Source organism: Cololabis saira, chromosome 6 (assembly GCF_033807715.1).
Source record: "Cololabis saira isolate AMF1-May2022 chromosome 6, fColSai1.1, whole genome shotgun sequence".
Lineage (NCBI taxonomy): Eukaryota > Metazoa > Chordata > Actinopteri > Beloniformes > Belonidae > Cololabis > Cololabis saira.
The window spans coordinates 26836723-27397418 of NC_084592.1; the positions used below are offsets into that span (position 1 = coordinate 26836723).

Below are 560696 nucleotides of genomic sequence, written 5' to 3' on the forward strand. Positions count from 1 at the left end.
TCTTTTGACAGCCCTAATATATATATATATATATATATATATATATATATATATATATACATACATACATACATACATACATACATACATACATACATACATACATACATACATACATACACACATACATACACACACATATTCATATAGATAGATGCATATACACAAAAAAGCCATAAGAGTAATATTAGTGAGGTTAATGGTAATGCTAGCAAAACAGTGGCGGTTATTATCATTATTGGTTACTGCCACCAACATCTCGGATCCACAGAAGCCCCAGAAAGTCCACACCACAGAGCCAGTCCTGAATAGCAGAGACCAGACAGCCCAGGCACCTGGGGCCCCCCCTGGGTCCCACCCAGCAGTGGACGGGCCAAAATGTCCCTGGACCGACATGAACATAACCGACCGACATAAACAGGTTGGGTAGTTCAGCCAGCTTGCACCACCGTAGAAGCCATAGTCGTTTACATTTAAGCAGAAATTCTCATGTTCTTTTCTTCTTTTTTTAAGGCTGGAAAATGTGCACCGGAATGATCTGGTCCATACAACAAAGTTAAGAGTCTAATTTGCAAAAATACCAAAATAATTGCCTAACTGATATTAGAATTAACCTGCGTAGCTGGTAAAACTTGTCTTGTTCACAACACTTGTGACTGTTTCCTTGCACACCTCACATTTTCTTGGATTAACAGCACCCTTTAAACTGCAGAGTGACATCTGACTCCTTAACTTGATTTCTGCACCATTTGAAATGATATTGGCAAGCTCCAAAGTCTAGGGTGCACACTGTGCCAGCCAATGCCCATAATTCTTTTCCCTCAATTAGTGCCAGCTGCTTGGCCATGAGTATTGACAGATAGTTGTATATTATCCCTGGCTGCATTAAATGCTTCACAGATTTGTACTGTAATTTCAACCGCAAAGTTTAGCGAATCACTGACAGTGTGCTAATTTGTAGCAGTGCTGCTTCCTAGAGACATTAGTCTATTATGCCAACCCTTATGATCACTAAGTAGACTTACTTGAGGCTTCCTATGTAAAAATAACTTCGGGCAGATTTAAAATCAGATCATATTTAATGTTTTTTTTGTGATTGATATAACTTATTTTTAACTTTCTTGACCTAATACACCAGTAGGTTGCTGTATCTTAACAAGGTCTTGCTGACACGTCTTGAGAATGATTTGACCACGTTTGCCCAACTGAGACACATGCACCTACAAGCATTTACCCTCATCACCGTTACATAGAGATACTGAATCCCCACCTCGGGGAAATGTGAAATTTCATAGCTCAACTTATGATAATATTATAGTTAGTACTGCGAAAGGTCAAACCACGACACATGTCTTGTTTTACGGGGCCAATGCTGAGAGAGCCCACAGATGGCTGGTGCATTGCTACAGGACCAAGAACTCCCCAAAGTGCTTCTGGTAAGGGGATAGATGCCAGTGAAGACCCATATCCTTTCCTTTGACCCCCACCTGCTCAGGTCTTTGCCTCTCTCTCCTTTACGCACTCTTGTTTAAAACTTCTCACTGTTGCTCCTCAGAAATGTGTGAAGCAGCAGAATCTACACTGCGCGCACTGCCTTCAACACCCGAGTGGCATATTATGGTAATTGGGGAGGATTAACCGATGATCGTCTTTTAACCATGTGACTACACTCTTTAGAAGGTCAGCGGCAGTTCATTTTACCAGACGGTCTTTAAACCATGTTTTTTAGTCTTGTTTTTCATTTCTCTATTTCCTGCTGTCAAATTTAACCATTTGTCGATGATTCATTTGACCCGGGGAATGGAAAAAGGACAGTTTTGGAATGTGTGCAGAATGTTTCACTTATTAATTTCATATACAGCGTCATCAAAATAGTTTTCTGTTCTCCTATTACCTCCTTAATGAGCAGAGCTACTGCTGCTCAGGTCTTATTCAGCAGCCAGGGCAACTATACACCACTCCCATAATCCAGAAGTAACCATATACTTTAACGGAGTCATCAAATTTGAAATAAATTGACGTGAACTATATTTAACACCTTTCCCACTCTATTTTTGGATCTGTTATGAGCTGTGGTCACATAGGACACTTATGGCACTCTAATAAGCTTCAGGAATTATTACCATTTCTGCCCTGCTTTGTTACACGACTGAGTGTTCAAGTGAGGATAAGCAACACAGGTCTTCAACTGTCTGAACTAAATCTGAACTGAGTGATCTTTTTAACTGGCTGAAACAGTATAGAAAAAGTGTTTTACTCTCCATTCCCATTGGCATGCAGTTGGTAGAGGAACTGGTTGAGCAGACTTCTTATCTTACGTACTTGGCTGCAGTGCGCCTGTAGATATTACAACGTGGGTTACATCGTCAACTTTAACCTGTTCCGGAGTCACTGTCCTCGTTTTTACAGGGATGGCATCCACTGAACCAGATCAGGTTCTGAAATAATGACTGCTAATATTGAGCTTGCAGTGCTTTCACTAATCCCCCCCCACACACACACACACACACACACACACACACGTGTGCTGCCAGGAAACGCCTTCTCCTTCTTTGATTTCTTTTCAGTGGACTACATAAAAAGCTAACAAGCTCTACTGTTCTCTCACCTCTGTTACACATGCACCAACTCATCACCCTATTAAAGCTTTTATTAGCTCCATCATTTTCGTGTATAAACATCTCAGAGGTCAACACGTTAGAGCAATCGCAAAATATCTATCTGAGGTTTTCGTGATCTCAAATCGGTCAAAACAATTCTACTTACTTTCAGGCATTAAAATGTCAAATCACACCTTTTTCAATGACAAACTGCTGATAAACTAATTCTCCTTGGTTGACAACATAATTGACAGTAATTTACTCAGTACAGTATAGAAAATCCCCTCCCCAGAAAGAAAAACAAATCAGAGATTGCCATGTTTTATTTAATTTTTTTGTTTGTTTATTACAGATAGTATGGAACAAAATATATATTCATGTTGGGTCAAATTTTTCCCTCCTCATCTTTTTTTCCACTAGTTTTGCATTTGTATAAAGTCAGTGTCACTGCTGGTAGCATAAGGCGATTCCTGAATCCTACAGCAGTCACAAAGGCAGTGCAGCTCTGTGTGCCATTTCCAGAGGGTTTGTTGAGTCTCAAGAGCAGGGAGGAGATTCCAGGAGACATGCAGCAGGACTGGTGTCTCCTTCGTGTAACAAGGAACAAGCACTTTCATAGCCCTACAAAATGACCTCCAACATGCCACTAGTGTTATTGTCTGTGACGAAACAATCAGAAATAGACTTTATGAGGGTGACCTGAGAGTCTGACGTTCTCTAGTGGGCCCTGTCCTCGCTGCTTGGCACCGTGGAGCTTGAATGACATTTGCCATACAAGACCAGAATTGGCAGGCCCACCACTCGTGCCCTGTGCTTTTCAAAGATAAGAAGAGGTTCACGCTGAGCACATGTGACAGATTTGAAAAGGTCTGGAGAAGCTGAGTAGAACATTATGATGCCTGTGACATCATTCCGTATGACCAGCTTGGTGGTGGGGCAATGGTGGTCTGGATGGGTATATCCATGGATGGACACAGATCTCGACAGGCTTGATAACAGTACCCTGATTGCCATTAGGTATCAGGGTGAAATCCATGGAGCAAGTATCAGACTTTGCCTGGCCTTGTGGTTAGAGTTTGCAGGCAGTTCCTGGAAGTTGAAGGAATTGATACCTTGTCTTCCCTCCATGCTTGCGAGACCTAAATTAAATCGAAGGCCTCAGAGATATGTTTCAGTCCATCCAGCGCCACAAGGCTACACCTCAGGCTGTCCTCAGTGATGCCCTGGTCCAGATCTGGGAGGAGATACCCCAGCACATCATCCGTCATCTCATTAGTAGCATGCCCTGACATCGTCAGTTATGCATACAAGCACACAAGGGCCACAAACACTACTGAATACCATTTTGAGTTGCTGCAATGAAACTTCAGCAAATGGACAAGCCTTCCACATAATTAGGGCCCGAGCACTGACAGTGCAAAGGCCCTATTGTATCTGTAGGAAATGTTTTTGTTTTTCTCATTTTTCTTCCGACGAAAGGAGGGCCTTTTTGCCCCCCTAAACGTTCCCCAAAAGTCACAAAATTTTGCACGCAAGCCAGGCCTGGCGAAAAATTTGATATTTAATGGTTTGCACGAATAGGTGTGGCCTAATGGCTCAACAGCGCCCCCTAGAAAACTTTGTGCCTCAAGCCGCACAATACAGTTTGACCTACATGCACGAAAACACACCTGTATCATGTCGCAACTTAAAGAAAAGTTTCTTGGGGCCATGGCCGAAACCGAACAGGAAGTCGGCCATTTTGAATTAATGGTTTAATTTTGGCGCAATTTATGCCATTTCTTCTGCCACTTCTTCGCCCGAACCGTAACGTGCACCCAGGTGTGTTATACATCAAAATGTGTGTCTGGATCCTGCGACGATGGGTACTTTTCTCAGTCAAAAGCGTTACCGTGGCGACGCTAGATGCCAAAAAGCGTGCCCCCCCTTCATCTGATTAGATAGTTCCTACTTTCTGCCATAATTATAGCTTTAATTAGGGCCCGAGCACTTGCAGTGCGAAGGCCCTATTGTATTTGCAGGAATTCTTCTTCTTCTTCTTCTTCTTCTTCTTCTTCTTCTTCTTCTTCTTCTTCTTCTTCTTCTTCTTCTTCTTCTTCTTCTTCTTCTTCTTCTTCTTCTTCTTCTTCTTCTTCTTCTTCTTCTTCTTCTTCTTCTTCTTCTTCTTCTTCTTCTTCTTCTTCTTCTTCGGATATTGGATATTTAATGGTTTGCATTCATGGGCGTGGCAAAATGGCTCAACAGCGCCCCCTTGAAAGCCCCACAATACGGTTTGACGTACATGCACGAAAATCGGTACACACCTGTATCATGGCGCAACTTAAAGAAAAGTCTCTTGGCGTCATGCCCGAATCCGAACAGGAAGTCGGCCATTTTGAATTAATTGTGTAATTTTGGCGCAATTTATGCCATTCCTTCGGCAGTTAATTCAGCCCCAACCGTAACGTGCCCCCAAGTGTGTTATACATCAAAATGTGCGTCTCCATCCTCCGACACCACGCATTACTTTTCTCTTTCAAAAGCGTTACCGTGGCGACGCTAGACGCCAAAAAGCGTGCCCACCCTTCATCTGATTCGTTCAGACAGAAAAAACTTTGCGCCTCAAGCCCCATAATACGCTTTGACGTACATGAACGAAAATCGGTACACACCTGTATCATGTCGCAACTTAAAGAAAAGTTTCTTGGCGCCATGGCCGAAACTGAACAGGAAGTCGGCCATTTTGAACATTCTGAATTAATCGTGAAATTTTGGAGCAATATATGCCATTCCTTCGAGAATTAATTCAGCCCGAACCGTAACATGCCCCCAAGTGTGTTATACATCAAAATGTGCGTCTCCATCCTGCGACTACGCGCATTACTTTTCTCTTTCAAAGGTGTTACCGTGGCGACGCTAGACGCCAAAAAGCGCGCCCCCCTTCATCTGATTGGTCCATATTTGATGGTTCCCCAAAAGGCACCAAATTTGGCATGCAAGCCAAGCCTAGCGATAAATTTGATATTTCATGGTTTGCATTAATGGGTGTGGCAAAATGGCTCAACAGCGCCCCCCAGAAAACTTTGTGCCTCAAGCCCCACAATACGGTTTGACGTACATGCACGAAAATCGGTACACACCTGTATCATGGCACAACTCCAAGTCTCTTGGAGCCATGGCCGAAACCGAACAGGAAGTCAGCCATTTTGAATTAATTGTGTAATTTTGGCGCAATTTATGCCATTCCTTCGGCAATTAATACGGCCCGAACCGTAACGTGCACCCAGGTGTGTTATACCTCCAAATGTGCGTCTCCATCTTGCGACTACGCGCATTACTTTTCTCTTTCAAAAGTGTTACCGTGGCGACGCTAGACGTGAAAAAGCGTGCGTCCCCTTCATCTGATTGGTCCATATTTGATAGTTCTCCAAAAGTCACCAAATTTTGCATGCAAGCCAGGCTTGGCGATAAATTTGATATTTCATGGTTTGCATTAATGGGCGTGGCCTAACGGCTCAACAGCGCCCCCTAGAATACTTTTCTCTGCCATAACTTTTGAATGGTTTGACATAAAGAGTCGTGGGTGGTGTCATGGGACTCGGTATTGAGTCCTTGACCATAATTGGTGAACATTAGCCCCGCCCCTTCTTCTGATTGGTTGTCCCTATTTCCTGCTATAACATTTGAATGTTTTGACATAGCGAGTCGTGGGTGGTGTCATAGGACTCTGTAATGAGTCCTTGAGCTTCTTTGGCCTTAATTAGCCCCGCCCCTTCTTCTGATTGGTTGTCCCGATTTCCTGCTGTAACTTTTGAATGGTTTGACATAGAGAGTCGTGGGTGGTGTCATCAGATTCTGTATGGAGTCCTTCTCCTTCATTGGCCTGAATTAGCCCCGCCCCTTCTTCTGATTGGTTGTCCCTTCTTTCTGCTATAACTTTTGAATGGTTTGACATAGGAAGTCGTGGGTGGTGTCGTTTCTGATATGCTTATGGGGGGCGGTGGCCGTGAGTGCGAGGGCCCGTTCATCGCTGCTTGCAGCTTTAATTTCATTTTGTTTTTACTTTAGTATTACAGGGTGTCTGAAAAAAATTCCACCATCTGTAGATTGATCATTTTCACTCCCATCAAACAAGGTGGCTTCCTTTAATTCCTGACACATTATTCAGTCAGTATAGATATCAAAGACAATTTTTTTCACATTGAGGTTTGATATGTTTGAACAATATCAATTTTTGTGGGTAACTTTTCAGCACCTTTGGGTAGGGGAATGGGCTCTCACTGTTGTTTGTGCTTATGCACAGGAGTTCAGAGTAACTAGCTTTCTTGGAGTCCTCAGCAAGGGTGCTAGAAGGTGCTTCTATAGGGGTGATCAACACTCACATGGGTAAAAAGAGGAAAGCAAGTGAGGGGTACGGTATCATCAGTCTGAATCAAGAGTTGTGTGCCGGTATTGAACTTCTATGCTCATCATGATTTGTCCATGACCAAGTCCATTTTGAACATAAGAGTGTCCACTTGGCCAACCAAGGCCAGAGTTCAATAATTGACTTCCTAATAGTGTTGTTGCGTTTGCAGCTGTATGTTTTGGAATGTTTTGGACACTTGGGTGATGAGAGCAACTGAATTTTCAGCCTATTACCACCTGGTGGTAAGTTAGATCAGATAATAGTGAAGGCTGTGGCTGGACCCAGTTGGGCCAAACATAGGAGTATTTGGTGGACACGTCTGGGAGAGGAGCCAATCAGAAATATCTCCAACTCCCACCTCTAACAAAGCTAATTTTCATCTCAGCAGAGACCATGAAGTCAGAATGAGTCATGTCATGCACACCTCCATTATCAAGGTGGCCGCCCAGAACTGTGCCCACAGAATCACAAACCTTGGACACTCCAGGTAAGTAAGACCATCAAGCTGAAGAATAGAGTCCTATTGATCTTGGTTGACTCAGCAGGTACCAGCAGGACAGTGGACTGTAGGCTGTGGAAGGAATTTAGTGAGGTTATATAAAGAGACTTTCAATCAACTCCAAGACGATTCTGACAAACCTGGAAGGGGTTCAGTTTGGTAATGCAGTTCTTTACCAACCAAGGGATAGCTTCAGAAGAAAAGGGTGGATGTATTGAACTGACCTGCTTGCAGTAGTAAGCTGATTCAACGAAGGTATAGAGAATTTTGAAATACGAGTGACAATCTCAAACCCACACCTCACAACAACATACCAGAAACATGTCATCACGATATTGTCGCTTCCAGAAGTTCCCTACAGTGTGAGAGGTAATGACAACATCCCAAATGAGTAAAAGTTTAACTTTTCCATAACTGAATCTATCCCAGGCTTAAAATGCTTAAATGAATGCACTTTAAAAATAAAGTTTAGAACACAAAATGTTCAGTATTCTGTCCAGTAAAGTAAACGACACATCTCTAAACCACTGTGATTAGTTTTATTGGGGGGTCTTTTGTATTTTCCATAACAGCAGGCTCACTGCGAGATTAAATCTTTGAGCTGGCTTGAGAATGCCTAATTGCCCTGCCCTCTGCCCCCCCAAACCCAGTAGAGCTACAGAAGGTAGCTTGGTAGAGGGAGGTTTGGAAATCTCCATTCAAACTGTTGGCCCGGTCCTAGACCAGAGTTGGAAATCGATGGAAATCCCATATTGTCCATTTCAACAAAGGAAGCTGTACAAGACACAAGATGACTAATTTAATCCCTGGTTGGGCTGTTTCAAAGATCACTACCTGCTTCTAATGGTAGCCTGATGATGTCTGTGGCTTAGTTTATATTCAGAGACTGGACTTTCATCATGTCATGAAGTATGAAAAAAGACCATTTTCAAGAAAAGCAATAACAAAGAAATGGCTTAAGCCAGACATCCCATCTATAGATGAATGGTATACGGTAATATAATTTATGATATATTTGTTATGGAAAGAATTACTTTCTCAATGAGGCTGCAGCAATCTAAATTCAAAGACATCTGGGAGCAATGGAAAATGTATATTTCCCTGAAACGCCCTGCTTTTGTTTAATTTTCTTTTCTTTTACCTCTTTTAAACAAGATTTGTTTAAGTATCTATTTTCTTCTGTTACTATAATAGAAAACACCCCATGTTCATGTGTTCTGTTATAACATGTTTTGTGAATGGAAAAAAAAACAAATTGGAGCACTGTAAAGATGTATTGTTGACATGTGATTCCACACAGAAATAAAATTAAAAAACAAAAAGAAAAAAGACAATTTTTTTTTACATTTTAACTTGTACAACACATCTTCCAGTAAAGCTTAGGATCCTTATTTTGTTTTGTCTTGCATACATTACATTTTTATTCACTGTGGTCATCTTCACCCCCAGTAGTTTTCTGCTGTGATTCAAGTAAATTAAAGTGAGAAGCTTTCCTCTGTTTGTGGGTCATATCATGGCCATAAGAATGCTAACAAGCTTATAAAAACATGCTTGTTTCCACATCACCCCATACCTGAGGCTGAAAGGGCCCTTCTTTATGAGAGTGTTATACTTCTTGTTGTTCAAACAAATTTTCATCTGATGACCCAGTTGTAACTTCAGAAAAAACTTTTCAACATAAAATTTGTTATAATTAGTTTGAGATAATGGGGCAGCACGATGGCTTAAGGCTGAATTATGGTTCTGCGTCAAATCGACGCCGTTCCTACGCCGTCACCGTGATGCCGTCGTGAACCCTTCGGACTTCTCCGTCACTCCATTTCACTGCGGTGCAGTACCCCCCGCGACCGCTAGGCCGTGATCTTTTCCTGAATGGTTTATCCGACTTTTCCGGTCACAGTGAATGAAAGAGATAACTATTGTGCAAAAAAACAAAACAGAAAAAAAATCACACACGAAGAAAAGAGCGCTGAAAGTTCATGACTGCTTCAAACCGGAAACCGGAAATGCGTTGCTACCAAGCGAACCAATCACTGCCCTCTCGGTCTGCGTTTGGTCTGCCTCGCCTCGACGCGTAGTTACAATTTTTGGGAGGTACGCGTCAGTGACGGTGTGGGCTACGGCGTAGGGTACGCGTTGACGCGTACCTTGCGCCGTAGGCACGCCGTCGTTTTGACACAAAACCTTAACTCAGCCTTTAGTCGTTAGCATTGTTGCCTCACAGCAACAAGGTTCCTGGTTTGACTCCGGGGGCAGGTTGGAGTCTTTCTGTGAGGAGTTTGCATGTTCTCCCTGTGCTTGCGTGGGTTCCCTCCGGGTACTCCGGCTTCCGCCCACAGTCCAAAAACATCGTATTAGGTTAATTGATGATTCTCAATTTTCCTGTAGGTGCAAATGTGCATGGTTGTGCATGGTATAGTCTCTATATGTGGCCCTGTGATGTTCAGGATGTCCCCCTGCCTCCCATCTAGCAAATTGTTAAACATGTCATAATTAAAAACAGTTGCAATTAAAGGCAAAAAGGCTGCAACAATACCATAGATGTAAGTAATTGGGTTCATTGCTGCCATTGTATTAGGTGCGGACATTTAAATTCAAATAAAACATTGACAAGATATTTTTGTTTCCCTGAAATTAAACAGAAATTGAAGAACAAACAGGAGTCTACAAAATGCTGCACTGATCACCAAGTCACAGAGCGACTTAATGAAAACCTTTAACCGTACCATGGTTTATACGTGAGTAACTATAAAAGCTTTGCTGCATCTTTGCTACAGTTGATAATTGATGCTGGTGCCTGGCTGTGACTGTGCACTTTTCTGCTAAACACCAAATGGTCGCTTGGTTCTTTTTATGAGTTTGAGGCACATACTAATGTGATGTGTTTAAAAAAAAAAAACAGCAGGTTCTCAACTATCAAAGAATTGACAGTCACACCACATTTCATGGTTCAAAGGCATCTAAGATGGGGCCATGAAATATACTGTTTCTAATTTTTGATTGCCATCACAAGTCTTGTATTATAACACATGAAGAGGAACTTTCAGGAGGGACAAGCAAAAACATTTAAACTTTAAAACTGAAATTCACAAATAATTCAAGATGCTCAGTGTAAGGATTATTTGCTTTCGAAGGAATATCTGTTTTTACTACATCCCTAAATTTTATGTAGTGTTTTCTACCTTTTTCTTCCAAGTGAAGCATGCATAAATATATTGAGACATTTGTGAGAGCTACATTTTCTTCCATATCAATAAATATCCAGCCAGCATTCTGACAGCCTCCTTGAATTATCCACCAAGGCCTAATTCTGGAAAGTACGCCTTGTTGCTTGAATGTCGCTCAACTGAGCTTCTTGTAAAATTAATTGTGTGTAGTAATCTGTAAAAATGTACCATAAATGCTATTTCTGAAATGTCAAAACGTTTCCAGGTCTCTTTGACACATACCTGATACTCCTCTACATCCGTCTGTGTTAAGAGCACAGGTCTGTCATTGGGAGACAGGAGGTTTCCATAATCTGCCCTCTCTTGGTCTCCTTAGAGGAAGATCTATTCTTCATCACTGTCAACTTTCTGTCCCCAGAGAAACAATGCTTAGCTGCTTTGGAACTTAAGATCACTTTTTTTTTTGCTCGTCGCTTAACCATTCATAGCAAACAAACATTGACGCGGAAGAATTTTGTAAACATACCTGGAGTGAACACCAAATTTGTCCTCTCTCCAAATGTCCAGTAGCTGTACAATCATTAATCATAAAATGGCTTCCCAAAGGTGGCTGTCAGTTTTAGGATAGGAATAGTGATTCCTCATCCGTAAGTGAAAAAGCAAGTGGAGAGCAGACACAGAGGATAAATCACTTGAGAAGTGAAGACAGGTAGCATTTAGCAGCTGGCCATCTGGCCCTTATCATGTCCCGGAATGGTAAATTTTATTGCTTTTCATTGCTTTCCGAATGCCCAAGAGTGATTTTTGCAAACAATCTGTCAATCTAGCCTAAAATTATCCTCCTCTACTGGTTGTTCAAGGGATAACAACATGCTTTTAAAATATCATTTTCTAATCAAATAAAATTGTTTCAGCGGAATTAGATGGTCATTGGACACTATAGATACCTTGGCGGTCCTTCCTGTAATCCTGATACGTCTCCTATTGACAATGTATCAGTCATGATTAGGAGAATCAGACACGCTGGAACATGGACTGTTCAGAAACTGAAATTTCATATTCACCAATAAGTGACACAAGACTCTTATGGCAACATTGCATTGATTGGGATCCTCAGTTGGAAAACTATAAAAAGTGTGGCTTAAAGAAAGACTAACATGACGCAATGGCATGTCTCTTTTTTTTTTTACACTGGTTTTTATGAATGATTATAAAGCCATTTATGGATATAATTATGAAGCTAACTAACATAAGTGATCATCAACGTCCTTTTGGATGCCTTTTACCATTTTCAATGATGCTCATGTTCTTCACATAAGTATCCAAAGTTGTTTTTTCTAACCAGGAACGTTTTTTAAGGGATACATGATGATCGTTTGTGCAGATGTCTGGTGTGTTCATTTGCCTCTTAATTGTAGAGAATAAAAATCCTTCGTGTATAGTGGAATATAAAATTATCACATCTTTTTCTCACTGTAATGTGTCACTGGGGGATTTCAAACCAAACTACATGATTGAAATGTTGGATTTTTGCGGATATCGAATATGACTGCCTTTCCTGTTAAAATCAGTCTGAAAGCACTGCGGTTATGTTTGCCTATTTTCACACCATTTCATACATAATTAAACAGTGCAACAACGTTGATTCTCTATTGTTTACTTTGTATAGTTCTGAGCAACTTACAGATATGTCCACCCATGTTCATGTGTTTTTCTCATTGTGTATTTACGCTTTCCTTGACAGATTAAAAATAAAGAACATTTTAAAATTATTTTACATTTTCATCATATGTTTACAATCCCAATTCCAAAAAGTTGTGAGACACATAGAACAAAGAAAACACCAAATTAAAGCTGCAAGCAGCAATGAACGGGCCCTCGTCGACTTCCTGTTCGGTTTCGGCCATGGCGCCAAGATACTTTTCTTTAAGTTGTGACATGATACAGGTGTGTACCGATTTTCTTGCATGTACGTCAAACCGTATTGTGGGGCTTGAGGCACTAGCCACTAGCCACTAGCCATTAGGCCACGCCCATTAATGCAAATCATTAAATATCACATTTTTCGCATCAAAATGAGTATAGTTGAATATCTCAAAAACCGTAATAGCTAGTATGATGAGACTAAAATATGTTGTAGTACAATGCGTCCCGGGGTTTTCAATGTTGTAATGATGTCTGTACGATAAACCGTTGCCTAGCAACAAGCGTCCAAAATAAAATGGAATTTTTTTTAAATTGAAAGTTAAATATCGCAAAAACCGTAATAAGTAGCATGATGAGGTTTTACTGTCCTTTAGTGCCAATCAGGCCGAGTGTTTGTAAATTTGAACGATGTCTCTATGATAAAGTTCAGCCGAGCGTCCGAATTTTCACCTTTTTTTTTGCTTTTTGGCACCTAGCGTTGCCACGGTAACACTTTTGACTGAGAAAAGTAATGCCCATCGAGGCACGATGGAGACGCATCCAAAGATGCCATGCATGGATGCACATTGCGGTTCGGGCCGCATTAACGGACGAAAAAAGCAGACGGAATAATAATAATAATTCAAAATGGCCGACTTCCAAAACGGCGCCAAGAGACTTTTCTTTAAGTTACAACATAATACAGGTGTGTATCGATTTTCGTGCATGTACGTCAAACCGTATTGTGGGGCTTGAGGCACGAAGTTTTCTAGGGGGCGCTGTTGAGCCATTAGGCCACGCCCATTAATGCAAACCATTAAATATCACATTTTTCATCAGGCCTGGCTTGCGTGCAAAATTTGGTGACTTTTGGGTCACGTTTAGGGGGGCAAAAAGGCCCTCATTTCGTCGGAAAAATTAAAATGAGAAAAAAAAACGAGAAAAATTCCTACAGATGCAATAGGGCCTTCGCACTGTCAGTGGTCGGGCCCTAATAATAAAAAAAGAGACAAAAAAAAAGTTAGGAAAGATTAGTTGTTTAGCGCTATGTAGCATCTCCTTTTCTTTTAACAGCCCATTTATGTCTGGGAGCTGCGGAGACAGTTGTTGGAGTTTTAAGAGAGGGATGTCAAACAGTTCTAAGTCTTCTATGTTGTATTTTACATTTTATGATGCCCTAATTGTTATCGGTTCATAAAAGGTCTGGACTGAAGACAGGTCAGTCCAGCAGCAGGCTACCTGTTCAAAAGCCTTACTTTTGGAAAGGATGCATTATTATGTGATTAATCGTTGTCTTGCGGAAACATGCAAGGCCTCCCCTGAAAAAGACATTGTCTGGATATGAGCGTATGCTGCTCTGAAAGCTATATATGGTTCTCAGCAATAATGTTTCCTATCCAGATGTCCAAGCTGCCCATTCCCTCCACAGCCATATCATCAGATATGCAGTCTTTTGAACTGAGCACTGATGAGAAGCTGGATGGCCCTTCTCCTCTTTACTCTGGAGGACACGGTATCCATGCATTCCCCAAAGAAATTTCAAATTTAGTACAATCGTCCACTGGACAGTTCTTGGCATTGTCTAAGTCCATTTTAAATCACCTTGGTTCCCCTTTATATGGTATAACTTCCGTTTGCAGTTGTGGATTCCTAAGCAAATTTAGCTTTTTAGACAGTGATTTCTAGAAATGTCCTTAACCTTCTAGGGAATTCGATTACAGGTACCACCTGACTAAAGGACTAGGAATAAAGATCACAGGCATCCAATATTGATGTTTCAGACAAGGTGGAGGCAGTTCGATGAGAGAGAGGCCAACCACGTGGAAGCAGGTGAAATCCTTTCTAGTTCTTGTGGGCTGGTATCTCCCGTTTATCCCAAACTTCTCTCAGGGCTACTCACTTGTCTGACCCACTGCTTCCCTCCAGGATCTTAAGGAGGCCATATGTTGTGAATCACTGCAACAGAGCCCCAACTTGAACCTACCCTTTACCGTCCAAATTCATCCAGTGATAGGAGCAGTTCTTCTGCAAGGGCATGGAGATGACAAGAAACCAGTTGTATACATCAGCAGGAAACTGTTTACCAGGGAGACCAGGTACTCAGCAGTGGAGTTGGAGTGTCTGGCAGTGAAGTTGACACTTTCAAATATTATCTGCTCGGGAGGGAGTTCAACTTACTTAACTTGGAAATGGACCATAAGGCATTGCAATGGTTGGAGCAGATGAAGGATACTAACAGCCGAATCCCCCGCTAGTTCCTGTTCCTACAGCCATACTGGTTCTCCATACATTATCGGCCAGGCAAGCACAACACTAGCTGACTTTCTGTCTCGCAGCGCTGTTGGCGAGCCTGCTTGAGGGGGAGGTGTGAGGGGGCAATGCGACAGCCCCCTCACTAAGGTGAAAAACATATATTGTCACATTGTTTATCATTTTTCATGGTCAGTTTTGGTTTTGTTAAATTGTTTTGGAAAAAAGTACTGAAATCTCTCTGAGGTTTTACTGGGCGTGACTTCATGGAGTGCGTACATGAGGGCAACCCACGCTGCGGTGCCTAATAATCACCTAATAATCACCTGGTTAGGACAGACCATGGCGTTAGAGTAGAGAAGGGGAGGAGTGAACGAGGATTTTGACTACCGTAGTTTGTTTTGTTTAGGTGTCTGTTTGCTTTTCTGATATTTACTTCAAGTTCAAGTTCAAGTTAACTTTATTAATACCTGTAGGTAGATTTGTTTTGCAGTAGAAGGCATCTCACACACAGTCTTTACTGTCATTAATTTGACACAGGACAAAAACAGTGAAAATAATGAACAGGTTCGCAACAGCACAAGACAGACATGGCAGGTACTCACAATGCTCACTGACATGATAAAAGTATTTGTTGCACAGGGCAAAGAACAATGAATGAATAAAGAAAGTTAATACCAAGGTCAGGGTTTCTAATAAATCGAAATAAATAAGTTAAAAGCAGGATAGACCTCAGTAATAGATAAAAATTGTTAAGATTTGTTTAAAAAAGAAACAGCAGCAGGGACGAAGCTGTTCCTGTAGCGTGTGGTCCTAGTTCTGGGGACTTTAAATCTGCGTCCTGATGGCAGTAGCTGGAACTCACTTGCTAAGGGATGGGAGGCATCATTGGGAATGGAGCTGGAACCGCTGCAACTGTTTAGCGTACAGCAACTCCAGGCCCAGCTGTGTTTCCCCAATCAGCCGACCTGACCGTTTAGTAATTTGGTTGAGTGAGCTCCTTTCTTTTAGGGGCAGGTTTCCAAACCATGATGCAAGTGAAAAAGCTAAAACAGATTCAATAAAAGCATGGTAAAAAAGTGTCATCATGGTCCTATCTATGTGGAAACGGGACAACTTCCTCAAAAAGAACAGCCACTGGTGTCCCTTCCTGCTCACAGCTTTGCAGTTTTCTTTAAATTTTAAGGTAGAGTCAATGATTGTCCCCAGATATGTATAGGACTGTACCTGTTCAATGACTTGTCCCTAAATCTTAATCCTATACTTAATTCATTTAGTCACACTGTTTGTAGTATTAAATAATTTACCTGGCGTTAGTTTGTAAATATTGTTTTATTTGTATATTTTGGAGGGAATTTGGGCCCTTCACTAAGTAATCTTGGTTTCACCTGTCATTATATAAGAGCTGTGTAATTGTGGACAGGTTTGACTAAGAAAATCCTCTACTACTAGCATGGCAGCACCTGTGTCCAACTGGACTCACAGCAGTCTGGGCACTTATCCATGCTGGACCCTCCTATGTTATTTCTTGCTTGTGGCATTCTCTGAGATGTAAGTCGCTATGGATAAAAGCATCTGCTAAATGACAGTAGTAGTAGTAGTAGCAGTACTCGAGTTGAGGGGGGATGAGGGGGGATGGCATCCCCCCTGAAATAAAAACAGTCAAAATCATCCCCCCTGTAAAACTGCCATCCCCCCTTTCCATCCCTTATGTCATTTCATCAATGAATGTGGTTTTACTGATATTTCAACATTTAGAGTCATCACCAGAAAAATTACACCAGAAAAATAACTTATTTGACTATTTTTACCTGTTTCAAGTAAATTTTCACTTGAAATAAGTAGAAAAATCTGCCAGTGGGACAAGATTTATCTTCTCATTACAAGCAAAAAAATCTTGTTCCACATGCAGATTTTTGTACTTATTTTAAGTGAAAATCTACTTGAAACAGGTGAAAATTGTTGTTTTTTCCAGTGATAAGTCTTGTTTAAAGTGTAATGAGATTTTTTTTACTAAAATGAGACATTTTAACTAGAAATAAGACAAATATTCTTGTTAAGATTGTGAGTTTTTACAGTGATCCATTTTACTTATCCTGTGAAGGACAGAGTCATATTGATAAGTTCAGAAAACTGTTTTTTATTGTTGTGTTTTGATGTATTTGATGTAAGCCCAGTGGATATTTAAAGCTTACAGAAAGCTGCATTTAACTGCTGCTATGTCATTCCTGCAGTATTTCTGTAGGTGTTTTGGTCAGTGCTATTATTTGTAATATATTATATTATTTGTAATCAACACAAATTATCTGTCCCCATATGATAAAATCCACCATCCCCCCTGATTTTTTTTTACAACTCGAGTACTGAGTAGTAGTAGTTTTAGTAGTGTAACTAGAAGGTTGATAAGATAATGCTTTGATGTACAAGGCACAATCAAGTTTTTTTTGTCAAGATTTCTTCAAGTCTTGCGGACATGTTCACTTCACTTTATTTGTGGTTTAATAACTTGGTCTGCCATTACTTTACCAGAGCACAGCAATCTGTCAGCAGAAACACTTCTCCAGATGGTAGACGTTGCAGATGTTTTGCGATGCGCCTGGCAAGTCCTATTACTCTCTTCACCTCCAGTCCACACTGATAGATGACATCGAGGTTTGTAGGAAGTTTTGGAGGATTTAAAGTGGTGGTGATTAGTATACATGCGTACACGCGCCACTTTGTTATTGTCCAAACACACCTGGCATACCTAATAGAGTTGTTATGATCTTGCTTTTATACAGCACCCCAATTGATTGAAATAAAACAGTCCAGATGTTAAGATAAAGGATTATATTTATTTCCATTGTCCATCTGCACTGTGACAGGCTGAATATGACCAGAAAGTATAGCATTACATCTTTAAATGTATCTTGTCTGAATGCTGCTGCCCGAGTTCTCACCAGAAATAAGAAAGTGGATCACATCACTCCAGTTCTGAGATCTTTACACTGACTCCCTGAACCTCAGAGAATAGACTTTAAAATTCTTCTATTAGTTTATAAATAACTGAATGGTTTAGGACCAAAATACATCAAAGACGTGTTGCCATGTCAACCAACCAGACCTGTCAGGTCTTCTGGTTGATGTGTGCTCTGTGTCCCCAGAATCAGAACCAAACAGAGAAGCAGCATTCATCTTTTAAAATTGTTGATTTGGTCAAGTGTAGGGTTTTGCTTTCTGTCATAGATAAATGTTCTTTTTTTTAGGATACGTTCACATGCATTTAGATCTCCTTGGACTTCATTTTGTTTTTATGTTAGACAGTTAGACACTTAATACCAACTCAGTACCTGATATCAACTCTGGACCTTCTGCTGCTTCATTTTTCTTGAAATAGCGAAGGAATAGACCCAACCTGGCCTCGTCATTTATTTTCAGTAAATTGGCCAAATACTTTTGACCCCCTTGAAAATGGAGATACTTAACTTAGAATGTATACAATTCCTAAATAGTAAATACCACATTTTCTTAAATTATACTGTAGCTGAAAGAAGGATTCATATATTTTCTTTGTTAGTCCTAACCACTAATCCATTGTGACGCACAACCTGACCACATGATGAAGAAATGAATTTCAAGGTTAAACACTCAGAGCAAGGCATTTGTTCCTATGGAACAGGCAGCTTGTATACATCTGGAAAGGAAACATCAGTTTTGAAAAGCACATACAAGTTTTAGAATAACACACGCTCCCGTCTTTTTTAGGAATGAGCTATTATCTTTCAGCAAGACATTGCCAAAAATGTCATGATGCAACCATTGCCAAGCATGGATACATAGTAGAAGTGGTCAGTTGCTGAACTGGGATGCTGAGCTCTAAATCCGGATAAGCAGGGAAGGAAATTCTGCCGGGTCTAAATCCAGGATTTCCGGCATCACAAAGGAGCCTCTCCTTTATTCGGTGTAATTTACACTGTAGTAAATTACACAGAACTGTGCTTTTTAACTTAAATATATTTCCTCAGTTCAAACATTTGATGTCTTTTGGTGATCTGTTATGAATAAAATGTGAGTGCAAGTCATTGTATTCTGTTTTTAATTTACATCTCCCACACCATCCCAACTTTTTGATATTGGATTTGTAATTCTGCTACTTTATTGTTTACGGTACCATGCCAATCAATACCTGTAGAGTTTTTCAAAGCATCACACAGTTGCTTGCTGGAAAGTCACTCTTGTTTTAAGTGTTTTCAACTCATGAATAGTTTTTTTCACCATAAAAAAGCCTGAAAGCAAATTGCTTGGACATGACATTATAACTCCAGATTGATGGGCGGCAACAATTGCTTCTCTAACATAACTGATGATTTCTTTCTTTCTTATCGTTGTGTTAACACACACCTCGCTGTTCCAAAACCTGCTTTTATATACAGTAGGTGTTCACACTCGCTGATTATTAGTCAGATGCATTTGATCAGCAGCACCTGGCTGCTACTTCATCTCTCAAAGTCATGCATGCTTTATAGGTGTACTTTTTATTTTTTGAGGTTGTATTTATCTTGTTGTTAGCCCGGGCTGGGAATTATTGTTAAACCATCAATGTTTTGGAACCAGTTTTATAACTCTTAAGAGATTCATTCACTGGATAAAGCAGTGTACACAGTGCCGCAGTAACCACCAGTGGGATCACGTAACGAAGTTTCACACTTCACTGGGGAACCAGATAAGAATTCTCCCTGTCTCCTTCACCATTTGCTATTTTGTTTGAATCACTTTCAGCAGCAATATGACAAAACCCCAAAATTGAAGGAATTCAAACAACACAACATAAAATTAGTCTTTGTGTAAATTACGTATTACTATATCTAGAGGCTCAGTACAAATCTATGCAAGAGACTTCCAATATTATTCATATTTTTTTCAAGATCTTTATAGTATTAATTGCCTTACTCGTCATTCCTGTACTAAAAAGACGGATCAAGGTTTAGATTACTGGACAAACCTTCCATTTTCACATATGGGCGTTATAGCTATGGTTAAAATGAAAACACTTCCACAAATGAATTACCTATTTTAGCAGCACTACCAACTGCTCCTACAGACAACTGTTTCAGCTCAGTTAAATATTTAGTAACACATTGCTACTGGAAAAACAAAAAACTCAAGTTTTTCTCAACACTGCAAAAGCAAAAATCATTTGGAGGCTTGGAAACTCCCCACTTTCAAATTTGCTGCAATATTTAGTAAAATGGATTGAAAAAGAAAACAACAACTTGTGGAGAATTAGAAAATACCTCTGTTTCTGACTTACCCTTTCAATAAAGATGAACTACCTACAATTAACTTAACTCTAACAGCATGGTGAAAAGCAATCAAAATCCTATTTAAAACCATGTAAATTTTCCCCAATCTTTAATTTATTTATTTATTTTATCAATAACCAGTTTATCACTTTAATACATTATTCCAGAGGTATGGTATTGAGGGAGAATTGTTTCGACATTACAAACTGTTTAAAAAAACATCAACAATTAAATCTGAAATCAAATCAAAGATAAACACAACTAATAATATATTGCAGCACCCTAGATTTATTGAGGAAATTATGAGATCACAAACTCCCAAAAACTTGAGAATCTACAAACTTACATCCAATACTGATACAGGATCAAGCCCTCTGATACCCAAATGAGAAAATGATTTGACAGTCTCTTCAGTCCCAATTTCTGGACAAATATCTGTAATAACATCTTCTCTATGACAAAGAATGCAAATGTACAATGTATTCAGTACAAAATCATTCACAGGTCTCACATTGCAGAATGAAAAATATTTAAAATGGGCCTAGGGGACACCTGGGTAACACTGATTATTACTGTCTCGTCAAATGTCCTCGCCCACCTGTTCATGGCTTTTGTTCAAGAGTAAGAGAGAAACTCTCAACAATTTTGAGCTACAGAATCTATTTGTTCTGACTAGATAACTGTAGTAAACTTGACAATCTTACAATTAAATAAAGAAACCCGGTCCCTATCCCTATCCCCACTCTCACATATGCAGAAGAAAATATACATATTTTAAAAAAAAGTTATTTTTGCCAATTTTGACACTAACCCACCTCATATATGTAGACAGTTGTGCAAATAAATAAATAAAAAACAGTTTAAATATTGATATGCAGCAACAGCTGCTTCTCTAAGATCATTCATTAGATCTTTCCCTTTTTGCATGGTGTTAACACGCACCTAAATAGACTAGACAATTAAATTGCAACAAAGCATGCTTTTATAGATGTTCACCATAGTAAATTTATCAAGGACTGACTGAAACCGTAGAACAGAAAATAGCTTCTTGCTTCTTGCTTCTTCATGAGTGATGGAATATATAAATAATTACCAACTATATCCTTTATTTTATTTAAACAAAGCCAACATAATGCTTTTTTCTTTGTGACAATAGTTTGCACAGCAACACATTTGCAGAAAACCAGGCTGTGAAGATAGTAGACCTGTAAAATATTAAGTTGGATACGATAACGATAAAAATGTTGAGCTATTTTATTATTATTTTTATGCCTTTATAACCACAATTCAGAAATATATTTAAAAAAAAACAGAGCTATTGCCAGATCTCATTAAGATCAAGTGGTAAAAATTATTACAATTATCATAGTAATAATATATCCTTTCAGTACTCAAAAGTTTAAGCCTTCTTTTACATTATTATGAATTGTAATAAACCAGGTATGTAATTCATTGTTAACAATCATCTCTCATTGAGGACTTGAAGAGGAATACATGCCCTGTCCTTCAAATTTCTATTAGCTTTACACAACAGGAATCTAGTCCAATAACGGGGTCTCCAGCTGCCTTGGACTACTCCCTTGCCCCCTAACATCCTTCTTCCCGTTCTCTCACTCTCACTTCCTCACCTGTCAGAGGTGGAATGTCGCTGGCGGTTACAGTACTCCAGGGTCCAACTCCACACAGATGTAACTATGCTCAGTCAAAACGTTTCCCAGTTTATGTCACTAGCAACACACGGCAGCACTTACTGCAGGACAGCAGCTGCTGTCTGCTCGAAACAAGTAGCTACTGCAGGTCAGAGCGGAGGGAAGAAAGATGCACTGCTGCAGGCTGAACATTAACTCAGTCAGGACAGCTCATGTAGCTGCAGAGTTTATTGCAGCATTTGTTAATTGGAGAAACAGAACAATCCAAAATTACTATTATTAGTTTTTTACTTCCTTTTATTTTTTGCATTCTGATTACTATGTATATGTACAAGTATACCATAAACCTACATAAAATCTTCAGTTGAGCATTTACTAAGAGAAAACATGCCTCCATCCACAACCCAGAGAAGTTGGGACAATACAGAAAATACAAATTGAAAAGAAAATAGTGATTCTTACATATACTTTCATTCATTATTTGCATGTTCATTTATTTTAACTCTATAATGCATATCTTTAAATGACTTAAGGAATATATAGGATTGTAGAGGAAACGGACAAGGATACTAATCTAAGCTGTCTGAGTATTTGTTTTATTTTGCAGGAATGGTATGATAACCTCTGAATATGTCTGTAATAAGTTATAGGAACATTAAAATTTAGTAAAAATGTACTTCCCAACTATTTCTGGAATGTGTTGCAAGCTGGAAGAGACACAAAACTAGGTAGATTAACAAATCACATTATAAGTTGACAAGAAAAAACATTACTTATCTCAGATTTATAGTGTCTGCAAAGAAAGTAAATAGAAGCATCACTCCATTCAATTTTTTTTTAATAAAATGAAATTTTAATATCATCCCAAACTTTTTCTGATCTGGAGTTTAGTGCTACAAAATTGAAATATTGCAGCTAGATCATTTTGAAAGTTTAAGCATCATATTTACGTGCGATCCAGAAGTAATGCTGTTATTGTATTCTTAAGTGGTTACATTTTAAAACATCTGAACATATTCTGACAGACTGCTGAAGTACTCATAGTTTGTTTTGCCACTTTAAACTGCATATAGAAACAGTTGTAGTATCATTATGCAGATAGTACATGGGTGAAAAGCAAAGGTTGTAAGATGCTTCAGTTCTGGTCGGTTAAATCTGCTGTAATCAATGAGGCAGATATTGAATGCATCATTTAATTTTAAACTTTAGTCTTAGTCCAGATTTATTTATTTTTTTTTTTTTTTAATTTTCAGACCTTTCATTAACTTTTCTTTCCTCTGCCACCAACAAACTGAGAAGTGCAAAATCTGCAACCCCCCTCCTCCGAGGAAAAGAGGCTCTGCAGATCCACTCTACCCATGGTCTGCTCTGCGCTGTGACTGATCTCTGTGGCGCTTTTCCAGCTCTCAGCAGGAAAGGAAGTGGCTCTCATGGGCAGCGCTCAATTCGCCCTCTACTGGGCGGAAGTCAGGCCTCAATGAGGCCGTCAGTCCAATAGGTCATGCTGTCAGAGCGCACCACAGTTCACATCCTCTCATTAGACTGCAATACTTTCAACGTTCCCGTCCATGGAAAAAAGCAAAGTCAGGGAAATTGGGCTGAATTACACTCGTGATGCAACAAGCCTATGGTGATGGAACCGCGCAGGTGTAGTCAGGTAGACGGAGAGTGCTTCCATGATTTTCTGCACACATGCCACTGCACACAGGGCACACACCCACACGTTGCCTCTGCTACTTATCAGTTTACGCCATGTGTTGAAGACGTAAAGATTCTCAGCTGCTGAAGTGTGAAATGAGACTGCAGTGTTGAGGTTCATACTGCAGCATCAAGACTGGGTATGATCTGTGAGCCAGGGGAATGATAGTAAATCTCTCTGAATTAAGTTAAGGGATAATGGCAGATCCAGTTTTATTCTTTCTGTAAACTTTAGTGAAATCCAGTATTTTGGTTGGGATTTTCTTGTTGCAGTTCACAGCAAAAGTCAATTTTGTACAATGTTCAACTGAAAAATGACGATTGCGAATTATAACTGGTGTAAATTCAAGTGCTAAGACCTTAAAGCTTAGAATAGTAGAAAATTAACCACATTGCCAGCTGAATATGTGCTACTCAAAGAAACAGAACTCAACAAACAAGCTAGAGACTTTATTTGTTAAACAAGTATATAGAATTGCTGTATTACATCTTTTATCCTGCTACATTGTGGTTTTATATATTTAACCATCAGTGGCTTAGAAAGACAACTCCTTATGGAAACAATTGCATACAGTATGTATATAATACAAATTAGCAAACATATCAAAATCAGTTTTTACAACTTTTGTAGCAACCAATTCTTTCTATTGGTGTGCCATAGTGCAAACTGCGTTGTTTGTTAGACAGAGTTTTAAGCAAGATCTCAAAATTCACACGATTTCATTTTCTCCATCTTAAACACATTTTCCTTTGTAGGCTGCATTCATCGTGCCTTCAGTTCAAGTCCTTCTGTCCAGTAAGCTGAATTTACAATCAGAATAATTCAAGTGTGTCGGGCAGGTCAGGCTCTGTTATATCTTTTTTTTTTTGTTTTTGTTTTTTTTGTTTTGTTTTTTTGTAAGATTGTGAAGATTACAAAGTGACCTTGAATGTTTCTCGGTCAGTTTCTGTATGGCAGAGTACATGATGACCTGTCAAAATATTAAGCGGGACTTCACCCTGGGAGAAAAGAGTTAAAGATTTCTGTTCCCACTGCAAAAAATTAATATCTAAGAAAGTAAAAGCGCCTTGTTTCAAGAAGATTAGAAGACTATTTTGCTATTTCTAACAATTCTAGTCAAGAAAAATGTTCTTACCCAATTGGCAGGGATCATTTTGCTTAAAATATTACCATTTTGACTAGATTTTGGAATATTAGGCTTATTTCTAGATTTCTAGAGGGACTGTTTTGCAGTGTATCCTACAACATTCATTCTGCCAGGGTGAAATGTCACTCTAAACAGTCTAAAACTTTATCTTTCAAGCCCTTTCAAAATGTCCTTGAGGATTCCTGGTTTCTCTCTGAAAACATAACTCAAAATATGATTATCAAAAAACGTAGCAAAGCATAGTAAAAAGTGTAATAGCTTGTATCTTGGGTATGACTGGAGTGTAGTGGTATAAATGGTGTACCAGTATAAACGGGCAGCATGTTTGTCTACAAAGGCAGTGAAAAAGAGAAGAAAAATACTTTTTTTGGATAACTTTGATCATTTCAGTCTACATTCACTCCAAAGTGTGCATGTCTGTATGTGTGTCTTTGTGTGTCCTTGTGTGTTTTTGTTTTCCTGCATCTGGCTTCAAGCCCTCATGGCTAAGATTTCACTGGAGAAAAAAGAAAAGTAAGAACTATGCCAGTTGTGAAAGCACTGCCCTGCAGGAAGATCGAGCTGTTTGTGGCCTCTACTCTGGTTGTATTGCACCATGGTCTGCAGAAAAGCGCTGGAAGTGGTGGATTGGTTGGATCAGAGAGTCTAAAGTGGGCAGGGGAGGGGGCCCGTCACACCAGCCCCTCCGACCTCCCTGCTCTCGCAGTAGAGTCTCAACTCAAGAGCATCCACAACGGTCCACCACCATGGAGGGGATCTTGCCGTAGATGATTTGCTCTTTGCGGTTAAAGTAGAGCATGTTGATGGACGACATCTTTGTGGGGGTACAGCAGGGGCCCACGCTCCCCCTGGGGTTGGCCTTGTTCACCAGGTGGGTGTGTGGGTACTTCTGCAGGTGCATGTACTCACACTCTCCAGAACAGTAATTGGCCTTGTAGCGCTTTGGGGCAATAATCCAGTCCCAGCCAATGTTCTCAAAGTCCACAGTGAATGGATAGCGGCAGCACCGGGACTCTGGAGAGTTCTCGTCACAGTCCAGACCCGAGTCTCTCCTGGCGCGCCTGGGGCCCTCGGAGATCTTCACCTCGATGAACGGTTGCTGAAATGACAGAGTGGGTGTGAGCACTTTGAAAACAGTCAATTTACAAAAGGTTGCGCTTGTTAACATTCATCTTTTAATTTCTTTAATCCAGTGCCCTTTAGCAGGTGGTTTTCAAACACGGCGTGATAATATTATGAAACTTGGAGTTATAGTAAAATGAAATCATCTGATGCTTGGTTAACTTCAGCTTTCCAAGTTTTCTAATTGCCCCGGAGCCTGGTGCCAGCATTCGAGCTGTGAGCTGTGTGTTTGTCATTGATAGCAGCAGTGTGTGTGTGTGTGTGTGTGTGTGTGTGTGTGTGTGTGTGTGTGTGTGTGTGTGTGTGTGTGTGTGTGTGTGTGTGTGTGTGTGTGTGTGTGTGTGTGTGTGTGTGTGTGTGTGTGCAGGCAATTACTCTGATTTGCACAGTCACACAGAATACTTAAAGGAATTTGGAATGGGTGAACTTTTATGTAATCAAGCAATAAGATTTAAGGTTAATGTGGGCTGGGCATTTGTCCAAATGCAGGTGTGCGCCTAGATGGAGTCTGTGTTGATTAAGAGCTTTCTTTTTTTCTTTTATATCTTGATTCCTTCTTTCTGGAATGTTTAACTCCTGCTGATTCTGCAAAGCCTCTCTACACATTAAAACCTCTGCAAGTCTAAAAACTTAACTCTGGTGCTGTGCAATAGGTAGTTTTTATTCAGTTGTAATACTGGTTATGGAAATTATTTATTATAAATTTATTATACCATAATTCAAGCTTAAAAAACCCCAAACAAGTTAAATAAATGTTCCAACTCACCAGGCCCTCTTCTCCCGGCTCTGTGGAGGTCACGGCTAAGTCGTTCCTACTCGAGTCGGGGGCCTTGATCACGATGCCCCAGTTGGTCTCCGGCTGCCGCAGCCACACCGTCACCACTTGTTTAACGTCTATACTTTGCCACGAGCTGACTCCGGCGTTCACGTCGATCTTCAGGGAGCGGATCCGCACGGACGTGCTCCCGTCCGTGGCCGGCATCAGGCGGGAGATCTGCAGGAACACGGTGGTGGCCTCGTCCGCGGGGCGCAGATGCACCCACAGCTGCGCCCGCACTATGCGGGTGGCCTGGAGCTTCTGGGTGAAGGAGAAGAAGCAGCACTTTGGCTCTCCGTCCACCTGCACGGCCGAGTCGGCTGCATAAGGAAAACAAAGAGAAAATAGTCTTTATGTGCACTGTAGAAGATTTGTCATTTAAAAATGAAAAACACCAACAGCAATAATAATAATAATAATAATAATAATAATAATAATACACTGGCTGCATCATTTGGGTAATTAAGATAAGATAAGATATAAAATAATCCTTTATTACTCCCTCAATGGGGAAACTCACATGTTAGCAGCAGTACACTTAACACGCACATGCATGGAAGAGGGTAAAAGAGTAAAAAATAAATATAATCACAAGATATAGACAGTATATTGCGATGGTAATAAAAGTAGTGCGAAGGAAAAAAACTGTGCAAAAAAAGCAGGTAGAATGAGTGTGAGGTAGACGGACAGATATTGCATAGATATTGCACATATGGTTATTGCATGAATTAGACCTATGAAAACACGCGTTGTCTATCCGTTTTTAATCTGAATAATTATATTCACATACTTACGTTCAAACCCAGAAAACTCGACAACAAACGTCAAGATTCTCATGTGCGTTTTTATCCACCTTGTGCGTTTTTACGCACAGTGCGTAAAGGCATTTTGAAAACGTTGATTTATGGTACCGCGTTACAGCAACGCAGAACCTTAGCGTAGAATACGGCGTAGGGCTCTGCGTCGATTTAACGCGGAACCATAATTTAGGCTTGAAAATCCAAAACCAAAAGTATAAACTTACGTTCAGTGGCCATAATCATGATCGTCTCCGTGGTTGCGTGCTCGTCGTCCTCTTCCAAGACCACGTCCCTATTGTCGTCCCCCAGCACGTCGTACTGGTCGAGCAGCTGCTGCAGCGGCGGCGCTTTGGGCAGGAGCTGCTGCACCACGTCCCGGCTGATGTTGGGAGCTTCCTTCATCCTCAGCTTGCTGAGGATCTGTGATTTGATCGCGTTCAGCCGCATGGTTTTGATCTGCTGCCGCACGTCGCAGGTAGCGCAGTGCTCTGTGTCTGCGGGGCTGCTGGCGGCGGAGGGCTGTGTATCCTGCTCACTCACAACTACTGCTCCCAACGCTGTCAGCAAGCCCAGATACAGTACGATCTGAGACAGATGCATTGTCTCCCAAGCAGGTGGAACGGTTCGTTTGTGTTGTGTGTTTTGTTTTCAGAAGAAAAACGATAATAATAATCCCTTGGTAAAGTGCAGGACCTGATGCGCGCCTGGACTGCGTGTTGGACAAATGAGGCACTCTGACAGGCATCATACTTCATTAGCGCGCACCTTTTTATACTCCAACTTTAGCCTCTTTTGTGTCGTCTACGACTATGATTGGCTGGACAGGCAACGATGAATTTTAATCGACTGACATTAAAACTTTTTTTTCGCTGTCAAACCTTGAAGGCATGCAGACTTGAGAATATGTGCTGAGCGTGTACACGGATGGATAAATTCGCGTTTTATCATGATTGCATAATAACCACCATCGCAGTCTTCCCGACATCAACCACAAAGACCTTATGCGCCTTGCAAATGAACCTGATGATTCTTGGTGTATAGTATCTTCATTGATATGTAAATAAATACCAGGGAGTGGAAGTTAGTTTATGTAACAAGTTTGCCCCACACACACACAAAAAAACAACAGAATATCGACACACAAACAAAACAAATATAGGAAACACAGTTTCCTTGCGTATAAAATTACTTCCACAAACTAAAAATTGCTTTCTCGGTCAAACATCTATGACTTTATCCTTCTAAAGTAGATGATAAAACAGCGCTATCTTGTGGAAATCATACATCAGTAACCCAACATTAATATGTCCTCATATATCACACAAACCCACATATGAATTCATGCACTGCTGCAGGCTGAACATTAACTGAGTCAGGACAGCTCATGTAGCTGCAGAGTTTATTGCAGCATTTGTTAATTGGAGAAACAGAACAATCCAAAATTAGATCATGTTTTTTAGTTCCTTTTTTAATTTTTGCATTCTGATTACTATGTATAAGTACAGGTATACCATAAACCTACATAAAATCTTCAGTTGAGCATTTACTAAGGGAAAACATGCCTCCATCCACAACCCAGAGAAGTTGGGACAATACAGAAAATACAAATTGAAAAGAAAATAGTAATTCTTACATATACTTTCATTCATTATTTGCATGTTCATTTATTTTAACTCTATAATGCATATCTTTAAATGACTTAAGGAATATATAGGATTGTAGAGGAAAAGGACAAGGATAATAATCTAAGCTGAGTATTTGTTTTATTTTGCAGGAATGGTATGATAACCTCAGAATATGTCTGTAATAAGTAATAGGAACATTAAAATTTAGTAAAAATGTACTTCCCAACTATTTCTGGAATATGTTGCAAGCTGGAACAGAAACAAAACTAGGTAGATTAACAAATCACATAAATTGACAAGAAAAAAACGAGAAAAATTGACATTAAAACGTTTTTCACTGTCAAACCTTGAAGGCATGCAGACTGAGAATATGTGCTGAGCGTGTACACGGATGGATAAATTCATGTTTTATCATGATTGCATAATAACCACCATCGCAGTCTTCCCGACATCAACCACAAAGACCTTATGCACCTTGCAAATAAACCTGATGATTCTTGGTGTATAGTAACTTCATTGATATGTAAATAAATACCAGGGAGTGGAAGTTAGTTTATGTAACAAGTCTGCCCCATGGGGCAAACACACAAAAAAACAACACAATATTGACACACAAACAAAACAAATATAGGAAATACAGTTTCCTTGTGTGTAAAATTACTTCCACAGACTAAAAATTGCTTTCTCGGTCAAACATCTATGACTTTATCCTCCTATAGTAAATGATAAAACACCGCCATCTTGTGGAAATCATACATCAGTAACCCAACATTAATATGTCCTCATATATCACACAAACCCACACAAATATATGTATATGATGAAGCTGAACTGGACAAATTAGTTGGTACCCACAACGTCATATTTTATCGCACAACCTTTCGAGGCAGTCTTTACAAATAAGTGATTGATGTGACTCTGTGACTCTTTGCTGCATGTAAACGTACTGACTGAGACTTCTGGACCTGCTAGACAGGTATTTTAGGCCCACTGCTCATGACCAAACTGCTCCAGCTTTCTCCTTTTTAACGGGTTTCTTCTCCCAATGTTTGACACTACTTAGTCTTATTTTCTTTGAATGCTTCATTTCTTTGTATATGTTAACAGAGTGATGTAAATTAGCAAAATGTTCCAGTTCTGTCCCATCTGCTGATGTTCTTTTACCTTGGAGTTCATCGTGAATCTCTTTGGAAGTTGTTCTTGGTTCTTTGGTTTCCACACATATCATTTTTTCTGTTTGTCAACAGACTCTTGTCCACAACCCTGAACTTCTGTAATTTGCAACTTTAGCCACAGGAATATCAAGCTTTCTTTCTTGATGCTTTCTTAAGATAGTACATTGCATATATTGGGGCAAAATAGTATTTAGTCAGGCACCAGTTGTGAAAGTTCTCACACTTAAAAAGATAAGAGAGGCCTGTCATTTTTATTACAGGAATGTCTTAACTATGAGACAGAATGAGAAAAAAAAAAATCCAGAAAATCACAGTCTCATTTTTAAAGAATGTATTTGCAAAATATAGAGGAAAACAAGTATTTGGTCAATAACAAAAGTTAATCTCAATACTTTGTTATATACCCTTTGTTGTCAATGACAGAGATCAAACGTTTTCTGCAAGTCTTCACAAGATTTTCACACTGTTGCTGGTTTTTTGACCCATTCCTCCATGCAGATCTCCTCTAGAGCAGTGATGTTTTGGGGCTGTTGCTAGACAACACAGACTTTCAACTCCCTCCAAATGTTTCTTACGAAGCCAGTCCTTCGTTGCCCGGGCGGTGTGTTTGGGATCATTGTCCTGCTGGAAGACCCAGCCACGTTTCATCTTCAATGCTCTTGCTGATGGAAGGAGGTTTTGGCTTAAAATCTCACGATACAGGGCCCCATTCATTCTTTCCCTTACACGGATCAGTCGTCCTGGTCCCTTTGCAAAAAAACATCCCCAACGCATGATGTTTCCACCCCCATGCTTCACAGTAGGTTTGGTGTTCTTTGGATGCAACTCAGCTTTCTTTCTCCTCCAAACACCACAAGTTGTGTTTCTACCAAAAATTCTATTTTGGTTTCATCCGACCATATAACATTCTCCCAATCCTCTTCTGCATCATCCAAATGCTCTCTAGCAAACTTCAGACGGGCCTGGACATGTACTGGCGTAAGCCGGGAGAACGTCTGGCTCTGCAGGATCTGAGTCCCTGGCGGCGTAGTGTGTTACTGATGGTTCCTTTGTTACTCTGGTCCCAGCTCTCTGCAGGTCATTCACTAGGTCCCCCGTGTGGTTCTGGGACTTTTACTCACCGTTCTTGTGATCATTTTTACCCCACGGGAAGAGATCTTGCGTGGAGCCCCAGATCCAGGGAGATTATCAGTGTCTGGTATGTCTTCCATTTTCTAATAATTGACCCACAGTTGATTTCTTCACACCGAGCTGCTTACCTATTGCAGATTCAGTCTTCCCAGCCTGGTGCAGGTCTACAATTTAGTTTCTCACGTCCTTTCACAGCTCTTTGGTCTGGGCCATAGTGGAGTTTGGAGTGTGACTGTTTGAGGTTGTGGACAGGTGTCTTTAATACTGATAACGAGTTAAAACAGGTGCTGTTAATACAGGTAACGAGTGGAGGACAGAGGAGCCTCTTAAAGAAGAAGTTACAGGTCTGTGAAAGCTAGAAATCTTACTTGTTTGTGAGCAAATACTTATTTTACAGAGGAATGTACTAATTAATTCTGTAAAAATCCTACAATGTGATTTCCTGGATTCTTTCCCCTCCATTGTGTCTCTCATAGTTGAAGTGTACCTATGATGAAAAATACAGACCTCATCTTTTTAACTGGGATAACTTTTGGTGGCACAATTGGTGGCTGACTAAATTCCTTTTTGCTCCAACTGTATATAGATATATAGCTATAGACAGGGGTGAAAATCCCGGGGGGGACAGGGGGGACAAGTCCCCCCCATTAGTAAAGCTGTCCCCCCCTAGAATAATTTGAGACAGAATTAATAATTTTGGAACAATGCAGTAGTATTTAGTAGTGATGCACCAAAATGAAAATTTGTGGCCGAAACCGAAATCGAAAATAATAATAAACAGTAAAATCCCATTACACTTAAAACAAGAGTCATCACCAGAAAAATAACTTGTTATTTGACAATTTTCACCTGTTTCAAGTAAATTTTCACTTGAAATAAGTAGAAAAATCTGCCAGTGGAACAAGATTGATCTTATCAGCAAAACAATCTTGTTCCACTGGCAGATTTTTTCCGCGTTTCCAGAAATGGCCGGAAGATGGCAGTGCCGTCGAGTCTTAAGGCTGATTTATGGTTCCGCGTTACACTAACGCAGACCCTACGCCGTAGGGTCTACGCGGCGACGCGCACCGTCTCTGCGTCGATTTAACGCAGTACCATAAATCAGGCTTTAGCCGGTCGGTGCGCTGCGCCCTGAAGCCGCTCTCTCCTCCTCCAGACTGCAGCTCTGCGCGCCTGGAGTCGTCGTGGGGAGTCACTGCTCTGAAGTCAGTCCAGACCAGACCTATGATTTCCTACAGCGAGGCTCCACTAGGCGTTATCCGACTTAAAAATCAACCGAGACCCCCGTCTGCCGCAGGGTTCCCCTCAGATACATCCCCAAATCCTACTGAGCACCTCATCCTGAATAACAAAACCAACAAACCGCAGCAGCAACTTGGAGGATGATTTTGTTGTGCTACGTGCAGCATGTTTATTAAGTTGAGATTGCTCGGATTCCGTATGAAGAGCTGAGGGCAGCGCTGGGCCGGAGCTACATACACATTATTGTTTGCTGAAACGACCTTGGGTGATATATTTCTTTCTTTCCTTTTTTACGGCCGGATCTTTCTTATTTTTTCTGGAATGAAGAGAAAATGGACAACAATTCCTTACTCTCTCAAAAGTATGTACACCTCTACTGTTTCACATTTTCTTCTGGTGCTTTCCTCTATTTTCTTTTTTTGTGTGTCATATTTGCTCATATCCTCCCAGCACTGTTGTTTACAGAAGTCAGCCTGCAGGTTTAAATCCAAAAAGCAATGTGTCTGACCTCATCTTGCTGCTGCTGCTTCCACTATTTGACACAATCTAACATTTACACACGTTTGCAGCCATTTAAGCTTATTATCACAGTGCCAGCTGTGGCAGAGGATTTTGTGTCAGGGTCCAGACTCTTGTGTTTTCAGTCTGTCTCTCCAAATGTTGTTTTACTATCAGGGAGACTCCCCTCTCTGCATAAATCATTAATGGCCTGCATGTTGTGTGCACCACAGCACTATGCTTTCTGAATGAACCACATGTTTGCTGTGCACCAAACGCCCTCCGTCTGAGGAAAGGAGCCGTCACAGTGAATCAGGCTGCTCGGTTAGTGGAACAGATGGGAGACGCAGACAGGCTTACAAGGCAGCGACATCAGTCCGCTCAAGCTCAAGGCACACGCCCCTGTGTCATGTCAGACAAAATAAGGCGAGGGACTGAGTCATAAAACACTTTGGGGCAGAAGTGGAAGGGAGGAGGAGCTGAGTATATTTTAAAATGACCTTCCGAGTGTGAGGTGAGCCTCGGGGGCCTTGACCTCGGGCCACAGTCAATGCAGCCACAGTGTAAAAAAATTGTTAAAATTCTCTCCGTGTTCTCTGAAGAAGAAAAATAAATATGACTGAAATCGTTCCTGTTCCTTATTTCACTTTCTCTCCGTCTCTCTGCAGTTGAGGAAGGGATGAGTTCTTCTCGCCAAAGGAGCCGGACTGGGATGGACTTCTTAACCCGTGGCCCCTCAGCATCCTCTAAATCATTGCGCTCCAGTGTGTAATACTCAAGGATTATCACACATGTTGGCCTGCAGACATGGATGAGAGTGGAAGTGGAAGACAGTTGCTCAAGTCGTGATAACTAGAGTTCAAATGAAAATGTTGATGCGTACTCTGAAAATCTGACCAGACTCATCGCGTCAACATACAAATCACACCTTCAAGTGAATCAATGCTACACCCTTCAGAGTATGGGGTGTGTCAAATCCAAAAAAAGCGAGCTTGCTTCCCAAAATGCCAACTCAGCCGAGAAGACAGATGGCAAAGGCAAGGGGCCGAGGGGTGAGAACGCCTACTTGGTCCACTCGGAGATGGACTCGGTGGAGAACTCCCCTCAGGTCAACCCGGTGCTCCTGGATTACGCCCAGAGGCTCTCAGAGGAGATCGTGGCCCGGGCCGTGCAGCAGTGGGTGGAGGTGGACAGTCGCTATAGCGACATCCCCTACATTGAATGTGACGTGCCATGACATACGAACCAGAATGTCATGGGGCAAAGCTGGAGACTGTTGGACATCAACACCTGAGGGTCTACATGTGTGAGACAAAAGCCAGCAGTGTCATTCAGAATGAATCACTCAAGTGTCTGTCTGCCCTGCGCAGGAATGACAATGAGCTGTCACTAATTCAGTTTTGACCTACTTTTGGATTGGATTATACTTGGATTGAGCCTAAAACCCTCCTCCAAACTGTCCTAAGCGCTCTGATTCCATCTACGTCTCTGTGATTATCAGTATCAGCCAAGCAGAGCGTCTTCAGTCGGATATCATCATCATCCTGGTCCATGTTTGTGCCCTCTCAGAAGGTGCTAGATCTCAGTGACTCGATCCATAATGCAAATAAAAACAAAAAAAGGAAATCCTTTCTGATATTGGCCAGAATCATGATGTCCCTCGTCAGCGAAAGTCTATCCTTCCTCTGTTGTTTGACCCCAGGCCAGGTTTTTCTCCTCTTACAGGGAAAGTTATTAATACCGGTAAATCTTCTCATATGCTAAAAAATTTGTAGCTTTAAAATCGTACTTGGTATCACCACTTCAGAAACAAACCCATCTGTTGGATTCCTCGTCTGACAAAAAACTCTTAACGGCTTCTCTGGAGATCTTGTTGCAGAGCCTCCATGGACATCAACTCAGCTCTGTGTTTCACTGCCATCATCTCGCCCCGTCATCGAAATTTTGTGCATAAATGATGTGAATCCTGTCTTTGGGTGAAAATGTGTCTATACACAAGGAACAGTGCGGGAACTTTGACAAGACTTGGCTCACTGTTCCCTTAACCCCAAATAAAGCAGGATATTAGGAAAAACGTACACACTTTTCAAAGGAATTCATCTCATCAGTGGAGTTGGAAAATGTTGTTGACTCTTGTTTGGTCTTTGCATCATTATAACTTTTAACTAGGGAATATCAGTCCTATTGAGGCAAATGGGACCTTGATAAACCTTGAAACCCCTTAAGTTTGAAGTCATTTGATCACCAATTAAATGAATGCAGTATTCCTGGAGGATGGAGGCAATTCTGGACCTGGACTTTGGATGGTGTCGATACAGACGGGGCCTCAGAAGAAATACGTGCCAAATTATTTGTGCACAGGCTGTATAATGGGATAAGCCAAAATGAAAGTCTCACTGCCAACTTAACCTTTAAGAACATTTTTGAGGATGCCTAAACTGCCATACAATTATTTATAGTGATAACAATGTTAAAGAATAATAAAAAAAAGAAAATTACTGAATAGCAGTGACGATCAGCTGATAAGCCATACAAACGATGTACTTGGGTATTGAAACCACTTGCCTTCTCCCCACGACTCTGGTAAGAGTTTGTGTTGACGTAAACTTGGCCATTTTCAATAAAATAAATATGCGAGTTAGAATTTTTTGGAAAAGCTAACACAGATGCTACTGCTGTGCTCTCTGAAAGAGATATCGCGAATAAGGCGACTATTAAAGAGGGTTGTCAGAAGAAACAACCATAAACAGAAAGGCGTGCTGGAAAGTGCACCCAAACCCATGTAACACGTAAAGCCTGATGTGCACTGACCTGTGTGGACAGATGAATCTCTCGGGGCGTTTCCAAACACATGGTGAAAGAACGACTGAGCTGATACAGATACACCAAGTGAAGCCAGCCTCACTGCTTAAAACCACTATTGCATGATTTTATTATACTTGTTTTGTTTATCTTATGGTTATTAAAAAAGGAAAAAAAAACTCAAACTGGGTGATTGCAATCTGTTCTTTTGGGTTCAAATGAAAATATATTGTCATAATGGTCTGAGGCAGCAGCATCTCAAGTCTGTCCCCAATGAGCAAATTTTAATTTTTGACAAACTGTGTTCTGCCCCTTTCTCTGCATCAACACATCTGATTCACCTGAATGGATCTTCAGTAGCTTGTCACCAAGGTCTCCACAGGTCTGTTGATGACAGTCATTTGAATCTGAGTGTTTTGAATCTGGGAAACATCTTAAACAACTTAAAACATCAAGAACCAGATTTGTGCACCCTGCTTTAGAAAGTCAGAAAATATACACAGTTTAGAAAAGATTTGATCATGTGAACACTCGTCTTCAGTGAAATGTCTCCTCATGTGATGCTTCCTTTTTGAAATGTGATTCATAGTTTAAAAGCTTATACAGTTTAAGGTACATCTGAAGATGTGTGGACAGAGATGGAGATAAGGATTGTGTTAATCCCAATTATCCCAGATAATGTTATTATCTGGGATTTATTCATCTCATCAGATCACCTGTTATGCAGATGGTTGTAGAGTTTGTTGTAAAGTTTATTCCATTTGTTTCATTCCTAGTGACCTGTCAAACACCTTAATTACTTTTTGGAAAAATATACCTCAAAATGATCTGATTAGTGTGTTTGCGTTACTTAAACAGCACGTGCTCCTTTTGCAGCAGAGAAGCATCACATCGTGACATCTGGGACTGCAACAGCCACCATCCCATCCTTTTCTCCACATTTGCTCAAGGAAGTCGTTTTAAAATGGGGTGGTGGCCCATTTCAAGCGGTACCACTGGCCTCCAACCAACCCCAAAAGGATCACCAAGAGGATCAGCTGAGTTTAGAAAGAGAAGCACGTACAGGTTTTTAAAAGCTGATGGCACCTGCTTCTACCAGGATGTATTTGTTGCCAAGTAAAAGAGGAAACATCTCCAGGAAGCAGCTGTGATCGTCTGTCCTGAAATGACTTAAACTGATAAACCTTTAAAACTTTCCCGTGATATGATGCTCATTCAACTTGCAAGACTGTAAACTTAAACTGATGCCAATAAATCGGAGTTATGCCTTCCATGAGTGCAGCGTTTCATTACCAAAGTAACTTGCTGAGCGGGCACACGTACGCGCACGGCGGTGGGGCCGCCAAACAAAGCGGGCGGATCTCCGGCAGGTCAAGAGTTCAGCGACACGAAGAGCAAACAAAAGGATTTAGAAAAACGAGTGCTGGATTAGTGTTTGTTTGGAGATCCAAGTCGTAAACCTCTACAGCGCAACTGCAATGCTAAATGACAGAGTTGGACTGTGTTCCCAAGTGTTTCTGGCAGCAGAGCCTCAGACTGAACCTGCTGCTCAAATGAACCTGTAAAGCGTCTACAAAGAAACCAGGGCTTCAGTTTTGCATGAAAAAAAAAAGGTTAAAACAATCAAAAAAGGGAAAAAAAAAACAAAACTATTTCATAATAATTGTAGAAATTTCTATAAGTAACACTTGGAAATAAATATATTTAGTTAGTAGGCTTTAATGTCTGAGCAGCTGCTTGGTGCCTTCAACAAAAGCACTCAGAAAAACACTGAAGTCAACATTTAGTCTTGTTAAACAGAGTCCATTAAAGAATATATATACATATATATATATATATATATATATATATATATATATATACACACATACATTTACAGTACAGACCAAACGTTTGGACACACTTCCCCACTTGAATGAGAACAAGGTATGAACAAAAAACTAAACTGTGATTTTATTCTCAGTGCTGCTCGAATAAACAGAACACCTTATCTAAAGAGAAAAAAACTAAAACAAAACTCCACAAACCACATGGAAAAGGGAAAAAAAGATCACACTAAGGAAGGCCAAACACTATTTGTGTTGAAGGCAGTAACCACATTGTAAAACCATGAATGATACTGATCTGTGTCACATCAATAACACCCACAGAAAATGTGAAAAAGCACTCAATGGTGAGATCATCTCCCCTCCCAAGTCTTCCTGTTAATGCGGGACTGCTGCTGATGGCTCCTTGAATTTACATCAGTGATTACAGTACAACGCATGTAGAAAACAATTGTAGTATCATTTTTGATTTGTAGCTGTGAAATCATCAATTAGACCCATATTTTCCACCAATGTAGAGGAAGAGTCCATCATGTTTTTTTTCTCTAGAGCATCCTATGATATTCTACCATATTCCATGGTAACAGCACTGACCAAAAACCATTTGGGTTTATGTGTTAGTCAAAAACGAACGGGCTTGCTCCTCACCACAGCAATACAGTCCTCAGAAATGGCTGCCCATGAGAGGACAGGAAGCGGCTGTTTACAGAAGGCTCGTGGAATCTACTTGGAGGTGGGAAACAGCTGCTGGCTGACAAACATCACAAAGTCAGGTCCTTCTCTCCCAGAGGGGAAAAACACTCGTCTATACTCTTGTCAGACACCTCCTCCAGTTTTGATGGGTTCCACTTGGGGTTCTGGTCTTTGTCAACCAGCACTGGAAGCGGACAAAGAAAAAAGAAAAATTGCAACCTTCAGCGGGAGTTGAGAGAAAGGCTAAGTGATAATCCTTTAAATCCAGGCAGGATTTATCTTTATTTATTTATCTTTTTTTTTGATCCATTGATAACAATAACAGTTCATATGTATCGGTAGTGTATCTTAGCTGCATTTTCCTCCCCCCACCCCCCCCTGTTTTCTAGCTCACTGTCAAATCCATTTAAAGCACTTGTATCACAACTTACCAGCTCGTACGCCCTCGTAGAAATCACAGCCTCTCTGAAACAACAAAAAGAACTAGATGATGCCCCTTTCCATTATACTCCAACATACAGCATCAATTAAACAAGCTACCCTACAAGTGTTCACAACTACTAATTACATGTTGAAATGAGAACTACATTTCAAATTTGAGTCGGTAAAAAATATGGAACAAGATTTTAACAAGTAACCCTCGGTAATTTCATGAAAAATGTGATCCAAATGTAGCTGATGAACACCAATTGTTGGTGGTTACCATGCAGGCCTGGCTGAGTCGGTACTCCATCACCAACACGTCCTGCAGGCTCAGGGACGCACCTGCCTGCAGCTGCTTGTAGGTGATCTTCAGGGACGTGGGAGACATTTTAGACAAGATCTAGAGGAAGAGAAACAAAAGATTTCTTTTTTCTTAAATTTAATTTCACTCTACTTTTTTCAAATCAGCTCATCTTTCAAGCTAGAGGATGGCAGCGAATTGCTTAGTTTGCTTGATGATAGATTTAATTTCATAACTAATGGGAGAAAAGCAGAGCATTGTGCAAATGAAGACATTGATTTTGAGGAAGAGCGGTGTAGAGTAACTGAGGAAGTGGGTTCTTATTAATATTTAATGACTTGGCAAAGGAAAGAAAGACAATAACGGCTCAATTTCATGTTGTTATGGTTTGAAAAGATGCTGAAAAACAAAGCCTATCAATACATTGGAGGTGCCAGTAACAGCAGAGTAGTTACTCCACATCACTGATTTATAAAAAGAAAGAAAAAAAAGTGTGGGTGAAGAAAAATCTTACAATCATGGGTATGAGTGCTGTTTCATAATTATCCAACTTGTTTTGCAGGTTATTGTCTCACTACTCTACATGGGCAACCGGATACTTCAGAGGGTTTGCTGTTAAGCCGGAGAAACTGTTTGGGAAAGAGCTGGCAGCTTCAAATCAACACAATCAAACAATTAGTTAAACGAAGCACTAAAAGCACGATGAGTCGGTGAAGACGAGGAAGAAGAGCACGCGGACTGTCAGTGAGATGGTAACTGAGCTCAACATTTGTATTTTGTCCAGAAAACATCTTAGATACGGATTCTCTTGTGAAGGGGATTTTGCAAATCCTGAGAAAGCATCTTGATGTGAAATGGGATGGAAACATTGAGACAGAGTTTGTAATAACTGAGATAGAGCTGACAAATGTCATCACTGTGGTTTGTTAAAAGCTTTGAAACCCCTCAGCAGGGAGTCTGAGACTAACCCTGTTAAGTCCCTCCGCCAAGGTTACTAATAATTACTAACATGTACTCCCAAAGCCAGACACCATTCCAGTGAACTATATCCCTATTCATACATCAAACACATAAGATTAATGGCTCCATCACTCAGTGTCTGTCAGATATAGTGGTTTCATGTACTTTTTGCCTGTTAAAAATGATGAAGATAGCCCCGGTGAAAGTACTATCGACCGTCTACGATACGCTGGACGCTACATCAAGTGAGTCGCCGTTCACTCACAACAACTTGTGATATTGCGATAACAATTCCTATGAAAAGTCAAGAGAGAAAAGGTTTCAGATGAAAGTATTACAGTTCAATATACTGCAGGCTGTCAAACAGTACGTTTTATACGCATGAGCATTTATTTGCACCACTGTTCCTGTGTAGTTATTAACTTGAAAGAAAGTATAATATTTACTTTAGCTGATGACGTTTTTACTGCGACTGCTGTTTGACAGATGAGAGGCCACAACGCTACATAAGACGAGTCCTTGGAGTTCAGAGTTAATTTTCTCATAGCAACATAGTCATTTATGGTGAAAAAAGACATTTAATAATAATAATAATAATAATAATAAGATATCAAGCTAACAAGCACAGTCGAAAATATTCATACGTAGGCTATATGACCTTGAAGTCTTCATCACAATTCCTCTAAGTCATTTGGCTTAAAGGCTCTACAAAAACAACAGGGTGCTGCAGCTAATCCATGACGGTAAAACCCAGGAGTTGTAAACTTAAACAACGCTGTTATGCATTTGTTTAGTAATATAATCTCCTGGAATCTATCTGGACAAGAAGCCAAACTAACCCACAGTCACACCGTGTGTCTGTCCATTAACTGCTAACGCTACAGCCTAAATATGTTATTACGTCGAACTTTGTCAGATTCCCATACAGAAATAATAAGGAAAACTGTTTATTCAAAGATGAAATCAACATGCCATTGCTGTGTTATGAATATGAAACATTTTGTCTACACATAGGGCCCGATTTACTAAAGGTTTGCGTGTGTTAAAACGTGTGCAAACTTGACAGCACCCGCAAACCAAAGTGCCAGCTGATCTACTAACGACGGGCAAAGACGACTGCGTCTCTGAAATGCGCAAAATTGCACACGCAATTCAGTTAGTACTTTTGCCCTGATGAATAATCAATATGGGGCGTACCCGGCAGAAATCCTAAATACAGGGAGGGGAAGATGCAAATTGCTCCATTTACCACGCGCAATGAGATTTACCAAGCCTGAAAGTAATTGCGCGTATTGTGATTGCGTCTGTATTTAATACGTTTGAAAGGAAGGTGCTAATCTGCTGCTGCCGTTATTGTGGCAAGGAGGCGACATCCAAAATCAAAGAATACGCAGAGAGAGAGTCTTTATTCTGCTGCATGCTATTTTAAAAATGGTTGCACAAGTTTTATTAAAGGCCACTTTTTCTTTAGTTCTTCGCCTTATATCTTGCCACCTTCTCTTATTGTGCCCCCCTCCACTCGCCCACAAGCAGGCCAAGCCTTTGTGCCAAAACTTTGTATTTTATTGATTATTTATCTTATTGAACGTGAAATCATCCTTCGTAAATTACATTTAATTAAAACCTGTGCTTATTAATCACAAAACACAGGTTAAACATCATGACCAAATCCGCTCCGACCCGGTGTGTCTGGATCAGCGCAGACAGACTGCAGCTTCGCCTGAATTATGCTTCTGCGTTAAATCGATGGCGTAGCCGACGGCGTAAGGTCGCGGTGCGGTGTGCGTCGCCGCATAGCCTACGCCGTCGGTTCTGCGTTGGTGTGACGCGGAACCATAAATCAGCCTTTAGTGTGCGCTCTGTGCGCTGTTCTGAACACTTCTCTTCTCTTCTTTCGGCCATATGATGGTCCCGTCTGTCACACATTTACTGTCAGTGTTTGCTATATAATATATAATATTTGCAATATACTGTGGACATCTGAATAAAAACTTAACTCATAAATAGATGAATCAAAGCGCTCTCCAGCTCTGCGTCTGATTGTCTTTTTCTCCTCAGATCATGCCGAGCACCGCCGGGTCACGTAAACCCGACCAATTCAATATTAAAATCAAATTCGGTCCTGTGGCCCGTTTTTCTATTTCGTATTTTTGATCTGTGCCTAAAATTGAAATATGAAAAACCAGACGTTTTTCCGTTTTTTGTGTTACCAACTGCATTTATTCTATCGCAGGTTTTCTCCGATATTGCGTTTCTTTTGGTAATGTTTAAATTTCTTTGCTGTAGTTCATTAATGTGTTTATTTGCCTCTTCCACTAATATCTCTAACTCCAACTCGTCAAATTTCATTTTGCGCTTGTGACTTGTGACTGTGCATTCCATCCAGACTCTCCATGGCGCAGAGTTTGCGCTCGCAAACCGTAAGACGCGCAACACCTCATTTAAATACTGCTGTTTGCACCTGTTATCAATTGCGCACGCAATCTTAGTTGATCACCCGCAAACCACGCTGCAACAGCACGCGCAAACTTTTTCAGTGCACACGCAATTTAGTACTCTTTATTTAGGATCTTAGTAAATCGTGCCCTTAGTCTACTTATATAATTGAATAAAGACAGTAAGACTGATTCAGATGTAGATGAAGGACGTACTTCAGCTTGTTTCTTAGCAAACTCTGAACCATCTGCCTTCAGATTCTGCATGATTCCCTCCACGCTGCTGGAGCTGAAGAGCCTGATGGGAAAGTAAAATGTGGCTTCAGAACTCTTTCATGTACTTTGTATGTATATCTCAATGCTGGTGTACAGAAATCCTCAAGAAGCTCCACTGGTGTCAAAAGCTAATACAAACATTAAATCCCGAACACGTACACCGATCACTTTTAGGAACATTCTAGTTTGTCTTTGAAGGCAGACGTTTCCAGCTAGAATAAAACATGTTGAAGCAGAGGGCCACAAGCAGACAGATACAACTCCAAAACTAAAACTGCTCATCTTTTAATTAATTTTTGTTAAGTTTGGTAAAATCCTACCTGTCAATATCAGAAATGTGTTTGTCCAAGACAAAAGGCTTGTCTGACTCCAGACTACTCTGTAGGAGAAAAAAAAAGAAGAGAAACCACAACTCTGAAGGGTACATCATTGTTTTAACCACGTTGAGATTTCACTTTATCGTTATAGGTGTGATATTTGCACGTATAAAGGCAACCCTGGTTTCTGACCTGGTTTTGGTAGGAGACCAGAACTCTGGAGACATCTGCATCAGAGGGAGACTTCAAGTCCACTAGCTCTTTCTCCAAGTCTGGGATCTAGAGATGGAGACACTGTTATGTTTAAACAAGTCTGACTGCATTTCCATTATTTGTGCAAGCAGATAAGGGCTTTCTCAGTGGTTCTCATAGTGGAAAGACTTGACAGAGGAAGCTGCTGCTGTAAATGGAGAATTTCATCAGCTTGTGAAAGAATACCAAGGACAGTGCTGTGTGGGAATCCAACGGTTTGCCCAATAAGCACATTAACTGCAACCCCTACTCCTCTACTAGTTTTATCTTCAGCAAGCAAACAGAACACCGAACACCGGACAACCTGTATTTCACATGTTGTTCCAAGAGACCTGGAAGTAAGATTCGGTTTCCTCATTTCTAATGGGGTGAAGGGTGTTTGTTTCTGATGTAGCTCTACTGTTAAATTTGTTTGACTCCTCATTTGTCCTGAAGATGAAAAAACAAGGTTACAATCTTGAGCAAACCCTGCCACCCACTGCTTTGAGATTAAGGCAACACCAAGGTAAACATTCCTGGCCTTTGGAACGCTCAACGTATGTTGGCACATGTAAACAAGACCGAGGCCACCAGTGACTCAACACCTGGCCACGCTCTGGTCCTGTAGCCAGCGGTTCACACAACCTTGAAATACACACAGGTCTTTAACTGGTTTAGATTCTGAGAGGTTGGTGTCATTTTATCTACTAAGTTCAAGCTCTATCACCTTCTTAGATTCTACAAAGTGAGTGGCAACTCCAGCTCTCTGCACATCACGTCCTTTGAGTCGGAAGCCCGTCAAGGCGAGAAACATTCCCAACTTCCCCCGGAGTCTTGGCAGAAAATGGCCACCTCCCACATCCGGGAAGAGCCCTGGCAACACAAAACGCAAAGCACTGGGTCAGTGACGCACAGAGACTGACTTTGACCAATTTAGAGCTGCGACATGTGGAAAAAGTCACAATTTTCTGAAATAATTTAAAATGTTGTCTAGGAAACAAAGTGGAACCTCCCTATGATATCAGTCCACATTGTCCAGAAGTGACTTACGTGTTCTGATTTGGTACAGTCATTGTAGTGTGGCTAGAAATGGCTGCTGGTACATTATAAAGAGGTGAACATGCGTCTTCTGAGCATTTGAGATGAATTTCATTACAATTAGATGCTTTAATTCTTACAGTATTCATATTATATTTTCACTAATGTTTCCAGTGTGGCCCTGCAGTCGACTTGCAACGTCACAGGCCTGAACCCCTGGTGAAGACAGCTGGGACAGACTCCAGCAGACCCCCGTGACCCTAAATAGGAATAAGCAGGTAAATGGATGGATGGGTTGGTTTCCACTTGATGCCCGACAGGAAATGAGCTTTCACCGGTCCAACTTGGTTCTCTGACAGCTCTTTTGTTGTGGCATGAGGCACCAGAGGGGGAGGTGGGGAGGGATTAGATGAGTTGACCTGATTATCATCTGAAAATGTAATACTATAAAATGTGGCAGATTATGGCCCTTGTTCAGAAAGCTAGTGGGACTGAATTTAATCTGTTAATCCTGCCTCAGGAGGGGCTAATGCTTATGCATTAAATATGGTTATTGAGTGTTTGGACAGAGATAAATGAAAGTGTAGATAAACAATTACTTGTATAGTTAAAAAAAAAACACTGTTCATTTGTCCTGCTTCACACGAATCCTTAAAGTGGACCGACAGAAGTTTTTATGAACAACCATCGGCATCATTTTCAAAAAGGGGAAAACGTCTGGACACTCTATTTTTTTAGAAATGCTACTCAGAAGGAAATTGTTGAGGACCAATTTACTTAAATAGATCAATTGTGTGTATTTTATGCAGCAGGTCAATCTATGTGGGATTAAACCAAACACAAGATTGCAGATTTCTTATTCGTGAACACGAAAGAACATGCAGTTCAATGATGTGGATTACTGATATGTTTTCTTAAAATCTTCCAAGAGACCGATGCCCAGAGGAATAAGGTACACCAATTGCTTTTTCTTTTCTTTTTTTAAATGGTAATTGTTGTTCCTTAAAAATTTGCACAAAGCAAAAATGGAATAATGAACAAGCAATAATTCATGATAAGCAACTCTTTAAAAGGCAATGAAAGCAATGACGCAATTCAGGTTTTAAAACGTTTACTTTGTGGGTTAGATACCTCTGGGTGCTCATGTGTGACTGTCACACCCTGGGTTTGACGTATCATCATCTCCAACGGTTACCCCTACCGTGTTTACTCTACTGGATATATAAATACAAAAATTCTTACGTATACATTTTAAACTCAAGAAGCCCGAAGGTCTCTGAAGTACATTTCTGTGCTCCACGGAAAGATCCGGCCTTCAGCTGCTGTTCCTATGGCTGGAGCAGAGTAATAACTCTTTACCTCTGTCCAGAATTCTCTCTATTCCCACAAAAATGCAGGATGAGTCTTCTTTTTGGACTAAATAACAAATTGCAAATGGGGAAAAAACACAATATAGTGCAACAGAAAGGTTGTAACCATGTCTTTAAAGAAATGCATCACTGTGTGCTGCATTTTTGTTGTTTAAAAATAGAACGGGTCTGTGGCCTGAAAAATGTTGAAAATCCTTGTTTCTGCCTGAGAATACACTTGGTGGGAAACATCTATATTTGGTAGCACTCTTATAAAGTTGTGACAGCTTTTAGAATAATAGTTATTCAGTATTTAGAGCACACCTGCACCCATCAAACGTGTACAGATCACATCCTCTGCAATCAGGCTCACGGCATCATACCATAATTAACCTCATCAACAATGAACTTCAAACTTGTATGAATGACTTATGTTGATGAGCAAATACAAATCCACTCCCATCTTGTACATCATTTAAATGTAGGTCAAACAGAACAATTAAGTAAAGCAGCATGCATAATTAAATCAAACTGCTTTTACAGGATTCAAGGGCATGATTTCAGTTTGTGGCGGTAGTAAACTAGACACATATCGTAAGAGAGACTGAGGATTTGACCTCAGGACCAGGGCTAAAATAAGTATGCACAGTCTGCGAGGCAGCTGTGCCCCACTGAAAAGAAGGAGAATGCTTATGGAAATGGTGCAGTGATCTGACTGCAGAGTGGACATCCAGATAATGAAAATGTTCTGTTTTCTTTATTCATGGTGATGGAGGCATAACTGGAAGTGGATTACTTCATCAGTCATACCATAATCAATAATAATGTTAATGTTACCCAAATCCTCAATAATCTTATATAATTTTATCCAACTATCCAATTCAAGGGATAGCACAGTAGTCCCCCCCCCCACCGGGACTGGAGTTTGTTTTCTTTTCTGTAAATAAGTGGCATTAATATTTAGGCTCACCCTAATGTTACTGAACGTGATCATTCAGCAGAAATACACAATGGGAAAAACAACATAATTATGTAAATGGAGTAAATGAAAACGAGGCTATGGTTGCAAAAATCAAAACTTGCAGACACATCCTAAAAAGATTTACATTTTTGCTCATCATTTCTACCCCAAACAATCAGTTCTTAGCCAGTACAATTCAATTACTGACCATTTTCCTCCCGCTCCTCATTCTGGCCTGACATTTGAAAAAAATCCCTCACAACTACCAGCCCGCATCAAGAGGATGCTCTGCCTCTGCCTCTCCCCCAACCCCACCCCCCCGCTTCACTCATTTCCTGTCGCCTGAGAACATAATCTTCCTCGTCACCCTGCTCCTAACATCCAAATCTAAATCCACTGCACACCCTGGCACATCAGATGAAAACTGCTTTTAAAGTCACGGCCCAGAATGCATCAGTTTCATCTGCATGTGTGTATTCATGAGTCTGTGTAACATGAAAGATCTTGAACATGAAAGTAAACTACTTGTAACCTAATTTCAACGCAGCAGCAATTATCGGGGTCCACACAGAGCCACGCACGGCTGAAAGGTTTTAACAACACCCTTCTGTGAAATTCAGCATACACTGCAAGAATATCACAATGATCAATGGAGTTGGGATTGTTTTTTTTTTTTACTTGTATATATCAGAAAATACTGACCACTGAGCAATTTGCTGCTTGAAATCCTACTGACATCAAGGTACATTAATGTCCTAAAAGAAGACAAACCCTTTCAAATGAACATCAGAGACATCTGAATCCATCGTCTATCCCTAAGAAGTAATTACAGTCACTAAGAACGCAGGGTGTACATTTTTCTGTCAGGTCACACTTTCAAACGATGAGAAATAAGTACAGTATGATCGTACTCTGCATATAACTCCCTCTAACATTCAAATGCAGCAGCACAACTGTAATAAGCTGTTTGGATTTACATAAAAACAGGCTTGTTTATGCAATAATGTTGGCTGTAGTTTGTTGGAGATTTGTTACTAATCTCCTCAGCTCCTCAGGAGAAGGCCATCTGTCCATGAGTGTCAATTAGCTACAGAGCTAACCATAGATGAGTGCCGTAGCAATGGTCAAATGCACTCAAGGAAATGGCTCAGGTACAAAAAACAGAAATGAATTGTTCATGGTGAAACAAGAAGTTGAGTCATTCATGCTCTTATACTGTAAGACATCTGTTTGAGATTGTTTAGATGAAGTAGATTTTAGAATTCATATACGTCTCTAATTTCTTTTCATCTTTAAAGGCTGCTTATGTCTTTACAATTTACACTTTTATCAAATGTAAACACTGCCATTCAGTAATCACGACACCAGCTTCTGTACCTTTTCTGAAGGGTTAACCTGTGTATTTTTACAAGTATTTTAATTATCAGACTAACTCCACATAATATTATGTGCACCTTTAGGTTCATAGGTACTGTCAACAATCTAGTGACAGCAGTTTGCATAGATTAGGAGATTACAGTTTTTCATCAATTTTTGAAATTCACAAGAACCAATTGACTGTTTCCAAACCCTACAAACTGATTGGTAAACATTTAAACATTTTGAGGCCTACTGGTCTCCAAATGACCTGCAGTATTCGTTATTTACAGCTGCAGATAAAGTCCGCACAGATGTGCAGACTTTATCTGGGAAATTGGAAGCATGAATACATTTGGTAGTAACTCTTCAAAAACAACATAAGGAAAGCAGAATGCACAACTATCTCTGAAACAACTTGAAACTGATATAAGTAAGTCACAACCACCTATGGTGAACACAAAACAGATTACTTTTGATTTCTGATTCAACTGAATCTTTATTACAAAAACAAAAAAAAAAAAGCCCCCCTTGACTCACTAATCACTACTGAATAGCAGTCTCTCTCACTTATAATGAGACTTCTGCATCTGCCAAGACATATTCTGGCTTACTCTTCACAAGTAAACTGCTCAGGAAGTTGTCTCAGATTTGAAAGGTGACTTCCCAAAACTGCATTTTTCATATTTTTCCACTCATGGATTTTTCTCATGTTCAATGGGAGTGAGATCGTGGTTGCTGGAGGGCCATTTAACAATCATCCAATGTTTGAAACAACCATTCTGGGGTGTTTTTGTGCTCTATGTCATTGACTTGTTCAGGACATATGACTGAGGCTGAGCTACGTGACACTGGGCTGTGTGTTTCACTGCAGTCCTGAGAATTAACTGAGCCCTGCACAGACTCAAGTCCCTTGTGTCAGTTATAGCTAAGCAACCACGAATTATAACCGAGCCCTTTCCATTTTTCATATTAGGTATTGTGTTCCTTCCTTCTGTGGACATAAGGCTTACAGTGGGTACGGAAAGTATTCAGACCCCTTTAAATTTTCCCCTCTTTGTTTCATTGCAGCCATTTGCTAAAATCAAAAAAGTTCATTTTATTTCTCATTAATGTACACTCAGCACCCCATCTTGACTACAATGAAACAAAGAGGGAAAAGAGGGACAAATTTAAATGGGACTGAATACTTTCTGTACCCACTGTATATGACACCTGAAAAGGCTCCAGTTAGTGTCTACAGGACATTCTGCCACAAACTTCAGTTTAAAACTTTAAAATCTCTAAAAAAAAAAAACACCTCGGTCCCTGAGCTCGTCAGTCAAGTCCAGCATCAGAAACCTGGGGGTGTTGTTCACTCATCACTCTCCCTGGAGAAACATTCAAGAAAATTGTCCAAAAATTGCTTGAATCATTTGAGGAACATTTCAAAGCGAAAGAAAATTGTTTCACGCACTGATTTGGAGTTGACTTTACATTCTTTTATTTTATTTATTTTTTGATTATTCTAACTCTCTTTTTACTTGTTTTAACAAGCACTCCTTAAACCGTCTGCGGATTGTGCAAAATCTAGCAGCGAGGCTTTTAACTAGCGCTAGTAGATGGCAACATATCACATCATCCTCTCTGCACTGGCTTCCAGTCAAACAACGCATAGATTTTAACATTTTAGCTCTCACTTTTAGAGCTTTTCACAAACAAGCCTAAAAATACATTTGTGATCTTTTAACCCCTTAATCCTCAGCTCGTTCATTTCGGTCCTCAGATTGCAAGAACACATGTTAAAACTAGAGGAGATCACGCTTTCCAATCCATTGCCCCTCGACTATGAAACGCTCTACCTCCTGTTCTGCTTTTGGCCAATAGTGTTGACTTATTTAAAAAACAGCTGAGGACATTTCTACTCAAACAAGCTTTTAGTTGACTGGGCAACTCATCTTTCATTTTAATTGTTTTTTGTATTCATTTCTTTTGTTGTTGTCATTTTTTAACATTAAGCTAAGCCTCTGTGCTTTAACTGATTTCATTTTAGTTCACTCCACATTTTATTGTAAAGCACTTTGTGAATTTATCTGCGAAAAGCGCAACAGAAATAAAGATTGATTGACTGATTGATTAATGCTTGTCAACATGCACTACACAAATTTAAGGTCTGGTTTTCCTACAATAGTTCAGTGGTGCCCATTCCAGTCTTTGAGGTCTGCTGCCCTGCATGTTTTAGATATTTCCTCCTTCAACACACCTGATTCAAATGAATGCATCACCATCATGCACCATCATCAAGGTCTTCAAAAGTCTTTTAATGACACATTCATTTAAATCAAGCATTTTTCTAGTGCGGAAACATAAAACATGCAGGGCAGGGCCCCTTAACATCTCCAATTGGAGAACACTGCAATCCTGGAATGAGTTGTGGTCTTCTACTGTCGAACCTGCACTCCCTGCACAAGGTAATACCCTCTGTAAACAGCGCCCACTCAACCCACTGAGCTGCTCAGATCATTGAGCTAAACCCAGCTAAACCCAGCTAACCAGTGGTAGCTCGGTGGCACCTATGACCACCTTGACTTTGAAGTTCAGTTTGAATGTTTCCCCCAGTACTTTGTCTTCCATCTGCACTCCCCCACCAACTAACCTGGGGTTGCATTTCGTCTTACAGCCACATCCCTGGCCTTAAAAACAGGCATATTGGTTCAATGCTTTATTTGTGATATTAAAAAAAAAAACATTTCAACAACATCCCATGACATCTGAACGCTTCATGTCCCTCTCAACTAGACTTATCTTTACTTTTAAAAGATAAAATATTCTCATGAGCATAGATGAAGTTGGTTTGTTGTCTGTCCCTAATTGGACCTAATTCTATTCTTTATCTCAGCCAGTTCCAATAGAAAAAAAATGTAAATAAAAAATGTCAGGAAAAGGTGCACAAGCGTTGTAAATATAGAATCACACGGAAAAATGGAAGTGTCATCTCCAGTGACATCTACCAATTAGCAGCAGATTCTATGATAGACCAGATGTTTTATATCAGTCTTTTAAGTCACATAAACAGATGTACTATTCTATGAGGCAAAAATTACTGCAACTGTTTTTTTAAGTGTTTTCACAATTATAACATTTCATTCACTACTGGGAAAAAAACAAACAAAAGAACAACACCTGTGAACTGCTCCCGGGACCATTGCATGGAAAAAAGAATCTCTTTTTCAACTCCATCACACAGATCAGTTTAACAGTTTACTTTAATGACAACAAGGTCATTGATTATTAATAACCCAGAGTAGCAGGAGAATCTTACCGATGGCAGTCTCAGGCATGGCAAACAGCGTCTTCTCAGTGGCCACTCGAAAACGCCCGTGAACTGATAGACCTACACCCTGTAGGAGGAGAAAAGACAAAAAAAAAAACAATAAAAATAAATCCAAAGCTCAATATAAGATAAAAAAAAACACAAGGTGGTTAAAGAGAAAATCCAGAGGTGGAAATAATGTCATGGAGAAGGCAGAAAGTTCGACAGAGAGCTGAAGTTTGAGAAGGAAAAATTAAGTGACTGAGGTAAAAGTAAACCAGGCTGACCCATATTTTCAGGGTGCAGTTTGTTACGAAAGGGTTTCACATTGTTGCTATTACAGCTTCCACATTTTCAGGAAATCAGTTTACTGAACTCAGGCATATTACGTCTCCAAGGCTTTGGTGAACCATCGAAAGCATCAAATCATTGTAGTTTTCAATTTTAAACATCGCTCTTTATCTATGGAAATAACAGAACCACTAAAAAACGATCAGGCTTTATGTGGTACGAAAACTCTGATGCAGAATGAGGCGCTGTTTAACCTCACAACCCTGAGTTTGCCCATAAAAGTAGTAGGATATTGTTAAGTGCTGTGTTATAAGACTAAACACCAAATAAGAACATGTTTCCAGATCATGCTGTTAAAGAGTTGCTGCAGTGGAGATGAATTTCTCAACAGTTCTCCCTGGCATTATCTGATGTAGCTTTGCATCATCAGAAATCCATGTGAGGTATATGAAAAAGAGTGGGAAGCATTCATGGTTCATGCAGAACATTTTACAACTGGTGTAAAGAGGCCAAGTGACAAATAATATTCTTATACATACTTCCAGAGAATGTGACATCTGTTTGAAAATGCACAATGGCTCTGTGACTTTCCACATCATTCTCACAAAAAGTATTTCCTTTTCAAACAAATGCTGCACAGGCTCTGGAAGAGGAAAGCCACATAGCACAGATCAAAACCTGGTCTCACGCCCAATTTGGCACCCACTGTTCTAATCTCCTCAGGCGACAAGGGCATTATTAAATAAGGACTGTTCACCAGGGGACAGAGATTGGAATCGCACAACTCTGCACAAATATCCATCAAAGGCACAGCGGCAGCTCTGCTGCCCCTCTGTTACAAACACTCTTGATTACAGCGTGTTCTGACTGCAAGGAGCCTGCTGTCTGACTAAATGTTTGACATTTTAAGCACAAACTGACATAGACACTGTGTCTACTTTGATATAAAGCAGAGCAGACACACATTTACACAAAAACATTCACAGACCGTCATTCCAGGTATTAAAACTTGAGGAGCAATAAATGATGCGCACGAGATGGCATCTTTGTGACGGTGCTTGTGTGAGCTGCCGATGACAGGCGTTTACTCCCTGGCGATTTGTTATAACCAAACACAAGAATAGCCACTCTACGTGGGAGATCTGTCCTGAGCTCAGACCACATCTGGGAACACGTACTCTAATGCTTCTTCAACTTTTCCATATATAGAACTGGCTTGTTTCTATCGAGCATGCACATTAAACAAAACTCCCCTTGTGGATAGGTTCTATCAACTTTAACTTTCTTGCAGTAGAAAGCATGGACTTCAAGTAATTGTTATTTACAAGATCAAGGGTCTATAGGAAAAAAAAAAAAAAACAGAAAAAGCAGCGCAACTTAAGAAATATTACAGCTTTGAATGTTTTTCTGATGGACAGATGAAGGAATACATTTTTACAATCATGTGACATGAACCAGATTCATGCACTTAGGTGTTTTTGGCATCTAGGATGTTACATTATTCTGCCTTTTGTTATTCTGACAAATAAATTACAGCTTATGTCACTTTTGGAAAGGATAAAGTACATATTATCATCACGATAACTCTGTAAACACTGGAAATTGAGCAAACATGATTATTTTTTGGCTTAGTCTTTTCCTAAAAGCCTATAGAATTAGCTGATCTTTCTTTTCTTTTTTAAAAGACAATCAGCAAATGAGTCAGACAAGCAATTGATCCATGAAAACTTTGATAATTACACAATATTCATTTCACTCAATAGTAACCCTTTAAAAGACATTTTATCTGTTCATCTTTGCTCCATCGTGCTGGTTGAGAGGCAGCAACCATATGCACTTTCAGATGCAATCAGCAGAGGGACAACATTAGACACAAGTACGCACGCACGCACGCACGCACGCACGCACGCACGCACGCACGCACGCACGCACGCACGCACGCACGCAAGATTATTCACACACAGAAAGCATTCAAGACAGTTGTCTTCCCAGGTGTAGACATCCTAGGAAATGTAGCGTCAGCTAAGACCATGAAATGCTCAAGAGAAACATAAAACCCAAGACCTGCTTTTCATACCCAATAGGCTCCACTGAGCATGTTAAATTATAAAGTTCATGATTGTAGTGACAGAAAAAGTCTTAACGAGGATGTTTCTTTTGGAAGACTTGCCGGGAGAAAGCTTATTCTGTCATAAAAGATCCTGGAAGCATGACTAAGGTTTTCCAAACTGAATTCAGGCAAATCACATGAGCTCTTAACTATATCCTATGGACAGATGAGACCAAAGTGGAGTTGTTTGGCTTTAACAAGTACGGTTTGTTGGCAAGGGTCACAAATAAATCTAGCAGCACGTATGTGCAGTCAAACAAAACATTCCAGCAGAAACACCTCATCCTGTGAGGACAGCTGTCTGACATCTAAAGATTGTATCAAACTATGCAACATGACAATGATCTGAAGTACACCAGCAGATATATAATCACACTGGCTGAAAAAATTAAATAATCAAGGTATTGGACAAGCTTAAACAAAGTGGAGTCTTTAAACTGCCTGAAATGATGTTGCGGGACAGTCAACCGTGAATAAGTAAACGTCCCAAAACCTCAGTGAACTCAAGAAACGCTATGAAGAAGAAACAGCCGAGATTCCTCCACGACAATGTCAAAGGCCAATCAAGTCAGACAGGAAACAACTACTTCCAGTTGTTGCTCCTGGAGATGGGTCAACAATTTATTCAAACAAGGGAGCACTTAGTATTTTTTGTTGCACTATCCCTGTTAAAAACGCTCCATTTCTGCATCCACCACTTTACCTCATCCTCTCCTACAGTCCAGTATACAGTTCTTTGTCTGTCTTCTTGTCTTTATATTTATTTTTTACCTTTTATATATATTCAAGTTCTTGATTTTTAAGAGGAACATTTCAGCACACCATATACTTGTTGTGATTGTGCTGAGAAACAAACACTGAATTCACCTCTATTTTTTTCCCCACTAAATCCACTCTTGGTTGCCTGTGATTTGAGTGTGGAGAAAATGTTGTGGGTTAAAGATTGAAGTTGATTAAATAAAACAATCCAAAAGAAGCGTATTTGCTGTCCTATTATGATGGATACGTGGAAGTCATGGAAGTCAGCGGCTTTTTAATCTAATCTCGAAAGGAAAAACAACTATAAATAGATTTATGATAAATTTGTACATTTGCTATGATAAATATCAACAGACCAGATTTCTTTTAAATCTTTTCTTCTATTTAGAACTGTGCCAAACATACTTGGTGGCAGATCAAGAGCAAACAAACAGTATTTTCTAATGTATTTTCTGCATCACTTGCTGACTGCATGTAGGTTAAAGTTTACGCTGCTATAACTGCACAGCATTGCTCACTGACATGGTTAATGTACGCTAAACAGCTGCAAATTAATAACATATTCCCCTGATGATCATAGTGATCATAGCTTCTACCAGAGCAAGTTATGAATGAAACATACATTACCATGGCAACAAAGGTAGGACCAAAAAAAAAAGATTTGTGACACTGAAGCCTCTGGTTTTAGACACCACATACCATGCTAACCCATTAGTCCCTCTTCGTAGTGTGGGTCACTGCATTGCAGTAAAGGAATATCGAAGGCTGCATGTCACAACCAAAGCAGCAGCACATAGACAAAACATCTGAAGAGCAGCAGTCAGACACATGCGAGAAAAAAACCACAAACATTTGAGCACCGAAAAAGATGATGCCAATTTGAAGAGCAAAAAAAGACCTATCAGGTGTACCTTGGCGCACTGAGCTCCTGCCAGCAACACACTCACTGGGTGCGGGTTAATTTTGGCAGCGCACAGTGCATCTTTGTGCTGCAATAACATAGTCACACACCTGACCTGGTTTTGCTACTCTGTTAGGATTTACTCATTGATATGATGGATTTTCTAGCCCCACACCTTAATCATGACAAACAAATACCTCACCAAAACCCTTACCCAGGCTTTGAAATAATCCTAAAATCCTTAATCCCAAGAGTAAATCCTAACAATGAACAGCCAACCTCTACCTGCGAGACCCCATGGCTTCATGGTCAGGCAGATTAACATTCCCACCACGAGTCATAAACATGCGTGCGGACAAAGAGAAATATGATGAGTAATGAGCCTGAAGATACTTGGAACACTTCCAGAGTAAAATAACAGTAAAAGGTCACATCATAGAACATGGTGATTTGAATGTGACCTGGCCCTGTTGGTCAGTGCCAGCTAAGTTTTTCATCTTTTCATATGTCCCAAATTCTTTTTTTAAACTGTGCATGCAGCATTTGTGCTGGATATGAGATTAAACAGCAACTGCAAACTAAATTTCGAATAAAAAAACAATAAAAACTTAATAGACAATTAGCCAAGAATAATAGTGCTTCTTACTCCAGTCTTGAATTTGACCTATGACACCATCCTTCATTCAAAAATGGACTCTTCTGCTTCAATCTCATGTTTACACATTCCGACAAAAAGTGCTGTTGGTTACACAAAACACGTTACATAACTTTGGTACTGCAGAACAATCCAGATAAATAAGCACTGATGGTTGAACTACATTTTTCTCATAGTGGAGCAAATGTATCAATTTTATTTCTAACAATATCAGCGATTTGAAGGTTAAAACCCATTGCAGAAACAATGCTATATGTACTTTATGTTCCATCCAATCAAAAGCTACTTTGCCGCTGGTGGCAGGTAACAAGGGACCATGGCCCTTCCCTGACACCTACTGGTATAGTTTATTATCATACTCCAAACATAGAAATGTGTTTTTCGTATTTAAAAATGAAAAATATCAAACTAAAACCTCATTATACAAGACACAACATGACACTTACCCCTCCCATAGTTATCCCGTCAATGATGGCAATATAAGGCTTCCTGCATTTTCCTTGAAATGTGAAACAGGATGTGTAAAAATACAAGAATATAAAAATACAAGAGACATTTTAAATATGCAAACTGGCAAAGTAAAAATGTTGTTTAAAAGTTTATAAAACAATCAAATAACAAAATAACAAATCAGGCAGCAGAATCGTAAAGCATACCTATAGCGTTGTTCAGAATATATTCGTCATGAAAAAAGTCCTGCGCAAGAGAGTCGCCAGCCTTCCCTGCTTCTGTTACCGCTGGGGGAAAAAAACAACAAAAAACACCAGAACAGTGATGAAGTGACATTTGTGCCACAATCAAGCGGGTGGATGCTCCACAGACTCCACCGCTGCTCACCTCTGATGTCCCCACCAGCACAAAAAGCCTTTCCACCTGTTCCTTTAATAATCACAAGGTCAGTCTCATTGTCTGTTTCCCATTTCTGAAACACACACATAAAAACAGAAAAAGATGCTCCAAAAATTACTCCAAAAATAAATAAATTGATGCTAATACTGAATGTTTGTAATTTAAACTGAATGAGTTTTATTTTTCACTCAGAAATTCAAAACTAAATATTCCAACAGTAAATCGAAACACATTTTGGTATTAATCTATCTGGCTCCCGAGAACATCAAAGCTTTGAATCTGTTCCATATGAAGAACAAATTAACGTGGCTTTCAACGTATATCACCTTGAGTTGAGGGTAGATTTGACGGATCATGTTCATGTTGAGGGCGTTGAGGACTTTGGGTCTGTTCATGGTGATCACACCGGCCCGGCCCACCTTCTCCAGAAGAACGTCTGGTTCAGCACGACTTGACATCTGATACATTACAGAAACAACAAACACCCAAAAGGTAGCTGAAATGACTTAGAAAATACAGAAAGTGATATAATCTTTAACAAAACAAAACAAAAAAACACCACAGTATTTACTGAAAGCATGTTACAGTTACAGTAAAGCATGTTGGTGCATTTTCTCACCATGTGACCTTGGATTCGTTGCAATCTGCAAAGGGACTTTAGTCTGGAGGTAGCAATGAAATAGTAGCAACAAGTGTTAAAAACACAATCTGGATACAATGCATCTAAAAAAGTCAGTTAAATTAGGGATTAGTTTGTTGGATTCTTCAGTTCAATATTTCAGTTTAAAAAAATTGTTTTAAGTACTTTTAAACAAATAATAGAGAATTACTCTTTCAGACATTAAATCAGACACTATTTAGTTAATCAGATGGGAAATTACTAAGGCTACATTTAGATATACTTGGCATTTCCTTTTTGGGGGTTTTGTTTTGGTTTTTAGGGGGGCGGGGTTTGTTTTATTTTTTAAATCTGTGTACCAGAATTATGTTAGCCCCTGTTTCTACAGGACTACATGTTTGGAGGTTGATGATCCCATATTTGTTTTGGCCTTTTTGTAAAAATAAAAGTTATTTGAGAGAAAAAAGAAAAAAAGTTACTGTTACGACCACAATGTTTTCTACAAATACATTAAAGCGTCTGCAATTTATTTACGTCAATTTAAAGGTCATGTTATATAACTGTCATATGATAACTCACCCAAGTTAATCATAAACTTTTTTTATTATAAAAATGTATCCGAAAAAAGGGTCATAAGTCCTGCCTGTCATATCATTGTAAGAGAAAATCAACATAACGGCACACAAGTTACATTACAATCCTCGTCGACTACCACATACCTGTAAGCAGACGTAAAAACCATTGAGGACATTGTTATTTTCAGTTTAATTTCGTTGCAGTTCTGCTTTTTTCTCGTTTGTACGCCTGCCTCAGTAGAAAGTGTAGAAGTGTAAAGCAGCACTGCTTCCTGGAGGAGGAGCGGGCCGGCCTGATTGGTGGATGTGGGAGGCCCGGGGGGCGTTTACACATGCGTTTACACCGCCGAGGAAGACCGTTTATAGACTGGAAACGCCACATGGAGACCACATTGCCATCTACTGACTCATGAGGAATACTGCCCATCTCCATCAGCACTTTCAACAAGAAGCATTAGTCCAGGAAAATACTAATTGAGAAGGTGCAAGGTGTTTCTTCATATGGCTAAGCCAATGATAGGTTAAAAGAAAAACAAAAATATGTTCTTGACAGTACAAGTGACTAGCATCTCCAAAAAAAAAAAAAAAAAAAAAAAAAAAAAAAAATATATATATATATATATATATATATATATATATATATATATATATATATATATATATATATATATATATATATATATCCATCCATCCATTATCTATACCCGCTTTATCCTTTGCAGGGGTCATGGTCATTTGCAGGGTCATGGGGGTCTGCTGGATCCTATCCCAGCTATTTTCAGGCGAGAGGCAGGGATTACACCCTGGACAGGTCGCCAGTCCACATATACAGACAAACAACCAGACACACTTGCACTCACACCCACTGGCAATTTTGAATCACCAAAAAGGTGGAGGAAACCGTAAATCTGGAGTACCCAGAAGAAACCCACGCAAGCACGGGGAGAACATGCAAACTCCACACAGAAAGACCCTGCTGGGAGTCGAACCGGGGACCTTCTTGCTGTGAGGCAACAGTGCTGACCACAAACACACACATATATATATATATATATATATATATATATATATATATATATATATATATATATATATATATATATATATATATATATATATATGTGTGTGTGTGTTTGTGTGTTTATTTTTTGTACTTCTACAAGTGACAAGTGTAGTGAAGTTTTTGAAGTTTTTTTTATTACACCAAGTGGATATAATACAAATACAAGATACAGACAGGGGACATACAGTACAAACAACAACAAAAGACAACATCAAGTTACAATGATATGTATCTAGGTGTGTGTGTGTGTGTGTGTGTGTGTGTGTGTGTGTGTGTGTGTGTGTGTGTGTGTGTGTGTGTGTGTGTGTGTGTGTGTGTGTGTGTGAATAATATAATGAACGTAAATAAATAAATTATGAATATTAATTTGAAAAAATAAACAAATAGATAATTGTCATATAGAGTGATATAATATAGTACAATATAATATAAAGTAAGATTATAATATTATAACATATAACAAAACGATATCACCATACTATAATATATACCAATATAATAATACTATAATATAACATCCCATGAGATCTCATAACATAATATAATAATACACTATAAAACAATATATCATGATAATGTTATTATTAGAATTAGACTTGGTAATATATATATATATATATATATATATATATATATATATATATATATATATATATATATATATATATATATATATATATATATTGCAAGTGTAGTGAAGTTAATCAATGCTTCCGTAAAGAACGTGGTAAAAAAAAAAAAAAAGAAATAGATAAAATAAGAAAATCTTGCCCTCAAAGTGGATCTAGTGTACATTAATAAATTATTGCTTACTTAAGCAATTAACTGGAGATAAGAGACGCAGCAGTGGTGAGGTGTGTTGTACTACAAGGTGGGGTGGGTAAACAGTGCAGAGAAATAAGATACACTATATACATTTTTTAAAGATGTATAGAAATCCATTTTTATTATTTTTCACAAAACAAGATAATGAAGGCAGTAATACCTTTTGTACATGAAAATACATAAGAACTAAATCAGTGTAAAAAAGAAAGAAGCTAGATTGCATTTATTGAGCAAGTTTCATTTTTTTTCTAAATGTATTTTTAAGCTGTGATGCAAAAAAAAGTAGCTCTTAGCACAACTGCTGTGAAGTGGTAATCCGATGCAGTAGGAGGTTGCAGAGTTTTAGCTACCAGTTGTCATTCTTGATTCACATCCAAGAATTTTTTATTCAGTCAGAGTCGCTGCTGCTGGAGGAGCTGCTGGAGGAGCTGCTGGAGGACTAAAACAAAGCAGAAGAAAACACACCAAAAAGTTACTTTAAATGATGTGAAAACACAGGTGATTTACATATATTTAGTGTATTAATTAGGCTATTATTCACTTGTATGTTGGTAAAATTTGAGGAACAAATGCAGTCGTTCTTCAGTTTTGGTTATATATTTACCATGTTACATGCAAGAGTTTTTTTGTTAATGTAAGAGCAGATCTTATTTGCATTCAAGGCACTTTGAATACAAGAATAAATGAAAGTGAATCCAAAAAAAAGTCTTACCCCATGGCAGTCTTTTCCTTTCTTGTCACAGTGGCCGTGTTTGTGGCCGTGCTTGTGCTTGTTCTTATGCTTCTTCTTGTCTTTGTGGCCATGTCCATGTCCGTGATCCTGTCCATGTCCGTGATCATGTCCATGTCCATGACCATGTCCATGTCCGTGATCATGTCCATGTCCATGTCCATGTCCGTGATCATGTCCATGACCATGTCCATGTCCGTGATCATGTCCATGTCCATGGTCATGGCATGGTCCATGACCCTGACCACAACCAGGCCCAGGTGCATGTCCAGGAGGTCCAGGCATAGTAGGACAGTTTGACATTGGAGGAGGATATTGTGGGTAGCCCGCTGGCATTTGTTGAGGGTTATTGGGGTAACCTGGGTATTGATTTCCTAAATAACAAGACAGAAATTAAGCATTGCATACAACAAAATACATATAGGCTATATAATGAACGGAAGGATTTGTGTGTACATTACAGAGGCTGTTTACCTTGGTTTTGTCCGTACATTTTGAAATGTCAGATAAAAGTAGAGTCTCTGAAAGAAAAAAAATTGCACTTTAAAGATAATCTGCAACGTTGCACATATTCGTACAAGTATTTCAGGGGTATAAAATCCCCAAAACAAACAGATTTCTTTTAGGGACACAGGTAAACTTACTGTGTTCTGAAGAGCAGATCTCCTAACGTAGCTGTAATCTGCTGCTCCTTTTTGTTCACAGCTGCACCTCATCCCATCAGGGCAGTGCCTTTATTACCATCTGAGCAGTTTTGCTTTTTGACCAACATGTGTGTGCACTGTAATAATTAACATTTCAACATGGATCATGAACAGTGGTGTGTCTGGCTACCCAGATACCAGCTTTTCTAATGTCATGTTGCAAAGACTCATACATTTTGTTTTGCCTTTCCTTTAAAAAAATTAAATTACAGACATTATTTTGGCTTAAAAGTTTTGATAATATGAAGCCTTAGGTTCATTGCTACGTTAACAGTCAGCTTGCACAGTGGACAACGCCCTAGTCGACTTTGTCCAACAGAGTTTTATATCCCCCTGCCCCAAGTCAAACAACACTCCCTGTGAAAAAAAAGCACACAATGTAAAAAAGGAAAAAACATAAAAAACAACACTGACATTTGGCCCAAAAATGCATTTTCTATTGCAGGTCGTCCAAATACTAAGTAGTATTATCACAAAGCTAAATGTATCATACATGAAAAATGTGCAGGAGTGTTGAAAGAAAAATGTTGTCAAGTGATTCATTATACATTACAAGGAACGTGTGGGTGTGCACCTAAAAACAATATCGCTGCACAAAGGTTTCAATTCAACCTTCCCCAGTACGTAAAGATAGACCAACAACACACCTTAAGACAAGCAGAGTAGGAAAAATCATACGATGTCAAATAAAATAAAGCTTTCATTGTATTGGTTGGTTTTCCATTCAAAGACATGGGTTCTACAGGAAGAATTATGATTATAATCTAATGCAGTCATAATCATCAACGATTTGATTGCTTAATTGAAATATTTATGCATATTAGTCCCTAAACACACTGATTCCTGGATAAATAAATGTTATATTTCCAAAGCTTGGGTTAGAGAAAAGCCATTCTCTGGAGATTTTATGCTGGTATGCAATACAGTATGTAAAGCTTTTTCTGCTTGAGGAGTTTTAAATCATTTGTAATATGCCACAAAGCATATGTACGGAGCCCCTCTGGTGACATTTGAAAAAAATAAAATAATGCGTGGCCACGCATTAATAACTCGTGGCCACGCATTAATAACTCGTTGCCACGAGATAATCAATGCGTGGCCACGCATTATGTATCTCGTGCCCACGCATTAATAACTCGTTGCCACGAGATAATCAATGCGTGGCCCCGCATTATGTATCTCGTGCCCACGCATTATTTTACTCGTGGATGGCATTATAACCTACTTCGTGGATGCAACTTCCTTGGTGGGATGGTTAATCATCATTAATAACGGTAAATATAGTCTATTTATATTAAAGAGCAAGAGTATTGTCATGGCGAGTGTAGTAATAACATTATTTGATAATATAATCCGTGGCCACGCATTAATAACTCGTGGCCACGCATTAATTATCTCGTGGCCACGCATTAATTAACTCGTGGCCTCGCATTAATTATTTCGTGGCCACGCATTAATTAACTCGTGGCCACGCATTATTTTATTTTCTTCAAATGTCACCAGAGGGGCTCCGTACATATGTATGATTTCTGACCAAAAAATTCCAGATTTTTTGAAGAACTTGTCGCTTCTGACATTTAGAAATGAAAAAAAAAAAAAAAAAAAACATGCTTTGAAAATGTAGGTGATAAATCACACTTTTACAACAGAAGATGTGTGGATGAGAGTTTCCCGGAAGCAGTTGGTTTAATTTCTCTTCACATCCAAACATCTTCATTTATTCAGTCCCTGTGACAACTGGAAGATTGCTGAAAAGACAGATATAATCTTTTTATGTCCTCATGATATTTTAGTTAAGCAGTTTAGAAAAGGTTGCATGACAACTGGATTATATTAATTATAATGTAAATTTGAAGCAAATATTCTGTATCATTTTTTCGTTTTCATGCTGTAAGAAATATACTATATGAGTCTTTTGGTGCTTTCTGACTGGGTCACAAAAAGCTTGATATTATTTTCTTTTCTTTTTTTGGGTCACGGGAGGATTTCACCCTCAGGCCCAGAGCTTTTATATTTATGTTTTTAAAGGCTAATCTTGGTTTGTATCTAGGATTGCTTTTGTTGGCTTGCTGCTCAGGTATGAAAACCAGGAGCAGACCGACCGCCAACATGTCATCACTGGTATCTGACCCAGGCAAACGTGTCAGGTGTGGCTGAAGTTGGAGTTCTATAGCAGCTAACCTTGTTCCTTTGAACTAGGCTGGTGCAAAACTGGATTTTTAGGCCTATTTCTTATTCTATGTATTCATTCATTTATCTTAACCAAAGGGGCAGAGCAGCCAAAGGCAACACAAATACACCTACAATAAACTTAAAGAAAAAAATTATAAACAGAAATATTGAAAAAGATATAGTGCTATAAAGAAGCAGAGTAAGTGACCCCGTAGGAAATGACTTGTAAAGGGCATAAGTATTACACTGGCCTGGTAACATGGCCGTATAAACACATTCAAGTACATGTACACGTGCATACATATACAGGGCATGATACCGAGATAAGACCGACGCAGGGTGGCGGGTCGTGGGAGGGGTTTGTTGATCACGTTACTTGAGTACAACCCACCAGGGACGTTTTATTTTTATTTTATTGATTTACTTATTATTATTCTATAAAATAAGGAAACAGTTGAGAGTAGCAGCAGCAGCAGGATGTCACAGGTAACACCTTTATCCGCAAGCACCTCAGTCTCGGACGCCATAAACCATCGTATATCCAGGACCATAAAAGGATGTCCATTGATATGATAAAGATTCCCAGGTGTCTATGTTTTCTGTCGTCAGTGTGAATGGAAGGATGTTGTGCCATTTCCCCCTCCGCCTGGTGGCTCCGGCGGCGTCCGGGGGGCGCTCCTGGAGGTGCGGTGGGGCCCTGGCCCGGCTCGGTGGGCCGCCCCCCGTCAACCTGAATGGCCGGCAGGGGAGCGTGGGCGCCTCCTGGCTTCGGCCTCCGCTCCCCCTTATGCCGCCCCCCACGTGAGTCGTGTAGGTCCGAGGGGTCGGGGGGGACACGTGCCCCGGTGCTAACATCTTAGACACCGCACACTCAACAATTAATAGAGATACACTTAACAAGGATACTTAGCGTATTTGGAAGGGGAGGTCATTATCAAATATGATACCCTGACCTCCCCCTCCCTGTTTTTATTGCATTAGCCACATGCACTCAACACAAGGGGCGGGAGTGGGGCCTACATCGCCCGCATTCCCTCGTCGGCCTGGGTGGTCGCGGTGCCTGGGTCATGGCGGGGCTCTCCGTGCTGCCCGGGGGGGCTACCTGGCGGTGCTGGACCCCCCCGGGGAGGGGGAAATGGTGAGTGAATGAGTGTCCATGTCTTTGTTGGTGAGTGTGGGCAGTACTCGGGTTGCAAAAAAAAATCAGGGGGGATGGTGGATTTTATTATATGGGCCCTGATCATTTGTGCTGATTACAAATAATATAATATATTACAAATAATAGCACTGGCAAATCTTCCAGTGGAACAAGATTTTTTTGCTTGTAATGAGAAGTTAAATCTTGTCCCACTGGCAGATTTTTGTACTTATTTCAAGTGAAAATTTACTTGAAACAGGTGAAAAATGTCAAATAAGTTATTTTTCTGGTGTTATTTTTCTGGTGATGACTCTAAATGTTGAAATAGCCGTAAAACCACATTCATTGATGAAATGACATAAGGGATGGAAAGGGTGGCCGGCAGTTTTACAGGGGGGATGATTTTGACCATATTTATTATAGGAGGGATGCCATCCCCCCTCATCCCCCCTCAACTCGAGTACCGAGTGTGGGTATGTAAGGGTCCTGCGATGGAAGACGCACATAATTTTGGGCCTCCATCAGCAGGACAAAAAAAATTACTAATTTATTATTATTATTATTAGGGCCCGAGCACTTACAGTGCGAAGGCCCTAATGTATCTGTAGGAGTTCTCGTCGTTTTTATTTTGATTTTCCTCGTTTTTCTTCCGACGAAATGAGGGCCTTTTTTGCCCCCCTAAACGTGCCCCAAAAGTCACCAAATTTTGCACGCAAGCCAGGCCTGGCAAAAAATGTGATATTTAAAGGTTTGCATTAATGGGCGTGGCCTAATGGCTAAACAGCGCCCCCTAGAAAACTTCGTGCCTCAAGCCCCACAATACGGTTTGACGTACATGCACGAAAATCGGTACACACACACCTGTATCATGTCGCAACTTAAAGAAAAGTCTCTTGGTGCCATGGCCGAAACCGAACAGGAAGTCGGCCATTTTGAATTAATCGTGTTATTTTGGCGCAATTTATGCCATTTCTTAGGCCACTTCTTCGCCCAAACCGTAACGGGGACCCAGGTGTGTTGTACATCAAAATGTGCGTTTCGATCCTGCGACGATGCGCATTACTTTTCTCAGTCAAAAGCATTACTGTGGCGATGATAGACGCCAAAAAGCGCGCCCCCCCTTCATCTGATTGGTCGATATCTGATAGTTCCTACTTTCTGCCATAACTTTTGAATGGTTTGATATAGAGAAATGTCCAGGCCTGAAGACATCTACATGCAAGTCATACAAGCGCTTCCACATCAGCACGCCTGAACGTGCACAAGGGTGCAAGGGCCCGTTCATTGCTGCTTGCAGCTTTAATTATTAGGGCCTTCGCACTGTGCCCTAAACGTGCCCCAAAAGTCACCAAATTTTGCACGCAAGCCAGGCCTGGCGAAAAAATTTGATATTTAATGGTTTGCATTAACGGGCGTGGCAAAATGGCTCTGTAGTGCCCCCTTGAAAATGTATACAATTATACAATCGAGCTCGTCTCCCCAGATTGACATAGAAAAACGAAATTCACTACACATGTATAGTACAACATGCTGAATGGTCGATATTTGATAGATCCTATTTTCTGGCATAACTTTTGAATGTTTTGACATACAGACTCGGTTTTGAGTCCTTTACCATAATTGGTGCAAATTACCCCCGCCCCTTCTTTTGATTGGTCAATATTTGATAGTCCCTATTCTTTGCCATACCTTTTGAACGGGTTGTGATAAAGACATGTGGGTGGTGTCATCCGACTCGGTTTTGAGTACTTGGCCATAATTGGTGCAAATTAGCCGCGCCTCTTCTTCTGATTGGTCGATATTTTATAGTTCCTATTTTCTGCCATAACTTTTGAATGGTTTGATTTAGAGAGTTGTGGGTGGTGTCATCGGACTTGGTTTTGAGTTCTTGACCATAATTGGTGCAAATTAGCCCCGCCCCTTCTTCTGATTGGTCGATATTTGATAGTTCCTATGTTCTGCCATAACTTTTGAATGGTTTGACATAAAGAGTCATGGGTCGTGTCATCGGACTCGGCTTTGAGTCCTTGACTTTTATTGGTGAAAATTGCACGCGCGAGGGCCCGTTTATCGCTGCTTGCAGCTTTAATTATTATAATTATTATATGGATGGATGGCTACATAATATTATACATATATATGTGTATATATATATATATATATATATATATATATATATATATATATATATATATATATATATATATATATATATATATATACCAGCATGGTATATATATATACAGACAAGGGGGGGGGGGGAGAAAAAAAAATGACTAACCGGGGGTTTGCAAGAACCAGAACACCCGAAAAAACGCCCATCTTCCATTTGAAAACTACACCTGTCTAAGGGCGTATTCATCTTGCTGATGTAGAAACATACGTCAATCTACACGCCCACACAGGTGACGTTATGTTACGAGAATAATGCCTCGCGACTCGCCTTCCATCTAGGGATGTGAATTGTTAAGAATTTATTTGGTTCCTTATCGATTCTTGATTCTCATCCAGTTACATATAGTAAAAATATAGTACAAATGACTTTGGTTACATTAACACTTTAATTTCAAGTATGCACCAATATTTTGCACTCAACTTCAATTAAATCAAAGATGGCTTAAGCTGAAATACAGGAACCTTTTCAAATGAACATTGTGACATAAATACAATCACAATGATCAGCTGAGTGATATGGTAACAATAGGATTGTTGTTCCTAGTTTAAGGTGGCCAGGAAACACATTTGAGTGGGACACTGTATACAAAGTGATGCTGGTCAGTAAGATATGTTTGTGAAATGTTCATACAATAAAGTTATAAGTAAGCATGGATATTGCTTTAACCGTCCATTCTGTATAGTTTAGTGTGAATACAAACGGAACAGAATGAAACAATATGGCTGTGCTCTGTATGAAGGAAAACAGGCTTCAAAACTGGTTTCCAGAAAACCAATGGGTCACGTGACCGAACGTGTTGTCCATTGTTATATATAGTCTATGGTTGCACCGGGGCCTGGGATTATCATTTTTCGTGAAATATAATCAAACTTTAGTGCGTTTCTGTCTTCACGCCATGTTGGAAACATTTTGAGACAAAATACGAAGTGTGTGCACGGCATCATCACGCAAGTGTGTTGGCAGATGTTGGCAGAACCTATAAACAGAATCATGGGTTCACAATTCCACGGAATCGAACTACTGGGAACTGGTTCTCTTTGAAAACCGGCTTTCGATTACCATCCCTACACTCCCTCCCTTCAACTCCCCTTCAGGCCCAAGGTCACAAATAACAATAAATTGCCAAAAACAAAAATGACCCAACAAAAAACATTACCAACACACGTTCAACTCGCGTTCATCATCCAGCAATATATGCGGGATCCAATGTAAAAACGCTTAACGCACTAGATAAGCAAGGAAGTGCTCCATCAAACTCAAATCATCATATCATAAGGTTTAAACTCTAAAATGAATTATAGTGAATGGAGTCATCAACGTCTAGTGCCCAAAAATCTGTCGATAACAGTAGGTCTATATACAATATGAACAAGTCATAATACATCAAGTATTACTATGTTGTCATTTGGGGGTAGTAAAAATGCATTTGGGCCTCCTGAAACTATATCAGTGGCCGACTTAAGAAGAAGACAGACAAGAATTATAATGAAGTTGTAAATTATCTATCTTTATTTTATACTTTGAAATTAATTACATCAGAACTTAAAACAAACATGGAGAAAACATTTAATCCACACAATCAGTGCAAGCTCATTATATGTTGTATGTATGTCCAGTTAAAAGCTTGTTTAACTTTCAAAAATGTAAATTGCTTTCAGTTAAATTGTAATCATGAATTATGAGTATAGCCAAACTTAATGCTGCAAAACTAAAGAGCGATTGAAAGTTGGAAAGTTTCCAGAAATCGTCCATTTAGTCAGAGTCGCTGCTGCTGCTGCTGCTGCTGCTGCAGGAGCTGCTGGAAGACTGCAAGTAAAACAGAAATCAGAGACAGTTGTTTTAGATATCACGTGGATACATATATCAAACTGATTTTTTTTTTTTTTTTTACTTACAGATATTTGTGTGTGCAAAAATATACATTCACTGTTAAAATTAGTAGCATTAGCTCCCAATGTCATGATATGCATACATTGGTTTATGAATTTGAAATAGCTGAAAAAGCATAATAATTTAGCTGCCTTACAAACCAAAATTTGAGACTGCACTAACACACAATGTGTAGTGCATTCTATTCTCCTCCTGCATCTAAGAAAGAATCTGCTTTGTTCTGGCTGCTGAAACTGAAACTTACCCCGTGAGATTCCTTCCCCTTTTTGTGACATTTGCGATGCTTATGACCACGCTTGCGCCTGCGTCTGCGACAACATTTAGGTCCTTTTCCATGTCCAGCGCAGCCACCTTGCCCATGGCCATGTCCATGTCCATGTCCATGTCCATGTCCATGGCCATGTCCATGGCCATGTCCTTGGCAACCACCTTGCCCATGTCCTTGGCAACCACCATGCCCATGTCCTTGGCAACCACCATGTTCATGTCCATGTCCATGCCCATGTTCATGGCCATGGCCATGGCCATGCCCATGCCCATGTCCATGTCCATGACCATGTCCATGTCCATGTCCATGGCCTCCTTGATGACAGTGTCCCCCTGGAATGAATTATACAAAAAAGTAAATATAAATGACAAGTGTTTCATAGTGTCTGAGCACTTGGATAAGAAGATGGTATTTACCGCGCCCGTGTCTTTCCATTTCAAAACTTCAAACCTTCAAACTGAAGAATCCATGCGTAGATATCCTTGAAGTACCAAAGTACCTGTTCACACACAAAGGAGAAGAAAAAAACTTAATTGGATGCAAATATTTACAATATATTTAAACTACAGACCTTAAAATTACAGTAAACTGTGACAGCTATCAACATCACAGCACGTATAGACCATTATGCTCTCTGGTTTTTCTAAGTTGCAGGAGAGCAGATCGTCTTCAGAGGTCTGCGGATATGAACTTACTGTTAAGGTGAGCGGATCAACAAATCTGACACTCAGCTCTGCTCTTTTTATGTGAAGCCACACCTCAACCTTCGTCAGTCCTCTTTACGTGCTCAGTCCCCCTGCTACCATGGAGAGCGTTAAGTGGGAGTGTGTGTGATACTTACACTGTACAAAAAGTTTTAACAGATCTAGTAAACTTGTGTTTCATATTACTTTTGAAATGAATCACTCAATTAATATACATTTTAAACTAATACATCAAATAAGCTTAACGTTTAATGCGTAAATGTTCATTTTTTTTGTCTTTTCCACGGCATGTCTGACAAGACTCTTTGTTGACACAATTTCCTCACCTTCAGTCCACCCGTGTGATGCTATCATATCACAAACCTGTTTTAAAGTTTTTTTGGGCTGCAACGTGCTTGCAGTCATGCTTTGTATAACAAAGTTCAGGTTTATTTACTTTCCAGAACACTACTTAGCATTGAATTATTAGATTTACCTGCCACTGAAGGTTCATAAATCCAGCCTCAAGTCAAGACTTGGAGGAGCAAAATCAAATTCAAATGTTTAGTCATCTTTAAAGAGCCGAGTACTTTGCAAAATAAGGTTTAATAATAAATCATAATAAAGGTTTGTATGAAGAGTTTTGGTCTTGTTTGATTACTCTGCAGCACTCGGCTCCCTATTTTGATGGCATCACATTCATCATCCTCCTGTCCTGAAGTCACACTGAAAAACAAGTCAGTGCCACTGTTACACATACAGTGGGGAGAACAAGTATTTGATACACTGCTGATTTTGCAGGTTTTCCCACTTGCAAAGCATGTAGAAGTCTGTAATTTTTATCATAGGTACTCTTCAACTGTGAGTGATGGAATCTAAAAAAAAAATCCAGAAAATCACATTGTATGATTTTTAAGTAATTAATTTGCATTTTATTGCATGACATAAGTATTTGATACATCAGAAAAACAGAACTTAATATTTGGTACAGAAACCTTTGTTTGCAATTACAGAGATCAGACATTTCCTGTAGTTCTTGACCAGTTTTGCACACACTGCAGCAGGGATTTTGGCCCACTCCTCCATACAGATCTTCTCCAAATCCTTCAGGTTTTGGGGCTGTCGCTGGGCAATACGGACTTTCAGCTCCCTCCAAAGATTTTCTATTGGGTTCAGGTTTGGAGACTGGCTAGGCCACTTCAGGACCATGAAATGCTTCTTACGGAGCCACTCCTTAGTTGCCCTGGCTGTGTGTTTCGGGTCGTTGTCATGCTGGAAGACCCAGCCACGACCCATCTTCAATGCTCTTACTGAGGGAAGGAGGTTGTTGGCCAAGATCTCGCGATACATGGCCCCATCCATCCTCCCCTCAATACGGTGCAGTCGTCCTGTCCCCTTTGCAGAAAAGCATCCCCAAAGAATGATGTTTCCACCTCCATGCTTCACGGTTGGGATGGTGTTCTTGGGGTTGTACTCATCCTTCTTCTTCCTCCAAACACAGCGAATGGAGTTTAGACCAAAAAGCTCTATTTCAGTCTCATCAGACCACATGACCTTCTCCCATTCCTCCTCTGGATCATCCAGATGGTCATTGGCAAACTTCAGACGGGCCTTGACATGCACTGGCTTGAGCAGGGGGACCTTGCGTGCGCTGCAGGATTTTAATCCATGACGGCGTAGTGTGTTACTAATGGTTTTCTTTGAGACTGTGGTCCCAGCTCTCTTCAGGTCATTGACCAGGTCCAGCCGTGTAGTTCTGGGCTGATCCCTCACCTTCATCATGATCATTGATGCCCCACCAGGTGAGATTTTGCATGGAGCCCCAGACCAAGGGAGATTGACCGTCATCTTGAACTTCTTCCATTTTCTAATAATTGCGCCAACAGTTGTTGCCTTCTCACCAAGCTGCTTGCCTATTGTCCTGTAGCCCATCCCAGCCGTGTGCAGGTCCACAATTGTATCCCTGATGTCCTTACACAGCTCTCTGGTCTTGGCCATTGTGGAGAGGTTGGAGTTTGTTTGATTGAGTGTGTGGACAGGTGTCTTTTATACAGGTAACGAGTTCAAACAGGTGCAGTTAATACAGGTAATGAGTGGAGAACAGGAGGGCTTGTTAAAGAAGAACTAACAGGTCTGTGAGAGCCGGAAGTCTTACTGGTTGACATGTGATCAAATACTTATGTCATGCAATAAAATGCAAATTAATTACTTAAAAATCATACAATGTGATTTTCTGGATTTTTTTTTTTTTAGATTCTGTCACTCACAGTTGAAGAGTACCTATGATAAAAATTACAGACTTCTACATGCTTTGCAAGTGGGAAAACCTGCAAAATCGGCAGTGTATCAAATACTTGTTCTCCCCACTGTAGGAAGGACTAATGCAGTGGCATCTTAGCTGGGCAGCCAAATTGTATTAAATTAAATTACATTTTTTTTAATTTTTTATAGTTTTATTTGATCCAAAAAGCTGACAGGCACCTCCAAGAATGCCATGTTAGCCCCCTGTCAGGATTGTCTTGATTACTGATTTTCCAGGTCTAGAACGGAAGCAGAGGTTTAAGTTTCCAGACTTCTTTCTTGATGAACCAGATGCCATGAATTGTTGACAACCTCTCTACCTATAAAACACACCTATTTTGAAATAGCTTTGTAAAAGCATTATTTTTGTTCAACATTTGTTTTAATATGCTTCCTTTTCTTTTTTATAGGTTTTTTAACTGTTGATATTCATACTAATTGCTTTTATTACAATCTGTTACTGCAAATTTCCTTAACGCTTTATGTTATTAATCTTTCACATCACACTTTTTTTCCCTTTTGTTCTGTAAATCCATGGGCTGCACTTGTGTTTGAAAAGTGCCACATAAATTAAGCTAAGTGAAAGCAGTTATTTAATCTCACGTCATGACTCTCAGGAAATCTAGTTTGTTAAAAGCTGAATTTTCTGCAAAAGACTAAGGATTGGCATGTCAAGGGTTAGGGTTAGCTAAGTCTCAGATTTAGAGTCGGATGTAACACTCCAGTCCTCATATATTTGATGAGAATAAATGTTTGCAAGTGTTTAACGTTTACAGACGTTGACACTGGAAAGTCTGATTCATTATGGTCCAAAATGAGTTGTGCAACATGGCAGCACATCCAGCCATACAGAAAGAGCCAAAGACATGGCGAGAGGCTTGAAGCAAATCAATACATTTGATTTTTACTTAATTAATGCTTAAACATGAACAACATCTCATTGTGCCTAAACGTCACCGTGCATCTGAATACAAGCCAAGAAATGTTTTTTTTAAAGCACAGGATAATCAATCAGCCATCACGCTGAGGTTAACCACAACCAGGTTTCTTATCAGCATTTTAATCAGCCTCTGAACAAAGAGTAGATGTCAGAAGACAGGCCTAACCAGTTCTCTCAGATACCCTATTCATCACTAACAGCAAGATCTCGTCACGGTTGTGACTGAAAAGATTCTGGGTGCGTTTCTGCGGTTCAATGCAAAAATTGCAGCTACACAAATATGCCACACGTACAGTATGATCATCTTTTCTTTTGAATGAATGATTTCATTATTGACTCATAAGTATGTTGCCGGGAAGGACATTCAAGATGTGTCAAGATATTGGCCAAGGATAGCCTCTTCTACTGACGCATTTAGGATTTCATCACCACCATCTCAACTTATCCACACCCTGAATTCATCTTGGAAATGTGGGTGTGTCACCAGCAACGCTAGTGGTCAAAGGGTAAACAAACTTGATGCTTGGTTCATTTTACATAGGGGAAAAAACACAAAAACAAACAATGTCGGTTCAATCAAGAAAGCATTTTTATATATATTGTACACAATTCAACATGCAGTAAGTTTTTGCAATGTTGAGTATCTCATTCCAAGTCTTTGTAATAAACCTTTTTTGCATCAAATCAGAGATGATATACAGTAGGCTTCAACTTCTGTAACTTCTGTAACTTCTGTTACTCTGCTTCAAATTACAGAAGCTGACTTGCAGTTTAAAGGTTGCAGGTTTGAATTCTTTCTACTTCCACTACTTCGGAGATTGCTGCATGAAGGACAGCTGAAGCAAACAGGAGAGTCAACACAAATGGGGGCTGCAGTGTGCAAGTGTAAGAACTTCCTCAGAAACGTGCAAGCTAAAACATGACATCAGTGGACCAGAGGGTTTCGAAATATTTGTCCTGTTCCAGCAGCATCGTTCTGTGTCGTATTTACAATTAGAAACTGGCCTGATCAATACAGTTAACAATGCTTGTTGACTAGAATCACGTCAGATAGCCACAGTGACATCCAAGGCATTTGATGTTTATAGAACAAAACCACATGAGGCGAGCCAGGAGTACATTTACTGAAGAGTCATTAAGATCAGCACAACAGAACAAATACTTACATGATATGGATACTAAGTGCAAATATAAGATATGTGGTTGTATGGGCATCATTGTGGCTTCACACTTGATAAAACAGAATATTCAAAAGCAGAATCAAGTCATACTGGAATGTTAAAAAGGCTGTTTAAGACATTTGGAAATCTCTTAAATTGTTTGATGGATTCAACTTTGGAAACATCTGAAGTGTTCAAGATTCACATTGTTTCTTTTTATTTTTTAAACCCAAACAATTCTGTCCCTTTACTGTCTGAGTGGCTGCCTGTGTGTCTCATTTTCCCATCCTGGAGTATAAACTGATACTGTTCCGTCATAGCTTCACTTTCCCAGCCAGCAGACTAGTGGGGTAAAGCCGTGAGAACCGGCCGAGGGTCCAGATTGGGAAGACATTTCTGTAGGAGGTGTAACTGATGGCACAGCTCTTGTTGAACACACCAGCAATGTTCTCCTGGGGGGAAAAAAGAAAAAACACAGTTCATGCTCATATAGTATACTTCTTATAGCATTAATCCATTATGTAATTATCTGCATTCATGGCAGAGTGAGAGATATTGTATATTATCCGAGTATATTTGCAGGGTCACCTGTGGCCAGTCTCCACTGGGCAGCTGCTTGTCAATCAACAACTGAACTCCTCTCTCAATGGCTTGTTTGTCAGGATGTCTGTTTTTACACAGGAGAGTAAAAGTGAAATGCACTTCAGGATAGATGGGAAGACTAAATCACAGACCTGCAAAGTGGGTCATTTAGTCGGCACGGTTAAAAGAAGTTAATTCAACTCATTTAGTTTGGACTCTGTTGAATGACTGAACATTTTAGTGAAAGACAAACTTTTAAAATGCAATACAATTGTTGTAATGGACAGTTTTTCAACAGGATTCAACTTGCTTGTGTAGCAGCTGGCATATCAGGTGACGTATAAGGTTTGTGGTCACGGACTCGTCACGGACTGTTTTCACAATTTCCACCATAAAATTGAGTCAGATTGAGATTCTGACTGTTTTGCAGGTCATGCCATTTAGTTATCTTTTTTAAACACTCCTGCTCCGCTCTTTATCATCCTGATAAAGGAAATTAAACTGAATTTTGACTGAATAAGAAAAGAGTTTGAAATATGAATGTGGATGTGTGCATTTGCAGTATAGTTAATGTTTAATGACTCACTTGCTCATGACACTTTCCACTAAACAGCTGTCTTGCACATTTCCTGTTGGTCAGCCAGTTATAACAGCGGATTAAACTCTGCAAAAACTCTCTTATTCCTGCAGGCTAATTTGCATACTGAGACTTGTGCATGTTTGTTTTATGAAAACTACAAGATGTCAGCATGCTTTTCACCCAGAACTTGGTCCTTCTAAATAGCTCAGTTTTATTTAACTGTTTTTTTCTTTCTACTAAAGTTGCATGGTGTTTGTATTATTTTCAAGGCAAAACAAAACAGCTAAATAAAAATATTCCAAGAATGCCGGTTCAACATTATTTGCCAGCAGCTATATTGGCTTATATATTTAAATGTATTTCAACAAAAACCAGGATGAGTGGGGAGCTGTTTAGCCACCTTTCCTGTCTCCACACGGTCAAATAAAGGCCACTAGAGCCACAAAACAAACAAACAAAAAAAAAAAAAAATTCAAAACAAAGATGAGCGACACTTTACCTGGCGGCCATGAGCCCTAACAAAGCCCAGCAGGTGTTGTGGATCTGAGCGGTGCAGCTCTGGACGTAGCGCCGCTGCTCGCAGGACTCAAAGTCCTCCCCCCACCCTCCATCCGACATTTGCCGGTCCAGCAGGAACTGACAAGCTTTCTGCACCTCTTCACACACACCCCTGGTAAGAAAGAATGCAGCCTTTTCATTCCAGCGCGGAGGTCACACAAGGTCTGATATAAACATTAAGCTTGGGAGCACAGACTGTTCTCGTTGCATTTTTGAACGTGACTTTTGTTTGACTTACTCGTTCTCATACATACGACCCATGCAAGCAAACGCTTCAAGGCCGAACCATGTTCCATATGTGAAACACACTCCCCAGGACCTGAGCACAAGGATGAAAAGGTCTGAGAATGATCCGTCAGTTAGGCATTAAGAACTGAACACAAGCCTTGACTCACCCCTCCCAGGATCCATCAGCCCTCTGCACCCTCCTGCAGTACTCCAGACCTTCTCTCAGAGTTGAACTAAAGAAGAAACAATTTCCTAAATGTAAATGGTGAAATGGCTTGTTCAACAAGGCTGGAAGCAGACCTGTGCCGTTTACCCTATCTCCTCCTCACGGTGATCGGGGAAGGCCTTCTGGAAGTGTTTCAGAGCCTGCATTACTGCTGAGGTACACTCCACATACGTATAATCTATCATGATGTCACCTTTTACGAACAAAGAGAAAGCACATTGACAATCATAAACATTACATACTGCGTCCTCTCTTTCACAGCCAGCTGATGGTGGACAGGTCATCATATTGCCATGAATACTGGGGCTATGTGGAAAACAAAATCCACAAGTGAAAGCCTGAGTGGAGCAAGTGTCATGAGCATTTAGTGGGAGTATCATTGGAGGCTCACTAAGAGCATGATAATCTTTAAATAAATACATTGAGCTACAGAAGAGGAGTCTGAAATGAATGAAAAGAAAAAAAGAATACATAAAATAAGTAAGGTGACTTCTTATGTCACTCCCGTTGTAGCAATTTGAAAAAAACAAATCAAATAACACAGTGGGTATTGTCTATAATTATGGGTGTTATGACTTACCGAACACCTCGGATGGGTTCAGCAGCTCCAAGAGTTTCCCTCCTCTCTTTGTTTCATAGGTAGCAAATCCACCGTCTGCATTTCTCATGCTCAGCAGCTAAACAGACACCATATGAGGACATTAAAACAGCACAATTCCACCATTGAGCAAGATTATAACCTAAGATTAAATTGTTAGATATTATTTACACAGTAGTATCCAAAAAAAAATACGGGAATTTTTTTACAATACAAGGTTTAATATTTTGTACTGGTTAAACAGAAATACTAAAACTAGCAGTGCAATCAAGCAACGCACAAACTAAACAAACACTACAGTTTATGGGGGTGAGAAACATCATAAAGTGAGGAGTCTTCAGCGTTGGTCCTTGCAGACTCACCACGTTGACGGCATCATGCAGTCGCTCCGAGCTGACGGGCTCCTTGATGGAGGGACAGAGCTCCTCCAGCAGCATCACTGACTTCAGGCCCTCGGCTGTGCAGTCAGCCACGATCCATCCACAGTCGCGGGTACTGAAGGGGAAGCCTCCCTAACAAAGGTTACATGTTGATGGAAGGCATCAGCATTTTAGTTAACAAGTATGATAAATAAAACGGTGACGCTATGTGATAGGGGCCGTACCTTGTTCATCTGCCTGTAGTATTTCTGATATTCAGGAGGATTCTCGGGTATCTGGATAAGCAGCAAGACTGGTCAGATGGCAGAAAATCCCTTGTTTCAAAAACTGACAGGGTTTTGATCTTTGGCACAACTCAACCTTCAGAGGTGCAGTTAATCGAATATTAGGATTATGAAAGTTGTTTCAGCAGAGTGGAAGAGAGGTTTTGGAAGCAGCGTGGGTGAGACGCTTGTTTGCAGTACCTGTGTGATGGTCAGAAAGTGATAGGCATTACGAAGACACTCGGCCAGTCTGGAGTCATTCTGGGCCCCTGCCTGAAAGACGCCCACAACACAAGAGCATTGTAATAAGAAGCAACAACAGTGACATTTCTGCTTCATTTTCATCAGACTTAAGAGCTACTTTTCATAAATCTGATCTTGAAAGGTTTCAGGTGTGGTTAGGAGTTTGTGGCTCGGTGCATCTAAAAACAACAAAATTTTTTATTTTTTTTTTATTCTTGTGATAATTCTACATCCAGTGACAAATATATTATATGTGGGATTCCTGGGGGCCCCGTATTAGGTTTCATGGTGTTCAGGTTATTCAGGCCTAAATATAGATTTATTTATCATAATTCGTAAAAATGTACCTAATCTCTGAAATCAAAACAAACATGAGCCTGTTAGGACATTTTTATATATATATATATATATATATATATATATATATATATATATATATATATATATATATATATATATATATATATATATATATATATATATATTTTTATATTACCTCAAGTAAAGCCTGAACAGCAAAGCTCGTGTCCCACAGCTGGGATCCATTTGTTCCCTGGGAGATAGGAAAAATTCAGAGAAATCTTGTATCAGAGGCAAAGAAAAAAAAAAGATTGAAAGATTAATTTAAGGCATAGTCACATTTCTGGCATCTAATTGGCTTTTAATGGTTTGCTTTATTGTTTACAAAAAAAAAAAAACAATGTTTCTAATCACAGATTCTTCTCAATTAGTTCTCAGAGTTCCTCCACCTTTTCCTAAGGAGGATATTTTAGGTCGAGATCAAATTCTCACCTGCATTTTCATGCCATCCAACCCTAACCTGGAACACAGAAGGGTTTACAGTTACTTTTTCAATTTAAGATATTTTTCAAATCTCCTTGTTCTTGCTTTATGCGCAACAATCATCAATCAATTTAGACTTTCTGATGTATCTTTAGACAATGATTAATGTCCTGAGTTGTTACCAGGAGGCGGGCTGACTGACCAGAGGTAGTCTGGGATTCTGGACACATGCTCCTGAAAAGCTGGAGAGGCGGGGCCATCCACATACCAACGAACCAACATGTTGATAGTCTTGGAAATCTGAGGCGAACGGCCAAAACGCTACATTTACAATCGTGTTATCTTCAAAGACGGTTAAAAACAATGATATGGATATATATATATATATATATATATATATATATATATATATATATATATATATATATATTGAAATAAGCAAAGTTGGGTTGCATTTCATGAGACACCATCTTTATTGTTTGTTTCTTATCTAAAACTCCATGTTTTATTCGTTTTTTTCTGTTTCAGTGTGTAATCGCATAATGGTTCATATCAATTTTGGAAGTATGAGCATTTATTACCGGTCCAATGCTGATACATTTGGTGAATCGGTCATCAGCCTGGATGTGCTCGTACAGCTCTTTCACAGCTTTTCCCCTCAGTGTGGCGCTGTGGTGAGCTTCATAGACGTTCAACACCACTGCAGGGGCGACAGATACAGACTCTGCGTTAAAAGGAGTGATTTGCGGGATGACAAAAACATCTTATTAAGTAAAACAACCAATTACAGCTAACGACAAGCACCCTGCAAATCTGAATGGTGCCAGATAAACCTAATCAAAGTATTACGATTGTTTTATCTCAGAGTTTTGGAGTTTGTAGTGACTTCAAACACCTAAAGAAATTAACTCAATCACAAAAAAGGTGTGTCCCCCACCCATATAGGTCCACTTTACTGGAAAACCTGTCATGTTTTGCTGAAAATACCACAGAAACCCTGTGCACAAACAGCTCCCTTTCCAACCATGCCTTTACAGCTCTGTGCACTGCAGCTGGTTTTAGAAGTGGAGTCAGACACTAAACTCCTCTACACCCCACTTTTCTCTGGGGTGTGCCTATTTTGAAATCAGTGTTACAATTAGTGACACCACCCAAGTCTGAGGTAAAGCACATGCAGCATGATGTTCCCTTTAAAATAGAAGAGTCATAACAGAAAGAAAAAAAAAGGTTTTATTATTGTACTCATCATGTTGCATGTTTTCCAGTTAAAGGACTCAGAGATATATTTTATTCCCATAATATGCAGTGTGCATTTAAAACTTACTGTAAGCGATTGTGAGCAGTGTGCTGTGGGGTGTGTACATGTCACATGCTGCCACATTGTTCCTCTGAGCAGGCCAGTTAATGGTTGCATAGTCCTGGACATACAGCTCCTTTGGAAGACAAGCAAGGAGTCAGTCAACTTCAAATAGCTGTGTGTGTGTGTGTGTGTGTGTGTGTGTGTGTGTGTGTGTGTGTGTGTGTGTGTGTGTGTGTACTAAACACGCATCAAAACAGCCAAAGAGTAGCACGAAGTAAATATGTTATTAACAAAATGTTCTGCTTTGAGTGTATAAGGTCTGAACTTCGCCCTTTTCATTATATGAACGATATAAGTCGTGCGACGCTTATGTGTCTGTTTGTGTGTCTCTGTTTTGGATATACAAAAAAAATAAAACTTTGATTTGACTTCACTACCAGCATAGTTTCTGCGATCCAAAGGAAGATAACAGTAAAGGAAATTTCCATCCCTTTTCAAAGATGCAGTTACGCTGCAACCCAGAAGTGAGAGAATAATCTTAAGTGTCAGAAAGTATCAATATTTAAGTATTAAGTATTAAGTTAGACAAAACATGGAGAAACTGAACAAACCCTTCCATACAGTGTTTGATACGAATAATGAATGTCACCAATAGTAAGTAAAGATATAAAGGTGATACAGGAATAAGTAGAAAGTGAATTATCATACTGAATGCTCTTAATTTATCACATTCATGGTAATACATTCCAGTTGGTCTCCTGCGAAAAGGCCCCATCATTCAACAGGACACCAAAAACAGGCAGATAAGTTTCACCTTCTTCAGTATCTCGTAATATAAATTACTAACTGAGTCATTATATGATATCATATCTTCATTACGTCTCCGGAAATAAAAATAAAGTTCAAATGGGAAGTAGAAAAAATAGATATCAAATGTTGCATGCTCTGGCTGTATGGCAAGGAACATGGTGCCCTCTTATGGTCCATGATGGTTTGTGCACCTGTCTGAGGCTGAGAACCAGCGAGTCCTCCTCTGCAGTCAGTCTGACAGCGTAACAGTAGCTCATGGGAAGGTAGACCTGGCGACAGTGACACCATAAGGTAGATGGGTGGGCCGGCATCCAGGAGGGAAACAGCCTGAAACAAATGACAAAAAAAAACCAGTCACCCTGAATTTGTGTAGAGCAGATTCCATGTAGCTCTGTGACATAAGACTGCCCCCCCCTCTCTCCCCAGGGTGCTGTCATACTTACCACATCTCTGGTAGTAAAGTGTTCATTCCCTCCCAGCTGTAGACATTTAAAATAGCCAACCAGAATTTTCCCCATGATGGAATTCCAACGGCGCCACCTACAACAAACCAACCATGCAGAGAATTTGAGGATATACAAAATCCTGACAGCATTATGAGCATGGAACAGTGCTCATGTTTGGTAAGCAGGAAATGTATCCTCAGTCAAAACAAAAAAAAAACTGAAAATGATTTAATTTGAAATATATATATATATATATATATATATATATATATATATATATATATATATATATATATATATATATATATATTTCTACTAAGGCTGTACAATTGTGGAAAATAATCCAATTGAGATTTTCCCCCTATGTGGCAATTAGCAGAGATCGGTCCTGCTTCATATCAAAGCAGGACCGTTAAACTCACCACAAGACTCAAAGAAATGTACTACAGATGTGATGTTACTTGTTTACACTCCTGAACGTCACTTAAATTACCATTCTCTTACTCCTGATTGGAGAAATGAGAATGAGGAGTGACGACGTCTCTGAATAACATGAAAAAAAAAAAGAAGGTAAATCAGCATCCCGCTCTGGAACCTGAGGGTCTGATAATCTGATAGGTCTTAATATCAAACATCCCATGGCAAAAAATAACCATCAGGGAGGTTCATTGGCTTAATTGTTGAAAATAATGTTTTAATCATTCAAAACCGAGAGTCATGAGAAAAGTTTGTTTCATACGATGCGCGTCTCTTGATGCAGCAGCAGCTTATGTGCCAAGGCTCAGTCCAGGAATAATTTAACTCATGCTTATGTGCCAAGGCTCAGTCCAGGAATAATTTAACTCATGCTGCACGGTTTATCAATGAACCCAGGCTTGGTCACCTCTGGCACCATATCTTTAGCAAAGGACTCGGTTATTGCTCGAATAATTTCCCCGTGATTTTGGGCATAATATGATCCCTGTTTTTGGTTTTGAGACTTCTTTGGTGTGCTAGCGCTCAACATTTCTAGCCATAAAACTGAAATACATCACTCTGTGGTGTTTTTTCTAAAGTTGCTGGAACAAGTCTGTCATTTTACTCTGTGAAGTAGCACAGTTTGCACAGCAACCTAGGCACTGTACACCTGACGCTGCGCAGCATCTTTTTTCTTCTTTCTGACAGTGTGGATGTGCTGTTGCTCTTCTAGACTCTTCTGACTGCTCCCTCGAGCCAGATGCCATCGTGCAACAGATTAAAAATTAAAGTTGATGCAGTTGAGCACTTTGCTCACTCTTGCGTCACTGGACAACCTTCGCTGTGATTTACAAAATACATAATGATATCGCAACATTATCGCAAATGCGATTTATCGTCCAGCCCTAATTTCTACATTCAGTTGTTTCAGATTAGCAGTGCGTTTTGTGTGGGAGAATAAAGATGGATGGGGAAAGAGATGCAGAGATTTATTCAGAAGCACATAATGCAGACAGGTCAAACCATGATCAGACTTCCAGCAAATCCCAGTGTGTAATGTTGCTCACATATTTTATACCATGCTTGAAAAGCCCAAGAGCAGAACTCTATATCTTGTTTTGTCTCCTTTTGAAGCTGACCTTCAGTTCTTGGTGCATAGTTGTCCCGTGTTTGTCATACATGCCCAAATCACATATCTGCATGGAACAAGTCAGATAAGTGTGTGGGTCAAACATTTTCTTCCATATACGATACATGTGAAGGACTTCCTGTCCTGGAAAAGCCTTTGGACTTGAAATGGGATTCCAAAATGAGACAGCAGGAGGGCTTACTCAACATCACATAGACAGGGTTAGTGTGGGAGTGTTTGAAGGCATCTGTGAAAACACATTTTATTCATAAAGTATGAGCAAAAGACCAAAAGATTCTCTCTCACAAACTGTGTTAAGTGTTTTGTTAATTTCACCAGTCTCATGCGCAAATTCAACAGTCAAGGGCAAAAAAAACAACAACAACAAAGAAGAAGCCGTTTCCTGATCTTAACAAAAGATGCTCTTGAAGCTTAGGTGTGCTTTCTTGGATCAGGACTTCTGCCACTTTTGAAGCAGAAACAAGAGAAGTGAAAGCACACCTATCACAGATCATATTTTAAGGAGACCACACCCACTCTGACCTTTCCTGACCCACCTGTCCAGGGTGGAAGGATCTGGAGCTGCTGCTGTGCCAGGTCTCTGCTGAATTTTCATTATCCAGGTCTGATATTCTGGGTCTTGATAGTGGACTGCTAGAGCAAGGCAGATCTTTGGTAAAACAACTACTGATATCAATTTGTGTACATTAAAAAAAATTAAAAAACACCACCCACCGAACATTACAATTCTGATTTTTTTGTCACTTGTCATTTGAACAACTTAATGGTGGCTAGTGTCAGCAGCATGGTAGGATTAGCTTTTATTGTTCATAATGTAAACCAACTCTGTCCACGTATCTGTGTTTTAAAGTGAGTTTTACATGTAAGAATATAGCATATTCACGGGACAACTATGAATAAAAAGTGTTTTTGCATTCAACATTATAGGTTTAAACACCAAGGGCCCGATTTACTAAGATCCTAAATAAAGAGTACTAAATTGCGTGTGCACTGAAAAAGTTTGCGCGTGCTGTTGTTGTGTGTTTTGCGGGTGATCAACTAAGATTGCGTGCGCAATTGATAACAGGTGCAAACTGCAGTATTTAAATGAGGTGTTGCGCATCTTACGGTTTGCGAGCGCAAACTTTGCGCCATGGAGTCTGGATGGAAAGCAGGATATAGTCGCAAGCGCAAAATGAAATTTGACGCGGTGGAGTTACAAATATTAGTGGAAGAGGCAAATAAACACATTCATGAACTACAGCAAAGACATTTAAACATTACCAAAAGAAACGCAATATCGGAGAAAATCTGCGATAGAATAAATGCAGTTATAAGACAAAAAGAACGGCAGATGAGGTTAAAACAGAGTCGGCGGCAGAACAGATCTAATTGGGGGGCACATAATAACCAGCGATGTAAATGCTTAATATGAGTTTGCCATCAACGATCACAGCAAACCAGTTTCAATTACACAACATACTGCAAAATCTCTTTTTAATACACACACGCACACAAGTGTATTGTGCACCCAAACTGCAAAAAAACAAAAAACAACGACGTACAGGCCACGTCTCTCCCTCCCTCGCCCTCTCCATCTCTCTCTCATACAACGCATACACATAAAAATGTGAACGGTGAATCTCCAAATTTAATTTGACGAAATTAGACAGACCCGCCGTCGATTTAACGCAGAAGCATAATTCAGGCGAAGCTGCAGTCTCTGCGCTGATCACTGACACACCGGGTCGGAGCGGATTTGGTCATGATGTTTAACCTGTGTTTTGTGATTAATAAGCACGGGTTTTAATTAAATGTAATTTACGAAGGATGATTTCACGTTCAATAAGATAAGTAATCAATAAAATACAAAGTTTGGCACAAAGGCTTGGCCTGCTTGTGGGCGAGTGGAGGGGGGCACATTAAAAGAAGGTGGCAAGATATAAGGCGAAGAACTAAAGAAAAAGTGGCCTTTAATAAAACTTGTGCAACCATTTTTAAAATAGCATGCAGCAGAATAAAGACTCTGTCTGCGTATTCTTTGATTCTGGATGTCGCCTCCTTGCCACAATAACGGCAGCAGCAGATTAGCACCTTCCTTTCGAACGTATTAAATACAGACGCAATCACAATACGCGCAATTACTTTCAGGCTTGGTAAATCTCATTGCGCGTGGTAAATGGACCAATTTGCATCTTCCCCTCCCAGTATTTAGCGATTTCTGCCGGGTACGCCCCATATTGATTATTCATCAGGGCAAAAGTACTAAATGAATTGCGTGTGCTGTTTTGCGCATTTGAGAGACGCAGTCCTCTTTGCACGCTGTTAGTAGATCAGCTGGCAGATTGGTTTGCGGGTGCTGTCAAGTTTGCACACGTTTTTACACACGCAAACCTTTATTAAATCAGGCCCCAAGTGTCCAAAACCCACATTTTAGACTATTCTCCTAATTTATATTGTTTTGATACTGGTTTTCCTTTTATTTAAACAAAAGTAAATTAATATTATATGAATAAGATATTGGAGTATTAATCGTAATACTACTTTTACTGACATAAATTACATTTGTGTCAATGTGCACAACAATAAATGTATAAGATTTAAGGATTTAATAGCTTTAAAAAAATAAATTTTATTTTGTCCACTCGTTTACTTTTACTGGCTAACCTGACACGGGAGCTTCTCGTAGAAGTGCAGCATTCAGAAGGAAAAAAAAAAGAAGAAAAAACAAGGCAAGGGAGTCGAGGTGGTCTGGTCTCATCAGAATATCATCATAAAAAAGGCCTAATTTCAGCTTTCAAAGTGTCAAAAACCGCCCCTTTTCTGCTTCCAATGGGTCAAAACTCCTGACTTGGGAGGGAGCAGAAAGAACTCAGAGCCAGCAGAAAGTACTCCAAGTGAGCCGACCTGAGCTTCGAGAACGCTTCGTCTCCGCCCAGTAGCACTTTTGTTCTCTCGCAACTGCTTTTTCTCGCTCTTGACTGTCAAGTTTGTGACTGCTGAAACCCAAGAGGCTGAACACAGTTTGAGCGCGTGCCATCAGAATTTGTGCGTGTGAATCTGTCTATTGGAGCTCACGCTTTATGAATAAAATTAGCTTTTATGGTTTCTAACCAGTTTTTCTAACTGCGACTGCTGTCCTCTTTTCCGATCAAGACAGGAAATCCTTTATAGTTTATGGAAGAATATGTTTGACCTGCACGGTTCTGTTGCTTGCTGTGTGTTGAGATGTGATTTGGCGACGCATGACGCAAAGAGGACAGCTTGGCACAAAGAACTGAAGGTCAGCTTCAAACGGAGACATAACAGGTCTTGCGTTATTCAAGCATGGTTTAAACTATGTGGACAACATCAAACACTGGGATTTGCTGGAACTCTGATCACAGCTGTTGAGATGTCTGCAATCTGTGCTTCTTAATAAATCCCCCCCCCCCCCCTCACTGCTCCCCTCTATATAACATCAATAACATGTCTCTGCACCTGCGTATTTTCTATAATAATTTCTGAGGATGCGGGACAAGATTTCAGCTTATTCCAACCTTTGCTGTGGAGGTTGTTCCTGGCACGAACCATATCAGGGTCATCAGGATCCACTCCCAGGATCCTCAGCGAGGTGTAGCTCAATGAGGTGCCAAACACAGTTGACTTGTCTTCAGTATGTCTGTAAATAAAGCAATATCCAACATCGCAGCTGTGACCAATAGTACCAACAAGGAAGACCGTTTACATGCATGTTGTGTGCTGAAGGAGAATCTTCCAGCAGAGAGAACTAATGGATTTATCATATCAGTCCTGTTTGTATTGTGAGATTACATTTTCTTCCACATCTGCTTTGAAACCTTATCACAGCCTGTGGCCAAATCAAGTATAAATAAGCATCAGTTTATTGATTCTTTAGCGTTTTAATTTCCACAAGAATGTTGACTTACAGACCCCAGCCTCCATCTGGCAGCTGAACCGAGCGCAGGTATCTCACCATCTCCTTCTTCCAGGGATCAGGCAGAGGGATCTTAGCCACATGGCAAGTGATAAGGAGACCTGGCCAGTTTTACATGCAAAAAAGAAGATGGAGTCATGGAATGCTTAGTTGCTGAAGCAACAAATGGGGTCTGAAAACTTTACTTAAATTCAGTATGCCAGTGTTTTAATGAAAGATCATTATTATTTACTTTCAGGATGATTAACCAATACCAGGTCTTGTTTGTAATTCATAATTTGTTCTCAAACTTTTACCTAGTAAGATAAAGGTACAATAAATAAATAACAACTGTGTGATTTTCAGTTAAATGCATTTACATTTATTATTGAAAACACTGTTTTAACTTATTGATGGTTTAGAATCAAGGCATTTGAATATTTTATTTTGTGACAATGTTTGGTCAATATTGTCAACATTCTTTATTTTTAAGGTTAGCTTGTTTAAATAAGTATATTTTCATTTGAATGATGTTTCATGAAATGTGAATCGACATTCCTTGACATAGATGTGAACATTTTCACTCTATGTTAAGTAAATATATAGTAAATATTGAAAACTCAACAGAGGGGGGAGTCCACCCCAATAGAGAAGAATGTTATGGTGTCAAATTCTGATTAGCTATTGTCCAGAGTTTCCTGAAGATAAAAAGCTGAGGCCTGGTACTGAACACTTCTGACTGTCAGAACTGCCTCCAACCAGCGAGACGGTTTCTGAGGACACACCAGGGCTTTCATCTCCATCAGCAGGATTATCAGCAGTTCCTCGGCTCAACCGAAGCACATCTCTGCCTTAATTATGAGATTAATTATTAGCTGAAAGAAGATGTTAGTTCAATTTAGTCAATTTTTCATCAATTGATCAACTCCCAAATTTCTGTTTGAGTATTTCTCGAGTATTTCTGCCATGTTTTGCAGGAAATATTTTTGAGGTTAGTTTAGCCCATTAATTCGTCTTTCATTTTTACACATTTCACTATGATTGCATGCCGTTAATAAAAGTTCACAACTCAGTCGGTTTTTCATGTGCTTTTTCCATTATGGTAAGATTCCTTCAGTGTGAATTTACAACTTTAGACGATAGACCAATTCATTATCATTATTACCTAATATCTCCTCTTTAACGGAGTAGTTGCCCCTAATGAGACAATTATTAATTATTAATCATTTAATGTGGTGACACTACAAATGTATGGCACTATACAACACAGCTGCAATAGGGTACTCCACAGTGTCTTTTAAAATGCTGCATGAGTGAATTAATCCAAAACTGAACATACCTGTCATTTCAGGTGTTAAGTGTGAAACAGGAGAATAACTTGATTTACCTGGGAGCAGGAAGAGAGGTCCACCATAGTCCCCTGCCCAGTGGCCGTCCTCGGCCTGCAGACGACTGTAGAAGTGCATCCCCTTCATAGCAGCATCCACAGAGGTGTGGGCAGCTGGACAGTCAGGCACAAACTTGCTCTATTGAGAGAGCAGAAAACCATTTAAAATGTGAAGGAAATACAAATATCAGGAACCAGCATTCCATTTGAGTGACTGAAATGTTTATACATTTCAGCATTATTCTCTGTCAATAGACGCTTTCAAAATCCAAAAACGAGCCATACGTATCATCAATAAGGCTGATTACTATACTCACACAGAGCCACTTTTTCTAAATTCTCATGTTATTCAATTTTATGATTTGTTTTATTATAAAATCATGAAAATTTTGTTCAGCGCAAAATCAAAAATGCTCCATGACTCAATACAGAGGTTTTTTCAATTCAGGAGACTCCGTATAATCTTAGAGGTGTCTGCAATTTTACTGTACAAAAAGCTAAAAAAGGTATATAAAGGAGATGTGTCTCCATTACTGGAGTTAAATTCTGGAATGATGCCAACATACATTTAAAAACGTGTCATTCTCTTTTGGTTTTTAAGAAAATGGTTTGTAAAGCTATTTTTGAAGCTTATAAGTGCGATTGACCATCTGTCAATGTTTCTTTGCCTTTTGTTGTTTCTTTGCTTTTCTATTGTCTCTTTGGTTTTCTGGAGGTTGGTAGCCAAAAAAAGAAAGTTGGTAATATAGGATAGGCTTTTATAAGCAGTTTGCTTTTGCCTATGCCTTTTCAGTCATTTTTCAATACATGATTATTGGTTTTGTGTGAAATGTCAATGCTGTGCACAATGTTTTTTGGTGTTGTGTTGTTTTTGTGTTGTCATGATTGAATAAACTTCATTCATTCATTCATTCATTCAATAGACGCTCAGTTATGTTTTGTTCATAGGGAATAACATTATCATCACCCACTCAGAACAAAACAGAAAAATAAATAAGGAATGTGTATTACTCAGCAATTACGAGTGGTTACTGCAAAACCGATGAGAAGAAAGGCTAATTTCACAGGTAAAATGTATGAAAGCGTACGGTGTCCAGGCCAAGTGAGTGTGCTTCCAGCATGCTCTGCTCTCTGTCCAGGGCGTCCTGGTCCTCCACATACTGCCAGCTCTGCCTGCCCTCCACATTGGTCAGCCTCCAGCGGCTGAGGTCAGTGACGGGCTCCGTCCTGTAAGGCCCCCCTCGCCTCCGCAGGTGCCTGAAACACAAGAATGTACGGCAACGAACCACAAGATTCAACATCCACAATGTGCGCTTTAACATGCATGTTATTTACATCATTTTATACAGCATTTTCCATTTATGTTTTGGTAAGTTTTTATTTTAAAATGTTGAACTTTCTTCTGGACACTTATTGGTTAATGTGAGTTTCCTCACGTTTGATTTTCTTTTTGTACATGTAAAAAACAACACTTCAAGAGAAGTTAAGAAAACAAAAATGTCATCCTTTAACACTTGATATCTTAATTTACATGTGCAAAAAAGGAGTAGGAAGAAGTGTCAATTTACTTAATCCTACCCCCATTCACTAATCATTTAACCCGTATTTATAAATACTCACACACTGTACTAACACTGCTAAATAACATTATTATATACTGTAATTATACTCACACACATAGTTGAATATTTCTATATATTAGTACACAATGCCCATATATTTATATAAATATACTTATTTACACTATGCTGTCTCTATTAACTGCATCTGCTCTATATCTATGTATATATCTACACACACACACACACACACACACACACACACACACACACACACACACACACACACACACACACACACACACACACACACACACACACACACACACACACACACACACACACACACACACACACACACACACACACACACACACACACACACACACACACACACACACGTTGTCTGTTTGGTTTACTCTGTTTTTAGTTTTTACTATTTTATTATGTCTTGCTTTACTCTTTGTGAGGCACTTTGGTAACCTTGTTTTTTTAAAATGTGCTATATAAATAAAGTGGATATATATACTCACACACACACACATGCACATATAATTAGCTGTCCATTTCTGTACATAAATATAAACAAATCTACCCATTCACCCAATAGTGTTATCTGCAGGCCACTAAAAGCCGCTAAACCCCTTCCTCTTTGTACCTCGTGAAAATCATGTTTCAATGAATAAATTAAAACAAAAATAACAATTAGCACCATATACACTGATTAGTGCATGAGGAGATAGAAAGCAACTTGCAAAATAATAATAAAAGTATTATTACTTTTAACATTGTATTTGCCCCAAGTTGCTTAAATTACAAGGCATTGACTTTACAACAAAATAAAACACTCACGTTCCCTCAGTCATAGCTGCGTCTGTCGGCACTTGAGCTGGATTTACTCTTGAACTTCGTGAAATTTTCTTCACAGGTGTCTCTAAAACTCTGTTACGTCTGGACTCTCTATGGGTAATGTAGTGCATAAAGAGCGCTTCGGCACGCAGCCGAACACAAGTAAAACAACATTTCCCAATAGCCTCTGCGGTGCCTTCCGAGGAGTTCAATACATGGAGAGATATGAGCAGAGACTCGCCCGTCCAATCACAGACCACTTGGGCGGAGAAACGGGCGGCTCCATACGGACGTCGACCAATCAGATTGCCCCTACGACAAACTTTACACATGTGCTCATCATTGCCCCAATAACAGATGACATGACATGAGTTTTACAAGAAAATAACATTTTTATTCAGTCATTTTACAGAACAGTGGCAAAACAATGTCATAATTTGGCGGAACAAAGACAAGATATGATAAAAATTAAGCCATAATTCAAACTATCTAATTTAACAAATATATTTCAAACCAATTAAAATCAAAAACAAGATAATTTGGTTATCATTCAACACACTGAGAAACAGGCTATATTCAAGTTAAAAAATAAAATAAAAACTAAACTATATATAAGTTATTACACTTAATCTAAAGTCTTGCGTCCAAAGTCAGTGTAAAACTAAACCAAACACAAAAATTTGATTATAACGCAGTTGAAGATGTCTCAGATGAGAGAGGTTTGTACGTTTATTTCAAAGGATCAAAAATTAAAAAAATATGCCCAGTAAGCAGATTGTCAGTCATCCACAATACTCAGCAGACCACTCAGCTTCATTCTGTAGGCTAGCTCTTCCTCTTGGTCTGCCAGTATCCGTCGCTGCAGATCCTTGAGCCGCAGTGCCATTGACACAGGAGCAACCTTGGGCCAAACTGCTCTGTCCGACAGCTCTTCAGGCCCTGCCTTCTGCAAAGTTAAGGAAATGACAGTGGAGTAATGCTGTATTTTTCTAAATAAAATACAATCAAAGTACAATCTGTTGAACACCAAGTGTAGCTTGTGTATGAAGCTCAACAGAACTGGCCACTTGCTGACAACATAATTTGTTCTTGGATCCTTGTGGGACATCAGGGATCATGTCATACCTCTGTGGAAGCAGCTTCTTGAGTCTTGTCTGTGGCTAAGCACTTGATGGTTGTGGGCATGGAGAGCAGTGTGGAGGATGGAATGAAGAGTGGTATGGACAAGTGCTCCAACGGTTCACCATCCAGCCAATGTTGAAGCTTTTCCATGCTCCTGCATGGAGGTAAAAGATTATCATACATGTCCACTTCTGTGATGGATAATTTCCAGTAACTCTGAGTTCATCACGAGTCCACTCAGGTCAGAACAGTACTGTGTCTGTGCAGTCTGGGTTTAGCTGTCTAACACAGCTGCAAAGAGGTTTTTTTGGGAACTGCATGTAATTTTGTCTTAAGAACCCCCAGCTGTGTTCTATAAAACGGCTGCAATGTGTGTCACTCCTGAATTGAAACTTGAGATGTACGTTTTGAACCTTTTGCATGCAAAGGATAATTCAATAAGTCGAGTCTTACTGCCTATTCTTTATTTTAGAGTGCTGCTATATTAGGGCCAGTCCCAATACACCCCCTAGCCCTACTTTTCAGCCCTACCCCTAAATTTTGCACGTTCCCGTGAGGGTAGTGGTGTCCCAATTCCTCTTTGCATGTAGGGGTAGTGGGCATAACGAGGGGTAGGGGGTATGAATCTAGCCCTAAAGAGCGAGGGATTTCAGATGCTGACTTGCTGACCGAGGGCTAGAGAAAATTTCCCAGAATGCTTTACGTCGTCATTTTCAGACTGAATCAAACAAAAAAACATGGCGGACATTTCTCATTTTTAGTGAATAAAATCAGAATTTTGAGTTAGTTTCTGCATAAAAATGCGTTTTGATTACATTTCTAGCGAGAAATATATATTTTACTTTCATAATATTCACTCAGTGAATGGACATAATCACTCGCTTGCTCGTTGTTGCGTTGTCTTCTCAGATGTCGCCAGAATAAAGGCTGATTTATGGTTCCGCGTTACACCAACGCAGAGCCTACGGCGTAGGTTACGCGGCGTCGCACGCCGTACGGTGCGCGTCGCCGTGTAACCTACGTCGTAGGATACGCCGTAGGCTCTGCGTCGATTTAACGCGGAACCATAAATCAGCCGTTATTCTGGCGAGATCTGAAAAAACTTCGCAACTTCTGGAGGGCCAGAGAAAATTTCACTTTATATTATTATCACTTTATAATATATTGTATTTTTTATTGCTTCACTTTATATTCAGAAAAACTAATGTGGCAGCTACAACTGTTAGATTTCATCTATTAAACCAACATTTATCTTCCTAAACGATTTATTTCAGCCACAGAGCTGCAGGTCAGTTCGTTGGATCACTTTCTCCCCGGGACGACGGCGTAGGTCGACCCGGCGATCACGTCTGTACTCCGGCCGTGAGCTGCTGCTGTTCTCCCGAGCCGGCGGCTCTTCTCATCCCCGAAAACATCGGAGCAAATTTCTTAACAGGCGTTATTTGGATAAATTGAGCCCAGGTTGGGGATCTTAATGGTTACTTTTACGCCTGAAAAAATATTAAACTTAAGTGGCATATTAACAGCGCTACAGCGGAAATTAAAACAGCTTTTAGCTCTCGGCTTCCTGATATGGTGTGACGTATGTGCAAACGTAACTACGCAGTCGCTTACGTACCCGAACGTAAACCACGCAGTGACGTAGCAAGTGGTGTCCCAATCCCTAGGGAAGATTACAAAGCCCTACCCCTTGTGGCTTCATTTTGAGGGTGAAGTGGTAGTGGGTGAGGGCTAGTGGTAGTGAGTAGGGTGAACATTGGGATTGGCCCTTAATTCACTTACTCAGATATTGAAGTCACCGGGTAATGAAAATGTGTTTATACACAAGTATTAGATCCTTTTTTCCCCCACAAAAACATCTTTGCTAATGTCCATCACAGCATCTTCTACAAGTATGAAAGCTAAATCCTATCATCAGTGATGTAAACATACCTCTGACTTTCAGCTTTCTCCTCCTCTATGCTCTGGAGGACTTTGTGGGCCAGCAGCTCTTGTGCTGTGGGAGTGTGTGTGATGTCTAGTGGGGCTTTTGGTGCCGTAACAGGCTCCACTCGACTGGGGAACAACTTTTGTCTGACAGAGAAATTGTCAGAAGGAGCACAGGCAGTTGTGCTTAACCTAAGGGAAGGCAAAAGCAGGAGAAGCTGGATAACTAAAAAGACACGACATGACACAGTTGTCTGCTCATGATAGAGATTATTATTGCACCTGTGGGTAATAAAATGTACATTTAAAATTTAGATTCACTCAAATGTTTTCAAAAGGTCAGAACAAACCCTATGAAACGTATAGTTCAGTTACAAACTGTATACCTGTATGATTCACCTTCCCACTCCACAGCTGCAAGATATAGGAAGAATGCTTTCTGAAGCTTGATAAACCATCTTACCCATCGTTCTGTTGCTGCTTCTCTTTGTGCGTCTGTCTAACAGCCTCAGTCCACTCTTCAGGTGGTTGGAAACCCTTCAGTGAGTCAGTGGGGAAGTAAACCAAGATCTCTCCATCCTCCGTCACAGCATCTAAAACGACACGATAAACAAGTACAAGTACAGGTCATTGTGAGGCAACTTTAAATCATAACTAAATATCAGTTTCTATAAACAAACCCTGGTAGGAATATCCTCACCTTCACATACAGGTTGTCTTGGTATCTGCCAGTCTTTCAGCTTGTGGTCTATGCAGATCACAAGCACATCATCCCAGGGAATCTGACTGTAGGCCGCATGTTCATTTTGCACTCCAATTCCACTTTTTCTAGTGGTCCTTTTGGATCCCGGAGTTCGGTTAAACCGGACCTTAAGTTTGACCTTTTCCAAAAGGTTGTCTAGCCGTGACAATAGGAGAGGCTGACTGTAATGCGTTGCAGGGATTCGAGCAGCGTAACAAAAGATAGAGGAGCAGAGATCTGCCCACGAGTCTGGATAAAGGAGGTGAGAAGTTGTTATTAACATAACATAACTAGGCAGTAAACACAAACCTGTGTCAGTCACTAACCTGTTGTAGATAGCTGCTCCCACTCTGGCAGCTGCAGGCTGAGGATGGCTTCACGAAGCCAGGCCAGATGCTGAGCAGAGTTCCAGGCCAGATGAGGGACAAAATCATGACTATGAGGGTGGGAGAATTCACCCGGGGGCCAGGAAAGTCCGCAGAGATCCTGGGAGGCAACGTTGTTAGCAATATGATCCAGGACTGCATTGTACAGCTGGATGACAGGTGCTGGGTCCTGGGATGGCAGGTGTGCACCGGCTCGTTCCTGGCGATTGGCATAGACTCGAGGATTGAACTCGCGACTCAATCCTGCTTCGATAAGCTGCACCAGGGTTTGGCACGTGAGTGGGAAGGGTGGTGGAGCCTGGGCCAAAAGCCAACACAAAGCCTGGCTCAGCTGGAGATGCAAGAGAGCACAGATGGAAAAGAAGAGGGTTGAAGGTCTGTCAGCAAATGTTTTAAGAATAACATCAGAGGCTAGAAAACAAAAGTGAACATGGATGACACGAAGACAGACAAAAAGGCTTAAAAGTAAAGAGAAAACACTCACCACATCGTTCATTCAAGAATTTAATTCACTTAACATGTTGACAAGGCAAATCAGTTTCATTCATTTAAAGTTCTTACAGCGCATAAGTCTGAGGATTTATTTTTATCAAGTCAAGATCATGAACCATTTCCATTTGGTGATCTGTCTCAACTCACTACACTGCAGGTTTTAGGAGATATTTCACTAAAAACAGCCCACTATGCAGACAAAATGATGACAAAACAACAGGGACGCGAAAATAATTCTAAACAATGAAGTTGCACAAATGTGAGATGCTGAAGAAGACAACCAGATGTTTCTTTCAATCTGTGAGTCATACCTGTTTGGACCCCTGCATGTCACTTGTGATTTCTGGTATGAAGACGAATGCGTACGCTGATATGAGGCCTTCCTTCATCAGTGTGTGCAGCATCAAGGCTAAAAGACAAAAGACAATCACAAGGAAAGATGACATTTAACACATTTTGGCATAATTGCACTGCACAAACCTGCAACCTTTATAAGAACCTATCTGAACGCCTCATCTTGCATTTCTACCAGTGAGCATTACCGTACTTAAATCTTAAACTCCACCAACTACAGCCCTATTTCTACCTAACCTAGAACCTAACTGTTACCTTCTTCAAGTTTCTGCGTGTCAGCGGTGCCGCTGCCAGGCCCCGGCACCAAGATGACCAGAGGCAGAGGACAGTGCCAGGTGTTGGCCTGCTGCAGCTGTCTGAGTTGAAGCAGGGCTGACAGCAGAGGAACATCCTGCTCCTCAGGCCCCGGCTCCACGAAGGACAGAGCGGGGAGCAACAGGACGAGGGCTCCTGTCCCCTGAAGCTCGCTACACTCCTCCACTTTGAGCAGACCGTCTTCAGTCAGGGGGCCTCGGGACGCCTGGAGCACATCAAGGAAGAGGCCACACTTTTACACGATAATAGATTTAAAAGACAGACCTTCAACTAAAGCTTTGTTTTAATCACTGGTAAATAAAAGAACGGCTATAGACATGGAGTTAAACTGAAGATAGATAACATTAAAACTTCAGAAAAAAGGGTCAACCTGAGAAGATTAAAGACCAAATGACAATTTAGTCAGTTTGAAACAAATACGGTGTGATAACACTTCCTTCCTCATGAAGTTTATCAAACATTTAAAATATCTTTGCCAAGGCCTTTGCTGAATTTGCTCAATGACCTGAAGGTATTTATTGTGAAAATCCATTAATAAAATGTTAGTGGTCATCTGATCTGACCTTGACAGTAATGTGAACTTTATGAACATGGTGTCCTCTCTCCACCAGTGTACTGGTGATGCAGAGTGTCTGCAGGGTGGAGTCCTGCCGCTCCTCTGGCTCCTTGTTACCACCAAATTTCACTTCAAGCCAGTCTGACAGTATCCTGGAAGTATTCAACAAAATGCACTGAGTAACCAGAACCAGTAAAACCTTGATATTGATATGAAAGGAACATAAAAAAAAAAAAATATACATATATATATATATATATATATATATATATATTTTTTTTTTATATATATATATATATTACGGAAGAGTATTAGGGCCATTTAAAAAAAATAAAAAGAATTCTGAGAAAAAAGTCAGAATTCTGACTTTTTTCTCAGAATTTTGACTTTTTTCTCAGAATTCTGAGATTAAAGTCAGAATTCTGACTTTTTTCTCAGAATTCTTTTTTTTTTTTTTAAGTAGCCCTAATACTCTTCCGTAATATATATATATTAGGGGTGCAACGGTTCAGGTAGCCCACGGTTCGGTTTCGGTTTCGGTTTTTAGGCCACGGTTTCGGTTCGGTTTCGGTTTAAGTTAAACCTAAATTATGGTTCTGGGTTAAATCGACGCAGAGCCTACGGCGTAGGGGTGTGCGTCGCCGCGTACCCTACGCCGTAGGCTCTGCGTTGGTGTAACGCAGAACCATAAATCAGCCTTTATGTGCATGAAGAGAGCTTTTTTTCCCAAAATTATCTGTTTATTTCTCTCATCACTTTTCAAAATGTAAATTACTATAATTCTTTATAGTCAACAGCCTCTTAATCTTGACAACTCAGTACAGTAAGTACATTTTACACTACTAAATACGTAAGGGATAATGCCCGACGAGGTACATTATCAGAAATATATGGGCGTGAACCGTCCGACGCGAGCGGAGGACGGTTTCCCTCCGCGAAAATATTGTAAATTATTATAATTATAATTATTACAATATTACAAAATATTGTAGCTTGATCCTGATATGGGAGAGTTAAAGTTGGGGAGATCAGCCTGAATTCTCTCGTCTCTCTGCCGGTCACAGTAATGCACGTGATGTCATGAAGGAGCCGGTGGTGGCAGAGGGAGGGAGGGCTGAACCTCGGGTTTTTTTCCAGGTGTTTTAATTTAATTATTGGGGGAGTTTTGCCCGAGACGTTAGAGTTGGAGTCTGCCTTTGTTTATGACTGTAAAGCTGTTCGTTTCCTTCCTGTAAATAAACCGGCCCGATCAGAGCCGTCTCCGCCTGCTCAGTGTAACATTTCACTGACCAGGCGGAGACTCTGATCTTCCACTAGCCGCTCTCAAGCAATGATTACAGACAGTAAAAGCTTTGTTAACTGTTTTCACTCCACCGTCGTTGTAACCAACAGCGAAACCGAAATGATGCCACCGGAGATTTGAATGAAGCCGGCGCTTCTTCAAACTTTTTTTTCTCAACTCCCCCGCTCCGTGTCTGTTCTGTGTGAGGTTGTGAGTGGGCGGAGCTACAGCAGTGACTCGCAGAGCGCTGTTCTGCAGCAACTGACAGGCACAAAAACACGCGGATTGTAAAGCATTAATGCAAAATGAATGGCAAAACCGAAAATCCGCGGCACACATGGGCGTATTGAACCGTGGAGGGCGAACCGAACGGTTCGGTTTTATACCGAGAACCGTTGCATCCCTAATATATATATATATATATATATATATATATATATTTTTTTTTTAATTGGAAAAAAACAAAAAACAAACACCTGTCTGCCATGCTGGTTACACTTTCATCATCACCAGGTAGGAGGAGGAGAGCTTTCCAAAAGATTCGTTCCTGTGGATCGGGGATATTTTCTGTCACCAGCGCCGGCAGGTTGAGTGGCTTCCACGCAGTCTCCCTGAACGTCACATCAAAGACAAGTCAAAAATCCTACTTCGCAGCAGGGATTTTATCTAAGCACAAACATACTTCTCAGCACTTACTCAAGCAGCTGCTGATAGTAGTGGTGGACTTTCATCTGGTGAATTGCTCTTTGTCTCATTTTCAACAACCTTAACAAAGCAAGAAACATGTTTCACAGTTGAACATAGTGAGGCTAAATAAGAAAATAGAACTGAGGTAAATGATTGAGCTTCAACAAACCTGGTGCTGGACACGGCTAACGTGCCGGCGTTTCCCAGGTTGACCAGGCCACGGGCCAAATCTGCTAAGCAGGGTTGCGTAGGGGCGCTGGGGGTCAGAGCATTCAGTTTGAAGCGAGGGTCAACGCAGCAAGGAGCAGCTGGAAACCCTCTCATCTGTCTCTTCAGCTGACGACGAACTGCTACCACGTCACGCCACCTGGTAAAGAGGAAAAAAGTAAGTTAAGAAATCAATTAATAGACTAATCCGGCAACCGGTTTGTGTGCGCCGCCATCTTGCGGCGGCGCCATTGCTGCGGTGGCCACCGCAGCGCTCTTATTGCAACCCGACGCTCTACACAGCATCATGAATAGCTGGATTGACGATGTTAGACAGTGGCCTCCCATAAGTAATGAAGGTATCTCAAATTAATGCTGATGTTAATTTATAAATAATGATTTGTTTGAGCGATAAGCGGGAAAGAATAGAGGAATAGGGAGATAAGGGAGTGTATGATTAAACACTGTGCTGACGTTAGAAGCGCGACATTTAATCATTATGGAAAGGCTACGTGATTTAAAAAAAACAACTGTTTATGTAACGTAACAGTGAGAAGGGAGGATGGCCAAGTTGTGGAAGTTAGTTGTGACTGCACGTCCACATCATGGTGAGAGTGGATGGACTGCGAGTGTCTCACTGATCCCCTCAAAATGACACGATTGTCATCTAAATGGCGGTGCAGAATTTGCCCGACCCATCCGGAGCTGAGATAGTTCTGCCCTTCAATTAGAGACCTGTAATTGCGTTTTTTTTGGTCATCGGACGCCAGGCGATCAATGAAATATTCTTGGATACCTAAAATAAAACAAAACATAAACAGGTGTTTTTTTTAAATCACGTAGCCTTTCCATAATGATTAAATGTCGCGCTTCTAACGTCAGCACAGTGTTTAATCATACACTCCCTTATCTCCCTATTCCTCTATTCTTTCCCGCTTATCGCTCAAACAAATCATTATTTATAAATTAACATCAGCATTAATTTGAGATACCTTCATTACTTATGGGAGGCCACTGTCTAACATCATCAATCCAGCTATTCATGATGCTGTGTAGAGCGTCGGGTTGCAATAAGAGCGCTGCGGTGGCCACCGCAGCAATGGCGCCGCCGCAAGATGGCGGCGCACACAAACCGGTCGCCGGATTAGTCTATACTTTTAAAAATAGAAGTTAAAATGATACACTATGCTTGTTCCATTAAGGCTGCGATGCAACAGAAATTTCTACCATAGTTTTTGTCATTTACCTCTTGATGTACTTATGGATCCGTTGCAACTCAGTTTGAAGGATGTCGCTGACCAGCAGAGTGATGCCAGCATTCAAAGTCTCCTCAATTAGACTGTTGCAGACCAGCTCTGAGCATTTAGCTACACATTCTGCTTTCTCATTCACTGCTTCCCTGTAAAATTGATGAGAAAAAAAGTCTATTTAAATTCAGTGGCCAACAAGAGTTTCGCTCCACGACAGAAGACGTCAAGATAATCTCAACATAATGTGAGTTTTTCAGGTCTTACTGGATCTCAGAGGTGGCAGTGTCCTTTATGGTCTCATCTAACACTTCATGGATGATCTCTGTGCAGAGAGAGAAGCTGAACTGAACCAAGAAAGCCTTGTGCTCTTCTCTCCTTCTGCAACAAATACGCAGGGAAACAAGAAAAAAAAGACCTTTGGTATTAAGAGACAGTAATGCATGATGTCTAAATGTACAAATTTAGTTTTAATTATGTACTCAGTTTTAAAATGAAGGTTGTGATACAACTGTGTTACAAACAGGCTGCAAGCAGAACCAACCTCGCCTCTTCAAGCTTGCGCTTCTCTTCTGCAATGCGCTCCTGTTCCAGCTTGACCTCTGCAGTGGTTATCTCATGCAACATCTGTCTCAACACTTGAGTCACCAGTGACTCCGCTTGCACGCTGCTCTCCCTGCACAAGCAAAAAGGCAGCAAGTGAGATCAACATAATGAATAATGTCTCAGTTTCTTCAACTGCTGTATTCCAAATGCACAATTTGAGCTTACGCAAGGGCAGCTGTAGCATAGCTGGAGCCAGCATCAGCTATCTCCCTCACTCCTTCTTCAACCACCTCTTCTATCACACCATTTAGCTCAGCCATGAGGTCCTGAATAAATGAAAGAAAAAAAAAAACATGAACGCAATGGAAATGAGACAAAAATAATGTTAGTGCATGATAAGCGGTGACATCTTCCTCACCTCATCACTGTACACGGGCTGAGGTTTAGGCGGAGGTGATGGTGGTTTCACAGACTCGGGTTTGAAAACTGGCTGGAACAGCTGGTGGGAGTCAGCTATTTGGGCCTGAGGGTGATACGACTCACTGGGCTGTCCTGGCTCATCTGCAACAGCTTGAGGCAACCCAAAAGAAACAGGAACATCCAAAGCCTTGGCCTGGGCGTATGGAGGCGGCTGATCGATGCTTGGTGGTGTAGTAAAATCCACAATTTCAGGCATTGCTGAGGAAAAAAAAAAAAAAAGGAAGAAGGACATTTACAAGGACAATAATAGTCTGATTATGGACTTTAATCTAATTAAGACAATATTCTAATTAAGGTGCCTTAATAAAGTGACTACGATTGGCATACTCCATACGCCTTAACATAATTATTACTTACTCAGATTATGACCTTAATTAAACTAAGGCATCTCTGTACATGGAAGTCTCTTTAATCAGACTATAGCCTTAATCTGATTATGATTGGAGTATTATGGTCAATCCAATCAAAGTCATTGCTTCTAAATCTACATTTCTTTTTTTTTTTTTACTAGCCAATGCATGTTTTACGTTGGTGTAAGTCAGGATCATTTACATGGAGCCACTACCTTTCATGACGTTTGAGGAAGGCTCAGCCAGTGGGCCTTCTCCACGGTACTTGTTCTGGGAGTCAAAGCTGCAGACGGGGATGTGCTGGGGGGGGTTGGGGAGAGGGCCTCCGTTCACCAGCTGCCCAATCAGCATTGTTTTCTTTGCAAGGATCACCTCTGACTTCTTGTTAGACAGAGAGAGATCTGGCTCCTGAAAAGCTGTCCGACTCAACTCCACTATACTGTGAACAAAAGTGAGTTAAATTATCCTTTCCTGTGTAGAAGTGATTAGTTATGAAGCATTGACGTTGCTACGAGTCTACCCAAACAAAATCATAGGCGAAGCCAAAAGCAGAAGTGACACTCACCCGTCACTGATGTTGAGACCATGTTGCTGGATGAAGTCAGTTGCTTCTTCAGTATTGGGAAACATTAACATCCGAACCACGTCCTCAATGGGGAACGGAGTTGAACGTGGACCCACAGTGTGAGCCAAGTTCAGGGTCTTGAGTGCTTTAGCTCGGACCTGTATGTGTACAAACATTTGTTAAATAAAACATATTTCTGTGGTTAAACCTGAAAAAGCTTGCCTGGATTACACAACAGCAACAATGAGTTGTTCAAACCATCAGTGAATGGTATGAAGATGAATGGGCAATTTTTCTCACTAACGACACTTTTTAGTCATTTCAGAATTTAAAGGGGACCTATTATGAAAAACAAGTTTTTTTCTTGCCTTAACATATAAAGTGGTCTCCCCTCACCCTGCCAACTCAGAGGAGGAGGAAAGCAACCAAATTCTGCAGGGTCTGTACAGCCCGCCCAGATGAGCCTTCCAGTGTCATGTGACTTTTACGAGCTGTTCAGATTTGCGCATTTTCGTTAAGTAAGCAAAATGCAAACCACGCCTCGGTCTCCTCCGCTGCTGAAACCTCGCTCACAACTAACTCCGCCGGCCAGAGCTTCCGTCATTGTTTCGAAGCGGCGTATCGTGTGGCTGTTTGAACAACGAGGGACAGTAAAAATTAGGTTTTGCATCGACACTTACCCTCATAAAAGGATCAGTGCCCACAGTACGGACCCGGTAACTGCACACGAGTCAGTGGTAAGTGACGTTCATTTTTTATGTTATTTATATTTGTCTACAAGTATGATCTTTGCATGGGCTAAGTATTTAGCTTAGCTCCGGTGTTACTCCGTTAGGTAACACCGGAGCTCTATTAGTAATTTTTTTCTGTTTATGGTTTCAGATCTTCCAAGCACCTGAAGCTGTTCAACGACACCTTCAGAAGACGCACGGTCCTTCCTTGAGCCAGCAATAGTGCATACATGTTATTTTATTTTTTTTAACAATTAAGTTGCCATTTGTGAACATTCAGTGTTGTGATTTCTTTACAGTTAACATGATTCATTTGTCTTGTAACATAAGAAATGAAATGATGAGGAATCGGAGTAAAGAACTGTTAGTGTGAAGACGAGGTGAACCGTTCCCCTCTTCAGGCTAAAGGCTGATTTATGGTTCTGCGTTACACCAACGCAGAGCCTACGGCTTAGGGTACGCATCGATTTAACGCAGAACCGTAATTCAGGTTTAAGATCCCAGGGAGTCGTTTACACCGTGTAACTGCATGCGAGCGTCCGACTATCGCGTCGAGCTGCGTGACATCGGACGCTCTCTGTCCACACTGAAACCGCTAAACTCGCAGCTAGTTAGGACAGTCCAATAGAAAATAAAGCAATGGAATTGATTTTGTCGCCAAGGCTCGCTTGCATCGCATGGGACACGCTTTAATAGTGTACGCAACCAGCTTTTCTTCTGGCCAGAGCGAGGCTTTGTGCCTCCACTGCTACACGTCATTCAGGCAGCCAATCAGCACAGAGCCTCATTATCATAGCCTCCCCCGCCCCTCAGAATCCCTCATTGAGAAGGAGGTTAGAAGTGGTAAAAATAAAGACATGGCCCAGAGGCTGAATTTCTAATTTATGTAGAAAAAACAAGCTTTTGATTGTTTTTAAGACATTCAAGGCCTGTTTAAAATATACATTAAATGCCATAATAGGTCTTTAAAGAAATGGCCTAATTGCAAGGGACTAATATTACCTGTGGTAATCTGTATTACATGAATAGCACATCTGTAATATTAATCCAGTGCAAACGTGCTATAACTATAATTAGTAAAAGAGAGGAGCCGACAGCATGGTGTAAAAACATATCCCTGAATGTCTACAAAAATCAAGATGTGGTCATCAACCAGAGAGAAGCAGGGGACGCATTAATCAAAACTCACAATATATGGTGAAATACACTGTTGGAAAGGGTAATCAGCTTCAAATCCCATGGAAAGAAAAAGAAAATATGTGCTGGGTCACTCAAGTCCAACTTCTGAGTGTAAGATCAGACACTTTCAGTTCAATATACTGAAACATCCCAAACCTTAATGTCAATACATTCTAGTAAACTCTGTTTAAAGAATACTTCGTTTTAGGGCTGTAATCTCCCAGTCGCCTGGTTGATTTATTAGTTGATGCGGCATGGCTCCACCAAAATTCTGATTGGTCGATTCTCTAATTCAATTTAATCAGGAGGAAAGCACCAAGTTCTAAAGGGGGTGTTCACAGAGCACATCTCTTTCACAGGTAACAGTCTATCTTTGGACACCCTCTTGATTTTGCTATTTTGGATCAGCCCAACCCACTGACTAGAGATGGATAGATTGTAAAGTAGAAGGACATGGTTCAGTGATTTGTTGAAGGCTATTATGTCAGAGACATCTGCAGTGTGACAGAATTTTATAGTTTGGCAATGGAAAAAAAGTTGAAGCAACAGTTTGGCTCCACATCAAACATGGCTTATCACCTGAAAACAGTAAGCCAACACGCCCCGTCCGTTTTGACAATATGAACATATCAGAATTTACATATTTCAGTGTTTTAGTGTAATCATTTTTTCGTAACTGAAGGCACACCCGCCCGCAACAACAGATCAGATACACCAGGACACCCTGGATGTTAAGCCTCTCACTCCGATCCACCTCTGTGCTGTTTATGTAACTAGCAGTCTCTTTCTTTCTCTCTCCCTCTCTGTGCGTGCCTACCTATTTCTAGTGTTGGTGGGAGGATGTTGTTTTATTAAATATATGTTCACATAGAAATTATGGGATTTATTTGAGCCCCACCAAAATATGGATTAGCCCCACTGTTGTTGAACCAGAAAAAAAAAATACTCGCCGCCACTGTGTACAGTGCAAAAGGATTATTGAACATGACAAAACAATTGTTTTATATAAATAATATTCCTCCTATTAATTTTGACAGCCTGTAGTGTGTTATTCATTTCAGTGCAAAACATTAGATGGCTTCAGTCGACCAAGAATTATTTTGGTCGATTACAGCCTACAGCCCTACTTCGTTTATCTTGCACAACTGTGATGCGTGCAGGGTGTAATCTTTTATTTACAGGTCCCCAGGTAATACTTCTCCTATACAAACTGGGTAAAATAAAATCCTAATTAAATCATTATTTTTTTAATTTTTTTTTTTACAGTTAAACAGCAAAAACAAAAATACACCAGAAAACATTTTATACAAGCTGACTATTTCTGAGTGAGTTTCTGACCTGATTGAAGTACCGGTGCAGGAGGCAGCTGGCCAGATAAGAAGCTCTTTTCACCAGCTTGAAGAAACGCACAAAGTTGTTGCTGCTGACTGCAGCAAACGCTTGAACAGCAAACTTCACCTGAGGGGAGTTGCGCACGTCATCGCGGAACTGCTGCACCTCACTGTGTGGACATTAAAAGCGAGTCTGTTTTATGTACTTAATGAGACACTTCATGTACCAAAAGAGGCAACTATTTGAAGCCATCGAATTTATATTAATGCATAAAACAGGTATTTCTGTATGTGCGTCTCTCTGGCTGACCGTAGGATGTCGCCGTCGTTGAGCTTCAGCAGCACGCTGTACTGCCGGAACTCGGCCTCACAGGGGCAAAAGGTCTGCTGCAAATCCAGGTCCTCATACATTTCTTTGAGACTCTGCAGGCACTTCGTCATGTTCTCATTGTTGATTTTTGCATCGAAAGATGACAAACGCTCTTCACAGAGGTGGTGAGCACAGTGCACGTGGAAGCGTGTGCACTTCTCAATCAGTGAAACCGTCTGGGGGCAGCACAGGCGCTGCTGCGTGATGTCCTGAGGTGAAAAAAAAAACAAACAAAACACAATGTGTGACGTACCTGTACGAAATATTGCTTTGAACACAAAAACAGAAGGACTGTGTCTTCGCTGTTACCTTTCGGATGCCGCGGGTCCTGTTCCACACAAAATCATACCAGTCCCGGTAATTGTCTTGAACCTGGTCCATGATCTGAATCACCAAGTAGTCCATGGTCATGCTGAGCACAGGCAGCGGGCGCAGATCGTGGGGCAGAGGCTCCTCTTGGTCAGCTGACGAGCGGCTGTACTCTTTGATGGTTGAAGCATGATCCACCTAGATCAGAACAGGAGGAGGAGACCTTTTGTCTACAGCGTCACATCGTACAGCACCAGCTCTTAAAACCAGCATACGCCGCACAGCGTCAACAAAAAACTGTGTGAATCTCTTGGTTTCAACTGCTTTTCTGCATTAATTTGCCACAGAATGTGTTTGAGGTAAAAACACACAAAAAAGTAATTTCTTGTCCCTTTACCGAGTATATCCATTAAACTTTCACGATGCTGGTTGCTGGTTACACATCAAAGGGGCTCTTAACAACACTCCAATCTCATTTCCTGAATTAGTTCGTTTGTTGACATCTATGGCTTCTGTTGTGAATGTTTAATGGGTGTGTTTAGTCAAGAGACAGGAAAATATAACTAGAACATATTTAAAGGGAGACTAATGCAGAAAATCAGTTAATTCCAAGGAGCCAAGATCTTTTTCTCACTAGTGTAATCACCAGATTGAAAACATTACCATCTCCGTGTCCGGGATGACCTCGAATATGCTCAGCTGATTCCGCGTTTCCCTCATGTATCTTTCCTTCTCTGGACACATGTCAGGACATGTCCCCACAAAAACCTTAGACATGTCCAGGTCTGTCCGCTTGAGTCGACCTGCGAGGACATCAACACGACTTTCAGGTTTCTACCCTTTTTCAGCAAATTAATAGCTGCATCAGACTGTTTAGAGAGCAACTTTCACCTTGACGGAGGATCTTGTCTCTCTGCTCCAAGAGGCGGTACTTGTCCTCTGTTGTCTCAGCCATCTGGCCGATGAGAACGAGGAGAGAGGAGGGTACAGGGCGCTCAGAGCTCTGGCTCTCTGTGCTGCTCTCCTTCTGCGGCTCAGTGTCAAATTGCAGTTGCTTGACTGGAGATGGTTTTCTCACTGGAGAGCTGACGCATGAAAAGAAACACATCAGAGACACATTGCTACAATATAATCACATTTATTACAAGATTGAACTGCACCTAGAGTTGGATGTTAAAGGCTTTACCCGTGGGTGAAGGTGAGCGAGCTGCCAAGAGTAGCAGGCCTGAGAGCAGGTCTTCTGTGTGGGGAGGAAGCAGGCTTAGATTCCGTGACTTCCTTACTTTGTCCCTCTGCCTCCTCCATTTGTGCTGCAGGTCTCCTCTCTTTGTCCCCTGGACCTAATCCAAAACATTAAATAAAAATGACTAGGACTCCATAATGAGAATCCATTTCAAGGGCTTTCTTTACATAAACATGTTTTATAAGTGCTCTCTCTCACGTGGACAGTCTGAAACTGACAGGAAGATCTCACTAGGGAAGAGACAACGCTGACCTGTTTTATATGTCTGCAAGACCACTGAGTGGGTGGTGGTCTGATTATTAGGAACTGTGGTTCATCAAAGCCTGTCATGTACATGCTGTTGTGGTTGACAGACTTGTTTCCTTAGAGAAAGGTCCTTATATGTTCACATATAAGTGTGTGTGTTCATACAACAAAAGTAGGTTAATATAAAATCTTGCACTTACTCTGCTTCTTTTTTTGCCAAAAGAGTAACAGCTCTTTTTGATACAGCATTTTCCCTTTCTTCTTCGCTTTTGCTGCTGCGGCCTGGACAAGGTTAAGCAAAGAAAAAAAAAAAGCTGAATTTATGTTAAAGGGATTGTGACATGAAAAACACATTTTTCTTGATTTTTTGTGTTTTGTTGGGTGTCTTGACATCAATTACACCCAAAAAACAACGAACTTTTAACATTCAGTGTATTGTGTGCTTTCTGGGATTTTCCGCATAACTATGCAAAAACGGCGCATGTGGTTTGGTGGCGGGCCGTGACGTAACGGCCCGCTAAATCACCGCCCCCTCCACCCAGCTCCCTGCCTCCGCTCCTCTCCGCGCACCATAAAGGCTGATTTATGGTTCCGCGTTACACCGACACAGAGCCTACGGCGTAGGGTTACGCGGCGACGCGCACCGTACGCTGAACCCACGGCGTAGGCTCTGTGTCGATTTAACGCGGAACCATAAATGAGGCTTAACAAGGAGCTGTTTAGAGCCTATTTTGTTCTAATCACCGGAGGAAAACTGCTAAGAAGACCCGCGGCCACTGACTGGACTTAAGATAAGGGGACAGTGCTGCTTGCATGCCTTTATTTTTATGATTGTTTGCTGTGGTTCGCCCTCCTGCTTTTCCGTGCATGCTTCGCCTGTCGCTCCCTCTCCGACGCCGCTGTGAGCGTATGGCTGGAGGAGGAGGAGGTTTGGAGGAGGAGCGGAGCAATGATTGACAGGAAAGGGGGGAAAGGAAGCATTTTTCACGGCGCAAAAAAACACTGTAATAAAAAGCCAGGAATAGAGTTCTAGAATGAAGTTTTTCTTGTTACACTCTTTTAGACACATTTGAGGGATGTTGGCCAAGACTTTTAATAGTGTTAAAAGTATGTTAAAAATGATGTCACAATACCTTTAAAGGGATTGTGACATGAAAAACACATTTTTCTTGATTTTTTGTGTTTTGTTGGGTGTCTTGACATCAATTACACCCAAAAAACAACGAACTTTTAACATTCAGTGTATTGTGTGCTTTCTGGGATTTTCCGCATAACTATGCAAAAACGGCGCATGTGGTTTGGTGGCGGGCCGTGACGTAACGGCCCGCTAAATCACCGCCCCCTCCACCCAGCTCCCTGCCTCCGCTCCTCTCCGCGCACCATAAAGGCTGATTTATGGTTCCGCGTTACACCGACGCAGAGCCTACGGCGTAGGGTTACGCGGCGACGCGCACCGTACGCTGAACCCACGGCGTATGCTCTGCGTCGATTTAACGCGGAACCATAAATCAGGCTTAACACGGAGCTGTTTAGAGCCTATTTTGTTCTAATCACCGGAGGATAACTGCTAAGAAGACCCGCGGCCACTGACTGGACTTAAGATAAGGGGACAGTGCTGCTTGCATGCCTTTATTTTTATGATTGTTTGCTGTGGTTCGCCCTCCTGCTTTTCCGTGCATGCTTCGCCTGTCGCTCCGACGCCGCTGTGAGCGTATGGCTGGAGGAGGAGGAGGTTTGGAGGAGGAGCGGCGCAATGATTGACAGGAAAGGGGGGAAAGGAAGCATTTTTCACGGCGCAAAAAAACACTGTAATAAAAAGCCAGGAATAGAGTTCTAGAATGAAGTTTTTCTTGTTACACTCTTTTAGACACATTTGAGGGATGTTGGCCAAGACTTTTAATAGTGTTAAAAGTATGTTAAAAATGATGTCACAATACCTTTAAGCTTGTCAAACTAAGTAAAATCGACTGTTTGGTAAATACAATCCCAATTCCCAGAATGTCGGAACAATGTGCAAAATGCAAATTAAAAAAAAACGCAGTGGTGTATAGATATTATAATATTTTAATCCCAATAGAAGTTAAACAACATAGCAGATGTTGAAACTGAGACATTTCAACATTTCAGGAAAAATATCAGCTCATTTTGAACTTGATGGCAGCAACAGATTTCAGAAAAGTTGGAACAGGACAATGTTTATCTTTGTGTAGCATCCCCTCTACTTTTAACAACTATCTGTAAACGTCTGGGGAGTGAGAAAACCAGTTGCTGGAGTTGTAGGAGAGGAATGTTGTCCCATTCTACTCTGATGCAGGGTTCTAGCTGCTCAACAGACTTGGGCGTCTGTTGCCAGACGTTTTAGTTTGATGCTCCAAATGTTTCCTGTTGGTGATAGGTCTGGACGGCAAGCAGGCCACTTAAGCACCTGGAATCATCTTTGATTGGGATGGATGTAGTTTAGTATTGTCTTCCTGAAATATGCAAGGCCTTCCCTGAAAGAGATGTCTAGATTAAAGCATATGTTCCTCTAAAACGTTTTGAGATGTGTTACTTGCTGCCATCAAATTCAAAATGAGATTAGATTTTCCATGAAAAAGCAGAATGTCTCAGTTTCAGCATCGTATGTTATGTCCTATTGGCAATAAAATGTGGGTTTGTGAGATTTGCACATCATTGAATTCTGTTTTTATTTACATTTTACACAGCAGCCCCACATTTTGGGAGTTGGGATTGTACATTAAATTATATCAAAATGGTACAAGATGTCATAAATGACTAGAAAAACTAAGCAAGAAAATGAATAGGTTACGCTATAAAGTACCGTAAGTGAAAGGAGAAGGTGCCTGTCAGTTTGGAGGCTAATTAGAAATACTCAGTGTAAGAAGAGCCTGCAGGAGATTAAAAGAGTTAACTCACGTGATCACCAAAGTGTACTATGGCCGTTTCCTTCGCAGGCCGGCAGAAGACTTTATGGACTTTGCCAAAACGTGAAAAATGCTTCTCGATCACATCTTTTTTGTTGAGGACATGAGGCACATTCCTGCACAGGATGGTGGTGGAGTCATTAGGAGACAGGCCACTCAGGCTATCCAAACTGTCGCTGCGTCGGCCATGGGTTTTGGGGGTCAACACCTGAGTCTTTGGGTCTGGAGTGGTAGCTGGGTCTAGACATGGGTGACAGGATGAGGACATTTCATTAGTTTTATGTTTATGTAAAAAATTTAGTATTATATCAGATATTTTTTTTTCCTCACAGCAAAATTAAAGTTAAGCAAAGTGAATGTCTACACATTCACTGTTCCGCACAAAAAATGTTTAAAATGTGTAGTTTAATTTGCAAATATCCCATGAAGAGCCTATTCTTACAAAACATTATCATGAACACTGAGAACAGTCTAGAGTTGTTTAACGAAAAACATTCCCAATTAAGCTGATTCCCAATCATATGCTGTTTAGGCTTTGTGACTTATATAGCATTTTCTTTTCATATTCACAGTACATCTTAAAGCTTGTCATAAACAATGTATATATTTCTATATCTCACCAGACATCTCGTTTTTCTCCTGCACATCTCTGGTCAGCGTCTGCACAGTTGGTGGTGTGGCAGGCACGTCATCACTCTGAGCTTCTTTCTTGTCCTCCCACTTTGCTACCTGTTTCTGAGTCTCGTTCGTGGCCTCTCGCTTCACTGGGTTAACATGATCTTTACGAATATGGCTTATAGCCCTGCCAAACAAGCCTCCTGGGCCACGGGACCTGATTAGCGGCCTCTTTGAAGGATGTCTTAGTGAATCTGCGTCAGGTATAGATTCCTCCCCAGCAGCTGGCTGCTCCAATCCTGAGCCAGAGATTGGCGGGTCATCCTTGCGCTTTGTTCCTTTGCTAAATTGACCAAATATATTTGAATCTGCTTGGACTGCAGGGCTGCTCTCTTTGTTATCTGTGTTAGATTCTGTTTTCGCTTTGGTGTCGACAAACCCCGAGTGCTGACCGAAATTGGCTCCACCCAAAAGCTGTGTTGGCTGACCCTGGACGGTTTTGGTTGAAAAGCTAAAGGAGGAAGGAGTTGTGGGTTCTGTTGCAGAAGCTGTGGTGGTGGAACTGGAAGGGGCAGCTGGCTGGGAAAAAGTGAATAGAGGAGTGCTGGTTCCACCACTACTGTTACCAGTTCTTGGTGGATTGTTTTGACCAGAAATAGAAGGAGCTACAGCTGGCTGTGAGAAGCTGAAGCCTAGTGACCCAGACTTAGCTGCAGTCAACACAGAGAAGGCAGTGGTGGTGCTGGAGCTCGTATCGGACGCACTGCCACCAAAAGATGAGCTAGACATTGAGGTGGTTTGGGGGTTTGCCGGCTCTGGGCTGGCACTAAAGATGGGTTTGAAAAGAGCCTCATTAGCTGGCTTGAAACTGAACTCAGTCGATCCAAATCCTCTGCTCTGAGTCACGTTCTGAGCTGCAGCAAATAAAGTACTAGAGCTGCTGGTGGAGGATGGCTGCCCAAACGCTGACGGCCCAAAACCAAGTGTCTGAGGCTGCACTAAGCTAGATGTAGAACCAGCCGACACATGGGAGCTCCCAAACCCAGAAGACTGTTGACCAAACGCAGGTGGCTGTTTACCAAATCCTGAAACCGTCCCAAATGCAGAGGACTGCCCAAAAGCAGGGGTCTTCCCAAAGACTGAACTCTGACTTTGTCCACTAGTTTGTCCAAAAGCTGACGTTGTGCTGCTACCAAAACTTGAGCTACCCATTCCCAATGAGGATTGTCCAAATGCTGGAGTCTGGCTCATGGCAGGCTGCGATGGAGGCTGAGCAGAGGTTTGTCCGAAGGCTGGGGTTTGTCCGAACATGGTGTTTCCTTGGACTTGGGGCTGATTCATGACAGACGGCTGTCCAAATGCAGAAGGCTGAAAAAAAGCCATGTTTTGTGGCTGTGTGTTGGAGCCCTGCTGTGCAAACGACTGGAACAAACCCGTCTTCATGGAGCTGACCGGGGCTTGGAAAGCTCCTCCCTGCGGGCTGCCGAACGGATTAGACGGATTCATGGTGTATATGTTGGTAAACTGTTAAATCTTCTGTTTTCTCTGCTGAAATGTCACCCAGGCGTTCAAAGACTGGAGGTCTGTAACATCATCCCACAGTAGTTTCTACTAATAGCGTCTAAATGTCGAAGCTCAGTCGCTAACAGACGATAACAGGAAAAGCAGAGTTTCTTACAGAAATGCTTCGTCTCTCGTCAAGTTATTCCACAGAAAAAGCAAAATGATCACGTACGATAAAAAGCAATGATAAAAAGGTGAAAGATGAAAGTAAAATAATGTCTTTTCGCTTTTAGTTTTTTTTTCCTCGCAGCTCAGTTCAAAATATACCATTAAAAAACACACGGCACATCCGGTTCCGGTCCAACGAAATTCTAGCTCCGTGCATCAATTAATTATTCGTTCCGCTATACTGTTAACGTCATTTGAAGATCATTCGAAATAACTGGCAAGCAATTATTTATCTTAAATATCTGAATCGTATTATACGAGTTATTTATTTATTTATTTTCAAAATAACATATAACATAACTCAGAAAATAGCAAACTGTCTTCCTCGGATGTCGATGGTGTCACCTTGAAAAAAACACCGGCCATGAATGACTGAGCGTCGTTCGTGTCTAAAAGCAACGCGGACGGGCTTTTCTCGTAAAACTCCAAACCTACCGTTACAAAATCATTCTAACTGCCAATCGGAAGTAGCAACGTTGACTTATGTGTCAATATATTTATTTTTCACCAGCCGAGTTGGGTGTTTTGGGGTTTTGAGATGGGAGTAGTACTGCGGAACCTCCAGAAGGTGGTTCCTCTCCGCCGCTCCAGGCTGCGCAGGGACGTGGACACTCTCAGGCACATCCTCGGCATTCACAAGTTTGACCTGGGCGTCATCTGCGTCGACAACCACAGAATTCAGAAAATTAACAATATTTACAGGAAGAAAAACGAGCCGACGGACGTTCTCTCGTTTCCATTTTACGAGGTAAAGTATTGATTCCTGCTATGCATGTGTAACAATGATCAAATTACCCGCTGTACAGGTAGTCCATGGGCCAGAGCCCAAAATGTCACTTATCAGTACCACTCAAGGTGACCAAACTTACTTATAATTTCTGAAAAGATACATGTCTGTAGGTGATATTTTGGTATGATGATAACCCTTCCTGAGTGGCAGCTGTATCATAGTTATCAGCTCATGAAGTGTTTTTCTATTATTTAGTGTTTTTCTATTATTATTATTATTGTGTGATATTGATGCCTCTTGTGTTTTGCACTATCCACTTTGCTGCTGTAATCTGGAAATTTCCCCTCTGGGGGACTATTAAAGGATTTCTTATCTTATCTTATCTTATCTTATCTTATCTTATCTTATCTTATCTTGTCACCCACCCCCTTCAGAAAATTACACTTTAGATGCTGGTGCATATCCTGGTTTAGACTCGTGTACAGGATATCTGTCAATGTTTCACAATATTGTCTTTGGTATCATTTTAAAGGGGACCTTTTAAGCATTCATTCAAGCTAAGATGTGAATCTTTCTGACCAACATAGAGGTCACTGCAGCTCTTTAAACTATAAACAACACACATTTTTACACAATTTTCGCCTAAATGATATACTATCTTTTAGCCCTGTGTCATCTAGGAACAACAGAGATACAAAAACTGGAATACTCACAGGACCATAAGGATTCAGGGAATGTATAATACACCGAATTTAGAATAATCAATGAACCTGAAGGGGGTGGGTGACTTCATGAGCTGATAACTATGATACAGCTGCCACTCAGGAAGGGTTATCATCATACCAAAATATCATCTATAGACATGGATCTTTTCAAAAATCACAAGTAAGTTTTTGTCACCTTGAGTGGTACTGATATCTGGTCTGGCCCATGGACTAAGGGGTGCAGATCCGATGTCAGGATTGGGGGGGACACCAACGTGATTTTAATTTTTAATTTTTTGCCAATATGCAACTCATACCATGCCATACATTTGTAAAGGCTTGCCAAAAAAAACTGCACAGGGAATAATTTATTGTGCTTACCTTTCTTGTTTATTTGTCCTAAACAGCCAACAGTGTGTGTCACTGCTTACTTAACTGTTATATTCGTAAATCATAATTTTAAGGGTTTTGGGCTTGTAGTGTCTACTCATCTCAAATTCTTCTCACCATCTTCCTTTTATCCTATGGGACTACTTTATGCACGATCAATTGATATATGGATGAAATATGCAGCCCTAAACAAGTCGTTTAAACTAACCGATCATGTTTTAACACAGTTATGGTGGTAAACAGTTCTAAAAAAAAGAAAAAGGACCCATTGCTTTCATTCTGTACACCTCAAAACGCACCGTGGATGTATTATTTTTTTAGAAATAAATTTTTAATAAATATTCTACATATTCAAACTTTAAGTCTGAAAAAATACATTTGTTCAATTTCGAATAATTTAGGGTATTTATATTGGGGGGGACAATTCATGTTTTTCAGAAATTGGGGGGGACATGTCCCCCCCGGTGCCCACCGGGATCTGCACCCATGCCGCTGTATGTGCGTTGATATTATTATTTTCATGTATTCAAACAAACGTTTGTCGTTTTTTTTTAGGATCTGAGACCTGGGAAAATGCCTTGCCCCATTCATAGAGATGAACTGAACCTTGGGGACATTTTCCTTGGGGTCGAATTTGTGATGAAGCAGTGCCAGGAGGACTCTCTCGATCTGCATGGTGCTCTTACTGTGAGTCACTGATGGCCCTACATTATATTAACTCTTGCAAGGAAACTTTATTTATAAAGCACATTTCATATGATGAGCATGGACTCAATGTGCTCAAATACATAAACAAACAAACAACAAAATTACAGGTTTACAATAACAGAAACAGACAAAAGTATGTCAAGAGAAAAACAATAATAATTCAATTTTAACAAAAGTGCGATCACCCAGCCAACCATGTTGACTTTACTGAAACGCCTGTGCAAAAAGGTAAGTTTTTAGTCTGCTTTTGAAAGAGGGCACTGTTGGAGCAGACCTTAGTTCCTGCGGCAAGGAGAGTGTAGTAGTGACTGAAAGCACCATGAGCAGATCTAGTGTAAATTCTAGGTATGATGAGAAGACTCTTATTTGATGATCTAAGGCAGTGGTCCTCAACCTTTTTTCAGTGATGTACCCCCTGTGAAATGTTTTTTCAGCCAAGTACCCCCTAAACAGCGCAAAGCACTTTTGGTTGTAAAAAAAAAGACCTAAAACAGAGCACTGTGCCATCAGTAACTGATTTATTAAACATAAAAATATTGCTGCTACGCTTCAACCACGACTCCATCGTTGGTCCAAGTGATTGACAGGTGAAGCCAGGTGGCATTTGACAGGTTAGGTGGAACCATCCTGATGTTTGGGATACTCTGCGGTTTTAGGATAATAAGTTGAATAGCCTACTCCTGAAGATAGAATTCATTTCATGAATTTAGACTTATATTTTCCTCAATTATTTATGAAATATTTTTTTTTAAAGGATTTTTGCATGGATGCTACTTTTTAAATATATGTATATTTTAAAATCTCACGTACCCCCTGGAGTGCCTTCACGTACCCCCATTTGAGAACCACTGCTCTAAGGGATCTGTCCGGTATGTATTCAGTGAGCATGTCAACCATGTAGGAGGGAGCTAAGCCATTCATAGTGGTTCATGATAGCGTAAGAATTGAAAACGAATAAGAAACATGTCTTTCTATCACCTACCTACACCTGTAAAACCTCTACAGTATGTTGGACACCACTACATTTACTGGTGTCTACAATAATGTAGTCAATTGGCACTGACAAGTTGTTCCCCATTTGTCTTCGGGTCTTAGGTTGTCACAGCCCATGGTATCTGTCACCTGTTGGGGTACAGACATGAGACAGAGGAAGAATGGGCCGAGGTTGGTATGGTGATCACTAAGTGAAGATTTCTTGATCCTCAACTAACAGAATTTGGTCCAAATGTGTTACATTTTTTTTCCCAAACATCCCCAAAAATACACATCTTGGTGTATCTTTAGTTTGTAACTTATATTCTGATTTTGATATCCCAATCATTAGTATTGACAACACTTACAAAATGAACTGTTTCTTCAATTGAAACTTTTTAAAGTAAACTTTATAATGAGCAGTTTGTTCAAATTCCCACTCCAAGCATAACAATCATGAAATGAGTTTAAATAGAAAACTTTACTCCATCATTTTTTTTAATTGTCATTTATTCCCTTATTTCTATTCAAAACTCAATATATAAATCTTAAAGTCATTGACATCCAAGTTAATATGTGTAAATATTAAAAGATTGTGTTATTTTCTTATAGATGCTGCAGAGGGAAAGCTACATTCTCAGTGAGTACAACAGACTCACAGGTCGACATCTAGAACCGTTGATGAACAGATGCAGTCAAGACAGGTGACAATGACTGCTGCAAACTTCACAGTTCAAAGATGCACTTACTGTTCTGCAAAGTCCAGACAGAATAATTTTATTCACTACTGTGGTTCGTAATCAATTATTTAAAAAAAACAGTGCCGTCTTATTCACAATGAATATTTGCTGCAAATGTTAAATGACTTAAATCCTCTGTAATAGACATTTTTAAGTTAGATTGTGAATATTTCCTTTTCAAGCTGTAGGTGTGTGTAGAAGAAATTTATAAAAGCAACTTTTAAAAAGTTTGTTCTTTCATTGTATTTTTTTTTTCATTAAAATCTGCTTTTGGAAGAATCAGTTGTGTATGAAGAGTAGAAAAAAAGCTTAATTCCCACTTCACAAATATATTTTACCCTCTTTGCACAACATTTGAAGCAGGATGTTCAGGAAAGCAAAGGGTTTCTAAAACCTAAGTTGTGAGATGAGAACAAATTTGTAAATTGTGTCCTCATCTCACAACTGCCCTAATCAAGTTGTCATGCGACAGTATTCTGTACTTCTGAAAATGCCCAAATACAAAGGCCCTGCCCACGTGTCATATTTGCTCTAATTTCTTTTAAAAATGTAATTGTTATATTTTGCAAATTTGAGAAAATTAGGATGAATTGTGACTAATTAAATCAAACGTGGCACATAAAAGGCATATTTTAGAGTGACTTCATTTTTACAGTGATTAAAAGAAAGAACTCCTCTTGCACTGGAACCAACAAAAATACTTCCACGGTCCATTCTATCAGCCAACATGCCTGATGAGAACTAACTGAAGAGGGTTAGCTGGGATCTATGCTGTTAACTCAACTTTCACAGGCCTCAGATGGAGACATAAAAATCATACTGTAAATGCCTTTCTAGGTGATTGGAAATGCCATCTATTCTCTTATGACTTATTTTGGGCTAATTAAGACAAATTAACCCTATGTTGCAATTAATAGAAAAATCTGTTGGCTTTATATATATATACACATAAACACACAGGAACATCTGACTTGCACATTAAGGTCTGACACACATTCAAAAACAAGCTTGTGCACCTTTCAAAATAAAGCTTGTATACATATTTATAAAAGTTTTCTTGGGAGGCACAAGGTCAAAACTCACAAAAAGAATAATGTGAGTTTAACTGAGAAAAAGCTCAGTAACTAACAGGCGTCTCTGTTCATATATATATATATATATATATATATATATATATATATATATATATATGAAAACTGGAAATAACCATACACACATCTGTTTGAAAGTCAAGCACAAAAAGAAACTGGGAAATCATTCAAACGTACAGAAAGCTGATCTGAACTGGTTTGTGCCCTAACATAAATATTGCACCAAAAGTACCCGCTAAATTACAGCCACCCTCTAGAACTATAATAGCTTATACTCCAACATAAAATATATTTTTATTTAGGTTATACTGGAAATAAAGGGTTTGCAAATATACAGTCCACGCAGCACCAGTAGCATCTGGGTGTTTGATCATTTTAACGTAAAAAGTCTATTCAAAGAAGCTCATTTAGAAAAAAAAAAAAAAAAAAAAAAATAGAAAAACAATTAATGAAACCCTAACAAAGAAAAACTGGGCCCCAAACAGAGAGGCAAAAATTGTTCCTCCTAACATTTGTAACTGCATTTCTGGTATCTTAAGGAGTCTTAACAGTTTGCCACCTGTATTGGCAAAAGCAGGTGTTTGTTTAACATGGCAATTAGAAATATTTAGAGGAGAAAGACGTGTCTGGAGACAACCAAGAAAGGACGGCAATCAGTAGCACAGAAGGTTGTTAGCAGGACAGCTTCCTTGAGCAGGGATCAGCTGTGGATGAGAGTATGCACATGGGCTTGTCCAGAAATGTAGCGCTCGTCCAGAAATTTTGAGCTCAGAGGGGCTGCAGGACGTTCCTCGCTGCTTCTGAAGAACTGCTGGCTCCAGACCTCTCCATCTCAGACAACTGCTCAAACACATCTCTGAGGACACACAAAGTAACACGAGGAAGGGTTGGTTTACAAACTCTTCTGGACAGATATGCCAATAAACACAAAATAAATGTTGTCCAATGTTTGCCATTTTATACCTGTGACTCCAAGGTAACATTTATCATTTTGAAGTCCAAAAAATAGAATTACTATTTTCTCCAGCGTTTCGCAACTCAGTCACCATTTTTTCCCTCACCTACCGGAACTAGTTTTCCCTTTCTGGGTGCATACTGTGCAGATAATAAAACTGGACTTAAACCAATGTCTGGAACAAGGAACACGTGGTGCTCATTTTAGGAAAAAGTAGATGGAGATTCAGTGGAGTAACAGCTGTGATTGATACAGAGGCCAGAACTACATGAAAACAATGTGTCAAGAGCAAATAGTCATTAGCACTCTGGAGAGGCTTCAGCATCTTCATTGGCATCGCGCTGCTCTGACACTAGTGTAAAAGAGTATGAAATTGACAGCTACGGAGCCAAGACGACACGCTCATCAGGAAGAACAACTATGCACTGAATTTTTCCATTTCTAAATGAATAGTTTGTGTCTATCTGCATCTTTCTCTAGCACAGTGTTGTGAGTCTTATGACATAACAGCCTACCAGCTAATCCTTTGACATTTGGTCTTTCCAATACTCTAGTATTAGAACGTCACATCTATTTTTTTTAAATACATTAATTTATTCATATATATTTTTTTAACAGTCTTAACCACAGTGAAATCAATGTTAGCATTTTTCAGCTAATCGCAGAAATGCAGTTCTCCATTTCTTCTTCCTCCAGTGACATTTGTTCTAATGCTTCCCTTACACTTTCCAGGTCCCTGCAATACCAACATGTGTGGTTTAAGGTGCGGGTATACTTCTGCGTCACACACACGCAGAGCACACGGCGCACCCGTGACGCCGTCACGAATCGTTCAGAGTTCTCTGTCTCTCCATTTGGTCGCGGTGCAGTACCCCCCGCGGCCACTAGTTAGCGATCTTTTTCTGAATGGTTTATCCGACTTTTTCCGGTCACAGTAAATCAAAGAAATAAGGACAACTATTGTGCAAAAAACAAAAACAAAAAAAATCACATATAAACGAAGAAAAAAGCCCTGGAAGTTCACTACTGATTCAAACCGGAAATGCTTCGCTTTCAAACGAACCAATCACAGCCCTCTCGGTCTGCGTGTGGTCGGCGTCTCCTCGACGCGTAGTTACAATTTTCGGGAGGTGCACGTCACTGACACTGACATGTGACGGCGTGTCCTCTGCGTGTACAAAAACCACACGCCGTAGACACGGCGTCGTTTTGACGCAGAACCATAATTCAGCCTTTATAATGTGCATTTATATTCTTAATCTATGTGTTTGTTTAAGGACATCTATCTAGTTGCTTTCCCAACTCACTTGTGCATGTAGAAGAAGATGTATCCACTACGGTCACGGTCGCGTTGCACGGCTGCTTCTTGTGTGCGCGACACATCCAGGTCATTGTAGGTCAGCCAAGACTGCTTCTTCATGTCATAGACGTCACTGATATAATGGCCTGAGGGGGGATAATCGAAGTTGAGTGTGAAAACAAGGAAATTTGATTTTCTTAAAAGGGTTCTGAGACGCATAATAAAACTAAAGGTATCCATTCTCTATTTAATATGCCCAATAGCTTTGGTGCCCCAATCTTGTCAGTTTTCAGTATGTTCTGAGGCCGTTGCAGCTGAAGTGTGATCATCTGGGCTCTCTTTCCCATCATTGTTTTCTTTTTCATTTCAATTTTTAATCTATTTTCATAAAAATATGAGTCACGTGTATTTGTTTTCTTAATTAGAGAGGCTTCTGATCAGACTTTCATAAAATCAACAAAACATGTTACTTATAAATTGACAACAGTGTATTCCAAACTTTCTTCAGGTGAAGTTAAAGATTTCTGTGAGCTGATACTATTTTGGCTTCTTGATTAGTGTCATTTGTAATTAATTTTCATTTCATCTACTACTACTTGAACCGCCACCTTACTGTGGTGGAGGGGTTTGTGTTGCCCGAGTGATCCTAGGAGCTATGTTGTCGGGGCCATTACGCCTCTGGTAGGGTCTCCCATGGCAAACAGGTCCTAGGTGACGGGCCAGACTAAGAGCGGTTCAAAGCCAATCATGGATAAAACGAAATCAAGGACCGTTACGTCGCCCGGATTGGCGTCACCGGGGCCCCGCCCTGGAGCCAGGCCTGGGGTTGGGGCTCGTAGGCGAGCGGCTGGTGGCCGGGTCTCTGCCCGTGGGACCCGGCCGGGCTCAGCCCGAAACGGCGACGTGGGCCCGCCTTCCTGTAGGCCCACCACCCGCAGGAAGGGCCGTGAGAGGCCGGTGCCATGTGGGCTGGGTAGCAGTCGTGGCGGGGTGCCTCGACGACCCAATCCCCTGACCAAAACCCTCTCAGTGGGGACATGGAATGTCACCTCGCTGGGGTGGGAAGGAGCCGGAGCTTGTGCGTGAGGTTGAGAGATACCGGCTAGAGATAGTCGGGCTCACCTCCACACATAGCTTGGGCTCTGGAACCCAGCTCCTTGAAAGGGACTGGACCCTCCACTACTCTGCAGTTGCCCAGGGTGAGAGGTGGCGGGCTGGTGTGGGCTTGGTTATAGCCCCCCAGCTCAGCCGCCATGTGTTGGAGTTCACCCCGGTGAACGAGAGGGTGGCTTCCCTGCGCCTTCGGGTCGGGGAAAGGTCTCTCACTGTTTGTGCCTACGGGCCGAACAGCAGTGCGGAGTACCCGGCCTTCTTGGAGTCCCTGGGAGGAGTACTTGATAGTGCTCCAACAGGGGACTCCATTGTTCTACTGGGGGACTTCAACGCTCTCGTGGGCAATGACAGTGATACCTGGAGAGGCGTGATTGGGAGGAACGGCCTCCCCGATCTGAACCCGAGTGGTGTTTTGTTGTTGGACTTCTGTGCTAGTCACAGTTTGTCCATAACGAACACCATGTTCAAGCATAAGGGTGTCCATCAGTGCACGTGGCACCAGGACACCCTAGGCCGGAGGTCAATGATCGACTTTGTTGTCGTTTCATCTGACCTTCGGCCCCATGTCTTGGACACTCGGGAGAAGAGAGGGGCTGAGCTGTCAACTGATCACCACCCGGTGGTGAGTTGGGTGCGCTGGCAGAGGAGGAGGCTGGACAGACCGGGCAGACCCAAACGGATTGTGAGGGTCTGCCCCTCGAATACTTCGAGGATCTCCTCAACCCGACTGACATGCCTTCCAGTGAGGAAGCAGAGGGTGAGGACTCGGGGAGGTGCTCATCCATCACCCAAGCCGAGGTCACTGAGGTGGTTCATAAGCTCCTCAGTGGCACCGGGGGTGGATGAGATTCACCCTGAGTACCTCAAGTCTCTGGATGTCGTAGGGCTGTCTTGGTTGACACGCCTCTGCGACATTGCATGGAGGAAGGGGACAGTACCGCTGGCAAGTGGCAAACCGGGGTGGTGGTCCCTCTGTTTAAGAAGGGGGACCGGAGAGTGTGTTCCAACTATAGGGGGAATCACACTTCTCAGCGTCCCCGGGAAAGTCTACGCCAGGGTACTGGAGAGGAGAATACGGCCGATAGTTGAACCTCGGATTCAGGAGGAACAATGCGGTTTTCGTCCCGGTCGCGGAACACTGGACCAGCTCTACACCCTCCGCAGGGTGCTCGTCAGGGCCGGATTTACTGAGGGGCAGACTGAAATGTAGGGTGGGCGATGCCCGTGCCGCAATGCGGCGCGGGCGAAAACATTTTGGGGGGTCAAACCCCCGAAATGCATAGAAAACTATGCTGTCATCATATCAGTTCATCTATCTTCTCCACAGTATGCTAACCCAATTGCCCTTCCTGACACTACCCTCTGCATTTACCCGGTCTTGGGACCGGTGTTCTGCCAATCTTTGCTACCTGCCGAGAAATGCTACTTTGTGGTTCTGCGCATGCGCACAGTCGATTTTCAAAGTTTGATTGCCCCGCCAATCATTTCTTGCACGATGTAAAATGGATAATATGGGATGTTGAGTATTTGATCCATCAAAATACACTACCCATGACATGAATTGCATTACACATTGTGAACATTATACGATAAAGAGAAAAAAAAACAATTCTATCGCTTTATTTGATATTCATTCAGTCATTGGCCTTTATTTAACCGGGCGGGTCATTAAGAACACATTCTTATTCACAATAACGGCCTGGCAAGAGACAAGGAAGTGGGCTAAGGAGTAAAATACAGAAAAAAACAAAACACAAAAATTGTAGCTCTGCAAAGATAGAAAACCGTTAGGTTTTGGCAAAGCAGCAAAAAATGGCAGAACACCGGCACAAATAGGACACTGGCTTGTGCCCTGTTGAGGCTGCATTTATTTAGTTTTTTGCTTTTTTTTTTGCTTTTTTTTTAATCGTTTGCTTTTTTTTTTTTTAATCAATCAATCGTAGCCTACGGCGTAGGTTCTGCGTTGATTTAAAAGGTCCCGCGGCAGGCTGGCGGCTCCAGAGCCTGCACGGCATGGACCGGGATAGAGAGAGTATTCTCCATCCCGGCGAGGGCGGAGAGCGCCGGTGCGGGTGGCGGTGCGCTGCGGTGCCGTGCAGGCTCCGCGTGCAGGAGCCGCGGCTACGGCGTAGCCTACGGTGTAGGGTAAGCGGCGACGTGCACCATTCTGCGTTTGTGTAACGCAGAACCATAAATCAGCCTTCAGTGTGTGCTGTTCTGAACACTTCTCCGCCGAGACACAACTTTTGCGGTATGCGTTCATTGTTGTGTCTAAAAATGATGTGCAGTGCCCACCCAATCAGAAACGGTACACAGTGATATTTTTTTATATTTATAAAAATATAAAAAAATAAATGATCCCCATAACTTTGATTGGGTGGGCACAGGACGCACGTTTGGGTGGGCACAGGACGCACGTTTGGGTGGGCACAGGACACCCCTGCCCCCCCTAAAACCTGCCTCGGTGCTCGAGGGTTCATGGGAATTTGCCCAACCAGTCTACATGTGTTTTGTGGATCTGGAGAAGGCATTTGACCGTGTCCCTCGTGCCATTCTGTGGGGGGTGCTGAGTGAGTATGGAGTCCGGGGCCCTCTATTAAGGGCTGTCCGGTCTCTGTATGATCGGAGCAGGAGTCTGATTCGCATTGCTGGCAGTAGATCAGACTTGTTCCCGGTGCATCTTGGCAGGGCTGCCCTTTGTCACCGGTCCTGTTCATAATTTTTATGGACAGGATTTCTAGGCGCAGCCAGGGGCCGGAGGGGATCCGGTTTGGAAACCACAGGATTTCATCTCTGCTTTTTGCGGATGACGTTGTCCTGTTGGCTTCATCGGACCGGGACCTTCAGCATGTGCTGGGGCGGTTTGAGGCCGAGTGCGACGCGGCAGGGATGAGAATCAGCACCTCCAAAACCGAGGCCATGGTTCTCCACCGGGAAAGGGTGGCATGCCTTCTCCGGGTGGGTGGAGAAGTCCTGTCTCAGGTGGAGGAGTTCAAGTATCTCGGTGTCTTGTTCACGAGTGGGGGAACGATGGAGCGGGAGATTGACAGACGGATTGGTGCAGCGTCCGCAGTTATGCGGTCGATGTACCGGACCGTCGTGGTGAAGAGGGAGCTGAGTCGAAAGGTGAAGCTCTCGATTTACCGGTCAATCTACGCCCCTACCCTCACCTATGGTCATGAACTTTGGGTAGTGACCGAAAGGACGAGATTGCGGATACAAGCGGCCGAGATGAGTTTCCTCCGCAGGGTGGCTGGACGCTCCCTTAGAGATAGGGTGAGGAGTTCGGTCACCCGGGAGGAGCTCGGAGTCAAGCTGCTGCTCCTTCACATTGAGAGGAGTCAGCTGAGGTGGCTTGGGCATCTGTACCGGATCCTCCTGGACGCCTCCCTAGGGAGGTGTTCCAGGCATGTCCCACCGGGAGGAGAACCCGGGGAAGACCCAGGACACGCTGGAGAGACTATGTCTCTCGGCTGGCCTGGGAACGCCTCGGACTCTCCTCGGAAGAGCTGGAGGAAGTGTCTGGGGTGAGGGAAGTCTGGGCATCTCTGTTGAGACTGCTGCCCCCGAGACCCGGGAACAGATGAGCGGCGGACAATGGATGGATGGATGGATGCTGCTACTACTACTACTACTGTCATTTAGCAGACGCTTTTATCCAAAGTGACTTACATCTGAGACACACACACACCATGGAGCAATTAGGGTTAAGAGCCTTGCTCAGGGGCCCAAGGTGGTTCATCTCGATTGCCATTCCAGGGCTTGAACCACCTCTGTAGCCACGGGACTACCACCCCCTCATTGATATTTCAGTAAGCTTTAACACAAATAAAAGTGATATCTTCAGCAACTTCCATCAAACACAAATACGAATAGTTAGGGCAAGCACGTTTGGAGAAAACCAGACTAAGTAGTATCTATCAGTTTAGTGTATAATTTTGTGCTCACTCTGTATCTCAGTCAGTCTTGGGCATGTCTGAGTGAAGTCACAAGAACATACACTTAAGTGACCGACTGATTGTCAGTGTTTTAAGACACTGATGAAGCCTATAATGTGGTGCAGCTAATCCCTAAAAAGGGCGTAACTATAGAGTACAGTAGCACTGAGAGGGTTAATCTCATGTCCTTGAAGATAAATACAAAAGCAAGTGCTCACCAGACGAGGAGCTGCTTCCAATGTGACTCACAACACTGATAAGCCTATAAGAATTGGCCAGGTCTCCAGTCTGTGAATGTAAACAAGTTATTGGGAATGAGGATGAGTCTATCAGTCAAGTACAGTCAGGCTGCAAATACATGCATGAATCGCTACAAAAAAAATAATTTTAACAAATTAAAAATCAATGTGATCAATCAAAAGCAGTTATTAGGGTTATCCAAATGGCTAATTTTAGTACTGCAGATCTTTGTAATTAATGTCCAAATCCCTAAATTGAACACCCAATACCACCTTGCAGACAAATACATGAATATTTGCCCAATGATAATGAGCAGTTTTCTACTTTTGTTCATTTTATATTCAAATAATTTTTCTATGGATACATTTTTGACCATAATACCTCAGAGATTCTACTGTAAATAAGTCACCTAAAGCTCAAACACAATCAATTATAAAGATGTGTGTAATTCACAGCACGTTATTAGTACAGTTTGAAAAGACAAATCAAATATTAGGTTTTTAAAATCATTCAAATTTGCATTTTTCCAAATTCAAAATACTTTTTTATTTCCCGAGGAGAAATTGATTAATGACTAGGATGAGGAGTACCTCAGCGTTTCTCTTCAGGTTCTCTGCCTCTGCCTCGGTGTATTCCATGTCCAGCACATCCTCATTTCCAGAATCATCATCTGAACACAGCAGCTCAGGCAGGGAGTTGTTAAACTCTGTTGGTTAAAAAGAGGATGCTGGTACTATTGTCACATTTTAACAGAAACCGGAAAGATTAAAGACATCATTATATGTTATTTGTTGAGGAAGTTTTTTTTTTCCCAAACCTTGCAAACTGAGCTCAGTGGCCCTCTTCAGATCATCATCCTCTCTCATCTCCTGCGCTTCCTAAACAGGGTGATGTGAGATCAAAGGATAATATTATTTAGTTTTTATTTATAACAGAATTATTTATTACATTTCCACTGAGGTCTATTCTGTGTTTTAAATCTGCTTGGACATAAAAGTACACGTTTCAGTGTGGCCAATTATACTTAAAGGCTTTTCGTCATCGACTCAGTGAGGGAACTTTCTTTTCCTTCTTTGGACTATTGAACACACTGTTGATGTTAATAATGTATAGTTTCTCTCAGAAGCAGTTTTAAAAAGTTTTAATGAACATTTACAATTCTGTCATGTTTTCCAGAAAAACGTAGGCCATTTTGTTATATATTCATATCTTGGAACACTTTTCCTCCCTTTGTTCTGCTTTACAAATGTGTCATAAGAATGAATGAGTTAAAGCAAATGTCGTGAGTTTTTTTTTTAAAGTCTTACATGCTCCTGGAGACTCTGGGCCAAAGCCTGCTGCAACTCCTGCTCTTCCCTCTCCTGATCCAGACTGTACTGCTGAACCCAATCCAACTCCCCTTGTTGCTGCACGCCCTCTGGAGTCTGGTTCTCCTTGTTTTCATCCATGGTCAAGTCCAATGAATCCAGCGCATCTAAACAATATAATGTGTGTTATATCCAACCCATGCTGCATTCATGAACTCTTATGTCTAATCTCAGCAGAAAACTCATCCACTATGCAATATGACTTCTTGATTTTAGAATACCTGAGGGTTGTTTATTGCCCGTTTCAAGCAGATCTGCATGATAAGCCAGGTCAGCATCTGTGTCTCCAAACCCTGTGTCAGGGCTGCTCGTTGGCTCATCCTCTAGGGCAGGTGGCGCAGACAGCCCAGCCTCCTGACGACTCATCTCCAGCACAGCGGCCAGCATTTCGTCATCATTTATGCCACTGAAATCTGCTGAATCCCCTGTTGCTGCCTTCTGAAAACATGTTAAACTGCATCACATCAGAAACACAAACCAAACGGGAAGCAGACTGAAAAGATTTAGGTCATAAGCAAGCACTCACCTGTTCTGGACGATCATCGTCTTCAGGCAGACAGGTGCTGAGCCGCCGCCTGCGGCTTGCATGCACCTTCCTGATCGGCTCCTCTTCACAGTCAGAGTCCAAAAGGATATAGGTGGAGCTAGAGTTGGAAACTTTTCCTCCAGTCCTCCTGCAGAAAGTCACATGTTATGCCATATGTACCAGAGTTACTATCAAGACACTTTTAATCTAATTTATCAGTTTTGAACGTCCTTATTCAAAAATGATAGAGAACAAATGGTGATAACAAAAACCCTTCAGAACAATACTTTAGTTTTAACAAGTGTCAAATACTCAATCTGTTTGACAACATTGCTTGAAAACCAAACAGAACTCACCGAAGAGGGTTGGAAGAGTTGACTGACTGTGATATCTTAAGTGTTCTCGATCTTTAAGGGAAATACAAAAATAAAGAGAAAAAACATTTTATGACATACAGAGTAAAGTGGATGGATGCCCGAAAGAAAACCTTTATATCTATCAGACAAATTAAATATCTGTCGGCATAGAAGGAAAATTAACCAAAAAATTAATGTAAATACATAACTGAATAAATTAAAGGGTATTTATAAAATTGCTTGCTGGTGAGCACAATCTTTTACAACGGTGCGTGTCATGAGCTGCACCTTACGGACAGGACCAGCACGCCCCCATGTCTGCTCAACTGTAAATAAGTACTAATGGGTAAACACCGGAGCTAAAACACTACTAGTTATTTTTCTCAGTGACAATGCAATCGATTTTTGCAAACCATGCTCAGCAAGGGTTCGGAGATGAGGTTTTAACACTTATATCTCACATGAAAGGCTGTCATTGCTGTGAAGCTGTAGTAAAATAATATGAAGCAGCAGCTGGGAGTGCTGACACTAAAAGCAATTACATTGTGTTTTTATTCCCATTCAGCAGCATTTGAAATCTGTAAAAATAATTTCCTGAAACAGCAAAAATAGTGGAATTCGTTGTGCTTAGGGATATTTCTGTAAACATCTTTTGTTGAGACTGCACTTTTATGACATAAGAAAATGTCTTAATTACATGTTCAAAAAAACATTGAACTTAAAAAATACCTCACATCCTCACAATTAAAAGTTTTATATACACACATAGTCTTTGTTATTCATAAAATCCTTACATACGGTTATTTTAAGATAAACCAGTGACAGTTCTGTCAAACCATTTTTCTCCAGATGTGTGCTTTTTATTTTAATTGTAATTGTAGTTCCAAGTTTTATATTTTTGCCTTACACAGAAGCTTGGGAACTCCAGCCAAGACTGATGGGAGGTCTTGTTGATTCAGTGCAGTGGGACAGCAAGGTTAAGTATCGGGGGATCACCACTTGCTGACCTAGCTTACTGTTCAGAGACAGCTGAGCGTTAAAGCTGTAGCGTTTCAGGTGCAGGATGAGCACTCTGAGGAAAAGAGATACACAACACGTTATCACAACTTATTAGCATCCCGGTTCATTTTTACATACATTAAGAAAGTCTGTGTTTCATGTCTTATGTGTGTAGATACCTGGGTAGTTTGCTGAATTTATGTGTAACAGTTGCCACTTTGCCATTGCACTTTTCACATGAGTATTCAATTTCCTCCATCTGCAAAAACCAGGAAAAATTACTCCTGTAATTACTTGCAAATATCTATTTAGTTGATACTAATTTAGATTCATGCAGAGATTCAATTTGAACAAAAAACTAAAAGGTCACTGTTGATGCCAACACTCACCCTGAAAAAGAGATCCAGCGAGTCTTGAATAGAGCGAAGTGGCAGGGTCTTCTTTCTTCGTGGCAGGTCAATGGACAAGTCATTGAACTGCTCGCGTTTGGTTACCACTTCACCGCAGCTGCAACATGACAGAAGTTTCAAATCTTCTATAGAACGTCCAACAACTGTTTTCAGTAACATTAAAGGAATGACAATCTAAATGGTCAGAGGACACGATCCTCACCCTTTGCAGCAGATTGTGTGTTGCACCTCAAATTCCATGTTGACCGCCACCGGACATGTGTAGATGCGGGAGGTGTCCACTTCGTCACCAGGTTCCAACTTGTCTGCAGATGACGCCGTTGTTGCCTCCTGGCCGTTCTCGCATACTACAGATGAAGATGGCGCTGTATCGTTTGTCCAACTCTTGTTCATTTTCTCCACATCATCCTTGAGCTGGTCCAAACACTGACTCAAGAACTCATGAGCATCCTGAAAAATACATAACATGTAGGAACTTGAAATTAGGATAAAAAAACTAAAACAAACAAACAACATTTTAGACAATAGGTGTAAAGAGTTATCCTAAATCTATGCATCACAATGATCCCTATCATTTAGAAAACAAGTATTAAAATGACATCTTAAGCCACAAAATGACCCTGCACACATGCATTTTGCATTACAAATTGGTAATTTTTCCTGAATACAGTTTGGTGGCTATTATTTTTAATCTATTGTCCACTTTTACTTTTTAGCTTAAAAGCAGCATATATCTAACAGTGCTAAACTCAAGTTCATACACATTTTTAGACTCTCTCAGTAATTTTAGGACACACTCAACATGCAGTGCTGGATCATGGGGGGAGAATATTACATTCTGCATGTTTCCAGAGAAACGCTCAGCTGTTGACGAGATGGCACTCTTCACTTTCCTCAACAGGTCCTTTTTTGTCTCTGGACAGCCCACATCTTTCTTAACCATAAGGTGAGCGAAACGCCTGCAGAGTGAAAACTTCAAATGAGTGAAGAAATTATTTTGTAATGTGCTGGTATGTCAATATTTCTCATAAGCTGCTATTGGCACACTCTGAACAGATGAACTAGTGTATCTGTAATATGCTGCTTGATGTCAATGTAGTACCTGAGCAAAGCATTAATGGGGACCTTCTTCCAAGGGATGCTCTGCTTCAGCATGTCGTTGGAGAAGGAAGGCAGGCTGAAGAGCGACTGCAATATGGCATTCATGTAGCAAGTGTTTCCAAGGTTGGAAAATCTGCAACGGTAGGCAAAAATAAGGAACATGATAATTAATGGTGACCCCAACTGCCTTTGTTTCATTTTTACATAGATACAGTATTTTTTGCAAAGTACATGGAATTTATAATCATAGTGCTTGGAGGAAGCAAAGTTTAATTCTAACCCTTGCAGAGGAGGCTGCGTCTGGGCTAAGGTAGATGGCCTCTGCTTGTTCCAGCCACCATAGTCAAGCGAGGGCCGCACCTTCTTGTAGGGAGTGGAGTGGTTGGGGAGCAAGAGGCTTCTCTTGGCTGGTGTCGTTTGTGTGGTACTGGCAGACCTAACAGGATACAATCATTACAGATGTAACACAGCAGAACATTTACTGCTTTCACAGGCTCGGCCGCAATTTAATCATGTGTTTATTTGGAATTTTTAAACACTGCAAACTCCTTTGTTTACATTTAGACAGGCCACAGGAACTCACCTGTCCAGAAAAGTGTGGCTCTGGGCGTAGTCTTTAGTTACAGATCGGCTGCCATAAAATGACGTTGGCTGAAGTGGACTTGTGCCCAGTGGAGCTACAGGTAAGCAGGGGAAAAAAAGACATGTCTGGTGATGCATACAAAAATGTATTCACGGCATCAGTGACTGCATGAATCATTTAATGTCAAATTAGATATACTAATCTACACAAAAAACATTGACCAGTCATAACCCACTTTGTGTTACACATATGATGCATCTCTTGAGATGTTTAGGAGTAGTTTACCTGCGCTCCTGTTCTCTTCCGTCTGCTTCAACTTTTCTTTGCAGCTCAGAAGAAACTTCCTGGACGGGTCTGAAGTGGCCTTGTTGTTGCTAAAATATATAAACATGACTATTTTAGAAAGATATCCAAATGTGGAAACTAAAAACTTAAAATAAACCTACAAGACGCCAAAAACGCTGCTTGTTGCTCTACAATCTAAATTAACCATTTGGTAAGAAACAACATACGGCCAGTTAAACATGATGGTCCTGAGGATGGAGATGTCAGATCACTAACTGCACCCAACTATAAGCAGTGCTGCATTTACCTTGAGGAGTCATTTTCTTTGGGGTAATCCTCACTGAGGTCACTTTCAGAGGTAAGTAGTCGCTTTCTTTTCTCGCCCCTGTAATACAGCAAAGCAAATTCATGATCTTAGACAATATTGGCCAGATAGTCCTCAAGTGTGGGAGAAACTGTGTTTGGGCTGTGTGTGTGTTTATTAGAGCGTCAAAAGTGACCATACAAATCCACACCTGTTTTCAGACAGTCCAGTGCGGGTGGGAGTGGAGGCTGCTCTGCTTGGGCTACTCAAAGGCTTCCGTGGGGTTGTGTCCTCTCGGCCTTCTGCACTCTGCCGCCTCGGTGTTGTCTGAAACATGTTAGGAGTCTGCAGGTTTGAGACAAGCCTTCAGTCTAAACTCAAAATACTTTGTTGAAGTTGGTGTTTTAAAATTGTTACTAACCTGTTTTTCCCCTGATGGGCTGGTCTCATTTTTCATAGAGCGGTTACCAAGGACACTTAAGTTTGCACTTCCATGGGATGACTTTAAAACTGTGGAATGAGCAAAGAATAAGAGTTGGTAAAAGCATTTATTAAACTATGCAATAAAAGAGTTTTAAATTACAAGTCAGCAGATTTATCAGTATAGACAGATGGTTATTACAGCTTTAAACCAGCTTTCAAAAAATAAATGTGTCCACCTCCATCATTTGCAAATCACCACACTTTGTGCAGAGCCAATTAACTTATCATTACATATGAAGCAGTTAGCCAATTACCTGGCTTTCCTTGTTTCAGCTTTTCCAGGTATTCTTTTGTTCTCTGCACCAAAGATGGGGGCATCTTATCGAAGGAGATGACACTGGTGTCCTTCAAGGTCAGCATGATCCGGTTGAAATTCTGTGAAATGCTTCTCACATTCTGGGTCAGCTAAAGTTGAGAGAAGAATTCAAGATACTTTAGTTTGTATTGAAATGCAGTTTTATTCAAGTTATTTGTTCCATACTTGAACACCCCCCGCTAGTCTGTCAATCTGTGCGTCTTTAATCACATCAGCTCGCCAGCTGACAGACACTCTCAAATTTTACATTTGGTGTGAAATTAAACTGTAGTTGGGTGACTAACTTAATAAAGCATCACACTCTAGACAGATTTATTTAATTTATGTTTCTTGCATTTCTACAGATGATAAGTTGTGGCCCCAAACATTGTGACCAAAAAAAGACGTGACCATCCACTGTTGAACAATGTTCTGCAGGCGAAAGCAAAACCTAGACTCTCCAACTGTATCCAGGTTAAAAAACAGACTTTGTGGAGAATAAGAAAAGGGAAACCAAAAGTCTGCAGTTTCATTAACTTCTCAAATTACACAATATTCCATAAAAAAGTAGTTCCTTGTGACTCTAAATACAACTTACATTCATATACTTTATAATTTAGTAACAGCAGACAGCACACAAGTACTAAAGACTGACTTATATAGTGACGCCATTGGTAGTAGTAGCCTTATTTCTTAATGGCTCAAAAATACATCTACATGCAACGGGTGTTACATTCTCAAATGACCAGAAAAAAACTTTTTCACAATGCAAATTTAACACCTGCTGCTTCTTTGAAGCACCACAATGCACTTTACAATTGATCGTTTTTTTTTTTTTTTTTTACAATTCCACACCTCCACAGGCTAAACTTTTGACACATGGACCATGTCGTTTCTCTGCACAAATGCACCATCTAGTGGCAGTGAGCAAGAATGTTACGATTATAAGATTTTTTATTAAATTTTTTTGCCAAATGCTTCGTCTAAGGGGGCCCTTATATGTGGATTTAGCGACCAATCCATAAATATCTAGTCAGCTTGCTTTATCAGTTGACCCAACTGGAAATGACAACACAAGATTACACTCTCACTTAAGTGCCACAAATAAAGAGGAAAAAATATTTACATACCTGGAAAGTTTTTGGAGCCCCGCCACAGCTGAATCTCAGGCAGAGGTTAACTTTGTTTTCCTTCTCCAAAATCTCGAAGGTCCCCTCTCTCCATCTGGTGGTGCCGAATTCAAGGCTGGAAAAACGGATCCGTACAGCGACACCACTGGAGAGTTTGGGCACTAAGGTTGCCATGGCTTGCTATCCTGGCGGTGCACTTACGGGCAAACAAATCCTGAAAGGAAGAAATTAAAGTGTGTGTAAGTGCAAGAACCGCCTTGTTTAGTCTCCAGAGAACGGATTATAACTAGTACAGGTAATTACGTCCCTACATGGCCTGGCACCACCTTGCCTCCAGGAATATTTTAAATACAGACAGTCGCGGGTCACTCGAGCAGTGTCCAACAGAGTGGTAGAGGTTCCATTCAGAAAAACTGCTTTTAGCCATAACGCACTATCCATAAAGGGTAGTGCGTTATGGAATTCTATACCTGTACACATAAGGGAATGCCCCTCTTTAACAACTTTTAAAAACCAGATAAAAATATGGCTCAGAGGTCAACAAATGTGTACACACACCTAATGTGTGCTTGGGCCTCCTCCTACCTACTAACTTTTTTTTTTTATCATTCTCATTTTACTAATTGTACTTGTCTTTGTTTCTGTTTTCTTTTTCTTATTGCATTTTTATCTTCTCTGCTTTTAACACCATACCTGCCTATATTGGACTGCAGATGGAAACTAGCCTTGTGCTACAATCTGGTACATTTACATATTTTTTTTTTTATTTATTTATTATTATTTATTTATACAATGACAACAGTAAAGTTTTTTTTAAATCATACAAGGACAAATATATTGTGCAGGAGAGGAAAAGAAGCCAGAGGGGCTTATAAAAAATCCTCCCCCTCAATACAAAATCACCAAAACAAATCAATCAATAGAAAAGAATAGAAAGGAAAAGAAAAGGTAAAAGAAACAAAGAAAAATACAATAAACACCCAAACAAAAATATCTATGAAATGGCAATTTCATTTTAGTACGAATAGCCTGTTAATTTTGTCTATATAAAAAGATACCCCATTAAGTTGGTCCTAAACATTTTTAAGGATGACACTAACTTAGTGTTAGTGTTAATCTATCTAAACAGTTCCAGAGTTGAGGGCCATGGAATTTGATAAAGGATTGGTGACTGCAGGTACGACAAAGAGGTAAATGAAAGTTCTTCCCACCTCTAACTGAATAAGAATGAATATCTGATGATAACAGAAAAAAATTATGAAAAGTGCCTGGAATGTCTTGTTAGAAATGAATGAACTTAAACATAAACAGGCATGGTTGAAACTTGTTAATAGAAAAAATTGATAATAATTTAAATTTGCTAAATAAGGGTGCAGAAGGTGCTTGATGAGAAGAAAATGAAATCATTCTCAAGAATCTTTTCTGAATTAGAAATAATTGGTTAAGGTACGAAGAATAAGAAGCGGCCCCAAACAATGTTGCAATACGTCAAGTATGGATAAATTAGACTATAATATAATATCATGAGACAGGACTGATTAACTAAGAAAGAAACTCTTCTAATAATACCACAGGATTTCATAATTTTTTTGCATACATACTCAATATGTTTTCCCCAGGATAATCTTTCATCCACTAGTACACCAATAAATTTTACACATGAAACCTGTTGGATTTCAATATTATTAATTTGGAGCTTTAAATCCTGCTCAGGAAAAAATTTGTTTTTGTTTCTAAAAAGAATATAATTTGATTTATTTATATTCAAGGAAAGCTTGTTCGTGAGAAACCATCTTGAGGCGTATTCCAACATGATATTGGCATTTCTTACAATCTTACTTCTTTACATACCTATGTAAATATGTTCATCAATGTGCATTGTCCTGAGAAATAAATAAATAAATAAGTCATAGCGCAGCGTGCACATGTTGCAATACACAGTTGTAATATCTTTAAAATGTCAGGCGCGAACTGTAATTAGTGTCACCAATCTGCAGTTAACAAATAATAGAAAACATGTATTAATCTCTTTGTGTATTTTATTAGCCACCAGAGAGAACTGGAAATAAATCACATATAACCTCAAACCTCAGGATACTCGGTTGATAAAAGCATGTTAGCTCAGGTCGCAAGTCACAACAAACTCCGAAGTCTCCTGAACAAAAACACCAAACACCAGTGACGGCTGTTTTACAACACTACCTACATATGAGACGTCCCCGGAGAGATTCTGGCAAACCAGACCAGAGTTTATGAGAAGTGTTTAACCTCTTAACGGGTCCGTTAACAGTGTGTTCTTATCAGCCATCACTCTGTCCATCAGCAGCACAGATGAGCAACACGTCGTGATCTGTCTTTTCCTGCTTCTAACTAATAACTCAGCATGATCCCAGCAAACTAGTCCTAAAAGTGTCGGCGTCCAGACCCGCCACGGGAATCCGCGGATGCTGCAGCTCGGCCATCCGTCCAGGGATGCAGTACCGTCTGAATGGATGGAGGAGGCCGACATTAGCACGACCGCTAGCGGACTAGCCAGCGCTAGCCGACCGGCTAATCCACCTGACTGTAATGTGGTGATGGAAACGGGATAACGCCGTCATTACGCTGCGGGCGCCTTTACCTGTCAATGAGGGTTCGAGCTGGTATTCAAACTTGGAGGACGTAACTCTGTGTTGAAGTGTGTCCCGCCTGCAGAGAGCTGGTTTTGGCCGGCATTCAGCTGCTCCAGCGTTGTTGACAGTGGAGCCGCACACGGTGATGGCGGGAACGGGAACATTTACAGCGGAAGTGACGCCCGAGATCCCGCGGGTCTCGCTCTCGCGATGTTTCCCTGTGTTTGTGTCAGGCTGCCATCGCCGAGAAAGAGACTAGCGTGAGATCATATTGACTGCTTTCGGCTTTGTAGTGTCGAAGTTGGTGCAGTTATACAAAATCCATCCCGTTAAATATTTTACTGAATTGCTTTGATTTTGTTCAATGAAGTAACGTTGCCTGAAGACTTTTGGTAAATTACGCGCCTAATGGGTTCATTTCTCACAATCCTTAGCCGCTAGCTGAAGCTACCAGTCCGTGCGGGCTGACAACTTAATTGCACTGCAGCGGTATTAGTTTGCTTTTTAACCACTGTTTGTTGACGAAGTGGTTTTATTTTAACAAAATTCCCTGGCCAGTGAGAACTTCAGAAAATGCTGGCAACGGGAGCGGTAAGTAGCATTAAACTACTCAGATCCTGTTTCCACTTTCTTCCCTTTTCTCTCTCACACTTGCTCAATGTGTAAAGAACACAACATCATATTTATAACTGCACCATGGCATCAAGTAGAAATAGTATATCTAGATCTAATGGTAAATCAACTTAGCAATAAAGGCCTCCATCAGATAATTCAGTTTTAAAGCCTTGATTTTTATTTTGCTTGAATTTGCATAATTGTACTGGCATAATCTATCTACAGTATACATATATTTACACTGTATATTTCTTTAAATACAAAAGGAAACGGAATTCCCTTAAAATGGCCAGTGATAACGCTTTGAAATCAAAAGACACTGCACTTGTTTTTAAATACTTTTGTCTGAATGAAAACTGCTGTTGGAGGTGACACTGCAGCACAAAAGATGTTCATATATGTCAACATATATGAACTTTCCAAGCCCAGAAATGCACCACAAACACAGACAAGTGGAAAAGGAAGCACTGTTAAAAAAAAAAAAAAAAAAAAAAATAGGACAGGAGTTATGTATTTTTTGTACAACTTGTTTTGTAAAATTGTAAATAGGTTATTTTATTTTATTTTATTCAGAGCTGTCCTTTTTTTGTTTTCTCTACCTCAATCTGCTGCACCTTAGATGTTTATTCTGTACATATGTCAAGAAATACCACATTTGTGTATTTGTTTATTTACTGCGAAAGAGCGAAATTACCGGAGTCAAATTCCTTGTTGGACAATGTTCGAACCTGGCCAATAAAGCTGATTCTGATATGTTAAGCAAGGAGAGAAGAGTTTAAATCTTTAGTTTTATCAATTGCCACTGATCATATGAGCACGTAAAATGGAAAAGTTTGGAGTTCTGATGAAGACAAAGACAGCAGTACTGTCATGAATTAATTGTAAATGTTTCACCATGTCATGGCTGCAGGGACATATTGTGAACTCAAAATACCTCTTTAATGCCTAGCTTTTGGACAAAACTAATTCTAGCAGAGAGAAACTACAAAACGAGTAGCAGGAGGAGGAGGGATTGTAATTCTTGTTTAAAAAAACAATTGCATATAATCCTGGTCATGTTACAATAAGGGAAAGGTCTGTGCACTCTAGATATTAAAAATCTCATCTTTTTATTTTGACAGGCTGTAACTAACGTCACAGCCCTGGCCCAGGTGGACCGTGAGAAGATTTACCAATGGATCAATGAGTTGTCCAGCCCAGAAACCAGAGAAAATGCTCTGTTGGAGCTAAGCAAGAAGCGAGAGTCGGTGCCAGACCTAGCACCGATGCTCTGGCACTCCTGTGGCACGATTGCTGCCCTGTTGCAGGTATGTCCATCACTAGCCCATTGAAAAAATATTGTCCAACTTGTAGCAGCGCAAAGCTTTTCTTTTTCGTGCTGTTTTTCTTTTTTAATCTGCTGTGTAGTCTTGCTTATTTATCAGTTGAAGTTTAAGAGTAAAGAGTTTTTTTCATTGATTTTTTTGTTTTGTTTGTTTGTTTTTTCATAGGAAATAGTGAACATCTATCCATCTATAAACCCACCTACACTCACAGCTCACCAGTCTAACAGAGTGTGTAATGCCCTGGCACTTCTGCAGTGTGTTGCCTCTCATCCAGAAACACGGTAATGGGATATTTAGTTGTTTTCCTTCTTAGCGTTCACAGTATTTTAGAAGAATCTTTTTCCCATCTGATACTCCAGAAAACAGACATGGATGCATGCATGTTAAGGTAGACCAGTGGTTCCCAAACCTTTTCCGGTAGGCCCCCCTTCGATTTATAAGAAATGTTTTGCTGACTCCCCCTTCTTTTTTTATTTTTCAATTTTTTTTACTGTGTAACAATATTAAACATTGCTATCAATACATTTTTCAAGAAATACCTCCGTGCAAAATGCGATTTAAAAACATGAAAAACTCCACATCAAAAGAGCCCTGTCAAAAACCTGTCCATTATGCTCAGAGGTGATTCTAGAGTCTCTTGGGGCCTTGGGCAAACATTCACAGCGGGGCCTCTCCAACTAATTAATGAAACTTATACAGTAAATAATCAGACACTAACAAAAAATATGAAAGAAAAACATTATTTTTAAATAGCACACATTTGTATTGTTTAAAAAAATGTATATAAACACCAGTGGCACACAACGCACAATTTCCCTCTGTGCACCTTATCACATTTTGTAAATATCAAGTTTTGCAGCTTATGTATTATCTGCACTACTTACCACTTTCTCAATGCTTTTTTCTTTTTCCCTTCATTTCTTATGGCAGATGGGTAGCTTTTTCTTCATTTTGATAGACCCGTTCTCATTAGGTTTGTTTATATAAGATGCAGAGAAAGTGACGGGGCCCCTGGTTTTGGGAGTTCCCCGCTTGCCGGCCATCTGCATCTGCATTTGCCTGGAATGCCATTTGGCAAACGGTGCCTCTGACTATGCTAGCAGTGTCCAATCATTCATTTTTTTTAAAAATGTATTCATATTGCGCCTCCCTCAATGGCACTACGCACCCCTCCACTTTGGGAACCACTTAGATAGACAGTCATTTTTTAATTTGTCAAAAAAGAAACATGCATGGAGATCATTTTGATCTGATGTGTCTCCATTTGAACTTGTTAAGTAAGATCACATTGAGTAAAGTACTTTGAATTTTTCTTTCTTCACCAGGTCGGCTTTTCTTGCAGCTCACATTCCTCTTTTCCTTTATCCTTTTCTGCACACTGTGAGCAAAACACGGCCATTTGAGTACCTGCGACTCACCAGCCTAGGAGTCATAGGTAATTTCTCCTTTTTAAAGAGACATTTTACTTCCTTTTTTTAGTGCAGCTGTCCAGTTGTTTGGAGTCTATATGGAGGTATTAAGTTGTCCTTCTATTCACTATAGGCGCGTTGGTCAAAACAGATGAACAAGAAGTGATAAACTTCCTTCTTACCACTGAAATCATCCCGCTTTGTCTTCGAATCATGGAATCAGGGAGTGAACTCTCAAAGACGGTACTTGACCATTACGTCTGCTTTTTAAAACAGTGTAACTGATCTCTAATGTAAAATAATACTGGATTATACACAATTTCACCCTGAAGTTACACCTTCTGTCATCGGTGCCATGCTTGAGATATTAAAAGTCACAAGTTTTGTCAGAGTTTATCTTAACTTTGTACATAGATCTTACCATTCTCCCTCTTTTTTTCTTTCTTTTTTTTTGTCAGGTTGCTACTTTCATTCTGCAGAAGATACTGCTGGACGACACTGGACTGGCTTATATATGTCAGACCTATGAACGTTTCTCCCATGTGGCCATGATTCTCGTAAGAGTTGTGTGTTCTTGCAAGTGTAGGAACTTTCAGAATATATTGTCTAGCATCTGTACCATGTACCACACCATCCTTTACAGTGTATTCAATAGATATAATATTTTCTTTTTTCTGCTTCCAGGGCAAAATGGTGCTGCAGCTCTCCAAAGAGCCTTCGGCTCGTCTGCTGAAACATGTCGTTCGTTGCTATCTTCGCCTCTCAGATAACCTCAGGTAGAGCAGTGATCTCCAGCTAAAGCACATGAGCTTTCGCCACTAGGAGGAGCCATCAAGAAAACAATATGCATTCCCACTCTTCGTGCAACAATAAGAAAATTGGTTTAGACATTAGACACGCTTGTTCTGAAGCTCAAGATATTCAGTGGTTAAAGCCATTATTTTCTTATGTATATTGTATTAATGCAAAAATTGTTCCTCTCTAAGGGTAAGATGTAAAGAGCCATTGTTAAATATTGGTGTACACTTGATGGTCAAAGTCAGTGCATTAATTAATAGAAAAAAAGTCAACCATTCACTTTTAATGTAACTAAGATACCATTTGGTGTCCAAATTTATATAAAATAAGAAGACAAACTTTGTCTGATGCATCTTAACAGATTATACTTACCAATTGTATGCATTCACTTTTAGTCATCAGAGCAGCTTGTTGTAATGTCGACATTTCCTGCTACAGATCAGCCCATCATGTGTGACAAATGGGACCTGGGATCTGCAAATCAGTTTTTTATGCAAGAAACAGTGAATGCATTAATGCTGCTTACTGGGGTGGTTTATGTGTCTACAGTCTGAACAGTTTCAGTTTATATCCAGTTCAGGTCTGTTTAGGTTACAAAATGTGTGTGTGTGTGTATATATATATATATATATATATATATATATATATTTATTTATTTATTTATACATACGAAGAACAAAACAAAACAAGAGGATGAATCAACCTCATAGCTTTACAGAGTCAAATAAGCAGCTCTAATGACTAAGTAACTTCAGTAGTTACATGAGCTGGAAATCTGAGAGAGTTTTAGAAATTAACTATACTTGTGAAACTATTATTTAAATGGTAGAGGGCTTGGTCTTCTTTCAGTGCTGCTGAGTACTTACCTGAAAGAATTATTTATAATGAAGATGTGCCACTGCTTTTATTACCATTACCAGGTAGTTTATTTATAGATTCGCAAAGCTCATAAAAGCCTGCATTTGCTTTTATTTCATTTATGCAGACCTTTTCATTCAGGCAGTGCAATATGGCACATCTTAATCAAGATGTACTTCTTTCAAACTACAATTAAATGATCACTGTACCAGTTGAAAAGAAGGCAAAATCCCAAAGATTGAACAGGGGAATCCCAGTTCTCACGTTTTTACCTTCTAATAATTTTGCTGCCAACGCCTCGCTTTGATAAATCATGTGGTTCTCTGTGATTTGGATACTTTTTATGTTTTGGCCACTGAACATCACTCACACAGACACACCTTCTTTGTTCATCAGCCTAATTTCTAGGATGTTTTCCATCACATACAGTTTGACTTTAAACATGATCAATAATGCATGTCAGGACTATACTGTATATCAGGATGACCTGTGTTTATAATGTGCATTATAAACACGGCGTAAAGAGAGCGCCAATGTCTTAGGGAGTTTTTTTAATGGTTACTTTGTCCCAGAAGCATGAGAAGTTGTCTTTAAGTGTAAAATGTTATACGCTGGTTTATTACATTCAGCCTTCTTTCCTCAGAGCCAGAGAGGCCCTGCGTCAGTGTCTACCAGACCAGCTGAAGGACAGTACCTTTAGCCAGGTGCTGAAAGACGACACCACCACCAAGCGCTGGCTTGCACAGCTGGTCAAAAACCTGCAGGAAGGCCAAGTCACAGATGCCAGAGGAATCCCACTTGCTCCACAGTGATGGGGTTTGAATTAACAGTGGACACAAACGGACTCACTGTTTTAAATTTTTTTTAAAAGAATGTGGTGCTAAGTCTGTCTGCGAGGAAAAAGACAAAGCGGAGGAAGATATTTTTCCTTTTGGATAAGTTAATTTTCTCTTCCGGGGATGTGGACACAATCAAAACTCCACATTTACATTAATGCAAAGAAACTGTAGCTTGTTAAACTTCATGCAAATATGGACATCAGATGATACTTAAAATCCATAAATAAGACATTGGCTTGTTTTTTGCCAAACTGACTGAAGAAGAAATGGGACATTTAGATGGGGCATTTCACATTTAAGATAATTCACTATCAAATAACTGTATTTTTTTTCTGCAGTAAATCTCATTGAAAATAAACCATTGGAAGAAAATAGAAAAATGTTGGAAGGTGGACGAGGAAACCATGGTCAAATGAGCTTGATAAATCACCATAGAAACCCATTTTTTGCTGCAGTACACATTTAAAAAAAAAAAAAAAACAACAAAAAACTTTTTTTTGTGAGTCATTGGGCACAACTGCTCAATAAATAACCAAAAACTGTTGACATCAAATGTTGGCGCTCATCTTTTTCCCACTGATGTTTTAACTTCCTGCAACATTCCACTTCCAAAACCAACTTCAAACAAGAATTTTTTAATCTTCAGTTACAGGACTTGTTGCATCTGTATTTTTTTCCTTTTTATAAACATCATTGCACTGGTATTATATGCTGCAGTTGAGCAATACAATATATTCTTCCGGATTTTTGATTTTACTGGCTTTGTGTTTATTTTTTTTTTATAAACCATGTTTTCAACCCCGAGTTACATGTCAGGGTCTTGGTTGGGTTTGTTCAACGTATTTTGGAATAAACTGATTTCCACCCAACTCTGGATATTTAAAGTGCCTTTGGAGTTAAAATACCAACTCCACCTACTTAAAGGGGACCTATTATGAAAAACACATTTCCTGCTTTAACATATATAAAATGTTCTCCCCTCAGCCTGCCAACTCAGAGAAGGAGGAATGCAACCAAATTCTGCAGTGTCTGTCCAGCCGCCCAGTGTGATGTGACTTTTACGAGCCGTTCAGATTCTGCTCCTGTCATTACGTAACGACAGGAGCGATGCGTGAAACCACACCCACAACTAACTCTGCCGGCCGGAGGTTCCACCATTTTTTCGTAGCGGTGTATCGCATCAGGCAGCCAATCAGCACAGTGCCTCATTATCATAGCCTCCCCGCCCACTCAGAATCCCGCATAGAGAATGAGGTTAGAGACTGGGAAGATAAAGACATGGCTTAGAGGCTGAATTTCTAATTTATTTAGCAAAAACAATCAAAAGCTTGTTTTTAAGACACTCAAGGCCTGTCTAAAATAGGTATTAGATGCCATAATAGGTCCCTTTTAAGATGCGTGCGAGAAGGCACATCTGAAAACAGGGCAGGATAACTTTTAATAAGGGCAATCAATACAGCACGTTTCTTGTTATTCGAATACGCCAACATGCCATCCAAACTTTGAAGCGACTCCGAATTTTTCAAACGCCCCTGGAAAACCTCAGGAGTTGGACTCCCCTCCAGGCTGACTGCTGGAGATGAGCTCAATGTAACTGCAGAGGTACAGGCAGAAGTACTAACCACACACGTCCCACTTTCCCCTTTTTCCTCTGTCTGACGTACAGAAAAGGGTTTCAGCAAATTCACATGACACAATCTAGTGGTTTTCCTAGTATTTGGAGTGGCAATAATGTAATTCAGGTCTGACACCTGCCGTACCACAGTGTAAGGACCTGAGAATTTTGCCTCAAAAGGAGAAGTCACCATAGGCTGTAAAACCAAAACCTGATCACCAGCCTGAAACTGGTTAGGCTCTGCACGCCGGTCATAGAGAGTTTTCATTTTGTGCTGTGATTTTACCAACTTGCACTTTCAACTGCCACGAACAACCTATGCCTGAACCCATTGACATAGTCAAGCAGGTTTTGGGGAGATTCTGCTATTTCCCAAGTATCTCTCAAAACAGCCATGGGACCCCCAAATCATTGGGGCTAAAACCTGTGCTCTCCTGAACCACTTCTCTGGACCTGATGTACCAAAACTGCCTCTGTGAATTAACACATACTCATCGGCCAACACCGCTGCCTGCCCTGGATTCTTGGCTTTATGCTCTGTGATGTAAGTGGCTACATTATTAGGCACCAAGTTTTTAAACTGTTCTAATACCACCAGGTCATACAGTTTATCAAATGTATCGACCTCTGACGCTGAACACCAGCGACCAAAATGGGAAGTCAGATCTCGCGCAAACTCAACATGAGACTGCTTATCTCCTCTCTTCCAACTGCGGAACCGCTGCCGGTACGCCTCAGGCACCAACTCAGACGCTTTAAGCACTGCAGACTTAACTCGGTTGTAAACTTTACAGTCATCCGCGCTCAAAGCAGAGTACGCCTCCTGGGCTCTACCGGTCAGGAGGCATTGTAACATTAATGCCTGATCACCCTCAAGCCACTGCCTGGAATCTGCTATTCGCTCAAACAATGCAAAGAATGAATCAGGATCTTTTATACTAAACTTCGGAAGCAGGCGCATATTGCTGATTATATCAAAAGATGCACCAGACTGATTCCGAGGGCCTTCACCATCAGCCGAACCTGACAATTTACCCTCTTGAATTAAGTTTAACTTTCTATGCTGCAATTCCAACTTATCCATCTCAGTCTTTTGCCTCATCTCTTCCAAAGCCCGTTCTTTTTGCTGTTTCATTTTTTCAAGTTCTACCTGCCATTCATGTTTTTGCCACTCGTGTTTTTGCTTTAACAACAGAAGTTCCTTTTGTTGCTCAAAACTCAAAACAGTATCTGCAGAAACCGAAGACTGAGTCCCCACACCAGGTTTAAGAATTTCTTTCTCCAACAAACCTGACTTCACACTGACTTTAACAGACTCCTTTAATTTTCTGTCTGCTACCTCAAGCTCATACTTCTCATCAATTAGCAGTAACTGGTCCTTAGTACACTGATCTAATAGTGCTGCTGACGGCGAATCAACAAATTCATCCACTACAGAAGACAAAAATAATAAATCAATACTTTAAGTGTTGGAACCACTAACAAAGTCTGTGGAGAAAACAAACAAGGAAAAAGGTTAAACTAAAAGTAATGAACACAAAGGAGATGGATAATATAATAGTAGATAGTATAATTGTATAATAATAGTAGTATAATAGTAGTTTCCTGTTTATTGATACTCGAATGATCTATTATATTGAGTAATCTACGAGTGTTAGTAGAAGAATGTCTACCCTTAATGAAACCTGTTTGATCTGGATGTATAATAGAAGGGTTAATTCTTTTCAGACGTTTGGAAAGAGCTTTGCAGATTATTCTAAGATCTACATTTATTAGTTATATTGGGCGGTAGCTCGATGGGAGCAAAGGGTCCTTATCCGGTTTTAATAGGAGGCTAACATTAGCAGAATTCATATTTAAGGGTAAGCTTTTATTTTCCTTAACATTTAAGATCATTTATAAAATGTTGGTGCTAATATGCTCCAGAATTCCTTATAGAATTCATCTGGAAAGCCATCTGGGCCCGGAGCTTTATTATTAGGCATATGCTGAAGAGCTTCATGGAGTTCTCCTATTGAGAGCGGAAAATCTAAATTCGTAACCTGCTCCTGATGCAACTTTGGCAGGTTTATTTTTCCATGAAATTGATCGATGGATTGGTCGGATGGTTTGATTTGTGATGAATATAGTTTACAGTTAAAGTCTCTAAAAACTGAATTTATTAAGCAGGGATGGATCACGCGTAATCTTCCCTGATTGGTCCCTGATAGATGTTATGGTTGTTTTTTCCTTGTTTATTTTTAATTGATTGGCTAAATATTTCCCTGATCTGTTAGCGTATGCAAAGTTTTCCAGGCAAAGCCTTTGTACTAGAAACTGCGTTTTTGTGTCAATTATTTTATTTTATTCTATCTTAGTTTTCCTTATTCTATTAAGGATATGTTCGTCTGCAGAGGTCTGGAAGGCCTCCTCTAAGGTTTTAATTTCGCATTCTAATTCCTTTGTTTTTAAGTTATCTTTCTTTTTATTATTTGAAGAAAAGGAAATTATTTTACCTCGCATTACTGGTTTTCCTGCTTCCCATAAAACACTCGCTGATGTTTCCGGCTGATCATTATCTTTCAGAAATATGTCCCATTCTTTTTTGAAAAAATTAATAAAGTCGGGATCTCCAATTTCTAGAGGGTGGTACGCTCCCCCTCTTCCCCAGAGTGAAAGAAACTGGTGCGTGATCGCTAATAATGATTGGGTGGATTGGGGATTCTGAGATATCTCTCATCAGAGAGCTAAGAACTAAAAAGTAATCTAACCTTGAATATGAGTGATGAACAGCTGAGAAAAAAGTATAATCCCTGAGAGTTGGGTGGAGAGAACGCCATGTATCGCAAAGACCCAGGGGCCTCATTTATAAAAGAGTGTGTAGGATCCATACTAAAAGTGCACGTAAACCCAAAAGCCGAAAATGGCGGGCGAAAAAAAAATCTGGATTTATAAAACCGTGTGCACGCACACTTGCACGCAATGTTCGCTTTATAAATCACATTCCAGCTGGAAGGTTGCGCAGGTGAAATCGCCTCATATCCCGCCCTCTACACGCCCACTTCATACCATAAATGGGCAATGCAAACTACATGATGACTGTATTTGCATATAAATGAGCTTGCTGAGCATGCGCAGCAGCTGCCTGCAGCCTGTTTCTGCTGTGCGTCAGGATGAATGAGACGTGTTGAGCCAGGCAACCGTGCCGGTGCCACTAAATTTCACGGAGACTGAGATTGAGATGTTGTGGATGAGGTGGAGGCCAGGAAACCGACATTATTTGGTGGTCACAGTAATGGCATCACAAACAAAAATAAAGCGAGTGAGTTGCCTGCCAGAATCTGATTTCTGGCCGCGGGAGTGCGCACAGCAGCCCGTTGAGCGATAGCGCTGAAACGTCAGATTTTCAGATTATGAAGCTCAAGAATGAGATCAAATCATATTTAGGTAGAAACAACCTTTCATTAACTGTATTTGGCCTTCAATCAATTTTTGGCAGGTAAAAAGACCCATTTTCAGGGGAGAAATCAGATTCTGGCAGGCAATCTCTTTTTGGCACGACACCGGCACGGCGTGTCCTGCACCGCGGACACGCTGTGCCGGTAGGATGATTTGACAGATGAAAATACCCCATCAGATCACGCTTCCACATAGACATCAACATTTATCTATGTGGAAGCGTGATCTGACAGGATATTTTCATCTGTCAAATCATCCTACCTGCCAATATCTATGTGGAAGCGTGATTTGACGTTTTTTTTTCTTCCGCCAAAGCATCGTACACATAGATCTATGTGAAGCACTTTCTGACTACCTGCTGTTAAATCGTCTATTTGCATGAAAAAGCCTTTGAAAAAAAAGAAACTGAGATAAAAGAAACGGGTATCGTACAGTAGTATTTTCTGCCGAGGTACGACACCTCGGCAGAAGACCGGCTTGGGTGTACATGGATCTATGCTTCCTGCTGACCGAGCAGATCCAGATCTCAGAGAACCGGACCGCATACAAACGGCACATCCTCAAAGTCATCATGAGGGTCCCCGTCATGTGCTTCTTTGCCAGCATCTTCTCCTTCATCTTCTTCCAGCTGGTCGGTGGCTTTGACATCAACTCTGATCAGAAGGGTCAAATAAAATATCTTTCAGGGAACGAAAGAAGAACTTTTTTTATCTTCTCTTTCAGTCTTACGTCCTCCTGGCAGTCGTCATTTTCCTGCCCTACATGTCCCAGTGTCTGAAGGGGTGTCGCAGCAAAGCGATCGGTGAGTGCAGGGGCCCGTTGGTTCCCGCAGGGCTAGGTTTATTGGTTTGTTTGTTTATTTCGGTCATTTCCAAATTAAGAATTCAGATACAAAAGAACATGAAGTTAATCCTAATATGGCATTAGACCAAAATATATAAACAAAACAAGACCGAAAAGGTGTAGGCTGAAGCTTAGCTTATTACCCTTTTATAATCAATTTCTGTCAGCTCCTACATATATACTGATACATAGCAGTAAATCAGTTAAAAGAAAAACATTTCATATACTTTTTGTATATTGAAAACATTCAATATACTGCATAGACCTATTATCTATTTTAGTTCTGACACTTACATTAACACTACAATATGATCATACTTAATGAGCATCTTGTTCTTCAATATTTTTTTAAATATTTGTTATGTGCTGCACTTTTTAATTTCCATTTCCAAAACATTCCACAGATTAACCAGATAAACTGAAACACATCTGTGTTTGACATCCGTTCTGTTCCTTGTTTTTGTGAACATACAGCTTCCTCTCAGTTCATATCCATTTTGTCTTTGCTTTCTTCTGGATACAGTGTGGTAGCAGATTATTATAAGACTTGTACATCAACTGTGATATTTTGAAATCAACAAGTTCATTAAATTAGAGCATCTGACAATTAATAAATAATGTATTTGTTGGTTCCCAATAATCAGCTCTATTGATAACTCTGATAGCTCTTTCTTGGAGCAAAATGAGGTTATATAAGGTTCCCGCAGGGGCCCGTCGTTCCCCGCAGCCAGAAGGACCCCCACTCTGACCTTCTCCTCTCACCTGCTGCAGGTCAGGTGGAGGAGACGCCGGACTCCATGATGTTCTACACCTGCCTGCCCAACGAGCGAGTAGAGGCTTTCAGTGACGGGGTTTACGCCATCGTGGCGACGCTGCTCACCCTGGACATATGGTTGGTTTCACTTCACATTCTATGTTTCCTTAAATGTTTTACTGCTTTGAAATTAAATCATTCTCGGAATACAACAGTCGATATATCGGCGACTGGAAACGTACGATTTTCAGCCCATCTTTGTCTTTGTGACTCGGTTATTAAGACGGCAGAATCGAGAGGACTGGCTCACTAGGGTGTTGTATCAAGAAAAAAAACGTTTATAATTATGAATTTAAAAGGGAGCAATGTTGCTTTATATCATTTCTGTTTGAGGATGTGAAACCTGGAACTAAAAGTCACCTGTTAAAGACCAAAGTAGCTAATGAACCTTGTTTAAAACGAAATTGAAATTGGGGAAAGATCAGTTCCTTCACATGCCTTGAAAACGCCCTGTTAGTTGATTTCTCTGGATTAGATTTAGACACGGAGGTTCTGGTTCTTTCTCAGTGAGACAAAAAATCAAACGTAGGCAGAGGAACAAACCACGCTTCAGTTTTAAAGTAGAAACCTGTTGCTCCCAGGGTGGGACCCCAAAAAGTGGGGGTAAAGGAGATGGATCTACGGGCCCATGATTGAGGGGGGCCCACAGAGGCCCCTAATGATGATGAAATAAGAAGAAATAAAATAATGACACTAAGTTATTAACTAACATTTGATCACAAATGTTTTATTTTCAATGTCCTGTTTATTTTGGAAGCATCAACGTCTGCAGATAGTCAAAAATACCATTAAAATGTATAAATGTATGTAAAATGGCATCAAATAATTTTGCCTCTGTGTTGGGGTCCCTGTAAAGATTCTTTTCATGGGGCCCAAAATCCCTAGTGGCGCCCCTGAAGGATTGGTTGTCAGTTTTATGGTAAAAACCTGTCGATGCCAGGTGTTAACGATTCTACAGCCACCTTGGTTGACTAACATGAACGGGAGGTGGTGAATGCAAGCAGCGAGGGATTCGGACTAGTCACTGCTCCTCCACGCTGAGAGGAGCAGGTGAGGTGGTTCAAGCGCCTGGTTAGGATGCTACCTAGTCGCCTCCCCGAGGAGAAACCCAAGAGGCAGCTCTGGGTACCGCTGGGGCGACTACATTGCTCAGCAGATCTCCTCCTGGAGGAGCTGGATGGGCTGGAGGAGGTGGACTGGGGAGAGGGAGGTCCCCTGCGATCCACATCCGGATGAGTGGAAGTTAATGGATGGATGGATTTGCACTGAATGAAAGGAAGATTCCCGATAACCGCTGCACCGGAAGCCCAGGAATATGAGCGTGCACACAAACACAAACAAGCTTCGGTCGTTAGAGGATTAAAGACGCGGCTTCGCTTACCTTGATAAGTGGAGTCCTCCCAAAAAAGAATCCAAACAGATACGCCCCAAAGTCGTTGCAGATCACAATGGAGATGGGAACAATGAACCTAGGAAACGAGAAATTCAGTGCACGGCGGCGTGGAGCTCAGACCCAGCCAAAGTCCGATATATGTAATTCAGAAGCGGTACAAAGTTATAAGAAGTGTGTGGCAGGGTGGAGGAGCAGCCACTCAGCCAATTGGGCACACCTGTGCCCAATCAACCTCTCCACCCTGCCTGGCTACATAAGAAGTGGCTGCACACCAGCAAGAGGTCTGCTGGGAGAAGGTTCTGCTGGTGCACGTGTGGCGGGGTGATTGAATAAAGGAGTTCCTGCACTAAACCCTGTGTCCTCTGTCCTGTCGGTCGGCCCGCCCCAGTGGCAACGAGCTTGCTACACAGTGCTAAAAGCAAACATGCAGTCGATTTCAAACATTACTATCCCCCCTCACGCTAACATTAGAGACAGCACAACAGCGATCAACCGTGGGTGATGAACGCATCGAGACGATGCCCGCGTCTGCTTACCAGATCATTCCTTGAAACAGGTTCTGAATGACAAGGTGGGACTGAGTTACCACTATCAACAGAGTCACATGGGTCCAAGCAAACTGAAATGGCAAACACAGACACACAAAACAGAAAACAAACAAACAAAAAGAAAAAAACACAGCGTCACTGCACTGGAAAGCAGCTGAGCTGCTCAGAAGTCATATTACATGTAAAATGAAACAAGAAACAGAGGACCAGTTCTAGAAAGAAGCAGCTGGTGGAAAGAGATCTGTATAATGGAGCACAAAATACAAGGAAAGAGTCTTAAATGTTTAAACTGTTTGCGTATTCCAATAGGGAGTGATGCTTTGAGCATGATTTGAACTGAAGATATGCTCATCAAGACTGAAATTAATGAATATGCCATCAAATAACATCTCTCGCAGCATATGAATCAAATAGATTCAAATATATATCTAAGAAAAATGTATACTGTATTTTTATTGGAATGATTTATCATAACTGTTCCCACAAGATGGGGCTCTAAGTTGATAAGCTTATTGACGAAGTGTTTATTTCCTTTATTACAATTTAGTTGTAAACATGGTCTATAGAGGCTCACCTGTATTTACTAAGTGCACCCTTCATTAATGAACCTTCATTTCCTTTTAGCGGTACTGTAACAGATTGTTACCCGTAAGGCTCCATTATCCATAACGACTGAGATAAACATCATACATCATGAGAATACCTTCCATTTGTGAGAAAATCTGATCCCACTGGGAGGTGTTCCTGAGTCTGGCCGGTGTGTTTTTTCTGTCTGTTTTTCTGTCTATATGAGGAAAAGAGATACAGTACTTAAACTCACTATACATCAGGACCAGAGAGCCTTACAATTGGATCAGTACATTAGCTAAACTGGGTTCAGAATGGGTGAAGTGTTTCTAATTTGAGATGACCTGTACATTAGAGTGAGCAATTTAACAAAAAATGTATCTGAACTGTTGGGCAGTCAATGATCTGCAGAGTGGAGAAATTAGTGCAGTTCTGCATCGTCATCACATTTAACTGTTGCTTCATCAGGAGAACTACATTCTCACGAATCATAGGTATTTTGTTGAACCTGCGGTTTGCCACAATTTTTGTTCCACATTTCAATATCAGATCTTTTCCCACGATTGTATTACCAGTCCTCAGCGTTGATACAGAAGCCTGAGTGTCACAGTCTCTCAGAAGATCTGAAATCATCAGGAGGATGATAGACGGTCAGACACAAGGAGTAGAAGTAAAGGGGAGTGACTTTATCTTAATGCAGTGAAGGAATTTGCAGATGTTGGAGGGAAGGAGTGGCAGGACTGCAAGCAAGGCTGGTGGATAGGGCAGTGGGGAGGATGAGGAGTGGAGCACAGCAGCGCCTGCAGAATCATGTTTCCCAGCGCTACGACTGCAGGGAGGGAAAGGGAAGGGAGGAGAAGGGAAAGGAAGGGAGGGGCAAGGCTAGGCCAGATTTTCCTCCAAACACTCCCATTCTTTTAAAGGTTCAGAGCTCAGCTGCCTGTCCCTGGACTCTCCCTCAGTTTGGGTCTTGAAACTGGGTTATTTTGATGTACACGGCTCCCTAGACACTCCCTGTATTACACTTCCATCTTCAGAGAGCTTTGTCTTGAAGACCACTCGCCTCTGGGGACCTAACTTTTAATATCTCTTGTGAGATCTGGTCTTCTGGTGAGTATCATTCTTCCTCTTGTCAAACTGAAATCCAAATTGCTCCTCGTCCGGGTCGTTCTTACTTTCTTTAGCTGCAGTTAGATGGAGAGTTTGCTGAAGTGATGCTTTGATGTCTCGTATTTCAGCCTCTGGTTTGAATTTACTGTGAAAAAAACCCTCTCTGCGGCTGGATGTCAGAATTATATATGGATTTTATTGGACTGGGTACTGCCTGTTCACTTTTTTTATTGCATTCTTCACATAGTCACATGCAGGAAAAAAAGGCAATCTGAGGTAAATCTGACGCAAATCCCGCCCCAGTCCTTTGATGCAGGAACAGCTTTAAACTCAGACTACAAACGAAAAGCATGCACACCAGATTTAAGTCAGAGACTGCTGGTTGCCGTGACAGATTTATTCTCCATTCCCATCCTGTCAGACGTCCCCCTGAGTCATGCCTTTGTGTGTGTTTGTGTGTCTGCGTGCAGTCAGAGGGCTCCTTGATGAAGTGACCATGTGTGACTCACAGCTCCCAAAATAAAACAACATAACGTGACCTTAGAGCAGCTCAGAAGTTAGCATTTTAACAGAAGAAGCTGAAAAACTAAGATGGAAAATTAACAAATGTCTTTACTGTGGGAATATGTAGTGAAAGTAAACACATGGGAATAAGTAAGTTTAATCTGCCACTTTGGTTTATGGAGCTAATAGCAGTGGAAAGCAGGGATACACTTTCACCACCGTTCTGTTTTTTCAGAGGGAGTGTAATACTGAACTGTTAAGCAACTGTGAAAGGATTCCTTACAGCGCTCGGCCGTGCCATGGTGAGAACTCTCGTAGACTTGCCAAGAGAAGCCGCTGTCCCAGATGTAAAATAAACAGACGACAATGAGAGGAAAGATTGGTTATTACACACAAATACAGCTGTATCAGCCACAGCGAGCCTTCCCGTTCGCTGACCTGTTTGATCTGAGATTATCAGTGAATAACAGAGATACAGAGAAGGCTGTTACACAGACGGCTTGCACAGCACTTTCCTGCCACTGCCTCAATTTCTCAGTTTGTTTGTTTTTTTTTCCACATGGCTCTGAATCCTGTTAAGAATCAAGGAAGGCTAAAGTTTAGATGAATGTTGAAAATGTCGTGAATGTTCTTTGAGATAAATAAAACACTTTATTCATGATAAATAAACACAGAGATTTTATGCAACAGTTGAGCCACATAAAATAATATAAGAACCCTTATTTATAAATAAGCACATTTTAATCACTTCAAGACTGAAGTATATGTAATATGAAATATGAAAAAAAAAAACTGGCATGCTTCTAGTTGAGTACCTGTTTTTGTTTAATCAGTGCTACAGGTATTAAAATAGAATTGCATGATACTTTCTTAATATATATAATAAAATTAGCACAAAAGTAATTTTTTTATCTTGGAGGAAAGAGTTCGGTCCCAGACTGTGGAGATACTGTAGTCTCATTTTTTCACACTGCCTCCACCAAAAGATGTTACTCTATCGGTGCAGCAATCAGCATAACATTCTCCGCATCTTCTCCACACTTTGACCCTATGATCCAACGGCCGTAGGCAGAATCTGGGCTCATCTGTGAACATAATGTTCCCCGACATGCTTAGGTTCCAGTGCACATGTTGCTTACACCAGCGCCAGCAGGCCTGACGGGGAAGAGCGGTCATGGCAGGCCTCCTGGCAGCCCTATGCATGCAGTGTGTTCCAGATTGTCTGGGCAGAGAGCTGTCAGCCGTATCGTCCTGCAAACCTTGACTGCACATCTGTAGAAGAAAGCCTACTGTACTTAAGTGCCTGATGGGCACCTGATTGGCAGCAACTGGGGGAACCAGAAGCTCAACTAGCGACTGCAAAATAAGCCATTTGGCAGAGAAGGTTTGACAAATTTTTCCTCGGCCCAACCCACATACTCAGCTCTGCTGCTCATCACATGAATGCATGTTCTTAAATGCATGTTCCTTACAAATGTGGAACCATTAAAAAAACTCTGCTTTGCTTTGGATTTAAATCCACGTGGTACAACATCCCTGTGTTGCTATAACAAAAAAATAAGCTTATAGCGTGAAAAAAAAATCATTTGAAAGGGTCACTTTTTTGATTGTGTTTTAAGTAGATATTTCATAAATTACTGTCAAAATGTTTGGCAATGATCACATTGGAGGGATTGCATAACAGCCAAATATCAGCATGAAGTCAGTCCGTAAGTGTAGTTCTGGTTTCAATCCAGCCTGGTTGTGGGTTGCACAGACTGCTGAGTCTTTCTCTTAGTCAGCACACAAGCTGCTCTGGCTTCCCTCCTTTCAGCTAATGAAAGACTCAAAGTTAATGCATTCATGCTGCATCAAGATTTATATGCGGTCCTGTGTTTCTTGAAAACTCCCATTATTTTAACTGAACAATGCTGCCAATATAGCATCAGTACAGACTGTCCTCCTTGGAGCTGATGCTCAGGAACCGCGGCACACAATCAGCACGTGAGGTTGAACCCATATTTAGCAAGGATAACCCCTCACTATTGCCCAGTTGTTTTTACTATAACACAATCAGACATCCTGGGATCAGCAGGGATATTCTTGATGCATAAACAGATATCGTTTATTGTCCCTGCTCTTGAGATTCCTTCCAGTGATGTACACCAATTGGAGAGAAAAAAGCTCAAGTATGTTTGTATTAGCAGAGAAATCAACCGTCTGAAAGCAGGGGAAGATGAATATTATGTTATGAATATCTATATCTACTTTTCCAGTTCATAAAGTCTTTGTGTGACCGTGGAGATTCAGCAAAATGTATTTAGTTTGGATTCAGCTGGAAGTATCTGGAGCACATTGCTGACATCTGTTTCTTTTGTAGCAGCAACTTTCCACTGGCATGTGTCAAGTACAGAGATGAATCCTGAAGGTTCACGTACGTAAATGTCACTCACACTGAAAAACTTTGATGATTTGGTGACGCCTTTTGAGGTCTGGTGAATGTCGATTTGGAGTTTAATTTGTATATTCTGATGGAATTCAAGCACAGATGAGCCTGACAGTCTATTTTTCTCAGGTATCCAAGATGATCCAGATGTCAAGCGGATGATGGCGGGATCAACTCTGAGGAAAGTTAAGTCCCGCTCTTGGAAAAAGCAGCGGCATTTCCGCCTTCTGGAGGACGGCCTGACAATCTGGTACAAGTCCAGATGGGCAGGGAAAGGTCACTCCACCTGTGAGTACAGGGCGATGTGCATTACATGTTTGCACTATCATGTTAGTTCTTTGTTTATTCATATAAACTGTTGAGTGGGGAGGGGTTCTGAGAAAAACTGAATCAAGCCTTCAAATCAAAACTTCACTTTGCAAACGAAAAATGTCAGCAATAAGACCAGAACTACGTTCTTGCAGCACCAATCAGGGTCCTTTGTTTAGTCTCATACCCCTCTGACTTCCTGGCATTTACTTATTCCCCATAGTGCAACTTGGTCACCTATATCTGGGCGGCTTGAGTCTGAAGTTATGTGATGAGGTTCTGATTTCAATGTTACTCTGACATCACTGGGCTGGATGAGAGTACAATTATCCATCTTATTCATCTTTAATTACATGATATTAGATTAGATATAACTTAATTAATTCTTTGCGGAGGTTCACTCAGGGAAATGAGAGTTCCAGCAGTAAAGCACCAAAAGAGAATACAGTAATGTAGAACATAATAGAAAAAAGTTGAAATAAAATAAATGTCTAAACACAAAGTTTTTGACACCAGGTGTCATCGTATTGTACATCAGCAATCAGATATTTCACATCCATTTGGACATTTGATGGCAGATCTTAATTTTCTTGCACGTCATAACCCCCCCATTTCTTCTCCTCCTCCTGCTCCACCTCCCCCTCTCCCGAGTGCAGAGTTGTAAATTGTAATGGGTCATGGTACGAAGGAGTTTGTAGCCTTGCTGTAGTTCTGCTCCTGGGGAGGAGGAGCCTGTCACTGATAAAGTTTCTCTGCGTGCTAGTGACAGTATGCACAGGGTGGTTCACATCGTCCACGATGGTCAGCAGTTTGTCCAAAGTTCTCTTCTCTGCAACAATCGCTAGAGAGTCCAGCTTTGTTCCAATCTACAGGGCCATCTGATAAGTTTATCCAGCCTGGAGGAGTCCGTCTTGGATATATTACACCCCCAGCACACAAAACCATGTACAAAATGAGGAGTTTCCTGCAGATGTTAGATTCGTGCAGCCTTCTTAAGAAATACAGCCTGCTCTGGCTGTAAACCAGTCCGGTTTGTTGTCCTTTTAGTTGTACTCCTTCCAGCCAGTTTCACAGCTGTCCACATTTGCTGTACTTTACTTTTTTAGTAGCACAACATTTTAACATCAGTTTCAAGAGAGGCACATCCTGAAAAATGCAGGAGTGTAGTGGAGTTCGGCTGCTAACTCCACCCCACTTAAACCAGCTGCTATGTACAGAGCTGGAAAAATGTGGTTTGAGATGGGAGTTTTTGTACCTTTAACTGTGATATTTTGACCAAAACTTTTATTCTCTGCCTAAAACTAAAAATGAAAAACTAAAACTTTTATGATTCCTGCATGGATCCAAACAATGTTACGAAATGCTTTAAGATGTGATGACGCGAGTTATGTCAGATGTAGACTCACAAGACTACAATAATAAGGTCGTCTGATAAATATATCAGATATTGCCAAAGGCTTTAACAAAGAGGAATGTTTGAGGGAGAGATCTGAAGGCATCTGGAGTCGTCATCCGCCCATTTCTGTGAGCAAAGAGCTCCATACAATTGGGGCTCTGTTAGAAAAGGGCCTGCTTCTTTACAAATGAGCTTAATCTTCAGATCTAAATGGTCAGGAGCCCATATGCCCTGTATTTTGGGAGAACATCATCTAAAGTGAGAAGTTACGTATTCAGACCCAGTGAAATTTCAAGCCAATGACACAAAAGTATCCAAGTATAATGTGTTGTTGTTTTTATTCCCTGTAATGACTGTAACTGTAGTGTTTTGAAGCAACTGGAGCTAGCAGAGGGAGCTTTAGCTGAGACCTTACAATGGTTCATTACAATAGTCAAAGGGAGAGTAGATAAATGTGTGTTTTAGTTTCACTTCATTTTCCGGAGGTTAATTCAGTAAGGCAAGCTGTAAGGTTTCTAGGGTCTTTGTTTCATAAAATGGTCTTAATTTGACCGAAAAATGATTAAAACATCGATAAATGATATCAGTTGCGCTGATATTTCCTGTAAAGACTTAAGTCATTCAATAAAAAGGGCTCAACCTCTTTTTCTCTTTATTTTTTTAGTGGCAGATAAACAATAGTAAGCTTTCAAATCTGTATTAAAGCAAACCAGAAGACCGAAAAAAGATATTTATAAAATTTTCAGGGCCAGACATGAAAAATTCTTCCTTAAGCAGCCAAGTGGGAGCCTTGGCTGGTTAGAATGGCACGAGACTTCTCATCCAACTCTTCTCTTTTTCCAAAAAAAAAAGCCTGGATCACTGTGGCAAAATAGGTTATATACGTAGGTTATGTATTTTTGCTTAACCAACTTTGCTCAGAAGTATCATAACACATTACTGCCAAAGAGCCCCTCCGGACAACTTCAGATATGTTTTTTAATGAACATTAACAAGCCTTGTTGATCCACACCAACAGTGTTTCCTTACCAAGAATGATCCATCTCACACAACGGCAATAAAGTTTAGATGGCAACCTTGTCATGAATTAACAGAGATGTAGCCTAAACTCAGGAATTACACTTTAGCGGAGGCATATTCAGAGGGTTGAGAGACATGTTGAGGATGACGATAACTGATGATGGCAGGTGAAGCTCATAGACTGAGGTAGGAAAGTTGGACGATGCCAAACTACAGACAGAAGTTGTGCAGCTGTTGGAGTGGATAGCTGGGATGCAGCCTGGCACACACAAAGAATCACACTCAGCTTGAATTACTAGCTGGCCATCTGTATTATATACTGAGGCTGATGAAACTATTTGCTGGAAACTGGAAGAAAGACTTGAGCAGGTCAGGAGAGGAGAACTCATTCCCAATGAAAAGACAAGAAGAGGAAGAAAAAAAGCTAACAAAACCACAGGAATTACGGCAATTGGCCATAAAAACGAAAAAAAGAAAAAAAAAACCCAACTAACTCAGTGAAACTAAAGACCTCCTTAATTCTGATTTGTATACTTTTTTAAAAATGTTTTTGTGAATATTTTGGCTGAACTTGCTTATAAAAAGCATGTAAAAGCTTATGAATTACATAAAAAAGATCATTATTTACTTCTTACTTGTGGTACAATGGTGATGTCCCAGTCTCAGTGATGGAGATAGAAGCAGTGCGTGAAGGCCATCAGTCTGAGGTCCTGCTGAGCATCGCCGAGGAGTTTCCTGCCGACCTGTGCTTCACCTTGGTGTTTCACGGTCGCCAAGGCAACCTGGATCTTGTTGCCGACTCTCCGGAGGAGGCCCAGTCCTGGATCCAGGGAGTGCGCAAGCTGATCCATAAAGCCCAAACAATGGATGAGCAGGAGAGGCTGGACCAGTATCCTTTTGAAGGCTGTGGCTTGGTGAGTTAGGAATTTCTTTTGGGGGGGGGGGGGGGGGGGGGCATGTTTATTCTGTGGGTGGCTATTATCACATTCCGACTTGGAAAAAAAAGTTCCAGTTGGTCTGCATGCAAGTTCAAACCATTCTTTTCCCTGAAAGTTTATGAGTTTTTGTTTCACAGCTCGTCTGAGTTGAAGTTTTTCTCAACATGATCTCAGATGGGTTTGGGACTGGTTTCAGAAAGCTGACAAAAACAAAGATGGGAAGATGAATTTTAAAGAAGTGAAGACCCTGCTGAAGATGATGAACGTAGACATGAATGAAGAACATGCTTTTCACCTCTTCACGGTAATAAGCAAACTGATAAGCAGATGCAGTGATTCATCTAAAAACCAGGAGAGGTTTAAATCTTACAATCCAGTATTTTTCTCCAGTTTTCTTGAACCTGACATGTTGTTGGTGGAGTGGACAGTCTGTAGTGTTCATCTGTAGAGTCTCTGGAACACACAAGAGAAAAAAAGACTTACACATTTTTCTCAAATTGCTCAAATCTGTTCATTAGAAAATGCAACATGTAAAAGTGGAATGCCTTTATATCCCCAGATGGCTGACAAGTCAGACAGCGGCTCTTTGGAAATCGAGCAGTTTGTTCACTTCTATAAGATGCTGACTCAGCGGGATGAAGTGTGGAAGGTGTTTCAGGAATATTCTGGAGATGGAGAGCGGTTAATGTTGGAGGAGCTGGAACTTTTCCTGAGGGAAGAGCAGCACGAGGGCGAGCCGAGCGCACAGCACGCCAAGGAGCTCATTGCACACTATGAACCATCCGAGACAGGTGCTGGTGGTGATGCCATCTTGATGTTCATTCTCAAATGTGCAGGTTTTGTGATCAAAGACTGGACTCCATTCTCAAGGTGCAGCGACACATTATTTATGTAGTAACAGGAACATGCGTAAGCTTGTTTTAACTTTACACTGCATATTTATTGTAAATAAAAGGACTAGAAAAGGTTAGGTTGGTAGTAGCTTTGCCTGAGGGGTTGAAACATTACTTTTGCTTCTGTAAAGTTTCTTATTTTCTTCTAAACCTTAAGGGTCTGTATTTCAGCTATATATATTTGCAAGCCACATTTGCCACGTAATGATAATGAACACGACTTTCTTCAATCCTGAACTCTTCCAACACTCTCAAGTGCTCTTTTTCACTGACATTGATAAATGTTCATTAAAAATGTACGACTAAATAGCCGAATGATACACATGGATGTGTTTATTTATAAATATTCATACCCCCAAAAGGAGCCTCTAAAACAAAAACAAAACTTCACGAAAGGTCCATTAATGACAGCAGTTGTGGTCAGGATCATGGTGCTGCTTCTAGGAGTCCTCATGTTTTCATATGAGTGTGATTGATTTTTTTGCTTTTTTGCTGCCAGAATTTGCTAGTATTTAAATCATCCAATTTTCCTTGGCATGGATATGTTTCCCATTCCACTGACAGCAAAACCCCAAAGCATGATGGACCCCCTGTGCTCTACAGCTGAGGCTTTCTTTCTTGACATTTTTCACTGTTTCCCTCCAAAGAAAACCCTAGAAAAGTGATAAGGCTTATTTCATTAGTCATTGACAAATAGAAGTTTTATTCTGACGAGTCTTCTACAGGGGATGTATTTGTAAAATAGTTGCGGTGTATCAGAACACTAAAGAGTGTAAGGTAAAGAGTTTTTAGTTGGACAGAATAACCTGCATGTGTTATTGAATTAGTTCCAACCGAGGGTTAGGGTTCAGCCTCAGCATGAGGGTTCAGCATGTCCCTCATGCTGAACTAAGGTTCATTGCAAACATCTGGATAGACCTATGACCTAGAATGAGCATTTTGTGATAAGAATGTGCAAAAATCTCCGAAATCAAATGTAAGGAATCATAGCTGTTACAGGAAGTGTTCAAAAACAGAAGTGTGCCCAAACATTTGCACACCACTGAGTATCTTCACGGAAAATGCTTCCGTAGCAGAAACTTGATCTTCCAAAATACTAAATATCACAATATGTTATTAGATGCAACTTAGTACGTTGGTAAAGGCCAAAGATTGGACTCTTTGGCTCACTTATATCTTAATCTCATTGCAGCCGTGAAGCAAGGCGCCATGTCCTTAGATGGCTTCCAGATGTACCTTTGCTCCCCAGAGGGCTCCATATTCAAACCTGAGCTCCAGGAACTCCACCAGGACATGAGCCAGCCGCTCACTCACTACTTCATCTCCTCTTCACATAACACCTACCTCCTAGAGGACCAGCTGCGTGGACAGAGTAGCCTGGAGGCCTACATCCAGTGAGGGCTTCCTGCACTCACCACACACAAGACTTACTGCAGACAAAAAATATATACCAGCTAGCAAGATTAGATTGTCAGATAAAGAAAATTCACTTTTGTGTATTTCCGAGCAAAGACATTAGTTTTTATGGTGAAGTGATTGGTTTGGAAAGAACTATGATCTGATGAAGAGCAAAAAGAGGGCTTGTCTTAGTCCTAAACCTTGAAATGCAGGTTTAAATGATGCTAGTGTAACCGTAAAGTGTGAAGTTGAGAAAAACATCTGTATCTGTGTGGCTGGATCTGCAGGGCCTTGAAGAGGGGCTGCCGCTGTGTAGAGGTGGACTGCTGGGACGGCGGCGACGGGGAGCCCGTTGTGTATCACGGCCACACTCTGACCTCAAAAATTCTCTTCAAAGATGTCATTTTAACACTCAAAGAATATGCTTTCAGGGTGAGCACCATTTACAACCATGGCTTTACAAAATAAAAAAAGCATATATGCATATTTTAATCAGCCGCCTCTCCTGTTGTCCAGCTATGCAGCTGACTTGCAAGAGTCAAATCCCCAGTTATTTTACATAATCAATACAGAGCACTCTTTCAAAGCTTGCACTGAAACAGAAAAACAATCCCCACAAAAACAGTTCAGAGTGCAGCTGATTATCCGTTGCATTGTTATAGTGGGAAAGCCACAGAACACTAATGAAATACTACAAACCTCTAATTTATTGGAGTGACTGTGCAGATCTGTGGCACAGCTTCTCTTTAAAATGTAGGCAAATAAAACCAAAACATTCTGCAAACCATATATAATTCCAATCCACAGGACTACATCAGTGCATCCAGAAAAAGAGGAAAGGCAAGATGCAGTTGTTGGTAATCTTCCCTGCGTCTGGAACAGAACGTGCCCCTGCTGAAGTTGGAAAACAACCAGAAACGTCTCATGTTTCTCCACCTCTCCGCTTAAAATGTTCCTATGCAATATTAGGAAGATGTGATGCAGAAACAGTTGGGAAAACTTATGCACAATGAAAACTCAGAACAATATTGTTGCAATACTTCTACTGATAAGAGTTTTCTAAAATTGAGAATTCCACACGAAGATTAGACAAAAATTCACATTTTTTAAATCCAAATGATTGTGTTGCATCTTTCTGATAGGCGTCAGACTTCCCCGTGATCGTGTCCCTTGAGAATCACTGTGGCGTGGAGCAGCAGACGATCATGGCCCAGCACCTGAGCCAAATCTTGGGTGACACACTCCTGACCACTACTTTGGATGGACAGATCCCTCAACAGCTCCCTTCACCACAGGTCAGAACCTCTTTAGTTCAGTTAAATTTATGTCTACTCTTTGCCAAATTGCCAAACACTTCATATTGCTATAATTAAAGGGGAGGAACTGTAACCAGAATAGCTGCTCATGGTTTGTAGGGCTGGCCTGCTCTGTATTGTAGGTTCTCCAGAACATCCAGTGGTTGTTTACTTGGTAATTGGTAATTTTTCTGTTTTTCACAACATTTTAATCTAATATATCAAATGTTATTATATATAACATATTATATATGACATTTATGATAGCAGCCAGGCAACTATTGAAATAAAAATATTTGCACTACTTTTTGTCCTTTCAGACTTGGACAAGGTGCGTCAGTGGGAGCTATTATCTTGCACGTTTTTTAATCTTGTTCCCAAGTGTTTGTTTTGATTATTTGCTACTTCTGAAGTATTGTATTGCACTGATGATTAGCATTTAAGTAGTATTTACAGCATCCAGGGGATTCTCAGTGGCTGTCGGCCATCGCAGCTGCATATATAGTATGTGCAGATTATATTAGCCTCCGTCTTGTCGGCGCTCAATTTAATGCACTGTTGATGGGTTTGCTGGAACTGGATACAAATGCAGGGGACTGGGAGGAAGGAATAATCACTCACAAAGTCATTTGTTGTAAACCAGCAGCGCTGCACAAACTGTTATAATCCAAAAACCAAACTAACACAAGGAGTGACCGAACAAAGAGCTATTGATATGCAGAACCGCAGGGAAGGAAGTAGAAACAGGATAATATATGTATGAACATGGGACAATGGTGCAGTAAAACAAAATATATTTTGTGTGTAAAGAAAATAAAACGTATTTGGATGCCCTAGGTGACGCCAACGGCACAATAGCAAAATAAGCACCAGATTGCTACAGATCTGAATTTTATTAGCTAAATACTTTACTTGTTGAAGGCTCATACAAATTAATGACCACATTAATGTGTTGATGTTCATGAGGTTATGTAGTCACGTCGACCATATTCTGATATCAGCCTTCAGAACGATGTCAGCAAACCATTACCTGCTTTGTTTGATCTCATTCATCACTGGCGTGGTTCCATTGTTTGCAGTTATTTTTGTTTATGTTGCAGTTATGTTCAGTCAATGAACTGACTAATAAGAGGAAAACATTTTAAAGGTTCATTTCAGTGCACACCTTGTTGTCCATTTTGCACTGATCCTAAAAGCGGTAGTAGGGCCATAGCTTGCAAACTGTTCTCCATTAGAGCACTCAGGATAATCAATGCTAACTTAAATAATGGCAAATGAATGCCATGAGAATTTTCATGGAGCATTTAGCCGATTAAATAGTGGTGCACTGCTGCTTTTAGTTTGGAGACAGTGTAGTACAGGAAGATGGAGCACCTTTCCCAGAGGTCTGGGTGTTACAGATGGCAACACATTGCTCACATGATTCTCCATTACAGGAACTGAGGGGGAAAATTTTGCTAAAAGCCAAGAAAATTGGTGGTCTAGAGGAGTGTCTTGATGACACCCTGACAGATGAAGGTAGTGATGAGGACGAGATGGCTAATGGTGATGCAGAGAGCCCTGAAAATCCAGCAACTGACAAGAAAAACAAGGTAAATGTACATATGGATAAGATTTGGTTTTGCTAATGATTGTTCTTTAAGTAAAGTCTGGTTGCAGTTATTTACAACTTAAATGCAGATTTCAGCTTTTAAATGATGAAACGGAAACCTTTTAAATGAGATGCATTTTGTCTTTAAGAGCCCAAAAGAAGTTAGGACCGCTTGTTGTTTCTTTTTCCACACATGATGATTTTCTTCCTTCAGAGTTATAGCACATCTTATGAAAAGAAAACCATATTTCTTTTGCTTTTTGTCTCTCTAAACTCTGTTCATCTAGAATTTAGGATTTCATCCGACTCTTATTTGCAAAAAAGTTCCTTCAACTTTTGAAGGGATCTCCTGTGTGCGGATCTCTAGGTCATTCCATAGGTTTTTCGTTGGGATTCAGGTCTGGGCTCTGAATGGACCATGTCAGCATTGGATTATGTGAACGCCCTTTTATCTCAAGGAATTAGTAGTAGAGCTTTTTTCATCGTTTTAATTGCCTAATGTTTGATCAGAATTGCACCAAAGGGAAGATTCTGTGCATTCTGTTGAATTCCCAAACTAGGCTGTGTCTTGGAATTAATTGCATTATCAATTGATATGAATTAGACTGACAATGTCCCTTATTAAATGACCCTTATTAAATATTCTTATTATAACAGAGTTATAACAGAAAATTCTCAATTCTCACAAAATTCTTATTATAACAGAGTTACAATTTAAGTGATGGGAACAGTCTTTGTTTGCTGACCAGTTCTGCATTTTCTTCTTCAACTTTGCAGAAGTCTAAACTGTCAAGGGAGCTGTCAGACTTGGTGGTTTACTGCAAGAGCGTGCACTTCCATGACTTTGAGCATGCTCGCTCTCACGCCAAGTGCTATGAGATGTCTTCATTCTCTGAATCCAAGGCAAAGAGACTTTCCAAAGAAGCAGGTATCAAAGAGGAATGTTCCTCCCCAGAAGTAACAACATATCTATGTAATCGTTGTAACTTATTAGACGTGCAGAATAGAATGGCAGTATAATGAATGACTGCAGTTGAGTCAAAGAGGGACCTGCATGTGGTCTGCATTTTAAATGACCTGCATCTGCTCTCCCACAGGCACAGAATTTGTGCAGTACAACACACGGCAGCTGAGCAGGACCTACCCCGGTGGCCTGAGGACAGACTCTTCCAACTACAACCCCCAGGACATGTGGGACGTGGGTTGCCAGATAGGTACGAAAATCGCCATCTGCTGGTCAAATGATACACTCAGCACTTCACGCAACCAATGAGCCTCTGTGCTGGCAGATGAGTCGACTGCTGTTACTGGACAAAAAATAATTAGTCCTCCCCAAGTCAAGTTTGCATTGCAAAAAAAAAAAAGAAAGTAGTTTCTAAACCTCACCTTGTTACAGGATGCTCTATGTGGATACAGTATTATGCAAAGGCGTTCCTCAGAAACTGAACCAGGAACCTGGCAGTTATTTGGTGTGTGGTTAGAGGTAAATCCACCATTCATTCAACACAGAATGCAAAAGTTGATACCTGGAATTAAAAGCTTATACCTCAAACACAATGACTTGTGCACACTCAACATTTAGTATTGGCTGATTTGTGCCAATATATTAAGGGATTCCCCTTCCTCCACCCTTTTGTGTAGATTAAATGTAAGGACTAGATGCATAGCATCACCCTGGCATATAAAGGTGTTTCAGAGGATGCAGAAAAGTCTTCTGACAGTGATATAAACTGCCATGTCTGGGAAATGCTCAGATACAGTCAGACATAGAAAAAAAAGCCCAACATGAAATTAAATTAAAGGTAATTAGATCATGTTTCCTCTGTCTCTTTTTTTTTAAAGTGGCCCTGAACTTCCAGACGGCTGGTATGGAAATGGATCTGAATGATGGCCTCTTCAGGCAGAACGGCTGCTGTGGTTACATCTTAAAGCCAGACTTCATGAGAGACGGCAACACTCAGTTCAGTCCTGAGAGACCCAAGGAGCGGCACGGCCACCAACCACTCCGCTTATCAATACAGGTGAGATGGTGGTCTGCAAGGTTATTAGAAAAAAAGTACATGACAGTGACCTTCTCCCAAATATATATAAATGTATGTGTGTGTGTCTATCAGGTGATAAGCGGGCAACAACTCCCAAAGGTGAATCAGAAAGAGGGTTCTATTGTAGACCCGCTGGTCAGAGTGGAGCTCTACGGCGTGCCACAGGATCAGGCCAAAGAGGAGACCAGTTACATTAACAACAATGGTAAAAGCTTGACTGAAACTTCTTTTACATAGATGTTTTTGATGAATCAACAGTCAGTATTTGGAAATGCATTAGTGTGAGTGTCACCGGGCCTGAAATGCTGCAAAAACACATCCCTATTTGTTATTTACTCCTCTGCTGCCCCCTACCTGCAGGTTTTAATCCCGTGTGGAATGAAACTCTACATTTTGTGATTCACACCCCTGAGCTGGCTCTGGTTCGTTTTGTGGTGGAGGACTATGACAAGGCATCCAGGAACGACTTCATCGGACAGTTCACGCTTCCCTTCATGTGCATCCAGACAGGTGAGCAGAACACATGAAAAAAACTAAACAAAACAAAATTGTTGGTCTTCATATGTCAGAAGAAGGCAAAGTCGAGAGCTAGAGCTCATTGAAAGTTCTCTTCTCTTTCCAGGGTACCGTCACATACATTTGCTGTCTAAAGATGGAACGGCCATACCTCCTTCTTCACTCTTTGTGAACGTCAGTATTACAGAGCTCACATGAAAACAAAAACAAAAGAAAATGTAATATCTGAAGCCAGAGAAGGTTGAGTCAAGTGCTTCCCACGAAGCAAACAATGATTTGGAAAAACATGCGTCACAGTTTGATTTTAGGCATGTCTGACGTCTAAGTACAGAAAACCAAAAGGTTAACGTCAGAGAGCGTATAGCTCCATAACATATGGTAGTCTGCCTCTATGTATTACCATTACCAGTATTTATTGAAGGTCTTCAATATTTCTTGTCTATGAATGTAAAAGATGATGAAGGATGGCTGCATGTCGTACTGAAAGTGACCAAGCTTTCCAACAAATATGAAATCTTTCCTCTAAGGATGTCCCTTCATCTGTTTTATTTCATGGAAGAAAGAAAGAAGGAAATATGACCCAAATTATTATATATATCTTAGATAAGGAGATTCTGGCTTTGCAAAACATGCCTCAAGAAAATTGAATACAATCACTTAAATTGCCATTTTATCAGTGAGAGGAAGGAAAGTATCAAATCACTGTGTAATTTGCATTAATATTTGCACACTTAAAAGGCCTTTATGGACAAGATTTCTGGGCACAACAGAGGGGACAGAGTGGGTCTGATTTCTGTTGGTGTCTGGATTACATGTTGGCTTTTTACAGATGATGAGGTCCTGTTCGGGGATGGGACCGAACACCTCCAAATCTAAATCCGTTTTTCTCTGTCAGAAAGGGCGTGAATGCCTTCTCTGGGTGGCAAGTTTTATGCACGAGTGAAGGAAGAACAGAGAAGGAGATTGACATGCGGGTCGGTGCTAATATGTTGTGGTGAAGAGAGAGCTGAGACAAAATGCAAGGGTCTAGTGTCACCCTCACCTCACAAACTGTGGGTAGTAATTGGGAGAATAAGATTGCAGATACATCTGGATGAAATTATTTAGTGGCTGGACTCTTCCTGAGTGTGACAAAATCCACCATTTGAGAGGGACTTGGAGTAGAGTTGCTTCTCCTCCACATCTTAAGGAGCAAGTTGAAATGGTTTGGGTATTTGGTTAGGATTCCTTCTAGACACCTCCCTGGGGAGATGCTCTAGGTATGTCCAACTGGACACAGCCCCCAGGGCAGACCCAGCACATGCTGGAGAGACAAAATCCCTTCCCTCGGTTGGGAACCCCTTGATATTCTCTCAGAAGAGCTAAAGGTGATAGATGTGGAGTGGGAGGGCTGGGCATCTTTGCTTAATCTGCTGCCATGACGACCCGAACTCAGATAAGTGAACATGGATGGTTAGATGGATGGATGAAAATGTCAAAACCTAAAAAAAAAAAACTGCTGCACATGGCTGAGTGATTTAAACATGGCTCCAATGAGAAACAGTTGAGAGGATTTTGTAAAACTCTTTCAACAGAAGGTTTTATATGAGAAACCTTTAGGTCAACCAAGGAAAATGGCCAAGTAATATGCTTTTAAAAGAAAAAAAAAAGGTAAATTAAAAACAAAAGGGCAGAATTGGGAAGTCAAGTTTGTGATTGAAGAGTAAAATGTTTGGCTGAAGGAAACTGGACTTGCATACTGCATGCTTATTGCATACATATGCTAGTCAAGCGTAGGAGCATCATTAGCGCTTAAATAGAATAAAACAAGATGTCAGCAGGTTTAATAGAACCCGACATGGACTGCGGATGATAACTTGATAGTTATATTCAGTGATGAACTACAAATCTGCAATGGACAAGGAGATGCAGGAAGTTTTATCTGGTGCAGAACCAATAAAACGTATAAAGATGTCTACCTGAGGACAAAACGCTTATGTCCACAGTCACTGATGACACAGCAGGGGAAGACCACAAAAGATGTCAATCATCAAGCGTCGGTGTATACTGATGTTTTGTACACTTTTCTCATTCCATCAATGGAAAGTACGTTTGTTGATGACATTATTTCACCAGTTATATTTAATTACTGCCACATGTTTTACAAAGCCTGAATGTTTGTCTCATGCATAAAACAGTTTTGTGATTTCTTTTCCGCAAGATAAAACAGCTGAATGAACATCCTCTAAGAGTGTTGATGCAATATCTTTCAACAGGGTTGATAGTTTAAAAAATATATTGTTAAAAGATGGCCAAATGCCAGTATTATGAATCAATAATTACTCAAAACTTTGCATCAAGTTGGTTAATCTGCAGCAAATTTTTAAGATAAGACATTTCTGTTAGGCTAATGTTAAAATTGTCCAATTGTCGTGTATTGTATAATGTGTGAGTGTACGCAAGCATTTTCACATTTTCTGAATGGTGCAATATCAATGAGTAAAAATCAATATTCAACAATCTCTGGCTCATTCATTTATTCTCTGCACATACTTCTGAGTTCTGATAAACGGGCAATACAAACCATACTTTATTGATTAAAAAAAAGACAAAAATGGTCAGATTTGTAGATCTCTACTGTGTCTCCTTAGCATTTTGTCTCAGTGCCACGACTTTTTCAATTCCTTCCTCCTACTCACTGGCTGGAAGAAGCTGTTTACTGGCTGTTCCATGTGTTGCCCGCTCACCCAGAGTTCCTTGCAAGGCCTCCTTCAGGGTGAGGCCACCAGCTTCAGAGTCTCTCAGCACTCCCTGCTCCACTGGCACCTGTGGATGGTGCCGCTGCAGGTGCTTGACCACCTGGAACTTCTGCTTGGCCCTGTAGGAGCAGTGGCAGCAGCAGAAAGGTTGCTGCTTGGTATGAGACAAGTAGTGATGTCTGAGCCCCGCCGGCCAACGGAAGGCCTTCTGGCACAGTCCACAAGTATACGGCCGGCCGTCGCTGTGCTGCTTCTGGTGGGTCTTCAATACGAAAGTGGTCTTGAAGGCTTTGCCACACTTCTCGCAGACATACGGGCGCGTGTTGCGGTGCTGCGTGTCCTGGTGTGTACGGAGGGCATCGGCTCTGTTGGTGCGGTAGTCACACTCGTCACAGGCATATGGCTTCTCTCCTGAGGAAAACCAAAAATGTTGTCATCAACATTCTGAACACAATATGTTCAAGTGTGAACCTATAAAGCAATTTTTTTTCTAACCAAAAGTACATCTTGCTCATACCTGTGTGTTTGGTCATGTGATACTTCAGCTGAGTCGCCCACTTGCATTTGTAGCCACATTCCGGACAGAGGTACTTCTTCTCTTCTTGATGAACTCTCATGTGAAGCTAGAGTAGAAATGATTAAACATTTATTTCCCCATTTTGTCAAGCATAGGAATTTTACTTATTTCAATTTTGGAAAAAGTGCTTTTTCTCATTCCAGAATTTAAATAGTCTCATTTTAGCTGGTTTTCACTTTTTTTTTCTTTTTTAATTTTCATACACATTGTTTTTATGTTAGTCAGAAAGCCAGGATGCACTGCAGAACCAACATACTCAATTTAACTGTCACCAGTTGCTCGGTTAATGCTTTACATCCACCCTTCTTCTAGCCTGGCCAGGATCCTACTTCTTTTTCTTTTCAACACAAAGAATTAGACCATTTCACGTAAGAATGTTTGTAAAGTGACTGGGTATGGCCCGCCAGGTGGATCCAAGCCAAACAATTTAATCTAACAATGTTTAATCTACAATTTAATATAAAACTTGTGCTTTTTATTATTTTACTTCTTTTCTTATCATTTTATTCATAATTTTATTTCATTTTATTTGTTATTTACTGTCTAATTATGTCTTGCCGCTTTTAATGTCGATGTAAAGCACTTTGAATTACCTTGTGTTGAATTGTGCTATATAAATAAACTTGCCTTGCCTAATCCAAAGAAATATTTGATTATTTTCTATGTGAGCGCATCCATCTATGTTAAAACTTCCTCTGTATGATAGGAGGGATCTTTTCCAAGACTGCAACGTCCACATCCATAAAGCACTAATGGACTCATAATGGAAGTTTGGAGGCTGCAAGAATCAAAACCACAATGGAGGGAAGCTGGTCCGGCAACCTGTTGTGGCCAAAAGCTTACTAAGGGTGTGTTCCCCCTTTTTGTTCCGGCACAAAATATACTTGGCATTCACATTGGCTTGTCAACATGGGACAGCGAAGAGACACAACAGAGGAAATTAAGATCACTACCTGCTTGGACAAATGGGTTGGGAGGAGACAAAGACGAGCCTTTTTCCAAGGGATCTCGGCCTCCTCGTTTGGTGCACATCAAGGTTTGGTTTGCAGCATTAGCACCTGTTCAAGTGGACTGAACTAGTTTGTTTCAATCCAACCAAATGCGCCAGGTGTGAATGCATCTTAAGATCTTTTATTCGTCTGTCCTTCACTTTCTTAACTGGCTGTAATAATATGATACAGTAATCTATAGTACTGTATGATTACAGTATATCCACAGTATTTACCATGATAAGTTCTTGTCTGATTGTTAGATTTTTTATTAGATGTGACCCTTTAATATTTAAAATCATATCACATTTAGTCAAAAAGCATTCTATTAGTTTGAAGTTACCTTTAGCCTAGATGGATCCGTGCAGGTGTAAGTGCACTGCTCACAGCTGTAAGGCTTCTCCCCAGTGTGTATGCGAATGTGCCACGTGATCTTCTGCTTGTTTCGGGTCGAATACTCGCAGTCGGTGCATTTGTACATGCGCTTGGTTCCATGTGAACGGAGGTGCTGCTCCAACACCAATTGATGCCGACAAGAAAACTCACAGGTGCTGCACTTGAGAGGATTGCTCTCTGCAGACCCATCCTCATGTTCACTCAGCAGATGCTGGGCCAACAGCGGCCTTGTTTTCGTAGCAAAGGGACACAGCTGACACTTATGCGCCAGGTGAGTTCTTTGGTGAAGCTCAAGGTGTTCCTTTGTCTCAAAAGATTCCTGGCAGACTGTGCACTTTACGTCCAGGTGCCTGCTCTGTTGGTGGGCTTTCAGTGCAACATCGCTGCTACACGTGTAGTCGCATTTCTTACATGAAAAACACACTTGAAGTTGATGCACGCGTTTGCAGTGGTTCCTTAAAGCAATCACCGAGCTAAACTGAGCGTCACAATGAGTGCAATCATGCTGCAACTCCCCCGTGTGACATCTGTGGTTGTGCCGTCTGATATCGTCGAGTGTGTAGCCACAGAAGTCACACTGTGAGCAGAAGTGTGTAGGTTGCTTGTCATGGATGCGCATTTTGTGCTGGCGCAGTTTTGTCACGGCCCCAAAGGTCTTGTTGCACACGTCGCAGCTGTGGCGGCCAATCCCTGTGTGCAGAGACTCGTGCTCGTCCAAGCGATAGCGCCTCGTGGTGCTGAAGGGGCAGTAGCGGCAACAGTGGGGTGGAGCACCTTTATGTCTCAAAGCAATGTGTTGTTCCATGCGCTGTTCTTGTCTACAGCTGAAGGTGCAGTGTTGGCAGTGCAGTCGTTTGGATCTTGTGGCGCAAAACTTTTTTTTCTTGTGAACACACACAATGTGACGATTCAAAGAAATATCAGATTTAGCTACGAATGAACACGAGATGCATTGGACTTCACCTGGCTTCATGCACCCTTTCTTTTCATGGCTGTTTAACGCTCTTTTCTGATTGCATTTGAACTCACAGTTTGGACAACTAAAGATTTTTCCAGAAACTTTCAGAGGGCCTTCATCGATCTCCTCTGCAAGGTCTTCACTGTCCATGACGGAGCCATTCCCACCTTTATTGTTCCTTTCTAAAATTATTTGATTCTCTTTTTTACTAAGGGCTTCCCTGCATCTTGAGACGTGCTGTTTAATGGTTGGGAGTCTGACAGATGTAAAACTACACAGGCTGCATTTGAATTTTCCACCTTTCTTAACGTACAGAGTCCTTCTCTGAAGTGAAATCTTTCTGAGTTTGGTGGTTGATGGTTTTCTCACAAGCTTGACATTCAGAAACGCATCCGTCTGAATTTGGCTCTTTTTTTGCTGCGATACCGTGGATGCCGTAGTGTGAGAAGATGTGCATGCTTCCTCGTCTTGCTGATTAACTTCAAGACTTTTAGATTTTGTGAAACTCTCATTTTGTGATGATAGAAGTTCCATCTGATCCAAACTTGTTCCCTCCTCCACTTGTTTGGACTCTTTCTGACCTTCTGTAGAAATCTCCTCCGTAGCTTGACATCCATCTGGGAGACCTACGAATGTCCTCGTTTTGTGTGGAAGTGCCGGGCACTTTTTTTTCAGGTGGCTGTCGAGGGCCCGCCTCTGTTTGAACTGCGCACCGCAGGCTTGGCACTCGTATCCCTTTGTCCTGCTGTGGCACAAAGCTTGGCAGTGTTTTTTTAAAGCCGCCTCTTTACATGTGACATAGGAGCATTTGTCACAGCGGTGAATATCTTGAGTGGGCACCACGAGCATCTGTACCCTTCCCTCTAAAACCATGGCTTCTGCTTGGTCCTTCTCATGTTTCTTCATAGCTTTCAGGTGGATCTCAGATTGTTTTGGATCATTTGGTTGAGGTACAAAAGTACAATTGTTCATTTTGCCATAATTCTCCACCTCAGATGTCTGAAATTGTCCTACAATCTCAACTGGTTGACTGATAATGTTCAAGTGTTCACTGGTGTCACCTGATTGCATTTGTTTGGACTCTGCTGTGGTGTCTTCCTCTGAGCTTGAAAGTGTAGAGAGGTCTGCATTTTCTTGTGATGACTCTGGCCCATTAAAAGCCAAAGTTGGTGTGTTCTCACAGTTTTTTTCCACATTTTGTAGCGGTGAGGTCGGGTCATCAGCAGTTCCTAGTGCAGTTAAGACGAGTGTACAATACTGCTCAGGACTGTTAACATATGGAGGACTATTGGAAACGTCTTCGCTCACAACTTCTTGAGAAACAACATCGAAAACAGAATCAACAGGTTGTGAGACAGCAGCGGTTTCTCTGCTGGGGTCGTGATCTGTCGATTGCTGTCTTTGAGAGTCAGGAGTTGCTGATGACGGGGCTGCTTCACAAGCAGATTGTTCAGTCAGCTTAAAATCCACTAATGGCTTAATGTAAAAATCCTGTATCAACTCTGCAGAGTTTCTCTCCTTCTCTTTTGCTGCATAATTCTCCAGCCACGCTTTATCCCCAGGTACATACCCATGGCTTTTCCTCTTATGAAGGAATAGGCTGATGCTACTGAAGGACGAGTAGATGCACAGGGCACATCTAAACTCTTTCACCTTGGTGTGCTTGCAGTTCTCGTGATTTTGAAGAGCCTGTCTGTAGCAGGTGGCATATGTGCAGTATTTGCACTTTAACACAGCAGGCCGTTTTTCCTCGCCTGAATGTTTGGCCAACATGTGATTGCGGAGTTCATATTTGCGTTTGCAGGCATAAGCGCAGATCTCGCACATGAGGGATTTAGCCTGATGTCGTAATTTGTGGCTCTTCAGCTGGTCCATGCGGTGACAGCGGTATGGACACTGGTCACATGAATACCTAAGAGAGGAGAAAGGATGCTGTAAAGAGAGCCCTGCATCCCAAAAGACAATTCTTTGGTGGAGAAACTCAAGCACATCATAAACATGACAGAATGACACATCATACTGGCTAGTCAGCCTTTTACCGTTTATTCATAATAAGATGTAGAAATGGGCTGTTTGCAATTTTCCTTGCAAATTCAGATTTTTTTTTAAGGTCTGATCTGTCCAATACCATTTCTCGCTGATTGTAGAACTAAAATAACCTACAAACATTATTTTAATCCACAATCAAATATTGAAGAGGCTGCAGGATGTGTGCTTTATTTATCTATCTTCATGTCCGATCTACACGATCACTTGAGTTTTTTAAATCAGCTTTAAAAACGAATTTTTTTTGTCCCTGGTATTGGTTAGTTTTAGTGGATTTTGGCAACATTTTATATCAAACATATTCAAATTTTTAATTATTTTACTCTTATTTTTTATTTCATTGTATTCTTGTATTTTCTTATCTTATTCTATTTCTTTTATCTTTGTAATATATGCATTTTATTCAGCTGTTTTTAACTGTACAGCACTTTGGTCAACCTCAGTTTGTTTTAAACTGGCCTCTATAAATAAAGATTGAGTTGAGTTGAGCCTCCTAGTCTTTGTTTGCTTCATAACGCGAGTATTCTTACCAGGGTGATGTGATATGTAGTGCTAGATCTGATTAAGTTGGTTGGCCCAAATGTCTTGGTTGATGTTGCTTCACAAGTATGCTCCTCCTTCCAAATGGTGAAATGTAGAGGTGGGTGCAATTCATCGATGTGTCGATGCATCGCGATGCGTCACGTGACGATTTGGAATCGATTAATTTAATAAAAAATAAATAAATAAAAAATATTAGAAAAAAAAAAATGTATATATATATATATATATATATATATATTTATTTTTTTTTAATTTGAGGATCGAATCGTGAGGTACCCTTGTTTGCACACCCCTAGGGTGTGCAAACCCATCAGAGGTCCTCAAAAAAAAAAGTATATATATTTTTTTTTTTTTTTTTTTTTTTTTTAAGTTATCCTATCCAGATTCCAGACTGAATAAGCTGCTGAATTTCTTATTGTTCACTTGAATATGGCAGATATGTTTACACTAAATAAATTTGATGGAAGTACATATCTTGTTTACTTGAATTAATGAACTCATTAAATCCAGGGCTTGACCGTTTTCAGTGTTTTCCGCCAATAGAGGGCGCTCTCATGCAAGTGCAGCTTTCCCTGGTCAAAGTTAAGTAAGTCAAAGAGCAAATGTTTACATAGTCATAAAATGAATTATTTTGTGTCTTTGAAAAATACATGTCAAATGTTAAAAAAAAAACCTTGTTATTTACTTAATGAGTGTTGTTAGAGGAACTGAGTTAATTGATTGGCTATTTATTTACAAATGTAGCCACAGATGAAGACAAAATCAATCTTGTATGGAAAAAAGCCTTAAAAATCACAATAATCGAAGAATCGTGGCACCAATAATCGAATCGAAAATCGTTATAATCGAAGAATCGAAATCGAATCGAATCGTGAGGTACCCTTGTTTGCACACCCCTAGTGAAATGGCATTTAAATGCCGATTACAATTTTTACATTTTTTTTTTTTTAATCAGATTATTTTTCAACTTAATTTGGCAACTTCTAAGGTTAAAAAGAGTAGGTTACAATCCCAGCTAATACACGTTAGTTTCAGCTTACTCGTGAATATCTATGAACTACTTTACATGCTCCTTGTTATAATCCAGTTTTGGTTTTGGCTTAACTTCTTTTGGAGTTAAAGGGTTTTCAGACTTGGTGTTTTCAAGCATCGTAGGCTAATTGATTGCAAATAGGCAGTTTTAAGTACATATGCTCATATGTTAAAAGTCACTTGTAGAAATGCCACTCATGACCATATGGAGACAAATACATCTGCTGTGCTAAAAAAAAAAGAAAAAAAAAAAGCCACTGACAATATTGACTATCCAGGTTGAGGCTCATGCAGAATTAAGATTTGTTGCAGTACCTCAACTGGCCGCTAGAGGCTGGCTGCAAAAGTGAGCCAAACCTGTCTGTACTTTTTATCTGGAGATTCAGCCATATATTAAAAAGTAATTACTTTTTCCTGCAGTATTGTGAATGTTTAATGATTGTGTTAAATAAAGACACAAGAAATGATAATTGTATTTTATCACATTGTGTTTGTCTATTATTTTGACTTCCAAGTGGCTCATATTATTTTTCTGCCACCAAACTGAAAAATACTGAACTTGACTAAAGTTTTGCTGCAATGTAACGCAACATGAACTAGAAAAACAATAAAACTCATACATGCACATTATCTTTGGAAATTACTGAAAAGTCAATGAAAATAGCCCCATATTGCTAATTTGTATTCCTCATTTTAAAATATGACTGTATCTAATGTAGTTAAACCATGTATTACGCAGCTGTTAACATAAAGGTCTTAAAATCTGACCTGGAATTGTATGAGAAATAAACCAAGTTTCTACCTGAGGTCTCCAGCGTGTTTCCTCACGTGGACGTTGAGATAGTGCTTCCATTTAGTGATGTATCCACATTCAGCACACATAAAGTTCTTGTCATCCGAATGAGTGAGCATGTGTTTGGAGAGATAGGACTCGTCACGACACCTGAAGTCACACAGGTTACACTTGTGGGGCTTCTCACCTAGGAAAGAGGAAAAAAAGACTTATGTCAAAAGTAGCAACTATAAAATCATCTTCTTGATTGGTAAACAATGGTAATGAATGATGCATAATTGAATCCATCCTCACCACTGTGCATCAGCATGTGCCGCTTCAAGCCACGTTTATGCGAGGTGACATAGCTGCACTGAGAGCAGCAGTGGATCTTCTCGTTGGCATGCAAGTGCCCGATGTGCTGCTCAAACTCCACAGGGTTGAATGTGACAAAGGAGCAAAAGTCACAGGAAAGCTTTTCGTTCCCTGGGTGACCGTGCCGCTGGTGCTGGAGGAAGATGGTTTTATTGGAGCAGGAGAAGTCACATTCCGAGCAGTGGTAGGCGAGGTGTTTCCGATAATGGACCTCCATGTCTGTCTCGCTCTGAAAGATGGCACCACATGCGTGGTGACGACACTCCACCGCTTTGATCCCATGCACTTCGGCAGAATGTTTGACGAGGTCTTTACGCAGAGAGCTCTTGAAAGAACAACCATCTTGGAAACAGGTCAGTGGCTCACTGTCTGGTTGGATGTTGTGCATCTTCATGTGAGCCTTTAGTGCCCTACTCTGGCCAAAGCATCGGCCACAGGTGGGACAAATATAGCTATGACCATTCATGGCTTCCTCTGCCTCATCGCCGTGCACGCTGATGAGATGGCGGCGGATGGCGTTCCTCTCCACGGCAGAGTACTCACACAGGTGGCAATGATGGATCTTTTCACCGGCCTCTCGGAGCCGGTGTATCCGTAACTTGCTCTTGCTGGTGAAGAAGCGCTTGCAGGTGGGACACTGGAGACTGGGGTCAGGGAAATGCAAACGAAGGTGCTCCTGCAGGTGAGAGCGCATCTTGAAGCAGCGCCGGCATTTGGGGCAGGCGTGGGTGCGATAAATATGCTCTGTTCCCTCTGCAAGGTACTCTAATGGACAAGAACAAAGTCATTAAAGAATAAAAATTACTTTACATTTGTTTCTTCAAAAAACTGAAAACAATACTCCATCAAATAGACAACAGGTCTGTGTACCTTTGGATGGCAGTGATGAAGAGTTGTCTTTTCCAGTTGCCTCTTTACATGGATTTGTACCAATCACTTGCCTCTCGAGCTCCTCCCCATGCTCCTCTTGTATTGATGATGACAAACAAGTTGGCACAGATTTATATGTTCTTTTAGGCCTGGAGGAAACCTGAGGCTGGTGACTTCCATGAGCACCTGCTGATTGGGTCTCTGACTCATTCCCTGAAAACAGAACAAACAGATGAAGTCAAACTTTCTACATGATTGTAAATAGAAAGGGCAGTTGTGCATTTATATCTCACAACTCCTCATAGTGTCTGTTCACCTTGAGACTTATTCGGAAGATGACTGTGCTCCAATAGGTGGTCCCTCATGCCTTTTGCATTTTGAGTGACAAACTGACAGTGAAAACAGCCAAATGGCATATGGCTCTTCCAATGGCTTTCCATCTCACCCTTTGTAGTAAATGACATTTTGCAGGAGTGGTGGGTGCAGGGAATGAGATTCAGATCGTGCATGGACGTCAAGTGGGCTTGATACTCTTGACGGTCTGTGCTGCTGAACTGGCAGTCGTTCCTGAAGCAGGTGAACTGACCTTTAGGGTCATGATCCCTGTGGTTGGTTTTAAAGTGGTGTTTCAGAGCAACTGGTTTCAAAAAAACATTGTTACACTGAGAACATTTGAAGCTGCCTAGTTGTCCTTTACTGGATGGAGTCGTTTGGCTTTTTGAACAGGCGTGAGAAACAAATGTGGGACCATCAGGGAAACTCCGGCCACATTTATCACATGGATTTTCCACCGTCTCCATTCTGTCTGAAAAACCGGGACAAAACATGGAAATTAAAAAGGTATTTTCTTAAGCTACATTTTATATAATTCAATTGCAAATAATATACTAAATATGTAACAGGTTTTACTTGTTAAAGAGTTACTGAATTCAGATCACTTTTCAACACAAAATTATGACTGAAAACAATATAATAATAGCAATGTCAAAAAAAAAGTGAAATGTGCACAATGCCAACACAATTAGATGTTCATGACAAATATATTAATTTACTTGCATTAGAAATACAGTGGTAAAAAAATTATAGGAACAGATTTCAATGGGGGAAAAAATATGCTTGATATCTATACTGATTTGGACTGGGTAAAGTCTTAGGAATGAAAAGATGCACATAGGCACGTATGTGCGTGAATATGTATATATGCATATTGTGATGTGTATGCATTCCTATGTAATGTATATGTATATATTTATATATACGTGCAGTGATCTATGGGCATAGGTATGCATAGTCATATTATATGAATGTTTATTTGTATTTATATATATTTAAGCACATATATACATGATTATATGCAGTACTGTATATTTGTATGTAAAAATATTTAAGCACATGTATTCATTCGTGCATGAAGTTATTTATATTAGTGTGCTAAACATAAAGGCATACATATATATATATATATATATATATATATATATATATATATTTATGTGTATATATGGTCCATATTCCAGAAGTTTAAGTGATTTGATGCTAGACACTGTAAAAAGTGTTCCATTAGTTATTAATTTATTGTTTAACCATGCATATTTCTGACCTACTGCCTGAGATTTCATGGTCCATCTTAGCTGACAAACCAAATATCCAACACCGTATGACAGCTCTGCCTAGTTAAAAAATCCCACATTTCTGCCGTTTTCTCGGCAAAGTGCCTTTTTAAAATGTATTTAAATCAAGTGACAATCTTTCAAGGCTTCAGTTCTTTTTAATAATATAAACTAGCAATATCGCTGCATGTGCTATCTGAGCTAGCGTCAGCTGGCCTCTTGTGATCCGCGCCGCACTGTTTTGGTCTGTTACTGTTAAGCACGTTCATTGTTGCTCTTGCGGTGCAAACAATCAACGCCAAAATACACACGGTAAACTGTCTACACAACGTGTTCGTTTAGGGTAGTTTCTATCTCGGATACCAACGGGAGGGAAAAGTCAAAACAACATACCATCCATGAGGGGAACGAATTATTATTGTGAGCATTGGCGAACACGGAATGAAATTCGTGAAACACAGGAAATGTAGTGGAGGTCGCATCAAACATCGGCATGCTGCAGCTGGCTGCGGACCCCGTGTGGATATTATACTCGTTTTTTCCCCTCTTGGGAATGTTATGTAGTAGTTGTATGAAATGAAAACGGATACAAATCTCCAATGGGATTTATCTTGTTTTTAAAAAAAGAACGTCTGTTTCTTTGACAGATAACATCAGATTTGTAACTCTGCTGGATTGCAGGAGTGTTCCTCCTCATCATGCCGCTGTCAGATTTCCTGGACAGCCTGAAGGACAACCCCTACTTCGGGGCTGGTTTCGGCTTGGTCGGGGTCGGGACGGCCCTGGCAGTGGCCAGGAAAAGCGCCCAGGTGGGGATGATCTTCTTCCGGAGGCACTACATGATCACCCTGGAGGTGCCCAGCAGGGACAAGAGCTACCACTGGCTGCTGAGCTGGATCACCAAGCACGCCCGGCACACGCAGCACCTCAGCGTGGAGACCTCCTACCTGGCGCACGAGAGCGGACGAGTTCACACGCAGTTTGACTTCCACCCCAGTCCTGGGAACCACATCATCTGGTCAGAGGAGGCGTTTAAACAAACTTCACATTTCAAAAGAATCTGTTTAGGTGCTAAAACGATGGAAATCCTAATTCCCAAAAAGTTGGGACACTAAAATAGGAGCAACATAATAATAATAATAATAATAATTAATAATAATAATACATTTTTTTTCTATAGCACCTTTCATACAAGAATTGCAGCTCAAAGTGCCTCACAGTAGGAACATACAGGACCGTCTCAGAAAATTAGAATATTGTGATAAAGTTCTTTATTTTCTGTAATGCAATTTATAAAAAAAAAAAAAAAAAAAAATGGCATACATTATGGATTCATTACAAATCAACTGAAATATTGCAAGCCTTTTATATAGTATTATAATTTGAATATTGCTGATTATGGCTTACAGTTTAAGATTAAGATTCCCAGAATATTCAAATTTTTTGAGATAGGATATTTGAGTTTTCTTAAGCTGTAAGCCACGATCAGCAATATTAAAATAATAAAAGGCTTGCAATATTTCAGTTGATTTGTAATGAATCCAGAATGTATGACATTTTTGTTTTTGTAATTGCATTACAGAAAATCACAATATTCTAATTTTCTGAGACAGTCCTGTAGACATGTTAAGAACAATGAGAAATAGAGAAGTAAAAACAATACTAGCAAATAAAAATGAAAGATAGAAATGATCATATAGAAACATTTAGGTGCAATGATATAATACAAAATTTTGACAAAATTCAGTTCAGTTCTAAATTCCTTTATAGAACAATTACTAGGATAGGATAAAAGCAATGTTGAATATAAAAAGGTAAAAATACTGCACCGAGTTGTAGGTCATACCACACACACTGTTGAGCACTGGGAGTCATAATGGAATGCTTTGCAGATCTTAAACCCATATTTGTTAGCAAACATATCATATCTTTAAATTAAGGAAGGGACCATCTGAAAAGAGTTGGGGCAGGGCAATGTTTACAATGGTTTTTTAGGTGTAGTTTCTGCACCTCTTAACAGCAGTCCATAAATCCTGAAAACTGAGACCAGTTTCTGGAGCTGTGCAATAATTCTGCATCTAAATTGCATTTTTTTTGTTTCATGATGTTTCAAATGTTTTCAGTTGGTGACAGGACAGGGCTGCAGGCAGACCAGTTCTGCAGCTAACTCTTCTACCATGAAACTCACGCTGCTGTAATGGATGTAGTTTGTGATTTGGTAACGTGTTTCTGAACAATGCAAGACCTTCGTTGAAAAAGATGTCAAAATAGGAACATTATGCTCTAATACCTGTATATAGTATTGCACTCCCATGCCGCTGGAGATGCAGGATTTTGCATTGCATTTGCACTGATAACGAGCCAGATAGTCTCTCATGCAGAGGATGTAGTATGTACAGTTTCTAAACAGAATTAGATTTTTGGATTCTGTGATGTCCTCTGTGGGACATCATCTTCTGGTCCATTGAACCAGCATTTGTGGAAGCCATGGCTAACTGTTTTTCCCAACTTTACACTGAGGAACTGAGGATATTGTTAAACAATTTGTATACAGTTTTAAGGATAACCTCTGCTTGTTTTTATTTCTGAGAGACTTTTAATATCTAATCATGTCATCATGGTTTGTTGCCACTGAGTATAGGATGTTCCTCCAGGTGTATCCTTTTAACACAACTTACTTTTTGGAGAGATGTTGCAGCTATTATTTTCAAAATAAGCTACGGTAATATTTTTCTTGGAATGGTAAAATGTCTCCCGTTAAATAATTAATATTTCTGTGGTATATTATGAATAAAATATTATTTAGGTTTTAAAAAGAAGATTAGCAAATAATTGAATTCTTTTTTTTTATTTGTAAGTTACATAGCTTCTTCACTTTGTCAGTTTAGAGGTGTTATTATTCTCATCGATTGTTCCTTCTGTGACATTATCCAGGTATGGGAGGACATGGATCAGGGTGGAGAGGACCAGAGAGAAGCAGATGGTGGATCTCCACACTGGAACTCCATGGGAATCTGTCACTTTTACTGCTTTAGGCAGAAACAAAGAAATCTTCTTTAATATTTTACAAGAAGGTACATACAAGTAAAGTTTCTCAGGTCTTTCTCTTGTTGGCTACAATCGGCCATTCAGTGAAGGTGTCAATCATGCTTTGCAGCAAGGGAACTGGCTCTGAAGCAGGAAGAAGGAAGGACAGTCATGTACACAGCCATGGGCGCAGAGTGGAGGCCCTTTGGGTTTCCACGGCGACGCAGGCCCCTTACCTCTGTGGTACTGGAGGCCGGTGTAGCTGAAAGGATCGTAGATGACGTGAAAGAGTTCATCGGAAACCCCAAGTGGTACACAGATAGAGGTAAAATATCCATTGGCTCTACCTTATTTGGTCAGTGCACATGGATGTTAGTGTTTTAATATTGTCTGCCTTTTAGTTGTCAAGATCAAAATGCTGAAGTTATGTGCTAATTAACAATAAAAAACGAGAAAGATGGATACTTCATTAAAAAATGTATCTTTTAATGATGTTTGCTGCCAGTCGCTGTGGTGTTACGTTGCCCGCTGCTATATTGTTTATCTGGTGCTGTTCTCTATTGTGATGTATGTTTTTTTTGTTTTTTTTCCTAATATACTGTATTTAAAGCATGTAATTTCCAATATATAACAAACATACAATCATGGAATGCAAACATACAATGCCAGGGGTTATTGTAAACAAAACACAAAAGAACTGAGAATGGGGCAAACAAGTAAAAAATGAAATAAATATATAAATTATAGAAAGATTTCGGGGCATACATTAAACGTCTTATCTATTGCGCTGTAATTTATTGCTCACTGTTGAAACACGTGCGGTGACTATAGCGGCTATTGCGCATGTGCGATTCTCAGCAGAGATAAGAAGGAAGGAGATGCTTCATTCTGATTTTAAAAAAAGAAAAAAGAAAAATTCTTGACAATTAAATTCACTGACGACTATTTTTTTTTACTATCAATCGTTGCACCCCTAGTTTAACATAAGAAAAACTAAAAGGGCGAGTAAAGGTTTAAGTCCATAAGCTGATGTTCACATTGTAGAGAAAATTAGATTTATTTGGAAAATGCTTGGACTGATTCATGATTTCTAGATAACGAGTCAAAATATGGTAAACAAGGGATAACTCTTGATGATATTGTGTCTTAGTTAAATATCCAGTTCAACGGTGATGGCCATATGGTTGAAAATGATTGTTTTTGTATGCAGGCATTCCTTACAGAAGAGGATATCTACTGTACGGTCCCCCGGGATGTGGAAAGAGCAGCTTTATGTGAGTGAGTTTGTGTTGTTGTTCCTGTTTTGTGTTACTGAAACTCATCAGCAACTCGCGTGCAACTTCACCTATTTGGGGCTTGTTTGCTTTCAGCACGGCATTGGCAGGTCAGCTCGGCTACAGCATCTGTCTGATGAGTCTGAGCGACCGGACCCTTTCGGATGACCGTCTGAATCACCTCCTGACTGTGGCGCCGCAGCAAAGCATCATTCTGTTGGAGGATGTGGATGCTGCCTTCGTGAGCCGAGAGTTGCTTCCTACTGAGAGTAAGTAGCAGAAAGGGTTAGCAGTTTTTAGTTTGATCCAAATACCAGCTTGAATATAATAGTAGTGTTTAGTTTTGTCTGTTTTAAAACATCACATCTTTTCATTTATACAACGGCTCCAATTTGGGGTTCAGAAGAGGTTAAAATTCAGATAATGTGAAATTATCGTCATGCTGAGAAGCTCTGTCTTTGTGTTTGTCTCTGCGGTGAGATTGGACTTCCAGTCATCGATGTTTGTTTTCTGCCCTCTCAGACCCTCTGGCCTACCAGGGGATGGGAAGACTGACCTTCAGTGGTCTGCTCAATGCACTTGATGGAGTGGCTTCATCTGAGGCCAGAATAGTTTTTATGACCACCAACTATATCGACAGGTATTGTTGGAAGAAAAAGGCGTGAATTTTCTTGGGTATTAATGACATTTTTGTGACATGTTTTCATCAAAATAACACAAGGATAATTCTGCCCTGATTTCAGTCTGTGATATCATTATACTATGGAAATTTTAATGGTTGAGATTACTAGACAATATATTTTCAGACTTAGGTGGTTTCACTCTTGAAATGGCATAACAAAAAAATTGGGGAGAAAAGTGTGTAAGTGTGATAGATGTCAATATTTTTAAGCTTTTTTTAATTTCAACCACCAAAAAGCAGGTAATATATTTAAAAAAATTATACATTCAGGCAATTTGTTGAGGAACCCTGATAGTAGTTAACTGAATGATGTAATCTAGACAAAAAAAGTCTGTATGTTGCCAAAAGTATGTTGTCTAGGTAGTTATAAGTTAACAAAAAAATCAGGGGGTCCAACCCTGGAAAATGTTTAGTTCAAAAAAACCATCACCAAAATGAATATTTACACCATGCCATTGCATTTTCCACATATACAATGAATGAATAGCAGTGTTGTGTCAGCTGACATTGACGTCGGTTTAAATAATAGTTTCAATAATAGTTTTGATATCACTGGTGAGTTTGACACCCATCATGGAACATTTTTTGTGATGTTGACATCCACTTTTACCTTTAATCTCCACACACAGGTTAGACGCAGCGCTCATTCGACCCGGCCGTGTTGATCTGAAGCAGTATATCGGACACTGCACCCACTGGCAGCTCAGCCAGATGTTCCGGCGGTTCTACCCGGACGAGCCCACCTCGGAAGCAGAGCGGTTTGCGGACCTCGCCTTAGCCGTCGACTGTGAGATCAGTGCCGCTCAGGTGCAGGGACACTTGTTGCTGCACAAAAAGGATCCTGCAGGGTCCATAGACAATGTAGCCCAACTAAAAGGATGACGGGACCGGAGGAGGTTCAGAGACTGATTATTAAATAAAGAGAAATATGAAAAACACAAGCTTGCTGGGTCTTTTTTTTTTTACATTTTAAGTTTCTTTTTTGTGCAACAGATGCTCTTTTCTGTGCTTGGAGAGATCGAGCACTAGATGTACTAAATGGGGGTGGAAGTTCTGGATGTGATCTAATAACGTGCTGGTTTGTGAATAAAAATGTATACTTTTATTTCAATAATGAGTAAAGCAGTCTACTGAGGGCATTGGGCACAAAAAGGCAGAACTTTTGTAAAGTGCTGCTGCATAAATAAATCTACCAGGCCATCATGCTTACTAAAGTTTCTGCTGATTTTAAAGCCGTTTGGCCCCATTTTAAAAGTCTTTATAGGTAAGATTACTACTAATGTTTAAATAAATGAATCCAAAGTAAGATTAAAAGAAAAGAATGATGGCTAATTTATTCAATGAGCTAAGTAGAGAAACAACAAACATTTTATGTTGGAAACAAAATAGGAGGAAGGAAGAAATTATTTAATCTTGCCTCTACTTCCCCATTTACTCATTTATATTCATCTTTAATCTTAAACTGGTTTGGTCCCATTTGTTAGAAAACTAATTTCCAGCTTATTGTTGTAAGACTGAAAGCTTAAACTCACTGATTTTCAAATATTTGTTCCTCATGGCTCAGGACCATGGATGACACAAAAGTGGTGTAATTATTATGTCATTAAACCCTAATGCTTTGTTTTAATAAGGAAAACACAACTAACTGAATAAATGACTATCATAGTTTTCTCTCCTCAAATTCTCTAAAAGGCAGCTGTTTTTCCAAAAGCAGGCAAGTAAACATGAATTTTGAACGACCTGAAAAACTGTACTTCTTGGAAAGCTTCCAGGACATCTGGAAAATACTTTATTCTGCTAAACTTGAACCGGTCGGCGGTGTCAGGATGAGGCCAAATGCAGATGAAAAATGCTCTGAGTGAGAAGAACAAACAGTTATGAATTATTACCAGAAGTTTTCATGTATGTAGCGTTGTGCACTGTTCCTTCAAGGCAAGCCATGGTTGTCATGGATTTGTGGGCAAGATTGAAAAAATGTAGCAAGTTGTACTTTTCATACTTGTACTTCATGAAAGTTTTTGTTGTCAAACAACAAATGATAATATAAAGACCTGTAGAGACTTGTAACGATTTTCCGGTGTGTAATTTGCGTTCCCTCTGATTTTTGGAGTCAAATGTTAACACAACAGTGCTCACGCCTTTCCGTCACCAAATCTTCAGTCCAAAACATAAAGTCTTTTACTGCCCCTTCTTTCAAATTTGTTATATTGGTATTCATAGCATGACTTAAGCCATTGAAATTTAAAGAAACAGGAAAAACGCGTTATATTGTCAACATTTGCTGATCGTGCTGAGCAACTGACTTCAGTTCTTTAATCTTTCACTGCACATGATTTCTGTGGCGGTAACGAGGTAGAAATTTGTGCAGGTGGCATGTTTGTGTGCGTAGCGGCAGAGAGCATCAAAAGTAATGGACATATTTCCATTAATTTCTTTGACGGGACACAGGATCTATGTTTTTTCGAAAAAAGCATAATTCTTGTAACTCGCCATATCTCGTCCTGCGAGACTTTTCTTCAAAACAACGAAAAAGAAAATCTCAACCTTGAAGAAAATGGACACAACATCTTTAGCAATTGACAAATTATTGTGATTTCTGCTACCGCTGTTGAGAAAATAGCCAGATGACGAAGGCAGTGGAGGATCATTCAAATGATTCTCTGAGAGAAATGGAGGAACAAGGTAGCTCTCTGTGTTTTGTTACTGTTTTGTTTTAAAGAGAAACAGACATGATGTCATCCAGAAATCCCTTACCCTACCTTTAAAGAAATGGTTTCTTGGGTTGTTTTACTTTGAAGTGGATTTTATCTTGTAAATCTAATATTCTATTTGCCCTTTCAATTAAGCAGACACATTTTGATAACATTTTTAACCAATTTAGTGACCAGGAAGGTGAATATTGTTATAACATCTGGGTTTTCATGCCCAGTCCCAAAGATTATATAATCAAGAGAAATGCAAAGAAAGCATGCTTTCACATGATTGCAATTGGAAGGTTTCAGATTCCACAAGCAACAACAAGCTCCATTGTTGGAGATTTATCAGCCTATTATGGGGACATATTGCACAGGGTCAAGCCAGGGTGTTCACCTGATTTCTGTTGTTTTGTAGCTTTTTCCTGCTGAAAGACATGTACAGGATATATTTATATGGGAGCTGTGGGATTTTGGGAATAAATTGCAGGCATTCATGAAGATTAACTGAATAAATGAAACAAGTCAAATAAAACTTAGTTTATAACAACCATTAAGCAACAATGCCTCACTTTTTGTGTTTATGTGGCCTGATCCTTAAACGCTGGGCTGGAAGAGTTAAATAATCCGTAACAAGTGGCCCCTCCCCACTCAGCAAAATCTCTTGGAAGTAATATGAACCTCATCTATTTTCTATTCTACCCTCGCAATGGCTGTGTGGCTGTCCTGGAGAGTAATGCCTAGGAATGCCAGCTGGCTGTCGCCATGCTATCTTTCTAAGACCCAGGTTTGTATCAGGGGTGTGGGAAGTACTTCCTCCAGCCCAGAGCCCCTCTCTGCCTTACAGGACAAGCTTCGGACAGTGGAAGACCTTCCACAGGTCAGCTTCTCGGAGCTGCTCTACAGAGTCACATTTCAGGGTTTCTACAACCGTCTGCATGAACTACAGGTAGGCTGATAATTCTAATCTATTGGGGTCTCAGATCCTACACATTCAATGGGTCTGTGACGTAGTGACGCATGTTTGTTTCAGCTTTCATCCAAAATTGTCAAAACCTTCTAAAAGCATAAAACTCTGTGAGCTCCTGGTTGCTAAGTCGATCAACTGATCTTTTATTTAGGTAGGCTACTTGGATGTCTGTTATGTCTCCATTTCCTCCCCCAATGACCATGTGCAATAACAAAAATGTTGGTCAAGTACCTGTGCCCTCCTCAGTAGCGGATCTATTTTACATGGGGGGGCAAACGGGTGGCAGGAGGTCTACAGGGTGATGTGGGACAACATCAGCGCAGTATGAGGAAATTCCAATGTCTAGTCAAGGGGCAACTTTAGAAAAGAGCCTCCGTAAAGACTTTTGCTCACATGTCTGGGTAAAGTTCGACAACCTATTTTTTTTGTTAGAACAAATCTATAGAAGGAATTTTAGGGGTGTTGTCATCTTGAATTTTTTAGCTGGTTACCACTAGAGGCCCTAGAATATACACATTCTCAATTCAGGCATATGGTCAGTTTTGGTCAACCTGTACAATTTGTATGCATAATAGTCAAGATTAAAACATTGTATATCTAAGGAAATAGATAAAACAATACTAAAAAAGCCTTTATGAATCATATTGTAATATTTTAGCCAATATTGGATACAAAATATCACTTTTTTATAGACATTTTTGACACAGAATTTCATAGAAAATGTGTTTATTCACACTTAACAGAAAACATCTTAATATATGTGGGTCCAGTAGCTGGTCTCCTTGTTTGAGAGAGGGGAGAGCATGTCAACTCGCTAGTTAATGAAAGACATGATATCTCTCGAACTGGTCAACAAGTTTATTGACATCATCATGATCCCGTTTGACTCTTGATGGAAGACAGTCTTTATGGGTATCTTCACCATCCTCATCCTCATGTGTCAGTCCAAAGAGTGATCTTGTATCCTCTGCCAGGGAAGCACGTTCATTGTAGGTGATGGACCAGCGATTTCTCGCACTCTCATTTCTTGTGATGCCCACCAGTCTTCCAGCAACTTTTCCTGTTTTGTTGATGTGTTCAAGGCGAAGGTCAAAAGGCACCCCATTGAAGCTATGCTTGGTTTCTTTGGCAACAAAATCACCATCTAGAAATCCCTGATAAGCCTCTGGTGCTGTGTGGTCCAGATGTTCCATGTCTGCAATGAATACAGTACCCCATCTTGTGTAATGAGTGTGATCATAAGCAGCGAACCAGGGCATCATGCTCTTGAATGCTGACATGTATAGCTTCCAATCTCCACACCTGAGTGCCCGTGTGAATGCCAGGAGAATAGACACAAGCTCCATGTATTGTCTCCAGAAGGTGAAGGTTGGCTTGTCTTCATTGGCCTTGTCAAACTCTGCAATGAGATTCTGAACCTTACCGACTTCCAGCAAAAGCTCCTCATAACATGCTCCAGCTGTTTCAACATCTCAATTTCTTATGTGCTCTGATAGTGCACCTGCCAGCTCCAAGCACCCCTTGGTGATTGTGTATTCATTGTCTTCCACCCATTGGAGAAAGCTTGGCCACAAGATCTTCCAAAGTGGTTCAAAGACAAGTTTGTGTGCACGGGCTATGCGGTTCCATCCCTTTCCCATCATGATATTATCTGCTGTGTTCTTCCCAAACACACCGCTTTCCTCAAGGATGTCTCTCAGCCCTGAATCGGCAACATGATGGCCAATGACCTTTGCAAAGTTCATTTGCACATGAAAGCCACCCAAGAGGATCACCATGTTCTCACACTCCTTTTGATGGTGCCACTGAAGCATCTTTGCTTTACAATAAAGCTGCTCATCAAATGTTATGACTGTGTACTTTTGACCTAGGTTGTTGGTCATGTTATGGCAGTTTTTTAATACTGTCCAAAGTGTATGATAGTCATGCGCTGGAGAATTAATCATTGGCATCATTCCGTTCAGTCAAGCCAGAAAGTGAAGCCCTAAAAAGCATGGTGCAGAGCTCTAGCTAGCTTGCCTTGCTAGCTTGCCTAGCTACCTAGCTGCTTCAATTAGCATAACATCCCATTACTAGTTAGAATGCAAAAAAAAAGATGCTTATTATGTGTGTGTTCAAAACGCCTATAAAAAAGTCATATTTTTTAACCAATATTGGACAAAATATAGCAATACAGTTAAAAAAAATGTTTCAATTAATGTGTTATCCATTTCCCTAAATATAAAATCTTGAACATTGAAGATTTTGCATATAAACTGTACATTTTTACCATTATTGTGACCATATGCATGAATTGAGTATTTGAATGTTACAGCGCCTCCAGTGGTCACCAGCAAAAAAATCCAAGATGACAAAACCCCTATTATTCTTCCTAGGGGTTCCTTCTAACAAAGAAATAAGGTTGTCAAACTTTACCCAGAAGCGTGAGCATAGTTATCAATCTTAGGGTTTGCCCCCTGACTAGTCTATATAAACTTCTTTTTGCAGCTCCTTGGGGTTTGGAGTTTGCACTGGTGCACCCCTAGGGAAGAGTATTAGGGCCACTGAAGAAAAAAAATACAATTCTGAGAAAAAAAGTCTGACTTTTTTTTCCACAGATTTTTCTTCAGCGGTCGTGATACTTTTCCTTACATCCCCTTTGCATTTTGATGTCTGAAAAAAATCCTTAAAAAAAACTGAGTGACAAAAGAATTTACCAAATGCATTTATCTACCACAGGATGTGGTTAATTGCAATTAGATAAAATAAGATGAATTGTAATGCTTCACACATCTAACCTTAAAACATTTTTTTTAAAGCATGTTATTTATTGAGTACAGTTATTTATGTTGCTACACTGGAATTTTGAATGGATAAGAAAAACATATCAATTGGTTCAGTTGAAATTGAGGGTAGTTCCTCTGACTCCCTACCACCTTTTTCCTTCTAATCTTCATCGCTTAGCTCTTCAGTTTCTGTCCCTTTTTTGAACCCAATACCCTATTGTCTTCATCCCGTCTTCTTCATCACTTTGTTGCTGCTCTGTTCCTCCCTCAGTGGCCAGGATATCAGCAAGCATATAGCAGACATCCACACAGACAGGTGGAAGCAAGCAGTGGGATGATCAGAGGGGGTGACTGCAGGTCAGCATGCAGCTCCCAAAGCTCAGGCCTGCAAACATACACGAAAGAGAAAAAGGGGAAATTCTATTTTCTGATTGGCTGATAGGTCGATAACTCCAGACTGCTGCTCTGCGCTGTATGAGCGCTCAGCGTAGTCGGCCTTTGACTCGTAAAATGGGATGTTGGACATTTCTGTGCGGTGAAGTTCTCAGCATTTGAAAACGTGTGATTTTTAAGAGCCCTGCGATAAATTAACAATTCAGCCGTTCCCGGCTAGCTATTAACAGATGTAGGCTACTGAACAGTTGGTTCCCGTTTGGTTTGAACATTTAACTTGTCCCCCATTGCCCGTGTACTGTACATCCGCCCCTGGCCCTCCTTTTTTATAGTAACCCAAGATAACAACAGTCATGCTTCAGCTGATTTTTAGACTTTTCTCTTCTTGCAGAACGGGTTTTTTTCAGAGGTTTGGAGCATTTAGTCAGACTCTCTGCTTCTTCTCTGCTTATTGAATGTCAAGCAGGTGTTCAAAATGACACAGTGCAGTCAATTTGATTTAATGAGAACACTCTGATCGTATTAGTTACAGGTGCAGCAGTTCAAGTTTCTCTCTTTCCAACCTCATGCATTGTGATACTGCTTGCACGCACGTTTCTCTGTGCACTCATTTGTCACAAATTCACTGTGTCTGCCATCAGATCTATGAAAAGAAGCTATACGGACCCATATACAAGAGCGGACTTCAGTCGGTGGCCTTGAACACTCCTCAGTTACTGGAGGAACTCCTGAGAAGGGATGAGAAGTTTCCTTCCAGAGGAGACATGTCCCTATGGACGGAGTACCGCGATATGAAAGGACTTGGCTATGGACCTTTCACAGAGTAAGACATATTGAGTATTGCACGTTTGTGAGGCACCAGAGCGGCCTCCCCACGTACAAGGGGATCAGGCAAACTGGACCTGGGTGATGAGGTGTAAAGGAGAGACCCCGCAGAGCGTGGAATGCCAAAAAATAAGGCTTTTTATTGTGTGCAAAAAAGCACAAAGACATACAGGCGAAGGCAAAATCAGTATTCTAAAAAAAAAAATGGCACATTGAGTATAGCCTCTCAACAAGCTACCTCCACTCAGCAGCCCCCTTTCTGGATAGCAGCCACTGGTTATGAAGCCAGGCAGGGTGGGGAGGTTGATTGGGCACAGGTGGGCCCAATCAGCAGAACCAGGTACACCTGTGTGCTGCTCCCCCGCAGACCACGCCCAATCCTCCACCCTGCCACACACATTTAAAAAAAGTCCGGTGACGGTGAGAAGGGGAGGGGTTGCTCACTTTCTCACAGCGTTGTACACTGAAAGGGTTCATTTTAATTTCCCTGCAACCTGGCATTACAACGTAGAGTTTTAAACAAAAGGGCATTGCAGAAAAACATCTGTCATGTGACTTAGATGACTGCTGCTGACCTTCTGCTGAGAAAGACACCATTCTCAGGTGGAATGCTGATGCTCCGTTTACTTAGATTGGATTAAATGAGTATCTAAAATGAATAGTTAACCTCATTTTTAACTGCATTATTCAGCTGAAGCCACCTTAATAAGAGCCAGTATATGTAGGTTAGTGTTTAAAACATACCATGAGTTAATCAAACTTTCAAGGAAACCTGCAATAGGACAACTGATGTATGTTATAAGTCACTCCTGAAAAGAAAGAGTGACTTATTTCCTGGTTAAGGATCTACTGTATCAAGGGCACGGTGGCGCAGCTGGTAGTGCAGCCGTCTCACAGCAAGAAGGTCTTGGGTTCGATTCCCACCGGGCAGAGGCGGTCCTGGCTACCTTTGCACCCTGGGTGAACTGTCCGCCCCCCCCCACGCAGCGAAAAAGAAAAAAAAACACATCACGTCAATGCACAGCCCTTGTGTAAATTACACTAATCCTTCACACATTCAAATGTATAACTAATGAATACATAAAAAAAATATACAATTAGGCTTAATCTGAATTAAGTGCTCAGACTGTAGCAGATTTTTTAACCTGGCTCTTTCACCACAGGTGTAAAGGGGTAAAGTGGAATCTAGAACTTTACTTTTTCTAGCCTTCTTTGCAGCAAAATCATCAATTACATAATCATACGAAATCTGTTGTGCAACTGTATGACTGATGCTGATGAAGGCGACTCCTGTGACATAGTGGGCCTCAAGTATGTTTTAATAAGCTTCAGCTTGGAAAAACGTTCTGCTTCCGCTACTGTCACTGGAAGGGTCGGACCAATTCTGAGTGCAGTCCACAGATTTGGGTAGATTTCTGCGAGCTCTTTCTCATGGATGAAAGTAAGCAGCTCAAGCAGAGTCATGGACTTTTACTACTTTATTACTACTTGGGTAGCAATGTGAGCTACCCTCACAAAAACATGCAGCAGTCCTGGGCTATACACTGCCCCCTCTGGCCAACCGGAGCACCAGATGGGGTGGGGAGGATCCGGCCGGAATAACATGATCCTTCCACGCGCTACGTCCAGCCGGAGAAGCCCCACCCTGTCTGGTGAAAAGATGCGGCCTGCTCACTCCTCAGGTTAAGGAGGAGACCTGAGCTCAGTGCAGGGCCCTCCCGGGGTTGGTAGAGGATGGCAATGCCCAGGACTGTCACTTAGGTAGGAGCACTGGGTGATAAAAAATGGGGAAAAATATTGGGGATACAAATATATATTAAAAAAAAAATGGATCTACTGTATCTGAGGCAGATTAGTGTCACGCTGACATTTTCATCAAAATTGTATCAAAGGTCGGATTTAATTGATTCATTTATTTCTATCGTGTTTCTTTTTTAATATTTACGGAGCCCCTAAAGGGACACAGATTTTTTTTTGTTTACAATGAGTTTTAAGCGTGCGCGTGAAACATTTACGCGCGCGCGTAAAACCTTTAAGTGAGCATGTAAAGTTGTTTACTTGCAAGCAAAGTGGTAATGTCCTTATAATGGAGTCTCAGGTTAAAATATAGCTCAGCTAAATCCTGTAATGTCTTTTCCATTCATAAACAGAGCAGGGCGCAACTGGATGGCTCCTGTTCCAGCAAAACTCCCATGTACTTGTTTTTACGCGCTCACGTAGAACAACTTTTAGGCGCTCACTTATAAGTTTTGCGAGAGCGCGTGAAACTTTTTAGTGAGTGCATAAACGTTTTACGTGCTCACGTAAACAACTTTACGTGCTCACTTAAAGGTTTTACGCGCACGCGTAAAGGTTTCACGCGCACGCTTAAAACTCATTATAAAAAAAAAAAAAATCCGTGTCCCTTTAGGGGCTCCGTAAATATTAACCCAAAAATATAAGATTTATTTACCGTAATATCAAATAAATACACATTTATTAAGAATAAAAGACAGATTTATTTACCAAATTATGAACACAAAAACACAAAAAAATAGAAGATCTTGGCTGTAAAAGAAACCTTAGATTTTTCAGTTGATGTTGGAGCCAACCACAATCTCACCACACTGGTGACAGTTTAGCTGCTAAACTTTAGCAGGTCAGACGTGGACATGGCAGTCGTGGTTAATAAACTACCCATACAATTAACAAATGTTCACAAACAGGGATTACACAAATATATAATATGTAATCAAAATATAAAGTATAAGAACAAATCAATTTTCAACGAGAACTGGATAAAAAAACAAAAAAGAGGTATTAACTGGGATTTAGTATGGACCATTCCAACAAATATTTGGTCAAAGTGGTTCACATCAAAATTGTTCATTAGATATGTCCTACTAACAAATTCTCATTTTATGAAGTGAAGCTGGCCCCCCACCCCACACAAAACTCAGTGAAAATATTCTCTATCGTTTGTAGTGCGTTAGTGCTGGTTTGTGCAGGAAGACATTTCATTTGTGCTGCTTTAGTTTTTAAGATTTCACGTTATATTTCAAAGGTCATTCTAAGTTCAACCAGCCCCCCAACTTTGTCAAAAATGAACCAAAATGGTCTAGTTTGTTTGTGCTGCGTTAGTGCTGGTTTGTGCAGAGAAACAAATCGTTTGTGCTGCTTTAGTTTTGAAGATATAACCGGTTTATTATGACACGATGACGTCACGCAGCCCCCCGACTTTGTTGATGTACAAGCGGCGTGATTGAAGTAATGAATGAATGGGCATACATTCACCTGTTCACCGCGGCGGCTGCGTGGAGAGGGGGTGAGTAGGGAGAGTGTCATTTTTTGTTGACTGCTTGAAATATCTACAAACTGAGAGTGAATATCTTGCCTTGCCTTGCTTTTGACTGTTTGTTCGGCGTTGACCAAAGAGTGAAACAACCATTTAATTAAAACCTTAGAAAAAAGTGTCAACTTATGAGAAAAGGATATGATGTGTGTCTTTAATGCTTCACTGGACAACACCATCTGAAGTCTTTGTTTCAATTGTCAGTAGTAATGGCAAACATTTCCTCACATATAACTTTGTAACTTTGTGTATTTCTGCTCTTAGAGAGGGGGAGAAGTGGTACAACCTGAGGGTGGTGCTGAACAAGCGTATGCTGCATCCAAAGGACTCTGCCCATTATGCTGCCGTTATCAATGAGGTGGTTACAGACTTCACCAAAAAGATTCAGTGTATACGCCAGCGCAGTGCAACGGGAGATCTTGTGACCAACATTGCCAATGAGTTTTATCTCTTTTCACTGGAGGGTATGAAGCAAATCATTTTTCAGTAGCACAAACTTCTTGATCATTTATATTTTTTCTTCATCTGAACCTGGGGATTTATAACTCAGGTATCGCCTCCATATTGTTTGAGACAAGGCTTGGGAGTCTGGAAGAGGAAATCCCTGCCGGTACGCAGGAATTCATCAATGCTATCGCGCAGATGTTCTCCAACAGTATGGCTGTGGTGATCATTCCCAAGTGGGCACGCAACCTACTGCCCTACTGGGACCGCTACATCGCTGGCTGGGAGGGCATCTTCAGCTTTGGTGAGCTTGTGTGATCCAATTGTGATGTTTCTTTCTGAATCTTTTTTTTTCTTCTTTTCTTTTCTTTTTTAAACTTTAAGGGCCTGATTTACTAAGATCCTAAATAAAGAGTACTAAATTGTGTGTGCACTGAAAAAGTTTGCGTGTGCTGTTGTGTGTTTTGCGGGTGATCAACTAAGAATGCTTGCGCAATTGATAACAGGTGCAAACCGCAGTATTTAAATGAGGTGTTGCGTGTCTTACGGTTTGCGCCATGGAGAGTTTGGATGGAAAGCAGGATAGTCGCGCAAAATGAAATTTGACGAGTTGGAGTTAGAGATATTAGTGGAAGAGGCAAATAAACACATTCATGAACTGAAGCAAAGAAATTTAAACATTACCAAAAGAAACGCAATATGGGAGAAAATCTGCGATAGAATAAATGCAGTTGGTAAGACAAAAAGAACGGCAGATGAGGTTAAAAGAAGGTGGCAAGATATGAGGCGAAGAACTAAAGAAAAAGTGGCCTTTAATAAAACTTCGGCAAAGACTCTCTCTCTGCGTATTCTTTGATTTTGGCGATGTCGCCTCCTTGCCCCTGTTGTGCCGTATTCAGCACCCCTGCCGTGAAAAGCACCCCCTCGTCGACATATATTACCCACAGACAGATCTCTTATTCACGAGTAAATGTCAAAAAGGACTAAATGCTCATGTTTAATTTACTACAAATGACAACGTACACACAATGACAAAAATTATATTCTCATTCCGTGTCACGTTCTGTTTAGCGTCCCGTTTTGTGTTAATGATTCATGTTTAAATGCGCTCATGGATTCCACAATAGTCATACTTTCCCACAATCACAGTCACAGATAACAAAAATCGGGTAAATGGTTATTGATGTCATTAATTAATAGCCTGCTTACTGTGTTGTCTTCCATAATATTTGTAAATATATATATAATATAAACTCATAAGTATGTGTTTGTGTGAGTGTGTATGAGGGGGTGCTTTTCACGGCAGGGGTGCTGAATACGGCAAAACACCACAATAACAGCAGCCATCGGTGCGTAATGCTGGGCAGATTAGCACCTTCCTTTCGAGCGTATTAAATACAGACGCGATCATAATCCCCGCAATTACTTTCGGGCTTGGTAAATCTCATTGCGTGTGGTAAATGAACCTATTTGCATTTTCCCCTCCCAGTATTTAGCGCTTTCTGGCGGGTACGCCCCATATTGATTATTCATCAGGGCAAAAGTACTAAATGAACAGCGTGTGCTATTTTGCTCATTTGAGAGGCGCAGTCCTCTTTGCACGCTGTCAGTAGATCAGCTTGCACATTGGTTTGCGGGTGATGTCAAGTTTGCACACGTTTTTACGCACGCAAACCTTCAGTAAATCAGGCCCTAAGTGTGTTATTAACCGAGGATGCAGTCAACTTTATTTTAATCCAGACTAAACCATTACATGAAAAAGGCAAAATAAGACCTGAAGAAATATATAATTAGTATTTTATTGTGTGTCTAAAGGACTTTTTGAGTATTTTGCAGCGTAGGGTGGAAACTGTCAACCTGTAAGCCATAAATAGGAGATTTTTATGTGATTCTGCCATGTGCAAAGGTAAATGCCTCTTTTAAGGTTGTTTTTTTTTGCATGTAAAAAAATTCCAAAATTAATTTGGTTACAGTAAATCTTAATAAGAGGCAAATACAACCTTAGACAGGAAACGCAATTTCTTTTTCCACTCGCCATTATATAAAAAAAAGAAGAATGGAAGCCAAAAATAAAAATAAAAATCATGTGGGTAAAATAAGTACCTAAATGTTTCCAGCGCTTGTTGATCCATGTTTATCAAGAAAAACAAATTTCCTTTATGACTTCCAGTTTCTCCCATCGAGAAATTCTGACCCATTCTTTTTTATGTCATCACTAGAGTTCATTGAGGTATTTGGGCATTTGCTTATACACGGGTCTCTTAAGGTCTCACTAAAGCATTTAATCGTCAATGCCTGATGAGTTGCTCGTGTGCTTTAGATTATTGTCCTGTTGCGTTACCCAGTTTTTCAGAGAGCAAGGTAACTTAAACCCAAGTAAGAGATGACTAACTCAAGCTTGTTTCAGAAACTTAGGCAGCCTAAATTCAATCTGCTGACACGGTAACTTACTCTGGAAAGATAACAGATTTTGTTCCTTAAACCAGTTTGTCTCTGTTTCCTCCTCTTCCTAAAGCTGAAACGGGTTTCATTTCATGAGGCAATCAGTCTTATAATGCACATTTCGGAAACTTCAGTGAATGAAGGCACCTTTTTATTGATGAAGAGGCTTCATTAGTCAGAATGGAGCTGCATTTGCAACAGGAACCAATTCTTAACTTCCCAAATAGATTGTTTGGTCTGCCAAATAAAATGCTGTTTGTGTGCACATATAATATATTATCCACCAGTGCATCACAAAAATCACCCACCATTGGCATCTCTTTACTTCACACCAAATACTTTACCTTACTTTACTTGGTTTGCTTTTTTTTGCAAAAAGCTATGCAAAAAAATAATATAGAAAATACATAATCATACAATTATTAATTCATACAGTCTATAATATTTAAAATGCTGATAATTTGTGAGCGTAAACTTTGTCAGACATGGGGTGCACTTATGTTAAACAACTACTTAAATGAAACTCTTTCATTTCCATTTGTTTTACAGCTAAAATGGTGATTGACAAGAAGATGGAGGTCATTCAAAGCCGTGTTGAAAGCAACCAGGATATTGGAGGGGGATATCTAACATATCTCCTCTCAAATACTCAGATGAGCTCTAAAGATGTGTATGGCAGCATCGCTGAGCTTCTCTTAGCTGGAGTGGACACGGTAAATCCACTGACCCACCCATTCCTGCCATGATATAAAAAAAAAGAAAAAAGAAAAAAGAATGTGATTAAGAATATATGTCATACATTCATCACCCATAACATTAAAAAGTCCAGCATGTGAAATGAGGTAAATATGCGCCTCACACTTCTGTGTTGACATTTTCATGTGTCTTTATTGCAAAGACCTCCAACACCCTCACATGGGCTTTACACGAGCTGTCCAAACACCCTCAAGTCCAGGACAAGCTCTACGAAGAACTGTCCACACTAGTAGCCCCTGAGCAGATCCCCACTGCAGCAGAGGTCACGTCTCTGCCATATTTACGGGCTGTTATCAAGGAAACACTCAGGTAAGATCTTTTTATTTTTTTTTACAGCTTAAAACTTTTTTAGCCATATGATTAAAAACTCAAATATTGTCTGTCTACATAACCCATGACTTGTGTTAGGATGTACCCTGTGGTTCCTTTGAATGCAAGGTTCATAACAGAAAAGTCCGTCTCCGTTGGTGGATACCAATTTCCAAAGAAAGTGAGTCTGATTTTCTTTTTAAATGTTAATTAAAACTTTGTACTTATTTTATGTACACTATTTGTTTATTTGTTTATTTAACTGGATCCCCATTAGCTGCCACCAGAGTGGCAGCTACTCTTCCTGGGGTCCACACACAACAAAACATCACATAAGACACAATAAATCAACAAAACGTAAACACAATAAGACATCAACAAAACATCACATGAGACACAATAAATATCATGTCTGACAAAACATAAAAACAATAAAAACAAGTAAAGCAAACATACAAAAACAATGCAAGACGTAAAACAAAACATAAAAACAAACAGTATAGGCTTCAAATTAAAACGAACTAAAGTGCACTAAAACTAACCATCACAATAAATTAAATATATCCCATCTAATTCCCTAAGATTTAGATAACATTTGGATATAAATTAATGTGTTTTTTAAAAAGTTTTTTAAAACTTGTCTTAGTCGGTGCTTCAATAATTGAAATTGGCAACTTGTTCCACACAGAAAGAGCCCGATATATGATAGACCTCCGGACTGCATCTGTTCTGGGTTTGGGTTTCACTAGAGAACCTCTAGTAGCCTGCCTGGTACTATAACTGTGGTGATCTCTTACATAATGTAATCGTGAGTACAGATGGTTTGGTTGTTTACTGTGGAAGATGTTTCTGAAAAAAACCATTAAGTTACAAGCCAACCTCTCCTGGACTCTGAGCCATGAGAGACTGGCATGCAAACTTTCAGTACTCTGTCTCACCCCTGATGGACAGCACAATGCGAGCCTTGCAGCTTTATTCTGAGCAATTTGAAGCTTAGAGAGGTCTTTTTTGGCTGCACCCGACCAAATTGGTGAGCAGTAATCAAGGTGAGATAACACCAATGCTTGGATCACCAGTACTCTAGTGGCAGGAGTAAGAAAACCAGAACATCTTCTGATACATGCTACACCTTTACCCATTCTCTTGACCACATTCTCAATATGTTTTTCCCAAGACAGCCGCTCATCAAGTGTGACACCGAGCAATTTAGCCTCTTGAACCTGGTCAATACCTGAACCTTTGAATGATAAGACCAACTTGTTGTTATTATTAGCAGCATGTTTGGCCCCAAACATGATGCTTTTAGTCTTTGCCACATTCAACACCAATTTATTCTCACATATCCATTGCAGTATTAGTTGTAGTTCTGATTGAAGTGTGTTCCTTAACTCTGTCATATTATTTGATGCATAGTATATAGTTGTATCATCTGCAAAAAGTGTAGCACTGCACTTGTCCAAAGCATAGGGCATGTCATTAGTGAAAGTTGCGAAGAGTAACGGCCCAAGGCAACTCCCCTGGGGGACGCCGCACTGCACATACTTTGGGGAGGAAAAACTCCCATTGAAAAATACAGACTGCGTCCTATTGGACAAGTAGCTATTCATCCATTTGATTGCTGTTGGACAAAACCCATATGCAGCTAGTTTTGCTAATAATAGCTCATGGTCAACAATATCAAATGCTGCGCTAAAGTCAATCAAAACAGCTCCAATCATCATTTTCCTGTCAATATACGCTGAAAACTATGCCACTATGCTAATAACTTGTATCTTGAAATTTTCAAATGTCCAGTAGAATGTAGTTTGTACACAACTTGCCTTGTGTATTGAATTTTTGGTTTGTTAAGAGAGAATAGTAGATTGTTTTAATTGTCAGGCGGGAAAAACACAAAACTAACTATAATAACTCTACAACAAAAATATTGAGATTTATATTAAACTCATATTTCCGATATTTTTTCTTATGATTTGTTTTTCCAGAGTGCTTTCACATTTTCACACTATGCCATCAGTCATGATGAGGACACTTTCCCAGATTCGTTTTCATTCAGACCTGAGAGATGGCTCCGTGATGGCCGCGAGAGGCCAAACCCGTTTGGCTCCATCCCCTTTGGCTACGGAGTGAGAGGTTGTGTCGGTCGACGGATTGCTGAGCTTGAGATGTACTTGCTTCTGTTTCAGGTAAATTAAAAAGAAAAAAAAAAACAGCCTGGAAATGTAATAAGTTCAAACAATTTGATGTAACAGAATAATTCAGGGTTAACATTTCGTTACAATTGCTGCTAATGTATTTAAAAGTGCCACAGTCAATATTCAGCCTTCACACAAAACTGGACAATCAAGAGAGGTGTAATACATCAGCCTTTACAGGGTCACAGTTTATAGACATGTTCTGTCACCACTTAGAACATAATTTTCAAGAAAAGACTTGGGACTGTAGTTAATGATAAGTTAAAACCATGGAGTCGTGAAGTTTGGTTGGAGTATTGATTACCTTGTAATAATGTAAACCATATAAATGCATATAAATGCTGTTCACATCTGCCTGTTAATATGACTGCAGCAGTTCAGACTTGTACTGTTTTGACTTTGATACATAAATGAGTGAAGTTGGAATTGACAAAGAAAGGCATCAGTGGAAGTCTTTTGGACATGACACCTGTACATTCAGCTGAAACCATAATGGAAGGCAGGGCACGTCTGAAAAGGCTGTCTTAGTATTAGTGCTAGAAAACAAAAAAAAACTAAAACATATGTCTGTTGAATTAAAATAAAAGGACATCATTAACTCAGAATTTCTGTCTTTTCCCTAAGCTTATCAGACGATTTGAAATCAAACCAGATCCTGCAGTCGGAGAGGTGAAAAGCATCAACCGCACTGTTCTTATTCCAGACAAGGAAGTCAACCTGCACTTTGTGGACAGAGAATGTGGAAGTGCTTGTAGTGTCTGAACTTGTGCTATACAAATGAACAATTAAGAGGGAATTCTTTCCTTTAAGGAATTAGGGAATTTGGGTTATCCTGACATTTGTTCATAAAGTAAAGATATAGCTTTAGCTATAGCTGGTAGACCTGCCGGGGTGTTTTATGATTAACTGCTGCTATAGGCAGGGTTTCAGCCTCATCCTCTATAAAAGCATGTCATTGCCTTTTGTTTGTTGATTTTTTTCACAATTGGTTCAGAAAGATCCTAGATTCTGTTTTATGCCTTCTTTTTATTGTAATAAATATTTTTATGCATTGTTAGAGCAGTGCTTTTTTTTAACCCTTTTTTTCGTACTCATCGACAGAGAAAGAACAAACAAGTTAACCACAGCTTAATTTACTTTTACAGATCAGGTTGACTGAAAATGTCAAGTGTATATGCGAATATGCTGTTGTTTTGTATTGATCCAAGTAAATGTCACAGTAGAAGCACTTCTGAAATACATGCAAATGTAACTATAAAATTCATGCTTATGCTTAAAAAAATGCTCTATATGTTACCAAATGAACACGGTTTGTTTATATTCAGTGGTCTTATGCAGCAAAAGCCCTTCTTGAATGCTTTAAATATATCTATCTTACTGTTTCTGAAATTGTCAAAGGTCATTGTAGGCACCATATTATATTTTATTGATTGTGTCTTTTATTTTGAAACATTTAAGTGGTTTCCATAATGGATCTTTTATTTTGAAGTCAAACCCGGAAATTATAATGACAATAGAATAAAATAAAATAAAATGAATTAAAGCTGCAAGCAGCGATGAACGGGCCCTCGCACCCTTGTGCACGTTCAGGCGTGCTGCAGTGGAAGCGCTTGTATGACTTGCATGTAGATGTATTCAGGCCTGGACATTTAGCGGATGACACCACCCACGACTCTCTATGTCAAACCATTCAAAAGTTATAGCAGAAAATAGGGACTATCAAATATTGACCAATCAGAAGAAGGGGCAGGGCTTCTTCATGCCAATGAAGATCAAGTACTCAAAACCGAGTCCGATGACACCACCCACGACTCTCTATGTCAAACCATTCAAAAGTCATGGCAGAAAATAGGGACTATTAAATATTGACCAATCAGGAGAAGGGGCGGAGCTAATTTGCACCAAGTATGTTCAAGGACTCAAAACCGAGTCTGATGACACCACCCACAACTCTTTATGTCTTTATGTTGAATGGTTATTCAAATGTTATGGCAGAAAGTAGGAACTATCAAATATGGATGATATGCCAGATGCTGAAATCAAATAATATAATTCGTATTAGACTTACCGTAGTGTTTAATCACTGCTTTAATGTTCTCCCAGGAGAGGCAAAATGGCAGTAAAGGACCGCAAAACTTTCCTTGTGCAAAACGCCTTCATTGGAACTGTTACAAACTCCTCAGTCTGGAGAAGTACAAGTCTACTTCTTCAGCTATTTTTGCCCTTTTTAATATGCAGTCTCTGCCCAACTATTTTTGTTGCCCCCTATGATCTGGATTTGCTGGGCCTTACTGAAACTTGGCTTCAAACTGGGATTGTTACAATTTAATGGAGCGTAGTGAGACTAACAATAACTTCCAGACCTGGGGTAAATGGGCTGTAGTGTTGTTATTACAGTGGTTTTCTTCCGCAGCTGATGCTTTAAACAATTTTGAAACAATTTAAATTCAGTAAAAAAATTCCTTCTCGTTTGTGAACCGTATTCGGTGTGATCTGAATCATAACCTTAATTCCTACATGAGTTTGACAAATTTAAACTATATATTTTAATCTGTTGTTCTTAAATATAAGAAGTTAATTATGGCTGGCGAATTTAGCTAGACCCTTGGAACTCTTTCTATACGTTGATTTTATGTGTATAGTGTCACAGCCCAGCACATGACATCACACTTGCTCCTATAAACACTTGATCACATAATACGTTTTAGATTATTCTGCAGACAATTACTCTGTAGAAACAAATGTTACAGTCTTTCATCTCTGCTGAACAATCAGAGGCACATTTTCAGGTTTCGTCTGTGATATAGTCATGATGGTTGCATTATTTTACATTAATAATGACCCTGTTACCTGATTTAATGATGCATCCGTTACTGTTTCCTCAGTTACGTGCAGGCTAGTTTGTGTTGTTAACCTCTGTGTTAGTAAATGTCACAAAGTTGTCAAGCTTTTTTTTCCTTCCCCCTAATCTCCAGTATACAAGGACCCTAGAAATGCTGTCAGTATTTTTAAGATCTTATCCATCTGCACTGCTAAGTTCCAGCCATTCAGTTTTGTCACATTTGACTGATTGTGAGCAGAGAATATATAGCCCAACATCTCCGAACTCATCTTTGTACTTCTGTCAGCAGCCACATCAATAAACACCAGTGAAAACATAAATCTGTAAACATTTGTAAGATTGGGGAATATGCAATGGAATAGTGAGCTGCTGTTGCTAATGAGCCCCCCCCCCTTCATCATATTTTTATCATACTTTTTAAGTTCATCTTGGGTTCATCCATCCAAATAATGTGGTTACAGGACATGGGAGGCTGTGACGTGTCCTAGCAAGGTCTAATTTGACATTCTTTTTACTGAATGGCATCCTTTTACCGGAGACGTTGACAATGATACACCCACCTCCTTCAGAGTTTTCTGGACTTCTGTTGATGTTGTGAAGGGGTTTGTCTTCTCCAAGGAAGGTTATGCAAACGCCCACTTAAATTAATTTCTGTGGATTTCCATGCCTTTTGATGCCGTTAAGCTCACCAGTGGTTTCTTTCTTTTCAAAAATGTCAAACGAGCTGCCACATGCCAACTCATGCCAAATCAGGATTTCAGGCTTTTATAAGCTAAATCTGTTTTTAAGCAATAACATAATGCACCTACTGGCAATTTATCTTCTTTTTAGTCAACTGTCTGAATACTTTGGAGTTTTTGAAAATGGAGATAGGTCGGCTTTGCATAAGATGTCTGAAATTCTCGCGGACATCCTAGATTTTGGGGCCGCCATCTTGGAATTTTGAGGCAAGCGCCTTTTTCCTAAAGAGTAGACCTTGGAGAGTATCTGTGCCAAATTTCATGCTTCTTTACCAAAGTGAAGTATCGTTTCACTAATCTGCTGTACTATTGACCTCCTGCAGCGTTGAGAGACTTCTCTCCGCTACAAACAGGATCCAGGTCCGCCTGAGATCATCCATGCTGACTGGTCCCCTCAATAACATGACACTTATGTCATTTGAAAGAGAAATTATTGACAGTTCGGATTATGATGACATAATCAACGCTTTTAACTCCAAGCCCAGAAGACTCTGTCTTGTTTAGCAACTGCAGGTAAAACAGTGTTGTTTACTTTTTATATTTCTGGCCCTCCGTGGCATGTTATGATTGCGTTTATGTGGGGAAGCACAAAACTTTAACATGTTCAATTTGTCTGACATGTCAATATCTGTTCAATACTACCCAACCCCACTTGCAAATCACCAACTTTATGAATGAACCTCATACACTGAAAAACATAAATCTAAGCGCATATAAATATAACATATTTGAATATGTGATATTAACAATTAAAAATGAAGTTTGTTGCTTTACATGAATACATCTAGTTTTGAACTGAATCTGCATTCGTTCAAAAAACAAGACATTGCACATTTTTTCCTTAACAAGCAGTATTCATGTAATCCCAGGCAATCTTTTAATTTACACACAAACAACAAGCAATGATCTTCAATTCAATTCAATTCAATTTTATTTGTATAGTGTCTAATACAACAGATGTTGTCTCTAGACGCTTTCCAGAGACCCAGAACATGACCCCCGAGCAATTATTACATAAACAATGGCAGGTAAAAACTCCCCTATGGAAGAAAAGCCTTAAGCCAAACAGTGGCAAGGAAAAACTCCCCTTTAGGAGGGAAGAAACCTTGAGCAGGACCTGGATCATAAGGTGGGACCCTCCTGCCGAAGGCCAGACTGGGGGTCGGGGACATCAGACGGCATCTTGTTGTATTTACCTTTCCTTTAACAATTTTAATCTATTGGGCAGACAACGTTTAGATGAAACATGCTTTATTTGTTTAAGTAGAACACCACAGTAAAAAATATCTTGCTTGATCTACTTTAAAAAAATTAGGGCAACTTTTTCGCATGAGATTTTTATGTAGATCAAGAAAAACTAGTCTTTGTATAAACTACTTAATTTTTAGTATGTACAAAATTCATTTGCAAGTAAAGTCAACAAATTTTGGTAAATAAAGTGAATTTAATTTTGGAAAATAAAGTAAACTTAACACAATTAAGTTGACTGTAGCCTACTTGCAAAATGTATTATTTACATACAAAAAATTAAGTAGTTTATACAAAGAATAGTCTTTCTTGATCTACATAATAATCTCATGCAAAAAGTTGACATATTTTTTTTAAGTAGATCAAGCACAATATTTGTATCAGTGTAAGTAATGGTTAGTGTAATGGTTGCGACAGTCAGGTGCGCTGCATTGTCCAATGTGCTGAATTTGTGCCCGGAGCGAGGTGTGAAGATTTATTCATGCTATTAAAAAACATGTCTCTCATTGTTTATTATCAGCAAAACCAGGGGCGAAAATCCCGGGGGGGACAGGGGGGACAAGTCCCCCCCATTAGTAAAGCTGTCCCCCCCTAGAATTATTTGAGACAGAATTAATAATTTTGGAACAATGCAGTAGTATTTAGTAGTGATGCACCAAAATGAAAATTTGTGACCGAAACCGAAAATAATAATAAATAGTAAAATCTCATTACACTTAAAGCGACACTACGTAACTTTTCCACCTTAATATCATATTTCCAGAGTCATTGTGATGGTACATCAACTTCCTACAGGTTTAATGACACCTCTGTCATGATCTGAGGGGGTCTGTATCGCTTTCACTGGCACTATGTAACTTTGAGGAGCATGGTAGGAACCCTGCCACACTAAAAAACTACAAATTTTACGACTTTGACTGCTTTACGGCACATACGTCACTTCCCCCTCCTTCCCGATTCGTAGTCGAGACAAAAATGGGCGGGGCTTGGAGCGCAGAGGCTGAGCTCAGCAGAAGCTGGTGTTGAGCTAAACGAGGAGTTGGTATCATGGCCGAAGCAGCGAAAAAAACGAAGAAAATAAAAGTTTTAACGGAGCGGAGGAGGCGAAAAAAAGAAAGCGGGAGAGTAACAAGCTAAATGCCCGGGGGAGAATAAACATTGGCCCGGCGTTCACTCGCTTCAAGCCCTTGCAGCCGCCGTCTTGGACGAGATGGTTGAAGGATGTAAAGACGTTCATCACCTCCAGGTATGCACTTTTGTCAACACCTATGTCAGTGTGTTTTACAAAAACAATTATCCTGAAACTACTACAGCTGCTGTAAGTGTTGCTACTGTATCAAATGTCAATATCTATGTAAACCTTTTGACTCTTCAGGTCTGTATATACAGATACTTATACACTGATGGTAAAAGCAACACATTTGTAGATATAGTAAAATATAGCCAGAAAAATGAAATATATAGGCAAAGTATACACTTCCAGATGAAAAAAAATACAATATAAACACCATATAAGCATATAAAATAAATCGACTTTGTTGGAATTATATTAAAATAATAACAAGAGTAGTAAAAGAAACCTTATATGGTGTTTATAATGTGTCGTTTTATCTTGTGAGTGTATAAATATATACATTTCTCTAATTTTTCCATAGCTATACATTACTTGCTTTTACTTTCTGCATAATTACAGTGACTTCAACAAAGAAAAAAATTCAAACTTGTGATCAACAAAATATGTTGAATGATTTATAGGTCAGTAATTATCAGAAATACATAATGTTTTTGTATCTTTATTCTCACACTCTGCAGGACTACATCAGATCTGGAAAACTTCCAGAATCACATCCTCATGCAGGGAAGCGGTTCTCCTACACTCCAGCAGTGAATCGCACGCGGACTCTCCCAGCACGAAACATGGATGGACACAAGATGCTACTGCTACTATAGTCATTGTATTTATTTACAGTAACTTCTTACACTGTTTCATAGTTCAGTTTTTATTATCAGTTCATTATTTTTAGTTTATTTTTCTACTACTCTATTTACACTTGTTTACTTTATTCACAGTAATTTATCCTGTCATATAGTTGTTCATTACTGCTACTGTGATACAGATTACTTATTGTTTATAATAAGTATGTATGGGATAACTGCTGTCACTATTCAAATAACAAAGTTCAAGAATTTTTCTATTTTCTGAAAGGTGTGTAAATAAAAGTCTGTCTTGTTTTGCACAAATGTCTTTATTTTAAACACACAAAAACAACTGTACAGGAAAAAATGGAACAAAAAAAAAACAATATCAAAATATTTGCAGTAATCCTCATAAAGGTTCCATTCTACAGAAGACGGGGAGCCCTGAAACAACTGTACTGTCCCATTGGGTCTGGAAAGGTGTCTCTTATTTTCCAAACATCATGCTGCCAGAGCACAAACTGGCGATATGTATATATATATGCATATATATATGATATATATGCTGCGTGTCGGTTCTGTCTTTGTGGGGGTTCAAACTCTGATGATGCAGAGGTAGAGGTGTTCTCACGAACAGCAGATTCCTGATAAAACAAGAGACAGAATTGTTATGATACAAATGTAAATGTAGAATTCTATGATCAATAAGAATCAAAATTAGAATGTTTTCACATACTGGGGATTCGTCTTGGGTTTTGGTAATTCTAAAATTACTGACAATATCAACAACAGACAGAGAAATAATAGTGATCATAAAAATGTGTAATTCGCAATGAGGAAGCTTTATAAAATAATAATACAATTGAATAGAATTACAGCACTAGAGGAAATAATCCAATGCGAAGAAAATGTATAGAACATTTCTAGTATTTTTCCTGAGAGCTGTAAAATTGTGCAGGGCTGATCTGCAAAATATAAGGAATGGGCATTCAGTTATTCACAGGTTATAAAGTATTTTTTTATTTTGTCAGTAAGTATGTTGGACTACTAATTTATGACGAAGTCCCTCTAAAAAACGTGACAGGAAAAAGGTGCAGAGCGTATGAGTTTGTAGGGCGCATTATCTCGCTGAAACAACTTAATAAACAAATTTGAACTTAGTGTTTTTCAACATCGTCATATTATATTGTTTAGCCAAAAATAGATACATTACCTCTTCATTATCCATCCTGCAAACGACCGCTGAAAACAGAAAAGTCGTTTTGAAAGTCCGTCTTCTCTCATCAAAACAAATGCAGCGGCGGGGACAGGGGTTTTCCGGCAGTACGCGCTGGTGCTCATGGGAAATGGAGTGTTCTTTCTGGTAAAGCACTACCGATTTTTGTCCAAAGGAGGCGCCAAACTCAACAAAGCTGAAAGTTCCGTTGTGCTGCTTTAAAACAAGAGTCATCACCAGAAAAATAACTTATTTGACAATTTTCACCTGTTTCAAGTAAATTTTCACTTGAAATAAGTAGAAAAATCTGCCAGTGGTACAAGATTTATCTTATAAGCAAAACAATCTTGTTCCACTGGCAGATTTTTCTACTTATTTTAAGTGAAAATCGACTTGAAACAGGTGAAAATTGTTGTTTTTTTCCAGTGATGAGTCTTGTTTTAAGTGTAATGAGATTTTTTTTTAACTAAAAATGAGACATTTTAACTAGAAATAAGACAAATATTCTTGTTAAGATTTGGGGTTTTTTGCAGTGTATTATGTCAGATGTGCTGTATTATTGCCACCTTCCACCTAATACCATTGTTTTGTATTGCTCTAAGAAAGGTCTTCTGCCTGTTTGCGAGATAGAGATGAAAATGTCAAAATGCTGTATTAAAGGAAGGCTAAAACTTTTATTCCTTGTCCCCTCCTGGATTTATTCTCTAAAATTTTACTGTTTATTGTCCCCCCCCAACTATGAAACGGGATTTTCGCCCCTGAGCAAAACAATAAAGCTTCAGCAAAGACATAAACTCGATCTCTTTCGTGTAAAGTTTACACACATCCCAGTAGGGGGAAGCACCATTGCACGAAAATCTCCCTTGAACGTGTTGTCCATCCTTCACTGTGGACTTTTCAGTCAAGTATTTGAACACATCCTTGCAGATGTAAGGTTTGCTGTCTTATAAAGATACACAGAGAGAGAGAGAGAGGGGAAACAAACTTAACAATTCGTGGGCTTCACATGAGCGGAGTGAGTGCAGCTGCGCGTCACGGCGGGGCTCTACCTGCTCTGCACCACAGCCTGGCGTCACCGGGGCAGGGAAACCGCGGAGAACCTCCTCCAAACTTCTCCAACACCGTTCCTTTTAACAGCCCGGTGATGCCAGACAGACAGCTCCGACGTGTGTCGTGTGTAGCCGGACCAGAGTCCTCGTAGCTGATCCTGCGTGAGAGAGAGAGAGTCTTTGAATGAGGTGCGGACGCGTGTGCGCTCTGGCTCCGCTCGGATGGGATGCACGGTGAGCTTCATCTGCTGTGAAGAGGACTTTCTGCAAATGCCCCTTGACCAGCACGAGGATGAGAAGAAGAAAGTTAGACTGAAAAAGGTAAGCAGAGCAAAAAAGCTGAAGTTGGTTGACATAAAGGCATGGGTGCAGATCCCGGGGGGGACGGGGGGGACATGTCCCCCCCAATTTCTGAAAAACATGAATTGTCCCCCTCAATAAAAATACCTTAAATTATTCAAAATTGAACAAATGTATTTTCAGACTTAAAGGTTGAATATGTATAATATTTATTAAAAAAATATTTCTAAAAAAATAATACATCCACGGTGCGGTTTGAGGTATACAGATTGAAAGTATTGCTACGCCATACTTTTTTTTTTTTTTAGTCTGAATTAATATTTAAAAAATTTTTGACGGGCTCGAGTCGAGCTGTTTAGGACAAATAAACAAGAAATAAACAAGAAAGGTAAGCACAATAAATGATTCCCTGTGCAGTATTTTTTGGCAAGCCTTTACCAATTTGGTAAAGGCTTGCCAAATTGCCTTGCATGGTATGATTTGCATATTGGCAAAAAATTAAAAATTAAAATCACGTTGGTGTCCCCCCCAATCCTGACATCGGATCTGCACCCCTGCATAAAGGTCACCTGTTAAGCCCTAAATTATGGTTCCGCGTTAAATCGACACAGAGCCTACGCCGTAGGGTACGCCGATGCCTACGCGTACCCTAACCCTAACCTCTGCGTTGGTGTAACGCGGAACCATAAATCAGCCTTTAGTCTACATGTGGGGCATCAGATCAGAGTTTTTGACCTTTGGTTTCACTTGGCAAAACTCAAGTGAGGGGAAACTCCCCATCCAGACCCAACAGCAGTAAAAAGTCAGTCATGTCAGAGTACGGTCACTGGTCATTAAACAAGCAAGAAACAACCTGCTCCCTACCATCAATCCAGGTAGATTGTCTGTCTCTACCCGCTTTGACAAAAGCGCATTCAAAAACTGCTTCCTTGAGCAAATGAGCTAAATCATTCACTATTAGGAATGACAAAGGCAACTCTGAAAACACAAGTTCTGTCAAGTAGTCCATAAAAACACCATCCAAAGATCTACCTGTGGTGATGTAATTGAAATACTTTACTTCCCTTCCTTTTAATCCATATTATGATTAATCTCTGCTAAGTAGGAAGTATAATGAGAAATCTTTTTGAATCCTAATGATTGTCTGCCGTAAAAAATGTGAAATCTTTATTATTATTATAATAATATAATATTATATAATAATAATAATAATACCTTTTGTAAATTGTACAACATTTTCAAGGCTTTCTGTTTAACTGAACAAAACCTTCCATGCTTACATCAAATATACCATACAATGTTCATTTTCATCCCACTTCAGTCAGATTGTGCCTAAAATAAATCTCTGGTTGATTAGCTTATATAGTTACAGTTTCTGACAGGCAATGATGAATTACTGTATTTGCAATTTATTTTTCCTGCTCAGGCACGCTTGTTGAGGTTTCTTCACACAATTAGCAGGATAAGCATAAAATAAACCAACTTTTAACAGAGCTGCTGACTAAAACCACAGCCCCTGCCATCCTCATGGTGCCTTTTAAGTCCTCAGTGTTGTTATCTTGGTTTGTTTTTTCTGTGTTGTGTATTACGCACTTGATACCAATTATTTTACATTTTTCATCCTGGAAGTTTTGTTTTTTCTTTTGTCTTCAAACACCATTACGATAAAGTGGAAAACTTCTCTTGCTTAGGCGTCATCTGCTCTTGAGTGTCTTCATGAGGATGGGCTGAGCATGCATTTGTTAACCAGAAGGGTTAAAAGCCATCTACAGGTAGTCAGATATTTTTACATAGTACAGCGCTTATAGCAGGTGTGTCCAGCGCTGTTGGACAATGGAGACTAATTCCGTGTCGGCCAAATGAGGTGGTTATTTCTGATTTTGCCACTGAAATGACAATTGAAATGGTATTTTCTGCCGGAAAAGTTAACTGACAACTCTGTAACTACTCAAGCATGGATCAGCTGAAGGAGCTGAGGGCCATGGCTAACTTTGATTGACATAGGGTTATCTATTTTACACACATTTGTGCTTAGCAGAAGGAAAAAGAGACTTGAATATGTGGCGAAGGGTTTGTCCAGTAATTTTACAGTGCCTGGACGTGAGCCAGCTATCCACCATTAGCATTGAGCTGCCAATATGAGGCTGTTAGTCTGGAAAATCCCAAAAGGAAAACTGGGACAGGTTTGATATGCAGGACTGTGGTTTCCAGAATTGGCTCTAATGTTACCCAAAATAATTCAAGCAACCTTTTTAAGCACTTAAGGAGCCATCGTGTGAAAAGCACCGGTTTGTCCGGTCCACGGGAAACGGGGATGCACTGCAGGATCAAAATGAAGTTTGCTTTGAGAGAAATGAGAGAATTTCTTCAGAGAGCCAAGAACCAGAGCAATGACAGACAAAACGGTAGAATTCATCGTTGTAAATGACCAGGCCCTGACGGTCATCAAAAATGCTTGATTTTGCTGTATAATTGATCGTCTGGTGGTCCAGTACAGTATCCAATGTTGGAAATAACAGTGCATCTCAGAAACAGCTGTCTCTAATGAGACTGCGACTAAATACATTTAAAGAAGTGCAGGCAAATGGCTTTACAACAGACATCTGAAGCGCCACTATGTTTAAATGTCAAACTATAAATGCCCTCTTTATTTTACATATTTTAGTTTGAATCCAGGATTTGTTTATTCATTCTTTAGCTGATGTTTATTTGAAAATGAATTGTTTATTTAAGAAAAATCAATTCATCAATCAATCAATCAATCAATCAATCAAAAATAACAATTGTATCAGTACTCAGTATTGGTGGATTCCCAGAGAACAGGTATCGGAAAGAGAAAAACGGGTATCGATATATGTCACTTATTTTAATCTTAATTTTGATTGGTCAGATGTTTTCACTTAGATCTTCAACTTTAAAGTGTGACTATTGTGAAGAAAGGGATTTATTATGATTGTTATTATTATTATTATTTGCAAACACATTTGTTTGCCTCAAATGACAACCAAACCAAAAACTCGAACTAAGCATAATCTTAAAATTGTTTAGGCTTGCCAATGTGGGAAACAATGTTTTTCAATGAGCCATTTAGTTTAGAAGGGTACTGTGACATCACAGGCCCAGATCAGAGTAACATTTCTAAGCTTCCCAGGGCTCCAGACTGCGACCAAATGCTCGCATTTTGCGACCAAAATTTGAGTATGTGCGACTGAATTTCCAGTCCACTCGCACACGTGCGACCAGTAAATTTGCCAGTGTTTTTTTTTTTTTTTTTTTTTTTTTTTTTTTACACGTTAAACTTGGAAGGAGTGCCTCAATGAACCCCCATATTTGCAGGCCAATGAGTGTGAAAGGGAATGAGTTGGGGGATCTATTTATTTATTTATTTATTTATTTTTTTCCTTTAATTTCACCAGCTCAAAGCAGGTATTACGCCCGGACGACATTTAATGCGTCACAACTCGCTGCCGCCGCGGCGCGCACATAAAGTTAGAAGAAAGAGGCGGCGGATACGTTTGGTTTTAGTAACATCATGCTCAGGCCATGAGTCTGCAATGGCCCAGACGGGAGACACATGTAGCTCAGTGCTTAACTTTTATTTTTAATCCACTCTATATTCTTCTGGTTGTTCTCCGATATGTCCCCCCTCTAAAGCCTGATTTATGGTTCCGCCTTAAATCGACGCAGAGCTCTGCGTTGTTGTAACGCGGAACCATAAATCAGCCTTCACCCGGTACATACATAGGTTCTCTAAACATCTGTCCCCGCTACAGTTTTAACTAAAAGAAAATGTGCTCCAATACAGCAGGTCTCATAATTTTATTTTGAACACTGCTTAAAATTGGCTTGACACAAATGAAAGTTAAATTTTAACACGTGGGAAAAACACCTAACGATGTGATGTGTGTTGTCAGGTGTAATGGCATTTTTAGGTTAGACATAAGAATATTTCTTGGTAGGATCCTTAGTTATTTGAGTGAAGGCAGTGAATTTGGTCGACTGGTGTAAGTTCAGGGTTTTAGTAAAGACACAAGTAGGGAAATGTTATTGGCCAGTACCCCCAATATTTGTACATTTGTTAAGTACTGTGTTTAACAGTTAAATTCATGGCTGAAAGGTTACTAAGCACTTTGTTACCAAGCACTTTTTTATCATGTGAATGTATGTTTTTTTTATATATAATGACAGCAATGGTGCTGTCAGTTTACTTTATGTTGCGGCATCTTTAAAAATGCACAATAAAATGTAACACTGCATTTGAAACAGCACATTGTGGTAATTCATTAATCTATTATGAAATATGTATTACTAATACACTGAAATGTAGTAGAAATGTAAACATTTGGTTAGCGTGTCGATAAACGATGTGCGCTCCTAAAATTTCTGATTGTGCCCCTAAAAATTTTCAGTTAGGGGCTACTGTGCTCCTAGTGAAAAAAGTTAGTCTGGAGCCCTGCTTCCCCATCTTTATCTTTTCTGAGCTGTTGCACCATGCTACATTTTCTAAACCTCAGAAATGGTTGATGTAAAGCTGTAACGCTGATTTTAAAGGAGGGATGCCTTGCAGAGGAGGAGGAGGCTGATGGGTGGACTGTCTGACTCCAGCCTCTCAAACCAGCTGTTTTGAGAATGTAGTTGAAAAGGAAGGTGTTGTACTGTATCTCTTTGGTATTTTGAACAAAATGCATTTTGAATGGGCTACCAAAGGAAAAAAAAAAAGTAAGTATATGTGTCTTTAAAATCTTTGGTGGTGTCCAGTTGCACTTCTGACAGTAATATTGTACCATGTGTCATGCTGTGGGTGGAAAATACTCCTGTCTGTGGAATGATACACAAGTATTAATCCCTATCACTGTCCGCACACATGTTGCATGCTCATCATCGTTATTGTGCTGCTTGGAAGTAGCTCTCCAGAGAGGCTCCAGTGTCTCGAGTGACTTTCCCTGGATAGGCTGAGCTGTCGGGTGGCACAGATAAATAGCTGGCACTGAAGCGTGCAGGGCTGTGGGCACATGGAGAGCTGTGGGAAATGAATGCCCTCGCTGTGCCAACAGAGCTGTGGTTGGAGTAATGAAGTGGTGCTAAAGTGTTGGAAATAGTCCCTTAAGTGAAGCAGCAAGTCTCAGTTAAGCTGAATGTGAACAATCAGAAGTCAAAGCTTTGAGGGAACTTTTTAAAGGAAGCTATAGGAAGTTGTGTAAGAGCGAATCTTGAGGTGATTTTGTCAGAATTTAAATACAAAGTTGGTGAGTAACAAACACGATTAAAGTTTATACCTCTAAGATGAGCATTCTTGTTCTTTGGCATTACAATGGTGTTGTTTTTCATGCTCACATTGGTGTGAGTGACGTGCTCAGGGGCAGACGGGCTTCATGTGTGATGGCTCGTGTTCAGAACACAGTGGGAGGCCCCAGTACAGAACTTTGAAGAGCGATAGCAAGTAAGATAGTAAGGCCCTCATCTAAACACACACTACCTGTACTTTGAACTGGATGAGGAATCTCCAAAGAGAATTTATCAAGAATTCCTACTGTCAAGTTGTTTTATTGGGGTAGAAGTTTTATGGGAACACAGACTGTCTTACAGAGGTACAGAACAAAATTTGATGGCAAAAGCATTTTAAGAAATGTAACATCAATAACTATAGGAAACTGCTCCAGAGGTGCCCTGGACAACTGTATACTTTTAGAGAAACAAACTGGATCCTTTTTTTTCTGTTTTTTATTTCTGATAACATCTTCAGTTCCATTTGTTGTTATTTCGATGCGGCATTTGGCAATTTCAGTTTTCTGTTTTAGGCCTTGTTCATGTTTTATTTTAATTTTTTGGGTGGTGGGGGTTCTTGATTCCCTCTGGAAGTTTGATTGAATCTCTTCCCCGACTAGACGGCGTCCCTAAATAAAACTTTGCAAGACTGCTTCGAGCTTAGAATAGGAGATTGAAATCCTGGTGTCAAATGGTGTGAGCAGCTGATGAGTTGGAAAATAAAAGAAGCTGATCCGTCACTTTCCAGCTTCTTGTTGCTGTTTGCTGTTTTTTTTTTTTTTTTTGTAGTGCAAAATCTGGGGATCAAACTGGACCCCAGATTGAGAAGCCTCTTCACCTTAATTCACGTCACCTGATTTTAGGGAAATCGGAAGCCTATATTAAAAAGTGACTAACATTTAAAAAGATTTGATGAAAGGAAAACAAGCAACTTTGTTCAGGCCTTCCTAAGTCATAAAATATCTCCTTTAGTTGGCCGTTCAGTTTTGCAGGAATTGTGACATCACAGACCCAGATCAGAATGGACTCATCCAGCCTCCTCACCTGTATCTCCACCAAACTTATCATGCTGCTTTTTCGGGGCATTGGATGTTGGTAGCACAAAGCTGTAACATTGATTTCTAAAGGGGCATACACCCCAAAGATGGGTAGGGGTGTGGTGGAGTTGCTAACGCCACCAATAAAGACACCGTTGTAAAGACACCCTGAAAAAGGTTTTTATTTTTATTTATTTTTTGTTTCCATTAATACCTCCACAACATTGTGTCTGATTTGGGGGAAAAATGCCAATATACAGTGTGTGCCCCTTAAGAAGTTCCTGGATGCTAAAATAACGTTATTTTCATTTTAATAAAGTGTACCTTTTGTTTACATGAAAATTGATAAATGCGGCCAAATGTCACAAGTATAGAGACTCTAAAAATCGTTCCTTTCAGCCGGTGGCAGCTGGGATGTGCTCTCTCTCTACAACACGGTGAAGCAGGTAAAGAAAAGAGATGGATGCTCCCTGCAAAAGAGAGAAAAAGCCACTAGACTGAAAAGTGAGATGAGAGCGGAAGGCTAAAAAATACAATACCACAGAAGGGGACAACATATTTCAGCGCTTCATTACAGTGCCACTCGAGTAACTGAGATGTTTCTCTCTCTCGTTGTTGGCACCAGAAGACGGCCGGAGAAACGTCCAAGCTCATACAGGAGCATACGCAACATGAAGCTTTTTGTTGCTAGCGACATAAAATACAGTAAAAACAGTATAAAAGCCCAAAACCCAAACTTTCATCAAAGATTCCAACACCAGGAGTTGCAGCAAATGTTTTAACGTGGAGACGGCTATTTATACCACTGCTGATGATGGCAGAAATGTGTCTACGATTACGTCCCGTATTGTCTGCCCCCGTGTGCCTTCGTCTCCTCAGCTTGCATGCTCCGAGTACAAACATGCTAACAATTCTGCAAAAGAATCATCGAAGATGAAAATCTGATATGCAGAAAAAAAAAATATTTTAATTTAAATTATCATTATTCTGGTTAGAATTTGGTGGTATTATTTTACTGTTGTAAAAATCTTGGATCTTTTTATTCATTATTATTTATATGTTTTGGTTGAAAATTATTTGTATGAACTTGAAATCGATACAGTCTATTTCAAGCACACACTTACCGTAGCCACTGTCCCCTGACATTATTTTGAATATCTCTTTGAACTTTTGGGAACCCATGCAAAACTATTGCTTTGCAATCCAAGTAAACAGAGATGCGCCACTTGCACTTTTTTTGGCAGAAGTGCCGAAGACCTTCAAATTCCAGTCTGTAAATATCCTGAAGCAGGTGCGGTGTATTTCCTGCTTCAGAGAAAGCCTGCTCTGTTTTGCTGGCTCTCTATATGGTGTACACTTATTTCAGAAGATGTGTAGCAGTTAGAGGTACGTAATTGCAGATTTTCTGTGCAAGCGCAACTGTCCAACTTCATTGTATTTAGACAAGTTAAGCAAATCAGTAATTTCATGCCGCCCACACACACAAAAAATGTTGACAGTGTCAAAGATAGACAGAAAAGCACCATTCTGGAAATTTCTACAATCAGCAGATTCACTGACAGGTGATGGGGCCGTTAAAAGGAATAAAAGGGACATACATGAAGAGTTTAGTGTTTTCAGGTGAGGAGGAGTTGTGGTACTTTTTGGTAAAGGCTGTTATAGAATTGAATTAAAATCAATTAAATATTTTTAATGCAAAATTGGAAAACTGATCTTTCAACATTTGCAGCTTATTGTTGCCCCTGACTTAGATTCTGAATGATTAAAAAGGTGCGATTAAGGTGCGATTAAAAGTAGGGGTGTCAAATTAGCACGTTAATTGCAATTAATTGATTACAGGCATATTTAGTGCGTCGTTTTTTTAATTGCTTAATCTATTCTTTAATCTCTTACTTTACCTTTTTCTGTTTGGGACTTGCCTTTATTATGAAATCGGTGTTTGTGCTTGAGTTGTTAGGGGTGGAAAACAATGGCCAGTCACACCTTGAAGTGGACACTGATTGGCTGTCCCTGTGTTTGGGCGTGTTTGCCTACGCTGGTAGACTCCCGTTGTAGCTGGACAGGGGGGGGGGGGGGGGTTGCGGAGAAGAGAAGTGAGAATGGAGGAGCATGTGAAAGTTGGAAAAGGACTTCTTTTTGGAAAGGACTTTGCTCACCACCGAGCAGCTCAAGTTTAGCCACATAAACGCAAAGCACCCGGTCGGGAGCGCAGGCGCAGCCACAGCTAACATTAGTAGCAAAGATGTTGCCACAGCAACGCTCTTCCCCAAACTTATATCGAGGAGAGCAACCCGCGCATGCGCACGTCTGCGACCGAGAGGCTGGCGAATGGTCTTGCCAAGTGGATGTAAATGGCTAGGACTGCATCTGTTCAAGTCTGTTAAATAAATACATTACTTTATAAAGCCACTTTTTTGTTGTTGTATATCAATATGTTTATTATTTTGATCTGCCACAATAATGTAATGAATTTAAAGGAAAACACCTCAAGTTGAGGGCTTTTTTCAGCAATTTTTGATGAGGGTAAAAAAAGCGATTAATTAGATTAATTAATTACAGATCCTTTTTTTAATCGCTTGACAGCACTAATTAAAAGAGAGGGTGGTGTAACTATGAAGAATATCCTTCTTTTTTCTTGCAGTTTTTTGGGATGTTGCTGGCGTCAGATCGTACTGTAGCTGGTTAGTGAGGGCATGGCACTTTTCATTGTATTTGCACTTTTGTCTGTTAAATACTTCATCAAAATAATTTAGACCATTTGGAGTTTGTACAAGCAGTATAATGAATTGTGTTCACTGTCCCACTGTTATTCAGTAGTGTGCAGCTAATAAGCCTGAAAGAGAATTTTGTCATATTGGGTTTCAAGTATCTCTCACCATGTCGCTCAACATTTCAGAACCGTACCCCACAGGAGCTATGTCTATTACTGCTACGATCTGAGATTATACCGGTTTTAATGTTTACTTTTTAGCAACTGTTTTCTAAATGTACACTAACTAATAAAGCACAGCCTTGGCGTTTCTATCTGTGGATGAATATGAACTCTCCCGAGCATAACTTTGCTATTTTTGGTCTACTACGGCTGTCTGCCACTTGTTTTGGCTGATCTGTTGGGAGCAGCTCTGCTCGCCACTTCTGAATAAAGAAAAACTGGATCAGTTTTAATATCTGGAACTGTTAATGATCATTTTAGATGTGATGGAGGATGCTTTTTTTAGGGTAGTCCATGTTCAAAGTTGGGTCAATAGCACTAGTGATTCATATGAGATTTTAGTGACATCAGTTATAGAGTTAAATATCTTTTTTATTTTAAAAGTGGGTTCATTTAAAGGTTGCTTTATGTTCATCAACCCTTTTTTGTGTAAATTGATTTCATAACAGATTGTACTGGTAGGTTTACAGATTAAGTGATTTTGTAAATCCGCAGCTCATGACATGATCTGCTGTCAACTTCTAACTCGAACTGATGTGAGTGCTGCAGCTGGAGACCCTCCATCACCTCCGCTTTATCCCAGCATGCACCTCTCCAGAAGTATATCTATTCCCCTGTTCAAAGTGGACCACAAAAAAATGTGACTAGTCTGCTTTGTAGTATTATATTTCCTTGTACACATTTTGCAACAACTTTTTTTTTGTCATTTTAACCTGGATGAAAAGATATGCCTCTGTGATTTTAGAAAAAGTGTCTTTTGTTCAACGCTTATCACTTGCACCACACATGATTATATACATAATTTGCCTTGTTGCTATGTCTGAAGTACACAGAAAAACAACCTGAGCACTGCAGAAAAGAGCCACCGATTGTTTTTTGATGTAATTACACAGCGACACAAACGCAACAAGTACAAACTACAACATAGGACTTGTATTCAGGCCATGTGCTTGCTTGTTTGGTACAGGCATAAATCACGCTAGAGGGCATGACCTTTCATTTTTGGCTCTCAAGTTTTCAAATGTGAAAAGTTTTTGTGTTTTTTTCAGGTTTGTGTCCTTCAGTTGTTCTGGGCTGGCTTCAGCTTTCTAAAGAGTTAAAGTTTTCATGAAATAATGAGTTTTCTTATAATATCAAAGAATGGCCACTGAACAGATGTATGTTCAGGACAGAGCATGTGTATGGTCTTGTTGAAAAGGCTTTAAGAAGCTGAAGTTTTCTTCAGTTCCTCGTACACGACTGATATTTATTTGAAACTTTATGAATTGTAAAAGCCACGGTATTGTCAGCATGAGACTATGTGAGAAGTGCACTACAACATATTTGAGGATGGGACCTCACACATTGGAAATGATTAGCGCACAGCATATCAAATTTCCTGGGAGTTGGGAACCTCGTGTCCAGAAGCTGAAGGTCGTCGTTGCAGCTGGCTCATGTCTGAGACCTGGACGTTGGTCTTTTAGTACAGGTCATCCAGCTTTCTCCAAGCCCTGTTTCTTGTCTTTCTCCAAAGGCCACTAGTGCCCACAAAGTTGGTTCATTTTAGATAAAAGTTTACACTATACTTACGGTTACTTAAAAGGGACCTATTATGGCATTTAATGTCTATTTTAAACAGGCCTTGAATGTCTTAAAAACAAGCTTTTGATTGTTTTTTCTATATAAATTAGAAATTCAGCCTCTGGGCCGTGTCTTTATCTTTACCGTTTCTAACCTCATTCTCTATGAGGGATTCTGAGTGGGCGGGGAGGCTATGATAATGAGGCACTGTGCTGATTGGCTGTCTTAATGACGCAATACACCGCTATGAAAAAATGGCGGAAGCTCCGGCCGGCGGAGTTAAGGCTGAATTATGGTTCTGCGTTAAATCGACGTCTGGTGTAACGCAGAACCATAAATCAGCCTTTACACCGTGTCATGCATGCGATGCGAGCGTCAGCGACTAAATCAATTCCATTGCTTTATTTTCTATTGGACTGTCCTAACTGGTCCTAACTGGCCGCAGCGACGTGGCGCGCCGTTTTGAGCTGAACATTTGTCGGATACAGGCTTCTATTTTCTTCCTGTCGCTCGCGTTGAAAGCCGGTTGAAAGCGCTGTAGGAAACGGTCACGGATGAGGAACGGCTGATCCAGTTAGTTGAAATGGGAAGTTATCTCTATGATTCCTCCTCATTTCACTACAAAAACCTCAATAAAGTGGCAGCTGGCTGGAGGGAGATGGACAGAGAGCGTCTGATGTCACGCAGTGCTACACGATAGGGGGACGCTCGCATGCAGTTACACGGTTTTATAGTTGTGGGCGTGGTTTGCATTTTGGTTACGTAACGAAAATCCGCCGAATCTGAGCGGCTCGTAGAAGTCAAATGACACTGGATGGCTCATCCGTAAAGACATTGCAGAATTTGGTTGCTTTCCTCCTCTCTGAGTTGGCAGGCTGAGGGGAGACCACTTTATATATGTTAAAGTAAGAAAAAACGTGTTTTTCATAATAGGTCCCCTTTGAAAAAAAAACAACAACCTTTTAGGTATTTCAACCAAAGTAAAAAAAGTTGACATCAGTATTATTCCTCTTATTTTTCACATTATTCTTCATTTCATTTTCATGGCTGTCGAGCGAGTCTTTCCATCTCCCGCGTTTCTGAATTCCCACCGGAGTGTCAGACGGCAGGCGGGGGCTTTCCTGGGATTTGAAGATTTTGTGATAAAGGTATGCAGTCAACTGAAATTTACCTGCCACCCCTTATTGCATTCCAGTGGATGCTTTAGCTGTGGGAAACAGTGCGTCCTCTGTGCCGTGTCTCTGGGGAGGCCTATCATTTCACTCCAACCTGCCGACACTGACCCCCACACGGACTCAAAACAAGACCCTCTCTGTGTGTTCGTCTGCACAGAGGTGCGCAATGTGTGCTTGACCCGGGAGAGGGCCGTGTTGCTTCAGCATATTTAACCTCCATCATTTTACCTTTTTAATGCCCCGTGCACGCTGGAATTTAACCTTTTGTGGAAATTTCAGAGTTGAAAGTGATGAACGGTGGAGCCTTTTCTTGCATCACAACCTGGATAGAACGTTTCGTTGTTTTTTTTTTTTTTGTGATTATATGTTGAAGGGTGATTGCAATCTTGCTTGCAGTCATCTATCTTGATGTGGTAAATCCAACAAGACTACATGTGTTAAATACCTTTCTGCTACTTTGAATCCTTTGCAGTAAACCATGTAGTAACTGTATAACATGATGATTAATGCATGTAATAATTGTCATAACATATAGTAAAACTTGGTCTCAGAGAAATGTAGTGCATTACTCATTGGAAGGATGGTCTGTATTAAACTTGCATGTCTGAAACGCAATGTGACTTTTTTTTTATCCGTATCAGTGTATCAGGAGTGTAGAACTCAGCGTAACACCGTACGCAAAAATCCACCAGCAATTTTCATGCCCTGATTGCACCAGTGGTACTGACCATCAATAACACCTGCACCAGTAATGGCTGTTTTCTGCTTCCATTAAAACTCCAGGTTCATTATGCTCTCACCAATACAATGTTTGATTAAAAAAGAAAACACATGCCGAATGTTATCTGCTGCACATGTGTCATATCACTTTCACATGAAAATATGATGCAACACACTTGAACTTATAAATGTAAACCATAAGCCATTAGATATACCTAATTTTGGACAAAAGCCCCAATGAAAAAATCGTACCCACAGTACTTGGCGTTAAATGATCAAATGTGATGTTTATATTTGCTCTGTGATGGAATGGGTGATTAGTACATATTCCACCTCTCACCTATTTATAGCTGGCATAAGCTGTAGAAAATTCTGCTGGATGTTAATTTATTAGGCTCCCATGTTTATTTGTTATAAGTACAGGTTCCCCGGCAGTTTAAATGGATAGAACTTGTTTATATTTATTGTTTCAAAAGCCAAACTTTGCTTTCAGTGTGTCACAGTCAGAGGATATGTGAATCCGTTGAGCGGATATTTCTTTTACAAATAGGCTTTCAAGACATTACTGAGTCAGTGATGTGTGACATTGTCCACAAAGCCTGTGGAACAAGAAGATAAAGGGACACAAAAGGCATTCACTGAGCTTTTTAGACAGTCTTTAATTCACTTGGCAAAGCACAGTGGATAGAATGACAGTCAGAATAAGGCATAGAGCATCTGTATTTTCCTTTAAGTCACAGTTGTGTGTCCATGTTCTTGGAATGTAAAGCGGAGAACTTACTTCCACCCTCAGTCTGAGTCCCTGTGACATCAGCGCTACACAATAGACTCTGTTTAGCCTTGTTCCACCCGATGCCTTTATGCACCTATGAATGTGGTCTTTATGCTGCAGTTTTGTTGATATTTCTCTACATGTGGGAGGGATTTTCTTGTCTTCTCTTTCCAATACTTGGCAAGGCCATACGGCACTTGCTCTTGGCAACGTTGAAATCCCGCAAAGTCTCTCTCTACGGGCTTTTGTAGCCATTCACAGCGCTTCTGGGTGATGGACAGGGGAACTTGGCTCGCCCACATTTCTGCCCTTTCGCCCCAAATTGTATCTTTTGTTGATAACTGCTGCTCTTCTTTTTCTTGGGTCTTTTTCATCAGAGTCCGACGCCACAGGGCTCCAAGTGTAATTGCTGTGACAGTGGTGAAGGTCAGAGTTCGGCCACCAGGTTCCCCGATCATATTTCCATCATCGGGGGAATTATTTTTCTTTTAATTTTGTTTATTTGGAGGGGCTAATACATGTACTCTAGACATGTTGCATTTACCTACAGGAAGAAAGACCCCAGATTCTTTTTTTTTTTGTGTGTGTGTTTTGTTTCTTTCTACTTTGCACAGAGGCTTGCAACAAGCTGAGGCAGATCACTGTTGCTAGTTCACCCTCACTGGTTTTTCAAAGGATAGGTTTGCACACCGAGACATTCCATTGTAGAGGAATTTCATAGGTATTTACACTGGAATGTGGCTTTTCATTGGACTGTGAGGGAGACGTAAATGGCATTATGAAATGGATCACCAAAGCGTCCAATAAACCTTTACTGGGTCCAAAATAAAGGTCTAGTTAAGAATAATTATCTTTAAGAATAACACATTTCCAGGCATTTGCAAGTTTAATACTTTCCCTATTTGTTTTTTAAGCCAATATGCTTACGTCCAATGTTTTCCATAAAGCTCGTTCTCATTTCTTGTGAGATGGCTTTCAGTGCAACACAAGGGTTGATGATTGTTCTGTAACAGAGAAAGTGCATCTTTATTAGTAGTAGATTCGGAGAAGAAACAAATAGTATTTCATGTACTAAAAAAGAAAAAGGAAGCCGGCACATGTTCCACATTCCGGATCCCTGTTAATGAGCGAGAGTGTGTCCCACCCAGTGCACCAGGCAAAGGAATCTTTAATGAAATCACACTCTTGCACACAATGCAACATGTGTTGCATGGAGGCTAATCCCTGCACAAGCAATGCTGTCATGCCTCACATGTATGTCATATACGCAGTTTATGTAAACCCACAGCTCATAAAGGCTGAAGATGTAGTGATTTCTCTTTTTTTCTTTCTGTACTGTGTCAATTTGTTTTTCTTTGTTTGTTTTCTTTGTGCATTGAATGCAGCTCTGCACATCAGTAAAAATAAACTATGATGGAGGATTTTGAAGAGCTTTGTTGAGTATTGACTTCTGTTTCGAAGCTCAGGTGAAGGTTTGCATTGTCTATTACAGCAGGCTTTGCATATTCTGCGTTTTTAAGGGATGGGTCAATGTTTTAAAGGGGACCTATTATGGCATTTAATGTATATCTTAAACAGGCCTTGAATGTCTTAAAAACGATCAAAAGTTCGTTTTTTCTACATAAATCAAAAATTCAGCCTGTGGGCCCTGTCTCTAGTTTTACCGCTTCTAACCACCTTCTCTATGAGTGATTCTGAGGGGAGGGGGAGGCTATGATTATGAGGCTCTGTGCTGATTCGCTGCCTGAATGACGTGTAGCTGGGGAGGGAACAAAGCCTCTGGGCTGGAGAGCAGCGGCTCCGTACAATATTAAACCGTGTCCCATGCGATGCGAGCAAGCTTCGGCGACAAAATCAATTCCATAAAGCCTGAATTACGGTCCTGCGTTAAATCGACGCGTACCCTACGCCGTAGGCTCTGCGTTGATGTAACGCGGAACCATAAATCAGCCTTTAGTTACCTGAATGGGGGAACGGGTCACCTCGTCTTCATACTAATTCACACAGGAAGCTTTAATTGAGTTCTAAACAGGTACACCAAAGTTATTTACTCCGATTCCTCATCATTTCATTTCTTATGTGACAAGACAAATGAATCATGTTAACTGTAAAGAAATCACAACACTGAATTTTCACAAATGGGAACTTTATTGTTAAAAAAAATAAAATAACATAAGTTGTATATAACGAACATTTATGCACTATTGCTGGCTCAAGGAAGGACCGTGCATTTCTTCTGAAGGTGTCTGAACAGCTTCAGGTGCATTGCTTGGAAGATCTGAAACCATAAACAGAAAAAAATATATTACGGTACTAATAGAGCTCCGTAACACGGGAGCTAAGCTAAATACTTAGCCCATGCAAAGATCATACTTGTAAACAAAAATAAATAACATAAAAAAATAACGAGGGGGGCACGGTGGCGCAGCTGGTAGTGCAGCGGTCTCACAGCAAGAAGGTCCTGGGTTCGATTCCCGCCGGGGGACGCTGTGGGCGCTGAAGTGCGTGTTAGTTCCCCCATGACTTCAGTGCCCACACCATGGGTGGGGTTGGCGAAAGGATCTTTCTGTGTGGAGTTTGTATGTTCTCCCCGTGTTCCCCTGGGTAGCAATGTGAGCTACCCTCACAAAAACATGCACACAGTCCTGGGCTATACATGCCCCCTCTGGCCAACCGGGGCGCCAGATGGGGTGGGGAGGATCCGGCCGGAATAACGTGATCCTTCCACGCGCTACGTTCGGCCGGAGAAACCCCACCCTGTCTGGTGAAAAGATGCGGCCTGCTCACTCCTCAGGTTAAGGAGGAGACCTGAGCTCAGTGCAGGGCCCTCCCGGGGTTGGTAGAGGATGGCAATGCCCAGGACTGTCAGTAGGTAGGAGCACGGGGTGGTAAAAATGGGAAAAAAACCGGGATAAAAAAAAAATAAAAAAATAACGTCACTTACTGCTGACTCGTGTGCAGTTGCCGGGTCCGTGCTGTTGGTACTTATCCTTTTATGAGGGTAAGTGTTGATGCAAAAACCTAATTTTTACTGTCCCTCGTTGTTCAAACAGTCACCGCTTCGGAACAATGACGGACGCTCCGGCCGGCGGAGTTAGTTGTGGGCGTGGTTTCAGGCAGCAGGGCCGACCGAGGCGTGGTTTGTTTACGTAACGAAAATGCGCAAATCTGAACGGCTCGTAGAAGTCACATGACACTGGAAGGATCCTCCGGGCGTGGTGTACAGACCCTGCAGAATTTGGCTGCTTTACTCCTTCTCTGTGTTGGCAGGGTGAGGGGAGACCACTTTATATATGTTAAAGCAAGAGAAAACCTGTTTTTCATAATAGGTCCCCTCTAAGCTTCTAATTGTGAGTTCCTCTCTCAAATGAAACATATGTCAATTTCCTCAGATCTAAGGCTACATCGACAGTAGTGTGTTATCATTGTGACCTGTTGCCCTTTGCCCTGACCCCCTCCACCTACCCACCCACTGCCCTGCTTTCCTTTCTAAATACTGTCAACAAAGGCTACTACAGCACAAAAAAACCTTTAAAAAAAGGCATAGTGCATTGATGTGTTTCATGGTTTACTCTTCAAATCTGTCACTAATTCCTTGAGTCTGTATTATCCGACCACTACAGACAACACTCAAATACACCTTAATGACAGCGTGAACAACAACATGGAAATGGAGCGGCAAATCACTACTTCAGTGTGTTCAGCGTCCTGGGTGTTAACTTTTGTGCTGCCAAAGGTGAAGGTAATTACCTGCTGCGTTTTCTTTCGCGTGTAATAGGTGTCTATAGTGCTATTTTTGATTAGAGACCTCTGAGACGGAAGCTGAAACACTTGTCTGGATGTGGCTTGGTATTTTTTCAAAAATGAAAACAGGGTGTGTGGATGTGGCCTAAATAAATGTCTATATCGTGCTCTGCTCAAAATACCACTGAAATGCCGTACGAAAAAACCCCTTTGAATCATGTCTTCAGATCTCTGTTAACAGCAACTGGTTTTAGTTGTTGAAGTCAAACTACAGTCACTACATCTCTCACTCACATCCCGTGAGTGTCTCGTCTTTCTGTCAGTATGTTTAAATGCACTAACAAAAAGTCAAATTGCTGCCTTAATCCGACCGATATAGAATTTTTAAAAGCCACTTGTACACCTGAGCCGGGCTGTAGTCGAACCAAACTTATGCTCTTGAGATCGAGCTATTAGTGCCAGATAATGCGATCCTAATTCAAGTTATTCCGGCATGTATACGCAACCTAAACTGCGGGAGCGGGAATATTAACAGTCACGGTATCACAACAACACGGTAACAGAAGAAGAAGGAGAGGGAGAATTTGCGTGCATCTTACCTGCAACATGATCAGGCTTAGTATGTACAAAATTCACAGAGCTGCTGCATCTTTAGCTTCCATTTTTTTGCATGTTGTTGTCCTCCTTCGTGCTTGTTTACTAATTGTACCGGAAGAATGCGAATGTGCGTGTGACACCACCTAGTGTCATGGAGTCAAACGCACCTCACACAATAAGTCTTCTCGCGCATGTATACTTGGGTTTCTCTGAAACTCCAGTTTACTTGGATTTCTGGCAAGTTTTTAAATTTGAATACACCTCAGAACCAAGAACAGATTCTTTTGAAAAAAAACAAAACATTAACCTCCAGAAAGTGTTAGAGATTAATCTCATCAACCTTGTTTTACGTAGACTTACACTGCAATATGAGGCTTTAGTTACGTAGCTGAAGATTGTTATTCTGTAAAGGTTCCCTCTAAATTTGTCTAAAAAGTCTTATTTATGCGTCTTTTTCAACAGAAAGAAGACTTTTATTTAACATTAAACTGTATTAAAAACACCTGTCTTCCTGTTAAAATTTTAAGAGAATGATTGGAGGGAGTAATCGCTGATTTTGGAATGGGAATGCTAATTCACGCATAACTGCACGCACCTATACTAATCTAATGACAGCTAGATAATACGGGCTAAATTAGATTTGTCTCGGTGGAGCAAAGTTGGTCTCTTTTATGTCGAAGTGGAACAGAGACCAGGATACATGTAATTATTGTGAAGAAAACAATCATCAAAATCAAGCAACAATTTGGTACGAAAGCCTAAAAGCCTTTAGCGTTACTGCAGACCAAATTTCTTTGGTGCTACATTTACTTTCCCAGACAGCACGAATGAGATATTGGATTACCTAAATTGCGGGGTTTAACTCTTTTAATCCCACTTCATTTGACATTACAGCAGTCACAGCAGTTCTGAGAACACAATCTTGCTGCCTCTTTGCCTCGTGGACGCCTCTGCCTTGGCAGCTTTGTGGCATAACTGCAAATAGCCTGAATGCCTCCACATCAGTCTATTGTGTTCATAGGGTCCAAGTATCAGCTTTTACCAGAAGCTAATATTTCTTTGGGTATGCAAGTAATATAGTACTTGTTGACGTGGGATAAGTAGATCAGCTCGTGGTTGCATAATGAGATAAAGTATTGTTGAAGTGGACAGTCACATCTTTGTAAGATGTGGAAAGTGACACCGAAGTGTAAAGTATAACTGTAAACCTTAACTGCTCTTTATTTGTTCACGAGGATACTTCTTTATTTTGGATTGTAAATTAGGTTAAAGTCTTGGGGGCAGAACCACATTACATAAGGTGTAATAGGTAAATAGAGTTTTCTTAAACTCTTTCACTGCCAGTTTTCATCTTTTCCAGAAAGATTACCGCCCCCCCCCCCCCTTCCAGAGATAACAAAATAAATTAAATAGTGTTTAGTTTGATAAAGTACATTTTAAACTGTTTAGATGAGACAGAACCGGTTAATGACTGCTTTTTCTCCACAACTCCTTTCACTGAATTACATTCCTCGCACAGTGATTTTACTTTTGTGGCACATTCCTGAGATTTCTTTGTCATTTGGCACAATTGTCTTACATTACTGTTGAGCTTTAATGCGGCCAAGCCTTTCACACTTGTGCATTCTTAAATTTAGACCCAGAGATTAGTGCTAGGCACATCAGTGTTTAATGGGAAGAAGGAGGCTCAGAGTCCTCATTTACACTGAAGAGAACTGAAGACCCCGTGTTCCCTGGGGTAGCTAGTGTGAGCTACCCTCACAAAAACATGCAACAGTCCTGGGCTATACATGCCCCCTCTGGCCAGCCGGGGCGCCAGATGGGGTGGGGAGGATCTGGCCGGAATAACGTGATCTTTCCACGCTACGTCCGGCCAGAGAAACCCCATCCTGTCTGGTGAAAAGAAGCGGCCGGTTCACTCCTCAGGTTAAGAAGGAGACTTGAGCTCAGTGCAGGACCTCCCGGGGTTGGTAGAGGGGAGGAATGCCCAGGACTGTCACTTAGGTAGGAGCACTGGGTGATAAAAATGGGAAAAAATCGGGGGTAAAAAAAAAACAAAAAAACATTTGCCCTCTAAAATGACTTGAAATTGTTTTAATTGGTTAATTTGCAAGGAAAAAAAGTCTGAATAGAAACACATTTTTCCTCTTAACTAGGCATCCTGATGTGATTTTCTGGTAACTACTAAATCCTCTATATAATGGGATTCACCTGATGGGAGTTTAGGACGTTTTTTTGTGAAGTACTGAGATTGTATTATTTTGTTATTTTTACTTGCATGAAACATTTTTCACTTTCTAAATGTTACAGCAAGGTTGTTAAATGAGATATAGACTCAGTAGTCCTTAGTAACGTCTTCGGGTCTCCTTGTGACGCGTCGGGATGAGTTGTAAACGCATCACTGATGATCCCCAAGCTGAAGCATGCCAGGTGAGACGCAAATCCATCTCTCGGACTGAAAAAGAGAGAAACAAATGGTACTGCAGAGGTTATGGTTATGTCTCCACCTCGGTTCAATGCGGGGGCTCTTTTGTGCTTTTAAAAGAGCATTTTGTTATAATATTATTCAGACTTTTGATCTGTTGTTCCTTGCTTTTCGTGTTTTTACTTCTTTTTGGAAAACGGAAAGCAAAAATGTTTTGCATTTCCTTCTTTTAAACTTTATCCGAAAAATAATCGGATTGATTGCTGATGAACCATGATATGATCCGAACTGTGAGGTAAGTGATCTGTTACAACCCTAGTGTCAGAAGTGATGAATTGATATACAAAGCTGAAGAGACATCAGAGATTATTGAGGGGTTTAAAGTAATTCATCAGAAAAATTAGGGGTCCAACAGAGTCCTATTGAGAGAGCTTAACGGCCTCAAGGATAAACGGATCAGAGTTAGAGAGAGAACACAGGCAGCATCCGCGAGCAAGCAGGCAGCCATCACTGACAATTGGGAAATACATTTTTTCTCAATCAAAATAATCTGTTTTGTAGATCGTCAGGTTTTGATATGCCTCTATTGCAACATGTACAACAAAAACAAGCTGCTCTCCAGCCATGACTGAGGGTTTGCTTTGTTACAAGTCCATTCAAGCCCACAACTCCACATATAAAGGTGGTCCAAGCTTGTTTGTGCTATTTTTATGTCAGCCTGGCCAAACATTTGAACTGCCACAGAAGTTTTATTTTCTGGAGAAAACCACGTAACCCTGTTTTCTTGGAGTCTGGATGGGTTTCTGCCATTTTGCCTCCAGCTGAAATAAAAAGGGAAGGAAAGACGACCAGTAAACATGGATTACATTCCTCCTTTCAGACGCTGCCCCGTAGCCAAAATAACCACCATGATTTTTGTTTATCAACTTTTCATGGTTTCAAACATGTGGCAAGGGCCCAGGATTGAAACTGTGCTTTTTTTCTAACCAGCAGATGGGGACGTTGCCATTTGCTTTTTCCTTTACAGTGAACTATGATTTACTGTAACTCCACAAGCGTTCCCATTAGTTTAAAAGGTTAATTAATATGTCACACTGTTAAAGTACATTTACTGCATCAAGACTGGGGATTTAAGAGATTTGATTTGCTTAATAATGCTCATTTATGATTGATGCACAGAAATACATCTCCATTTGAGACACATCTACTTTACTAAAACAATTAGGTACCGAATAATAACCACTGATTATTTAAACTTGTGCAGAAAATATCTAATGTGGCATTAAGTCAAACAAGCTGACTGGCAAAGTTTTTAAGGGTGTTTAAGTTCTTATTTTCAATGTACAGGTGTTAAAAGTAACTGATGTAATAGAGAGAGTAAGATGTCAATGTTTATGGTTGGGAATTTTCCCACAGGGCCCAACCGTGACAATGAAAGGCAGAATGGACACGGTGAATGAGTCAGAGCGTGGTGGTCTTGTATTTGCTCATCTGTTATATAACATATTAATGTGTCATGTCCCTCCTAAAAAAAAAAAACAAACCAAAAAAAAAACATGCTCCTAAGTTATAAAATGTATCCGAAGAGATTCCCTTTTTACCTGAAGCATTGAAGGATTCCAATGTAAACACTGTTAACAGCTTCCATGCCGCTGTGACGGCTGTGTAATGTAACCCAGCTCCCCTGCAAAAAGGACCTTTTCTGAGAAGTTAATTCAATTAAAGAAGACAAAAGGCCACTGGCACCAATAAAGTTTTGGGTGAAACGTGAAGCCATAGGACGGATGCGCACAGTCTTGTGGCCAGTCGAGCGTAATTCACATTTGCATAATTCCTGGCTGCCACGCAGGCTCGCGATCGCTATGGGTTACAGTGGGTCCTGCAAAGAAATGCGGCTCTGTGTTTGGAGGGTGCATATGGCTGAAGCTGACAGGCGGGGTGTCCTGGCTGCCACACACAGACAAATACATGTGCACATTTATGCATCGCTGTACTTTCAACTATTTTAATCTTCATTTAAAGGTGCAAACTTAAATCTAAGTTCAGTCACAACAACAAAAACTTGCCTCTGAACACTGAATAGATTAAACCAATACTAGGATTGTAAAGTTCTAAAATCGAAAAGCTTTCTGGGAATTAAAAGGATTACATCAAAAAGAAAGGGAATGTATAGATGTGGCTGGCCAGGTCATACATGGGTCCGGTACATTCTGTACCCATTTCCATCAGTACAAAATGTACTGAACCAGTCACTACAGTGTGGGGATGTGCTTTATGAGCATCCAAGCCGCTATTTAAGACGACCGAGATGGCGGCCGTCATATCCTTTGGTACTGGTTGGTTATATTGCTAACTGATGGGGTTCAGAGGAAGTTTCTCCATTTCCCATCGGCACTGCCTCCTGGAAATCAAAGCCAAAGAAAGCAGACTAATTCTTTGTATTGAAGAGGTAAAATAATTGGTATGGCCAGCCAGGGTAATAAATCGAAATTAATGGGTGAAAACTTGGAATTTTTCAAAATTACAGGTTACGCTCTAGGGTTCTGAAAGGGCCGTCTCTCAGCAGTGCTGCAGAACCAGTGCTGTCGGCATACGCGATGAGGTCCACACGCATGTTACCAAATGGGTGTGGTTTGCCCTTAGACCGAAAGGAGCATGGGAGAGTGGGCAAGTTATTAATATATTTGAGACCTGCTGAGGAGGGCACATCAGAACCTTGCTACATAGACAATGTATGCCAGTGGAACACATAAATAAATTGAACCCAAATTGAAATATTTGATTAGCAGAATATTTGGGTCCAGCCCTGATACAACCAATCGGCACTGCTTTAGCTTGTGACGATCTGTTGCGTTTTATTTGTGCTATATCAGTGACGGCGTGAATAGCGAAACCGAAAATACCGAAGTAGCGTTTAGTAGTCCATTTTGTTAATAAACTCATTGTCCCTTTTAAAGAAAGAAAAACAGAAGGGCCAATCATGAAGCCCAATGTTTGAAGTGTACATGTGAAGATGAAGTGATGTCATTTGACAATTCTATGAAAAGCCAGATGACAATCATGTTACGCCAGACTTCCCCTCGGTGGTACCTTGTTGCATTGTGCCGGACCGGTTCTATGAACGACTCATAGCAAAACTGTCAAACTCCTGAGATTGTCAGCTGAACTACTAGCAAGGGATATTATCTCACAGTTGAATTGGCATCAAGGCTTTTTGGTTTGTGTCAAGTGTCAGTAAGTGTTGCATGCTGTCACGTGCTTTAATATGCTTTGAAGGTTATTGATTGTAATATTTAACCATATTTCTGCTTGTGTGGAGGTGGTACGCTATGGAACCTTAAAAGAGGAGCACCCTGCTGAAGAGGAGGTTGGAGTCGAGTCGAGTGGCTCACTCCACTCTACCAGCTGTTGAGTTGTAAAAACATGGTTAAAAACAGAGCAGTGATGCTTTTTCCATATGATACTCTGGCCAAAATATCACAGATACTTCATTAAGACCTCAGGAAATTGTGTCACCTTGTCTTGTTAATCCCAGAAAAGAAAACGTAACATGCTTATTTAGATATGCTCTCCAAAGATTCCTTCCACATGAGCCACAAATGTTAAGGATTATAATTTTGTTTTAGTATAACAAAAACCTGCGAGTGCAATACCGCAGGCAACATTACGTCATTCCTCTCACATATGGGATGTTTAGGCTTCATGCACTCACAAGTAAGTAGTTGGATCTTCCTATAATGTTGTAATGTTTCAGTGGTAACACATGTGAAAACAGTTCTATTAGGGATCATCTGTTTTTGTTTACAATGTGGCCAACGGCTTTAACCTCTAACCATGGGGCTCCCTAACTTTTCCACAAACACTTAAACGTGTGGACTTTCCACAATAAGGTTTAACACATAAAGCTTAACACTTGTTTTACTTTATGTATTTTTTTATTTTGTCCAGTACCCTTAAAAAAGTCATGTGTCATAAACCATGGACTAACTTCATTATTTGGACTATTTCCCTAGTTTAATTAGAAATGTCAAGTGTGAGGCTGCAGCGCAGCACTTGCTTGGGCCTTATCCCTGTCACACATGGCAGGCAGGACTACTCACACATGTCAGACACTCCCTTCGCAGCAGTGTTCACGCAGGCCTCACTAATGGCTTAGCACTTTGAGGAGCAATAACAATCGGCCGGAGAGTAACCCCCCCATGTTAAAACCTAAGCACACAATGCAGACTTTGATCTGTCTGAGGGGGCTTTGGAGAGGCTTTAGGAAGAATGGATCCTATATGGTTTCAGTTTGAGGCTTCACATTGTTTACAATACAGACACGGCTAGAATCCCTCTCCATCTACTTAAACGTGCATGGACAGAAACACATTCTTAGCTTGGTTTTAGTAGCCAGCATCTGTGGGAGTTATTTTTCCTTATTTGTTGCATTCACTAGGTTTTTACAAAGCAATGTATCTTTTTTGACAACTGGTTTTATTAATGGGTTTGTCCATGCATGTTAAAGTATGTTAACACATAAATGAGAGCACTTCAAGGGAATGGTCTAATGGTTTTATTCTGAATGCAATATGTGGTTTTTAATAATTGGGTAGCGTATGATGTGTGGTATTATGTGTCCAAGATCTTGGTGTGTGCCGAAATCCTCTGAGACCACTTAGGGGAGACCACTACAGCAAAGTAAATATTCTTTTGTTCTTCAAAACCATGTAATAGTCATGTTTGGGTTTGAAAAGCAAACCAAAAGGTTGTTAATGTCCCATGCAATTCCTGTTTCTTTTCTGTCTGCATGCTCTGGTTTTTAACCCCCCCACCGCCTCTGATTCACAGATAAATGGTGATGAGTCTGTGAGGTCTGATGTGCTTTCCATAAAGAGTTTGACAACAAAGACAAAGGTCTGTTTAGTGGGGAGCTACTCTCTGAAGAAGGGAGTGGGTTGCAGAGGGGAGCCCTCATCACCTTGACAGCTACTGTGCACTTTGTTGCTTCAGATACCTGGAAAGGTTTTCTGCTCCAAAGTCAATAAGCAATACAAACTATACACACATTCTCAGCCAGTTTTATCTTATCAAGATAAAGTACCTCTACGTTATTATCGGATGCCAAACTGTTTGTAATTACATTAGAGCGATAAAGACAAATATGAGTAATTGAGCGTACTAGAAAACAAGGGATGATTGCCTTGAGTGTTTTCTGATTGGTCAAATTTCTGGAGGCTTTTAAGTGACTGGTTGAATTTCTGTGAATTGTAGGGTGCACTCCGTCTTCTTCCGAAGTTACAATAAACAAAACTTTGTGAACCATTTTAACATTTTCAATTACAACTTTGGAAATCAAGCCGTAAATGGTTGGATCCAGTGTATGAAAGTCATCTAGAGGAACTGCAAAAACACCCAACCTGGCAGGAGCGTCTCTGTCCGGGACAGCTGTGGAAGCAATCTACATGAAGCTGGAAACTGGTTGAGAGTCCTCACAAACAAATACATGTTTCTACCAAGATATTATGGAAACAAAAATAAAATCGTTCGTACAAAGCAGAAGCTGATCAGTCCTTCCTAAAAACTGTTGCTTTTAGAATGAATAAAGTGTCCTGTTTAAGTTTTGCTTTAATAATAATAAATAAGTAGTAATTTACCAAAGTTGTATTACATAAAAATATTGCAACTCCTTGTACATCCCCTTTTTTTAACTTGATGTCTAAAATAAGAATTCATTAAAACAGTTTTGAAAAATCTGAAATCATGGAAATATTCCACTTTAATCGATTCAGCAAGTAAATCTCTTAATAGTCATCTATTTTTGAAAAGCGCTGACCATTATTATTTGTTATTTAACCGTTTCTTTGAATACGGTTTGAAACTTTTGGGATAGTTTATTGAAATGCTGCCAGACCATTGTCCTACAAGCAGTTACTTTTGCATCTTTATACACAAAAAATACAAAAGATTCACTGATTTACTTTAACAGCCTTTAATGTCTCCATCAGATTTAAAGTGGACAGAGAACCATCACATCCAGTCATTAACAGTTGTGTTTTGACCATTTTAGGGATAGCTTATCCGTATTTCAGTTTACCGGACAGCCCAAGGTTTTCTAACGTCTGTGCAAGCGCCTCGCTGCTTTTACAAGTCAGTGAGGTTGGTGTCAGTGAAGTGGAGCTGTGAATCTGCAGCTCACTATGTCATTGACAGACACGGAGGGTAAGGTGGAGACTGCACTGAGAGTTGGCATACTTTTAAAAATGACATGTATTCATGGTTTGCTTCCATCTACCTGGTTTAGTTTTAGTTTAGTTTATTTGCACATATTAAAAAGAATACAAAAAAATAGTGGCAATACAATAATTAGTGCAGTGCAGGTGAGAAAAAAGAAACCCAAGGTGGGCTTATGAAAGATTCTCACCAGAGATAAATACAAATAATAAGTAAACAAGGTAATCCAACTTTACAAAAGCAGTAGAGAAAAAAAAGAAAAAAAAAGAAATGTAAATAAATAGCTAAATACATACAAATACACCATCAAATTTACAAATAAATGATGGCAATGTGCGTGTGTGGGTGCGTGCGCATACGCATACTCCCAAAGCATGCACACAAAGCTACATCTTAGAGATCGTGTGAAAAGGGTTTATTTAAGAGGCTGGCCCTCAATCTACGTTTGAAATTGCAGAGAGAAGATGAGGAGTTAGCAATAGTTATGTGTGAGTTCCATAATAAAGAACCTCTGACTTTAATGGAGAACTGGCTAAGCGTGGTACGGCTGAAGGGAGGATGAATATTGTCAGATTGTCTAGTATTATAATCATGAACTTGAGAGTTAGTCTGGAAGTAATCTTTGAAAGTTGTAGGGAGGATATTTTGACAGTGAGTACATTTATAAATAAAAGCTATCCTATCAACTTACAACTGCTCCTAAAATGTATTCCATCCCAGAATTGGAACCCTGACCCCACTTTTTAAAAGACATGCCCGCTTGTTGATGAGTTCTGCTTGAAGTGTCCAAAAAACATGAACACACCCTCGATGAAAAATTGAAGTTCAAATTACACCTCAGACACTGTTTTCACTCTTGGGATTTTTTATTTATTTAATTCTTTTCCTGTGGTAAAAATGTGAAGTTTTTGTAAATATAAACTCATTTGTGATTTGAAAGGATTTTCTCACAAAATGTTTCTCTTTTTAGAGTCAGAATTTCTTAATCTATTAACCTAGAAATCTTGACTTTTAAAGTAAGAACTTCTAGGTTTTGAATCAGTATTATTAATTCCCACAAAGGCCCCTAATTTGCCGTTGTATAAATGGTCATCACTTACATTTACTTATTTTTTAACCTCATCTGGGTTCTTCTATACCTTTCTCATTGACCCATTCACACAAACACTCATACATCATATACAGTATATGACTATGCAATATGCAGGGAAGAAGATGGGCGAAAACATTTAGTTTTTGACAAATAATTTTAACTGCTTCTACCGCAGTTCCGAAAATAGTCAACAAAGGAAGAAGGCAGCGGATGATCATTCAAATGATTATCCAAAGACAACGCCCTGATGTAATGCAGCAATTTTAGAATGACGGGGGTTTCCTTCACAGGTTTTTCTTTGCAATATCTGGGTTTTGCACAAACCTAGGGGTAATGGAAACGTGTTGACTTGAGCGTTGGCTGTTGTATCGTGGAAGAATGTAGCAAAGCTCCTTCTGCAGAAAGACAGAAGCAGTTGAGAGGCTGCAGTTTGTTGTCTGTTTTCAGTCTAAACGCTGGCCATGTCAGGTACATCAAGTAAAACTTTTGCAGAGGACAAACAACTGCCCCTGGTATTCTCACTTTCCATGTTATGATCTCCTGACATTGGCTTTCCATGGTGTGCATGTGTTTCCTCTCTCCTCACTAACAATGCAGCTCAGGAAGTATGTCAGGATAAGGGCCAGACTGCAAGGCTCTCTTTTGGGAGTGCATCCAAATTTTAGGGACAGTTTTCCCAGTCTTGTTAATCCCAGAAAAGAGAGTTCAGTATTCAGCAAAGCTGTGGATATGTGAAAGGGAATTACTGCTCCAGGTGTACTCGGAAGAAAACTGTGCAATGTCCCTCTGGCTGGTAAGTTCTGCTTCAACATGTCATTTTCAACTGTGGGTGGTCAAGGATTCACTCCTGGTCATGGTCAGTCAGCTCCAAGATGTTAAAACTTTCTTCAAACTTTTCCCAAGGACAACATATTTGAGATTAATTCTTGGATGTATTTCCTGTTAATGAGTGAAAATGAGTGATGGTAAGAATTGATCGATAACTTCATTTTCAAGTCTTAATTCTGCTTTAAATCAATTTGCTGAATCAAAATCTCGTATAAACCTGAAGAGCTGAAGCTAAAACGAGGCCTTAGATTTGGATAAGGCAGAACTTGAGGAGACAAATATCTAAACTCTGGATTGTTACTGTTATTAAATTGCATCAATACAGATGTTACATTTCACACATGATTTGCCTATTTAAATAATCAGAAGGTCCAATACAGAGCTGTAATGTTCAGGAAAAAGTAAATGACTTTGCTGCAGTGTTGGTGCTGAACGGTTCCTGAGAACTACTCGATCAGTCAACAAGCACGTAGGTGTGTCGGGGTAAATCAGACGGGGACACCGTTAGCCGATAGAGACGGAGCATTAAATGAGCTGCAGATCAAGGACTGTAAGAGTGGTCAATGACATCATTGTGACTGAAGGTGACCGCCAACGAATGTTTAACTCACTGCTAATGAACTTGCTTTAATGTTGCACTCTTCAGTCAGAGCAGGTATTTTATGTGAAAACATGAGGCTTTCTACCCGTCAGCGGCGACATTTACATTTATGAACTTGGTTTGAATGGACATTTGGAATATGTTATGGTGAAAATGGCAACCTTTAACTGAATTGGTTTTATTGAATGTATATTTAACAAAAGTGGGAGATGTTTATGTTGATTATACCAGTAAATCTGTAAGACCTGGGGCTTTAATTAGGCTCATTTGTGTTCTGTTCCTTGGTTTGCCTGCAGTTTGGTGCCCATTTAATATTTAAAAAAAAAAAATTAAATACACTTTATTAAGCATGCTGTTTTGTCATAACCTTACTTGTAACTTTCTGATTACTTATTTCATTTTGCTGACATTTTTACTTTTTTATGACTGCTGACTGGTTGACATATGTCATAATTAGCACCGTATTGGACCTTGATGGCCCTTTCATTAGTCTCTGATGCATCCTGCCCTCTTGTGCGATGTCTGGGCTTTGGTAAGGCGGCTGGCAGCTTGTAGGCAGTTCACGTTTGAGCCAAATTAAAAATGTAACTGTTAAAAGTTGAAATGGTCACTGTGTTGCTTTGTGCATGACATGTGATTGCATAGCTGGTAAAACTAGCCTTAGTGTTTCTGCACAATATAATTTCTTTTTTTCAAGCTCAGTGGCGTCGGTGAATCTTGATTGAAAGTATTTTTTTCATTGCCTTTGATTTGTTAGCCCTTAAAACAAATCTGAAATAATCTGCAGATTTTGAATAAGATTCCCAACGGTTTCATATACTTTACAAGGTTTAAGAAGGGGGATCCTTTTTCTATTTGGTATATAACTGTAATGTTTTGTATCACACTCACCATACAATAACAAGTTATGCATTTTAGGGGGACACTAAGCACATAAACCTTTTTCTTTAATAAAATAAATACTGTAAGAGCGGATTGAGCTGTATCAGGCTTAAGATTTAAATCGGTATTGTTCTCTGCGCCTTCGTCTGCATAAAGATCATAGCTCTTCATGAAACGGAAAGTCTCACCATTATTTCACCGATCCACGGATGAATTCGCCAACTGTTTCCATTTGCTGCCTTAAGATAGAGCAAGAGTATCATTGTCATGTCAGAAGATGAAATGAGCTTTCATTTAATTCCTCGTGGCTTTCTGCCACGTGCCTACATTTGCCAGGCTCTGAATCCAAAAATGTCTGAGATCAATGGTGGGAGGGACAGCTGGCAATGGCGGCATTAATACCAGCCACTTTGTCGGGGTCGGAAACCTGAAGTCTAAACTCAGACAAATGGGTGTCCCATCCAGATTGTAATTACATCCATTAATTATCTTCAATTTAATGTTATTGTATCTTGTCTTACTGCAGTAATGAGCTAAAGATTCTTGAAATACACTCGCAGCATCATAGCATACATGGTGTTAATATCTGCATGATGTCATTCAGACAGGATCTAATGGACATATAGCTTAGTTAGACTCTGCAGTAAGCTGCAGTGCAGCATGGATTTGCACTTTGAGCTTGACGAGGAGGCTGTCACTCCCACTGCCTCAATTTCCAATTCCAGGATGGACACTAATTTAGAGTCCCAGCAGAATTCTTACTTTTGTTTTATATTGATTGTAAAAGAAATCAGATGCATCTTGGTGGAAAAAAAGACAAATGAAACTGGTGAGTGGATGCCACCAGCTGAGGCCAAACATTTCTGTCAACCCCCCATTAAAACCATGACTGGCCATTTCCCCTCTTATTCTCTGAAGAACAATGACCCTTAACTCCCAAACATCTTGACTGATTTTCTCGACCGGGCAGCAGACCTGACGTTGCCAAAGCAGTCTATTGTCTGCGCTGCTGAGAAGCAGGAAGTAAACATTTCATTGTCAGTGAACCTTCTATGCTAGTCGGTTCTTTCGCCAAAATTGTGTAATCATCTGTAGTAGTGCTACACGGAGAACTGCTGACACAAAACCTTCACTACCAACCCGTTCTTATAGCAACAAGCTTTATCTTTTGTAGTTTTTGTGAACAGTACAATGTTTTCAAAACTTCCCTCAGGCTATCATGTATTTACAAGTGAAACGGTTAAAAGCAGTTTTCCTTGAGTAATTCTGACTTGTTGTAGGTAAAACTGCACGTGTCTGGTCAGTTTGGGGTTTGAGAGCCTGCAAGGATGTAAATGTTATTTCCCAAGTTCTTAGAAGTTTCACAAAGAAACTGCAGAGTGCCAGAAAAGGTAACTGAATGCTCCTTCAGGGATGTGAGGCCTGCCGTATCGCACGCTCAGTCTTGTTCCTCTGTTGTCTGCCTTTTTTATCAGTTGCCCTTCTCTTTACAAAACAACTCTTTTATTTTGCGCTCTATTAAAGGTCATTTTTTTTTAGCGTGTTGAAATCCAATTTCTAACAGAAGTACAAAGGAACTGATTTTAAGTGGTGTCTTCACTGACCACGTTCATTGTTTGCTGTAAATTTAAGCAAATTTAAACTTTTAGAAGGAAGGTCTATGGAAGATGGAGATGTTGGAGTAAACAATTCTCTTTATTCTGGAAGATTCTACATCATCAGAGCAGTTGGTGTCACCGATCAGGTAAAAAATTATAAGTTATGTTTTTTCAACATCTAAAGTGTATAGTTATCTCAGTGCCTAAATGCTGTACATGCATCATGTTACTATGATGAATACAGTCACATGAGCTCAGGAAGTCCTTGGAAAACACAAGACATGTTGCTGCTTCGTTCACTTTTCAAAACTGTATTAATAAGTGGGAAGCTAATTATCAACTCTGGACACGAGCTCCTCCTAGGTGGAGAGGAGGATGGTGTGCAGGTGGGTTCTAGTCAGATGAGTCCATGTTTCATCTGGCTTTTGGAGGAAAATGATAGTGAATTCTTCATGTTAAAGATGAGATACTTTCTAGGCTGCAATCAGCAGAAAATTCAAAAGCAAGCCTATGCTGCTTGATACCAAAATGTCATGATATTAACATTTTTGGGTTCTAAGCCTAATTACATCACTGCAAGTGCCCACAACTTCACTTTCCATCAAGCACTTAATATTGCTACCCCTATAGCAAAGATTATTTAGACCAAACATGAAACCACATCTGCAACTTTGTTTGGCCAACAACGGGCCTTGTTTGATGAGAAAAGAATAACAGTGAATGTGTCTGCCCTAGTTCAGCCACATACCTATTAGATATCTCGCACATCTGCATTTTCTTAGGGACTTTGGGTCACGACTGGCCCTCACAAACTTTTCCATTACCCATGTGAAATTTGTTAGGGTCACATGTAGACCATACAACCCAATTTAAGCCCAGCTCATGACCTTTGGACCACAAAACTGCAATTTGAATCACATCTGGCCCAAGGTACACTTTTCAGTGCCAAGTTGAAGTTGCCAAATGTATCTGTATCTGCTATCTGGGTGTTTTCATACAACAGTAAAAGAGTCAATGTATATATAAGATGTAAAGATTGAGAAAAGGCTGACCACAAGTGAACTTAAAAAAGAAACCAACAAAAAACCACAACAAAAAAACACAGGAGACGGCTAAGAATACACACAAATAAGGCACAAGACCTATTTTTCAGTGTTTTCACTCAAAAGTCACAAGCTTCCTCGCATTTCTTTGGAAATACATAAAGATGGGAACTGCCCCAGGCTGATCTTATTGTTCAATAATATATTTACCTCATGTGACTCCTGCCAGAAAGGAGAGGCAAATTCTGAGTCCCTTTTAATCAGGAATCCTGTAAAAAGCACAGTTAAATAACTCGACTGCGAAAAATACCATTTGAGGCATTTATATAATTTGGTATCCACTTCGTTCAAATGTGCGGCATAAATTGTGTTTCTGACGTAGACCTCAGCTCCAACACTAACAAGCAGCTCAGACGGAGCACAGGCTCTGAGACTGCAGAGACTATTACTGATTGGTATGAGACTGCCAGTCTTGATTAACGCCCCTCTGACACAAACAGATGCAACAGCACACTTCACTCAGTACATGTACGCACCCAGGACACACTTGTTTGCTTTTACTCTATTCATCCAACTTCAGTCTGCACGTCTCGTCTTCTCAGCTTTTGATTACAAATAGGAAGCTGAGTATCTGCATCATACTATGCTTCATTTCAAACGCTGAGAATTAATATTTACTCCACCCAACACATCAGAGATTCATTGTTCTGTCGTTGCTCTACAACATTACACCGCCCCCCTTTTCTGCATTAAATTGCTGACCCCTGCCCCCTCTTTTTCCATCACTTTAAGTGCCTCGTTCTATAGTAGACGGCTCTGTTTGACCCATCCCACCACCGCCCACTTCTGTCTTCCCCCTTTCCTAATCTTTTCCCTCCCTGTGCTTTGAATGGGAGATCCTGCAGCATCTAGAGAAAAGAGGAGACAGGATGCAGGGATGCTGTGGGGATGCCATTCAAATAAGGACACCTATAAGAATGACCTCAGCCCCACTTTAGAGGAGTCTCCAGTGTGAGAAGCCCATGGAAAGCATACCATTCCTTCAATCAGATAAAGAGCTATCCCATCACTCTTTTTAAGGGTAAGGGCTTGATTGCTTGCATCTCCGGGGACGGATTGTGAAGGACAAGCTATAGACGGAGGGGAGACTGGGAGTGAGGAGCAAACAAGGGCTACAGTAGAGGACGAAAAGAGGCTGTCAGGAGAGAATGGGCGGACTTGGCTGGTGTCTCGCCACAGTCTTTCGTTGGGCAAAATTTTTCTCCTCCTGTTTTTTTCCATTTTGGAAATCAAGGAGAAGCAAGAACAAGGTATAACTGGTCATTTAAATGCATTTTACTTGAATTAAACTAGTTTCTGTGTTTTTATTATTTTTTAGGTTAGCCTGTTTATTCCTCATTTACTCAGTTCACGATCTTGACTATGGAGCAGCAGGTGGAGTAGGTAATCCAGCATCCACAAGGTCGGCTGTTTGATGCCCGGCATGATGAAGTGTTCTTGGGGATATAAGTGTGTGACTGTAGAAACTAAGTGGTTTACATACTGTAAGTAGACGGCATACAAATGTGTAATAAGTGCTATATGGGTCCTTTCTAAAATGTGGACAAGGTTAAAATAGTTGCTGCGTAAGTGTGTCCCATGTAGTATAATTAGCTGTTTGTTGAACTCTGACTGGGTCGTGCAACTTCATGCCCAGTGGCGTGCAAATATTTAGGTGAATATCCAGATGTTTTAAACTGTCTTTTATCTGCATGTTAAGATATCTGGGAGGAAAACATACCTTTTGGGATATTTGTAAAAATGAAAAACGATATTAAATATGGTTTATTACTTAATTTAACTGTTTAACTATTAACTATTTAACTGAGTCACAGAAATCATGTGACTGATTTTGAAGGCACACAGAGCCAAAAATATCCATCCATCCATCCATCCATCCATCCATCCATCCATCCATCCATCCATCCATCCATCCATCCATCCATCCATCCATCCATCCATCCATCCATCCGGGGGTTTGATGGAGCTGTCCCATCCATCACACTCGACTCACTTCAGCAACTAACTAACTAAGTAATATCAGATATTATATACGGCTTAACAATAGTTGTAAGAATTGCACACACATTTTAAATTGCAAGTTATTTTTAGCTCATTTGAGTATAAACCCTGGCAGACTCCAATGTCTTTATTCTTTAAATAGGAAAGGTAATTTAATGTTAGCGGCGACTCCTGACTTTTCATTAAGTGGATATATAAAAGCAAGTGCACAGATGAAATAAAGAGGTTATGACTTTGTCTGTGTGTTCTGCATAATCATGAGTCCAAGTCCAATATTGCTCTGTTATTGCACAGAATATTATCTGGAGGTGCAAGCTTTGATAGAGTTAGTGCTATTTAGCAAATATAAGCACATAATAGTGCTGAGCTAAAACAAGGAGCATAATGCTTCATAAATATTGGTTTGTCATATTATGTGTCAGACAAATATGTCCATGCTTAAAGCTTAACTATTGCTGGCCTCTTCTTCACAGAGCTCTTAGCATGTCTTACACTGTTATATTTCAGCTTTCAGTGACATTTCACTCAGGACAGAGAATGAAGAGAAACCAGAATCGCACAGACTGTCCTTAGATCACAGACGTTGGAAATATGGAGGAAATGTGAAATGCTGCCATTACTGTGATTTGTGAATCCATCCCTGAATGTCACAACATTTCCATTTGTGGTTTCTGAATCAGTGGAAATTTAATATTTGTATGAGGCTCATCTAGTGATTGGCCTGCTGCTGGAGAGATAAGCACTTTAGGATGCGCGCATGAGCCGAGATACACACAAACAACAGGATATTGCTGGGTTGACTTGACTTGGCGCTTTTCCTGATAGTGGGTCTGTGCTGATGAACAGAGCCATTAATCCTGCAGATCGAGCTGCTGCTCAGCGTCTTGGAAAAAACATGCTCATATATTCACCCTGAAGGATAAAATGTTTTTATGGTCTGACTTAAGAAGCAGTGAGGCATTTTCAGTCATTCAACTTGTGCTTCAATACCCCTCAGTTTTTTTGTTATATTTGACTGAAATCTAATTTAAAGTTGTCTTAAAGGAGGTGTATTATTATTTATTTATATATATATATATATATATATATATATATATATATATATATATATATATATATATATATATATATATATATATATATATATATATATATGTATATATATATATTATGTATATATGTATGTATATATATATACATATACTGTATATCAAAAAAGTATACATTTTTGGATCTTTTCGGGTGTCTGAAGGGACTAATAAATCAAAAACTTCCACATTACATATCCTTTTGATGTTTTTTGAGGCTGCAGTGACTGGTTCAGATTTGCAGAAGCCTGTGACATCTCAGGGCATCATGAGGGGAAAATGATTCAGCTTCTCCATCTTTATCTCCTCCCACTTTCTGCTGATGGATGGATTATCAAATGAAAGTAAAATTTTAAGGCTTCACCCACATGCCCAGTGTCCCTGCAGAAAATGCCAAGCAGTTTGACTTTGTTGTTGTTGTCTGGTGTAAGTGGAAATCAAAATGCAGACAAACAATTCTCAGTGGCTCTGTGGATCACACACTCACAAGGTTACAGACTTTTAGGGAAGCATGTAGGTAGTTTTGTCCACTATCATTCCAGTAGCAATTGTGCTCCTGGACACCTATTTTAAACACTTGACACTATTTCCTGAAAACTTAATGAAATCTCTGACTTCCTTGTTTAGAATACTACAGATATACAGTACAACGGCTCCCATTTTAATTGTGCAGTTTTTTTTAGGTTATTTTAGGTTGGAGGAGTCAAATACTTGCCTTTGCTCCAACTCTTTCTATTGAGGAGTGTGTTTCTATTAAGTTCTGCTGTGCAGCTTTATCCCACCCCCTGTTAAGATACAGCAAGTGCAGCGTGGTGTGAATTTAGGTGGAGATGAAGATGGGGAAGTTGGATAATACTTCACTCCTCTGGGTGTGTGATGTTACAAAAACTTGCAGATCTTATTAGCTTCTTAAGACATATTTTCAAACCAAGGCAGCCCTGAAGAAAGGGGCAGGGTTTTTGTTTCAGAGGTTTTGTCATTTTATTAACTACAGACACCCAAATATCTGCTCTTGTGCAGAGAAAAGTTCATTCAACCATTCATTTTCCATATTAGTGTAAATCCTATTCAGGGTTATAATCATATTTCCGGAGCCAATCCCATCTGCCCTCAGTGCAACAAATGTGGCACGCCCTGGACAGGACGCCAGTCCGTCACAGATTCATTTTTAGTTTTAGATCGCTGCTTGTCTTTACAGACTTTCACCTCTCTAGTCTAACTGTGACTTACCCGCAACTGGATAGTCTGTTTTTTTTTTTCACATGTGCACATGTGAGCTTTTATATATGTGATTGGAGCTTTCTCATGTTGTCCTTTGACATTACCCAACAACAGGTTTTCAAAGAGTAGCCCTGGCCACCCTGAAATGTGTCACACCATGCACGAGTGTTATTGTTGCTTCGACGGGGCAGCATGTTCTGGTGTTGGGTGGACGGTCCTTCCTCTCAGTGTTACGCTGTACAAAGAACAGAGGAAAAACGTGCATGTACATGTGAGGGCTCTCCAAAGAGAGGGCGTGGGTACTGTATTGTTTTCAACAGATGGGAGTCAGGGGTGAAAATGGGTGTGTGTGTGTGTGTGTGTGTGTGTGTGTGTGTGTGTGTGTGTGTGTGTGTGTGTGTGTGTGTGTGTGTGCGTGCATGTGTGTTTCGCATAGGGGGCCAGCTGGAGTGTGTTTTTTTTCTCTGTCAACAAGTGAAGTCCTCCTCCATCTAACAGGTTCTCGGACATCAGCCAAGATGACAGGACACACCACTCTGTTGTTTACGCCTAGCTCTCTCCTTATCTGTCATCTTCTCTGTTACTTAGTCACATGGGAATCTGTTTGCTTAAAAGATGCTACTTTATCTGCTTTTTTATAATTTCTCCCAAACTCTTGTAAGTCTTTGAAAATGTCCCCACTTCCTTTTTGTCTTTTATCTGATCCATCTTTATTTGTTTATTTCTCCTGAACTCATTGTGGCAGGCTCCACAGCTGCGATGCCTCTCTGCTGTTTTAACATTGCTTTTCTCTTCAAGGACAATGATTTGGCACAAGTTAAGTCTCGTGATTGTTAAAATGTCTGTGTCCTTTCTCGGCTCTACTTTACAGCGAGAGCAGACACAGCCAGTGTCAGAGGTGCATGTGACGTGTCTGAATGGCCTCTGAAATTTTGCCACCCATTACTTTTCTACATTATAAACTTACGTTTTTTACACTTTCACACATTTCATTTTCGGTAACATATATTTAGAGAAGATACTGATTATGAATTTAGATGCAGTTCAGTTCACTCAGTTGCCACCAGTGGGTGCTGCAGTTGCACCTGAATGCATAACAGATTTAAAAAGTGATACAAAGATGGTAACAGCAGGGTATACAGTCTGTGTTTATTATTGTTAATATTTCAATGAATATAAAGATCTTTTTAAATGATTCATCATACTCTTGTTTGCTGAGATGATGGCTTTATGTGAGAGCAGAGCACAGCATCCAGTGGGCTGATGCTTTCATTAAAAATAGCCAAAACTGGTCCACGTTACCATCTGGAGGAGATGTTGAGAAACAAACCAAGTAAAACCAAGATGGATCAGTGAAAATGAGTAAATGAAGTCCATAGTGTTGCTGAAGCCTCTTCATGATATGCGGCACTCTGCAGTACTAATGAACGACTAGTTTCGCTGATTGAACTGCATTCAGAAAGACAAAAGAAAATGATTTGTAGCTGCAGGATTGAATATGCATCTGTGTGACTTTGTGACTCTGTTTGTAAGTTTGTATGAGTCTGGTATTGTTAATCTTAACAGAGTGAATATTGAATCTGCATTCACAGAAATCTTCTACATTTTAGCAAACTTTAGCAAAATGAAGCTGAATTAAACAATTATCATTCTTTGTTAGAGACTAAGGCCCCGTTTACACGTAGCCGGGTATTTACAAAAACGGAGGCGTTTTCATGCGTTTTGGCCGTTCGTTTACACGGAAACGGCGGTCAAAGTCACCAAAAACGATCATTTCTGAAAACTCCGGCCAAAGTGGAGATTTTCAAAAACTCCGTTTTCCCGTTTGCGTCTAAACGGAGGAAAACGGAGGAAACGGAGATTTAAGCTTCAGAACGTCACATTATGCACCAGAAACTCACCAGCGTCATGTGTGCGACCTGTGTTTACAATTAGTTTGGCCACCGTCAATATTTTCTTGTATTTTACCTGTTTAATATTCTAAAGTCACACTCAAAAGTAACTCCCCCCCCCCGTCCAGCCTCCTGCTCATTCAAGCCTGTGAGCGCGTCAGCCAGCAGCATGAAGCCTGAATTATGGTCCCGCGTTAAATCGACGGCGTAGGGTACGCGGCGACGCGCAAGGTACGTGCGCGTCGCCGCGTACCCTACGCCGTAGGCTCTGCGTTAATGTAACGCGGAACCATAAATCAGCCTTAACTGGAAGTTACACACGTGTCATTTGTTGATGTTTTTCCAGGATTCTGATTGGCTTGCATGACGTTAAGAGCGTTTTCATGCGGGTCCGTGTAAACGAGGATTTTTTTGAAAACGTAGAGGGGAAAATATCCGTTTTTGTAAATACCCGGCTACGTGTAAACGGGGCCTAAGTTATTTGCTTTTAGTTTTAATGGATTGGCCCAGGACCTCAGGCTAGCTTTGGCATTGTTGTTGTTGTTGTTATTATTATTTTTTTTTAAATATTTTATCATAGCAACCTTTAAATGTAAAGGGGAATATTAAATGGTAGCAAAGAGAAAAGTGTCTTTGAACTCTTGCCATCTTACACCCCAACTGTTGTCAAAAACCAGCCAAAGTAGCTCATAGCGTCGGGTCTGGTTCTCCCCAACAACATCTGCGTATAGTTTACAGCAGTACGTCACACACGAACAACGATGAAACACAGTCAGAGAGCTTCAGTGGGCATCATGGCAATGGCAATCAAAAGACACAAAAAGGTAATGGTAAAGAAAAAGAAATGATTGTCACTGAGTAAGAGAGTAATCCTGCAACTGCGTCATGAAAGTGGTTTCCCTCCCACACCTACAACGGAGTCAGTTGAGCTAAAAATGACAAAAGTTCCTTTGTGCTGCTTTAAATTCACTAGTTATTGGTGCTAATCTATTGTCTTATAAAGCTGCTCAGGATTAAAACAGTGTGTTTCGCATTCCTTGGTGAGGGGGAAACTGCTTCAAGACTGCATACAGCAGGTTTGAGTTTGCTGATGTTATGAATGATTTTGAAAAACACAAAATCTGGTCCCATGAAACAAGCACTTCAGAACAAAACTGCATTCTGGGTAAAGTGGATGAGAAGGGCATTTGCCCTTTTCAATCCGGATGAAATGGATGTAATGCCAGTTAAAATGCAGTATATAGAAAACTAAACATGCACGACTTGGTGTGTGTGTAGACCTTTCTGTTAGCGGTGGGGATTAGGTTTAAATGTTTTCTCAATAACATTGTCTCCTTTAGTGAGCGTGTCTATGTGGGGGCGTCTTGCAGGAAATGCCAGGGGATTTATCCTTTACACCACTGTTTGTATGTATCTGCACGTAGGTGGGTTTGTGTATTTGCAGTGTGTGACGAAGATGTGAAGATGTTTGCGAGAGAGCAGCGAAGACATAGATGCTTAGTGGTTTGTGTGTGTGTGTGTGTGTGTGTGTGTGTGTGTGTGTGTGTGTGTGTGTGTGTGTGTGTGTGTGTGTGTGTATAAGTATGTGAATTCGATAGCTTAAATAACATGTGTTTATGTTTTCTGGAAGTAGTGGGATGGTAGATGGTGGGTCCTTGTGTGTGTTTACATGTTTTTGTAATGTCTTGGGTAGCTCCTTCTGACCTAAACACAGGGTTTGTTGGGACCAGTTCTCCTCACGAAGGCCAGAACTGGGTCTTTATAAGGAAAAATGTCCTGATCTGGGCTAGGAAAAAGGTGTAAGTAGAGGTTAGGTCGGGGTTAATAAGGATAAGTGTGCAAGCTTGTGTGTGTGTGTGGGCGTGTGTGTGAGAAAATCCAGCACAAAGGGATGAAGAGTTGTGCATGGGGTACACATGGTCATTGATGAGCAGTGAGAACTTAATGGAGCAGCTTCTACTTCCTGGCCTCCATGTGTTCTTTTTCTCTTTTGGTAGAAGGTGACAATAGAGGTCATTACTCTTTGTGAGGCCACAGCAGATACCACACAGCTGCTTTTGTTTATCTATTCGTACTACTTTTTTTTTTAACTATAGTATAATACGCCTATAAGATGGACGGGGGAAATCACTAATGCTGCCAAGACTGTCTGAATGTGTCCAAGGTGTTAAAACCGCCAGGGCTCATGACCTCCTGGTAATTATTTAAAGTGTGTTGAGTCTGAAAGGAAGCAGATAGTTTAGGCTACATTCACACTCGTCTGTGTTTGTTCCAAAATGGTGTTTAAAACAGATCTGACCTGTAGTCACACTAGCATTTGGGCTCAGTGTCAGAAAAAGTTCTCGTAAACGCGTATCGCACAACCATCCATCCTCACCGAGCGTAGATGTGGATAAGATTCAAGAGTTTGTCCTTTTTTCTTTCTCAGTAATAATGCTTATAATATGGAGTGAAGGAAAAATATAATAACGCAGTTTGAGAGGTGAAAATACAGTGGATCAAATTTTTCCCACTTTCGGGGGGTCAACTTTTCCAGAGCAGTGTGGATGATAAAACTGTAATTAAGGTTTTAAATGGTATTAATGTGGATGCAGCCTTAGTGTGTGGTGACCTGATGAAATGTTGATGGTCATGTAAATGATGGCACAGGTTAGTTTTTAAACTGCATTACTGTGTACCATGCATAGCAGGATACAGTATATACTTGTATGCTGGTCTTTGTACATAGTAACTATAGCAGCTGGACCTTTATGCATACTACTTACTTGCATACTTACACCCACTATTAGTTTAGAGGTTTAGAAAAATGACCATAATCATTGTGAAATCAAGGAAAAGAGAACTGGCTAGTCCTGCCAAGGATGACATTTCGTGGCAAATCTAGTGCAGGGTAAACTTCTGTTTTTGCACTGTTTGGAGTTGGATGAATATCCCTGTCACCTCATTGATACCACATCATATTGAGTCTTGTGTAGTTTAGAAATATCAGGTTGGTTGAGGCTCTGAAGTACCCCGTTAAGTGGAAATGAGTCTGACTGGCTGGTGTTGTTTCAATGGAATAAAAAAAAGAAAAAGACAAAAGATTCCTTCGCATCGTGTTGGAAACTGGAAAATAAACTTGATCTGAGATTGAAAGCATTATCAGAAAGAAGTGGTGTGTCAAAATAAAGTTTATCGTGTTGGTAATCCTCTGAACAATGATGAGAAAATTATAAATACATACATTAATCTCTAGTATGGAAAACCTCATTTTAATTGCGGTGTTCTGATTAGTAAGTGCAATCCACCCCAGGGATGGTACTCAGACCTTATGATAATTGAGCATCAATTCTTGGATGGGGTGTGTGTCGAGGGATTTGTGTCTATGCAAATGATTGCCTGAGGATTATAAATAGCTCTTTTCACATCTGAAGTGATTGAGTATTGCATTTTGCGGTGTCAGGAGAAATGCCAGTGGATATTCATCTTCTTGGTGAACACAGGCAGAGATGGTGTTTATGAAATATTAAATTGGGCTCAATGAAGAAATACACGTGGAGGAGGGGGCAATGGATGCTGCGGGGGGGACGAACAGGGAGAGGGTGGGCTCAGGCAATGAATGAAATTAAAAGTGGTGCAACTCTGAAGGGCTAAGGAGGGAGGGAGAGAGACATGGGATGAGAGAAAGAGAGAGAGGAGGCGCAAAAGAGATGGATAATAAGTGGACTACCCCCTCCCCCCTTACTCCCGTGGAGAGGTAGAGGCAGTCTGCTCCCCCTCACCCCCCATTTAGTAAGAAAAAAAAAAAACCTTTGTGAAACTTTCCCCGACAGAGGGAAGGAGAGGCAAAGCGAGCAGAGAAAAGAGGCAGTCAGGATCCGATTCAGAGAGACAAGAGAGGACGAGAAGGCAAACCAGACAGTGAGGAGCAGGGGTAAAGCAGGAGGGACTGTTCTTGTGCAGGATAGTCATGGCTTTGCAGTGCCGGACAACTTTTCCCTTGCTTGGGTTCCACATGAAGAAGCAGACTGGTCTGTAGCAGCAGCATCATTACTCCTATCCGTCACCATGCCGTCCGTGTCCCTCAGCCTGCCGACTGCTCTGGCTGGACCTGCACGCACCTGGGTCTGCCTGTCCTGCATGTTCTGGGTAAGACCACTTTTAAATCGGATTTCTTTGAATATAATAAATACATTGGACAAATGTAACTTTATATAAGTTAACAAAAGCTTGGCAATGATGATGGGGTGTCTTTCAAACTTTGGTGAACGGTGTTGGTCACTGGGGAAACATCAGTGTGCAAGGCAGTGTGTCGGGTGACAAGGAAACAATTAGCTTTCTGCAGGAGATTTCGTTTGATAAAAATAGGTGGCGTTTTTTTTTCTTCTCACTGTGGGTCATTGAGAAAGCCTGATCAAGTTAAGCCGGTCAGGGAAACGGTTGGGTGGTCTCTGTGTCGGGGGTTGGGTGGAGGGTGAGGACCCCGGCTGTGGGGGGCCTTGGCATGGTGACACATTTAAATGAAGCCGATATTATGAAGCTGAATGAGAGGGTGTGCAAATGTGAGACAAAAAAGTGCATTGTTTTCTCTCTTCAGAACTTTGCTTTACATTTTTTTGCAACTCTGTGCATGGCACAGAAACAAATCTGATCTGACACTGGCTTCAGTCAAATATCTGTCAGTCCCTCTTCCTGTCTGTCTTCTCTTGTCACCCCTTCCCACTGCCTCGCCCCCTTGGTGTCCTGCCCTGTCTCGCTCTAGGTGGTTGGGACACAGCTATTTTTGCTTTCTCCTGTATAATTCAATCTGCTGTGCATTCCCGCTCCCAGTGAGTGGTTGTTTGTGTGCACTTCTGTGCCCTGAAGATAGTGAAGTGGTCAGTTAGGGACTGTATTTCTACGTGCATGTCCACACCAAATGTGTGTTTTAGTTTTTCGTGGTCTTGATATTCTAAAAAAACTTGACCATCTTTTCTAATTTGTGCCACATTTAGCCACATTTGTTTATTTACTGTTTGCAACTATTTAAATCCGGGTACAGTGAGCGAAATAACCAGAGACAAATTCCCTGTCTGGCATGTTCAAACTTGGCCAATAAAGCTGATTCTGATTCTGAAGTGTGCTGAAACAGTGTTCCCATCTCAAATTTACAGTGTCCCCATTTCAAATTTAGTGCTGTTTCGGCTTTTTGAGCTGAACAGAAGATGAAAGAGGAGAGTTGAATCAACCATTGAGATCCATCCTTCCCCCTTTTGGCAGTGGTCCTCTGGGACATGACTGCACACCGCTGGCAGAGCTGCCGCTCTCGGCGAGGAGACTGGATAATCTTACTGAGCTCTTCATCAGTTAATTACCATTCTTTCTTTTGAGGAGCGGGAGGCGAGGTGAAAGGGGAGGGCCGTAAAAGAATCTCAAAGCCCCCCAGCTAAGCTCTGGGTCACTGATTGACTGCATCAGAGCACTGTATGACAAAGCGAGCCCACTTAAGAGGGCGGAGTTCAATCTCAACTCCTGTGTTAATAGCGGATCTTTGTTTGGTGCTGAAACCTCTTTAATTTGGGCTCACCTCTTTCCTTTTTAGATAAGGGTTTGATTGAAGACAACTTTATACGCTTTCTGAACTGCTGCATGGACTGTTTTAGCTGTAGATACTCCATCCTTCCACATCTTTCCAATATTAAAAAGTCTCTTATTATATGTTCGGGGTCAGTCCTGTAATAGAGGATGATCCCTTCTTATTTTTTTGTTGGTACTTTTCAGGTTAAAAACACTGGAGCTCCTCATAATGGACAGTAACATTAGGGTTAGTTGTCAGTGAGCAAAAGATACCATCCATATTCATTCCCAGGTCTGATTACTGTCCAGGAGACATGGAGAACACTGGTTCCAGGTTCAGTACGCAGCGATAGAAACAGGGCACCTTGGTCATCATGGAAACTTTTTGCCCTGTCGCTATTATAGAGGGGATGACTGCTTTCCACCTTTGTTGGTAGCTTTTGTCATGCTTTGTCAGCTTTTGAGTGAGTGTTGGGTCGCTTTTAAACGGCGTAGCTTTCAGTTCGTAGATTGTTGGGCTGTTCGGATTACACACATTGTTTTGTAATCTGGAGTCTTGAGGTCATTTAGCTGTTCACATGACATGACTGCTGCCAAAGGATGGTCTTACAGTCCTACCTGACAGTGACTTTGTCATCCAACTGGTACACCAAACTTATACTGTTTTTGTCAGCAAAATTAGGCGTAACCATGTGCAAAACAGGAGCTGATTATTTGCAAATGAACCAATGGAGGAAATCAATGGTGCGAAAAGACAAAGAAAGACAAGTAACATGAGTGAAGGAAAGGATTTGCACAGTCCGGTGGTGGGTATTTTCTGTGCTGCAGAGAGTTGACGCAGAGTTAAAAAAAAAAATTACCTACCTACAGTAGTTACCCTCTCAGCATTCCCTTCTTCACTGTGACCGCACTCGATGCCTAACTCTTTCATTGGCTGTAGGTGGAATGGAGATTACCCCCCAACAGTTCCAGATATTTGGTTGTTAAATATCCATCAGCTGTCAACCCATAGCTTGAGGATGCAGCAGCGAACATCTTTGATGAGTCTTTGAGTTGTTCACACATAGTGATCAAGTGCTGACCGCTTGCTGATTTTCCACTGACCCATTGGAGCAGAAAAACGAGCTTTAATCATGTGCTCTAAAATGCCTTAGTTTACATGGTTGTGTGGCTTTGATAGATCACAAACGTGTCCAGAGTATGTCACACATCTCACCTATTCACAGCTATGACAGGTAGCAGCCCGCCATGACCCTGATCGCACTCAATCAGGTCCAGACAATGGATGGATGGTACCAAACGGTTCTTGGAAAGTACACAGGAGGTTAAACCAATATACCATTGAGGTGATATATGAATATAGAAAATATCCTGCTTAATATGAGTTTTTTCAGGTCCTAAATAAAGTCTTTCAGAACTTGAATCAAATGCTGAGATATTTTGTCTGCCAGATCTGCATTGTAAGGACATATTGTAGACGTTGTCCGTGGGCAGCTAGGTATATGAGTACAGCTGCAAATTCCATTATGAAGAGTCTGGGCTGCAGAAATGAAAGATCGAAAGCATATGAACATGAAAGAATGAGTAACAGATTCAGGAAACAGGCCATCTTAAAAAACTAGATGGGATCTGGTGCTTAACATTGGACTTAAAAGAGGAGGGCCTTCTCTTGCCCGGATACTCCTGGCTAAAATTATATATTTCCAGCACAGAAGTTGAAGAAAACTTCTCAGGGAAACATAAGGAATGGTAGAACTGCATTCAAAGATGGAGGAAATGAACAGAATGTCCTTTGCACAAAAGATGAGGTACAAAATAAACATGGATTGCACAAGAGGCCTTGAAAGGAAACCTTCAGAAAAGTGCCTCCTCTCAGAAGCACTTTGAATAATTGATGAATGCCAAAAACGGTTTTACTGATATTTTATCAGGTTTCTCAGAGAAGATGAGAAAACAAATCAAACAACCTCCACCAGCCTACTGCTCAGGGAAGGACCAGAAAGGGCATCCTAATCTTTTTGACATTCAAGAACAGCAGGTTGTTTGTGCACCTTTTTTATTGTGGCTTTTGTCGTTTTTAAATTGTTTTGTTTTAATGTGGATTTTAATGGAAAGCACTTTGGTCACCCTGTGTGTTGTAAGGGCTTTATAAATTAACATTGATTGATTGATTGATTTTGATGAGATGTCTGCCAAAGTTTAAGGTGTTGAAAAAGGGGTGTAAGGGTGCAGGGTTCAAAATAACCTTATCACTATCATTGCGTATTGATGTACATTCAGTTCATCAACAATCAGAGTTGGATTGAAAACGTGGTCTCCCAGGGTAATATTGCCATCTTGGGAACAATAGGTCAGTTTACCTTAGTTGTTTTAACTTAAATATATGAAAAAACTTCACATCTAGTCGTTTTTTCTACCTGATGTGGATTGTTTTCATGTGCCTTTTAAAACAAGCACGTGTGCTATAATCATAACGGAAGAACTTATCTTCATCCAGCCCTAAGATGAAAAGATCCTTCTGCCTGCCATCACATCATGTTTTGTGTGTTTACTCGCACGCTCGCTGCACTCATTTCTTTGCCCCTGGAGCTACTTTGAATCCCCTTCAATCTCCTTCAATCCAAGTTACTGAGAATAACTTTTATTTGAGAATAGTCTTGCGCCTGTGGAGCCCCCCCACACACACATACACGATAATGGATTTGCCTGGGACTCGCCTGTGTCATTCATTTTGGGCCATTTCCATCTTTATGTGCCTCGTTTTGCATGTGTTCTCCTGCTGGTGTCTTTTGGAATATTGTTAGTAACAAAAGGGGGAAGTTTAGCTCTTGGTCAATTGATTTATGAGAGTTGTTTAGCTTTTTGCGGTACCCCCACCCACCCTTTTTATTCCTGAGCAGACCCCCAGCTTTGTGCATGCTTCATTGGGCACATTGCCCTTTTTCCCTCTTCCATGGTCTTGTAGTTTTTACTTAAAGGAGATTTGGAATTCATAATTTAACTGAGTTTCAGTTTCCCTGACTTTAGTTTCGTGGGTATTAACTTGTAGACCACAGTCAGTAAGTTTACAAAAATGTTTTATTGACTTTTGTGCATGTTTGCTAACAACAATCTGGTAGTTTTTGTTTTTTGGGCCAGTCTGACTCACAATACACATTTCCAGGAGATGATGGTCCACCCTAGATCCCTCTGAACCCAAAGAACTCAATGTTGCTACAGATTTTAACTTACTAAAATGTAATCTCTTTATTGCTGCATAACTTCCCTCACCCATTCATGATGGGGTATTACATCAAATTGAAGTTTCACTAGCAAGGACCACGCCATCAACAGGATACGTTTAAATGATTTATTGATACGAAGATGATGACGATGACGATGGTGATGATGATGGCGATGACGATGACAATGACGATGATGATGATCTATGGATCGGTCGATGCGTTGTGGGGAAGCTGGTAGGGAATCCGCCGCAGCGCCCGGGCAACGACGAACCCCCTAGGAATCTATGAGGTAGAGAAAGAGAGGGAAGAAGGAGAAGAGAAAAGGGGTGGGGGGGAGGGGTGCAGAGACGAGAGCGAAGATGATCTGAGGGTTAGGCTGGTATTTGAAGGTTTGCCGGAAGAGGCGTGGTGCCGGAGGAGGCGTGGTTGAGGCGTGGTCCTGCTCCCGAAATTCGCTTGTTAAGCTCCAATTAAATTTGATATTCTGGTTTCCTTAAATTGGCTAAATTATAAGATTTGACATTATGTAAATGCAACAGTAATGAACAAGAAAGAATTAGGCTCAATTAGCATTGAATTGGCATTACACAAATAAACTGAGTTGAACTGAACTGACACCAGACATTTTTAACGCAAGGCTTCTCTTTCATACAAAAAAGTTCCAAATAGCATATGTAAATGAGATTTGTATCATAGTGCCTCTCATGACAAAGACCTCTCAAGCTCATTTACTTTTGCTTTTGATGAATACAGTTCTTGATGCAGTTCCATATTGATGATTGGAGACCCCTGCTATCCATTTGAGGCTAACACGCTTGCCTGGACCAAACCGAACCTTTCCTTGAATCATGTACTGTGTTTATGCCATGTGAATGGAGAAACATGGAAAAATTATTTACCTAAAAATTTGTTGACAAATGGAGATCTTCTGGAGCTGTTGACACAATCTGTTTGAAATAACATCAATATTAATTGTACCGGTACTAGTTGGAAATTGAAAAGGTTACTTGTAAGGGACTGGCCTGCCGTTGTTGACATTTCCTCAAAAGAGCATTGATAGAGAATTTGGAAAAAATACAAATTGATGCTATTTTGAACGTGTGCTTTTGCACACATACACATTTATAAAGAAATTGTGGGACAAAATAACACCTGAAAGGGTTCATCTCTCGGTGTCGTTAATATTGGAGTGTATTTTAATTTTTATGAAAGGAAATGTGGCAGTACAAAGTGGTAAAAGCTTAACTTTTCCAACTTTTTGAGTGTTTTTTTGGAATGTTTTACAAAAGAAATAATGTATATTTGCAGTTGACGTTAACAACAAATAACTTTGGTTATCATGTCTATAAAGAAATTTAAACTGGCAGCACCAACTTCTTCCGATCTGCTGTTGTAGTCTTTGTAAGTTAAACTAAACATGTGTGATGAAAACTTGTTAGGACTTTCTTCTGCGTAGGCCAGCCTCCCTGCAGTGCTGCATCAATCACATTGCAGATGGGAAGCAAAAAGGGCAGTTACTGGGAAATAAATCAGTACAGTGACCCTATACACAGAAACATACTTTCAGGGATCAAAGGTAAGCCCTTTAGAAGTTGAGAAGAGCGGGGACTGGTTGCAGACTTTGCTTTGGAGTCTGAGAGAGGTGCTTGAACCTGGTAATAATTAAGATTCATCAGTTCGCAGCAGGAAACTGAGCGCTGTGAGCCCTCCACACTGGGATCTCAAACAAGTATTTTGTGATGTGATGTTGTGACGTCGTTGATGCAGCTATTTTGGATTATGTCAAATGCTCAGTCGGGTTTATATAAGTATTTTACCATAGAAACCTCCATAGATCTGAAATAAAGCAAGTGTGGTGTAATTCATTTTTGGACTTATGGCTTTAATGCAAATGTTTAACAATCTATGCCATTAACTTCTAATGAGTTACAGGTTTTTCCTTTCTTAAAATTAATTGCATATAGCAGCAATATTATTTTCAGTTCTTGCATCTCTGTCTTCTGTGGACGGTGCTTCCGTTGTTATGAGTGCTTTGGAAGGCAAATGGACCTGGCTTCTTTTTTACTTTCTGATTGTTTGTTAGGGGTTTCAGCAGTGATATAAACAGGAGAGCTTCCAGTGCTGTGGTCAGGACTATGTTCCTAGCCATCACCACCAAACTTTCAAGAATCTTTGAAGCCATTATCCGGTTGTATTTAGAGGGACTGATGCTCCATGGGAAGGTTTTGTTACACTTACAGTAAAATGGCAACTTGTTTTCAACTATTGTTAACAATTGATTACGTATTTGCTTTAGCCTATTCCTGTTTTGGTTCTATAGTTTGCATGTATGTATATCTGTGTTTTTAAGAGATTATATATTACATTGACCAAAATAAACTATTGTTTTGTAACCTCTAGCCTCACTCCTGGACCTAACAAAAAGAAATAAGTGCACATTTAAGCAAATAATCGAAATGAGATACAGTATTTGCTGTATTTATCTTGGTTTTTCTATTTTTCTTTTGATTTCATGGACAGTTCTGGGGTCCCATTGTCTGTTCCTGCCTAATTTATTTTGATAAAGTGAAATCATTTCTCTCTTTGGTGGAGATCATGACACTTTTCCTTTGGTTTGCTTTTACTTTACTTTAACTTTTACTTTACTTTTACTTTTTCACCACTATGTCTGTGAGATGATGTCATAACTGGAATCATGAACATTCTTGATATTAATTTCGTCCAATCATTCTTTTAATCAAACCCACAGCCACAGTTATTATCATAATTGTTGACTTCAGACACACACACAAATTGTACAACAACTTTGTGTTCAATCCATAATTGAGTACTGCATACAGTCATGTTAATTGGTCTCAGTAAGAATCTTGGTTTAGTTGTTTGTCTTAAACCAAAGTTTTGAGTGAAGGCATTCATCTTTCAAACAGATTCAAATGGACTTTGTGACTTTGGGTGTAGAGGTGGGGCACATTGGTGCAAGGACAGAATGATTAAAAGCTGACTTATTGTGCTGCTCTTAGACAAGTTTCTTACAATTTAAAACCACCTTATATGGATGTGTTTGACATCTATTGTGTGCAAAAATGTTATTAAAGCCAGAACATCCCTCACATGGACATGTATAGTCATATCTTTAAGCGCATTCACTGCCAGAGCAGAACTTTGTAGCCAAGTCAAACTCCTGTTAAATATAAACTTACAAGACACCCTTTCTTCACAGCAACAAAGTACAAACACTGATAAAAGCCAAGTAACCACTCACTTTGTTGTGTGTGATGCCATAGCTTCAGCATGTGTTCATTTGTGTGAGAGCACAAGAGGTGTTACATCATGATAAAGAGCTCTACAACAATGAAGATCAAGAGCTCTCTTCTTAACACCACTATTTGTTTCTTTAGCGGTAAAGTTTGTATTATTTGAGAAAGTCTAACCCTCCTCGGCAGGATTTGCCCTGTCTGTCAGTCCAGCGCCATGGCAACCCCCAACTCTGGATCTCATCGTAGACAGACAGACAGACAGAAAGATGGATAGATAAATAGATAGATATACTTTATTTATCCCAGGCTGGGAAATTGTAGACTTCATAGACGTGCATTCAGATGTGATACCAAACACTGCTCATTGGAACTGGTGCCCGCAGCATCATGCTGTGCTGGCATTAATCTCTTCATAAAGGTGGATTTTCAGTTTTGCAATTATTTTAATTTATACTCTCTAAGTTCATTTTTGTCCAGTTATGAGGAGGAGAAAAGGCACGCTACAGGAAATGATGATATCTAGTAATACAGAAAAAATCTCATATTTAAAAAGAATTAAATTCCCGTCCTGCCCAGAGAGCATTCTGGGATTACGGTTTTATTTTCAATTGTCTGGTCCAAGTGCCTTTCTCTCTGCCAACCCATCAAGATTCCAAGCTTTTTTCCCCTGGCACTTAGCTCTGGAGATGAACTTTGGCTTTCTTCGATTAAATCCTTTTATTCCTCTGAATCAAACGTCTTGCCAAGACTTGCCCGGTTTATCTGGAGCTTGTGGCCGTTTCTGTTCTACACGTAATGTTTATTTTTAATAGTCTACTATATCGTAGTGCTGTGAGCTGTGTTTTCATAAAACAGACAGCTTATCTCCAGCGATTTTGGGGGATTTTCTCTGAAAACAAAGCTTAACGTTCAGCTTAATATGGATTCATAATTACGTAATTGTAAAAATTTGAAATATGACGGGACAGATAACAATAATACTAAAGTTATATGAATAACTAACATGGAATGTTTACTGTTGTTTTCTTCTGCATTTTTAAGATTAAAAACGTATTATCCAAGAGTCCTGGAGAGTGCCAACCGTGTGAGATTTCCATTGCATTGTGCAGCTATGGTGTCGTGACCTGGAGTAATTTGCACCGAATGAGATGTTACATTATTTTTCTATTGTTGCACTATCAATGCTGATAGTGCAATGTTAAATCTATAGTCAAGGCTACTGTGCAGCCTTAACCAGAGAAATTCAGGACTTGACCAGATAATTGCATTAGATGAAGAATGTCTATACTATACAAACGATGTGATTACTTTTCCATGACATACATCATCAGCCTCTCTTCATGATTGACTGTGGCAACCTTAACGACATGTGTTCTCATGCAAGTTAACCAATATCCATTTCATTCCAATGGGATTTACCATAATCCCTGCTAGGTGTACAAAGCTCTATATTCTGTTTTCTTTTCCACCCTGGAATTTGCCCTTGTATATATGTGTGTGTGTGTGTGTATATATATATATATATATATATATATATATATATATATATATATATATATATATATATACACAAACCAGATTCGGTTGAAGTTGGGAAATTGTGTAAAATGTAAATACAGTAAAAACAAAATACAACAATTTGAAAATCCTTCTCAACCTATATTCAATTGAATACACTACAAAGACAACATATTTAATGTTCAAACTGATAAACTTAATTGTTTTTTGCCAAATAATAATTAACTTAGAATTTCATGGCTGCACCACGTCCAGTAGAAGTTGGGAAAGGTGGCAAAAAATACTGAGAAAGCTGAGAAAAGCTCATCAAACACCTATTTGGAACATCCCACATGTGATCAGGCTAATTGGGAAGAGGTGGGTACCATGATTGGGTATAAAAGGAGCCTCCCCAAACATGCTCAGTCATTCACAAGCAAGGATGGGGCGAGGGTCACCACTTAGTCCACAACTGCGTGAGAAAATAGTTGAACAGTTTAAGAACAACATTTCTCAGAGCAAAATTGCAAGGAATTTAGGGATTTCAACACTTACGGTCCATAATATCATCAAAAGGTTCAGAGAATCTGGTGAAATCACTGCACAATACAGTTCGTCACTACATCAGTAAGTGCGGGTTAAAACTCTACCATGCACACCAAAAGCCGTTTATGAATAGGGGTGTAACGATACACTAATTTCACGATACGGTACGATACACGATATTGAGGTCACAATAACGATACGATATTATAGCAGTATTTTTTTAACAACCTTGAATGAGGAAAATATGACTGGAAAACATTGTCTTTTATTTGAAAGACAGAAAATACAAAACAATGCTGTGCATTTGCCCTATTGTTACAGTTTGTAATGCTTTATACCTGTTTAAGTTTTAAAGAGAACACCAGGCCAATAATTTTCCACAAACTGAACTAAAAGTAAATGTCAGGTTTGCATTATGCATCTTCAGTTTCATACAAGTAAAAATATTTTGCCACAAACTGAATAGTTTCTCTCATGTATGATTTGACTTTTTTTATATTCTTTATATTCTGATGTAAATCAGGGACTATAATTACACTAGTCAGTTTATCTGTAGTGCTTAAAAGCTTAAAAGTTCAGAGCTCAAAACCCCCCAAGAGTCCCGTGACCGGGACCGCAAAACGGTACTAGTTTCTTCTGAGCAGAGTAAGAATTTGGTCCGCCGGTCGAGGCGCAGTCTGCACGCGTGGTCGGATGCGCGTTACTAGTCAACACAATATATTGATATTAATAATCCAATATTGCGATACAGTTTGTCACCTCCACGACACGTATTGTGACGTTTTTGTATCGCGAAATTTCGTGGCACGATATATTGTTACACCCCTATTTATGAACAACATCCAGAAACGCTACCGGGTTATCTGGGCCCGAGCTCATGTAAAATGGACTGATGCACAATGGAAAAGTGTTTTGTGGTCTGATGAGTCCACTTTTCAAATTGTTTTTGGAAACACTGGACGTCGTGTTCTCCGGACCAAAGAGGAAGCGGAACCATCCGGACTGTTATCAACGCAAAGTTCAAAAGCTGCATCTGTGATGGTTTGGGGGTGCATTAGTTCCCATGGCATGGGGGACTTACATTTCTGTGAAGGAACATAAATGCTGAAAAGTACATACAGATTTTGGAGCAACATATGCTGCCATCCAAGTGACGTCTTTTTCGCTGCTTATTTCAGCAAGACAATGCCAAGCCACATTCTGCACGTGTTACAACAGCGTGGCTTGGAAGTAAAAGAGTCCAGGTTCTCCCCTGGCCCGCTTGCAGTTCAGACCTGTCTCCCATTGAAAATGTGTGGTGCATTATGAAGAGTAAAATACGACAGAGAAGACCCCTGCAAGCAAGAATGGGAAAGAATTCCACATGAGAAGCTAAGAGAATTAGTCTCCTCTCTTCCAAAACGTTTATTGAGTGTTATTAAAAGGAAGGTGATGTAGCGAAGTGGTAAACATGCCCTTTCCCAACTTCTACTGCACTTGTTGCAGCCATGAAATTCTAAGTTAATTATTATTTGAGAAATAAAATAAAGTTTATGAGTTTGGGCATTAAATATGTTGTCTTTGTAGTGTATTCAATTGAATATGGGTTGAAAAGGATTGTCAAATCATTGTATTTTGTTTTTGTTTACATTTTACACAATTTTCCAACTTCAACCGAATCCGGTTTGTATATATACAACCCCGACGGTCAAGCTCATCACTGTTTGAGAGAGCTACAAATGAAATGTTTCTTAGTCGCATTTAAATTAGATTAATTTAGACATTAGATGGAATGCTGTGAAATGTAGAGTGCACACATAGTGGCTCATATTTAACATCTTTCTGAAAACTGACAACACACAAAGCTAATCTTAATTCAGGTGTATGAGGTCGTTACAAGTCACACTGTACATCTGAAGTGATTGGGCTCGATCTTGGATACAGTCAAGCCTAGTTGTATCCATCTTTGGATTTGGAAGTTGCATTAATACGTTACTTCATGTTACATTTTAATTGAGTAGTCACTGGACAAAGACGTAGGATTTCTGAAATGGTCAGAAAAAGAGTTCCCTTCAGATTTTGAGCTTGAGTTAAAGATGTTGCCATGATTTTTTCACGATGGTCATCTTTCATCGGTGGCAGCCCAAAATCAGGCTATGAAGTATTCTCTCTTAGACTTATCTCTTACTTTTATTGCAATGATTTAATGGGAATTTTCAATAAAACTGCATCGGGGAAAATGCTAAAATGACCCTTTACCCTTGCCATAGGGCAGTGTTTCTCAATTCCAGTCTTGCATGTTTTAGGGGTTGCCTTGCATCAACACACCTGATTCTAATCAATGGTCCTGATTAGCATGTCATCAAGGTCTTACAGCTCTGTTGATGACACAGCTACTTCAATCACGGTGTGCTGAAGCAGGGTAGCATCTAAAACAGGCAGGGCAGGGGGGCCCGGGGACTGGAATTGACAACCACTTCTATAAGGAAAGTTTTAGTTCAAGATGAAATACAGCTCCGTTTTGTAAAGCACGAGGGGGCATTGTGTGTATGGCGTACTAAATGATGGATTGAACACAAAGATGTTGTAATGAGGTAACTATGCAACAGGTTCCATACCACATTGGTTTTACAGAGTCCTCCTTTTGATCCACCAAACCATCTCAGCAAGTGAATGTCATCTAAATACTCCAAAACGAGACCAACATTTTTCTCAAACAATGACATCGTCGATTCCACTATTTTCATGTATCCTGTATTTGGCTGAAATGTTCAAGTCGTGACTTTCTAAAATTTATATTTGGAAAAATTAACATCTTCTAAAAAAGTTACAAATAAGCCCATACTCTTTATCCCTGTCATTGTGTGCTACTCAAAAAGTTCAATGTACTCCGAATTTAACCAATTCAGACGAAATGACCACGTGTGCTACCCTAGCACTGATGGTCTGGGAAAGAGGATTTTTTTCTTTTTCTTGACTTCTGGATGACTGAGTAATTTCCTCCCTGTGATCCACTCCACTGGGATGTAATGCATGTAGAGGGGCAGAGTTGGGGGGGTGGGGGTTGCTGGGAGGTGGGTGGTGTAGTGGAAGAGGAAGGACAGACTCAAATGCCTCGGGTGCATTTCTTTTTTAACCCCCAAATGAAAAGCAGGTGACTTTTCATTGTAAGTGCATTTGGTTGGTAGGAACTGAGGAAAAGAACAAAAGGGAGGAAGGAAAGGTAAAAAAAGAAGTTTCTCCTTGAGTTGATACGGGGGCTACTGCCTGGATGAGCTACTCAGAAAATGTATTACTCCAAGAATTTTTATAGACATTAACTCACCAGTGAGCTGCTGAATAACAAACAGTTCCTGTTCTTTGCTCCTCCAATGAAACGTCCTGGTGGTCTGAGATTAAATAAATATGATCCAGTGCTCTCTTGAGATGAATAATAATATTAAAACTATCTAATGGATTACTACATTTTATCTGTGTGTGCATTTCCCTCTCAGATTACAATGGTGAGATGCCTGTTAAACTTCAATATCTGTGCATTGTTTTTGGTTCTTGTGTTTTTGGATTTTACATAGTTGTAGTCAGCTATTAGAGCATCAACTTCCAAAAGCAGTTTTGTACACGTTTTGGTCCAAAAGCCATTTGAATGGTAAAATCCTCTTATTAAACTATCCTTCCAACCCCTCATCCATTTTTCTACCCCCTCTTCACCTTATTCAGGGACAGGGAGACCTGCTGGTCTCTATTCCAGCTGTCACTGAGTAAAAGACGGGGTACACCCTGGACTTTTTCCCAGTTCATAGCAGGGTGCGCAATTGCTGATTTTTACTATGCGTGCATAGAGGAAACCAAGCTCGGAGCAACAACTTGGTACCATTAAATAAAGGTGGGGGATTTATGAGATTCACAGCAGGTGTTGGGGAGAGTCCGAAGTGGACAAGGACATAGAGGCTAGATGGTAGGGAGGGAGAGATGGCTCACAGGTCAGTTATCCTTTGATAGTGTCTGTGTATCTGAGGGAGAGCTGTGTGAAAGGGGAACCCATCCCGTGGGTGAGAAAAATCAGGACCACAAGGTTTTTGAGATGTCCTTAAAAATTGTCCTGTCCTTCATCTGAAATCATCCATTGAGTTACTGAGTGTCACTTTTTAACACAAACCAACACATTCACAGATGGAAACATGTATTGATCAGCCTATAGCATCTTGTTCAAATGTCTGTCCATGCATATGGCGTTCCATATGACAGACGGTGGCGTGCTCACTGATTAACCCAGTTGACTGGAGGGGTCTCATTTAGTCTTCTGGCTCCACCAGGAAGAACAATAGTGTCTGATTGGTGGGGGGCAATCATAAATGTGTGTGTGTGTGTGTGTGTGTGTGTGTGTGTGTGTGTGTGTATGCTTTTCTATGACTTAATTAAGACTGCAGGAAATCACCACGACACAGACGGTGAGGCCCCTCCGTCACTCGTGCATGTCTGTTAGTGATGTCTTGCTTCTCTATCACTGTCTCATCGTCCAGCTTGAAGTTTCCCAGTTCATACTTCCCAAAATTTGGGATAAAAAAAAACATTTGGGGAGAAATAAACTACTTTTCGTTTCGGGCAGTTAACCCGTAACATAATAGTGGAAATCAAAGATGGCGAAAGCCAGCCACAATCCTTTTTCCTTGTCTCACCGTCGACAGCCATGAAAAATAAAAGCCATTAGCAAGGAAATTATTGAATTCCTGGCACTACACGAGCACTCGTTTTCTGTAGGCAAGGACAGAAATTTCAGGAATTTTAATCATCATCTGAGCTCAAAATGCACATTACAAAAAGAAGATACTTCTCAGACACATTACAAAAAGAAGATACTTCTCAGACATATTACTTAATCTGGTTTCTGTCCATGCTCTCGGGCTACAGACCAGGTTTCAATTTTGAGGCAGATGTCCGTTTTATTCGTAGACAAATCCTAAACCGCACTGAATATGCAATTAAAATGGAGAAATTGACCAGAGCTGGCTGATCAGACCTTTAAAAACAGTTTGTTATTTGAATCGGCCAGGTGCATTTGTATTTCTTGTCAAGCAAAATATGTTATGATTTACGGTGTGGAGTGAATCACACTTATAGCTCAAGGGCTTAGTAATAAATCATGCGCATATATATATATATATATATATATATATATATATATATATATATATATATATATATATATATATATATATATATGATTGTGTACTGTTATGGATTTTCGAGACAGAATTTCCTCTTGATGGAATCTGATGATTTCCAACAATAATTAATTTGTAGTCAATTGGTAACATATTTAATCAAATATACTTGTAAGATATGCAAAAAAGTCAAACAATTCTTAACATTCTGCTCATTTTGTACAAGGAAAACATACACTTATAGGTTTTTTTGTTTCTGTTTTTATTTGATTGTGGTTGCATAATTAAACATGTATTCACACATACAAACAGAGCTCCATGTATTCATTACGTAATATTCAAAGTGCCAGAAGTGAATTCCAATGTAATCAGTGGTGAAATCAGTGTGTGTGTGTGTGTGTGTGTGTGTGTGTGTGTGTGTGTGTGTGTGTGTGTGTGTGTGTGTGTGTGTGAATACACAGATTTCTGTATGAGTCACACATTCAAAGTAGTCGTGGGAATAGTTTTGAGTTTTAAACTTGAGTAGGAAAACAGTCTTTTGGTTACGTGATTCACCCGGAATGTCTGTTGCCAACCAGAGTCTGGAAAGGTTTATCTCCATACTATAACATGACCCAACACAGTCAGCATCTGCTCAGTGTGAACGACTGTGACTCTGAAACAATACAACAGTTATAAGACAATCAAGTCCACCTGAAATTTAAAGCTCAGAAGACAACAGATTTCATGCCTTTTAGAAAGTGTATTCTTTAATTTTTATTTAATTGTTTTCCTGTCTGCCTTTCCTTTGGCAGACTAAACCGACATCCAGGCCAATGTTCCAGTAAAGTTGAAGTTGGCATATGCTGTCTCTGAATTGTGAATCTGCGTAATGTTTAATGTAAACGACAGCAATTATATCTTAAATTGTTAATTTGACAGTTGGTAGATACTGCATTTTAGCTATGTTTCCACGTCTGCATAAAAACGGATAATTCAATTTTATTTATACGGCGTACATTACAATAACAAGTTGTCTCTAGGGGCTTTCCAGAGACCCAGAACATGACCCCCGAGCAATTATTACATTAACAATGGCAGGTAAAAACTCCCTTAGAGGGAGAAAAACCTTAAGCCAAACAGTGGCAAGGAAAACTCTCCTTTAAGAGGCAAGAAACCATGAACAGGATCTGGCTCATAAGGGGGGACCCTCCTGCCAAAGGCCAGCCTGGCCGGGCAGAAAAAGGGAAACCAGAAAGGGAGAATGAAGAACAGAGAAAGGAGAGGAACAGATATATTGTCAAGCTACAAAAGACAAGATATATTAGTAATCATTATCTGTTAGCTAAATAACTAAGAGTTCTTTGTACACATAACTATATAAACTATATAAAAGAGACAACTATATAAACAGATGTAGACAGCAGACACTGAGGTGGTCAGTGGGTGGGACTGCAGCTCAGCATGCAGCTCTGGAAGCTCTCGCCTGCAAACATGTACAGAAGAGAAAAAGAGGGGGCAAACCAGCACAACAATGGAGCACAATTATGGTTATGAGATACTTCCAATTAATAACTGTGGATTGAAGAAAGGAAAGAGAAGGAGAGGAGACCAAAATGGGTGAGGGGCACCGCTTAGTGGATCATGTTGGAGTCCCCCTGCAACGTAGGCCTATAGCAGCATGTCTACGACAAAGCTATCTTTAAGACGAACTGCTCCTGTAGCTGCAGCTAGGACTACTGGCCTTAACACACTAGAGTTTACACTAACTGTAGGCTAAACAGAAATGTTTTAAGTTTAGTTTTAAAGGTGGAGGTGGTGTCAGCCTCCTTAACCCAAGCTGGTTCCATAGTAACGGTGCCTGATAGCAGAAGGCCCATCCTCCAAATCTACATTTGGATACTCTAGGAACTACGAGTAAACCTGCACTCTGAGAACGGAGATCTCTGTTAGGAACATAAGATACTATCAGGTCTTTCAAATATCGCAGAGGTTGGATCAGCTGCCTGCTAATAGTACATTATAGTAATTCAGTCTAGAAGTTACAAATGTGTGAATTTTCAGCATCACTCTGGGAGAGGATGCTCCTAATCGTTGCAATATTATGGAGATGAAAAAAATGCTGTCTTATAAACCTGATAATGCTGCTATTATGATATGCTGTTAAAATGAAAATTCCTGATAAAATAACTTCAACATTTCGTATAGTAGCACTGAGGCCATTGCAACACCATCCTGAAGTGTTTGAAATAAAAAAAAACAAAAACCTCAGGAAAAAGTTAGTGGACATCCAGGCCCTAATGTCCTGTTCTGTTACACCTGGCTTCATAGACAAATACAACTATATCATCAGCATAGCAATGGAGATTGGTGCGGCGATTGATCGAAACAAAATCACATTATCCTTTAATCAGCTCACATAAAGTTGGTTAGAGAAGCGAGAAAGGGTTTGTAGCTGCCAGGAATGTTAACATATAAAACCAGGTATGAAGTCTGAGAATGGTAGTTCCAATCACCATGCACAGTGTAATAAGATACAGTTGGAGAAACACTGTGCTGTAGGTGCTGATTATGAGGGAGCTACCTTCTTCAGAGAGGATGCTCATCATGTACTTTTTTTCTACAATTAACAGGCCAACCAAAACCCTCTCACAAACCTTTAGTCTTTATTATTACAGATGCATACATCAAAAGAATATATTAGTGGTAGAGAGTTAAAAGATGCTCATTAGAGAACTTTCTCTTCTTTCAGCCTTTCATTACCAGTGGGAAAAAAGTTTAAAATTGGGGTAGGGTGAGGGAGGGATTGTGGGGCACGAGTGCATGCATGAGTACGTGCATGTGTGTGCGTGTACTGCATTAGAGTGTGTATGCATTTGCACGTTTTCTTGTGCAAGAGTGCCTGTTTTGCCCATGTGTGCTAATGAGTGCTAGACAGGAGATTATGCGTGCGTCTCTAGGGGAACGGGAGTCTGTTCCCAGGAGCTGCAGAGCCTGAGCTGAGGGGGGTACGTGTACACCCTGACCCTGTCTTTCGAGGTCCTCATTGCCTGTCTGAAACCATTTCCTTCCTTTGTGGCCCATATTAGAGCCTGAAGTGTGACGTGAATGTGAAGGACGAAGACTATTTGCATAGTCTCGCATCACTTTCAAGCAGAAAATAATCAGTGTGGGCTGCGTTTCTGGAGCTGCTCTTAATTTTGCAATTGCAGGCTCCCAACCCCCATAGCCCCTTCTCATCACCCCGGATCCCCAATCGACTCCTCATCTACTCTCGCCACTCACCCAAACAATAAACAAACTGTGAGAGCGACGGTTGCACTGCTAATGATCGGACACGATTAAGAGCTCACAAAAGGGAGTGTCCTACTATATTGCTCTGTATTGACATAGTTGTTTTAAGGTTAAATGCCTGCAGCACAGGATTCTGCCTCGGGCAATAGGACTTAAACAGATGGGCCTATTGAGGAAATCTTTCTTCTGTTGGTTTTGTGGAAGCCTGAAAGTAAAAGGATTTTCAGCTTCTTTATCCTCGTGCACATCATTTCTCTCATACCTCATTTCATTAAATTCTCTCTGAGAGGGTAGTGAATGAAGCATGCAAACAAGGCAAGTGGCATACCAGTGGACTTCTGAACCCTCCCAGGAACTGGTTAAGTCTTGGTGTTCTATAGTGGGTGGAGGCTGGGAGAATGAAGAACGCACAGGAATGGTCAGGAAGGCTATTGAATAACCTCTTTTAGATTGAGACATTGTGCCTGTTTAACTGTGTGTGTGTGTGTGTGTGTGTGTGTGTGTGTGTGTGTGTGTGTGTGTGTGTGTGTGTGTGTGTGTGTGTGTGTGTGTGTGTGTGTGTGTGTGTGTGTGTGTGTGTGTGTGTCTAAAATAAATGGGATTATGTAAAGGTCCCATATTCAAGGGTTTTCAAAGGTTCAAAATTTACTTCAACTGTAATATAATATACCCAGTTTCCAGGCTATCTAACTGTCATTTTAAGAGGTGCACAACTTACAAAGTAGAGCGCAGGCATATCAGGAGCTCTCTTGATTTTCTTTGGGTTTTTTTTTGTATTTTTAAAAATCAAAATAACTTTCTGATTTTACAAATGCAGATTGGGCCGTTAAAAATGTAAGCATAAGCCAACCCTGCCCATGCATCTATCAATTTTTATGGGATCCAAAGCTTTAGAGTGCTACAAACATTCAAAGCTGTAGATGTGGGTGTGGTGGGATGGGACTTTTTGCGGTATTACAAATTTATGATCTAAACACTTGATCAAATAATCTGTTATCAAAACAAAATATACAAAGTCAACCAGGCAACTGTTTCAGTAAAAATAAACTTATACTAAATACAACAAGCTAAGCTATGCAGCAGATGCCTCATGTCCCTTTTCGATGCACAATTCTGCAAGTATTAGCTGTTACTTTGTACATTTTAAATCTTATACCAGCAAGAGTCCAGTGTGTGTAAGGTGAATGTCATCATTTACTGCATCTGTTTACATGGTGTCTGCAGCAACATTAGCCAAGTGTGTTTGCAGCTAGGCGCTCATTCATACCGTCACAAATACTAATTAGTTGATTGTACTGAGACCGCATCCTAGATTGCAACTCCATATTTGAGAGACTACCATTGTCTTGTGATCACTCAGTTGAATGCATTGCCATACAGAGAAGGTCTTCAGCAAGTTGCCTTAGTTTGATAGCCAAAGTGCTCAGCATTGCTGCAATTCACGTTCACAGTGTGGCCAGGCAAATAAGGAACGTATGATAATGTCCATAGTGACTGTAATAACCAGGTAAACCTTCACGCACTGCAGTAGACTGCTGATCCCACCGTCCACCGAGAAAGGGCAGAGAATAAACTTCCTAACCAAAATTTTAAAGGGGATATTTACCTCAAATACAAAGGCCAGCCGTGTGATACTGATGACAGATTTTCTTATGCAGACAGAATAACACACAAATGTTTCTTCTTTCTTAATATTTACTGAATGTGTAGAACACATAATTTAATTTGAGTTTTAAGATGTTGCAGAAATGTTGCCGTCTTTCAGTCTTGACTTTACCTCACACGCAGCAGGATAATGTCGTAGGGCGGCACCTTTTCATTCATTTTATATTTTTTAACATGCATAAAGAAACTTATGATTTACTTGTTTTTCATATCTGAAACCATGGGGAGTTTCCTGGCATGGCAAAATGAATGAAGAGGCCTAAATGCATCGTGGAAAAATTGCTTATTGCTATGACAACATGGACTGATGAAAATGTTGCGCCCCGTGTTGCAGAAGCAATTTAATTTGGAATCTGGAAAATGTGTTCCCTATACAGAAGGACGGTGTGTGCAGTGATGTCTATATTCATACGAACATAGAAAGTATATACATTTCCCTGGAAGATCATTTTTATATTCACTTTTTTTTGTGTTCTTTTACTGGTCACACTTTTTCTTTTCTTTGTTTCTTTACAAAATAATCTTTGCAGCTACACTAAATACTGTTTCTGGGAGCATCCGTACCCAGATTTCTGCATGTGTATCTAACATTGAACAGACCCATTTGCAGGACAAAACTTCTATTCCTGTTGCCCTGATGAATGTTTTAGTTTGCCTGAAGCTGGGTCTGGTTGTTTCTGCTCAGTTCTTTTTATGATACCAGCTGATTCCTGAACAGTGTGATTCTGTGTTTTAAGTCATTCCAGATATAGTCATTTTAACCAAGTTTTATCATTTTTACTAAATAGAGTAGGGTACCATTAAGCCCTCTTATCAACCTTTTGCAGTCCCTCCAAAATGTATAATATCCATTTTCTCAACCCAGCAGATGCCAATCATAGCTTTGGCATTGCAGCATTTTGGATCATTTTAATGCCAAGATGCCAGGCAGGGACCTCCACCCCTGCTAAGAAAAGCTTTCTTGCCATAATGGTGCATCCTGCAGAGCCATGGTCATTATTTTAACCTAAATAGATTAAGCTAATCCTATTATGTAGTAGTATGGCGTATCTTGGATATAGTGAGGAGTTGGCTGTGTTGCTGTTGCTATGTTACTCTGAGATACAAATTCTGAGCTGAAGCTTGTTAAACAGATGTTACATTAATTTGGGTTTCTACACGGAATTACAATTTTAGAATGCATAATGTAAAATAAGTACGTACACATTTTTTACGTCAAACTCCTTGTATGTATATATTCTTATTGTTAAAGGAAGAATATTGTAGACAAAACAAACAAAATTAAACATACAAACAACGACAACAAAAGCCAGTGTTTGAGGAGCATACATTTGGGAATTCAAAATCTTTGCCATAGTAAAGCCACATTATCTGGAGTCTAAAAATGCTTAATTTGTTGAGCCATTCATATTTGCAGGGCATTGTGACATCACAAACCCTGATCAGAGGGAAGTTGTTCGTCTTTATCCCCAGCCAACTTTACATCTTGCCGCAAGCGCTGAACTTCAGAAGTGGGTAACACAATGCTATAAACACCACCCAGATGAGAGGGTGGAGTGAAGTGGCTGGCTCCACCCCCATATGAAGATAGGGCTGAAAAGGGGGCTTTTGAAATAAATACTTGTGATATTTTGATCAAAACATGTCACCGACATTTTATTAATTTCTCAAGAGCTGTTAACCTCTAGAAAAACAGAAGATACCACCTTTAAGGCTAGTAGAAAGATATGCATCTGATATCTGTTTGATATCTTGCTGTTGGTCACTCCTATCCCTTTGCCACGCTGAGGCTGACAGATTATATTAGACAGATTCTCATGAAACCTGTACAAATATTAATGTTTTATCCTTGGATAATTATTTAAATTTGGATTTCATTCTAAGATTGCTATCAAATACCTAGAAAATGATATAAATCAAATCTTTCTGCAGTGATGCACTATTGAGTAATGGTTCATGTTCTAATATGGGTGTGAATCAGTGACATGCGGTCAGGAGAGGCCGTGCCTAACCCATCATCGGGGAAAGAAAAAATGTCTAATGAAATAATCAATTAAATTGTTTTATTTATCCAGTGATTTGCACTATAACGTTATTTTCCATCTAACTTGACCAGTTTTTGATTATTTTTTAAATTCAAAATTCCTGAATTTTCCCGTTTACTGTTCAAATATTGAGAAGTGACTTGTGCTGAGGATGCAGCCAGATGAGCCTCAGCATGGATTGTGCAATGACTCCGCTAACTGTGCTGGCATGCTATACAGTAAGAGCGCATTCTCTCTTTGTATGTTGCTATTAAAATGTTCAAACACTTTTGTTATTTGAACTAAATATCCATCATTTAGCCGATGTATATAACATACAGTTTTTTGTAAACTGTATGTGTATTGTGTACTGAGCAATCATAAAACGGCTGCAGAGAAGCACTCAGTGAGGTATGCCGTTCTCCTGTGGGGCAGTCGCGATCCCAGTGACTCTCCTTGCGATTACTCGGCTGCAGAATAAGTGACAGCAAGCTACAATCTACACTTAATAAGTCAAGTTCAGCCGTCCGTTTATTTTTTCCACTTCTCTGACTTTACTTTCAAAATTGAGGACTTTCATTTATAAGTAAAAGTAAGACCATAATATTTATTTTAATTCAATGTGCGTTTTTGTGTGCTGCAGTTTGTATACGTTAAGAAAGCTGATATGAAATTTTAAACACAAAATGCTAACTGAATAAGGTACTTTGTAGTTATTGGGTTATTGTTTTGTAAATCTGATTGTGATGAAGTCAGTGTCTCACCAGCCACGAACCTCAATGCACGTCACTGGTGTGAATGTTGTAATTACATAATGCCATTAAATCTCCGCTTTGCCTCACAAAGCTGCTGTATTAAAACGTTATGCTCTTTTGTTAAAGCAGGACAAAGGAACTTTCTGGATTTTTAGCTCAGTGGATCCCCCTATAGAGGTGTAGGTCAAGGTGCTTTTACAATACTGTCTAAGATTTACTCTTGTTTAGTCTCTTGCTGTATTTCCTTCGTTTTTTCTTCTCTCATTACTTTCTCGAGTCTCTTGTCACCTCTGCCAACTCTGAACTGCTTTCAACATTGTTGATTTGTGACAGTATCATACGTTTTTTCGAGAAAGTAAAAGTAATCAAATATTCCTTCAAATGAAATTGAAAGTATATTTCAATTAGGAGAAAAATGTTATTATGTGTTGCTTTTAAATTATATTAGTTCTCAACAAAGATAGTGCTTCTGTGATTGCTGTGGTCTTAAGTTGGTGGTCTGACTGAGCTGGACTCCCTTCAACAATAAAATGTCCTTCATTCATATTACAAACATGTGATGGCTAAGTGTTATCTGGATTGTGCAAAACAAGACATTGTGACAAAAGGCTTTTCTCCTGCTAAGTCAGGCCTCTCTGATCAAAACAGGAGAGGAGAGAAAGTGAGAGAAAGAAAGCATGATGTTAAAAGATTGCAACAGATACTCCATCTGGTTTATAATTTAACTGTTAGTTCTTCACTCAGATTGAGTGTTTTAAGCTGCTTTTCCAACACGTTGCCTTTTAGGATTGTGGAGGAGAGAGAGTGGCGTTCATTAGCGGTTGTAAGGTTGCTGTGGTCAGTAGTTTGGAAGTTTCTTTCACAGAGGAAACTGCTCAATCTTCCATACCACGCCTGATAGTTCCATGGGTCTTCCCATATGAAAATTCCTGTGCAAAGTCCCTCAATATGCCAACCACATGGCCGCTTTTAGCCCTGTCCAGTATGCACATGCAGCTAATGGAAGCCTTATGCATGCACATGATGTCGGCGAGTGCTCCCTGCCTTAAAAACATATGCTTCTCCCCTTTAATCTCTGTACAAAACAAATGTAGGTTTAGGTCCCTCAGAGACTTAACAGACTCATATAAAAAGGGAAGGAGACACACATATGCATGCTAGTGTTTACAGAAGAATATGGACATTTTGATTTAGCTTTAAAGTCAGTTGTTCTAAACATAAAAATATTTAGTAAGTCAGTAGAAAGGCAAAAACAGAGAGGTGTATTAAAAGCCTTCATTCTGCCTCGTGCAGTTCATGAGGATGTGAATGGTGAAGCTGTATAAAAATGAACCATTATAACCTGGAACCCAGTTTAAACATTAAAGACCCCAAGCATCATCTAAAATGCAACATTAACTGACTGATTCCTACAGAGTCGATGCCAAATCACCGCCTTTATGACACAAGCGCAATAATCATAGTGTGATCACACTCCATGCACCATCTGACCAGCTGCTCACCTGACAAGCTCAGGTCGAGCAACAAAAACGGTCATTGCCACTTAGGAGGTAAAAATAAATGAATTATGTCCAGTGATCAAGGCTGACATTCATCACTTAACTTCAGTGGTAGCAGGGCACATCTGTATAAACATTTGTTGTCCCAAAAATGATCAGTTCACCCTCAAAGGAAGCGCTAAAAGCTTAGTTATCCCCATATAAATGATCGTGTTAAACTAGTGTGTCATTGGATGTATGTTAGGTTAGGGTTAGACGGGAGCCTCAGATTGTCTGGCTACACAGCCTTTCCAACACCAATTAAATTGTTTTAGTCCATGTCTCATAGTTCTTTATTTTTATTTCATATCCACACGTCTTCCTCTCTTAGATGAAATCGGATGTGGCTACCCCTCATCAGGTTTAACCCAGCTGTCAGCATGTCAGCATTTGGACTACACAGCAACGCTGCTCACGGCAACCCACTGTTTTCTGGGTACCTAATATGAGCCATTGATATGTACCCATAATCCTTCACTCTGTGTAGGGTAAGGATAGGTTGGTAACTTAGATTAAGACAAATATGATACAATAATTCTTTCATAAATGACACATATGTATTTGAGTTGTTTTTTTTTTTGTTTGGACAAACATTTGTGTGATCTTTTTGAAAGTAGTATTTGCTAAATGTTGTGTGTGTGACATTATGGTTGATGTCACCGTTCTGGCTCTTACTTGTGAACTCATGTATGATGTCATCAGCTCAGCCTTTGGTTAATTAGTTGTGTGTCTCACCAAATGCCATTTCACTGATACTATTGAGATGTAGAACTTTTACAGGAAAGTGGTTAATAATTGCCACAATATAAACATTTAAGGTTTGAAGCATTAAGGAAGATTCACAGGATATTTTCTGTTAGTAAAATCTCAAAGAAAGACAAAAAAACTGGGACCAGCTGAGCAAATACAAGGCAAAAATGACGTCAAACACCCCCATTGTTGGAATTTTGGGGTGGTGTTATGAAAACATGCCGCCTTTCTCATAAAAGAGCCGTAGGAAAAAGCCACTCTTCCAAAAACAGATTTTAGTGTTTGATTTTCAGCGTTGCTTAAAGCCATGTTCACAAACTGGGCAGGAAATGGACTGAATGGTCGTGGGGTGGTGGATGGTGGTGCACATTGGAGGAAAAACAGCAGGCTGCAGACAAATACACAGCCATGTTTAACAAGCCCGGGGGGGCTCTGGCTGAGTCATGCCAAACAGTTGCGTAACACACCTGCAAGGAAGGAAATGACGAGACATTTAAGGCCTGTGAACACCAAGTACCTATTTTTCTAATGTGTTTTTACAGAAATAAAAAAAACTGCATTTTTTTGCAGCGAAAGCTTTCATAACAAATCTGATGTATTTATTTATTTTACCAAGACAAATGATTAGTTGTAAATGTTAATACATGTAAATGTTAGCCATAGTAATGCAGATAACTTTTGTCTAAACCCTTTTTCATAGAAGGATAATGTAAAAGTCAGTGCTGTGGCTGAAGCTAAAAGTAATTTTGGTTATCACCTGAAGGAAGGACCTCAGTGTAATCACCAGCATCACAGGAGCTGCTGCACAACAGCCTCCTGATGGCACTTCTCCTTCACCTCCTCCCTCCCCACCTGTTTCCCTGAATGCTGTTCATTTGTTCATCATATGAAGTCTTGTCTGTTGTTCTTCACTTCTGATCGGTAAAAACCCGCTTACTCGCAACATTAATGTGGTTTTATACGCTGGGTCGCTGCAAAAAAAAATTCCAGGTAAAATAATTTTCATAATCGATTGTTTTTTTTATGTCCACCAACCGTTGCATCTGTGGTACGGTCTATACCGGGATCATCTGAGATGGCTTACGTGGTTTTTTTTCTTCTCAATGGCCACGGTTACATGATGTTTTTTAATTCGGAATTAATTATTCCGAATTAAATAATTCCAAATTAAACTATTTTCTTTCGAGTTTACATGGAAATAGTAATTCTGAATTGAGGTTTACATGGAAAACATCGGCTTTATCCAATTCCGCTTAAGGTCCGAGGGTTGGGAAGGTTCTGATTGGATAGGGGGGGCGGACCGGAAGTTGCGTCTACCGGGAAAAAAACAAACTTAGCCGCTTAGCCACTTAGCCGCTACAACTTTGAAAAGCTCACAATTTTTAAGTTTCCTGGCATCTGTGCTTTTAATTATTTCCAGGTCCTCCAAGCTATTTATCAAATAAATCATCTCGGCTCTTGACCACCGTTTACTGCGTGCTCCCATCTTGAAACTTTGTTTGAAAACAAGCCCAGCGTGGAATATAAGCGTCATTGCGACAGACGGGCGAGGGAACGAGCATGCGCAGAAAGACCGGAATTAATTTAAAGCGGAATAAGTGTATACATGATCGCGGAATTATTCTATTCGGATTTCAAATCGGAATAAACCGGCCACTTACTTCGGAATTAAGTTTAATTCGGAATGGCCATTTTCATTCGGAATTAGGTGTTTACATGGTCATTTTTACACATTTTAAATCAGATTTAATTTTAATTCTGAATTAAAGAGGAATTAAACTTCCCATGTAAACGCACTCATTGGTTGGTACATTTCTTGATGTCTTAATGAAATGTCTGTGACTATTCTTTGGTCAAAATACAACGGCCTTACAGTCCACAGCTTTATATTTTTTAAAGATTGTGTGGCACTAGCTTCAAAGTTTGGACAGGAAGGGGGTAGAGAGAGAGAATGGGGACGACATGCAGCAAAGGGTTTGCAGGCTGGGATTCAAACCTGCGACTACAGCAGGAGGACTATAGCCCCAGTACATGGGCCGCTTGCATTAACCACTGTGCCACCCAGCAGCCAGCACAGCTACATCTCCTCGTAGCAGCTAGTCTTGAGGGGAGGAGTCACACAATTGACTCTGCCCCTTATCCTCTCCTGGTGTGCGTCTTTTTAAAATTGATGGTACATAATTGTGCTACCCTTTTCAGGGAAGCAAAGGCAGCATGATGTGAAGTTGGGCGGTCAAAGAGCATTTGGAGGCTTGATCATTCAACTCTGATGTAGGTCTGTGATGTCACAGAATCCTGCAAATCTGAACCACTCAGTGAATAACACATTTTAAGATCCACACTGACTCAAAATAAGTTGCAAAAAGAGTTATGTCAGAATTTTAGATTTGGTTGTCACTTAAGACGGTTAAATATATGGATTGAAGTTCAAAAATGAAGACATGAACTTGTGACATCAAGTTCATGTGATACAATATTGAACAACAAATCCAAACTTGTTGTGAAATATGTATGTATGTATGTATGTATGTATGTATGTATGTATGTATGTATATATATATATATATATATATATATATATATATGTGTATGTATATATGTGTGTGTGTGTGTGTGTGTGTGTGTGTGTGTGTGTGTGTGTGTGTGTGTGTGTGTGTGTGTGTGTATGTATGTATGTATGTATATATATATATATATATATATATATATATATTTATATATATATATATATATATATATATATATATATATATATATATATATATATGTATGTATGTATGTATGTATGTATGTATGTATGTATGTATGTATGTATGTATGTATGTATGTATGTATGTATGTATGTATGTATGTATATATATATATATATATATATATATATATATATATATATATATATATATATATATATTTATATATATATATATATATATATATATATGTATGTATATATGTGTGTGTGTGTGTGTGTGTGTGTATGTCTTCTTTCTTTTTTTTTAAAGCAAAATGAAACTTAAAATTCTCTGAAATGCTTTGGTATTTTCATGCAGATTTGTGATTTACAGCATTTCCAGATGTCATTCATGGCCAATACAACTAAATGAACCAGTGTGGAAGTACACATTTCTTTTCAGCACCTATACTCATTAGAAGCATTTTAACACTAACGTTCCACCTCCTTTGTCTCTTGTTTTTGGTTTCGTACTTGCAGCCAGAGGAGTTGGAGGCTGTCCATTCCCATACGTTCCGAGTAAAGGCCTTCAAGAAGACCAAGCACTGTGGCGCTTGCAAACAGACCATCATCGAGGACGGACTCATCTGCCGAGGTAAGTGGATCAGTACGCACTGAAGTGACTGGGTCCCCACAGTGGTCCTGGACTGGTAGTGATTATATTACTTTTGGATGTCTTGCTGTGGTTTGACCTCTCACCTCGATATTCAGTCAATGAACCAAAAATGTTTTAATGACAGTGGTCAAAGTGCGCCGACTTTCCTAAAACCAGCATTAACTTGGGCTCGGATAGTAGTTTTTAAGAAGTGGAACTTCCCACGCTGGTGACTGAGAGCATCACTGAGGGCTTAGTGATGCATGTATATGTCACCTTCTCATTAAAGGTACAAGATTGTTTTTCAAAAGAAACATCAATATATCAAAAATACATTTTCAAGCTTCACCTTAACCTAACTTTATTTTCTACTGAACTGATCAGAATCAGTGCACAACATGGGTTAAGAAGTGGTGACTTCACTTTGTGATGTCATAAATTATTTTCCAATTCACCATGAAGGGTTGTTAAAGCCAACAATCAGAGCACCTGTAGATCAATCCTTTAATTAATCCCAGCATGCCCCAGACTCTCTCCGCCATTGATGTGGCTGGTCACAGCTGGTCTGCCTTGAAGAAATGAATTCCCAAGAGTGTCGCTGGAAGAACGAGAGTGGATCAAAAGGTCTCCATTGTGAACAAATGGTACGATGTTGCCTTTGAGCCAGTTAATAGAATTGATTTCCACAATCAGCTTCTCATAGATTACTAGTCAGAATATATCTATTGTAGCTATAAGAGCTTATTAAATCAATTCAATCTCATTCAAAATGTCATTCAAAATGATCCTCACCGATAAACTTATTCCAAATCCATCCAATGTTAGTAGGGGTTACCTAACACATTTCATCTGCCATTGGTTATTTTCATAGTGATGAATAATCCAAGCAGTGTGGCTGCTTATGTTTCCTCTGTTCACAGCAAAAAGGGTATGAGGGGTTTCAGGGAAGGCGATATACGTTCCAACATTCATCAGCGCTCTAGCTGGGAGGTCATCTAAGTCTACCTGGGGTCACCTTGGTGTCAGGGTTTATTCAGTTAAGTGACAGAAGAGGGCAAAAGAAGCTCTGTGGAAGCTAAAGGTTAAGAGCTTCTCAATTTCCTTAATGGTGTTTACTGAAAAAGCTGCGTGTTTAAGTGCTCATGACTCAAATACTTTGATAAATGCAAATGTGTCAATGAAAGATTAAAAAAAAATAGATGTTTCAGTGTTCGCTTTAACAAAATGCGCTATGTGAGAACACAAACTTGGTCTCAGTAGGATCCTGTGGTGTCAAGAAGTTGTTTGTGCTTTTATTGTTCTTGAAAGTATATACAGATGGCATTGTGTACAACAGATGTAAAATATAAAACAAATAAATAAAAACAGACTTTAATATGGTCAATATTTTAACAGTTTCAAAGCAACGGAGCATCTAAAGTGTGTGCAAGCAGATTACATCACAATTTAAGAAAGAATGATCTTGATCATCTGAGCTCATTACTGTGAATGTCTGTCTTCAGGCAGATAACTGCCAATGAAAGCTTGTGGTGGCGTGTAGTTTAATGTGTAGTTTGGCACACCAGAAGGAGAAACCCAGCTTGAAGATTTCCAAACCTGATCCACGTTGCAGATATAGTTCAGAAAAGTACAAGAATTCTCTGGATGATGGCGCCTTTTCAGCCTCTGCAAAAGCGTTTTCGATGAATACTTCAAGTTGTTCGTGCACACACACATCCTAATATTAGAAAAGAAAAACTTTGACTCATGGATGAATGTGATTTATTCTGCTCTTAGATAAAACGTAAATCATGCAAATCTCCTTTTTTGTTCCAAGTTCAGCAGTTGTAAGACTTTTTCAGTGGGTGCAACTCCTGCAGCGTAAAACAAGATTTTGCAGGAAAATATTTTGCTGGCTCAGCATAGCACTCGTTTCCTGGACAAAGAATTACTTTTTAAACTCTTAATTTATTCTCATGTGGTAAAGAAGGAAAAGTCCTATCCTCCTCCAACAATCATCCGTCTGATCTGCTTCAACTTTAGTATTAAAGTGTGAAGTTTGCAGATGACTGGATGAGGTGTGCAGGCGGTTCATAGCCATACTTGGAAGATGTGGATAATGAGGTGTTAGATATCTTTTTTGGGGGGGGCGCTGGGGGGCTATGCTGCTGCTGTCATTTTCTCTTGCACAGATGAGCTTCAGTTGTTTTGCAGACAGTCACTTAAGTGTCCTCTTTCGCTGCCGCAGGAGAGCACCTGGGACCATCGTCTGCAAGAGTTGATTTATGGGGGAAGTAAACCTCGGTGACAAGACTGCACTGTACTGCGAGTGATTTAATTTACCAATTCTGTCTTCCCAGTAATAATCTGAGGTCTCCTCCCCATTGCGTGTCAGTGTGGCTCAAATTCACGTGGGCGCCACAAACCGGTCAGAGCCCCGCAGCATAGACGGGCCACACCGACCACTCTACTGGTTTTGGTCTCTTTTTCTGTCTTGTGATCCATTTTTACAAAAGTGGAGATGAAGTGGGGCTGTGGGTGATTTTAAAAGTTTGGAGATTTGCATGGAATCCGTAATGTGTTCCATACCTGCTTCAAACTTTGAAATGGTGAGGATTACATTTTAGCCGGTTGGACTGTTGAGTCGATCCAATGAACATCTTCACGTTGGTATTCTTGTTCTGGATTTTTAGGATAGGTATCAAATCATAGCTTTATGAAGCAACAGGTAGGTATACAGTACAAGACAAGCCAAAGGTACAGTAAATCTGCTCCGAGTACTGTGATGTTATAGATGAGTCAACTAACGTGAAGAAGAACAGCATTTATTTTGAGAAGGGAAAAGTTTAAAAGCAGCACCGCAGATGTTAAAATGACTGTGAATCATCTCTGAGAGCCAGATTTATGCTCTCGTATTTGAATGCACTCGTACTATATGGACCGCGCTCGTCAACAACTCACTGCAGAGGTTGGAGATGAGAAGAGCCGTACTCGCAGCAACAATCCCCCACATCCCCCTGAGCAGTAAACAACTATTCAAAATGCTTCATAATGACACATTTGTTTAATTTAAACAATATAAGTTGCCTAGACGGCAATGCCAGACTTTATCTGTCACTACCTACATAGCCTTTTTGATAAATACAAGCACAATAAAACTCAGCAGCAGCATTTCATCTCAATGCAACAACAGATTTCCATCACACAGCTATCTATAGTCACTGGGAAACAAGTCAAGAGAGAGTGAAAACTTTAAGGAAAACAACTTGTGTTGGGGATGCTCTCATTACAGCGTTCCTCTCGTGCAGATGTAGCTTAATTAAAATGAGATTTTATCTGCAGCTGATACCGAGGACCACAGTCAGAAGCTTACTGTTTGTCTCCACACTGTTGCGTCCGTCTGTTATCTACCATTGATGGTCACATGGCATTGAACTCGGGGACAGATATTGACCCAGAAGAGTAAATGGTGAAGCGGACCTGTGTAACTATATCATCATTTCGAAAAAGGTTTCCGGTTACGTCTATCCACTTCTCAATGGCTTGAATCAAAAGTGGCTGGACTTCCTTGTCTTGATTCTAGTAAACGTTTCCCCCTTTCATCCAAAAAGCTTCGTCATTAAAGGTGAATAGTCTTCAAGAACCAAGAGGAAAAAAAAGCAACAGGTTTTTGTTAAAGCCTGTGAGAACTGCCATGACCTGGATGACTGGTCTCCTGCAGCATACCGCCTGCATGCATCTTCACAAAATCAATCCTGCAAAGATCCACCCCCTCCTATCACTTTGCTGCATTTCAGTGCCAAGCTTGTTTCCTGATCTTTGCGTAAAGCTCGACTATAAATTAGTTTAGATTTTCTCATCTGACTCCACCATAAATGGAATAAGCTGATTACGCAACATGTTTTGGGTGATGGGTCAGAATGGAGCCTCGTGAGAGCCACTCCCTCAGTGCGACAGAACCGCCTTTCTGCCACTTGTTTACCAACATTCTGCAGTCACATGGTCTCGTAATGACAGGAGCACTTGGACTTCCTCTCTCTTCAGCCGTTGCCAGGATACGGGATATTTAACAAAAGCATGTTGACGCAGGTTGGAACCACAGTTTTCCATTAAAAAAAAAAGTCTCTATGTGGTAGAGAGGGCAGGAACTAGCTTTTATACTCTTGTTCTGTAGTGCAGTTTGCGTACGGAGGCAGGACAATAGAGCACGCAGAGCATGTAAAGCAAAAGGTCAAGCAGATGTAATCATGTGATGTCATACAAGTGATTTATTAAGTATTGTTTCGATTTAAACGGAAGGTCAAAGCAGTCTTCCTGCTGGCCAGAACATCCATAACCATTTTAGCAACTAAAGCAATCTTTTAAGCAAAACTGTTTTTTCTTTTTCCAATTTTCTGCAAAGGGGTTTGTATGAGCACGGATCTGCAAAGACTGATGAGAGACACACTACAAAAGCAGGTGTGTGTGTCTGAGGGAGAGTGAAGGTTATCTCAGCTCGGTTCTAGACTGCTTAGCTCATCCAGCTGGTATGCAGCAAACCCCAAAGAGAGAAAAAACACATACAGACAGAACTGGCTCCATAAAGAGCTTTAATATTATGCACTGACGTTAAGACTTTCTTAGATAATGAAAACGTAACATAGCACCTAGTAAAAATAGTGTGATCACCCTGCAAGCAAGTTTATATCACACTTGAAGACACAGATTTGCGTGTAAACAAAGCCATAAGAATGATTTGTTTCTTTGGTGCAAGTCAATATGGAGAGTAGATGGATGATGATTACTGGATTTCTGTGGATGATTAGTAGTTACAGGCGCCCAGTCCAACACTATTATCTTAATCTGCTAAACTGAGTAGACCAGGACTTTCCATGAGCAATAATGAAGGAAAACTGACTCCCTGTGCAGTGGATGTGAGTGGAAAAGATTTGGGATGAAAATCTTTCCTTTTCTGAGCTTCATCACACCACTAAGCAGATATACTGTACATACATCAATCTGAAGTTTATGCTCTTATAACTCCGATAAGATTCCTTAATATTCACTCAAGTATCAGTTACCATAAGGAGAAATAGGTCAGTTTTTGATAAAGAGGAATACCTGTAAAAGAAGTGCCGTTAAGGAGCAGTTAATGCAGCAAGGGCGCCATCTGCTGGCCAGATAGAAATATTAAAGTTGAAATTGACGCAGTTCAGTCATCAATTAACAGCAGTGCTTTACAGTTTTTTACGATTGAATAAACACTAAAATCTAAAGTTTTGCCCAATTATCAAAACCTTACACTCAAGGAGCAAAACTCGGCCCCAGATTTGCACCACTGTAAGCACAATGAGTCCATTCACACTTTGTGCAAAACAATACACACAGTGATTTGAAACACTAACACACACGTCTATGCATTAGACACAGAAGTATATCAAGATGTCACTTCCTTGCACTTCTAAAGCACTGACTGTCAAATGACCACACCTATGAGCCAGTTGATTGAACACTGCCATCAGGTGTGCAAACACAAGATTGCTTAATTGTAGACACACCAATCAGGTTTAAGCACTATAAAAATGCAGCAGGTGATTTCACCAAACTTAACCAAAATGGAAGGAAGAGGAAGAGTGAGGATGAGAGGGGGAATCGGAGAAGGAGGAGAAGGAGGAGAAGGAGGCAGAGGCCGTGCCAGAGGTAGAGGCCGAGGTAGAGGAAGAGGAAGAGGAAGAGGAAGACTTCAAGCAGGAAGAGGTGAAGCTGAAAGGAGAAGAGGTCCAACTTTAAGCAATGAAATTTGCGCAACTCTTGTGGACCATGTTGTGAACCATGGATTGACGCTGAGGGAGGCTGGACTGAGAGTCCAGCCAAATCTCAGCAGATTCACCGTGGCATCTGTCATAAGGGCATTCAGACTGGAAAACAGGTACAAAAATTACCTGTTTACAGCTTCTTACTGTATGCACCCCATATCAGCACTTTTGATACCCCTTCCTGTGACATTTTACAGTAGGTTACATGTATTTTGTTCTACATAGGATTGAGGGTCGAGTACAACGAGGAGGAAGGGCTCCCATTTTCACACCACTGCAGGAGAGGGAGATTTTGAATATGGTTTTGGTAAATAATGCCATCAGGCTTCGTGAAATCCAGGCCAAAATTATTGAAGACCAAATCATCTTTCAGAATGTGAATCTGGTCTCTCTGTCCACCATAGCTCATATCCTGAAGGCACATCAGGTACAAATGAAACAGATCTACCGAGTGCCTTTTGAGAGGAACTCAGAGAGGGTGGGGTCCTCCACCGCCATGCCAACATGGGTCCGTATAAAACACCTCACGTCCTTACATTTTTGGACAGAGTATACAACCTCACAATCATAAATAACATGCAGATCCAATACATTGTCACCTGGGACAATGTTTACAGTAATTCCACCGCTCTGCACTGGTTCAGAACTGGTTTACGCAGCACCCACATTACACAGTCCTTTTCCTGCCACCATATTCTCCATTTCTTAACCCAATTGAAGAATTTTTCTCTGCATGGCGGTGGAAGGTTTACGATCTGCACCCCCTGGCTCGGGTAGCCCTCATTCAGGCCATGGAGGCCTGTGACCAGATTGAGGTTTGTACAGGATAAAATGTTATGTTCATGAAAACTGGGAAATGCTTTTTTTTTTTTCGCCATGTTGGCTTGAGTATAGCCTATGGAAAAAAATAAATAACATTGTCAACAGCATTAGTCTTGTCTCCTGTGTGGTGTCTACAGTAATGCATACAAGTGTGTTTAGTGTTCACTGTGTATTGTTTTGCAAAAAGTGTGAGCAGACATTGTGTTTACAGATGTGCAAATCCGAGCAATGTTTTGCAAATTCACTGTGTGCTTCACCCATACTACTCTATGCACTTAGAAGCAGAATTAGCCGGAAGTGTTTAAGGTTTTCAACAGCAGAGTGTAACTGGTGCAAACAGAGTTAAGTCATATGCAACGTGTGTGTTTCATATGGTAAAAAAATATGGTTTTGATAAGTTAGTGTATAGTTTTTACAAGAGTGGTTCATTTTGCAAAGGAGCTAAGGTGTTTTGCTAATTGGGTATGTGGTTGTGCTATTCGTGTGTTGGGTTTTGCTAAACAAAACAAAACAATCAAAATTGTGTTTATTCAATCGTAAAAAACTGTAATTAAAAATAAGTGCACATACTCGTCCTATTGGCCTGCTGCATTTATCGTCTTATTGTCCAGAATTGACAAAGAACAAAGCCAGCTCTAAATCAAATCCACATGAGTCAAATTAAAAGTGCCATGGAGCCACGTTTTTTTACTTCAACCTTCATGGTGTTAACATGGCATGGAAAATATTGAAAAATAAAGGTATAGAATAAAAGCACCTCAAAAAACATGAAGAAGTGGAAAAATATTACTGTTTCCTTCTGTAAAATAGATGTCTTTTCAGTATTAGGGCCTGGCCTCTGCAAACTCCACGTCATTTATATAATTTTACCTTTTACCTAAACATATAAACAACACCTACGTCCACTTGAACGCATACACAACATGAAGTGTGCCATGACGTGGACGGCAAGCGTTTTGCATCAAAACAAAATGTGTATTTTGAGGCTATATATATATGTATGCATGTATGTGTGTGTGTGTGTGTGTGTGTGTGTGTGTGTGTGTGTGTGTGTGTGTGTGTGTGTGTGTGTGTGTGTGTGTGTGTGTGTGTGTGTGTGGGAAAGCCGGGAAAAGCCCGGTACTCACTCTTTGGGGGGGTTGAAAGCGTCAGTACTGCATACTGGTGCATACCGGCCCATTTAAAGCCCAGATTAACAGTCACCTCATCACGTGCTTGTTCAAGGCAGGTCTCGTATAGCAATATAATTATAATTTAAATATAAATAAATATAATTTGGTGTAGATATGAACTCCAACATTGCCAGAAGGGGAACTTTTGACATTTTGGTGCAACGATCCTTGTCTGTAAAAAGGCGACAGTGAATAAGTCTTGATGGAGGAGTCCACTTTCTATATACCAGTATGCGTATTTCACATACTGACACATTACTTCCCTTCACACCATGTTGAAGAACTCAAACATATTTCACATGTTTTGTACATCTAAGACATATATTGTATAATCTGTCTGTTGTCTATAACTGATGCTAGGTGAGGTTGAAGGCTCTTATATTTGTCTGTTCTGTTACAGCCTCTTGTGACAGTCTGCTGAGAGAATTCAAATTATGATATTTTAGCTGACGTGAAGAGAGTGACGTCTCTCAACTATATATAATAGATGGCAAATTTGCAGGATTTAGTTTATCTATCTATTTTATCTATTAAAGGTTTATCTTATCTTATCTTATCTTATCTGTCCCACCATGGCATTTCCCCAACTGGCTTAGCCAGCTCTTAATATACAGTAACTAAGAAAATAGAACTTGAAAAAAAGAAAATTCTGCCAATAATAAAAAAGACAATATAAGTGATTATGATGACAATGTGTCATCTGTAAATACATCACTCCTTTCTAAAGTAAACCTGTAAAATGGAAAGAAAATACAAACAATCTTAAAAAAAGAGGCACTTAAAAGAAACAACTTGAGGAATATCTTGCAACTAATTCATAGAATTATAACAGATGTGTAACGTAATTGTAAAACTGCAAATTGTAAAACTGTGTAAGAATGATGTTCATTAGTTCCTGTGAAGACTTTGAATGTCTCGTCGTCTACAGGACATAATACTATCAGAGGATTTCAAGAATCAGAAGAAATTTCTGTACGCAGGAGACGAGCCTGATAAACAATATTTGTAGTCGGAAATCAAAATAGATGCAAGACTAGTAATGGAAGTGATGGCACTGGCTCCGAAACACAACTGGAAATCACCATAAGAACACAGTTTGTTGTGCCAACCACAAATGAAGGTTCAAGCTTTATTGTGCAAAGAAAAATACATACAGTATATGCATGTCATTTCCTCAATTTAAACATTTTATTAAACATTTTATTGATTTGTGTTTATGTATGACATTGCATTCTGTTTTTATTTACTTCATAAAGTGTTTTATTGTATTTTTTAAGTAGTGGTTGTGTTTAGAGTTATGACTGTATTTGTGTTCTGTTTGGAAAGATAATAAATCAGTTATGTTAAAAAATATATACCGGTATATTCAATGGTATTATCGCCACCAGGTGTCAGCAAAGTCATCGTTTTCTGAGGAAATACCCTTATCTATCTGTACAAACATTTTGCTGCTGTCTTTCACTGTAAATTTCCACAAAACTCAACCCAAAAGTTGTGCAGATTGTTTAATGCATGTTGTCATCATATTTTGTTTCCTTATTTATTTCCTGATCTCATGTGTGTGTACGTGCATTTGTGGCTACACATTGTATCAGGGGAAACAGCTGTTTCAACAAAACAAAGTCAGACTAACACCCAAAGCGACACACAAACACACGCATAAAATCAGACAGAAAGGTAAACAAACAGAAGTCGTATTTTGTCAGGAAGACGAAAACACATGACTCAGGAATGAGTGCGCCGAGTGTTTCCATGAGAAATCTCACTCTGGGTTTATTCTACACCCCTGCAATGCTTTTGGGGATCTCCTATGTTAGGAAAGCTCCAGCAGCTGGATGAGGGTGGGGCTTTACCCACAGAAACCCAACCCCGGCAGGGATTTAAGCTGGGGAAAACGTGTGGGCCGATTGATGACACCCTTCTGTGACTCAAATGATGGATAGGAATGACTGAGTGTTGGTAATTGTTAACGTTAGCACAACTGCACACAGAAACGGCAGCATGTGCACAGAGAGAACGTAATGAAGCTGTGGGCAAACCACCGTGTTTTATTTCCGTTTTGTTGTATCTCCATCCTCAAACTCTTGCAGAACATTATGTCGACACAGCAGGGATCATCAGGACTTAGAGGTGTGGTGGTGAAATGAAGCACTTATTCCCAAGTATTTAGAGCTGTGGAGAAGTTGTATAACCAGTGTTTATCCTATAATTGTTTTGTTCCGTACTCACATTTGTTCATATATGAGTGTTTGGCTTGAGGATGATTCTTCTTTTTCTTTTTTTTTTAAAAAAAAAAGCAATATTTACATCTTTCATCATGGAGTTCAAAACACAATCAGTGATTGGCTAACAAAACATAATGCTTGTTCACAGAAAATGCATCGGCTATATGTAATAACACTTGGGGAGTCACTTCTGGGGAGGTATGCGCCTGTACACAGGCGTATGCACTGTGCATGTTTGTACACTGTATGTGCACATGCTGGAGCTCACGTGTTCGGCCTTGTGCATGAGGGGAAAAAGAAAAAAGTAGGAAATGGGGATGGAGGGAGTGAGAGTGTGGATGGAGAGGAAGAGGAAATTGTCCGGCCCCTGCCCTCTGATTGTGTTCGGTGTTCTAAGGTGGTCCAGCCCAGCCCTCTGGGACCGTATACTCATTCCAAGGGTGCAGCGGAAGGAAATAACTCAGCCTTGTTCGTACGACCCCACCTCTTTCTAACCCCCTCTCAAAGCTGCATGGCATATCAGAGAAACAGTCAGACAGCAACAAGGGGTCCAAATTTTTCGGTTTATTCATGACTGCTGAGACCAGTTGCCCCATACGCCCCCAAAACCCCAACTCCCACATCTCAATCTCTTGCTATTATTCATCCCTTCCACAGATGTCCTTTCTCCAGTATCTTCCCATTTCCTGTCTGGCCTCTTTTCTTCTCTCCTCATCTTCCATCCCTGCCTCATCACTGCGTAGCTTTCGACCCCTCTTTCTCCCCTCCCTCCACAGGGAACGTTGCAGCTCTGTTTATTCTCCAAAGCTCCAACTTCCTAACAAGGTAAAGCCTAACCCGAGCCCGGGACTCTGCGCCTTCACACCCAATATGGAAGTCCTACCTCTTCCCATGTGGCCCACGAGAGTTGTTTACCAAAGACTAAGAGCGGTGCTGGACGTGGTCCTCATGGAGTGACACATGGCTTTAAGGCTTATCAAGCAAACTGACAAGTATGCTTGGATTTCGCACACAGGGGAGCATACTGCGGAGCTTATGTCACAGTTAATGTGTCTGTAATACTTGGTGAAGGCGTCAGGGTCTGCTCTGTCCTGCGTCTGAAACGCACCGATAACTAATCGTAGATGGTGAAGAAAACATGCCTCACATGCACAACCATTTGGCCGTGAACTTTTATTCTAGACAGTAAATAATCATTCAATCATTTATAATTAGAAAAAAAGAAATCACATTTCTTGTAAAGAAGCATACATGTTCTCAATTTAGGATATTTTTAGGATATTTGATATGTACAGCCCTCTTGAGGTCATTCCACAGCATCTCAGTGTGATTAAAGGCTTTGATTGGACCACAGCTAGGACTACTTTCTCTGAAGCCTCTATGGTGGATTTAGATCAATACTTAGGCTCATTATCTGGATGCATCACTCAACTTCCACTAAACTTCATGCTTGTGTGCCTTGTTGGCATTATCGTGTAAGACACATGCATTCTGCAATGCATGTGAATGTATCCATTTTTCACAGGGTGCTCACTAGCTGGGAAGATGGTGGATGCTGAGGAGATATTCAGTCAGGGCGGTTCCATACACATCTAAATGAAGCTGTTGGCAATAATCTAGCTAAGGATTAAACTGCAGTTTCAGAGAAATCTAAGTATACATGCGCGAGAAGAGAATCCATTATTGAGTGAGGTGCGTTCGACTCTGCAATGCTAGGTGGCTCCACACGGACTTTTGAGTCGCGTTCTTCCGGTTCCTTCTTTGTCTTATTCTTTTTCTCCTACTGTGTTGATATTCTGCCTTTCGCGGTGTCGTCACTTCCAGAAGGGGGAGTCCTGGGGCAGTCACCAGCTCGGCTAAGCATGGATTGAGTATACATGCCGGAATAACTCAAACTAGGATCGCATTATCTGGCACTAATAGCTCGATCTCAAGAGCTTCAGTTCGGTTCGACTACATCTGGCTAAGGTGTACACATGGCTTTTAAAAATTCTATATCGGTTGGATTAAGGCAACAATTTGACTTTCTGTTAGTGCATTTAAACGTACTGACTGAGATAGAAAAAAAAGTGTTCAGGGTTAGAAATTGTCTCGACTCACTTACCTTACCTTTAACTAGATTAATTTAACTAGTCTAAACCATGTTCTCCCACTCATGATAACGTTGACTGACTTTTCCTTTCATTGCTATGCGTTTATTGATGGATGTTCAATCAAGATAAATGAAATGACTGTATAACTGTTTTATCAGCTGAAGTACATTGTGTTTGGTTATTATTTTGACTTAAATGAAGATCACATTTTGTGTCAAATTTACCGTTTTATTTCAAAGGCTTCAAATATTCTTCATTGCCACTGTATCACATGTTCTTCCTCAGTTAGCCTTTTTCTCATGGATTACACGTCCTGCCTTAAAACTTTGGAAGTAATTCCTGAAAAATGAAGTGCAAGGACACACAGGTGCATCGTTTATAGAAGGCAGTTTTAGTCCTTTGACTATTAAATGTGTGAAACATGTGCACTGTATTGATAATTAGTTTAACTGACTGATTTGCATATTTTATGACATATGCTGTTATGCTCAGCATGTTTTATGAGAGAAGTGATAAAAACAGACCAAAAAAAACTGTAATTGGCGGGTGATCCAGCTGTGCTGTTGTTCAAACTTTCAAAATCACCATGTGAGACATCATGGTCTAAAAAATCGTGCAAAATACTCTTCAATCTTTTATTTATTACCTTTTTTGCACTATGATGGAAACTCACGAGTATTTGAAGCAAGTGAAAGAGTTTATCTCTGTTTTATATATTTTTCTGTTTATCAGCAGAAAAAAGTATACAGTACTGTAAAACTAATAACAGTAAATTTGGCCATAAAAACAATATCTATAGCTGAAAATCTCCTTTCTCTGTTTCATTATTTTCATCCCAGTGGAGTTGATCCGCATCCCATGACGAACTGTGTGTCATGTTGTATAAAAGTTTCCTTCAGTCTGACCCTGGGAACTTACTCGCTGTGTGTATCTTGGTCGTATTTCACGGTGCCACCCACATTTAAAGGCCTCTAATTAAGAAGTTAAAAAGGCCTTTAAATGTTACCCCCCCATGTGCAAATATAGTCCAGCGAAAGCTCAAATAGAAGCTAAACACCACACGATGTGATTACATATTTGACTCTAAAAAGGAAGCTTCCCGCTGTCTCTAGTTTCAGTTTGTATACAATCTTTGTCCGCTGCTGAAATGTAGGTCAGGTTGTCACATTATGAACAGATAATTAACCCCCGTCTCCACAATCCGTATTTATCTACATAAACTTTGTAGTTTCACTGTCAATGTTCAAACTTGTGTGTTAAGTTGCCAGTTGTTTTCTTCTATTATAGGGTAGCGTGCCTGTGGGGACAGCAACCTCAACTGTGTGTATATTAGTCCTAAACCTAGCCATCTAGATTTTATAGCTAATTCTATTCATATTGGTTTTTAATATGTAACCATAAACATGTATTTTTAATATCTAAACATAACCAACTGTGAATCACAGTGAGGCTGAGGAGCTAAGGAAAACTTCAGGGTAGTGTATGACAGTCCAGCCACTCACAGCAAAGGTCCCAAGCCTGGATAAAAGGGAAGTGTAGTGTCAGGAAGGGTATCGAACATAAAAGCTTAGGCCAACTCAATATGCAAAAGCTCAAAAAAGGAAATTAAAACAGTCAAAACAGAAATATTAAAAGGTATTAAAATGGAAAAATTCGGAATCTTCTTATATCAAAGAAAGTATACTGCTGCTAAGGAAAAGCAGTGTGTTAAATGTGAACGATTTCAGGAAGTATAGAGTTGTAGAGAAACTCTCACACAATGTCAGAACTGGACACTTTCCAGATTCACATCAAATGCTTATCATGAAAAAGACAAAAAAAAAAAAAAAAAATCAAGATAGATATTAGAAATGCTTTGAAAAGTGTGGCTTGAGACAGGAAGAATAACTCATTACATAAGGTTTCGAGCCTTCCAGGAAAAACATAAAGCCTTCTCCTTTATTTGGAAAGCCTATACCTCTGCACACTGAGCTGTGTTTTGGTTTTCAGTCCTTTGAGGGGATCTGAGAATTTATGAGCTGCCGGTCCAGGTGCTCTCCCCCATTGACCTTATTTGTAGACCCAGTGGGAGTCCACGGAGAAGGCTTGAAGGAAGAGGGATGCTGCAAAAAGCACTGGAAGCTAGTTAAATGTCATTTTCTTTATTTGATTGTAATGAAGTCATCTCTGTTGTAAAACAATGTTGTCTCCCACGTGGAAGATGTCAAACCTTCATACAAAAAGACAGGCACAGTCAAAGAATTAAAATAACTCACGCTTGTCCGGATGAGTGTAGCCCATACACACAAAGGGGGAATTGCGGTATATGGAACGTAACTTGTGTGGAAAAAAAAGAAGTCCTTTCTGGGTATTAATCTTATTTTTATGATTAACATCACCAATCAGTTTTTAAAGTATCACAGGGGAACTTACAGTTTTTAGCTCTTTGGGTCCACCTATGTTTGTTAAATGGGCTGAAATAAAGAGTTTTTGGTGACAACAGAAGTTGATGTAGCTCTTTGTTAAAGTTGATTAAACCATGTGAAAGCAGCGTTTCTTCCTTCAGAGTGATGAATCAAGTCTTTTTCGAGGGAGCCAGAGTCCGAGGAGCACATCGCTGACACTGGGCAGCATTAGCAAGCTGACAGCAGATATTTGACTTCGACCACAGAACAAACACTGTGGGATTTGAGTGGACCTTTACATACCTCTTTACAGATACTCAATGTCATGATTCATAGCGCCCCACGCAGTCTGGATTTCTGCGCAATGTTGAACAGATTCTTATGAACTATGAAGCTTACAATATTTTCTCTTCTGCCCCCCCCCACCCCCTCCCCCCTGTTTTCTCCAGTGTGCCGGATAGTTTGCCACAAGAAATGTGAAGCCAAGGTAAGAGTCATAAAAGTTCACACTCAAAAACACCAGCAGGAATGGTTTAAATGCCACATTTAAAAGGTTAGCTTTTCTTTTTCTTATTTGAGAGAGCATGCTTTTTAACTTTGCTGTTAAAATACAAGGGAGTCCTTGGATAAAATGTGTTTTTTAGGTGGGGTCAGATACCCTTTTTAGGGCATGCGCCTGCATATACATTTACAGTTGACACTGGGATGGGTGGAGTTTGGGGAGGTTATGTTCTGCAAAAAAAATCTTAAGAATGTCTAAACAAACGCTCAATGTACCAGAATATGTTTACATTGGATGAACTTGTGTCTCTTGGAAATTGCCCCCGTGTCTAAAAATAGGAGACCTCGAGATAGATCTTGATTCGTCCCCTGATTCATGTTGTTGTGGAAAGGCTGGGTCACATACAAGAAAATGGGAGGGAAAACGGAGAGGAGCTACTGTCCGTGCCGGCCGACGGAGAAAGCTTTGTCTATATGGAGACACATTTTCCATCTGGGGTTTACAGCTGGAATCGCACACATAAACATAGAGCACTTACACGCACCTATGCACACACCCTTCATCTGGTTTCAATTATTGAAATGGGTGCTGGTTGGCAGCTTTGCCCAATTTCTGTTTTACTCGCAGGAAATGCCAAGGGGAGCAGATAAATACTAGCAGGGGGCCGGCTGTGTGGGATGGCAAACCTTGCTGTTTGGGACTAAAATGGTTTTCTTCTAATGTTATTAACCTGCTGTTGTATATGTGCTACAATTTAGTCTCTTTGACTGGAGAATTATGATATGATGAAAAGTCACATGAAAAGCACGTATTGGTCAGATGTATAACCAGCACGTTATACCAGCACCAGGACTCCCTGGAAGAATCTTGTATCTCACTGGGACATTTGGGACATGGGACAATGGGGACATTTCCTGGATAAATAAATGCCAAATAGAAATAAAAAAAATAAAAAACGTGAGCTGACAAACTGTAGTTTATCGCAAAACAACGATTCAATTTAATTTATTTATTTAGGTATTTATTTATTTATGATGTTTTTTATTTTTATGATGTTTGTGATTATATTTTAATTTCTATATGGGGCGGGTATATTTGTGCTGTGTTTTCTATGTTAAATGTTGATTTTATTATGTAAAGCACTTTGCGTTACTCGTGTATGAAAATTGCTATAAAAAATAAAGTTTGATTTGATTTAAAAAAACACTAGCCTAATATTTCTCAATATGACTAGTGCTTGATAGCTATATTGGTTGTTTAATTGATCAGAACCCCCACAGAGTTAAATTTGGTTTAGTTTGATAACATTTTTAAAATTTGAAAGTGTGTACAGTATATGGTCACATGCATGTGTATGGCGGTGTCACTAAGGCTAAAATCTTATGAACGCACAGCCTCATGAACTTGTAGAATTGCTGAGATGAGTTTGTTTTCTTTATTAATGTCTCTTAGTGAGGATAATTTGGTGAATTTGACTCATAGAAGAATTACTTAGAGGAGTAAAAAATGTTAAAAAATGAAAATGTTCTCGCATAAGGCTTGTTATACCTTTTTAAAGGTGACTTTGGTAAGTTAAGATGGTTTATTCATTCCAGCTCTGACCAAAGCTTTGCAGCAACAGCTGCTTTCCTCATATTTTCTTCCTATGACTAATACTTCTAAATATCCTCAGTGGCTTGGCAGTGATAGTGCAACAGCATTTGGAAGGCATGTGTTATGTGTGTGGGCTTAATTTTCCTAATTGCTGCAGTGTTTGCACCTGTGAAGGTGTGGAAAACATGCCTGCTGCAGCTTGCACAGGAGATCACCGTTGCTGCTGCTATTAGCAGTGGCTTTGCCACGACTTTTAATGTTGGCTGGTTTTGTAATGAACCTGTTGTTTTTCCCAACCCGCGTCTGCAGCCTGCACCATAACAGTGACGGAGGGGGTTATTAGACGTCTAATTTGTTTGCAAGTCTCAGACACATTAGTACCTTAATTGGGTACTTTTATTTCAACATGTTATCAAATACTTGAGTTGTTTTGCGACTTCAAATCAGGGCAAGATCGGATGAATGGGAAATGAGGAATGTAAAGAAATATTTATGCAACCAGTCGTTCACACGGTCGACTGTTCAGTTGGGTTCAATGGTAATTGCGGCCAATTGCGCTGTTCAGTTAGCACGTAGCTACATTAGCTGTATCGTAACACCATATTACCTAAACCACAACATTTTAACTTTAAGCCACAACTGCATTTAAAATTGACTGTGACTGGGGTTTTACAACAAGCTCAGTTTCAACTCATTTGTGCTCAAACTGGCTGGAAACTGGAAGAGCACGCACAGCTAATGTTAGCCAAAATCGAGATTTAGCCTTCGGAGTCGGTAGCTATGCCCTTGGTGAAATTATTAATCATTATTTGAACTCCATGAAAGTATCTATTAACAAAATGAGCATATAGGGGGAGATGTAGCCTATGCCACTTTTGATAAGGAAAAATATTTAAACTTTTAAACTCATCTGTGTCATTTTTAAGCAAACACACAGACAAGAAGACCCCTGGAGGTGCTGCTTTTTCACAGAAACTGAGTGAATTTAGCTATCAGTTGTGGCAAATCATGCATAAAACTTTGTGTTAATGAAATATAGAGTATTACTTGATGCTTGAAATACCTTGTCAACAGTTTTATGTAGAAATAAACAACCTATTATACGTTTAAGTTTCAACTAGGCCGACAGCGAACATGATTCACGTTGCCATTTAACCTATCTACTGTAGTTCTAAAATACTTCTATTTTTTTTTCTTATTATTATTCTTTTAAATTTGTGCCAATTCCTTTTGCAGCCTTTTCCTTTTCTTTTTTTGTCTGCATATTAATGGTACTATGCTGGTAAGAACCTAAGGCATATATACGCTATGTGCATTGTTAATATATAACTTTTTAAACGTTCACATTATTCATTTGAACTGTATTTTAAGTTGCAACTTTCTGCAGATATGTTTGATTGACAGCCAGCTTACCTGTGAAATATCCACTAATGATACATCTAGTCTGTTACTGATCAATCACAGCAAAGATGGTTGTCAGCAGCCATCTGCTGGCCGCAGGAGCCTGACAGTGGAATTATGCTTCATTCAAGTCAGATAGGAGCATTTGACCCTTGCCCCATGCTGATTTCAAACACAACGCCTTATTTAAATATCTAACTACATCATTGTGATGTCATAGAGAAGTTTTTGTACTAATCAGCAGATTACATCCGCTACCTAGAAAGGTGAGAGGTGAGGTGGCGAAATGTGAGCGCTGTGGCTAATTTCTCTTTTTGTCAGTACCATCTATCACATTTTCATCAGACTTGGTGGAATTGTGGAACTTGTGCAAAATAAGAATGAATTAAGTTGTTAGTCTGGTTTACATTACAACCCACTCCAGCTTTTACGCTGCCGCATTAAAGATCAAAGAGTGATGAATGGCACATGCTTGTTGATATGATTTGAATTTCAGGAAGCCGAAGGTTCAAATTTGTGGGAGGAGCTGTCACAGAAGTCCAGAACAAACTGCCAGTTTCTGCATACACAATTCTGTGACTTTCCATCTCCAAAAATCACAGCAGCATTTCCTTTTCTAAACATTTCAGCTGGAATTTGTCATACTTTTGGCAGGAAGCAATTTGCTAACAAGCTTGAGATGAAAAACAAGGGAGGGACTGCGACAGGGTCAAGAACGATCACTATCGGCTCTTAATCATGCCTGAAGCAAAAGGTTACATTTTCATAATTTATTTACTTTACAAACTAACTCTTTTTTTTATATCGAGGCCGTCAAAGCACTAGGAACCTGAATCAAAAAGCTGGGACAGGTTTCCCAAGTAGACATGGCACTTATAAATCTCTGTCTGGAGATAAGACCCTGGAGATAAGGCCAACATGTGTCCCATATTTTACCTGATAACTGCAAACAAATGGCGTGTCCCTTCTATCCCCATGAGAATTTGCTAACAACTGGATTTGAAAAATGTGTTAAGTCTTGTTGGTAAAATTTCTCGCCTGGACGATGACGGGAAGGAGCCATAAACGGCAGTGCGAGGTCAAGATTTCACACACACACACACACACACACACACACACACACACACTGCTGGTCTGTTTCTGATTTTATGACCTGTTCACATCTTCATTATTTTACTCAAACTTGATTAAAAAGAAAAGAAAAACATTAAGAGGCAGGATGTCTAGGACTTTCCATCCATCCTGCTGTGAAAATGCTAAGGAAAAGTAATGACTCAAGACTCATTTCAGTCTAAAATACCTGATATAAGCTCCCATCCTGCACCCACAATTCCACTGGGCAACATCAGTGTTGCAGCCAGCTAGACAACAGTCTTTGGAGGAATTATTTGTTACTCTCAAATATTAAAGAACCAAACTGGATCGGCCAGCAACACAGTACATTTCTATGTTGGGAAGCATCAGCACATGTCCCTTAGACTGTATAGAACAAAGAGGTGTGGACCGAACAAATTCCATTTTTTTCTCTGGTAATGTTGGTTGGTTGCGCATTAAATTCAGGAATACGTTGGTGCTGAGTAAAACTTCTTGGATTGCGGTGATTCTTCGTAGCCTGTCAAGTGTGTTTTGAGAAGGAAACCACCGTGTTCCACCCTTAATGAGGAAAGCGGTCTGAGAAAGCAAGCAATACAAGAGCATGCACTGCATGTTTTGAAAACGTGGAGAAAACCCCTCAACTGCATGCTCTGTTATTTCAGACTTGTCTTTTGTGACCCTTTTGGTTCCCTTCACTGGGGATGTTTTAAGTGAGCCTTTTTTGTAACTGCAAAATATTTTCTTCATTACATTTGCCGAGTAAAAAGTTCATACATTTTTCTTCCCTTTTGCTCAGTGTCGTAACATTTTTATCAATACAGTAATTCCTCGTTTTTCACGGGGGTTACGTTCCAAAAGGAACCTGTGATAGGTGAAATCCGTGAAGTAGTTATACAATTATTATACAAGGCTTCAAATTGCGGAGATCAGCACCACCCCACCGCGACCCGAGTAATTGGATTTGAACGGAAGAAAATGAAAAATTATTATGAAAAAAAAATACAATTACAGTAGGACAAATTGTGACTCATGCGTATTTCACTGCTCTTCTGGCTGTGCTGCTGCATCCTGACTTTAATCCGCTCTGTAGCATCTTTTTCTTCTAAAGGAACATAGCGGAGGAAGCGGGGAGACTGTTTAGCCAATCAAAATGCAGAACACAATGCACAATGCAAATCCGTGAAGCAGCCAGACCTTGAAAGGTGAACCGCGTTATAGCGAGGGATTACTGTACTTGATTATTTTTTCATGCTTATCAAACATAAAAAATGACAGTGGAAGGAAAATACTGACCAATAGCTGGGTCTCGGTATTCAGGTACAGTCTCTTCCATAAATCTATTCCCTTTTTGGAGGTTTCTGGAAGAAATTACAAAATATTTTTTACAGTCATTCTGGCACTGTGTGCATGCCAGTGGCTTTGCCAGCACTTTTAACATTTTTCAGTGATCTCCTGAAGCTATAACGTTCCTGATATGGCTAAGAATAAGACCCTCCACCTGTCTCACATTATTTAGTGCCTCCAAGTCTTTGACACATTCATGAACCTTTATTCACACGTGAGGTGCATTTTTGTAAAGAGATGAGGTTTGCAACTAGTCTGGCCCTCACCTCGTGTACGTCATTTAGATCCTTTACCTGTGGGAGGGTAGAGCAGCTGTTCGGCTGCCAACAGGTCCCCAAATCCTGGGTTTAGGCTTATATTCTTCTACAGGAGCTGCTCTGTGTTACACATCCAGATAACTCTACATTTTCCATTCTTTTTTGGTTAATTTTGCATTGCAAGACATTGGGCATTTTTATTACCAGCAGGTGCCATGGAGATGATAAACCTGGAAGAAAAAAAAAATGTTTAAATGTTTTTCTTCTTTTAAATTCGTTTACCTAGAGTATAAAACCTACTGAGTCGAAGACTAACAGTATGTTTTTTGTTTTTTTTTAATTTAAAAAATGTTGGCTCACCCCGTCTCCGTCAGAATACTTGATAGTTCGTTTAATGATCCAGTCATGACTATCATCTTGGTCGGTCATGACATCCAAGTCTTTCTTCCTCAAGTATTGTGGCAGTTCCCTGGTCCTAATTAAATGCTATCATCCTAACACACTTAATTGTGTGGAAGAAAAATGAATTATGCAAATGTATCTATTGCTGTCATTTTTTACAGTTTTTCACAATTGTTTAAACACATTTCCTGATAGACTACCTCACTTTCTCAAAACTCTAAACACAAATTACAAAACTCACACACAAAATGCAAAATCCTACACTTCACTTGCAAAAGCACACTCTACCCTCAAAACAGTGTTAACTCTTCACTAAATGGTATTTCCTTCTCAAATGCCAAACACATACATCATTTGAGTAGACATTTCTAAGCACCCACTGAACACTGATGTGCAGAATGGAAGACACTATAGTATGAATGGAAAACACTATATGAATGCCTAGGTAGAATCATGCATTTGTATGTTCAGTGTTACACCTTCAGCTGTTGGATGTAATATATCACCATGTAGTATTCTTATGTATAGGCTACTCAAATAGAAAACAACACACAATTCTTTACTGTAACAACAAATAATATTTTTACAGTACAGTATTTGGACTCAAATACTGTACTGTAAAAATGTGACATCACAGCAAGCTGTGGATGAAAACTTGACAGAAAATAGAAACAGAACAAAAGTATTAGGCTGCATCCTGCCTTTCATCCCTGGCTGGCCACAGGACCTCATCCACGTCGCAGGCGATGTTCTCCCTGGCCAAGCAGCGGGGGAAGAATCTCCTACAACGCCGCATGAAGCCTTGACAGGCCTCAGCAGTGACATCGCCACATGCGTCCTCCATGGCCTGCAGCAGTGGGATCCGTGTCTGAGGATTTCTCTCGTATACCTTCCATCTCCAGGCAGAGAAAAACTCCTCAATTGGGTTGAGGAAGGGAGAGTATGGAGGGAGATATAGGACATCAACTTCTGGATGGACCCTGAACCACTCACGGACCAGAGCAGCCCGATGGAAACTGACATTGTCCCAGATAACAACCTGACCACTTCTGTGTCCTCCATCTGGTCTGGCTACAATGATATTGTAGAGCTGGTCCAGGAATGCTAGAAGAAGTGCAGTGTTGTAGGGGCCAAGGGTGGCATGGTGATGGAGGACGCCGTGGTGATTGATAGTAGCACATATTGTTATGTTCCCTCCACGTTGGCCAGGGACCTCTGTGATGGCACGCTGGCCGATGATATTCTTCCCTCGGCGCCTTCTTTTTACAAGGTTGAACCCCGCTTCATCAATGAATATGAATTCAATGGCAAATTGCTGATTGCATATTGCACAACAGCCTTTGGAGTTTAGAAATGTGATTGACTGTGTGTTCTGTGTGAACAGCAAGAGAGGGAATTCAGGAAGAGTGTGCAGGATATTGGGAATTGTGTGTAGTGTTGTGAGAAATGTGTGGTATGGAATGGGAATTTGAGTCTAGAGCAGTAAAAGTGCTTGGAGTTCAGCAGGATTGGTTCAGCCACCGGAAACATGAGTTTCAGGTTGTGCACATTGTGTCTGATGTTCCAATAAATGTGTTTAAACGATTGTGAAAAACTGTAAGAGATGCATTGACTTATATTGTGAAAAAAATTGACAGATTTTCCATCCTGACCAGTTCTGATTGATGAGCACAATAGCTGGATGTTGGTGCATATCTAATCATCATGCCTAATATTAATATATTTATGTAAGGATGCTAGCCTTCGATCTCATGTCCCAAGTTGAACCTTACAGAACTGCAGCGGCCACTGTAGACCCTCACTAGCAGTCTGATAAATGAGTGACTACTGAAACATGACTGAAGTACATTACGCTTTTCATTCACTTCCTCTGTCCTTTGCGCATTATGCAGAAAACAATAAACGTCTCAACATGCAACTGAAATGTACTAATACAATTAACAGCTGAACTTTTCTTTCAGAATCGCGGGGAAAGAATCTGAAATGTTTCATGTTGATTTTTGGGTCGCTTGTCTCTGGAAGTTATCAAAACCTGTTTGTTTGCTCCAGTGCCATATGCTGCTGCTTTGTCGAGGCCCCTGGTGTCATTAATCCTTGCAATGCATACCCCTAATTACAGAGACAGGTAAACAGCCCATTTCTGTTTGAATATTCAGTGTGGTTTCAAGTGTTCTTGTAACTCCAAGCTGACAAAAAACAGCCTGCAATTGATGAGTTGTAGCACATATTTATTACAAGTGTCATTGTATTTCTTTCTACTTGTCTAAAACATAGCAACGTTTTTGTTGCTTCTGAATTGGCAGTGTATAACTAGGTATTTTTTACGTGCTTCTTTAGGAAAATTAGTCAAGAAAAAGTCATATGTATACAATTTTTGAATCTTTATAGTGAACTGCAATACTTTGCATTGTGGATAGATATTCTGATTACTTGTGTTTTGAAAAAAAAAAGTACCATACTTTTCCATGCCCTACTGAGATCTAGGAATGGGAATATAGAGATGGGTTGATTTTTTGCTAATAATTCATTCAACAACATTGAACTTGCATAGACTTGACAGATAGAGGAAAATTAAAATAGTGTGTTCATATTCCAGTTATTTCCACTATACTGTGTGGTTATGGCACAGTAGCTGCACGCTGTGTGTTTTCAAGAAAGCAGCAGCTCATCTGATCACGCATAGAACTAGCCAGCAGCTTTAAGGCTAACTGAATTAGCAGTCACAGGACACAGCACATGTTTTCTACTTGACCTCCCCCCTTATGACACTGAAACATTTATAGCAATAAAAGTCAAGCATGGGATTGCTCATATGGTCACCAATTTATAATGGAAAGTAATAGGCCTGGTTTTAATTTCAGTGTATTCAGTATTGTCCAATCCCATATTTTTTCCAGGTTAATTAATCACAGGAAGAATACAGAAATTATTGATGAAGCTGCACTCAGTTCTGGTGTTCTGTCAGTGGGGGGGGGCGGGGTTGTATATATGACTGTAAATAATGTCTTCACGACACAAAGTTATACTTCCTGTACAGTGTAAAGGTATCCTGAAGCTGAAGTATATATATCTTTATTTAAACTCGAAAATCATTGAGGACGAGCCCTCATTTACAATGACTGCGTTTACATGCAGTCAATAACCCTTTTAAAACCCGAATATTGGCAATAACCCGAATTTGCACGGCCATGTAAACACCAATAACCCCTTTGAATAACCCGAATTTGCTCATATTCCGGTTTTTAAAAACCTGAATATGACCCCTGGGTTAGTGCTTTTAAAACCCAAATATTCTGTGATATAAACGCCAAACGGAATATCCCGATCTAACGGAACATGAATTTGTTTTCTGCGCATGCTCTGTTCGCAACGAATCCTGGTCTTCTGAGTCCAGGACTTACTTCTAAACACGGCGAAACGCAAGACCACGCCACACTTTTGGAGTGAGGAGGAGACTAATCATTTCATAAATGTAATGAAGGATATGAACATTTTGGCATTTGTAGACTGTAGAAAGTACGGGGATAGCGAGATTTACAAGAAGGTGAGCGAAATGTTGCGCGAAGCAGCATTTGTTTTGAATTTGGATACAGGAAGAAGAAGCGGAAATGACGGGAATTGCGTCATCACGTTCTCCGCGCGTCGCTGGTTTGATCCAGATATCCCAAATGATTAATCACCATGTATACAGGGATAACCCTGTTTGCTCACACATGTAAACGGAATATTCCGAAAGTTTCAGTAACCGGAATATTAGCAATAACCCGAATTTTGACTGCATGTAAACGTAGTCATTGACGTCGAGCAAAGCAACCCCACAGCATTATGCTCCCACCACCATACCACCATGTTTTACTGTGGGAACTGTTTTTTTTTTAATTCAAGGCCAAAAGAACTACTGATTAACGTAGTACACATTTACCAATAATTGTATTTATTCAGGCCAATGTAGAAGTTTGTAATACAATTATTGGTAAATCTGTACTGGAACTATCACTAGACCTCAAGTTCCAGTACCTTTAAACAGAAATAACCATGTCCATGAGGACGTTTTTCATATATGGGAGGAGCTAGTTTAGCTGTCTAAAGCCCAAGATTTATTCCTGTTATTTTAACGGGGAAGGGGACCTCACTGACAAATAAAACGAACAAGCTTGAGGTGCTGAGAAGCACATACAGGAACATCAGGAATGAGGTATTAAAACATGGCTGCAGGAACATATTGTGGACTTCAGTGGCTCTCTACCTGCTTCTAGACCATAATGTAAGCATACAAGAGTGAAGTAGAGGTCAAGGGATAACAGAGTAATCTTAATTATTACCACAAAGGAGCATTTCTGCAACCCAGACACTTGGTGTAACTTTGTGTCCATGTTGTCAGCTAACCAGTTATTTGTTGATGCTGCATGTGACATCATCACTTCAGTTGTTGCAGGTTACTGTAGTTATCCTTTGTCTGGTGTTAGCTTTCTGTTACCATCTCCGATGTTAATGGGTCGGTTTTGACCCGTGTTTTAAATCATCTCTAAAATACACTAAAAGCAATTATCCATCATCCAATTTTTTTCTCATCTCTTGGTTACATTGTTAGGCTTCCTTATCCATGAAAATATTGGTTTTAATATTTTTGGTATGGGACTCTGGGCCTTTTTTTGTCAGTATAGCCCTGGATTTCAATTTTAAAAACTGGTAAAATGAGCCTCAAGAGAATCATATGAATAAATAAAAGGTTGTTGTGTTACCTGGCTTTACTGAGAGGTATTAGAACACATATCTTAAATAAATTTGTTTCATTTATTTTTTCATTTTAATATTATTAACTATAGTAACATCTATGGTGTTATGGATAAATTTCGACCCATTTACTTCAAGGAAATTTAAAAAAAGTAAAAGGTAACAATTTCAACCAGAGCATTTTATAATTTAGTGAAAAAAAAATGTTGGATATTATTTTGTTGAAATAAAGGTTCCTGACAAAGTCAAAAAGCCTTGATGCAATAAACGCATTTTTGTGGTAGTTTTATGAATTTAAAACCTAAGAACGGGTCGGTGGCGACCCTAACAACAGACGAAGGTTATGGCAACTCTGGGGTTTTTATTCCATTTTTCCTCTTTTTTTTGCAAAATATATTTATTTTTCCTCTGTAATTTGCACTACACCAATAACCATTTACTTTTAGAGATTAACAGTATTATTATGTTATAACTTTGAAGTATTATTCCATGCAGTTTAACTAAATTCAGCTCATTTCAATCGTAAGTGCATAGCTTGCAATTATGACTGATGATGATTTATGCCAACTTTACAAGCATGGTTTCACTGATCTATGAGCTTTATAAAGACCAAAAACAAACACTCAGTCATGTCTCAGTGTTCTAGTGTACTAGCAAATAGTCTTGCACAAGGAGTAGGAGTTTGGCGATGCGTTTAATAACTGTAGTGCAACGTGCATAGATACAGCAGAGAAAACAAACAGGAACGCCCTGCTCTTAACATGATGGAGTAATCAAGACTTTGTTGGAAAGAATCTCAACAGTGGGCCAAGTGCACGAAGGACACAGTGATGGAAGAGGCGAGCTTTAGTTGGGGAATGTCTCTCTTGAAAATACTGTCACATGATTTACATGTAAAATCATTTTATTGCACATCTCTTACCGAGACACGAATGCTGAACGAGCACCATCTGGTCTGGTGTCACAAAGAACCCCTGACGGCTGCAACAGCTGTGGGTGCTGAGACTTGTTGAAGAAGCCTTATTCATTGAATTTATGGAGAAATTGGGAGATTTCTTCTTTTTTTCCCCGTTAGCTTCCCATCTAACATCTCCTGCACATCAGTTGATTTAAGGTCAGGGATTTGCTTCCAGTGTGGCTCTAGTTTGCTCCGTCTAAGCATGACCGTGCTGGAGAAATACTCGTGTTGTATCCTACTCCACAAACTTGCATGGGTGTTGGTGAAATGTTCCATTGGTCACTGGGGGACAGGGATCAGTCCAACTGTTGCTTGGGAAAGCCTGAGTCAGACGCATGAAACTTGACCTCATCCAGACTACTTTCTCTCGATGTTCCTCCATATTCTTCTCTCCTATTTAATGTTCATTTTTTTATGTTCCACTATTGCTCTACTGCGATTTTTCTCTCTCTGTTTCTATGTCTTTTTTTTACATCTCCTTAAGGAATTGATATGTCCTGTTCTCCTCCACATTTTTCCTGCTTGAAAAGGGGAAAAACTGAGTGGTGCATTAGTCAAGTCGGAGGGATTCGTGCTCACTTTCAAGTGAAAGAGAGAGAAAACTATCCAAGGTGCTAAAAAATAAGCAGTAAAAGCACCAAAGCAAAGCAGTCTAGTTGTCCGTGGAGTTGCAGGTGTGATTACAGTGAGCAGTCACAGTACGGGGATGGCAATAAAAGCCAGGATGCAGGAACTAGACCAGACTGAGAGAGACATATTAGCCCTAGATGGAGACGGATAGCTTTCACTGGGATGTCACTGTTGGCCTGCACAATTCCATTGCAGTGAGTGTTGCGGAGCTTGAGGTACACACACAGACGTGAAAAAAAAGGAGGGAATTCCCACTGCCCACAGTTCAGCCCGGCCCCTGCATTAAAGGTGTCTATCTCACATAAACAAACATGTTGTTTTGTTAGCATAAACCACAGGTCGCCTCTCCTGCCGCCCTGCCTTCCTTCCTGGCCCTTGTCATTAATAGCGAATTAAATGACGCTTATAGTGCCAACATCTGGTGAACAAAACCTCAGCTGAAGGTGCTGCTTCTAGAGCTGCCTTCCATGTAATTACTTCCTAGCAACATCAAAGGCAATGGCCATTCTTTCCATGGCTTCGTATAATTCTTGATGTGCTACAAATTTGTACCAAACATTCCTGTGTAAAGCCTCTTTGTCTGCTCCTGGATAATTGATGGGAGCTTGTGAAAGAAAATGAACATTCTTACCACAAGTATGTTCAGTGAAAGTCTAAAAAGTGCTGCTTGACTAAGACTTCAGGTGAGAATAAATCTTGTTGTTCAAGAAATTTGATTTCTGTAATATATGTATTTGGAACCAGCTAGACTACCATATACGCAGCGGAAAGTCATCTGGTGCTACATTTCTCCCTGGCTACTTAGTTTTGTTTTTGATTCCTTATTGTTTTGGCTTCATTGTTTTAATTCAGGCCCATAATTAATTTCCAGAAACAGCAGTACAAGCCAATATGAAACAAACACTTCACTTGTGCGTCTCCTGTTTAGTTGTGGTTGAAGCGTTGTAATCAACATATTTACAGTCAGATGATTAAACTGAATCATTAATACTCTTTGTAGTTGACAATAAAGGGGACATGTTTATAAATAATAAATATTTGTTTGATAAGTGACACCCTGCCACAACATAAAACATTCACTGCTGGAGCTACATAGGACTGATAAGATGTTTCAATGGGCCATTCAGGTTTGCAAGGTTCTGATGACATCACAGACCCAGATCAGGGCAGAATAATCCGACTTCCCCTTCCCCTTTCAATTTAGATCATGCTGCATTTGGTGTTCTTCAAAAGTAGATGGTATACACACAGTCGTAAAGGCATGGTTAAAAAGGGAGCTGTTGCAATGTATCTCAGTCATATTTGGATCAAGGCATGCCACAGAGATTTCATTTAGTTTCGGGAAATGATGACAACTTGTGGGAAAAAAGAGCACAAGCTGTAATTTACCAATTAATTTCCAGTGTAGGTGATGGCTGAGGAAAGTATCAGTTTATCTAAAGCTACAGTATTTCAGTTTAGCTCAATTCAGAAATACTTCATTAATCCCCTAAGGGAAATTAATGCCATCTGTAAGACTAATCATGTGGATGTCTTCCACATCTGCCCTTTTTTTAATACCAAAAGTTCTTTTTTTGGTGTGCTGTTCAGTATTTACTTGCCAAGGTTTAGCACAGGGACTAGGAATTTTAAACAAACAGGCTTGATTCTGGCTTCATAAAAGCTAAGGGGTTTTATTTGAAAACTGAAACAAATCAGTCAGTGTTGCCCCACATTGTGTTAATCAAAATCCCTTCTAAGAAGTGACCTCTTGGCCAGTCTTTTGACTACAGGTCTTAATGTGTAATGTGTTGCTAAAAATGATTACTAGAACTAGTTGTTCATCTAGAATGTTACAAAGACATCCGGATAAAGCCTGGACAAGAATGAATGCCATTATGACATTTTCAAGCACACTATTCTGCAATCTACAAGTTTTTTTTCTTTTATTACAGAGCTAAATCACTAAATTTCGCACTGTAAGAGATTAGCTGTTGAAAGAGAAAGATGCCCAACAAGACAACTTAGATGGTTAAATAGTTCAGTTTCGACTTCTTTTCTTCTTTTTCCATCAAGGTTTGTCTTTTCCATTTTGAAGTTGGATGAAGTCATCAGTATTGTTGACATGCAGGTCAGTATGTGATGGCGTTGAGATGTTGGAGACAGATGTTGCTCTGACTATTTGATCAATACCATTCGGTAGAGGCCATCAGATCTCTTTGGATGTCGGAAGTTATGCAAGCATTGTATCCATCCATCGTGGTCAGCCTTTCGTCTCAGCTCTGTCTTCCAGGTAGTCGGTTCTCCTCTCTTTAGATATGGTCCTTACATTTTGGTAGTGACAGAAACCATTTGATGGTGATTATAAGAGGACGGACATAAGTGTCCTCCGTACGGTGGCTGGACTCAGTCTTAAAGATAGTCTGAGGAGTTCAAGCATCTAGTAGGACCTAGAAATGGACCTCTGCATAAAATGAAGCAAGTCGACTTGAAACATGATTGTGATATCTCCTTGGAGACTTTCCAGATGTTTGTGCCCATCTGGGAGAAGAGCATATGGTATACCCAGAATTCACTGGAGGGTTCATCGGTCTTGGGAAGAATTTGAGATCTTCCTGGAGGAACAGGAATATGTTGGTGCAGAACATCTGCAATAACCCTACTTTACCAGAAAAGGATGACCTAACTTGATGCATGTATAGAAAAGGAATTTATCAAAAGGTGAACAGTTTGAGTGAAATGGTCCCCCTTACTTTATCGAAGTGCACCTGCGAAGTTGACCATTTTTCCAGCTTCCGAAATTAAATTTACATTCCTATCTCAGCATATTGACATATCTGGATCTTGTTAAAGTGTTTTAATCAAACCTGCATGGCTCAACGTCTTTGCTATTCGCCACACATAAATAGCCGGTGACTGATAACGTTGCCTCTCGCTGACGTTGACTACAGCTTTGAATTGAAGTCAATAGGTTCATTCATGGCACTTTCTCTCGCGCGGCGGCTGTAGACGGAGTGTGCGAGTAATGGTGTATGTGTGCCCAAGAAAGAGGGGGGGTGGAGGAGACTCATATTTAACCTGTAACTTGAGAAGCTGATAACAAGGACAGAATGAAAAATGAGCATCAGGAGTGTGTGTGTGTGTGTGTGTGTCTGTCTGAGAAAGAGACAGTGAAACAAAAGAGCTGTGCTTTTGTTTCTCCAGCTCATGTCCCAGTCGCCTCTGATCTTCCTGGGAAATTCACTTCAGTATTTTTTCCCTCTTTCTCTTTACTCGTGTGTCTCCCCGTTTTGTAGGAGGGTGAAAATGTTTCGACCGGGAGGGAGGAGAAAGCAGTGAAAGAGAGGGGAAATAGTTGAAGTCCGTCACCAGACTTCAGCTGCTTATTCAGCTCAGAGTGCTGCACTGCGCCGTCTCCAGTTATGGGATGTTCAGATTTGTCTTGGCTGCACTTTTTCCCACTCTCGCACTCACATTAAGACTCTTTAAGACGTTTTTTTTTCTTGCTCGATTTCTTGGAGGAGGCTGGGAGACTGACTGTGGGAGAGACTATCCAGCCCCATTAGCCTGAAGCACGCACACACACACACACTCTCTCTCTCTCTCTCTCTCTCTGTCTCTCTCTCTGTCTCTCTCTGTCTCTCTCTCCCTCTCCGATACACACTTGTACACTCCTCCGGCTTCGCGCTGCACCAAGGTAACAGTGAGTGGATTCAGCTTTAGCCATCTGGTCGGAGCATTGAGGAAACCTCTCCGCTGCACACAGTGGTGGGGGGCGTGTGAGGGAAAGGACAATGCAGCAGCACTAAAACACAAGGAAAACCAAAGAGTGATATCAACACACAAAGACCCACTCTTTGAATAAGGATGGCCACAGCAGTGTTTCAGGTAAGGAGTGGGATTTAGGGGCCTGTCTGGGTTGCGAGTTCCTGGAAGTGCAGGCTGCGCTGCGCTTCGTTTCACAGTTAGCTCTCTGCAGTGTGAAGCTGATGGATTGCTACATGGAAACGGAAAGCTCAAAGAGCTGTCTCACCTGTGTTTTCAGGTGTGTGTCACCTGACAGGTAGATTTGCCCATATGTAAGCAGCGCCGCTCTGTTTTTTCACCAATATGTGGACGTGCAGCTTTGTGTTTGTGTTACAAGCATGAGTGTGTTAAAGTGCTCCCAGTATATGTTTGGAGTAAGGGATGAATGTGTGAATGAGTGTGAAATTAGAGTTTGTGCGATGTGTAAGTGAATACTATGTATGTTTGCGTAATGTAAAGCACTGCTTGTTTCTGTAGTGCTGGTATGTGTGTGGTCTTCATGAAGTTGGCTGACCGGCGGTCATGACAGCAGTAACTTCTCTTCTCTTCTCTTCTCTTCTCTTCTCTTCTCTTCTCTTCTCTTCTCTTCTCTTCTCTTCTCTTCTCTTCTCTTCTCTTCTCTTCTCTTCTCTTCTCTTCTCTTCTCTTCGAGCAGAGTTCTTTCTGTGTGAAAAAGTGTGCGTTTGTGCTCCCCCAGTGAGATTGCCGTAGCCATGAACTTGGATGCAGTGTTTTACAACGCGACCTTCAAAATCTGCTGCACGGAAAGCGTCTCCCTTAGGCGTGAGAAAAGCCCAACAGCACTTTGGGAAGTTTTTGGCACGTTGAGGAGGCTGTAGTCGTCTCCCGTCAGCTTCAAATTGGGGAAAAAGGAGAATAGAGTGAAAACATAGAGCATATTCTTGAAGAGATTTGAAAAGCCAGCTGTGCGGAGACAGCTGTCAACCCCATCTACGGGTGACCGGATTCTACATAGAGCTCCCATTTACCATATGATTGTATGAAAGTTATGAGTTATGGGTGTTGGCTGTGTTTTAATGCCTATAACTGTTCCAGTTAGTACTTCAGTGTACTACAGTTAGTACACAATGGCTGCTTTCAGCTGCTACCACTGGTTGTTGCCGTTACTGTATCATCACTGTGCTGTTCCAGTGCACATCCAGCTCTGTGGGTTGTGTGCATGCTGTCACTTCCAAGTTCCCATCAAGTACACTGAGTAAAGCAGATGTTGTACATGGCAGCACACAATATCCCCCAAGGTCCGGAGACTAGCTGCTCTCCTACTGCTGTAATGGTTTTTGGTGATTGGGTGAAACGTAATTAGGAGCATTGCACAATGTAAATTAAAAGTAAAGTAAGTATGGTCTTAAAGTTGGATTGTAAAAGAGCAACAAAAGCAGCTAAAAGGTGGCCCGCTGGTAAACAGTTGAGTTGTGGATCAAATGTAGGTAAAAATAATGTGTCCTATTTCAGCATATTCCATTGCAGATTTTAATCGACCCACTGTTAATCATATGTTTCTTATAGATCTTCTTTTTGTAAAGCATTCACATTAACAGATGTTAATTTGCTTCAAGGTATGCAAATTACATATTCCAATTAGCTTTTGTCGAAATGGTGGACCCAAGAACCCCAGAACATCAGCCGATGGGGGGACACAGGGGGTTTGAAGCATTCAGCATTTCCAATCTCACCTCAGAAACTGAAGAAAAGAAGAGTTGCAGAGGACTTTACCTATCAAAGTGGCTTTTGGAAAATGAGAGATTTGGACATTTTACATTGAAAGGGACTGTATAGTAGTTTGTTTTAAAAAAAAAAACAAAACAAGAGCTGGTGGATTATCTTTCGGCTACAGACCAGAAGTCGAGACCAGCAAAATTGCGATGAAGCCAAATCTGACCACAAGAGGCACGGCGTCATGAGCGAAGTCAGCAGGAAGATGATGGATCGTGATGGAAGATGCCACGGATTGAAAGATGGCTACCTCATGTATGAGGTCAGATTCAGCGTCATCAAAGGTTTTCACACTTCCGCTGTGCAGCCTCAAGAAAATCTGCCAACCTATTTTGTCACCACAAGTATTCAGTTCGCTGTAAAATGCGCTCTAAAGTTCTTCTTGATTTTTCTAAAAGCCATATTGATCAAAAAAACTCCTCTACAACTCTTCTTCTTCATGTGCGGCCCCTTCACATGAAGTTATGTGGGTTCACTTCCATTTTCCACCACTATTTTCACTGTTTAATGGGTTTGTTCAATAAAGACACTACAAATTATAAATGTTTGCATGCTATCATCTGAAACATATTGCATTTGTCTGTTACAGTGATTTGGATTAAGACCAAATTAGGTTCTGTGACTAATTAATGGTTACAATCAGTCTGTTTTCTTTTTGCTACGGTTCAGGTTAGTGAATTTATTACTATGATCTAGCTGACTTAGCAGAAAATGTGAGCAGCTGTTGCTTTATTGTAGCTTGCACGATTTGTGTGACTTACACATTCCTTCAAAACGGCATCGCTGTGCAGGAGCTCTACCCGTACAGGTCGTGTGGGAATGCCGTACTGGATTTCAGGGAGACATTCTTTATCGTTACAGTGAAGACCCCCACTGTGCAAAAAAAGGGAAAGTAGTTGCAGAGCATTTTGTGAAAGTGTGTGTTGAGAGTCTATGAGTGTGTGTTTGTAAGTGTGTGTGTGTTTCTGGGATTTGGGATAAGTCAGTGGCCCGTTGACCATTTTAAAAAAGAACAACACCAGCATGAATTCTCATGCTCCTCTGATGATGTAATCCTTTCTTAGAGAGTGTGTGTGTGTGTGTGTGTGTGTGTGTGTTTCAGTCCCTACAGACACAACTTTAGTGCTCGGATTATCACATTCTATAAAACAGAGCATTGTGTTTATTTAGTCTCCCTCACTGATACTGATTAGAACGGCACAAAAGACTTGTTTGTTGCTGTGATAGCAAAAGAGGGAGAGATAATTTTAAACGTGTTCAATGTTATAGTCAAGTACAGTACAACGTTTGCATAACCAACAAAGGTTAAATCAATACATGCTATATTCTCCTTATGAGAAAAACCAATGTGAACTTTCTTATATGCCTGCAAAATGCCTTTGCAGAGATGCAATGTGTGCACAGCAATTTATTAATACCTTTTGTCCTCTGGGCTCACTGTTGGCACATACTGCAAAACTGTAATGTATTAGAAACATAAATAATCTATAGCAGTGCCAAAGCATCATGCCCTCTGCTTGGGCTTTTAGTATAATTAATAGCATGCCTTCAGTGCACAGTAAAAGCTTCGCATTTATCAAGGGCATCATAATGTTTCGCTTATGGTAGTTACTTAGCAAGTCATCTGGCACGTATGAGAAACTGCTGTCATAGGCCCACAGGAAGGTGTTTAAAAGAGTGTATGAAGGATCATATCCGGATACTAATGTTGCAGTAAAAATGAACAGTGGACCCCTGTTGAACATGTTCGGACAACTTAGCACTGTAAAGACATGAGAGAGCCCACCAACCTGGACCAAACCCTGGCTGGTTTCAGTTTTGCACTGCAAAGGGGTCTAACTGAAACTGCTCATCATAAGTAGATTGATCTTTTTTCTTGAGGTATTTCTTGGCTGCAGTGGTTTGTGGAACCAGCTTTCCTGGACTTTGTTGGGCTGTCGGGGCTCAGAGAGAAAAAGTGTTCATCTTTTAACTGGTAAATTGATGCATAAATGTCATGTTGAAGTGTTGCCGGGCAAAACTCTACAACCTCATACTTTATCCCCTGCCCCCCCCCCCCCTAATAATGACCCTGGTTTGAGGTTTTGCGCACAAAAGCGCTGTATGCTGTATTTAGAAGGCATATAAATATAAGAAAAAGTACTCTGTGTACATGGGCAAACAAGAAACACATTGCACAGTGCTTTGTACTATTTCAAGGGTGAACTATTTACTTCCTGCTCTCACAGTCTAATATTCTTTAAATAGAGGAGCTCCATATAAAATTGGAACATTATAGTCAAACATTTAATGAGGGATAATCTTTTAAATGACTCCATGCAATCAAGGTTGAGGCCTGGTATAATGGCCCTTTCTTGAACAGACTTTGCAGATGCATTAAGCAACATGCTTTGAGAGAGAAGGGGGATGAAAACTCCTGCCCTCCCCTTCATTTGTTTGATTCTGGGCTTTCAGTTTGTCAAGGAGCTTCAGGGTTTTGATCAGCAAATGACACTGTTCCTCATTTGCAAAGAGGTAAACCTGATCAGATGAAATCCTAACCTTCCTGCACATAAAATCCCTTCCACTGAAGGACTCAGCTGATGATGGCAGACCACCAACTCAAAAACGCAGATGTTTTTACATTACAGCATGACACTTATTGAATGTGGCTCTTTCAACGAAATTCAGCTGAATGGTTATTTATATTATAGAAAAATGGAGAGCTTTGAAGGATTTACTTAGATTTTAATGCCCTGTTGCCTGCAGATGCATCGGCTTAGATGTGTTTACTGGTGGAGAAGTAGATTCTCTTCCTCTGACATCAGGCCCGGACAATATCAAGTTGTGCTTTAGAAAAAAAACTTGATAGGAGTTGATGAGTATGAGGGCAGATGATTGAGATGCCTGCAGCCAAACTGTTCAACTTAGCTCAATTTGAGGATCAGATAATCAGCTTTTTTCTATTTTGCCTTCAGAGAATAAATATGGTCAATACTCGCTGTCATTAAAGAATAATCACAATATACCCAATCGAGACAAAGAAACGTAGACCTAATTTTAGTCTCTGGAGTGGCCAATGGCACTGTTTTTTCTTTCTGTCTTCTGTCTTAAATTCTTATTTTTAACAATGGTGTTTTTTTTTTGTTTTAAATTGCAGCCATATGCGATGTAGTCTATCACCATCTTCTGTTACTGGACACATGGATGTGCATTGTCTATGAACTGTCAAACATATCACAGGCACTTATGGCAGATCTACCTTCCCTTGTCTGTTTTTTTTTGTTATTGAGCGGATGACTGCTGTTTTGAAATAATTAAGAAACATCAAAATGACATAAATATGATTATACAGATGACGTCATGGGCTCTTTTCTTTTTTTTTTTTTAAATGTTGTGTTTGCAACAAGAGCAGCCTTAGCTCTTCCCACAAGCAACCAAAGGCCTGCACAGAATCCTGATGTGACTTCACACTGGAAAACCAATTTCAGCTGAAATCTAAGGATCTCTGATGTCCAGCGTCTCACCTGTAAAGGTTGAAACTTGATTTGAACAGTCATTGAGATCGGTAAAGAAAGACAGACATACAGAGATTCCTTGAAGTATCATATGCTATAAAAAAAAACACAACATTCAGGTTGTGGAAAAGAAAATGATTGGTAAAATGATGTGAAAAGGTTTCATACATTTTAAGTTTAAATGAGACAAATCATACGAAATAATGCAAAATTAGCTTCCATATGACTGAGCATCCATGTGAACACTATGTGAAGTATGTGCTTGTGTTGGTGCCAGCAGGCGATGAGGGTGGAGAAGTTGTTTTGGTTTTTTGTTTTTTTTTCTCCCGCTCTTGTTCTTATCAAGCCTCCATGTCTCCATGTGGAATGTTTATAGAAGCAGGTCTGTTTCCTTGCTTTACCAGAGAGCCCTCGTATTGTTGTTTGCCTTTCATAGCTGACTGATGGGGAAGGGGGCTTCATCTGGAACAAAAAGGCAGGAAACGTCGGTGCCAGGTTCCTGAATTTGCCCCAGAATCATTCACGTCCTAAAATTGATGCAGATGGGATGTTTGTCTTGGCATACACAGTAATATTACTCTTTTTCTCTTTTTTAAATGCTTCTTGAAAATGTATCAAACCTTTCGCATCAGCTTTGGTGTTGATTATTTGTAACAATCGGCACACACTCGTATTCTAAATCGCAGGGAATGTTGAAGACTTCAGTGTTGATGACAGATGGTTTCTGATGGCTTGTTACAACATGCTGACAGCAGCTATGAATATACACTCCTAGACATTTATCATTAATATTTATGGTAGTAAGATTTGCTGTGGAAGCATAATGCAGCGGTACTCGAGTTCAACACTGGGGTCGTGCAGGGTCTGGCGGTTGGACGTTGACTTTTACAACATACTTTTTACATGTGCAAGGAAAAAAAACTTTTGTGGCAAGTAAATAAGGGTGAGACCTGCAAATCCTCCTCCGTATCGGCCGTCAAACAGTACAATGTGTTGGCAGGCAGGTGAGTTATTGTGGCAGTTGAATGGATGTCAGGCCGTGACGTCTTCCTTCCACGGGGCTAAATTAACAGCTGCATATGTGGCGTGCTAAATGCCAGCAAGGTTGACTCTCAGCACATGCAGGCTCGCCTCAGCTTGTCCAATTTTCTTCCCTGACAACCTTTTGCCATGCTAGATTTAGTCCCACATCATGCAAACAAAGCACTGTGTTTCACTTCTGAATGAGGCTTCAGCTTCCTTCTGCTTGTTTTCTTCCGGCTAAGTCCACACCTTGGTTAGTGTTGCTGTATGCAAAGCGATGAAATTGGTATTGATCTCATTTTGAACAGCTGAGACAGTAATGTCTTTCCCAAACTGACAGGGGGCTGTTGCATTGTCCTTGCCTCTCCACACAAACCCTGAATTTTCACGGCTGCCTTCTTCTCTCACCCTTCCTTCCCCCCTCTCCCCGTCCTCCACTGCTTGGCCTGGTGCCAGACAGAGAGAGCCGTGCTTAATGTGTAAATCAGCGTGCTGCTAAATACCCAGTGCTAGCTGAAAGAGCCATGACCCTCGCTGCAACTTTGGAACAAAAGAAACAAGCCGTCGCTTCTCCCCTCACCACACCGTCAGTCTGCTCCAACAAAGATGGGGGTGAGACCGAGCGGGCGCTCCGGCCGGCTGAGGGCCACTGAGTCGTGGCCGTGGAGCAGAAACATGGCAGGGACGTGCTGAGGCCCTCTCACCCCTTTGGAATTCTGTCTGTACTCTTTAAGATGATATATCTACATGACATCAATCTTAATCTTTTTCAAAGAGGACATATTTTTGACCTTTTTTTTCTAAGAGATAAAAACTCCCCTTTTTAACCATGTCTTTAAAGATCTGTTCATAGCAGTTTGTTTTTGGTAGACAGTCCCCTGACTTGACTCCAGTCGCCTCTGCCATGAAGAGCTCCTCTTTTCAAAATAAGTAAGATAATCATCTAAACAACAAAAAACTGAAAATGTAGCAATTTTCTTTTTTTTTTTTTTTACCAAAGTGTTCCATTTCTCCATTTCTGCTGTACAGTTGGAAACCTACAGAAGAAAGACTGTGACTTCATCTTTGATGCCAAAGATTTCCTCATACTACATCTTATAATGTTGCCTGGCAACAAGGATACCTTGTGCCCTGCTATTACCCAGCGTAACCCACATTTTTGACCATGGAGAGGCCAACAGTGAGAGCACTCATGAGAACGTTTCCAAATTGAGCTCTGCCCTCAACTCTGGTTCCCAGTAACACACCCACTCAGGTTCAAAACAACCTGCTTTCAAAATAAAAGAACTTGTTTCTCTGCTGTGTATAAATGACTTAAAGTATCATCAAAGTTTATGTATTAGATCTTAGGTCTTAGTTTCATCAGAGGATGAGACGCGCAAGAGTTTTAAGTTTTCCAGAAAACCCTCAGGTTTTGGAAACCTGTGTCAAATAGAGATTCAGGTCTCTTTTCTCTGATAACTTGACCCTAAAGGAAAATGGAGAGGTCAGAAAGCATACAGAGAGAGGCAGAAACCTACGAAAGGAAAATTGAGAAAAACAAAATTACACTGTTGCAGCATATATTTAAGTCATTACATTTCAGTATAAATAGAAGCATCAGCATTGTAATACAAAAATTGATTTGTGTCCGGAGGAGTGTATAAACTCAAACAAGGTAGGGCATGGGCCGTTGCCCTCCTGCAGCGCTCCCATCATTCCTTTTTGCTTTGATAGTATCCCAAGACGTCCGTACAGACCCGCACTCTGGCACACTCCAGCATCACGGACGCTGAAAAGCCTTCTGTTACTTGTTACGCCTCACAAATTGAATTTACACACTGAATAGTTCTGGCTGGATGCGCCAGATGCAGAGATCTGGATAAACTTAAAAGCACGCAGGGCAGCCATGTGTTTATATGCCAGTGTAGTCTGCCAGGGAAAGTTTTTCAGAGCACGGCCCCACAGTCCTTTCCATGGTGGAAACTAGGTAATCAGCATGCTTAACCGCTTGAAGCAATCCCGCTGTTTTATTTTCTCGCATTAAGTCTGAGATTTTTTGAAATGGATGCTTTGTTTGAATGTTCATTATTTAAAAGCATCTCTGCAGAGGTCATGCCGTGAGCGGGGGTTATTTACCGTATTCAGGCTGGCGACAGTCACTCGCATAATGTCACTGTCTGGAGTGTGTCAGCAGCGAACAGGAAGCTTTCTGCATGTGAACGCTGTCCTACAAGCCTGAGACGGTTAACATGGACGTTTGTCTGGAGGAAATGGGCCCTTGTTTAATGATGTTAACAGAAGCACGTATGGAATGCAACAACACAATTATCCTTTATTATATTACACTCATTTGAATACTCCCGATAGCATCAACATGCACTCTCACCAGGCCTCCTCCCCACGCACCACAGAGCTTGGACAAAGCCTTTGTGTAGGTTTTTTTATAATCAAAATTCAAACAGGATTCACAAGCCTGTGGTAACTTTACATGCACTGCTCTCCTTAGATATGAAGTTTTAATGGATGGAGAATATTTTACAGATCATATTTTACTTGCTGCAGGTGTCTGTAGTTGTATTTAGTTGTTAAAGTTGCACCAAAGGATGCTGCTGTCTTTATGTACAGTAGGCTGGAGGATTTCATAGCCATCCATCCAAAAGTTGTTGAAACCTTTAATGAAAACCTTAAATGCGAAACCTGCGGTGCCACGACAGAAATTCTTTATGATTGCCAAAGTAAAGTAGAATTCGATGTCTTGGCGCCATCAAAGTCTGCTATAAATTTCATGGCAGGCAATCTTATACATGTTCAGATATTTCCTTCTGGACAAATCTAGTGGACTGGACAGGCAAACATCCTTCGGGCCATGCTGCTAGTATGAATCATAAGAACAATCATGGGGAACTCACATGCTTCATTTTAAGTCTATTAAGCTCTGTCTGTGCAGACTTTTCATGTTACTCGCTTTTGTCTGGAGTCTTTTTCTTTTTTTTGTGTGTGTGTAACACTCCGGTTTCCTACATGCTCTGTACACCTGCACTCCGCCTTGACGTTCCTCTGAGTTCCTGGCACCAACACTTTTGCCAGACTATCGTGGCACAACGTCCCAGCCCAACAACAACAGGGAGAATTTCAGCTATTCTGATGTGGGAAGACCCAGCCTCTGACGCCGACTTGGAAATGAGATGCTTTATTTCACTGGCGACATTGGTTTTATTGTCGTTGATGATGTCTCAAATACAATTAACATTTAGATAAAAAGGATGACTTTTTCTTGCATGACACTTATCTAAATGTCAGTTGGTTGATCTTGATGCTTGAGGCAGCTTTGTGAAGTTGCTCTTTGTCTTCTGAGTTCAATGAATAAGCATTATAAATATTACATTTCCTAAATGAATTAATTCCATGCAGTGCATCAGGCCTCATAACGGCTAATTTGATGGCAGAATCCTTCAGTAACAGTTACTCTGGTGATCATTGAGAAGTATTTATTTATAATGTTATGACTAGCTTTAAAAAAAAGGAGAATAGTTCAATGAAAAAACAATTTTGGGGATGGACTTGGGAATAGCCTGCATTGCTCCCGTTACGGTAAAGCGATGTCTATACACAGTAATTTAGCCCATGAGACATTTTTTTGGCAAACGTAGAGCAGGGACGTATCTCACTGGCTCCACTCCAAGACACTGTTGTGATTTAAATGAATGTGCAGTAATGCACTTAGCGTACATCCTATATCTTTAATTTAGTAAACTGAAAACACTTTTTTTGTTCTCTTGTTTTTGCTCTCATGCCTCACAAGGTCATTATTTAGCTGTCAGGTTGGAGCGCAGTCAGAAATATATCGCAGAAAAGAAATGTTGAGCAATCACTACCTTTTTTCCTATTATAGCACGGCTTATTATTTTGGTAGAAGAACCCTGCAAGCATGAAAATAAGCAGAGCTCTGTTGGGAATAACTCGAGGTCATCAAAACCCATGCACTAATAATAAAGTTTAAATTGTATGTTACTCTAGGTACCTCTCTGCACGCTGAGCAGATATTAAAAAGGGCCTAAACACGCTATATGTCTTGCCTTTTTAAAAGGATTTATAGATTTTTTTTCTTTTCAAATAGGATGTTAACATAGCCAGATGTGTAACTGAATATTCCAAACGCTCATCTGTAACTCGAGTGTCCATGTGCACATAAACCTACACACTGGCTGCAGGTGGATCAGCTGTCAACAGCTTGCAGTGCATGGGTGAAAACACTAACCAGGCCCCAGGAGTCAGGGCACCCGAAGGAGCAGGGGCCCAGAGAGAAGAAGAAGAAGAGATAACGATGGTGGAGCAGGCAGAGGGGGTTTATGAGAGAGTTAGAATAACTTGTAACACGTGTGATTTTAAGACAGACGTAGATACCGCGTCCCGTCAGCTCCAGACTCGCTCCGCAGTGCCAGATGAGATTCTGGAAAACAGAGGTGCATTCCTCAGGGATGCCATAACTCATGTGGGCTGGTGATACTCAGGGCAAGGTGCTGGGCATCTGTAACAGACAGCAATCGCGGAGGAACAGTTTGTTCTGAGATATATTACAATGATTGGCCCTCTCGCTGTACCGTTACCACTAATATGAGGTCATTTTCAGGGTGCATCACTGTGGAGGTATAATATTTCGAGTCAAAAAAACCCACACGTATGGGTTGTATTAAGGTACGAACAGCCACTGAAGTGGAGCCTGTCTTAAATTAAGGTCCAGTCTTCTTATATCAGTGTATTAGCTGCTTCTGCAGCAGAATGAGGCTGGATATAATTTAATTAGGGCTGTGTCCTGTTTATAGTTAGCATTTCTGTAGTCCAAATGAGGTAGAAGCTATAAAAGACGACAAGAGACTTTAATGACCTCATATGACTTGCACACCTTCATCATTGTGAATCTAATCAGCTAGCGACATCCCAGTGGCAGTCATCCAGTGTTTTTTATTTACATGTGGTTTGGAAGCTTCTGCTATTGGTAGTTAGTGCACAGGAGATGGCTTATCCTCTTAAACGATGCTTTAGCTCCAGACAGAGGTTTACATGTTTTAAATGGATGGGCTTACAATCGGAGACAGGGAAATTAGCTGTCCCAATTTATTCGGGCGTTATTAGCTTATTTCTTTTCTTTGCAACCATAGGAACATATGAATTATGAGCCAAGACATTCCAACATAATTTATGCTTTAACTGGGATTTGCAAGGCCCTTCTGCCTTATTTTTTTCTTTGAACCGAACAGAACACCTCATCGATTGAACTTTGCAGTCTGGCACTGGAACTGCAGACTCTTGCACACAGTCCATGTCCGTGATTCTTTTGCCAATTACTGCCCATTAATTTCTTTGTCAATCTGCTCAGTGCTTTTTTGGAAAAGAGAAATGTTAAGGCACAGTCCGCAGATTCAGAGGAGGAATGTGCTGCAGTAACACAGAACAGACGTGGGACACAGTCTTATGTTCATGCAATGACACAATTAGTCTCGGATAAGGCGAGCAGGCGCAGCAGCATCAAAGATGAAGGGCACTTTTAGTGGTCAACAGTTGTGATAACTGCGGGGCCTAATCTCTGGAAGCCAAAACAGACACAGTGTAGTAATAAAACAAGGACGGGGGATTTGAGCTATTCAGAAGCCTACTGGAGTCATTAAGCAGCCCTGTGGTGTCACTTATCTTATAGATGAGGACACTAATGGGGAAAATTACATTTCACATCTTTTTTTTTTTTTCTCCGATGAGCAACATCAGAAGAATGATGGTGAAACAGGAACACCAGAACAGAACACTGACACGCACAGGAAGGAAACACGGTGGCACGGTGACATCCTGTTTGCATCCATCCTCATCAAGCGCCCGTGTTTTCCTAGATTCCGTAAATTTAAATCTTGTCTTGATGCCATTATCATTAAAGTCTTCCTGTTTATCAGGCTCGGTCTGCCATCCTTGTTCAGAGCTCGTGGAATGATCATGAACACAGCCGGGCGGTAATCACATTAGGCCAGGCACTTGACAGATCATGAGTTTTGTTTGAGCAGCCTCAACACTGCCTCACCGTTGTTGAATAAAAGAACATTACACGTCATTAGGGATCAGTGCTTCACTAGGAGAGGTGATGATTTAACTTCTCAGTATGGATATAGTCACGTTAACCTTTTCAGTGGTGCAGCTCTTTCAGTTCTGCAGCAGTGTTTTCTAGTGCGAATGCCAAACTGACGCAGCAGTGTCCTTTCTAATGGAAATGCTGCATGTACTGTTGTTCACTCGTTAAGTCAGTGAATCAAATGCTCTCCTTTTTCCCTGTCATGTCAACTGTGTCGTCCATTACGTAATTATCATCAACAAGCAACAGGAGCATTGATTGCTTGTTGTGATTATGTTGTCCCCACAACATCCCCAATCTTGTGAAACCTTTAGCAACTTAAAACTTAAAAGTATTTAAAGGAGACCTATTATGAAAAAGACGTTTTCTCTTGCTTTAACATATATAAAGTGGTCTCCCCTCAGCCTGCCAACTCAGAGAAGGAGGAAAGCAACCAAATTCTGTGTCTGTACAGCCGCCCGGATGAGCCGTCCAGTGTGATGTGGATCTACGAGCCGTTCAGATTCTGCTCCCTTTCGTTACGTAACCAAAATGCAATTTGCATAGGTTGGCCTCCGATGCGTGAAACCACGCCCACAACTAACACCGTGTCCATAACTGCATGCGAGCGTCCGACTATTGCGTCGCACTGCGGGACATCGGACGCTCTCTGTCCACACTGAAACCGTTAATATGCAGTTCTGTTATTAATTGTTGTTCAACTCTAACAGGCCATATTATTGTGCTGAACTTGCCAACTACCCTCCCTCAACGGTTTAACAGTAGCTAGAGTACATAAACAGAAGCTAACGGTAAATTAACATCTGCTCAGCATCCTGACAAAACACAAAAATAACGGCCAGAAACTTCCAGCTCCCTGTCCGTCTCACTTCAGCCAGCTGCCACTTTATTGAGGTTTTTGTAGTGAAATGAGGAGGAATCATAGAGATAACTTCTCATTTCAACTAACTGGATCAGCCGTTCCTCATCCATGACCGTTTCCTACAGCGCTTTCAACCGGCTTTCTTTGTTTTGATATTTTTATTAGGGGGTAAGGCACAGTTGAGCAGGAATAAACAAAAAAAAGATATACAGTCTACCTCCTTTTTTTTTTTTTTTGGAATTAAGAACAGAACAAAAAATCCACACAAAACAATGACAAATACACGAAAATTATTATATTCTTATATACAAGTAATATTTAAGTATTTAAGCTAAACAGTATGAATTAAAAAAATAGATGAATAAAAAGGGGGAAAAAAAAAAAAAAAAAAAAACCCAAAAACAAAAGAAAAGTAAATAAAAAGATAAATAAAAAGGAGGAAGAAAGAAAGGAAAGAGAGAAGAGAGGGAGGGGGGGGATCCGTCAATCAGGAGGCAGGGACTGGAGAGAGTGGAAGAATGTGAGAAAGGGAAGCCACTTATTATAAAATTTGTTGCAACTACCCTTCAGTGAATATTTAATCTTTTCCAGCTTCAGAAAAAACATGGTGTCGTTGAGCCACTGGGTACTAGAAGGAGCCTTAGTCGACTTCCAGTGGAGAAGAAGGTGGCGTCTTGCCAGTAAGGAAGTAAAAGCCAAAATGTCTTTTTGGTTTGAAGTAAACCGGCCATGGTCCTCTGGGAGCCCGAATATGGCAACATGGGGGGAGACTTTTATATTCACCGAGAGTATTTTTGACATGGTGTCAAAATAATTCGACCAAAAGCGAGAAAGTAGTGGGCAAGAGTAAAACATATGGGTTAAATTGCAGGACGAGGCATGACATTTGTCGCATTCGTCAGTGACACTGGGATAGATCTGTGAGAGTCGAGCTTTAGAAAAGTGGACTCTAAACAGTACTTTAAACTGAATAAGTGTAAGACGAGCGCAGGATGAACTTGTGTAAATTTTTTTAAGAGCAGCGTCCCACCAGTCATCCTCCAAATTTAGATCCAGTTCATCTTCCCAGGCAGCCCTAACTTTAATAACTGGAGAGAGATCGAAAGACAGAAGGTCATCGTAAACCTTAGAGATCAGTGATTTCTGAAGTGGATCATGGTTTAAAAGCACCTCCCACTGTAGAGTCGGCGGAGAGGATGGAAAAACTGGAAACAAAGCTTTAGCGCAGTGTCTAATCTGAAAGTATCGAAAGAGATGAGAAGGCGGGAGATTAAATTCACCTGAGAGATCTGCAAAGCTGCGAAAGATACCATCCTTGTAAAGATCTCCAAAACTTTTCAGGCCCTTATTATGCCATATGAGAAAGGTTGAATCTGTAAGCGGAGGTCGAAATAAATGATTGTTCAGTAATGGAGCTAAAGTAGATGCTGACTTAAATTTGAAGTGTTTCCTAAATTGATACCAAATTTTAAGTGTGGAGTGAACCACTTGATTATTTGTAAAGACAGAGAGGTTGGATGGAATAGATGAGGTAAGTAGAGCAGGTAAAGAGGATGAAATGCATGACTGTGCCTCCAATTTACACCATGGCATATTCACCGATTTGAACCAAAATGAAATTTTTTGAATATGTGCTGCCCAATAATACAGTTGGAAATTGGGAAGTGCCAGTCCGCCATTGAATTTACATCTCTGAAGTGTGGATTTGCGGATTCTAGGAGCCTTCCCACACCATAAGAAGTCAGAAATAGTTTGATCAATTATTTTAAAAAAGTGTTTTGGTAAGAAAAGTGGAAGACAATGGAACAGAAATAGAAATTTGGGCAAAATATTCATTTTAACTGCGTTAATTCTTCCAATTAATGAAAGAGGTAAGCTTTTCCATCTATGGAGGTCAGATTTAATTGTAGACATTAAAGGTGAGAGATTAGCAGAAAAAAGAGAGCTTAACGTTCTGGTTACGTTGATCCCAAGATACCTAAAGCCGGAAGGACTAATCTTAAAAGGGATATCTGACTGTACGAGCTGTGTTGCTGAGTCATTAATGGGATAGCATTCACTTTTAGATACGTTCACTTTATAGCCTGAGAAAGACCCGAATCTCTGGAAAGCAGATAAAATTGAAGGAATGGAGAGGACAGGATCCGAGACATATAACAGTAAGTCATCAGCGTAAAGTGACAGCTTATATTCTGTTCCCAATCGGGAGATCCCAGTAAAAGTGGGGGAGGACCTCAGAAAGATTGACAGGGGCTCTATAGCTAGTGCGAATAATAGGGGAGAGAGGGGACACCCCTGTCTGGTGCCACGGGCTAGAGTAAAAAAATTGGACTGAATGCCATTAGTGGAAACGCTTGCTTGTGGAGACGTGTAAAGGAGACGAATCAAAGAAATGAACCCATTCCCCAGCCCAAACTTCTTCAGTACAGTAAATAAATAGTCCCATTCAATCCTATCAAATGCCTTTTCAGCATCGACTGAGATTACGACTTCAGGTGTTGTGGTGATAGTTTTAGAGTGAATAATATTTAAAAGTGTCCGCACATTAAAGAATAACTGTCGCCCCTTAACAAATCCTGTCTGTTCATTTGAGACAATAGTTGGCACAATGTTCTCCAAGCGATAAGCCAAGGCTTTAGCAAGGATCTTAGCATCTACATTTATTAACGAAAGAGGTCTGTATGAGCCGCAGAGAGTTGGATCCTTATCTTTTTTTAAGAGGAGACTTATGGAGGCTTGCCTTAAAGTGGGAGGGAGAGTGCCATGTTCCAGTGATTCCTTATAAACAGCATGCAATAAAGGGGACAATTTATCCTGAAATTTCTTAAAAAATTCCACTGGAAATCCATCAGGGCCAGGAGCTTTGTTATTTTGCATACTTCTCACAGCGAGATTAATTTCTTCTACCGTTAATGGCGAGTCAAGATTTTTAGCAGCATCGGAGCCTATAACAGGAAAGTTGAGGCTATCTAAGAATGAATTCAATTCAGTGGAGCCAGATGGAGATTCAGACGTATATAAAGAGGAATAAAATGAGTGAAAGACAGAATTAATGGCGGTGGGATCCTGATGCAATGAGCCTGATGAATCTTTTATCTGAAGGATCATACGTGAGGCTGCCTGGCGACGTAGCTGATGAGCCATGAGCCGACTTGCCTTGTCTCCATGTTCATAATATACGGAGCGTGATCGTAAAAGAAGTCGCTCTGCGTCATTAGTGGTAAGGAGATCAAATTCAGTCTGTAAATCGACACGTTGCTTAAGAAAACTGGGAGAGGGGCAAGTAGCAAGTTGTTGGTCCAATTTTGTGATCTTAATAGAGAGTTCTTGTAATTTGGCTTTCCGGGACTTATTCAAGTGAGCAGAGAAGGAGATAATTTGTCCCCGCAAATATGCTTTTAATGATTCCCACAGCAGTGAAGATGAAATTGGTTCCATATCATTTTGATTTATAGAGATGTAATCATCAATTTTAGTTGTAATAAAATTGGTGAACTTATCATCTGAGAGAAGTAATGTATTGAACCTCCAAGATGTTGAGTAGCGTGGCTGTGAAGAGAACTGAATATCCAAAGAAAGAGGAGCGTGGTCGGAGATCACAATAGGATGATAATCAACAGACAGTACTTTGGGAATTAGTTTAGCATCAATAAAATAATAATCAATCCGAGAGAAAGATTGATGCATCTGAGAAAAGAAGGAATATTTTTTGGTACAAGGGTTATAAAATCTCCAAGGATCGGTGCAACCGTTCTTGGACACAAAATCTGAAAGAGACCTCGACATTGAAGAAGGAGTCAGATTTCGTGGGCTGGAGCGGTCTAGTTTGGGGTCAATTACGCAGTTCATATCCCCGCCAATTATAAGAAGACTGTCGTTCAATGAGGGGAGACATTCAAAAAGCTTGTTCATAAAGTGTGGGTTGTCAAAATTGGGGGCATATATATTAACTAATAATATGGGAATATGAAATAGCGTACCCGCCACAATTAAGTATCTGCCGTTTTTGTCTGAAATCACCTTAGATGCTGAAAACTGCATTGACTTACCAATTAATATAGCAACCCCCCTGGCCTTAGAGTTGAAATCAGAGTGAAACACCTCAGAAACCCAGGGACATTTAAGTCTGACCTGGTCTTTGGTGCGCATGTGGGTTTCCTGAAGGAACACTAAGTCAGCTTTAAGACGTCTCAGGTGAGCAAATATTCTCGATCTCTTAATTGGACTCCCCATGCCTTTAATATTCCAGCTCAACAACCTCACAGAAGTACCAGTATTAGTGGCCATATGTTAAATTCCTAAAGATAGAGATGTACCGAATGCGGATCCCCAAGGAAGGAAAGGAAAGAAAGGGATGGAGGGAGGAAAGAAAGAAAGAAAGAAAGAAAGAGGAAAGAAGAAGAAAAAAAAAAAAAAAAAAAAAAAAAAAAAAAAAGGGGGGAGAAAAAAAAATAAATAAAATAAAATAAATTAAAAAAAAGGGGGAAAATTGAAAACAACAACAAACTTAACCTACTGAACCCCCCACCCCCCACCCCCCAACTGCACGTACAACGACCCCATCCCCAAACGATGGAGAACCCAGTGCAAACTCCAGAAGGAGTCAGATCCCTGAAAAGAACACTTACGGCTTTAAGCATAACTAACAAGATAATAACTAACAAGCTTCGTGTTGAGCTCCTGCAAGCCCAGCAACATTAACAGAGAGGTACAACCAATCACGACCAAGTTAAACTGAAAACCACATACCGTGTATATATGGGAGAGGAAAAAAAAAAAAAAAAAAAAAAAAAAAAAAAAAACCGACACTGATGAACTGAAAAAAGTTCAACTAGACTTTGAGCGACGTGATGAAAGCGCTGGCCTCCTCTGCCGACCTGAACTCCCTTTCTGCGCCGTTGTGGGTGATGCGGAGGCGGGCGGGGTACAGCAGACCGTATCGGATCCCCGGGATCTCGCGGAGCCGGCGGCGGACGTCATTAAAGGCGGCTCGGGCACGGGCCGTCTTCTGGGTGTGGTCGGGAAAGACAGAAAAAGTCAACTCTCCACACGTAATCCGTTGCTGAGCCCTGGCTCGGCGCAATATATCCACACAGTCTGTATGATAGTGCAGACGGGCGATGATGGGACGAGGGCGCTCTCCGGGCTTCGGCTTCGGCTGGAGGGTGCGGTGCGCCCGGTCCAGGAGAGGCTCCTTCTCCAGGCTGAAAGCCTCCTTGAGCAGAGAGGGAATATCCGTAACAGCAGAAGAGGTGGAAAAATCTTCAGGAATTCCCACGATCCGTATGTTATTGCGCCGGGATCTCGCCTCCAGATCCTCGCATTTACCATCCAGCCTCATCAGTTCAGCTGACAGATGCTCCACTTTAGCCTGTAAGGTTGTGATGTCATCGGTGCAGGATGAAAGAGATGTTTCCATTTCAACCACGGTGTTCTTCAGAGCGCGCACATCAGACTGGATGTTTGTAATGCTTTTTGATAATTCCGACTTCACCGCTTGCAGCTCAGTCTTGATGCTCGACAGGTTTTCATTTAAAGCAGTCTGAAGCTCCGATTTAAAAACAGCCGCCATCTCAACGCGGAGTGATGCGAGCAGCTCGGCCTTAAAGTCGTGTGAAGGAGCGGCCCCGGCGGCCTCGGCCAGGCTGGACGGGGGGTCACCACGAGGCGGGGATGCTGCGTGCGGAGAGGGCCGCGGGGGTGGTGCGGATGGTTTGAGTTTTGGAGGCATTTTGGTCGGCAAAAATACGGGGCCAAAGTAGAATAATGAAGGTCGGGAAAAATAAACCGAAGGAAGATGAAAAAGCTGTACCAAAAATAGATATTTTTAAAGGTTGTTGCAGGAGCTCAAAAAAACACGTCCTAGTCCATTAGTCGCTACACCGGAAGTCTTCAACCGGCTTTCAACGCGAGCGACAGGAAGAAAATAGAAGCAGGGCGTCCGACAAATGTTCAGCTCAAAATGGCGTGCCGCGTCGCGCTGCGCAGCGCTGCGTCACTCGCGGCCAGTTAGCCAATAGAAAATAAAGCAATGAAATTGATTTTGTTGCTGATGCTCGCTCACATCGCATGCAGTAGGACATGGTGCAACTCCGCCGGCTGGAGCTTCCGCCATTTTTTCGTAGCGGTGTATCGTGTCATTCATGCAGCCAATCAGCACAGTGCCTCATTATCATAGCCCCGCCCACTCAGAATCCCTCATAGAGAATGAGGTTAGAGACCGGGAAGATAAAGACATGGTTTAGAGGCTGAATTTCTAATTTATTTAGCAAAAACAATCAAAAGCTTGTTTTTAAGACATTCAAGGTCTGTTTAAAATAGATATTAGATGCCATAATAGGTCCCCTTTAAATGTGAAAGGTTGTCATGTCATTAGTCTGTCATTAGTCTTTTACAAGTCATCTCAGAATTTCTTTTGCAGTAAAATCAAATAAGGGTTTGGTTGCTGTTTTTGCTCCTGGCTGTACAAATGTGCAGTGGATATTAAAACAAACTGCACTGTTGTATCTTCAAGCAGGTTTGGTGCACTGATAGATAACCTCGATCTAATCTATGCATCAGTGAAATATTGCGTTAGTGTTCGCCGGATAAGGTTTTCAATTTTTTAAATGTGTATTAACATAATTGCACGTTAGTACCATCATAAATGACCAGTTGTCCCTTTGTTTTCAGGTGTCTTCGTCTTGTGTTCCAGCCACAAACTACGAGCTGGTAAGAGACCTCTATGTTATTTATTCATTTTCTTACTTCATGCTATGAATACTTGGCAGACATTAGTTGGTACTTCTCAGTGCAAAATGATTACAAACGTGGTTAGAAAGAAACAGCTTTAATAGGACAAGTTACTTTTGAAGATCATTAATCGTTATCTGGTTATCCCCATGAGACAAACTCAAACTACATTAATAAACTTGACATCACTCAACAAAATGTTTTCTTTGTTGTTAAAAAAAAAAGAAAAGAAAATGATAAGGTCAAGGCAAAGCCCTATCCTTGAATCTGCTACATCTTGATGGTGACTAATAACTCTGAGCAGAGTGGGATGTAGTCTGAGTATGAAGTGATTCAAGCCCAATAAAAAAGACACTTGCTCCATTGCCTTATTTGGTATTGGCTTAAGAAGCTGTGTTTGACTTGGACATGATTCGCTCACTCGCCTCCTCACGTGTCGTGTGTTTAAATGGTTTTGGGTGCGCTACAAACCAAAGCAAATATCCCCTGCACGTCTCTGTGCTCACAGTGAAAATATTTCTGAAAATGCCTTGTTTTTATTTCATAAAAGCTGGTGTAATTAAGCAGGAACATATTATTATCCCCACAGATGCTATTGCACTAGATGCTTTCTGCATGAAGACATCTGTTTGGGATGTGCAGAGGACTGGGCTATGCACTTTGGGCATTGTAAAAAGGCGTCCTCTGTGCTTCTGAAACAAACACCTTTGCACACAGAGTACTGACCACAAAAATTGCCTCCCATTCGACATTTTGGCCTTCACTAACCTTATGTTCTGGTGTCAGCCGATTTTGAGCTATTATTAGAAATGTCCTGCACATGTGAGCAGCAATATGGAATCAAACTTAGACGTGTAAAGATTTTATACTGTTTAGTTTTAAGGTGACCAGAGATGGTTTAAGGATGTAGTGGTAAATACTGAGCGTCTATCAGCTCAATAAAAGTCTCCTCAGTCAGCATTAGATGTGTTGATCACCTTTATAAACACTGATGAGCTGAATATAGAAGGTTTTTATACCCATGTTTGCAATTAACCCATGTGATGGATTTCAAAACAAACATCATGCTGGTATTTTAAGTCGTAGAATTTACTAAACTAATAAAAAGTCTTATGAATAAACAGACGTGTACCTGTAGAGTTTCGTCTTTCTTTTATCAGCTGATAATGTTGGGATCATTTTTAATGTGTTGTCAGTGCACATTATCACCAGTATACACAACACTCCACTTAAGACAGATAAAACCAAAAAAGGTTGCTGGAGTGAAGTAATAACCTTGGAAAATAATGTATTTTGGCCCAAGTCTTCATCTTTTCTGAACCTCAAGTAGGTAGCTTTGAATCCTGATCCTAACCAGGCATTTTGCAGTCATAAATCTAACCAGAAATGGACAAATTGACTGCGGAAAGTAGTTGTAAAGCTTTGCAATTACCTGCACTCCTTCTCTGGCTGGCTCAACACATCATAATAACTTTTTCTTGTTGAATCATAGGAATAGGTGACAACAGCCTCAATAGCGGGGAATAGGTAGAGATATATAACTTAAATTACGCTATTTATTATATTTGAATATCTTGTCTGCTCTATGTATAGGAATAGGATTGTGAAATAACGCCAAGCTTAAGATGTGCTACATGGACAGAACGTGCTTTTCTGAGTTTTTCTGAGAAATGTTTCTTTAATTTATTACATAAAATATGTGTCACATAGATGAGAAATTAGCTCTGTTTGCATTTGTGTATGAAAGGAACTGGTGATGTATTTTTTTGTACGGTGTGGACGTGCGTACTTGCATGCTTCTGAGCATTTCCAGCAGCACGCTGAGATGTTCGTTCAGTCAACTCTCCTCAGCTCCTTGTTTGGTGAATTCTTCTTCTCACAGCAAGAGACCGGCATGATTTACTCTCCCATTCAGGTGCAGACTGATTACAACACTGACGGCACATACACGTAGTCGGGGAACATTTTTTTGCAAGAAATATGAACATTTTGTTTTTTGAATACTGGCTGAACTCCAGGGAGATCGATGAGCTACAACTGGATGAAGTACAACTTCAGTACCAGAAGATCATATCTGTCTGATATGAAATGAAAATTCATATTTCACTTTTTTTTTTTTAAACAAACAAAAAAAAAACTTTCCAACAAACATTTGATAAAAGTCACAGTTTGAGTGTAAGGGCATAGTCTTTATTTTCTTTGCTTTGTTTCATAAGATTAAACCTCTTTTAATGATCTCATTTTGACCAGGAGCAGTTTGGTCTTTAGAAGGTCATTCCAGGGCCAGTGGATTTCACAAGTTGCCATAAATCTGTTGATGTTCAAAATCCAATTTTTCGGAGCTGTAGACGACCATAACTTCATATTAGGAAAAACATAACAGTTTTGACTTTTGCTTTGGAGGCAGACGTCAACAACGGTCTCGGCACATTCTGCTGTGGAGCTCCTGTTGGTACCAATCTGTTTTTCCAAAGAAAACAGCACCACATTTTCATAAAAGAACAGATGTTCACTAGATGCCTCTCTTCTGAGCCCATCAAGAAATTCCTTTCCACATTGAAAATGTTTGAAGACTTTCATATTGCCTGATAACATTCAAGGTCCAGGATGTTGCCAGAAACAGCACATCCTGCTCTGGACCAGTGTTTCCAAACCCTGGTCCTTGAGGACCACTGTCCTGCATGTTTTCAATATTTCTCTGCTTCAGTGTGTGTGTGCAGACCTTGATGACAACCTACTACTACTACTACTACTGTAATTTAGCAGACGTCTGAGAGAACAACACAAGCAAGAAATCACATGGGAGGGTACAGCATGGATTAGTCTGCTGTTTTGTTTTTTTTCCCGCCCAACCAACAGTCCCTTTATACAAGAAAGCTTCATCTAAAAAGACACCATCTTGCCATAAGTGCATGCAGCGTATTCAGTGCTGAAGTTTACTAGATGCAAAGGTGCTCCTTAAAGAGCTAAGTCTTTAGCTTGTTCTTAAAAGACCCTGTAGTTCGGACAGAGTTTGATAGGCCATTCCACCATCGGGGAACAACGGAGGAGAAGAGTCTTGTTACTGATTTCATGCCACATTGTGGTGGAAGCACCAGGCATCTTTCACTGGCTGAGCGGAGGTGTTGAGAGGGATTTTAGCTCTGGATGAAGGAGTGAAGGTAGGCAGGAGCCACCTGATGATCATCTAATTTGAATAATGTGTGTTGATCCAGGGGAGCATCTAAAACATGCAGGACAGTGGTGATCAAGGACCACGGTTGGGAAGCGCTGCTCTGGAAGATCAGTCATGATGAACATGTGGCTTTCTGCTCTGGTTACATTCTTCTGGAGACAACAGTTTGGGGGGGCATAAGCCATGTTATGTGTATAAACCCGTGAGGCGTTTCAGTAGATGCAAGTTTGAACTGGAATAAATGAATGAAGCCACAGTACTGGGGACTGACAAGATGATATAGTAGAAGGATCAAAAAAGCTATCTGCACCGGCATGTTCATCAGGGGGATCATGGTACTGGTGACCTTTTAGATAGAAATATTGTAAATCCATCTCTTGAGTATACAAAGTGACTACATAAAGAATCCTCCTAGGTGTTAGAGGGTGATACAAGTTGTTTTTTTTCCCATGAATTGTACCTGACAATGCGTGCTTGGAAAATCATATTTATTAACCCCAAGCAGAGCCACTTTCATGGGGGTGCACAGTTTGCTGGAATAAATGCCGGGAGCATTCCTCAGACGTTCCCTCATGTCGAGCCAGCGCTGCCAGGAATAAGTTTTATATTGCACAATGTGGGCATAGACGGAGGTGGACAAATAGTGGGGGTTCTCGCTGGTGAGGGTTGACAGCACATCTGATCACATCTTACCTTCCCACCCCTTTCAAAAACACATAATGAATGCATGCTCTTTTTCAGAAAACCATAAACCACGAACACCTACGTCATCCTGCCTCTTTCTTTATAGGTCCTGTGTTGAGGGGGAACCGGGCCAAGGCATCGCTGAGTAATGAGTAACTGCAGGGCATAGAATGTGTAGATGTGGTCCAATTAGAGCTGTGTTTAGAAGCAAACATACTTCCCCGATGTTCTCGTATTATGCTGGTTATTCAGGCACCAACTGGGGATCCTGTTCCGAATTACAGCAAGATCGCAGTTCACTGGGAATGCCGAAGCAGGAACAGAAAGTAGACATGTTTAGTGTTGAATTGAGCCAGCTGTCATATGTTCGTGTTTCTTACTTGGACCATGTGGTAATCTGGTATTTTCAAATGTATACATATGACATAAGAATACTGTGTGAAAGTGTGGGGGTGGTGCAGGTTTTTTTCCTGCAGGTCTCCACTGGAGTTGAAGATAATGAGGTCCGTAATGTTGACTCCAGTTGATAGTCCTTATATATCAGCCTCAGAGGAGTGATATATAGTGGGAAACTTCATTTAATTACATTTTTTAAATTCCTTACACAATGATAAACAGAATGGAAGATGATTCTTACACTGCAACAAACTTACCAGGAACTGAATGAAGAAAAAAAGACAGTAATCTGGTTTCTGTTCATATACCTGTGGTAATGCAATTTGTCATTTATATGCTCATCTTTTTTTAATATTAAGTGATGTGGTGAGTTGCTTCTCATTCCTTCAACAACCATGTCAGAAAAACACAAACAAAATCCTGTGGTCGAGGAAAACCTGTTGTAGTGAGTCTTATTATTGGTCTTACTAACAGGGGTTTGTTTCAGAAGTAGAGTAGAAGAGAACTTTAGACTGTTCTCCTAGTTTTAAGAATTCAAGTATTACCCATTGTCAAAGATAGTTTTGGTTAAAATAAGACAATTTTGACTAGATTCAATTTATAATATGCTTATTTCTAGAGAGGCTGTTTTTGCCGTGTGTAATGTGTGTTATTGAGATGGTAAGAGGTATAATTTTACCTAGGTTTTGATAGTTGCTCATCATATCTGTTACGGTCAAGAACAGTCATTTATTTGTGTAATGGCATCCCATTTGTAAATCATTACTCCCAATGCTGTCAATGCAGGCAAGGCAAGTTTATTGTACAGCACAATTCAACATTCAAAGTTCTTCACAGAGACATTAAAAAATCAAATGGTAGAAATTAAAAGCATGATTTAAGTTTAAACAAAAAAGCTATAAAATAAAACAAAATAGCTGTTTTATCGGGAGCATAAAGACAATTATTTATTTTTAATATTTTTATCCCCGATTTTTACCCATTTTATCACCCAGTGCTCCTACCTAAGTCAGTCCTGGGCATTGCTCCATCTACCAACCCTGGGAGGGCCACACTGAGCTCAAGTCTCCTTCTTAACCTGAGGAGTGAGCAGGCCGCTTCTTTCCACCAGACAGGGTGGGGGTTTCTCTGGCCGGACGTAGCGCGTGGAAGGATCACGTTATTCCGGCCAGATCCTCCCCACCTCATCTGGCGCCCCGGTTGGCCAGAGGGGGCATGTATAGCCCAGGACTATGTGCATGTTTTTGTGAGGGTAGCTCACATTAGCTACCCGAGGGAACACAGGGAGAACATGCAAACTCCACACAGAAAGGCCCTTTTACCAACCCCACCCAGGGTGTGGGCACTGAAGTCATGGGGGAACTTAACACGCACTTCAGCGCCCACAGCGTCCCCAGCGGGAATTGAACCCAGGACCTTCTTGCTGTGAGACGGCTGCACTACCAGTTGCGCCCCCCTTGCATAAAGACGATTCTAAAGCAAAATAGTGGAGAAAGACGTGTGGTCTGATGAGTCACAATTGACTCTGTTTTCTGAGCCATGGGTATAAAGAGGGGCGGATGAAGTGATGCAAAGCCTGTGGGGGCAATATTATGATCCGGGATTGCTTCAGTTATGTAAACAAAAGGATGCATTTAGCAGTCTTTCCGAACATACAGATTGACCAAGTTTTCTTAGTGTGACGGCAAAGACAAACCGCTGCATGTCACTTTTCAGCAATATACGACATCTGAATCAAAATGTCCCTCACCTGAATTGTGTACCAGAGAAGATCTTCACAATAAGAGCTCTTTGGTGGAACCCAATGCGCATAAGTCAAAGTTGCTTAACTGTTTAGCAACTTCTTATTTAGCTACTTTATGTCAAGTTAGAAAGCCTATTATATCTTTGGAGACTTACTTCAGAACGAATGCTGGCTCCTGTTGAAGTGTGGTTAATGCAGTGTTTCTCAATCCTGGTCCTCGTGGGCCCCTGTCCTGCATGTTTTAGATGTTTCCCTGCACCAACACACCTCATTCTAGTTAATAGTCCTCATTAGCTTGTCACCAAGGTCTGCACAACTCTGTTGAGGACACAGGTACTTGTATCACGGTGTGCTGAAGCAGGGTAGCATCTAAAACATGCAGGACAGGGGCCCAACGAGGACCAGGATTGAGAAACACTGGGTTAATGTGACGTTACGTAGAATGAATAAATTCCCTCATTGCACCATGTAATGGGAATGTAGCAATACCTTTATCTTGATTATGATTGGCACAAAGACTCAAGTGTGCATGTTGCAGTCCGCCGAAGATGTGTTATTGCGAAGATGCTCTTGACACACGATTCCAGTGAAATATATTTTGATTCAAATGGTGAACATTGCCGAAAGAGACACGGATTCGTAGGCATGCAGACATGTTTCAAGGATAAAACGCCACGCTTTATTCAGCTCTAAATATAACCGCACATTCACACAGCAGCGTTGCGTTAACACTCCGTAGGTGGCGCTTCTGACAGGCCCTAATCACAAACAACCAATGAAATGTCTTCATTCTCACTACAAAAATAAGCTGCATACTTTGAACCCCCTCCACCCCGCGCCGTGAATGATGTCATTGTCTAGTACCAGCTGTGCAGTTTGACTGATCTGATGATGAGAATGTTTTTGTTATTTGGCGCCTGGCAACATCAGTGCTGTAGTTTAAGACGCACTGAGAGGTAAAATACTGAAAGCATCCCCTCACATGTTAGAAAAGGCATTTGGTTGCATAACAAAGCGAGTAGTCGGGCCCATATCAGTGGGACCGGTGGAGTGTGGAACACTTGGATGTCAGAGTTGGTTTAGGTTCACCGCCCGCTCAAGAGTTTTTCCCACAGCAAGGACCAAGCACTCGTCTCTCCCTCTGGTCCTTAGGGATCCCTGGTACGCTAGGACCCCCCCCGCCCACACGTCAACCCTAACACTCGCACACAGGCCTGTGCAGCTCCTCCCTCCAGAACTTTGTGTTTACATTTCTGGGACATGGCTGTGTGAAAGCTGCAGATGAAGGAGCTCGAAGCATGAGAGAGGAACAGCTGTGAGTGCCTGTGTGCTTTTAATCATGTGTTAGGAAAAGTGCTAAGTAATAAATTAACATGACAGCACTTAGCTTTCAGTGGCGTTATGTTGTGAACACGTTTTATTATGATTTTAAACTTTGTTGTTCCTCTAAACATGTTGAAGTTGTAAACATGTTTTAGGTTTCAGTATCCATCACTGTGCGGTGGAGTGATGTTTTTCTCTGCTGGGAGTAAAATCAGTCCTGGTACATACCATGGATGTGTGCGTGTGTTTCGTGCATGTTTACATTTGACAGAACTACACGAAAATGCATGAAAAAATGAGTTACAGTGCTGTTTTCCAAAAATGTTGGGATAAATGAAAACCAAAATACAATAATTTCCAAATACTTTAACACAGTATTTTAATCAGTAGTCCCTAGAAAAATACAAAAAAAACACTGCAATTAAACTTTCTTGGAACTATAAACACAATTTCTACAATAATTGGACTTTATTGCGAGGTAGCGTTAGTCTTTGACGTTTTAGGTCTATGATGGCAGATGTCTCATGTTTCATACCCTGCATGATTTTGGGCTGTCAAAGACAAAATATTACCATATTATACCATATTATTATATTTCTGGGTTCCACAAATCTAAAATAGCACCATACTTTTATTGAGACTGTGCTTTATATTCAATTAGATAATACTAGGTTAGTTTAATAAATAAGTTATTTTAAATAATCTAAATTGTTGTACCTCTCAACAATTTGTTGTAGCTAATAATAATCTATTGATTTTGTTTACTTTGTTTTGTTTTCTTTGCAACAAAGAAATTTATTTCATGGACGCATCAAACATCCTCGTTCTTTACTGGATTAATCCAAACATGTTACCAAACTTTTACTTACTAAAAGTAGTCATTGTGCTCTGCGAGGCACATTTATTAAGTACTCCACAATTTTTTAAAGAAAACAAAAAAATCATGTTTTTAAATTTTTTGATTTTTCTTTTGTGTGTGTTATTGGGTAGCTAGTGGAGTAAGATACGACATTTTGGTAAAGAATAGAATAGCATGTAGTAATTAAGTATTAAGAGAGACTTGCTGCTTTAACCACTTGGCTTTGGTTCAATCGGACCATTTTTCATTAAATATACGCTTTTAATGATAGTGGCAAAAAAAAAAAAAAAATGATAGTGGCAAATAATAATATTCTGGTTTCACTGATATTTAACATTTCTGTTTTACATCAAAATTAGAAGGGAGCATCATTTTCCACAAACATGACATGGTTCTGAGGAACCTATAAATATTGGTGGAGCAAAATTTCCTTCTTAGACAACCTTCACCTAGAAAAACACATACATGTCTGGTTTTTATTCTGAATGCAAACCCAAACTCAGTACAGTGTTGCTCATGCAAGTAACATCATATGGACTCAAATAACTGATTCTCATCCACATACAAAGCTGTTGCTGTTCCCTCCAAACAGTTGGTGTGTCCAGGCCTGCAGTCTTGCTTCTTCCCACTAGAAGGCACTATGGCACACTGATGCTTGAAGATGTCCCACTATCTTGTCTGCCGGTCCGAACACCCACTATCTTACCAGGAGAGATTTCTGTACAGCTCTCATCAAAGGTTAAACAGGAGTTTCCTCACCATCTCATGCATGCAGCAGCTTAGCTGAAACACAGGCCTGTGTAAGGGGGCAGAGCTCTGCCTGGGCTATTGTCCAACATACTGTATAAACATTACAGTAAAGCTACTGCATAAATATACCGTAGCCAATACAGATGCTGTGTGCTTTATAAATGAACACACACATAAAGTCATTACACACACAAGAATATCATTAATAACATCTAAAGATCAAAAAAGTGAATGTTTTCCTCAGTTTGTCAGGTTATTACTGCTCAGCTCCATGTCTGTATTTAAAGACAGAGTCACTCCAGCACTCACAGCGCTCCACAGTGTTTTTCTCCATGTCTCGCTCCCACCTTCACACACCCAACGTGGTAATTTTAACCACTCTTCTGTCCACACTGAGCTGGCTGGGCTGGGCTTGGCTTAATGGGTTGTGTCTTAGGCTTTAAAGATGCACAAGTGTATATTTAGCTCTGGGTCATTTCCCCAAAAACCTTCTAGCTGGCCGACTACGTTCATCCCTGCCGCTCTAGGAAGGAAACTCCCAGTTCGTTACCTACCTCCCCTTTCCTAAGACTAGTGGACTATAATTTGGTAAATTTGTCAAAGGGGCCACTGTGCTCATGTGAAAGGAGGCACATGGCACAGAGGTGGTGGACAAAGCTGTGGGTGAGAGTTATGCTCTTATGTGTTGTGTTCACTGGAGACGCGCATTCGGCAACGTCACTGGGCTCCCAACCTTTTTACGGCTCAAAATCATCTGTGTGATTCATTTTATGCATGACAGATAGACAACAGCTAACGGGTTCTGAAGTCAGACTTTCAGATCATTACTGTTCATCTTTGATGAAGTGGCACTTTGTATACTTGGAGTGGCATGCAATTTAAGAAGGAATTAAAGGAAAATTATAATTATTTTTCTAGTTTTTATTCCAATCACTCTTGATAACATGCTACTTGCCATGTTAAACCATGTTATAGTTAAACTGATTGGCATCGGTAGCGCACTGAAATTCTACAACAAAGTTTGTCTATCTGCTGTTTGGGGGGCGCTCAGTGAGTATGGGGTCCGGGGCCCTCTATTAAGGGCTGTCCGGTCTCTATATGATCGGAGCAGGAGCGGTTGTATGTTGGTTATTTGAGGGAAAATCAATAAAAAGAATTTGAAAAAAAAGATCATCTGTGATCTGATGATAGTGTGGTTTATTATAAGCTTTAAATTATTATTTTTTTTTAAAGTCATTGTTTTTTTTCTTTAGACAATGACTACCAACTTGAAGTATTTTCCTGCATACCCTTCATCTGAATATGGCTTCAGAAAAGGAAATAAATAAATAAAATATATTGGGTTGCTTATCAGCCATCTTTTCATACAATCCGCCTTTGCATTAAAGAGTTTTCAGCTGAACCAATTTTTTATAATTTATTATACCTCTTAATCAATCGCAGCACCTTCCAATTTGATTACACAACATCTCTGGCTGCTATGAATGGGGGAAAATGCCAATTTCTCTCATTAAATTATGTTACATTATTTTCCTCACAAGTCTCCATGGTTTTCCTAGCAAGATTTACTCCATTAGTTTACTGGTGGTCCTTCTGAAAATAATTTCAGAAATTAATATATTGAATTGTACAGTATAAATGTCATTTCCACCCTCTTATCCAAAAATGGTCACTTCTGGCTCCATAAAAAAACAAAAAAATCAACTGGGAAATGCCGAGCTCCAGGATTTAAAGAAACACAGAGGGTTTGTCCATTCGCTTACAAACCATCTATACCTCCAACCCTGAGGCTGAGTGGAAGCCACAGAACATTTGCCACTGAACAGTAAACCGAATTCAGCAATAACAGCCAAATAATGATAAGATATGAATGAAAAAAAAGATAAGATGATTTTATAGTTTTATGTATGCGGATGTAATAGAAAAATGATATGAGTCTAAATATGAGGTACAACCGCAGATGGACAGTACCATAGGACATGAGTTAGGTACACCCTTTCTGCTTTCGGAGGATTTATTGTTGTAAGCAGCAGCCTGGTGCTGATAATCAAATCCTCTCGATTAATTGATCATCGCTAGAATGAACACTGCTATAAAAAAGTTTTGGCAGTTTCTCATCTGGAGTATTCAGGTGTATCATAACACAATGTTAAGCAGGATAGAGATCAGGATTGATATTAGAAGAGCATGTTTTGCTTCCTATCAACAAGGGATGGATTGTAAGGTCATTTCCAAACAATAAGAAGTCCAGGCGTTCTGCAGTGAGAAAGTATATTCACAGGCGTAAGACGTTCAGCACAGTTTCCAATCTTGCCAGGAGTGGATATCCAAGAATGTTTACCCTCATGGTAATGCACATAAATGTTATGAAACACCTGGTGCAATTAGAAAAATAACGTTTGAAAGGGTTACACAGATTGACAGAGGACATATCCAACGTGAGACAATGTGGAAGCGTTTGTTTTGGGAGTGGGAGTTTGTTTAAACGTAGCTGACTTCAACACAGTTAAAGAAACCCAAAGCTTACCATATATTGTAGGTCAGTAAAAGTGGTGCCTTTTGATTTATCTTTATTGTTAGTAGTGAACTACAGCAGCCTTATGCATTCTTAGTTACATACACTCTGCAATAGTAAACAGTCAATACTAAAATGTGTTTTTCCTTCAGAGCTGAATAAAATGTCCCACTGTTTATCTGTTGTTGTAGCTGTTCCTACTTTGCTAGAACATTGGAATTTCATCAGCCTATATTTAGCTTCTCACATGAGGACATATCCAACATGAGGCTCAGCTGATTTAGCTTAAGAGGATGGCATGGCTCTGAGCAAGGCAAGAGTCAAGAAGTCAGAAAAGTACAACATCCACAATAGATGATATCTTTTTAGTTAATTTTTTGGAGATTTTCAGCACTTCTATAAAACACAAAAAGAGTTGCGCGCCTTTGTTGGGTTTGGGTTTCAATTGCCATTGCAGGTGCCGCACAGCTCTCGGCCACAGATTAGTGGCTTTGTTTGTTCTTTGCTATTGCATCTCTTGCTTTTATGTAAAACTGTGGATGTATCTGAAGAACAAGTAGCAGAATGCAGTGTGACATGTAACTGATGCTGTGGTTGGGCCACAGTAAATACATAAAAAGAAAAATCAGCAATGGGAAATATGGCAAATGCTCAATATTAAATTTTAGACGAAATTATGTAACTTTGGGATGGGGCTTTGTGATACTGGACAATATTAGAAACATGATTTTATGTCTAAAAGTTTCCAATAGGTCTCCAAAGTATTTAAGACTCTGGTATGCACTGTTGTTTTCTACCATAGTCCCTTTCAATTTGATCATTAAGGGGTGCTAAAGTCTAAAATGACACATTGTGACTCTTGGAAAATCAATTTCATTGATTACATTTGCTTTGGTTACATCCAGACAAGAAACTTTCGGAGAAAGACATTCATATCGGATTGTTGCCTGATTTTATGCAGTAGAGTTCCTACGACTGCAAATCAGAACATCTCTGGGTAAACTTGTAGTCATCCAGGACATGGTAATCCTAAGATCTGAAATAACAAGCAACTTGACCCCTTTCTTTGCTTCTTGAAAACATTTTACTTTGGCTGCTTCGTTTCTGATCTTGAGAAGTGCCAAGAAAAGTCCAACTGCCTTTTATCTACACCTTTAGGATTAATGCAGATGGCAAGTATGGAAGAGTTGTGTTGAATAAATAAGATGCCACATAAATTACAAATAGACTAGTTACATCTTGAAATAAAAAGTTGAATCTTATGGCAATAATTTCATGGCCTTATCATGGTGCTCAGAGTCACTGCAAAGACTTCCCTTTTGGGCTGTTTTGCTGATGCATAACTTCCCAGACTTGTACAGGATCTCTGCATAGAAAGTCTCAGCGACAACACGCACATGGACACACACCATCTGGCTGCAATTGTGCAAAGCGGAAACACACATGTTAGAGTATCATTGTACCAACTGGTGGTGTGTTTTCTTGGATATTCACACAATAGGCTCTATTTGTGTGAAAGTGCCTGCGGCAGCAAACTCTGCCCTCAGAGCAAATCCACAATCTGCATTTAGAGCCTCAAACACCAGTCTGTTGTTTCCTCTTCCCTCATTCATAGATGGAGCTTTGGATAGCAGGTAGTCCCCCCCCCCCCCCCCCCCCCCGAGAGTTGCACAATGGTATGTCACTGGTGAAGTTACAGTTTGGAGCAGAACTGAGAGGATTCTGAGATCCCTTGCAGTCTCCCTGATCGGTGGTTTAGTCTGGGCATGTGGACTCTGTATTTCTTGGGCCTGTACAGACAGACTGTAATTTTTCCTTTGCCTTTGCTGTTTATACTAGAAAAAAGCTTTATACAGAAGTGGACAGTGGTGGCACAGCTCAGCTCTCTGTGTGGGACTCTAGTCGGTAATAATTTTTTAAGGCAGGATTCAGCTATTAAACACTGGTCAGTGGACTGCAAACATGCAGCGCTTGTCTAGTCTTGTTAAGACCTCAACAATTTTACCCTAAAATGATTCACCCATTCATAGATGTATCTACACATGTATCTACACAGTGCTTCTCGGTCAGTACTGTTTTGTTTTTTTTACCCTATACAATGCATTTTCTTCGATCATACGCATAGTTGTGAGGTTAATTGTCTTGCCCAAAGACACTTGTGTAAGATCTCGAATTTGGTAACATAAAGCTCCTCAGACTTACTTTTTTCTCTTTTAATTTTATCCTGTATAATTTTGAGGCAACATGACTGAAAGGCCAATGCAGCATGGTCCAAGAAGGATAACTAGATACGGAAAAAAAAGACATAGGCTTTTCTTAGCCTTGGTTGAAGAGAAGGACAAAGAGATGATTTTTGTTTTTGTTGATGTTGCATTTGATGGACAGATTGGCTGGGTACATGAATACATCAGTCTCAGATATGTCTTCTGTCTTCACTTCCTACCATTTCCCTTTTTTTCTCTTGCTCCATTTGAGCCTACCCCCTCCTTTTTTTTCTCTCTCTCTCTCTGTCCATAGCTGTATATGGCATTAAAAAAGGAAGGTCCACAACTGGACCCTCTGGTCTTGGCTAATGGAAGCAGACTTGTCTCTTTGTGTAAATATTTGCAGAAGGATTATAGATGGTCCTACGCATTGCATTCAAGGTGGAGTCTTGCTCTGCTTTTGGGCCACATTAGGGCAAAGAATGGTGTTGAGGGTGGCTTTGATGTGACATATCAGCTGTGGTCATGCTACATGACATAAAATAATATAATGTGGCTGAATTGGATGAGACATGTAGTGTATTAACAGGTACTGATGATTCTCTCTGTCTGTGGTTTCTCAACAGGCATCAAGCAGTGACCTCCCTGTCAAACATGTAGACACCATGGTGAGTTTCAGCTGTTTTTTATTTTGTTACATTTAGTTTATTCAATGTTCATTCTGATTCTTTGCTTAGATTACCGAAGTGAAGAAGCCCATAAATGTGTTGTTAGTAGTGCTGGCTAAGAGATTAGATGAGGATGCAGAGAAATATCCCTGCAATAAGGTGGTGCTCTTTTCAATAAAACTACATACTTGATACATTCAAGAGCCAAAAAAATATTCGGTATCTATAATTGGGGGTAAAGCTCACTGTTTAGAGGCAGTTTAACTTGATTTATGTATTATAAATCCGGTCTAAGCAACAAAAATATCTCTACGTGTTCTTTGATGGGAATCAAGCCACATTTGTACTACACAGCTGATTAGAACAGAGACAGGCGGGAGTGGTTTAAAGTCTTTCATGCTGTGTTTACATGCACAAAGGTAGTTAAAAGATCAGAGCCATTTCAACTTAGATGATGGAGCAGTGTTGTCGTTTTGGTTAAAGTGGATGAATTTTAAAACAGTGAAACACATGGCCAAAGTCTGCGACAGGTAAACTCCTGTGTGCTGCATGACAATCTCAACCTTTCACTTTGGTTTTTGATGTTGAACACCCGCAGTCCCTGCTCTGGGATGAAAGGCGGCCGCTGGAAGCAAGTTTAGAGGGAAAAAAAACATAAAAATATTCATAGCTTTTATAACATCAGGATCGTTCGTACCTCTCTAAGGGCAGTAGGACCAAATAAGCCGCAATTGTGTCTTTATGGCGGTTTTAAACTGTTGTATTTGTCTCTTTGCAAGCCAATATGCTCTTAGTGGACGTATTGGTTTCAGCTCAGACTCCCCACTTGGTTTTGGGTGGCAATAAATTTAACTCATCCTGTCAAATCAAACTAAAACCTCAGACTAATGACTCTCCTTCCTATGTTTTCATTCAAACACAAACAAAAAACGGAGTGTTTGCTTTGGACTGATGGGTAACTATTTGTCTGTGACAACTTCCTGTTAGATGATTTTGTCTGAGAAAGGAAGGATCAAGTATCCAATTTAGAGTTACTACCCAAAGCCAAGTGCCCACTTTCCCCACAAAGACCAAAAATACACCAGAGTGTGTGTGTGTGTGTGTCTGTGTGTGTCTGTGTGTGTGTGTGTGTGTGTGTGTGTGTGTGTGTGTGTGTGTGTGTGTGTGTGTGTGTGTGTGTGTGTGTGTGTGTGTGTGTGTGTGTGTGTGTGTGTCTGCGGTTGCTTTTATTGGTGTTTTCCTTTATGATGCCTCAGTTTTCTTGCCGTACAGTTTTCTTTTTTTGGTGTACAGAGAAGCACCACTTTGTAACGCACTCCAAAAAACATGCTGGTGATTCATAGGAAACAGTGTTGATCATCTATCCACAATTTGCACCCACACAAAAGTCCATAGTCTGAAGCACGCCCTCACTGTCAGTGTGGGATTAAACTAGTTTATGTTGCACACAAACTGTATGATCACATTTCAGTGGTGTATGCATGTATCACATTGTATATGCATGAGTGTGAGTGCAGCTGTTGCTGCTCGGTGATTTGCTCTGCGGTTGCTCTCTGATGTCAGGCGGGTGTTTGGCTCTGCCTCATCGCCTCAGACCATTGAAGAGCTTGTCTTGTGACTCCATGAGCTTCTCTCACTTCACTGCTTTAGTCGTCTTTTTCTTCTTTCCTCCTATTCATTTCATTTTTTTATTTTCTTGCAATGGAAATTTGACCGCTTCTTGGTTGATCTGGGGCGTTGTTTCCTGACAGATGACCTCCTGTAACATCTTTAGCGTCTTTCATTTGTTATAGAAAGTAAAGCAAATCAAAGGAAACCTATCAAAGGATATAATTGTCAGTTGAATACACTGACGTTTGTCTTGAAATGACTCAAGTCAGCTGATGTGTGTGTGTTTACCGTGTGTGTACCGCTTCTCATCAGTTCCCACATGTTTATCCTAAGAGACCAAAAGGGTTCGCAATTGCAATCCCGATCCGTACACAGATGAGAAAACGACACGGGAGGGAAGGAGGGAGGCAAAAGTTGAACATCAGGGGGAGAGATAAATAGGTTGTAAGCAGAGTGGGAGGGAGGGGGGGGAGGGGGGCCAACACACAGACAGAGAGGGAGAGAAGGGAGAACACGGGTCTCGTCCAGAGGGACGAGAAGAAGAGCGCTGTGGAGGAGCCGGGCCTGAGCCACAGAGGGCCACTGAAGGCATCTGCCCGAAATAGATCCCCTCTTTTTTTTTCCTCCTCCTTCCACTCCTCTGCTGTCAGAGGAAAGGAAGAAGTTTCAGCCAGGACACTTCACTGCTGCACACACAGCAGTCAGACGCAGCAGGAGCTCTCCAGAGATGGACCGAGGAGGGTCTTTAAGGAGGCGGCTCAACTCCCTGAGGGGGGCATGGCGATGGAGTACGGGCTACCTTTTCAGGAAGGTAGGATGCGGCGGATGGATGGATTTAGTCAAACGCAGCTTCTCTTTGCTCATCTGCTCTTTCAGCACTGGTTTTTCTCTTTGTCCCGTAAAAGTTTCTCAAATCCCTCGTAGATTTTTTTTTTTTTTCCACCCCCAGCGTCTTTTGCCCTCCCCTCCTCCCTCCTTAGCTGCCTTGCTCTTTCTCAGATGGTTAATTTGTATGGCCTGCTTGTAAAGTCAACCTCCCCAGATGGTTTTCATCTGGAAGCGGGGTCTGCAGGACCCCCACCCCCCCACAGGGTCCAGGTCCTCCTCTGCCCTCCATACCAGTACATGGTTTTTAGGATGCAGGTTGGGTGTTTCTGAGCTGGAAAACTCACGTGAACACAAAATTAAACGTTTCAGATTTGTACTCTTTTTAGCGTAATTGCTTCTCATTTATTAAGATGCCGAAAATAAAAACCAAGAAGATACGCCGATTATCGTAATCTTCCTCAGTTGAGTGCTCTGGATGCACAGAATCGTGATGCTTCAGCATTTTTTTCAGACAAAAGAACAAGAAACTCTTTGAGCACAGTGAAAGTTATTGTCTTTACTGACCGTGACTTAATTGCAGTGCTTTTATTTAGCCAGATGGTTGTACTTTGACTCAAATCTTTCAGATCGTAAAATCCACTACACACCAGTTCAGACTAATTTGAAGCCAGAACTATGGTTTAACTGTTTTTTGCATCACAAGAGAAATGACAGCTCCTCAGAACTCGATTGCTGCGTCTAGTTTAGGCTGTTGGCATGCACACCAAGTCGTGTGTTGCCGTACGTTTATAGGAATTTCTCTTGCCACTCGTGCACTGGAGGATGTTTGGAGCTCTTGAGTGGTTATTTCAAGTAATTTGTGCCTTTTTCTTCCTCTTGACACTGACGCAGTACCACTCAGCGAGGACGGTGCATGTCCTTCGTCTGTCTCTGAACCCTCTCTTTTGGGGGTTGTTTCTTCCTCATTCATCTCTGTCCCCCTCTGGCAACTCATTGCACTTTATAGCTCCACACAACATGCTGAAACAATTAGGCAAAAGTGCAGACAGAAATTGAGCAGGGGGGTTGTTTTGTGTCACCTCAGCCGGGCAACAGTCCCATGTGAACAGTTGGGTGTGGGATGGAGCAAAGACACGGAATGCGGAATATCTCAAAATAAACGGGTTGTGCTGGCAGCACGCCACATCCTTCAACATGTTTGTTTTTGTGCCCATGAGAGTGCACCCATACAGTTTCCCTTTGCTGAAGCTAATATCTGTGATGCCTCACAACATGTTGAGACTTCTTGTGAGTTTTGGAAACCTACTCTTTTTAAAACACAAATATGGTTTTGAGATATTTGAATAGTTTAAAAGAACCATGAAGACACATTGAGACTCCTCTTCTGCTACAGCCCTGAGAGTGGCATCAGTGAGTGTGATATTACAGAAGTTATGCATCATTTGTATTGTTTTCTGCTCCCAGATACCGTGAAAGATGCCTGAAGTGGGATTTTCTCTAAACGGCTTTTACTTGGGGCGTATTATAATGACATAGTCGCTTACGTAAAATATCTTAAACATTTTCATGTAGGGCTTTTAAGAATGAATTGGATCCAAATTGAAATCACAGTTTCAAATAGTAACTAAGTAAATAAACAAATCACTAGGACTCCACTACACTGTTTATTATGCAGCATGACAGATGAAGGTGTAAAATGTAGCCACTCACTGGTTTTACAATCACAACGTCTAGACACATACAAGTGGGGGAAGCGTACAATTTCATTATGGTCTTCAAAGAGATGGCCATCGTTCAACCCAACAGCACAGTTGAAACACTGGTCCCAAAGAACATCAGTTATCAGAACTATATCTATTTTAGTTACTGTTTCAAAATCTCATGCAGAATCTATGAAAAAAAATGATGCAGAGCGAAGCAGCATTGTCCTTCTGCCTGTAGACTGAGAGCTGTCAGGTATGAGGAGGTGTCAGTCACAGATTTATTTCAGCCACTTTACATTTGTTGACAGCGCCACTTCCAGCGTGAGTTTATAAGGTAACTTTTCTGCTGTAAACATACAGCTACGGCTCTAGAAACTGAATGTCTGATTTTTTTTAAAAGACAGGTGTAAAGACAAACGGATCAGACCATTTCCCCTGGATCTCCGGTTTTACCAGTGTTTTTGATTAAAAACCATTTTTGTTTTACATTTATTTTCTGGTTTATAGTATGACACGTTCGCTTTTTTTTTCCATAGGATAAAGGAGATCCTAAACTGGAGCTAAACTGACCTATTTTACATCTTCCCAGTAGTATAAGAGCAAATCATTAACCTCATCAAAACTCCTCTCATCGCCTTCAAACTGATTAAGAAATAGTGTTACACCCAAATATGAGTGCATTAAGCCAAACTAAAGATTAGATCAACTTTTCCACAAATAGCAACAGATTTTGCTTTTTTAGTTCATTCAGATGAATGCATGATTTGGGGATGATAAAGAAGGTACCAGAAACCACTTTTGTCCATAAGAAAAAAAAACAAAGGTAAATGTGGTTTTACTTGAAAAAGTATTTTTAGTTGTATTTTACTGCTATTTACATAGTTACAGTAGCACATCGCTTCCCCCTTCAAGGAAGCTTTTCACTCCACTTTTTAAATGATCAAATATTACATATTTAATTGGTGAATGGCTGCTATTTAATTGATTATTTTTGACTGTTATTTTTTCTGTTTTGACCGATTAGCTGACCCTTTCCTTCAGGATGCTGCTATCAGATGTGTTGCTCTTAATCAATCAAAAACAAAATCTGTGTTCTTCACTCGCAGTCACAAAGTGAAACTAAAAATTATTATTATTTTTTTTATGTTTTCTGTTAGTCATAGTTAAGCATTGCCCTGCTCTTATGCTTTATAGACTTTCATGACCTTTGTGGTGAAGTTAGGAAAGTTATTTGCAGATTAATTTCTGGTCATGCAGAACTTTACATAGCGGTACATTGCTTTTCTTTTAAGTATTAAAGGTATGGTAAGGGATTTCTGTATCCAGCAACATCTGCAACAAAACATCAACACATGGAGAGCTAAGTCCTTAGCACCCCCACCACCCCCTCTCCCTCAGTGCTCCCAGTGCTGCCTTCTATCTTACTTGGCGTACAAAAGTGCAAACTCTCGCTCTACCAATGATTGGCTGGAGCAACATTTGTTTTGTTTTGTTTTTTGTTTTTTTCTTTTCTATAGTTCACAAAAATGGCAACTAAGGAGGTAAGGAGATACTGAATGTGCCAAAAAAAAAGGGTTCTGGATTAGAGATAACATTTTGATGACAGGGAAATAGATGTGAATATCGAATAGGCCGGCAGAGTAGATATTGCCATATCGATATTTTTGCCAAAATGACAATATGATATTTTGCATAAAAAAATGGTTTCAAAATCAACTTAGACTATTATTGCTTGGAGTGATGCTGTATTGTTGTGTACTTCCCCTCAGCCAATGATTTTTTTTTTATAAACATGTATTATCACGGGCACTGGTAGTGCAGCCGTCTCACAGCAAGAGGGTCCTGGGTTCAATTCCCGCCGGGGACGCTGTGGGCGCTGAAGTGCGTGTTAGTTCCCCCATGACTTCAGCGCCCACACCCTGGGTGGGGTTGGCGAAAGGGCCTTTCTGTGTGGAGTTTGCATGTTCTCCCCGTGTTCCTTTGGGTAGCTAATGTGAGTTACCCTCACAAAAACATGCAACAGTCCTGGGCTATACAATGCCCCCTCTGGCCAGCCGGGGCGCCAGATGGGGTGGGGAGGATCTGGCCGGAATAACGTGATCCTTCCACGCGCTACGTCCGGCCAGAGAAGCCCCACCCTGTCTGGTGTAAAGAAGCGGCCTGATCACTCCTCAGGTTAAAGGAGCTTGAGGCCGGATTGTGGCAAGATTTATGAAGAAAATCCGTATACATTTTAAGTTTTCTAGTAATAATGTCAGATGAAGCGTTCCAAACCAAAAAGAATGAGCCCTCTAGTGTATCTCTCCTTTGCCTTGAACAGGCTGTGTGCTGCAAAATGTGCTGCAATTCGGTCCCGAATTTCCCGCGCTGTCCTGCGGATGTGACGTCACATGACGCTGCATGCGCGTTCTCCCCGTTCTCCCGTGCCGGCTTCACTGTTGGCTGCAGTACCCCCAACGGCCGTCGTGGTGAAGGGTGGCGCTAGAGAGTCTAATTTCTTAAAAGGAGCCTCAAGCTCCTTTAAGGAGGAGACCTGAGCTCAGTGCAGGGCCCTCCCGGGGTTGGTAGAGGGGAGGAATATCCAGGACTGTCACTTAGGTGGAGCACTGGGTGGTGTAAATGGGGAAAAAAAATCGGGGATAAAAAATATAAAAAAACAAAACATGTATTATCATTCGGCTGCTCATTGGATCAATAAAGCTGAATATAAAAGAAAAGAACTGACCCACAGACACGTTCAGTGGGCAGAGCAGCCGGATGCTCATCCTGGTTATCCAGTCAGTCTGACCTAATGTATTTTGATAGATGACACCCCCTCATGTGTTCATGTGACCCAGGCACCACAGGAGAGTGAGAAAGTTCGCATGAACTCTGAACCACCCCATCCTCGAACTAGTGAGGGGAGGCGAGGCCTGCTGGACCCAAACACAGTCATACTTACCAGACATACTTGTTCTACAAGAACCTCTGACTTTTGCTGGATGAAAGTGTCATGTCAGCCTGTGCTGAAGTAGTATTAGACTGCCTTTCAAGCTGCATGGTTTATCTGCAGGTGTGTGAGAGACCTCCTAATAAAGTGGGAAACTGTTTGGAATTTGGATCTCAAAGAGACGATTCCTTGCAAATGACTTACAATGAGTTACATACATCAGGCTCATTTCAGTGTTATTGAAAACTGCTGTGTCAAAGTGCATTATGTCAAAAACAATCGTCCTACACCATCTTCTCCAAATCAGGAGTTTTCTAGAATTGTTGCTACCTTTATCTATTCACTTCTCAAACCATGTTGAGGAAATGCTTCTACATGAAGATCTTTTTCTGTGTCATTTGCAGGGTTCGACAAAATCCTCAAAGAGCGTGGACTCACGGCGCAGACCATCAAGGTAGAGTCTTTCCTCATCCTCTGTTTTCAGTTCTCTCCTGTTTCCTTATCCGTCTTTTCCTATTCCTCCTTTTCCATAAAAGGCTTCATTTGCCTTATTGGTCATTACCAGAAGGATAATGAAGAAGGTAAAGCGAATGTTAATGTCAGCTTTAAACATCCTCAGTCACACACTTGATATGCAAAGAATTTGAACAATGAACAGTTGAAGAGTAATGTGATATTTGCCGATTTAACCAGGGGGAATCGGCAAAACAACGTGCCTCTCGGTTGAACTGGACCTCTCGCTGTTTTGTTGGACAAAAAGATATTTGGTGTCAACCCCTTTTAACCCCATCCTTAATGAGTCACAGATGTTGTCAGTTGTATAATTAATGTGCAAAAATGTGACACAACAGCCCATGTTGATGTACTCTGCAGAGCTTGGATGACAGTTTGACGGCTGCAAATTAATGTGATGATAAGAAGTAATGAAAACAATTCAACACATTATAGATCCATACTTTTAACAGCATATACAGAGAATGTTTGAATTCATGGATGTGATGATTAGCTTATAAATGATTTATATTCACGTAAGTGGACTTTAACCTCTTGGAAACCAAAAAAAAAAGAAAGAAAGGATACTGTTGCAACAAGTGGAATGAGCAGGAACAACTCTAAACAAAATGGACAAACTTGGAGCAACGAGGAGCTAAAATGTATCATAAATATTTGGTCTTCAAGCACGTTCATGTCCCCGGTCAGGTTGAGAGCTATTCCACATCCAATGTTGAAAGATCAATTTGAACACCAAATGAACTAAGACTTTCTACCTGCATACAATATTAAAGGTGTAATTTTCTGCTTTTCTGCAAGAACCAAGCAAAGTATATCAGAACAAACTTAAGGTATATATTTGGGGAATTTAGTAACTGGGGTTTTTTGTGAAAAACAGGTTTTTTCTTGCTTTAACATATATAAAGTGGTCTCCCCTCAGCCTGCCAACTCAGAGAAAGAGGAAAGCAACCAAATTCTGCAGTGTCTGTACAGCCGCCCGGATGATCCATCCAGTGTGATGTGGATCTACGAGCCGTTCAGATTTGCATCGGTTGGCCTCCGATGCGTGAAACCACGCCCACAACTAACTCCGCCGGCCGGAGCTTCCACCATTTTTTCGTAGCGGTGTATCGCATCATTCAGGCAGCCAATCAGCACAAAGCCTCATTGTCATAGCCTCCCCGCCCACTCAGAATCCCTCATAGATAAGGAGGTTAGAGAATGAGAAGATAAAGACATGGCTCAGAGGCTGAATTTCTAATTTATTTAGCAAAAAAAATCAAAAGCCTGTTTTTTAAGACATTCAAGGCCTGTTTAAAATAGGTATTAGATGACATAATAGGTCCCCTTTTAAGTGGTGCATACATGTAGCATATATATTTTCATACTCTCAAAAGTAGTGCAACTGTCAAATTTCCACAACTCTCTTTAAATATATATTTTGGAGCTAACGCATCACACATGAACTGAATGGTTCCCCAGACGCACTTCACTACAACCAAGGAGAAAAATCATCCTCCAGTTAAGTGTTTTTCTCCCCAACTGTTGACCCCTGGGAAGCTCTGGCAGCTTGATTTACAATATTTGCACTAACACAACACTTTTATTATGCGTCGGATGAAAGTGATGTTAGAACCACCTGACAAATGCGAGATAAACAGTCACATTTTAGCCCCGCTTTCGCTCTCCAAACACTCCACGGATGTTGTTTGCTTATCATGGCTATCGCGTGTTTGGTGTAGAGCAGGTGTTTGAGTGGACTGGTTGCAGTTTATAAGATCTTATTGCAGTTTTGTGTCACTAAATTGCACACCCCAATCTTCTAACCATATTTACTTAAAGGAGACATACTGTATTATGTCCTTTTATAAAAAGAAAAAAAAAAGTTGACACTTTCCTGAGCTCATGCTTTGGTGAAAATACCTCTGAAATATAGAAAAAAAGCAACTCTTTAAAACATATGTACAGTTCTGTTCATAGCAGCTGGTTTTAGAGGGTGGGGTTACACAGTTGACTTGACTCCACCCATCTCCTTTGTTGGGAATGCATCTTTTGAGCTTCCTGCTTTATGCTGCCCATTTCAGTGAGTGCAGAATGATGTGAGGCTGGAAAACCTGGATGATTTTAATCCTAACCGAGTTTGGGATGTCAAAAAACCTTGTTTATCTGGAGTTTACAGATGTTTCGGTCTCAGTCAACCCCAGATTAAGTTCCAGTATAAGTGCAGAAAAAGTAATTTCTTAATAATACTTTAATAAACTGAACAGTACAGAAACAGTTAAGTCAATCCAAGTACTTAGTCTGAACTGTCAAAAAATATTAATTTTTAGCTGAGTGTAACAAGTCAAATGCAAAGCTGGTATAATTGACTGCATTAAGTATTTTAACCAAAAGAAAGTAGTCTTTGAGTCTGACTTTTATTAACTAAACGTGTCTGGCAGAATTTCTTTGAGGCCTCATGTCTCGGGTTTCCTGGTGAAACATTCATTTTCCACAGCTTGTCCAAATGAGATCACCGCAGTGCTTTAATTAAGCGTGTGAAGATAACACGTCAAATGCGATATGCCTAAAAGGAGCAATCGCTTTATCTCTTCAACTGATGAGAAGCTGGTTGGCACTGGGCCAGCCAGCAGATGCTGGTGGATCTGGAAACCAACCAAACCACAATTCTGTATAGAGCCTGACGAAAGGCAAAGAGGCGAAAGGCTTTTATATGCAGGCAAGACAAAGAAATATTAAAAGAAAAAAAAAATACCAAGAAAGAATGAAGAGTTGGAAAGAATGAGAGGAGGAGATGTAAGAAAAATAAATATAAAAAAAAAACAACATCCTTTGTTGGAACACTAGAGACGTGCCACATCTCAATTTGTCCTCTATATCTAAAATGATGAATAATTTCCAGTAAGCACAATTTGAGTGGGTCCAGATGTATACCCAGGGCAGGTTACAGTACTGGTACAGTAAAGCTGGAGTGATCCTCTCTCCCAGACATATGAGGAGTCCCCTCAGGGCCCACTCACAGCTGACAAATGTGGGAAATATGCTGCAGTCTGCGTCCAGACGTCCCTTCTTAACCTCCTCCTCATTCTCCACATTTAGTCAGTACGCTGACTTCACCTCTTTATGATCTCTGTTGACATTGTCAGCAGAGGTAAAAGTCTGAAAAAGCCACTTGGCCGGCGTCCTTAAAACGATATGTTACACAAAAATGAAAAGCCTGTTGTTACTTTTTGACAGAAAGAGAACGATCTTGAAAGAAAAGCGAAAGAGGTTTGGGAGAAGTTATCAATTCACTGCCAAGAGCTGGATATCACTCTCTGAGACCTGCAGTAAATATAAGGTGTCAGTGAGGATCACCTTAATTTGCAGTAAAAAAAAGAAATGTGAGGAATTGGCAACACATCGTATATAGAAAATAAAACATTCTTAAAGCAAAAGGGTGCATTTTGTTTTACTTTACACTGATTTTTGTGACATCAAATCAGTCCCACGTGACCAGTTTTTAATGCAGTTTGGAGATCTTATACTTGAAGGCAGATTGGAAACCTATTGGAATCAAGTGCTGTCATTTCTGGTTGTGGTATTCAAACGACATGGTGCACCATAAACTATCAACCCCATATTAGGATAGTTGCTCCTTGGAAATGTTCAGAGAAAAAGTTCTGAAATTGAGTTTTCAATGTTACGGGTATTTGCAATAAGTATGCAGCCACGTAGTTACATTCTTTGGCTTGAAATGAGTGACTCTCTGAATGTGGAATGACGTAAATTAAAGTACAGACTAAGTTGAAACATTTTCCTATTAAGACGTATCTTGTGACATCCACGAGAGATATTTAATGCTCTGTATTTATTCATGTGAAGGAATCATGAGACAATGAAGTGATTTCTATTACCATTCCCACGTCGAGAATGTGTAAAACAGATGAACTTAATTGTCTTGGGTTTCTATGCAGGAGTGTGAGTCTGCTGCAGGCCTTGGAGGAGAACTACGAGCTGGACTTGATCTATATCACGGAGAGGATCATCTCCGTCTCCTTCCCCAGCGGTGTGGAGGAACAGAGCTACGCCGCCAACCTGAGGGAGGTCGCCTCCATGCTGCGCTCCAAACACGCCCACAACTACCTGGTACGGTTTCAGAATAAAGGCACTCTCACTCATAGAAAATAAAGTAATTAACGCTTTGCAGATTCCAACCACATGACAGAATGTTTCCGTAACATCTGCATACATCTGTCAGTATTCATATGAAACTGTTATTTACAACATTTGTCGGTGACTGGAAAATGCCAGACGCTGTAATTTTGTTTGATTTGAGCCATTGCTCTGGCTATTTTTGAACCTGAACAGTAGTCGCTTGTGCTTCAATTTAAGGGGGTGCCCAACAACACAGCACCTACTGTGTATTTATGCAGTGCAGTACATTATCCAAACTAGATTGCTGCGACACACCCTCAGCGAGTGTCAAAGATTAGGCATTAGCTCAACCATGTTTGTCCAAACATGGTTAGCAACCATAGCTACACATGGCTGTTCTCTAACACCCTGGTGACGTCCATGTACGTTATTTAAATATGAAAAGTCAGGCCAAAACACAAGTAAAGGGTGGAGCATTGGACTAAACCGTGTACTTATTAGCTCTAATATTAGCCATTAGCGTGAACTGCTGATTGCTTACATCATGTAGCAACAAAGAAAGGCCAACTGTGGGATTATCAATAGTAAACAACATTATAATATTGAATTATGGCACTGTTTTATAAAAGCCTAGTTTAAGACTCATCCACCGTGTGTTAGCAATTGTAACACCCGTGTCAGATGCTACTGTTAACTATTAATAGGCGCATAGTTTGAGTTAAAATGCTGGAAGCTAACCTCCTTTTAAAAAGCAGAAGGAGGCATTAAACTTGTTTTCCTCTCTTAAGAAAATTGCGAACTAGATCCGATTGATTTTTACATTCACAACTGGTTTATTTTAGTGCCTTTTTAGTGTGATAAATCAAATCGCTCAAACCGAGCTAATGTGTTGCAGCAATAGCTCTAGCTTTATTTTATATTAATGGATTGGAGTGATTATATTATATAATTAGGGGCAAGGCTCTTGATAGCTTCAGAGTTTGGTTTTAGCATTGATGACAAAATACAATAGACAATTTGTGGGATTGATAGTCTTGCTATCTTTCTTTTCAAAAGTGAATATGATTTTCAGTTCTTGTAGCGGCATTCAAAGCCTGTAGATAATATAACCTTAAAGAATGATCAACGCTCTAAATTTGCATGTGAAGTAATGGCGTTTTGTTATTACCTCCTTACCTTAAGCTCTTCAACCTCAGTGAGAAGCGTTATGATATCAGCCAACTTAATCCAAAGGTAAGCCATGACCAATTTCTCCTCTGTCCTTTTTTCACATAAATTGTATGACCACTAGTCTGAACGCCAACATCTTGTCTCATTTCTCAGGTCTTGGACTTTGGTTGGCCTGACCATCATGCTCCTGCCCTGGACAGAATCTGCAGCATCTGCAAAGCCATGGACACGTGGCTGAGTGCGGACAGCCACAATGTGGTGGTGATACACAACAAGGTGAGACTGAAAGTAAACAGAGCACTGCGAGAATGGAGCAAGTGTTTCCAGGCAGTAGGTAGTGCTCTCCGGCTCCTCAGGAGATTCACTTCCTTGGAGGCTGCAGCTGTTTCTGTGCGCTCGTTCCTGAAATGATGTCATTCCTCGCTGAAAACACTGACATTTGGGAGAGTTTATGTTCTCAAGTCCATCTTTTTTTTTGCATTTTTTGGTTCGGTTTCTGTTCAGTGAGGGTTAGGAAAGCAAGATTTGCTGTACTGAGGCACAAGAGTCCTCCTGCCTGCCTGCTTAAGTTTATCTACCCTTTTACCTTTGACAGAGTCATAAAATCTTGGTTGACCAATATTTCCCTAAGAATTCTTGCATCACATTAAACTCTTTATAGCAAGCTGGTTACATTCGGCTCCAAAGTGGGCTAAGACTGTAAAAGCTGATGTCAGAACCTAATATCCAGTCATTTTCACATCGGCCATAATGTGTTTCCAGTTTTGCAACATAATAATTAGCCACAGGATCCTAAAGTCTCATTCCAGCATGTTCTCACAGGGAGGTTACAAACAAGTCGGCTGCCATAACAACTGCCATTGTTTTTTCTGCAAGTTGAGTAACACGGATGATGAGAGCTTTCAAGCGGCGCTGGTCACTAAGGAAGCAGACCATGTTGGGTTTCTACATATCAACAAATCATTCCCACCACGCTGTTAAAGCAGCTAAGATATTTATAATATGGAACACACTCATTCACCACAGTGTTTGAGAATGTGGAGATGTTTAAAAATCCTGCTGGAACGCTAGCTTTGGCTTTATGGGGCCATTTTTTAACAACATAAAAATGACAGGCATTGTCACATATCTACAGTAATGTTCAGCTTTTTAGATCAGAGTACTGATCTAATCTAATTCTACAGACAGCTACCAGCTCAATTATCATGTGGAGTGGTATTCTGATGTATTTGTTTCTTTGAAAGGTCAGTTTTCTCCGTTTATACTCGGAGCTAATCTAATTTAGTCTGTGATGAAATCGGGTCATACCCAGAAGATTTTCCTTACATGTAGTTGAAACCTTGAAGATTCCTGGAAGTCTGACCAAAATTCAAGGGATATAATTAAAATTTTCAGCTGATTTTTAACTCTCCGATATAAAGTAAATATATGGTGGATTATCAGGGCCATCTTGTGGGAAAAAAAGAACAGAAAGCATTAAAATAGTATTGTAATTGTATAAGTCTGAAGTCATACTATTGCAAGAATACCATTATAATTATACCAGGTAACACAAGTTGCCAATCCACCAAAAGATGCACATTTCTGTATTTGTTATTGGTGTGGATATCCTATTTTTGATACATATTGCAACTTTATATTCCTAACGTTTGGGTAGGAGATGTTTTTTCTGAAGCATTTTCTTTGTGTATATCTTGACAGACTGACAGGGCTGTAAAAACACCAACTCATTGTGGGTGACCCTAGGACAATCATTTCACTATTGGCTCCTCTGTCAAACTCTATTTCTTCAGTGAACAGCACATCAGAAGCAAGACCTGGAGGAAATGTTTGTTTTAATTGCTTGTTTTCAAAATCTCACTGGTTTTTCATTCAATTTTCAAATACAGCTTCTAAATAGGCCTTGGGAAACCCCATTGCATTGTGGGTTGTGGTGGCTGCGATGTTAGCTGTGGAAGAACAGTGTAATGAACAAGTGACGACAAACGCTGATAGTAATGAAAGCATTCAACTTCAGCTTAACTTCAACTTTTATTTATTTATATAGCACTTTTCATGCAAGTAAACAGTATATATTCATATAGTCGGCCTTTGACTGACTTAATATTGACATTTTCGCAAAACATTGATGCACAAATACCGTACTATTTTTTGTGCCTCACTAAAAGGTTACTGCACTATATGTGTGTGTGTTCTGTTGGTTGGAGCTGTTGCTCACGTGTTAATGCTAAGGTAGCTATGAGGCTGCCTGACAGCATCAGCAGGCAGCAGAACAAACACCCAGAGGGCTTTTTCATCTTGGCTGGGGACTTTAACCACACCAATTTAAAGACGACTGTGCTCCCCAGATTCTATAAGAATGTGGACATTAAAACCAGGAAGGGCAGAGCACTAGACCAGGTCTACACCAGTATTCCTGGAGCCTACAAAGCATGCCCTTCACCTCACCTTGGACATTTAGACCACCTTTCTCTGTTCCTTCTACCTGCCTACAAGCCCCTCATCTACAGGTCTAAGCCACAGTACAAGACCATGCAGTGCTGGACTGAGTCCCTGCAGGATGGCTTTAAGGACACTGCATGGGAGCTCTTTGAGGAACCAGACATTGAGCTCCATACCTCCTCCGTACTGTCATACATCAGTTTCTGCATGGACCAGAGGTGGAAAAAGTACAAAAATATTGTACTTAAGTAAAAGTACAAATTTTCTGCTTGAAAATTACTTAAGTAAAAGTAAAAAGTACCCATTAAGAAAATTACTTAAGTAAAAGTATAAAAGTACCTCAACTTAAATATAATAAAGTACAAAAAGTACATGGGTTAAAATGTACTTAAGTACAAAAGTAAAAAGTACAAAGTACAAAGTACAAAGTACAAAATTCAAAGTACAAAATTATTTTCAAAAGGATTGCAAAGAAATGAAGAATCCAAGAATTTGCTTACAACTCTAAATAATGGTGATATTATTCTGACCCCTTTAGCGTTTGTTTCTATTACCCCATTTTAATTTCTCCCTTTGCTCATCACTGCTGCTGTACCCCATTGGCCCCGCTGACAGGTCCACCCCCAGCCTGTAGTATGCAGTGACAACATTAAGCAACCCCAGCTGATAAAGGATGAGACTTTTGAACTTTTAAATGCCAAAACCACCTTAGAAGGGGTGGAATCAAAGAATGGTGCGCATGGACACGCGTCGGCTGCCGCTCAAGGCTGATTTATGGTTCCGCGTTACACCAACGCAGGGCCCGTACCCTACGGCGAGGCTCTGCGTCGATTTAACGCGGAACCATAATTCAGGCTTCAGTCCTCCTCGGTACTCGACGCGACGGCGGTTCCTCCGGCCTTCCGGCCCGCCTCTGCGGCGCAACTCTCCCGGGAGCTGCGGCTCCTTCTCGGTATATTCACGCGCCCCCCTTCCTTCCCGTCCGCCTCATGGTTCCGCGTTAAATCGACGCACACCTTACGCCGTAGGCTCCGGCGTACAGTGTGCGTCGCCGCGTACCCTATGCTGTAGCTCTGCGCCGGTGTAACGCGGAACCATAAATCAGCCCCCGCTGTGCTGTTCTTTAATTTGTAGCGAGTAACGACGTGTCCAATTTTAAATGTAACAGATTAAAAGTACGATTATTTCCTTGAAAATGTAACGAAGTAAAAGTACAGAAAAATGAAAGTATCAATAAAAGTACAAATTCTCAAAAATCTTACTTAAGTAAAATAACGAAGTACTTGTAGTTCGTTACTTTACACCACTGGCATGGACAATGTCATTAAAAGGAAACAGGTGAAAAAAATTCCCCAATCAATACCAGGGAGGGTGCTGAAGTCACGTGCCCATCAGCTTGCTGCTGTATTCACCACCATCTTCAACCGCTCACTACAGCAAGCCACAGTCCCCACCTGCCTGAAAACCGCCACCCTAATTCCTGTGCCCCAATCCTCTGCTATCACAGGGTTGAATGATTACCGGCCCGTGGCCTTGATACCAGTAATCATGAAATGTATGGAGAGACTGGTGTTGCAGCATTCAATTCAATTCAATTCAAGGTCCAACAGCTCCACAGATGACGCCCTCTCCATCGCCCTCTACTCTGCTCTCAGCCACATTGAGAGCCCCAGGACATACGTCAGGATGCTGTTTGTTGACTTCAGCTCGGCATTCAATTTCATCAGCCCCAGCCGACTGGTCAACGAACTGCAGCTTGGAACCTCCCTTTGTCTGTGGATCAAGGACTCCTGACTAACAGACCCCAGCATGTCAGGGTGGGGCACCTCCACATCCTCCACCATCCTCCTCAACACTGCTGTTTCCCAGGGCTGTGTCCTCAGTCCAGTCCTGTACACACTATGCACCCACAACTGCGTAGCCATCCACGGATCCAACACCCTTCATCAAATTTGCTGACGACACAACCATTGTTGGACTGATCAGCAATGATGATGATGCACCATACAGGGAGGAGGTTCAAGCACTGGCTGCCTGGTGCAGCGACAACCACCTCAACCTCAACACCAAGAAGACGAAAGAAACCATCGACGACTTCAGGAGAACAAGGACCACACTGCACTCAAGCCTGAGTATCAACGGGGAAGAAGTGGAGGAGGTCAGAAACTCCAAGTTTCTTGGCCTGTTCATCTCAGAGGACCTGGGCTGGACTGTGAACACCATCCACATTATTAAAAAGGCCCAGCAACGTCTCTTCTTCCTGAGAACGCTGAGGAAGAACAAACTCCCTCCACCTCTGCTCTACCGCTGCACAATAGAGAGTGGCCTGACCTACGGATGCACAGTGTGGTATGCCAGCTGCACTGCATCTGAGAAGAAACAACTGCAGCGGGTCATCAAGACTGCTCAGTGGATCATTGGCTCTGGAAGAGATCCATTCCAACCGTCTCCTCTGAAGGGCCAAAAAGATCTGAGAAGACCCCGCTCATCCAGGACACTCTCTTTTCTTCAGCCTCCCCTCTGGTAGACTCAGAGTTCTGAGAGCCGCACTGACCGGCTGAAGAACAGCTTCTTCCCCACACTCTGAAGAGACTGCTACAGGACTCATAACACCAGCCTTTATGGAAATAATTAATTTCATTGTACTTTATTTTTTGCTGTTTGGGATTCTGACTGTGAATGTAGCTGCTGTCCCTGAAGGATGCTGCCAAGCGAAATTTTGTTGTATAGTGTGCAATGATAATAAAGCTTCTCATCTTATCTAATGGGTTTACTCCGGTTGCCCTACATTTATTTAATTAAAATCATTTTAATAAGTTAAATATATATATTTGTTTAAATCTTTGTCTGATTGTTCAAATTGTTTGATATACTTTGGTTAAACATTTAAATATTCACAAACTTATGCAGGTGATAAGCCCCGTACACGGAGACAAGTGGAAAGGGACAAATGGATTTAGGTGGGAAGGTGTGTCTTTCCGCATAATTAAACAATCCCCCATTTTCTAGCAACATCTACATTTTTTAACAAGCAAAAAAAAAAATGTTGCCACATGTACTTCTTGCTGATTTTTTGTTTATCGGTATCTTCGTCTAACATTAAAAAAAAAAACATTTTTTGGGGCAATGTTTGACCGGGCAATGTTGTTTCTGGCCCTGAACATGACTGACGTCTACTGACGTCTACTGCTACCAGATCCGGTAGCAGATCTGACCCATTTACGCTACCGATCACAGAAAACTCAATTAGATCAAAATGATAGTCTCTATTCTTAGCTATTTATATAATCCACATTTTAGTATTTTATGTAATCCTGTCATTTACCCCTTTTTTTTCTTACTTTATGTGACAACTTCTTTCTTATTAACATTGTCAATGGCCTCTTGTGTGCTTTACTATATATTTTACAACCAAATAAACGTGTAATTAAAAAAACGTGATTAAAAACAAGCCACCTATTAACTTGACAACTTAACAAACAATTCAACGTGGAGTGCTATATGCAAATTAATGACAAACTGGATCACTCACTCATTTTACAAGTAAAGGATGGAAAATGTATTAAAATTGTTTTCCTGTGGAAAGATCTTGTAACTGCAGATGAAAGGTATCACAAGGACTAAAGTCACTTTATGAATCTGACACATTTTGAAAAGAATAATAAAAACACTGACTAAATGTGAAGCACTCACTATAGGGAGGCTGCTTCTTCCCTTTCAAGAAAGGAAAGATGACAATGTGCTTCTCCAGATCCACGACAAAAGGGGAAAAAGGACAGGGACTGACCCAAACTATTTTATTACAACTTGTCTCAAATTTTATATTGTAATATCAAGCCTTTCTATACGTTCGAAATCCAAACTTAATTCTCATATTACAGGTTTTTTCCCCATTAACTATGACTCGATTCTGCGAATAAGACTTATTTTGTCATCACAACGCTGCAACTTCATTCTTGTAATATTACAACTCTGCTCTTGAAGTATTAAAATATTTCCTCCTCTTAAGGTGGATCTAAAACTCTGTGGTACTGACTCAGTTTCCCCAGTACATGCCTTTTTCCCTTTTTGAGATTAAAACTCATGATGTCCCTGTTATACTCTGCTTTTCCCTTTTTCAGCATTCAGTATTGGTTCCTTACTAGTTCCATGTGTTTATTGAATAACAAAACAAACCTCTGGAGTATCCCTTTAACAGAAGACTATATTACTTCTTATATTTCTGGTAATACCACATATTTGTTTACATTTGGATGACAGATTTATGTTTTACAAATGCCATAACAAAGCCAGTGTTTAAATGACTTTAGGATAATAAAAATCAGGGCTGCTCTTTGCATGACTGACCATCACCTGTGGAAGATAACACGCTTTGCTTCCTCTTGCTTGATTGATGTGTTTTCAGGGCAACCGGGGCAGAACTGGAGTGGTGGTGGCAGCCTACATGCATTACAGCAACATATCTGCCAGGTAGGGCGTGAATCATAGCAGGAGTTAGATAAGTTGCATGAGGAGCTCTAGATCCATCACAAGAGTTATGTAATAATATGCTTATTTAGAAGCACAGTTACTTCATTTTACTAACCCCAAAGTGCTTCACAACCAAGCAGGGACATAAAACTGGAGAACAGCACTTGTATGCTTCAAATAAAAGCTCTTGATATGATAATTATGAGCTGAAAGCAGGGAGTTAGCTCTAATGGTCACTTTATCATAAGATTCAGATTATAAGTGAACTCTTTTTTTGGGCTTGGTTTCAGATTGGGAGCAAATAGAATGACATTCGGTTACAAAAACAATCAAAGGAGCGCATGACTCCTTGTTTTTGGAAAAGCACTGTTTGGTTGTAAAAAAAAAACAGGCAAACAGAGCCTCACTTCTCTATAATTTTTTTTTAATCAATCCCCTTTTTCCACAGGCCAACATAAAGCTGGCCTGAAATGCCTTTTAAAAAACAAAAAACATAAAAACATTTGACAAAATGTAATAAATGTACAGTGAAGTTGGTGTGTTAATACCTCTGAACTCTGACTCTTCCAGCTACTAGACTTGCAAGTTTACACAGTTTTTCATACACAAACCCATACAAAAAAGAGATTGCATTGCACTGAAATTGACAACTCTCTGTTCGTGCCTTGGTCTCAGGTTCATGTAGTTGAATTAATTTTGTGCCTTTTTTAAGCAGTTATATCCGCTTCTCCAGCACTTTCAGCAGGCATGTTTTCAGATGCTAGAGATGAAATGAGCAACTTACCCTGTTGGATTTTCCTTTGGTCACATTTATTATCAGACTCTTTGAGAATTTCCTCATTACAGGACAAATACATTAATACATTGTCTTATCTTGCACACACAGAATACTGTATTCTTTAATCTTTATTTCTTTAACTAGTAAAATAATGTTTAAATGTGTATTTCAGTTTTGTGTGCTCTTACCAAACCTTTCTGTTCGAATGCAGCGCTGACCAGGCTCTGGACAGGTTTGCCATGAAGCGGTTCTATGAAGACAAAGTGCTTCCTGTGGGCCAGCCATCTCAGAAACGGTCCGTGTCTTGTCTTACTGTATCTTGTTTCTAGTTTGACTCCACAGTGAACTCTTGAACTGAAACAATTTGATGGTGCATTAACTGAATTTATGTCCTCCTGTGGGGCGGTAGAGTCAGTTTTCTTCACTGTCACTATACCAGGTACAACACAATTATATGTGACTCCTCTTCAAGGAAGGAGAATATAAAGCTATAGGCTCAAATATAAATAGAATGAATATCAATAACTGTCTTATTTACAGTTCTACAGTATATAATAGATTGAAGGATGATAGTCTTGGTGAAAACAATGTCCTTCAACCCACTGGTTCTGGAACCTGTTGTTGTGAAATGTTTGCCAGATGGTAGTGTTTCAAGCGGCAAGCTTCTAGGTTGTGTGATGTCCTTGTGAGTAATCTACCAGTTTACTGTCTGCTTCTAAATTAGGTATTGAGTTCAGGGAGCTCCAGCTTGATGATGTGCTGGGCTGCCTTCACCCCTGGGTGCAGGTTGTTGTACCGAAGAAGCGTCACATTAATGTGCCATACAGTAATGCTGTTTATAAAGATGCACTCAATAAAAGTGACCTTCAGTGCTCCAAAGAGCGAGGCTTTTTTCTCAGCTTTGTTAGAAAGAAAAGCATTTGTTTTCCTTTTTTGGACCAAGTAACCAGCTGTTGGATGCCCCTTGGCTAGCATCAAGTAAATGATCTCATCCATTGTTTTAAAGGAGGTGAGAACACAGTTTTTGTTCTTACATCACCTCATGCCTGTGTGCTGTATCTCATCACTCACTACGTTTGCATAATCTGAAAACTTTCCTAGCCTGGTGGAAGTTTAGATGGTGTTGCAGTCATTGAGAAATAAAGATGGGTGGGCTCACCACACACCTCTGCTGGATATGTTCCAGAAAGAGTTCTCATCTATTCTGCTCTGCTCTGTCAGTTGGAGAGTCTATTATAGTTTATTCTAATGCGAAACTTAGATTCACAATGTCCAGTTTGATTATCGGTTTGTGCAAAACATGTGGATATAACTGGCCAATGTCTACAAATGGTAATTTCATAGCTGTTGGTGAGTTAGTTCCAAGTGAAGGAGCCTTTAGGACAAGAAGTGAAAACAAGAACACTAGTTGCCTTCTGTTGGAAACTTCTAGGATTACTGTCACCTGGATGACAGTGATTTAGGGATATATTTGCTGTTTGATCCTGCGGTCACCTTCGGTCGCGCAAAACACGAGGAGAGCATGTCATACCTGAGGTTGCGGGCTGTATGCACAGCCAGAGTTGGAAAAAGAATAAAATATTGAGTAGTAGTAGTAGTATAATAAAACAGCTGGTGGAACAACGGGTAAACAAACATACAACATCATGAATGATGGATGAAAAGGAGATGACTTCATTGCTTTGCTTGCAATCTCGGAGATGGTATGTCAGGCCGTTAAACCAAAGCCGTCGGGAGAGAGGAGAGTTCGTCTTGCCGATGCTATATTTCTGCATGTCTTCCGCTTCATTTGACGACGTGTTACATCGGATCGCCCTGCTAATTCAGCACAAGACCACACACAGCGAGTCCGTGACTGCAGCAGAGCGGCAGGCTGTCACCCTGCACTACATGGCGACAGGGATTAGCTATCGAGCTTTAGCAGCCAGGTACAAGCTTGGAGCATGCACGTGCATGTTGTCAGGAGGTTCAATTACAGAAATATCTGGAGCAAAGTTGGTTTTGTTCGAGCGATGACTGACGAACCTCTGTAGCCAGCTCAGATGTTTGAATATCGGTGGACAAAACACCCCATCAGGACCATCACCGCTGTGTTTGCCCTGTGTCTTCCGATCTGCACCCAGTACTGTGCTGATATGCCGCCAGCTGTTCTGACACGCATGTTTGCCACTATGCCGTGGCAATGTTACATGATACAGGCGAGGATAACAGTCCACCTGCTCAGCCAGCCTCTCTTCAAAACATTCAGCTGTTTGTTGACCTCCCCGTCCAGTCACGAGCATGGTGCTGGTCCAGCGCCACTAGCAGCCAATGCTGGAACTGCAGGTCACGCGTACGCGTTCCATGTTTTTTGGAGTAACTGACTATAACCTATTTATGAGCAAAGAATGTACTTATTTAATAAGTCATTTATTTTAGATTTCAAAGAAGACTTGCTCAATACTAGCATTCATTTGGAGGTATGCTTCTGTTCATGTTATCAAGTTAAGTTCAATATTCACTCTCTTTTTAACCCACTTTACTCTTCAGTTCCAAATAATGTCTATTTGGCTGCTGAATGCTTCACTGTATTTGTTAACTATACCTGTCTGCTATAGAGGGAACTGTGCAGTGATTAAATTAGCCCGAAAGGACTGATAGGATTACTGAAAATGGCTCCATACTGTGGTTAAATTCATTTTTTCGGGTGGTGGAAACAATCCATTCTTGATGTGGGCGCAACAGTCAGTGCATGTTTCAAGTAATAAAAGCTTTGCCAAAAAATATTTACTCTAAAGGTTTGCTCCTTTACATGAAAATCTATGAAAATATCCATAATTCCAGCTAAAGGTCACTGTTACGGCTTGTCTCTTTGTTGTGACAAACACATGATTATACGTTCAGCCCTCTGTTGTAAAACACTGGACATCATACACAATGAGCCACACATAAGCAACAGTGTGTTCCTTTGCTCTTCTCTGCCAACTCAGGTATGTGGAGTACTTCAGTGGTTTGCTTTCCGGACATATCAAGATCAACAACAAACCCCTGTTCCTACATCACGTCATCATGCACGGCATCCCAAACTTCGAGTCCAAGGGAGGTTAGTGTCATATGCAAACATCTACTGAGTAATGAGGTTTTGTTTAATCACATCATCTATTTTTAAACAACTTTCCAAACATTTTCTTCCAGGTTGTCGTCCTTTTCTCAAAATCTACCAGGCCATGCAGCCCGTTTACACATCTGGGATCTAGTAAGTCTTAAAACACACTCGCGCTCAAATGCTTTTACAAGATTCCAGGGATAACAAGCTCGTAATGGCTCAATAATAAAAAAAAAACCCTGATTTTCTTTTATTGCCTCTCCGCTAACTCCCCTGCTCCCCAATATACATGCACATCACCCCACTTCCCAGTTTACACTCCAAGTTTGGTGCACATTATTATATTTAGCTAGCCTCCCCAGCTGCAGGCTCTTGTAATCATGTCTAGTGTTATTTGTGACTGGAGAGCCAATGAAACAGGCAGACAGGCATCTGTGTGGACGCCTGCAGGGTTTTCCTGCCAGAGGACCCTGCTTTTTCTCAGGGCCAGACAGGAAACAATGGCTTCTATGGCTTTCTGCTGTTGTCTTTGGCAACAGGAGAGGTTAGAGATGAGCGGAGTAGGTGACTGCTTCACTGCTCTCAGATGGTTGAAAGAGGCACACAGTGTGGTCTTACGCCACAACTGAAAGTATTGCTGCTTAAATTAAATGACTTTAGGTTAAGGTTGTTTTCATTTTTCATGTTTAAAAAATAAAGCATTATGTACATACAGTATGACTCATCATTAAGATTTCACACTTTCCGTCAGAAGTTATACACATTTAAAAATATATTTTTGAGTATATTTGTGTGTGAGACAGCTGATTGAAGTATCCACTATGATTTTACAGTCCCCAAAGGTTCTGGCCCAAACACTACCCGAATGGAAAGTGGCTCTCGAGAAAAATACACCGTCACACAGTTCTAAAGGGTGTTCAATGAAACATGTTGAAAATGTTGCTTTTTAAAGTTGGCACAATTTTCCTGAGGGCTTAATCAAATGTATCTGGTTGGCTCAAAATGTCAGCAGTGATGTAGAAGAACAGCTTTCTTTTCAACATGTGTTTCGAGCTCTGTTCATAGCAGCAGATTTTGTGGGTGGAGCCAGATGGACTTTCAGAATCCATCAACCTCTTTGCCTTTGTTCAATATCCTCATCCCTTTTTGGATGAAAGCCACTAATGGAATGTGACTGGTGAATACAACTTTTGGGTTGTGTTGAATTAAGCAATGTTGTTGACTTTGTAGTTATTTAGTTCCCAAATTATCTGGTCTGTGATGCAGACAATTATATCATGTCACCAAGCCACGATTACAGCATCACAGCAATATATGGAAAAAACTTCAGATACTTGGTTAGAAGAATGTCTTTTCAGTCTGCGTCTGTCAAAGTGGAAGATCAATCCTACCAAATACCCAAAGGTGTTTGTATCCCAGCATCTTTACCGTAATTACCTTAATGAATCCCCAGATAATGCATTTCAGATGGTCCTTTCCATGAAGGATCTCATTTGATTACTTTGATGACTTTTAACATCAGAACTGATTTTTTTTTTTTTTTTTTTTACTTACCTGTGTTGAGTTGATGAACACAAATGTGTGGGTAATGCTGTTCAGATCCCACAATTTGACGTTAACATCCTCTCTGTGGTTTATCTGAATCTACACATATTTATTTTTACTGCTCTTTTGTATCCGCAGAAAAAAAAATGCAAACTGGTATTTCTATAATTGTTAGATAAGAGAAACATGACACAGCAACTTTTAGGCATGAGGCTGCTTGTGTTTCCAAATTGCCACCAGTAGTGTTGCAGTGTTTTTCACCTAAAAGGGGGCATAGCCACCCCCAACCCCCCCCAGCAGAGGGATGTGACAGATTACGGTTTCTCCTCTATGAAATGTTCATCTTTTGAAATTAATGCTACAGCTTTGGGCTACCCATTTCAGTGGTACAGCAAATGCAGCAACATGGAAACATTGATAATTCTACACTGATCAGGGTCTGTGATGTCACACTATCCTACAAATTTAACCACCTCACTCAATGACCCATTTTCAGACTTGGACTGACTCGACCAAAAATCACAAGAATGTGTTATTTTAGTATTTTTGATTAGGTAGTCACTTCAGACCCCCACATTTATGCTTTCGAGCACAGAAATTGGGCTGCTCGGTGGTGCAGTGGGTTAAGCAGCGGCTCATATACTGAGGCTACAGTCCTCCTGCAGCGGTCGCAGGTTCGAATCCCGGCCTGCGCACCTTTGCTGCATGTCGTCCCCATTCTCTCTCTCTCTACCCCCTTCCTATCTGCAACTTGAATAAAGGGCCACTAGAGCCCAAAAAAATCTTTAAAAAAATAAATGTATATTTCTTTTTCATAATATGTCCCCTTTAAAACATTATTGAGAGGGGTTACTCTGGTATGAGTCTAGCTGTTGACTCATAGGAATATACTGCTTAATATTCTTTAAATGAATCTGACTAAGGTAACTATAAATACTAAAACCTGCTCATGTCCCAAAACACAAAATCGATGTTAAACAATCAGTGCACATACACTTCTAGGCTCTCACTCCCTTAACTTCCTTCAAATAACATTCTTCCCCCAATTCTCTCACATGCTCCTAATTAAAACTCTCCACCCTTTGGTCCTATTCTCCCAGTAAGACAAGTCAATGTTAGACACTAATGCCCAAATTCAGGCCAATACTTCCGAGGTTATACGCTGTGAGGCCTTTGTTAAAGAAAAAATCAGCTTCCTGCTGAAGCAGATCAGGTGTATGCATGGTTATATGCAGACAAATGACATCAAAAAGGAAAAGCTGATGCAGAGGGATGATGTGACACTGATGTCCAGCTTACATTTTTTTTTTTTTTTTGCAGTAATGTTCAAGGTGACAGCCAGACGAGCATTTGTATCACCATAGAGCCCGGTCTTCTTCTGAAAGGGGATATCCTGGTAAGAATTTTGTGTTGACTCTTGCAATATGTTCAGACCAAAGACGGTAATTATTTCACAGAATGAATTTGCAAGTATTCAGCCCATAACAATCAGAGCTTATTGTCAGGCTCCGTGTTATACATTACCTCTGGCAGAAAGGCAGACAAATAAACAGATGCTAGATGACTAACATGGAATGCCATTGACAACAGCTGCATAAATACACAGAGGATGCACAGATCTTTATTGTTTAGGAGTCATCGTGGAATTCTGTTGGCTTTTCCTGTCTGGCGTTGGGTGTTTGTACTGTATGCATGACCTGTAGAGGTTTATAGCAGCTATTCACAGAAGATACAGGGCTGTAAAAGCCCAGGGAAAGCCATTTTGTATTTAGTTTATAGACCCTCATTAGCACACAATATGTTTCTGGAAACTGTGATGCAAAGATTGCGCTGTGGGTCCTGTCTTACAACAGCACACATCGTCCTATGTAAACCTGATCTGATCATTTAAAAGTAAATTGTGTGTGTGATTCTCTGTAAGGGGTTATTTTACATTCTTGAGGTTTCTAATGAAAACATTATTGTTCCATTTGATATTTCAAAGTGAGTAATTAAAGAAGAAAACGTTCTCATTAAAGCAGCACCTGTGGGAACCTCTGATTTATATTTGCATGAAGAATAACTCCACATCGGCAAACTATTTGGCTCTGCTGTCATTCCGGCTTTAATGTTCTGTATGAGATGTCCTGAGGCTCATAAATTCAGTATGGACAGTTTCAGAGGGAGCACTTACAGTGTGTGCACTAGAGGTTATTCGTGTTTGGCCCCCAGAGCTTAGCGCATATCTCATTTTTTATTTAAGACTAATGGATTCTGTTAAATGCATCATCTCTTGGAGCAGTCGTTTGCTGTTACCTTTTATCCTTCAGATACTGTAACTGGGAAAATGCTAGATTTGTTGCCACAGTGTGTTTCACATTTCAAACGTTGAAGTATTTAGTATGTAGTGACAGGATGCAAGAAAGAGGAAGACTATTTTTAATAAAAGTTAGAATTTTTTCTCGTTTCAACTGGTTCATTTTTCTCGGTTATCAGTTCCACGTCACTTTACTCAATATGCTTAATGGAATAAAATAAGTTAAGAACGTCAAGAGAACATTTCTGTTAGGTTTGGAAACTGAACACAACTTTAAAACGGACATCTCTCTTTACAAAGATTTCGGATGAATCATTCTGTACTTTTCTAGAAACCCCCTACAGCACATCTCTAAGTGGGCAAGTTTCCAAATAATTTTTACATTTGGTTTCTGACAGATCTTCACAAACCTTTTCACATCTGTCAAGTGCTCTCTATGGGTATTTCTACAAGTCTTTTGTTGAGTTTTTGTTGGGTTCCTTGTTGTTGTCCCCCCCAAGGGTGTTTAGTGACATGACCACTTTCTTCACCTCTGAGTCTCTCTCTCCTTGCTGCTGAAAATATCTCCGGTACAATGATGCTGCCACCAACGTGCTTCACTGTAGCGAAAGTTGTAGTAGAGGATGAGCTGTGCCCTGTGTCTGTTGCTGCTTGGAGTTCTGCCCATATAGTTATATATTTTTGGATTGTGTGGAAAGGTCCTTTTCCATGTCTTCTTTGTTTGGTGAATTGTTTTATTTTCAGAATAGCTCTGTCTACTCTACCATTAAGGCATGACTGAGAGAGATGACCTGCAGAAATGGTTGCTTGTGCTTCTAGCAGGTTTTTAAAACTCCATAGAGGCCTTTCCTGACCATGGACTGTTATTCAAGACATGGTTTCATATCCTGGCTTAATAGATTATTCAATACAGTCTTATTTCAGAAACCTACAAAGTGCTCCTTGGATTTCACTGCATGCCTTTGTTTTTTTGGTCATAAGTTGCATTTCTACCGTAGGAGTATTTTTTAGGAGGAAGGGTTTTTTGGTGGGGGGGTCCTGTCCATGACCTCATCCATCCCCATTGCAAGGACCTGGAGACGAAAAAGAGAAAGATATCCTAACTCTGAAAGCAGCCCTAGAGGTCGTCATTTTGAGGTTACTTCTAACCTTTTGGGATGGGCTTTGCAGCACTGAACATTTTTGTTTGGTCATAGATATCCCCTTGGCTTTCTGGTTCGATCATCACATGTTTAATGTCCACCACAGCTTGTAAAATTGCTTGTAAAAACTGTCAACTTTCATTTGTATAACAGGAATTGTTTTTACTCTTAGTAAATGCATTCAAATCCCACTTATGGTTGCGCCAATCAGCGTATGCACGCAGTGAGATGCAGCATGAGCTTGAAATGACTGCGTCGAGTAATAAATTAAAAGTAATAGCCATAATAATATTGACAAATTCGAAAGATTTACAAACATGTGTGTACAATAGCTTCTTGTACAAACATGTGCCAGTTCAGTAATAATTGGTGAGGAAAAACATCAAATGCATCAATTCCAAATGAGAGTGTTTGAATGCTACTGAAATTACCATTAAGGATTTCAGATGATTTATGTCATGTAATATATAATAACCTGTCCTGTTGGCACTGTTTGTCAAATCTGAACCCTCGACTTTCATCCTGCAGCTTAAATGCTACCACAAACGCTATCGCAGCTCGTGCAGAGACGTGATCTTCCGCGTGCAGTTCCACACGTGTGCTGTTCACGACCTGGGACTCGTCTTTGGGAAAGACGAGCTTGATGAGACGTTCAAAGGTAAGAGATCTGGGATAAGGCGGCTTCAATTGTCAGCTATGTTCATGAGTAAAACCTGAATTTGTTTAAAAAGAAAACATTAAATACTTTATTCAACTGTATAAGTTAGCCATAGAGATTAGAAAATGTTTGTTTAAAAATGATTCATCACGATTTTAACTTCTGCTGTAAAGAGATAATCCTGTTTTGTTCCTTTGTGCAGATGACAGATTTCCAGAATACGGAAAAGTCGAGTTTATTTTCTCTTTTGGACCTGAAAAAATACATGGTAACTATCAAATAGAGATGGATGGATCCACCTTTATTTTTCAACTTCCAATAACTTTTTTTTCTGGAATATTATAGTTATTGTTATTGTTGGTATTATATCTAAACTTGTACACGGCTGTAGTACACCACAGCACTTGTTTAAAGAGAAAAATGTATATTCCAAAAATACATGATTGAATTGAGCATGTAGCAGCAGCAACAACTGTAAGGTTTTCTAACTGTGTGTTTTAAATACATTTCAAACCCTTTGAATTAGTTAAACATCTGCAATAATTCGTCTGAGCAGGATAAACCTAGTAGGGCTAGTGAATACTGATACTGGATCAGGTCCTCCACACCTTTCATCATCATTCCATACTTACATGTACCGTGAGGTACTATTGCCTAAAGTTGTTTCTGCAGTCATGTCACTCTAAATGAAACCCACTTTGTACCATTTTTTGCTTTCACCTCCTGGGAAGGTTTGAGATTTAAAGAGATTCACGTTTTCTGCTCTGTTTCTTTGTACTTCTGGCCAAGGTATGGATCACCTGGAGAACGGGCCGAGCGTCTCGGTTGACTACAACACACAGGATGCCCTGATCCGCTGGGATTCCTACGAAAACTTCAATCAAGCCTGCGAGGACAACACAGACGGTAAAAACAGTGGGGTTGGGCTGTTGAGGGTAGTTCGTGTGCAGAGATGTGTGAACTCGCACTGCAACAAATCTCTTTAAACTGAATCAAAACATTGAAAAAAAAAAAAAGCTCTTCTGGAGTTCTCACCTTTTGGCAATCAGTCACTTTCTGTGAAAGTAACAAGAAATTCAACATGCAATTGAGGAAATGCATTTGAATGCATTTTAAGGGAAGGTTTGGACTATACTTTAGTCTCTCTCTCTCTTTCTCTCTCTCTCTCTCTTTCTCTCTCTCTCTCTCTCTCTCTCTCTCTCTCTCTCTCTCTCTCTCTCTCTCTCTCTCTCTCTCTATCTCTCTTGCTCTCGCTCTATCACTCCAGCAGCATGTACACGTGTCAACCCGCACAACAAGGCCGCTCTTGTGTTCTGCATGATACAGGGGACAGATTGAGATCTTGTCCTCATGGAGTTTGAGGTCATTTTCATCTGTTAAGAACTCCCACATGATGGGGTCAAATAGAGGTCTCATTTAACTTTAGACAGCTGCTGAAATGTTTGCGGGTTGCAGTTGTGTACATTGCGCAACCATAAATGATGATAATATAAATGACCATAGTCTGTTTGTTTGCTGTCCAAAAATAAGCCGAAACCTTCACCGCTAGATTTTCACTATACGCTAGATTTTCACTCTGGTGTTTTGAAAGGGAGGAAAGGCGTTGGACAGCTGAACTCCTTCGTGGTGAAATTATCACAGCAGAAAAACCAAACGCCCCATGAGACCTGACTGTATCGCTTTCTAGAGCGCAGTGCAAGACATTCCTGGTTTGAGCCACAGGCATGAACGGAGGCTTCCTTTTGAGGGAGCTGTGGTCACTTTGTGACCAAAGTACTGCTTTCTGCGCCACCCAAAAAAGGAAGCAATGCTACGCCCTTAGCAAAAGCAAAGAGCCAACTCATTAGTATGCAGACGTTTGTGCACTTGCTAGGAAAGGTTTTTTTTCATTTTCTTTATGTACTCGAATTATCATGATCTAAATTCAAAAGTTACAACAATGATGAGTGTTAAGTCTGATGTGATGGGGGTTTGTGGTTTGAAGGGCAATTTCCTAAAATAAATCCTGAGCTTTTTTGAACGTGGGTGCTTGCTGGCTATTTGATGTCGTCCGCTCCTCCCTGTATGTTTTTATTAGACTCCTAGATAGTCAAAGGTCAGAGGTTGCTTGGCTTCCCTCTATCGCTGCCCATAAAGTGTCTCCCCCACATTCAGAGGCAGCTCGAAATAGGCCCTGCTAAAATAAAACAGGTGTGAGTCTCTTTATTCTGTTTCAGTGAAGGTGAGCTTGTGTGTGTGACTGTATAAATCATCTAAATCCAGTCTGGTCCAAGTTCCCTTCCTCATCTTTCTCCTTGTCATCCGACAATGACACTGTGGCTAAATCTGAGTTAGATTTTCAGTAGATTACACAAATACACACAGCACACAATAAAAATCATACTCACTGTTGATTGGTCTTCGAATCCGTCGTGATCTGACAACAAGAATCTGACTTATGCACACTGCTTATTGAATAACCTCACCAATGGAAATGGCATTAGAAAAAAAAAAGATTTGAATAAATCACAGAAGGAAGAGAGGAAAGCTTTCCAATAAACTGAAGTCTTTCCACTGCCATTTGGCTTCACACTTGTTGGTGCTGAAAAAACAATTAGAGCTGAGAAGGAGGGCCAATGACTTCCAAGGGACTAAAGTATAGTTGTCATCTGGTTTGCTGTTTGTTGGGACCATTTTGGTTTTCTGGGACCCGCACTAGTATACTTGAGTGAATTTTTGCTTATGAGGAAAATGCATACAGCTTACTAACAGAGCTAATACAGGGATGGCATCCACGCTGGGTAGCAGTTTTTTTTCAACTTTCATTTTAAGTTACCGTTAGCCTGTTTCAGCATAGGAATATGTCATACTTAAATGATGTCATACTTAAATTATGATGTCAAATACATCTCAACACTCCAGTTTTTCCATTGCATGGGATAGGAAAGCTAATTTGTCTCCTCTTCAATATGAAGAATTATTCTGGTTAATCTGGATTCCACTTTGATTTCTGAAGGGCATTAACAACAGACACAGAGGAAACGGCCTCTGGACGCCATTGATCAACATTTGGCATGACCTACCACTGCTCTCAAAGCAGCATCAGTTTTTTTTTTTGTACACTTGCATGACAGGAATTCTGTAGGATGACAGTCAGGTGTGAGATTAACCAATTACACCAAAGAGGTGCTAATGACCATCAATTTCATACGTAGGTTGAAGCCCAGTCATTATCTGAACCAGAAACAGCTGTATAGGAGGCTTGAGACTGGGTGAGGAATAGTGAGATTGTAGCGAGTGTAGAAGACATTCGGAGGACTGAGCTCAGCACCCAGATACAACGTGACATCAGGCATCAGCAAAGTGTCAAGATTTCCAAAGCAGATGAAATTCAACATAATGGTTACTTTTAATTTAGTTGTTTTTTTTAAGTTGATGCTGGGATTCTTTTTAGAGCTTTTGCGTCACCGGGGTCCAACGCCTGTGTTCTTATAGTAGGACGCTCCCTGTGGAGCAGATGAGCTGGAAAATCTGAGCGCTCAGTTTCTGCACAGACAGTGAAAGGCTGCATTTTTCTAAGTGGATATCGATAGCTGCTGCTGGTGTGACAGGCCCTTGTGTTTCTTCTTACTGTCCAGCCTGTGTTATTAACTCAGCAAGCCAGCTGCATTTCTGGCAAACTGGGAATAAGATGGGAGAGATGAGCAATGGAGGACAAAAAAATGTGTGGGACATTTTATAAAGGGAAAAAATGCATGAGACTAAAAAAAGGATTTCACAAGAGACTCGAATATGAGGGATGTGATGTATTTGAATTCAGGTTTAGTTCATGTGTTATTATTGTGGAAAATTACTTTGCAGGTGGAAAAATTTCAGAACAAATCTTAACTCGTCAGTTATTTTTTCTCTCCAACTTCCACCTTTCGCTCTGTCCTCTTCCCGTCTTCTGAGGAGTTGCAGGAGTTAAAGCCACACTCCTCCGCTCGACTGTGAAGCTCTTTTGTGCGAGCATTCACAAGAGGAGTGACTAGAGTGTCAGAGTGGCTCTGTGCACACTGCTGCTCAGCAAACACAGACACTTGTGTCCAGGATTTCTTCAGTTTACCTTTGCCGTGATGCAGCTAATGCCTTTGTCCCAGCTTTGGTAGCTGTTGGAGAGTTGAGCCGTGTGTGTACATCTAGTTTATGTAACGCTGGAGAGAGCAGCTTTCACAAACTCAGCAGCGGACGCCTTTTACAACATGTGAGTAGCATGCTCAATAATCTCAATGCGAAACCCTGAAATTGTATTTTTCTCGCCTTCTGGAAGTGTGTTTAATTACTTACTTACATGAAGTTATTTATTATCCACACACTTGGACACATGGTGTTTTATTCATTAATTTCTCACTGCTGCGGCTGAACTCACAGGGGAAGGGATGTATTTAAGTTTAATCTTTTACAAGTTTTTATCCAGTACTGGTTGATGCTTTATTTTTGGTGGATTTAAGGATAATTGCTTTTATGCAGTTTGAACATCAATTCTATTGGAAATAGCATAATCAAGTCTAAAGTGACAACAGGATACAGACTTATATGGATTAGAAAAATATATTTAAAACAAAGAAAAAGAATGCAAACTATTATTCACATCTGTCGTTTTAAAAATCCATAAATATTTTCAGATTTCATGAATTAGTTGTGAACATTTTCATTGTATCGGATCCATGTTACCAGTTTTTAACAATTAATCAGAATAAACATAAACCTTTTAAAATGTAAATGATTGGCCTTGGTCTTTGTTTCTAGTTCAAGGTTTTTGTGTTCTAGAAAGAAAATATGATATTGACATTTCTCTGTGCGCTCTGTTTCCAGATAGTTACTGTTGGTTCATTTACCCCATGTTGTTGTGCACCTTCTTTCCAGGAGTTTAACGCTTCCTCTTTGATTTAATGTGTATTAGCCCCAGGCAGGGTTAAACATTGCTGTCAAATTTTTCTGAGCAAGACTGTGTGGTTTAAATGAGTGTAAGTAAGTTTAAATTGATCAAAGTGACACTGTTCTTGAGCCACTCACAGGCGCAGGTCACCTATCGCTTCCACGACTATATTTGGGTCCCTACAGCTGCCATAGGTTCAAATAGTGCTTTGGCCATGTGAACAGAAAATGACAGCATATCAGTCATTTTTGAAATGCTCTCACCTCAATTAGATAAATGTAAATCTCAACTTGGTCCTCAGTCCAAGGTTGCATTGTGGCTTTTTTCACCCTTTAACTCTGACCTTGACCACGCTGATGCTGAAATTTGAAAACCAATTTGATATTCAGAACCGATCTGACTCTTGTTGGCGCATCTCGACATCAAAGAACAACAATCTCTACATGAGCACCTTCAACAGGGGGTCACGGCAGTCATTTCTCCATCAATCCCTCATGATTGGAATGGTAGCCATGGTTCTAATGAGTTATTTCATTATTACATTAAGTCAAAGTGGAATTTTTCCTTTTCTAATGCTTTCATTTTTAACTGACGCATTGGATGTCAGATGCCTTCATCATTCTCTGTATAAAAAATTTCCAACGTCCTCTTAAAAGTGTGACCTCATCAAAGTGCACATGTCGTAACACTGTGGCGTTTCTCCAAGAGGATGCAGAGGTGAAATATCTAGCCCTCTGTGTTGGCAACAGTCTTCCGTGCCATCAGTCTCTTAGTCTGGTCCAAGGCTTTGGGTGGATTACGCTGCTTTGACTGCAAACTTTGCGCAGCTCTGATTGCGCAACAGCCAAGACAGATAAATAAAGGCCTTGTAGTTAAAAGTGCATTGGACACAAAGGCAGAACAAGCGCCTTGTGTTGTGGATGTCTCGGTTTAGACCTAGGCTGTAGGCGCACGGGGACAGGGGGCCTTTGCTTGGCGGCTTGGAACAGTGAGCTTTGTTAGCACGTCTCATAGGCAACTTCTGCACTGGACCTCTGAAGTGAACTTCACATAGGAATATTGATCGCATCCTCGTGTATTTCCTCCATACTGTGAGTGTGGACATTACTTGCTGGTTATCTGCAGTTGATTATGTGTGGGGATGAATGAGCAGTCTGTTACTTCTTGTGGATACAGCTCCACACCAGCTGTTGGCCAGCCTCTCTCTCTTTCCATCCTCTTTCCTCTTTCAATTCAGCCATCTTATTAGGCTGACCCATCTCAAAGTGCCCATAAAGAGCCAGGATGTAATTTATAATGACCACGTTCATTTAAAAATATTGTCTAGTAAATAACAACCTCCCACGTGTTTGCAATGGCTGCCAAATGTTCCTGCATGGCTTGTTTACAGGTGTGGAATGCTACATGCAAATCTCGATTGGACCTGAATAGGCGCTGTCAGCTTTGGTTTATATTTGTCTCCCGAACCCTCAAACTGAAAGTCTGGAAACAAAATGAACAGTCTGGGACGGATGTTAGTTGCTGCTGTATTATTTATGTACGCGTTACTAGCCCAGGGTGTTCATCTACGTGGGTGACAGCTTACTGAATAGAGCCTTTCTATTCAGTAGCTCAGAGGTGGAGAGACTCAGGAGATGAACTTTAAAAGAAGAGAGAGGCCAAAGTTTTTGCATGAGGCCTTTATGGTTCCACTGGGAAACTGGCCTCCCCTCTAATGTTGTTATCCTACTTCTAAGGGCAATACATGTCAAACACCCACATTTCCTGGTCTTTGTGATGACACGGGGATCTTCACTTCCAAAGCTGAAAAAGACACTGTTAAATCAGCCAATACGTTGCTGTTTCTCTGAGCTGAGCTCCGTCACGAGTTTAAGTTTCTCCCATACCTGATGTTGGCATGATACTGCCCTGATTCAGTCCCGGATAGCAGTGTCTCTGTTTGATTTGTGTTCCTGAACACAAAGCTGGAAAGGGAGGGAGCCGGTAAAAGCGGTCACGTCTCCGCACTAAAGTCCTTTGCTCGTTGTCTTGAAAAACTCTTGCAATACAATGTAAATGCTTTGCTTTTTTATTAGGTGTTCTGCTTTCTCTTGCTGTTCAAGGAGTAAAAGAGCAACTCCAGTCGCTCGGGACACTGGCAAATTACATGTCCCGAGTTTGTCGTCGGAAACTGTTCCGAAGATTCGTGACAGTTGAACCCACCGTGGAATCTTATTGATACGGCTGTAATAGCATGGAGTATCTGGACAGGAACACAAGCAGTTTATGTCTACAGTGTTCATCGGGAATTTGGGTCCAACAAAAGCTGACGAGGACCGCTTTGAAGAGAATCTGCATAAACTATCAAGACTTCATGCAAAGTCACGTGGTTCTATCTTTGTAGGGTTTCCAGACTGTAGCTAGCGGGAACTAGACCACTCGAGCTTGTCTGCATCTCTAGAACGGCGTAGCAACCACCAGCTCACCACGGTGCTCTCCTCACTCTGCCTTCAAGACCTTCCCTTTTGTAACCCTGCTGTTAATAACCGTCAACGACTTTTCCCGAGACCCAAGGATCATCCAGGGAGAAGCCCAATATCCTGCCTGTATGGTAGAGGATGTTTTTGTGTTTATTTTAGTAGTGCTCGTGTTAAATTTATTGTCCTGGGCAGGTGACATTGCTGTGCTGCAGTTCAGTTTGAATACCCGGAGAGACTTAAATATGAGCGCTTTTTTTGGTGATACTTTAATCTGTGGTTAGTGAATTATTGAAGCGTTTTCAGAATACAGATAATACCCTCTACAGCCAGGCCAGTGTTGACAGAATCGATAAGCTTTTTCCCTCCGGTTCCAAAGCACCCTCCATTATCCTGCCCTTGGTTTCCCCATTCCCAAGGAAGCTGCACTCACACACATTGATTCCCAGTAACATCTGATGTATATTTGATAAGCCACAGGATAAGTGCTCATTAAGCTCCGACGAGTTCCTGTATTCGCACTCATCCAAGCGTTTTGGGATTATGGGAGGAAGGTGTTTGCTGATCTTTACTTAAACATACATCACTGCACATCTGCACGCTAAATGAGCCAATCGCATGATAATAACTTTGTTGGTCGGCTTGTCCTCCATCAGTCTTCATGGGTGGAACCTAGTAGGAACAGATCACAGCCGCTTGTGTAATAATTTACAGGGCCACAGTATTACTTTAATGGGAGTCCTTGAGCCGTGATTTACAGTAAAGATATGGTAAGTTGCCAAATTAATAGCTTAGCCATTAACCTTGATCAAATATGGGACATACCACATACTGTTACAGCATTGCATTCAGACACTTAGCCTGTTGAATGTAAATGCACTTAGATCTGTTCTCATCTTGTTTGCAGCATTGAGACCTTAAGGGACTTCACAGAAAAGTGCTTTTTTTTTTTTACTTAAATGATGCCATAATTCTGGCCAGAAGACACCTCCACCAACTCCCAAGAGCAGCACATATGTACGTTTGTGTGTGTAAGCTGGAGTGGAAACCTTCTATTTCCGCTGTATGGGGGGGATCTATTGCTAGCGGGGTCATAGCTCACAGTTCAGAGATGAAGGGGTCATATAGTTGCACCATCTGGCTTGAAGAACCTCCAAATATTTGGCTTATCCTTCTTGCTACGACACCCATTCTCCAGGGCTTTTTTTTTTCTTTCGTAAGGTTTTAGTTTATGTCCAGCATGTTTATTTGTGATAGTCCAGTTATGATGTGATCATTATGTTCTTGTTTAGTTTTAAAACTCCCTTTATCTCACTGCTGCATGTTTTGTTGATGACATAGCGACGAGACTGATTGGTCATCTCCGACCGCTCAGACATGCTCACTCTCTCCCGCTGCTGTATAATCAGTTTGGTCTGTGAGGACGGAATTGCAAACAGTTTTTGTTTGAGTAATGCGCTTTGGTCCATGGAGGGAGGATATGTACCTCCTGGGGAGTATGTAAAAACACGTCCACATAGCCAGACGCAATCCAGATCCTCGCACATGCACATACTCTTATCACACGGAGAAACCCTTGCAAGGGGTTATTTGTGGAGACTTATATGTGGATTCGCTTCAGCCAAACAGAAACGGCAGCAGACATGGCATCACAGACAGAAGCAGACCCAACTCAACTTAGTCAGCCAGGTCTAAAAAAAATAGTGTGAAATTGCAGATTATATTTCTTGTAGTACACGTGAGGATTCTTTCAATCAGTCCCCTTGTTTCTGAGGTGAAGACATGAGCAGGTTCAAGTTTATTGAGTGGGAGTAGTAATCATCCTGGTTATCATCATCATTGCTGTGGAAATCATGTGAGACAAAAGTGGGGGAAAGGATTTGGCAAAAAACAAAACAAAACAACTACAACCATCTGTTAGACAACTGAAAACTGTGTCAGGATGCGGTTCATACCCACAAACCCGCACTGAATTGCTTATAATGAGGCTGTGAACTGAAAGAGAAAAGGTTTAGTGGAGGCGAAAGTCACAAGTTTCTTATCTGTTGGAATCACGAATGTGGTTGTTGCAAGTTGTTCTGGAGGATGGTTAGGTAAAGTAAAGTGACTGTCCTTCATGCAAATGTGTACTGATAGAGAGGTGATACGAAGCACAAGAGATTTTATTTTGTGAGCAAAACAAAACAACTTTTGTATTTTGGACCAGCTTTCCATCACAATAAACAGCTACTGTAAGCCACCTAGCTCAGTTTTACAACAGTGTAAGGAAGAAAAACACCCAATCTGCTCTAATCAGATCAGCAGTAATTCTAATTTTTCTACCCACTGAGCTTTTCTGTTTTCTCCATTTGCCTGCAGCAGGGTGGAGTCTTCTCCCTGCTTTCTAGCCTGGCTAGAGTGTGTTGTTGGATTAAGTACCTCTTTCCATTACATGGGAATTTCTGACACGAATGGGCTACAGAACCCAACTTATTTCAAAGAATATTGGTGGATGCTTAGATATGTTTTTAAGTATGTATATTATTTCTATTTATGGCAGAAAGGATGGAAAAGTTTCAGTACTGGCGAGAAGTGACTTTTTGCCTTTTTTTTTTGGCATATTAAGCTGTGTTTCCAGGAAGTGAAACACAGCTGTGTATTAGGAAGTCTGACATAATAGCTTTGATGTAATTCTAATAAAGCCAGAGCTGTGGAATCCAGTGGCCCCTGAGCCCCCACCTATGGGATGCACCATCACACAGACTGTTGTGATAGACCTCCCACACACACACACACACACACACACACACACATAGCAGGGGCAGCCTTAAGACGAATGCGAGCGGTGGAGCATCGGGTCTCTGACCAGACAGCCAGCTGTTCAGTAGAGGGAGGAGGAACAGGAGCAGTAGCCAGAACCTGCTCCCCAACTCCTGCTGTAGTCCTCCATGTCCCACCCTGGGGGCTCATCTGCAGGGCGTTCCTCTGCTTAGTTTGGGACCGTCAAACCGTCCACTGCTCAGACAGGTAGGGGCTGGGGTCGCAGCCTCCTCCTGTGGAGGGCTTTGCGCCATTTGGTTTACTGGGGTCGCGAGGTAGCTTGTTGACGTGTTGTTTTTCATTCAGTTCAGATGTGAAATCAGCTGGTCTGTGTGACTAACCGTCTGAAGTGCAACAGTCACATGTGGCTTCAGGGAAGGTGGTAAAAAAGGTACTGAAATCAGAGCGTGTGCAGGGGTCTTCTTTTATGACTGATGTCTATGTTTATCGGTATGACTGCTGGAATAAAAGTGGGTGTGCGCTCATGTTCTGGGGAATGCATGCAACATCTTGATACTAATTCGATACTTGGGTGTCATCTTGAGCTGATATTGCTGATTTAATTTAAGGTTTCCAGTCATACCAGCTAATTAAAAAAACATCCATTTCAGCAGACGGTTAACAGTGTTATTTTGGACGGTAGGAATTACTGATGTGTCTTAAGGTGGATGGAGCTGGCTAGACCGTAGGGTTTATGCAGACGATTTATGCCGTCATCCGAATAGACTTTTGAAAGGCAACAGAGCCTTTTTTACTTTGGATTTGGAATATCTACATACCAAACAAGCAGAAACAGATATTCTGTGTCCCACCAGATTTGTTTCCAGCAGCTCCCTGATGGTGCAACCGCCACAGTGCACCATTCCCTTGGCAAGTTGCCCTGGGTCAGCCAAGGAGGCTTTGCAGCGCCCAGCTTGTGTACGCCCACCGAGCTCCATTACAGAGCCCCATATTCACTGAAGCAGAGATACAGATATCTATAAGTTACAGAGACACAGACGGTGTCTTTGTGCGGCTCCTTTCCCAGCTGTAGAATTTGATGTAGTCACACGGTAAGTCAATGCCTTCTCACGGGCAAGGAGCTTTCTTGGGAACTTGAATTGTTTGACAAGGAGGTTTTATTTCTTCTCTTTTTAGTGTGTGTTAAAACAAAGACTGTTGATGAATGTTGTGTGGGATATACAATCACTTGTACGATATTGAGGAATTACGTCTTTTTACACCCTTTGGTCAAGTTAAAATATGATCAGTCAACTTTGGTCTCTGTGGACGTTGTTGGCTGATGTGAGAAGGAAAAATCTGAATGTTGTCTGTGTCATATACACGTGTGGTTCAACCTTTTCCGCGCGTTTTGTTTTGCTTTGGGTTTCAGAGCCCTGGGAAAGCCTCCCGGCCTTCCCTACTCAGTGAGGTAGAATTTCCAGTGATGACTAAATTCTTCTGGTCGGGGCGACCTACTTCCTTTTCCCTCGACTTTACTGTGGCTATGGATGAATCTACATTGTGTGTGTGCGCGCGTGTGTGTGTGTGTGCATTAGTGTCCATATGCCGTGCAGCTTATTATTTGAGCTTAACAGTGAAAAACTTGGCAGATAAAGGCTTATTTGCACCTTAAAGGATTTGCCTTTTATTTTATATTTTTATTACTGAGTCCAGCTGTACTGTTGTGAAGAACATGATAAGAAATGATTCACTAAATCATTGTATGATAAGCCAGTATTCCTCTGATGGCACAAGTTTATACAGTCATCCTGAGAGTGTGCAGGACAGACTCCTGTGATTTCATCATTTTTTCCGCATTGGGTGACCATGGGCCTGCTTGTTTCTTGAAGTGGGTAAAACAGGTGTATTTATTTAACTGCAGCTGTTCTGGCTATGCCCATATTATCTGCTGATGGCCATACCTCTCCCTGATGGTTACACAAACTTTTTTAAGTTAATGTCTTGATGAATATCATGTGCTTATATTTAGAATATTACACATTTATTTCTGCAGTCTCACTGTAGCTCTGTAAATGGGCAGTTTAAGATGAAACGACTGTGGAGAACTGTGACTTTTTGATTATCCTATTCCGCTTAATGTAACTCTTAAAAAGACTCTGTCATTCTTGTTTGTTTTTTCAGAAGTCATCCATACCGAAGGACCCCTGGACGGAAGCCTCTACGCCAAAGTTCGCAAAAAAGAGTCTGTTGACGGAGCAGTCACATCAAATGGCCTTCCTTCCACTGCTGTTGAACACACTCTACCTGCGGGTGACCATGCCTTGTCTGTGAGTAGTGACTCAGGAAACTCTACTGCCTCCATCAAAACTGACCGGACGGATGAAGTGGCTCCTCAGGCCTCCACAGTGAGTCAGACACACATTCCTGTTGGTGAGGAGTTACCCTCAGTCCATCCCCACGCCCCACCTGCTCAACAGCAAATAAGTCCCCAAGAGAAAAAAGAGCTAGAGCAACTACTGAGCGGCTTGGAGGGGCCTATGCGCAGACAGGCCTACCTGTCTGCCTCAACATCTGCTGCTGGAGGGATGCTCCACCTGGTGCCCGCCCAGGTCCATGTTAATGGGAACAGTACTGTTGACCGTGAAACCGATATTTTAGATGATGAGCTACCGACCAGTCAAGAGGGCAACAGTGTGGACAGTCTTGGAACATTCTCCTCTACGGACGGTCGGGCTACTCCAGCTGACCTCTATTACCAATCTGAGTCTCTTCCCAATGGCCAGGAACATGTGCCATACCTGGAGCGGAGCATCCCAGAAAAGCCTCTGGAAACCATCCAACCGCAGATTACCAGACCTGACAAGTCTATAACTATGACACAAAGTGATTCAACCCCACCCTCTGGTAATTACATGGCTATCCAAAATGGTAATCTCTATCGCTCTCAGTCGTTTGGTGCAGAGGCGACGTCTATGCCACAAGCTCCTGCTCGCTCTACTAGTAGCAGAGATGCCGTTCAGCGTGGTCTCAATGTCTGGCAGCGCTATGGAGTACCTGAAGAGCCAGTAACTGAAGGCCTAACATTTAGTCCACTTCCATCCGTAGCGATGTCCAGCCACCACAGCCTGCCACAGTTCCCTCATCGCCACAGTGCCTCCCAGCAAGAGATTGAGCAATCTATTGAAACCCTTAATTTCCTCATGATGGACCTGGAACCAGCCCCTTCCACCGTTTTGAAATCCCAGAATGCCCCCATTAGGGAAAACAATTCTGTGGTCACCACCCAGCCATCCTTCTCCCAGAGCCAAACCAGGCCCTCCAACCAGGTGGATGCTGCCATTCATACCCACGTCTCTGGCCCCCTGTCCAGTCATTCGTCACCTGGGAAGCCCAGCACACCAGAGCCTGCACCTGGTCATGGAGCTCTGATTTACTCTTCTCAAACAGGGGGAGTAGGTTTCTCCTCACAAGTCCCTGCCTCTCTAAGTGGCCATCTTCAGCTCAAACCCACCAGCACATTCCCACCAAGTACACAGCCCCGATCATCAGACGCCTCCGAATCCCAAAGAAGCCAGAGTGTTGCCTCAACATCACCTCAGCCTAGAGACGGGGAACCTGACGAGGTCTTCAATGTTGAAGGTCTGGTGGCACAAAGAGTGGCTGGTAAGACATAACATTACATTATTTCCTTCCACCAGTGCTTCCTACAGATCTAACAAGATGCCTGTTTTTTTTCTTTCGGTTTATGTTTAATTTTGTGGAGCAACAGTTCCCATTTTTCAAAGACATTTATTTGAAAGGGTAAAACGTTTCCCCTGGGGAAAATCAGTCTTAAAACCCAACTAATTGACCAAGCCCACAATTAAAAAAAATACACATTAAGAACAGAGTTGTCCAGCCAAAGTTTTTGACTTTCTAAGCAGTAAATTAGGCATCAAAATACATTTAATAGTGTTGCCTCTTAGAGAAGATTTAGGATAAAATGTGTGGCAATCTTATGTAGGGTTTGCATGTGCAGCTGATGATGCAGATGATGCAGTTTCTTTTCATACAGTTCAAGCAGTTCATTTCAAAGTTTATCATGGAGAGTTTACAGTACCATGAGTTATGGTCCACTCCACTTCTTGGCTGCATCCCAGTCTCAAGATAATTTACCCAATATAACAATCAGCAAAGCATTTTCAAAAGTAAGGTTTTTTTCTCACCACAGTGGTGAAGAGTAAAGTCACTGTCATCAGCCATGTACTATAAACATATCTGTCATGAAAAACGCTGCTTTCCCCCGTATCTCATTTCCTGGCGGTCACCTCATCAGTTCCTGTCTCTTAGGATTACACAGGAACGGCTCCATCCCGTCCAGCAGGTGGAATCTCCTTAGATAGGAACTACAGACATCTTGCACAGCAGAGTCAACATGGAGCAGCATGATAACTTGTCTCTTAGATAACAAATACCACAATCACAGCTTATGGTTCACCCCATTTTATAACCATTTAAAAGTAAAAGGACTGTTTACACAACGATGAGCCACTTTTACAGGGATTGTTAGGTGCCAGAAAATACAAATTGTTTAGTTTATGGCGTATATGTTAGCTTCAGTCAAAGACCAAAGGAATAAAAATGTATATGAACCAATAATGCCAGTTACCGTCTTGTTCTTCCATCATCCTTTCTGCTTGTCTTCTTTTGAGTTTCATCATCGTCCTTCTCCTTTCTCTGATCTTTCATTTCTTTACCCAGAGTACTCTGCTCGTGTCCAAAGCACCAACCCCAGCATGACATCATCTAAGTCTGAGCACCGTCGTTCTCTCTCCCTCTCGGGTTGGTTCTCCCCATGTATCTGACGGAACACTTGAAGAAAATAGAAAAGGCTCTTTCTTCAAGTGTTTCCTCAGTCCAATTTCTGTTTCTGCATTGCTTTCAAGTGCGCTGGGCTTTGGTTTCTATTTCCTGATTTTCTTTTCTTTTATTGTGTGTTTTCACGTACTGCCTTTTGAGAAGTAACACATTTTCCCTGTAATCATCACGTTTGAGGAGCTGCTATATCATAACACTAACAACTGATTCCCGTCTTCATACATACTTGTCATGTTTGTTCTGAGCTGCACTTTCCTTTGTAAAGGTAAGGGAATCACCCTAAATGTAGCACAGGGGGAAAAAAGACATCCCAATTGAATACCATTAAAGTTATTCAAGAACAGGACAGAGGAAGCACAAAGGAGGCTCTGTCCCTCTCCAGGAGAGAGCATGTCACAAGATCCGTTTTGCCAAACTTTGGGAACAATACTGTAGCCAGGATACACTGACCTCATTGAAGGCTGGCTTTTTCACTCGCACCATTTTCAAGATTTACAAAGGCAGACAAAGATGCATAATTTAAGAGAAAGACCACAGTCCTAGTTGGAAACATAACTAAAGCCGTATGTGTCCATCGAGAGTACGTAACCACAATCCAGACAGGATTGTTCTGTGTAAAAAGGGACGGTCTGGCTCTTTACCACAGACAGCAATATCCTTTACAATGATGCAACAGAGTATCAGAAGTAAACGTTGGAGGAGACCTCCAACTGTGGAGCTGGAATTAGATTATATCTGTCAGGACTACATGTACAGGACGCACAACAAGTAGTGTTTACATAGACTTTATAGAGCAAGATGGTTTTTATACCACAGCAAAGATGATCTCATCCCATATCGATCTGAACGCAGTTTTACAGAAACGCTGCCTTGCCTTACAGTAAATAGCCTCTGAGGTGCAGGTGTGCATGTGTGGAATCCCTTGTTTTAATGGCAGAGGACACACACGTGTTTTTGGAAACAATGCCATGCCGGCTACACGTGATAATTGGACTTTAAATAGAAGAATGGTGAAAAGTGGAAGATTAGGGAGGGGGGGGGGGGGGGTCAATCCTAGGATTACCAGCTGTAAACTATTAGCTGTCACTAGGGCTCAGGCGCAGTGTCTGATAATTGAGAAGTGTATTCTGGTTACATCTGGTTCTCAGTTTTAGGCCCTGATGCGATGATGGGTGTGTTTATGCTTTGGAGCGTTACAGAGCTGTCAAGACCAAGATTTCATTTTTTTTTTTGCCAACAACCTTGAAAATAAGTTGAGCATCTTTGCAGATGGCATGATTGGCACATGTTTGTCGTAGATTAACTTTCAATCATTTAGAAATTAAGCATAAATACTTGCATGAAACAATAATGTCAAGACAAAACATGTATTGCTATTTTCGTATCTTGAGCAAACCTTTTAAAACCCCAGACTTCTTTCATGTCTTGCATTGGCAGCTAACTTCATTCCTGAAGATCTTGACTGTCAAACTTTTACAGCCGCAATCAGGAACTTTTCTCCGCAGATATTTGGCCTGGTTTTTGTTCACTTGCATCGTAATGAAGCTGGGTGAAAGAGTCAGGCTTGTCATGTTCCTTTCCGCATTTCTTCCGTCTGCCAGCATCCCGTTTCTGTGCTTTAGATTCTGATGAACTTTGTTGATTGTTGATAGTTGATAGTAAAAGGAGATGCTCAGGAATTACCAAGTAAAGAAAATGTAAAGAGAAAAGTCCAACAAATGATCCGTTCTGCACTTTCAGTGGAAGAAATGAACACATGTAAAGCCACGAGGTAAAATGGATCAGTACAAAAACATCAGAACATTTATTTTTTCTAACTTTTCCCCTCTTGTTTTCTAAACCTGTCGAATTTTCCCCTGATCCTTTCATTAACCACAATCTTGTGCTGAAGTGCAACCAGTGCTGGTCTCGCACTCCAACTTTGATGTGTTGGCCAGCTTTTCATGCTTTGCCGCCTCAACCTTCCAGTCAGTGGTGTTGAACTCTTAACTCCAATTCTGTTTGTTTTTTGTTACTAGCTTTCTATCCGGCTCTCGCAGTTCAATCCAGATTAACAGAGATCCGCTTACTGGCTGCTTTGAGAAGCTGCCAGTGTTTCTTTAAAAAAAGACAAAAAAATATATATACTTGCATTGAGTCTGTTACATCACCAAGGTTGAGTTTTTAACAGAAATAACATCCAAAGAGTGGATTTTCTCATGATTTGATGATCAGTTTGATGAGCAAATGGGACTTTAATAAAGTTTTGAGTGTGCATGTTAAATGTGGAGCTCCTGCGAATGCTTTGCTGTGTTTAATTGTCTGCAAAATGAACACAGTGGCCCCTGCAGTGAGCCTTCACAGTGGTTGACACGTATTAACATGGGATCCCGTCAATGAGAGCAGCGTTGACCAGTTTTTTCTGAATCTTAACACTCTCTCACACATCGTATCAGGTGTCCAGGCCCGTGCAGCATCCCTGGATGAGCCCGCAACTCTTCCACGCCGTCGCATCACCAGCGATGGCCATTCCGATGATGGCTCAGATGTCCCAGTTCGTTCGCAGATCCGGTGCGTTTCTCCAGAATTTGTCAACGCCATAGCCATGAACCCTGGAGGACGGCCCAAGGAGGTACAGTATACACACTGGACACGCTGGGGCATGTTAAACATTTTTAAACAAGTGTGTATTTATTTTCCTATCATCTTTAAAAAAATAAAAATGTTCCTTTACCTCAGAGCCATATGCACAGCTACCGGGAGGCCTTTGAAGAAATGGAAAGAGGACCCGCTGGTCCTACACCCACATTTGGTGGTGAGGCGTTTCCCCAAACCCCTGCCTTCCCCATCTCACCGCAAACCCCTTACTTCAACCTGTGTAAGTCCCCCTCTGGCTGACAGATGGCACTGTGGAGCTTGGACATGATTAGATATAAGACTTTAAATGTTAAATATCACTTAATACGGGAGTTGGATCATCACTTATAGAGACTTTCTGACGTTAGTTAATGCACAACTCTTTTATGGTCTCACCACAAGATTTCAGTCGAGTTAAGATCTGGACTTTGACTGATCCATTTCAAAAACATTGATCTTCTTTTTCAGCTGTTCTGTTGTAGATTTGCTGCTGTATTTCATATTGTTGTCCTGTCCCATGACTCACTTGTGTCCACCCTTTAGCTGTTGGACAGATTGACTCAGATTGGACTCTAGATTACTCAGTTATACAGAGCAGCTCATGGTCAACGCGATGACTGCCAGATGTGCAGGTACTGTGCCTGCAAATCAACCCCATGTCATCATCCCACCACCACCGTGCTTGGCAGTTGGTGTGAGGTGATTGCACTGAAAGCTGTTTGTTTTTTCTTCAAATGTAGGTCTGTGCATTATGGCCAAACATCTCCTATTTTCTATTATATGTAGAAAGGACAATTGTACAGAAAGCATTTATTTAGTTACAACTCTGCAAACCTAAACCAGGCTCTGAGGTTCTTTTTTTCCAGCTCTTTGTATGACAACACAATAAGTAATACTTGTGTGGTCTTTTTCCGATTGTCCTGCGATGAATTTTAGCATTTAACAGGCTGACTGAGGCTTGTACAGGTTCAGATGTGGCTCTTGGATGAAATTACTGAGAAGTCTGTTCTTACTAAACATGGAAATGACCTCATAACCCTTCCCAGATAGATGAGCAGCAACAAGGGCTTCTGTAACTAGTTGAGCTAACACACCCCTGACTGCTCCAGATCACCAAACTGTTAAAACTCTGCTTTTCTGGAGGTGCTGGTGGTTGAGTACTTTTGATTAGAAGGCTGGCTGGCTTATTCGCTGTTATAAGGATGTAAGTAGTTTTTACACAGTGTTTTTGCATTTTTGCTCAGTTTTTGGTGAATCGTGGCATGGTACAATATGTCATGTCATTGTTCATCTGAGGTTGCATTGATCTAACTTTCAGACTTGGTAGAGATCAAAGAGCCTGTATGTGCTTTCTTCTTTACATGACTGTATCTGATCCTGCTTACATATATTTTAGCAACTAGTAAATTATTTAGCATTTGAAAACTATGTACAATAAAACATAGAAGTTTACAGATACTTCATGTACTTACTAAAGCTTTTCTCCTCATGTATCCATTTTGGTACCACAGTGTCTTTTAATAACTCCAAAAACACTGGCAAAGCAACATCCATACTCGGTAATACACAGTAATGAAGAACTACGCACACACACACAACTCCCCTCCACTCAAATTTCAGCTCTGTCTTTCATGCGCTCAAAAACAAGGGACATGTATTAGGTAATATGTTCTTTACCAGCTCTGCCAATTACATCATGCAGCTCTCTTGTGTATCTCCCCCAGGACACTCCCATAAAAGTTAACCATAAAAACACACCATATTTTTTACACTCGTATTATGTAACATCTCTCCTCCCTCTCAAAACTAAAATGCAGTGCACTTATTACACAAAGTGCACATTTTTCAAACATTAATAAAGGACTTTTATCTCCCATGCGATTGTGTATTGTGGGGAAAGTTTTTTTTTATGTTTTAGGTTTTTATTTCTCATAGAACTGCAAACAAAATGTAGTTAACTTGTGTTTCACTTGTGAAAACAAAATCACTTCTCATTACACTTAAACGCATACAATTAGATAGTCAAACGTCCTAGTTCGCAAACCACACATCCACACACACAAGTTGTGATTAAAGGTGGAGGATCAGTGTTTTCAAGCACAAACAATTGATTTGGATTCTTTGGTAAGTGGAGGATGCATAACAGCCTACTGGAGTTCCACTGTCCCACACCGTCAGCCGTATTGACCCCTGCCCCTCCCCTTCACTGCCTGAGTGACCCTTTACCCGTCGAGTGTCACAATCCTGCACTGCTTTGGCATGAGAGCTACATGAAAGCAGCACTGTCGTTGAAAAATGATTTTTAAAAAAGCCAAAAGCTTACTTTCTTAATAGATCAGATACGTTGTGGAAGATTAAGGTGAAGTGCCTTCTCAGCAACTGCTGCTCTCCGTGTTCCTGTGGTCATCCATGATTGAGTTGCTGCCTTGTTCCCCTCCCTCCCCTCCCCTACCAGTGCTATCCAGCCACTCATCCATGGAGGATGCTGCTGCCAGTTTGCTTACGTTGTGCTCGGTTGTGCTTTCACGTGATTTTATTTATTTATTTTGCATTCATGCTAAGAGGGAAAGAGGAGAGTGATTGGCATGGTGTAAAGCTAAAGGAAGAAGACAGATTCTTCAAAACTGTTTCATAGTTGGAATAATTGGGCCAATTGTACTGTTGCCTATCAAACCCTATATGATGTTCCACAATAATGGATAATTATCGCTCTCTGTGCTAATTTGGCAATTGGCCAAAATGTCACTATGAAATCAAGCTGCAATTGAAAGCCAGCACAAGCTTTGTGCATACATCAGGTTTCTAGACAGTTTAACTGTAAATCAGCTGAACTCATGCTTGTTTATGGTAATTTTAATGTCCCACTTGAGCATAGCTGTGAATTAAACTTGAAATATAGTACCTTGTTAAAGTGCAGCTAAATTGGCTACCCGATAACTAACAATTGGCCCGTTAGGTCTCAAAGCCGACTGACTCCTCATCTTTCCCTCCAGAGCTAATAAAGCAGAGACTGTGTCAAAACTCTTGTTAATTCATGAATGCTACAACCTTGTGGCTATGTGCTTAGAAGAAAAAAACAGGTGATAATGATAATATAATACTTCTAAATACAAGTGTACAATGGAAACATTATCTTCTTGTGACCCTTTCCAGCCATTTTGATGCAGCTCTGCTTTGATGTTGAATTCATGTTTGACACACACCCTTTTCTGCTCATGGTGGAGTCAGATGGTGTCATTGTAAGACAGAGATTGGTCAGGTGCATGTTCCGTTCCATCAGAGCATGAGGCATGTGCACACGCTGCTCAACATGTCACTCTTATTGTGTTAAGCCATGCAGATATGATGCTGCGTCTTGACAGCTCTTCCCCTGTTCGCCATGGTTGAATTATCAAACCAACACCCACTGGGTTGCCTCTTAGTGGTTCAGATCTAAAATGCAATGAGATCAAGACAACTGTATTTATACACTGTCTTGCACTGAAAGATAAGTCATTGTTGGACAACAGGGAGCAGCTGTCAAGATGTGTTTGATAGTGTTTGATGACGCATGCTCTAAAGTATGTCTAATTCCTCTCCAGGTCGCTCTCCTCCCGGTCTTGCCAAGACTCCATTATCGGCTCTGGGTTTGAAGCCGCACAACCCAGCAGAAATCCTTCTCAATCAAACTGGCTCAGGTTAGTCCAGACACCATTTAGATGACAGTAGTCAGAAAGTAAAACATATTTAAGAACATTAGCCAGGAGATAAATGCGATGCGTTTAACTGCTGCACACTAATTGTTTGTAGTTTTAAGTTTTTGAAGTAAGTACAATATAAGCATGTAATTCAGCTGATATCATCTGAAAAACACAAAGAGGAAAATTGATATGGTCAGAAATTACAGAAAAAGTACATTGTAATCTGGAGTTACATGAGTAATAGTAACTGGTAAATACTCGTAATACTTTGTTTGTAACAATATTTTGATTCTCTGGATTATCTTCACTAATGCAATACAGATGATGAGAGCAGTGAGGGTGAGGAAGGTAAGATTGCTGCTGTAATGTATGAGGGGCCGTACAAGCCATAATTCATTCTGACCCTTTCACACACACACATTCTCCTTTCACATACATATATTTTCACTCTCACACACACACATTCTCCTTTCACATTCATACATTTTCACTCTCATATTTATATATTTTAACACACACATTCATACATTTTGCTCTCACGCACAACTATAAATAATATATGTAAGTAAGAGAAGAATATATGTAAGTAAGAGAAGAATGTATGTATGTAAAAGAAGAATGTATGTATGTGAATGAAGAATATATGTAAGTAAGAGAAGAATATATGTAAGTAAGAGAAGAATGTATGTATGTGAATGAAGAATATATGTAAGTAAGAGAAGAATATATGTAAGTAAGAGAAGAATATATGTAAGTAAGAGAAGAATGTATGTATGTGAATGAAGAATATATGTAAGTAAGAGAAGAATATATGTATGTGAATGAAGAATGTATGTATGTGAATGAAAGTATAGTTGAAACGGAAGGAGTATAGTGGAAACGGAAGGCAGGTCATTTATCGCGCTGTGATTGGCTGAGAAGCTTGAGGAGGCCAAGCAGCTCAAACTGGAGCATTACGGCGGCAGTCATTGCAATATCAGACTCGGCAACACTTTGGCAACTGGAACTCCCGGTCAAGGAAAAGGGGGTCATCTGATACCGGGCGGCACAGAGAGAAACAATAATTTCTGTAGCTGATGATGGATGACTCACAAACTGATGGTTGACCATGTTTTTATTCCTTGGATGTACAATAAATACACTGCAAACACACTGTAAGAGCTATAAAGGAATACAATAAAATATAGTTAGTCTTTCTACATTCATATAAGTTTCATTTAACTTAAATACAGACCGACGCAGCTGCTGCTGCTCGCTCGGTAATAACAGCTAGAGCCTGATTTATGGTTCCGCGTTACACCTACGCATAGCCTACGGCGTAGGGTGTGCGTCGCCGCGCAAACCTACGCCGTAGGCTACGCCGTAGATTTAACGCGGAACCATAAATCAGACCTACAGCTGACAGCCAAACTCAATATGTACATAAATACGGCATAACATTTGCAAAGAAAACAAATCCTTATCAGAAGGTGCTTTTTGTGTCAGTTAGGCTCCACTTTAGCACTCCCGACACTAGTTTAGTCTTTCAGACATACTTTTTACTGCCTTAAAACTTTTACCATTTAAAGTCCGAAGCACCGGATGTTTACAAGGTCTCGGCGAGACGCCTTCAAAATAAAAGCACTAAATATCGGTCTCCTTAATAAATAAAATTAAAGCCTGGCTTTAAATAAAGTTAATGAGACATAAAAACATAACAACACACTTATAAAAATACTCATATTAAAGGTAATTTACAATTTCCATTATTTTATTTTATTTTTTCGAAAATCATTATTATTATTACTATAGAGAAAATACCACAGTGTAATGCTGATCTTGTCATTTTATTTCGTTTTTATCAACTACACCTTTAGATTAGGCCGTGAAAATATGGTCAGACATTAAACCGGTCCGCGGTTCAGAAAAGGTTGGGGACCACTGACTTAGAGGACAGTTTTAGGCTGACATGTAATTACACATGTACACTGGTACCTATGTACTGGTACCTGTCAGGGTGGTGTAAATAATCAGTTGTGACTTGGATTTGGGTAAAAAACTTGTATCACTGCATCTATGTTTATGTGTTTACTAGCACATCTTAACAGATGTAATGCTTTGAACCCTAAAAATGCGGATCATATGTCTTAGCATGACAATTTAGCCCTTGGTTTATTTTTCTCTGTTTACTGCTGCTGTTGTGGCCAGGCTAGGTCTGCCTTGATGTCCAGTCATGACAGGTGGAGGCAGCAGGACATAACTGTTGTCGGTTCTTTGTCTGGTTTCAGGAGCAGTCAGCAAAAACTGAAGACATCTAAACAAGGACTCTAATGTATTGACTGCTTCTCTGTTTCTTGAATCTTCAACAAATCTTGACATTGACAGAAATCCAGATAAGGTTTGAAAGTGGTCACGAAGTTCTCCATACAGCCTCTCACGAACAAAAGAATCTGTAGCTTCTCTTTGCAGTCGTTCAATACATTGTAAGACGTTATTAAAAAAAATTGCGAATGTCATTCTCATTGCTACTTACTCCTGAAATGCAAAACTGCACTAGATACGAAAACACAATGACTTTTATTAGCATGATTGCTATGCATGATGCTATTTAGCATCAGGTTAGGATAAGATGAGCAAGTCTTGGGCGTGTTTCCTGGAATAAGAGTGACTTCATGCTTAAGGAGGAGCTTCCTGTATCAGGGTTAGGGTGTAAATATATGTGAGAGTGAAAATACATGTATGTGTTGAAAAGTAAAGTATATGTGTGAATAGTATATACGTATGTGAAAGGAGAATATATGTGTGTGAGAGTGAAAGGAGAATGTATGTGTGTGAGAGTGAAAATATATGTATGTGAAAGGAGAATATATGTGTGTGAGAGTGAAAGGAGAATGTATGTGTGTGAGAGTGAAAATATATGTATGTGAAAGGAGAATATATGTGTGTGAGAGTGAAAGGAGAATGTATGTGTGTGAGAGTGAAAATATATGTATGTGAAAGGAGAATGTATGTGTGTGAGAGTGAAAGGAGAATGTATGTGTGTGAGAGTGAAAATATATGTATGTGAAAGGAGAATGTATGTGTGTGAGAGTGAAAATATATGAATGTGAAAGGAGAATTTATGTGTGTGTGAGAGTGAAAATATATGTATGTGAAAGGAGAATGTGTGTGTGTGAGAGTGAAAATATATGTATGTGAAAGGAGAATGTGTGTGTGTGAGAGTGAAAATATATGTATGTGAAAGGAGAATGTATGTGTGTGAAAGGGTCAGAATGAATTATGGCTTGTACGGCCCCTCATAGTAATGATAGATATCGCCGTCCACATTCAAGTTTTGAATGTTTTCCATCCTGTGTACTGCATATGACACTGTTATCCAGTGGTCCACTTGCTCATCATGTGTGCCAAAACCATTCTAGTTTTTGTTTATTTTTTTGTCTGGAAAAGTCACATTCATCCTCACAGCAGCATCAACATAAATTAGCTTATTCCCACTATTTTGCCACTTTAACTATGCCTTTGCTTTGTATCATGCTCATAGACAATATAGTTTGTGAAGTTGTGGATCAGAAATTGCTGATTTATCAAATATAAGATGAGGCGTGGGGCAACGCCGGACTAACACTCTTGTGTTTCAAATGCAGCACCGAGGAGCTATGTCGAGTCTGTGGCGAGGTCGGCAGTGGCAGGAGGAGAGACATCCACGTTACCCCGGAGCCTTAGTCCTCCGGCAGACACAAAGAACCAGCAGAGAACACAAAGTCCCCCAACCAACACACTGAACCCTCCTTTGTCCAGCAGCAGTCCTATCCAGAACTCACAGAGGTAACTCAAATACACGGGGCTTCCTTCCTTACTCAATCTAAAACCAGATCTTAAAGGATTTTTAAGATGGGGTAGTACTTTTGAGCTAACTATCTCTTTCAAAATACCCTGCAAGTCATTATCAAAAGCCTAACCCCGAGGAATGGTTCTAGCCTGTGTAGTTAGTTGACAATTTTGTCTCTTTTATGTTTCAGCGATCACCTCTCAGCAGAGGGCAGCGTTAGCACCCAACCGACTACTGACTCTGGGTTTCGCTCCCAGGCCCCAGACAGTGCATACCCCACTCCCACCCCATCATATCAACCCGCAAATACCCCCACATCTTCCTATTTGGATTCCAGCTCTCCAGGTTCCTCCTACTTTGGCAATATGACTCCAACACTCTCCTATCTTGGTCCTAACAGCGTCTTGGGGAGCTATGCTGCCTCAGATCCCGGCCTACTTCTTTCAGAACCTTCCAAAACCTCACTAAGCCATGGGAGTCACCAAGTGGAGCGCCAGCCCAACATCCTTAACTCCACCAATAATCCCATCCTCCAGCATCACCCAATTCCTAAACAAGATGGTTTCATCCAACCAGTTCAAAAATTACCAACCAATGGATTTGAAGTGGGTATGCCAGGTCTCAGTGGCAGTCCTCCCCTTGATCACCATCTGTCTCAAGGAGCTCACAGCAGCCCAGTTCTCAGCAGACAGGCCTCTTTGGGACTAGGATCACAACACAGCCCGGTCCTCAGCAGGCAGCCATCCTTGGGTCAGCCCATTCAAGGCAGCCCTGTGCTCAGCCGGCAGCAGTCTATCACACTCCCTCAAGGAAGTCCGGTGTTGGGCCGTCACCCATCTGTTTCGCAAATGTCCCAGAGAAGCCCCAGCCTGGATCGTCACCCCATGCGCAGTGGTTACACCACACCAGATGAAAGACATGGGAATTTGTCAAGACAGAGCAGCTCCTCAGGCTACCAGGGGCCACCAACTCCGTCCTTCCCCATCTCACCTGCAGGCTACCAGGATGGGGGAACGATGGTGATGGGTGTAGGTTTTAGGCAGGGTAGCCCAGCACCTGGTTCCCAGCCCCAACTCCCAGAGAAGAGACGCATGTCAAGTGGCGATAGACCAAACGGAGCACTGTCTTATGGCACACTGAATGGGAAGATAATATCCCCAATGACTGGAGGAGGCACTACCGGCTACTTCCACACGCTCTCTGACTTCTCGAGGTTCAATATGCCCGGTAAGGAATATTTATTTTGAAGATAAATTTAATAGGCACACAGGCACCTAGTTTTCATGTAACCTTCATTGTAAACTTGTGTATGTACTATACCTCTTTCCAGAGGATTTCTCGAGGGCCACACCAGCAAACCTAGACCAATGCAGAACGTTTTTATTATCTTACTTCATGACTGGCAAAACATTCAACAGCAAAAACAAATTGTTTTCAGAGTTTTTCTTTTTTTTTTTCTGTGATATGAATTGTCTCTAAAAAGAAATAAGACGTATCAGTTTCAGAGGGCTTTCAGAGAAGCAGGTAAAAAAGGATCAATTTATGCAATTTTCTAAGTATTCTTTTTATTTGTGTTGCAGATGGAAGCCCGGACAGCAAACTGAATGTTAAATTTGTCCAAGACACGTCCAAGTTCTGGTACAAGCCAGAAATATCAAGGGAGCAAGGTAAGACACTCTAAATATTTTTCTGATTATTAATCAATATTGATTGGTTCTGAGGTGGTTATTGAAACAATTTCTAATTGTGTTTAAGCAAATATTAGTCTGAGCTGCTGCAAATGTTTTTGATAGCCTGTTTCATCTTTGTAGTGACAGTTCACTACAGTTCAGTATGCAAAAAATAGACCACTAAGAAACTTGTAATTCTTTTCAGATTCAACTGCTACGCAAATGTTTACAAAGTAACATTACAAGTTCCCCTACCATTTCATATCCAGAGTAAAGCAATCACAACAGGGCAGGAGCAGGTTTCATACAATGACTGATGTGGCAACGCCCAAGAGCCACTATTCAAAACAGCCAAGATGGCTGCAGAATTGCTAAAAACACAATTAATCAATAAGTTTTTACTGCAAAACCAACAACAGTCACTCACCAGTGTTCTGATCTGGTTGTCACTCTGCCAGTGTCTCAAGTTTCAGTTCTCTGATTGGTTCTATGTCCAACCATTGGCATTCAGAGGCAGTTTCTTCTGCGTCCAGAGATACGGCCTCCTGGAGTGCAAAGTGAAATCCAGAGAAATCAGATGAAGTATTTCTATCAAAGAGGAAAAAAGTAGAGCATGGCTAACTGCTTCTATGTTTGCGTGTAAGGTGATCTGTGGCATAAGCGTTAGTATGTTTTGTTATTAGCAACCAATTTTTTCTGTGGGAATGATTAACTGGAGTATTACTTTGAAATACTTGTGGTTTTGTTGAAATACTGGCAAATTCGGTTGTTGGTTTGGTTTATCTGACTCTGGGTGAGACTGAATTCATTGCATTATCCAGTTTAACTTGCCAGATTTTTTCAGTGTTTGTCACATTTGACCATATTTGTCTAAACAAATCTTTGCCTATCATGTTATAAGCTAAAGAAATGCTTCTAAATCTTTAGAAGCAGCCGTTTAAAGCCCACCAATACCGGCACGTTCATCTCAATTACAGACTGAAGCTGTTGAACTGAGGAACGTTTACACTGCAGGCTAATTGGTGTAGCTATTTTAGTTTTGAATACCTAGCTTTTTCTGTATTTTTCAGCCATATGTATTCTTTTGTGATTTATGTGAGCTACACCTAAAAATAATCCATTCCCCAAACGCTGTTTGTATTACAGATAACACCAAAGTTTATTTTTGGTTCAGCCAAAGTTACTCCAGATCTCCTGTGCTGAGATCAGCAGTAAATTTGGTTAACTTTGTGTTTGTGCAATAGACTGTGGAGTGGTATTTCATGATCTTATCTAATCCACCGCAAATGATAAATCTTAGTTTGTCTTTACCTCGCACATGTGTGTAAAATAGACTAACTTGTGCACAGTAACGACTATGAATGCAGACTTTTACACAATACATTTCTGTTTTTGTGGGCTTCGGTTGAGCGTGCATTTTCTCAAGGCCTCTATTGGATTATATCACGTTAAACAAATGCATATGCTCAGCTGCAATGACATCACAGATTCAGTTTATACTTAGTGCAATGCAGTCCCAGAGAGAAAACCACACCATGTGTGGAGCATTACAAGATACTGTATCTGCATCGCTTTCCTCATCCATCTTCTTTGGTTAAACTGTCACATGTGGACAGCCTGTAGGATTGAAGTAAATATTGAAGTAAAGACTGTTGACGCTCGTCTTCTTTAAGAATGGAGTGTCTGCAACAAAGTGTCATATTGGAAGTTGTTGTACAAATGAAATGCAGACTGACTGCAGTTTTTATACCAGGTTTAGGCTTCACTTCTAACCTCTTCGGGCCATTTTCCTCTTTTCATCTCTATTTTTTCCATTGTTTTCTTTTTTTTCATTAGATTTTGTGACTGCTATTTCTTTAACCCATTAAGTGTGGTATGGACTTTATGGGCCACATGTAGCAAAAATGTCAAAAGGCCACATTGACATGGGTTACAGTAAGTGTTGTGGTGGCCAAGAATGGCCCAAAAGTACACAGAAAGCCAGATTTGAGCCATGTTGTGTGGATATGTGGCTGGGCCTAGCCAGCCACATTCTCCCTGAGCCTCCAGCACCAGTCAAAACCAAACATGAGCCAAAGAAAACTGCAGAAGTGGGCCAAGTTTGGGCCAAACATTCTTTGCTATCTGGGATGTGGTTTGTTCTATTTGTTTAGTGTGGTATATGCTACTATGTATGCTGTAAACGTGGCCTGTTAATAGGGGACATGCAATAATGCTAATGTATCACTGGGCACACATGTCAGGTTAAAACAAGATTAACTCTTCCAGACATGAACTACACACCATTATTAGATTAATGTATCTGCTAATGTAAAAAAAAGTAACATTCAGACATTGTTCATATTTACATTCATGGTCCTCACAGCTTCATTTAGAAACCCGAAGATGTTCTGAGAGAGAACTACTGGTGATATTTGCCAGCAGCATGACATAGGACAGTACACTAACTATAGTCATCATAATCCGAGTCTTTTTCACGGCAGTATGTCATACAAGGGTTACACAATGACTCACCAACGGCAGCGTCACTACTCTGATTCTGGAGGAGAACGCTATTTGAAAATCGACAAAGCTGTGGAAATGAGAATGTGATCACATAAGTGGACACTATGGATTGTAATATATGCTTCTTTTGTTTGTAGGCTCCTTAAGACTAAAAAGTTGCTCCTGTCTTGTAATAAGGCGTGCTCTGACTCTCTATCTATTGTAATAAAGTCGCTTTTTTGGTCTCAAAACTCTTCATCCTTGTTGAAAAGTGATTTCCTTTCAGAGCTGTTGTCATCTGAGCCCCGCATAAGAATCAGCGGTAAAACAAGCCTGTCATCAGTTGTAGGGTTTCTTTAAGGCACGGTGTTTCTTTAGTCTGATGCGCTCAGAAAACACTACCCGACTGGTGTCCAGTACATCCACGGTTAATTTAACTTTACTGTGCTGCAGCTATCAGCCTACTGAAGGAGAAAGAGCCTGGGGCCTTTGTTATCCGCGACAGTCACTCGTTCAGAGGAGCTTATGGCTTGGCTATGAAGGTGGCGTCTCCTCCGCCGTCCGTGCATCAGAACAAAAAAGGTAGGTGGGATGGGATGGGGCAGGTTGGTGGGTTACATCATAGGCAACATAAAAGCAGTTGCAGATGTTTTTAAAGTAGCTCTTTTGTTCTGGTCTAATGTCACGGGGGAGACAGAATGTTTTAATGCCTAAGATGTGAGGTGACGTCTTCATGTTCCCAGTAAAAACCTTTCCTGTGTCACAGGTGACATCACCAACGAGCTGGTGAGGCACTTCCTGATTGAGAGCAGTCCTAAAGGAGTGAAGCTGAAAGGTTGTCCCAACGAGCCTTACTTTGGTAAGTTGAAAAGATTGCAAGCTGCAGTTGCTCTTAAAATATCTGCAATGCCTACACAGTTCATAATTGTTATAATGAGCCGTATGTCATAGTTAAACATGAGTTCCTGTCTGTCATTGTGCATCCTTTCCCAACTTTTAAAACATCTAATTTTACTGTAATTATAGCCTGAAGTAATTTAATTCATGATATCCTAACTAAAATCCTGGGCTGCGTGTTTGTATTTGTGGATATATACAAAAAGGGTAAATCACACTTTTTAAAACCTTTTTCACCTTGTTCCTCCTCCACAGTATTTCATTTTCCCGCATTAAAGAAAATCTCTTAAATTAAATACAATGTTCTAAATATACTTATTTTAACATTTGAATTTTAAATTCCATTTAAAACTATTTCTACACAAAAATGTCTGTATTTAAATTAGAAGTATTATGAACCAAAAAGATAAACAGGGAGTCTATATGAGAAGATATGAAGATGAAAATTAAGTCAAATAAATGTTTCTTTGTATCCTGCTCATTGACAACATAGACAAAAAAAGTTTTACGTTTTTTTTCCTTTCCTTTTCATCAGGTTGTTTGTCTGCCTTGGTCTACCAACATGCCATCACTCCTTTGGCCCTACCCTGCAAACTTCTCATCCCTACTGCAGGTGCGAGCTCATTGACCCATCTTCTGAATATGCATTGATATTTGAAGTAGTTTGTATTATTATTTAGCTTTTGTGTGTGGGTGTTTGTGCCAAGGATTTATTATTATTAACAAAGAAAGCCCATGGCATATTTGACAGGAGGTCCCAGAATTGTGAGCTTTTTAGTCTTTTTAGTTTAGTAAAAACAAACATGAAAGTGTAAATCAGTAAAGTAATAGTGGAATCAGCCATGGTTTCTTGATGGGATGTGGTGCAAACATCCATCCCTGTTTATGAAGCAGCATTTCCTGAATGCCTTGATTAATTTATTACTAATACTCCTGCTGATGATTAAGTCTTTCTTCTAATTGCTCTGGTGTATTTTTTTCTTTATCAAAATAAATAGCAGATACTGCAAACTTTCTCTCATTTTCTGTAGATCTCATCGAAGAAGCGCGAGAGGTCCCCACAACCAATCCACTGGCTGAGAGGTTGAAACAAGGAGCAGGTAAGACCTCATATCATTCCTCTCGTCTTATGCTAGCCTCACCTAAATCCACTAAAGCTTTGAGATTCTAGGCCATCAATGACACAATAATTACTGTCTCTCAAATGAGCTCATTCACTTATCTGATAACATGACGTCCTTGTTATCGCAGTGCAGAGGGCCCCTGCTGATTCTCATGGTAAAACCTATGCACTTTTACATCAGAAATGTGCATCATACATGTTTGTTTTCGTATATTTTTACCTGCACAAATCAAGTTTTTAATGGCCCTGCGTAAAAAAAAATTCTTGATAGTTGTCTTTTAACAACAGCGTCCAGCATCTGCTCCATAACAAACAGAATGTTTTCATGTGGAATGATTTGTGTGGATTCGCCTCTTCTCTAAAACCCCAGCTTTGTTCCAAAACGCATGCCCGCTCATGAGAAAAGCTGTCTTTCCTGCATGAAGAAGGTTGCGGGCGATTGAGTTTGGCACGCCTTATTCAACTGGGACATCTGCTCTCTTCCTAGCATGCAATGTTCTCTACATCAACTCAGTGGAGATGGAGTCCCTGACAGGCCCTCAGGCCGTTGCCAAAGCCATAACTGAGACACTGGCTCCTGCTTCTCCACCTACTGCCACCGTTGTGCACTTCAAGGTGTCCTCGCAGGGCATCACACTGACTGACAACCAGAGGAAGTAAGTCTGAAACCCACATCACCCAAACATTTTAGTATGTAAAAATAATGGTACCTGCCTCTTCAATGAGTTGGTTTATAAAAGAATTGTCCAGTACCTCCTTAAAAATGTATAGCATAAACTGTTAGAAATATTTCACGGCTTCTGGGTTTTTGGCTTTTTTAGTTCCTGTTCCCTCCCTGATCTCAAAAAACATCTCTCGTACCAAGTTCAGTTTCTTCTGGTTATGTACCACATCTAGAGATGTACTTAGACGCATCATGAGTGGCCGTACCTGCAGTCATCAGCTGTTTTTTGTTATTTCAACGTCAGACACTCTTTCCCAGACAACCCTGATCAGTTCCTGTCAAGCGTCCGGGATTCATTGTTTCTAACAAATGTTTTTCACACACTGGTGATCCCTCAAAGACTTCATGATCATGATGGGGATGTTCATTCAACTTTCATCCACAGGGGCGAGCCTCCTGGCTGTCGGCCCTTTTTGTGGCACTCCTTCACCAGTGCCACATATTTTCCCCTTGCTGACCTCCTCGGCTCAGTTCCTCCCACGGTGCTGTCAGTTCCAGCAAGTCCACCTGCTGTGACGTGTCTGAAGTCAGTCTGACCTCCACGTGCTAGTCATGATATTCTCTGGGAGTTTGAGTTGTTTCCCAGGACCACCCTCAATATCCAGTCATGTGCTTGGCCCAACAAAGCTTTGTTGGGCTTTCAGCTCAGGGTTGGGATGTTCACTGGCTCATACAAGAATGTGATATCATTTATTTTTTTTTTTAAATATCATATACATGCCCCATGTTGTTTTTTCAGAAAATGGAAAAAGAAATAAAAATTTGATCACAAAAAAAAAAAGAATGTGATATCACACCACGGCAAGCTGTTGTCTTTGACCTGGTCAATGTCGATGACACCAGGAAAATCACCTCCCCCTTGGGATAGCTGCTCAGGATGTCCTCGGGCGCTGCTCTTCCTCGGTACAAGGGGGTGATGTGCTTCAACCTTTGTCCTGTATTGGAGGTTGGATGGGACAGTCAGAGCGCCGTACAAACCTTGATACAGAAGCGTTCAGCATGCCAAAACTCTGCATAATGTTACCGTCTTCTGTTTGCTCCCATTCCATCCATGCATCGTGCTGTGGGATCCCCACCATCTGGTTTGCATGTAGCTCCTCGATTCCCACCCTTGTTTTCTGCTGGACCAGATCCAGCCCTTTTTCCTGCCTATTAGGCTTTGTTGTAACGGATTGTTGGAAAATAGCGCGGCCCAGTGGTGATATGTCCGAGCATCAAAGTAAGCCCTTTTTACACGAGCATCTGAGATGTTCTTGAAAGCACTGCTTTTGTCCAGACGTGCTCTCACGTACATCAGTGTCCCTCATGCTTCTTGTCAAGATTGAAAAACATGATGTGTGATGCCTCCAGATTAACCAAGTATTATGTAACACATTACAGATCTGTCACATTACATAATAAAAAAGTTTTGTGGTGTTTTACATCTGTTGTGTCCTGGTATTTTTGTCAATGCTGTTGGTTGGCTTGTTTACAGGGTTTTCTTCCGACGCCACTACCCCACCAACAGCGTCACATTCTGTGACATCGACCCTCAGGAAAGAAAGTGAGTACATGGAGGCATGAAATAAATTACCTTAAGCATTATTAGTGGTATTAGTTCATTCAAAAGTGAAACTAGCTTCCAGGAGATTCGGAAGTCAGAGAAAAGTTCAAACCACTTCCTGTTTTAGACTGTTAATAATAACACCTACATGTACTGTATGATGTTATCAGCCATGATATCTGGTAGCAGTCAGACATTTTGAGTTGCTTCCCAAGAGGGGAAAGGGGAAGAGTCTCACCACATTATACAGAAGCTTAAAATATGTTCTTATTATTTCATATTCTTTTCAGATGGAGCAAACCTGAGGGAGGCATGGCCAAGTAAGTGAACCGTCCATCAGCTGTAGGCTAGGAGGCTAACGTAAAAACCTTAAAGATGAATGAATAATGATTAATTTTGATCTTCCAGGCTCTTCGGGTTTGTGGCACGTAAGCAGGGAAGCACAACAGACAACGTCAGCCACCTCTTCGCTGAGCTGGACCCAGACCAGCCCGCCAGTGCCATCGTCAACTTCGTCTCCAAGATGATCGCTTCGCAGAAACGATGAGAGACGTCGGCAAAAGCCCTGGCAGCTTTTTTAAAAGGCCTTTGGTTATTATCTTTCCTGTTAACCACGGACACTTCCCGTATTGGACACTTGTAGTGTTTGATTCTACGCGTCACGTTATCTTTCTGCTCCGTCACATTTAAGCAGATGTGTATGTGTGTGTGTGTGAGTGTGTTTTTGTAAGCATGTGAAAGAGAACATGAGTGTGCAGTGTGTTTGTGCAAGTCCAGCTTGCATGCATGTGCTTTTTTTTCTTTCTTTTTTCTCAGACTGGTTTCAGAATGGACCAGAGGAAGTGCAGGATGGGGTGTGGCTGCGTGTGACAATAGGACGGGGGGGTGTGCGAGGCAGAGGTGATTTTTAATCTCCCTGAAAGGGTGACTCAAGAACAGGAAGAGGGAATGACATTGTGTGTGCAAATGTTAATTTTTAGCAGTTGTTTCATTTAAAAAAAATGTTTTTAAAGAAGAAGTAAAGTAGTGTGATGTAACGGTGGATTGTATATCTATCAGGCTTTTGACCGGTCAACCAAAGATTTTAAAAAAGTAGTCAGGGCGTGTATAGTGTGCCACTGTGGAGGGTCAGAAGTATTCTTTTATAAACAAATATGGCTGCTTAATCAAAAAAATACTGTTAGAAAACTGTTTATTTCTGTGTGTACTGATACCGTAGGCTGACTCGCCGCCATCAGCCTCCTGTAAAAATAGTCTTGTTGGACATTTTTGCAGCTGGTGAGGTTTGTAAATATTCAAGATTGCTTTTTGAGTAGGACTGTTATTGATGACATCTGGTGCCTGACTTTCTTTCCAAAATGCAGAGCTTTTTAAGAAAAAAAAAAAGAAAAGAATAAAAAACAAACGTATCCAAGCTGTCTTAAATATGCAAACGGCCAATCTTGGAAATGAGCTCGAAAATTCCACAGGTCCTTTCCTGTTCGTGAGAATGAGATAGAGGCTGACGATGTAACTTGTGTTGTTTCTTTGAGGTGAAGCTAGTCTAAAGAGATCACCGACAGCTTAACATTTCAGCTGTGTCGCTGTGGCCGCCAGTGAGTCACTGCATCGGCGCAGTCAGAGGGGCGGGTTTAACCTAACGTCTGCCAGCATCCTCGGCACGGCCGGCACAGCAGCACATAGCCGCATCATTTCACTCAAAATTGATGGGCCAAAGGTAGTTTTGTGAGGATGACGTTTGAAGATGGTTCAAACCAACTGTTTGTCAGCTAGCCAAAAACTGTACCACCCACCCTACCCAAAAGTAAGCTATACACACACACTTACATATACAAATATATATATATATATATATATATATATATATATATATATATATATATATATATATATATATATATATATATATATATATATATATATGTATATATATGTATATATATATATATATATATATATATAAAAACTTCCAAACAGTGATTTAAGATATTTATTTTTTATTTTTTTGCTTTGTTGCTCCATGTTTTCTTGTATACATGTATTATAAAGTATACATCAAAATTCCTGAAGGCAAGAGGAAAAGATTGCTTTTATTTTGGCTTAAGTCAAAAGCGTTGACATGTACCGTATAAGGTGTAAAGTGTGTGTGTTTAAGTGTATCACTGTTGTTTTATTTGAATGTTTTATTTTTCCACTTTCTTTTATCATTCTTGTATTCTTCGGGAACCTTTTTATTTTATTAAGAGGGGATATATTTTGTATGAAAGACTGCAACTTAAGTACAAATTGGAGCTATTCTAAAGTGATGCCAAACACGGTTTTATTAACTTAATCCCGCCGGGAAATTACATTGTCCATGCTTAGCACTTAAATGTTGAAGTATTATCAGTGGTTTTTTTTGTTTGTTTGTTTTTTTTTTCTTTTTTTAAGAAGTGAAGCCTTTTTTAATTGTTAAAAGAAGAAAAATAGGATAGTGATAGACCCATTTCATGTTTTATGAGGAAGCAGCCTCTCTAGTTCGGATTGGACCCAGTTGTCGGTCTAAAAAGACGCTGGTGCCCTCTTGTGGTGGAGAAAGAAAACTACAAGGAACCACTTTAATTCTAATACAGTGTTTTAACTGTGTTGAGTTAAAATAATTTGGAATATAAAAAAGTAACTTAAAGGAACCTTAATGTACTTTGTCGACAAACAAATGTTGCTTTTTGACTCTGAGTCCCATTCAAAGAATGGGGGTTGACAATGACATTTGGTAACGAGGATCTGGTTGGCAGCATGACGCAAAGTAAATAACAGTTACTTTTGGGGCCTACAATGACTGAAAAAAATAAATAAAATAAAATACAGCACTTATAGGCTTTTATATCTTACTAGAATGTTCAGTTATTTATTAACAGGGGCCTGCATGCTCAAGTGAAAGTGTAATCGTAGCGCTGCTGACTTATTGTACACAGCATCTTCAAGTCCTGCTCAAGTGGGACTTTTACAGAAAGACGCCAATAGGTAGTTATCAGGTTCCTGACTCGGCTCATGACAAAAATAAAATGTAAAGAATGTTTGTCGAAGTAAAAGGACTTCCTAAACTTCTGTCTGAATGTTAGTCCTCTGTTCTCCAGGATGGAAACTCCAGTTCCATCTGCTCACTTTGACCGATCAGTCTGGACTGTAGAATGTGTAAGAGTGAGCTACTATGCCTGTACAGAGCTACATCATATTGTTTTGTTTTTTTCTGTTTGCTACATTGTATGGCTTTTACTCTTTCTGGTGGAAAAAAAACACATTAAAAAGCAGTACAAATCAAAATGTGTAACGGTTCGTTCTTTGCTACTTAAAACTTAAAAGCTTCATAAAAATGTATGAAAAATTGCAATTTTTTAAAATGAATTATTTTGTGGTTGTTGATTTAGTTTGGAACTTTCAAATTGTGGATTTTCTGCTGTGGAATCAATGTATTTTTCACATAAATTTCTGCGTTCCCCTTTTTATATGCTAAAAGCTCATTGTGTTTGCACTTAAAGGAGCTGTATATATGAGCAATGATAAAATGAATCATAAAATGACCCCGATATGTGAACATACATTTAAAAATCATGTTCATTTCAAATACTTATGTCACTGAAAACAGCTCTCAAGCCAGGATATTCCAGTTTAAAAAGAGGAGTTGCAGCCCTCAACTGATGTTTATGTTGTCATTTTTTGTTTTGGCCTGAAGCTCCACCCTCCACCTATCTCCCAATCACCAAGTCAGTATTGTTTCTGAAGCTCCACCCTCCACCTATCTCCCAATCACCAAGTCAGTATTGTTTCTGCATCCGGGTTGCCAGCTCGGCTCTAATTATCGCAGCCATGGCAGCCTACGTTCCTGCTGCATTCTGCAGCCTACCTGGCAACCTCTGGTCGGGGGGAGGAGGGGGAGGGTACACGCCGCTCAACAATATTTTGAAAGTGACTGCAGTACCAGTTTTGGCCATTTCTTACAGACGGCTTCTTTAAACACTAGCCTACTTAACGCACAAGTCATTAGTTCAGCAGGACTTGTGCACACCACTAAAAAGAAAGAAAAAGCAGTGTTCTTGTTCTTAAGATGCACCAACTGTTTCCATTTCATCCACTAAATGTACTCCAATGTTATATGTAGTCACATGCCTGAGGTCTGCTCATTTAAAATGTCTGCCTTTTTTGTCTGTTCAATTTAGTGTGCACTATGTGCACATTTTTGTGTCTTTAGAGCAAAGTGAAGTGCACTCTATGATTGGTTGGTTGGTTATTGGTATTGTATAAATTGTAAATTTGCATTATTGGCAGAAAGGAATATAATTTTATAAATTTGGGGCCACAAATCCACATTGGAGTTCCATTCTAAATCCTGTTCCCATGTAGTGGAGGGGACGAAAATTGTTGGGTCATTCATAGAAATTAATTTGCAAATTTTGGATGAGGTTTTACGGTGATTAGAAATTTGAGTTAATTTTGAAATCAGTGGAGGAAGGATAAGGTTGGGTGTTTTGTGAGTGTTGTTTGCATAGATATGTTTTAAGGTGTGTAATGCCCTTGATTTAATGGTTTCCTGTTTATTAGGATGTTTGTATTGTTCCAAATGGGGGGGTGTTTCTTAGGCAATGTTGTGGCATTAGCTATTTGATTAAATTCCCACCAGGCTGTCAGACTTGTGGATATTATCGGGTCGTGGAACCAGGGATGGAGTAGTACAGCGGCTCATAAATCAGAAGGTATCCTGTGTAGCCCACTTGATGTATCCAAGGGTGTGCCTCAGGGATCGATTCTGGGACCTTTACTATTTATTATTTATATCAACGGTCTCAATCAAAATGTTCCCCACGCTAGGTTTAATTTGTATGCAGACGATACAGTTCTGTACTGCTCCGCCCCTACCCCTACCCAGGCTCTCTGTTATTTACAAGAGGCTTTTAATGTTGTGCAACGCACCCTTGGTGACCTTAAACTTGTCTTGAATATTGATAAAACTAAGCTTATGATGTTCTTAAACAAAAGGTCTAAGCCTGTGAACATCCCCCGTATCACCTCGTCCCAGGGCTTTGAGATTGAGACTGTGTCCCAATACAAGTACCTGGGAATTCTGATCGATGACTCTCTCTGTTTTAAGCCACAAATTCATCAACTTGTTGAAACTGGGGGTTTTCTTCAGAAACAGGGCATGTTTTTCTTTTGAGGCTAGGAAGAGGTTGGTTGCAGCCACTTTTACGTCTGTACTGAATTACGGTGACATTCTGTATATGCATGCATCTTCTCAATGCCTCCACTCGCTTGACACTGTTTATCATGGTTCATTGAGATTTATTACGAATCTGAGAGCTCTCACTCACCATTGTACATTGTATGCCCGGGTGGGTTGGTCGGCCTTGTCCACTCGCAGGCTCAACCACTGGTACATTTTCATCTATAAGGCTATTCTAGGTCTGATTCCAATATATTTACAGTCATACATTGACCGTAAAGAATCAGGAGGCTACCATCTACGCTCTCAGGAGCGTCTGCTACTATCTGTCCCTAGAGTGCATACCGAGCTGGGAAAGAAGGCCTTCAGGTATGCTGCGCCTTCCTCCTGGAACCAGCTGCAAAACACCTTGACTCTCAGAGAGCTGGTCTCACTTAATGCTTTTAAATCGCTCCTGACAGATCTTGAGATGTCCAATTCTGCCTGCAGATGCCATGAGTAATGTCAACAGTGTTTTGTTTTGTTATGTGTCGTGTCATATGTCGGAATCATGTTACTATGTTGCTGCCTGTCTTGGCCAGGACCCTCTTGTAAAAGAGATTTTTAATCTCAATGAGCTTTGTTTCCTGGTGAAATAAAGGTTAAATAAAAAAATAAAAATAAAAAAAATAAATAGCAAATCTGAGATATTGATTTCTTTACAAATGAACTGTTCTAGTGCTGTCCAGGAAATATCACATTGATTTTGGTTCATCCACTTATAAACATATTGGAGTTGTTTGCAAGGAATTAAAGAAGGATGTTTGAGCCCTCCACACTGTCTTTAAATTGAGGTTTTTGTAGCGTGGGTTATTTAATGCTAGTCAACTTGTTTTTCCAATGATATTGTGAGACCATTAAGTTTAAAGATTTGGACCAAGAAAGTGAAGGGTTGATGGGGATCATTGAGAAAAGATCATTTACCATGGGAAGTATGGTCATTTTTACTCTTGTAATTCTACTGATGAGGTTTAATGGTAAGTTCATCCAGTGTTTTAGGTTTCCTTCTTTTGTTTTTCAATAGTGGTTGGATTGTAGTTAAGGCCAACTCACTCTGCCAATTTAGGAGAGATGTTAATTCCCAAATATTTAATATTGCCTGTGAGAGAGGTCCTGTTTCCGACTACTAAGGTTCAGTGGTAGTATGGTGGACTTAAACCAGTTATTAGTGTAATCTGAGATAATGAAGAAGGAATTCATCAGGTTGATGTTTGGAGAAACAATATTGATGGAGTTTGTATGTACAGAAGGATATCATCAGCATATAAACTGATTTTATGGGTTGCTTATCCAGTCTGGATTCCTAATATTTTGCTATTTTTGCAAATGGCTGCTGCAAGAGGTTCTATAAACATAATGAATAAAGATAGAGAAAGTGAACAACCTTGCCTTGTACGCCTGTGTAAAATGAAGCGCTGGGATATTAACCCATTTGTGGTGACTTGCCACCGGTGACGTGTAAAAAAAATCCTATCCAATGAATAAATGAATTACCAAAACTAATTATGTGTTCAAAATATAAATTCTCAATTAACTTTATCAAATGCTTTTGCAGCGTCAAATGAAAATATGGCTGATATAGTGTTTGTTTGCGATGAATGATGAATTAAATGAAATAGTCTGGGTGGATGGAAAGTGGAGTTACCTTCTCTTTTCGTAGCACTACCACTGTACTGATTGTGTCTGCATTAATCAGAGACAATGGACGATAACTTGTCAGAAATGTGGGATCTTTGCCAGGTTTTAATATTAAAGAAATTATAGCTGTGTTCATTTCTGTAGGGAGCTTAGAATTTTCCTTAATCTCTGCTGTTAAACCGATAAATATGGGGGCTAGAATATTCCAAAAGTTTTTAGAAAATTCTGCGGAGAACCTGTCTGGACCTGCGGATTTGTTATGAGGCATAAGTTGGAGTTCTGTTAGAGTTAACGGTTTATCAAGTTCTTTTGCCTGATCTACTGTAAGGTGAGGTAAATTTATATTGTTTAGAAATGTACCAATATCTACTACGTTTGGTTTATTTGTAGCTGAATACAGGCTTACTGTATATAAAACTTCCTGTATTCATCATATATTACTTTGGGTTCTTAAACAATGTCTCCTGTTGAGTTAACAACTATGGAAATTGGACATTTTTCCATATTTATCTCAGTCTGATTGCTCATATACTTGCCATATTTATTGTTGAATTCAAAATGATCATGTCTAAGTCTTTTCATGAGAAATCTAGTCTTTTGTTTAGGTATTTATTCAGCTGTGGTTTATGCTTTTGCAGATCAGACTGAATTTGAGATGCTGGGTTATTAGCATTCATAGTTTCCAATTCTTTAATCTTATTTTCCAAGCTTCTTTCTTCTTGCTGTTCCTTCTTTTTCTTATGGGAGGAATATGAAATGATCTCTCCTCTTAGCACATCTTTGCCTGTTTTCCAAAGAAGTGATGTAGCTAATCATTTATTTCAAGCAAAGATGCCCCCTTTGTTTTAATATCATCATTAAAGTCAGGATCATTAGGTAGCGATGCATTAAATTGCCACCCGTTGAGTTGAAATTAATTCTCAACAGTTGAACATACATGTAAGTATACACGCATGAAAGAACATCTACTGTACTTTGACAACATAGTTTAATATCAAGTCACTCACCTGCATATGTTGGTAGCTTTCTAGTTATTTGATAGGAAAATGTGAGAAATTATTTATTATTGCAATAAAATGTATTTTACACATTCTAAATTCATCGAAAATGTTTGAAGCAATGAAGCAGAATCTGTTGTTAAAAGTGGAAAAAGGCTTGCAGACAAAAGTCAGATTATTCTCTCTCTTTTTTCACATTTTTTTTGATAAATCAGCATTTGAACTACGAAACTGAGTGACTGCTGTAGTAACTGTAATCTACAATAATATATCTGACCACTTGATGTCAATGTTTCCTTTTCAGCCAAAAATCTGCCCAAATTCTCTCATGTTTGCTGCTCATATATGTATTCCACTACAAATAGTATATTCATTCCCTTACTGGTGGTGGGGAAGTTATTCTGAAAGGTACGCATATCATTGTTGGTGGAATATGGTGAAGTTTTCTGTGACTATTTGTTGTATGATCCATTTGTTTTATATTATTTTGCAATATTGAATTGTCACGTAATGCAATGCTTCATTGTTGACTGCTTCTTAATGCACCTTCACACTGAAACAGAAGTTCAGCTGTAATTCACAGAAAAATGGAACTTCACCCTTGGAAACCTGGCCTGATGTTTCCTTGGAGACAAGCTTGTTTTGCCTCACTGATGATGTAATAGTAATCCTGTTGGATTGAATAATGACTAAAAAATGGTAATCTGTACACACACAGGGGGTCCACATAACAAAAGGGTATTTGGGAGCAAAGGATTTGAAAAAGCTGTGTTTTGCTTGTGGCTATATTGTGATTTGGGCTCCATCTTCAAATTCAGCCTAATTATCTTGACTTGGTTAAACCAAATCCTACTTCTGATCCTCTACCTGTGGACACCTTGCTGGCATCGCCGTGTTAGTGGCTCACATAGGTTTGCTCAAGTTTGGCTGTTATCTAGCCAGAGGTCTTACCTGACTTCCATTCTTGTCTTTTAGGCATCATTATGTCCTGCAAACAGTGACATCACTTACCCAAACTGTATGCAAGAGCCTTCCATGACCACAGGCTGTTTAAATTGCCCAAACATAACTGCACCACAAGGCATGACAAATTACCACTTTTGCGGTAATGTCAGAGGACGTCTCGGTGCAGACACAACTTTCTTTTGCATTAAGGGCAGATCAGATTTTCTATTTAAAGTAGCTCAGGACTAAAAAGGTTGATCACAGATACAGAAGATGCTGAGGGACACTTTGCAGGGTTCCTCTTCAACAATTTCCTGTGTCAACCTTGTGACATCTGTGTTCACAAGAGAGAAAAATCCCCTACATAGTGAAAAGTAACAGATTTTGATTCCTGGTAGAGTATGGATAACAAACTGAAGTCTCTCTTTGCATTTGATACAACAAATGTCACTCGACTTTGCTTAAGTGTTCTGAAAGTCTATAATCTAAAACAGAGAATCCATAAATCTTAAGTGCCACACCAGTTAAAATGTTGTCTCTCTGGGAAAATCTGAAAAATGTGTACAACGTCTGGTTGTTGGGGCATGGTAATCTGATCAGAGCAACAGGTGTCTCGTTTCTTGCTAAAGCCCATTGCCAATTGTCACACACAAGAAACATGTCATAATCTGGAGTGAGAAAGAGTGTCGGGCCTCCTGGCTCCCACCGAATGCACAGCGAAGTCAGTTTACACTTTGCCAGATGGAGCGTAAATGTCCAACTGGCAGAAAACAAATGTATGCATATACACGATACAGAATTGACTCAAACAAAATGTACTGGATGAAATATAAATATTCACAGTTGCACATGAGAAGCTTAAAAGAAAGTCCACAAAGGAATTATTTCTGTCCAAAAGGAAAAATATGGTCACAAAGTGATCACTTGCATGACATCCAAGCCTCTGCTTTCTCTTTTGTCTGTAGGTTCACCATGTTCTCGATTTCGGTATTTCTGTCTATTGGAGTTTTGTGGTTCCCACAAGTAACTGAAATGTGAAAAGGATAAACAAAGGTGGGATAGAAAAATAGAGCAAATCCTGTGTGATATGGCAGTGTGTTTTCATGTGAACACAGAGGTTTTATGTGTGTGAGTCTTCTCTGGAGTCAGGAGTGACTGTCCATCCTGTGACCAGGAAGTGTGACTCACATCTTTTCCAAACGTTTTCATCTTGGCGCCTCCAAGGCAAAACCATCGAGTGCTGTTACCATCTGGACAGTAAAGACTCTCCTGGGCTGCCTACCTTGTGTTCGTGATTCAAAGACTTGAACTAAAAATACAGCCTTCAGGATGTTATTCCAAAGCACCAATTCATGACTGTCATGGATTTTTTTTCCTTCTGAATCTGGCACTTGAAGTTTCTGTCTCCTTTCCATTAACAACAAAGGTGAAATTACTCACACACAAACACACAGGGGGCATGCTTTCTAAAGGCTATGCAATGACTGTGACGACAAGCCGTCTATGTAAAAATGAGTTACTTGAAAAGTGTTTGAGGCCAAATTTTAAAGTTGTACTGATCGACACTTTTATGCTTAATGTGGTAGTTCTCTCTTCTGGCAAGCTTTTATTCTTCAGCTCTTTTTGTTTTCAGGGTTAGAAATCCTCTCTCATCAATATCTGTGTCCAACTGAAATAGTTTTCCGTGCAAAATGAAATAAATTACAAATTGATAACTGTTATGTGGTAGGCTACAAAATGACTTTCAAATTATTTCCTCCTTTGAAGTATTTCTTGCTTGTCAGATACACCAGTCAATATTAAATGCTAATGTTGCTTCAAGTTTATTGGATGGAGCAACAACTCTTTTTGTTCAGATTTTAAATAAATTACTAGTTTATTATATACCAGTTTTCCGCTTCCCACAAGTGACCACAAGACATAAAAGGACAATATATGAAGCTTTAATTAAGAACATACATTGAAAGTTGTTCCAGCTCTCCAAAAAGTGATAAATCTTCCTGCAGCCAAATGGGGGTTTTAATTAGCCTTGCTAGCGATCGTAAGCATTTCTCCCAGAAAGTTTTCTTCTTGGCCTCAAGTTGACCTCTTACTGAGCCTTACTATATCATCATTACACTTCAAAGTGAGGAAACAGCTACATGGAAACATTATGTTTTTCTTCTTCTTACAGCCTCCTGCTGTTTTGAGGGCTACATTTGTTTTAATTTTAACAATGCTAAGCAGCTGCTTAGAGAAACTCATGGCTGCTAACTGACACAAGGTTTGAGGGACCAGGGGCCTCATTTATAAAGCTCGCTTGCGCACAAAACAGGCCTTGAAAGATGCTCAAGTTACCTTCTACGCAAAGGTTGGGATTTAAAGCGAAAAAAACGAACCAAAAAATGTGCGTATCTCTACGCCAACCCTGACCCTCCCGTAGGAACATACTTAAGATATGGGGAACTGGCGACGCAGGCGGTGAGGTGGTGAAATAAAGCCAGATTCATGTCATACTTTTAATGTCATCACATATCAGACTTATAATATAATAGCGCTGATCGTGTCCCTCTGTGTTTGAAGCACAGCGTCAGTCAGGACTCTCTGGTGCTGCTACTGCTGCAGCCACGGTGCAGGACACGCCGTGAACCTCCTCTTCACCCACCACTTCCAACTGTAGAGTGACTGAGGACAGGACAAATGAGTGCCGGGCCACTCTACGGAGCCCCTAAAGGGACACAGATTTTTTTTAGATATACAATGAGTCATACGCGCGCGTGAAACCTTTGCGCATGCGCGTAAGCCTAAATTATGGTTCCGTGTTAAAACGACGCAGAGCCTACGCCGTAGGGTACACGGCGACGCGCACCTACGCCGTAGGCTCTGCGTTGGTGTGACGCGTAACCATAAATCAGCCTTAAAGGTTTCAGGCGCGCATGTAAAACTCATTATATATATAAAAAAAATCCTTGTCCCTTTAGGGGGTCCGTACCTCTTGGCCTGCACCTTCAAATCACACCACTTCTTTTTTTTTCTGCACCATCTGTCCGTTTGCTGCGCTAAACCTCTCACGGCGTTTAGCGCAGCAACTCACTCACTTTATTTTATACTACTTATATACTATTTATACTTTTACTGTGACCAACAAATAATGTCATTTTCCTGGCCTCCACCTCATCCACAACATCTCGATCTCAGTCTCTGTGAAATTTAGTGGCACGGTTGCCTGGCTCGACACGTCTCATTCATCCTGACGCGCAGCAGAAACAGACTGCAGGCAAGCGCTGCGCATGCTCAGCAGGCTCATTTATATGCAAATACAGTCATGAACTACTTTGCATTGCCCATTTATGGTATGAAGTGGGCGTGTAGAGGGCGGGATATGAGGCGAGTTCTCCTGCGCAACCTTCCAGCTGGACTGTGATTTATAAAACGAACATTGCGTGCAAGTGTGCGTGCACACAGTTTTATAAATCCAGATTTTTTTTGCGCCCTCCCTTTTTGGCTTTGGGTTTACGTGCACTTTTAGTATGGATCCTACACACTCTTTTATAAATGAGGCCCAAGAGCTTTAAAATGTGTGCCACATGTCCATCCTTGATGATGGCTGTGAACAAATCTTCCAAATTGGTGGTATTGATTAACTAATAGATCAACTGTCTTAGTTTGCACAGAGTTTTGCATAGTCCTTTTTAATTTTCTATTCTTTTAAACTGTACAAAAATAGTTGAGAACAAGACCTCTGTCTTCTTTTTTGGACTGTTACTATTAACTATTTACGGTGAGACAAAATCTAGCTTCCTACTGTATTTGTGTTAGTAAATTCTCCTCCAGCATGATTAGCAGCTACATGCTAACAAGGCTGGATGCTAAAGCTTAGGCTACCTGAGTCCTAGCACAGATGTAATAACAATGTATGATTTGTTACTCAGACAGGTTTAAAAGACAACTAAACCCAATAAGCTGCCAGCTCCACATATCCAGTTATAAAGTATTTCAATGTAGCCTACTCTGTATCAGTGGAGGAAGGTTGCGTGCGTTCGAAGAAAAGCTACACAGACCTGATAAATATGGCACAAAAAGGGCATCTTAATTTAAGGATTACAACAATACAAAAGCTATATAATTTTAAAAAGCAACAAAGAAAAAGAAAAAAAAGGACCACCACTTGGAGCTGATTTGGCAAATAATTACTGACAGTTTATTTCTATTCTATTAATTATTAGTGAATTACTCTAATAATAATGATCTGAATGATCTGACATTTGATTATTCATTTACTTTTCTTTTTCCTACTCTCTATTAGTGGATCTCACAGAAATGTTCTTTTAACGCATGCAATAGCCTCCAAAAGACTGTGGCAATGAGTAAAAAAAATAAATATAAAAAACATATTTTAAAATCCTATGGCTAAACCTATATTGATTTTGGCCTGTTTTTGTTGTTGTTGTTTTTTTGGGGGGGTGGGGGTTTAAAATCTTATAATGTATTATCTCTTTCATTCCTGGGGGCGTATCGTCCAGTTAAAGGAGCTTGAGGCTGCTTTTAAGAAATGAGACTCTCTAGCGCTACCATTCACCACGACAGCCGTTGGGGGTACTGCAGCCAACAGTGAAGCCGGCACAGGAGAACGGGGAGGACGCACATGCAGCGTCATGTGACGTCACATCCGCAGGACAGCGTGGGAAATTCGGGACCGAATTGCAGCACATTTTGCAGCACACAGCCTGTTCAAGGCAAAGGAGAGATACACTAGAGGGCTCATTCTTTTGGGTTTGGAACGCTTCATCTGACATTATTACTAGAAAACTTAAAATGTATACGGATTTTTTTCATAAATCTTGCCACAATCCGGCCTCAAGCTCCTTTAAGCAACTTCTTATTTTAGTGCATTTGTGCAATCTATTTCACATTACATTACATGTAGCAAACATTTATCATCCAAAGTGACTTATAGCAGGTGGATACAATCAAGCAATCACAGATAACAAAGTAAATGCAACCAATTAGAATTGTTGTTATTTTACATCAAATATGATTGTTGTTCTTAATTAATATTTTCCCTTTTCCTCTGTGTTGCACAAACGCAACTGCTTTGCCAGAATGTTATTTGTCATCAACTGTGTGAAAATAACTCCCAATAGTTAAAAGAAAAAAAAAAAGAGCAATGGATCGTGTTTGCATAAAATTTAAGGAAAACATGTTGGTCTCTTTGATGGTCTCTTTGTCTCTTTGTTGTTGACAAAATGCAAAAGAGGTTAAACTGCGCTGGTGGTTTTGATGGGGTACATTTTGTCAACTAAATATGCCAAGGCAGTGCTTAGCACTGCTACCTCACACCTAAAAGGTTCCTGGTCCAAAAATGCCAGCAGGAGCCTCTGTAAACTCTTTGTAGAGCTTGGATGTTGCCTGTGTTTCTATGGGTTTTCTCCAGGCACTCTCGCTTCCTTCAACAGACATGTACGTCAAAAACATTTATGTCAGGTTACTTGGTGACTCTAAATTGCTTCGGCCATTGTGTGTAGTTGTTCTAGCCCTGCAACAGACTGGTGACCTTAGCTGAACGCCTACCTTTTCCCCAAAAAGAGCTGGGACTGACTCCAGCAGATCCCAAGTTACAACCCTAAATGGGAATAAGCACGAAAAGAAAATAGACGGATGGATGAATAGGCCATAACACCCTTAATGGACCTTTTTGATTATTTCTTACTCTTTGAAGAATTATTCTTCAAAAGGGTCTTTGATGAATACATTTATTTTCAATTTTCATTTATTATTGTTTTTCTACACCTGTACCTAAACAGTCAGTGACTATTAAATAAATAAATAGATAGATATATGAAATGTAGCCAGTGACCATACTGTATGTGTCCCTATGGTCACTGGCTACACATCTAACAAGTTCCAGTAAAACTGAATAAGAAGGAACACGTCACTGGGCAGACTTGGTTGCACTTAAAAGTGTTGGCCTGGGAGTGACTGAAAATCCTGCTACTGTCAAAACTTTAGACAGAAATGGGCAGCAGGGCCCTGGATAGTTCAGTGGGTTGAGCGAGTGCCATTTCCAGAGGCTGTAGTCCTCGTGCAGGCAGCAGGTTCCAGTCCTGGCCTGTTGCTCTTTAGTGCATGTCTTCCCCCTTCTCCATACTCATTTCCTGTCCAACTACTTTCCCAATAAAGTTCACTAAATACCACAAAAATCTTTGAAAAAAAGAAATGGGCAGCAGAAGGAAGATGTCCAGCGGCTCTGGCTTGATTTGGACGTTGGACTGCATTTGGCCCTGAATCCTGTAATTCTGCAACACAAGAACATTCCATTAAATTAAGGAATTCTAATAAAGCAAATAAAACATAACAGGAAATGAAAAAATACATAGAGCAAAAATCTCATTTAAAAAATCAATGGAAACATTTTGTTGTATTTACACTTTCACTTTTGTTTTTGGGAGGGGGGGCACAGTGATGGCTTCAGTAAAGAAAGAAAGTGAAAACAGATGAACAATGTGACTTCACACAATGTATTTTAAAGTTCTGACTACATGGTGTACTCACTCTAAATTGTGTTAAGATTACAATGTATAATATGACGTTGACTTCTGCCAAAAATCAGTTTGTTGTATTGCTCTGAACCTCCCTTATAGTCATTGACTCTGGATCAATAGTAGCCTAAATATCTACTCCTCCCAAACAATCAATCCATCCATCCCAGAGCCTGTAACAGATGGCTGCAAAGGTCATTTGAGGTTAACTGGGTTGGGCTTGGGGGTGGCTAAGGTTAGGCCAGGGCACATAAGTGTTTGGGATTGTTGTGACATCCTGTCTTCTTGTCACTATGCAGGTGCATGACTAGCATGTGGCCGTTTGGCCCCCAGTCCACCTCTCTCAGCCTGCGTCCTTCCAAAGTCAGTGCCCTGATTGTGGGTCAAGAAGCCGAGATGGAGGGATTCAGTGGTCATCCCATATTAAGACCCAGTAAGCTTTGGGCTTAGTCAGCACCTCCTTGCATCTGCTCTGAAAAAGGGCAGTGCTAATTTGTGGAGGGGAGAGTGGTAAAAGTAAACACAAGGCACAAGGAAGGACTGATGATCTGTGGAAAGTGTGTTACCATGATTAATCAAGATTGTCCTTTTTCAGCAGAGGCTTAATTACAGCTGTTTTCAGTGGCTCTGGGAACACACCCGCCATTAAAGACAAGTTCACAATCAGTAACAGGTCTGACTCCAAAATCATTGAGACTTTTTCGAAAAAAAAAACCAACTTGTTGGCAGGATGTCTAAACAGCAAGAGGAGGAGTTTCAGTTGATGTAAGATGGGTTTTTGTTAATAATGGGATGAAACTGTGTCATGGTGTTTGAACCAGTTTTTTTGTTTGAACTGGCACAGTGCATATCCTGAACCTGCTGTTCATGTACAAACTGCTTGTCTTATATTTTGGATTTGATCAAAGTCATTGCAGGCAATGGTGGAATGAAGTTCAGTTGCCACTGACACAGGAAGGTTTGTTAGTCTGGCCAGGTAGATTTGTTATGACGAAGGGTTTTTGTTATGCTTTGGTTTTCCTGTTTTTATTTTCTCAACAACTTTTGTTGTGTTTTTATTATTCTGCAATTGTTTTGGAGTTCTGATCTGCTTTGTATTATGTTTTTTTTTTTTTTTTTTTTTTTTTTTTTCCGAAGCCCCTTTTCTGTTTATTATTGTTTCTCTGTATTTTTGTAAAGTCTCTTTCTCGGTTTCATAAGTTTTTGTTATTTCACTAAATCATATATTTTGTGTTTCGGAACAGCCCTAAAAGTACTAAACAACAAAAAAATGCTATGATTAAACAATTTAAATGTGTAAATCAGCAATTTAGTACATCACCTTTAATAATGTTTTATGCAACTACACGTAACATCTTCCCATGCAATCCTGTGAATTTGTTTTACTTGGACTGTCTATCATTAGCATGTGATGCGTAGTTCTCAAAAGGTCTTTCACAGCCTGTAACTGCACCACTTCTCATAAAACAAGATTAGACGTTTGTAGCGTTGATGCCAAAACATCCAAACCTCTATAGGCAGATTTAGTGACCTAGAGTGCAAATCCTTGATTACACTCAAAAATCAAGAGAAGAAAACACAAAGAGAGGTGAAAAAGTGAAGGACCATGGGACGTATTGGTTTCAGGGCTGGCAAGAAAACAACTTCTCATCTTGCCTACAAAGCGTCTAGACTCTGATCACCAACCTGTACAGGACTTTAACACAAACTCATGTCCTGCTATACTTTCCCTGGCATTGTCGTGGGCCTCCCCGAAGCTTACAACCCCCCTTGCCTATACTTTAAATCAATTACACTGATATGAATCAGAGGATTTCATTGCCACATTCTTTCCAATGTCAGGGCATGCTACTGATACTATTAAAGTCCAAACCTGGGGAAATTCCTGAGATTATAAAAATGGCAAAATGGCAGCAGAATGGTTGGATAATTCCGCTCCACTGATGCTTGGTCCTTGGGTTCACCGCTTCACATGGATGTGTGATTGTGACGTGTGTTGGCCCAGTGAGGTGTTGAGCTCCCTCTGGACTGAAATATGCTCCCCAATTCTTAAGAAGTTCAAGGGAGTGAAAGACCACAACTGAGATTAGTTATCAATTAATTAATTCATTTTGGATTTTGGGATTACTTTACTCTTAAAATAAAAGACCACTGATTTTGAATCAATCAATCAATTTTCAATCAATCATATTGGAGAAACAATGAGGCTTACAGTTAGAAAAGGCTGTGAATGAACCAGACTACAAAAAATGTGTAAATAAAGATCCGGGGTGCTGCATACAAAAACACACACATTGTTGAATGTAGCAAAATTAGACATGGCTGCATAGTTTCTCCCCTGCCAACCCAATTTTTCTGAGTCAACAGCTGCGACTGGTACATGTAATTACTTGTGCAAACAGTATGGTTGAGATGCATACATACATTGTCATGTTATACATCATGTTCCAACTATGGCATCACAATGAGCCCACTGGGGCTTCAAGATTCAGTGGATCACCGTTGGCTGATATAGGCTGTTAAAATAAACAGGAAATGTAACAAGAAGTGAACTCATTTAGTGACCCGCAATCAGTATGTGTGAGAGTGCGATTGTGAGTCTGTTTGCTCACATATGTACGTCACTGATATCTCTGGGAAAGTGTTCTCTTGCTCATGCCGGATCTTGGCTGACAGATGCATTTGGTGGGACTGTCGTGATCTGTGCATCTTTGTGGTAGGTTGTGCTGGGATTGAGGCAACTGTAAACAGTCAGTGGTTGTGTTTTGGAGTTCTTCCCTCTTGATTTTTTCTTTTCTTTTTTTTTTTGGCTGTGTTTGACACATGCCAGTGCATGTGTTTATGTCTGTCACCGCCTGTGAGTAACTTAATGATCTTGATTCCACGACGCTGCATGCACATGCCATTTGGCTGGTTTAACCCGTTTGGGTCACATGAAATATGTAATGAGGAGTTAGCAAAACGTTTATCAATCGGAAAACATTCTAATGAGTTCAAACTAATCTCGTGACTTTGATTGTGTCATGTTGAGCAAGAGCAACACTCAACACTCAGGATCCAATATAAAATTAAAGCTGCAGGAAGCGATGAACGGGCCCTCGCACCCTTGTGCACGTTCAGGCATGCTGCAGTGGAAGCGCTTGTATGACTTGCATGTAGATGTATTCAGGCCTGGATATTTAGCGGATGACAGCACCCACGACTTTCTATATCAAACCATTCAAAAGTTATGGCAGAAAGTAGGAACTATCTGATATCGACCAATCAGATGAAGGGGCGAGGTTGATTTGCAGCAATTATGTTCAAGGACTCAAAACCATGTCTGGTGACACCACCCACGAGTCTTTATGTCAAAGCATTCAAAAGTTATTGCAGAAAATTGGAACTATCACATATCGACCCATCAGAAGAAGGGGCGGGGCTAATTTGCACCAATTAAGGTGATGTCAAAACCGAGTCAGATGACACCACCCACGACTCTCTATGTCATAGCATTAAAAAGTTATGGCAGAAAATAGGATATATAAAATAACGACCAATCATGAAAAGGGGCGGGGCTAATTCATGCCAATGAAGGTCAAATACTCAAAACCGAGTTTGATGACACCACCCACGACTCTCTGTCAAACCATTCAAACGTTATAGTAGAAAATAGGGACTATCAAATATTGACCAACCAGATGAAGTGGGGCGCGCTTTTTGGCATTTGGTGTGAAATCGTCGCCATGGTAATGCTTTTTACTGAGAAAAGTAATGCGCATCGTTGCAGGATGTAGACGCACATTTTGATGTATAACACACCTGGGCGCACGTTACGGTTCGCGCTGTATTAACTGCCGAAGGAATGGCATAAATTGCGCCAAAATTACACGATTAATTCAAAATGGCCGACTTCCTGTTCGGTTTCGGCCATGGTTCCAAGGGTTGAGCCATTAGGACATGCCCATTAATGCAAACCATTAAATATCAAATTTTTCACCAGGCCTGGCTTGCGTGCAAAATTGGGGGCTTTTGGGGTACGTTTACGGGTGCAAAAAGGCCCTCATTTCGTCGGATAAATAAAAATAAAAACGAGAAAAACGAGAAAAAAAAAATTCCTACAGATACAATAGGGCCTTCGCAATGTCAGTGCTCGAGCCCTAATTAAAGCGGTCTAACATCTGGACTCACAGTGTGTAGTATAGCAGATACACGAGGCCTGCTTCTATTCATTCAGTAACCTCACATAAAAAGAAACAGGAAGAAGAAATTTCCTGCTGGAAGATATATTGCATTACATAACGGAAAACTCTCCATCACATATTATAATGGCCATAGCTCCTTGTGACACCTGTTCTTATGACAACTCCTATCTTAAGCCACCCAAGGAAGTAGTCTAGCACTCACAGTGGAAGCAGGCGTCATTGTCACATTTGCACTTGCACCGTGAGAAAGGAGACCCTTGCATGAACCCAAACCGCTCTCTGGCTCGGCTTCTAGCCCCCACCACAGTGAGTGTTTCATTACATTAAGGAGCTCCGTGTCTTGCTTTTGCTCTCATTTGTCTCCCCTCTTAAAAATCCCAGAGATTTTCCTTGAAAACACTCAGCCAAAACTCAGCGTGGCGTAATGAGTGACTATGATTAAGCAGCTACATACCATAGCACACAATTCAAATTATTTTAACTGTTGGGTTTGCGTTGTGGGGGCTAGCTCAGAAACCATTCATGCTTTGTGTTTATTTAAATATTTATTTAAACATTCTGCAGAAACACACACGTGAAAACCTTAAACTTTGATATTGTCATTTGTCATTGTCATTGAGTGCCAAGTCATTAAACCAAGTTGGCCCATCTTTAAAGAATAAACAGTATGAAGGCATAGCCATCTACACATCCATCTTCTAGAGCCAATAACGGTGACAGAGGAACTTCAGCCTATCAACTATCAAAGAGAAAGAACATGAACTTATTGCCTGTCTAATATAGGACTGCACAAAGAGGGGAAAAAAAGAATGCTTTTTGGAGGAAATCCCCATGTGCACTGGAAGAGCATGCAAAGTCCACACAAAAAGGATTCAGCTGGGATTTGAACCATAAACCTTCTGGCTATTATGTGACAGTAGAAACCACAGCTCTGACTGACTGGTTAAACTAATAAACCAAGAAAAGAAGCGATTATTCTGTCATCACATTGAATATTGAGCATATACCAAAACAAACCATATACAGCAATACAATATGGAGGTTATCTTTAAAATAGAATATGTACCGTTTTAAATTATGCATGCAACATACCTTAAATATGTGCTTTTTTGTCAACACAGTTTAACATCATCTGGATTGCAACTGAAAGATTTAGGCAAAAATTGTTGCACATTCATAGCGAATAACATTACCTCTCACTAACCTGTGAGACCTGTTTCATAATAAGGGGTCGGTGATATATAAACTGCATGTAAACAATCTGTTATATATTATGTTTATTTCTAATCAATTATTTTTTTTAACTAGTGTTTGGGATTTTTGTGACATCCTGTCTTCCTGTCACTATGCAGGTGGATGACTAGCATGTGGCCGTTTGGCCCCCAGTCCACCTCTCTCTGCCAGCCTCCTTCCAAAGTCAGTGCCCTGATTGTGGGTCAAGAAGCCGAGATGGAGGGATTCAGTGGTCATCCCATATTAGTGACTCCAGAGGCAGGTGGTTGTACATCCAGACTGAGTTAGTTGGCAGACGGTGCAATCAAGCTCCCGTTGCCTGCACCAGGTCACAGCAGAAAGCCCCCATCTGCTCCCTGGCCTTGACCTCCGTGCCAAATCACTTTCAGCTGTGTGTATGCTAGTGTGTGGACGAGTACACGTGTGACACGGGTGCTGTTACGCTACCTCGAGGATTCGGGGGTCAGGGGGTTAGGGAGTGATGCTGGGAAGATTGAAGGAGAGCAGAGGTGAGGACCTTTGAACTCTCACCATTCCCATGGACTCGGAGTCAGAAGCACAGCTGCAGCGTTTAGCAGGTGTGGCGACTCATTTTCAGCTCAGAGCTGCAATTCCGAAGGCTGCGGAGGCGCTGACATTTAGACCGCAGGGAACATGAGGCCGTGTTTGCTCCAAAACGCTAGGGGATTATCGGACTACTTCAAATCAAATTAAACAACTGTAACTGAACACTCTTGTCTCCTAGATTTTTTTTTGTAAATACACTATTATGCATTTCAACACAAGTGAATTGATTTGAAATGTCACTTATTTAGCATATAGAAGCTATATTACACATAGGATAGGGTTTCCTCTGACAGACAAACATACACAGAAGTTATGGTATCCCCTCTATGGAGTTTATTCTGACATTTATATTCTACAGCATCTGAGAACAACATGTGGCTCCAATCTTGGATAGGCCCAATTTGTACAGCTAAGCATGCCTATCAACCACTAAGTAACATTGGAAAAGAACCACAGAAACACACATATTACATACTGTGTAAAAAGGAATAAAAAAAAGATTGAAAAAATAGATTGTAACTGCTGCAGGCTTTTAAATTGTAAACAGATTGGGTTTCAGTTTGCGAGAATGACCCAACAACTGGAACTGCAGCCAGGAAATACAGAGGCATCAGCCTTGCAACACCCATAATTAAAAGTTTTGCTCATATTGATGCACACACTGAGGCATCCACTCTGAGTGTTAAACTGGCAGCTGGTGGGGGGCAGTCCATCCTCGTGGCGGTCTTATGGGGGCTGAGAGAAAACTTTTCCAAAGAGTGGATTGTGTGTCTTTCTCAAGTGTGTGCCTTTAAGCCTTCAAGATATCCAATATGTGCCAGTGTATAAAGGTTTTACATACCACACCAGACTAACACATACATGAGTGCAAACCTGCCTCTGCCATGCTGCGTGTGTTAATGAGTGGCAGATGGGTTCGCTGGGTGCCAAGCTTCGCCAGGGGCCTGTGCTGTGACCAGAGTCGCCGTCCTGGACTACAGCCTCCCGGCACAGCAGCCTGGCAGGCGGTTCTGGCACTTGGCTGACCTCCACCTCCACCAGGCCGTCCTCGCTCGCTCGCTCCCTCACTCAGTCAGTCACTCACTCACCTCATTAGTTTGACAGGAGCGACCAAACAAACAGAGGGCATCGCAGAGCTCACACCACCTCCTTGGGAACTTTTTTCCCATCCCTTAATTCTCTTTTTGCTCATTGTTTTGGACATCTTGTTGCTTGTGCTGTACACAAACACACACCCACTTGTAAACATGACCCCTACTTATGAAGCAAAACAAACACCCATATCTTTCTTTGCTGTGCACGCGCAGGGAACTTGGACATCTATCTACATCTGTCCAGGTTAGCAAATTGAAACCAGGTAGAGGATGACATCATGTTGCATTTGAAGGTTCTTCCCAAGCAAAACAAACCAATCACATGGAGCACAAACTGTTGTGACTACATGCATGGCTACCACTCCTTACAGATGCATAAACACGTCCTTAAGGGAGTGATATTTCTGTGCAGAGACAGTCATAATTTCCTCAGTTTACACTACAATTTTTGTCACACTAGCAAACTAAAAATTATGGACAGAACAAAAAAAATATTTTTTTAAATCCACTAGTTATATGAAACAATAACAGAGCTATGAGCTATAGAAAGAAATCTGCTGCATTGGCTCTCATCTAACAGGACCATACCAAACAATGGAGTGATTTATTACATGCAACACCCTTTTGAACCTGGTCTGTGAAGGATGATCCCATTGTGCAACTGTGTGAATTTCCTAGATTCTGCCTTGACATCACAGTGCAACTCCACATGCCCTCCATACTGCGTAAGCAGTTATCTAACCATCGTTTCTGCTGTCATCTATATTGTTTTATGGTGATCAACTACTTTTAAAGCCAACGATTTATTTGATAAGAGAAACTTATGTAAGCAGAGTTTTGCCTGCCGTGTGTGTGGGTTTACAAGAGCAGCAAATACACTGACAGCACTATGACAGCAAATACACTGGGAAATCTTTTGTCATTTTAAATGAACTCCTAAATCAGCCAACGACACAGTCATCCGAACACATAAATACTCTGGGAAAGCAGTGACAATGCAATAATATATTCCACTGTCTTTCACTGAGTCATGCAAAAGTTGTCTCTGACTCACCTACAATTTTATCTGCGTAACATCAACCTTCCTGAAGCAAGTGATTTGAATACAACATCCTGGCTGAACCTTTTAAATAAAAACACCCTGTCTATCAAGCATACTTTCAGTGAAGGACTTGATTATGCAGCATAAGTACATAAACTTTGAGAAGTTTCCAGACACGACTAGATTTCTTTTTCGCATGAGAAGTGAGCACGAATGGAAATCCACTGTAACTGTAATGAATCAAAGATGACTGCAACCGCTCATAATAGGAAACATGGGACTATGGGTTTCATGCTCAGAAGATGAGAACTTGAATGGTGAATCACATCTTCTCCAAGACTGTTCCTGCTCAGCACTTTTGGCAGACAGTGATCCTGACAGATCCCCACTGAAGCCCAAAGGTTTTTACTTATACTAGCCAATTAGTGGCTGATTGGTTATGAACAAATTAAACCACATTTTCCAAAACTGACACTTCGAGAAAACCATTTTATAAAAGTTTTGACCTAAATTTGAATGATCTTTGCATCAAAAAATTGTATTCTGTATTTAAAAACTCAAAACTGTAATAAATTGTGAAGGTAAAAGCCAATTTAATTGTAAAAAAAACCAACCTAAAACCTGTTTTCTTCTGTGGTAAATTTGTCATGTTTGCTAGGTCATATTACGATAGAAGCATATGCTTCAACATTTCACTTGACTGTGGAGTCTGTTGATAGATACAGTACATGGTCCTGGATTGGAAAAATATCAAAATTTGACATTAACATCCCATAATTTTTCTCTTCGCCTCAAAGGAGCAGTGAGGGGTTTAGTTGAAACAGTGCTTAGTGTGAAGTTTGTGGAATATGAAATGACCGTGTGGATTCATCACTGAAAATCTGTATTACAAACTCTTAAAATCATCACTTTTGCAGTTACACAGCTGCACGCATTCAAGACCAAAGTAGTAGCATTTGCATCTTTAACAACCTTCAGTTCTCCAGTATGCCATGCAGTCATTCTTTTTCTTTTACAAAAAAACAAACAAAAAACAGCTGAAAGTGCATCACACCCAGTTAAAATGTGAATGAAAATGATGCCGCATTTTTCAGGGCCTGGATTCAATAACTGTATCATGAACCACTGATGAACTGCTCATGATGATCTTGATTAAACTAAATCCACAGCTCTTCTGAGTCTGTATCCAGAAGACTCATGAAATAAACTGACTCCAGCTCCAGATGATCCAAAATACAGCGCAAATGCTGACAGGAATTAGCCAGGGACATCCCGCCTCTCCAGTGTTAGCCGTCCTCCATTGGCTCCCCGTAGAATCCAATTATTTATTTATTTTTGATTTTTATCCCCAATTTTTTTCCCCATTTTTATCACCCAGTGCTCCTACCTAAGTCAGTCCTGGGCATTGCTCCCCTCTACCAACCCCGGGAGGGCCCTACTGAGCTGAAGTCTCCTCCTTAACTTAGTAGTGAACCGGCCACTTCTTTTCACCAGACAGGGTGGGGCTTCTCCGGTCAGACGTAGCCCCCCCCCCCGCCTGTTTTTGTGAGGGTAGCTCAGATTAGCTACCTTAGGGAACATGGGGAGAACATGCAAACTCCACACAGAAAGGCCCTTTCGCCAACATTTTATCGCTTGCATATAAAGTCCAAAATGCTCAGCTCTGTGATATTTGCAAGACCTGATAGTACTGTATGTTCCTAATAGAGCTTTCTGTTCTCACAGGGCAGTTTTACTCGTAGTTCCTAGAGTATCCAAATGTAGATTTGGAGGATGGGTCTTCCGCTATCAGGCACCGTTACTATGGAACCAACTTCCAGTTTGGGTTAAGGAGGCTGACACCAACTCCATCTTTAAAACCAAACTTAAAATGTTTCTGTTTAATAAAGCCTATAGTTAGTGTAAACTCTAGTGTGTTAGTCATAGCTGCAGCTACAGGACAAGACTAGAGCAGTTTGTCTTAAATATAGCTTTGTCATAGATATGCCGCTATAGGCCTACGCTGTAGGGGGATACCAACGTGATCAATGAGTGGTGCCCCTCACCCCTTTTACTCACTTCTCCTTCTCTTTCCTTTCTTTAGCTCAATCCACAGTTATTAATTAGAAGTATCTCATAAGTACAATTGTGCTCCATTGCTCTTGTAGTTTTTTGTGCCTGTCTGCACTCTGCACCCTCTTTTTCTCTTCTGTAGCTATCATGTTTGCAGGGGAAAACTTCCAGAGCTACATGCTGACCTGCAGTCCCACCCTAACTATCCCAGTGTCTGCTGTCTACATCTGTTTATATAGTCGTCTCTGTAGTGCACCAACTAACAGTCATTTGTACATAGAACTCTGAGTTCTTCAGCAAACAGATAATGACTTGATACATGGATATCTTGTGTTTTGTACCTTTGACAATATATCTGTGTCCCTCCTCTCTCTGTTCTTCTTTCTATCTTTCCTATCTTCCTTTTGCTGCTCTACCCAGCTGGCCTCAGGCAGGAGGATCCCCCTTATGAGCCTGGTCCTGCTCAAGGTTTCTTCCCTCTTAAAGGGGAGTTTTTCCATTGCCACTGTTTGGCTTAAGGTTTTTTTCCACTAGGGGAGTTTTTACCTGCCAGTGTTTATGTAATAATTACTCGGAGGGTCATATTATGGATCTCTGGAAAACACCTAGAGACAACTTGTATTGTATTAGACGCTATAGAAATGAAATTGAATTGCATTGATTTGATTAACACGCTGGAGAGACTATGTCTCTTGGCTGGCCTGGGAACGTCTCGGACTCCCCTCGGAAGAGCTGGAGAAAGTGTCTGGGGTGAAGGAAGTCTGGGCATCTCTGCTGAGGCTGCTGCCCCCGCGACCCGGGGACGGATAAGCGGAAGAAGATGGATGGATGGATGGATGATTTGATTAAGCAGAAACCAAATTCAAAACCAAAGTCAACTCATGAGGGGGCAAATGCCTTTCAGCAGTGGTCAGACTGAAACCGTTGCAAGAATGGAGAGGTGCTCAGCATATAATTCCTCGATTACACACAGTGACTGTTGCTGCTCTAGAGCTGATTAGTTATGCAACCACACAATATGAATATATCCACAAGAATGTACCGAATAACCTGCCTATGAGAATGTTTCGATGCGCTCCTGACATTTGATTAAATGTATACCTGAGGTAAAAGCATACTTTTACCTCAGGTGTAGTCTCGTGTTGACAAATCAGATGACCAACTTGTTGACCAGATACAAACCATCACCATTGAGCGAGGTCCTCACTTATTCCAGTGGCGCCACCATCACAGTTGACAATCCGATCAGCTGGCTCATGGGCTTAGTTAATAGCTGATTATGAATTCAGCTGCTATCTTAAAAACTTGGGGCCATATCGATTTGGCCACTGATGAAGAGACAATCTTTGGGTGCCATCTTGGATTTTCAGGTGGCTACTTGGCTTTGCTGAAAAACTCCAGAAGGCATTGTTCATGTCAAGTTTGGACCTTCTATCACAAAAGCAAGGACGATTATTCTGAAATATGGACATAACATGGAGCTCTAACAGGCTGTCAGTCGGGCAACAAGCCAGTTAGAGGGTGCTGCCACAGGTGGTGTTAAAGAGGTGTTAAAGAGAGAGGCAGCCAAGAGGAAGACAAGAAGATGCCTGTTACCTCATAGACAATTAGGGGGAGAGCTCGGGGGAAATAGGTTAAAACCCAGTTCGTCCTTCAAGATATTTTACTTTAAATCATATAAACCAAACCTCGACAGAGTGCCACTCCTCTTTCAGATGTATTACACATTTTCTCCCAGCTTTCCTGAGAATGTCCACATACACACACCCTTTAGCTCATTGTTTTAGTGTCATGGCCAGCACTTAGACTGTACTGTTTATTCACATTCCCATCAACTCCTCCAAATACCACTTAGGCAGCTGTCACATGGTATCCAATATAAATGAGCAGCTGGTGAGATGGAGCAACGTTTTTTAACAGATAAACTAGACAGGAAGCCAGAAAAGTGGTGAGATCTGGTTCATTTGTTCAAGAACCAGTCACAGCAGTTAGAAAACACCAATAGCACATGACATCACCAGTTTTGGGGGTATTGTTCCAGCTCGGCCATCGCAGAGTGCACTGAACAGTAAAGGATTATTAAACCACTGAACCATTAAAAAAAAAGTTACTATTCTTTTATCAAGCAGACTTTTTTTATTGTTTGTTTGTGTCTTTAATAATTTGAACCTCAGCATGTTTGTGTTATTTTGTGTGTTGTTGTCTGTTTGTGTACCTGGCTAGGCTTGTGGATGGTGAGGGTTGTGCTGAGAGTCAGCGGGTCAAAAAAAACTGCAAACATGGACAAATGCTTGCAACCAGTGGAAGGGTATAGCAAAAACAAAAACATTTCAGCATGGCCCATTATAAACTAGAAATGAGTGAAGAAAATAATTCAGTTATAGAAGGAATCAGCATATGCATCACCTTATATAACCAGTATTAATAAATTATGCACATCTAAAATTCAAACAACAGCTGAATCCAAAATAAAGAAATCCCTTGACTTTTGAGAGACCAAGAATAGTTATGTCATCGTAAACTCAGATGTAAAAGCAATATTCAAGAACAAATCAAACATTTTGGCCTGTAAAAATAAATCTGATTAAATGAATGGGTTAAGGTTTCGAATAAAGATCTGGCACAAATAAATTAATATAATAAAACCATGGCGAAAGGTGTGGCCTTCAGGCAGACCAGTTCAACAGCTAGACATTTATAATATGAACGCATGCTTTCATAATGGTTGCAGTATGCAGGTCAACATTGTCTTGCTGAAAGGTGCAAAGTCTTCCCTGAAAAGACATTGGCCCGGTTTCCCAGATCAGTTAAGTAGTTCTTAACAGCGAAAGACTTCTTTCAAACCATCTTAAGGAGCCTGTGAAAGAAGTCTTTCGCTGTTAAGAGCTACTTAACTAATCTGGGAAACCGGGCCATTGTCTGGATGTGTTTTTCTCAAACCTATGTACACATTTCAGTATTGATTTTTTCTTTCCCAAAGTGCAGGCTGCCAAATCCATAGGCACTAATACGCCCCCATACCATCGGAGATGCAGGCGTTGGAACTGAGAGTTGATAACAAGCCAGATGCTCCTTCAGTTCTCTTGCACTGATGATGCAATGCCTTGTTTTCCAGAAACAATTTTGAATGTCCATTCATCTAACCCAGGGGTGTCCAAAGTCGGTCCTCGAGGGCCGGTGTCCTGCAGGTTTTAGATGTTTCCCTCCTTCAGCACACCGTGATAAAAGTAGCTGTGACACCAACAGAGCTGTCCAGACCTTGATGGCAAGCTGGTGACGACCGTTAATTTGAATCAGGTGTGTTGAAGCAAGGAGACATCTAAAACATGCAGGACTGCGGCCCTCGAGGACCGACTTTGGACACCCCTGACTAACCACAAGGCTGTTTACCTCTTTGCCTCAGTCCATTTGGAATTAGCTTTAGCCCAGAGAAGAGTGCTGCATCCCTGGATCATATTTAGATGCAGATTCTTTTTTGAATGGCAGAGCCTTTACCTGTATTTGTAGATGACACTGTGAACTGTTTGAAGGACATTTACTCGGGGGGCGCTGTGGCAGGGTGGAGGATTGGGTGTGGGGTGTGGACTGCGGGGAAGCAGCCACTCAGCTGATTGGGCACACCTGTGCTCAATCAATCTCTCCACCCTGCCTGGCCACATAAAGAGAGGCTGCACACCAGCAATGGGTCTCTGCTGGGAGGAAGGACAGAGCTGCTGTGTGCTGGTTCACGTGTGTCTTGGTGAAATAAATCTATATATGTTATGTAATTCGTCCAGTATTTGTCCAGTATTTCTCATATTGATTATTTTATGGCTTCTTTGAACTGTGTTGTTGTACTGCCTTGAGATGACATTCGTCATGATTTGGCACTATAGAAATAAAGCTGAATTGAATTGAGTTTTGCCAAATATACTAATGGAACTGGGACCAAGAAAACGGTCTGTGTTCTTATTTTTTTTTTTTCAATACAACAATTAAGAATAAGATAGTCATCAACATTAGGTATTACAGGGTTTGATAAAGCCATAATAAAAACAAAAACAGGAAATTACCAGAAACCTTGTCAGTCAGTCTGGTCTTCCAATAATTCAAACCAGACCCCATGTGTTCACTGATTCCAGATCTGTCACCCATCTTCAGGGTTCACAGAGACCCATCAGGATTATGCTACACATGACCACCCATGTGTCTTTAGGCTGCTGATGCTGCCGATGTTGATCCACACTAAATCATTTCACTGCATGCAATGGGCGTACAACTCCAGCCTCATAAATGTATTTTTAGCCTGTGGTTTCGCTAGCTCCGCACACCCTGTACTCCTGACCATCTTCTTGATAAAAAGAGATGAAATATGATGTGTGCTTAATGTGAAACACACTCCCTAGGCGTGCAGAAAGAGGTTCCTTCCAGCCCCCAAGACTCCTGCACTCTGTTCTCCAATGAGCAGCCTCATCTGTTGGTGCCATGAAACAAGGATCTCCAGTGAGCTTCCCAGAGTGAATCAAAGGTTTGATTGTCAAGCCAGGGAGCATTTATTAAGCCACATCTGGGATTGTCATCACAGGACTGAAGCTCTGGCAAAAGGCTGAGAAGAGGGAATGTGACCGAGTGGTGTAGAGAGTATATGGGTGAGCATTAAGAAGAAAGGCGGTAAAATGGAGGGGCAGATAAATTCAGAAAGTCCTGTTTTGTTTTGTTCTTAAGTAGAGTCCTTTGTTAGTTTTATTAAGTGAGAATAACTTATTCTTAATTTCTCTCATCCAATCAAAGAAAGTTGGGGTGATATGGAAAATTCAAATAAGAATAAAAGTGTTCCTAACATTTATTAGTATTTCTTCAATAATGCTGCTGTCACAAAAGTGTTAACGAGCTTTAATTCAACCCCATACTGTTGCAGAACATCTGGACTTGTTAGTCATACAACAGTCTGGATGGTCCTTTTTCATTCTCGGTCCAGAGCACACGGCACCTAGTTATTCCAAAAAAGATCTGGACTGTGGATTCTGCTCACAATGCATGTTTTCAGTCCAGATGCATATGAGCCCAGAAAAGTCTGCAAAACATGTGAACAAGGTAAACATCAGACTTTTTTTTTTTCTTACAGCGTAAAGTTTTGAGTGGCTTGAATGTAGCTCTGTGCTGCAGTGCTTAAAAATGACAGTAATTCATTTTATCTCAATGCAGTGCTGTCTGAAAGCTTACAGATCTCTGTTGTCCTCCTCGGGTTCATGCCTTTGCCCTGTACACACTGACAATCCTCAAGATTCCCTGATTCTTTTTTTTTTTTTTTTTTACATATTTTTATCCACGATTTCTTCCCCCATTTTTCATCCCCCAGTGCTCTACCTAAGTGACAGTCCTGGGCATTGCCATCCTCTACCAACCCCGGGATGGCCCTGCACTGAGCTCAGGTCTCCTCCTTAACCTGAGGAGTGAGCAGGCCGCTTCTTTTCACCAGATAGGGTGGGGCTTCCCCGACGGACGTAGCGTGTGGAAGGATCACGTTATTCCGGCCAGATCCTCCCCACCCCATCTGGCGCCCAGACTGGCCAGAGGGGGCAGTGTAGAGCCCAGGACTGCTGCATCTTTTTGTGAGGGTAGCTCACATTAGCTAATACAGACAGCGTTCACAGCTGCAGAGGTCAGAAATTCAAGAAACTAAATTCTGATAATGAAATTTGTCTGTGAAATCTGTTTTTGCTGTGTCGTTAGATATCTCCTTTCTGCTTCTTTATTTGTTTGCGCATGTGTGTGTGTGTGTGTGTGTGTGTGTGTGTGTGTGTGTGTGTGTGTGTGTGTGTGTGTGTGTGTGTGTGTGTGTGTGTGTGTGTGTGTGTGTGTGTTTGTGTGTGTCCTGCTCTTTCCCTGTTGCCTGGAAGCACATGAAAGGTGCACACAAGAAGTTCAACTTCCTGTCCTGGGTGAGTTCCAAGGCCCCACTGAGCATATGAAAGGAGTGCAGAGGAAAAGAATAAATCAGCTACAGAGATTGTAACACATTAATTCCTGAACAAACCCAGAGATTTGGGATGACCGGAAGATTCAACCAGCAGAATGGTACAAGACCACCTATGTGGAAGTCCCCTCAAAAAGCACGGCCATCAGGCAGTAAAGAGTAATGAACTGAAAACAGTGCAAGAGTGAAAATGCACCACATTCTGGAGTGTAAACTCAGATCTACAGTCTTGTGGTTTGTATCACTGCCTTATAAAACCATGCAAGACTGATGGTGGAAGGTGGAAAAATACTACAGCATGAGGACATTTTCCACTACCCTGAGTAGGAGTCTCTTTTATCTTTGTATTCCCACTGTAGCAGTGCATTTGGATGCTCACTGACTTTGCTGATGTGGTTTGTTGCTGTGGAGTCTTTGTCAGGTCAGGGTAGCCCAACCAGAATGCATTCAAGAAGGCTGGAAACCTTTAAAGTGACAATATGTTTTCCATGGTTTTTGACTAATCTTGAGTGTTGTTATTATTATTATGATGATGATGATGATGATGATGATGATTATCATTATTAATACTATTACTAATACTACTACTAATAATAATGATAATAATAATAATTAAAGCTGCAAGCAGCGATGAACGGGCCCTCGCACTCAAGGCCACCGCCCCCCATAAGCATATCAGAAAAGACACCACCCACGACTTCCTATGTCAAACCATTCAAAAGTTATAGCAGAAAAAAGGGACAACCAATCAGAAGAAGGGGCTGGGCTAATTAAGGCCAACGAAGCTTAAGAACTCAGTACAAAGTCCCATGACACCACCCACGACTTCCTATGTCAAACCATTAATAGGTTATAGCAGAAAAAAGGGACAACCAATCAGAAGAAGAGGCGGGGCTAATTCTGGCCAATGAAGGTCAAGGACTCCATACAGAATCTGATGACACCACCCACGACTCTCTATGTCAAACCATTCAAAAGTTAGAGCAGAAAATCGGGACAACCAATCAGAAGAAGGGGCGGGGCTAATTAAGGCCAACGAAGCTTAAGGACTCATTACAGAGTCCCATGACACCACCCACAACTTCCTATGTCAAACCATTCAAAAGTTATGGCAGATAAAAGTATTCTAGGGGGCGCTGTTGAGCCGTTAGGCCACGCCCATTTATGCAAACCATGAAATATCAAATGTATCGCCACGTCTGGCTTGCATGCAAAATTTGGTGACTTTTGGAGAACTATCAAATATGGACCAATCACATGAAGGGGGGGCGCGCCTTTTGGCGTCTAGCGTCGCCACGGTAACACTTTTGAAAGAGAAAAGTAATGCGTGGTGTCGCAGGATGGAGACGCACATTTTGATGTATAACACACCTGGGTGCACGTTACGGTTCGGGCTGAATTAACTGCAGAAGGAATGGCATAAATTTCGCCAAAATGACACAATTTATTCAAAATGGCCGACATCCTGTTTGGTTTCGGCCATGGCTCCAAGAGACTTTTCTTTAAGTTGTGCCATGATGAAGGTGTGTAGCGATTTTCGTGCATGTACGTCAAACCGTATTGTGGGGCTTGAGGCACAAAGTTTTCCGGGGGGCGCTGTTGAGCCATTTTGCCATGCCCATTAATGCAAACCATGAAATATCAAATTTTTCGGCAGGCCTGCCTTGCATGCCAAATTTGGTGACTTTTGGGGAACTATCAAATATGGACCAATCAGATGAAGGGGGGGCGCGCTTTTTGGCATCTAGTGTCGCCACGGTAACACTTTTGAAAGAGAAAAGTAATGCGTGTAGTCGCAGGATGGAGACGCACATTTTGATGTATAACACACCTGGGTGCACGTTACGGTTCGGGCCGTATTAATTCTCGAAGGAATGGCATATCTTGCTCCAAAATTACGTGATTAATTCAGAATGTTCAAAATGGCCGACTTCCTGTTCGGTTTCGGCCATGGCGCCAAGAGACTTTTCTTTAAGTTGCGACATGATACAGGTGTGTACCGATTTTCGTTCATGTACGTCAAACCGTATTATGGGGCTTGAGGCACAAAGTTTTTTCTGTCTGAACCAATTAGATGAAGGGTGGGCGCGCTTTTTGGCGTCTAGCATCGCCACAGTAACGCTTTTGAAAGAGAAAAGTAATGCGTGGTGTCGCAGGATGGAGACGCACATTTTGATGTATAACACACCTGGGTGCACGTTACGGTTCGGGCCGTATTAACTGCCGAAGGAATGGCATGAATTTCGCCAAAATTACACGATTAATTCAAAATGGCCGACATCCTGTTCGGTTTCGGCCATGGCGCCAAGAGACTTTTCTTTAAGTTGCGACATGATACAGGTGTGTACCGATTTTCGTGCATGTACGTCAAACCGTATTGTGGGGCTTGAGGCACAAAGTTTTCCGGGGGGCGCTGTTGAGCCGTTTTGCCACGCCCATTAATGCAAACTATTAAATATAAAATTTTTCGCCAGGCCTGGTTTGCGTGCAAAATTTGGTGACTTTTTGGGCACGTTTAGGGGGGCAAAAAGGCCCTCCTTTCGTCAGAAGAAAGAAAGAAAGAAAAATTCCTACAGATACAATAGGGCCTTCGCACTGAAGGTGCTCGGGCCCTAATAATTAAAGCTGCAAGCAGCGATGAACGGGCCCTCGCCCGTGCAATTTTCACGAATAAAGGTCAAGGACTTAAAACGAAGTCCGATGACACCACCCATGACTCTTTATGTCAAACCATTCAAAAAATATGGTAGAAAAAATGAACTATCAAATATCGACCAATCAGAAGAAGGGGCGGGGCTAATTAGCACCAATTATGGTCAAGGACTCAAAACCGAGTCCGATGACACCACCCACACTCTTTATGTCAAACCATTCAAAAGTTATGGCAGAAAGTAGGAACTATTAAATATGTACCAATCAGATGAAGGGGGGGCGCGCTTTCGGGCATTTATCGTCCCCACGGTAACGCTTTTGACTGAGAAAAGTAATGCGCATCGTCGCAGGATCGAGACGCACATTTTGATGTATAACACACCTGGGTGCACGTTACGGTTCGGGCGAAGAAGCGGCCGAAGAAATGGCATGAATTGCACCAAAATTACAGGATTAATTCAAAATGGCTGACTTCCTGTTCGGTTTCGGCCATGGCGCCAAGCGACTTTTCTTTAAATTGCGACAGGATACAGGTGTAAACCAATTTTCGTGCATGTACGTCAAACCGTATTGTGTGGCTTGAGGCACAAAGTTTTCTAGGGGGCGCTGTTGAGCCATTAGGCCACGCCCAATAATGCAAACCATTAAATATTAAATTTTTTTGCCAGGCCTGGCTTGCGTGCAAAATTTGGTGACTTTTGGGGAATGTTTATGGGGGAAAAAAGGCCCTCCTTTCGTCGGAAGAAAAAACGGGGATAAAAACAGAAATTCCTACAGATACAATAGGGCCTTCGCACTGTAAGTGCTCGGGCCCTAATAATAATAATTAGATGAGGACAGAGGCTCAAAAAAAAGGTTGACATACAGTATGCTGTATTATTCCTATCCAGAATACAATCAATGTTTAGGGTCTTGTGAATGCTTTTTATATTGTGCCTTCATGACATCATCCAGGGCCAAAATTTCTTGTATGGTCATACTCTCCACGTAGCACACATCTACGACAGCAATTACCTCAGTTGTCATCTTAAAAGTAAAGGTTTGTACTGCACAGCAAGGATGATATTCATCCCCTCGATCTGCTACTATTTATTACAGTTTTATTACATTTATTGGAACATCAGACACAATGTGCACAACCTGAAACTCATGTTTCAGGTGGCTGAACCAATCCTGCTGAACTCCAAGCACATTTACTGCTCTAGACTCAAATTCCCATTCCATACCACACATTTCTCACAACACACACAATTCTCAATATCCTGCACACTCTTCCTGAATTCCCTCTCTTGCTGTTCACACAAAACACACAGTCAATAACATTTCTAAACTCCAAAGGCTGTTGTGCAATATGCAATCAGCAATTTGCCATAAAAGGGTCACAGGTGAGCTCCTGGTTTGTTTGGAGAACAATGGATGGTGGTAATATTGAGAGAGGTGAGCAGCTGCTGGGATGTCCAGTGGACTGCACATTTTGAGTCCAAATACTGTAAAATGTTATTTGTTTTTACAGTAAAGAATTGTGTGTTGTTTTCTATTTGAGTAGCCTATACATAAGAATACTATATGCTGATATTTTCCATCCAACAGCTGAAGGTGTAACACTGAACATACAAATGCATGATTCTACTGAGGCATTCATATAGTGTTTTCCATTCATACTATAGTGTCTTCCATTCTGCACATCAGTGTTCAGTGGGTGCTTAGAAATGTCTACTCAAATGATGTATGTTTGGCATTTGAGAAGGAAATACCATTTAGTGAAGAGTTTACACTGTTTTGAGGGTAGAGTGTGCTTTTCCAAGAGAAGTGTGGGATTTTGCATTTTGTGTGTGAGTTTTGTAATTTGTGTTTAGAGTTTTGAGAAAGTGAAGTAGTCTATCAGGAAATGTGTTTAAACAATTGTGAAAAACTTTAACAGGCATTTTGCTTTTGTTTCCAAGATGTCAAAGAAAAGGGTTTTTGCATCCAGTCACTAAGGCTCACTGAACACTGAACTGAAGTTGGGCGGCCAAGCGGCAGCCGAGCGGCGGCCGAGCGGAAGCCGATGCGTCCCAGCCTACGGGGACGTGTCGGCTGCTGCTCGGGCGGCGGTTCCTCCGGAACGCACTCCCGCGAGGGAGCCGCGGTGAGGCCGAAAATAAAATACGACGTTTATATGAGCCTAATGGTTGCGAAAATACAGTATGTATGTATGTATGTATGTATGTATGTATGTATGTATGTATGTATGTATGTATGTATGTATGTATGTATGTATGTATGTATGTTGGTTGACAACTCACGGTTGTATTGGCAGCTGTTAGGGTGAAAAGTTTTAACTCTTCATGGCTTTTTAACTTTTCATGCCATCCATTGTCTATGCTTTGTTATTTTGTTATTGCTCTGTAGATTTTATATTTCAGGTCAAATATTATATTAATGTCTGATTATTATTCCTAATTTTTCTGCACTCATTAGTGTACCCACCATCTTCATTTTACATCACAAATGTAGGCAATATGTTTTTTCTCTCGTTGTGCTTGGTGGACCACGTATTTGGAAACAGAGGACATGTGGGAGACAAAGATAGAAGGCTGGGGGTTGTAGTTCCTTCTCAGGGAGGGCCAGTGCGGGATTGGGCCATGGCAATGTGAGGTGGAGGCACTGGATTGGACGAAGGGACATGCCTCCAGGACCAGCCAACCACAGGAGAGGCAAACTCTAAACCATGCCCTCTCCACTAAATGTTTACGTGCTAGCCATGCGGGGTTGTCTTTTTATTGCATCTGGGGACAGTCTGTGTTTTATCACTTGAGGACTAGTCGGTGCTGACCTATGAGATCATCATATTCTGTACAATAAATGCTTCTGTTGAATTTTGATCAGATCAGTTCCTCCTTCCAATTTTTGAACACCCAGTGAGACTTTCTTTGAAAAAGTCAATATTTTATAATAATAAATAATAATACATTTTATTTATATAGCGCTTTTAAAAGATCTCAAAGATGGTTCACAGACACAAAGATAAAACATCAAGAGCAAGAAAAGTAAAATTAAAAACCGCAGGATAAAAAATAATAAGAGATAAAAGATAAGATAAAGGATAAAACTACGCTTTATGCTCTAGCCTTTTCACTTGAGTACCTCTGCTTCAAAAAAGTGATCAGTTTCACTGATTATCACACCAAGACAGCCTTCTTTGCAACTTTTGTTGATTCAAAAGTGGTTTGGCAGCAGCAGCATTAGCTCCCCTACTTACTAGCATGCAGATGTTATCTGACTGAGTCTACAATTTGCTGGACTTCCCACATCTATACCTTTTTAACCTTTTATAGGGGTGTAAATGTATACAGAAATTTGGATTTATTGACGAGCTGAAAGACAATATAATCCATGTTGCACAACATATAATGAATGTAACTGAACCAGATTAAGGCAAAAAAAAAATGTATTGGATGGATTTGAGATGTTGAGGTTATTTACAGGAAACATGGAGTACATAGTGTTGGTAAGATGTTGATATACTGAAAATGGGTAGATCTCCTCAGCAATGGAAGTTGCATGTGTTCATGAGCTGCCAGGTCTGCCCATCCTCAAGCCTCCAGGAGTTTGACCAATCAAACGTGATTAAACTAAACTTGTTTTCAGGAAGACCGTCTCCTTTCGATTCGCTGCTGTTGTCATTCAGAAACAATAACTAATTTTACTAATACTTATTAATGGCTTTTAAAGTTATACTTGGGCCTTCAAATTAAAGGAAGGACTGAAAATGTGCATATAATTACCACTTTAATGCTAACCTGCTCAAGTGATCTGTATGGACTACTGGTTTCATACCAAAGCGTAGACACAGACACCGTAACATTATTTTTTTATTTTTGTGAGCAGCCTCAAAAGAAACATTTGCTCTGGGACTTTATCAATGTGAGGGTGGAAAATAAGCATTTGTTGATGTCAGATAGCCATTAAGTATTGAGTGATCAGGTATATAACATTTGTCCCCATGTTTCCATGATTGTTTTAATGTTGGTTCCAGTTTTAACAAGGGCCCAAGTTGCAATGCACTGAAAAAAAAAGAAAAAAACTTGTGATGAACCTACTAGATGTTATATGCAGGTGTATTGAAAACTTAAATCAGATGAAACGCTGAAAAACTTATCGGTTTTGGCCTTTTTTTTCACACAGGAAAACGTGACACACTGTAAACAGGCCATCGAGGGCTGAACACCAGCACTATTGCCATACACACCCACTACACCATCATCCAATAGCGGAGCCAGCGCCAACATTTGATTGTGTACCCGATAACGGCTGCTCTTTTGCATCGCTTGAAACACAAACATGACACATTCCTATGATGTCATGAGAAAATGCTGTGCTTTTTAACACCAGGTCGGTTCTGGATGAAATAACGAGAGGGTATTTTGATTGCCTTTGAGATAAAAGGTTTAATATTCATGACATTTTGAAAAAAAGTGGTTGTTAAAAGAGCCAAAGATGAAACGCGTGAAAGATGACATACAGCTTTGAAAATTCCTTGATTAAAAACAGCATTTACCTTATTGATAAATCCAAAGGCTTATTATAGTAGCCCCACTCAAAAATGTATTCCATCCATTTGAAATACAGTACATATTTGTCATGACCAGACTGGGCCTCAGGACACAAATTGCAGGGTTTGGAGTGACAAAAAAAAAAATCTTTATTGTGAAATTCACAATATATTAAACACAACAATAAGAGAGAACCAAAACAATCTATGAAAACTAACTTCTTCCAAATGGGAAGAACTGTGGCTATGAAATATTACAAAATGAAATTCACTCCACTGCAAGGAAGAAAACAAAGACTATTAAAGGTTATTAAAAACAGAAAATCATTTAAGCTACGGCGGAAAACAAGAATCAGAAAGAAGGGCAGGGTCAACAGAAAACTCTTTAAAATGGGAGGCACTACACTATTAAAATTTACAAAGAAAAATAATCACTCCAAGAAGAGGAAGCAAAAGCTATACAAATCATTAACTGTGAAACTGAACTATCTTGTGAAACTTTACGAAATCAAAGTCTCTCACTCAGAAGAACAAAAATCCAACAAGATTACTGTGGCACTGGCACAGGACAAAGGAAGACTATTAAACACAGGGTAATGGGGAAAAGTGGAGATAATCAGACCAAGACACATGAGGAAGGGCAAGTGGCAAGACAAAACATGGTGACAGGACAAAAAACCCAGCTTGACCTCACTGCGGTGTGACAATATTAAGCTGATAATCCATTTTTAAACCAATAGAACATTAACATTGACACTAATTGATTAACCAATTTATTATGGTTGATCAATTAAGGCCAATCAATGCATCCGAATACACAATCTTTCTCTGGAACTGAGTTGCAGAGATTCTCAGACTTCCCTCTTCCCAACTACCTTCTCTAACTATCAGGGGTATAGATAATTCAAGGATAGCTGAGTGATATAATCTCTGCACAACATGCAGGAGAGATTACATCACTCAAGGACTCCTTCCGTTGTTAAATTTCCAAAACACCTCCCCTGGAAGGCATCCTGACTAAATACCCGAAACAACTACAGATGGGTCTTTTCAATGACTCTACTTTGAGTTCATTCCAGATGATTATGCTCCTCATCGTGTCCATAAAGGTTAGTCCAACCACCGCCCTTCGAAGAACGCTCATCTCCGACAGTTGTATTCATGAACTCCTTCTCTCTGTCACTATCCACAGCTCATGTGTGGATACAGTGACTGTAGAGAGGAGTGTAAATTGACAGTTTGCCCTTCACCTCAACACTCCAGTCTACCTGTCATTGCCTGCTCTGAGATCATTAGGGATCTCAACGCCAAACTACATAGTGAATTTTGGCAAATCATCAAACGCATGATATGAATGTCTTCCAATTGAGACGGTATACTAAAGAGAAGATTAATAACTCAATAATGAATTTATAATTATAATAATAATAATTATTATAACAATTAACCAAGCTATATTTAGCACAACATTCTGTACTGATTTGCGTGCCCTTCCAGCAACTCCAGTTCATCAAAACATTCCTGTCCAACTATGGCCATACTTCAGTTTCAAACCAAATTTTTGCTAGTGGACATTGGCCAATAGCTTGTGTTTCCACTAGACATCACCACAAGCACCTTAAAGCCTAACTTGGTGCTCTGGTCCCCTTCTTTAAACAAGGTTTACATCATCGAGCTATGAGCATATGAGTGAAAACACCTGCACTATGCTGCGCTAGCTGCTGAAACAAACATCGTGGCTTGAGCGCAGAAGTCCACCCAGTGGAGATTGGGTGCAGAGGGTTTGTGGCAACATCTACCATAAAACTGCTTAGGGACCTGGGATCAGGGGCCAGAGCCAGTGCTTGGCCAACAAAGCTGCAAAAGAGGCAGCAGAGAAATACAGCCAGCGGTTTTGGATGAAGCTGACTGAGTCTTGCTGGATCCCAAAGTAGCTGGCCAGGAAATATGCGGTCAACTAGGTTTGACTCAGGGAACATGATGCCCCTGCCATGCATAGTTCCTTGGGAAGTCTGTTACTTAACAACGAGCCAGCTCTCATGATAAATTGGGCAAAGGGTGCAAGCTCAGGGTTGATCACCCTGTAGCTGGCCACCTTTGGTGAGGGTGTATAGTGTGAATGGTCGACACACCCCATGAACCAAAGAAACACTACTGATGATGCAATTCCAAATTTCCTTTCAATTTAATCATGGCTCCAGCATTAGTAGTCCATCATTCACGTACAAACTCTTGTATGTGGTTGCACAAATAATATTAATAAGTTGTCCTGGGCTAGGGTTTTTTGGAATTTGCTGAAGACAAAAAATAAAAGCAATACATAGAATTCCCAAATGCATGACATGGCAATGCAAACTCACCAGTACAAACACCTGACCAATAAGTGGTGAAGACGATCTTGCGTGATATGATGGAACACTCTTAAGGACAGATTTTCATTGCGAAAACAAAATGAACCAAAATCCCCAAAGTTTACAAACCTGTTACAAACCACCTTTAAGACCTTTTACAATAAAAAAAGGTATAAGTCACTCATGCGCCTGGGCGACAATGGTAGTGTTTGGAGGAGGGGGGTGGTGGGCACTTGGGGGCGGTGCTGGGGTTAGTGCAGGGTGCCCTCCCGTCAGGTGTGTCCGGTCATTGGCAGCCCAGCACAGCTTGCCCGGCGGTATTCCCTGGGGCTGACCCAGGTACCTAAATTTGAGCTGAGAGTGATTTTTGGCCCTGGCCCTGGCGACGGGGGTGTGACCTGGTGGCCTGGGCTCCTGTGACCATCCCAGGGAAATGGGCCCCTGTGCCCCTGACCTGCTCTCTCATGTCCCAGTGGCTGTGATTTTGGTCCTTTTTGACAGAATTAGGATTTTTTTTTAAGGGGTCAATAAATATGGTACAGTGTCAAGGGTTGGTGAAAGAAACGCACTTTCACACACCCATGCACCAAAAATATTAAAATGCACTTAGATGCGACTTTCAGTTTTTGTCAAATATGGTATAAACCATTAATATATATGCAGACAAAAAAAGGGTACTTGTATAGTGATGTGTACTCCTACAGTATGTAAGAACAATGTTTCATGTGTTCATTTTTTCAAGTGGAATACTGTGCATGTTTTGGCAAGCAGAACAACTTTGAACAATCACGTCACTGGCACCAAAACACCCTTTGAACCATGTCGTCTCTATATGGGGCTTCTATTCTCACCTTCCATCAGCCCTACGCTAACTATGAGGCTCACTAGTATGCTGGTACCTTCATTCAGCATGTTGATCTAGATATACTCAAAAATTATTTACACAAGCCTTATCTAAAAGACTGTCTTCTAAAACTGATAAGAGTGTAGTTTGCAGCTTTGAGTCTTTGGCACTCATGTTTCTCTTTAGGCCTAAAAAGACAGGTCTGCAGAAACGTAATTAAACTGCTCTGCTTGAGTCTTGTGTGATATAATCTACATGTGGATGGATACACACTTATACTAAGTTAATAATTGTAGCTGCATAACTTATGACAGTGATCACCAGAAAGCGCTGTCTATTCTAGCCTCACTTCCTCTCCAGCTAGTGCTTTAGGAAGCATTGGCTGGGTTGTATAAACTTTTGAGATGGTCTTAAAGATCCCATGTCTAAAAGGTGAAGATCAGTTGTACAATCTCTCAGCATGTATTCCATTCAACCTCATCTGTGTTCGATTTTACTTTCTTCACTCTTTGAAATGTCTTAAGTGCTGAGGAATCATCAGAAATAACTGTAAAGGACAGTAATCTTTATGTGTTAAAATTAAAGTCGACATGTCATATTTTTTAATAGTTTTGGGGCAAAAAGTTAACATTAATGGGAGGTAATTGAGAAAGACCCCGGTTAACCCCCCTTTTGGTCGTATTTGGCAGGAAAGGGGAAAATAACTTAGTTCTTGGCAGAAACTTTGACAGTACATATAAAAAAAATCAATGTATATTCATAATGAGAAATTGATTAAGTTGTAAAAATGCTGGTCCCTGTGGGATCCTGCTATGTGGTTTGTTTACAGCATGTTTTATCAGTTAGTTTTTCAGTTTTCACACAGATGTTTTTGTGTGGTTGCAGAAACTGGATGGTTCCTATGCAAACACATAAAGCGTTTACTGAATCTTTGGATGAAGTCAATGAAAGGGATTAAATCTTTCATAGAGCTTGAGGAAGATTTAACAATTTTCCTATCAATCTCTCTAGTAGTCCAACATTTCACAAGAAGTGATGTCTTCATTCCATTTCAGTCACATGGAGAAATGCTGCGGGTCTAAGCAACAATATGAGAATAATTTTTCCGCTTAAAGAAATGTGCTCAGTCTCCATATTGTGGACATTAAAATGTAATCTGAATATTCTGTCTGGATAACAACAAGATAAATCAAAGGCACTTCATGTAACAATACCAACATCCATATAGGTATTGGATCTTTAAATATTTAGCAGTCAGAGATTACTCTTTGAGTTGTTTTAATTTTACTCCTCATGTACACCACTTTGTGTCAGCTATTGTTATGTTGAAGTGCTTTATGAATAAAGTTGGTATGGTATGGTTTACTGAGGGGACTGAATGCTGATGGACATTTGCTTCAACTGACAAGTCTGTGAACAGACAAAACGGACAATGTGGGCGGTACACAACATGTTTGACATACAAGAAAAATACCACCCCCCAACAGAATAACTTATTTTTCTTTTGACAAAACACAAGATTGACCACTGATTAACAGAACAAGGATTAACATAACCTCTAGTGGGACAAACTGGTATTGCAAGGCTTGTTGGACCATCCCCACTTGGCTGCATAACATTTTCATCAATGAAGTGTGTTTAAAAAGCGGTCAAAAATGCATCTTTTTATATCAGTCGAAAAATCAAGACTAAAACTAAGAACATCCGGAAAACACAAAACATTACCATAACACATAAACATAACCAAACATAAAGCCAGGATCGTGACAGTACCAGGTAACCTATAGAACAGCAGTTCGAGACAGATGTCAAGTTGGGAAGAAATCAATAACTTTTTTACAAAATATAGTAAGTCCCTCATGTAATTAATAGACTTTGCACAAACATTTTCATTGCTGAGAGTTTTAGATTTGTGAGTCCGCGTAAAGATCTAGGTTATTGACTTGATTTGCAGGGATTCACACATCTGTACCACAAAGATACCGTTGAGAGCAGGATAGTCGCAACCGCAAAATTAAATTTGATGAGTTGGAGTTAGAGATATTAGTGAAAGAGGCAAATAAACACATTCATGAACTACAGCAAAGAAATTTAAACATTACCAAAAGAAACGCAATATGGGAGAAAATCTGCGATAGAATAAATGCAGTTGGTAAGACAAAAAGAACAGCAGATGAGGTTAAAAGAAGGTGGCAAGATATAAGGCGAAGAACTAAAGAAAAAGTGGCCTTTAATAAAACTTCGGCAAACAAGACAGGTGGAGGGCCTGCGGAAGAGATGCCTCTAACCAGCATTGAGCAGCAGGTGCAGCTCACCTTCTGCGAGGAGCAGATAACTGGGATACCGGGTTATGACACGCTAGAGCCAACTGCAGAACAAGGTAGGCGCACAATAAGAAACACTTTTTTCTTCATGAAAACACATGATTTATTTATTATCACAAATAAAAAAATGAATGTGCCTCCTGTGTCAACCTTTTGCTGAATATTTCTCCTTTTGCATGTGGAGAATCCTCACCACAAGTTGAGCCATCCCCACCCCAGTCCTAAAATCAGGCACCAACAAGCATCCCTGCAGAGCCTCAAAAGCGGCCAGTTTATGAGGACATTGACAGAGAGTTGCTGCAAGAACAAAAAAAACAGTCTACAGCCCTTGAAGATGGCTTATCTTCCGTTGCGCACGAGGTGCGTGCTGTGTCCTCTATGGCCCGAGCGCTCAGGCAGGATACTCGGGCCATTGCTGCGCACACTCGGCAGCTGGTCAGTGCTGTATCTGCTCTAACGATGGTCATAAATACCCTGGCGAGAGGGATCCAGGATGGAGTTCAGGCGGTGGTGAGGGCTCTCATTCCCAGCGGTCCCAGAGTGGAGCAGCCGGAGACTGGAGAGGAGGGAGAACTGAGCATTGGCGAGGCGCGCACTGGAGGAGAGGAAAGCCACGTTGGAGCGACGCGTAACCTGCGAAAAAGAAAAAAACAACTTACAAATGTGAAGGCAAAAAGAGGGAAATAACACACAACAGGCTCCACTACCTCCTGTCTTACATTTTACAAGACCGGTAATAAAAGTGTTTCTTTAATTTCAGGAAGTAGCGTAGTGTAGCTTAAATTTTTGTTAACTGCAGTGGCTGTGAATGTTTAATTCGTTTGGTTAAATAAATTTATGATTAATTGTGGTGTTTTTCTGTGTATTATTGAATTAAAATTAAGAATTAATGTATTCCACTCACAGTTCATGAGAAATGGCCTTGAATGAGAGTGATGCGTGTCTGCAATCCCGCAGCATTGGGTTGTTGCCCCCCAGGGAGCCCATGGTAGTGGTCATCATCATCATCATCATCATCATCATCATCATCATCATCATCATCATCATCATCATCATCATCATCATCATCATCATCATCATCCTCCTCCTCCATTTCCACAGCAGCATGCTCCAACCCATGACGTTTAGCGATGTTGGGCAACATGCAGCAGACAATTGCCATCTTGGCCACTTTTTCTGGGCTGTACAGCAGTGCTCCTCCAGTGCGGTCCAAACAGCGGAACCGGCTTTTCAATACGCCAAAGGTGCGCTCCACAATGTTCCTCGTGCGTATATGGGCTCATGAGGAAGGGGTGTAGGGGGTATGCGCTATCACCTAATGACAGAAAATATGAATCAATATGGCATAAATGCATGGCACTTCTTTAAAGGAGCTTGAGGCTCCTTTTAAGAAATGTGACTCTCTAGCGCCACCCTTCACCACGACGACGGTTGGGGGTACTGCAGCCAACAGTGAAGCCGGCACGGGAGAACGGGGAGAACGCACATGCAGCGTCATGTGACGTCACATCCGCAGCCCAGCGCGGGAAATTCGGGACCGAATTGCAGCACATTTTGCAGCACACAGCCTGTTCAAGGCAAAGGAGAGATACACTAGAGGGCTCATTCTTTTGGGTTTGGAACGCTTCATCTGACATTATTACTAGAAAACTTAAAATGTATACAGATTTTTTTCATAAATCTTGCCACAATCCGGCCTCAAGCTCCTTTAATGTGAGGAATGATTTTAAAAAGTATAAATTATATAAAATTCACCCAAAAGCCAGCCATCTCCATACTCGCCATCTCGCAACTTGGAATAAAGAATACAGCTCCTCAGGATAAAGGAGTCATGCACCGACCCAGGATATTTAGACACAACGTTTGTTACGATGCCTTCGGAGTCACAAACAACCTGCACATTTAATGAATGTGTGTGTTTTCTATTTCTGTACACATGCTCCGTGTTTGATGGGGGAACCAGCTGAATATGAGTGCAGTCAATCGCTCCTATTACTCTGGGGAACCCATTAACTGCATAAAATCTGTGTTTGACATCATTCAGTGCGTCCCGAGTGGACTGCAATTACTTTCAGGCTTGGTAAATCTCATTGCGTGTGGTAAATGAACCTATTTGCATTTTCCCCTCCCAGTATTTAGCGCTTTCTGGCAGGTACGCCCCATATTGATTATTCATCAGGGCAAAAGTACTAAATGAACAGCCTGTGCTATTTTGCTCATTTGAGAGGCGCAGTCCTCTTTGCACGCTGTTAGTAGATCAGCTTGCACATTGGTTTGCGGATGATGTCAAGTTTGCACACGTTTTTACGCACGCAAACCTTTAGTAAATCAGGCCCTGAGTCTGTTAACCCTGAAATGAGGGAAACTCTGAGTTTTCCGTTTCACAAAGGGAGGTAACTCAAACCAGAGAAAGAGAGGTAACTCTAGCCTGTTTCACAAAGAGAGGTAACTTAAGCTCTCGGTCAGTTAACGTAGTAACAGACGCTCTGAATCTAACCTGGTCGGGACCAGGTTTATTTCAACGAACCTCGGGTTTCTCTGCGTCTCCGCCCTCTTTCAGAGCCGCACGCACATTTGATTTCCTCATTCATTCAGTCAGCAGGCGAGTTTTGGCGAAGTTCTGCCATCTGTCATTAAAAACAGAGTCAGTATATATATATTAGAAGTCCAATGTCACGAACATGGCATGTCCTTTTGATGAAGACCCAATTGATGAAGGTGCAGAATTAATGTGCAGAGAATTAAATATTTGTCGGGAGATGGTTATCAGACCACGTAATACATGTACATTATACATAGTCTCATTACAGGCAAAGCAATATATGTTAATCTTTTATTTGTTATAATTTTGATGACTGAATTGTTTAATGATTTCATAATATATTCAAATTTTTTGAGATTTTTTATTTGGGGTTTTCATAAACTGTGAGCCATAATCTTCAGAATTATAACAAATAAAGGCTTGAAATATCTCACTTTGCATGTAGTGGGAAATAATATTTGTTTCACCTTAAGTTGAATTTACTATGAATGAAGTTTTGCAATATATTCAAATTTTCCGACCTCCACCTGTATATTATTACATAAATAAATAAGAGCATAATATGTGTCTGTATTGGTTCAATACGGAACGCGACTTTTAATTCCCAATTACGGAACAATTCCGTATTTCAAGGGACAGGTGGCAAGCCTACATAAACCTGTCCAAGCCATCAAAGACTTCCACAGGATTGCAGGTGAATGATGTAGAGATCTGTTCAATTAATTTTATATTATATTCCGTGCTGCAGTGTTACTCTTTTTTCGGAAAAACATGTTCAAATTCGTTGTATGCGCGCATTAAAATCTCTAATTCCATTCGGGTGAAATAGGACACGGCGTGAAGTATGTGGATCTTCAGCATGGATTGATCTTCAGATGCAAACTAATGTTTCCTCAAAGGGATTTTGTAAATTGAAATGTTAAATAAAGTAAAAAAAAAAAAAAGAAAAAGTATGTGGAATCATGTTGTCGCCGGTTGCCATGGTGAATTGTTGTATCAGGGCTCTAATGCTCTAATTAATGCTGGCTTTTGATAGTTGTGGCGCACGCGCTTAACTCCAGATGAAACTACTTAGAGTTGAGTAAATTAACTCAAATCCGCTGTTCTGGAACCAAAAACTCCGAGTTTCCGATCTCAGAGTAGATCAACTAAGAGTTCAGGATTAGACTCAGAGTTTGTTGAACCTGCTTTGTGAAACGGACCCCAGATGGCCAGAAACCAAGACCTATCGTGGCCAAATTTGAACATTATAAACAGAAGGAAAAGGTGAGGAGCCGCGGACCGCAGCTGCACAGGTTGGCCTTCAGTGTCAATGACCAGTTCCCTCAGGAGATCCTGGACCGCCGTTCCCGATCCGAAAAAAGACTCCTGGAGGACGGCGCACGGGCGGTCATCTCCGTGGACAAGCTCTACGGGAACGGACAGCTGTACCGCGACCCGGACACCACTCCCTGGCTCTTCTGGATGAGTACAAAGTATTTCTTCACTGTTGGTGATTAGATATAGCTCCATAAATAATTTTGGCTCATATTAATTATTAACAATTACTACACTGCTCATCTCAATAACACACAGCACACACTGGTGGTCCTTTTTTTAGGGCTCGAGCACTGACAGTGCGAAAGCCCTACTGTATCTGTAGGAGATGTTCTCGTTTTTATTTTCCTCATTTTCCTCATTTTTCTTCCGACGAAATAAGGGCCTTTTTGCCCCCCTAAACGTGCCCCAAAAGTCACCAAATTTTGCATGCAAGCCAGGCCTGGCGAAAAATTTGATATTTAATGGTTTGCATTAGGTGTGGCCTAATGGCTCAACAGCGCCCACTAGAAAACTTCGCGCCTCAAGGCCCACAATACGGTTTGATGTACATGCACGAAAATCGGTACACACCTGTATCATGTCGCAACTTAAAAAAAAGTCTCTCAGTCATGCGACGATGCGCATTACTTTTCTCAGTCAAAAGCATTACAGCGGCGACGATAGACACCAAAAAGCGCACCCCCCCTTCATCTGATCTGTCCATATTTGATAGTCCCTACTTTCTGCCATAACTTTTTAATGATTTGACATAAAGACTCGTAGGTGGTGTCATCTGACTTGGTTTTGAGTACTTGACCTTCATTGGCCTGAATTAGCCCTGCCCCTTCTTCTGATTGGTCGATATTTGATAGTCCCTATTCTCTGCTATAAATTTTGAACGGGTTGTGATAAAGACATGTGGGTGGTGTCATCGGACTCGGTATTGAGTACTTGACCTTCATTGGCCTGAATTAGCCCCACCCCTTCTTCTGATTGATCAATATTCGATAGTCCCTTTTTTCTGCTATAACTTTTGAATGGTTTGACATAGAGAGTCATGGGTGGTGTCATCTGACTCGGTTTTGACCCCTTCACCTTAATTTGTGCAAATTAGCTCCTCCCCTTCTTCTGATTGGTCGATATGTGATAGTTCCTATTTTCTGCCATAACTTTTGAATGGTTTGACATAAAGAGTCATGGGTGGTGTCATCGGACTTAGTTTTGAGTCCTTGACCTTTATTGGTGAAAATTGCACGCACGAGGGTCCGTTCATCACTGCTTGCAGCTTTAATTATTATTATCAATGTTAGTATACTATATTATTATATAATATAATTATATAAAAATATATAATTATATTATTACCTGTGCGGCCGGCGCTCCTTTGGTCCTGGAGGGCCGCTTTCGTAGGGGCGGGTGCACCTACCCGCGTCGGCGGTCGGGGTGGCCCTGTCTCTCCGGGCAGGCTGGCCTCTCACCGGGTGGTGGTCGTTGGCCTGCGGGGTGTGGGCCTCCTGGCCGCATGTTCGGCCCACGCCGGGTGGTCGGGGTTCGCCTGGGTCCCGGTCCGTCGCCATGGGTTCCCTGGCTGCCTCTTCCCATGGCTGTGGGAGCCCCGCCCGCGGGTCCCCTCGGTGGGTGGGTTTCCTCCCGCCCTCTTCCCGCCCTCTGTGGGTTTGCTGGTGGCCTGGATTCCGGGTTCTTCCTTGTCGGCCTCTGGTTTCTCGGGTGGCCAGGTTGCCCCCCCTCCTCCATTATAGATACAGTTCAGGTGGAGCATTGATAGGACTATTACATACACCTGTCTGTTTTTTCTCTTGCAGATTTCCAGTGCTTGTTGTGCGCGTCCATGTGTTTTCTCACCCCCCCCCCCAAAAAAAAGTCAGTCCTTGGTTGGATACAGGTTGCAACGTCATGCAACAATTTTTAAATGTATATCATAATCCAGTTAAAATCAATTGTTGGAATGCAACATTGTTCCAACCTCACACTAACTTCAGGGTTCCGCTATCACTGGCAACAAATGAACCAATCAGAGAACAGGATGTAGTATGACACTTACCTCCGCCTCTTTTTATTTGTGGATTTGTGGAAGATGAATGACGTGAGTATATTTTCTGTATATATTACATCTGAACGATAATCTGAGTTAATGTGAATCAGTTAAATAACGTTCGACTAACCATACTGTTTTGTTTCGCTTTATATATGTTTTATCATGGGCCTTATAACCCGGTGCACCTTATGTATGAAAATAGACCCGGTCATTGATATTGCACCTTATAATGCGGTGTGCCTTATGGTCCGCAAAAAATACAGTAGCCTATATATACAGTAGGCTATATGTAGATGTATATGAGTGCATGTTTATATTTGGACACACACACACACACACACACACACACACACACACACACACACACACACACACACACACACACACACACACACACACACACACACACACACACACACACACACACACACCACACACACCACACACACACATTGCAGACATCACTATCTTGTCTTTCTATCAGTCTTGTCATTTCATGGTTCACATCAGTGATTTAATCAATCTATCATTCAATCAAACTTTATTTACAAAGAACGTTTCATACATAAATGTAGCAAAAAATGCTTTACATATTTAAAAATTGTACCATTTAAAAAATAAAAACAGTGCCCAAACCCCACTACCCCGCATACAGACAACAGACACATCATAATAATTACGGTAATATGTAGACTTAAAAAAAGGTGGTCTTCACATCCCTTTTTTTAACTCTACATATTACCGTAATTATTATGAGTGTGTTACAAATGTAAATAAAATATGTTAGATCAGACTGTCAAAGAGGAGGACACACACACACTGTCACACACATTCACGCACCTTAAGAAAACTAACACCTGCTGCCAGATTGAAATCCGTATTTATGTCATGGATAAAGGTTTTTTGACAAATCATGGTACTAATGTATGTATGCAGACAGTTGGGAAGAAAAAAAAGGTCATCCTGGATGCTACAACCCTGGCCAAATTATAGTTTATTACTAAATCGAGTTATCTATGCCACTAAAGTTTGTTGTCTGTCTAACTCCCTTCAGGAAGCGCTTCCGGTGACTGCAGCCGCCACTGTGTCTGCCAAAGCCACCACTGCCAAGGACATTCACTGCACACACCACAGAGAGAAGTCTACTGCTGCCACGTTTCTGTTCCTCCCATTTATCACTTTTTTTACAGAGTAGGGTTTTTCAGACTCAAGTTATTTTTGTCCAAAAGGATTATTATTGTAAATAAATTACGTACCTTTACCTGCTCACCCCCAGTTCGTTTCTGGGTCTGCCTTAATGAAACCCAAACCTTAACTATATGTCAATTAAATGTTATATATTTTAGCTCAAATCTTGGCTTGGGTCTTCCCTGTCAGTCCAAACAAAGGAAACCCAGTGGTATCTGTGTTGGCTTTCTCTGTGTACTCCGGCGTTCCCTCATCAATACAAATAAAAAAAGGGATATTGTAGTAATTGATGATTCTCAATTGTCTGTCGGTCTCCTCCAGGGAGTCCATTCTTTGTATTTTGCCTCCTTTTTTTTCTTTTGTACTTTCATCCTTCTTCACTGTTCAGTTAAGTTTAGGAATCAAAGCTATTTGGGGACAGTTAGAAAAAAATATGATTTGGTTTGAAGTAACACTCTCACAGTCCCACACACTGAAGAAATACATGAAAAGTTTCACATTGTGTTACAATTTAAAACTACAAGACCTTGACAAAACTTCTTCTGATATTTTGTGTGTATGTGGGTTTAAATGAGACGGGACATTTTTGTTCCCAGATTCAATGGTTGAAATGTTTTTTTTTTTTTTTTACAACTAAACAGGGAAAGTCTTCCTCGAATTCAGTGCAACTAATAAGTCACTTTATCAGGAGAGTGTGTTTTTGGTTATGCCTTCCGGTGACGTTAGAGCAAAAGATTAAAACAGACTTAAAATAAGACTGGAGTTTGACTAATGTAGTGTAAGTGGAGTGTAAAACAAAACAAAACAAAACTAAAGTCTAGTTCTATTGTGTTCATTATGTCTTCAGATAGATATCCTAAAGTTTCTTTTTTCCAGACAAAGTTCCGACTTCTTACCTTCAATATAACAGTTTCGGCGGTTCTCTCGCCTTCCTCAGAGTGCCACGTGATGGGAAGTGACAACGTCCTTATCAGCTGTTTTTACTATGAGGGCATGGCCAACCTGCCAGGTTTGACAGGTCGGCCACGCCCCCCGCTGATGTAAGGTCAAATCACACACAAAACTTAGACAGCTGTTAGTACACCCAAAGGACAAAATAGATCACAACAAAAAATGCAACGTATACGAAATCCCCTGCCAATCATCTAATAAAACATACCGTATTTTCGCGACCATAAGGCGCAACTTTTTTTTTTTTTTTTTTTTTTAAATGTGCCGGGCGCCTTAAGAAACGGTGCGCCGTGTCTATTACCTGAATTACGGTAATGTAAGGCCGGCCACCATGTGAATGGTAAAAAGAGAAGGGGGCGGGGGAAGCCCCGGTGAGTTGCGACGTGAATGAGACTCCACTGAGCTGATTAATGCGAAACAGATGATGAAAACGTTTAAGGATTTGCTTGATGTGTAAAGTGAAATAAAATACAATCAAACTAAGTTTTGCTTCCGCTCTATTTAAATAAGCACACTTGTTCTGCAGCGCGCGTGTGTTTTGCGTGTCGGGAACCGAGGAAGCACCTGCCGTGGGTTTGCGGGTCCGATCGCCGGTTCCCCGGGGCAGATCCGGCTGAAATTCCAGTGCTCTTTCCCCGGGAGCCCCTACAACAGTGCAGGCGGGCTCCTCCGGTCCCGGCTGGTCGGAACCGTCCACGTTCCCCGGTTAAAGCAGCGGCTGGAGCAGCGCGGTGATCGGCGCTGCTGCAGCCGACTTCCTGGTTCCCCAAGCGGGGTCCGATGACCTGGTTCCCGGCCGCTTTGCGAGCAGAGATTTCAGGGGTCTGTCCCAGGTCGGATCAACTTCAACCTGCGAGATTTTCAGGCAAATCTGTCGGTTTGATCTCCAGTAACCAAGATGCAGAGGATGCGCTCAGGAGCCGCCAGGCTCCCGCCGCGGGTTTGCCGGGCCAGGGCGCACCATCCCCGGGGCAGATCCGGCCGAAATGCCGCTGGTCTTTCCGCGGGAGCCCCTGCTCCCATACAGGTGGATGGCTTCGGTGTCGGCCGGTCCGAACAGGTCACATTCCCGGTTAAAGCCGCTGTGACGCGCGCTGCTGCAACCCGACTTCCAGGTTCCCGAAGCTGGATCAGATCAAATTCTCCTGGTTCCCACCCGCTTTAGGAGCAGGGATTTCAGGGGTCTGTCCCAGGTCGGATCAACTGCAACCTGCGAGATTTTCAGGCAAATCTGTCGGTTTGATCTCCGGTAACCAAGATGCAGAGGATGCGCTCAGGAGCCGCCAGGCTCCCGCCGCGGGTTTGCCGGGCCAGGGCGCACCATCCCTGGGGCAGATCCGGCCGAAATGCCGCTGGTCTTTCCCCGGGAGCCCCTGCTCCCATACAGGTGGATGGCTTCGGTCCCAGCCGGTCCGAACAGGTCACATTCCCGGTTAAAGCCGCTGTGACGCGCGCTGCTCCACCCCGCTGGGGAGAGACGGGCTCTGCGCGGTGGAGGATCCGCACAACGGGGTATGAAAAGTTTATTTACTGTTGTGCAGAAAGTGACTGACACCGAGGAAATTCGGACTGGCGCAGCTGAATTAGCGGAGCTCTTTAATGCAGAAACAGAGGTTTTGCTCCCGCTCTATTTTTTAAATAAGCGCTTGTGTGCATGTGTGTGCGTTCTGCAGCGGGTGTGTGTGTTTTCCGGCCGGCGTGTTTTGCGGCACGCGTGTGTGCAGCTCTGCTCTGTAGACTGCGCCTTTTGGGTCGGTGCGCCATATGTATGTTTTAAATCTAAAAATGACACACAAAAATGAGGGTGCGCCTTTCCACACGGTGCGCCGAATGGTCGCGAAAATACGGTACATCGGAGAAACGAGAAGAAGTTTCAACACGAGAAGAAAAGAACACCAAAAGGAATACGAAAAGGAGACAGAAAAGATTCAAACAAGAGCAATAAAAGAGAAGGCATTGCAAGAGACCCACAAGTCAGCCATAACAGACCACTGTAAAAGGGAAAACCATATCATGAACTCGGACAAAGCCAGAGTCATCCGCACTGAGGACAACAGACACCAGCGCTGGACTATGGAGGCCAAATAAGGAAACAAGGACAACAAACGATGAACAGGGATGAGGGAGCGTACATGCTCTCTCACACATGGACCAGCATCTTGGAGCGGCGGGAGGACAGCGGGGGGCGTGGCCGACCTGTCAAACCTGGCAGGTTGGCCACGCCCTCATAGTAAAAACAGCTGATAAGGACGTTGTCACTTCCCATCACGTGACACTCTGAGGAAGGCGGGAGAACCACCGAAACTGTTAGATTGAAGGTAAGAAGTCAGAACTTTGTTTGGAAAAAACAAACTTTAGGAAAACTAAAGTCTGACCATCCTGGTGTTTTGAGAGTAACAGGCATTTTTATGTGAGATTTATTTTTACTGAAGCTGCTCTCTAAAAATGCAATATCAAGTAACAAAACGTTATTTAAAACCAAGGAAAGGCGTTGAAAAGCTTTTAGGCTACATGGTGATTGGTAAAAAAATGTTTATAAGCTCTAGCACAAACAGTGACAAAAAGTGACAAATATTATTTTCTTTACTCTCCCACTACACTAACATTTTTTTCTCCTCCTCACTCTTCATATATTTATTATGTAAAGCATCTTGAATTGACTTGTTGCTGAAATGTTCTATACAAATAAACTTGCCTTGACTTGACTTATTTGTTATTATGGGCATGCCAAGTAATGGCATGACCATATTACAATCGTCCAGAATGGCCCAAAGGGCAATGTTGCAAGCATTTTGCTTACAAGCTAAAGTCGCAAAAGTCTCACGTCACACCAGCGGGTGTACAGCATGACCCCGCTCTGATGTGGAAAAAAAAAATCCCCAAAAAATAAAACACGCCTGAAAAAATGAGGAAAAACATGAAAATGAAGGCGATATAATGGTATACAGAAAAGGTTTCCCTTTTCTTATTATGGGCATGCCAAGTAATGGCATGACCATATTGCAATCGTCCAGAATGGCCCAAAGGGCAATGTTGCTAGCATTTTGCTAACAAGCTAAAGTCGCAAAAGTCCCACGTCACACCAGTGGGTGTACAGCATGACCCCGCTCTGATGTGGAAAAAAAAAATCCCCAAAAAATAAAACACGCCCGAAAAAATGAGGAAAAACATGAAAATGAAGGCGATATAATGGTATACAGAAAAGGTTTCCCTTTTCTATTCCGCACTTTTTTTCGTCCGTTAATACGGCCCGAACCGCAATGTGCACCCATGCATGCCATACATCGTTGGATGCGTCTCCATCGTGCCTCGATTATTACAGTTTTTGCGATATTGACCTTTAATTTCTTTTTAAATTTCCATTTGACTTTGGACGCTTGTTGCTAGGCAACAGGTTATCGTAGAGACATCGTACACATGTTCCCAGACTCGGCACGCTGTGGACTTCAACATATTCAAATTTCATGAAGCTTTGATTTAAGGAAATTTTATGTCAAAATCCATGCCAAATGGCCCCATTCATTCGGATGGGGTTTTTTACTATGGTGAAAAAAAGACCTATCCGTTAACGTATCCTGAACCGGAACGTGCACCCATGCATGGCATACACCGTTGGATGCGTCTCCATCGTGCCTCGATGGGCATTACTTTTCTCAGTCAAAAGTGTTACCGTGGCGACGCTAGACGCCAAAAAGCGCGCCCCATTAATAGCTATGGGGAGCAAAAGAATGAATGCAATACAACCGCAAAACACCTCAAACTGACATAGAACCCCCCCAACATAACCACTACAGCCCCAAACCAAAGCAGCGAGAGGGGACGAATGGGCAGTAGGGCATGCCCATATCAAAATTTCCTGAAATTTTCTAGTTATCATTATTATTTATTTGTGTATTCTTAATTGTAATATCAAATTCCTACAAACATATTGTGTAATCTTCAGTCATAGCTGGATAAAGCATAAATGTTTAACAGTTTGGAACAGAGCACAAAATGTAATCTTGCAATACAACCGCAAAACACCTCAAACTGACATAGAACCCCCCCAACATAACCACTACAGCCCCAAACCAAAGCAGCGAGAGGGGACGAATGGGCAGTAGGTGTGGACTCCTCTTTCCGTCCGGGCCGGGATGGTCTCTGTGGGCCCCCCCCCCTTGTAGCTGCGGGCTATGAGACCTCCTGGCGTGGACGGCTCCCCGTTACAGTTTCCTCACCTGGATCCTCTGTGCCTAGCCATGTCTGCACCGTGTGTCTGTGTGTGTCTGTCTGTGTGTGTGCGGGGAGGGGGGAGGGGGAGGGCGGGGGGGAGCATTAATACATTTTATGTTTATGTTTTATGGAAAGCACTTTGTGTTACATTTTTTTTGTATGAAAGGTGCTTTATAAATAAAGTTTGATTTGATTTGATTTGATTTAATCTAAACATAACCAAATTTAATATATATGTAATAAACTGCACGTTTGTCTGTTCGACACTTCTTCATCCATTATACTACAGTATGCACCTGTAAGTCCACAAATTAGTTACTAAGGATAAGGAAGCAAAAACATGCAGTGTTTAGTTAAAGTTTGTTCTCTTTTAGGACCTTTCTCCTGTTCTGTCAGATAGGGAGGAGCCCTAACATCCCCAGCTGCTCGGGGGGGATGACAAAGTTCAGGCTGTTATGACTGATTTGCGAACTCACAGATGAGGTCAGCAGTTCAAATAAAGAGGCTATTACACTGGGCACCTGCACTAAGGCTTGTTGCATGAAAAGAGCGGATAACACCAGCAAGCTCATAAAACACAAATACTACATTCTATAAATCTGAAGCTAAACAGCAGCTGCTACACATAAGTCTTCATTTCAGCCTCTTGGCCATTATGTAGTTGGGATATGCTGAAGTAAAAACAGCCTGCCTTAACCTTGTCACATCAAGAAAACAATAATTATACTTCTAACAATGAATTCTATAATTCCGTAAATATGTTTGCTCTTATCAGATCAAGGGAGGCTGCCACAGGACTGTTGCCAAGTTTGCAGGGACAGACAAGAGCAGTTGGTTTCATTTGGTTTGTCCATACCAATTTCCTTTACACAGGTTGTTTTTTGATTTTAGTCTTTTTTATGTTGAAAAGCTGATCTGTGTGAAGACAAATTCCCAAAAATTAGAGTTACAGGGAGTGGAGTCATGAAAAGAACAAGAAAGGAGAAACTCCCTTTAACTATAAAGCTCTATTTGACAAAACTAAGCCAAAGTACAGAAAAAAACTAAGCATGCCCTTAGTTACGAAAGCTCACTACTTCAAAAAGAACTAAGATGGTGAGTTGCAGAAAGGTCCTGTTAATGAAATGCACTTAATTAATTGATCATCACATGGTGTGTGCACGTAAATGGAAAGGTCTTGGCAGTTCAGTGGTCTGGATTGTCCAGCATGTGCTTGAACCAAATGGCACATTTCATCAGTGTGCTCAGAGAAGCAATTCTTGCTGCCCATCAATCTGGGAAAGGTTATAAGGCCATTTCCGAAACATTTGGAGTTCATCATTCTCCAGTGAGAAAAACTGTCCACAAGTGGAAACATTTAAGATAGTGGCCAATCTTCCCAGCTGTGGATGTCCCAGCAAGTTCACCCTTAAGTCAGACTGAGCAAAGCTTAGAGAATTGAAAAATAATAAATCCAAGAACTACATCTAAGACTCTCTTCTTGTTTTCCTTTTGGCTGCTCCCTTCAGGGGTCGCCACAGCAAGTATTCTGTCTCCATCTAACCCTATCCTCATCTCACACACCAAGCAATCTCATGTCCTCCATCACTACATCCATACATCTCCATCTAAGACCATCTAAGAAGTTAGTATTTCATATTCTGAAGTTCATGATAGTACAACAGGTAAAGCTCAACTGAAGTTGCGTCGTAGACCAAAAAAGAAAAGAGAATATTTAAACAAACCTCAGAAAAAGTCCTGAAGATGTGGAGACTGGAGATATAAGGTTGACTGATGGATGGATCTGCTTCAAGCACCTTACTGTGATGTTACCACTACTACTACTACTTTCATTTAGCAGACGCTTTTATCTAAAGCGACTTAGTGTATCTGAGAGATTTTTTTTTTTATTCCCCAATTTTTTCCCATTTTATCACCCAGTCCTCCTACCTAATGCAATCCTGTGCATTGCTCTCCCTCTGCCAAGCTCAAGTCTCCTTCTTAACTTGAGGAGTGAGCAGGCCGCTTCTTTTCACCAGACAGGGTGGGGCTTCCCTGGACGGACGTAGCGCATGGAAGGATCACGTTATTCCAGCCAGATCCTCCCCACCCCCTCTGGTGCCCCGGCTGGCCAGCAGAGCCAGTGTACAGCCCAGGATTGCTGCATGTATTTGTCAAATTAGCTACCCAAGGGAACATGGGGAGAACATGCAAACTCTCAACCCCACCCATGGAATGGGTGCTGAGGACATGAGGAAGTAAACACACTCCGGCGAGAATTTAACCCAGGTCCCTCTAGCTGTGAGGCAGCTGCTCTACCAGCTGTTCCCCCCGGCAGTGGTCTTTTTTATGACCAGGTGCCACAGAAAGGTGATTCCTTCTCAGTTGGATCCAGGGGGGCATGCAGTCATTCACTGGTCACTTGCATTTTTATCCGCCTCCAAGTAGAAAAAAAAAGAGAGAGTGAAGTCTAACAGGAGGGTTTACATAGATAGGAGAATAAACTTAATTGAACACAACCAAAAGCACAGGACATCCAACACAGTCCAAACTAAGGAAACGCAGTGGTATCTAAAGTGAGGACAAAAATATATATTGGAATTAATAATGGGTCTCAGCATAACTACTTTAAACTATAAATTCTTACTATTACAATGAAAATGAAATCACTCATCACAGTGATATTCTTATTGCATTTCGTGGCAAGTTTCCCGAATGATTCATGAGATGATGCAAAATGCACAAGTGGACCAAGAGGCAGTCATTCATTTTATGGAAATCTCTGGCAAAATTATGGCCACTCAAAGGATCAACATTTGTAAAGCCTGTTAAATCTAAGCATGAAAATTAAGTTGTGGTGGAGAATGAGGAGATTATGCCCTCTCAAATGAATGTGAGAATGACCACCTTGCTGTATACAGTACTTCACATACTACTGATTCTGGCTAAAGTAACCCACTTCTTATGACTTGGATTCCATATAAATCTATTGCAGAAGTCAGTTTCCCCCTTTTTCAGCTTTTATATGAAACTAAGGGGGCTTCCTCTACCAAGACAACAGAAGCTAAATAATTCACTAGGCTTGTTATTGGCGCTCAGTTTAAAAACCTGCATCTGTCATGGTATGAAAGTGGCATTAGTGTACATTGAATGGTGTTGAAGAATAATATAGAATCCAGTTCAGGAATCCACTGTGGGGTTGAGAGTTTTATTCAGTAAGCCGGCGGTGAGCAGGACCTACTCAGAGCGTGTCTGGGTTGGTATGCTGACCCAGAGTGATTGGAGTCATGACTTTTTATACAGTGAGTTCAAAGTACAAAAGACAGGAATCAACAAGCCAAGTGACAGACGAAAAGCAATTTACAGTCGGATGTGATCTGTGGCCAAATGTCACCATCGGGCATTTGACTGTCACTAAGTTCCAAATCACCCCATAGGGTGCTCTAGTGTTTCAAGTCTGGGTTGAAGCTACTTGCAAGGTGTCGTCCCTGCAGGTGGTATGAAGCTGAAGCTACTTCCAAGGTGTCGTCTCTGCAGGGAGTAGGAAGTTGAAGCTACTTCCAAGTTCAACAATGGGCAACCTGGACAAAGTGCAAGGAAACATAAATTCCCATCCATCCATCCATCCATCCATCCATCCATCCATCCATCCATCCATCCATCCATCCATCCATCCATCCATCCATCCATCCATCCAGACAATGCCTTTTTTAGGGAAACAACAATGCTAAACCTATTATGACCTATTATGGTATCTAATCCCTATTTTAAACAGGCCTTGAATATCTTAAAAACAAGCTTTTGATTGCTTTTGCTAAATAAATTAGAAATTCAGCCTCTAAACCATGTCTTTATCATCCCAGTTTCTAACCTCCTTCTCTATGAGGGATTCTGAGGGGGCGGGGAGGCTATGATAATGAGGCACTGTGCTGATTGTCTGCCTGAACGACCACGAAAAAATGGAGTTAAGCCTGAATTATGGTTCTGCGTTAAAACGATGCAGACCCTATGGCGTAGGGTCTGCTTTGGTGTAACGCGGAACCATAAATAAGCCTTTACACCGTGTCATGCATGCAATGCGAGCGAGCGGCAGCGACAAAATCAATTCCATTGCTTTATTTTCTATTGGACTGTCCTAACTGGCCGCAGCGATGCAGCCATGCTGAACAAATGTTCAACATGAGCTGAACATTTGTCGGATGCAGGCTTCTATTTTCTTCCTGTCGCTCGCGTTGAAAGCCGGTTGAAAGCGCTGTAGGAAACGGTCACCGATGTCACGCAGTGACATAGTCGGACGCTTTATAGTTGTGGGCGTGGTTTGCATTTTGGTTACGTAACGAAAATGCGCAGAATCTGAATGGCTCATAGAAGCCACATCAGACTGGATGCCTCATCCAGGCGGCTGTACAGACACTGCAGAATTTGGTTTCTTTCCTCCTTCTCTGAGTTGGCAGGCTGAGGGGAAACCACTTTATATATGTAAAGCCTGAATTATGGTTCTGCGTCAAACCAACGCAGAGCACACGCCGTCACCGTGACGCCGTCGTGAACCCTCCGGACTTCTCCGTCACTCCATTTCGCTGCGGTGCATTATCCCCCGTGACCGCTAATTTGCGATCTTTTCCTGAATGGTTTATCCGACTTTTTCCGGTCACACTGAATCAAAGAGATAAGGACAACTATTATGCAAAAAAACAAAACAAAAAAAATCACACATACACAAAGAAAAGAGCGCTGAAAGTTCACGACTGCTTCAAACCGGAAACCGGAAATGTGTTGCTACCAAGCAAACCAATCACAGCCCTCTCGGTCTGGGTGTGGTCGTGTGGTACGCGTCAGCGCATACCCTACGCCGTAGGCACGGCGTCGTTTTGACGCAGAACCATAACTCAGCCTTTAAAGCAAGAAAAAACGTGTTTTTCATAATAGGTCCCCTTTAAATTGGTGCAAGATAAAACAAAACTATATTGCAGAAGACCCAGAACTGTTAAAATGCTCAAATCCTATATCATACAAGAATGGGACTACCTTTCTCATATTAAATACATAAACATTAGCGACTGGTTTCTTCTGTGTAAAAATGTATAAATAAATACTGTAAGTGGTCCCAAGAGTTTTGAGATGTGTTTCTGCTTGAGAAAATATTATCTTTACATAAAGATCAGGGCAGTTATCAACTTCATTTCACAAATCTCTGTAAAAGCTAATATGCATTTTGTATGCTATTTTGTAATACAATTCATACCGTCTTCTCCATACAAAAAGATAGTGTATTAACAGACCACCAAGTTGACAACAACCACACATGCAAGAACTCTGACACTGAGACAAACTGCTCATTTACAAAGCACTGAAGGGTATGCTTTCACCATCTCTCATGCAAAGTAGCCATGTGAATTAAAAACGAGTTGGCAAGACTGCAGGCTTCTTACGAGAAAGTCAACAAACTCAAGGGCTCTCAAGAGCTCTGGTTTAGATCTAACAGCTGGCAAGTTACTCAGCTGTATGCCCTCCTCCACCTCCTAACCTGAATATTCACTCCTGCCTTATTATATTTGGTTTTGGTGTTTGTTTTTCTTAGAGCTCCAAACCTCCACAGACACCACTGCTGTGCACTTGCTGTGCCCTCATGCCGCTGCTGCCTCATCCCCTCCTGTCTTCTTACTCAGTTGATTTTTCCAGAGGTGTTTGTCTTCGTAAAGAGCAAATACCCTCATAAACAGTAAAACACTCCAGTGGCTTCTGTGAACCCATTGCTTCCTGTTAGGATACAGGGAGTCTGTCATGCCTGTCCTGCTGGCAGTGCAGTGTTGAATCGTGTCGTGGACCACACCTATGCGGTCTGATTTACTCTCTTTTCTCCCTGGGCTTCCACAAGACAGCAGCCAACTCCAGGAGGGACCAATGGCAGCTTCAGCTGAGGGGCCTAGCTTGGGGCGCATTTGGTTTTGGTTTCCTTTTGCCTGCCACCGTGCCACACCTAGCATGAGCTGGGCTAAATGAGACCAGTGTGTAGATTCAAAGCCCGGCTTAAACTGAAACCAATAAAAGGTGAGGCTGTTGAAACCACTCCACAGCCACTCGCAGGTCATATGTCTGTCTGTCTGTCAATTTATTCATGTTCTAGCCGACCCGCCCTGTCTGTAACTCATTTATGCATAAATTCTTTGTGCACGTTATCGCAGTTAAGCATTTAGTCAGGAGTCATGGAGCCCGTGGGTGGATCCTTGGCATTCATTCCTTTTTCTCCTTTTACCTCTCAACAATATGTAGTAATGTTCACATTCTTTCCAGCTAGCCTTCATTATTCCATCTTTTACATCCCTAAGGCTCATCTGTACACTCTTTCCAAATATTGCTTGAGTTTTACTCTGAGTGCCAATGACCCTGTCAGCTTGTTAGATGTCAGAATCTCCCTTCTAGCTATGAGGAAGAGCTTCAGCAATTTAGTAATTAAAACAAGCCATGTCTGACAAGTGGTGCATGAACTGCAGTGAACTGCAATGCAGACAACTTCAGTAGGTGTAAAAATATTGCACTTTGGGGTGCTAAATATCTCAAATGGATGAGCAGGTGTCTCATGTACAGAGGCTGTATGTGCTCGTCTCAGCCAGTGCAGGTTCAACTCTCCGTCTGAGACCTTTTGCTGCATGTCTGCCTCATTTCCTGTCTTTCCCTACACGTTCAATAAAGGCCTCTTCTTCGGAAATAAATACAATGAAAATTGTTTGTTAGTCTGGGTTAACTTGAGGAACAATGTTTTTGAATGTAAAATAGCAAAGAGTTCTGAGGTTTTCACCATCTACAATACATAATACCACAAACAAACTAAGATAATTCTGAGAATTATCTGCACTCGTGGGACATGTCTGAAAGCCTCTGGTTGGCAGTGACCTTTGGGCAGTACTGCATTAAAAACAGAACAAATTGTTTAGTGGAAATCATTGAATCGCCCCTAAAACAACTCCAAAAATCCCTGTGAGAGAACACAGTTGGTTGATGGTTCCACAAATACAAGTTAAATCCCCACCATGCAAAGAAAAACAGCTCACACAGGATCCAGATTCGCTGCTGCCTACTCTGCCAAGTCAATTCATGATGGAGAATCAAAATTGCAATTTCTGTTTTTACTGGCATGCACAAGAAGGAGATGGATCATCTGACTTGTTTTGGGTACACAGTTCAATAGCCAACGACTCTGATGGGGACTCAGTGGAAGAACCTTTAAAGATGAAAATGGAGGGAGCCGTCTGGGGCCTCCCTTCTGACTGCATCTCAGTTACTCTTGCCCTTGCACCTCCAATCTCATTTTGCTGAACTTTATTGGGTTGAAAAAAGACCATAAAAAGCACAATCAAACTTTTTTCTTCCAGATTTTTATTGACACCTTTATTGACACAGTGCAAACAAAAACAGTCAATATTACATTTTATGTCCCTGACATGGGGATATCCAAAGTCTTTGTTAATTTGTTTGTTTTTTTTCTCTGTCCACTATCACTTTGTGCTTGCTGAGGATTGAGGAATGCACCACACTGTAGATTCAATATAATGTGCTTGGTTTCTTAGATAGCTGTGTTTTAATAATTGGCATTTCATGAAGGTTTGGGAACCTCAGGATTTCATCTCTGCTTTTTGCAGATGATGTTGTCCTGTTGGCTTCATCAGACCGGGACCTTCAGCATGTGCTGGGGCGGTTTGAGGCCGAGTGCGACGCGACAGGGATGAAAATCAGCACCTCCAAAACCGAGGCCATGGTTCTCCATCGGGAAAGGGTGGCATGCCTCCTCCGGGTGGGTGGAGAAGTCCTGCCTCAGGTGGAGGAGTTCTGGGGATCTTGTTCACGAGTGAGGGAACGATGGAGCGTGAGATTGACAGACGGATCGGTGCAGCGTCCACAGTTATGCGGTCGATGTACTGGACTGTCGTGGTGAAGAAGGAGCTTAGTCGAAAGGCGAAGCTCTTCATTTACCGGTCAATCTACGCACCTACCCTCACCTATGGTCATGAACTTTGGGTAGTGACCGAAAGGACAAGATTGCGGATACAAGCGGCCGAGATGAGTTTCCTCCACAGGGTGGCTGGACGCTCCCTTAGAGATAGGGTGAGGAGTTCGGTCACCCGGGAGGAGCTCGGAGTCGAGCCACTGCTCCTTCACATTGAGAGGAGTCAGCTGAGGTGGCTTGGGCATCTGTACCGGATGCCTCCTGAACGCCTCCCTAGGGAGGTGTTCCAGGCATGTCCCTCCGGGAGGAGACCACGGTGAAGACCCAGGACACGCTGGAGAGACTATGTCTCTCGGCTGGCCTGGGAACGCCTCGGACTCCCCCCGGAAGAGCTGGAGGAAGTGTCTGGGGTGAAGGAAGTCTGGGCATCTCTGTTGAGGCTGCTGCCCCCGCGACCCGGGAACGGATAAGCGGAAGAAGATGAGTGAGTGAGTGAGTGAGTGAGTGAGTGAGTGAGCATTTCATGAATTTTGAATCTGGACTGTTTGGGAATGACTTTTACTATAACTGGACTGGATTAGGTTGTACTAAATTTGGCTATATGGAACTTGTTTTCTTTCCCTCTAAAGTGCCTTAAGATGTCAAGAATTTGCACTATAAAAAGATTGACTTAAATGACATTGACGACGTCTTCTTTTTAATAGATATGCTGTTTAAAGTTGGCAACTGAACAAAATTGGCAACTGAACAAAACTCAGATAAGACTGAATGGTTGTCTTTGGCCTTTGAGCTCTTCAGAAATAGACTGTCTAGTCATTTTGTCACACAGATGACTTTACTTCTACTGTAAGGAATCTTGGAGTTATTCATGACCAGAATTGGTCCTTTCAGTCACACATAAAATACGTTTTAGAACTGCCTTATTTCACCTTCAAATCATAAGAATAAGGAAATCATATCTCAAAATGACATGATTGCATATGTTACTTCAATGTTGGATTATTGCAATTCCCTGTTAGTAAGATGTGCAAAAATGACTCCAAACAGCCTCTAGCTGATCTAAAATGCTGCAGCAAAAATATTGATGAGGATCAAAAAACTGATTTCTTTAAAATGTATTTTATATATTTACCAACAAAACAGTTTGCTTGTTTTTTTAAAAATAAAAGTAGCATAATATTAATTATAATTGTTAATGTGACAAAAGGTAATGATAGAACTTTTTCCATTTTGAAGTGTGCATGCTTGTCTACTTTAGTTTAATGCCTTAACAGAACTATCTTGGACCAATCAGACCGAGACTCAAAGAATGACCTATTTCTTTCAAGTGTAACAGCCAGCTACATGTACACAGCCTCACACATACTTAAATACACTTGTAAGGGCTCGTAGAAAGTGCCCACACAGAACTGTCACAGTAAGTTTCCATACAAGTGCCTGACAAATGGTTGAAGCCACCTCAAACCTTTCCAAGGCATTCTCTCCTTTTGGATGTGGATTGTCCCAGGAGTCTGGGGAGGCACATTAATCACTAGGTGATTGGTGAGCCAAAGGGATAATCCTCCCACAAGTGTGCTCATTAGAAAAGCCTTACTCTGTATGAGTGCCCAGGTTAAGATTTGCTTTCGCCATGTCTACTCATGGTGTCTAAATATTTCTGTCAGCAAAGCGAATAGAAGTAAGCTATGGCTATGAATCCAAAATATTATCAGACACTGTCAATACTAATTTATAAGTTTTCTGTTTGTTTCTTGCTGTTTTTTAAAATTATGTATTGGACACACATGTAAGCCTACTTTGAAGTTTATCTCAACTGTCATTGGGCAAAAGTTATGGACATCTTCCTGAACTCTATGGCTTGTTTTTGAGGGTGTGCTTTCTCTTGTGGGGTGTGGGGTGGGGGGTGGGGGGGGGGGGGGTCAATCAAGTAAATCTGTATCTGGCTCCCAATTTAATGTCTTTAAACAGGTCAGGATGTTGACTGCAAAATACAGAGACGGAAAGTGGTGCGCAGGAAAAGGGAAAGAGTGAATCAGCATTTACTGTGCCAAAGATTTATCAGGAACACACAGTAAAACCTCTTGTCTGATTTTGCTGGGTGTAGGTCTACGACAAAGCATGTGCGACTGCTGTTTTCTCCGAAGTGACCTACAATATCTGTGTTTTATCTTAGGGAGCACAGCTTACCAAATTTAAGTAAAGTAAAGTATGATAGCAGGAGCATCATTATTTAGGCTTGTTTCATTGCCTCTATGGCTGGACTACTTGCAATCATCAAGAGGAAAATTAATTTCCAAGTTTACTCAAACATCCTACAGGATAATATCAGGGTGACTGCCTGCAGGATTAAGCTTAGCAAGAGAATGATCCTAATGATGAAGTAAATACAACACAGATTGGCTTCAGATAAACAAAATCCAGCTTTTGACACGGTTTAGTCAGAGCTCAGTCGTAGAGATGCTGTAGAATGACCACAGAAGTCCTAGAGGAATGGTGAAAAATTCCCCTTCAAATTTATATAGGTTGATCCAGAGCTACTGAAAACGCTGGCTTGAAGTCATTGCTGTCAAAGGATGTTTAACCAGCTACTCTTGCTGCGTTAATGTTAATTTAGTTTGGTGAACAAAAACAGAAGAAATTACAGTGGTTTGTGTGTGTTTGTTATAATCTCAAGCAGACTGCCTTTTGTCTTTGAGACCTTGGATTACATCATACAGCAAATTTATGCAGAAAACAAGTTAAGTCCAAGTGTTTTTCATTCTCTTCCTCGCCATCATAGGACAGTGTAAACAAATATGTCATAATCATTTCATTTATTGCTGTAGACAATAAGTAAAAGCTGTTAAATTAGAGTCAAGGAGTGCTCTTTGTGTTTTAATGGACATCAGTCGGATTTAATAATATATGTCATGGTGAACTTGGAATTGATTAATTTGATATTAAATTGACTGCCCCCCCCCCCCCCCCCCCCCCCCCACAAGGTCTTGTTAATCATTTCAAAACCATAATAGGGCAAGGTTGGGACTGCACAGTTGCAGTCTAACGTTTTGCAGCCTGTTTGTAGTACCAATTCTGACAGATGCTCTGTGCTATCTGGCAAAACCCATATCTCCATTTTCCATATGCCTGCTGCCTCTAAATCCTGGCTGATGTGTGCATGTGCTGTATTTCCATGAAGTCTGCCACACATAACTAGACACGGGCACTTAGTTAACAATCACTAAACTGTCTGATAAAATGGACAAAAACACAAGTTAATGACAGCAGCTGTGCTTTGAGATTAGCTATCAGAAACTGCTGGTAATTACAGCAGGACAATGAGAAAACAGATGATTGCACAGCAAAAATTTCAGACCTGTGAAGATTTTCCTACCCCAATAAGGCTTCTCTTGTCAAATTTGCATTCTTCTACAAAAAGCATGTCAGTTTGCTCATCCATTCATTTGATGATTTTGACAAGTTGATCTCTTGTAGTTACCTAAATCCTCATGCCACCTGGTACCAAAGACACTGGATTAGACCCTTTACTCTTTTGAGTCAGCAAAGGAACGTTGTATTGAGAGCTCCTGCTCAGTGACCCTTTGTAAAGCCACAAGCCTTGGCCACTGGTCCAAGATACAAAACATAAAAGGGAAAGCACTTGCCTTAAGGAGGAAAGCACAACACAAAAGGTATGTTGTGCTTGAGTGCCAAGCCACGGGAACACAGAAGTTTGATTCTAAAAATACCTTCCTCCCACCACACTTTTGCTTCTGCAACACGCAATAGCCTCTGCACCCAGAGCCCTAACAGCTTGATGGCAATTACTCCAAAATTGCTCTTATTTTCTCCAAGTCTTCATAATTTCCAGTCAACTTGTAGTTCATCAGCTCGTGTATGTTATCGAGCGTGCCAGTGGAGGAAATGGGTAACGCCCTGCTGCTATTTAAAGGTTGAACTATTCCAGGTAGGCCCAAAAACTTTATTCACTTGACTGTGCCAAACATTTACCAGTCTCTGCCTGACACCTAGTCATGCAAAAGCAATTAGTGCAAACCAAACACAGACATTTCATGTGTAAGTAAGGCCACCCAAACCCATCAATTATATAGGACTTAGCAGTAAAAACCATTACAGGTCGTTTCAAATTCACTCACAGTAAGTGCTGTTTTTTCTCTTCCTTTTTTAAGATGACTGCTCAGTTGAGTAGTGATCTAAAAGACTTGAAAAAGCTTGCATGTGCGTGCTCAGTGTTCAAGACCCATGAGAATGGGCGACAGTTTGGTGTGAATAGACATTGATTATAGAGTTCAGCACATCATATCTGATTGTTTTATGTGTCAAAGAAGTGAGTCAAAGAAACACCCACAAATGAGACCACGAAAAAAATCCCCAATGTTGAATGAGCTACTTCTGATCTGGAAGTATACACTCACCAAAAAGAAGTATATTATACAGTAGTATATGTTGATATAGGCTAAATAAATAAATAATAGGCAGAAATACTAGAGCTTTAAATAAAACACATGTTTTAATGTTGACCTATTCAAGACACATGTAAACTGATGTGTTTCTAGCATTTATGTTGAAGTGAAAAATGGATCAGTATCATTGAGATTAAACAAAAATGAAGGCTTAGTGGTTCAGGACGCTGAGACATAAGAATTAAGGTAAGTTATCTTGTGCAAGTTATGTGGTGCACACTGATGATAGACCAACTAAACAAATCAATCTCAACAAGGGTTTTACATTTACATTTTCAATTGCATTTTGTCTTCACATACTTATAACTATATACAATCATGTAAAAAAGAAAGCAGTTTCTTTCAGTTCTAACATTTTATATATAGGCAGGTTATTATAAATGGGAGTCTGGGATAAAACCTCCTTGGTCCTTACAAACATAGTTTCTTCATTTAAAGTGACCAACCTGGCAGGATCCACTGACTTAGCACAATACTGCTCTATACTTCTTGGTAATGGGTGTGTCCACTTGAGTGAGTGACCCCAGCCACAAAACATGTCTGCTTTGAGCAAAACTGTAAAGACATGTTTGAAAAAATACCCTTTATATGGCATCTTTGTTGTGTTAAAATATGTGAAGGACATTTTATTAAGGAAATTGTGTCTATTTTGAAAAATAGTAATAAGTAATTAAAACTTTAGGTTAACAACCATACATGCCATATTATATATTCGTATTCTGTGTTATACACATCTCTAACATCTTAGTGGGGGAATCTTTAAAGGGGACTTATTATGAAAAACAAATTTTCTCTTGATTTAACATATATAGAGTGGTCTCCCCTCAGCCTGCCAACTCAGAGAAGGAGGAAAGCAACCAAATTCTGCAGTGTCTGTACAGCCGCCCAGATGAGCCATCCAGTGTGATGTGGCTTCTACGAGCCATTCAGATTCTGCTCCCTTTCGTTACGTAACGAAAATGCGATTTACATAGGTTGGCCTCCGATGCGTGAAACCACGCCCACAACTAACTCCGCCGGCCGGAGTTTCGTAGCGGTGTATTGCGTCATTCAGGCAGCCAATGAGCACAGTGCCTCATGATCATAGCCTCCCCGCCCACTCAGAATCCAGCATAGATAATGAGGTTCGAGAATGGGACGCTAAAGACATGGCTCAGAGGCTGAATTTCTAATTTATTTAGCAAAAACAATCAAAAGCTTATTTTTAAGACATTCAAGGCCTGTTTAAAATATGTATTAGATGCCATAGTAGGTCCCCTTTAAATGCGAGCCCATTCTTTTTTCTCATGGCTCTATGTGACCAAAGTTGTCATGACAAAAACAGTCTCCGTATGTATATTCTGTGGTTTTTAAATATATGCCTTCTGGGAACAAAGCATCAAAGCTGAATTTTAGTTTAGAAACTGGATTACAAATCGTATTTATTTTTTCAAGTTAAGGCTCCGAAGTTCAAACTTTAGCAGGCAAACCCTGAACAGACTTTGAAAGTGGCTACCTTTGATCGAAGGAAAAAAAGGGTAGGCCTGGTTGGCTGCATATGCAATACAGTTGCCTTTCCTCTGGCAACAGTCTTTTATAATTTTATAAAGCTGCCAACCCTCAGAAATCTGCCTACTTCAATTTTTCACTCCAATATATTCAACTCTGACCCTTTAACACATAATTCAAAACATGTATTGGTCAGTGGCTGGATTTTGGTCGACCACAATCAAACACAATCCGCTTCCCACTGGTGTTTTACCCATATGGTCAAAAGGAACAGGGAGAAGGCGGTGGAATGTTAGAGACAAAATGTGAAAAAGATGTTCACTCCAGGGCACTATTTAAACAAAATTTATTTTGTTTTTGCGTAACATCGCGTACACACAAAATGTGACATGCAGGAGATGTATGCCATTTCCAATACAAATGATAGGATCGATGAAAACAAAAAGAAAGTGCAAACCAGAACGGAAAGTGACTACTGCTTACAAACAGTTTGGAGACAGGAAATTGGCAACGCGTATTGTGAGTTGGCATACTAAAGGAAAATTTTTAAATGAAATGTTTGCCTTCGTTTCAAATAACACGTTACTATGTTTATTGCTGAAAAATGTATTCTTACTTGGAAGCACATTTCCAGGACATGGTACTTTTTACTTCAAATGTTTTGTGATCTTCTTTGGGGGGGCCAGTGAAAATTGACTAGGAACCTGACCTGCCTCAGCTGCAGAGGGTAACAATCATTGATCAGAGATAGGTTTCTTTTAAAATTAGGTTGTTACTTGTAGGTTGCTCTGCTTGCAGGGAGATTTCCATCCTCTTTCAGCTGCACTGTTGTAGATTCTGTATTATTATACTAGTGGGGTGGCAGTGACACAGGTGGTAGAGCGGGTCGTCCAGTGAGCCAAGGATTGGCAGTTCAAACCCAGCAATCCCCCAGGCATCTGTCATTGTGTCCTTGGGCAAGACACTTCACTCTCCTTGCCTCCAGTGAGGGCCTCGCTGAATGTAAATGTGAATGTTATTGTGCCAGTGGTGGTCAGAGAGGCTCTTGGCGCAGATTGGCTGCCACGTTTCCGTCAGTCTGCCCCAGGGCAGCTGTGGCTACACATGTAGTTTACCATCCCCAAGTATGAATGGAGTGAATGAATAATATGCAAACTTAAAGGCGCTATATAAGGCAAGTTCTTGTTATTATTATTATTATAAAGCAAATCCACATTTTTGAAACAAAATAAAAGTATATGATGTAAACGCAATAACAATGTGGTAAAATCATAAAGCAAGGTGGATCAGGATGAATGAAATAATGAAAAAACTCCTCAGTGTCAATTAGAACCCTGAAGAAATTCTAGGTATGTCTTGGTTGGAAATGTTGTTTTATTGTAAATTATAAAACAAATTACAGGGAAAAATGTTGCTGAGCTCACTACCATATGGTTAAAGAGCTGACATCATGTATCTGTTTAACTTTTATTCTTATATTTTGTTTTATTAGATATATTTGCTTATTTTATTGTTCATTTGGGGATTCATTCATTGGTTTTAGTATCTACGACACCAACATTTTTTTTTTGGTGTACATCCAAGTCCATGACCATTTAATACATTGCTGTCAACTACAGATTACAGGGAAAGTTAAATATTGTGGGAATAAAAAGTACAGTAAAACTTCAAATAATGACTCTCAATTTGCCGCTGGTCCCAATTATCTGCCAGGTGTAACAAAATATGTTTTATATTAAACACCCATCCCAAATAAAGGCCGGGTCAAACATTGTTTTTCTGGTGGCCAAAAAAATATTATACCGTATGCAAATATAGCCTACCTAAACACAAACAAATAACCTTGAATGAATTGAAAAGGTGTTATGAAGTTGAGCAGCATTTGTATCAAAGAGAAAGGTGAAAAAAAGGAGGGGAAAAAAGGTGAGCTTGAGGGGTCTCGGACTCCAGTCCTCGGGGGCCTCAGTCCTGCATGTTTTAGTTGTTTCCCTGCATCAACAGACCTGATTCAAATTATGGGTCGTCACCAGCTTGTCACCAAAGTCTGGATATTCTGTTGATGACACAGCTACTTGTATCACCGTGTGCTAAAAAAGGGACACATCTAAAACATGCAGGACACCGGCCCTTGAGGACTGGAGTCCGACACATGTGCTAGCTCTTTGCTCACCTCTTTTCCCCTCCTTTTTTTTTGCCTTTCTCTTTTCCCTTAGCTTGGATACTTGACGAGCGTGCCAGGCACCAGCGTGAGTTGACGAAGATTATACGAATAATGGGAAAAGAGTTGTATCAGACCATAATTGACAACGAGAAGCCGGTCGCGGCTAGCACTAGCTGGCTAGATCAAAGACGCACAATACGATTTGGTTTGAATGGAGACACACAATTAATAAACACAGGTCCCAAATAAACGCCTGTTGATTGAACGTTGAACGTTGATAGAGGATAACAAAAGTGACCCACGTTTTCTGTTCAGCACTGTAGCCAGGCTGACAAAGAGTCACAACTCTGTGGAGCCGTGCATTCCTGCAGCTCTAAGTAGTGAAGACTTTATGAGCTTCTTTAACAGTAAAATCACAAGAATTAGAGAAGAAAATCAACCAGCCGGTTGTGGGCGTTTCTTCAGCTTTAGTGGCTTCCCTAGGCTCTGACTTGACTCTAGACTGTTTCGATCCTATAGACCTCCCTGAGCTGACCTCACTCGTCAATAGAGCTAAGTCAACCACATGTATGTCAGACCCCATCCCGACTCGACTATTCAAAAATATGTCTTCCCTTATTGGTGCGACAATACTGGACCAAATCAACCTATCCCTACATTTAGGATATGTACCACAGGTTTTCAAAGTTGCAGTAATTAAACCTTTAATTAAAAAACCTTCTCTTGACCCAGACACCTTAGCTAATTATAGACCAATTTCCAACCTTCCATTTGTATCTAAAATTCTGGAAAAGGCAGTTTCAAGCCAGTTATGTGACTATTTGTATAGAAATGATCTGTTTGAAGTCTTTCAGTCAGGGTTCAGAGTAGGGCTGGGCGATATGGCAAAAAAAGTGATCACGATTTTTTTTTCCCATATTGAACGATCTCGATTTTTAATCACGATTTTTAAAATCAGAAGATCCCCCCTCCCTTTTTCTATTAACAAATAAAGCAAATAGCATGTTTTAACAAGAGCCATATAGAAAATGGCACAACAAACAGGTAGTTTTAAGCAGCTTAAAAAAGTTTCAAGTAGTTTTAGCAGACAAAAAAATTTTCATGATCATTTAAAATGTAAACCAACCAAAACATGCGGTTGTTCACAGTTTTTCATTTATTTTGCCATTTTTTTTCCACAATTGCATAGATAAAATTGCAATGAAATTATTAACAACAAAACCAGTAAACTAATGAGTTGAGCCACTGTCAAGCAGCTGGCGATGCGGTTGCTTAAATTGACCAAAAGGCGGCTCTCTAACATCACAGATTGTTTACTGTGCGTGACTCTGACGCTGGTTAGTAATTAAGGAGTTAAAACTCAATCGCCACTTAGGGGACTCAGTAGTAGGGCTGCACGATTAATCGTTAAAAAATCGCGATCTCGATTCATGCTTCAACGCAATCTCATTTCCAAATGACGACGATTTAAAAAAAAAAAAAATATATATATATATTTTTTTTTAAAGATGGCTGCATAAAAAAAGGACTAGGCCTATGTTCTAGGTTGTTGTAGTCCTGTCATGGTCAACTATCATGTTGTCATGTTTGTTATATTTTGTTAATGATTGTGGATTACATTTGGAGAAACATCTACCTTTCTCATCACCTGACACATATTGCACATAAATATTGTTAAAATTGTTATTGTTAAAATTATTTAAAGACAAGAGAGATGTTTATTGTTTTTATGTTCAATGTCAGCTGTTACAAAGTTGATGCCAGTCTTTTATCAGGCACCATCATATTTTTTGTAACGTTTACCTTTTGTATCGGCAGCTTCTTAATAGCAGCAAAAGGCAATGGGGGGTTCATCCCACCCAGAGGAATAATTTGTTGCCTCAGAACTACAGGATCTGTTACAAGTCCCCTTTCTGAAAGGGTGTTCAACTCAGGGAGGAACAAATATTGTTCAAAATTGTTATTATTGTTTAAATTATTGAAAGGTTTGTGTAAAGAAGACAAGAGATGTTTATTGTTATTATATTTTTGTTCAGCTGTTGCAAAGTTAAAGTAATAAGTGCAATAAATTTTATATTGGAAAAAAATCCTGAGAGAATCGTGATCTCAATTCTAAGCAAAAAAATCGTGATTCTCATTTTGTCCAGAATCGTGCAGCCCTACTCAGTAGCCAGCAGAAACGGCAGTAGGAGCATTCATTACATTTATTAACTGTACACTGCTATTATGAGAGGTTATTTCTCACAGTATTAGCCTAAAGGGACTTAAGGCTGATTTATGGTCCCGCGTTACACCAACGCAGAGCCTACGGCGTAGGGTACGCGGCAGTACGCACCGTACGGCGCACGTCGCAACGCGGTTAGGCTTTCTTTTTAATACGAACTGATTAAACTGATTAAATTCTGTAGTGGATAGCCTGAGTAATAAGGACGTACCGTTTTTATGGTGACAAAAGAATCATCATGCTGAGCTCTGCTTGTTGCCTCCGACACATTCACTCCGCTGAGCGCGCACGCACACACGCACACACATGCACGCACACACACACCCATGTCGGGCCGCGGAGTTTCTCCCGGTGATCAGAGTAATTTGTGATACAAGCAGAGCGAATCACAACTTTAATGAGTGCGGTTCAGTTTGACATTATTGTCAGTCTATGAGAAAAACATTTAATTTTATTAAAATCCTAAAAATAATATTTATAGGCTAAAAAAATAAACGTCATTAAAGTAGCCGGCTGGACCTAATCGAGTAGTCGGCTATATGGCCGGCAGCCTGCGCTTGTGGAAAGCCCTGCTTTAAGGAACGGACCAGAATTATGCATGGAATGATGAATAAACGTAAAACACAGAGCTACGTACGTCTCCCGTCTGGATCCTTACCGACTGCCGCGGCATGTCATGCGCATGATCAATTAATGCAGACAGCGCGGTGCCAGGAAAGCGGGTTGTGATTGGTTGTCGTGCACTTTGCTGCAGCATGTTTTGCACGTGATCGAGAAAGTATACCCACAGCTGATCACCGTGATCGAACTTAATTTGATCGCGATCACAAATCGAGATCGTATAATCGCCCAGCCCTAGTTCAGAGTGCATCATAGCACAGAGACAGCACTGGTTCGAGTCACGAATGACCTTCTTATGGCCTCAGAGAAGGGATTAGTATCAATACTGGTTCTACTGGACCTCAGTGCTGCTTTTGACACTGTAGATCTTGGCATTTTACTGCACAGGTTAGAGAATGTTGTTGGGATTAAAGGGACAGCTCTACGTTGGTTTAAATCATATCTATCTGACAGGTTCCAGTTTGTTGTTGTTGTTTTATGGTGTTCCGCAGGGTTCAGTGCTAGAGCCAATCTTGTTCAGTTTATACATGCAGCCATTGGGAAGTATAATCCAGAATCACGGTATACACTTTCATTGTTATGCTGATGATACGCAGCTCTATTTGTCTATGAAGCCGGATGAAACAGAACCGTTAGTTAAACTTCAGGCATGTCTTAGGGACATCAAGGACTGGATGTCCGGAAATTTCTTGCTTCTAAATTCAGATAAAACAGAGGTTATCATTCTTGGTCCAGAGCATCTCAGGAAGGGATTAGATGGTGTAGCGATGGCTTCCGGTGCAACTGTGAGAAACCTTGGTGTTGTTTTCTATCAGGATTTGTCTTTTAAACCATATGTTAATCAGGTTTGTAAAATAGCGTTTTTCCATCTCCGTAATATTGCAAAGATTAGGAAAATCCTCTCGCAGAGTGATGCAGAAAAACTAGTTCATGCGTTTGTATCTTCTAGACTAGATTTCTGTAATGTGTTATTAGCAGGATGTCCAAGTAATTTGCTGAATAGGCTCCAGCTAATCCAAAATGCAGCAGCCCGAGTGCTGACAGGAATCAGCAGGAGAGACCAGATCTCTCCAGTGTTAACGTCGCTCCATTGGCTACCCGTAAAATTCAGAATCCAATTTAAAATTGTATTACTTGCGAATAAAGCCCAAAACGGCTTAGCTCCGCATTATTTGCAAGACCTGATAGTGCCTTATGTTCCTGGTAGAGCTCTCCGTTCTCAGAGTGCAGTTTGGTTTTAAAGGCGGAAGTGGTGTCAGCCTCCTTAACCCAGGTAGCCAATGGAGCGAAGCTAACACTGGAGAAACGTGGTCTCTCTTGCTGATTCCCGTCTGCATTCGCGCTGGAGCCTATTCGGCAAATTACTTGGACATCCTGCTAATAGCACATTACAGTATTCTAGTCTAGAAGATACAAACGCATTAACTATTTCTTCCGCATCACTCTGCGAGAAGATTTTCCTAATCTTTGCGATATGATGGAGATGGAAAATTTCTATTTCAGAAACCTGATTGTGGCAGGGTGGAGGAGCTGCAGCCACTCAGGCTGACGGGACACAGGTGTGTCCCATCAGCCTCTCCACCCTGCCAGCCTTAATAAGGAGGACTGGGAGACTGCAGAGGGGGAGACTGAGGCTGGGGCTGCTGCTGTTGGAGAGGCTGAAGCTGAAGCACGTGTGTCCAGGACCGCCTCCTCCGTCACGCAGCCCTGCTCTGGCCGCGGGTCCGCCTCCGTCTCCGCGGGTCCCGCCGTCGCTAGCGCCGCCGCCTCCTCCGCAGCCGCCACCGTCTCAGTAGCCGTCGCCTGGCGACCAGCAGCCTTTGCCTCCCGGCCTGTGGGCTGCTGCGCCGCCAGCGCTGCCGCGGCGAACCTCAGGCGTGGTGCAGGGTAGGGCTGAACGATATACCGTTATCGTATCTATATCGCGATATGAACATTCAAGACATTAATAACGGAAAAGCAACGATATAAACGATATATTTCCGCTCGCCCTGCTTGTACAGCGCGAGCAGTCTCCATAAACATTACTTTTAAGATTGCCCTTGAACGCACCACTACGGCCAGCCAACCACAAAGCTTATTTCATGCTTGCTGTTGATCGACAGCTGAAGCCAACCAATGACAAACATAGGAGGGTGGGAGGGAGACGTAGACCGAGACGCACACAGCCACAGACACAGGAGAGCGGAGAAGAGCGGAGAAATCCAAACGGAAGAAAAGAGACATGAGTACGGAGAATAATGCGGCCGGTGGCAGTGCAGAATCTAATTTTGTGCCAAAACATAAATCATCCTCCATTATTTGGAGGTATTTTGGATTTAGAAAGGATGATGTCGACCGGAGCGAGGTGTTGTGCAAGTCGTGCTTGGTGAAACTTGCGACGTGTATTTCGCAGCCATCCGTTTTTAGTTTTGAAATTACAAAATAAAAATAGAGAAATAAACCAAAATAATCCCTTCCCCATCTTTTGTTTTGATAATAAAAAATTCATTGATGTGTTTGAAAATCGAAATTGGGAATTAAAACAGCGAGTGGAAAACTCTTTTCTCTATTTCCTATTCGTTGGAGGATACTGAAAAACAAGGATTTGACAAATGGGGGGGATTGCACATGCGCAGTAATAAATTAAGAAAGTTGTTTCTGGTTCTTTTGTTGATCAGATTGAAAGTTAACATTTTTAGATATTTAATTGTTGAAACAGAAAATAAATCAAATATGAAACCTGGGAGTGAAACATGAGTTTAATCTGTAATCTGTCTTCACTCCGTCATGAAACTGCAGTGATGTTGTGACAGTCCGTTCAGCTGCAGCGTCCAATCAATAATCAATAACATGTACTGAACTCTAACTCTAACTGCATTGGTTATTTATCGTTAAAGCGGAGCTACAGTAAAATATTTTGATTATTATTTATTATTGAGTGACTTTATGTTAATGTTGATGACTGGCAGTGAGTTCTAATCAATAAAACTGCACTCTTTTGATTTCTGATGTTTTTATTTTTCTGAAAAATGCTTGGTTTTCACCGAACCGAAGTCATATCGTATCGTATCGATATCGAGATATCTGGCATGAATATCGAGATATGAAATTTTGTCCATATCGTTCAGCCCTAGTGCAGGGGTGGGCCGCTCCGTGGGTCCCGCCGCCTCGGGAGCCGTCGCTTGGCGGCGCCGCAGCTGAGAGGCCGGGAGGCAGAAGCTGCGGGCCGCCAAGCGACGGCTCCCGAGGCGGTGGGGACCCCGGAGCGGCCCACCCCGGCTCCACGCCTGAGGTTCACCGCGGCAGAGCTGGTGGCGCTGCAGCTGACCGGCCGGGAGGCAGTGGCTGCAGGTCTCCTGGGACGGAGTGAGAGGCGGCTGCGGAGGTGGAGTCAGAGGCGGAGTCAGAGGCGGACCAGCAGGGTTGCTCCATGGAGGAGGCGGTCCCGGAGGCGGACCAGCAGCTGGCGCGGGGCCGCAGCACGGAGGAGGGGGTGGTCCTGTACGCACCGTCTGGCCCGAGGCCACCATGGGCCCGGCCCCGAGAGCGGCTTTCTCAGCGGTCGGCCCGACGCCTGGGGCGGCCCCCTGACCTTTCCCGCTGTTCGGCCTGGCGCCCGACGGCTCCCGGCAGCCGTCCGGGCCAGGAAGGCCCGGGGCGCAGTCGGCGGTTCCGGGCTTCCTCTTCCGCTCCGAGGGGACGGGGGGGGGGAGTAGGCTCGGCCGGACGGACCCCGGCACAAGTTTGACGTTGGGGGTGTGTGGCAGGGTGGAGGAGCTGCAGCCACTCAGGCACACAGGTGTGTCCCATCAGCCTCTCCACCCTGCCAGCCTTGATAAGGAGGACTGGGAGACTGCAGCTGGGGGAGACTGAGGCTGGGGCTGCTGCTGTTGGAGAGGCTGAAGCTGAAGCACGTGTGTCCTGTGTGTTGGGTCAAATAAAAGGTTCCTGCACTGAAACTCTGTGTCCTCCTTTATCCTGTCGGTCGGGCCCCGTAGCACTCACCCTGCTACACTGATTAATATACGGTTTAAACGACAAATCCTGATTGAAAACAACACCAAGGTTTCTCACAGTTGCACTGGAAGCCATTGCAACACTATCTAATCCCTTCCCAAGATGCTTTATATAATAATATAAAATAATAATAACCTCTGTTTTATCTGAATTTAGAAGCAAAAAATTTCAAGACATCCAGTCCTTGATGTCCCTAAGACATGCCTGAAGTTTAGCTAACGGCTCTGTTTTATCTGGCTTCATAGACAAATAGAGCTGCGTATCATCAGCATAGCAATGAAAATGTATGCTGTAATTCTGGATTATACTTCCCAATGGCTGCATGTATAAACTGAACAAGATTGGTCCTAGCACTGAACCCCGTGGAACACCATAGCAGACCCTCGACTGTTCTGAAGAAACCTCATGTACATGAACCAAATGGAATCTGTCAGATAGATATGATTTAAACCAACCTAGAGCTGTCCCTTTAATCCCAACAACATGCTCTAAATTTTGCAGTAGGATGCCATGATCTACATTGTCGAAAGCAGCACTGAGGTCTAGTAGAACCATAATGGACACTAATCCCTTATCTGAGGCCATAAGAGGACATACGTGACTCGAACCATTGCTGTCACTGTGCTACATGATGCATTCTGAACCCTGACTGAAAAACTTCAAAAAGATAATTTCTATACAAATGGTCACATAACTGGCTTGCAACTACCTGTTCCAAAATTTTAGATACAAATGGAAGGTTGTAAATTGGTCTGTAATTAGCTAAGATGTCTGGGTCAAGAGAAGGTTTTTTAAGTAAAGGTTTAATTACTGCAACTTTGAAAACCTGCGGTACACATCCTAAGTTTAGGGATAGGTCGATCTGGTCCAGTATTGTCGTGCCAATAAGAGAAAGAACATTTTTGAATACTCGTGTCGGGATGGGTCTAATGGCCCTTTTGCACTAGTACCACCTTAGCCCGGCTCGGCTCGACGCGGCTCCACCCGTTTTGTCCCCGTTTGTTTTTCAACAGCCAGGTGAGAAGTGGGGGGGTTGGGGTGAAGCGGCTGTGACGTACTCGATTGCGCAACACCTTTGTTCGTGTCGGCGCAGATGAGAAATCAGCTGGAGCCGCGAGCGGCTGAGAAAAAAACAGCCCGTCTACATCCCTTTTTTAATTCTCTCGTCAGCCCCCAGGTTTATGAACATCTGCACCTCAGAGTTGGATCACCAAACAGACGTTTGCGCTTTATAAAAAAAATCGCTGCGAGCCGCCAGTCGCCCTCGCGCTGACTCCCGCTTCCTGATTCAAACGTCTGCCGGCCCCCCGACCAATCAGTGGCGCGGAGGGTGGTGACATCAGAAATAGTCCCGGCTCAGCCCGGATAGAACCTCACCAAAATGGTTACAGAAAAAGTAGCGGCTTGGAGCGACTCTACCCGTCTCAGCCCTTAGTGCAAAAGCGCAAAACGGGGCAGTGGCGGGTAGAACCGAGCTGAGGCGGGACTATTGTGAAAGGGCCATAACATACTTGTGGTTGATTTAGCTACATTGATGACTGAAGTCAGCTCAGGGAGGTGTTGGGCCACAGTCCTATGTGAACATGGGAAGCCTTAATTTCAACTTCAAGTCCCAGTTCTGAGGCCTCACTCTTAGACCAGCCTTGATTTCTTACAGCTGACCGCATGGCCTTAAAACAAAGGAAATTAAGGAATTATTGCCCTTACAGGTGTTAAAAGGGGGCAGGATGGAGGTCACGCGTGGACAGTAAGGACAGTGAACTGGTCTGCAGGCCCTGCAACGCGAAGCACGTTCCGCTGGTGGTTAAATAGCAGTGGCTTCCCGAACCTCGTCCTCTTTTCTTCCAGGCTTCCAAGCTCTTCCACGGAGCTCTCTGTGAGCTACAAATGGTACTTGCTCGTCAACACGGAGACAAGGAGAGCGAGGAAGAGAGCAGCTCTTTACCAGGACCTCCTGCGGAGTGTAACCATTCAGCTGTTCACCAAGTCTTCCCAAATCTTACTCTCTCCAACCTTTTTCATCGCAAGTGAAACGTCTACTGTCGTTACGTTTTGTAAGGACTGCACATCATCTCCAATCAGTGCGACCAGCATCAGCTGAGGAGCCATCCCGCCAGCTGCGCTCGTCCACCCCTGTTACAATAGAATGACCCGCAAATGTTCCGACGCTTCAACGAAGGGAACGGGACCGTGCGCAACGAGATGAATGGCTGAGGCTACGATGACCAGGAAAGGGGGACGCTGCATCATCTTTCTCAGAGAAACAGGAGAAAGAGGAAAAAGGGAGCTGCTCACAGCTGAGCCACGAGCGGAGCGTAAAATCAGCAACCTGTGGACCGGGACCAGAACCAGGAGTTCCTAAAATCCCCGGACACTGCCGACTACCTCCCGGCCATCTCAAAGTAAGAGGCTTGGATCTGGGCAGAGTTAGTTTAAAGCGGTTAGCGTTGATTGTGTTTGCTGTTGTTTGTTTGCTTTTTACTGTGTAATGCGCCGACGATCTGTCATGCAGACCGAGGGTCGTTACGTTTGTGTATTATATTATTACGGGCCCGTGTAAGTGGACACGTATAACATGTTCCCTCACTACGGAAGCGGTTCGTGCTCCTGTTTCCCCGTCAAAAGAAAGTGTGGTGGATTTTATTGTATTATTTTGTATGACTTGCATGTAGATTTCTACAGGCCTGGACATTTAGCGGATGACACCAGTCACAACTCTCAATGTAAAACCATTCAAAAGTTATGGCAGAAAATAGGAACTATCAGATATTGACCAATCAGATGAAGGAGCAGGGCTAATTTGCAGCAATTATGTTCAAGGACTCAAAACTGAGTCCGATGACACCACCCACGAGTCTTTATGTCAAACCATTCAAAAGTTATTGCAGAAAATCGGAACAATCTCATATATTGAGCAATCAGAAGAAGGGGTGGGGCTAATTCATGCCAATGAAGGTGAAGTACCCAAAACCGAGTCAGATGACACTACCCACGACTTTGTATGTCATACCATTCAAAAGTTATGGCAGAAAATAGGATCTATCAAATATCGACCAATCAGAAAAAGGGGCGGGGCTAATTCATGCCAACAAAGGTCAAGTACTCAAAACCGAGTCCGATGACACAACCCACAACTCTCTATGTCAAACCATTCAAAAGTTAAAGCAGAAAATAGGGACTATCAAATATTGACCAATCAGAAGAAGGGGCGGGGCTAATTAAGGCCAATGAAGGTCAAGTACTCATTACCGAGTCAGATGACACCACCCATGACTCTTTATATCACACCATTCAAAAGTTATGGCAGAAAGTAGGAACTATAAATTATGGACCAACCAGATGAAGTGGGGGAGCGCTTTTTGACATCTATCATCGCCATGGTAACGCTTTTGACTGAGAAAAGTAATACGTGTCGTTGCAGGATCGAGACGCACATTTTGATGTATAACACACCTGGGTGCACGTTACAGTTCGGGCCGCATTAACGGCCGAAGACATAGCATGAATTGCGCCAAATTACACGTTTAATTCAAAATGGCCGACTTCCTGTTCGTTTCGGCCATGGCGCCAAGATACTTTTCTTTAAGTTGCGACATGATACAGGTATGTACCGATTTTCGTGCATGTACGTCAAACCGTATTGTGGGGCTTGAAGCAAAAAGTTTTCTAGGGGGCGCTGTTGAGCCATTAGGCTACGCCCATTAATGCAAACCATGAAATATCAAATGTATCGCCAGGCCTGGCTTGCGTGCAAAATTTGGTGACTTTTCGGGAACTATCAAATATGGACCAATCAGATGAAGGGGGGGGCACGCTTTTTGGCGTCTAGTGTCGGCACGGTCACACTTTTGAAAGAGAAAAGTAATGCGCGTCGTTGCAGGACCGAGATGCACATTTTGATGTATAACACACCTGGGTGCACGTTACGGTTCGGGCTGTATTAACTGCCGAAGGAATGGCATAAATTGTGCCAAAATTACACCATAAATTCAAAATGTTCAAAATGGCCGACTTCCTGTTCGGCTTCGGCCATGGCGCCAAGAGACTTTTCTTTAAGTTGCGACATGATACAGGTGTGTAGCGATTTTCGTGCATGTACGTCAAACCGTATTTTGGAGCTTGAGGCACAAAGTTTTTCTGTCTGGACCAATCAGATGAAGGGTGGGCACGCTTTTTGGCGTCTAGCGTCGCCACGGTAGCGCTTTTGACTAAGAAAAGTAATGCGTGTCGTAGCAGGATCGAGACGCACATTTTGATGTATAACACACCTGGGTGCACGTTACGGTTCGGGCCGTATTAACTGCCGAAGGAATGACATAAATTGCGCCAAAATTACACGATTAATTCAAAATGGCTGTTTCGGCCATGGTGCCAAGAGACTTTTCTTTAAAGGGGACATATTATGAAAAACACGTTTTTTCTTGTTTTAACATATATAAAGTGGTCTCCCCTCACCCTGCCAGCAGAGGGGAGACAAAATCCCATGAATTTCTGCAAGGTCTGTGACCCCCGCCCTACAGAATCCCCCAGTGTCACGTGATTTTTTTTGAGCCGATTAGAATCTGCGCCTAGGGTGACGTCACCCGAGGCGCAGAGGTTCGGCCTCCGCTGCTGAAACCACGCCCACAACCAGCTCTCTCCGCCGGCTCCAGCTCCGCCATTGTTTAGAAGCGGTGGCCGTTTGAACAGCGAGGGGGAGTAGAAATGAGATTTTGCATCGACATTTACCCTCATAAAAGGATCAGTTCCCACAGCACGGACCCGGCAACTGCACACGAGTCAGCGGAAGTTCCTTTTTTTTTAATGTTATTTATATTTGTATGATCTTTGCATGGGCTAAGTATTTAGCTTAGCTCCGGAGCCCCGGCGCCGCATACGGAGCTGCGGGGGGTGCTCACGGACCGGCCCGTCTCCAGTGTTCCCTAACGGAGCCACTCACTCGTTAGGTAAATTAGTAATACATTTTTTCTGTCTGGTTTCAGATCTTCCAAGCACCTGAAGCTGTTCAACGACACCTTCAGAAAACGCACGGTCCTTGAGCCAGCAATAGTGCAGAAATGTTATTTATATACAACTCATATTTTATTTTTTTAACAATAAAGTTGCCATTTGTGAAAATTCAGTGTTGTGATTTATTTACAGTTAACATGATTCATCTGTCTTGTAACATAAGAGATGAGAAATCTTCCTCTGTGAAGACGAGGTGACTAAAGGCTGATTTATGGTTCCGCGTTACACCAACGCAGAGCCTACGGCTAAGGCTTTAAGATCCGTTTACAGCGTGTAACTGAATGAGAGCGTCCGACTATCAGGTCGAGCTGCGTGACATCGGACGCTCTCTGTCCACACTGAAACTGTTAAACTCGCGGCCAGTTAGGACAGTCTAATACAAAAAAAATAAAGCCATGGAATTGATTTTGTCGCAGAAGCTTCTCGCATAGGACACGTTTTGTGTACGCCGCAGCCGGCTGCTCTGGCCGGAGCGAGGCTTATTCTCCTCCCCTCCTACACGTCATTCAAGCAGCCAATCAGCGCAGAGCCTCATTATCATAGCCCCCCCCCGCCCTGAAAATGAAGCACAGAAAAAGGCTGATTTCTGATTTATGTAGAAAAAACAAGCTTTAGATTGTTTTTAAGACATTCAAGGCCTGTTTAAAATATACATTAAATGCCATAATAGGTCTCCTTTCTTTAAGTTGCAACATGATACAGGTGTGTACTGATTTTCGTGCATGTACGTCAAATTGTATTGTGGGGCTTGAGGCACAAAGTTTTCTAGGGGGCGCTGTTGAGCCATTTTGCCACGCCCATTAATGCAAACCATTAAATATAACATTTTTCGCTGTTAAAGAAGCTCATAAAGTCTTCACAACTGAGAACTTCAGGAATGCACGGCTCAATAGAGTTATGACTCTTTGTCAGCCTGGCTACAGTGCTGAACAGAAAACGTGGGTTACTTTTGTTATCCTCTATCAATGATGAATAATAAGCTGTTCTGGCTTTGCGAATGGCTTTTTTACATACTATTACAGTAGATTATCTTTCCAATCACGATAGGAGTTTACAGACTTACAAGAGTACCACTTCCTTTCCAATTTATGCACGTTTTGTTTCAACATGTGGATATCTGAATTATACCAGGGAGTTAAGCTCTCATGGTTGGAAACCCTTCTTATCAAAGGAGCAACTGTATCTAAAGCTGAGTGCAGGAAATCAGCAGTGTTACTAGCAAGGAAATCAACATGTGGAGAGGTAGAACCTACATGTAGGTCACTGGCTGTTTCTAACCTCCTTCTCTATGTGGGATTCTGAATGGGCGGGCAGCTATGATAATGAGGCACTGTGCTGATTGGCTGCCTGACGCGATGACGCAAATGACGCGATACGCTGCTACGGAAAAATGGCGGAAGCTCCGGCCGGCGGAGTTAGTTGTGGGTGTGGTTTCACGCATCGCTCCTGTCATGACGTCACGACAAGAGCGGAATCTGAATGGCTTGTAGAAGCAACGTGACACTGGATGGCTCATCCGGGCGGCTGTACAGACACTGCAGAATTTGGTTGCTTTATTCCTTCTCGTTGCCAGGCTGAGGGGAGACCACTTTATATATGTTAAAGCAAGAAAAAACTTGTTTTTTCATAATAGGTCATAATAGGTCCCCTTTAAAGTCACCCCCCATGAATTTATTTGTACTGATTTATCTGTACTGATCAAAATATCAGACAGAAACTCTAGATAAGCACCAGCAGGGGGCCGGTACACTACCACTAACAAATGGCATTTCTGATTTCCAGCTCGGGAGTTTTAGAAGCGTGAGGCTTTCAAACATATTATACAGTCAGTCCGTAAAGTATTCAGAACGCTTCACTTTTCCCACATTCTTTTATGTTACAGCCCTATTGATAATAGGAATACATTCATTTTTTTCTCAGAATTCTACACAAAATACCCCATAGTGACAACATGAAAGAAGTTTTGTTATGATTTTTGTAAATTTATAAAAAATAAAAAACTATAAATATCACCTGTGCATAAGTATTCAGAACGTTTGCCATGAAGCTCAAAATTAAGCTCTGGTTCATTCTGTTTCCACTGATCTCTCTCAAGTTGTTTCTACAGCTTAATCGGAGTCCACCTGTGGTGAATTCAGTTGATTGGACTTGATTTGGAAAGACACACACCTGTCTATATAAGCTCTCACAGTTGGCAGTGCATTTACAACACAAACCAAACATGAAGTCAAAAGAATTGTCTTCAGACCTCCGAAACAGGATCGTTTCGAGGCACAAATCTGGGGAAGGGTACAGAAAAAATTCTGCTACTTTGAAGGTCCCAGTGAGCACTGTGGCCTGCATCATCCTTAAATGGAAGAAGTTTGGAACCACCAGGAATCTCCCTAGAGCTGGCCGCCCGCCTAAGCTGAGCAATCGGGGGAGAAGGGCCTTAGTCAGAGAGGTGACCAAGGACCCGACGGTCACTCTGTCAGAACTCCAGCGTTCCTTTGTGGAGAGAGGAGAAACTTCAAGAAGGACAACCATCTCTGCAGCAATCCACCAATCAGGCTTGTATGGTAGAGTGGCCAGGCGCAAGCCCCTCCTTACTACAAAGCACATGGCAGCCCGACTGGAGTTTGCCAAAAGGCACCTGGAGGACTCTCAGACCATGAGAAAAAAAATCCTCTGGTCTGATGAGACAAAGATTGAACTATTTGGCATGAATTCCACGCGTCGTGTGTGGAGGAGACCAGGCACCGCTCATCACCTGGAGAACACCATCCCTACAGTGAAGCATAGTGGTGGCAGCATCATGCTGTGGGGGTGTTTTTTATCAGCAGGACCTGGGCGACTAGTCAGGATTGAGGGAAAGATGAATGCAGCCATATACAGAGACATCTTGGATGAAAACCTGATCCAGAGTGCTGTTGACCTCAGACTAGGACGACGCTTCATCTTTCAGCAGGACAACGACCCAAAGCACACAGCCAAAATATCAAAGGAGTGGCTTCAGAACAACCATGTCAATGTCCTTGAGTGGCCCAGCCAGAGCCCAGACCTGAATCCCATCGAACATACATAAGCCTACTCTTCCTCTTGTTAAACAGAAAATATCACTTCTGGTCTCGGCATGGGCGTCAGCAGCTTTTGTAATATGGGGGGGACATTTTTTTGGGGGGGGGGTCTGGAGGTCCTCCCCCAGAAAATTTTGAAAATAGTAGATTCAATTTCCCGCATTCTGGTGCATTTTACACCCAAAATAATCTCCCTCTCTCTTTGATTTTCCTTGGAGCTGGCATGGTCTGCAATTACTGACTACTATTATGTTTTGGTTTAATTCATAGAGGACTGACACTGACAACTTTTTTGGCACTTTATTAAATGAAGATTAATAATGTCATGCAACAAAAAATCTCTTGGAAAAAAAAGTAATGAGGAAATACAAAATATTCAGTGACCTGCAGAACATACAACTATAACTCAATACTCAATACAACCTGTTAAATGTTCCATATCTTCACCCATCTCCTCTTTTATCTGTACATGCTTACAGCAGGATTTCTACAAATAGAACATAACCATCATACAAAGGCTCCAAAAGTATGACCTCTTTTGTCATTTGCAGACTCAAATGACTGGCAAATCTCCTCTAAATCAAGTTTGTCAAGATGCTCTGGTGGATGTGGCAAACAGCCACATTGTTCAAGCGCTTTTGAGTCATTGAAGAGCGCAGCCAGGTCTTGAGCCTTCTTAAGGCACTAAAACTTCTCTCAGCCTCTGCTGAGGAGCATGGCACAACAAGAATAAGCCTGACCAACACTTCTACTTGAGTGAACAGACCTCGAACCTCTGGCCGCATAGCTCTCAATGTATCCACCACTTCACTGACTGTGCTGCAGGGATACTGAAGTTTGAACATGGCCAGCTGTACCTCCAACGAATGGCGGTTTAGTTCTGGGTACGAACTGACCACATCCACATCCTCCCCCTTTCCAGTTATTAACACTTTATATATCATTGGCGGCTGGTTACTGAAAAAATTGGGGAGGTTGGGAGGAAAACCAACCCACGGCGTCATGTTATTTTATATTAGTTGACTACTTATCCCTATTTTTTTATATTAAACAAAAAATAAGCAGTAAAAGAATGGCTTACAAGATTTCTTAACAACAACATCATTTTATTCAATCCTGTTGTTTCCAGATGAACCATACAGGCCTACTACAGTATTATCAAGGATGTGAGGTGTAACAAGAAGCAGGCCAGTGTTCAACACCTGTGAAGGCACCCAGTACGTCACAGTGGGAATTTTACACAACACCCTCTGATTTAAAAAGAAAAAACTAGTTTTCTAGGGACAAAAAAAATTCCCAGAATGCTTTTAGTCGTCATACAGCGAGAAATATATATTTTACTTTCATAATATTCACTCAGTGAATGTAAATAATCACCCTTTTGCACGTTTTTTTGCAACCTCGCCAGAATAAAGGCTGATTTCTGTGTGCCTGCCGGATCCGGAGCTGATTTATGGTCCCGCGTTACACCTACGCAGAACTACGCGGCAACGCGCGCCGTACGCCGTACCCTACGCCATAGGCTCTGCGTCGATTTAACGCGGAACCATAAATCAGCTCCGGAGCCGGCAGGTAGACAGAAATCCCGAATTTTTTTGGAGCAAATTTCTTAACAGGCGTGATAGTGATTGGAAAAACTAAAACCAGTTGAAACTAAATTGAACTATGAATACTCACCTTTTCTTTAGATCTTGTAAAGTCACAAGGCAGAGTGGCTGTTGTCGATGATGAAATTTGAAGATGAAATTTGGAAGCTGTGATTGGACCAACAGCATGTCAATCTTGTATTCTGGTTGTTGATTGGTATGGAGGCTAGCCTCCCTTGGCGCGTCGTTTTACGTGTTTTAGCCAATCACAGATTAGCATAAAAAAAAAAATGAATGCATTGAGTGAATGGAAGGAGAGCCCTCCCCCGGAGCACAGAAGCCCCCCAGCCTCCCTTAGACCCCCCTTCTCCTCACACTGACTGCTGTTTCTCCTCTTGCCTGCTGTGGCCTGAGTCTGAAGCTGGCTGTGTTTGACCATGGAACAACGCAATTTTGCTGTTTGGCCACTCAAGGTAAAACTTGGTAACTTACTTTTCTCTTTTTGGAAAAAAAATGTCTTATGTCCATCTCAGCATTTCCACATCGGCTTGCCTCAGACTGACTGAATGTTTTGAGTGATGCTGCTGCTGCTGCCGTATTAAAAATCAGAAGTAAAACGCAGAGTGGATTTCTGTAGATATGGGTCATCGCCTACTCATAAAGTGGAACGGATTTGATTGTGAAGCAATGAAAACACGCTGGACTAGCAAATGTGGGGGGGTCCGAACGACTTTTTTTCAAGAGTGGGGGGGACGCGTCCCCCCCAAAATATATGGTAGCGTAAATCCAAGTCATTATTATTATTATTATTATTATTATTATTATTATTATTATTATAAAATTAAACTGTAGGCTACAGTTAAAAGATGTTGAACAGATTTAAATAAGCCTGTTATGTTATACAGGCTGGGTTTTTTAGATACCCTGGGATTCTGGATTCCTGGATTTCGAGTCGATTCGTTTCCTGACGAGGGGGATTGCTGTAATATACTGGGGTGGAGTCAATCAGCAGGCCAGGTGATGATGTGATCAGTGGCTTTACTTCATGCTTAAGAAAATAGACTGGCCGCTTGCCGTACCGGTTGCGCACCACATACATAAATCGTTGGCCAACCAAAAGGTAACCACATAAGCACATTAACCAGGAAGTGGAACCCAAAACAACATAGATCACTCTATTACAATGGCAAGCCACCCATGTGACTGACCGTCTGGGTTGAGGAGGGGCCTTTTTCCATTCTTCATCTACCATCCTTACAGTGTGGTAGGGCATTGGCGAAGGACTTCCAAGGAAGATTGAAGTTAAATTTTTATTTTTTATTTTTGGGGAAGACATTTTATTTGGGGTGCACCCAGTTTAAAAGACACTTTAAAGCAGCACTATGTAACTTTTCCACCTTAATATCATATTTCCAGATTCATTGTGATGGTACATCAACTTACAACAGGTTTAATGACACCTCTGTCATGGTCTGAGGGGGTCTGTATCGCCTTCACTGGAACTATGTAACTTTGAGGAGCATGGTAGGAACCCTGCCACACTAAAAAACTAAACATTTTTACGGCTTTGACTGCTTTACGGCATATGTCACTTCCCCCTCCTTCTCGATTCGTAGTGAGACGAAAATGGGCGGGGCGTGGAACGCAGAGCTCAGGAGAAGCTGGTAACCCGTTGCTGTTGTGGCTGCAGCAGCTCCACATAACAGACGTGGGGAAAAGATCGCTAATGGTTTAACTTTTCAAAGCTTTCCTGCTCAGAGGCAGAACCACGGAGGCCGGCCAAGTATCTGAGATAACAGAGTAAAAGAGTCGTCGGCTTGGTTGGATCGCGGCTGTAACGACCAAACATAACCTTCCACACAGTATCACAAACAAACACGCACACAGACCGGGGTCGGATCAAAACACGGGTTTATTAAACCACAAACAAACAAACACACAGACCGGGGTCGGATCGGGTTTTATTCCCCACTTCTCCAGCTAAACGCAGTTGCTGGCCAGCTCTCTGCGGTGCGATTAACCCCAATCTTCAGATAAAACTAGTTTGTTGAGGAAAAGATATTAAATCTATTTGTAGCTGCAGAGGAAAAAAATTATCTTGGAAAACAAAAATATTGCTCACGCCTCAGAGCCTCTTCAGCATAATATATCAGTCAAAAAAAAGAAAAGAAAAGTAAGAGTGATACAAAACATGTACTGCATGTTGTACTATTATACAAATTTATTGAAACACATGGCGAGTCAAACATTTACCAAAGCAGCTGCCAAACACTCCTAAACAAGGTAGCCTAAGACGTCGGTTGTGCAGAACTGCGGCAGTAAATCCTCATCGGAGCTCCACTGTTTGATAGGGATTTCATATGGACCCAACCCATTAATAATCATTATTTTCTCCATATACCGCTCCCTGGCTTCCTTGTTTAAGGTATCCCGGTAAATTCCAGTTCCTTTCCAGCAGTTTAACATCTTTTTTTTTGTGTTCCGTCTGTTCACTTGGTGAAACAGAAAAGTAGTTTTGAAAGTCCATCCCGTCTTCATTCGCTATCAAAACAAATGCACGCGACGGGCACAGGAGTTTTCCGGCAGTAGGCGCTGGTGCTCATGGGAAACGTAGTGTTCTTTCTGGTAAAGCACTACCGCTTTTGTCCAAAGGAGCCGCCAAACTCAACAAAAGCTGAAAGTTACATTGTGCTGCTTTAAGAGAACAAAACTGAATGCCGTCAGTATTTGTAAACTGTTTATTTTCTATGTGTGTTTAATACAGTGGATTTGCTCAAATTTACCTGCATGTTCCTTTTACTCACTGTGGTGTCCAATCCCTTCTCATTACTCCTACTTGGGAATCTCGAAAATTCTGATCCATTGTGCATTTACCTGCCAGGTGGGTTATGCCAGCAGCTTCAATTTACTTCAATGTCGCCCGCTCTGGTCCCTGGGATGCACCTAACTATGGTCGCTGGAGTCGGCCTCACATGCCTCACTATAGAGTCGCCAATTACCAAAGCCTGTTTCTCAGTGGGTGTGTTGCTTAGTGGGGAAACGGTTAGAGACGTGAAGCGAGTGGTGGTGTTCCGTTTGCCTCTTGGGACTACGCTTCCTAAGAACCGTTACCCAGCCACCCTGACTGGCTGGCTGCTCGGGAGCTGCAGGGGAGCGGCTAACAGCAGCGACTTTAGGTCGGTCTGCCGCTACTTTAGTACGGCTAGCTGATAAGTCTACCGGACTATGGTCTAGTTGGCGGAACCGGACCTCTAACCCACTGAGCCTCGCCTCCAATGCTATGAATAAACTACACTTCAGACACTTAACGTCTTTGCTAAAGGAGGCAGAGGAATAACTAAACATTTCACACGCTGAGCAGTAAGACAGAGAAACGGTTTGAGAAGAGGAGACCATGCTAAGAGGCTAACAGACAGAAAATGTACCAGTGATTGTTGACAACGAAAGTTACAGAAGAGAAAACATGTAAGTGTTGAATTAAAGACAGAGGTTTACCAGATATAATATTGTTCTATCAAAAAACAATCTAGGTTTAGACAAAAAAGTCTGGAATCAGAGCCCACAACAATTCAATTCAATTCAATTCAATTTTATTTATATAGCGTCTAATACAACAGAGTTGTCTCTAGACGCTTTCCAGAGACCCATACCCAGAACATGACCCCCGAGCAGTTATTACATAAACAATGGCAGGTAAAAACTCCCCTAGTGAGAGAAAAACCTTAAGCCAAACAGTGGCAAGGAAAAACTCCCCTTTAGGAGGGAAGAAACCTTGACAACAAACAACACAACTGCAAACAACAGGAATCGACGCAATACGTGGCGCAATACGTTACCCAATCAGCCTCTGGGACCGATATTACTAACCATATCTGCTGGTTTGAACTATGTCTCACAAAGAACATCTTCGATCATGTAAGATCAAAAGTGGCTGATTTGCATAAGGCAGGAATGGGACGATTTCAATGGGTGGTAACTATCAGTCCCCAGTTAGACAAACTCTCTGTAACAGTTTAGTTCCAGCGCTACTAGTCCTACTGTAGAAGTGGACTCCCAGCCCAGATGACTCCAAAGTCACAATGCAAAATCCTAATTGAGATAAAGAAAAACTCAAGAGTAACAGTTAAAGGCTGGAAGACATCAGTGAAATTTAAACTGAAAGGGAAAATAATAATGTAGCACCCTCGAGGAATAGGCATTAGGCACAAATCTTGGTTAAAAAATTGGGTTTAATCTGCTCCAGTCAACTCATGTAGACTGGACTGCAGATAAATAATTTTTAAAAAGCAAATGTGTAGCTCAATGGGTTGAGTGGGTGCCAGTTATAGAGGTTATTGCCCTCCTGTAGGCAGTGCAGGTTCGAGTCGTGGCCTGTTGCTCTTTCTTGTGTGTCTTCCCTCCTCTCTTTATACGCATTTCTTGTCCACCTACATAGAATAACGGCCACAAGTGCCAAAAAAAAGCAAATAAAATGCATGCATAAATGTCTTGTGTTATATTTAATGTTCACCTGCATCAAAATACCATCAGGACATCACACTAGCTTTAGTATTTTTTCAGCATAAGCTAGTAACTTATTAAGTCACATGACAAAAATTGTACTTAAACACATGACCAAAGCATGTAAACTTAATTATGGCAAGATATCAAGTATATCACACCACCAGCAACAATGACAGTAAACTGATATAATTATTGTACCATTCATTTAGTAACTTAGGCTCCCAAACCTCATGGGCTGCCTTAATCTTACATGGGCTAAATCTTCTTTTTCTTGGTCTTCTTATACCTTATAGGTTTATCTGCTTAAATTATAATGATCAACTCTTCATTATTGGCCCTTTTCCACTAGTACCTACTCAGCGCGCTTCTACTCGCCACGCCCCCGTCTTGCGCTTTTCCACTACGGGCCGAGGCGGATGGAGCCGTGCCAAGCAGATACTTTTTCTGTACCGAGGCTGCCGAGGTTCTAATGGCGCTTTTCCACTAGTACCTACTCAGCCCGACTCGCCTCGGTACGGCTCATCACTCCTCGTCCCGCCTCCACCCGCTTTGTCCCCGTTTGTTTTTCCACAACCAGGTGAGAAGTGGGCGGGTTGGGGTGAAGCTGCTGTGACGTACTCGATTGCGCAACCCCTTTGTTTGTGTCGGCGCAGATAAGAAAATCAGCTGGAGCCGCGAGCGGCTGAGAGTAAAACAGATAAGGATCGTTCCTTATCGCCCGTCTACATCCCTTTTTTAATTCTCTCGTCAGCCACCAGTTGAATAACCAAACAGACGTTTGTATAATGCGCTGTATAATAAAATCGCCGCAAGCTGCCAGTCGTTCTCGCACTGACTCCCCGCTTCCTGTTTCAAACGTCTGACGGCCCCGCCCCCCAACCAATCGGTGGCGTGGAGGGTGATGATGTCAGATCCAGGGCCGACTCAGCACGCTTACAACCTCGGCAGAATAGATACAGAAAAAGTATCTGCTTGGCACGGCTCCACCCGCCTCGGCCCGTAGTGGAAAAGCGCAAGACGGGGGGGTGCCGAGTAAAAGCGCGCTGAGTAGGTACTAGTGGAAAAGGGCCATAAGCGTACTGAGTCGGCCCTGGATCTGACATCATCACCCTCCACCCCACTGATTGGTCGGGGGGCGGGGCCGTCAGATGTTTGAATCAGGAAGCGGAAATCAGCGTGAGAGCGGCCCTCTGCGATTTTATTATACAGCGCAAACGTCTGTTTGGTGATCCAACTCTGAGGTGCAGATGTTCATAAACCTGGTGCTAAAATGCTCAACTTTAGAGCAGAAATAAACATTTTTACAGCCTATTTCAAATTAAACATTTTGGTCTCAGTTGTTTGATTTTACACCCATGACAACTCTGATGGGAGGTTGAGGTTTTTTGTATCACACCAGGAGAGTTTATATCAAGCAATACATTTATTACGAATATGATTGATTTACAGTCAGCTCAGCCAATGGCTACCTGTTCACTTCCTCATCAGTAATCGTCATCCTACCTCACTTAGCAAAGCAACCAACCATTTGTATTAACTCAGCATTGGCTAAACGCAACAACCATTTTTGATTTCACCATTGAATCTATGTGGTGAAATCAAACGACATACTGTACTCCACTGTAAATGTCTAACAGCAGCTCGACAGATATTTCGGCAGGGTTCCGCTGACGAAGCTAGGAGTGAAGCTAACTTTGAAGTCCGTCAGCTTGCTGAGCAATATGGCTGCGCCCTCTATGAAGATAAACAGGCTTCAAAACCGGTCTTCAGAAACCAATGGGTCACGTCCATTCTTCATCCATTGTTTTATACAGTCCATGGTTATTATAATTATGGTTGGTGTTTTTTTGTCTGGTGCATCTCTTTATTTGTTCCAGCTCGGAACCTAATGCAGCTCTGATTAGTTCTGCATTAGCAATTGACGTTACAATACAGAGATTGAAAAATGGAAAATAGCTAGACATCAAAAGTAATGATAAAGCTAAGCTGATTATGAGAGGTAGTTACAAATAATAACAGCAATTCCACTGTGTAGCAAAAGAAAGGGAAAGCTTTCCAACATAAAAACATAATCCCATGGGGAAGTATTGTGGAGTGAGCATCATGATCTGGACTTCATTCGCTGCTTGAGGCCAGGATCCCTTGCAGTTGTCAAGGGTTAAAAAAAAAAAAATCATACATTAAACAAAATGTCCTACAGGATAATGGCAGTGTGGCTATTCATCAACTCAAACCTGGTAAGTTTGGTCATGCCACAGCAACCCTTAGCATCAACGTAAACCCACCACTAGGGCTGAACGATTAATTGCATTTGCGATAATATCGCAATGTGATAAAACGAGATTTTCTAACCGCAAAGGCTGCGATTTGACCAGTCACGTGATCTGGTCACGTTGCCGGCAGAGAAAAAAAGTCAACAGTGCTGCGTGTCCGCGTGTAACCTACTGTATCTACCATGGCCTCAGTGTTAAGGCTCGGCCAGGCAGGGCTTTATAAATATATGGGCTTTATAAATGTATTAAATATATGAACGCGGAGTCGGCGTGGTGAGGAGCTGCGCGCTGCGCCGAGCACGAGCCGGGCGGACAGTCGCGCTGTGAAGCCTGATTTATGGTTCCGCGTTAAATCGACGCAGAGCCTACACCGTAGGTTACGCGGCGACGCGCACCGTACAATGCGCATACCGCGTACCCTACGGCATAGGCCCTGCGTTGGTGTAACGCTGAACCATAAATCAGCCTTAAACCTGCAGCCCGTCAGCTCATCAGGAGAAGTTAAAGAACGGCTGTGAGTTGTTCATTGCTGGTTCGTTTTGTTAACTCTGTGAGCTTTATTGGTTTTGTTTGTTAGTTTGCTGGTGGGGTTTTTTTTCTCTGTGATTTTTGAGTTATTTATGAAGAAGTTCTGAGTTCCCTGTGAGTAGTACTCGAGTTGAGGGGGGATGAAATAAAAAACGGTCAAAATCACCCCCCCCCCTGAAATAAAAACGGTCAAAATCATCCCCCTGTAAAACTGCCATCCCCCCTTTCCATCCCTTATGTCATTTCATCAATGAATGTGGTTTTACTGCTATTTCAACATTTAGAGTCATCACCAGAAAAATAACACCAGAAAAATAACTTATTTGACAATTTTCACCTGTTTCAAGTACATTTTCACTTGAAATAAGTAGGAAAATCTGCCAGTGGAACAAGATTTATCTTCTTATTACAAGCAAAAAAATCTTGTTCCACTGGCAGATTTTTCTACTTATTTCAAGTGAAAATGTACTTGAAACAGGTGAAAATTGTTGTTTTTTCCAGTGATGAGTCTTGCTTTAAAGGAGCTTGAGGCCGGATTGTGGCAAGATTAATGAAAAAAATCCGTATACATTTTAAGTTTTCTAGTAATAATGTCAGATGAAGCGTTCCAAACCCAAAAGAATGAGCCCTCTAGTGTATCTCTCCTTTGCCTTGAACAGGCTGTGTGCTGCAAAATGTGCTGCAATTCGGTCCCGATTTTCCCGCGCTGGGCTGCGGATGTGACGTCACATGACGCTGCATGTGCGTTCTCCCCGTTCTACCGTGCCGGCTTCACTGTTGGCTGCAGTACCCCCAACGGCCGTCGTGGTGAAGGGTGGCGCTAGAGAGTCACATTTCTTAAAAGGAGCCTCAAGCTCCTTTAAGTGTAATGAGATTTTTTTTTACTAAAATGAGACATTTTAACTAGAAATAAGACAAATATTATTGTTAAGATTTTGAGTTTTTGCAGTGATCCATTTTACTTATCCTGTGAAGGACAGAGTCATATTGATAAGTTCAGAAAACTGTTTTTTATTGTTGTGTTTTGATGTATTTGATGTAAGCCCAGTGGATATTTAAAGCTTACAGAAGGCTGCATTTAACTGCTGCTATGTCATTCCTGCAGTATTTCTGCAGGTCAGAGCTATTATTTATATATTTTATTATTTTTAATCAGCACAAATTATCTGTCCCCATATGATAAAATCCACCATCCCCCCTGATTTTTTTTTTTTACAACTCGAGTACTGCCTGTGAGGAAGGTTTTTTGTTCCCTGTGGGAGTTTTTCTGTGTTTTTCTATTAAACTACGCCTCGTTTTGGCTAAAGTTTAACCCGGTTTGGTGTCGTGCGATTGGGTTCAGAGAGAACGACCCATGTGTAGACGTGTTAAAGAGGTAAAGGCACAGATTTGTTTTCTTTATTGTTGTAATCTGTGCTTTAAATAAATCTGGCATTGTTTATTATAAAACAGACTGATTTTTTTGCTTGTGTAATTGAAAAATACATGAGAACAGGACCTTGAAAAAAATAATCGCATATTAAATCGCAATATTGAGGAAAAAAATCGCAATTAGATTATTTTCAAAAATCGTTCAGCCCTACCCACCACATAATGGTTTCAAAAAAATAAAACCCACTTTCTGGAGTGGCACAGTCAGACCCTATACCCCATAGAGATGAATTACCTCATAAGAGCCTTTCATGCTAGACATCCCACAATTCTGAAGAAAGGAAATGATAATAACTGTGAATGTTTATTGGGTGTATCTGGTATAAAGTTGAATTATAATTCAGTGTTATCAGTTTAAGCACATTGCGTTTGTCTTATTACGGCTTAGATGAGGATCAAATCTCAATTCATGCCAAATCAACAACAAGTTGAGTTAATTCCATGACAATGTTGGCGGTAAAGGCACTAAATAATCGCAGTCAATTTAAAAAGCATTATATGTAGTTCTGGATTACAAAACCTCGCACTGTAACAGCAATATGGGACTTTAATGGGGATACATTCTCTACTGCCATGTGAACTTTAATTCACCATTGAAAAGTGTATTATTTCATCTTTCAACACATAATTTCACCAGTTCAGCTGGCACATTTTTTTGTGGTGCAGTGCACCAGACATGGAAATGGTAAGAATTCTTTTTTTTTTTAAACCTCAAAGTGGTCACTGTCAATGCCCCAGTCAGCTCGGATTTTCTTGGTTTTGCCTGCACCAAGCTCAGCTCAAATGCATTTTTGGGATTTGGTCTCATGTCTGTGGCATCTGTTGAGGAATGTGAACACTTTCTCTACTATTCTGACAACGCTATTCTTGCAATGATTTGCACCCTGACGATCTGCTCCACCCTGATTCTCAAGACTGACACTGGTGTCTATATTTAGATGTTACAAGTGCTTGAAGTAATAACATCAGAATCTATTCGACCAAGAACAGTTTCATTATTATAGCCTGGTATCTCAGAGGAACGGCAAAAAGCTTGAAAAGCATAACAAGTACATATGCATTTAGAAAAGAAAACAGTTCTACAGCTCCAACCACAAGGCATGTCTAAGTGAGGTACACCTCTTTTCATATGAGAAGTCAACCATGCAGCTGCAATTACGTGTGGACCACATACTCTATTTTCTGAGCCCTGATATGTATTTAGTTGACAGACATACATCATGGTGTGACCTTATGTTATGTGATGGAAAAATCTAGATGTATCAATCTGTAACATTTGCACTTTTTTGTGTCGTGAACAGCACTATTTGTTTTCCCAACTCCAATTGACTAAATGTGGATTGAAAAATTAGTATGTGCATGACTATGCTCTTAACTGGCTTCAACTATGCTGCAGAGTGTAAAAGCTTTAAGAAAACAGATCATAAAACACCACAGACAAAATTTACATGGATTTTTTTTAGCCCATCATTAGAAAAAAATAAATAAATACTACATGTTGCTCTAAAATATAAATGTGATTTTGATGGGAAAAAAGCAGAAGATTAGGGTATATTGCAAAATAATGCAAAAGCTTCCTTTAAAAACTAAAACTAATTTGGAAAAAATACATTTTTATCTAATAAAAGTTGAATTACACTATTTTACAAATTGATCAACAGTCACATTCTGAAAGTATTATCAAGTGTATTTAGATCCTCAAAACTCCTTCCAAAGTTGTCAGTTTGTTGCATGGTTCTCAATATACGCCATGATTTTGTACTCAGGTGTCTTATAGTCCTTTTACTGTTCACATAACATGATTGATCACAGACAAATGGTCGCATGCAGCATAATTTGACAGTGACCTGGGGCCTCATCTATAAAGCTTGCTTACGCAGAAAAAGCGCCTGAAAATTGTGGAAGCCGCCATCTACGCAAAGCCTCGGATCTAAAAAGAAAAAACTAACCGAAAAATCTGCGGATCCCTACGGCAACCCTCACCCTCCCGTAAGAATCTACTTAAGACATGGGGAACTGGCGACGCATGCGGTGAGGTGGTGAAATGCAGCCAGATACATGTCATACTCCCAGTGACTGCGTCCACATGCACTCAACAACCAATTTAAAACGCGAAGATTGGCAATAACACGAATGTGGACTGCATGTAAACATAGTCAATGTCATCACATATCAGACTTACAGATCCATTTACACCCAAGCCGGCACCATCATAGATCCATGTGTTCCAAGAGTAAGCCATTACGCAGGCATTTGCAGGACGTACATATATCATACTCCCATCCTCAAATGAGTGGTTAATAGCAGTGGTCTAATCATCTAATGATCAATTGTGACAAGGTGTGTGACAATCAGTCTAATTGCTGTGTAAGAATACAAAATGCACGGTGACAGCCGTGCGTAATGCTGCACCATGGATGCGCTGGCACTACTCGAGCACCACGGAAATGGTTGGATCAGGATGGAGAGACAGTTCAGAGATCATGCAGATTTCCTGGCCCATGATGATGACTGGCTAATAAGCTGATTTAGATTCCCAAGAGCAGTGCTCTTGGATCTATGTGCTGAATTGGGACCAGCTTTAGAGAGACCGACCCGCCGGAATCGCGCCATCCCGGTGCACCTGCAGGTGCTGACGACTCTCGGTTTCCTGGCAACCGGCTCGTACCAGCGGGAATTAGCCGACAGGTATGTGATTAACAATAAATAATGTTACATGTCCTGCCTAAAGCCCCATTTGAGGTACGATATAATAACTAAATTCTGTCTTCAGGTCTGGGATATCACAGCCATCGCTGAGTGCAATAATGCCATCCGTAATGGATGGCATTCTAAAAATGAGCAGTCGATACATCGGGTTTCCCTACACTGTGGGTGAACAGGCAAACATTAAAAGGCAATTTGCAGCAATGGCAGGTTTCCCAAATGTGATCGGTGCCATTGACTGCACTCATATTGCTATAAGGGCTCCAACCGAAAATTAATTTGTCTATGTGAACCGTAAAAATGTGCACACCGTCAATGTACAAGTTATTTGTGAGACGAACATGGTTCTGACGAACATAGTGGCACGGTGGCCTGGCTCGACACATGACGCATTCATCCTGATGCACAGCAGTGTAGGGAGAAGACAAGCAGGCCGGCGCTGGGCGTGATGGCTGGGTCTTTGGTAAGTACACCATGATTGTAGAGATTCCAACTAAGGTCTGACTCATAATGCTCTCATGTTATACATTTCAGGTGACAGTGGCTACCCCCTGAGGCGATGGCTCCTCACCCCATTTATGAACCCGCAGAGCGAGGAGGAGGTGCGCTACAACATCACCCATGCGCGCGGGCGCTCCGTTGTGGAGCGAGCCATCGGCCTCCTCAAATGTAGGTGGAGGTGTCTGGATCGCTCGGGGGGCATGCTATTGTACCACCCTGCAAAGGTGTGCAAAATCATCCGGGCGTGTGCTGTGCTGCACAACATGGCACTAAAAAATGCCATTCCACTGCCACCTGACCTCCCTCCCCCACAGCACCAGGACCCCGACACACAGCCACCACCTCGACATGAGGAACACCAGCAGGGCGCAAGGCTCCGTGAACGTGTCATGCAGCGGATAACAAGACAAGTATGTTACATTTATTGCACATGTTTTTTTATTGAACCGGCAATGTCGGACATTACGTCACACATGGTGGTCATCACCGCACGAATTTGGTGCAGCTCATTTTTCACATCGTTAACAGCGCTGAGCATGTCCCTCTGTGTTTGTAGCACAGTGTCAGTCAGGACGCGGCCACTGGCAGGAACGCCATGCGCTCTGCTGCTGGTGCTGGTGCTGGGGACAGCTAAGCCTGCAGCCGCGGTGCCAGACCACGACGTGCCCGGAACCTCCTCGTCGTCCGACGCTTCCAAGTGGAGGATGACTGAGGACAGAACAGAAAGTTCAATGTGCCTTAACTTGTTATCATTTATTTTAATAAAACTGTACTTACCGCTGTCCTCTGTGGTCCGAGCCGAAGAGGGAAAAATAAAGTGTTCTGATTAAAATAAGGTTGGACCTATATAACAATTGTGTTCATAAGTATAAAGTTTTAAACAAAATAAAAATGAAATAAATAGTCTCTTCTCCCCGTGTGTATCTGCCTGTCATGCCGGGTGCGCGCATGTTGTGTTTACTTTTAAGCCTGAATTATGGTTCTGCGTTACACCAACGCGTTGGTGTGACGCGGAACCATAAATCAGCCCTGAGCTGCTCTGAGGGGAGGAGGGGGAGCGGCTCCCGTCCCGTCTTCGCATCGCTTTCGCACAGACAGTCTTGAGGATTTGCAATCACAGGCTGAGCCTACCGTTAGTTTTTAAACTGTAAAGTGGGGGGGACAAATACATGATTTTGAAAAGTGGGGGGGGACATATCCCAGCTGTCCCCAGTGGTAATTGCGTTGTGGCACTAACGGGCAGCAACGGCGTGCTGCCATTCACTTGCTTTATTTTATTGTATACTATTTATATACTTATTCTAACTTTTACTGTGACCACCAAATAATGTGGTTTTCCTGTCCTCCACATCATCTACAACATCTAAATCTAAGTCTCCGTGACAGTCAGTGTCACGGTGGCTGGACACCCTCTCATTCATTCTGACGCCAAACAGGCTGCAGGAAGCCTCTGCGCATGCTCAGTAGGTATGGAAGCATATGAGGGACTATATTCAAATTAAAATGCATTTGCGGAAATGCTTTTTCATTTTAAGAATGTGCCCGCATTATTTGAGTCAAAAATGAAATTGATAATATATAATCCGATTTGCATTTTAATTTTCGTATTCAACACTGCTCATTCTTGTACTTAATTCAAATTAAAAAGAAAAAGACGTTTGAGATTTAATTTTCAAATCATGCCTCAGCAAATAGTTCCCAATATTCAATTTTAAATCTAAAATTTGAAAATTAAAATGCATTTGCAGAAATGCTTTTTCATTTTAAGAATGTAGCTGCATTATTTGAGTCAAAACTAAAATTGATAATATATAATCCAATTTGCATTTTAATTTTCGTATTCAACACTGCTCATTCTTGTACTTAATTCAAATTAAAAAGAAAAAGACGTTTGAGATTTAATTTTCAAATCATGCCTCAGCAAATAGTTCCCAATATTCAATTTTAAATCTAAAATTTGAAAATTAAAATGCATTTGCAGAAATGCTTTTTCATTTTAAGAATGTAGCTGCATTATTTGTGTCAAAAATAAAATTGATAATACATAATCCGAATTGCATTTTAATTTTATTCTTTACGCTGCACATTTTATGTCATAATCAAAAAGAAAACAAAGAAGACATTGCTTTTTCTTTTTCATGCTCTGCCAACAAAAAAGTGGACAAAATTCAAAATGAATTCGCAATCCCAGCGGCGCAGGAGAGTGACGTCACGGCCCGCCCCCTCAGCTTCTCCTGTTCTCAGCTGCAGCCCAGAAACCCTGGAAACCGCTCACGTTTTTTAAGGTGACATCGTATTTTGCCGATTTCCCAAAGTCTGTTAGAAAAGGTCTGATGTCCTACAACTCTAACAGAGTTCTAGATGTCAAAATGAGACACAGACAGTAGCCCAGCGTTTCTCTACACGGAGCATTGGTGACGGGCTGAATCCTCCTATCCAGACACGTGTGTTTGTTTACAACCTATGGAGACCGAAATGCAAAGAGGAGCAATGTCGACCGACAAGGTACAGTAATATTACCGGATTTTGCCACAAAAATGACTTTACTAGCATTTTCGCTTGTTTTTAGCATAATGTTTGCATGTGGAGCATGTTATTTTATTTATTCCAGCTTTGTACATAGACGAGTTGCATCAAGTCCAGGCAAGGGACACGCAGAAATTCTACCCCTGTTCTTGTCCAGCGTGACAGTCTGACCGTCAAAGGTATGTTTTCATACAGTAAAGTTGTCACTTCTCAAAAGTACACTTCATTGCATGGTCAGATATGATTATTATTGTTTTTGAATTTGGAGAGCAGAGTTTGGCATACAGGGTGTGCAGCCACTGACTGAGGAGCCAGAAAATGTTTTAGAGTCCAGATAAATTTGTATGGCTAAATATTTACTCTAATCTAAATTGTATGTTTTGGTCCTGGTTATAGCAGGCATTTCCTGAAAATTACTGCTGAGGAGCAGCATGAGTCTCCAGATGAGGAGGAGATCAATTATTTGAGAAAAACAATGTAAGTGAATGTTTGTGAGTCTTTTTGTCTTATTTTGTTTTACTTGTGTGTAATTGGCAAAGTATTCAAGGCACTTGCAGGTACGCTTAATTTTGTAATTGATTCAAAATTAAATGTACCTGCGAATGCCTTGAATTGTTTGCCAGAAACACACTGAAGAAGGGGGAAACGAAAACGTGTGACGATAAATATATTTTTACACTTGGAATTGCAGTTCCTTTTATCCTTTTGAGCTATACTTTATTAGGAATTCCGCACACAGTTGAGTGCATTGTCTCCTATTTATTTTACTGGTGTGTATTTCCATTCTTATGTGTTTATGTATGCTCACGTGCAGCATTGACATCGATGATCCTGGTCAGAGATTCAGGAAAAGGAGACAGCTCTGATGAGGAATATATTCCTCACCTTTGTTTATGGTATGTTTTACTTATTGGTTGTATATCAAGTATTTAGAAAATGTATAAAAGTACATATGTATTATGATATATACATATCATATACATATAATATGTATAGTACAGACTTTATTTGAAATGATAAAGTACTATTAACACTATATGATATAAAAGTGAGTAATGTGACAGTAACAGAGCTGTTGTTTTTTTCTCAACTAACAGGACAACTTCAGACTTCGAGAACTTCCAAAATCACATCCTGATGTATGCAGGATAGCATTTTGGCTTTAGCCCACCTGTATACACAGCTCAGACGTTGCTTGCAACACTTGGTTACAACCGCGGCCTTCCTGCACGAAACTGTGATGGGACACAAGATGTAAGTTGTTGGTTTTTTTTATATCATAGTTGTCTGACACCCCAATAGATTTTTAGCACTGTTACCATATCTCGTTATGAAATTGTTTTAAATTATGTTGTTGTTTTTTCTCAAGTTACCGATGGTTCTACAATAAAAACTTGAAGAGCTGGGGTGTGTATACCCTGAAAGAGAACAAGGACTATGGCTACATCCCTGAACTACAGAAGGCCACTCTTTCAAAGAGGCTTCAGAGTGGAAAGGGCCTTCCCAGGAGACAGAGTCTGAGGCCTGGAGATCCAAGGCCCCTGGGTCTGCTGCCACATCACAGCCACCTCCTACACATGAACTGGTAAAAACTAAGGTGTCACGTGGAGATGCAGGTCCTCGTGATGACAGCTAAAACTTTGATTGCCTGTTGTTATAGCTGTCTCAATACTCGGGAGCAAAGCTCCAGGATTTCAGGACAGAGTAAAATAATTCACAGACATAATTTCTTGTTCATGTCTTGTCACAATCCCTAAATAAATGTTGCTGTAATTGCAAATGATCTGATTATCACAACCTGTTTTCTCATAACTTCTCACTTGAATCAAAATCTCTGGGAGATTCTCTGCATTTGGTGTTTTTCACAATGAATATAATTCGGAATCGGAAAGATATATATTTTTTTTATTCTGTAAACAAGGACAGAACTCAACATTTCTGACTTGTACATAATAAAATGTATAAAAATAAAAACTATTTACATTGAAAGTGTAACCCAGCTAAACACTGTTATTCACACCAGCCAGTGCAAAAGAAATCTGGTGTACTGGTTGTTTCCTGACCCAAACTACACAACTTGGGATGACGACCTGATTTCCTTCCGCATGCCGCAACTCTCAGCTCCACTCCAGGCTTCTGGTGGTGATCGTGGCGAAGATGTTGTTCCAGGCAGCCCGGGCCAGCCACAAAACCCCCTCTTCTAATATAAAATACTGCATGTGTGCCATATGATTACTTATGCAGAGCTTCTCCAGGTCTGTGGGCATGTCCCTGCAGTTTGTGCAGATGCACCAGTGCAGCTGGGGTTCATCTGGACCACCTGGACTCGGACGCTCAAGTAACGCCATCACATCAAACACCCGGCCTGGCAGCCTGGTCACGACCTGCCCCAGAAAGGTTTTCATCTGTGGTGGAGTCAGGGCCTTCAGTTTATCCTACAACATAAAGGATTTATTTGATATTTTATGTTATTGTACGAGATTGCATTACGAGATTTCCTGGATGACATGAGTTATCTAACCCAACTAACAAATAAATAAATGTTACGCCAGAGAGTTGCCTTTGTAATTGTCTTTCCACAGCCAAACCTTATTTTTTTACCCTTAGAAACACGTCTACCTGCAAGTAATAAATTACCCTCTCGACTGTAAATGCAGTGATGTAAGTTAGATGTGATCTGCACACATCAAGCCAACATTTCTTTATAAAATAACATGCTCCACATGCAAACATTATGCTAAAAACAAGCGGAAATGCTAGTAAAGTCATTTTTGTGGCAAAATCCGGTAATATTACTGTACCTTGTCGGTCGACATTGCTCCACTTTGCATTTCGGTCTCCATAGGTTGTAAACAAACACACGTGTCTGAATAGGAGGAGTCAGCCCGGCACCAACGCTCCGTGTAGAGAAACGCCGCGCTACTGTCTGTGTCTCATTTTGACATCTAGAACTCTGTTAGAGTTGTAGGACATCAGACCTTTTCTAACAGACTTTGGGAAATCGGCAAAATACGATGTCACCTTAAAAAACGTGAGCGGTTTCCAGGGTTTCTGGGCTGCAGCTGAGAACAGGAGAAGCTGAGGGGGCGGGCCGTGACGTCACTCTCCTGCGCCGCTGGGATTGCAAATTCATTTAGAATTTTGTCCACTTTTTTGCGGGCAGAGCATGAAAAAGAAAAAGCAATGTCTTCTTTGTTTTCTTTTTGATTATGACATAAAATGTGCAGCGTAAAGAATAAAATTAAAATGCAATTCGGATTATATATTATCAATTTTATTTTTTACACAAATAATGCAGCTACATTCTTAAAATGAAAAAGCATTTCTGCAAATGCATTTTAATTTTCAAATATTAGATTTAAAATTGAATATTGGGAACTATTTGCTGAGGCATGATTTGAAAATTAAATCTCAAACGTCTTTTTATTTTTAATTTGAATTAAGTACAAGAATGAGCAGTGTTGAATACGAAAATTAAAATGCAATTTGGATTATATATTATCAATTTATTTTTGACACAAATAATGCAGCTACATTCTTAAAATGAAAAAGCATTTCTGCAAATGCATTTTAATTTTCAAATTTTAGATTTAAAATTGAATATTGGGAACTATTTGCTGAGGCATGATTTGAAAATTAAATCTCAAACGTCTTTTTCTTTTTAATTTGAATTAAGTACAAGAATGAGCAGTGTTGAATACGAAAATTAAAATGCAATTCGGATTATATGGTCCGTGTATCTTTTGGTCATTGGATTTTTCCATCATGAGTGGGAATCAAAAAACAAAAAACGATTGGTTTATTTGATTTTCCTTTTAAAACAAAAAACAAATATTGAATTACACTGCATTTTTTCTTTTTCTGTGTTAATATGATTTAACAAAGATTCAAAATACGCTTAATTTTCATTTTCTATTTCATATAAGAAAAATGAAATTACTAGTCAACAGGAACGAAAAAACGAACCAAAAACAACCGTTTATTCATATTCAGTGCAGTGTTTGGCGGGTGTGCTTGTGAGAACTGGGGTCCCTGGAGGTCCTGGAGAGCCAATGTCCCCGTAGCGCGAGGTGTCCCCGGCGAGGTGCAGTGTTTGGCGGGCTGTCTGCGAGTGTCCTGGGGTCCCTGGAGGTCCTGGAGAGCACAAGTCCCCGTACCGGGAGCTGTCCCCGGTCCTGGCCGGGATCAGTGCAGTGTTTGGCCGGTGTGCTTGTGAGAACTGGGGTCCGTGGAGGTCCAGGAGGCAAAGGGAACGCCCAAGTAGCCTACCCCCCGTACCGGGACGTGGTCCCGGTCTTGGCCGGGTGCAGTGCAGCGTTTGGCTGGCTGGGTGTGAGTGTCTGGGGTCTCTGGGTGCCTGGGTCCTGGTCCCGGGACTCGTGGGTCCCTGGGTCGGGTCCCGGGACTCGTGGGTCCCTGGGTCGGGTCCCGGGACTCGTGGGTCCATGGGTCGGGTCCCGGGACTCGTGGGTCCCTGGGTCGGGTCCCGGGACTCGTGGGTCCCTGGGTCGGGTCCCGGGACTCGTGGGTCCCTGGGTCGGGTCCCGGGACCCGTGGGTCCCTGGGTCGGGTCCGGGGACTCGTGGGTCCCTGGGTCCTGGCCACTTTCGCCCGATTTTCAGACACTTTGGCCGGCTTTCGGCTTCCTTCGGGCCCGCCTGTGCGGCGCTGCTCCCCCCGACCACCTGGGGGCTGGCAGCGCCTCCCTCTCGGTAGCGAGACCGAGTCGACCCGTCCGCCCCAGGTGTCCCCCCCACGGAGCCCCGCCGCGGCCGGGCAGGCCGACCTCCGACGTCGGCTGCCGCTCTGGCGGTGGTGTTAGTCCTCCGGGAAAAACAATGTTTCTCAAACCCTACCACGCCGCATACAGCTGAACCGGGGCCTGGATTGCCGGTCACCCCCAGCCCGAGCAGACCCACCCGCCCGCCCAGAAAACGGTGCGTCGAGGCGGGGCGAGGTTCCGGCCGCTCCCGAGGTCTCCCCGCACGGGGCTGCCGAGACCCGAGTCCCGTTGCTGGTGGATCGGAGGTCGGCCTGCCCGGCGGCGGCGGGGCTCCGTGGGGGGGACACCTGGGGCGGACGGGTCGACTCGGTCTCGCTACCGAGAGGGAGGCGCTGCCAGCCCCCAGGTGGTCGGGGGGAGCAGCGCCGCACAGGCGGGCCCGAAGGAAGCCGAAAGCCGGCCAAAGTGTCTGAAAATCGGGCGAAAGTGGCCAGGACCCAGGGACCCACGAGTCCCCGGACCCGACCCAGGGACCCACGAGTCCCGGGACCCGACCCAGGGACCCACGAGTCCCGGGACCCGACCCAGGGACCCACGAGTCCCGGGACCAGGACCCAGGCACCCAGAGACCCCAGACACTCACACCCAGCCCGCCAAACGCTGCACTGCACCCGGCCAAGACCGGGACCACGTCCCGGTACGGGGGGTAGGCTACTTGGGCGTTCCCTTTGCCTCCTGGACCTCCACGGACCCCAGTTCTCACAAGCACACCGGCCAAACACTGCACTGATCCCGGCCAGGACCGGGGACAGCTCCCGGTACGGGGACTTGTGCTCTCCAGGACCTCCAGGGACCCCAGGACACTCGCAGACAGCCCGCCAAACACTGCACCTCGCCGGGGACACCTCGCGCTACGGGGACATTGGCTCTCCAGGACCTCCAGGGACCCCAGTTCTCACAAGCACACCCGCCAAACACTGCACTGAATATGAATAAACGGTTGTTTTTGGTTCGTTTTTTCGTTCCTGTTGACTAGTAATTTCATTTTTCTTATATGAAATAGAAAATGAAAATTAAGCGTATTTTGAATCTTTGTTAAATCATATTAACACAGAAAAAGAAAAAATGCAGTGTAATTCAATATTTGTTTTTTGTTTTAAAAGGAAAATCAAATAAACCAATCGTTTTTTGTTTTTTGATTCCCACTCATGATGGAAAAATCCAATGACCAAAAGATACACGGACCTTATATGGTCCGTTTCAAAATAGTTTCAAAATACGCTTTTATTTTCGTTTTCTATTTCATATAAGAAAAATGAAATCACTAGTCAACAGGAACGAAAAAACGAACCAAAAACAACCGTTTATTCGTATTCGTGCACCGGAAGTTACAGATGGAGGACAATAATTTTGATGTTTTATTTGATTAATTAAACTCCATTATTTTTCTGTTTCATATTTTTTTTGATCTTTTGTCTGCATTCTAATCACATATTTGTATGACACAGGCTAATCCAGATGCGTATGTCTCCTGACATTTCAGTGCACTAATTGTGGATTACACCTGCGTTTTTCCTTCCCTCCTCTTTTCTGTCAGTGTGCAGTTGAGGCAGTTATGCTGTCTTTCATTGATTAGAAGAAAAAAAATCAGTGTTACAACTTTTCTTTTCACTACTATTAGGCTACGAACATGACATGTCCTTTTGACGAGGATGCAATTGATGCAGGTGGAGCATTAATCCACAGAGAATTTAATATAGTCTTACGTTGAGAGCTGATCATTAGACCACGCATAGGCCTAGATGTATTATCATATTTAGTAAAAATCTACTTTAAATTATGTAATTGATTACAATCACTTCTTGTGAGTAAATACTTTTGTTTGGACTTTTAAACGTCTGTAGGCTCTGCTAATTCTCTCTCTCTCTCTCTCTCTCTCTCTCTCTCTCTCTCTCTCTCTCTCTCTCTCTCTCTCTCTCTCTCTCAGACTTCCTTAACTCAGACGTCGTTGTGCATTTATAAAATTATTCATAGCCTAATATAGCCTATTATATTATCTTATAAGCTATTAGGGCCTGTATATTTCGTTGTCTGTGTTGTTTTTATCTGTGCTTTTTTAAAAATCTGTTTTTGAAGTGCCTTGCAAACTTAGAAAAGTTCTATGACAATAGAGTTTATTATTTTCATTTTATCACCATCTTGTCATTTTGTGGGTAAAAAAGCCTAAGTTAATTTTATTTTACCTTTTGGTCTAATAGATGTATTATTATTGTTGTTGCTGTTGTTCTTTATTTTGTATGGATAGATATTTATCTCGGCATTTTTCCTGTGTGTGTTTCTTGTTTCAAGTGGTAATTGATGCGCGCTGCGTGACCGTTTACTATTTAGGCCACTCAGTGTCAGACCTGAGCCAGAATTTATGAATGAAGATTGAATGACACAATGAGTGACATGTTTTTCCACCTACATGAACTGTCCTCTTCTGCTGTCTGACAGTTAACCTGATGAAGGTCACAGCCTACCCAAACGTTGTAACAATTATAGCACGACCTTCGGCATAATGGACTGTCGGCATATTGTAGCCTATTCTAGTTTTTTTTTTATTATTATTTTTCCGTGCTTTTCACGACCCTTCTCCCGGTAGAAACATGGAGGCTGGAGTGGAAATCATGAATGACCGTCTTGACATTGTTGTAGCTGCAAATGCATGTAGTTCAAATCCATCAGAAGAGTGAACTTTCACATGATATTGAGATGCTAACATGCAGCAGCCTGTGGTAAAGTACATTTTTCTATCTTTTAACAAGCTCTAGAACTGACGTCAGCCCATTATCCCCACAACAAATGACCACAGTCCCGTTGCTGCTTTGACCTCGTGTTTACTGTTGCTATGACAACTGTAGCTACATCTGGGGGCGTAATGTCAGTAAATACGAGTAAAATACATGCCTCGCGTATAGTGTGAATGCACCGCAGAAAACACAAGGGGGGGGGGGGGGGGGTAGTAGCCTAGAGTGGCTGGCTCGAGTGGGACGGGGTGGTACAGAACAACTTCCCCTGGAGAGAATTGTCACAGGAATGCCTGTCAAATATCCAGAACTAAGTTCACTGGGTTGTAAATGCCAGCTTCCGGTGCACGAATATGAATAAACGGTCGTTTTTGGTTCGTTTTTTCGTTCCTGTTGACTAGTGATTTCATTTTTCTTATATGAAATAGAAAACGAAAATAAAAGCGTATTTTGAATCTTTGTAAAATCATATTAACACAAAAAAAGAAAAAATGCAGTGTAATTCAATATTTGTTTTTTGTTTTAAAAGGAAAATCAAATATACCAATCGTTTTTTGTTTTTTGATTCCCACTCATGACGGAAAAATCCAATGACCAAAAGATACACTGACCTATTTGCTGGGGCATGATTTGAAAATTAAATCTCAAATGTCTTTTTCTTTTTAATTTGAATTAAGTACAAGAATAAGCAGTGTTGAATACGAAAATTAAAATGCAAATCGGATTATATATTATCAATTTCATTTTTGACTCAAATAATGCGGACACATTCTTAAAATGAAAAAGCATTTCCGCGAATGCATTTTAATTTGAATATAGTCCTTCATATGCTTCCATAAGTAGGCACATCCATATACATTTATGGTAAAAAGTGGGCGTGTAGAGGGCGGGATATGAGGCGGATTCAGCCGCGCAGCCTTCCAGCTGGACTGTGATTCATAATGCGAACATTGCGTGCAAGATTGCGTGCACATGGTTTTATTGATCCGGATTTTTTTTTGCGCCCGGCATTTTCGGCTTTTGGGTGTACGTGCAATTTTAGTATGACTCCTACGCAGTACATTTTAAATGAGGCCCCTGGTCACCTTATTGGTCTCTAAAAGCTAGTGCTGTCAAGCGATTAAAAAAAATTAAGCGATTAATTAATTGAGATATGTAATGAATTAATCTAATTAATCGCTTATTTAATCTCACCTCTCAATTGCTGAGAAAAGCCCTCAACTGGATGTGTTTTCCTTTGAATTCATTACATTATTGTGGCAGATCAAAACATTGATATATAACAACAAAAAATGGCTTTGTAAAGTACTATATTTATTTTTTTAACAGACTTGAACAGATGCAGTTCTAGCCATTTACATCCACTTGGCAAGAACATTCGCCAGCCTCTCTGTCGCAGACATGTGCATGCGCGAGGTGCTCTCCTCCAGTTTAGTTTGGTGAAGAGCGTTGCTGTGGCTTGATGAATTGCACACATCTTTGCGGGTAACGTTAGCTGTGGCTGCGCTCGCGACCAAGTCCTTTGCGTTTATGTGATAGGCTAAACTTGAGCTGCTTCGGTGGTGAGCAAAGTCCTTGCCACAAACAACATATATCACTCAAACCTGTATCAATGGTGCCGTCGGGGTGTTTTAGAAATGTAAATTCCCCATTCATTCATTCTCTCTTGTAATATTTGTATTTTTATTTTTTAATTCAATGTTTTTGTATGTATTTTGTATGATATTTTGAGGACCCCAGGAAGAATAGCTGTTGCCAAGTGTAACAGCTAATGGGGATCCTAAATAAACTAAGCTAAGCTAAATTCACTGGAATGACAACTTTCACATGCTCCTCAATTTTTACTTCTCTACTCCGCTACTCACCGTTCCCCCCCATGCCTGTCCAGCTACAATGGGAGCCTACCAGCGTAGGCAAACAAGCCCAAACACACGGACAGCCAATCAATGTCCACTTCAAGGTGTGACTGACCATTGTTTTCCGCCCCTAACAACTCAAGCACAAACACCGATTTCATAATAAAGGCAACTCACAAACAGTAAGGTAAAAGTAAAGTTAGAGATTAAAAAATAGATTAAGCGATTAAAAAACATGCGCTAACGCGCTAAATATGCCTGTAATTATTTAATCGCAATTAACGCGCTTATTTGACACCCCTACTAAAAAGCATGTTTTTTTCAACAAAAAACACTCTGAAATCAGGTCTGACCACATTCAAAATAGGAGGTGATTATTTGACAATGATTTGAGGAAAGACACAAACAGTGCAAGCTCTTAGTGCAATGTTTGTTCAGAACACAAAGACACACAAAGAAAGAAAAAGACAAATAACCTGAGTAAAGGCATGGAGATTGATTGACAACAACGGTGCAACTCCATGGATTGGTTGTTGCAGCAGATTGGAAAAGTGGGTGGGACTTACCGGCATTGTGCTTCAATGGTTCGAATCTTACTTGCAAGATAGGGCCTGGATTTTGTCTAAACAAGACATGGAAAAACGTATTCATGCATTCATTTTCAGTAGGTTGGATGATTGCAATGACATCTTTACAGGCCTTAACAAGAAATCTATCAGGCAGCTGCAGCTGATCCAGAACGCAGAAAGTAGGAACTATCAGATATCGACCAATCAGATGAAGGGACGGGGCTAATTTGCACCAATTATGTTCAAGGACTCAAAACCAAGTCAGATGACACAACCCACGACTCTCTATGTGAAACCATTCAAAAGTAGGAACTATCACATATGGACCAATCAGATGAAGGGGGGGCGCGCTTTTTAGCGTCTAGCGTGGCCACGGTAATGCTTTTGAAAGAGAAAAGTAATGCGTATCGTCGCAGGAGGAGACGCAAATTTTGATGTATAACACACCTGGGTGCACGTTACGGTTCCGCCAGAGTCCTTACAAACACAAGGAAACTGGACCATATTACAACGGTCATGAAATCGCTACACTGGCTTCCAGTGTGTCAAAGGATAGAGTTTAAAACCCTACTGCTGGTCTACAAAGCACTGAATGGTCTTGGACCAAAATACATGCTGGATCTGTTAGTTCCCTATGAAGCGACCAGACCACTTAGGTCATCTGGATCTGGTTTGTTGTGCACCCTTGTGCACGTTCAGGCATGCTGCAGTGGAAGCGCTTGTATGACTTGGATGTAGATGTCTTCAGCTCTGGACATTTAGCGGATGACACCAGCCACGACTCTATATACCAAACCATTCAAAAGTTATGGCAGAAAATCGGAACTATCACATATCGACCAATCAGATGAAGGGGTGGGGCTAATTTGCATCAATTAAGGTGAAGGATTCAAAACAGAGTCTGATGACACCACCCACGACTCTGTATGTCATACCATTTAAAAGTTATGGCAGAAAATAGGATCTATCAAATATTGACCAATCAGAAGAAGGGGCAGGGCTAATTCATGCCAATTATGTTCAAGGACTCAAAACCGAGTCAGATGACACCACCCACGTGTCTTTATCACAACCCATTCAAAGGTTATGGCAGAAAGTAGGAACTATCAGATATCGACCAATCAGATGAAGGGACGGGGCTAATTTGCACCAATTATGTTCAAGGACTCAAAACCGAGTCAGATGACACAACCCACGACTCTCTATGTGAAACCATTCAAAAGTAGGAACTATCACATATGGACCAATCAGATGAAGGGGGGGGCGCGCTTTTTGGCGTCTAGCGTCGCCACGGTAATGCTTTTGAAAGAGAAAAGTAATGCGTGTCGTCGCAGGAGGAGACGCAAATTTTGATGTATAACACACCTGGGTGCACGTTACGGTTCGGGCAAAGAAGCGGCTGAAGAAATGACATAAATTGTGCCAAAATTATGCGATTAATTCAAAATGTTCAAACTGGCTAACTTCCTGTTCAGTTTCGGCCATGCCGCCAAGAGACTTTTCTTTAATTTGCGACATGATACAGGTGTTTACCGATTTTCGTGAATGTACGTCAAACCGTATTGTGGGGCTTGAGGCACAAAGTTTTCTAGGGGGCGCTGTTGTGCCATTAGGCCACGCCCATTAATGCAAACCATGAAATATCAAATTTATCGCCAGGCCTGGCTTGAGTTCAAAATTTGGTGACTTTTGGGGAACTATCAAATAAGGACCAATCAGAGGAAGGGGGGGGGCGCACTTTTTGGCATCTATCGTCGCCACGGTAACGCTTTTGAAAGAGAAAAGTAATGCGCGTCGTCGCAGGATGGAGCCGAACATTTTGATGTATAACCCACCTGGGTGCACGTTGCGGCTCAGGCCGTTTTAACTGCCGAAGGAATGGCATAAATTGTGCCAAAATTACGCAATTAATTCAAAATGTTCAAAATGGCCAACTTCCTGTTCGGTTTCGGCCATGGCGCTAAGAGACTTTTCTTTAAAGGAGCTTGAGGCCGGATTGAGGCAGACTTTATGAAAAAAATTTGTATACGTTTTAATTTTTCTAGTAATAATGTCAGATGACATTATTCTCCGTTCCCTTGAACAGGCTGTGTGCTGCAATTCCGGGCCCGAATTTCCCGCGCTGGGCTGCGGATGTGACGTCACATGACGCTGCATGCATGTTCTCTCCCGTGCCGGCTTCACTGTTGGCTGCAGTACCCCCAACGGCCGTCGTGGCGAAGGGTGGCGCTAGAGAGTCTCATTTCTTTTTTTTTTTTTCTTTTTTTTTTTTTTTTTAACCTTGTCTGCACACATATTATTGATTGATACCATGACGGTAGAAACCAAAAGTGTATATATGTGCATTATTACTATATTTAATATATATACATATATACACGCACACATATGCGTACACATAAATATACACATACAAACCCAGTGTTTTTTTTTTGGGGGGGGGGGGGTGACGACATCCACTGCCAATCCAGGAAGCAGGAACACAAGGAGACACACGTCAAGCACTGGAAATCTGCAACAAAAAACCACAAACAAAGCACGAAACCGGCACGGAGCCAACCAAAACAATAACAGCAATCGACCTAAATCTTGAGATCTGATCGCAGTCTGAGCTAAGCTATCGCTACCGCTACCTAAACCCAAAAACTAGAGAGCCAGCATGCAGGTGAACAAGCCAGTGTGTATGTCTATGTGTGTGTGTGTGTGTATGTATATGATCATGCGTGTGTGTGTGTGTGTGTGTGTGTGTGTGTGTGTGTGTGTGTGCGTGTGACTAAGTGACTATATGTGTGTATGTGTGTATGTGTGTATGTGTGTGTGTGTGTGTGTGTGTGTGTGTGTGTGTGTGTGTGTGTGTGTGTGTGTGTGTGTAATAAACCAAACAAAGCTCCACCTGAAGTGTATCTATAGTGGGGGAGGGGGGGGAGCAACCCCGCCACCCGCGAGACCGGAGGCCGACACGGAAGAGCCCGGAACCCAGGCCACCGGCAACCCCACAGAGGGGAGAAGTAGGAGGGAGGCAACCCACCGCCTGCGAGGCCCCCCCCCCCCCGGCGGCGGCCGAGGGGGCCCGCGGGCGGGGCCCCCACGGCGCGGGAAGAAGCAGCCAGGGACCCCGCGGCGGCGGACCGCGACCCAGGCAATCCCCGGCCACCCGGTCCGGGCCGGACACGCGGCCAGGAGGCCCTCACCCTTCAAGCCAACGACCCCCACCCGGCAGGGGGCCAGCCTGCCCGGAGAGACAGAGCCGCCCCGGCCGCCGACGCGGGCAGGCGCACCCGTCCCCCACGAAAGTGGCCCTCCAAGACCAGAGGGGCGCCCCGCCGCAGAGGCAGCGGGGGGGACCGGAGACGGGCCCGGAGAGAGGGAACCCCCCAACAAGGCGACACCCGTGCAGGCCCGACAACGGAGGGCCCCAGACCCAGGCATCCCATTCATTCATCCATTCACCTATCCGATACCTATACTAATAATAATATAATATACTATACATAATAATAATACTAATAATAATAATACTAATAATAATTATAATAACCATCTTTGTATAATATAATATTCATAAATTATTAAGTTTTGATGTCCTGCCAATGGAGGCTCAAATCCTCCATGGCAGGACCTGAGAGTCTCATTTCTTAAAAGGAGCCTCAAGCTCCTTTAAGTTGCGACATGATACAGGTGTGTACTGATTTTCGTGCATGTACGTCAAACCGTATTGTGGGGCTTAAGGCACAAAGTTTTCTAGGGGATGTTGTTGAGCCATTTTGCCACGCCCATTAATGGAAACCATTAAATATACAAATTTTCGCCAGGCCTGGCTTGCGTGCAAAATTTGGTGACTTTAGGGGCACATTTAGGGGGGCAAAAAGGCCCTCATTTCGTAGGAAGAAGAAAAAAAAAATGAGGAAAAAAAGGAAAAGGGAAATTCCTACAGATACAATAGGGCCTTTGCACTGTAAGTGCTCGGGCCCTAATTAAAGCTGCAAGCAGCGATGAACGGGCCCTCACACCCTTGTGCACGTTCTGGCGTGCTGCAGTGAGAGCGCTTGTATGACTTACATGTAGATGTCTTCAGGCCTGGACATCTAACGGATGACACCAGCCACGACTCTATGTCAAACAATTCAAAAGTTATGGCAGAATGTAGGAACTATCAGATATCGACCAATCACATGAAGGGGCGTGGCTAATTTGCACCAATTATGTTCAAGGACTCAAAACTGAGTTCTATGACACCACCCACGAGTCTTTATGTCAAACCATTCAAAAGTTATTGCAGAAAATCGGAACTATCACATATCGACCAATCAGAAGAAGGGGCGGGGCTAATTTGCACCAATTAAGGTGAAGGAGTCAAAACCGAGTCTGATGACACCAACCACATGTCTTTATCACTACCCGTTCAAAAATGATGGCAGAAAGTAGGAACTATCAAATATTGACTAATCAGATGAAGGGGGGGCGCGCTTTTTGGCGTCTAGCGTCGCCACGGTAACGCTTTTGACTGAGAAAAGTAATGCGCGCCATGTTTTTGGTGTCACGGCCAGAATCTTGACAGTCACGTGACTTGGACGCAAAACTAATAGGCCGAAAAAATGTGACAATTCAAGGGCTATTATTGTAACCCCTCTACGTTTTTGCACTTTGGACCAACGTAGGCAGGGAGACTGGGTTGAAAATAATTGTGATGAAATTATGATTTTTCCATAGAGAAAGAGAGAGAGAGGTGGTAGGTGGTAAGAACATAGAAAAACAATATGCTTTTCCTCGCAATCTGACTGAAAAACAGTTTAAAAATTGTTAGGACTGTGTGTTATAGCAAATAATTAAGCTTGTCTAAGCATCTATTGTAGTAAAGCATATCTGTTTAGAACCACTCATCAATATAATCTGATCTGATTGTAGCTTAAGACCCTATTTATTCTGTTTTTTTGCTCACGCACCTCATGCACTGGCATGTATAGGGGCTCTCACATTGAGAGTGTACAGGGTCCAGAATTTGATGCTACGCCCCTGACCAGGGGTAGTGTATAGAGTAATAGAGAAGGAAGGAGTCTGAGCACAGGCCTTTGCAACCAGCAAATGTTACAAATATGTGTAAAATAACCACAAACAACTTCTCTCATTCAAATTTATTAGAATTTCTTTACACAAGGATTAAAGGTGAAACAATACTTGGAATACATTTCTGATATCTAAGCTACACACGGGCAAAAAACTGGGGTGGGGGGATGTTAGCAGGAAAGGACCAGAGGAAGAAGAGATGAGAGTAAGTGATGCTTTTGTCCGTGGCAGACCAGCGTTCCTCCTGGTTTGGTGAACAGCTGGATGATTGTGCTCCGCAGGTGGTCCTGGTGAGGAGTGGCTCTCTCTCTTTTGGTCTCCTAGCCTCCGTGTGGATGAAGGGATATAGCGTTATTACTGCAGCTGGGCTTCCTTCGGCCCAGAGTCAGTCTGTAGGCGTCAACATCGTTGGGGCGTGCATGGGTCCCTCGTTCGGCTGGTCTGGGGCTCAGATTGTTCGCAGGTCACTCGTTGCAGTGCTGCGGCCAGACAGACTGTAGTTGTGAACGTGTCATTTTTCTTCCTTTAGTGGTATTTGCGTTGGGAGTTGGTGTGGTGGTTATTGATGCTCATTTGTTTATATGAACAAGCACATATAGCACTACTGGACTCCTGGGAAATGATCATATGAGTTCACAGATTTGCAAAGAAAGGAAAGGGAAGTTATAAATTGGTTGAGCAACTAAAAAACAGGCAAACATTTGAATGGAAGTCAGTTCAGTGTAGTCTTGGTTGTTTGCTTTGGCTCACTGTTGTACTAAAATATTAACTTCTGCCTCAATTACAGGCCCCTGCTCTCACTCTTTTTTCAGTGTCCATAGCATTAATTATTTCTTGATTGGTATTCAGTATTCCTGTCCAAGGTCCAGACGGGCATCCTCACAGCATGATGCTCCAACTATTACCAGTAATAACCTTTTGCAGTAGCTTTGGTTATAATATGTTTTTCTAAATAAGATTTTCCACCGTTCCTTGTTAAAACAGATTTTTGAAAGAGATGTCAATGTTGACTTCAATGCTTTTCTACCTAAATGATTTCTACCAGTAGGTCTAGTACTTTTTAAATCTTTGAACAGCTCATTTGGCCTTCGAAAGCCCAAGCCTGGAATGATACCCAATATCCCTGGCAGGTCGAAAAGGGAGCACTGTGGATGCAGGGCAGGAGCAAAACCAAAACAATGGAGGGAGCAGTTTAAGCCACTTTTTTCCCACTTGACTTCCATTTAAGAAAGTGAATTCAGAACCTTTGTGTTTGTACTGCAGAAGGAAAAACTAATTTCAAATGTATGCAGAAAAATAGTGACAAACTTAAAGATACTTAAAAAAAGCAAAAAGCAAAAAACTGTATCAGAGAAGCCTTTGAACTTGCGTGTTAAGATATATTTACAGATCAAAGTTATTGCGGATTAAATTCATATGCAAATTAATTGGCACACCAATGCTTAGAATAAAAAATTTCCGTCTGGACAACGTTACAAATTAATGATGTGCCTGCAGTTGTTTTCATCTCCATTGGCAGTGCTTTGAAAATTTCACCAACCTGGGAAAGCCCTTGGAATACGTTGGCAAGGCTAGCTTCTAGGACAGCTCTGGCTGTTTTTTCCCTCAGTTCTGGTTAGCATCCATCACAGACAGCTTGGCCAGGGGCTTGAGAAATCCATCCAAAAGGCCATGTTTATTGTAGTCTCGGCACGGAACAGCATGGGTGGCCCAGTTATGCAGTTGCCCTCAGTCTAAGAGAAAATACGGCAGTATTATGGAAAAACCACACCCAGCTGGCATAGGTTTTAACCAGCACAAAAACAGCTTAGACCTTATCCTGAATATGGAGTACACAGCTACTCTTTCCTATGGGCTTGCTTGTGTTCCAACCCAAGAATATAGATGTCAGCAAATGACAAGTAATTCTCTGAAATAAGGTTAAAATTATATCGAAATTGACTTCTTAACTGCAGGCACATCATTGCCTGTGTTGTTCTCTCAGATGTAAGTCACTTTGGATAGAAGCATAGTAGTAGTAGTAGTAGTAGTAGTAGTAGTAGTAGTAGTAGTAGTAGTAGTAGCAGTAGTAGTAGTAGTAGTTGTAGTGTATGGATGGAAGCTTCAACTCAAAGAGTTGGCTGTGCCTCACAGTGGCGTCCCTAGGCTAAAACATTCGGGGCTAAAGCCCCGGATGTTTTTTAATTAGCCCCGAATATGAATTAAATTTTTTTTTTTTTTTTGTGTTTAGGTTAATCTACGGTCCTCTTATGTTGATGCTTAGATAAAACAGTGGACAGATTTGAGTAACAATTCAATTAACAATTATTATTATTTATTTATTTATTTTTCAAGCCACTTCTTTGGCTTTGGCGCACAAGTGGTTAACACCTCCAGGTCCCACGACGCATGTCGTGAGTCAAAACAGCAGGCAGCAGGCAGAAAGCTGTTCAGATGACTTGTATTCGGTAAAAAAAAAAAAAAAATGGCAAAATAAATGAAAAACTGTGAACAACCGCATTCCGTAGGCTATTCGGTACTCAGTATTCAGCCAAGTCTTTAAATTTTATTCGGCTTCAGGTTCGGCCTCCAATTTTCATTTCGGTGCATCCCTAGTTTTTTCGGTGGGAAAGGGGGATTCTGGCCATTGTAGAAGTTTAAGATATAATTATCTTCATTTCAAGATTTATTCATGCATGAAGAATTACCCATGATGATGAATGCGTGTTATTATGTTATCAAAATGCATCATTCTTTGCAAAAATTCAGATTTTTTGTGTGTATTCTTGCATTGATAAAAGATGTGATTATGGAGCTTTGAGACCACCAGAATGCACCATTTTGAGTCTATTTTTCAAAATTTTTCCGGGGGGGCAAGCCCCCGGACCCCCCTAGAGGGTTCGGGCGCGTTGCACCCTCTCTCGTCCACGTCGAGAATTTTCCTATGTTTTTTAAGACAAGCCATTCTGATGCCTGACGCACAACACAGAGCAGAGCAGTGAGATTTGAGATCGGTATAGTTTGTATGTATAGTATGAAAAGAAAAAAGATATAGCACTAACACTTTTCCTGAAAAAGCTGCACACATTTTGATATATTTAAGTAAATGAGAAAGGCAAGTGTGGAGTGAAAGTAAAAAGTTACAAACAACAAATGAACAAAGACAGTAGGTGTAGAGTCAGAATTAATGCAGAGACCTAATTGTACGTGATAAATCAATGTCTCTATGTCCAAAATTTTCGGGCGCGCGCTCTAAGCGCGCACATCATAAAACTTTTCAGGGCTAAGCCCCAGATGTGTCACAATCCTAGAGACGCCCCTGGTGCCTCATTGGGTCAATTAGGTTATACTCCAACTAAAAAGGTCAGTATTGCCATTCACAAACACACCATGTGTTGAAGTGTCCAGGACACTGAACTGATCAATCAATCCACCTTGTCAAGGGAAAAACAGAGCAGATATGCCCAGGCCTCCCTCTCCCCAGCCATCTCCTCCAGCCTGGAGGATACAAAGGTGTTATCAACACAAGTGAGAGATATAATTTTTCCAGTTTGTTATGGGTCTCCCCCAGTCCTCCATCTGATTGTATATTGCATGACATTCATTTTGGAAACGTTTTCATCCAAAGCAACAGAAAGTAAGTAAATCAGGGCATTGTAGAGTTCAGTATCTTGTCCCCTGACACACGGGAATGGCAATTACTTCTGATAGAAAGAAAATCATTTGACTCCTTGTCCTGAGTTTGTGAAGAGCAAGAACCAATAGTGGAGAGGAACTTTTAGGGTTAGGGTTAGGACAGAACAGAGGTACACAAACAAATGACATTATGAGCCCCGAGTCATCCATCAGTCATGTAGTATGAACACCACACATACCTCAAGATTCCCAGTTACAAGACTGCATGCAGTGTTTTGCAAGTTCATACTTCTCATGAACTAGTTCAAAGTTCAGTTCACATAGTTTAAAAATGAACAGTTCACGTTCATAGTTCACCATTTTCATTTTGAACTAGTTCAAATTCAGTTCATTTCAATATTTTTAGGTGAGAAGTACAAATGAAACGCCCCCCTATCCTAAAACTGTTCACTGTATACCAGTGGTCTTAAACCATCGGCGTCACCAGACAGATTTTACTGGGGCACTTGCCCCAGTATTGATCTGCAGTGCCCCAGTAAAAATTTCACCAGTAAAAAATTAATTTCGGAGTTTTAACTCCACATAGCATACACCAGTGTTGTGCATGAACGCGTTCAATAATCCTTCTTATTTCACCAGCGGGCGGCGCGCATATTTAAAATGCTCGACGAGCCCGGTGCAGTCTTTACGAATGAAGGCTGATTTATGGTTCCGCGTCACACCAACGCGGAAGCTACGGCGTAGGGTACGCGGCGTGCGGACCGTATGGTTCGCGTCGGCACGTACCTTACGCCGTAGTCGTCGCCGTCGATTTAACGCGGAACCATAAATCAGCCTTGACAGGTGAAGAGAGACGTTGGAGACGCAGCGTCAGCAAGCCGTCAGATGATGATCAGTTTATCATTATCTGCGGGAATTTTACACATCGTCTCCCAAAAAGTCTGACGGTAGGAAACCTTTCTGTGAAGATTATGTCCACCTGCGCTGAGAAAACAAGTCCTAACGTCTGCCTCATCAACTTCAAATTGTAAACGTCATGTGGAGTTAAAGCATCCGTCCAGTGTGAGAAAATATCTGCGAGTCCTTAACAATCAAAAAAGTTCCCAGAAAAACCAAGAGGTCTGATTTCCCAGTAACAGGTAGACAAATTAATAATGCACCACAATGTTGGAGATTTACAGCCTCTGAATAAAGTTGAAACGCCACTAGGACAATACATGATTGTATTCAGCAGGGATCTCCAACCCTGTCCTGCATGTTCTACATGTTTCCTTGCATCATCACACCTGATTCTAATTAATGGTCATATTTAGCTTGTCATCAAGGTCTTGACACTTCTGTTGATGACACAGCCACTTGTATCACGGTGTGCTGAAGCAGGGAAACATCTAAAACATGCAGGACAGGGGTGCCTCGAGGACCAGGGTTGGGAAACACTGATTTAAAGCACCATTTCAGCTTTTTTATTATAAATAAGTGCTAAAAAAATTTTTGCTCGTGCGCTTCGCGCACTCGCATGAATTCTCTGTGCCCCAGCTGTGCCCCAGTACAGTCTTAAGTCTAGTGACGCCCCTGTCTTAAACCCTGGTCCTCAGGACCCCCTGTCCTGCATGTTTTAGATATTTCCCCTCAGAACCCTGATAAAAATGACTGTGTCATTAACTTGTGCAGACCTGGATGACAAGCTGATGATGGCCATTAGTTAGAATCAGGTGTGATGATGCAAGGAAACATCTAAAACATGCAGGACAGGGGTCCCGAGGACCAGGGTTGAAGACCGCTGCTGTATACAATCATGTATTGTCCTAGTGGCTTTTCAACTTTACTCAGAGGCTGTAAATCTCCAACATTGTAGTCCATTATCAATTTGTCTACCTGTTGCTGGTAAATCAGACCCCTGAAGGCTGTAGCAGTGGAACGGGGGTCATTCGGGGCTGTTGGGTCCCCTTGGTCTTTCTGGGAACTTTTTTTGATTGTCAAGGACTCCCACTCCCACTGGACGGATGCTTTAACTCCACATGACGTTTACAATTTGAAGTTGACGAGGCAGACGTTCAGACTTGTTTTCTCAGGGCCGCTCGGTGGCGCAGTGGGTTAAGCAGCGGCTCATATACTGAGGCTACAGTCCTCCTGCAGCGGGCACAGGTTCGAATCCCGGCCTGCGCACCTTTGCTGCATGTCATCCCCGATCTCTCTCTCTTCCCCTTTCTTATCTGCAGCTTATTCTGTAATAATTGGACCTAAACAGTGAAGCTGAAACTCACATAATCTGAACAGTTCAAATTCCAGTTGATCTGCAGAATGAACAAGTTCACGTTCAAGTTCTTTATTTTCAAATATGTTGCGTTCAGTTCAACGTTCTCACAGAAATGAACGTGTTCAATGAACGCGTTCATTTGAACTCGTTCATGCACAACACTGACTGCATGTCACGTAGTCTGAACAGAAAAGCAATCTGTTGATTCTGTAAATCATGTAGTGTGAAAATGACTTTAACAACACAGTTTGACTTGGTGGCAATATTGACATAAGACTCAATTGTACCTGAAAGAATGCAGTTACAGTGGTAATATGGCCAGACCAAAAGAGATTCATATTTATTAAACTATAATTATTTTTAAAACTGATTACTGTCGGCTCAATACACAAATTAATATCACTTTTACATACATTCCTTGACTGTATGCATTTCGTGTAAAATCTACTTGCAAATGTAATATAGTCTCAGCCTCCCAATGCCGCAACATGAGCCAGTAGTGGTTTATTTTAATGAGCTCATGACTATTAAATGCCTTTACCTTGTGACGTTGACTGCATCACATCAATTTTTTACACAAAGGTCAGACACACAAGAAGTCCCAATTATTGTGTAACTGTTTGACAGTTTAAGCCTCTTGCCCTTCGGTGGCCTTAAAATAGGACCTCAACAACACATCAGTCATTGCTCAGTGTTCCTACCAGCATACATTTTACATGTGAGCTGAAGTAAGTTTTTGCATTATAAATGTGACATGCAAGCCTACACTGATGCCACTGACGCACAGCACGGCATATGGTCTTTCTTCAATGTACACTTTAAAGGTTAGGTCAGTTCCTATAATTGGCATCATATGAACATTAATTACATAGTAGATTAAATAATTTGAATTCTAGGATTTTTGTTTCAAATATCTTTGGAAAACAATAACACAGATACACTCCCCGTTAAAAACTGTTTTAGATGGCCGGCTATAGTCAGTCCTTTCATTTGTTTAACTGTACTGTACAGCTGTAGATTCAGTGGCTTGCAAAATGTGATCAGCTCCTGAACTGCTCCATCATCTGCTTGCCCTGTTTTTAACAAGAGCATGAAGTTTTCACTGACTTTTCAGCCATCCTGCAGGTCACGGAGTGGTGTAATTTAGCATCTGCATGCAGTTGGTAGTTATTCAATTTTCCGTTCTCTTTCATGTGTTTCTCAGTATGTGTGGCACTTGCCTTTACTGCCATTTTCCAAGATAGCACCTGTCAAACAAGAATAATTGTACTGGGAGTTGAGGGGTGTCCGCGTACTGGTGGGGAGTAAGAGTGATTGACTTGATTTATGGTATGGTAATGGAATAACACATTCCTACAGAGCCCAAAAAATGTAATGATTTGGAACTGGACAAAAAAACTGTGAGGTGGGAATACTGACAAAGGAATTGGGTAAACAAATTGAGAATGAAAAATGGGGTTTCAAGGGGAAAAAAGAACAAATAATAGGAGTGGAATTACATATTGTATATACCATTTCAACATATTAATATATATGTGCTACATATGAAGACTGACTGATTTTGTATAGTAATTTGAGAGCTGGTAAGCTCAGGTTAACACAAATATTGGAAATGGCCAGTCATATTTTCCACAGTTGGCGAAAGGATAGCAGGCATAAGTAATGAAACAATCAGAGGAGCAGAACAATTAGTTTCTTTTACAGACAATCGTGATACTTACAGCAACTGCAGCATAGATGTCGTTGTAACATAAAGAGGGAGAAACAGGGAAGTCAAGCTACAGTGTTAACATGGAAATGTTTTTTCAACAAACTGTTCTTCAATTGTTCTTGTATGGACACTAAATGAAAATCTTCTTTTTTTTTTTGTTAACCCTGTCTGCATATGTACTAATGGTTAATACCAAGTTTGGTAAAAACTAAAACATATATATATTAGTGCTGTCAGGCGATTAAAAAAATTAATCTAATTAATTACAGGATTTATAATTAATTAATCTAATTAATCGCATTTTAATCTCATATCTGCTAAAGGTCCCCAAATAAAGAATTCGAATTCTAGGACATTGCAAAATTGCAATGCATGACTAATCAATTGAATACACTAAGAAGAGAAGATTTGGGGGTGGACATCCGCTACAAATCTGAAATGAGAGAAACACAGAAAAACGCGCAATGGGCACACAAGCTTTGGAATCTGCAAAAGAGAAAACAAACTAACAGACATGAGGCAGGCAGAGACACAAACAGCAACCATTTCAGGTCTCTAAAACTGAATCAAGAGTAGGCTACTGCGATCATCTGTCCCCCAAAACTGTGGAGGGAGTATGTAGGTGAGTGATCAGGTGTGTATGTCTGTGTAACTGTGTATGTGCAAAGTGAAAACAACGTTTTACCTAAACTGCAACTAGAGTGGAGGAGCAAGGGCACAACCATGCCTACCGAGAGACCAGAAGCCGACAAGGAAGAAACCAAAACCCAGACCACCAGCAGCCACACGGAGAACCAGAAGATGACGGGAGGAAACCCCCCCCTAGCAAGATCCCGCCCCCTCCCAGCAGGCGACAGAGGGAAGCCCCGGGCGGAGCCCCCATGACCACGGGAGGAGGCAGCCAGGAGCACCAGCCACCCGGCATAGGCCGATCACGTGGCCAAGAGGTCCACACCTTCCAGGCTCACAATCCCAGAGAGACGGGGCCACCCCGACCGTCGACGGCACCAGCCCTAATGAAAGCGGGAACCCCGAGCCCATGCCCGGGTCCAGCCATCAACCCTCCCCCCGTGGTCCACCCCCCCAGGCCGAATGTAGGAAGACCTCACTCCCACCCCTGGTGATGAGTGTGTTTGGGTGTGACTAATGTGGTAAAAACAGGGAGTGGGAGGTCAGAGCACCACATTTGACAGTGCTAGCAGTGGTACTGGCCCTGATAGGCACTCGCATTCCCCACAGGCTACTCCAGGGCGGGGGGGCACCGGTCCGCCAAGCCCGACCGGACCCCAGGAGCAGGCCCCCTGGCGCTGTCAGGGCCCCCAGTGTGGAGTGGGAGATGGCACAACAAACCTCCATTCACACCCACGACAAAGAACATAGAAACCTGGGAGTCCCCAGCTGCCACTCCCCCCGGGTACCCCCCCGCCAGGGGAGGCAAGCGGCTCAGGCAAGCAGCCGCCACCCAGGCCATTCAATACCCACTATCAAATATTGACCAATCAGAAGAAGGGGCGGGGATAATTCATTCCAATGAAGGTCAAGTACTCAATACCGAGTCAGATGACACCACCCACGACTCTCTAGGTCAAACCATTCAAAAGATATGCCAGAAAATGGGGACTATAAAATATTGACCAATTAGAAGAAGGGGCGGGGCTAATTCAGGCCAATGAAGGTCAAGTACTCAATACCGAGTCCGATGACACCACCCACATGTCTTTATCACAACCCGTTCAAAAGTTATGGCAGATAATAGGGACTATCAAATATTGAACAATCAGAAGAAGGGGCGGGGATAATTTGCACCAATTATGTTCAAGGACTCAAAACCGAGGCCGATGACACCACCGACGACTCTTTATGACAAACCATTCAAAAGTTATGCCAGAAAATAGGGACTATCAAATATTGACCAATCAGAAGAAGGTGTGGGGCTAATTCAGGCCAATGAAGGTCCGATACCGAGTCCGATGACACCACCCACATGTCTTTATCACAACCCGTTCAAAAGTTATTGCAGAGAAAATTTTTCTGGGGCGCGCTGTTGAGCCATTAGGCCACGCCCATTAATGCAAACCATGAAATATCAAATTTATCGCCAGGCTTGGCTTGCGTGCAAAATTTAGTGACTTTCTATCAAATATGGACCAATCAGATGAAGGGAGGGCGCGCTTTTTGGCGTCTAGCGTCGCCACGGCAATGCTTTTGAAAGAGAAAAGTAATGCGTATCGTCGCAGGATGGAGACGCAAATTTTGATGTATAACACACCTGGGTGCACGTTACGGTTCGGGCCGTATTACCTGCCGAAGGAATGGCATAAATTGCGCCAAAATTACGCGATTAATTCAAAATTTTCAAAATGGCCGACTTCCTGTTGGGTTTCGGCCATGGCACCAAGAGACTTTTCTTTAAGTTGCGACGTGATACAGGTGTGTACCGATTTTCGTTCATGTACATCAAACCGTATTGTGGGGCTTGAGGCACAAAGTTTTTTCTGTCTGAACCAATCAGATGAAGGGTGGGCGCACTTTTTGGCGTCTAGCGTCGCCACAGTAATGCTTTTGACTGTTTTTTAAAAAACGGTGTGGGAATGGGGTCTAAAAGGCAGGTTGTGGGCTTTACCTTAGAGAAAACTCGACCAAGTGTCTCCGCATCATCTTAGATTCTAAGGCAAAACTCTCCAGTGTTTCCTCAGATGCGTGGGTTCCCTCCGGGTACTCCAGTTTCCTCCCACAGTCCAAAACCATGCGTAGTAGGTTAATTGATCATTCTAAATTGCCCGCACCTGTATCATGGCGCAACTTAAAGAAAAGTCTCATGGCCGAAACCGAACAGGAAGTCGGCCATTTTGAATGAATCGTGTCATTTTTGCGAAATTTATGCCATTCCTTCGAGAATTAATACGGCCCGAACCGTAACGTGCACCAAGGTGTGTTATACATCAAAATGTGCGTCTCCATCCTGCGACAACACGCATTACTTTTCTCTTTCAAAAGCGTTACCGTGGCGACGCTAGACGCCAAAAAGCGCCCCCCTTCATCTGATTGGTCCATATTTCATAGTTCCCCAAAAGTCACCAAATTTTGCATGCAAGGCAGGCCTGGCGATAAATTAGATATTTCATGGTTTGTATTAATGGGCGTGGCAAAATGGCTCAACAGCGCCCCCCGGAAAACTTTGTGCCTTAAGCCCCACAATACGGTTTGACGTACATGCACGAAAATCGGTACACACCTGTATCATGTCGCAATTTAAAGAAAAGTCTCTTGGCGCCATGGCCGAAACCGAACAGGAAGTCGGCCATTTTGAATTAATTGTGTAATTTTGGCGCAATTTATGCCATTCCGTCGGCAATTAATACGGCCCGAACCGTAACGTGCACCCAGGTGTGTTATACCTCACAATATGCGTCTCCATATTGCGACTACGCGCATTACTTTTCTCTTTCAAAAGTGTTACCGTGGAGACGCTAGATGCCAAAAAGCGCGCCTCCCCTTCATCTGATTGGTCCATATTTGATAGTTCTCCAAAAGTCACCAAATTTTGCATGCAAGCCAGGCCTGGCGATAAATTTGATATTTCATGGTTTGCATTAATGGGCGTTCCCTAACAGCTCAACAGCGCTCCCTAGAATACTTTTCTCTGCCATAACTTTTGAAAGGTTTGACATAAAGAGTCGTGGGTGGGGTCATGGGACTCGGTATTGAGTCCTTGACCATAATTGGTGAAAATTAGCCCCGCCCCTTTTCTGATTGGTTGTCCCTATTTCCTGCTATAACATTTGAATGTTTTGACATAGAGAGTCGTGGGTGGTGTCATGGGACTCTGTAATGAGTCCTTGAGCTTCTTTGGCCTTAATTAGCCCCGCCCCTTCTTCTGATTGGTTGTCCCGATTTTCTGCTATAACTTTTGAATGGTTTGACATAGAGTGTCGTGGGTGGTGTCATCAGATTCTGTATGGAGTCCTTGACCTTCATTGGCCTGAATTAGCCCCGCCCCTTCTTCTGATTGGTTGTCCCTTTTTTCTGCTATAACTTTTGAATGGTTTGACATAGGAAGTCGTGGGTGGTGTCATTTCTGATATGCTTATGGGGGTCGGTGGCCGTGAGTGCGAGGGCCCGTTCATCGCTGCTTGCAGCTTTAATCTATGTTTATGATTTCTAGCTTGAAAATTATCCCAAAATTCACATCTCATGAAAAAGCAAGTGAACAACTTTAACACCTGAGATGTTCCACATTATAAGATAAAACGGCTGTTCTGTTTTAGGAATCAAGCTCACATACAGTGTACGTTTAAAGAAGAAGAAGAAAAAAAAGTATTCTCATTGCAGCAAGCTTTGCAGTTGCCCTAGGTTTTTTTGCTAAAATGTTCTTAATGTTCTTTGCATCTTCTCAACAGCAGCTAAAAATGTTCAAGAATCTGACATAAGTTGGCTGTAAAGTATCAACCCCCTTTTTTGTTAACCCTTGTATTAATGCAGTACTGTATATGAAGAACTCTCACAACTTGAACTCTTCCAAACTACTACTTATAACTTTTCGAGGAGCTTGCTTGTCCTCAAATCAGACAAAGTTTGACAGAAATAAAAACAGTTCACAAGAAGAGTGCATATGTTTGTAAAAAAAAAAATATGCATAAATCTGTGATTTTAAGATAAGATAAGATAAGATATCCTTTATTTTCTCCCTCAGTGGGGAAACTTATTTTTGTTGTCAGTAGTACACTTAGCACACACATGCAGGGGAGGGGTAAAAAGACTGAAAAGTCAGAAATAAAAAATATATAAAAAATACAAAAAATATATACAAAATATGTATAATCACAGAATATGAACAGTATATACAGTTGGTTGAAAGAAGAAACGGTGCAGAAAAAGCAGGTGCAGTGTTGTGAGGTAGACTGGCAGATTGGCAGATATTGCACATCTTATATTATTGCACATCTTATTGTCATATTATTGTCCACTGGCTACTGAGAGCAGGCCTGGTTATACAGTCTGATGGCAGCGGGGAGGAAGGACCTGCGATGCCTCTTGGTGGTGCATCGTGGGTGACGGAGCCGGTCACTGATGGAGCTCTCCACGGCTCTGACAGTCTCATGAAGGGGGTGGGAGGGGGAAGAGAGAAAAAGAAAAAACAACTAAAGAACGATATAGGAAGCATTCTCTTTCACTTTTTGCTTCTACTGAAGAAAAAAAAGGGTATGTTTGGACTGTGCAAAACCCCTACCATTTCTCTAGACAGTGTGTAATTGATCCTAAAATCTTGGGCCACTTTTTTTTCTTTTGTAATAACCCACAGATTATATTACATTCACCCTAACGGCAGCTTTACTGATCTTTCTCTGCCGTGAGGCTTCTATTTTCATACTATCCTCCCTTGTTAGTTCACACTTTCTTTTTCTGTGTAGTTTTTTGGGTAGGTATAAAAGCAAGCTCAAAACGACTTTTACTCCTTATGGACGTGAAAGGTAATGAATTGATTGCTATCGCATGGAAGGAGCAGTAAAACCCTAAAGCTAAGAAAAAATACAATTACGGGCAACGTTCCAGAAAGGCAAGAGTGTCAGTTTAGGGTAAGAAGTAGGAGCACTTAAGGTTTTTTTTCCTCTCTTTGCTGGAAACGAGTAATCATTTGAAAGAGGATAAGCTTGAAGTAGGAGCATTACTGGAACCACACCTTATCAAAACATAGCCCCTAATTGAAACACTAGTGCTTAAACAAAACTCTCAGATGAAAAGAAAATTACCTTTAAAAAAAAACCTTTAAAAACAACTCTTCAATACCGTTGACTTTTGAACTTCATGGCTTCAAAGTAGGACTTGGTATATTTCCATTGGTTTGATGAGCACCCATAGATGTACAGTTAAACAGCGTTGCTCTAAATTTCCATCATTTGTAACTGAAGCATAGATTTCCTCTAAACGTTAGATACACCGGTAGTGAAAACGCAATACAGTATAACTGATCCGTTAATGATAATGAAATATAAAACATACAGTCAGTCCGGAAAGTATTCAGAACGCTTCACTTTTCCCACATTCTTTTATGTTACAACCCTATTGATAATAGGAATAAATTCTTTTTTTTTTCTCAGAATTCTACACAAAATACCCCATAATGACAACATGAAAGAAGTTTTGTTATGATTTTTGTAAAATGTATAAAAAATAAAAAACTATAAATATCACCTGTGCATAAATATTCAGAACGTTTGCCATGAAGCTCAAAATTGAGCTCTGGTTCATTCTGTTTCCACTGATCTCTCTCAAGTTGTTTCTACAGCTTAATCAGAGTCCACCTGTGGTGAATTCAGTTGATTGGACTTGATTTGGAAAGACACACACCTGTCTATATAAGCTCTCACAGTTGGCAGTGCATGTTGCAACACAAACCAAACATGAAGTCAAAAGAATTGTCTTCAGACCTCCGAAACAGGATCGTTTCGAGGCACAAATCTGGGGAAGGGTACAGAAAAATTTCTGCTGCTTTGAAGGTCCCAATGAGCACTGTGGCCTGCATCATCCTTAAATGGAAGAAGTTTGGAACCACCAGGAATCTCCCTAGAGCTGGCCGCCCGCCTAAGCTGAGCAATCGGGGGAGAAGGGCCTTAGTCAGAGAGGTGACCAAGGACCCGACGGTCACTCTGTCAGAACTCCAGCGTTCCTCTGTGGAGAGAGGAGAAACTTCAAGAAGGACAACCATCTCTGCAGCAATCCACCAATCAGGCTTGTATGGTAGAGTGGCCAGGCGCAAGCCCCTCCTTACTACAAAGCACATGGCAGCCCGACTGGAGTTTGCCAAAAGGCACCTGGAGGACTCTCAGACCATGAGAAAAAAAATCCTCTGGTCTGATGAGACAAAGATTGAACTATTTGGCATGAATTCCACGTGTCGTGTTTGGAGGAGACCAGGCACCGCTCATCACCTGGAGAACACCATCCCTACAGTGAAGCAATAAAAAATTCAGATATAATATACAATTAAAGCTGCAAGCAGCAATGAACGGGCCCTCGCACTCACGGCCACCGCCCCCCATAAGTATCAGAAATGACACCACCCACGACTTCCTATGTCAAACCATTGAAAAGTTATAGCAGAAAAAAGGGACAACCAATCAGAAGAAGGGGCGGGGCTAATTCAAGCCAATGAAGGTCAAGGACTCCATACAGAATCTGATGACACCACCCACGACACTATGTCAAACCATTCCAAAGTTGTAGCAGAAAATCGGGACAACCAATCCGAAGAAGGGGCGGGGCTAATTAAGGCCAACGAAGCTTAAGGACTCATTACAGAGTCCCATGACACCACCCACGACTTCCTATGTCAAACCATTAAAAAGTTATAGCAGAAAAAAGGGACAACCAATCAGAAGAAGGGGCGGGGCTAATTTAAGCCAATGAAGGTCAAGGGCTCCATAAAGAATCTGATGACGCCACCCACGACTCTCTATGTCAAACCATTCCAAACTTATAGCAGAAAAAAGGGACAACCAATCAGAAGAAGGGGCGGGGCTAATTAAGGCCAACGAAGCTTGAGGACTCATTACAGAGTCCCATGACACCACCCACGACTTCCTATGTCAAACAATTAAAATGTTATAGCAGAAAAAAGGGACAACCAATGACAAGAAGGGGCGGGGCTAATTCAGGCCAATGAAGGTCAAGGACTCCATACAGAATCTTATGACACCACCCAGGACTCTCTATGTCAAACCATTCCAAAGTTATAGCAGAAAATCGGGACAACCAATCACAAGAAGGGGCGGGGCTAATTAAGGCCAACGAAGCTTGAGGACTCATTACAGAGTCCCATGACACCACCCACGACTTCCTATGTCAAACAATTAAAATGTTATAGCAGAAAAAAGGGACAACCAATGACAAGAAGGGGCTAATTCAGGCCAATGAAGGTCAAGGACTCCATACAGAATCTTATGACACCACCCAGGACTCTCTATGTCAAACCATTCCAAAGTTATAGCAGAAAATCGGGACAACCAATCACAAGAAGGGGCGGGGGTAATTAAGGCCAACGAAGCTTAAGGACTCATTACAGAGTCCCATGACACCACCCACAACTCTCTATGTCAAACCATTCAAAAGTTATGGCAGAGAAAAGTATTCTAGGGGGCGCTGTTGAGCCGTTAGGCCACGCCCATTAATGCAAGCCATGAAATATCAAATGTATCGCCAAGTCTGGCTTGCATGCAAAATTTGGTGACTTTTGGAGAACTATCAAATATGGACCAATCACATGAAGGGGGGGCGCGCCTTTTGGCGTCTAGCGTTGCCACGGTAACACTTTTGAAAGAGAAAAGTAATGCGTGGTGTCGCAGGATGTAGACGCACATTTTGATGTATAACACACCTGGGGGCACGTTACGGTTCGGGCTAAATTAACTGCCGAAGGAATGGCATAAATTTTGCCAAAATGACACAATGTATTCAAAATGGCCGACATCCTGTTCGGTTTCGGCCATGGCTCCAACAGACTTTTCTTTAAGTTGTGCCATGATACAGGTGTGTAGCGATTTTCGTGCATGTACGTCAAACCGTATTGTGGGGCTTGAGGCACAAAATTTTCTAGGGGGCGCTGTTGAGCCATTTTGCCACGCCCATTAATGCAAACCATGAAATATCAAATTTATCGCCAGGCCTGGCTTGCATGCCAAATTTGGTGCCTTTTGGGGAACTATCAAATATGGACCAATCAGATGAAGGGGGGGTGCGCTTGTTGGCGTCTAGCGTCGCCACGGTAACACTTTTGAAAGAGAAAAGTAATGCGTGTAGTCGCAGGATGGAGACGCACATTTTGATGTATAACACATCTGGGTTCACGATACGGTTCGGGCTGAATTAACTCTCGAAGGAATGGCATATATTGCTCCAAAATTATGCGATTAATTCAGAATGTTCAAAATGGCCGACTTCCTGTTGGGTTTCGGCCATGGCGCCAAGAGACTTTTCTTTTAGTTGCGACATGATACAGGTGTGTACCGATTTTCGTTCATGTACGTCAAACCGTATTATGGGGCTTGAGGCTCAAAGTTTTTTCTGTCTGAACCAATCAGATGAAGGGTGGCCGCGCTTTTTTGCGTCTAGCGTCTCCACGGTAACGCTTTTGAAAGAGAAAAGTAATGCGTGGTGTCGCACGATGGAGACGCACATTTTTATGTATAACACACCTGGGTGCACGTTACGGTTCGGGCTGAATTAACTGCCAAAGGAATGGCATACATTTCGCCAAAATGACACGTTTAATTCAAAATGGCCGACATCCTGTTCGGTTTCGGGCATGACCCCAAGAGACTTTTGTTTAAGTTGTGCCATGATACAGGTGTGTACCGATTTTCGTGCATGTACGACAAACCATATTGTGGGGCTTGAGGCACAAAGTTTTCAAGGGGGCGCTGTTGAGCCATTTTGCCACGCCCATTAATGCAAACCATTAAATATCAAATTTTTCGCCAGGCCTGACTTGCATGCAAAATTTGGTGACTTTTTGGGGACGTTTAGGGGGGCAAAAAGGCCCTCCTTTCGTCAGAAGAAAAAGAAAGAAAAAATTCCTACAGATACAATAGGGCCTTCGCACTGCAAGTGCTCGGGCCCTAATGAAGGGTGGGCGCACTTTTTGGCGTCTAGCCTCGCCACGGTAACGCTTTTGACTGAGAAAAGTAATGCGCGTAGTCGCAGGATGGAGATGCACATTTTGATGTATAACAAAACTGGGTGCATGTTACGGTTTGGGCCGTATTAATTGCCGAAAGGAATGTCATAAATTGCGCCAAAATGACACGATTAATTCAAAATGGCTGACTTCCTGTTCGGTTTCGGCCATGGCGCCAAGAGACTTTTCTTTAAGTTGCGACATGATACAGGTGTGTACCGATTTTCGTGCATGTACGTCAAACTATATTGTGGGGCTTGAGGCACAAAGTTTTCTAGGGGGCGCTGTTGAGCCATTAGACCACGCCCATTAATGCAAACCATTAAATATCAAATTTTTCGCCAGGCCTGGCTTCCGTGCAAAATTTGGTGACTTTTGGGGCATGTTTAGGGGGGAAAAAAGGCCCTCCTTTCGTCAGAAGAAAGAAAGAATAAAAAATTCCTACAGATACAATAGGGCCTTCGCACTGTAAGTGCTCGGGCCCTAAAAAAAAAAAAAAAAAAAAAAAAATTCCTACAGATACAATAGGGCCTTCACACTGTCAGTGCTCGGACCCTAAAATTTCCTACAGATACAATAGGACCTTTGCACTGTCAGTGCTCGGGCCCTAACTAGAAACAGTCGCTGAAATGCCTGTAAAGGATGTGGCCACTAGATCCTCTATGCTTCTGCAAGGTGTGTGTGAGTCTTCACTCCTGGGACGTCTCCAGTTCATCCGCTGGCCAGTGTGGACCCTAACCCAAACACAACATTTACAAGAAGGACAGAGGAAAAAGCAGCCAACGCCAAAACGTCACAGATGTAAATGTTATTGGGAAAATGTTTGCCAAAGGCGAGACATAGACAAACAATAAAACCACAATCAGGATGGAAATCTGCATTGAACTGCTTCAACACTGCATGAAGGGTAATTTATGACGTTCTCCTTGGCAAGATTTGAACTTGGCACCCATTACTGTTCTCCCCGACTGCCTCTTAGAAACCCAGATAAAATAAACATGGATACGGTTTCTATAAGAGTTTAAGAGATAAGAGAATAAGAATGCATTGGAAAAGTCTACATTTCTTTTGAATAATAGTCATTAAATATGGCCTATGCAGAAGTAAAAGATAACATTAAAACCTTACATCAATACAATGTTATGAATATGTTTTATTTTTGATACAATTCAGCTGTTTCAGCTTTTGCTTTTTTTTATTTAAAAAACAAGACTTTCCTTTGAATATAAGAGCAATTAAACCACTTTTTTTCTTTTGGTGTGTGCACTTATATTGCAGATCCCAGTGAAAGGTAAGCCAGTTTTCAGCCAGTGGGATTTCCCTACTGCCTCTCCCGAGAATACTTACAGTACCTTTCACCTTCAAAAACACAGTTACATGGATTAGAGTTCAGACCATGGTCTGTTCGTACAGCATCATGTTTATGTCAAATGTGGAGAGCAACAAAGAGAGACCCTAACCTTAACTCTCTAAGCAGAAGCTTTAACTTAGTAAGTGGACAGATCCCCAGCCCTGCCCAAACTATCGCTGAATATCACATTGAACTTATGGAATTGAGCTGATGGGAGCACATCCATTGTCAGCAAGTAACACAGGCCAACTCTCTCAAAAGCTACCATGGACACAAACTTGCAGCCACAAGTAGAATCCAGGGTTCAGAGATGTTCCTTCACATCAATTATTGTACCATACATCCATACATCCATACATACATCCATACATCCATACATCCATACATCCATCTTCCACCGCTTATCCGGAACCGGGCTGCGGGGGCAGCAGCCTCAACAGAGATGCCCAGACTTCCCTCACCCTAGACACTTCCTCCAGTTCTTCTGAGGGGAGTCCGAGACGTTCCCAGACCAGCCGAGAGACAGAGTCTTTCCAGCATGTCCTGGGTCTTCCCCGGGGTCTCCTCCCGGAGGGACATGCCTGGAGGCGTCCAAGGAGGCGTCCAGGAGGCATCCGTCCAGGAGGCATCCGATACAAATGCCCAAGCCACCTCAGCTGACTCCTCTCAATGTGAAGGAGCAGCGGCTAGACTCCGAGCTCCTCCCGGGTGACCGAACTCCTCACCCTATCTCTAAGGGAGCGTCCAGCCACCCTGCGGAGGAAACTCATCTCGGCCGCTTTTATCCGCGATCTTATCCTTTCGGTCATTACCCAAAGTTCATGACCATAGGTAAGGGTGGGAGTGTAGATTTACCGGTAAATCGAGAGCTTCGCCTTTCGACTCAGCTCTTTCTTCACCACGACGGTCCGGTAAACCAACCGCATAACTGTGGACGCTGCACCGATCTGTCTGTCAATCTCACGCTCCATCTTTACCTCACTCGTGAACAAGACCCCGAGATACTTGAACTCCTCCACCTGAGGCAGGACTTCTCCACCCACCCGGAGAAGGCACGCCACCCTTTCCCGGTGGAGAACCATGGCCTCGGTTTTGGAGGTGCTGATTCTCATCCCTGCTATGTTGCACCCGGCCTCAAACCACCCCAGCACATGCTGGAGGTCCCAGTTCGATGAAGCCAACAGGACAACATCATCTGAGAAAAGCAGAGATGACATCCGTGGATCCCAAACTGTATCCCCTCCGGCCCCTGGCTGCGCCTAGAATTCCTGTCCATAAAATTTATGAACAGAACCGGTGACAAAGGGCAGCCCTGCCGAAGTCCAACATGCACTGGGAACAAGTCTGACTTACTGCCAGCAATGCGAACCAAACTCCTGCTCCGATCATGGGGGTCCATGGAGGTTTGGATTTTTCTTTCCCCTTAATAATAAAAACCTTCATTTAAAAACTGCATTTTGTGTTTACTTGTGTTATCTTTGTCTAATATTTAAATTAGTTTGATGATCTGAAAAATGTAAGTGCAACAAACATGCAAAAAAATAAGAAATCAGGAAGGGGGAAAACACTTTTTCACACAACTGTATGTACTAAAAAAGCAATTCTATTCTGTTAAAAAGACATACATAATCCATACTGACGTGTCCTACAATATAGCTTGGTACTACCATGATTGCATCTACCCACCGGATGGCAGTATCTCAAATTAATCTATTAATACAGGGTTTTTTTAAGTTATGGATTTGAGAAAGAAAAGAAAAACAAGAAAACAAAAGAAAAACTGAAATAGGAAAGTAATAAAAGGGGAGCATTTCTGCCAAAAAGGTACAAGTCATAATTTTTCTTAAATGGCATAAAGACAATTTGTCTATCATGTGTCTGCCACACCTCAATGATAATAATGAATGTATATCTATTATAAATAGTTAAATGTGGAAACAACTATGTAATATTATTAAATAATAATAATAAAGTACATATTCAATTCAATTCAATTTTTTTTATATAGCGTCTATTACAACATAAGTTGTCTCTAGGTGCTTTCAGGAGACCCAGAAACATGAACCCCGAGGAATTATTACATACACATAACATAAACAGTGGCAGGTAAAAAACTCCCCTAGTGGGAGAAAAACCTTAAAGGAGCATGAGGCTCCTTTTAAGAAATGAGACTCTCTAGCGCCACCCTTCACCACAGCGGCCGTTGGGGGTACTGCAGCCAACAGTGAAGCCGGCACGGGAGAACGGGGAGAACGTGCATGCAGCGTCATGTGACGTCACATCCGCAGCCCAGCGCGGGAAATTCGGGACCGAATTGCAGCACATTTTGCAGCACACAGCCTGTTCAAGGCAACGGAGATATACACTAGAGGGCTCATTCTTTTGGGTTTGGAATGCTTCATCTGACATTATTACTAGAAAACTTAAAATGTATACGGATTTTTTTCATAAATCTTGCCACAATCCGGCCTCAAGCTCCTTTAAGTAACCGGGCGGAGTTAATTCATTTAAACTAACATACTCTTCCTCCTGTAGCCACGTTTCTGTTAAATAGAAAATATACCTCCTGGGTTCGGCAATTAGATTGTTTACTAAGAGACTTGGACCCCTGACTGGCCGGCTGCTCGGGAGCTTCTCGGGAGCTGCAGGGGAGCGGCTAACAGCAGCTACTCTAGGTCGTTCCACCACTACTTTAGCCGGTCCAGCTGCCGAGTCTACCGGAACATAGTCTAGTTGGTGGAACCGCACCTCTAACTCACTGAGCCTCACCTCCAGTACTATGAATAAACTACACCTCAGACACTTACCGTCTTCGCTAAAGGAGGCAGAGGAATAGCAAAACATTTCACACACTGAGCAGCAAGAGGGAGAAACCGTGGGAGAAGAGGAGGCCATGCTAAGAGGCTAAAAGACAGAAAATGTACCGGTGATTGGTGACATTAAAAGTTACAGAAGAGAAAATGTGCAAGTATTGAATTAAAGATTAAAGTTTACCAGATATGGTATTATTTTATCAGAAAACAATCTAAGCAACACCGTGCAACGGCAACAGACTGCAAACAATATACTGAAGTAGTTTTGTAGCTGCTGTTAAACCGGCCCTTTGACACTAATCATAATACTATGGACCAGAATGAAATAGTCTTTGCTCTGTATTTTTGATATTTTTTGCCTTTAATTTGTATGCTTTTTGCACCCTATTCTGGTCCATACTTGGGATTTGGAAAGCTCAAATGCAAACAATGTTTCTGTTTCATAGTTGCTCATCATAACACATTTTTCCAGAAATTGCCAGTAGAAATCGCTTAAGCAGCACAGTATCCTAACCAGTGTATAAAAATACCTGCAAATTAGGGTTTGAAAAAGAAAAAAAAAGGGCACAGTGGCGCAGCTAGTAGTGCAGCCGTCTCACAGCAAGAAGGTCTTGGGTTCGATTCGCGCCGGGGACGCTGTGGGCGCTGAAGTGCGTGTTAGTTCCCCCATGACTTCAGTGCCAACACCCTGGGTGGCGAAAGGGCCTTTCTGTGTGGAGTTTGCATGTTCTCCCCGTGTTCCCTTGGGTAGCTAATGTGAGCTACCCTCACAAAAACATGCACACAGTCCTGGGCTATACATGCCCCCTCTGGCCAACCGGGGCGCCAGATGGGGTGGAGAGGATCTAGCCGGAATAACGTGATCCTTCACGCGCTACGTGCGGCCAGAGAGCCCCCACCCTGCCTAGTGAAAAGAAGCGGCCTGCTCACTCCTCAAGTTAAGGAGGAGACCTGAGCTCAGTGCAGGGCCCTCCCGGGGTTGGTAGAGGATGGCAATGCCCAGGACTGTCACTTAGGTAGGAGCACTGGGTGATATAATGGGAAAAAATTGGGGATAAAAATTAAAAATAAATAAATATATAATAAATATATTAAAAAAAAGAAGAAAAAAAAGAAAAAGAAAAGAAATAACCACCTTAAACAAATACACAATATCAACAGAGCAACTGCTACAGCCTACCACTAGCACAGCATCACTTAAGAACAATATTCAAAAACTTGTGCTCAAAATCACCGCCCACTTAGTATCTACTGCACTATCTAGTGTCCTTGCAATTTTGTAGTGATGCGAGTAGGGAGCATTTTGAGACAAAGCAATGAATTGGAAGCAAATTGAAAGAGAGCAATTGATGTTTACAAGAAAGATATAGCCTACTATATTATATATACATTGGTTATACACATTGCTTGTGCTTTTAGAATTAAGTCGCCAATGGGCCGAAGCAATCACATTCATGAAAGAGATCATGCTTTGCACTAGTGCCTCGTGCAATGGAACCCATTACTCATGCTCAGTATCTTTTAGGACCCAGCCCTTCACTGAAACATCTTTAAATTTGGCACTGTATTTTTTTTTCTTTTAGTTTAATTACTTCACAGCTGGTAAAAATCACTGGTTGTGCCAGCATCCCTTCCTGTACTGCAGACCGCCTCTCTCATTATGGGACATTAAGTCCAGAATATGTCTTGGAGCAACAGATGAACCTCTGTACCCATCCATTGAGTTAAAGAGCACAAAAAAAGAAGACAGAATAAATTTTGTCCTGAGCTCAGTGCAGTGAGTCATACAAAGATAATGAAAGAGTGTAATACAGTCACACATCATGTCCAACTGGACTGCAGCAAAAAAACCTGCCATTCATTACAATTATAGCATTGAACCATCTGTAGTGTATTTTTTTCTGCTTCTCTTAAAGTGTTTGTGTATCATATGACAAAAAAAAACATTAATTTCTCAGCTTGGCAAGAAAACATCAATTAACATTGATTACTCCTATTTCATACACTCTGATTATCATTTGTCACTGGTAAAATAATCTAGAAAAAAACTGAATACAGCACAAGAAATGGACTCAAAAGAGTTAGGATTGAACAATGACTCAGTGTTACCTAGTGTCTAACAATCCTAAGAGGTATTTCATTTATTTGTATTTTTAACTATTAGTTTTTCCCTCATCAAATTTTATTTTCTGGCAAATCTATTTAAAGTTTGTTGTTTTCATAGGTTTTTTACGTTGTACATAATTGTATTATTATATATTATAATATTAATATATAAATTAAAATGTACTTCTTTTATCAGATTCCTGTGATTCTCATAACAAATCTGAAAAATCCCCAACATTTATAAGATCCTAATATGAGTGCCTTTCTTCAGTTCTTTAGTCCACTGTTCCTTGCTGAAATTTTTTTTCGCAGTTGGAAAATAGATGGATGTTGTTTTGAAATGATAGCTCTCAACAGCTATCATTTCAAATCAGTGGGTTAAATCAAATGGACTCTGTGGGGAGAGGCCCGCAGAAGCTAGCTTCTCCACATCCAAGTGAGACGAAGAGACTGAAAAAAGTTGCACATCCAAAGTACAACTGGTGACCAACATTTTGGCATCCAAACAATGGCCCACAGCTTGAGGCAGATGCTTTTTTTAAACCATGCTGACCAAAGATGGTCATGCTGCATGTCTGTTTGCCATCTTTCTCTGCTACACATCCATCAGAGGATCATATTAAAAGAGAAATCTGCCACGATGCTCAGTGTCTCATTATGCTTCTATTTCTAAGAAAATTGTTATCACTGGGATTGAACATTAAGTTTAGGAAAATTGGATTAAAGTAATCTTAAAAAACGATAACTAGGACAATACTTATGTGACACTCAGTGCTAATATTTCCATTAAATTCAGTTCAGTTTGTTACATTTTATTCCATTTTAGACAAGTCCAGAGCTGGAAATGCTGGGATAATAAGATAAAATAATACTGTGTGTATTTCTTATCAATTCAGAAATTCAGCACCTGTGTCCATGTCCCTCTTAATGCAGTATGAATATGGTTGTTTTTAAAAAGACACAACCCTCTGATGTTGAAAATGCAGGGTAAGCTTGCTGTAGATTATGTATTATAATGATTAACCTTCTTTAAAAATTAGCCAGCATACAGTAAAATCTGAAATTGCATGTTTGTGTGTAAAAAAGATGAAGCCAGCAAGAGAAAAAGAAATGCAGGGACTACTAAGTAACCCCTTGGTTTTTCTAAAAGATTTGAGAGGGTACGCTGCAAGTGATGCTAATCATTAGCACCTGATGAACTGATCATCAATAGATGTGCAGAGCTCTCTAAAAGCAGACATTCAGTTTTTCATCTGGAGCATTCAGGTTTATGTTAACACAATGTGTGGGGAAGCTGGCTCAGTTGGTAGACCGTTCGCCGATGAACCTGAAGGTCAGTGGTTCGAACCCTAGTTCCTCCTGTGTCCACCAAAGTGTCCTTGGGCAAGACACTAGCTGCGTCCAAAATTCCATACTTCTACCCTAATGAGTATGCAAAAACAGTATGTGAGATTTTTCCATTTAGTTGGTTAACTTGTCCACATTGGCACAGTCATCAAATTTTGCATGCAAGCCAGGCCTGGTGATAAATTTGATATTTCATGGTTTGCATTAATGGGCGTGGCCTAACGGCTCAACAGCGCCCCCTAGAATACTTTTCTCTGCCATAACCTTTGAATGGTTTGACATAAAGAGTCGTGGGTGGTGTCATGGGACTCGGTATTGAGTCCTTGACCATAATTAGTGAAAATTAGCCCCGCCCCTTCTTTTGATTGGTTGTCCCTATTTCCTGCTATTACTTTTGAATGGTTTGACATAGAGAGTCGTGGGTGGTGACATCAGACTCTGTATGGAGTCCTTGACCTTCATTGGCTTAAATTAGCCCCGCCCCTTCTTCTGATTGGTTGTCCCTTTTTTCTGCTATAACTTTTGAATGGTTTGACATAGGAAGTCGTGGGTGGTGTCATGTCTGATATGCTTATGGGCAGGGGTTAATTTGTGCCGGATCCTGCCGGAACAAGATCCGGCACCTCTCGATTTTGGCCTCCCTGCGTTCCGGGACTTATTTGGGCAGATCCGGCACCTCTCGTATATATATAAAACAATAATAATATAAAAAAGTTTTTTTTTAATGTATAAAAAATAATAATATGCATAAATTCATTTACAGAACAAATCCCAAGCATTTCATGTTGTTTATAAAGATTTAACGTCATTTGAAAGAGTCAGAGATTTGTTGATGCAATGAAAAGATGGGCCAGCAAACCACGCCCCTGACCAAAAAAACTTTGGAAATTTGCTGGATCTGCAGCAAGCAGCGAGCAACGCAAACATGTCAAAAAGACAGCTGAATTTACTGTCTTTTTTCAAAAAGAAGGAAGAGTTGCATGATTCTTCAAAACGAATCAGAAAAGCAACAAGCGGCGATGAGGGCAGCTGCAGCACAATCACTGTGGTCCTTGCGCCGCGGACCCAGACACATGAATGGATTTGTGTCGGTTGCTGTGGATTATGTTCTCACTACAAATAAAAAAACGGGCTGAAGCCCCCCCAAATTTGATCTCAGCCCCCCCAAAATTAAGAGGACATTTTTCCCTTTCCAACGATACCAATATTGTGTTTGTACAATTTAAAACAGCGTTATTTTGGGGATGATGCAGCCGCGTCTCTGTCTGCAGTCACTGCACTGTCCAGCAATGTCCTGCCCACAGCACCATGTGATTGGTTACACACAGAGACAGGCACGGGAAACAGCCAATCAGCGGTGAAGGCTGTGAACGCTCTGTGCTCACACACAAACAGAGGAGCGGAGAATATTAGTTATTAATTATTTAGTTATTAATATTAGTTTAGCCGGGTAGAGAAGCTCCGGAGCTATGTTTCCAAGGTAAGTTAAGGCAGCAGACACCCTATTATTGTTATTCTAGCTTTCCAAAGTGCACCAGATTGATGCATTTAAATGCATTATGCTCAAAAAAATTCGCGGGGGGGGGGGGGGCGTGGGGGGGAACCCCCCCCCTGTTGGGGGGTTCCCTCTCTCCGGGCCCGTCTCCGGTTACCCCCACCTGCCCCCACAAATGTCAGCGGCCGGGGCGGCTCTGTCTCTCCCGGCAGGCTGGCCCCTCGCCGGGTGGGGGTCTATGGCCTGGGGGGTGAGGGCCTCCTGGCCACATGTCCGGCCTGGACCGGGTGGCCGGGGATCGCCTGGGTAGCGGTCCACCGCCGCGGGATCCCTGGCTGCCTCTTCCCGTGTCGTGGGGGCCCCGCCCACGGATCCCCTCGGCCACCGCTGGGGGGGTGGCGGGCTTCACTGGTGGTGGGTTGCCTCCCGCCATCTTCTCGCCCTCTGTGGGGTTGCTGGTGGCCTGGGTTCCGGGTTCTTCCTTGTCGGCCTCTGGTCTCGCGGGTGGCGGGGTTGCCTCCCCCACTATAGATACACTTCAGGTGGAGCTTTGATAGGATTATTACACACACACACACACACACACACACACACACACACACACACACACACACACACACACACACACACACACACACACACACACACACACACACACACACACACACACACATACATATATTCATACATGCACATATACAGTACACACACATAGCCACACATATATATACAAATACACACACACAAACACATAGACATACACACCTTTATTGTTATTGGCTTGTTCACCTGCATGCTTGCTCTGTAATTTTTGGGGTTAGTAAGTCGAGGTAGCTTAGCTTAGACTGTGATCAGATCTCTCGATTGCTGCTCGTGTTTTGATCGGCTCCGTGTCGGTTTTGTGTTTCGTTTGTGTTTTTTGTTGCAGATTTCCAGTGCTCGACGTGTGCCTCCATGTGCTCTTGCTTCCTGGGTTAGCAGTGGATGTCTTATAGTTTCCAATTGGTTTAGTGGACCAAGATTTCTTTGGCAAGAAGAGTTAAGAGAAGTACGTAAAGTCATGGTACACCACACAGTAAGAAAGGTGGATTCTCTGGATAAACGTTTTCTGAAATTCTCCAGCTGGTCGAGACTAGTCAAAGTGATAGCAAGGCTCATCAGATTTGTGAAAGAGTTTAAGAACATCCAAAAGAGAACCAATGAAGCTACAAATCTTTTTTTTTTTTTTTTACCTTGTCTGCACACATATTAATGATTGATACCATGTAGGTAAAAACCAAAGGCATATATATGTGCATTATTTTTATATTTAATATACATATATACACCTACATACGCATACACATACATACATAAATATATACATACAAACCGAGGGATTTTTTTTTTTTTTTTTCTTTGGGGGGGGGGGGTGACATCCACTGCCAATCCAGGAAGCAGGAACACACGGAGGCACACGTCAAGCACTGGAAATCTGCAACAAAAACCACAAACAAAACACAAAACCAACAAAACCAATACGGAGCCGACCAAAACACAAGCAGCAATCAACCCAAATCACAGTCTGAGCTAAGCTACCGCTAACTAACCCCAAAAACTACAGAGCAAGCATGCAGGTGAACAAGCCAGTGTGTATGTCTATGTGTGTGTGTGTGTGCGTGTATGAAGCTACAAATCTTGAAGAAAGACAAGAAGCTGAACATACAATCATAGTCATTGTACAAAGATCAGTCTTCTTCAAAGAAATCAAGAAGCTTCATTCCCTAAAAGAGTTGACCAAAGAAAAGACACCTAGGCTCTATCGTCTAATCCTTAGAGTGGGAGGTAAGAGCAAGCTACATTAGAGCAAGCTACATTACATCTGCATGTCAAGCACTCAGCTATCTTATCAAAGACCAGACACATCACAAGGTTACTGATTGATCACTATCATCAGCAAATGCAACATCAAGGGCGTGGCATGACGATATATTAACTAAGAGCAAATGGCATTTGGATACTTGGATGTAGTTAAGTAGCATCAACCTTGAGTGGCTAAATTTGTAGGAAGCAGACTCAGGATACATTATCCAGTATCCAAAAATGATCATTATTTACAGTGCCACAAAAAGATATTTACAAAAAAAAAAAACAGTTAACCTGGCTTAACTGTATATTCTTCGCTTTACACAAGGTCCAAACTAGCTTTGAATAACATACTTGAACATCCTGTGCTCACATCTACACAAAGACCCTCTTTTTTCCACCAACAGCCCAAAGCAACGGCTTTTATACACTCTGTAGCAACTCATAATGTAATAACGGCTCATAATGTAATAACTTAAATGTAATAAAAGTTCATAATGTAATAATCGGCTCATAATGTAATAAAATCATGAGCGCATAATGTAATAACGGCTTTGCGCATAATGTTATAATGTAATAACTTATTACATTGTGAGCCTTACTGGCGCTGCTCATAATGTAATAACAGCTCATAATGTAATAATGGCTCATATTGTGAGAAAACAGCTGCATTATCATAATTTTTACCTCTTAAATGTTATGTCTCGGCCAGCTGGGGTTTCCCCTCGGCCCGATCGCACTGCAGAAGCAGAGTCTGCGCAGCACACAGCCAGAGATCTGCGCGCCCAGCAACGAGCCCGGTGGCGCAGCTGAGCCACAGGAGCGCAGCTGTAGTGCATCAGGTCATTACTGGAAGCTCATATAAGGATCAGAACTGCTGGCAAACCCTTGTGAGTTCGTCTTGTCACTCCTGTATGTGATCAGGGTTTTCTGGATCCTTTGTGGATTTGTGCTGAGGACTTCTGTGGATTACTTTGTGGATTTTTTGTTGAGGACTTTTTTCCTGTATTCGTACAGCGAGTTTTCTTTCTCCTGCCATTTAAGGAGGCAGTGTTTTTTGTTTGTAAAAATAAACTACGCCTTTTTTTGGGCTAACCTGGAACCTGTCTGGTGTCGTGCGCTTGGGTCCAAGGACAGAATCCTTAACATTAAAGGTGCAAATAAAGCAAACAGCATGGGTTTCAGCGCATTAGTAAAGTAAATTAGTGAAACCATGTATTATTTAATAGTAATTGCATTCTCACATTTTATTATATAAGATGTATAAAGTTGAGCCATTAGGTGGGACCCATGTTATTTTGGGCCTTTGCAAATGCCATGCTAACTTCCACTGTCTGATTGTTGCAGGTAAGCAGTGCTGTTTGTGAACTCCAAACAGACGACATCCACCGCCAATCCAGGAAGCAGGAACACACGGAAACACACGTCAAGCACTGGAAATCTGCAACAAAAAACCACAAACAAAGCACAAAACCGGCACGGAGCCAACCAAAACAATAACAGCAATCGACCTAAATCTTGAGATCTGATTGCAGTCTGAGCTAAGCTATCGCTACCGCTACCTAAACCCAAAAACTAGAGAGCCAGCATGCAGGTGAGCAAGCCAGTGTGTATGTCTATGTGTGTGTGTGTGTATGTATATGATCGTGTGTGTGTGTGTGTGTGTATATGCGTGTGACTAAGTGACTGTGTGTGTGTGTGTGTGTGTGTGTGTAATAAACCAAACAAAGTTCCACCTGAAGTGTATCTATAGTGGGGGAGGGGGGGGAGCAACCCCGCCACCCGCGAGACCAGAGACCGACACGGAAGAGCCCGGAACCCAGGCCACCGGCAACCCCACAGAGGGGAGAAGTAGGAGGGAGGCAACCCACCGCCTGCGAGGACCTCACCACACAAAACCACACAAAAAATGTTGATTTAAATCTTAGTGTTTTCCACTGAGCAAACACCTTATCAAGTTTCCTCTGCTCTGTTTTGAATTGGTCATCTGTGGCTCTATCAACAACAGGTAGAGTTTCATCAAGGACCTGTATTATACTGTATAGGTGCATAACACGCTAAAATATAAGCAGATATCCTATTTGTTGAAAATAAATCAATATTTACATTAATCTAGTGATTCTGAAAATTAAAAAAAGGAATCAATGAATTTTGTTTCATTCACAGAAAAGGAACAATGACTGGGCATAACAATTTTGGTCCTGTTCACACTGGCCCTTACGGTTAGTAACGTTCAAGGCCATGGAAGTCGAGTGATATATGATGTCATTGTTAAAGCACTGAGAGGAGAATTTCACATTCCTGTAAAAGAAAGAACAAGGGTCCAATAGGCGCCGTTCGGGCTGAACGGCGCCTATTGGTCAATCTGCCTGAAGTCAGTGATTGGACAGTCCTCACCTACTTCCCGCCTCCCATTTCTGAATTTGAAAGTACGGCTGGCTCCCGTACCGGAGGGGGTGTGTCGGAGGTGGGAGCATCATGAGAGCCAAAGGACAGGGGGGAGGGTGTGTGTGGGGAGAAGGTGCCTTTTAAAAAAAAACTGAATATCATAGACCCTAGCTTTAAATTGGCAGTAAGACCAACAATAAAAAATGGCAACATTTTGACTGGAAGGACCTCATCAGGTTGTATGGAAGGAAATAGTGTTCACTTACTTATTTGAAAAGACCAATCTTAAATGTGTTTTTATTGTAGAAGTTATTGTGTCCTGAATTTATTGTAGCAATAGTAAACAAAGAAAAGGCTCTTTTAAACTACATAAACTACAGCCCCCCTCCTTCTTCCCTAATCCACCCTTTTGTCCTGCCAGCTTTTGAGTTGGTTACTGTAGCGCCACCTATGTACAAATCATAGTCAAACACAAACACAGACTTCTGCCCATTAGTCCATTCTTGTTGTCAGTGTGTGCTATAGTGTGACCTTTATACCATGGACTTGACCTATAGGGGATGATGCATTAAACAATAAGTCTTCTCTTGTTGTTAATGTGGCCCGCCGCGTATTGGGGGCGGAGTTATATCAGAAATCAGAAATCAGAAAGGGGGTTTATTGCCAAGTTTGTTAACACACACAAGGAATTTGTTGTGGTGATTGGTGCAATACAGTAAAAATAAAAATAAAAATATGAAAGCAAACAAATGTATGGAGATAAAATAAGAGATAGAATAAAATAAAATGTATAAACAGAAATAAACAGAAATGTACAATATGAGGATTAAAAAGTGCCGGATATGAGTCTTTACAAAAAGTGACGTAGGATGACAGATGACAGATAAAATGTATAAACAGAAATGAACAGAAATGTACAATATGAGGATTAAAAAGTGCCGGATATGAGTCTTTACAAAAAGTGACGTAGGATGACAGATGACAGATAAAATGTATAAACAGAAATGAACAATATAAACAGAAATGTACAATATGGGGTTTTTAAAGTGTCGGATGTGAGTCTGTACAAATGTTACGGGGTTGGAATATTTACGTTAATGTAACGTAGAGTGGGATGGGGGGGCAGTCCGTAGTAGTCAGGGGGAGGGGGGACCGGGGCCTTGTTGACGAGGACAGCTGCAGACGGGAAAAAACTGTTCTTGTGGCGTGAGGTTTTGGTCCTGATGGACCGCAGCCTCCTGCCAGAGGGAAGAGTCTGAAACAGTTTGTGTCCGGGGTGGGAGGGGTCTGCTGCAATCTTTCCTGCACGCTTCAGGGTCCTGGAGGCGTGCAGGTCCTGGAGAGATGGAAGATTGCAGCCAATCACCTTCTCTGCAGAGCGGATGATACGCTGCAGCCTGCTCCTGTCCTTCACAGTGGCAGCAGCGACCAGACGGTGATGGAGGAGGTGAGGATGGACTCAATGATGTGGCATAATCACAGACTACTAGAATATACTTGTGGCCTCCACTACTCCTTTCTAGTGGGCCTACAATGTCCATGGCAATACGGGAAAAGGGTGCGTCAATTATGGGCATATTAATGAGGGGAGCCCTATCTCCTTTCCTGCCTCGAGCTGATAACTGACACTGTGGACACGACTGACAATATTTTACTGTGTCTGCATACTGCTGTGGCTAATAGAAGCAGGGAACCATCCTAGCGAATGTCTTTCCCTGCCCTGAATGTCCTGCCCAA

General features: G+C 41.0%; 12 protein-coding genes across 18 annotated transcripts; 6 read left to right on the plus strand and 6 right to left on the minus strand.

Moving 5' to 3' along the window:
- Positions 1 to 23872: 23872 nt before the first annotated feature.
- mstnb (myostatin b) lies at positions 23873 to 28056 on the minus strand. Its single transcript, XM_061723860.1, has 3 exons — positions 27549 to 28056; positions 26474 to 26844; positions 23873 to 25684 (listed from the first exon to the last, which is right to left on the minus strand). The coding sequence occupies exons 1-3, from the start codon at positions 27922 to 27924 to the stop codon at positions 25304 to 25306; spliced, it is 1128 nt and encodes a 375-aa protein (XP_061579844.1). The 5' UTR covers positions 27925 to 28056; the 3' UTR covers positions 23873 to 25303.
- Positions 28057 to 37726: 9670 nt separating this feature from the next.
- On the minus strand, positions 37727 to 58294 carry hibch (3-hydroxyisobutyryl-CoA hydrolase). Its single transcript, XM_061724529.1, has 14 exons — positions 58159 to 58294; positions 57440 to 57482; positions 57147 to 57278; positions 56809 to 56893; positions 56628 to 56708; positions 56418 to 56470; positions 51265 to 51343; positions 43987 to 44132; positions 43221 to 43307; positions 43032 to 43090; positions 42652 to 42733; positions 39020 to 39139; positions 38748 to 38781; positions 37727 to 38500 (listed from the first exon to the last, which is right to left on the minus strand). Exons 1-14 carry the CDS (start codon positions 58188 to 58190, stop codon positions 38385 to 38387), a joined length of 1149 nt encoding a protein of 382 aa, XP_061580513.1. The 5' UTR covers positions 58191 to 58294; the 3' UTR covers positions 37727 to 38384.
- Positions 58295 to 73469: 15175 nt separating this feature from the next.
- On the minus strand, positions 73470 to 90484 carry lss (lanosterol synthase (2,3-oxidosqualene-lanosterol cyclase)). Its single transcript, XM_061724530.1, has 22 exons — positions 90361 to 90484; positions 89038 to 89206; positions 87950 to 88088; positions 86576 to 86684; positions 86186 to 86307; positions 81059 to 81155; positions 80807 to 80942; positions 79830 to 79938; positions 79087 to 79205; positions 78708 to 78805; positions 78515 to 78542; positions 78219 to 78275; positions 77681 to 77752; positions 77441 to 77491; positions 77199 to 77348; positions 76819 to 76915; positions 76326 to 76431; positions 76180 to 76245; positions 76023 to 76103; positions 75726 to 75896; positions 74653 to 74731; positions 73470 to 74516 (listed from the first exon to the last, which is right to left on the minus strand). The coding sequence occupies exons 1-22, from the start codon at positions 90372 to 90374 to the stop codon at positions 74379 to 74381; spliced, it is 2208 nt and encodes a 735-aa protein (XP_061580514.1). The 5' UTR covers positions 90375 to 90484; the 3' UTR covers positions 73470 to 74378.
- Positions 90485 to 90800: 316 nt separating this feature from the next.
- Positions 90801 to 112628, minus strand: mcm3ap (minichromosome maintenance complex component 3 associated protein). Its single transcript, XM_061723861.1, has 28 exons — positions 110568 to 112628; positions 109940 to 110187; positions 107224 to 107305; positions 106721 to 106874; positions 106426 to 106619; positions 106198 to 106337; positions 105535 to 105732; positions 105166 to 105434; positions 104863 to 105025; positions 101615 to 101772; positions 101265 to 101488; positions 100638 to 100897; positions 100445 to 100545; positions 100218 to 100349; positions 99941 to 100054; positions 99673 to 99825; positions 98389 to 98586; positions 98229 to 98297; positions 98009 to 98143; positions 96258 to 96402; positions 95635 to 95899; positions 95337 to 95434; positions 94474 to 94864; positions 94106 to 94396; positions 93869 to 93998; positions 93412 to 93597; positions 91483 to 91633; positions 90801 to 91303 (listed from the first exon to the last, which is right to left on the minus strand). The coding sequence occupies exons 1-28, from the start codon at positions 112066 to 112068 to the stop codon at positions 91136 to 91138; spliced, it is 6318 nt and encodes a 2105-aa protein (XP_061579845.1). The 5' UTR covers positions 112069 to 112628; the 3' UTR covers positions 90801 to 91135.
- LOC133446092 (endoribonuclease YbeY-like) lies at positions 112593 to 117066 on the plus strand. Its single transcript, XM_061723867.1, has 4 exons — positions 112593 to 113041; positions 114673 to 114804; positions 115921 to 115989; positions 116410 to 117066. The coding sequence occupies exons 1-4, from the start codon at positions 112832 to 112834 to the stop codon at positions 116503 to 116505; spliced, it is 507 nt and encodes a 168-aa protein (XP_061579851.1). The 5' UTR covers positions 112593 to 112831; the 3' UTR covers positions 116506 to 117066.
- On the minus strand, positions 114863 to 135782 carry usp37 (ubiquitin specific peptidase 37). 3 transcript variants are annotated; one of them, XM_061723863.1, is made up of 24 exons: positions 135634 to 135782; positions 133014 to 133227; positions 131843 to 131993; positions 131527 to 131615; positions 131317 to 131450; positions 131109 to 131186; positions 130802 to 130890; positions 130517 to 130610; positions 130214 to 130369; positions 129935 to 130066; positions 129668 to 129791; positions 129035 to 129282; positions 128812 to 128929; positions 128602 to 128681; positions 128331 to 128495; positions 127424 to 127474; positions 127068 to 127215; positions 126763 to 126976; positions 126482 to 126648; positions 125992 to 126052; positions 125765 to 125880; positions 125153 to 125222; positions 119891 to 120029; positions 114863 to 118484 (listed from the first exon to the last, which is right to left on the minus strand). In XM_061723863.1, the coding sequence occupies exons 2-24, from the start codon at positions 133185 to 133187 to the stop codon at positions 118397 to 118399; spliced, it is 2886 nt and encodes a 961-aa protein (XP_061579847.1). In that variant the 5' UTR covers positions 133188 to 133227; positions 135634 to 135782; the 3' UTR covers positions 114863 to 118396. The 3 variants fall into 3 exon arrangements, with proteins under 3 accessions (XP_061579847.1, XP_061579848.1, XP_061579846.1); XM_061723864.1 differs by having other exon boundaries at positions 114864 to 118484; positions 126763 to 126979; positions 131317 to 131432; XM_061723862.1 differs by having other exon boundaries at positions 114864 to 118484; positions 126763 to 126979.
- Positions 135783 to 135839: 57 nt separating this feature from the next.
- On the plus strand, positions 135840 to 142273 carry LOC133446091 (CCR4-NOT transcription complex subunit 9). Its single transcript, XM_061723866.1, has 8 exons — positions 135840 to 136216; positions 137362 to 137547; positions 137731 to 137846; positions 138891 to 139000; positions 139108 to 139217; positions 139433 to 139531; positions 139659 to 139750; positions 141274 to 142273. The coding sequence occupies exons 1-8, from the start codon at positions 136199 to 136201 to the stop codon at positions 141440 to 141442; spliced, it is 900 nt and encodes a 299-aa protein (XP_061579850.1). The 5' UTR covers positions 135840 to 136198; the 3' UTR covers positions 141443 to 142273.
- Positions 142274 to 151553: 9280 nt separating this feature from the next.
- On the plus strand, positions 151554 to 168623 carry plcd4b (phospholipase C, delta 4b). Its single transcript, XM_061723869.1, has 16 exons — positions 151554 to 151797; positions 154661 to 154714; positions 154856 to 155014; positions 158112 to 158340; positions 158564 to 158693; positions 158949 to 159180; positions 160475 to 160676; positions 160968 to 161112; positions 161823 to 161975; positions 163412 to 163567; positions 164344 to 164494; positions 164664 to 164780; positions 165409 to 165587; positions 165681 to 165813; positions 165969 to 166118; positions 166231 to 168623. Exons 2-16 carry the CDS (start codon positions 154696 to 154698, stop codon positions 166320 to 166322), a joined length of 2247 nt encoding a protein of 748 aa, XP_061579853.1. The 5' UTR covers positions 151554 to 151797; positions 154661 to 154695; the 3' UTR covers positions 166323 to 168623.
- On the minus strand, positions 168245 to 179481 carry znf142 (zinc finger protein 142). Its single transcript, XM_061723868.1, has 8 exons — positions 179424 to 179481; positions 177737 to 178225; positions 177421 to 177633; positions 176491 to 177315; positions 176206 to 176383; positions 170772 to 173694; positions 169380 to 169485; positions 168245 to 169273 (listed from the first exon to the last, which is right to left on the minus strand). The coding sequence occupies exons 1-8, from the start codon at positions 179428 to 179430 to the stop codon at positions 168795 to 168797; spliced, it is 5220 nt and encodes a 1739-aa protein (XP_061579852.1). The 5' UTR covers positions 179431 to 179481; the 3' UTR covers positions 168245 to 168794.
- Positions 179482 to 179494: 13 nt separating this feature from the next.
- Positions 179495 to 184947, plus strand: LOC133446095 (mitochondrial chaperone BCS1). The gene is made up of 7 exons (XM_061723870.1): positions 179495 to 180048; positions 181965 to 182104; positions 182188 to 182382; positions 183268 to 183331; positions 183428 to 183600; positions 183854 to 183971; positions 184643 to 184947. The coding sequence occupies exons 1-7, from the start codon at positions 179729 to 179731 to the stop codon at positions 184893 to 184895; spliced, it is 1263 nt and encodes a 420-aa protein (XP_061579854.1). The 5' UTR covers positions 179495 to 179728; the 3' UTR covers positions 184896 to 184947.
- Positions 184948 to 187415: 2468 nt separating this feature from the next.
- Positions 187416 to 204327, plus strand: LOC133446096 (sterol 26-hydroxylase, mitochondrial). The gene is made up of 9 exons (XM_061723871.1): positions 187416 to 187655; positions 191476 to 191657; positions 195255 to 195454; positions 195541 to 195738; positions 198426 to 198589; positions 198775 to 198941; positions 199041 to 199122; positions 200924 to 201124; positions 201758 to 204327. Exons 1-9 carry the CDS (start codon positions 187416 to 187418, stop codon positions 201893 to 201895), a joined length of 1572 nt encoding a protein of 523 aa, XP_061579855.1. The 3' UTR covers positions 201896 to 204327.
- A 5952-nt stretch (positions 204328 to 210279) lies between these two features.
- tns1b (tensin 1b) lies at positions 210280 to 413244 on the plus strand. Of its 5 annotated transcripts, none has more exons than XM_061723874.1 (34): positions 238683 to 238771; positions 281609 to 281723; positions 296643 to 296680; positions 332781 to 332819; positions 347117 to 347158; positions 354634 to 354683; positions 358678 to 358849; positions 360041 to 360091; positions 360182 to 360304; positions 366876 to 366940; positions 367930 to 368013; positions 370688 to 370800; positions 370893 to 370953; positions 373669 to 373744; positions 376315 to 376444; positions 376647 to 376710; positions 377226 to 377350; positions 388721 to 390202; positions 391280 to 391360; positions 393832 to 394007; positions 394115 to 394253; positions 397594 to 397689; positions 401316 to 401496; positions 401691 to 402727; positions 403081 to 403167; positions 406108 to 406236; positions 406421 to 406513; positions 407087 to 407164; positions 407583 to 407651; positions 407803 to 407829; positions 408162 to 408330; positions 409873 to 409941; positions 410232 to 410261; positions 410350 to 413244. In XM_061723874.1, the coding sequence occupies exons 1-34, from the start codon at positions 238757 to 238759 to the stop codon at positions 410486 to 410488; spliced, it is 5445 nt and encodes a 1814-aa protein (XP_061579858.1). In that variant the 5' UTR covers positions 238683 to 238756; the 3' UTR covers positions 410489 to 413244. The 5 variants fall into 5 exon arrangements, with proteins under 5 accessions (XP_061579857.1, XP_061579858.1, XP_061579856.1 ...); XM_061723872.1 differs by lacking the exon at positions 238683 to 238771 and adding an exon at positions 252962 to 253320; XM_061723873.1 differs by lacking the exons at positions 238683 to 238771; positions 391280 to 391360 and adding an exon at positions 210280 to 210466.
- The last annotated feature ends 147452 nt before the right edge of the window (positions 413245 to 560696 follow it).

What these genes read in the sequence shown, in the direction of transcription:
- mstnb (XM_061723860.1), bottom strand. Translation starts at nt 27,924, where the DNA reads ATGCATCTGTCTCAGATCGTACTGTATCTGGGCTTGCTGACAGCGTTG. An exon ending in CATGATTATGGCCACTGAAC is followed by an intron (nt 26,845 to 27,548) that starts GTAAGTTTATAC and finishes TTCCTTATGCAG; the next exon opens with CCGACTCGGCCGTGCAGGTG. An exon ending in AGCCGGGAGAAGAGGGCCTG is followed by an intron (nt 25,685 to 26,473) that starts GTGAGTTGGAAC and finishes CTGTCATTTCAG; the next exon opens with CAACCGTTCATCGAGGTGAA.
- hibch (XM_061724529.1), bottom strand. Translation starts at nt 58,190, where the DNA reads ATGTCCTCAATGGTTTTTACGTCTGCTTACAG. An exon ending in GTTTTTACGTCTGCTTACAG is followed by an intron (nt 57,483 to 58,158) that starts GTATGTGGTAGT and finishes TGCTACCTCCAG; the next exon opens with ACTAAAGTCCCTTTGCAGAT. An exon ending in CTACGAGGGCGTACGAGCTG is followed by an intron (nt 38,501 to 38,747) that starts GTAAGTTGTGAT and finishes GTCCGCTTCCAG; the next exon opens with TGCTGGTTGACAAAGACCAG.
- lss (XM_061724530.1), bottom strand. An exon ending in TGGTTCTCAGCCTCAGACAG is followed by an intron (nt 79,939 to 80,806) that starts GTGCACAAACCA and finishes TGTCTTCCAAAG; the next exon opens with GAGCTGTATGTCCAGGACTA. An exon ending in CTGTTCAGGCTTTACTTGAG is followed by an intron (nt 77,753 to 78,218) that starts GTAATATAAAAA and finishes GGCGTCTTTCAG; the next exon opens with GCAGGGGCCCAGAATGACTC.
- mcm3ap (XM_061723861.1), bottom strand. Translation starts at nt 112,068, where the DNA reads ATGAATCCGTCTAATCCGTTCGGCAGCCCGCAGGGAGGAGCTTTCCAA. An exon ending in AACGACGGCGACATCCTACG is followed by an intron (nt 105,026 to 105,165) that starts GTCAGCCAGAGA and finishes ATGTCCACACAG; the next exon opens with TGAGGTGCAGCAGTTCCGCG. An exon ending in CGCAAGCTTGAAGAGGCGAG is followed by an intron (nt 100,055 to 100,217) that starts GTTGGTTCTGCT and finishes TATTTGTTGCAG; the next exon opens with AAGGAGAGAAGAGCACAAGG.
- LOC133446092 (XM_061723867.1), top strand. Translation starts at nt 112,832, where the DNA reads ATGGGAGTAGTACTGCGGAACCTCCAGAAGGTGGTTCCTCTCCGCCGC. An exon ending in TCTCGTTTCCATTTTACGAG is followed by an intron (nt 113,042 to 114,672) that starts GTAAAGTATTGA and finishes GTTTTTTTTTAG; the next exon opens with GATCTGAGACCTGGGAAAAT. An exon ending in ATCTGCATGGTGCTCTTACT is followed by an intron (nt 114,805 to 115,920) that starts GTGAGTCACTGA and finishes TTCGGGTCTTAG; the next exon opens with GTTGTCACAGCCCATGGTAT.
- usp37 (XM_061723862.1), bottom strand. Translation starts at nt 133,187, where the DNA reads ATGGCAACCTTAGTGCCCAAACTCTCCAGTGGTGTCGCTGTACGGATC. An exon ending in AACTCTTCCAACCCTCTTCG is followed by an intron (nt 127,216 to 127,423) that starts GTGAGTTCTGTT and finishes GACTTTCTGCAG; the next exon opens with GAGGACTGGAGGAAAAGTTT. An exon ending in ATCTTCTTCTACATGCACAA is followed by an intron (nt 118,485 to 119,890) that starts GTGAGTTGGGAA and finishes GTGTGTCCTCAG; the next exon opens with AGATGTGTTTGAGCAGTTGT.
- LOC133446091 (XM_061723866.1), top strand. An exon ending in GCCTCTCATCCAGAAACACG is followed by an intron (nt 137,847 to 138,890) that starts GTAATGGGATAT and finishes TTTCTTCACCAG; the next exon opens with GTCGGCTTTTCTTGCAGCTC. An exon ending in CGCCTCTCAGATAACCTCAG is followed by an intron (nt 139,751 to 141,273) that starts GTAGAGCAGTGA and finishes TTCTTTCCTCAG; the next exon opens with AGCCAGAGAGGCCCTGCGTC.
- plcd4b (XM_061723869.1), top strand. An exon ending in GGACGTGGGTTGCCAGATAG is followed by an intron (nt 164,781 to 165,408) that starts GTACGAAAATCG and finishes TTTTTTTTAAAG; the next exon opens with TGGCCCTGAACTTCCAGACG. An exon ending in CTTCATGTGCATCCAGACAG is followed by an intron (nt 166,119 to 166,230) that starts GTGAGCAGAACA and finishes TTCTCTTTCCAG; the next exon opens with GGTACCGTCACATACATTTG.
- znf142 (XM_061723868.1), bottom strand. An exon ending in TTCATCACTGCCATCCAAAG is followed by an intron (nt 177,316 to 177,420) that starts GTACACAGACCT and finishes CTTGTCCATTAG; the next exon opens with AGTACCTTGCAGAGGGAACA. An exon ending in TCACATGACCAAACACACAG is followed by an intron (nt 169,274 to 169,379) that starts GTATGAGCAAGA and finishes GGTTTTCCTCAG; the next exon opens with GAGAGAAGCCATATGCCTGT.
- LOC133446095 (XM_061723870.1), top strand. Translation starts at nt 179,729, where the DNA reads ATGCCGCTGTCAGATTTCCTGGACAGCCTGAAGGACAACCCCTACTTC. An exon ending in AGAGTTGCTTCCTACTGAGA is followed by an intron (nt 183,601 to 183,853) that starts GTAAGTAGCAGA and finishes CTGCCCTCTCAG; the next exon opens with ACCCTCTGGCCTACCAGGGG. An exon ending in ACCACCAACTATATCGACAG is followed by an intron (nt 183,972 to 184,642) that starts GTATTGTTGGAA and finishes CTCCACACACAG; the next exon opens with GTTAGACGCAGCGCTCATTC.
- LOC133446096 (XM_061723871.1), top strand. Translation starts at nt 187,416, where the DNA reads ATGGCTGTGTGGCTGTCCTGGAGAGTAATGCCTAGGAATGCCAGCTGG. An exon ending in ACCGTCTGCATGAACTACAG is followed by an intron (nt 187,656 to 191,475) that starts GTAGGCTGATAA and finishes GTCTGCCATCAG; the next exon opens with ATCTATGAAAAGAAGCTATA. An exon ending in GTTATCAAGGAAACACTCAG is followed by an intron (nt 198,942 to 199,040) that starts GTAAGATCTTTT and finishes GACTTGTGTTAG; the next exon opens with GATGTACCCTGTGGTTCCTT.
- tns1b (XM_061723872.1), top strand. Translation starts at nt 253,240, where the DNA reads ATGCCGTCCGTGTCCCTCAGCCTGCCGACTGCTCTGGCTGGACCTGCA. An exon ending in TCAAACATGTAGACACCATG is followed by an intron (nt 347,159 to 354,633) that starts GTGAGTTTCAGC and finishes TGTCATTTGCAG; the next exon opens with GGTTCGACAAAATCCTCAAA. An exon ending in GAGGTTGAAACAAGGAGCAG is followed by an intron (nt 407,652 to 407,802) that starts GTAAGACCTCAT and finishes TTGTTATCGCAG; the next exon opens with TGCAGAGGGCCCCTGCTGAT.